The 554,160-nt window shown below is 44.9% G+C and overlaps 3 protein-coding genes across 14 annotated transcripts; 2 read left to right on the forward strand and 1 right to left on the reverse strand.

Annotated features, from left to right (window-relative positions):
• Nucleotides 1–72,603: 72,603 nt before the first annotated feature.
• FRMD4A (FERM domain containing 4A) lies at nucleotides 72,604–456,082 on the forward strand. Of its 7 annotated transcripts, none has more exons than XM_051608125.1 (24): nucleotides 244,671–244,763; nucleotides 318,708–318,773; nucleotides 351,461–351,555; nucleotides 359,674–359,766; nucleotides 373,226–373,310; nucleotides 377,549–377,605; nucleotides 380,906–380,928; nucleotides 387,811–387,894; nucleotides 395,118–395,183; nucleotides 395,391–395,448; nucleotides 397,229–397,315; nucleotides 412,725–412,801; nucleotides 416,808–416,946; nucleotides 423,767–423,908; nucleotides 433,582–433,715; nucleotides 437,050–437,172; nucleotides 440,209–440,437; nucleotides 441,598–441,654; nucleotides 442,133–442,370; nucleotides 442,796–442,960; nucleotides 444,777–445,636; nucleotides 448,656–448,752; nucleotides 450,418–450,489; nucleotides 452,422–452,485. In XM_051608125.1, the coding sequence occupies exons 1-23, from the start codon at nucleotides 244,671–244,673 to the stop codon at nucleotides 450,485–450,487; spliced, it is 3,138 nt and encodes a 1,045-aa protein (XP_051464085.1). In that variant the 3' UTR covers nucleotides 450,488–450,489; nucleotides 452,422–452,485. The 7 variants fall into 7 exon arrangements, with proteins under 7 accessions (XP_051464093.1, XP_051464103.1, XP_051464077.1 ...); XM_051608108.1 differs by lacking the exon at nucleotides 244,671–244,763 and adding an exon at nucleotides 265,958–266,199; XM_051608133.1 differs by lacking the exons at nucleotides 244,671–244,763; nucleotides 450,418–450,489 and adding an exon at nucleotides 72,604–72,702 and having other exon boundaries at nucleotides 452,422–456,082.
• Nucleotides 456,083–459,869: 3,787 nt separating this feature from the next.
• Nucleotides 459,870–479,419, reverse strand: PRPF18 (pre-mRNA processing factor 18). Of its 3 annotated transcripts, XM_051608195.1 has the most exons (12): nucleotides 479,323–479,393; nucleotides 478,282–478,321; nucleotides 478,131–478,208; nucleotides 477,979–478,005; nucleotides 475,086–475,190; nucleotides 473,145–473,258; nucleotides 470,599–470,745; nucleotides 468,974–469,042; nucleotides 466,891–467,031; nucleotides 466,340–466,411; nucleotides 462,818–462,973; nucleotides 459,870–460,553 (listed from the first exon to the last, which is right to left on the reverse strand). In XM_051608195.1, the coding sequence occupies exons 5-12, from the start codon at nucleotides 475,158–475,160 to the stop codon at nucleotides 460,473–460,475; spliced, it is 855 nt and encodes a 284-aa protein (XP_051464155.1). In that variant the 5' UTR covers nucleotides 475,161–475,190; nucleotides 477,979–478,005; nucleotides 478,131–478,208; nucleotides 478,282–478,321; nucleotides 479,323–479,393; the 3' UTR covers nucleotides 459,870–460,472. The 3 variants fall into 3 exon arrangements, with proteins under 3 accessions (XP_051464155.1, XP_051464135.1, XP_051464145.1); XM_051608175.1 differs by lacking the exon at nucleotides 478,282–478,321 and having other exon boundaries at nucleotides 479,323–479,419; XM_051608185.1 differs by lacking the exons at nucleotides 477,979–478,005; nucleotides 478,282–478,321 and having other exon boundaries at nucleotides 479,323–479,419.
• A 12,628-nt stretch (nucleotides 479,420–492,047) lies between these two features.
• Nucleotides 492,048–540,461, forward strand: BEND7 (BEN domain containing 7). Of its 4 annotated transcripts, XM_051628962.1 has the most exons (10): nucleotides 492,051–492,132; nucleotides 492,602–492,729; nucleotides 496,649–496,732; nucleotides 505,946–506,245; nucleotides 512,662–512,784; nucleotides 515,824–516,089; nucleotides 520,203–520,428; nucleotides 525,803–525,922; nucleotides 533,689–533,739; nucleotides 538,497–540,461. In XM_051628962.1, exons 2-10 carry the CDS (start codon nucleotides 492,669–492,671, stop codon nucleotides 538,556–538,558), a joined length of 1,293 nt encoding a protein of 430 aa, XP_051484922.1. In that variant the 5' UTR covers nucleotides 492,051–492,132; nucleotides 492,602–492,668; the 3' UTR covers nucleotides 538,559–540,461. The 4 variants fall into 4 exon arrangements, with proteins under 4 accessions (XP_051484940.1, XP_051484928.1, XP_051484922.1 ...); XM_051628980.1 differs by lacking the exon at nucleotides 505,946–506,245 and having other exon boundaries at nucleotides 492,048–492,132; XM_051628968.1 differs by lacking the exon at nucleotides 533,689–533,739 and having other exon boundaries at nucleotides 492,050–492,132.
• Nucleotides 540,462–554,160: the final 13,699 nt, after the last annotated feature.

Here is a 554,160-nt window from a genome sequence, read left to right on the forward strand (position 1 = left end):
TTGCTCTTGTATAATTGTTTTTAACTAAAGGTATTACAAGAATGAGGGTGGAATACTTAGAACTGAAGTTATGCTTAATAAAATCTACTACATGCTTGGTGTATGTGGTGGTGTCTGTTGTGTCCTGGTGAAAACCAAACCTCAGGGATTGCACTGAGATATCCAGCCTATTTTACAATTCTACAATGAAAGGGGGAGTATCAAGATCATGATGATTTTTGCTTCCTTAAAACTGCATTTGTGTTTGTACATGCAAAATTACTGGGAAATTAGCTGGTAGGAAAAGCTGGTTGTGTCTTTGCAGAACGTTTTTCAAAGGTCTAGTGCAAGGTGAGGCAGAGCATGAGGGAAAACTTATGATGGGAATCAAATAACTGTGGAAATCATTCCCTATCCTGCTAACTTAGTCATAAGTGCACCAGGCAAAATTCAACCTTAGAATTGCTAATGTTGCAGCAGCTCCATCCTAAAAGGGAAGGAGAAAAGAGTAATGAGCCCAGTCCTGGGTTCAGCCCTACAAAGGTCCTTTTAATTTAGCCAGTGCTCAAGCCTGTGTTTCCAATAGGAAAAACTTGGAGATATGAAAGAACGTGCATGCACAAATGATTGGCTCAGTGCTATTGCTAAGGGCAAAATCCTCTTTCAACAGCAGACAGAGAAAATGAGCAGGGGAAAGGAATGGGGCTGGAGCAGGTGTGGGGCATCAATTCTGCACAAAGGACCTCAGCTCTTGCTGTTGTGCTCTGGTCAGCCAGGGACAGGTGGTGATGGAGGGGGAGCTGAAGAGGAACACAGGGTGAAACAAAGTGGGGGAGGAGAAGAGCAGCAGTCAATTCAGAACAGATGTCAGGAAATGCTTTTTCCTTCAGAAACTGCTCAGCATGTGGAATGGGTCCTGGCAGTGCTGCTGATGCAATGACGCTGGACCCGCTCCAGGAGCTGTCAAATGTGGGGGATGTAAGAAAGAATAGAGTTAATAAGTGGTGGGTTTTTATGGCCTGTTGGAGATATTGCCCTGTGCTCTCCTACCTCAAGCATATCCAAATGTGTTTTGAATTATCCTTTGATAGTTCACTCCAGCTCCAGAAAGAACAGGGAGGGCATGTGATCTGCTTTTGTAGCATGTCCAGCAGAAACGATGGATCTCCCCTTTGTATGCTTTTTTGGATTGCATTGAGCTAATATGTTTTGTCATGTGGCTTTGCAAGCACTGGACTGCTGGGAGCTTTGCCTGTCTTCCTGTGGCCATATGCAGATGGGTTGTGTCATGCCATAGCTGTGTGAAAAGAAGTACCTTGAGGCCCTTTGGCTGCTCTTACAGAGTCCATGGATGGCGTTCATAACTGAAAGTGGCTGATGGCCCTTGTGGTGTGACCAGTCGCACTCGAGATAATAAGTGAGCAAGACAGCTGGAGAGAAAACAACTTCAGCAGTGTGGTTTCCATAGGATCAGAACTGATGTCTTTAGGGTGAAGAATGGGAGGGCAAGGTGGGTTCTCAAGACATCTCAATAGGGAGGGCCACAAGCACTCAGTGAGACCTGGAGAAGTGGAAATGCAAGGTCTCTTTCCCTCCACCTCTGTCAGAGTGAAGGTTTGTGGCACCCTTGTTGATATTAAGGATGGCTCTGCTTAATGGAGGTGGTAGAAACCATGATTAGGGGAAGTATTTAGTGGTGGTAACAGGGCAGAAACATCTGTATTTTGGCATTGCTTTAGATCTAGTTGAAGGCTGCATTGAGTCCATCATGCTGCCTGCGTTGCCCCTCCAAGGTTAGACAGGGACTATTACTAATCTGTGGGTGCCCAGGGGTCCATTTTGCTAAACCTCGGGTGGGTGCATTTGAGATCATCATCTGCTTCTAATTTATATGAGTGCAGAGAATCAGCTCTCTGGAGTGTGGTTCCCTTCCTTTCCTTTGGCTGTAACGGAGCCTGCGACACCTGACTCGGAGGGACCATCTTCTTCCTTGCAAGGATTCTGAAGCCGGGCAATTCAAATGCCACCTCTGAACCATCCATGCCTTTTCACAGTGTTTTTGCTCCCCAGGAAAGATGAGGCACCTGGATACCTTGAGTAAATTTGGCCCTTTATCTCTCTGTGGTTCATAAACTGATGAAGAACCCGTCCCTGCACTGTGCTCCCCAGCTCTGGTGCTTGCTGGTGCCACAGTCTTCAGCTGAGCCCCCAAAGTGCTGGAGGGACATGTCGCCTCTGCAGAGGGGGAGGAGGAACCTGCCCCAGGCCAAAGGCTGGCCAGCAGGAAGTGCAGGTGGCATCTCCACAGTGGTGGCAAGCGAAGAGAGGGGGACATGAAGCACTTGAGAGGGGGCTCCAAGAGCCAGAATCACCCACTACAGCACTACAGCAGTAGTACTTAATTATCTGAGTAATCATTTTCAAAATTAACTTCTATTATGTACCCAAGTCTAATCTCTCCAGCGGATGGCATGAACAATTTAACACAGATTGAGGCTGGCACTGGGAAACTTCAGCCTGATTAGGTGGGCAGAAGAAACGTACTTCTTTCCCCCTCTTCAGCTGTTCAGAAGCAAATCTTTCATAATGCAATTGAAATGCCAAGTCTGCTTCATTGTGCTCGAAAATTAAAGAGCACCCAGCAAGCCTGAGCCCCTTGGCAGGGTTCATTTGAAGTGTGTTTCAGTGTTGGAAGGCAAAGGGACCTGCAAAGCACTGAATCCCACCTGCTCTGGAGTCAGGGCACATCAGCCCAGCCCACCTGAAATGGTCTCCCTGAAAAAGGGGTCATTAAAAAGGACAGGATATCTGTCTTTGAAGTCTCCTTTGGTAAATGAAGCCTAAAAGATTCTCCAGTGAGAAACTGATCAGGAATTTGCTTTCTTCTTAATATTGTTGAACCTGGAAGACCCTTCATCACTTTTTGCTACCACAAAAAGGGGCTTCTGGAAATTCTCCAAGTGCAGCGTTCCTGAACTTCACAACTGCTGGTTTATTAGGGAAATATTCCCCTCATTTCTTATACAAGTTAAATTAACTCATTAAATACCAAGGAGTAAGTTCTCTTCCAAACACAGATCTTGCATTTTTTTGGGGAGTAATTTTCTTATTGCAAGGGATTTGCTTCTGTTTTGCACCAAGAAGTCTATTCTCTGCCTATTAGGAAACTGTGCTGATGACCAGACAGGAGGTGAACCGAACTTGCCTCCAGCTTTAAAAGGCCCCTCTGTGGGCAGATCTGATCAATCCTGATGCTGAAGAGCAGGGATTGGTGTCTGGGGAGGAAAAAGGAGGTGCTAAAAAGGAAGAAGGAACAGTGGAAAGGTGAGTCCCAGGCTGATGAAGATTTCCACCTTGTACCCAAGGTTCAGCAGCAAGTCTGAGGATGATGCACAGCCTGCACACAGCATGGCATGTTCCTGTGTTCACATCTACTGTGCTGCATGTCTTCCCCTCCTCACCCCCCCAAAGCCTTATTGTGCTTTGATTCCTTTCCTATTGTTTCCTTTCACCCCAAGCTCTTGTTGCCTATTCAGGCTTCCTTGCCCTTGGATTATTTCCCAGGGATGGTTTGTAATGAAAAGCACTTAATTAGTGAGGAATCCTTGGGATGGATCCTAAAATGAGTGTTGGAGGCTGACGACTGCACTGCTGTGCAGAATGAAGGGAAACCCAGTCCAAACCCTGGGCATGTGGGGACAGGAAATGAGACTTACCCTGCATCCAGGGGGAAAAGCAGGTGGGAATAAAAATTCAGAGTGGATGTCTGATAGAGTTATATAGATATAGCTGTATTGAAGGTTGGGGTTGTTCAGCCTGGAGAACAGAAGGTTCTGGGGAGACCTTAGGGTGGCCTTTCGGTACCTGAAGTGGCTACAGGAAAGCTGGGGAGGGACTTTTGACAAGGGAGTGGAGTGATAGGATGAGGGGGAATTGTTTCAAACTAAAAGAGGGGTGATTTAGGTAAGACGTGGGGAGGAAAATCTTTCCGGTGTGGGTGGTGAGACACTGGAACAGGTTGCCCAGGGAAGCTGTGAATGCCCCATCCCTGGAAGTGTTTAAGGGCAGGTTGGCTGGGGCTTGGAGCAACCTGGTCTAATGGGAGATGTCCCTGCCTATGGCAGGGGGTTGGAACTAGGTGATCTTTAAAGTCATTTCCAATGCAAACTATTCTGTGATTCTATGAAGTTTTTGTCTCAGAGCCCCACTTAAAGAGAAAGGCCAGGATGCTGAAAGCCTGATGGGGGAGAGGAGGATGGAAGAGCTCTGCAGGCTGAACTCGCACACGCTGCTGCCATCTCCTGGGCAAAGCGGTGCCGAGCGGGGTTTTGTAGCGGGCCGGAGGATTTTACCCTGCGGAGTGGCCTTGAGAAGGCTTTTCCTCCTTCCCCCTCCAAAGCTTTCCTCCTAAAACACAGAGGTGCTGAGCTCTTGGGACTTGTTGTGTCGTAAACTGGTGCTTCCTTGGGGAAATGCAAAATTATTTAGTGATTTTTATTATGCAAATGTCATTAACATTTCCATTGGGCTGCAACATCATGCTAAAAAGCCTTGGGTGTGTTTCAAGTTCTCAGTAATTCAAGAGCTGGATTCAAAGAGGGATTTTTGGTGTCTCAGTTTCTGGTTTGCCTTGGAGAGGTCTGTGATGGCTCTTGTGGAGTCTTCGGGGCTGTTTTGCACTGGCAGGTCAATGTAAAGATCCAAGGCATTATCAGGAGGGTTTGGAGGTGTGGTAAGCCCAGATGTGGCTGGGACAGCCTTCTCCAGTGGCTGGTGCTTTACTCAAGTGGCAACAGCAAGTGCTCTGTTGTACTCTGGGCCATGGCAGAGGATTTCTGTACCGCTGGGTTTCCAGCAGCAAGCACGACATCTCTGTGCTCCTTCCTCTCTGCCCACTTCCCACTGGCTTCTCCACCAGCACTGTTGTGTGTCCTGCTGCCACCATGGAGAGCATTGCTGTGCCCTTTGCAGCCTGGCAGCCCTTCCTTTTTCTGGCAGGAGAGGGACCCTGTGATTCTGTGACCCCTGGGGCTTGATGGGACACCACCAGGATGCAGGTGTGGAGAATCCTCCATTCCCACAAATACCACCCATCCCTCTGCACTTTCCAGCCTGGTCATCAGACCTTCCACTTCTCCCTCTCTTCACCCATTCAAACTCCCTCCTTTGCTTTCTAAAAATGTCCCCCCTTCCCCATCTCCTGCTCCATCCTCTCTGCTGACAGCAAACTCCTCCTGTTGCTATAACAACGAGCAGCAGCCTGGCCAAATCGGCCAGACCCTGCCACACTTCCCTGCCTGCATCCAAATCACCTCCCTATGTGTGAACACACTCGCTTCCTCCTCAAGTCTTTGCCATCTGCCTACAAGGGGGAGATTGCTCCATTTCGGGGGCTGCCAACCCTCTGCATCCCCCATGTGCCTCCTTCCTGCTCTGTGCATGCTTTACAGTCCTCATGCCAGGTCTACACACATGACGTGGAGCACATTTACTGTCCCGCACACCCTCTGAGCCAAAGCACCACCATTTTGGCTCATAAAACCCATGCAGATTAAATTATGAATACATGAAAATCAGAGGATTGCATGAAAGATGGTGAAAAAGATGTGTCTGAGCCTGTATTGTGGTCTGGTCTGTGAGCTGGAAGGCATGTGTAACACAAAAGTGCAGGGAGAAAAAAAAATAAAATTACAGAGCAAAGTCACTGGGTGTCCCTTACCCTGTGGTCTGAGCTTCAAGTACATGAAGTATCTGCTGGTGGTGGTAAAGCCTCCCTGTTACTGCAGGCTGGATGTAGGGTGCTGCAGGCAGAGCTTGCTGTTCCTGCAGAGAGCACAAAAACCAGCCCTGCCACGTTTGAGCTCCTGGGGACCTTGCTGAACCTGGCAACAAGCACATATCTGTGGTTGCTTTTCCACCCTGGATTGTGAACTCCACTTCAAAGTCCTTTTGGAAGATATAGGTGGGAAACAGCGAGTTCCCCTCTGGCAGGAAAAATGTAGCACCAATCTCCCCTTCCCTGCTGACCTCCAGCTCTGCTGCACTTTCCTTGGGCAGCCTGCTGCCTATGGGGTTTGTCACAAGGACTTCTCACCACTAGGCTGAAGAAGTCCTAGGACAGCCTTGTGGGCTAACGTCAGCCTGGCGGGACATTAGGAACCACACCATGTCCTCTGACTTCTACCATCTCATCACCTCAGGGTATCAAAGCCCTGTAGAAGTCGCTTCACCTGTAGCATTTTCCACATCAGTCTGGAGGTCAGGGAAAATCTCAGGGCTTCACAAAACAAATATTAAATAGTGATTTTTTCCTCTGGCGAGCCTCAGGAGCTGCTCTTCTCCAGTGCTGTCAGTATTTGTACAACGAGCAAGGTGCCTGGATGCAGCCAAAGAGACCTGCTGACAGTTTGTTCCCATAAAGTACTCGTGTGCATTTCTGAATTCTGCAGCCCTTGGACATCTGTGTCTCATCCTCACTGACTGAAGTGAAATCACTTCTAAACCAGAAAATTCAAAAGCAAGTTAGAATACTCATGGCAGTTTCTGCTCCTTTTAGCAACGAGCTGTTCTCGCAATCCTGCCTGCAGCTGGATCTCTGTATCAGCTACTGATACATGTGGTGGTTTTGTGGCCTCAACCACAATATAAATTTACTTTTTTATGTACGTAGTTTCGGATTAAAGAACTGTTATTTCTATTCATCTTGGATTTCTGATTTCAAGAACTCCCTTATCCCAGAGCTGCTGATCTTTTCTTTTTTAAAACAACTTTTAAGTGCAAGATGCTTTTGGCTTAATGTACAGATGGGCTTTCCACACAGCTTGGTTTTGATAATTGGTAAAAGGCTCGAGACAAATTTGAGATGCTACTGCCACTCTTCCATCAGGAGGAAGCATGTGTCCTTCCTGTGACCATGGGGGATGGTGCCCCTTTGTCCTGAATTTTCTTTCCTCCAAGGTTGAAGAGAGGATCTCTTTAATGCAGCTGGTAAGTGCTCTGGGTTCCTTGCCAGACAGAGGTTTGATCCTATAGAGAACCTCAGCTGCTCTTTTTTTGCTGCAGGGTCAGAGGATTTGCTCTGTGCCTCCAAGCAGGCTCAGCTGAAATCCATGGCAGGTCCAGGCTGTGCCATCCCGACAGCAGCAAGCTGGCCCAGATGTTTTTGTCCTTACTTTGGCTGATCATCCAGCCTGCTGCTTCCCAGTCAAATCTCCAGCTCCAGTTGTGCTGACCTGCCTTCCCCAGTGTCAGGGTGCCCCAGTGGTGGGGGCAAAAGTAGCTGGCCAAGGAGTGACATGGTCTGCTACACAGAAGATATTCCTTGACCCAAGATGACTCACCCAGCAAAATGGAAGAAAACCCAGCATCAGATCACCTTGACACCAGCAATCCTGCATCAACTGTTTTCTCTGGAGAAAGCATCATTCTTTCTCTGAGTCCATGCAAGTAGGTACATACAATGGATCCTGGCTTTTCATCTACTACTTCAAGGGGTTTTGGAGGAAGACACAAACATTTCATAAAAACATCCTTGTTTTCCAATAGCCTGAGTCTTTATTCCTCACTAGTTCAGGGCATGACCACCTGATGATTCTAATTCCTAAAGATTTTAGCAAAATCTCCTGCATTTCATTCTGGATTCTGGACTGAGTTTGTGGTTGGATTTTGTTATCACTGAGTTCATGTGCAGCAACGATGGCATCTCTGTACTTGGTTTAATTTCAAATTGAAAATATTTGGAATGTCTAAGCTTCCAAATGAGAGGAAAGCATCTAAGGAAATGCCTGCACAGTTAAGCAATGCTATTCAATGAAGGCATTTTGTGCATGCAGCTTCTTCAAAGCAGCTGTCTTCATAAAGACCCATAAGCCCTTTCAAAAGTCACTCATTGTCTTGAAAATGTCATGATTATCCCAAATGTAGACAGAAGGGACTAGAAGACATGCCTGATCATTCTTTCAGCCATGACTGACTGATTAATGTGCTTCACATCTTGCAAGGCAGTGGTTAGCTCATGGAAAGAACACCACATTCAGTTCAGAAATATCTCACCTGGTATTTAATTTCAGAAATATTTGCATTGCAGGCAGTGTGAACGTTGGTGTGTTCCAGAAGTTGTTAGGAGCAGTGCTGGAGATGTTTGCAGATGCAGCTGTCTACATGTAGCTCCAACACTCTCCATTGTGTCTAAATGTGGCTGGAGTCCACAGCAGTACAAGCACAGCTCGTGCAGAGGGAGGTTTGTGTGTGTGCCAGGAGAAAACTGCCCCGGGATCATTCATTAAGAAAAACAAAGTAGAGACTGCTGTTTGCATCGTCTCATCTGTGGAGTTTGTTCTTTTCCTTTGTGCTAAAAAATCCTTTAATGAGTGGCTTTATGTTGTGAATGGCCACTTTAACAGTTTGTTCTGCTAAAGTTCAGTGCTCCTTTATATATATTTTAACATTTCTGTTTTGTAAGGAGGGTTGAGGAAACACAGTGTTAACCCTCATACGAAGTTGTTGATATTCCTGCAAGTCTCCAAACATCCCATTCCCAGCAGTCCATTGTTTTAAACACATATTGCTGCACCAAATAATATGGTGACATGTGTGGTTTATTATTTTTAGATCTCACCTTTCAACTTAGTTCTTTGTGCAGCTCTGTTGTATTTTCTCTCAATTAGCTGTGTTTGGATGTGTTACATTCCTCTCCTCAAATATTTTCCCTGTTAGTTTCCTGGAGCATCAGTCACTGTGAATGCAAAGATGTACAGGTTGTCCCCAAGTCATGCTTCTAATCCCCCAGTGTCATCCCTTATTGCTCTTACATGAAATCAGTGGAGACAGGAAGCCTGATCCCATGTGCTGAATGGAGAACAAAGAGCCAAGAAGCTTCTGGGTTTTATTCTTGGCACTCTTTGTAGCTCTCTGTGTGGTCCTGGCCTGCTCCTTAAGGCTCTGGTTCAGCCAACCATTGCAGCTCTGTTGAGACTCTGAAAAGCCCATTGAGTTCAGTGGGAAGCAAACAGACTAAATGCTTTTGTGTTTGGGTCTTAATCTTCTGGTATCAAGCGTTTTTGTGTCAATATCTTGCATACATGACATGAAAAATGAAAAAAAAAATGACTGCATGAAATATGGAGGTGAAGATACTTACCTCTGGGTTTCTCATTGTCTAGTGTAGAAGGCAAAAAATTAATGAGGTGTAATTAAAACAAAAATGCAGTGTGAGAACACAAGTCCAGAAAGCCAGTTAAGCTGACATCTTGTCTGCAACAACGGGAAGGTGGATGCTGCTTTGGTTGAGGTATTGTTTATATAGGCATGGACCTGCAGAGTTCACATCCGTTCTTTCCCCCTATGTTAAAAAAACAGAGACACTCTGTTTTTGTGTGGAGTGGGTAGCAAAGACTGGGTACCCTGGCAGGATACAGGTCCCAGCTGCTCCTGGAATCCCTCCTAGACATGTACAAAGAAAGTGGGTTCCTCAAGCAAGGAGGCTTCAGACCTGTTCCTGCACCCAGAGCTGTTCCCTCTGCCTCATTCTTTGCCTGGACAGAAAAATGAGCTGCCTTCAGGTATGATTTAAAGCTGGGCACTGTGATTTAAGGATGGAAAACTTCTTACTTTTTAATGTGATGTGTCTGCCTCTAAATAAAAATGTATTCCTTGGTAATTAAAATTGATGAGGTGGTCTAGAGGAAGGAAAACATTGTTCTGTAGTCTCCACTTTCTGAGGTTTGCAAGGTTGCTTGGGAGTATTTCTAAATTTCAGAAGTTTTCTGAGAAAAATACGTCAAACTGAAAAGCAAGAGGAGAGTTCAAATGACATGGACTATTTCTGTGCCTAGCTAATGAAAATAAAATAAATACATTTTTCTTTACTGAGGTTTCTCTCTGGAAAACCAAATCGTAACTTGACACTAGGTGAGATGCACATTATTCCCTCCCCATCTTTTGGAGGGGCTACAGCAAGTCCTGTCATTGGCAGCCTCCATCTCAAGGTCGTTCCTGTGGGCCTTATCTTGACTTACCCCATTTGTGGTCATGGGTTTGTCATAGAATCATAAAATGGTTTGGGTTGGAAGGCATCTTAAAAATCATCTAGTTCCACCCCCATCTCATGGGCAGGGACAGCTTCCACGAGACCAGGTTGCTCCAAGCACCATCCAACCGAGTCTTGAACACTTCCAGGGAAGCAGGAAAACTCAACTGGAAATCTCCAAGGGTGGAGATTTCACAGCCTCTTGGGGCAGCCTGCTCCAGAGTCCCATCACGTCCCTCACCCTTCAGTTTGCTACCTCTCTTGCTTTTCTGGATTCCCCCTTTGGGCTTGTTTAGGAGAGGGCATTGGCAGATTTTAGTTGCCTACACATTGGTATCGAGCCCCATCTGCAGTGCCAGTGGGGACTGTCACCTCAGATAATACCCACTCGCAGGGTTGCCTGGTGGATAGAGGTGGGGATAGCTGGGGGTTCTATGGCAGCCCAGGCCCAGAAAGTATTCCTGGTGGAGACATGATGGAATTACAGTGATTTTTACTTTTCAACCAGTTAACGAAGCTGTAGTCCATTATGACAGGAATATCATGTAATTATTGGAGCTACAACCTGAGCAGGACATGAAAGTCAAAATCTCTTTGCAAGGAGTTCTGTAGATTTATTGTATCTAAAATATTGTATGTCACTATTATACAAATACAGATACTTCATATATCATGTTAAATTTATAGCATGGCCAAGGGTTTCTCCTCTGACAGGTGACATCCTCAGCTGTATGGAGGGCTGATGGTGTGGAGCATGATGAATAGTCAAATGAGCTGCAGGAGACAACCACAGTCAGGCAAGCCATAAATTTAACACTTTATTCTCTGCTGAGACCAACCTACAGTGATTATATACAAATGTGATATAGGTGCATACCCCTGAAAGGAGGGGTTGACAACACTGAGATTTCCCTGCACAGAGCCTCTGGTTTTCCTCCCAGAGGTGCACTGCAACAGACACAAACATTAGCATTTTCTTCTTCACCAGGCAACTGCTGGGGGGACAGGGGGGAGAATTTTTCACCCAGTCGTGTGGAAATAGAAAATGTCTTTCAGAGGCAGAGTCTGAATGGCATGTACCAATAATCAAAGGCACCAGCCTGCAGCTGGGCTTTGCAAAATACTGTAGCGCACTGAAGTTTTTCTAAACAACCTCCTTGAAGTTTGAATTCTTGAGCTTCCAGATTTCTTAAGGCCCAAAGGCACTGAAGAAAAAGAAAAAAAAAAGTACAAACAGAATTTTAAACGGAGCTCTCTCCAGAGGGGAAACTAAAAAAAGAATAAGGATTTGCTCCTGTAAGGGAGAAAAAGAGCTGAACACACAGGTCCTTTCTTGCATTAGACCCTTCAACTTGTCTACGAAGTGCTATAATTTCCAATGGCTTTGACTGGAGGTGGCTAACAGTGGGAGAAAACAATGTACAGCTTCATCAGTCAGCTTTATTTTGAGGGAGGCTTCCAGGAATTAGAAATCTTGCCTGAACTGTAACAGTTTTATTTTTGTGAAGCAACAGGAACAAAGTCTGGAGGAAGGACTCTCTGTGGAGTTAGTCAATGGAGCAGCTCCTTCCATGACTGCACATTTGGCACTGGGCAGAAGACCTGACCCAAAGAGCTGGCAGACTGTCTGAAGTCAGAAACAACAAGAGAATTTGACATGCTCTGTACATTGAACACCAAAGCTCTTGGTCAGTTATGTAAAACCCCAGTCCTGATGTGAATTGCCAAATTACACTTTGTTAGTGACCTGAGTCTGGGCTCTCAATTCCTGTTAAAATCATGGGAATGTTAATATGCATCTGACATCACCCTCTAGAAGGACCTTGGGAGAGACCACCTGTGTCTGTCTTCAAAGAGATGCAATCAAGTAAGGGTCCTCACTTGGGTTTGATCTCTGGAATTCTTCCAAGACACCTTTCCCTTGACTACACCAGGGGTTTGGTTATTTTAAGAGGATTTTTTATTAGAAGCAAACAGTACCCAGTTTCATACATCTGGGCACTTGCTGCTCATTTCTGGATGGAGACTTAAAAGACATGCTTATGGTCAAGAGATTTCAACAGAAATGTAGCAGACATCTGAGGACAATCCTGCACCATTGAACCTAGGTGGGATGGAGCTCCCTGCAAGAGGTACTTGACTACGTGCAAATCTGAGTTGGGAAAATAAAAGTCCAAGGAGTCTATAAAGGAAAAAAAAAACATCAACAAGAAGTTACAGGTAATCAGCTGGTGCCTAAGTGAATTTTGCAGAGAAACTGGCTTGTTTCAGCACACTAAGACAGTGAACAATTATTTAAAGAATTTTTTTTCTGAGTTTCTGCCTCAGTGGGGGTCTTATGAGTGGGTAAAAAGAATGAAGAAAAATGAAGAGGAGACAAAGCTGCTGCCACCTCAAAGTACTCAAGGTTTAAGTATCTCCTTATGCGTGGCCACATAAGCATTTTGATCCCTGACAAATAAAAGAGCACATACCCCTGGGAAAAAATGTAAGGAATTTTTTTCCAGGAAAACCCTTTTAGGGATGATTTGCATGCTAGAGGGACAAAGTAATTTCAGCTATGCAATTCCTATGGTATTTCAAAAATGACTTGACATGTACCTGTGCTCTAATGACTCCCAGGACTATAAAGCAGAGTGAAAGGAATAAGGGATGAGCCTGAGAATGTTCCTCTGGGAAATTCATTGTCCTATGATGAGCAAAAAGTCTCTAATCCTCAGAAAATGCCTCCTACAGACTGTTGATGTGAAAAATGTTCCCTGCCCTGTAGTTCTCATGTGAATGCTAGCAATAAATGGGGTTTATATTGCATCCCAATACTGCACTCCACATTGTTACAGAAAACTGGTCTAATTGTTGCTGAATATAATTTCCATCTGGCCTGGGAGTAAAAAGTACTTAAATTTAAGGAGAGGATCCCACTGGGGATGTCCCATTGTTGGTAGGGAGATGCCAGTGATTTTTTTTTTTTATACCTGTCTTCCTGCATCTCATGTCCAAAGGAGAAGGAAAGTTCAGACCTTCAGCTGCCCTGACCTGTGCTTTGGTCCTGCCAGGCTGGTGCAGGCTGTACAGAAGGCACCAGCAATCAGTTCTTTTCAGTTTTCCTGCCAGAAAAAGCAAAATCAAGGACTTAGTTATTGGTCACAAACATTCAAAAAATTATTAAACACATAGGCCTAGATCTTTCTATCTATGCTAAATCTTTCTAAATAGCAAAGTATTTACTGGTTATTTCCCCTCAGCTGTGTAGCCCTGTTGGTGGAAACAAGGGAGAAGCACCTGTGGAAAGCCTTCATCCCCAGTACTACATTTCTAGGAAGCTCCTGATCTTTCATTCCTTTCTGCTTCACCATGGTGGTGTCTGAACAACTTCTCGTTGAGCCTAAGGCACATGAGTAAGATCTGTCAGAACTGATTACAGCTTTACTGCTGCTGAGACACTCTGATGTCAATTCTTCTTACATTTAGCTTCTCAATAGCCCCATTCTGAATTCAGATTTTTGCTGTAATTTAATAAAATACTCTAACAAATATATTTGTGTCAAGCAGAAGTGTCCTCAGTGGTAAGTAATAAAACACTTAATCCAGCTGCAGAAGCATGAAGTGTAATATTTCCTGTAATAATTTCCTTTTCTGTGTAGCAAGATGACCTTAAAATCTTACAGAACACATCGAGCTCCAGTGCTGGAACAGTTCTGATTTACTCTTTATCACCTGATGAACAATTTGTTTTTCTTCTCTGGTCTCAAGTCTGAAAGGAGAAGATATAAAAGAGTAAGTGCCGTGTCTGTTGCAGCACAGAATGATCTCAGCTACACATTGCTTAGTTTAAGTAATTTGACACTTTATTGTGCCTTGTTTTTTAAGTAATTTAACACTTTCTGTTTCCTTGTTTTGATTTTTTAAATGCCAAAAAATCTGTAAAGACAATTTTAAAAATATACTTTGCTTTGATTTTTTATTCAGTTAGGAAACAAATAGAATCTTACTGAATAGGGCAAGAATCTCTTTCCTTCTACTGCTTTTTTTTCCTGCTTCTTTTTCTTTTATCCCAAATTATTGCAGAATATATGCAGAACTAGTGGGACCCCAAATCCTGGAGGGGCACTTTATGTTTCACCCTACAGCTTGCTGGAAAGGCTGGAAGAGGTTTGGGTGGCTTCCCCTGGAATGTTGGATAGGTAGCATGTAGGAAAGGTTTCCTTTCCTCACTTGGCTGTTTGTCCCTGGGGCTTTTAAGCAGTTGAAAAGTGTCAGTTAGGAGCTGCAGAGAGCAAATATACCAGGGTGCAACAAAGTGCACCATGGAAAGGTGTGAGATCCCAGCACCACTGCTCCAACGTGGCATTATTAATGACTGCTGCCAAGAGAGGGGGCTGTGCAACGTACTCCCATAGTTTATTTCTTTGTCTGGTGCATAGAAATGTCTTTTCTTTCTTTGCTGTGGCAGATCCTCTCCCAGGTCCTCATTTACTTACACAACCATTTAAAATACATATATTTAAAAAGTGAAAAATGAGCGTGAGGAGAAGAAAAACAACCCAGAGGGACACCCTGACTAGCTAAACTTCAAAGCCATTCCTTTCCTGCTGCCTCCTGCATCTACACAGTTCTCAGTCATGAAACACCAGTGCTTCACTGAGCTGGCTGGCTACCAGCAGGGCCTCACCTTCCTGTGTTTATTCTGGGTGGAAAGAAGAAACCGTGTTCCAGGGGAGCACAACAGACCCCGTGGCTGCAAGGAGAGGAGAATGAGGAGTCACAGAGTCACAATCACAGTTACTGAGTGGTTGGGGTTGGAAGAGACCTCTGGAGATCATCTAGTCCAACCCCTCTGCTGGAGCAGGATCGCCTAGAGTAGATCACACAGGAACGTGTCCAGGTGGGTTTGGAATGTCTCCAGAGGAGACTCCACAACCTTCCTGAGCATCTGATTCCAGTGCTCTGTCACTCTCACAGTAAATATTTTTTTCCTTACGTTTAACTTGATCCTCCTATGCTCCAGCTTGTGCCCATTGTCCCTTTTCCTGCCATTGGACACTGTGGAAAAAGAGACTGGCCCCATCCTTCTGACACCTGCCCTTTAGATATTTTTAGGTGTTGATGAGATCCCCCCTCAGCCTCCTTTTCTCTAAGCTGAACAGCCCCAGCTCTCTCAGCCTTTACTCATAGGGCAGATGTTCCTTTCCTCTAATCATTTTGTAACCCTGCACTGGACTCTTTCCAGCAGTTCCTTATCCTTTATGAACTGGGGAACCCAGAACTGCACACATTGCTCCAGATGGGGGCTCACCTGGGCAGAGTAGAAGGGCTGGATAATCTTTGAAGTCAAAGCTTGGCCATGTGCACAAACCTGCCCCAGGCAATGCTGAGCACTTGGCTTTTCTCAGACACCATTCTTCCCCTTTCCAAGCATGTAGGTTCACCATCCACCACCCACCACAGATGGGACTCACCAGGAGGCAGCATAAACCTGGGAGGTCCACATCAAGTGACAGGGTATGGAACGAGGAAGGTAGCAGTCATTCCTCAGTGGGCTCCTTCTCTTGCCACTGAGAAGTTGGAGCTGTCAGGATGTAGTGAAGCTGATCAGAAGATTTCAGGCAAGCTGGAAAGAAGATAAAATAGAAATATCATAGAATGTCTTGGGGTGGAATGGACCTATAAAGGTTGTCTAGTCCAACCCAACAATCATCAGGGGCATCTCACACTAGGACAGATTGCTCGGAGCCCCATCAAGCCTGACCTTGATTGTCTCCAGGTAAGGAGCCTCCACTGCTTCTCTAGAAACCTGTTCCAGTGATCCACCACCTTCATATTAAATAAGTTTTTCCTAATGTCCAACCTAAGTCTACCTTTCCTAGCTTGAAACCTTTACCCCTTGTCCTATTGTTACATGCCATTGTGAACAGGTCTCCCCAGCCTTCTTATAGGCCCCTTTCAGGTATTGGAAAGTCATGATAAGATCCCTCCTGAGTCTTTTCTTCAGGCTGAACAACCCCAACTCCCTCAGCCTGTTTTCTTAAGAGAGGTGCTCCAGTCCTCTGACCATTTTTGTTACCCTTCTCTGGACATGCTCCAACATCCTTCTTGATTTGGGGGCTCCAAAGCTGGACGCAGCACTCCAGGTGAGGTCTCACCAAGGCAGAGCAGAGGGGCAGAATCCTCTCTCTCAATCTGCTGGCCACACCTCTTGATTCAGGTTCTTTAGATGGTCACAAACCTTGTCTTCACTTACAGTGGGGGAGACTTTGTCTGCCTGGTCTCCATCCTATGGGCCATCAACTTGAAAGCCATGAGAGGGTTGCCAGTGAAGACTGAGGCAAAAAAATTGTTGAGAATCTCAGCCTTCTTGTCTGTTGTTACTAGTTCACCCCTGTTGCTCATCAGGGGGGCTACTTTTTCTTTAACCTTCCTTTCCTGGCTTACATACCTGTGAAAGCCCTTCTTGTTTTTCTTTACATCCCTTGCCAAGTTCAGCTCCAGCTGACTGTAGTATATTCATATCTATTTTAGAAAATCAATATTTCTACTATTTTTATGGCTTTTGCACATTGAATCCTATTCAGCAAGAGTCTGTAAAGGTGAAGAAGATGGCAGAGCCCTTGGGGGTAATGATTATCAACTGAAAGAGGGGAGATTTAGGTTAGACATCAGGAAAAAATTATTTACCATGAGGGCAGTAAGGTGCTAGAATAGGTTGCCCAGGGAGGTTGTTGATGCCCGTTCCCTGGCGGTGTTCAAGGCCAGGTTGGATGAGGCTTGTGCAGCCTGGTCTAGTGGGAGGTATCTCTGCTCATAGCAGGGAGGTTGGAACCTGATAATCATTAAGGTCCCTTCCAACCTTAATCATTCTATGATTCTATGATTCTATGATTCTGTGTTTCTGATATCCCCCACCTTGCTGATGTTGGTTCCTAGAGGTCAGAATTTGGTTAGGGTCAGCACTTGGACAAGTGTGATCAAGGGAGTTCCTTGAGACTGGCAAGAAAGGAAGAGGATGTGACCTGAGCATATGGGAGCACTTCCTAGAAAGGCACTGTGACCTTGGAAAGCAGGAATCTAACTCTGAAATTGACATTTGCAGTTTCTGGAGTAGTAGTGATGTATCTTCTGAATAACAGATCTGCTTTCCAAAGCAGAATTTAATGTGCTAGAAAACTGGGCCAGAAAATCCTGAGGCTGTTGAGGCCAAACAAATGTAAGCTGGGTCATTGTGCTTCAGGCAGGAGAGTGCTATACAAGATAAAAGACAGGGTCAGATTTCCAACCCTGTCTTACTGCTTATTGCCAGATCTAAAGCACTGATTAAGCATGTAATTCCAATTCTCAATTATTAGATCCTGGGTTTAGATCTGGTAAGAGGAAAAGGCACTGGCCACAGCCAGACTTTGAGTCACATAGAGGATTAATAGCCAGAAATCACAGAATCACCGAATCACCAAGGCTGGAAAAGACCTCTGAGATCATCAAGTCCAGCCCATGACCTAACCCCACCACATCAGCTAGATCATTTACCCTTGACACTTAACCATAGACCATTTAACAGTAGATCCTTAACCCTAGACCCTTAACCCTAGGCCATTTAGCCTAGACACTTACACCTAGACCCTTAAACCTTGACTCTTAATGCTAGAGTCCTACCCCTGGACGGAATCGTCCCAGAAGATCATCTAGTCCAACCATTACCTAAATCCCCCTACCACAACCTAATCTACCCAATCAGTGCTTAAATCATGCTGCTAAGCTCTGTATCTATATTTCTCTTAAATATTCGGGGGATGGTGACTCCATCACCTCCCTTGGGCAGCCTGTTCTACTGTCCAACCACTCTTTCAGTAAATAAATTATTTCTAATATCCAATCTAAACCTCCCCTGGTGCAGCTTCAGGCCATTTCCTCTGGTCCTGTCATTATTCACCTGATGGAAGAGACCAGCTCCTGCCTCCCTGCAACCTCCTTTCAGGTAGTTATAGAGAGCAATAAGGTCTCCCCTCAGTCTCCTCTTCTTTAAACTAAACAATCCCAGTTCCCTCAGCCTCTCCTCATAGGGCTTATTCTCCAGACCTTTCACCAGCTTGGTAGCTCTTCTCTGGACTCACTCCAGCAACTCTACATGCTTCCTGAAGTGAGAAGTCCAGAACTGCACACAGTACTCAAGGTATGGCCTCACCAGTGCCGAGTACAGGGGCATGATCACCTTCCTTCTGCTAGCCACACTATTCCTGATGCAGGCCAGGATGCTGTTGGCTTTCCTTGCCACCTGGGCACACTGCTGGCTCATGTTAAGTCAGCTGTCAACCAGCACCCCTAGGTCCTTCTCCATCATGGAGCTTTCCAGCCACTCATCCCCAAGCCTGTAGCTTTGCATGGGGTTGTTGTGACCAAAGTGCAAGACCTGGCACTTGGTCTTGTTGAACCTCATACAGCTGACCTCGGCCCATTGGTCCAGTCTGTCCAGGTCTCTCTGCAGAGCCTTCCCACTCTCAAGCAAGTTGACACTTCTTCCCAGCTTAGTGTCATCTGCAAACGTACTTAGGAAGGACTCAGTCTCCACATCCAGGTCATTAATAAAGATGTTGAGCAGGACTGGACCCAAAACTGAGCTCTGGGGGACGCCACTGGTGACCCTCCACCAGCTGGATCCAACCCCATTCACTACAACTCTCTGGGGTCAAGCCAGCCAGCCAGTTTTTAAGTCAGCAGAGTGTACCTGTCCGTGCCATGTGCCATCAGGTTCTCCAGGAGAATGCTGTGGGAGACTGTGTCGAAGGCCTTCCCAAAGTCCAGAGAGACAATGTCCACAGCTCTTCCCTCATCCACCAGCTGGGTCACCTGATCATAGAAGGAGATCATGTTGGTCAAGCAGGACCTGCCTTTCCTGAACCCGTGCTGGCTGGGCCAGATCCCATGTGGGTCCTGCACTTGCCATGTGAGTTCACTCAAGATGAGCCTCTCCATGATTTTCCCTGGTACTGAGGTCGGACTGACTGGCCTGTAGTTCCCAGGATCTTCCTTCAGGCCCTTCATGTAGGTGGGTGTCACATTGGCAAGCCTCCAGATCATCATTAGATCGTTCTCTCAAGTGTGAAAGAGCCAGGTGCTGCTCCCTCCTCTGCTTTGCTTGAAATTTGCATCAAACTTGAGGCTCCTGCCTCCCCAGGGACTCACCTGCCTCTTGGGCATTTAGAGGTGTCATAAGCTGTGTCTTTTTTTCCTATTTTCCTCTACTTCTGAGCATATATGTAGAAATACAATACATGAGAAAGCTTGGGAGGGGCAGCAAATGGAAGGCATTATAAAATTCTAATATATATATAAAATCTTGTATAAAATTATTACCTATGTATAGGTATACCTATGTATACCTTATGTATATGTATAAAATTATTACCTGTATTTTTAAAGGTATAAATTACCAAAAGACCAAATGCTTACAATTCCAGCTAATAATATACCCTCACTTATTCTTAAAGAAAATCCAGGGATAGGTTTCTAACTGATGTAGTTTGTTTTGTTGCCCAATTTAAAAAAATAAATTCTGTGGATCATCACTTTGTGAAGAATGGGATGGCAGCATCAACACCAGCTCAGCTTTAGAGCTGAGCTTATTTATTCAAGCCACTGTCTTCAGGCAGAGGTAGAGGTCCAAGTTAAAATCTGATTTTGTAGCTCTTTCTTTGGGTTCCTGGTGGTTGGTTCAAGAGGCTGGCATGAGCAACAGCTGGTTTACTTTGACATAGCTTTAAAGATTTCAGCTTAACAATACTGTTGGGTATCAGCAGATGAGCTCAGCTGTGGTTTTCAGTTCTCTTATTTTCACCTGCTCCCATCAGATTAGGAGAGGTGTCAGTTCCCTGCAGGTAGGGCGTTTTTCTTAAAATATTAGAATAAATCCTCAAAATTCAACAGAGTCTGACATAATTTCAATCATGTAATTTCCATCACAGCATCCAAGTGGAATTTGACCTATACAGGCTCTGTGGAGCTGCTCATTTCTCTGCCCTGCTTAAACAGACACGTCAGCACATCTCTATTCTCAATCACAGACTCCTTGGAGTTAATTTTCCAGAATCTTTCATCCTAGGAAGCCCCTTTTCTACGTCCTCCAAATCGTGCTTCCTCTTCATGGTGCCCATGAAGAGCTGGAGAACCAGCACACCTCTGCAAGCCTGCCCAGAGCAAAGAGCTGGGGAGGGACCCATGTGGTTCTGCTGGTGCATTGGCCTTGCTACTGCTGGTGAGGAACAGGTCAGGGGGGAAATCACCTATGCAGACAAGGAGAGAGCCAGAAATATGACCTTCACTCTGTTTACAGATACCTGCAAGATATTAGAAATACACATTTAATTGATGTCGAGGCTTGTGAAATGATTTGTCTTCCCTGAATGCAACCAAATTTCTCAGCCAGACTGATGTACAACTACCCCCAGATATCTGATGCTGACAGCTACTTAGACAAACCTATTTAGTTGTGCAAAGATGAGCATTACATGAAATACAAAAGTACTCAGTTGTTTCAGCATATTTTCAGGTGAAAAATGAGTGAAGTCTAAGGAGTATGTGTGCTGTCTCCTTTCCTGCACACACAGAGGTGCACAACCCCTTCTGGGCACAGCCTGGCAGTAAAATTCATGCAGTATTTTTTACATAACATACAAAATAATCCTTTAAGTCTAATTCATGACTCCACTCAATTTGGTTAAGAGAGGAGAGCTTAAGGAGAGCTTTAGCTACAATATCTGTAATAAAGCCCAATTCTCCAGAAAATCAGTATTCATTTGGACAGCTGAGGAGGGTTTGGACTTGCTGGATCTGTACCTGCAAACACCCAGGAATGAGATGCAGAGTCCAGAAGGATCCCTGAGCAGTTGCTCTCTGGCTGCTCACACCCATCCCAAGTGACAAAATGTCAGATACTTTCAGCAGAATTCTGAACACCAGATCAAAAAGTACAAGCAGAGAGCAAGAGGAAGGAAGGGGTTTTCAGCTTCCTGCAGCTGTATTTATAATGGGAATTTTTGGATACGCTGATGTTGAAGTAGCCCTTTTTGAAACTTGTTTTGCAGTTGTCAAGGAAAGTCAAAAAGAAGTGTGGGTTTTTTTTTTCCACTTAACTTTTTCAATAAAAAATGGGTGGGAAAAGGATTATGTTAAGCAACATGAAATTTGAAGTGTTTTTCAAAGTTAATTACTTTTACTTCTTTTTCTTCTATTGCACAAAAACGTCTTCAAATCCCCTTCATGGAAAAAAAAAATAATTCTCAATTATGTCCAGTTATAACAGCATGTGTGGAGCAGTGACTGAGCTGGTGACCACAGTGGTGACTGCTGAGCCAACACAGAGTCACCATCTCCAGCCTGAGTGCCCCAGCCCTGAATTCCCCTTGGAAATGAGCTGCTGTTTGTGATGGGAGGTGGAAGCAATGAGCTTTTGTCCTGCTCACCAACTGGATGAGTAATTCAAATTATTAGGCAGAATGTAAAACATAGCCCTCACCTTTCTTACCAGCTCTTGAGCTGGTGAGTTTGACATTTTCCCACTAACACACACGTTCAGAGAAGGAAGTCAGTGATTTTTAAAAGACTTGAGAAATTTAAATTAATAGCAAGAAATATGTTTTATATTTGTCTTGTCCTTATGAGCCACCGGGTGGATGGCTCCAGGGAGACCTTATAGCAGTCTTGTAGTAACTGAAAGGGCTGCAGGAAAGCTGGAGGGGCACTTTATAAAAAGTCATGTAGAGATAGGGGGGGACAGTTTTAAGCTGAAAGAGAGTAGATTTAGGTTAGATATTGAGAAGAAATTCTTCACTATGAGGGTGGTGAGACACTGGCACAAGTTGCCCAGAGGAGCTGTGGCTGCCCCATCCCTGGAAGTCTTCAAGGCCAGGTTGGATGGGGCTTGGAGCAACCTGGTCTAATGGGAGGTGTCCCTGATTGTGGCAGGGTGGTTGGAACTAGATGATCTTTAAGTTCCCTTCCAGACCAAAGCATTCTATGATTCCATGATTCCTACATCCAGGATAAATTATGGTAGGCTCTCCAGGCTCTGGCAGGCAGCTTGACTGCTGCCTGCATCCTCATGGCCCTGGGTGTTCAAAGGATGGAGTCTGGGATGGAGAAAAGGTGCAAGGGCAAATCTAGGGGAGGTAAGAAGTTCTCCTCTGCAGACACTGCTCACCCAAAAGAGACACTACTCATTTGAAGCCCCTCTTTCACCACCAATGTGGGAGCAGGAGGCTTTGCTGTAGCAAAGGGTTGCATCTTTTGTTGCACTGCTGGGAATAAAATTCATAGCTGAAAGTGAAAGTAGGGAAAAACTTTCCCTTGTCTTTAAATATGTCATCATGTAGTACACCAGGTGTTCTGGAGGCAAGAAGAGAAAATATTACTTCCAATTCCATGTTCCCGGAGGCGCCATCTCTCTCTGGCAGAAACACTCCTCCCTCTCATGTCAGAGTAATTCTAGGATTTTCCAGCAGGGTCCCCATACAATCCTACCTCTGCCCGTTGCCCCGGTGCTGTGTACCCCAGGGCCACCCTTGTGATCAGCCATTCAGACACTCACACTGTGCTCTGCAAAAGGAGACATGCCAAGGCAGAAGGAAGAGAAAAAAAGCCCTAATTGACAGGAGTGGAAAAACCCAATTACAGAGATGAAAGAGGCAGGGCAGGCATATGTTTCTTGGCTTTGGATCATCAGACCTGCCAGTTCTCATTATTTTCTAGGAAGCCTCACTCTTTCCCAAGAAGGGGCTCTGTCAGAATATGGCTTTTTGGAGAAACATCATGCCTGCCTGACTCACCTGAGCCCGTGTTAGCAAAGCACTGGGTGGCAGAAACAGCAATGTAGGTGCATCATTACTATGAGGAGAAAATAAATAAATAAATAAAAAAAATAAAAGGATTAAAGGCAGACCAAAGAAAGGGGGAAGAAAAAAGGAGACTGGGGGGGGGTGAAGAAAAGCATGTCCCAGAAGCATAAACTAATCAAAACCATGGCATTAAATAAAACAAAGCACCTCCCATTAATAATTGAGGGAGCACGCTGCGTGAGCCGTGGGTATCTCATTTGTGTGAAGAATGGAAGGAGCAAAAAGGGGCAAAGCAGGTATGAAAAGCATCATTTCCCTGTGTCTCTAATGAGCACTGCTGCTTTCTTTTTTTTTGTCTCCACCTCCTCCCACATTACGCTTCCTTTTTCACTCTCCTATTTGTTATGTACAAACATCTTGCTCTTGAGAGGGCACTGGCATAATGTCAGGTCTGAAGGAGGCAGCAGAGCTGCTTTGTCCTTGGGTACTATCCAGGACTTGTTCCTTGATTAGGAGATTTCTCTAAAAAGAGAGGAGGGCTCAGTGTGCTGCAGCTTTGTGATCCTCGACAATGGTCCAAGTGTCTTATACACGTGGAGATGATGTTTCCTTAGGCAGAGAAACACAGGGATGCGTGTGTAAATACCCATCTCCTGCACACTCATGTGAAACACTGAAACATTAATTGGGAGAAATCAGGCACTTTATATTAGGAGTTGGCAGGGTGAGTGTTATAACCCAATCTGATCCCTGTCATGTGTGCTGATATAAAGCTTTCTGGTGTGATTGACTGTCATTTTCATGTGGAGCAATGAGTGAGGCTGGGCTGGTAACTCATGGCACCCCGCCTTGCTTGCTGCAGCTGTGGGTGTTTGCAAAGACAGCAAATGGGGTTTCATCCTGTGGCTAAAGAGGCCAAGTACAACCCTTCAGAGCTTTATCCCATGCCTCCCTGGAACAGTTCCCCACATGAAGGGTTTAATGATGGATGGTGGCACACATGTCTCTCATTCCCAGGATGCCCTCTTAGGAAAATGCTCCCCGCAGCTCTGTTTAGTCTGTCTTTTCTTTATTAGTCATAGGAATATCCAAAGCTTACATGAAAGAAAGGTTAATCTTGTTAGAGCCTGGCCTTTCAGTGCTGCCATTTGCTTTGGCATATCCCTAAATGTCAGCACCAGGCAGGCACGTGCAGAGGCAGTAATGGGACCCCGAGTGTGGGAACACCATCCGTCTGGACAAGACCACCTCTGCCAGAAGGGCATCCATGGGATCTTATCCCTGGAAGGAAAGCAGAAGATTAAATAGGATTCACCCTGGTCACCTCACAGCAACAGGCTAATCTTTAAGTTATATGTTCGTGGTTTTGGAAAAAAACAGCCTTTTCTTTCCTGGGAATAAGTGCCACACAGAGCAATCCTTTATTTGGACAAAGCAAGTTGCTTCCAAGAGACATAAAACTGTCCTCTCCATCAGTATAGCAACAAACAACCTGGACTTCTGAACCAAACCTGAGTTGGAATGGCCTGAGGATCTCTTACTGCTTTCTGATCATCTCCAGGATGCTGTATGATCATTTTGACAACCTCTTGTCCCTGCTGAACTATCATCTGGATTTTATTGGTGTCACTTGCAGGCAGATGTACTGCTCTCTGCTACCCTTATGGCCATGATTTCCTGACACACTATGTGTGTGCAGCAGTGTCATCCCAGCTCAGCAAGTCCCTGGGATACAAATCATGGCAAGCTGGGAGGAGAGAATCAGGGCAGCACTTCTGTGTGTGAGCCCCATCCTTACACTTACTCCTTTTGAAGGGGAAGACTGTTTGTAGTCTTACCTGAAAAATACCTGTGGAGGATCTTGGGCTGTGAAGCAAAAGTGGTTTATCCTCATACAGTAACAAGAAATAAGCTGTGAATGTATTTTAATGGAGCTCAGAGTGTTTTAGAGAGAGTTAGAGTCGATCTGACCCTTAACTCATTGAAGCCAGTGCAGTGACTACTTATCCTCCTCCTTCTGCAGTGTTTTGGCCAGATTCAGTACTCCCAAACTGCCCTTCCTTTGATGGGGATCTGGAGTACCTCAAAGGAAACCACACTGAACATGGATGGGTTTGGAGGAGCAGCTGGAGAATCAGCTTCACTTACAAGCTCCATCACTTACCTGATCTGTCCCATGACAGGGCTCTGGGGGAATTTATCCCTGCAACATCACTCTGTGTGCTCTCTGCTTGGGTTGATCTGGAGAGCCTCACCAAGAAAAGGAGCTCAACACTGTCTATAAACATCCACGTCTGAAGGGGTGAAAAAGATTCAAAAAAAGCCCATCTCCATTCAGGTTCCTGTTTGGGTTTCCAGAGTCTGAAAGCTGGTCTGTTGCCCCAGGCCTCCTGCCTGGTCAACAGAAAAGAATAGGAAACTCTGGACATTTACCACCTGTGAGTACTTAGCCTGTCCCATGGTGTGAGCCCACCTCTCCCTCCACAGCACAGGAAGCCCAGGGCCACCCAAGATGCCTACAGCTGGCTGCAGAAGCACAGACAGTGGTGAGACAGACAGCTGAGAAGGGAGCTGGAGCTTTTTTTTGACTCCTCCTAATGTGGTTGCCCAGGCTGTGCTGCTGCTCAGGGAGGAAGGACTGTGCCCTGTTTTCTCTCCAGCTTCCTTTCCAGAGCCGTTTAGCAAGGATACAACCATTGCCTTTCCCAAACAACAAAGGAGCAGCCACACACCAAGACTGAATTTCAGTCAGGGAGGATATGGGTAGATAAAGGAACCATGTGGACCCACATTGCTCTGGGCAAGAAAAAGAAGCTGTTGTACAATGGCATGTTGAATAAGGACAGAAATTTGGGAAAGTTTCTACAAGCGGCTTAGAAATCTCCTTAACTTCCAGCCACACAGATGATCTGATAGCCCTTTTTGGGTCCTGGAAATGGAGCTGTTCCTATTTCTGTTTACATAAATAGAAGCAAAATTAGAGCTGTACACTGCTCCCAAAGGACAGTGTGACATTTTCAAGATGGTAACATGTACCAAAGTAGCATGCAGACCACAGGAAGGATCAAAGCCTTCCTTTGGTAAGATGCAGACTCTTCAAAAACCTTGTACTCTAAAGCTGCATCCATGTTAGCCATTTGCTTCAGAGCCATGATTTTGAAGTGAATCTCCAGCAGCAGTCCTCAGGCCTCAGGATTTGGTTTGGTTTTCAGATTGGGTTTGCTGTGCATGGACTAGATTCCTCCTGGAGGACACACAAGCTCTACTACCACCACTAATGGTCTCCATCTTCTCTGGATATATAAGTCTGATGAGACCAAAGATTGCCCTCCAGATATCCTGAGAACACCTGCATGGTGGGGACATTCAGTGCAAGGCACTGACAAAACTGAATCCTCCTGAACTGCCCGTGGTAGAGCTGCAGGGGTTTCATCACCAGCAACTTCCATCTCCTTATATCCCACCACACCAAATTACTTGACAGTGAAGATGAAGCCTTAAGAGAAAAAGGATAGTAATTAGGACCTAAATGCCTGATTCACTTATGAAAAGGGAATATAGGTGGCTTCTGTTTGCACCCTTCTATACTGATCAGCAGCTGCCTAGGATCAGAGAGGACCCTGTGCTCAGCACAGGGGAGAAGAGCCCATACTCTTCAGTGAGTCCCAAATTCCTGGTGTACAGTCCTTCTGAAGGGTGTGTGGATGGAAGTGAGCCAAAAGAGGTTTTCACTTTAAAGGAATTCCAATAGGAAATTGCAAAACTACCTGCAGTGGTGTGTAACCTATCACTGAAATCAATTGCACTAGCAGAGAAATTCTGTTAAAAAACAGTTCTGCATTAACAAGGACTTTGGGGAGTCCAGGGAGCTATTACTTGGACTGAAATAGTTATTTACTAAACCTGTACAAGTGTGTCTGTTTACTACTGTATCTGGTGAGTGTATTTGACTTCCACATCAGGAAAATCAGCTGAAATTATAATATAAAATAATCAGTGGACACAGGAATAAGAATATTATGTGAACAGGCATGACTTTAGTAGGCAGAAATCATGCATTGCTGATGTGGCAGAGCTCTTCAGGGTTCTCAGAGAGTGTGTGTTCGGGGTACAGAGTAACTGAGCAGTTTTAGCTGTAAAAGAGGTGACAGGGAGGCTGAGCAAAGCTGCAACATCTTACAGAATCATAGAATTATTTTGGTTTGAAAAGACCTTTAAGATCATCAAGTCCAACTATTAGCCCAGCACTGCCAAGTCCACCACTAAACCATGTCCCTGGGCACCACATCTACATGGCTTTTAAATAACTTCAGGTATGAGGACTCAACCACTTCTCTGGGCAGCCTTTTCCAGTGCTTGACAACCCTTTTAGGGAAGAAATTTCTCCTAATATCCGATATAAATCTCTCATGGCACAACATGAGACAATTTCCTCTTGTTCTATCACTTGTTAATTTGGAGAAGAGACCAACCCCCCTTTGCTACTAACCCCTTTCAGGTATTTGTAGAGAGTGACAAGGTCTCCCCTCAGCCTTCTTTCCTCCAGACTAAACAACCCCAGTTCCCTCAGCTCCTCATCATAAAACTTGTTCTCCTCACCACAGGTGGTACTGAAAATTTACAAGGGTTCAAAGAGAAATTAGAAAAGTTGATGGAAGAAAAATCCGTTAAGGACTGTTACATACAAAGACATGGAGTCTGAATCAGGACACCCTTCAGCCACAGATTTCAGGGTCTTGGGAAAATATTCATGGGTGGCTCACTTGTGTCCCACCTTTGTCCTCTTCCATGGAAAATTCTTGGTCATCATCAGGGACAGAACCAGGCTGGACTCTTTTTTGGTCTTCACCCAAGTATCTATCCTGATGCTTTTATTGCACAGTGCTCAGGGGACTGAGCAGGACTTTTTAAAGGAGCAATGGAAATATGTATTCTTAAAACACCACCAAAACTGTGGCAGTTGTTCTAACAACTTATCAGGGAACACAAAGTTAAAATGAGCTTGAAAAGAAGTTGGAAAACCTATAGCAATTATATCCATCCTGTACTATAAAACATGATGGCCCAGAAACAGCATGAAACTTGGAAGTGCCTGTCCCACTCGTGAGGTGCTCTGTGGAAGTGCCAAGGGTAAGGTTCACAAATTTGCTTAACTTCTCTCTTAATATCCAGTAGCTGTTGTAAAAAACTATTTCAGCTGAACTTTGTTCCATATTCTTAGGGCTATTCACGTCTCCTGCCCATTTCAGCAGATCACATTAGGGAGCATTATCTTAGCCCTCATTGCTGCAGGAGCCCGTGAAGATACTTGCTGTGATGGCCAACCCATTAAAATCTACTTGTATCAACTCCAAGCTTTTATCATGCAAAGGAATTACTCCAGCCCAGATGCGCAGGCAGGGGAATGATGCTTTGACATAGGTCCAGCCCTAGTAGTGGTTATTGCCTCCCTGAACATGGTAAATCTGGTGTCAGCAAAAGCCTGAGCCTTCAGTTTAAGCTGAACTTCTGAGCTATCAGCTCTCCAGAGGAAGCAGAGCCAGCCTCCTCCAGCCAGCTCACCTCCAAAGCACACAGTGCTCAGCCTTCTCTAGGAAGGAAGAACCACACCACAAAGGAAATTTTGCCCAAACTCAGCCTGAAACACAGAGAACAATTTTTTTCCTTAGCAAACCATGGGCATTTCTGCAAGCTGCACAAAAAATTGTCATTGCTAGACAACGAGATCAAAACCAGACCTTGCTGCAAAGGGAGCCTATTTGAAAAATGCCTCAGCATTATGAAGATCCTACTGCATTATAAAGCCAGAATATTCAGTATTTCTTTAAAGATATTTTCCCCCAGGCAATCACCTTTAGCTTCCATCCCTGCTTCCCTAATCTGTGAGGTGGTATTGATAAGGTAGAGATGTTTGTCAGCAGGAAATCTTTGATCCACTGAGTTGTGAGAAAAAGTCCTTTTATTTCCATAAAAAGCAGTTGGCAAATTTATTAAAAAATTTCCTCTCCCTAGGAAAATAGATAGGAGCAAAGTCCAAGGTCTGCCTGTTGGTCAGCTCTGTAGAAAGCTGTGGTATGGAAATGGAACTAAATGGAAACATGATTGTATTGTTTTCATATTTGCAGCACTGAAAACCTTATGGTTGTAATTAGACAATACATTTTTCTAATCAAAAGGAGAATTATATGAGCTACTGGCATTGAGAGGAAGTTAAATACGTGTTTAAGTGCTATTTTTAATGTTTAAAGGCTTTCTAGGAAATGTATGGAGTTCTCTTGTCTTATGACTGACATTTCTAAAAAGGATGCTGGGATTCCTATGAGAGTAAAATACCTTCAGTCTATATAGCAAGTGTCAGAAGTGGATGTCTCAGTCCTGATATATTTTTGATTCCATAACCATGTATTCATAATATGCCAGACAAGGTAAGAAGTTGCTGAAAAAATGTGTTGATGGAAGAAATATGAGTTGAGCTTCTGTAGAGCACCTCCAGAATGCCAATGAGTAGACTGATCCATCAGAAATATCCACAAATACCTGATGTATTAAAAAAAAACACCCTCTGTTGCTGCAAGTTGTGTGATTAACACAGCTGTCAGATTCTTGTTTTTATCTCTCTGTCTGAAATCATATTTTAAAATATAGATTTTTGCAGTCATCTGCCCCCAAGAGGCAATCCAATATATTATGCACCTCAGAAGTAGTTTCAGTCAGAGGAGCTCAAAGCACCTTACAAATAATCCCCAGGCACTGGATGAAATCAATAGACCTACTCTGAAGAGGATGAGAATGACTTGGGATTGAAGTCCAAAAACACCCAGCAATCTCACCACAAAGCTGTTGACTGCTGTGCTCTTGTCTCCTACCTTCCCTGGTAACAGGGGAGCAGTAAGAAAACATAGACAAAGCAGACAAGACCTGGTGCTGTTGGTGTATGGCTCAGTGGTGGCATTCTGCAGTACTTAAAGGGAATTCACAAAGGAAGAAAGTAACTGAGATTTTTTCCTCATGGTTTACTTCTCTTCATGCATAAAAAGAAATCTGGAAGTTTTTTTGTCTTGCTTGACCTCAAAAAGATGACTTCTAATTTTTTTTTTTTTGGTGGCATCTTAATACATCAAGAAAGTAGTTCTGTCCTTTGATTTTAGAGAGTGACTCAGCAATCTCTGATGCATATTATAAACTTTTTCCAACCTTTGTTAAAAAGGTAGGGGAATAATGACATTCTATCAAAGACACCTTTTTTGAGCAATTTTTTTTCCCCAGGTGTATGAGGGACAATTTATGGAATCACCCAGAAAAATAAGGCAGAAATCCTGAGGGCAATATTTTTGTTCAGTACATAGGATTTCAGTAGTGTTTTCAAAAGCTAGAAATCTCTCCTCTTAGGCATGTCATTTGTTTGTTCTTTGATGTCAATTTTCCAGTCTTTTAAAGGCTTTTCAATAAAATGCAAGTTTTAATAGCCTCCAGTTTTTAGCTAAAAAAAGACAAGACTTTGTTCTAAACTCTTCAATTGTGGTTGGAAAAATGCTCCTTAGCCTCTTTTTAATTAATTCTCCTGGGAACTTCTATGGACTTCCCTGGTTTCAGCACTGATCAAGAACATCCCATGCACCATTGTTTCTGTACAGTCTCCAACTCAACACATGACAAATCTCAGTTTCTAAAAGTCCTTTTTGATTCCCAGACCAAGAAGCTGAACTTCCATGCTGTCAGATCTATGGCCTTACAAAAACATCAGAGAGACCCAGGAATTAAGAGAATTTAAAAAAAAATAGCTCATAAATAAGAAGACATGGTGTTTTTACTGTATTTCCTGGACTTTAACTCCATGCATTGACTCACTTCTCTGAGCTTTCCTCTTTCATCTGGAGAACTATGGAAACTCTTCCTTCTTTCTTTATGTCAGCTGAAGTTCTCGCTCAGGGCAAACTGTTTCAAACCTCACTGAAAAAATAATGCAAATTCCCAGGACTCCAACTTTTCATTCAAAGTAAACTGTTGAAACAAGAAGCAATGTTTTTTATCAGCACTTCTGGTCAATATTATCTCACATCTTATTTGTGGAGCAAGCAAATTTTTCTCCAGGTAAAGCTGCGATGCCAAGACTGATACCATCCATCATGAACTGTTTCTGGGTTGATGCTCAGTAAAATCCCAGCAATGATGCTTCTCTCAGCATGAATTCTTCCTTTGGTGAATCGGCAGTGAGGAGCTTCCCAAAGAACTGTACTTTAAGCTAAGGTGGAAATTCAGATGATATGCACCATGTACATCTACAATGGGATTGCATCCTCTCCAGAGGAGTTATGACAGGACAAATAAAAGAGAGAAATTATGGATTAAGGCAGACTACAACATACAATAGACTTCTCATGTTGTATATGTTTGACTGCTTCTATTTTACCTGTAATTAGGTCATAAACTCTCTGGTGTGGAGACTGGATGTGTTTGCTACAGAACAAATAGGTCCCATTTTTTTTACAGTGAAGCCTTAAACTGCTGCAGCTTCTGGAGATGTTGCAATAAACCCAATAATATTAAAAGAAAGATTAAAGTGAGGGAATCTGAACAGTAATGGAAGGAAGAAAAAACTGTCTAGAGTTTCAAAGGTGAAGTCTGAAAGCTGAGAAAGAAATTAATCATTATTACTGTTGTTATTATTCATTTATATTGAACCATAAGTGCATATGTCAAATCTGTGAAGCAGAAGTCAGAAGAATCAATATTTTCTTATTGAGTTTATGTATTTTTGTCAAAGCTTCATAAATTGCTGCCGTTTTTGGAATCAGTTTTTGAACTTCATGCCAAATCCAGCTGCTGTGCACTTCTAATAGAATACATCACTGCCATTTATTGGTAGGCATAAAACTGAGAAACTAACCATAAGAAGATGCTCAGCGTTGTAACTCTGACAAATCCATCTCACTGAAGGCTGTTATCTAGGGATGTGTAAATATTGAATGGGGAGATACGTGCTTCCTTTCAGCACATTCTCCTGGCTAATCTATTTGGCATCACAATATCTAAACCTTATATATATATATACACACACACACATATATATATATTATATAATAGATTTGTTTATTTGGTCCTTACTTATTCTGCCTGTGGTTTACCTTGTTGTTAAACTTGTGTTTCAGCTGCAGGTGCTATGGGTAGGAGAGAGAGTTATTAAAATACACCAGACTCTGAGCAGATCTTTCATAACCTGTATCTTCCTTGTGCTGCCAGTGGAAACAACTTTTCTAGTGACTGCTGGGGTGCTCATATGAGGGACAGGACAGGTTGCCACTGAGGTACCCAGAGGATGTCTAGTGATTGCAATGGGTAGGACCTCTGTGAGGAGAATCAACATTAAGAGGTGTAGGAAAATAATTAACTCACATACCTAAACCACCAGGAAATTATATACATATACATCTCAGCAGCTATTTGCTTTTGAAGGCCTTCTCTCTATGGAAGAATATGTATTTTGATGAAATGTGTCAGACTTTCTCAGGAGACAAAGAGATTATGTGAAAATGGGATGGGGGAGCTACTGTGCTATAAATAGCAGACTCCTTGGATATGTCAAGGGATAACCAACTGATTTCTCATGTAGATGAGAACAGGAGAAAGCTGCAGAGAGTCCAGTTGTTCATACCCAGTGATCCTTAATCTAGAGCAGGGTAGATTTAGATAGGAAGACGTTCTTTACACTGAGGGTGGTGAAGCACTGGAACAGGTTGCCCAGAGAGGTGGTGGAGGCCCCATCCCTAGAGACATTCAAGGTCAGGCTTGACAAGGTTCTGAGCAACCTGATCTAGTTTAAGAAGTCCCTGTGCACTGCAGGGGGGACTAGACTGATCACCTTTAAAGGTCCCTTCCAACCCCACACATTCTATGATTTCATGTTTCTATGATTCTATGATCAGACTCTGATGATCTGAGGCTCTGGCTTCAACAGTGTTCTTTCCTCCACCTAAGCTGGTTGCCAAATATAGACCTGATAAAGGAAGAGAGGAAAAAAATTCAAAATTTTGTATGGGATTATATGACACCGTTTGCCCTCAGAACAGCATCTGACTTCTGTTGGCGAGTCAAGGGTCCCTGCTGTCCTGTGTTCCTACAAGTGGTGCCAAACATCTACCTGCTGGCTTTTGGTGCTAATACTTTCCTGCTGAATTCTCAAATCCCTTTCAGCCTCACAGACTGCCATGCCCAGAAGCAAGTTTCATTTTGAAGATCAGCAATATTGCCTTTATTTATGTGTATAAATTTAATCCAAGAAAGTGCTTTCCCTGCCCACTTCCAAATACATGACTTTATAGTAGCATTATGGTGTTCAACATTGGCTTTTGCATTAACACAGTACAAGGAAGGAATCCACAGCAGAAACACACATGATGGAGAGATGGAAAAAAAGGGTTTAATGGTTTAAGCCAGAAATTTGTAATTCCTGCAAAAGCTGAAGACTTCAGAGGACATCTGTAAATGTAATTCAACAGCTGTCCCAATAAAACCTACAAGGTGGGCAAAAGGAAAAGGCATACTGAAGAGTGATCTTCAAGCCTTGACTCTTACTTCTGGTTCTTCAGTCGACAATTTCTGGGAACAAGATATTCCATTTCCCTCTTCTGTGTCCCTCCTTCCCCTCCTGCAATTTGTGTAGTCTAATTTCCAGACTCCTTGGGCTGAGCTTTCAGACGACCTGGTTTCCTGCTGCAGGAAAGTGCAGCACCCAGAAAACATCACCCCCTGACCGTGTGGTGCCTTTGAAAACTATTGTGAATTTCAGCAATAGGCTGCATGTGCTACAAGTTTTAAGGAGACACTATTTTGCAAATGTTTAAACAGATGTACCAGGAATATTTTTATATTTTTACTGTCTGACCATCTGTAAAGCCAGGTGTCCAAACTACATGGCTTGAAGACATTAAAATAGAGGCATCTATTGCTAATACATATGGAAGTTGATGAACTCGCTTAAACTATTTCTCAAACACAGAGTTGTATGACAATTCTGAAGTGTGATGTCTTGGATGGGTCTAGAAACCTTGTCTTTCTATAGCAAAGGAAGCATTTATTAGAAAGCTGGAGACCCCAGGTTTCCTTCTTCGACAGCGAGACCCCCATACCTTGCTGTCCCACCTGTCCAACCAACACGCACAGCTACATGGTGATCTGTGGTTTGTGCTCTATGTATGGCCCATCACTGTGAGGGCAGTACTTGGCAACCTCATGGGAGAATCCACTTCAGCCTCATACGTTTATTGTGTTTAGTTTTCTTTCCGTCTCATTCTTTCAACCAGAAGTGATAGAAACACAACTAGATTAAGATGGAATTTTAGAAGAGATCTCTTCAAAAAAATAAAGAAGGAAGAAAAGGACTGATGGAAAAACAACATCTTAATATATGCTAGTGCCACTAAAATCCTAGACAGCCCAATTTCCATTTCTCTTTGCATGGACCCAGTAAGCCAGTATGTGCATGTCTGTGGTAATTATGTCTGTGGACTGACATGGAAATGATAGAGTCAAGCACCTTCCAAGCAAGATAGCTGAGCTCTTTTAACTTGTATGAAGGTTTTGCAAAGGGCAAGCCACCCATTTGGCTAAAATATGAAGCTGCTGTGTGGTCCTACACCTGTGCTCAGGGGAAGGTAGTTTGTGTGCTCTCACCAAGCTTGGGTGTCAGGGTAGCCAACAGCAAGGCCTGGTTGCCCAGTGGAGTGTTGGTGTTTGAATTCAGCTGATGCTACTTGGACAATTGTCTCTTTCTGGTGCAAACTTGAACATTTTAGCTTCTGTTGTCCAGCAAATCAGATGGCTTCACTAAGGGCAAATCATGCCTGACCAATTTGGTGGCCTTCTACAACAAGGCTACAGAGATGGTGGATGGTGGCAGAGCAACTGATGTCATCTACCTGGATTTGTGCAAGGTGTTTGACACTGTCCCACATGACATCCTGGTCTCCAAACTGACAAGGCATGGATTTCACAGATGGACCACTCAGTGGATAAGAGATTGGCTGGATGGCCACACCCAGAGGGTTGTGGTCAATGGCTCAATGTCCAAATGGAGGCAGGTGAGGAGTGGTGTCCCTCAGGGGTCAGTATTGGGACCAGTGCTGTTTGACATCTTTGCTGGAGACATGGAGAGTGGGATTGAGTGTATTCTCAGCAAGTCTGCTGATGATACGAAGCTGTGTGGTGTGGTTGACATCCGAGAGGGAAGGGATGCTCTCCAGAGGGACCTTGACAGGCTGGAGAGGTGGGCCCATGCCAACCTCATGAAGTTCAACAAGACCAAGTGCAGGGTCCTGCACCTGGGTCGGTGCAACCCCAGGCACAAATACAGGCTGGGGGAAGAATGGCTGGAGAGCAGTCCTGAGAAGCAGTCCTGAGGAGAAGGACTTGGGAGTGGTAGTTGATGAGAAGCTCGACATGAATCACCGATGTGAGCTGGAGCCCAGAGAGCAACTGCATCCTGGGCTGCATCAAAAGAAGTGTGGCCAGCAGGGCCAAGGAGGTGATTCTGCCCCTCTACTCTGCTCTGGTGAGACCCCACCTGGAGTACTCTGTACAGTTCTGGTGCCCTCAGCACAAGAAAGATATAGATCTGTTGGAGAGGGTCCAGAGAAGGGCCACCAAGATGATCAAAGGCCTGGACCACCTCTGCTCTGAAGACAGGCTGAGAGAGTTGGGGCTGTTCAGCCTAGAGAAGAGAAGGCTCCAGGGAGACCTTACAGCACCTTCCAGTACTTGAAGGGGCTACAGGAAAGCTGGAGAGGGACTTTTCATCAGATAAGATAGTGATAGGACAAGGGGTGATGGTTTTAAACTGAGAGAGAGGAGATTTAGGTTAGATATTAGGAAGAAATTCTTCACTATAAGGGTGGTGAGGAACTGGAATGGCTTGCCCAGGGAGGTTGTTGATGCCCCATTCCTGGAGGTTTTTAAGGCCAGGTTGGATGAGGTTTTGTGCAACCTGATCTAGTGGTAGGGTTCCCTGCTCATGGCAGGGGGGTTGGAACTTGATGATACTTAAGGTCCCTTCTAACCTTAATGATTCTATGATTCTATGAAATTGGAGTAAATCCATCACCTGGGGCTATTTTCCTTTTCTGCTGTGCCCTTGCTGGTCTCCTCTAGTCTACATGTTGGGTTGAGAGGGAAATTCAACCAGCTGTAGAGGAAGCAAGGACACTCAAATGGGCAGAAACACATCAGCCCTTCTGATCAGGTGTCAGGTGAAACCTACCTGGGAAGCTTTGTGAGAGAAGGCAGTTTGTCTTTTGCCAGAGTAACTTAATGGGAGAGTCCAGCTGCCTGTGCACTGTGCTATCTAGGGAGAGAAGTCCATGCCAGGGGCATTTAGGCAGTGCCTCAGGGTGTGGGAAAAGGGTCACTTTGGCCTCCAACAGCATTTTACACAAGTTCCCTGTGGTTTTAAGAGCTTGGAGGGGTGAGATTTTTCATTATTCTCAGGCAAAATTCAGCTTTAAATTAACAGTCGTGCTACAGAATTGGAGGAGATATATAGGATAAGTGCCTGGGGTAGGAATTTGGCCAAGTGACTTAATGACCTCGTTTAAACCAGCCTATTCTTTTTCCTGAGCAGTGGAACTGTTTGACAACGAATCCTTTCAGTCCCAGAGCAAGCCTTGCTGTCAGCAGAGAGCCCTTAAGCTGGACTAGTGATTTGTACATCACAACTAATTGTGTACACCATGTGGTGATGTTTGGACAGTACCCTCAGAAATAGCCCCCCTGCATCTGCTGCCAGCTGAAGGACACTTTACTGTCACACACAGAAGCAAAAGGACAAGCACAGAGTTAGTCCATGCTCAGGTTCACCCAAACCTCCCAAGTGTACCTAATCTAAAAAAAATAAATCAAATTCCAACCACATTTTGAAGGACTCAGCTGCAAAAGCAGACTCCTAGAGATGCCTGCAGCTTTGGAGCAAAGCAGCTCCCAATCTGCTGATCCTTCCAGAATTGTGGCGTGCAACAGAGTTGGAATTGACATCTGCTTGCTGATCTATAGCTGCTCTTAGGAAAGGCAGTGCAGTTCTACTCTGGAGATATAGGGCATGACTCATTCGCTAATTAGAAAGGACACAGAGAGTGTGTGAGGTTTTATTGCACTTCATACTTCCATTTGTGGGTCAGGCATGAGCAGCAGACCATGAGACTTAACAGCTCAAGAGCATGTTGCAATTAATAATGAAATACAGCTGCATTCATTTGGAATTTGTAATCTGCTATTATCTAGTAGAGGCAGAGGTTTTGTAAATACATGATAAGAATTTCATGCAAAAGGCATTTTCAGCAATATATGAACTTTAAACTGCTTGCAGTATTTTGTTTATGAATGGTTTTCAGGGATGAAGTCTTCTTGGCAAGGAAGCATCATCCTGGAAATGGGGATCCTCTTCTTAACCCTAAGAGCTTTGCTTCTGTTTCTCCATCTTCTTTACTAGATGATTTCTATGAAATTAGCATAAAACATCCTCTTCTTCTTCTCATTCCTCATTTCCTTCCTGTATTGATCTAAAGTAGGAATTGCACATAAATAAAGGGAGAATAAACTGTGTTTCTTATTAATATTCCTAGGGAAATTGTTCCCTTTACCAGGGCAGATAAACTCAACACTGAGCTCAGGAGTTACTAAATGACAAAATGAGGATATCTTTGTTAATTCTAACTCTGCCCCTTTTCACATACTCACTCTCACTATCTTTTAAAGATATGCTCTCAGTGTGCAGTGGAGAAGTTTTGCATCTCCTCTTTTTCATTCAGTGTATTTATGCCCAAACAAAAATAAAATAAACAATTACCCTCCACTGAAAATAGGGATCTTTGTGGAGATTCTCAGTAAGATACTTAAACATCTCACAAATGTTACTTCTTCTATGCTAAAACAATCCTCTGAGTTTGAGAAGTATTATTCCTACTGTACTGGCAGGTAGCTGAGACACAGACGATAAATGTGCTGGACAGATAAGAATTAAACATGCTTTGCCTTCCCCGTGACTCTGGCTTCAGTTGTTAGACATTGTACAAGAGAGTTCAGACCACCCATCATACAGCTTGATCCTGTTGGTGTAAGAAAAAATGTCCATGGACTAGAAATCCTACAAAAGAGGGGAGGAAGACATCACAGAGCCAAACAGGATTTTCTCTTGCATGTCTCTAGAGGTCTTGGTTTCCCTTCATCAACTGTATATGGACACTTCATTTAGAAGAACATTTTCACTGGGGCCTAAAATCCGGATGCAATGTAGATGCTTGCATTAGATAACATGGATTTCACCATTTGCTCTCAAGACAAGGACAGAAAACTCCTATTCTGAGTCATTATTCCTGCCCCATGCTTCATGTTTGACTTTGAGGAAAGTGGGTCAGAACAGTCTTGCTTGATTATTGACATTTACTTAACACCCTTCAGGTCTGCTGTCTCTTGAGACAGTTCCAGGAGGAAATAAATCTTCCCTTAGACCTGGATTGCCCTCTGGATACATCACTCTGTCCAGCTGCTGATTTTGGATCGTGGTGGAGCTCTCAGCTCAGAAGAGAAGCTCTAAAAACTACCAGGATAGAAGTAACGTGCACATTGCCTACACAACACGGGTTCAAACACCTTTCCATCTTTCTGCGCTGCAATCCCACTCTGGCCAGAATGGTTGTGCTTCACAAAATCAATGATGAGCTCCTTCTAATAAGGGGCTGGTCACTATTGCACACAGTTTGTGTGTGAGTCCCTTTTCATTAGCCAGTGCATGTTTGGGTCCAGTCTCTTTTCAGTGGTGTCCAGTGACAGGAAAAGGGACAATGGGCACAAGTTGGAGAGTAGGAGGTTCAAGTTAAACATAAGGAAAAACTTCTTTACTGTGAGAGTGACAGAGCACTGGAACAGGCTGCCCAGAGAAGTTGTGGAGCCTCCTTCACTGAAGACATTCAAACCCCACCTGGACACATTCCTGTGTTATCTACTGTAGCTCATCCTGCTCTAGCAGGAGGGTTAGACTAGGTGATCTCCAGAGGTCTCTTCCAACCCTGACCACTCCGTGACTGTGACTCTGTTGCTCAATGCACAGCACAGCCTGCTGCAGAAATTGATTTGATCACCCCTTTATGCAAGGCCAAGGAAATTGAGCCTCTTCTTGCCCATCACACCCAAGCCTGTCCTGGGGACTTGGTGAGAGTGGCTGAGCACTTCTTGACTCCTATTTCAACTGGTGTGACTTTGGTGTGTGTGTAAAACTGGGACAAGGTGATGGAAAACAAAGGGTTGCCATTTCAAAGGGTGTCCTTAAGCCAATTAATTAGTCTTCTTAGAAAAGCTGTGCTAAGAAAAGAGGTCAATTGCTTCTCTCATTTGTACCATTGAAGGCTCTTGACTCCAATGGACCAGAATTAATTTTTCAGCAGCAAAGTCTCAGGACTGCTGTCTGTCTGAAGTCCTCCTCCCACTATCGATGTGAAATCTGCCTTCACAATGCTTCACATCCCTTGGAATGATTCCAGAAAGGCTGGGTGAAGTCAATAAAGAACAGACCATTTTTGCTCTGCACATTTCCTCTTTTAGTGCCAAAAGAAAAAAAATGAATTACTTTGCAGACAATAGGAACATCTATGGCCATTGAAAAGATAAAGTCTTGCCTCAAAGCAGGTATTATTGTTTCTTTCACAACAACAGAGACCTCTCTGTGAGCACTAATAAAAGCTGCAATATGTGAATCTGACTCTTTTTTGTACCTGTAACAAAACCCATGTATATCTTAAAAGGTTATGTGGACATAAAAAAAAAAATCTAGTATTGAAGCCACATGAAAGTCTAGGTAACCTCATGAGAAATGTAACATAAAGTAGCAAACAGAGGGCAGCATTTTGTGATAGAATATATAGATCATATGGAGCACATAATGAAACACATAGATTTTATGGTGAAATTGCATTCTTTACTGATACGTGTGTTATGTGTATGGGGCATTAAAGAAAATGGATGCTCTTTCCCAGCAATCTACAGCACATAGAGCTGAAAAGCATGACATCAGTGAACTAAAATTACAGGGTCATGGCAATGGGAGTAAAACCAATTTTAGCTCATAGGATGGATGCAGGGTAACTACAGCTTCCCCAGGCCAGTTCCCCTGCCTGTTCCACAGGGTAGAAACCTCTCACATTTTTGCTGCAAAGAGGTAGTTAGGAAACTTGAGATAAAATTACAGGTGGAAGCCTGGGGAGTGATTTGAGCTGGGATAATCAAAGGCAGAAGCAGGGCTTGGCAATTCTGCCTCATGCTCCAGATTCACTGTTCAGCAGCTGATCCCCACTCTTGGGTTAACATGTGTGCATTAGCATTGTTTAACATTAATATGTTTTGTGCTCGTGTAAGAGCCCCCAGTGAATTCAGGCCAGGATGTGGGTTTGATGTAGGACTTTTCTTCCAGCAGAAGGTGTGAGGTCAGGGCACTTTTTCTAGGGTAATTTAGTCTGTCACATGATGCTGAAAAATAGGTCAATTAGTCCATGCTGAGCAGTGAGCATTTCAGCAGTGACTAACAGCCTCAGCCTTTGCATTTACTAATGTTTGTAGTATCCTCACCTTTTCTCTCTCCTATTGACTAGAAATGCAATGTAGTTCCAGCTTTTGCTTGAGGGATAAGTCACATCCTCTAAATTAAGGAGTAGTTAAAAGCTAGTTTTGGGCATTAAACTGGGTTTCGTTGTGCCTAACCCAGTAGGACGTCCAACTATTTTATTATCACTATGACTTGTTTTAAATGACAGTCCTCATCAGGATTTTGTGAAGTCTGTAGGATCTCATCTGTCCAAAGGAGCAGAGGTGTTTCCTGAGGGAGGACAACCACAAGCTTGGAGTGGGGAGTGCTGAACCTGCCTGCTGAGGATGTTAAGGACCAAGAACGAAAAGTCAGAACTGAAACCCTAGGAGACTCCAAGAAAATGACTGAGAATTAAAATCTGCCACCAAATTTTTCCTAACCTGTAATTGCACCTAATATAGTGTATACATGAATGCTGGGGTACCATACTCTAGATGAGTTAGATCTTCATCTTCCCAGATGTACATGGAGAAAGAGTGAATGAATTTAATATTTGAATTAGTAGATCATTTAGTTTTCTTTGTTTTTGGGTTTGTTTGGGTTTGGGGTATTTTTGAGTTTTAGAATTATGATTAAGCTTCACCTATTTGAACTTCAGGCTGATCTTAAGAAATTAGGCTAACATCAAGATGTTATATTCCATAATTCTGAGAAGTTTAATACTGTTAGCCCAGTTTCTGAACCACTCACAGAGTCATAGGCTCATTGAATAATATCGTTTGAAGGGACTTCAGGAAGTCCATAGTCCAACCTCTTGCACAAAGCAGATCCAGCTTCCGAATTAAGTCAGGTTGCTTGGGGCTTTTTGTGTAACTGAATTCTGAAAATCTCCAGGGATGGAGATTACACAGCCTCTTTGGGCATCCTCCTTATGTGCTTAACCCCTCTTACGGTGATTTCTTGTTTCTTGTGACTAGCTGGACCTTTTGTTGTTCCAGCTTTTGCTCCATAACTTTTGTCCACCTTTCACTGTGCAACCCTGAGAACAGACTGTCTTTGTCTCAACTTATCCTCACCATTAGAAACAAGAATGCTGATCCCCAACCTCCCAACACCTTCCTCAGTGCATCTCTGGAGGAATGGGATACAACACCTTGTGCAGGAAGTCTGAGAGCTATCAACAATGAAGGCTGAGACAAAGAAGTGTCTTCACTGGCCCAGTGTCAGCCATACAGCCCTGAGGGATCCTGCAGCAGATATGCTCTCCTGAAGCCTTAATGCAGGTTTTGGCAGCTGAAGCATGAAAATATTTGTTTCCTGCAGCCAGAAAATGTTGTTGTCTCTTCCAATGGAAGGCTCTTAAAGAATACAGAAAACAGCCACAGGCATAACAGTAGCTAGATATGATGGTGAAAGATTGCCAGATATTTGTGACCTGCAGGGAATAAGGAACAAATCTTCATGGGAGACCTACTCAAGAGCCCAGTCCACTCTTTCTCTAGAGCCTCTTGCATAAAGCAGCCACTCAGAGTGCTTTAAAAATAGAGCTTTTTCTACTGTGCCTCCTAGCATTGCATGTCTGCTCCTGGTGGGATGCTGGATATCACATTGTCTATGACTTTCACATGCATCTGGAGCAGTACTGAAGCAAGTATTAGAAATACTGCATGGATCCAGTAATGGAAAGACTTTACTTCTCCTCCCACCCACCTCTACTAAAAGCTTTGCTGGTCAAAGCCCTCTGCTTAGTTGAACTGTGGAAGGGAGTTGAGTACTTAATCTGAATTCCTTCCTAATGTCAGGATAATCATACCTATTGGCTGAGGGACACAAGAGGGAAAGGTGAAGCAGGACCACTCTTATTACAGGGCAACACTGGAAGTGGAAATAGGTCTGTCAGTAAGTCACTCATTAAGCCCCCATTAGCAAAATGATGACAACCTATTAGGGCCATTCAGATGTGTCTCTTTGGAGCCATAGAAAGCTGTTTAGAAAAGATTAAATCTTGCTAAAAAGGCTGTAAATGACAATTATCTGCACATGATGACTCGACTCCCCTGTCTGCAACACTTTGTAATGCAACACAGGCTGCATTGGGAAGCAGGTTCCTTGCTCCAAAAAAGGCAAATCCTGAAGGCTCATATTTTCTATCTCCAACATATGTGTGATCACCCAAGGGCAGGACAGGCTATGGGACAAATGCACGTTTGTGAAGAACCTCTGCAGTCCTGTGACTTGTTAGGTGTCTGAAAGGCAAAAGCAGGTTGTAGCAAGGTGGGGATCAGTCTCTTCTCCCAAGTAACAAATGATAGGATAAGAAGAAATGTTTTCAGGTTGTGCCAGGGAAGGTTTAGATTGGATATTAGGAGACATTTCTTCCCGGGAAGGGTTGTCAGGCACTGGAAAAGGCTGCCCAGAGAAGTGGTTGAGTCCTCATACCTGAAGGTATTTAAAAGCCATGTAGATACGGTGCCCAGGGACATGGTTTAGTGGTGGACGTGGCAGTGCTGGGTTAATAGTTGGACTTGATGATCTTAAAGGTCTTTTCAAACCAAAATAATTCTATGATTCTATGGTTCCTGCCCTGTGGCAGTGGGGGGACTGCAAGGAGCACTAACTGTAACTTCATTACCACTGGCTTTGCTAATGCCTTCTCCACTGCTGTAATCACCAAGCTTACAAGCTTACATATCAAGCACTGGTACAATCACTTGGTTTTGTTGGCTTGGTTTGGAGTGTATATATGCTGATTCTCTACAGATTGTGTGATATTGGCCAGGACTTGCAAGCTGCTAGACTGGAAGATTGGAAGAAGAAATTTTTTTGCATCTAAATTGCCCATCAAAGAAGTCCAGAAATCTATGCAGAGCTAGGACTTTCCTGCTCAGTGGTTTTCAAAAGTGTCTTCCTTCATTTAATGCAGGGAAACTGACAGTAATTCCTGCAGAGATGGAGCAAAGCAGAGTAGCAACACCCCATGCTCAGCAAGGCACTTGATTGTTTTTACTGCTTTCATCCAACCATGCAACTCTATTTCTCACTGTGACTCAAATATCATTATGTCAATCTACCAGGGCTGGAAAATTCATAATGCACTGGGCTTCAGAAGAAATTTCCTCCTTCAAAAACCAAACCACTGCCACCTGATTAAGTTCAGTGGGTTTTTCCCTGACATAGTTATTGATGGATTACTGGAGGAATATACCAAAGTGTAAAAACAGCAAGGAACTTTATTATAATATCTGTAACATTTATAATAAAAGCACACTGGGCAAGTTCTTTGGAAACTTTATGCCCTCAGCTGACTTTGGTATCTACAGATTTGCTTGTGAATAAAAATGCTAATCTATATGAGACTTAGTTGGGGTGGGATACTGCCTGAGTTATGAGCAGTGCAAATACGAATTAATGAATTTAATGAATTTAAGGCATTCTGCATCTGCTTAGGCCCTCAGCACAGCATAGCTTCAGAGAACCTTAAACTACCTGGAGATGCCCAACTTGTGTGCTGCAAACAGCCCAGTCACAACAGCACTCTCTTCCAAACAGCTTGAGAGCCACCCTGCAAAGCCCCACATAATAAACCCATAGATACTAAAACACGTGGACTGGTCTTTCAAACTCATGAAAGCCACATGTCTCTTACAGTAAGACTGATATAAGTGGTAATAGAGGGAGAGGAGGACCTGCTGATTCATGAGCTGGTCAGAGGAATTGGTCTGGGACTTGGGAAGGAAAAGCCCTCGGTGAACAAGCTGGTTTTGCTCCATCTGCTTTTCCATATACCACTTCTTTGCAGTGCTAGGCATGAAGCTGGTGCTCTCCTGGGTGACAGTCCTGGGGATGGCTTATTTAAGAGTGCCATGGAGAGGAACATAACAGGGAGCAATTGCCTCCAACTGACTGCCAAAGAAAAGGTGAGGACCTGAAAGGAAGAGGCTGAGACTTGTAAATTATGTGGACCTCTGTGGATGTTTTGAAGCAGAACTCATAAGGGCAGATGGGCAGGTTGCTGGCAGGACCACTTCTACTGTACTTGTTCTAACAGTAACTAATATGCTGTGTTGACCAGAAAAGATCCTTTAAGTCATTTTCCAGATGCTTCTCTCAACATTCTGATTATGACTGAAGTTTCTCAAAGGTCACCACTGATTTTTATTATTTATCCAGATTTCGCATAACTGCATCCCATCCAACTCAAACAAGAATGAGCAGCTCCAGGCTGTCAGGTGATGATGTGCAGACATACCTATCATACTGCAACAACAAGCCATGTCTGCATTCATTTCCTTTTCCAGCAGGATCAATAACTATGAGGTTTATTGACTTCACACAGCACCCAGCTCAACAATAAAGTGTGTATCACTGCGTACAGACCAGTCATCACATCTGTCCTTATCTTTGTAGTCAGGCAGCCCCTGTCTGAATCACCCTGGCAAGAAGGTTAGACATTAAAGGGCAGAGGTTTAAGGTAACAAACAATAACTTCATTTTTAAAATGTATTTCAGTTGCAGACAGGCTTTTATTTAACCCTTCTTTTCTCTCAGTACAAAGTGTTGTGTAAGGGTATTCATTTCCCTTTGCCTGCACTTGAACTCCTGAAATTCTATCCTTGGGCTGGGTACAGGATTTCATACTCAGCATCACCTCAACCACAGCCTTGCTGAAGTTCATCAGCTGTGATCTGAATTAAAGTGATTCCGTGTCTCTACTTCCTTAAGCTCTGAAAAAGCAATATAGCCAAGTGCCTTCATAAAAAGTGAGCTTGGCTGTTAGTATATCTGTCTGAAAAAGGCAAGTTCTGGGGTGACTGGCACTGCTCAGCACTTTCTATATATTTTACATGAAACAAACTCCAAGAAGAACCCTGGCTTATCAGTCCCCGATCACTGCCCTGCTACTGGGTCTTGCTTGCTGTTTTTTGGCCTTTAGTGCTTCTGTTTGTCCCTGAGACTGGCGTCCTTTGCTTGCTTTTCGTCTGCAGGGGGATTGAGGATGGAGCACACATTGCTCTGCCCCGTCTTCAAGGTCATTCCATGAAAGACAGCAGTTTGCCCTGGCATGTACATAGACTGAAAGTCTCCTACAGTCCAGGCTGGCTGGGCAGTGAAAGACAGGAGGATGGACTATGTCACAAGATGTTTTTTAAAAAGAGAAAACTAGAACACGGTCAGTTCTAGTGAGAGAGACCTCCTAGGCTCAAGAAGTGGTGCTAATTTTGATCCAAAGGTGGAGATTTCTGTTTGCAGGCCTGGAAACACTCCTGGGCTCACCATTTGCGTTGTCCTTCCTCCAAATGCCATCTCCTTTTGAAATAAATCTTCTGAGGATCCTGACACAGCAAACACACTGGAGAGGGAACTGCCATGTCCAACAACTGTATCTGCTGTGCAGCCTCTACAGCATCTAATTCCAGGATCAGAAGCCAAAATAGTCCCAAATTAATACATTTTCTTAATAAATACATGATTTGTATCTGTTTATTTTAGGAACTTCTAGAGAACCTATGATGACAACAGCAGAGGCTGAGTCATTTCTGAACCAACATAAATGAGAAATAAGTCTGCATTCAGTCCCTGGAGAGCTGTGGAGTGACAAGACCAAGTAGGACCATGCTGAAGGACAACCAGACCCCAGAGAAACTTCGTTTAGAGCTCAGTTTTACAAAGTGTTGAGCCATCTGGCCTCTGTCCAGCAAAGCACTTTAGCTCATGTTTAACACTAAGCATGCAAGTAATGCTATTGACCACAATGGGCATTTGGCAAAAGTAGCCCTCTTTGATAGAGGTCCCTTTATTGCCTCCCTTCAGGTGTTTCCTGACGATATTTCCAGGGGTGTGACAAATGCTCAGCTGTCTTTTTTAAGGACGTGGACAAAGGTGACCCCTGAATACACCTAAAATGCAGCCAATACCTTTGCCAAGCTCAAGCAACCAAGATGCTTCCACATGAGAGGCTGCCCTTCCCTCTACTCAGCGTCCTCATCATACTCTTCTATTCCTACTGTTTCTGAGGCCAAGGTCTAAGTTCTATGAATGTGCATGAAACTGTTTGAAATCCACATAGGGGCCCCTTTTCCACAAAATTTTCCATTCCACTCCATCAAATGCCTTCTCTCTGTATAGGAGGAACTAAATAAGGAAACTTTATTTTAACATGAATAATTTTAGAAAGGCTTCCTTTTTTTCTCATTAGCAAAACACAGGAGAGGGATGCATCTTCTGGTGCAGATTGTGATGGAGTTTAATTAACTTCAGCTGAGGTTCATCAATATATATCCCAGCACAGTTGCTCCTGCCTTCATTTAGAAGCTGTATGTGTAAGTGTATGCTTATAGAGCTAATGTTTCTTGAGGGACTCATGAGCCCATTTGTTCATTCTTTTTTTTATATCACAGGAGTAGAGATGTGTGATCACAGTTATACTGATAGAATGAGAATAGTAGAAGATTACCACTGACTTCTAAATGTTTTATTGGCGTTTTATAAATGAATATTTCATTGATCCTCCTCATTCAGACATTTCTCCTGGCACCGATAAGAAGCCTAATAAAATTATTTTAGGTATCTCTGTGTGAAGGTTAAATTTGGCAGTGCAGCTAAGTGATGACACTTCATTGTAGCATGTGTGATTTATCTGGGTAAGATTGTCCTTCTGCCTTGTTGTATTCCAATGGCAACACCATGTTAAAATGAAAACCATTAGAAAGGTTTTGTTTGCTTAGGTCTGCAAAAAAACTGGTGTCCTTGGAAGCAATGACTCTCTATGTATGTGCACACACTCTGAGCAAACCACCTTGACTCCTGAACTGCTTGGATGCCCAGATCAAAATATCTCTCCTCAATTTTAGTTAAAAATAACCAAACAGAAGGCTCTGGGTTGTGTATGTGTAGTTCCTTTCAGTGATCTCTGAAAATCATTACTGATTCAAATTACCATCAAGAATTTCAGTATTTTCAGTTCCTCACCTCCTGCTTGGAAAAAAGGAAACCTAAAGGTATTCAATTATTGTCTAGCACTGCTACATGTTACAAAGACTTGACTCTGTTTCAGAGGCAGGAATAATTACATTAGCAATATTGTTACCATGGTGTCACCACTGGTTTGGAAATTTATTACATTGTAGTAAATAAAATTCAGGCTCCACAACAGCTTCCACAGACAAGTTCAATAAAAATTCCACCTCATTATGAATATATGTATAAAACATCTGTAACTTTGTGGATTAGAGGGAAGTGTCATGTGCTGTTATTAAAGCAGCAGCGAAGGTAGATTTGAGTCAAAAAAAGGGTAAGGAAAAAGCAGTGATTTTCCACGGTCCAAATCTTCCACTCTTCTTTTTGGAAGAGATTTTTTGTTCTTTCCTGAGCATCTGCCTGCATCTGCTGTGGAAGTCTGGTCCTGCAGCATTAGGAAGCTTTTTCTATATCACTTTGTCACCTTTAATTGTAAATCTTGACTCTTCCCTCAAATCCTCAGTCCTTCCAGGAGCCAAGGCTGCATGAAGTGGGGGATTTTAATGACAGAGATGTGACTTGGTGGATGAGGAAGGCTTGGGCTTCTTTCTGCAGAAGATATTTCTGCAGTGTTTTCTTTGTGATGCCAAGTTGCAAAACTGTTAATATTTCTGCAGTTAAGTCCCCATTAGAGCAGTTGTTTCATATCAGTAAAATAGCACCTGTTACAAACGACTTCGTGCTTTAGAAATAATTCAGCTCTTTTTTCTGCCCTTCAGTAAACAAGGAAACTGTTACAATAGGAAGGTTTTCTACCTTATAAAAATACAAGCATAAATCAATGCCAAGATGCAGTCCCTGTAGGTTTATTGCTGAAATGGGACCCTGCAGACCACCTAGGTAATGATATTGTGTTATGCAGCTAAAAATGATGCTATTAAAAAAAATAAAAACAGGCAAAGAGCTTAGTGAAAATGATGGGTTTGGACAGAGGGATTTGCTGGATTACAGACCTTTCACAACAGGTCTGTAAGGAGATTCCCACCCTTGGCTGCAGTGTTGTGTGTGTTATGACATGTGTGTTAATGTTGTGAATAGATTTATGAATAAATAGAAATAGTTTTATTTGTATAAATTACTCTAGTAATGGAAATAATTCATTTGTGCAAAGCCTTCTTGAGAAAGAGTCAGGGAGGAAAGAACTTCCCCCAGGTTTTTTTAGCATTTGATGCCTTAAAATAAGCTTTAAATAATGGAGGTTGGAATGTTCAGTTCCAGTGTTCCAGTATCTGTGTGGATGCATTTTCAAATATCTTGCTTATAAGCCTGTATTCCTGTAACTGAGAAAGATGTCAGAGAAAGTTAGGTCAGAATAAGTTAATACTCCAAAGAATTAAGGAAACTTAAACAAAACAAGACCAAACTCCTCAATTCCCAAATGCCAAGGATATTTAATTAATGTGGGCCTTGCTTGCGTGTTGATAACCACTAATGAATATGAATGACTCTGAGTTATCCAGGAAAGGATTTTTGAGAATTTTGTTTGCACCTCAGGCATCATTCGAGGGAGCCCAGCACAGCAGCAGTGAGCTGAGATGTGACACACAGGACTGCTGAGGAGAGACCAATTTTCATTTCTTCCTTTCAGCCACATAAAGCAAGGATGCCTCTCAGGAGCTCTTGCTCAGCCACATCCCACCAGACCCTTGATGCTGCCAGTAGATCCCTGTGGATCATGTCACAGCTCATCCCATGGGATGAGAGCCATGACAGTCTGGAACAACTGGTCACCAGGGATGCTCTACAGAGGAGTGTGAACCAGCTTATCAAATGTAAAGTAACTCTACAGCTGGGAATAGGGGGGATCAGGCACCCTCCCTCGGCTTCCGGAGGGAGAGGAATTCATTTTCAGTGTGCTTTGGCAAAATGGTTCAGACCACTCACTGCTTTCTCTTAAACATCCACTCCTGGAGCAGTAGGACTTGGGGAATGGGAGAGATTAAAACAATCACAGAATCACAGAATAACCATAGTTGGAAAGGATCTCTGAGATCACTGAGTCCAACCATAAAAAAAACCCAAACCAAATCAAAACAAAACAAAAAAAACCACCCCCACACATAAAAAACAACCAAACAACAACAAAAAAAAAAAACCCAAAACAAACAAAACCAAAACCCAAACCAAAACAACAAAGAAAACCCTGCAACCACAAACAACAGACTCCACAAAACCACACCCCAAAAACCACCACAACACACAACCTACAATCTCAGCCACTAGAATCCTCAAGCTTGAGTATTAACAAGTACTTTCCTTTTGTTGTTTTTCCTTTATCATATTTTGGCTTTATAGTTTGAAGAGGAAGACTTTCAAACCCAGATGGTGGACCCTGATTAAACCTCGAAATGTATTGAATTTCATCTTTCAGTAGCTGTGGGAAGAAACATCTTTATTTCTTCTAAAGATGGGTATCTTCACCAATAATGTGCAGGATCTGACCCCAGAAACACTCATCACAGAATCAGAGAATACCAGGTTGGAAGGGACCTCAAGGATCATCTGGTCCAATCTTTCTTGGCAAAAGCAAGGTTGGACCTCATTTCAGAAAGCAAGGTTCTTGCAAAAACAAGACTCATGTATGTCTTTTTCCTACTTTTACTGTGATGTTTGTCAAAGGAAATGTCCCGGAATCTCCTTGCAACCTCAGTGTAATGGGTGGTTTAATAAGGGTTGCTTTCATTAAGATAATTCCTTCTATATTCCCCGTGGAACTGAAAGGGTGGCCAATCAATAAGAATTTTGTTCTACAAATCTCTGCCACATACTAGAGAACCCATTTTCAGTGGAATATTTTCAATATCCTCTACCCGAGGATAGATTTTTAATAGAATTTTAAAGGTCAGTTTGCAATGTTATAGTGATTGTGACTGTTTCTCAAAGGACATGCAAGACACGAAGCTATTACAGGAGGACATGCAAGATATGAAGCTAGAAGCAACTACAAGAATAACTTGTTGGTGTTCATTCTCTCCTCCTCCTGGAATAGACGAGCAGAACACAGAGCCAACAGTTACCTTGGGCTGTTTGGATGCACTCTCAAATACTTATCTGCAGGAGTTTTCTTTCTGCCCACAGTGCCTGAGCAATTCAGTACATCTATATCCTGCCATGGATCTTGTATAAATACCTGTGTCAGTTGTCACAGCTGCCAGCCTGACTACGAAAAATGGTTCTCAGCTTTTGGCAAACTTCAGTCTTCATCACATCTCCTTTTACCTCCTGCTTTTCAGCTCATACTAGTGGCCTTGAGTATTTCTCATGTTCTTCACCCATTTCTTTTTGCAGGTTTCTTCTCACTTAGAAGCATAACTTAAGTGGGGGGATTCCTGTTCCTGACTTCAGCTGTCTACAGAATAGATGACTAAACCAGAGCCAGCTGGCTGGGCTGCTGGTTGTCTTTTCTATCACTGTCCCCCCTTCCCACTGCTGTTTGGCAAACTGGAAAAATGTCAAATGATTCAGCTCATAAGACCTACTTCTTGGCTGGGTAATTACTTTTGTTTAGAAAGATTGGATGAATTGTTCCTTTCAAATTCCTGTAACTCTCCACTGACTGTAAAGGAGACCAACTCACAGGCAGATTACCACATTTTTGGATTAAGAGGCACAAACTTCACCCCAAATGCCTGTCAATGGACTGGAGACCTGTTCTAGCACTAGGAGTGAATGGAGTGATGTGTGAAACTGCAGCTGCAAGGGGGACACTGCTGCAAAAGAAAGAGAAACCCCAGAAACAGTGGCAGAAGGTGGCATAACTCAAGACTATGCAACCCAAAGCTTGCCAAGAAATTTCCTTCCCTCTGAAGGGAATACACTCAGCTTACAGGTAAAATTTGTCATCATTAATGTTATTGCTTCTCCTATCACCTTAAGTATGTGCATCTTATCAGCTCGGCCACTCAGTGCTTTTTCTCCGATGTCAGATGACAGCAGAGGGGAAGGAGATCTTAGCAAGCAGACCATGGGCCCAAAGCAAAAATGATGGGGCTGAGGGTGAGCAGGGCCTGCCTCCTCCAGAGCTTGCTCACCATAAGGAGCCCTCGGCAGGTTTTTTAACTCAAATATTGTTACAAAGGAAAATAAACAGTCCTGTTTGCCCACACTGATAGCAGGCATTTGCCTGCAGCAAATGCATCTATATGCAAAGGGCTTTCTTGGTGGATGTTCAGTGTAAGTCCAGATAATGAAATGGATATTGCTTCATTGGCAATTCTCCACCAGGCAGCAAGTTTAAATCTTTGCCCCCCATTTGCGTGCTGTATTTGGTCCATAATGTACTTATTTTCAAGTGTCATTTTTAATTTAATGCATGAGAGAATTTATTACCCCTGGCAGAGTTAAATAGTTAAAGTAGGATCTGTCAATGCCTCCCGAACTGTTGACAAGTGGAATAATATTGCTCTGTGATTAGTTTATATGAAGACTTGTGGACAAGTTGAAGCCCTAGGAGTCAGGCAGTGATTTCTGCTCTGCATGTGTCAGGCAAAACAGGCACCGGGGTGTTGTTGTAACCTCACATGGCAGAAAGAGATAGCTTGAACTCAGACAGGTTTGAGCCCCTGAGCATTCCAAAGTTTGAGGTTGCTTAATTACTGAGTTTTGAGATGTTTGGAAAATGTTCCTGTGTGCAAAGCTTAGCATCAACATTAACCACAGCATTTAAGCACCCCGGAAGATGTCACGTATGGATCTAGGTGTGAGCTTCCCAATAATGCCACTAAAAAAGGCTTCCACAGAGAGTGTTACAGCTGAAAGCATTTTCTCATTTACATCTTTCACGATATGAATGAGACCCAGTGAAGTAATTTTTGGGAACCTCTCCCCCTTTGCTTGCCTTGCATGAGGGGTATTGTGCTCTGCCTCATCTGCTGGGAGGCAGCTGGAGAGCTGGAGGCAGCTGCCAGTTTTTGTTCAGCTGCTGAGAGCTGTGACACACACTGTCCTGCCTGGCAGAGGCTCCTCACTGGCTTTTAGTTTGTTCTTCCAATTAGGAAATGAAAGGTCATTCTGGCTGAATTAGTTGGTGGGTCATTATTGTATATGGGAAAACATAACACTTACTGCTGCCATGAAGAATCCTTAAGCAGGAAATTAATGAGAAGGAAAATCACCTTCCTCAGAGAGACCCCAGTGCTTTGGATCACTCTGAAGAAAAGCTGTCATGAAATGCTTTCATACAGACCTACACTCAGTGAACATGATCGTATGCTTTTTATTGTTAAGGATATTTGAAAAAGCATCACAGCTTGTGTTTGGGTGGGGGAAAAAAATAATAGTTCCAGCTCTTTTATAAGATTCTTCACCAGCAGATCTTACATCAAATTGCTACCCAGTGGCCTCATGTGACAGGACGAGAAATTGAGGCACAGTGCTGGAAAACTGCCTGTTCCAGGTCACTCGGAGACCAGAGACTCTGACAGAAATCAAGACCAGGTCTTCTGAAGCCTCATTCATCTAACAGCTGAGACTTCAGATCTCAGTATATACTCCAACTTAGTGTTTTCATTGATTTTTCTTTGTTGTTGCTGTAGTTGTTTGAAGTGAGCAAATGTTTATTTGCCAAGAGTGAAGCTCTTTTGCTTCCCACAATGCTCTTTTGCTTTTCAGCCTGGAGAAGAAAAGGCTTCAGGTAGACCTTGAAGCAGCCTTCCAGTAACTGAAGAGGCTACAGGAAAGCTGGGGAGGGACTTCTCACAAAGTAGTGAGATGACAAGAGGTAATGGATCAAAATTGGAAGAGGGGAGATTTAGGTTAGAAATTAGGAGGAAATTCTTCCCTATGAGGGTGGTGAGACACTGGCACAGGTTGTCCAGGGAAGTTGTGGATGCCCAATCCCTGGCAGTGTTCAAGGGCAGGTTGGATGAGGCTTGGAGCAACCTGGTTTAGTGGGAGGTGTCCCTGCCCATGCAGGGGAGTTGGAACTAGATGATTTTTAAGGTACCTTCCAACCCAAACCATTCTATGATTCTATGATAGCAATTGTGACGGCAGATAATCCCGCCATGCTGCTGTCTGAGGGCATTACACCTCTCAGGGTGATTTTCCAGTCTTCCTGTTTGCCCCATCCTTGGCACGTTTGTTGGCTTTGCCATCACTGTTAACTGGTCGTTCCTGGGATGGAGACATGGAGAAGTGGGAAATGGCTAAGTCATTCAGGCATGTCCTGGAAGAAACCAGACCTTCAGCTCTCTTGCCACTCAACACAATGCTCATGGCAAAGGTCTCATGCTCCCTCCTGGGAAGGTGGTCTTGAGCAGAGGGTTTCTATGTAGTGGGTGTCTCTGCACGGCAGGGAGGTGAGACCCTGCAAGCCCTTCCCACTAGCCATGCAGGATGGAGATGTAGCACTGTGTGCTTATCAGTGTCATGCCTGGCAGGCAGGCTGTGTTCAGTTATCTCACAAAACCTCTGCCTTTGCAATAAGCATCATCAGAACCTTCCACAGAGGGACACTGAGAGCAGGGGAACAGTGATTCCGGATGAACACCACCAGATTTGGGTATTTCTGCAGGCAAGGATCTTGCTTCAGTGAGTTCATTCTGCTCAGCAGTGAACCCATAGCTATAAAGAACAAAACAACGCAGTTAATAGCTTTGCATTTCTGAGAATAACTTTCCAACAGGCAGCCTGCCAACTCTGGGAGGAAAAATGCCCCCATCAGGTGAGACATTTGTTGGATTCTTCTTATTAAAGTGCATTTTTTTTAGTAGGAGACTGTTTTGAAAAGAGGCAGTTCTTTCAGCTTTCCTGGTTTAGTTTTACCCATTTTAAATAAAGCAGATTTTGAAGGTGTGACATGGACAGTCACTGCATAGTGAAAGCAGTAATTGATGATGGTTGAAACTGTCAGATTTACTGGGAGCACTGATCATCCAGTCAAGGGAAGCAAAATAAATTTGACTGAGACCATCATTTTTTCATTGAATGTGACTGGAGTGAACAAGCTTGCAGCTACACAGCCACCAGGGGCTGGCACAGGAGGCCCTGAGTTGCACTGCTCTGTGGTGCAGTCACAGATTAACATTTTTGCACCCACATCTGGAAAATCTCAGGCTGAGAGCATGGGGGTGCAGTTGTTTGGGGCAATATCTCAGCCTTGCTCTTCAGATGGTTTTCCTGCCTACAGTTTGTGCTCCTCCTACAATGCCAAGTGATCACCTTCCTCTGGGGATGAGAGCAGAGCCTGGGTCTGTCTGGAGGAAGTGTCTCATGTTGCAAACATGGTGTCTGTTGAAGCCCTTGGCGTTTGCTTGCCTTGCCAGACTGAGTCAAATCCCCCTCCTTATTTCTGTATTTTAATGCAGGGATTGTTGACTGATCCCACAGTCCTAGAAGGCTGTTTATAGCCAGTCACCATTGTTACCACATTTAAATGGTGATACTCTGTTTGCAGATAAATAAAAAAATAAGGTTGAGACTGTGGATATACTACACAGTGAGAAAAGGGAGGGGAAATTTTCCCCCTCAGTGAGTCAAGGACTGTTAAGGATGTGACATCTGTGCTAGCAAGGTTCTGCTTCCATGTCCAAGGAAGTAGAACAATCTTGTTATTAAAGCCACATCGTTTGTTGTGTTTTGTTGATTTTTTTTCTGAAGATGTTAGAAACAACTTACAACAGGAAATATTAAATCTGGATGGACATGCCTGAGGGATCCAAAAATTATCTATAAAATCTGGTGCCATGTATCATGAACAGTTTCTCTGAAGGATGCAGCCCAGACTGGACCCCTGATAAAGGGTGTGTCAGGATGGTGTGTGCAGCAAGTTGTTGGGATGCTGGGAGAGATAGAGAGATAGAAGTAGAAGGTCTGCAGGACTTTCAGGGTGCTGCTACTTAAAGACATTACTTCTGAGGACGCTGTTGAGAGTGTGTTGAGCTAAAGGTATGACCCCAGCTCCCTTCTTAGTTCAGAGTGAAAAGGACCAGGACCAGGTATCTGCCTCTTTCACACACACATCAAAATGTCACATCCCCAAGCCCTGTGCTGCAAGTCACCCAAATCTGTTTTGTCTCATCTTTGATGAATTGTCTAGACACAGAGAAGTTGGGAAATGAAAGACAATCCCAGGTTTGTTCCTGTTTTTGCCACAGACCTCTGGGACAGGTGCAGAGTTTTGGGGTGCCCGGTTGCAGCCAGGCTTTGTGCCTTTTTTGCCCACCTGCAGGTGTTTTAAGCTCAGCAGGAGGTAAAGGAGTGCATCTCTGTGCTCTTCAAGAACTGCTGTGTTCTCCTTTTGTACTGCATCTGGCTCATAATCCACGCTGTTGAGTGTCCCTGTGGAGCAAATCAGAGATTCAGCCCATAGATGCCACATATTTGATGTACAAGCCTGATTTATCAGATTGGAAGTTAATTAGATTGCAACGATAGGGTGTAAGTTCTGTGTCACTCTTAATAATTGAGAGATTAATGACAGTTAAAAGTAAAGCTACCATAGTAAAATACACTGAGCTGAGGATGGCTGCTTCTTGTAAGCTATCAAGGACAGAGAACTTGATTTTGCAGAAGAATATGCTTAGTCACATAATATAAAACACAGCCAGGAGATGACCCAGGGGAGGAGATGAGTCCTGAACGTCCTGTGCCCATCCCAGCTGAACTTGCAGGGCCATTGCACCCTTCATACAGCACACAGGAGATGGATGTAAATGGCAAAAGCTATGCTCACCCCCTCCTCTTGTTCAGAAGGTTGGCAGTAGACATATTTGCTCACAGAGGCCATTTCATCAACCTGAACAGTGAGTGTCCCATGATTAAGGTGTTGCAAGGTTGATTAATACAACCACACATTAGTAAACAGATTTGGAGTGTTACTGACTGCCCATACCTGCTGGATCTAGCTGCTTTTCACCCTTCATTTCATAGAATCATAGAATCATAGAACGGTTTGGGTTGGAAAGGACCTTAAAGATCATCTAGTTTCACATCCCAGTAGATCAGGTTGCTCAAAGCCCCATCCAACCTGGTCTTGAACACTTCCAGGGATGGGGCACCCACAACTTCCCTGGGCAACCTGTGCCAGTGTCTCATCACCCTCATAGTGAAGAATTTCCCCCTAAAGGAATGAAGTACATCTATTAGGAATATCTGTACTAATGGTGTCTGGCTTGTTTCTGGTTGTGGGATGCAGCCATGAGATACTGCCCTGGACTTTTTTGACCCTTCTCCATAGCTCATTGTTTTGGTTTGGTGGGTTTTTTAGTAGCTGCGGAAGGGCCCCAGGAGTGGCTCCGGTTAGAAGCTGAGAAGCTCCCCCTGCTTCTCAGCTGCTCCAAACCCAGCCAAGGAGCCATTAGAGGGACCATAGATGCACCTCAATGATTAACATATGGAAGAACTGAGATAACACCTAATCAGAGAAGGAAGAAGGAGAAGAGCTGTGCTGGGTAAGGAGGTCAGTGCTGGTGGTTGGTGAAGAAGAAGGGGAGGAAGGTGCCCAAGCAGAAGTTTCCCTGCAGCCCATGGTGAGATGGCAGCTGTCCCCCTGCACTCATGGAGGAACGTGGTGGGACATTCCCTGAAGGTGCCAAGAAGGGTGAACTTGGCCACTGGACTTGGATTTTGTGGCCAGTGGATTTGCTGCCTGTGGACTCTGATTATGCAGCTTTGGAAGACCTCGGGCCAGGGGAGTTTGTTCCCAAAGCAGCCGTGACTCCGTGGGAAGCCCAGGCTGGAGCAGCTCTGGACCTCACGGGAAAGACTCATGGAGAGGTTAATGGAGGACTCTTTCCCATGGGAGGGACCCTGTGGGGAAGCAGGAAAGGACTGTAAGGAATCCTTCCTGAGGAGGAAGGAGCAGCAGAAACCACCAGCCTGTGTACTGACTCTAAACCCCATCCCCATCCCCCTGTGCCGCTGGGGGGAAGGAGGGAGAGAAACTGGGAACAAAGTGATTTGGGACCGGGAAGAAGGGAGGGGTGGGGTAACATATGCAAGCCCTGCTCTTTGTGTTGTCTGTGTCCTGTATATTTTTTATTAGTGTGAAATTAATTCTCATTTTTTCCCCAAGTTGAATCTGTTTTGCCTGGGACCTTAATTGGTGAAGAACCCTCCTTGTCCTTTGTCTCAACCCATGAGCTTTGTCCTCCTCATCCCGGAGTGTGTGTGTGTGGGGAGTTGAGTGAGCAGCCATGGGGCTGTTCCTTTCATTGTCGTGTTGGGCTCAAACCAGGACACTCATCCACAAGCACGTGTGATATATCCATAAGCTCAGATCTATACTTCATGTATTTCCAATTCTGCTTGCTGGGTGAAGAGCCCTGCCCCAAATGTAAAGACACGTTTGGCCCTGTGATGTTTTGTAAATGTCAGCCTGTTCGAGAGGAGCCAGGGCGGCATCAGGGACATGTAAGAAACAAGTGAAGCTGGAGAAATGTGAACCTGTTTTTTTTTGAAGCCTGGTGAGTAGGAGTCTGATCCTCTGACTCTGATGTTGGTTAATGGGATCTGAATGCTCAACTCCCACACACAGCTTTGAAATTTACTCCATCTGCTCCATTTGTTGTTATCTTGCCTTATTTTTCCCCCTAGCAGAGAAGACGGAGCCCTCTCTTTTAAGTTTTAAGAACTGTAACAGTTTGAGTACAAATGTTAATTTTACCAAAGCCAGTTTTAATACCAATTGGGAACTTGGTTTCTTCTCTGGAGGCACTAAATCTACATTTAAAAATAGGTCTGTGTGGGAAATTAATGCACAAGTTCACAGATTCAAGGTAGCAGTAATGGTGCGACTAAAACCTTATACTGCCCTGATTTTATCACCTAACTCTGAAAAATGGATTGGGATGGTCTACAGGGTCAAAGGGTTACATTTCATTGATCTCCTAGATTTAATTTTATTTTTCTTCTTGTCCCTCTTATTACATTTCTGGCACACACAAACACATAAGTTGTTATAATTCTTTCAAGATTTGCTGACTAGTGCCAGCTGAGTCCATAGTGACTTACTAGTGCTGCTGATGTAAAAGGAAGTTGTGGATGAAACAACAGCCAGAATCTATTTTATTTTGCTAAATTCTTTTTTCACCCTTTGTTCCTTCAACACCTTTTTTTCACTCTTTTGAAAAAAGATTGTCAAACTTTTCCTTTTTTTTTTTTTTTCCTTTCTTTTTACCCTTCTGCTTCTTTTGGTTTTGTTTTGTTCTCGTGGTGTTTTTTTGTTGTTGTTTGTTGTTTTTTGTGTGTTTTTTTGTGTGTGTGTGGTTTTTGTTTGGTTGGTTGGTTTTGTTTTTGTTTTTTGTTTTTTTTGTTGGCCTTATTAAATGGTTCTAGTAACCATAACAGTGACATGACTCCCCATTTCACTTTTAGCATTTCACGGGCTGTGATAAAACAGAGCAGAATTTTTTAGCTCAGCTATAGATTTCTAGAGAGTATCTTAGAAATTATGCTGTAGAAATTATATTCTGCTCCTTACAACTCAGTGAGGGAAACCCAGGCACTCTTGTGCTAAGGAAATAGATGACATCTCATGCTAAGTTACAGCCCTGAACTAAACTTTGTATTAATTAGCAAAGCAATAAAGACATTCTGGCTCATTATTTCTTAAAAGACACACAGCACTTATGCAGCAATCACTCAGCTACTGTAATATGGAGGCTACAAATTGCTTTCTAGATGTATTCCCAGAACATAAAACAAATACATCACATTTTTGTTTAACAAACATCATTACCTAATGTGAGCTATACAGGCTTCTATTTATGTTTTTTTTGCAGTAAACATAGCATTAAATGTTGTCTGGATAAGAACTTGCCTAAGAACACTTGAGTTATAATGCAAGCTGGGAGCACTAAATTGATTTTAAGTTAATCTGACATTTTAAAGGAAATTGTCATTATCTAATTCAGAAGGAGCTATTCCAAATGACTGTAAAGAAAACTGTGTTCATTTTCCTTAGATCCAGCCCTGTAAAAGGTCACACACTTCTAAGCAGACCTCCTCAATTTACGAAATACACTTGGAATGATTTGCATTAGTAGAATTAATATTTAACTCTAGTTTAATGAAAGCAGTCGCTTTTCTTTGTCTCTGAATAAAGGGAGGATGGAAAGATAAATCAGAGAGGCTGAAGTTCAATTACCTGTTTCTGTGTGTGTGTGTCACTCACAAGGCTTAGCATATAATTGACTTTTTTGATTTTCTGTTTGTTTGATTAAATTCAGAAGCAGAAGGAACATTTTAGGTCAACCTAAAGCTAAAAAAATCTCTTTCATTTTCTCTAATTTTTTCCAAATAAAAGGGAACATTTTTTTTTCCCCAACAAAACACACACATCTTTATTAGAGGGGTATGATATTAGCTGTATTTCTAAATATAACTGCATTATAAAATATAGAATTTACTAAATAAGGTACTTTGTTTCAATTTTATTTTCTTCTCATTGATTAGCCCTGGACACTGTGTGCCAAAGGTGACTGCATTTTGTGCATAGCTTCAGTCATCCTGGATCTGTGGGTTTTTTGGTGTCTTTGTTGATGTGGCTGCATTCCTCACTGCTTTCATTGGAAATCATCTAGATACTTTCAGACTTCTCCATTGCTTAAAGCTCAGTAGCTACAGAACAGGGACGTGGGAATGTTCTTGCCTCAAAAAAAAAATTGTGGCTAAATGCATTTGGGAGTAGCTGTTGAGATGCCTTCACCTTGGGAGGAAGGAGGCTTGTGTGATCCCCACAGGTTATGTGCCATCCTTACTGAGGTGGGGCTAGAACAGGCTTTGCAGGACACTGATTTCAGTGGCTTCCACGTGGCTTCCACCTGTGAGGATCCAGGTGATAGACACCTGAACTTCAGCTGCTTGATTCCTGATTTCCAGACGCTGGGCTTGGCTCTTCCTTCCCAGGGACACCCATTTTGTCACCAGCAGGTAAAACACATTGGCCAAGGAGAGTGTAGTTGAGCCAACTGAGCTTGGTGTGTGGGATTTTGGTTGTTTCTTTGTTTGTTTTTTAAACAGGTTATGCAAAGCTGTCTGTTATACTGAAGTGGGTCCTCAGTGTTGTCTTCTCTCTGTGGTGGCTCCTGCATGGAGCCATAAGGAGTTAAAATAAAGGAAGACCAAATGTGCCCATATATGACTTGTGCACAGTCTGCTCAGGTTAATAAGCTGTACTGACCAAGAGGGTGGTTCTCTCATTAAACCAAAACAGGATAGTCATAGTGCATCTGCCTTGGGGCTCTGGAGACATGCTCTGCTCAGGAGACTGTTGAGTGAGTTGGACTGTTGCCCTTGACCCTCAATTTGCCCTACACGGACCAGGAGAGGAGTGGGGCCCTTGGGTCCATGTTGAGCATGAGAGCAGCAGTGTGGACCTCCACTGAGAAGGGAGAGCACTTGCATTGTGGAGCACTGAGTCCAGCTGAGATCTCCTAAGCAATTTGCTTAGGTCCTTGGAGAAACCATGTTGAAGCACTGCTTCTTGGGATCTCAAGAAAGTGCAATGACAAACACTCTGGCTCTCTTCTAAAAACCCCATGTATTAGTCATGCAAATGGAGTGCTGTTCCCTGATGACACAAACCCAAGCTAACACCAGAGACTTTTTAAGCTTTGACTACACATATTGCTAGCAGCCACTCTGAAGCCCCCACTCTTCCTCACTCCTACCTGTGCCACTTCACATTCTGCTGAGGACTTTGGGGAAATGAGAGCTGTCAAGTTGTGATAATGGTGCAAAACTCACAGTCTGAATTTTGCATCTCAGCATGGCCTCTGCATACCTGAGCACTCAGGCATTGCAGCACTGGGGCTGTGCAATGTCATGGAGATAACACTGCCCTCAGCTCAGGCATGTACATCCCTGAGTGGCAGCATCTTGCAGAAATTAACAGGGATTTGCTTATCCAAGGGAAGACACTCCAAGTAAAATGCACATCTCTGTGGGTGTAGAAGAGCTGAAATGTATTTTCTCAGTGAGTTGATCTAAATCCTCCTTAATTTCAGCAGAAAAATCTGTTGAGCTCAGGAGACTCTGATTTAGACACCCAGCATAGCTGAAAATGGAAAATAAAATATTATTTTACATTTATTTGCTTTGGAAGGAATGAATCATGGTTTTTCAGCTGTCTGTGTTAGTGAAGTGGTAAGTTTAAACTGCTGGTGCAAGGTTTACAACACTTTGCAAATCAAACAGCTGTGTGTGAGAGGGGGGGGAACTTGGTGTGTTAACACCATGTTTGAATCTGGAAAATTAAGGAAACAAAAATGCAACAGAGTGACACTATGAAGCAAGGTTGTATGTGCCTGAGAAGCCAAGTTTTGTGCCATCAGCTTTCCTCAAACTGGGTGTTTGCCATATTTGCATTAGGAAGGTTAAGAGCAGCTCTCGTGTTTCCATCCTGTTGCTGCTGTTAAATGGTTTCTAGAAACTCAGTGGGAGATAGCACCTAGAACATCCTATAATAATGTACAAGAAGATGTATTCTGAAGGACACAGTCAGGTCACCCCTGAATTCTAGGTGCAGAACATCCCAGCCAGAGCTATTACTTGCCTGCGTCACTTGCCAGAGACACCGGATGTCCAGAAATCCCTGGCTGATGTAACTTCTCAATATCGCCCCAGTTTATGTTCCTGGCAAGTTAAAAAAAATCACATCTGGAAAAAACTGGACTTAAGTCCCTACATGGGCCTGGAGACTCAGCTTCTGGCTGCCCAGAGATGTTGTAGGCAGGACTTGATTAGATAAAATGGAGACCAGAAGGATCTTTCAAAACTGAGTTATATGGGCAACCATAAACATGCAATGACTGGACTTAGGATTCATAAAAACAATATTCATTATGAAGCTGCTTTACTGTGAAATCACTGTTGGCTCTCTAATACTGTTGACCATAAAATACCATAACTGTTTTGCAAACTAATTGCCAAGAAAACAGAGGCAATCCATCTTAGCATTTGTTTATATGCAATGAGGTTTTATAATCTAATTTGCAGATTACCAGCCATGATACTTAGGGCAATTAATGAACTCAGCTGAATTGCTTATTCCCTTATGTGAGGTTTTCACAGAACATATTTCTGGACTAAGGAAGGGTACTTAAAATTCTGCACTCACTTCTGTTTATTAATGGCCATATTCTTCCAGAACTGTAGATGTTACCTAGAGAACAGTTCCACTTTTATTACTGTTCCTATAAATTATTTACTCGTAGAAGTAATTCATAAGTGAATAAAACTAATTTTCCTTTTTATTTTAAAATTGACTTCTGCTAAATATGACACCATTAATCTGACTACATGATGAAATAACAACTGAAGGATAAACTTAACTCTTTGTTAACTTGCTCTGTTCTGCATCAATATACAGATTGCTGTAAATATTTTGAATGCAGAAGGCCTGTGCATCTTACTGCTGGGAGTGCAACTGGGTTTTTTTCCCCGTCTTAAGACACTGTTAGTCCCTCCATCTCTCTGTGGATTTCCTGCTCTTCAGTGTGAGTAATGCATCTTACTTAGGTCATGCCACAGCAATCACTGCTGGAGTCACCGGGAGGGTTTGGGAGGTTTCAGTGCTGTGTTGGAAGCCAGGTGAATAGACCATGGGAGTATTATTCTTGACTTTCCTCTCATTAAGCCCAGAATTTGCTGTGAAGCAGAGGAACCCTCATAATTTGATCTGATGTGGGTGTGATAACAAATATCCCTGGTCTAGTAAAGAGTATGTACAGTGCCTAACACCACAGGGTCATCTAAATCTCAGGTGGGTGTCTGAAATGCAAGAGTGGTACAAGCAAATTTTGACAAAGAGATTAAGAGTGGATGTTTGTGCTGGCTTCCACATGTGAGCTTCTGTTATATTTATTCCCCAGATCAAGGCAGATGACCGGCCTCTTTGTGTATCCCATCCTTGCCACAGCTCTCAATATGGTTTTCTTGTTCATCTAAGGGAATCTTCTTGAGAATCACTTTGTCTCTTTATGGGCTTAGCTCAAGTTGTGCCAGAAGGAAAGGGTCAACCTAAGGAAGGGCAGGTGACCTCTGGAAGATGAGGCTGATACTGGGAGCATTCTGAGTGGTCAGCAGCCTCCAGGTCCTGGAACTGACTCTGAGCCTGTGGTTTGCATGCATCCCCAAATGCACACCCAGCACTGAGGTGGTGCTTCCTGGCTCAGGCTGGAAGGCTTGAGCTGAGGTGCTCCCAGCATGCAGAACCAGCAGCTCTGGTAGCTGAGAGTAGCTCCCAAGGCTACCAATCCTCAAGCTGAGGTTTGCACATCGTATTAAAATAGGCATTTAGGATGCTGCAGCAGTCAATGGAGAGAGTCCAGGCTCTCCAGGGAGCACTCATCCCATGTGAAGATTAATGGGATGTGTAACCTACCATCTGAAGATGCATGTATTAGTCTCCTGACTGGTGAAAGAGCCTTAATTAGCTATTTTTGGCTAGACATCTTATTCATAAATTGTTTTTACTAAGTTAGATGACTCCTGGTCTAAGGACAGAAGCTGAGAATAGACTGCTCTCAGGAACTGTCACATTCAGGTAGTTATTATTTGCTTTAACTTGTCTGACTTTCTGCCCTAAGGCATTATGGAGCAGAAGTCACTTTCTACTTAATATCCAGCCAGACAAAACCTGTATGAAGTCCACACTGTGCAGAGGCTGCTTTGAGGCTGAAAGGCAGAAGCTCTGTGAGGAGAGGAAAGGGGCTCCACGGGAGGCACAGGTGGGACTGAAGAAATGGATGACTAGTCCCTGGCTGCATCACAGACTCTCATTGAGAATATAGGCAAATCTCATTGTCCTTCCCAAAAAAGACCCATGGGGCTTGAGTTCAAAGTGTAGAACCTTCAAACCTTCACTTTCCAGCCATTGAAAATCTACTTGATGTGCTAAGGTTTTTGTTAGAGAAGCTTGAAAAGTCAAATGCATGTTTCAGACCTGAGGACAGTGTATGGGGCAAAGATGGGTAGTTCCAGACCCTCCATGTCCCAAACCACATACATGTAGTCTTGTACATATGCACTCATCCCTGTTTGTGTTGTGAACTTTTTATGGGACTTGGATGGGTCTAAAGATGGGTGCAATGCAATAACCTGCACCTATTTAAGAGGTGTATGAATGCCTAATGAGATGCACTCAGAAGAAAAGGATTTGGACACTCAAGCACCACCCAGAGGAAAAGGCAATTGCATGATATGCACAAATATATAGCACAGTGTAGTGAAGATGCCAGGTCTCATTTGACCTAATGTGTTTGTCAGTGCTGTTCAGGGAAGATAAATCCTAGTTGGTGTGGGTAGCAAATGGTTTCTAATGTAAGGAAATAATCTTCTCCTTGGAAGACCGCTAGAAAAACTATAGAAGGCAAAGCAAGAACTCAGAAGAAATGCAGTTATCTCAAATACATCTAGAGATAGATCATAAGGAGCTTGATCTACTTCAGTTGAAATATAGTGCCAGCACAAAGAAAAATAACTGGTTATGAATAAATGTAGATTGAAAGTTAAAAATGCACAGCAATGAAAAACCTAATAAGTTTTTTCAGCAAAACTATGCAGAGACTGCCTGTAGAAGAGGAAATAACCTTGTTGGTGAGAGATCCCTTTTCCCTGAGTTCCTTTAAATGAACACTAGAGGAAAAAAAAGTAAATTGAAAATGGAATCATTTGAAAAGTGCTGCTCTATTTCACCAAGACTGCCCTTGCACAGATGCAAATTCGGTCACGTAGCACAAGTATAGCCCAACAGATCATGCAATGGCACTTTAAGAAAACAAATGTAAGTGCAGCAGTGATGCACAACTTGCAGACTCCTGCACCCTGTACTAGGCCTCTAAGTTCAGCTGGATTCATGGTGTCTGAGTTTGCTGAGACCATCATCTTATAAATGCCATATTAATATTGAACAATTATAATACGGACCCAGGGCTTTCAAACTGAGTAATGTGGTTACTGAATGTTAATTAAGATGCCACTATTAAGTCATACTTTGAGTTATGAGATGTTTATTTTCTAGTTGTTAACCTTCAAGTTGTTTTAAATTAGCGTTGTCCCAGTGCATCATTAGTGTTAAGTTGTTGCACACTGAATTAACTAGAATATGAGCTCAAAGAACATTGGAGGTCAGCTTTTGGAATACTTTTATGTTAGGGTTTTCTTTTAATCTGCATCTTTTCTTGCAACACATTGAAATGCCACTGGTTGATGGGAGATGTAGAAGGTGCTGCTGGGTGTCAGCTCCCACTGACCAGAGCTCAGTAGGAAGTGCTTTGCAGAAAAAAAGTAGCCCAATCTCATCTCAACTCTGAGAGAGGCAGTAGCAGCTGGCCTGGTGCAAGAGCAGTAGGTCTGCTCATATGTCAGTGTCCATTCACTGGCTTTGATGGGAAGCCACCCCACTTCCAACACGTATTTCTTGTATGTGACCATGGTATACTTCTGTAGACCTGTTAATCTGGACTCTTACCACTGGCATAATTCTCTCTGGGCAGTCCAGTTCTCACACTTACATTCAAGAGCTTTTTCTAGCCTGTTGAGGACTCCTGCAAGTGGTCTAAGGCTGGGCATTGCCTTGTGGTTGGCACAGAGGCCACAAGAAGTCTCAGTTCTCTTTCTGGCCCAGGTAGATGCCTGCTAGGGAACTCTGGACTAGTCTTCTTGCTCTGCCAGGTCTCACCCTCACACTTGTGGCAGAGGTGTGCAATGATGTTTTCTTGCAAAGATCTTTGTTATCCAGTGACAGTCACTGTCATGAAGTGTCTTCAAAGGATCGAAGAAAGGTCTCTGCCTCTATCTATGGTGGTATATCGGGGAAGTTCTGTGCTATCTTGCCCTTGTCCTTACAATAAGAAGATATTTCTAGGACTCTTATTATTCCAGTGCCTCTCAAAGCTAATTAATGTTGAGAGTTGTCTTCTTGGGAGGGAGACTGTTTAGCACTGAGCAGCCTGTGGGTTGCTTGCACAGCTGTAAAGACAAATGATCCTGAGAGGTTGAATCAGGGAAGCCCTCAGCACCCAGATGGAGGCAGAGCCTCTGGTTTATCCTGATCACAAACAGCATCATTTTCAAAGCAAACAGTTGCCAACAAAAGCAAGGCAAGGGAAAGATTCCAATCAACAGCTAAACTGGGAATTAGAGAAGAATTTAAGATTAATCCTTCTCTTAGCCTGGATCATAATCCAGGTGTTCACCTAACCTGGACAGATTTCTAGCAATATTTTCCGTAGTATCTGAGGAAGGTCAGGAAGTATTTTCCCAGACCTCAAAGACAGTGAAACCTTCACTACCCAAAGGTAGGGAAACCATCCAGAGAGAGTGGCAGTGGACGAAGGGCCTGGCCAGAGACCCCTTCCCCTCATATATCTGCACATAGTGGTTTCATTTGACAGTCTGCTGGCTCCAGGAATGACATTTGTCTTCCTATACAGTATTTCTTTGGCAACTTGGAGAATCATCCTTATCACTGCAATTATAATTAACAAAAGCTTCTCAGAGAGTTTTCAAAAGAAACAGTCCCAGCTGGGAATTGTTTGTGGGGCATGACAAGTGATTTTTAGAACAGTTGGGTTGATGGAAGGGAGCAGAGGAAGGTAAGGAGAAGAGCTAATGCAGTAAGTTCCTTCCAGATCTTTTTTAAAGCTGAGTGAATAATTCACAATGAATAATTTACTTGTTGGCATCAGACTTTTACCTTCTTTGGGGATATGCTACAAGCAAAATGTAGGTCCTCAGATTTGTCTATTTGAATTACGTGAAAATTTCTTTTTGTGTAATTCTCTATAGCTTGGTTAGTCATCTTAGACATCCCAGCTGTGTTGCTTTGTTGCAGTTGCTTGTACAAAGTGATTCCTCCTTTGTGGATTAAAGCAGAAGCCCTTCTTCTGTGGCCATTCATAATGCATATTTGATTTCTGTGACTAACATGTACTTGAAACTAATCAACTAAGTTCCAGCAAATAGTTGAGATGCATAAGGAACACATGGAAGTCTGAATGAAATTCAATAAACTCAGACAGCTTTTCATGCTCTCACATCATCTATTCTTTCCACACCACTGAAAGCTCACAGTTCTTTAAATAAGGTTAAACATTTACAAGTATGACATAATGTCAAAATCCAGAGTTTCTTGTTGGGTTCTCCATTGGTTTCTCAGATGGGTGAGGGTCTTGTAAACGGGTGTTTCTGCTCACATAATTGTTTATGGTAGCACCTTCAACTTTAAAATTTGCCTGCCAAACCAATAGCAGGACCTGCTTTATTAAGTCCTTTTAGATCACATAATCACAGAATCCCAGAATCCTAGGGGTTGGAAGTGACCTCGAAAGATCATCCAGTCCAACTCCCCTGCCAGAGCAGGATCACCTAGAGCACATCACACAGGAACGTGTCCAGGTGGGTTTTGAATGTCTCCAGTGAAGGAGACTCCACAGCCTCTCTGGGCAGCCTGTTCCAGGGCTCTGTCACTCTCACAGGAAACAAGTTCTTCCTGATGTTTACGTGGAACCTCCTATGTTCCAGTTTGCACCCATTACCCCTTGTCCTATCACTAGACATCACTGAAAAAAGCCTGGCTCCGTCCTCCAGACACTCACCCTTTACATATTTGTAAACACTAATGAGGTCACCCCTCAGTCTCCTCTTCTCCAAGCTAAAGAGACCCAGCTCCCTAAGCCTTTCCTCATCAGGAAGATGTTCCACTCCCTTCAGCATCTTTGTGGCTCTGCACTGGACTCTTTCAAGCAGTTCCCTGTCCTTCTTGAACTCAGGGGCCCAGAACTGGGCATAGTATTCCAGATGTGGCCTCACCAAGGCAGAATAGAGGGGGAGGAGAACCTCTCTTGACCTACTAACCAAACCCTTTCTTATACACCCCAGGATGCCATTGGCCTTCTTGGCTACAAGGGCACACTGCTGGCTCATGGTCATGCTCCTGTCCACCAGGACCCCCAGGTCCCTTTCTCCTACCCTGCTCTCCAGCAGGTCAGCCCCCAACTTGTACTGGTACATGGGGTTGTTCTTCCCCAGATGCAAGACTCTACACTTGCCCTTGTTGAATTTCATCAAGTTTCTCCCTGTCCAACTCTCCAGCCTCTCCAGGTCTCACCGAATGGCAGCACAGCCTTCCGGTGTGTCAGCCACTCCTCCATCAGCAAACTTGCTGAGGGCACACTCTGTTCCCTCATCCAGGTCATTGATGAAAATATTGAATAGTAGCAGTCCCAGTACTGACCCCTGAGGGACTCCACTAGTCACAGACCTCCAACTAGATTCCGTCCCACTGACCACAACTCTCTGACTTCTTCCTTTCAGCCAGTTCATGATCCACCTCACTACCTGATCATCAAGACGATACTTCCTTAGCTTAAATAAGAGGATGCTGTGGGAGACAGTGTCAAATGCATTACTGAAATCAAGATAAAAAGATAATCAAGATCATAAATCAAGATAAATGAGGGTAACAACCTTAGATCCTCTTGATCAAACAATTTTCTTTGTGTGCACCTTTGCCTAAGTAAGTGACCTCCTCACAGTCCACTCACACGTGTTATACAAGAAGGCAAATTAAAATGCATTCAGGATTTTTAACTCTCACAAATGTCACAGGTGAATGGAGGAAGAATTATTTTTAGTGATCCAAATATACATGGTAACAATACTGGTATATATGATGCCATTAACAATGCCCTCTTCTTCTCTGCCTCCAAAGCCATGTCTCCTGTTGAGGACAACATGTGCTTATCAGGTTCTGTGTATCCATGGGTAGTCAGCATAATGTGCTTTTAGCAGGGGGTTTTCCTACCACATTACATTACCAGAACCTCAAATCACAGCCCCAGCAACCACCAGCTCTAACGACAGTGACCCACTGTGGCACAGCACATCCATGCTTCTATTATCCGTGTCAAAGGAATGCCAGTGATAACGTTGGCACTGGAGGACCCTCTCCTTATACATTTCTGCAAGTGCTTTATGTCTTCTTGCTGGTTTCAACTCTTATTAATCCAGAGTTTGCCATAATATATTTTCTCTGAGCAATTGTACACAGCTACTTTATTAACCACTTGTAACACCTGTTTCACAGCAAATGAACTCTTTTTCTGATGTCATAAGTTCAGACCTTGAAACAAACCCACGAATCTGTAGTATTTAAACCCTCTACCAAGTAAGTACCTTTTAAAAGGTGTTGTATTTTATCTCTTGACAACCTACAGTGAATAATAATTTTTTTTTTCCTCTTGTGCTATGAAATTTATTCATCTAAATAACAGGAAGTAGCAAACCTGTAGGTGAGCTTGCAGATTGACCTTGAAGCCATAGATCATATATTTGTTTACAGATGACTCCCTAGTTATGACAACTACCCTGAGACTTTCAGGACCCTGCTGAACTACAGAGTGAATTCAGGAGCTAGAGGTGGAAAAGAGAGCTGCACTTCCAGATTCTTCATTTCAGATGGGTCCGAAAATATAGGGATAGGGTGATGCCTCAAAATCACCTGGGAAAGGAGAAACCTTGCTTGTCAGACTTGAGGTACTGAATGTGTTGTTTCTTCAGCCACCTCCTTACAGTGCTTCAGATTAGTTAATGTAGGGATGAATGTAATAGCTTTGGGATATTTGTCATGATACTGTTAAAAAAAAGGCTTAGTTACCTATTTTATCATTTGATGCCTTGAGATGTTTTTTAGACCTTCATCTTTTATTCTGCATATTTTGCCCTTTCAAGGGACATTTAAGTAGCCTGCTAGTCTACTCCTTATCACAATTAGTAACTTGTTCTTCAGGGATGAAGACAAATGTCTTTTGAGGGAAGGGAGCAGATCACACCGTATGGTAGCTCATAAACATCAGATGACAGTGAGGCCAAGAATAACCCACTGAAGATGGCCAAGATAGGCCTTATGGTTGGAAAGCACCACGAAACTCTGCCTCAGCTCTCTGGTCTGATTAAAGCAAGTCACTGAAGCCCAGAGCTCTTTGATGCTTGAGTACCTGATGCATTTGGGAAGCTGGGCCCCTGTTCTCTATCAGAGGAGATGACTTACATCCAAAGGTGGAGATAAGTGCAGCTGCTGGCATTAGTGTTCATTCACGGGAGCTATCTTCACTGCAGTCAAGGAGGTCAGGTCTCAGAAAAGATGCAGTAAATGCCATCCCCAAGTGTGATAACAGGGACTCTCCTTGAATGTTGATGTATGTAAACAAAGGCCAGGGAAGGGTGGGACCCCTGAAAATGTTTTCCTGTGCCCATGAGTGTGTCTACACTTTCTCTTGAGAGGTGTCCCCTCTGTGTGCAAGTGGCTTCCTCCTCTCTTAGTGGAGAAGCTACTAGGGGAAGGAAACCCCTGCCACCACCATGAGACACTCAGGCTTGGTGCTGCAGCTTGGGAGGGATTTCACTGGTCTATGTGTTTATATGAAAAAACCAAATTTCTCCATATTCCACATTCTATACATGCCTTACAAGCAGGGTGGACCCCTGGCTCAAGAACAGCATGCTGGGAGCTGTGTGTCTGCCACAGGTGTCCTGGGCATCCTAGGGCAATGTCTGCAATCTCCCATGTCTCTGTGTCCCCTTTCCTAAAACATGGTGATAGCTGAGCAATGAGAGGTTGGGCAAATAAATACTCCAGTGTGGTACATGTCACAGCTGACCTGCCAGATGCAGCTTGCAAGCACAAGGGCTGGGTGACTTCTGTCTGCCTTCAAGGGGACAGCAATTTGATTCTCTTTTCTGTCCTGGTGCCAATTTCTAGACAAGTTGCAGGAGTGACATGTGTCAGAGAATTCAACTCTGGTTGAATTTGTCTTAAACTTTTAATTGGGTTCCAAAATCATGGGGGTGGGGGACGAATGTGCAGGTGGGAGCTGCAGGATGAACAGGCATTGTCGTTACACAAAGCTTATAATTCTAGGAAATTAAGCCAAAATTCTGCTTGTTCAGAAGGGAGATGGAAGAGTTGAACCACTGAAGCCCAGGAGGCTTTTTGAGCCCTGCAAAATAGAGGTCCTACAGGTGTGGCAGGGCACAGCTAGTGAGAACACTGGCCTTCCTACCAGGATTGTCTGTTTAATTGTAAAACCTTCCAGAAAGCCACCGTCCATTTACAGCTAAGGTTTAAACAAGGGGCTTATTTTCAAGGCTAATTTGTCTTTGTGTCTTAACCAGCCAGATTTTCACAATTAGCTGGTCCTGGTCCCTGGAGTGGTGGGAGCTCGGCAGAGGGTTGCAGGACAGGGGGTTGGTTGCAGCATGGGGGGTTGCAGCACGGGGGGCTGCAGCATGGGGGGTTGCAACACAGGGGGCTGCAGCACAGGGGGTTGTAACACAGGGGGTTGCAGCACACTGCCTGACAAAGGGAGGGTGGGGGGGGGCTGCCTGGCTGCTGCTTCCATGCGATACCGGCAGCCTGATCAGAGCGCGAACACAACAGACCCTGTAATTACATGTTTCTGGGAAGTGTGTTAGCTCCACGGGGAGCTGAGTCCATTTGGAGAGGAGGAGAAGGGGGAGGAGGAGGGGGAAGAGACGTATTTTGGGGGGGGGTTAAGGTGCAAAGGGTCAGTACATAACCCACCTCTCGCTTCAATATGATAAAGGTAATTGTTGCTCTCAAATGAACGCCGGATGCTTCCCGGTGCTGGCTCCTCTCCCTCGTTGCTCATGTCTGTGTGATGCAGGCATCTGCTCCCAAACCCAGGAGGGGCAGGGCTCTGCAAGAAGAGAGAAGAGATTTGACCCTGTCAGCAGCGGTACGTTGGGATATTTGACATTGTTTCTGCACTAGGGAAGAAGGTGCAGAGTCAGGGGCATGGCAGCTTTATGCAACCTCGGCATTTCTTGAGGTGGAGGAAGGAGACTAGTGATTAAAAGCAATTAATTGTAGTCTGCGTGCTGGGGCAGGGGGAGGATGGCTTGGACCGAACCTGTCATGTAGGTGTTTGCTATGTGTCCTGTGTTGCTGCTGCTCGCTGTGGTGGCGTGTGCCTGAGCTTTAAATATCCTGCAGTTCCCGATATCTTGTTTCTCCAGCAGGCTCTCAGTTTCATTTTCCTCCTCTCTCTAGTGTAAAATTTGGCCTAGCTTAAGCTTCTTTCCCTGGCTGAGAAGGTTATTTCCTTCCCTCCTCTCCTCCCCACCCCCTCATCCATCCTCTCCTCCTCTTGCAAATGCTCTCCGACCCTGATTTGGGGTTTGTCTCCCTGCAGTTAGCTGTGGGCACTGTGGATGCTTTGCTGTGCCGAAGGGCCGAGGGCTGACCGAGTCGTGGGGAGGATTTGTACCTGGGAAAAGAAGCCATGGCTGTGCAGCGTGCTCCTGAATCTGCCCTGAGCTTGCTGATGGTAAGTGCTTGCAGAAATCCATTTAGGAAGGGGGTGGGGGGGGGGAATGTGGGTGAAGGGAGCTGCATCGCAGGGATTCGGGGCACCAAATCCACGGGAAGATTTTGTGTGAGCCATGGCTTGGCTTTTACAGGTCCCAGGGAACTTTGCAAAGGACTCATCTGGTGCTGCCACAGAGGTGGTCCTCCTGTGATGGGTTTTAATGCATCTGGACCAACGTTCAAAGCAGGATTTGGAAGTCACCTTTCCGGCAGAGCTGACGCTTGCATTCAGGGTTTATCCTCAGCTGTAGTTTTTCGTTTTGTTCATTATATCAGTGTCTTGAATTCTCACGTTCTTCTGCTTTCTCCTGCTTTTGCCCTTGGTGATTGTGAGACAACTTAAATGACAAGAGGGAGAGCTTGATTTCTCTGTTGCTTTAGGAGTACGTTGTTAACTGTGACCGGGTAGTCAGGTGTGGTAACATTTGGGGAATGGTCCTCTAATGCAACTAGCTGCAGAGTGTGTCAGACCTGCTACTGACTGCAACCCACGGAGTAATGACTAGTGTTTTCCTGAGCTATTAGCTAGAACATGTTGAGCCACTGACCTACTTCTCAAAGTTGTGCATATTTATAATATTTCAAAGAAGATTATTTAGCAAAACATGTAACTGAGTCCAGAAACATGCCACTGTTCTGTTGCAATTAGAATAAACCCTTTTGGTGGGGTATTAGAGAGTTGCTTAGCTTTCCTGATTTTATTTCCTCCCCCCTCCCCATCATGTTGCCATTTTCTCTACAGCAGCTTCAGAGATGGTTTTAGTGTTAGATCTCTGCTGGATGTTTTTCCTGCGGAAATGTCACTGTAATGTTTCCACTGGTGAGTTGTTACAAGCAAAGGGCATGTGTGCACGCACGTGAGTGCACAGATATATGGGTATTATATCTATTTCTACAATTATTATTACTGATCTAATTGCTGATGGTGTTAGGAAATGGTCCCTAGCACTGAGACAGAATGATTTTAGTAAAGGGAATGCTGCAGGATAATTGCACTGTAGTGCCTAAGGTTGCTAACAAAGGTCAAGTTGAGAACAGAAATTTGATGTCCATTACTCAAATTGCTAAACGTGCTATTAAATCTCTGCATGGCTTGTTTTATATTTGCCAGTGACTGGCTTGCTGTGTAAGCTCATTTTATTTCCTCTTGCTTACTTTTGGCCTTCCTGGCTTTTTAAATGGCCTCTCTCTATTTCTCTTTCAAAGATAAATGGATGGGTGCCTGTCACCCTGTGTCATTGTTTGGGCTGCATATGCTTTTCGTTTCACTACTTTCTTAGTTCTCACAGTAAACTTCTCCTTCCCCTGTCTCTGAACTCCTCGAACAGACCTTGTAAAACTCTGGTATGGTGCCAAGCTGGCCACAAATTTTCCCTCTTAATACATGGCTTTCTGCAGTTATATTGCCTTGTCCCAGTTGTCATTTTGAGGTGGGTCAAGAATTTCTTTAGCTCTGACCTGTAAACTGGACCCCTTGGGTCTCCTCACCTTGGGCACAGCCCTGGGCAGGGCTGTTGTGGTCTCCCAGCTCCAGGTGGATAGGCTGGGTTGGGTTGGGGGTGCAGAGCTAAAGGGGTTCCTGACTTTGAATCTATGGATGGTTGGGGTGGTGATGATGTTGGGTTGTGAGAGGACTCGCATGACTCTCCAGGCTCTGCTCCAGGATTGTCTGGTACTAGAGGCTGATTATGGGTGTGGAAAAGGTGATTTGGTATGTAAAACATACCACTTTGCAAACAGCATTGTTTTCCTTGGCATTTTCTTGGGTTGTGAATCAGTTTAGTTACCTATAGAAACCTTGTTCTTTTCCCTCTGCTCTGCTTTGGCTTTGATTGCATGCTTGAGCAGGCTCCCCTGGAATCAATAATAAATTCTTGCATAATTCATCCCACAATGAGCAACTGTAATGGCATCTCTTCTAAAGCTGCCATCCTCCAGAGATTAAGGGATTAGATGTCTTTGGGAAGTCTGCAGAAGTAGCTTCTAATACTTTGATGGGCTTTCTCCATTGAGTGAATTTTCTTTTAGCAATGAGGAGTATTTCAGTACTGCATTTCCTCTGCAATAGGATGCAGAATGTGCATCCAACCATTCACTTTTTAAGAGACCTAATCAGCAGCAGCATTTGGCAGTGCTGCATCAAAACCAGTCTGAAAATATCTCCTTCTCCATGGGGTACCTCAAAGCACTTTGTGTTGCAAGTAAAGAAACCAAGGTACAGGAGCACTAGTGGCCTTGATACAGAAAGTTAAATCACCCAAATTAGGAGTTTGGTCAACTAAGAAACGTGCATTTTCAGCAGATGGGATTTTGTTCCTGTAGAAGAGCCATCTGTAGGACATGGGTACCTAGCATTAGCATGACCCAGCAGAGAGGGCTGCACAAGGAGCCACGTGGCATTTCTGGGTACCAGCCATGATGACAGTTCATGATGACTTACCTGTGCCTGGTAAATGCCACCCAGGACATGGAGCTGTGACATGGCCTAGAGCACCTCCCAGACAGAAGGTCAGTGGGGAGTTGCACTTTGCTTGTGCAACCATTAACAGACCGGAGAATATTATTAAAACTGCAGCCTTAGGTGGACAGGTCCTACTCCAGTTTAGTGGAATAAATATTGACCATACAAATGATTACACTAAATTGAATCTGCTTTTATTGAATCTTGTTTCCTACCCAGTTAAATGCTCAGATGATTTTTTTTTTCTTGTTTTAATGATATCTTTTACTATTTTTTTTCTCCCAGGCCAGGAAAAATGGTCAATGAAGGATAATTTCAGTCTTAAACATGAACTTTCCTGACATAAATATATTGTTTTCCTAAGGAGACTGCAATCTGAAATTATAACTGCAACTCATCCATCCTGGTAAATTACATGTATGACAGAGGATTCTGGATTGTGCCTGGCTTTGTAGGACTCCTGCCCCTAACTTGCTCCAGACACCACAGCAGATGAGGGATGTTGCCTGGTTCAGCATGGAGGAAATTAGGCTGAACTGTGCCCAAAGTGGCTCTGCCTGTAGCATTATCAAATAATTAAAACTGAGCTTCCTCCATTTCTGTGAACCAAGAGGAGGGAGTATCTAAGCATGAAATAGCAAATACCATGTCTTGTTAAGAATGGTGACACCTGCTATGTCAAGATCATTAATGCTGATGGAAGCAAGTGCAATACTGGTAGGATTTTATGTCTACCTTATCAGTATATTGTAAAATTTTAAAGCTGCAGATATTGATTGTACACATTTTAACAGCATAATAAGTTATGACACCTGGTGTCTCTTGAGACAGCATTACTGTGTCTCATGAAAATAGATCTTAGAGACTTGACCTTCAAATTACTGTAGGTCATAACACTAGCACTAATGAATCTGTGTTAAACGGCAACAGAAGTTCAGATGAGCAAGATATACAGCTCAGTGTATACCAGTTAATCCAAAATGATCTTAAAATGCTAAGGAAGAGAAGCATGGTTTTCTGTTTCCAGAAAAGCTAGCTCCTTTCACCCCCTCCATAAAATTGAAACTTTACTGGACTCATAATCCAGCTTTGCTCTCTCTGGTACACACACACACACACATATATGTACACATAAATATATATATTTCCTTGAAGAAATAACAACGTACAATTTAGAAAGCAAGGACACTTGTAAATTAATTAATTAATGACAACTGCTTGTGTTTAGAGGAACATTTTTCATTTCAGGGAACCATATACATTTTTAATTGTCTGAAATTCATTACTTTTTATCTGAGTTGCATTCAAAGCTGAGGCTGAAATAGAGGTGAATGCAAGATATCTTAGGTGACACTAACCACAGGTGTCTCGGTTACCTCTACACCTCAGGGGGGAAAAGGCTGCCAACAAGCAATGTGGAGCATTACCTGGGGCAGTGGTGTTCATGATGCCCATGATGAGGAGGGAGAAGTTGGCAGGCCAGCCCATCATCAGGGCTGCAGACCTCAGTGTTTCCTTGTTCTACTGAACCGAAGGGATTGCAATGGATGCCTAAGGCAGACACCAGCAACAGGAGGACATGTGAAAACTGCTTGGTTTCTAAGCCTTAGCATAAATAATTGGCACCTGAGTGTCTTTCTTCACTGAAAATCCCAGTGTGCTGCTGTGCTTCCAGTCCTCCTTTTAATGATGGTTCTCCTGAATCATCCTTCCATCCCTCAAGCAAAGCTACACTGTAGTCTGCTAAACAGCATGGATCTCTTCAACCTGATAATTTTGAAATGTAGCACTGAACTCTGTAGGATCTCCTTTAAAACATTCTCATAGACACTATCTGTATCTTTACCAGATGCTGTGAGGGTCACAGCCTGCTTTGTTGGCTGCTGAGGTGCTGGATGTGGCAACTTTCTGGATATTTCACGTTATTTCACATGTTTGACTGATAAGGTTTTATGCCTGAAGCCTGCCCTTGTGAAGGCAAGTTGGGTAACTAACTAAAAAGATATAGAGTTTCTAAGCCCCATTTAGATGTAGGACTGACCCTCCCCACCATAAAACTATGTTCTGTCTCACTCAAACCTCTAGATAGATTGCCGCAGTGCAGCTTGACTTGACAGATCATATTAAAGCCTTTGGGAACAGCAAGGTTACAGTGAAGGGATGAGGTAATTTTCTGCCTCTCTCATCTCAGGCTTAAATCATCTCTATGTTGACAGTATGCAAAAGCCTTGACATTCAAACCTCCTTGCTGCGACCTCATCTACAGACCATGTTGACCTGGAAGGCAAGCTGTGCTTGGCACACTCCTTCCACAGAAACAAAACCCAGTTGTTCCTTGCCATTGGATTGTGTTGGAGTTATTGCAGCTCTCATCTGATGTTGAAGCAGTGTGACTTGTCTGCAGGGGTCTGGGTGTAAGCAGAATGGGTGTTGCTTGGGAATGAATAACGCCTTCCTCCAGGAATCACAGAATCATAGAATGGTTGAGGTTGGAAGGGACCATAAAGATCATCAGGTTTCAACGTCTGTGCTATGAGCAGGGACACCTCCCACTAGACCAGGCTGCACAAGGCTCATCCAAACTGGCCTGCACTGCTGACATCTGGCCCTCTTCAGATTCATGCCCAAAATGATGTCTGTGGAGATGCTTGAACAGAGAGTGGATGTGATTATGCAGCCCTCTTGGTGCTCTTTTTGCAGCTATTTCCACCGTGCAGGTGTGTGGGCTTCATCTGCATCCTTCCCAGAAGGTCTGGGCAGGAGATGATAATGCTCCGTGGCACTGGGAGGTGCCTGGGGAGGAGCTGTGCCAGCAGGGATCTCCCTTCCTCCCCAGCTCCTTCCTTCGTTCAGTCAGGCAGTAATTTGCTAACAGGCTTCGTGAGCAGCAATAAGTTGAGCTGTGCTGGTTGTTCTTCTGGAGGAGGGGATGAGAGAACAAAATCCTTGTGGCTGCATGTTACTGTGGACCAGGAATGCAGCCATTTCTTCTTGATAAGTTCTCCTGTAACACTGAATTGTATCTGAACTTTACTATTTGCCTCTCTAAACTTGCAGTTGGACTTCAAACAGTGATTTAATTCATCTGAACGAGATTAAACACTTCCTGGGATTGCTCTTGGCTTCCCTGTGGTGGATGTCACCTTTTCCCCATCTCAGCTGCAGGACTACAAAATCATTACCCCTTCCACTCTGCTCTAGTGCATGCCATCAATTTTCTTTCCCTTATCCCTCTGCAGGAACACACTGTAGAAGAAGCAGTCCATAATGTTTGCACATTCTCTTATTTATTACTATGCTTTAAATCAGGAGTAAGAAGGATTACTGGTTTATTATTATTTTTTTAATTATTATTATGAATATGGCTTGTGTTTTTAATTCCAGCTGCTCATTTTGGGTGACTGATAAAATTATCTCATCAAAGATGTGGCTGTTGATTGATTTTATATATTTTTTTTATGATGCTATAGAGCATCACTATTTGTAGAAGAGAATTAGTGGGCACTTGAGTAAATGATCATTGTGATTAACTGGAGCCTTTCTACAATTAGGAAGAAAATAACATTAACAGATTGAAAAGATCACTAAATATGACAACTGCTTTTGATAATATATAAAAGAATATTGCCACTGTGATTTTTTAGAAATGAAATGCATTGGAAACCTTGACTGATGTCCCTAAACCAAAATAAAATGTTAAAAATGCTGTAATTGCCACAATTAAAATGCAGGTCTATCAATAGCTACTAATGCATAAGAAGGACTTGTAACATTGGGGAACTGCAATTTTTCAATTCTTTGCCTTCTGGTCATGAATGTCATAGTTCCATAATTACTGCACTTGTACTTCTCAGTGTGGCACCAGTCCAGCCTTCTGGCAGGCTAATGAGCTTAGCACATCAGGGCTCAGAGATGGACAGAAGTCCCACATGGATCCTTCCTCAGTACATCCCATGGAAACGCAGATTTTTGTGATTTGTCACCTATAAATGCTGTGCTCAGTTGGCTGGTCCTGGGGACACTTTTGGATCCTGCCAGGACCAGCAATTGCCACTTGGTTTCATGTGTCTCACTGAAGAGAGAAGGCACCAGCTGGGTGTGGGGTCAGTCAGAGGGCTGGACTGAGTTCTAGGCTCTCCCAGCCAGCATGCTGTCCCTGGTTCTCCATGGCACCATAAATGCTGCTGGGGAATAAGTGTTTCACAGAGTCATAAAGTTGTCAGGGTTGGAAGAGACCTCTGAAGATCATCTAGTCCAATCTCTCTGCTAGAGCAGGATCACCTAGAGTAGATCACACAGGAACATCTCCAGGCAAGTGTTTCCACCCTAGCCATCACTGGCAAACCTTGGGTAAACATCTCTCCTGCTTCCCTCTAGAAAGATGCATCCATTTTGCTTCCACATCCCTTAATTCTGTCTGCTTTTAAACACTGACAAGCACAGAAACTTGCAGAACTGTGTTGAAATCAGTAATTTCACAAACACATTTTAATGGCACTGAGTATCAAGTTAATCTGAACCCATCCTCACCTTCAAGTCATACAGTTTCTTGTTTAAATGAATTCTTGAGTTGGCCTGAAGCTGAAACTCTGAAAGCACATGAAGGGAGGTTCCTGCTTTCCTGTTTGAAGGGCCATTCCCACTGACAACCCCACTAGCACACACTTGCCCAACAGCAATGGCTGTAGCCAAGTGGCATTTCCAAAATTTTGCTGGAATGCAGCAAAGCACCAGATCTTCCTCAAGAAGCTTCCGAGACAGAAAGAGACCTACAGAAAAGTCTGTCTGTATTTCATGGAAAAAGAGCCATGGTAAATGCCAGAAACTTATGCAGAGAAATAGATCTACACAAAAACACTCATCAGTTTCTTACATCCTTCATGGGATTAAAGATGGCAATCCCCAAATTAAAGCCAGCAGCTCCTAGTGCTAGTTCTAAAGCCTGGCCTTAGCCATTCAGGTTGCCAAAAAACTAGTGATTGCTCTGAAATACCAACAACTGAGAGGAACAATGATACCTGAGTCCATTGGGCTTTTTCAGGGCACATTGCAAAAGCCTGGCTGAAATAATGCAACATAATGAATGGAAATAAGACAGGAGGTCATAAAGCTGGGGGCAAAAATAATCTACTCTGATATTCTTTGTAAATCCATTGGAGGGTTATTGGAGCAGCACACAATATAATAAAGACAGAGTATCCCTACCCCTTTCCATCCTTACCCCAATACACACTGCCCACTTCTTGCCAATGAAGAGCTGCTCCCTGAAGCTCATCCTCTGCTGTCCTCCCTCCTCTTGATCTATTTGCAGCCACCAGAGAGATGAAAATTATTTTTAGGGCAGTTTGGTGAGTGCAGAGGCACAATTCACATGGAGCTTTGCTTCACAATATTTTTCTATCTGTAGGCAGGCTGTGATGATCCTCATACTGCAAGACACTCAGCTTTGACTCCCCATAATTTGTCTGGAGTTAATAGAGGAGTGTTGTAAAACATATGCTTGACTTAATACAGGTTCAAGGTTTTTTTAGTCTAATATATTAAAGTAAAATAGGGAACAGCTTCACAGTAAATAAGATTAAAATGTTTTTTTGTATTTGAATAATATGAGGCTGATTGAGCCATAGTGGTCGAGGCACATTGTATATCTTGGTAATTAATTGCTGGCTGTGATAGTTGAGTGCATGAAACTGTGCCTTGGGCCATTAACCCCAGGTCATTAGTACTCAAGGAAATGTCTAGAGAAGGTCATTATTACTGCTGTAATGTGAGCTATTGTAACAGAAAAAAGTTGGCATGAGATTTTAAAGAGCCCATTTTCCCTGGTCTGGTTGCATTTCAGAGATCTGGGAGCAAAGACTGTTCTCAATTATTCTGCATTTACATTGATTTTCAGGAGAAAACTATTGCCCACTTTCTTTTAAAAAGAGACAAAGTAATTAAAGTGTTTTCAAGGATGACCATGTTGGATCTGGCTTTGAGCAACCTGGTCTAGTGGAAGGTGTCCCTCCGTGTCCATGGCAGGGGGGTTGGAATAAGATGATCTTTGTGGTCCCTTCCAACCCAAAGCATTCTATAGTTCTGTGATCTGCTAGCTTTATATGACCAAAACTGTTGGCCTTTCCAAAGGATTAGCACAGATTGTCTTCTTACTAGTAATCCCAGGGGGCTGGACAACTACTGTACAAAAACAGCCAGCGACTGTACAAACAAGCCAACTGATCCCTTGTGTTGGCTTCTTTAACAGCAAGACATTGACACTGGGAAGGTGGCTGTGCAGCAGGTGGGACTATTGTTGCTACATGTTGGACCAGTGGTGTTTGTGTCCTGATATCTCAGGCTTGGATTGAGTTTCCAAGATTTTGGTGATGAACCAAAATCAGCCTTCTCATAAAAACCAACCTCTTGTCTAGTTATCCTGCTGCCTCCAGAGAGGCTTCTAACTTTCAGCTCAAGCTGGAGCTACAGGGAAATTTGCTTTTTTGCTGTCCCTCAAACTTCTCTGTAGGTTGGATTCCCTGTAGGAGGAGGGAGATATTTCTACTGAATATTAAATTTAAAAATGACACTTAGAATCATAGAATGGTTAAGGTTGGAAGGGATCTTAAAGATCACCAGGTTCCAGCCCCCTGGCTATGAGCTGGGACACCTCACACTAGATCAGGCTGCACAAAACCTTATCCATCCTGGCCTTAAAAACCTCCAGGGATGGAGCATCAACAACCTCCCTGGGCAACCCATTCCAGTTCCTCACCACCCTCATAGTGAAGAATTACTTCCTGATGTCTAACCTAAGTCTTCTCTCTTTCCATTTAAAACCATTATCCCTTGTCCTATCACTGCCCTCTCTGATGAAAAGCCCCTCCCCAGCTTTCCTGCAGCCCCTTCAAGTACTGGAAGGTGCTATAAGATCTCCTTGGAGCCTTTTCTTCTCCAGATTGAACAGCCCCAGCTCTCTCAGCCTGTCTCCATAGCAGAGATGCTCCAGCCCTCTGATCATCTTTGTGGGCCCATCTCTGGACCCTTTCCAATAGCTCCACACCTTTCCTGTGATGAGGGCTCAGAGCTTCTTCTGAGAAGAAGAAGCTTCTTCTGAGAAGGAGAAGCTTCTTCTGAGAAGCTTATTCCAGAGCTTCTACTTCTGAGAGGGATGAATATTATTTCTTCCCCTGACAGACCAGTGCAGTTCAGAATTTTTCATTTTCTATTTAAAGACAAAGAAAGTGCTAACAAAACAAAAAGAATAATAAAAACCTTTTTTTTTGTTTTAATTACCTTCTTTCAACAATATATTAATAATAATAGCACTTATTTACTATACTAAATACAGGTTTATGTTGAATTCTGTTTTCTCTACTTGTGTATTTAAAAGAGAGTGACTATTTCCTGAGGGCAAAAGTCCTTGAATCCGTATTCTGAGACTGCTGGCTTCAAAGAGATTGTGAGGAAGTGCTTTAGCTCTAAATAGACAAAATTACAGAGAGCAGAAGGTGCAGTGGTGACACAAGAAAAATGTCGGGGAAGCTTTGTAACTTGCTAAAGCTCCTACCAGTGTTTTTTCCCTCCATTCTGAAATTTTGGTTTGGAGTCAAGAGTTAAATTATTCCGCATGAAGAGACTTGAATTGCCTTCTCGATCGATGTAGAAGCTTGTTTTGTCACCTGCACTTACTGCAGGATGTAAGCAAAGGCTTATTTGGAGTCTACTGATGAATTGCTCCTCTTGAATTCTCTTCCTTCTCTGTAGCTAATACCAGATGCAGTCTCTGCTGTCTATGGCTTTGGAAGAAAAAACCCAAAACTAAACATGTTGCTCCCGTTGGTTCCCACACAACTGTTGTTGTATTGTGGGAATATTTTGACCCAGACTTTCATCAACATTTTACTACTGGACTTCCTTGGTCATTTTAGGGAGTTACGAATTTTTGGGTGCATCATTTAAATTTGAAGAGCTAAATAAAGAATCATCCATGTGAAATTTTCCTGAGAGCTTTGATTCTTAGCTGTGAAGTCCAGAGGTGCCTGGTGTCTTGGACATGGAACCTGTTTTGAATGTTCCTGTTTTATTTGTTTCTGTTTAGTGGCTTACCTGAGATACAGAATCACAGAATGGTTTGGATTGGGAGGGAGCTTAAAGATCATTCAATCCCAACCCCCCTGCCATGAGCAGGAACATATCATTTTCCAATGTGGGTTTCAGTCATTCACTTTCTACATTTCTCCCAAAAATGCATCTGTGCTCAGATTGCAAATAAAATGTGTCTGTTGTAGCTAACCCCAAATACATTTGAGGAGGAGAGGAGGAAATGAGTGCTACCCACTTGCATGATGAAATGTAAACTGATATCAGAGAGTTACAGGACATTTTAAGACTCTATGATCACACAGACAAATGAAAACCCAGAAGTTTTGTACATAATGGGAGTAAGGAGCAAATCCTATTTGAAAAATGCATTATTATCCATGTATAATGAAGCAGGGGTGGCTTAATTGCCAAAGCTTTTGCAAACAGAGTAATATATAGTCATCTCTGAATAAGAAAGCAATTTTAATTTTTAATGATCTTCAATTAAGTAAGAGTTCATAACACTGCTGGTATTTGTGTTCAAATGCAAGTGCCTCTGGGTAGCCAGTGCAGCTCTTTCATACATAGGCTGGTGACTATTGATTTCTCCATGATCAGTAGCTGTAGTGGAGTCTAAGTTCCATAAAACTTTCCCTACTGCAGAAAACCATTCCTGTCTCAGGGAGAAGGACTTCATCTCTCTTCTCTAAGGATCAAGCTGGGAGAAGAGTGTAAAACCATATTATTCTACTTATCTCTGTGACATTTCCAATTTCTACAGATGCAATCAGAAGAATTTGGCTCATAGGTCTTCAAACTCTCTGACAATTTCACACTCAGACCTGAGTGGTGTGACCTATACAGTCACTCTATTGCTTTTCATCAATAAAAGTTTTCACCTACATCAAGATAACGTGGTTGTTGCATAGGAGCTGTGAATCTGAGAGATTATGATTGGTTTTCAGATGGAATATTTATTTCCAAACCAAAATGAATTCTTAGCTGAGTCTTTGTACACATACTTTGCCTTGATATTTTTAGGTGCAAAAGACACCATTTCAGTGAGGCTGGAGTGGGGAAAAAATGTCCATAATGTTTCAGATGTACAATTAAAGTGCCATCTGCCTCTGTGATGCAGCAGATGTATAATTGATATTCACTGCTGATTTGCATGGAATGCTGTAATTGTTTATACAGTGTGATCCCAAATACTCAAGTGAGAACTTTCATCCTCATGTGTTCCCTACCAGAAGTATCACTACCATCCTTAATACTCAGAAGGTGTATTCATTAAAAGATAATTTACAGTTGGACAAGCCAAAATCTTACAGAAATCCAGTGAGTAAGAAAGGAGTAAATTTTTGAAGGGAATGGCTTATTTCTGTAGAATCATGGTTTAATATAGGAAAGCTTGTTGGGAAAACTTAAAATGCTGATCCTAAATCTGATTACCTTTGTGCACTGATTTAAATGTAGGAAGTAGCTAGGATTAAAGGAGAAGAGTTTGATTTATCCTTTCTTTTTTGCAGAGATGGGAATTTATTTCAGAGGAAATACAAATGTAGAGTAAACCCAAAAGGTCAACTGTAACATCAAAGGAACCATTTTCTCTACAGCAAAGAATATTTAAATAAAATAACAGAGGTAGAAACCACAGCAGTGAATTCTGAACAGATGGGAAAACAGAGATGTGCTACTTTTTTTTTTTTTTTATCACTGTCATTACTTTTAGGAAATGCAATGACTAAAATCTTGATCAATCAGCAGGTGTTAATTTTACCCTATGACTGGCTTCCAAGATTCTCCTCTGAGAATACTCGAGGCCTGAATCTGCTCATGCTGAAGTAAAAATGAATGTGACCAGTAATGTCAATGGCAGCAGGTTAGTGGCTCTATTTTCTATTGCTGCCCTTCTTTTTGACAGCAGTGGCTTTTTAGCACATTAGTTAAACTCGTTCTGAAGCGGCAATGATTGCCCAGGGCTTTACACTCAGCTTCAAAGGAAAGAAAACTTGGTGATATAGAATCTGAGTCTGACTTCGTTGTAAGTGACATTTTGAGTAATCATTCCTTAAGCCAGTGCCTGGCTCACAGGAAGAGTCATTTCTCTGGGAGTTCACAGAAACCCAGGTCCATTTTGCTGCAACATTTTGCAAGCCAGTGCCTGTATGTGGCACCCAGCATAATCTAAAAGGATCGCCTGTGATCCCTAGACTGACCACTTGCTCTCATGTTTTAGAGTATCTAAGGGTGATAGTCCAGTCATATGTAAAGGACATGGTGGCTGATGATTACAGTGTGTGGCTCAGGTGGCAGCATGAGCAAAGGACCCAGCAAGGGGCTGAGGATGCTGTGGAAAGAAAGAACAGGAGAGGCAGAGGAGTGTTCAGGGAGGGGAGGTGGGCTCAAATCCAAGGAAATGGGGTGCAGTGCACTGCAGATGTCACTGTCTGGCTCAGGCTTGACAACAACGCTCTCCATTCCCTCCCCCTCTCACCCAGGTAGGGAAGGAGAGAGAGAAAAAGAGAGAGATTTGGCAGGATTGAAAACTAAACTACACAGCTTTAATTAAACACTAATGATATAAGAAAATATATACAATTATATACAAATGTGTTCAGATATGTGCAAAAGCCTCTAACCTCCCCCCAGCAACTCCCACAGCACCTTCTGAGCTGTGAACAGTCCCAAAAAATCCCAGAGCTGCTGCTGGAGAGAGCACAGAGTGATGAGGGTCAGGAGAGCTTGAGCCTGAGGGTCGAGGGTGCTGGATGGACAGAGTCCATGCGCTGGGCATGGATGGAAGAGAAGGGAAGAAACAGGAAGGAAGTTGTCTTCTGTGATCTCTGACCTTCCTCTGAGCTTACGTAGATATATGGAATGGAATATCTCTGGCCAGTTTTGCTGTCTGTCTAACTCAGCCTCCTACAGGGGGGTCATAGATCTCCCCATAGTGTCTGAGCTGGCAGAGTAAAGGCGTGACCTTGGAGACCCAGCAGTTAGAAAAACATTCCAGCTGTTATCAGTCTTAATTGGGACACTCTGGTGCTAGTTAAAAGAAAGCTTGCTGAAGGAAAAATAAATCAGTAAATGGAAAATTGGCTTCACTCTGACTCAAACCAGGACAGCAGATCAGTCTAGTGATGTTCTGAGACAACGTGGGAGAAACCATAATCTGACTGTTTTAATGCTGTTAAACATTTGAAGTAGGGAGAGGAGCTGTTTTTCTTCATGAGACATTTAGTCACAGCCATGCTGGATGCTCTGTGATAAATATGAACAGAAATCCAGCCACAGCACAATGTATGGTTAATTTACCCGTGTAACTTCTTGCTGAGGTCTAGTTTGGCTCTTTAACATAGAGAAATTACAATACCTGAAGGAAAAAAAATCACTGTGTTGCTTGTGTATTCTTATGGCTTTTATTATATTTTATTTTATTTTTCTTATTTTCAGTATCTCTCTCTGATTCATGTAACAAGCAGAGAGGAAGATTGCAGTCTAACAGCACAGGTAATACAGTGCTCAGGCTGAACACCAAACTAAAAGAAATTATTGGACAGAGAAAGATAAAGAGGACTAGACTGTCATTAAAGAGTGCTGGAAACTTGCACAGATATGGAGGCAGCATGAAGCTGGGATCCCAGATCTTACCAGGAGCAGGTTGAGCACCTCTGTGATGTGCATTTGCTAACTCAGCACCATCATTGTCTTGCTGCAACCCCCTTGGCTGAAACATGGCTTATTCTCTTAATTGCACTGTGCAACAGATGAATGCATCAGCCAGTGAGAAATTGATCTTGAACATTTGTCACTGACTGGCTGAAGGGTTCAGTTCCTGTTAACACAAAGTATCAGCAAAATGAGTTTTGTATCATTGTTTAGTTCACGTGCTTAAAAATGAAGTTCCAGTGGCAAATTTAAACTTTTAAACTTATGTAAATGTAATCTTAATTGGATATTTATCAGCTTTGAAATTCCTAAAATTACTTTTTAATCTGGAACTGCTTTTCTTCTGCTTTCCTTCCAGTAGCATTTCTTTCCAGGTGGACTAAGAGACTCTAGCAGCAGAGGTGAGAGGCTGAGGTACCCGTTTGGGAGTGGGGATGCAGGGCCAGTGGGGTGGCAGAATGTTTATGTTTATATAGAACCAATGCTAAGAAATGTGGAGAACTCATCTAGGGAGCAGGGACATGGACCACAGGGCTCTTGTCACCCAGTGGAGTGCTTCTCAAACCAGGAGACTCAGGGACAAGTTCAGCAGAAAGGTTTTCCTTCAGGATCCTTCGTTTCATTGTGGTCCTGGCAGGAGAGGGGGATGTGTTCTGGTACACATATATGGACACTTCCTGAGATCTGGACGGATGTCCTTGTGGGAAGAAACAGGTTTTCTCTCACACATCTCTTCCACTGCAGCTGTATTAGAATCAACTCTGGCTCTGCCAGTCTAAATATGAAGGCAGCTTCCCCTCAGAGAAGTGTTCAGGACATCACATGGAGTGTCTTAATTTTATCATGTAGTACATGGCAGCTACAAGCTGCAGCATTTACAAAGGCACCACAGTGAGAGAAACAACAGTGAGGGCTTCCAGAGCATGGCCTCTGGTGAGGGAGTCTGCTGTGAATAGAAGAAATGGCATGATATTGCCAGAATCAAATCATCTGAAGGTGTCCTGCTGGCAAGCAGCATGTATGGGCTGTACCGAGTCCTAAATTGGTGAGTACAAGAGAGGTAGTATTAGATCTTCACATCCCTCCTTGGGTTAAGTTGTCAATATTCTCACCCAAAACCTAATACAATATGTCTCAAGACCACTGGCCACTGCTGAAACAAATCTTATTTTTTCTTCTACACAGTAATATTGTGTTCACCAGTTCTGGAGAAGGTTTGCCATCAGAAGCTTCTCTTGGAACTGTGAAGGACTTTGTGGGAAGCAGAAATTGATGGATCTCTTGTCCTAGGAGGTCTCTGTCTTTCTTAAAAATGACCTCTTCTAGATATGAGGAAAGAAGCCTGGACAGGACAGAAGTTGAGACAACAGCAGCTGAAAATTAAGCTTGCAGGGAATGTGGAATGGCATCCTGTGGGATGATCTTTTCCACCAAAGGGATTAGGCCAGTGTAGGCAGTACCTGCATCCCAGCTGAGAAGAAGTGGGTGGCCATGTGGGTGCTCCCCTTCTGTTCTTTGTACTCTTCTTTGACAGTCTGAGTGAATTGATTTTCCTTTCCTTTACAGCAGAAAAAACTCCTAGGAATCAGGTGAGGAACAGTTACCTCAGCTGCTACAACTCTAATGGTTAAAGTGGTCTTCTCATACCCTATTGCATTACTCGTGCAACCACCTAAAAAGTCTGAAATGTCCTGTTTGAAGGTGTACCTAAGTTTTTAACACAGGATGAGGCATCACTGGCAGTGGTAGATGGAGTGCCTTTCTTTGCCCTTTATAAACAGGAGTCAGCATCCTGCTAGGAATTCACTGCTATCTTCCTTTCCACATCCCAGTAATCAGCTGGGGTCATCTAAAATGTCTTCCCTTGCCCACAGTCCATATGCTACCATGCTGATATTGTGTTTGCACCTAGATTCTTGAGCTTTATTGTAACAGAAACTTTGCAAATGTGGGGGAAAAAAATAATAATTCCTTTTCATTCTTTAGTCCAAATCTTTTGGATCATTGTAAATTGGACATTTGTCTCCCTTGCCTGATAAGGATGACTGCATCCTTTCCAGGATTTCCTCTGGGGAAATTTATAGTAAGATTTAAATATGAAGTGAATGGTCCCCTTTAAAGTTACATATGCTAAAGGAATGTGATTTAGGAATCCTGTGAGCAGCAATGGATGCATGAGAATATCAAACACTTGGTTGAATCAAGACTTTGCTGTGATGCATCTCACACTAAAAGAGCTGCTATAAATTTTGTAGTGTGCTGAACATTTTTATGTACAAGTCTTTGGGCTGTGTTTGATGCTTATAGAAGTCAAGTCTGTTTTGCTTTTGTTGCCGAGTACTGGAGGAACATGTGTATATGTTTGTGTAGCTGAAGAGAATTAAAACTCATCTGGATTGCAGTGTTAACATCAGGAAATGCTGCTGCCTGCAGTAAAAACAGGAGATGATATTAAACTGCAAATAAACAATCCATCTTGTGTGAGGAAGACCAGTGGTTTTTTTTCATAATTTCTAGCAGCCAGGGCAGGTGGCACCTTCAGGATAGAGCAGATTCAGTGGAGAGTAGCAATTTACTTAAAAATTGCCAGTATGAAATATTCATATAAAAATTTGCTTCATGCAGTGAACATTTGAGCAATTAAAAGCCTGTTCACTGTCGCTTTCAGGCCTTGGGCTAAGCTACAGGGATGGCTTGAGGATGGTGATTGTAACCTGCCAGCTGACTGGTACCTATGGGATCAAACTGGGACAGGAAAAGCAGCAAGCCTAGAGGACAAAGTAGCAACTGAGAAATTCCCTGCATCCAGACACTGAGGAGTTTCTACAGTCTTGGTTACACACTGGACTGCACAAGTCCTGTTCCATGATAGCCAGAGACAGTTTCGGGGACCAAAGAGCCACCAATGCCTGAGCAATGACCAGGGAAGGTGACTCTGTGTGTCTGAACTGATCTGAATAGCTCAAATGTGGGCATGGGTTTACAAATACAGCAGCAAATATATTCAGAGCCTATTGCATGAGTGTGACTTGTCACAGCTTCTCAAGTACCTCTTGTGCAGGGCATGTGGCACTCCCATGGAGGGGGACAGGCATGTCTTCAGAACACATTCGATCTCCTTGTCTTGTTTTTAAGCAACATGGGCAATTTAAACTGAAAACCCACAAACCAAAAACAACAACAACAAACAAATCCACAAACAAAAAAAGCCAAAACCCCAAGAAAATATATAAGTTTTGGGATTCAGTGTGGACAGCCCCCAAAAAGCCCAACCACTTTTTGTCCTGCAATGAAATTAAAGGAAAAACAATAGAATTTCAACTTTGCCTGCTTCACCAGCAGTATTCTGCCTGTGCAAATCTCTGCAGCTCTCAGTTATTTTCCAGATTTATTCTCTTTGCCTTAATGTCCCATTAATTGCTTGACCACAGCAGAGTTCCTAGGGCCTCTGCAAGGTGCGGGAGGACCGGAGTGACCTCAGGGGCTCAGCCTGTCTCTTGGCACCTCTCTGACTCGGGGCACAAGCACAAGCTGAAGTTGTACCCTGGGCTGTTGTTTTTTGGATGCTGCCTCATCCCTAACTATGAGACCATTTCTAGGTGAATCAGTGAGGCAGCCGCTCTTGTGGCTAGATCTGGAAAAAGTTTTAAAACCAACTCTCCGATATGACATTAAAAAGTCATGAGGGGAAGCAAGGGGGCTGTGATTTCACCTTTTTATTCATTTCTCTAAGCAGGGTTAAAGAGCTTTGTTTCCTTTGGGTTGCCTGCTTAAATTCTGCTGAATCAGGGCAGAAAATTACTGAAGGCATGTGAAGCATGCAGTAATCATTTGGGGTCAGTGAGCTATAGATTGCAATATTGGGCAGAGTTATTGCCTCTGAGCAGCAGCCATGTCCCCACTCCTGCTGCCAGCAGCCAACGGAGAAGAGAAGCTGCTCTGCCTTTTGCTCACTTGGCCTTTTCCATGTTTCACCCTGAATCACCAGTCCTTCCAACCTGCTGAAGCCTCTCACACGCTGCATTATTGATTACTTTTAATCAAAGGGATCAGAGTTATTTTCCCCAGTTGTTGGGTTTGTTGTGTCACTCCATTGATGATTGCAACTCACTGAGATGATGAAAATGACCATCCTGATCATGAAGTTTAGAGGCATAAAGTAGAGAAAACCTGACTAGTCAAGGCAACTAGTTTTGTTTGACTTGCTGTTTGATGTTTTTGCCTCTTTGGCCCTATCTGTACAAGGTTTTTTACTTTTGCTTCCCCAAGGCAATCTACCAATAGTTCAGTGACAGCTGCCTGTTCTTACTCCTTGGTTTCTAAGCCTCTGGATACTAGACTTGAATTTTGAGGACCTGTTTTCAAGCACTGGCATACATTTCCTCTATGCCCTTGGGTCAAATGCTTCACCTCTTGGTATCTTCTGGTTTTATAAATCAGGTCAATCTGTTTTTTGCAGGACCACTTTGCTCATCTCCAGGTATTTTGGCAGTCCACTAATCCAGTAATGAGAGAGGAGAAGTGAAATGGGTAGCTGGTCTGTGCACAAAGATGAACATTTGGTGAAGAAGGGAGATCCTGCTAGAGTGGATTCAAACTCTGCCTCCACATGAGGGATGACCTGTGTGAGGGAAGAAGGTTCATGCTGCAATAGGCAAGCCCTGGGCTGCTGTTCACAGTGCAAAATGCAATTCCAAAGTCTGAAGAAACATTCATTAGATGGAATTAGGCATCTGCTCCATGACTCAAGCTGTAGCAGGAATGAGAACTTTCAAAGAAAACTTTATGACCAAACTCTGCCAGCCTGCTTATTGGTGACGTACAAATTATAAAAGTTCAAACATTTGCACTCAACACTCGTAGCTGTTTCTTTGATTGCTAATTATGTGGATTCACAAAGAAAAAGCTTCCTACAATAAAGAGGCTATTCTGTGTACCACACCAAAAGCAAATGAAATAATGTAGCATATACCATTTTTTTTGGTCATGTTCAGCCCTGTCCAAATACCTCAGGACTCATAAATTAGGTGAAAATAAAATGCAATTTACCAGCTAATAAGCTAGACTTTAATTTTTAAACAGAATTATACCTTAGAGTAAGAAATAAACACTCACATTTAGTTGTGAACTTCTGTCCTGAATTTTACAATGCAGTCATCATTAATGTTTATCATTTATTCATGTTACAAGATTAGCACAATCATTGTACACCTCCTAAAATGCTTATACTCAGAGCAAGTTGTCTATTTATAAACTTACTATGTGAACTACCTCTGCTACCCATCCTTGCAACTGGACACTGAGGGTGAAAGACAAGATGTCAGGCTCCTAACATAGAAGAGAAACCTCATAACCTGTTATAAGCAAAACCAAAGGGAAATTCTTTCTGCTGAATTGCATTTTCATACAGGCTTTTATCAAACTTCCAGCAGCCATTTTCTGTTTGTTTTTCTGCTGAGTGTGAAGGTGCTGAGTACAGTTTGCAATAAATGCAAAACTAAGGATTTATTCTTGTCATTTGCTTAAATAGGAGCCTAATTCTTTGTGAAAATCTGGTCTTCAGTGCCCCAGCTGGTCTACAACAGTGAATAAAAGTGCCTGCCTGGATCAGAGTCTGGGCTGTGAGCACCGCTTGACACTGCACAGGGAAATTGTACACAGGGCTGAATTCATCTGGTCTGTTCATCTGCTTCCCAAGAGAGCCAAAGAAGGACAACTGATATCACTGGAACACCAGCCTGTTTTGCAGAAAGAAGTCTGAAACTGGTCAGATTGTGACTTTGAAATACTCCTTTTCCTTTACCACAAGGGGAAAGTAAAAGACAGGATTAAAGCTGAAGGAGAGGAACCCATCTTTAGTGATTTGTGGGTGTAGTCCCTTGCTCCTTCCAGACATACATTTTCAAAGGTATGATACTGCGGAAGCAGCAAAATGCATCACTTGAAGCACTATCCCAGTTGTAACATTCTTTTCCTGGAGTGCAAGGCTCAACATCAGTACACAATGCAGTTTGGCCTCATGAATAATTCAGGCAACAGAATTTTTAACCAGTAATTCCAGTATTTACTGGTCATAAAGACATTATATGTCTAAAATATGTCCTCAGCCTTAGCTGATCTCCAGTTGGCAAAGAACCTGGCTAGTCTGGTGTATGGGCACTTGCATCCAAAGCTGTTGGAATGAGTCCAGAGGAGGCCACAAAGATGATCAGAGGGCTGGAGCACCTCTCCTGTGAAGACAGGCTGAGAGAGCTGAAATTGTTCAGCTTGAAGAAGAGAAGGTTCCAGGGAGACCTTTTAGTGGCCTTTCAGTACCTAATAGGGCTACAGAAAAGCTGGGGAGGGACTTTTTGCAAAGACATGGAGTAACTGGACAAGGGGCAAGGTTTTTAAACTGGAAAAGGGGAGATTTAGGTTAGATATAAGGAAGAAATGCTTTAGTGTGAGGGTGGTGAAACACTGGAACACATTTCCCAGGGAGACTGTGGATGTCCCCTCCCTGGAAGTGTTCAAAGCCAGGTTGGATGGGGCTTGGAGCAACCTGGTCTCGTGGGAAGTGTCCCTGCCCATGGCTGGGATGTTGGAACTAGATGATCTTTAAGGTCCCTTCCAAACAAAATCATCATTTAGTTTTATGATTCTATGCTGGAACAAGGAATAATTAGGAAGATAATAAATGTAATTGATATTCAAAATGCTAATTTTAAGAAGTAGAGAAAAATATATAATCTTGAAGCTTTGTAAGAAGACTCATCAGTCAATCTTGATGATTCGATTCAGCTTGGTCTTATTTGCCAACCCATTTGAAGCTTATATTATAAGACAAACAGCAGAAAGGTTTATCCCCAGAGATTCTTTAGAGTCTCTACAAACAATATTCTACAGCTGAAAAAAATGATGACACTTGGGACTACAAGTACTGATGCTATTACTTGAGAAATGCAACTGCATCAGTTTTTTGCTATGTACCTTATAGAATTTTGCCTGGAAGTTTAGAGCCATTTTGCTCTTCATAATGTTGCCTTTGTCTCTTCTGACACTTTCAATCTCTTTTTAACACCTATATTTTGCCGTGAAGAGGCTAAAAAACTGCAACAATAAATATTAGTAAATGGAAACTGGACCAGGAAAGCGTCATGGCAGACAGCCAAGTTATAAAAGATTGTCTGCTTTGGCTCACAGAAAATACTACCAAGAAATGTACTGTATAAACTATTTTCTGGCTGAAATTAAATAATAATCTGGGTGTCTGCTGTTAGGAAATACCATCAGGATTTACTTGACTCTTGGGGGCTTTTTCTTTTTTCAAAAAAAAGTCTACCTTGACAAATATGAAACAGAGAAATAATAACATAAATGTAATCAAGGAATGCAGAATAACATTTTGGCAGTGATTTTAAGCAAGTTTGTCACATATAAACTGCCAAAGATTCACAGGCACCTTTAGTAAGATACGTATTGTGATCACAGTCAGCAAGATGCTCCATCATGTCATGGGAAAGTTGCTGCTGTCATGGCAGATTGCAGCTTTTCTGTAGCAGGGTAAAATGTTTGCCTCATTTTGGACCAATTGGCTTGATATGCTGAGATACTTCATTGTTCTGTTCCTCCTGAGATGTCCTTGGTAGAAGGGCTTGGTTCAGATCCATATGTCTATGAGCCTGTGGCTGGGATGTGCACAGTGAGATTTGCTGCCAGCCTATGAAGGATGCAACCATCATTTACAGATTGATTTGAACACTTTGGTTCTGTATGCAAAAACTTCTTGGGCCACCTGGACACTCCTCTGGTTTGCATTAGATTTCACGTGTAAACAACTGGGCGAAAATTAATGACTATGTGTTCAGAAAATCTGCATCTGTGAGATACTGAAATCTAAAGAAAATTGAAAAACTGGTTGTCAGAGAAGATTTGAAGTCACTGAGGCTGGGATCTATGGACCTTGTAGATTCAGACACTCCATTGGGATACCTATATGTGCAGTACAGATTTATCTTATTACCATTAGCAGAGATACAGACAACGGAGCTGAGAGATGGTCCAAACAGGAGGCATCTGCTTTAGGTAAAACTGAATCCCCTCTGATGGTGTTGGGTAACATGCAGTGGGTTACATTCAGTGGCCTAGTTATAGGAGTCCAGCTCCCCTTGAGAAGTCTTAAGATGTCCAAGGTATTCATCCATATGTGCCTGGTAGATGTGACCCAGGACCAGAGGGACATCTCCAGACCTCTGGAGTAGCAGCTGGTGGCAGGACAAAATCGCAGAGGCAGCTCAAACAGGCCTACACACCTGTGTGTAGTAACCTGCACTAGGTTCAGAGGGTTACTATGGGAGCCTGGGCATCATGTGATAAAAGGGGAGCTGAGAAACCTCAGGCTCCAAAGACTTGCTTCTGACTATAAAAGCACAGGCTTTGAGGACATCTTCTGAGGTGTGAGTTTGCTGGCTCTAATTTACATTTGCCCACACATTGGTGGAGCTGCAGGTACATTTCTGTGACAGCCTTACTTTTCCATCTGGGCTGAGGCTCAGGTCTGCATCCTGGGGTGCAGGATAAGATACTTAGAGCCATTCTGTCAGATCAGTGTTGATGGGCACCTCTGAAGCCCTACAGCAATTCAGAGCAAGACTGCATCCTGGTTCTGTGTGACCACATAGAGCAGGTCTGCCACAGGTTAGACCAGGGAATAAAGACTGCTTTGCTCCTATCTTCTCTTTCTACTGTATAGATGAATGAGTGGGACGAGCAAATAGTGGACTGTGGGGATGAAGGATGTGGTTTACACTTAAGGAAATAAACAGTGAATAAAGTGCTGTTTCTAAGGCTCAGTCTCCCACTGGAGCAGAGCAGCTGAATGCTAAACCTCCCCTGGGGAGAATGCAAGGAAATGGTACCCAATGACACAACCCAGCCTTTGTGAACATGTACAAGTGACCCTCACCACCCTCTTTCCTCCATTATTAACACTTTTAAACCTGTGTGTTTAGTAGCTTTGAAAACAAAGTCTATTAGCAACAAGAAAACCAGTGGCAGGAAAATGGCAGCAACAGAGAGGTACTTTATAAAATTGTGCTGAGATGTTCTAACTTCATTGCGTTTTAAAAACATTTATTCCTGCCACTTCTACTGATGCTACAAGTAGGACATACTGCAACATTGTACCTCCAAGACATTTGTGTTTCATTGGTGTTAGGCACTAATAGGATTCCAGTACAAAGTACTTTAATCCATCCCTAAGCAAGTGGCAGTGTATCAATATGGTTTGAGGAAAGGACACGGCTAACATGATACTTCTGCTCTTCAAAGACTTAGTTTTATAATCCTCTGCAAAAGTCTTTGTTCAGGTTTCTGGAAGTATTTTGTAACTGCCCACACATGGCATTAAATATTGTCTCGAGCCATACCAATGTATTTGCTACAAAATTAAGTATGTAATTAGTTATGCTTTCAGTCTCTGAATCACCATATAATGGTATGCTGTGTAGGAGCTGTTAACTATTATCTTTAATATTTCAGTAGGCTGGTTGCTAATGCCACTCCAAGGACCAGTAAAGTTGTCACCAGTCATTTTATCATCACTGCTAGATAAAGCTTCTGAGCTGGAATATGACATCTGGTCAAGTATAGTGTGTCAACCTCCTGTCCGAGTTAGGAGCAATGGGTACTTCCAGTCTCATTTTTCCCTCACAAGTTTCAGGGCTTTGTGGGGATATCTTGGCATGGTGTCTGCTGATCATGCTGGTGCTTGTGAGCTGGTGGATTTTTCTGCATTTAAAGCCAAATGTGCTTGAGCAGTTGAGGTCTGTCATGATTGAGAACTTAACGCTTTCCTCACCTTGAGCTTATACTGGGTCATTCAACCTGGATAAGTTTAATCCTTTTCTGTACACAATAAATCAGAATTTAGTTGTTCAGAATGGTTGGGATTAAACTGAAATATCTCAGTGCCTATAGGATATAAATTCAAGTGAGTCTAGGATTCCTTTATAATAGAAAGAGAGCTATAGAATCTTGTCAGTACAGCCTAGGTTTGGCAAGATGAGTTGCACCCTAAAGTCTGACTCTGCTGACTAGATTTCAAATGCTGTGATGGGAGTCTCAGACATTTTGCTCAGATGCTCAGAGCTACACTGTGGACATGTCATCTTAGGTGAAATAGGTCCTATCATTGATAAGATTACCAGTCTGGAAGCTCTTTCTCCACCATTAACTCATTAAAACTGTACATTATTTCAGCCCTACTTACTAGAGTAGTCCTTGTGCTCTTTTGAAAGAGGTCCTGCACCTTTCTGTCTTTCCATAACAGTATCCATATGACCTGCCTGGATGCCAAAGTCAGCCTAAGATGACTTTGATCAATTCTGGCCCAAAGCACATTAAAAACTGAGGTCTTACACAGTGCTGCTGATTGTGATGGTGCTCAGCATCCTTACTGCAGCCCAGTGAGACTTACCCAAGGGTCTCAAGCATGTTGAATTGAAGCTGGGGAATGGAGATCTGGGGAAGCCATTTGGCAGAAGTGTTATCTTTGTTTTCTTCTCTGTATGAACTGCTGAGCTGAAGGGAAGGTGTGTATGGAAGATGGGCAAAGAATTTGATGTTGTCCTATGAAAAACGCATGTGCTTGGGCAGGTTGGAATTACACCTGGTTTATTACTCTGCCTCCAACACAGTGTGAAGTGATAATATACTGCATTGAGTAAATCATAGGTTTGTCTAGTCTCTTGTTCAGAGCCTCTGAATGTGTGTTGATGAACATCTTCTGCCCTCAGCTGCATTTTTGCGTGACCAGGTCACAGACTGCCAACTTTTCTGCAGTATAAATGATAAACTATAAAGGCTGATGCTTTCACAAACATTTGAGAAATCTTATTCTCTTGAAGCTCAAAGAAAATCTGACTCTTAAATTGCTCTACAGCTTGTGAAAATGTTGTCCCTTTTATCTTTGTGGTTTATATTAAGTAAATATTCTAGAGGTTTAAGCCTTACAGTTGACAGGACTTTGGCTTCTAAATACCTTCATGGGTCCATTGAGTCAGGTTTTCTAGGGAGAGTTAATATTTTCTACTAAAGCAGGTGATATCTGAAGAGCAGAGGCTTTTGGGCATGTTAGCCATTCTTCAGGTCATCTGTATTGTGAGTCTGAACATCAGTTTCTAAGTGATGTACGAGCCCTTCAAAATGTCACTCAGTGAAGAGAGTTATGATGTTGGGCTCTTTCTCCTCCTCCCCTTTTTAGTGCTGGTGTGAATCAGAAGTGGTTCAGTGGAGCTAGATTGTGTCAAACTGTCCAAGAGACATGGGCTGCACAGTGTATTACTGCTACTTGCCTGGAGAGACACAGTAATTTTCACCTTTTCAGCACACCTTGAAAGCTATTGGACAACTCTTCCCACCTTGACATTTTTTCTCCAGTGGTCTCAAAATGAAGTTGGTAACACTGGCAGAAAAAACCCCTGCAAAATAAACTCCAAACAAACACCCGCCCCCCTCCCCCCCCAAGCAATAAAAAACAACCCAAACAAACAAAAAACCCTGAGAACAAAACAAAACAAAAAAAACAAAACCCAAAACCAACCAACCAAAAACAACCAACCAACCAAAAGCAACAAACATGCAACAAAAAAAACAACAAAAAACCAAACCAAACAAAAAAAGGAAGTTGGAACAACTGAAACAACTGAAACAAACTGGAAGTTGGAAGCTAAAATATTTATTTAAAAATACTGTATGCTGCTAAATAAGGCCATGGCTATTTTTACCAAATGCTGGTTTAATTGCTTTCATTCTTCTCACACAAATTGAAATTACACTTGTTGGCAGGATGGATGTAAAATAAAATCTAGTTTCTGCACTGAGAGCTGTGAAAGATTTAGAAGAAACAACTTTTTTATTTTTTCTATTTTTCCTTTTTTTTTTTTTTCCTCCTTTAAAGGAATTATAGATATGTTTTGTGACCTGCCCTTACCTCTCTCTGTCCTGTCTGCACACTGCAAGTCTTGTCACAGGCTGCATGAGTATCTGCTAGCTGAGTGTGCACAGGCTGCAAGGCTAAATGGAAGCTCTGAAGCTCTGTCCTGTCTTGTTGCCAGGGAACAAGAGACAAAGAAGTGCTTGAGCTAAACTTGAATTTTAGGAACCATCTTTGCAACGAGCTGCTTATGTGACCTTGGGCAAGCAATTTGTGTGGAGGGAGATTCCTCTCTTCCAGTGTCAGGCTCTCAGTAATTAAAACTCTGACTTCAGTTTGATGGAGGACTCTGCCTATGGGAGAGGAGGACGAGCGAGGGAGACTGGTTTCTTATTTTAGATGTTTGTCTAAAAATGGAACAAACCTCCACTGGGGACAACTGCTTCTGATGGTGTTAGGTTTTTGGTTGGACTTGATGATCTTAAAGTTTTTTTTCAACTTTAATGATTCTGTGAATCTATAGGGTGAGCCCTTATGACTACCTTAAGGTGACACCCAACCTCTGGACTTCTGCAGGACTGCACAAGTGAACTGGGTGTGAATCCCTGTCTGACCCAGCCACAATCTCTGAAGTCTCCACAGTTGTCACAAAGGTTTCAGTCTGTGTTTGGGTTGAAGTGACACATAGATGCAAAGTCAGCAAGAAGTTTTTTGCACATCCTTAGATTTCTGAGGGTTGTGGGAGGTCAGCTTTGAAGGGATGAAGAATTGCTCCCTCTTTCTCATTAGATTTCTGAAGCTTGGATTATGATGTTCAAAATACTTAATGGTCACAGTTGGTCTTTATCTCCAAGACTGACTGACCTGACCCACTCTCTGAGGGTCATTTTTTTTTTTTTTATGTGGCAAGAAGGGACCTTTATCCAACAGCAGTGATGGGATGTTAGCAGATAGCTCATGGCAAACATCACCCAACAGTGTCAGGAGCTGAATAAATCAAGATGAGTAACAACGGGCACACAACTAGCATGTTGCAGAAAGTTTAATTTTTAAATGAACTGTGAAAATTTGTCTTGAGGAACCTAGAAGGTGGGACCTGCAGCTAGAATAACTTCTTTCCAAAATAATTTTATCCTGGTGGGATAATTCTGCAGTTGTAAGTGCATGTTCTGCACACACCCGTGTGCATCTTGGTCTAAAGGAGTTCACGTGTCTTTTTTCCTCAGCAGTGAAGGCAATTGGATACACTTTGGGTGAGAAAGAGAATGATCAGTTCAGAACTTCTGATTTCAGATCAAGCAAGTTTTCCCCAGCAAAAGGAGAATTAAGAGACTTCTTTCCTTATAGACACTTCCTTTCAAATTCTCTTCTATTTGATTTAAACCCTTCTCATTCCACCAAAGAAGAAATACTTTTCTGGTCTCTTTTTATGAACTAAAGCTGAAAGATTTTTTTCTGTCAATGTTTTGGCAGTTTGCTGAAGCATCTACCTTAGCTTTGATCTCCTTCTGCCCTCTTCCCATTAAAATTTAACACTTGTTAAAAGATTTGTTCTGTTTGTGAGTTGAGAGAAGGTGTCTTAATTTATAGACAGCTCAAGTACATCTTGCTTGTGTAATTTTTTTCCCATCAAGAATTAAATTCATGTTCTCAGCTATCATGCAGCAGCACAACTACTTTGAATCTTACAAAACTCTCTTGATATGCACCTGACAAGGCTTCTGACCTTGTTAGTTATAAAATTCAGAGCTGATTTCTCAGCAAGAACTTCACACCTGAAAGAGTCCTCTGTCAACTACAGAAAAAACCCCTTGGTTTTCATCAGAGGAGAAAGAAATTACTTTTGTTTATCAGGAACTGGGATTGAAGGAAATACCAAAGTTATCAATATTCAAATAGACAAATGAGTAATTTTTATCCAGAATATATATGAAAATACAATTTTCCTTTTGGTAAACAACAAAGTTTTCTGCCAATCTCTTGGGTACAAGGCTTTTGAAATATTTTTTAAGTGCTTCTCCTCTATTTAGCTCTTTTTCTATATTGGGAGTGTAGAAACTTGCCTGGGATACTAGTAGTAAACATGAAAATTAAATGACTCCACAATCCAGGCTTGACTGTGACCTGTGGGAGAGATTAAGACTGTAAGTAGCAACGTTCCTTGGGAGAGTCCTGATTGTGTTTTTAATGACCAGATATTTGTCTCCTGTCCCTACTCGTCAGTAAAGATGAGAATTTTGGGGTTTTTCCATGTTTTAAGCTGCAAAACTGAAGATCACAGGATAACATTCAGGCACTTTTGAACATCTTAACTGCAATAAAGCCCAGGTAGGGATAAAGGGGTAAATGAGATGCAGTTTCAGGCTCTTGTGTGAAGGGAAGCATGCTGCAGGTTTAGTGCTAAATCAGCCTGTTTTCACTGAAGAAAATAATTTTTGCTCTGTGTGATGGACAAAATACCTTTAAGGTTCATCAGCTCAATGAAGGGCTGTGCTGCCTCTGCAATACCTTCTTGTAAAGCAGCAAGGATTAAATTCATGGGCCATAATCCAAGAGACTGTACATGAGATCCCATGAGAGGAAGATGAGGACCCCTCTGAGAGGGTCTGGGCTGGCTCCATGCTGCTGATATTCTCCTGCAACCCACTGGCCTCTCTCAAAAGGGAATTTGGCATTTATGGGTGACCTTTGACATAGGGTGCATTCCCTGGGCAGTGGGAGGAGGTTAAAACAGCAGGAGCAGACCTTATCATCCTGCCCTGTGCTAACTAGTAAGTGGCAGATCAGAGAAGTCCTCTAAAGGTGGTTTTCAGCTGTAAAAGTCACATAAAGACTTTACCTGTTCCCCTGCTTTCCTCTGCCCTCCCTCACATTTACTTTTCTCTCCTTCTCTTTCCACTAGTCTGTGGTATTTGATCTCAAAGAGCTTTGGTTGAAATGAAGCTTTCATTCACCCCTTCAGCCTCTGCTTTTTTCCTCCCCAAACTCAGGATATTGAATGCCCAAGCCCTCCTCCAGGGACAAGGCACTAGCTGGTGTTTTGTTCCTATGCATTTGTCACTTCACTTATGCAGGGCTCTGCTTTCTTTGGTCCGTTTCCAGAGCCAGACCTGCCTGGCAGCCCATTAACCATCTCCATCTACTCCAAGTTTCTGCTGGTTGCTGCATGGGGGAATAGAAAGAGCTTTAAATACCTCAGCACAGTGCCTCAACTCTTTTCTTTGTTCAGCAAGCTGGAATCTTCTCTTTTTAGGCAGAAATTCTCTATCAGCATCTGTGGCATGAAGATCTAGTGGTGTTGCCCTCTGTACTCATCTGGGATGCAAATGAGCACCTCCAGAGCTTGCCACAAGTGCTCATGGAAATACCAATGCAACACACTTGCCTTTGCTGCCACAGGACTCTGCTACCACAGGACTCTGCTATCACTTCTCTTCCACTCAACAGACAGAGACACAAGAGATTCTAGATAGAGAGAAAGAAGCCATCAGTGTGTTTCATTGGCTTCCCCTCTTCCTTCTATGGACATATTTTGGCAGCTTATGTTGGATCCTCTTTGGCGGCACAAGTTATTTTTGTGTGCACCTCTTAGTTCGAAACCCCACGTACAGTTCCCTCCAATCTACCACCTGGCTACAAAAGCAGGTTGTTTCTTTCCTCTTCTGCTCAAAGCTTTGTGTATCCCTGCTTTTGACTTCTTTTTTTTTTTTATAGTCCTTTGTAAATACCCTGTCATCTCTGCTTTTTACTCTGCATGGTGAACTTCTATTGCTTCATAAGTGGGGGGAGAAAATAGATACACATCCAGATCCCTCAAAAAGTGTTTGTTGTTGGTCTGCTCTCCACACAGCCTTGGAAGTTAAGTGCTAGTTTGAGTTTGGAATTACATAAGATCATGACAATAACACTCTATAAAGACCAAAGCAAACACATTTCATAAAACTGCAGTATTCCCAGAAAGAAAATGTTCAAGTATCCTGGAATGTATCCATTTTTAGTGGATCTGTTTCCCAAATCTTCACATTTAAGAGCATAAAACTTTTTTTTCCTTCTCTCATCAAGCACATTAAAACTCCAAGGGAATCACAATGATTATACATTGTTGCAGTGAGTACATGTATACTTATTGACATTCACTAATTAAATTTGTTCAAACGAGGGAGGTATACCCTGAACAAGGTGCAGAATAAATGTGGGCTTGAAAGGGAGGAATTGTGTGGGGAAGAAATAATAGTCAGAAATATGATAATTATTGGTTTCTTGAGAAATGTTTAAAAGGCAACCAAAAAATAATTAATAAATTGCAAAGTCCTTAAAATGCAAAATGTCCCTGAATCAATATCCTAAGCTCTGCCCTAAACAAGCAGGAGAATCCCAGCTTTGTGTTTCCTGGAAAGTGAAAACCACGGGATGTCTGAATTACAGCCTGGGTGCAGGCATAAGATATATATATACAGACAAAAGCAAGCTGAATCAGTTTTTATCATCTTTCACAATGAGCACCAGGAGGAAAGATCCTGTTTTCTGAGATGTTATTATTGATCAGGGATTTCATATCAAAGCACTCTTATAGTAAAGCTGTAAAAATCAACAGTTTTTCTTCCTTGTTCAAGAAAGAAGCAGTTTTGATTGCATTTGCTGCCTTTAAATACATCTTTTTTAAAACTTTAAAAGCAGTGAAATATCCCTTTTCAGTGTTTCTATAAGAATTGAAAAATCCTTTATTAGGTTTGTGACTCAGCTGGGGGATATGCAATAGCACTTGCAGATGTACAGTCCTTCTCCATCTTACCTGCAAGTACTGCATCTCTGCCTCCTCCTTTCTTTCACTCTTCTCACTGAGCTATGAGCCTCCAAGTCACCATCAAGCTCAGCTGGAAATCTGTGTTCCTTCTCCCTGGTTGAAGGTCTGTGGGCTGTGGTCCTGTGGCACCACCTCAGCAAGGCTGAGCTCAGTTTGTTACCTTCACCTCTGGTTTCTGAGGGGCAGCAGGTGGTCTGCCAGCTCTCCCAAAGCAAAGTGCCATTCATGAACAAAGAAATGTCATAGAAAGTGTATTTTTAAATAATAAACCTGTTACTTAAATTGTATATTAACAAGGTGCCACTCATGCTGCATCAGAGCCTTTGTGTGTTTAGCAGTTCTGGGAGAAGTCTCAGCTTTTTTATTCTGCTCAGTCTTAGTTGTCTCCAGTATAAATTTCCACTGGAACTAGCTGCTCTGGCCTCCCTTCACAGACAGAACAGAGAAACAGGGATCTTTGGAGAGTGGCTCAGCCATTTTATGTGCCTTTTTAGGATGAAATTAATTTGAGGTTGCATTTCTAACTGAAAAGGAAGGTCAGTAACAGCCATTTACATGTGGGAGTGCAGGAAAGGGTCTGATGGATATCATGCAGTACATCTTTATCTCTCTATCATCTAGGACATGTCCAATATAGTTCAACATGCAATTTCTCTTGAACTAGGCACTGCTGGTCGGTGCTTTCTCAAGTCCCTTGTTACATCCTGCCAATATAGAGAGTCAATATTCTTTATGTCTCAGGGCAATATTTCCTGTGTGGAAAAAATCTGTATCTGACTTTGTCCATGAAGACTGCTCTCTCTAAACTAAGACAAAAGACACGTCACAGTTTTAACACTCATCTATTGTTAGAACCTTCCCTACATCTTTAGTGCTTTCCACATTTTACCAGCCCAACTGAGTGCTACAGGTTCACGAAATTGCTGCCAGACACTGTGTAATATGGCCACTGCCCACTCGAAAGATGGAAAATACACCAGATTATAGGATCAAGAGTAAGAAGTATTTTTCTTGACAGGTAATGATGCTTCCTAATTTGGAGCTAGTGAGGTTTCAAAGTAGTGTTCAAAATAAGATGATACAAAACTGAGAGGAGTGGTCAATACCAACTGCCAGTCAAAGGGAGCTCAACAGCTTGGAGAGATGGACTGACAGGAACTGCATGTTGCCAAGTGAAATGCAAAATCCTACACATGTGTGATTAATAACTCCATGTGCAAGTACAGGCTCAGGGCAGCCAACTGGAAATCAGCTTTGCAGAAAAGGACCTACCCAGAGGATCCTGGTAGACATGAAGATGACCGTGCACGAGTAGTGCGTCCTTGTGGCCAGGGAGGCCAGCAGTTTGGTCTGCATTAGGCAGAGAGTTGCCAACAGGTCAAGGGAGATGATCCTTCCCCTCTGCTTCACACTGGGGAGACATATCTAGAGTGCTGTGTCCAGTTCTGGGCTCCCCAGTACAAAAAAGACCTGGACATACTGGTGAGGGTAGAGCAAAGAACCATGAAGATGATGAAGGGACTGGAGCCGTTGTCCTACAAGGAGAGGCTGAGAGAGACGGGACAGTTCAGCCTGGAGAAGAGCAGGCTCAGAGGGGTCTTGCCAGTGTGTATAAATAACTGATGGAAGGGACTAAATCTGTGGTAGCCAGGCTCCTCTCCATGGTTTTCAGTGAGAGTACAAGGCAATAGGCACAACCTGAAAAACAGGAAACTCTGTTTAGATACAAGAGAAAACTTTGTTCCTGTGGGCGTGACTGAGCACAGGTACAGGTTGCCCAGAGAAGCTGTGGGTTCTCCATTCTTGGTGATATTCAAAGCCCAACAGGACATGGCCCTGAAAAACCTGTTGTAGGTGACCCTGCTTTGAGGAGGAGGTTGGACAAGATCATTTTCAGAGGTGCCTTCCCACCTCAAGTGTGATGTGATGAGCAAAGCTCAAGTTGACACCCCGAGGCCAACCAACCTTGTGCATCAGTGGGAGCCCTGCCTTGGGCATCCTGCTGAGAGCATGTGCTGACACTGTGGATCCTTCTGGGGCTCACATTGGCAGTTCTGCCACTCTGAGATGTAGGACATGAAGTCAGATGATCTGATTCCTTCTGGGTTTCCAGCTATGGGTGAAAATCTCAGTACATGTAAAACATGACATATCTGTGTTCGGGATCCAGTTTTGCAGTCTCCAGATGTCTTTGCTGCATCAGAAGACTGAACAGAATGCCCTTTTCACTGGCCTGAAAATAGCAGTCTGTGAGAATCCTTTGGAAATACGTTTAATGCAACTATTGCCTAGAAGAAGCTGGATTTCACCACGTGGCATAGGCTGATTTATACATTCCAGGAAGCACTGTGCTACCTGTAACTGACTTGATTGTTCTAACTCCTCTGTGACAGATGGTCCTGCAGAGCATGTGGTGCATAGCAAATCAGTCTGTACAAAGCTTTACATTTCCACAGGGACAGGGACTGTAGGCATTCCAATGCATTTTAAAAAAACAACAACCAGACTTAAACCTTTCTCTCCCCTTATTAGATACTCTCCATTCATTCACTAGAGCCCAGAGAGCAGTAGGTAGTGGAGGGAGAACTCCAGCAATTCTCATTGCCAAATAATTTCATGAAGATTAATGAACAGAGAAGTGAACAGGAGAGCTCAGCAATCTGGTAAATCAGGACGTTCAGGCCTGTTTGTAACAAGCAAACAGGTCCGGGGACAAAGTGATACAGATGAGATGTGTTATGATACATTCACTGATTTCAGAGGTCTGCAAATGAAAATCCTGCTGTGTGATCTGCCATTCATTTTGATTATGGATGCCAACCAGCAATGGAAGACATCTTTGGAGGGTACTGCAAGGAGCTGTTCTCTTTTAATGACAGGTTGAAATGCAGGCTCTGTGGACTGAAATAAGCTGGTTTCTTTTTTAAACATGGAGTGAGCAGAGGAGAGAAACATTTTGGAATCTTTAAGGTTTTGGGGTGGGGTTTTTTTTGTTGTTTTTTTTTTGTTTGGTTTGGTTTGGGTTTTTAGTTGGGGTTTTTTTGCAAGCATTTTTAATTTTAAGAGATTGCAAGTATGCAAAATGTGAACCCTTTTTTTTTTTAAAAAAAAGGCTGTTTACATAAAATATCTAAATTGTTTCTTCATGCTTCAAACCAAACTGCTTGCTGTAATAATCGCAAGACCAATAACTGACATTTTTTGAGGTAGCAATTAAAATAATGCATTTACTGTCTCTGACACTAAATATTTCTTTCATAGCTGTTTATAGGATCTATGCTTAATAGTTAACAGAACCAACTTATAGCTACATATGCTGGAATAATGCCATGCCTGCTTAAATATGAAGTCCATGGGGTTTTGCAGCTCAGTGATTAGCATTGGTGGAGGCAGTGCTGGAGCTGGGCAGACAGGCCTTCTCTCTCCCCTCCTTCTCACTAGCTTCCAGCCCTGATGGAGACCCATGGTGACAATGTCCATACATAAACCCCTCTTCAGCTCTCTCAGGTGCCAGGGCAGGGTATTCTCTCTAGCTCAGTATTCTCCACATCTGATGAACTCCCCAGTAGGCACAGTGGAGTCACACAGTGGAGAGATGTGGAGAGCAAGAAGTTCAAGTCAACATCCAAGCAGCAAAGGCCATTCCCTGCTTGCACCATGTAAATGGAAAGGGACTGTTTCTTCATCCCAGGTGTAGCCTAGGAAGGGTAGGACAGTCTTTTATTTAAACACTATTCTATAGAAGGAATGACACCCTCATCATGTGCACAACCAAGGCAATTTGTTCCTTTCATTAGATCATGATCTTACTTTGGGTAGAGTCACATTCTGAATTCCAAATGATTTAATTCATTGGTTCATTGAGGAAAGGTATATTAACTGATGCTTCAGAGTGTGAAGGTTTCTTGTCTGCCCACATCATCTAGAAGCAATTTCAAAGGACAAATAGCAGTGTCTGTATCTTCTCTCACTGGTGAATATATGCCCCTTTTCTAGTGAGTTTATCAGACTGGTTTTGTTCTCCATCTTTCAGATGAGATGGTATCAGGGCTACTGTGGGCCAATGTTAGCTCATGTGCCTCTTTTCAGTGATGCTGTACAGATATAATTGACTATTTTCTGCTTCCCTTTTTCTGCACAGTGAGGAAAGTTATTTTGACAGCTGAGTTTTTTTTATAATTCAGTGTTCAAAATGTTCATAGTAGAAATTGCAGAAAAATTCAGACATAAATGGCTTATGGCTGTTATAAATACTTTCTTTCAAGAACCACCTCTTGAAATAAAATCATTTATATGGTCAAAGAAACATTAATTTCATGAGGTGAATGATAGAAATCTTCCTTTTTGGCACTTTAGTACAATGGTGCAAATATATAGACCAATACAATAGTGTATGTGTAGATATTTATTTCAAAATGAAGAATTTTTACTGACAACTGTACCAAAGTGATAAGATAGGGTTGTAAAGTATGGAATTATTCCCATGTAATTAATTTTTGGTTGTTTGTGTGTGCATATATGTGCTTTATTGCCTCTTCTGTAGGCAGAACAGAAAATATACAGTTTTACCTATGGGGAATTCAACATAATAATGAGAATTTTTAGGTATGAAAATGCATCTCTTCTTTCTCACTCTTTGCTACACAAATGGGAACTGACTCCTGCTGAGCTGTCAACCCAAAGCTGATTCTTCATGAGGGGAGAATGAAAATGGGGGTTTTCACCTGTGTCAAACCATGGCAATCTGCAATTTGTTGTGTATTGTTAAGTGTGTTTAATGATTTAGCTTTGGCAGACGAAAATCAAAGCACCCCTTTATACCTTCTTGAGCCCTGAACTCCTCTAGATTTGAACATCTCTGTATATTTAATTTATATGCTATATAAATATAACAGCATATAAATATTTTGCTCCTTTTAAATTCACATCTTTTGATACATTTCTGTTTTGTTTTGTTGTGTTGTTTTTTTTTTTACCTGTAACAAGTAATGAAAGGAGGGAACCGTGAATAACTGAGTGACTTGCTGAAGAGAAGTGTTTCTTCAACCCATTTTAAAGGATCAAAATAAGGTCACATCAGGCTTGAGTGACTGTGAGAGTCTCCAAAGATTGGCCTGCCTTGGCCGACTGCTTTGAACTCTTTATTGATTTGAATGCCATCTTTAGATTTCACAGAGACTTCAGGAGATGATTTAACTTCAATAATATTTTTGTGCTGAGAGCAATGTTTAGTTTCACAGAGGAATCATCTTGCAGAGAGAGATGGCAAATGTTAACCTTTAAAAGCATAATGATTTATTCCCTTAATTCATTGCAGACTTCTACTGATTAGCATCAAGGAGCAACAGAGCTGCTCTATTCATAAGTTATTGATGTTGCTGGGTACACTGATGTTTTGAGGCAAATACCTTTGGGAACTGGGCAAGAAGGTAAAGTTTGGCCCATGGATGGTCGTTCCTTCCTTTCTCTGAGGTGTCTGGCACGATGCAAGCTGAACACAGCAGGGGTATGATCTTGTGGTATAATCCATGATTGATCCTTAAAAGCAGAGCATTTCCAGCTTCTTTTGTTAATCACTTCTTTTGCTGAATTAAAAAAAAATAAATAAAATAATGCAGTATCTACTGTAAAATAGACCAACATGGTTTTCAGGTGTAGCTTCCCAGAGATATTATATAAATTTCCTGGTGTCTCTAGCTGTTGCTCATAGGAAATCTTTGAAACAGTTTTAATGTTGCTGTAGCATCTGTCTCCCCCTGAAATTCTCCATGCCTTGCTGGAGACGTCAGATGCAGTGTTGAGTGCTCCCCAGATGAATGGGGTTGATTCCAAACCCTGATCATGTTTCCATTTGCACTTGTAAGGGGTGGCAGTTCACCTATCAATCACCCTCTGCCACCTTGTCTCTCTTCAGAAGTCAAGCCTTTGATACCTCTTTCCAGGTAAGCCCAAGGGAACTCTGAAAAGACTTATTTGAACATGTCCAAAAGATACTTCAGGTTTATTTTTTTATTGCACTCCACAGTCCAAGTGAAAAAACTCTAACAGATTATTATACACCTCAGACAGGTTACTGACTCTGATCTGCCATTCCCATTTTCATATGACCTTTTCAAGAAAAATCAGGATGTCAGGAACTCTAATGATAATAGTGAGGGGTCTTTCAGCAATTGGGCACCATGTAGTAACTTATTAGGTAAAGTACTTATTGCAATAACTTTTCTTTGGTCAGTGACAATTATCTAAATGGTTTCTTTCCTCCTCATATTCCTCCCATTTGGACATCCTAAATCAAGAGGACAAGTTCATTAGAGAAAAAAGAGGCAGAAATCCAGGTTCCATCAACTATGAATAAAAGTCTGCATGGCAAATTGGAGCTGCAGGAGGAAGAGAATTCCAATTTGATTTGCAAATTGACTCTCTTCCACTCCCATTTGCAGAAATAAGGCCCAGCTGCCCAGTAAGCAATTGGTACTCAAGGTAAAGCTCTGCACCACAGAGGGTTTCTTGGCAGCAAATGAAAGGAGCATTGCCACTCTGTTATGTATGCCAGCTCTAATAAATCTGTGGATTAGTTTCCTGGCTGCCACAATTGAGCCAGCTCAAAAACATATGGTTCTCCTTTCTTAAACATTGCCATTCAGAAGGAGCACAACTGCCTCCCTTCCAGACCCATTTTTGTTCAGAGGAGAGCTCTGCAACAATAAGGAATCGTAAATATAGGAGAAGTCTGTGACTTTATTTATCCCTGTTGCCTAGTCCAGCTGATGGAACGAGATCAGAATTGCATTTTCTTGGCCTTCTTGCAATTTCCTTCTGTTTACAGTCTGCCCTCTGGTTCTCTTTATGAATTGGAGTGTAGCACAGCGTGTTCATCTGGCTTATTTATTTGCAATGAAGAGTCCCTGGGATGTATTCTGAATCCTACTTATTATAATCTTAGAGAGTCTTATGAAACAATTCAGTGGTTCTTGGGCTGAAAATGAGGTTTTGTTTCAAGAATATATTATTTACTCTATTTTTCCCAAGTCTCAAAGATACACTCCTACCCATTAAGCACTAATCTCCTTCTGTAAATGTGCTGGGGCATGGCCCAGCTGCTGTTCTTTTATGGAGTAGCTCTCACTTCTGCAAATAGTCTTCATCAGCAGGTGGGACAACCCCCTTGTGTGAGTTAGAGTGATACGACAAAGCCAGAGGAAAAGTCTGATTTGCAATGTGGGATGCTTAATCTCTTAATCTGCAAGACAAGATAGGTCCTCCTTCTTGAAATCAATCTTCTAAGTTTCTGCTGCATATTTACACTAGAATGAAGGGCCCTGTTCTCACGTGTAAGTGGATGCAACTTGGATAGTTGGTGTGGCTGCTGCATTGGCAGAGCCTTTTATGGGGAGTTGTGAGCCTCCCACAGGGAGACCTGAACAGAAGATATATTCACTCCTGAATTACCATAATTTAAAACCCGTTGTGTTAATGCTAGTGGAATTGACATTTCCAGAAATAGAAAAAAAATCTGTGTTTAGTTCTCCTTCTGTAGTGTTTTAACTTTCTTGGGTAGTTCTTTAACTACTTTTGTTCATTCTGTTCAGGCTTTCTCTCTCTCTCTCTCTCTCTCTATCTCTCTCCTTTTTTTTTTTTTTTTAGATAAGATAAGCTTAACCTAAATCTTGATACCAAGATAATCTCCAGACTGAATATAGCTGCCCAGGAAAGTTACTTACTCTCCTTTACAGATTCCTGCATTTGAAATAAAGCCTCTTTATAGCAACATAAGTGTCTCCACATTAGAGGGCTTGTACACTTTGACCTGAATCAATACTATTAAAGCAGTTCAATGCTTTTATGGAGACAAAGGCATTCTTTACAGAGGCAGCGACAGATTTCATTAAACTTGCTGTGTTTTCATCAGGTAAACCCTGTAAGAACCATTTTCTGTTTTGGCTGGGTTGCATCCCTCTTCTCACCTCTCATTTTGTTATTGATGATTCCTTTTTTCAGGCCAATAGAGATGCACCACTCTAAAGATAAAGTTTTTTCTCTTTAACACAATAGTGACATGCAGTAGAGCTCTAATTTTTTTCCCCCCTCACCCACAGGTTTGTATATGAGATAAATAATGAGTTACCCTCTTTCCAAGCACTATAATACAGTCTGAGGAGTCCTAGAAAGTGAAGTGAGAAAAGATATCCCAGCTTTGATTCTCCTGGCAGGGAATTTTACTCCTCCAGAGCCTAAGTTCAGTATCCAAATCCTCCTTCTGATTGATGCACAGTAGGTTTGTATTCATCCAAAGCACTCAGTCTAAAATAAAGGAGATTTTCCAGCAAGAAATAGCTTTTTTCTTCTGTTGTCTGATACCGTCTAATGAACTTAGGACTTAGACTCACCAGAAGATTGTCTTCAGCTGTACAGTTGTTCACATTTCTGTGGTTTATCACTGGACTCAGTTTTGGGCAGTGCTACAAAATCAGTGGTGCAGTATCTGAGCATCCTGCTGGCTAAGGAATGCTCTTGTGCTGAGGCTGCTAGGACAGGGCTTGCAGGAATTCCCATTTCTGCCACCGGATGCCTGTATGGTCTTTGTAAAATTTACGTCACCTATTTCCTTTTTCTCCATGTCTCTTAATATTAATTGACCTTTTTTCTGCTTACATTGTAAGCCTGTTGAAGAAACAGTTGCTTACTCCTCTGTGAGTACCTTTTACACACAAGACTCAGCTGCAGCTTCTGTATCCTACAAAATACACATAATAGATTCAGATTTGCCTGTACTATTTCCTCTAAAATACTTGGTCACTTACAAGTAAAGCTCCCAGGAAAAGACTGAAAGTCTGGCCTTATTGGGTGGCCTTGCCAGCCCCACGGTTTCACTGGGGTTTCATCCTCCTACCAGGAGCAGACCTGGAACAGAAGTAAGAATCATTTGAGCCCCAAACTCAATTTTGTAGACTGGTGAATGTTAGTTGTCCTCATTTCATCTCTAGGTGCAGAGAGAAAAGTGAGACAAGCCATGTATGTAGCTCATTGCACGCAAATTGCTTCTACAAGATGGAGCCTCCCTCTGCAAACCTGCCTCCTCTGGTGTCCTTCCCAGCACCACTAATGCATCATGTTACTTGGTTAACACACAGCAAAGCACTAACCCTCCCCCATTATGCACATCAGAGCTGTTATGGTTTCCTCAGGGACAACCTATTGCTTTGGGGCAGAAAAACTCTTTAAGGCAAATATATGGGACCAAATCCATCCCTGGTGCAATTCCATTGCAGTCATTGGGGTTTTACACCTGAGAGAGATGTGAAACTTACTGAAGAAAGGCAGGGGTTTTTTCCATCTTCCTTCCATTTACCTCTCTATGAATTTGAAATGAGCTCCCCTGCTCATGACTTATTTATGTGGAGCCATACATTTAAATTCTGGGGTTTCTTCTTTTAAACATGATGTCCTTTTTACACTACTCTTCCTAGTGGAAACGCTGAAATGATTAGCCAGCAAAAGGAAAACTATGTGGGACAGCACCAGCTGACACCCTCCTTCTGCCACTGAAACACAGTAAAGGGGCTGCACAGTTTCTATTTCTTTTCATTTCTTAGCTCTTCAAGGGGGAAATTTCAGCATGAATGCAGAGGCTGTTGTACTTCAAAGGGGAACAGCAACCTGCAAAGCTGTCCTCAAAACCCTAAACACAGATTAGTCCCAGAATCACTGAGATGCTTTCAGCTGACCTCAGAGTCTATTTTTCTTACTACAAGATGGTTGTGGAGACACAGATACAGGTTCAAAAGCATCCTTTAGGCCTCCTCTTATCTATGAGCTTGCAAAGTGGGAGCCTTTCATCCTCCTTTCTTTCCATCCAAGCTCATATATATATTAACGTAAAGAGGAATATTTCTCTTCAACAGAAGGAGACAAATAAATATTGAAGAGGAGTGAAGGCTGGGGGATATGAACATAAAGAAAAAATCCTGGGTACAAGTGTGTGGTTTTGCATGGTTGTGATTGCCTTGATCTCATGTAAAGCCCAATTTCAGTGCACTTCTCCAGCCAAGCAGAATCCCATAATCCCTTCCACCAATTCTCCTCTCTAAGGAGCCAGCTCATTCTCAAGGAATTTTTTATGTCCCATTTTTACAATTTGGGCAGAGCTGTTTCAGGAGATGAGAAGAAATCCCAGCATTTAACTATGCTCTGGAGCCACAGGAAATGTAGTGTCTTTGTCTGGGAATGCCCCAAGGTACCATTTGACTTTATGCCTTCTTCTGAAGAAGTGTCTCCAAACAAGTATCAGAGCAAAACTGCTCAAGCCAAGTGTCTGTGCTACCTTCTACAAACTGGCTCAGACTCATCAGTGTTACAGTGAGCCTTGGTCTGGTTGTTAACATGTTTCTTGTGTGTTGTAGGAATGTTGAAAGTCTTCCAGATGTCTCTTGAAATTTTTGTGCCATAGGAATTTCATACCATAGCATCACAACTTGTCTGCTGCCTGGCAGCTGTCAGGAAATAAAAACAACAACAAAAAAGTGTTGTTTTTTTTTCTAAACAAATACACAAGTGTTGGTATGGACAACATGTTGGGAACCAGTTCTCAAGAGATATATACCAGGCTGAAGGCTTGCCAAATAGATTCAGGGGGTTAGCATGGAGGTGATGCTTTTTAGCAGAAAGGTGGGATAGACAAGAGCAGAAACTTGGATGACGAGGTGGAATGAGACTTGGGAAATAAGTCAAGTAGGAAGACAGATTTCTATAGTAGTTCAACATTTTGAGTGAAGCTGGAAGCTTTGGCACTTCTTTGTTAGGTTTTCATTACCACTGCTGAGACAGGCTCATTTGGATGCTAAGCAGAGAAATCATCTGACCCAATGTAGACTCTACATATATATATATATATGCGCTTACATGTATGCTATTGCCTCAACACCTTGTATTACCAGAGGACAGAAACAGATGTTTCAAGGACCTGACTCATTCCACTCCAATTTAGCTAAAATGGGATGAAGCAGTTCGTGACCTAAACACTCGTGTTTCCATTAAGAGAACAGGGAGCCCAGGCAGCCAGCTCAGATCAGGTGTCTCAGCTGGGAATATCCCTTTCCAGGCTTGTGGTAAAAATTTCTTTTCTTTATTCAATGAAATTTGAGGAGAAAATCAGGTTATGAGTATCCTGGCTTGTGCCAAAGGCCACAGAGGCTAATTTAAATGTGTGCAATGACTTCTTTAAATAATGATGTTTGCATTTACACGAGTCTGGGAAATAACTTTATCTCATCCTTTAAATGTCTCTCTCTATAAGTAGGTGTATCTTTGCTGACAAAGTGAAGATTTAGTAGGTGTTTAGTGTAACTGATTATCTGCTATTCAATCAATCATGTGAACCTGGAGCCAAAGAGAACATTATGTGGCTTTATGCTGGTATTGCAGCTGCTCTGTTGCTTGACCTTGTGACATTCTTGCTATCTGGTGTAAATATTTGCATCTGTCAGAGAAACCTGGCCTGTCCCCTACTGCCAAATTGCTCTGCTAGAGAGACTGAAATATTCCTTATTAGTGTGCATAAGGGTGAGAACAACCTGTTCAGAATTCAGGTGGAATAAATTGGCTGGACAGAAAAAAAAATATCTTTGAAGTAATAAATGCCAGGTCAGCCTGTGACCCAGCTGAATATCTTTCTGAGGTGGAGCCTATTCAAAGCCTGCCCTTGCCTTTAGTGGCCTTTCTGCTCTGTCTTTACATAGCTACCTTTTGTATTGAAGTTATTTTCCAAGTTGCCTGGATGTAAAAGCAGAGAAAATGAGGCTGACGGCGATCCTGTCTGGAGTAAATTGCAAAGGCAGATATCAGTGAGAAAAAGGATGAGTAATTGTGCATCAGCAAGGCCTTGGAAAGTGAAACTCCTCCATGGCAGATACTTGTCTCCACGCAAAACAAACTGCACAACAACAGAGGGGATCTATACAACTGCTTCAGTTACAGTGACCTTTTGTAAGCAATGACTGACAAGGAGACTTCAGCCCAGCGATTCTTAGTGCATTTCACTTCAGCTGCCTGCAGAGCAGTGAAGAAATACTCCTATATTAGCTACTGTACGAGCTTGCTTCAGGCTCACTAACACCCACCAGACAAGAGCACAACCAAATGCAGTTCCTTCTGGAGACTTGTTGATATCTGAAAGGTGGGTTTAGAAGGACCATAACTCAGCTGTCCCTTCCAGCTTAACCTTGGCGGTTGAGGTTGAGGATGAGCCTGACCTCATCCTCCCTGCCTGACTTCATCCTCCCTGCTGCCTGAAGAGCAAAGGAGATCACAGGTCTCCCTGTTCTGTCCCAAATGTCCTTTACAGCACCATTGGGTCTCTCTGATACTCCAGTCATTGCTCCTGGTGGCAGAGAAGATGTGGCTCTGGCGAGGTCCACAGCAGGAGGTAAGTAGCAGCCCTCATGGCACTCAGCTACAGGAGGACCTCCTCAGCCCTACAGCCACATTGGAGACAAAGCCCTTAGGAAGCGATGTTCCTGTTTTTCCTTTTTAGAAACAATTGTCTCCAGGGTTGACAATTTCTGATTTCATTGGCAAAAACCACGGCAGTTCATCAGACTTGTTTGGAAGCAGTGGCAGTGCCCGGCAGAGGTGTGCTGCAGGGGGTTGAGGTACCTTTGGGTCTGACCAAGCAGCACTGGGTGAAGCAGGACACTAGCTGTGGGCTGACACAGGACACCTGGCAATTTGGCAGCTCCCTGCTGGAAAATAGCTTATCTGTTTGTCCCCCGGATCCTCCAGGCTGTCTGTCTGCCGTCTGAGCATCTCAGGCTGTAAATCCTTCAAGTGAGGAAGCATTTAAAAAAAAATAACCTTTCTAGTGTCAGCAGCATGGCAGCTGCTCCTAAATGCTGCGATAACACAGATAAATAATTGAAGTATGGAGTCACTCTGGTGTAAATGGGGACCAAAATCAGCATGTGCCTTAGCCCTGTGCCTTAACTGGCTTTGCTTCTCAATCACCCTGAGGAGACTGCGAGAAAGGAAGAGACAAAACCATGATAGCACTGTTATAATAATGCTGGCTTACTCTGAGAACATAATGTATTAGTTGTTCTAGACTGGGAAGAAGGGGTTACTTGGTGTTGCAGTTGAAACTCTAGTGCTCATGAGTTGACAAGCATAGGTGAATGCTGAAGATACATGGCAGCACAGCCTGGAAACAGACTCTTTTTGGGGGATGTGAGAACGCACCTAAAAAGCCTTTAGCACATTGGTTTTGAATGTCTAAATACTAGGGGGTATAAAATAGTAAAGCATACACAAAAGTGATGTGTAGGGCTACCATACTTTGAAAGCTCCCTTGAAATAATAATTTGGTTTCCTTTTATTTTTTTATTTTATTTTATTTTAAAAAGGCCGTTTCTATGAAGCCAAATTATTGGTCAATTTATTGTTCAGTTTTCTGGTGGGGTTTTTTTAATTTTATTTTGTTGTTGTTGTGATGAGTTGTTTCAAGAGAGTTGGAGTTCTTTGAAGAGAGGTAACATTCTCAAAGGCTTCAGGCTGAGAGCATGGAGTGTCTGCCTGGAGTCCCATGTCAACAGGAGGACACTATAGAGACTAGTAGTGAAAATTATTAGTTCTGTCAGTTAAAAGGGGCCCAAGGTCCACACAAGGAGACTCAGAGGTCTTAAAAATGTGATTTTTTTTCTGGTTTTTGAGCAGCTGCTGCTGGACTGCAGAGACTCTTCCAACCATACAAATAACAGCAGGGTGATATTTGCCATGGGCTAAAAAGAGAGCAGTGTATCTTGAAATAGGGTTGAGATACAGATGTGCTTTCTGCACTTTGAAGAAAGGTTTTATCACTCTTTCTGAGAAGCTCTTGATCAAGAAAGGGTGATGCCTTCTCTCCTTCCTGTCATGAGATCTGGCTGGATGATCAAGCTCACTCCTCTCTGGCCTTAAAAATCTCAAATGTACATGGACCCACCGGTGAGACAGATGTTTCTCCATTCTTCCACAGATATGAGAAGGCTCTGAGTGCAGCCTCTCATTTGCATTCCTAAGCCATTGCTTGTGAGACTAGCAGGCTATTAATTTACAAGTATTCATTGAATTTTTCTGTCATAGCCAGACTTGGAATCCAGATGGTCGTGATGTAACCTGATGAAACATAAAAGGGAAGGGTTTTATATATGACACCCTTTTAACCAATGAACCCACATTGATATGTTGATTATTTGAAACGTTCTTAAATATCTGAGTGCATAACTAGATAAACTTGTACATGTGTATCAAGGCAAGTCTATCTGTAGCTTTTTTCAACAAAGCTGCCAGTTCTCACATGTGTAGTTGTTGACCCTCTCTGAGATGTTTTTTGCCTCCAGGTTGGTCTAACAGGCCTGTAATCTATCTGAAAGAGAGATTTAACTATCTATTCCACTCTGGTGAGTCTCCACCTTGTGTATTGTGTCCAGTTCTGGGGTCAGCAACACAAGAAGGACATGAAGCTGTTGGAGTGAGTCCAGAGGAGGCCAAAGAGATGATCAGAGGGCTGGAGAACCTCTCCTATGAAGACAGGCTGAGAGGCTGGGTTGGGTTGTTCAGCCTGGAGAAGAGAAGGTTCTAGGAGATCTTTTAGTGGCCTTTCAGTACCTGAAGGGGCTACAGAAAAGCTGGGGAGGGGCTTTTTACAAGGGCATGAAGTGATAGGGTGAGGGGGAAATGGTTTTAAGCTGAAAGAGGGTAGATTTGGATTAGATATTAGGAAGAAACTCTTCAGTATGAGGGTGGTGAGACACTGGCACAGGTTGCCCAGGGAGGTTGTGGCTGCCCCCTTCCTGGAAGTGTTCAAGGCCAGGTTGGATGGGGTTTGGAGCAACCTGGTCTAGTGGGAGGTGCCCATGGCTGGAATGTTGGAACTAGGTGATCTTCAAGGTCCTTTCCAACCCAAACTATTCTATGACTCTATGAAAGGAGTTTTGCTGGGATGTGCAAAGGGGTCACTGACCGAGTTGCCCTCCCCGCTCCTCTCCAAGCAGCTGTGGTGTCTGGAGCAGGTTTGGTTGGATGGGAGAAGGAAAGCTGAAACTGCCACCACTGAGGAGCAAACACTCACCCTGGGAAGCTGTTCTGGCTAAACCAGTGGAAACCAAGGGAAAGTGCCCCTGTGAGCAGTTACAGTCCATCTGCAGATTTTTGGCACACAATTTTAAGTGCAGAAGTAATGACAGAGGATCATTTAAGGTAACATAATAGCTGTATATGATAAGATCTCTCTTGTTGTCCAGTCTTTCAAGGAAAATATTGCCTTGACAGTGTATCCACTTCCAGGGATGGTGACTCCACCACCACCCTGGGCAGCCTGTTCCACTGTCCAACCACTCTTTCAGTAAAGAAATTCTTTCTAATATCTAGTCTAATATCTAGTTTTAATGGAGGAGGGTCTGGAAGCACCTGACATAGGGAGTGAAACATTTCACCAGGACATCAGCTGAGGCACAGGTCCCTGTAAAACACTTCAGGACTGCCAAGGGAAGGACGAGAGAACAAAAGGGGTGGGAGTGGGATGGAACGAGACTGTGGGATCCCTCTCACAGGAGGTGGGTGCTCTATGCAGGAGCAGGTACTGACCGTGGCTACAGGCTGGGGATGCACAATGCTGGTTTCAATTCCCCTGGCTCAAAAAAACCCAAGGGTCCAATCTCATGTTCTCCAGATAACCAACATGATGCAGATGGTGAATGTTGTGCTGCCATGCCTGACTGTTCCCTGTTGCTTTTAACCTGGCAGTCTGAAGGCATGCTAAGTACACACATTCACCTGGCTTCCACCTCAGATTTTGTTTGTTTCCTGTGTGTCTTAAACTCTGATTGCAACCCAAGGGTCCCCACGGAATAAATTCTGATACTTAAGTATTTTTACAACTTCATATCAGGGCAGTGCAGCCTTTGCAGAATAACCTATTTCAGAGTGATGAAATAAACAATGAGTTACAAGCTGTCCAGAGAGGAGGGAGTATGTGGCATTTATTTGGCTGTGATACACTATCTGCCTAATTACCTCCTATCCTAGGACATCCTTAATGTTTTACAAGAGAAGCACAAATCAATGAAGGTACAAAGCGTGCTCCTACAGCTTATGTTTTCTTGCTAATAAACACCTAATCTTCTCTTTGAGTTGGTTTCTGCAGCTGTGAATATTTTGTATGAAGTGTCTGTTCAAGTCTCCCTTTAATTTAAGACGTGATAAATGCAGCTTTGTTTGCAAAGCTAAGAGAATGACATACAGAGTTTGGTAAAAGGGCTATAAAAACTACAAAAGCATGAGGAAAATTCTGGCTTTAGTGAAAAGACTCATAGGCATAGGAAATTACTCCAGCATAGCCCATACACATTAGCTTTTAGTTGCTGTCTTCACACAAAACATTGGACACTGAAGGATCTAGTCCTTCAGAAATACCTAGTATTATTTCAGGGCTGTAGTTGATAGAGAAGCCACTGCATCCTTGAGTAAATTGTTCCAATAACTAATTATTCTTGTTAAAAATATGCATCTCAATTTATATTGCAGGGCTCAGTTTTCAGCCTCTGGATATTGTTAAAGGTTTTTCTGCTAAATCAGAAAAGCTCTTGAATAAAATGACTTATGTTAAGTGAATTCTTCAAGATGATCAAAGAGATAAATCTTGTTCTGTTGATGATTAAAAGTCTACAAAGAAAAGAAAATAGTGAATAACATGTTTGAAGTTCAGTTGGTTGAAGTTCTGTGAAAACTGAACTACTCTATGCAGGTCTGTAATGTCCATGCAGTTCCTGTTGGACGTATGTTCATGACAACATATACTCTGAGCCTCAGCAACAGACTCTAAAGAGCCTGTGTTTTAGATGAAGTAAATTCAGGATTAATTTCAGCCCTGCCCTTTGCAACTCTGTCTGTTCAACAGAGGTTACTTGTCACCTAAGGACTGTTTTTCATTGTTTTGGCAAAGGACCCTTGTTGCTTTGGTATATAACAAAATGATTAAGCCACCAATATTTGCCAGGGTTACAACAGTCTTGGAGAGATTCTGTAGTTCCCTCCTCCTTGTAATGGAAATTACCTGGGGCACTTTTGTGCCTCAGAGCAGGAATATCAAATGCTGACCATGCAAAAGCAGCCATGTCCCATCACAAACTATTGGATTCACAGTCCAAAGGTAGAAGATAAACCAATGTGGATGCAAAAATGTCATACTGCAGCCCATTCTTTGGTTTGTTTAATCATATTTTTTTTTCTTTTATGAGGTTAGCAGTCAGAATGAAATTGCTTTTTATAGCTGCAGTTAATAACATTTATTACTGTAATAGCTGGAGACCGACATGACCCCACAACCCAACAGGGTTTTCTGTGATTGACACTATGTATATGGAGAAGGCCCATTCATTAAAGGTCATCTGCATTTCATGACAGAATTTACAACCTAAGCCAAGAAGCCAGACGTGGCTGTGGGTCAGGGGCTTCTCTGAGGGCAGGAGCTGCCTGTGTCCCCCTCCAGGCTCTGAGGAGCAATAATGCAACCTGCTGTGGTGACCAACAGCACGAGGCACATCAGCACAACCCCAGTGCCTGCTCTATGCTGTTGTCACAGAGGCTACAGTTGTATGTGGCAGAGTTTCCTTCCTGGGATATGAAGACTTCTAGTTTGGTGACTTGAACCCAAATCAGTAGCTGCCAGCATCTTCACCCTTCAGTTTTAGCTTTTCAAATGCATTTACTTAAAATATTGTTGCCATGGTCACTAAAGGACACCTCTGCCTGCTTGTTCCTGGATCTATTTGCATGCTAAGCTTAGTTTTTGGTCTGCCTCGGTGCACCTGTTTGTCTTCCTTGTGGTTAACAAATAAAATCAGTTCTTATTTCATTCATATAAAACCAGGTGCTGCTGGTTACAGCCACTCTGTGGCTCTGAGGAAGATGTAAAGATAGATCAAGTTCACGGCTTGGCTGGCTTGATGCTAACCAGTTTTGTAGTGATAATAATGAAATTGTGGGATCTCATGGGAGCCATAAATCCCTTTCAGTAGAGACCTGGTAGATATTTATGCAACCAGCCTTGTTGGTATCATCTTTCATCTGTAGCTACATCAAAGTTTCTCATGTCATTCTATGAGAGTAAATTTATCCTTTTTGGGATTCAAATCAGACTCTGGCACTTCTGCACTCCCAGGAAAACCTAAAGTTGATGTTCTCAGAATTGAAATCCACATCCAGCAATTAAAAGTATTTGCTTAGGTTTCTAATCCTTTTTGGAATGTTAATGTGCCCCCAACATATCACTATTGGTCCTGCTGGTGTCCAAACCCAGAAAGACTCCAGAATATTTGCATGCACACCCCACCCTTGTACTTGTATTGAGCCAAAGCACGTGCAGAGCTGATGCTAAACCTGCTATATAGGGTTGATAAACCCTATATCCTGGAGCAGGCTGCCCTGGTAAGGTCTGATGGACCTCAGTTCTTATCTTTACCTTACAAACTGCTTATTCAACTGCTCTTCCAACTGGAGAAAAAAATTGTCTTTTTTTTCTTTTGTCTTTTTTTTTTTCTAGGGTGCTGCCACAGTGCTCAATATCAGCTTCATCTTCACTGTACCTCTTGTAAGTGCTGTGGGGAATTAATCAGCCTGTCACCTTCTGGGATAAGGGCTCCTCGCTCAGCACCCTGTAGCAGACACCACAGATGAGAAGGGGGGGTCGGTTTCTGAGTTAGATTTTTCTTGTGCTTTCTACAAATCTTAGCAGATGTTTCCCCACTTGCACTGCTGAAGGGACCTCCCTTGCCTTGTGTTCCCAAGAAATCCAACCAGGCGCATCACTCTGTGCTATAGGGACTTGGCTGTTGAGGACCTGACGTGGGACCCTTTTTGAGCAGCCATGTGGCTTTGTCTCACCAGCCAATGAACTTTGGGTTTAGTGGCTGCTGAGATATACCCACATCTCCAAAAGTCTGCTTATGAGTCTGCTGTTGTTTGCTGCCCTAGGGGCCAAACATGCTGCCCTGCCATCCAGCAGCGAGGCCACATGTGTGCCCACCCTTGCCCTGCTGTTGACCCATCATCACACATCAGTAACCACAGTATTAAATACAGCTTCCTGCAACAAATCCTGGGAGATTTCTGCCACAGATTTTGCTGTTGCCTCAAGAAACTCTCTTGTTCTTTGGCTTTTAATACAGTAATTAGAAAAAAAAAAATCAAATAAGTAATATTCAGCAGCTCAGTCATACTCTGGAAAGTCAGGAAATGCCTCGAGGTTCCTTAGGCAACAGCAGCAATGAACCTACACAGTTGTGTCCTGCTGTCACCCTGCCCTGTTGGTTTATGCTCCTGCTCCCACTCCTCCATCCATCTCTCCTGCTTTGATTTTCAGCCATGCCCCACTGATGGCTATTCCCCATTCCCCTTAACTCTCCCTCAACAATTGTCTTCTCAGATTTCTTCTCTTGTTTGAGTTCTTTTTTCATATTCTTTGTCCAGCTAGACCCATTTCTGTCTTCCACACATTTTCCTTGGTGGCTCCAGGCTTTCCCCAAATCCTCAGCTAAGCCCAGCTGCCCCTGCTTTCTCCCAGCTCCCATGCATCTCTTCCTCCCACCACCTCCAAGTTGTTCTCTCCTTCAAGGCTTTCCTTCCTTCTCTGTCTTTTGCCCTTGCTTTTGCTATCATTAAATCCCAGTTACTAGGAGCACATGGGAGCAACCACTGCCAAGAGGAACCTTTCCACGGAAGAGGAAGACAATACACGTGCAGTCTGTTGAATTTTAAGAGGTGTTACAAGTTCAAGCATGTTATTTGGGACCAAAGATTAGATAACCATGCCTTGTCTTTACCGAACAAATGTAAACTTCTATTTTTATTTTTTTTTCCAAAGATTCACAGTTTAACTGAGTGGGCAGATTTCCATGGAATAGCAAAACTCAACAGAGTGATTGTGGTGCACAGACCACACTCAGCTACTTTCAAGTGTTTGCTGCATGTCCTGAGCTTGCTACAACTTTGCAGACTACTGGGAATATTAAAAAATGCCTTTACTCCACCCCCTCACTGCCCTCCCATCTTACCTTCATTACCAACTCTAACTTTTTTTCCTGAATTTATGGCAAGGAGGGAATAATCAGCTGGAAGCAGACATCCAGAGTGAATATTTCACCCTGAATTATTAAACCAGAGAAAATCATTAGCAAGTTGGAAAGGGTTTATCAGCTCAGGAGTGGCAGACACCCTTAATAATGTGTATCTCATGGTGGTCCAAGGCAAAAATTATTCTTGACCTCCAAGTATCCATTGCTACCAAATGTTTGCTGTTCACCAAATGTAGCAACAGATTTTTACACGTTGTTTTACAGATTAGCACAGATATAAGCCTTTTGATGTAAATAGTGAAATATTTTCTGCTTCTGGGCTTTTCACACTCACAGTCATGTGGTCCCATATGAGAAGGGAATCAATTTGTGTCAGCTGTACTTTTTTTTTTTTTTCAAAATCCAATAAAACTTCCTCTCTGTGCATTGCAATTTTTTTATTTTTTTCACTTTTCCAGCACTATGTTTAGCTTTGCATGAATAACACTGTTTTCATGTTCTTTTTATCCTTTTCTGGGACATGGACATGTTTTCCAGCATTTCCCTGATTAATTAGGACCAGCTACTTTTTCCTTCTTCCATACAGATCTGGCATCATAAAGGATAATATTTTAGAGCCTTTTTTAAACTTAAAAAAACCACAGTCCAATATTGCATTTGAAATTAGCACTAAAAGAAGCTTCAGGACTCACACACAAAAACGATGCCTGAAAGAAGTTCTGATTTGCAGATAGGAAGAGATGCTTTAATGTGTCTTTCAAAAGAGGTGTGGAGTAATTATAGCCAGCAATTTTGTAAGAGAGGAAAAAGAAAACCACAGCTTAAAATAATTAGTCTGTAGTCCTGTCAGTATGTCTTTCACATTGATAATCCAAGTGAACATGGAGAATGCTCACTTCTGGATCCAGCGTTGAATAATCAGATCAGTCTCCATGATGCAAACACCAGAGCAGACAGTAAAAATGAGTGTGAGTGATGTGTTTGGAAGCTGGGTGATGCACTCCTGATAGTCTGGAAGGCTTGGCTGTGATAAGAAGGAAGCAGGATCAAAAGCATGGCTACTGAGCATTTTTCAGTGTTAGCAGCCCATGTCTCTGTTAGACTACAATGTACTCCCAGAGCTGCCTGGTTGTTTCCCTGTGAACCTGCATTGATTTTCTTGCAGATTGCATTAGTTCCAGTCACAAAATAAATGTTCTGCAGCTCATGCACACCTACAGCTAGCCAGGTCCTAAAGACAGCTGTTTCAGGTCAAATGCCAGAAGTCAAATACATTTGGGAGCATGCACGGCCTTAAAGAGAGAACTTCCACACTGAAGAAACCAGTGGTGTCAGTTAGCACAAAGAGTCTAATGTGTTCTATAGTAACTGTTGTCCTCTCAAATTTGTTCATATCTAGAAACTTCATAAAAACCATCCTAAAAGTCTAATTCACTCTGTAGATGAGATTATTTACCAAGTCTAATTAAAAAATACATAAACTAAAAAAACCCCACAAACTCCTGTGGATTCTGTTGGCATCTAGAGATGAGATTCTGTGACTGGCACGCTGGGATGAAGCTGCCTCATCCAGCTAACATGTAATCTCTTTGCAAAAGTGGCTAAACAGCCCTGGGTTACCCTGTCATCATCATATCTGGCTTCCATGTCATTCTGTCGATAAGAGATTTTTTTTCATGAATTATAGCCTTTCTTATGCCTGTATTTTAATTTTTATTTTTGGTCCTTCCTCTCTCCATTCTTGTCATTTTTTCTTCCCTCTTTCTGTTCCATTCTTTCCCCAGGACTTAAATTGCTTTGCAATTAAGGCTGAAAAATCCGTAATCACTCTGTAAATAACCAGGTGACTCTGATCTCTCAGAAGTGACCATGCCTTGCCCTGCTCCCTTCAGCTGCTCATCATGTTCAGGCAAGAAGGGGTTAATACGCAGCTTCTGCTGTTCCCATCACCTACCAGCTGCCACCACTGGCATGACTTATCCTCAGCTTCTCTATTAATTGAGAGGTATATCAAACTTCAAGGTTTTTAGTGTCCTGCTGAAGCAAGATGATGTTTTTTCTCAGGTAGTTCCTTACCCTCCTCAGCACAGGGGTCTGTGTTACTGTGAGGAGCTGAGCTCAGCCCCAAAGTCTGTTGGAGCAGCATGTGGAAAGCCTTTCTGGGCCAGTTTGCACAGGGCTGGGGGCTCTACAGACGTACCCAAGGCATGGGCCCTTCCCAGAAGAGCTGGGATTCTTAAAGGCAAGACAAACACTGGGAGAAAAGAAGGTCTTTACCATTTTCCAGATGGGAAGCACTGTGGCTAACACTAAATTGCTTTGATACGGTCATAATACAGCTGAGATTTACTTTTTTATCTTCTCCTTCATAATCCTGCTCTTCCTCTCAGGGACAAAGGTGGGGAGTTCTGTCTAAATGTTAATACCTGAGTGTCAAAAGGCCCCATCATCTCCCTTCATACCCAACTCAACCCAAGGGGGTGTTTCCGAGTCTTATTTCTTCCATCAACTCCATTGAGCAGCTGGCTCAGGGTGAGGTTGCAATATCTACATTATAGGGCTCTAAAATTGGTTGAGAAAGTTCCTTGCCTAAAAGTCTGTGAAAGCTGTGAAGAGGGGATTTTAGGCTCATTGCTGTATTCTGATATGGACTGAAGGCTGAGAGATACAGAAAGATATTTAATCGGTTGAGACTGAGCAAGTGATTCTAATTCCAAGCAGAGCAGCATAATTCCTTGTCTTGCAAAGCCTGAAATACCTGACTAGCTCTGGTGGAAGGGAGAAACAAGACAATCATGATTCAATTCTGGGATAATCAAGGAAATTCAAATCTAGGTCTGACATAAGATCCATAAATCAACTGGCGGTGCCAAAGTATTATGGCAAATAATATTTTATCTCCTGTACTGATTTGACAGCTGTGCAACTGCTTACAGTGAGTGTCACCCACAACTTTGACACATCTTGCTCTTTTCAGTTTGAATCTAAATATTGCTTCAACATGGGGCTTGGCTTAAACTTGCAAAATTTGCAAGCGGGAAGGAAAAAATCTTTCCTAGAAGACAAATACAAGGAAAATACCAGGAAAACGGCATGCCACTTAATAAAGTAACTTAAAAGCAGATGAGAAAGAAGGTATTTGAAAATTTCAGGGATGTTTTTTTTAAGGCAGAAAATTTTGCCATGCATCAAAACATTGGGATGTGATTTCAGGGTAAGCCCTTTTGATGCCAAATTTCAGACCAGGGAGGTTTTTTTGTGAGTGGTTTTGGGGATTTTTTTTTTAAAGGTTGAAATGTCAACTGCCTCAGAACAGGGGTTTTAGAGTGAGTTGGCTGACAGCCTTAAGGACAGCCATGGGAATAGTAACTCAGTAATTGATTTGAGATGAAATATTCATATAATCCCCAGGGATGAAGCAGCCCAATACCTTTCTCAGCCCGTATCACAGATGTCATCATTAAAGCTGGCATTGCTCAATACACACCGTGGTTTGATTGGCATAGGTTCCCCATCACTTTTTGGGTTGGATTTAGCCAGATTATTTTTCTTTTCCAGAAGACCTTTCAGTATTGTGGCCTGACCTGGAGAGGTCTCATTCACGAGGACTTACTGTGTTCTCACTGAAAAAAATAAAAAGCATCCTTTAAAAAAAGAAGAATTGTAGCAACTCCTGTGGTGGGTGATGCTCAGCAATTAGGAGGTGCCATTAGGCTACAGCTGGAATAAAAAATTAAAGGAGCATTAAGATCATGGCTGTGCTTTACAGGCACAGACACTGTGCCACGGCTCTGGAAGAGCATCGGTGACACATCTCAACAGGGGACTAGTAAAAGGATTTCTTTGTACCACATTACAGAGGTTCCCTCACCCAGTTTAAAGACAATGTTGTGAATTTTAAGCAGGCTGGGGAGAGGACAAGGCTGTTGTGATCATGCAAAACAAGCTAATAGCCCTCTAGTGCGGTAGGAGGCGGGATACACGTCACGTCCAGAGTGACCGCTTGGATCGTGCTACATTGGTAATTTTTAATCATTGCAGAGCCTGACACACTGTGCAGTGAGTCTCTCTCAGCAGCGTGGATTTGTGGAAGGGGGAAGGGAAGCTCTCTTTTCTCTGAGGTATAGCTGAAGCCTCCATCGTAAACTGGTGGAAGCTCAGTTGCCTCTAAATTCGAGGAACGATGCTGGATGCTGGTGTTGCCCCTAACAACCGTTGCTAAGAGACTTCTGCTGGCATACAGAAGGATTGAAATTGCTGCAGATTATGGCCCTATTTATCAGTGTTGTATGAATAGTCTTGTTAAGAGAATGCATGACATATAAATTTATCGCGCACATGACAGAAATGTAACGCACACGTCGCGAGAGGAGACCGTGTTACAGCAGGATATTTGCAGCTTATAAATAGTCATCTCAGCCTGTACCTCCCTCTTACTGCTTTCGTGGCTTCTCATTGAAACTTTTGTGAGAGTCTATGAATTATAAAGCAGTGACTAACTGCTTAACAAATTGGCTTTTTATAGAATAGTCTGGCAGGAGGAGGGGGATGAAAAATAGGGGTAGCGCCGGTGTAACGTTGTTATTATTAGATAGCAGTGAGTGACGTAGCATGTTGGCCCAATTCTGCTGCCAACTGCTGCAGGATGGGAGAGGAGCAAGTCCCTCAGCATCAGCATCTGATCTGGACTATCCAGCCTCGGCCAGCCTGAATCTTAACTGGCCACAAAATGAATGGCTTCTTTTCGTCATTAGATCACTTTATTAGTAAATTACTGTAGCTCTCCTGATATAATTCACTTCCTGGGGTGAAAAGGGTTTATGCCAATACTTGTTTTGTATTTAATGGATTCATTATGCTTTTCATCATAAAATTCATCAATGTTAATTGAACAGATTAGCTAAATGTAATTAGAAGAGGGAGTGTGCCTGTACTTTCTCCTACAGGTCTTTGCTTTAACTACTGCCTGAATGTTAATTCCCCTCTTCCTATTACCCTTTCCAATTTGGCTAATCAATATAATCTCTGTATTGATGTCAGGACTCACATGATGAGTCAAATTGCAGGTTAATTCAGGATGAAAAGAAACATTATCAGCCTTTTAGGGACAGTCATGTTTTTTTGTGGTGGTGCTGAGGTGCCTTTTTCCCAAATGTTTTATATTGTAGCAGAGTTTCTTGGTTAGAAAATTATGCCAACTTGTCAGAAATGACCATGCAACCCAATTATTCCCTTCTTAGTTGTGCAGTGATTGTAAGCACACCTGATAATTACTTCCAGCCTGTGGTGGGAGGTGTTCAGGGACAGAGTGCTGAGCACAGTTGCTGAGTGGTCCAGTTTTGGCCGGCCATAAGTAAATTAAGCAGTGACTAGGTTTCTGTAGCCACTTTTTCTGCAGGTAAGACAATTGAAGCTGCAGTAGCTGCCTCAGGGAGAAATGTCATACCTGCCTCACCATTTTTTTCATGTCAAGGATGCATTTATGTCACATCTTTATAGGTCAATAAACAGCTACAAGGGAATTTCAGTTGTAGGATGTTAAAGTAATGGAGCTTCCACCCTCACAGAACATTAATGCTTCTAAATAAGATAAACCTGGTTGTTTCAAAACTCAATTACATTTACTTGAAGATAGAAAGGCAGATCTCAGATCAATTCTTTCCAGGCAGAGAGCACAGAAGGTAAGACCCTTGGGCTAGGTTCAGTACTGAAATTAAGTGCTTTAAATGTAAGTGTTGTGACTGCCAAAGGAGTGAGACCTTTGCATTAGGAGTGTTAAGATGCCTCCAAACTTAAATTCTTTAAAGCTTAAGTGTGCAGGGGTTTCACTATTCTATGTGAACTAAGATATGAAGGAAGCCAGCATCTGTCACAGCAGGAGATGCCAGCCAGCAGAGAGGCTGAGCCAGCATCCATGTCCTCGGGAGACTGAGCATGTGTGTCCTCAGGAGACCCAGCATCCTTGCATCGGGTGAGGGTGCCTGGGGCACCAGGCTGTTTTAGGGGAATGCCAAATCCATTATGTCTGCTGAGTTGGCTGTGGAGCTGACATGTGTCACAGGAGTGGGGTTACAGGCAGCAGCAGACCATGAGAGTCTGCAGAGTGTGTCTACACAGCAAGTCTGTCTGCACTGGTGGGTGGTAATGGGAACTAAGAGGAGAATGGGGCCAGCCTGGATTCCTCTGATGCACACAAAGTACACGTTGAATAAGGAAGCTGTAGCAGTAAAGAGATGACATTTTGGCCCTGGTGGCTTTGGCTTGGCAATGTATCCGGCCCTTTTTCACCTTTTCAAGTGAATGTGAAGGAATGACTGGGGAAAATGAAGTGGAGTTTGTCTGTAAAGGAAGTATTAACATTCACCTACTTGATTTCAAATACACATTTGTAACTGCTTCCATTTTCCACCCTTACAAGAAATATTCGTGTTCTTTTCTATAGAAAGCATGAGAGTGATGTTTTGTGTAAGAACAACTCCACTGTGGGCAATCACGAGCTGTTTTATTGTCAGAGCCAAGCAATAATCTCATGTAAAAAAAGAACCAGAGCCATAATCTTCCTTCTAACATTGAGCCAGTTCTGGTGAGAAACTCTCTCTGCAGTCATCCATGCTGCTTGGCTTCTGAGAACACCCTGGGGTGTGTCTGGAGAAATTATCCCCAGCTGGGACCTGGAGCAGACATCTGTCCTCTGCAAAACAGGGGCTCTACTGAAACTTACCCCTGCAAGTGAGAGCAGGAGGTGGCTGTGGCACAGAAAAGGTGCCCAATAAGATAATACAATCACTTGGGTTTGCTGGGGAGCCCGGAGCTGTGCTGTGCAGTACTGATTCCCCTATTAGCAGCACTGCTTCTGTTTGGAAGAAGTGATGGGTTTGTCCCAGGCCTTCCAGTGCTGGGATGTGGCAGCTCCCTCCCCAGTTGATCAGGAGGGATGAAACTGCTCCAATGAGGAGAAACACAACCTTGATTTGGTGGATAAGCCCAGTGGCAGGGTTAAGCACTTTTTTTTCTATTTCCCCTTTCACTGTTCCCTATAAATGGGCTCCATCCCAAAAGAGGGTTGCCTCTTCCTAACCTGGTGATAAATCCTATAGCAAATACTACTGTCCTACAAGCTCACATGTTATCCCAGGGGTGTCATGGGGGTCTGCTTGCATTCATCTGCCTGTGGACCCCCACGTCCCCTCCCCGCCTGTGCCCAGCAGGGTGGGCAGCGTCCCCTCCTGCTCCGCCTTTGGAGCGTCCCCTGCCCCCCTGCTCAGCCTCTGCCTTCGGAGGACACAGGGTGGGAAGGGAGGAGGCTTCAACCACCCGGAGGAAGAGCCCGCAGAGGGAGCTCCGGCACACGCTTTCCCGGAGGGTTGCCCGTCTTCCCGAGCCAGGAGCACACCCAGGTCCTCCCTTTCCTTTTCCTGCAAAAATCGATGCGTGTCCCGCACCTGCAGCGGTGCCTTCCAGGGCAGCCAAGCTCCGGTTTCCGAAGTCCTCTGCAGAGCCTGGCCTTGCTGCTGCGCAGACATGGGGACAGCCTGAGGGACTCAGGTGGGACACCCAGGGAGACAACAGGGACTCTCCCTTCTCAAAGGCAAAGCACAATTTCATAGAGTCACATAATGTTTTGAGTTGGAAGGGACCTTATGTATTATCTAGTTCCAGCTCCCCTGCATGCTGAGGGACACTTTCCACTAGACCAGGTTGCTCCAAGCCCCATTCAACTTGCCTTGAACACTTTCAGGGAGAGGACATCCATATCTTCTCTGGGCAATCTATGCCAATGTCTCCAGGACTGCCTGCCTGGGGTGGGACCTGAGGGACTAAGGTGGGACACCCAGGAACACAACAGGGGCTGTCCCTTCTCAAAGGCAGGAGCAGGGCTTATTCTTAGTTTGGAGGTGCTGTCTTAGCTGTGCTGCTTTTGGGGGTACTCTGTTGCTCAGCTATGAAATGGGTGACTAATAAAATGTTAAGAGGGAATTTGGCATTAAAACCCACAGACTTCTGCCCAGTGCCTTGCTGCATCCATCCATAGATGGTCTGAGGGAGCAGCTCTTGGCAGTGCCTCCTGCTGCTGATGGGAGCTTGCATTGCAGAGGGTAAATGTGGGGAGCACTCTGGGTCACCCCAGGAGGTGAGTTATTATCAGCACGTGCAGCAGATGTATGGCAGCTTTCACCAAGCTGGCGCAGGTGGCTTCACCCCCAAGTGTTTGTTTCATCAAGCATAAAATCAGGAGGTTATTTACCTTCTTTGAAAAGTGTGGTGAGGTTCTCTATTGAGCGGTGCAAGAGGTGGTTATTTATCTTCTGAATCTGTTTACAGGAACTTTTAATTTAACATTTTGTTGCTGATGTTCAGTAATAGACTTTTTTCAGCCTGTCTTGCAAGATCTATTATCAGTGTTCACTGGACCAGGTCTAAGAGAGAAATTGATGTCTTTTATTGCTTGGTCTAAACACAGTTTGCTACTTGGGCAGATAAAATATTCCATGCTTATTGAGAATCTGCATTATTGAGAATTGTATCAATGCTTGTTTTATGCTTATTGACATTACATTTAGACTGGCTGTTTGACCACTGTGTTGCATTTGACCAAGCTAAACTTGGTTTCTAGGTCACAGCAATCTCTTGCCCTGGTGAAAGGGGGAATTCCTATTTTAAACACAAAATAATTATAATTTAATTTTTTTGAGACACGCACATTGATGCATACAATCCTTGATATCTGCCTAGTCCACTGGGGAGTCATTTTGACTTTGAAGTGCAGAATTGTGTTCATATTTAATAACGAGTTCTTTTTAAAGTGAGGCTTAATGGAGGCTTGTTGATAATTATTCTGTCTCATTGATAAAGATCCCAAACACACAAGAGTTTCAAGTGATTTCACAGCTGATTTATATGCACAAGACATAATTAGGATCATGTAATTTCCTTGCCAATTTGGTTCTCATTTGAATATAGAAAAATGTCACTTAGAAAAACTCATACTTTGTTGTTTAACTGACATTGAAAAATCAACTATGAATTGCAACCAAAAAAAGGACATGTATAAAGTGCTGCACACTATTATTGAGTGCTATTAAAATGCTGCTTTGAAGGCAAAATCATAAATTTCCTCATGGGTGCTTTTAATGTACTCCCTACTATATATTATAGGAGACCTTCACAAATGTCAGTTTTATAAACAGCTCTATGAGACAGTAAGATGCTGTTACCACCATTTTACAGATGGGGAGACACAGTGCAGGAGAGTATAAGGTCAAAAGTGTCCACTCAATTTAGCTGCATTATTGGAAGCACCTACAGGTTGGTTTTTCAAAGCACCACACAATGGGATATACACTTGTAGTGCTGCTGAGGTGGACTTCAGTGCTCAGTAATTGTGCCAGATCAAACTCTAGGATTTCCTCTTGATTTCGGCCTGGAGAAAGAGGAAAGCACAAGCTGTGTGGAAGCTGGAGGTTAAAGGAGGTGCCCAGTGCCATGTAGAAAATCAGTGGCAGAGGAAGGTGGAACATCCAGGCGTCCCCCAGATTGTTCAACATAACCTAATGGGGAGCATTTAACAGTGGTGAGAAGGTGTGCCATGGTCAGGAAAACAGGGGTTAGCTACAATGGTGGTTTATCCTCATTTGTGGGGAAAAAAAAAAAAAAAAAAAGTAAATTACTGAAATAGCCATTTGTGAAATTTTCAGATGAACTGTTTCCTTCCCATATTGTAAACTGTTGTGGGTTTGTTTGCTTGGAAATTTTTCTTCATTTCTAGTGAAGTTAAAATCCAAGCTGATGCTGAAATGCTGATGGCTGAGGCCAGGGGAAAGAAGGAATGTTTGAATGATCAAACAGCAGCACTTTTCATGAACTTGTCTCACCATCCTGGCATGAGATGAAAATTAAAATGTAAATTTTGAACTCATGTAAGACAGGAGCCCTGATTCAGATCCATACACAACTGCTTGCACTGTTAAGCCTAGACCACTTTTTTTATTTTCTGTGCCTCTCTGCCACACTCTTTGTCCACTTCCCAGACTCAGCAGGTCTATGGACACCTAAGTCACTCAGCCTTGATTCATCCTCAGCCATAGACCATCCTGAGTCCTAAATGAAGCAACAGTCCTCCAGGAAGAAAAAAAAAAAAAAGCACAACAAAATCAACCATGTGATCATGTAATGAAAGGCTGTTTCATAATATATAAGTACCAGGTGTGGGACTGAGCCTGCCTAATTTAAGCTCCCGATTTGTATCTGTAATTTAAGTGCCTAGCAACCCAGTCCTGGCAGGGAGGGCTGAAAATCCCTGCACGATCGGCCGGGAGAGGCAGGTGCCTTTGGATGTCTCCAGAGAGAGACCCAGGCTGCCTCAGTTGGGTGCCCATGAGCCAGCTCAGGCTCTTTCCTGTGCATTTTATGGTTGATTTTCCTGTGGGTAGCTTGCTGGGACTCTGGTTTGGACAAAGGTACACACCTCCCAGAGATGCAGGTGTCCAGAGCTGGGCTGAGGCTGCCCATGCTGTACTGCTCAAAACACTCCAAAATCCCACATGGATTATGCTCTTCCCACACAACCACATCTCTAATTTCCCAGTTCTATGGCACAGAGAGTCAGCAAACCTGCTGCAGCCACTCAGCCTGGGAGTGGGTATCCAAGCAGTTTACATAAGGCATCATTAAAAGCCACAAGAAGGCAGGGTTTTATGATAAGAAAACAGGCAGGATATAAATTAAGCAGTATATGCAAGGAGCTGTGCATTTGTTTATAAAATATGTTCTTACTCAGAGGAGAGAAAAGGTCTTGATGCATCTCTATCTGTGATCCTTGTCCTAATGTGTACAGGTTAGACCATGTACAGAGAGACCTCAGTAATGACCCCTTCTCTGCTATTCCTAACCCAGTGACATTTGCCTCTTTCTTAGAGGTGGATGGAATTAATTTTTCAAACTCTCTGCTGTGGGCCCCTTCTGGCTATAGAGGGTTTGTTGAATTGTTGTGGATTTTGTTATGCAGCCTGTTTGACACCTCAGGTCAGATCTGAACCACTGGCAGAGCGAAATTGAATTTTTCCTGCTGAACTTCCCCCTTCTTATTTTTCTGCAGATCTTGACTGTGTTCAAGTTGTGTTCCTACCAAAAGTCATACAGAGTGTAACACTGCATGTACATTAACTGAACTTCCACTCAGATACAGATGAACCATCATATGAGAAAGGGCTCATTTAAATTCTGCACTATAATGGAGTGCCAGATCCATACACTCAAAATCCGGAGTCATTTTCCTTCCTTAATCTTCCTTCCCTAAAAATTATATTAGCAGAAAAGTTGTGGGGTTTGTGATTTGTGATTGGTTTTTTATTTTATTTTTTCATCTACGTTTTGGAATTTCACTTTTGAAAGCTTATTCCTCAAGAACAAAGCTTGGGAACTTTAGCTTCATGTCTCCCAGAGCTCAGGTTTTAAAAAAAGGCAAGGCACAAAGCTGAAGGGCCCAGATGATGTGCTGAAAATACAGGCAATTCCATACTGCTGTACATTTCATCAAAGAAAATGCCTGATACATGTGGTATGTAGACATGCTCTGTTTGTGTTACTGTGTTCCATAACAGACTGCGTGGAGCTATCACAGCTGAGTTGGGGACAGAAGGGCTCTCAGCTCTGTAAAATGAACTTTCATCTATCACATATTTTAGCCTAAGCCCTTATTCATCAGCTCATCCTTCCCACAGTTGTTCTACTGAAACCAGCGTTTTCTGTCATGTTTATCAGTCAAGAGCACTTCAGTATGTTGATATCCACACCTGGTTGTTTAATATGACCTCTGAAACCTTTGGAAAGTCCTTAACAACTTCAAATGTTGTATAAAACAAAAGGAGGAGGCAATAGTGCACCACTTCTGTGAAAGAGAGCAGAGAAGAAGCAGTAACAAATGCTTCAGCATTTGCCACATTTGAATTGGGGTCTGTGCCATGCTAAGCTCATCAGCATCTCTTGTGCCATTTAGGCTGAGCTTGTACAGATCTATTATCTTATGGTTTTATATCTGTGTTTTACCTGGGAGAGCTGGGATCCTCTTCTCTGTACAAGGGGAAAATTGTCTTGTAATCAGACTATTTCATAATGTCACTCCATCATACAAATAGTGAGTTTTATGGTAGACTTGCAGGTGTTTGAAGCCTTTGGCCATGTTTCCTTAGCAAGTAGTGTGACCCAACAGCAACTTCATGTACTCCAGACTAGATCTAGCCATGCCTTGTGAACCATCTGGTCCATCAACGTTTAAGGCACGTTAAGTGTGTTCCTGCAGTGCTTCTGCAGCATCTTTCAGTTGAGGTTCACCTGTGAGGAGTCCAGGTCATGTGCTCCAAGACCAGCCTGCAAGGTGAACCACACAACAGTAAGTGGAGACAGCCAGAAGATTCACTCCACAAGAGCATTGCCCATGTAAAATAAAACATGCATTTACACACACTCCTTGATGGCAAGGTACAGTGGTTGGTCTGGACAGAGAGGGTCGGGTCCATGCTTGTGGGAGAGCTGTAAGCCTTGTGCTCCTTTCATTTGGCAATACCTGTGTTGCTGGTCCTCAGGCTGGTTAGAGAAGCTGCTGTTTCCTCCTCAGGATCTATCACGAGTTGGGTGGTTCACAGATGAGTGTTGCTAGAGCAGGAAGTCACTAATCAGTCAATTAATCCTGCAAATCCCACAGAGAATGAAGTTACTTAGGTATTTAGAAACCACTCAGAATGGGTTATAAAAGGGAAGAGAGTCAAATAAAAAGTAGGAGAAACCATCTTGGTCAGTTGTCCTAATTGAGATAAACCCATGAGCTCTATCCTCTGCTCTGGCAGTGACACTGGCCACATAGTCAGTCAAGGGGCATAAAACAGGATAAAGTTAATCTGGACTGATAAAGTCTAAGGCCACCCAGAATCATTGACTTGTTGGCAAAACTTTCAGGCTGCTGTGAAAATTCTTCTGACCAGGGTTTGGAGGAGCATCCTTTCTACAGCCACTTCAGACAATGGGATAGGTCTCAGCATCACCATACCATTTTCAATACCCATTATAGACCTTTGAGAGATGAGATTTCAAGATATTACTTAGTTTTTTTGCTTTCCTGAGTCAAATTTACTGGCTGGAAGAAACAGATTTGTTGTAATCTAGATTGCAAATATGCCACTGCCACTGATCATGCTGTAAACGTGAATATACCTTCGTCAGAGTTTTATAGGAGGATGGATCTTAAATTTATGGCCATTAAAGATTGTTAAAGACATACAAACTGCAGCACTGGGTCAAACTAAAATGCCAGAGTTTGGCAGTGGTTTTCCAGAAGAAAGGAAGACTGATTACTGCATGGCTGCTTTGTTGAGTCAGAGGTGGATGCATTCTCATGGATGTAATCCCAGCCCTCCACCCAACCTCAGCTGCCTGAACAGATCATGTGAATGCCCTTAGACCACCTCAGCATGAACTCAGTCAGGTTTAATAACCTTTTGCCCCATAACAATCCCAAGTTAGGCAAGAGTTATTTTTAATTACACGTGGTGCCTCTCACTACAAGTGATCCATGCAGCCCCACAGATCAGCAGGCATCAGTCATCCACAAACCATCACATACTGTGTGAAAAATGTAGCTCATGACCTTCTGCTCCCTGAAGAACAGTCGATATTAAAAGCAATCCCACCACATTCAGCAGTCCAGGCAGAGGTCAGATCATGCTGGCCCTTGCTAATGCACTGTGTCAGTATTTCTTTAGTGACCTCATCACTCCTCTCAGTATTGTCTTCCTTTAAAACATGTCATGTCTGTCCCCTTATGAAGAAAACCTGTATGAGATTTGGTCTTGCATGTTGCTGCATCCAGAGAGAAGCAATACCATGGGAGAGGTAATCTGACCCCTTTAACTCTAGGGGATTTTAACTCAAGCTTAATGACACTTGAATTGCTACCTGTCCTTCAAGAGAGAGAAATACAGCCATTCTGGGACTGTGGGTTTCCGGGTGGTGTGTAAGGGAATTAGCAGGAGGTGTACAAGTTAAAAAATGCTAAAAACATGTCTTCAAGCATCCGAGCTGAGATTCCAGGGCAGATGGTCTTCTGTGAGAATGAGGGACTGGCAACTGCATCACCAAGTTTAGTCTTTGTTGTAGTGAGAGTGATTTTCACTCAGCTTATATTATTCATCAGAGAGTGTGTATGTGTGTGTTTTTAAATAAAACATTATTAGGTTTCCTTGGTTTTAGTTTTGCATACTTTAAAGCTGAATATCTTCCATCAGACTTTGGCATTTTAGCCAAGCTAAATAAACATTCTCAAACTTTCTTAAATGCAGGTGCAAAAATACTCAAAAAGTTTAATTTGCCATAAATCTCATCATTTCAAAGAGTTCCAAGCTACCATTTTAATTTTTCTATCATGTGTTTCAAGCTGCTAAACTCTTTGTAGAAGTCCTGAGGGAAGAGGGCAGGGAATAGAAGGGGAAATAATTTTGGCAAGGGTTAGGTCTGTTTGTTTTCATTGTCTTCCTTGCAACAATGAGACATTTATGTCTATGAAAGTGAGCCTTGGATTCTCTGGGGATTTCAGGAAAAAAAAGTAAATGAAATGCTGTAAGATTTACATTAGAATGATGGAAGCTGGCAGTTCTCAAATAGTATGAAATCAATTCACTTTAGTCTCGTTCTTGTGTATCTCCTACTCATCTACCACCCTACCTCAGTGTCAAGCCTTATCTGTGGCTTTTTCTAGTGATCCTCTGACACTTCTGCTCCCCACTTGACAAATGCAATCAAGCTATAGAGCAGAGCTGGTACATTAGGGTACTCAAGAGTTGATTTCAGAAAACAGCCAGAATTTTGTGTGGTTTTCAGAAAAAAAAAAAAAAGAAAAGAATGCTGAAGTTCATACATGACTTTGCAGCCAGCATTGCCAGATCATCAGAGAAAAGCTGTGGCTGTGGGAGAGGAAGCAAATTGTTGCACTCATGTTTCTGTCATTGTATGATTTGGATTCCCCCCCCCCCCCCCCCCCCCAAGAAATAGTCTGGAATGATTTAATTACTGTCAATTTCCTATTCGTAAGAGAGACTCTTCATGGAAACACACTCCTTCACCCCCTCTCCTACAATACACACATTGTGAAGAAATAATTGCACAAAACAGCTGCTTCCTGTTTCCTCCAGGATGGCTGCTCTCGGGGATGACAGCTCTTAAGAAGCCCTCCCCTCAGTGTGTCACCCTACCTGGATCTGAGTACAGCTCTGCCCCTCACCACCCTGAAAACAAGGACATTTTGCAACCCCCCATGTTCACATCAGGTTCAGCTCCACCAGTGGTCAAGAATTTAGTCTTGCAAATCTTCTCAGGATGGCCTCTGAGGTCCATGGACCCTGGATGATCTCAACACGGACCCAAGGGGTCCCTGGCTTCTCCTTCAGGCTCTGAAGGGGTGACATTGCTCCTCAGGGTTGACTTGGAGGCAAACCTTACAGTGAGGGGTCCTGAGGAAGATCCCAGAATTTGTTTCATGCCGTTGGAAGTGACTGAACATTTTGTTCATATTACCCAAGGACACCACAGTCATGGTCCCTACTATAAGAAAGTGGGACAACAAATTTTTAAGACCTCTGAGATGAAAAATCCCCACAAGGACAGCCTTAAGAACCGGGCAGCTGGGGGCACCTGTAATGAGGTGCTCTGCCTGTGTTCGGGGTGGAAACTGCTGGGTAAACAGAGCTGTTGGTATCAGGCAGTGCTAGCCAGGAGAGGTGCAATGCAGACCCACCATGTCATCCCTTTAAGAAGGTTTGTTCATGGAACGTGGCTGATGAGTTGGGGAGATGTTTTGTATACTGTGAATGTTAAATGACCCCTGATAAACAACAAAAGCCTATTAACAGGCTGCTCTGAAAGCAATCAGGCTTAATTACCTCAAAGTACTGGGCTTTGCCAGGCTATAAAAACCTGATATTTATTTAAAAAATTTGAAAACATCTGTAAGCTAAATAAATTTCAGTGTGTATTTGTATATCTATATGCCTGTGTATATGGTGATTATTTGATGAGAATGGACTTCTGCTCCTCACTTCTGCTATTTCTTCCTTCTTTTTTTTGGCTCCAGTTGTATTTTCTGACTGCAGCAGTTAAATATTTAGTGTCAGCAAAATGCATATTCATTCCCTGCATTTTTTTGGCTTTTGAAGGAAGATGTGTTCTCACCCTCCCAAAACAAAATTCTCACCCACAGCCTACTTGAGAAGCCCTTTGATGTCCGCTTACTCAACTCAGAGTTCTAGATCTCAACCCTCCCTGTTTGCCAGCCCAGGCACTAATTTTCCCATCTAATAAAGCTTTGTAAGAGGACAGAGATGAACGTCACATCTAATCATTGATCAGACCATAATGAACAGCATATATTACATTAACAAACTCGTGCTTTCATTTCACTATGAGCATCGTTTTTTCATTTTCCTTTTCTCAGGAAGGGGGATAAAGTGTTGGTGTTACCAAGGGTAAGGAGTGGAATTATTTCATTTTAAAAAAACCCAACAACAACAATGCAAATGTTGCCCCTTCCAGCTGCAGGATTTGCATATATGAAATCAAAGTGCTTATCTCATGGTTCACACTGAGTGCAGCACTGGATTCAGCTATTAATGATCAAAATCTTTCTAATTCAGGTGTTAAATTTTAATTAAGGCACTGTGCTGATTAATACCAAATAACACAAGGCAGGAACGACAGCATTTTGTTCAGGAGGGACTGGCTGCTGTGCAGATCTGGTGGTGTCAGAGCACCCTCATTAAATGTAGCTCAGCTGCTCCACATGACCCTCCCAAACCCAGTGGTGTATTACCATTTCCAGCCTTATATATCAATTTGTCCTGCATTCAAAGCCCTGTTCTCTGTCTTGCACAGGAGTAGCTAAATAGGTTGTCAAGCCTCATCTTTCTTTGTTGTTTTTGTGAACAAGAAACATCTTACTTGTTTGTTCAGATACCCAAGGTAAGGAAGAAACAGCTACTGCTGCTTTCTCCATCTTCTGGCCTTCTGATGGCAAAGACTTTGCCTGAAATTACACATCTCTTGTGTCACTTGCACATATTTCATTAGCAACATCAATCCCAAGAAGCAGGTCAAGACCAGCACTGGAAGTTGCCACCTTAACTGGTTGCTGCTCTGGGTCAGTAGAGGCCATCAGCCTCCTGGCTCCCCTTATTTATTCATCCCCTGGAGCTGCTATCCAACTGATTAAGTGATCCAATCCATCATGTTTGCCATAATCTCACTGAAGCAGCTGATTGGAAAAGAATAGACAAATGTAGTCCCATGAGCCCCAGTTTGCTTTGGCTCATGATGCACACTTGCTCCACAGGTCTGGCCAAGCCCTTTTGAGACAGTGGATGTTGAAGTTTGTTTCCTACCCTCTTGCCACTCACTGGAGAGTTTCCCAGGCTGACAGTGCTTGCTGGAAGACACTGCTCTTCATATGCCTGCCACTGCTGGTCACCAAAGTGATGCTTATGAGGTTAAAATATATCTGTTTTATATATAAAACACAATATACTAAGAGGAGGCCAGTCATGCCTCAATTCAGACCTTTAATATCAATATGCTACCCCAGCTTAATGAAATTCTTTACGTTTACCCATTTTTTCTAAAATGCATTTTAACATACTATTTGTTAAACTGCAAATACGTAAAAACATTGATTTCCACAACCCAAAGTAGACAACACAGGTGCAAAGCTGGTAAGAACAGGTGAAAAGAAAGATTGTGACCCTGCACTTAGATTATCCCTCATGGCTTCTCTTCTGCATCATTATCTACTCTCAGTTGTCTTTCATGTTGAGATTGCATTCATGGGATAGATCCCCAAAGTAGAGCACCCTATTTGATTATGTATCATGTATAATATAGTTTATTATACAGTCTGGATCCATCATCAGAGTTCGTTCAAGTTTGACTCTCCATCTCATTCAGGGCAAAGGACATTCTTATTCTTCCCTTCATCCAGCTGCCTGTTGCCATCACTAACTTCAGCTGTGCTCATGTCCCTTGAGCATTGGTCCAAGGAACTCAGCCCTGCCCATAAGAGTAGAAGGTGATTTTTCTGACCTAGTTTAAGACATCTAAAAATTAGACACCTAATTCTGGGCTATTCACCCTACTGTCTCCCTATAGTCTATGAAAAGTAGTAGGTGAACAGGAACAGGTAGTTCATCTCATCCTAAAATTGACATCTAAGTTCAGATGAGTGGCCTCTGGACACCTGTGGCTAGGAGGAAGCATAGTGTGGGTTGACTAACTTAAAATTAGGCATCTGATTTTGACATGTCTTAATTCATATGAGAGAAATCCTTCCCTTAATGACTATTTTTACTCAGAGTAAACATAACTTACACCTTCAGGCTGGACTTGGGAAAGCTCTGTCTTGGATGTCTGAAGTCTTTCCAAAGCACATTAGAGTTTTTTTTCAGAGTTAGATGATGACTGTCCCTTTTTTTGGATGGAGTAAAAGGATGAGAAAGTTTGCAGACCTGCCCCTTTGTCCCACTGCAGTGGTGGGTTGTAGAGGTGAGGGTCTGGGAGGTGAGCCAGGGCCCACGAGAAAGGCAGGTCACTTCCCCAGGTAAGATGGGAAGTCCCCGTTGCTGCTATGAGGGGCTCCATTCTGCCCCACCACATCTGTAGAGCCAGATGGTTTAACAATGCTCTATGTTGGCACTGTAGATCAACTTCACCATCACTGAAAAGACAGTTTGCTGGGAGCCCCTGGGCCATCATCAGAGGCCATGATCTTCCTACCTGATAAGCAGCCATGACAACCTAGGTGAGACAGCAGCTGCACCTGACTGCTGAGTCTAAGCACACATGGCTGCAAGAGAATTAATCCCATACAGTGAATGCACATCACATGGAGCTAATTATTCACTGTGTGCAGCAGAACAGGTGGTCTGCTGTCAAGCAGAAGGACAAGTGCTTTACCCCCTCAGAGGCTGGAATCCAAAAAATGACATTTCTTTTTCTCTGGCTGCTCCAACAGAGTGAAGTGATTTTTGTGCTCCCTGGAGTGGCTCAAAATTGGGGAATATGGAAATCCTTTGAACCCCTGATGCTACATCCAGTGCAGGATACAACCACTGCTCAGTGTTGTCACAGGGCAGACAGGGCAGTGGGGCTGGAAGAGGGAAGTGGGGCCTGTCCTGCCTTCTCCCCTCTCTGTAAACCAAGCACTGCACAGCATCCAAGTAAATACACTGTTATCAAATGCAAGAGGTGAAAATGTGATGATTGTGGACCAGCAAGCTTGCACACACACACAAACACACACACAAACACACACACAAAGACTGCCAGGGTTTAAAATGGCACTGCTTTTTATGTGTATTTCTTGTCCCAGTATTTAACTTCCATGTGTTGAAAGCAGCCAGGAGATACTGTTAAAGGTGCAGTTAGTGGCAATTGTCAAACTGTAAATCATAGGAAAAGCAGAGTGGGTCAATAAAAATAAATAAGACGCATGGTCCCCTGGGTGTGATGGAAAAGCCAGTGCTTTTGTTAGTTTGGAAATTACCTATTTCTCACCCAATAATGAAGGGTATTTTGTGATATAGAAAAACATAGATGAAGTAGTAGTGAAGTGACTTAGCATGAAATTGCTTATTGCTCAGTGCACCACAGTACCTGCATAAAACCAAACTGCTATAAAACAGTGAAGGAGGCTCCGCTGATTGCAGTTCTGCTGCTTGCCACTAGATTGAAACATGCCACACACGGGAGCATCTTCTCCCCACAAACCTTATCAGTCCCATATGACTTCTCCCAGAGATTCAAATTTCTTCATAGTGCTTACCTTCTTCCCAGCCAAGCAGTCTCGTGGCACCACTGGAGTTACTCCTCTCTCCCAAGAGCTCCTCCAACCCCAGTACAAAACTTCACATGCACCCAAGGCTTTACCTCTACAAATTCTGCACCTCTCCCAAGAACAGATGCTGGTTCATAGCTCCCTACATACCAGGATGAATTCCCCAAGTTGTTTTTATTCCTCAATGCAGAAAGATTTGACCTCTAGCCTTTAAAGATCAAAGGCTATGGTATGACACCATTGTACTGTCTAACTTCCACTTCATTTGATCTGTTTATATGACCACTATTTTCCACATCATTGACAAGGCATTGGGTGGGTGATTTATCACAAGGTCAACACTTATAGACCGTAATGTGTATAAATAGCCCCTGTTTTTTAAGGTAATCAATGGAAAAATGAGGCTCAAAGTCTGAATGGTTATGAATGAATGTATTTATTTCTGCCTCTTGCAGACAAAAGGGGTGGGGGTCTTCACTGGAAACTTCCACACAAAACATTTATTTCATGGGCCACCCGTGAGCCATGACCTCAGCTGATGTAGGGGAGCAGCAGCTCTGCTGCTGACACAAGGGCTGTCTTTCTAAGCCAGACTTTATTTTGCCATCACAGAGAACTGCCCTTCTCTTTGTGCTTCCTCTGCAGGAGGGTCTGTAAGGTGCAAGTGTATGAGGCACCCTGCCACCGTGGGGCAAACAGCCGTCAAGCCCAGCGTAATGTCCACCCATGCTCACAGAGAGGAATTAGCAATTAATACATTTTCTTCCTAAGCTAAAAGTTGCAGCCAGACCTTCACATTTAACAGCTGTGAAACGACTTAACCACTCTAAAATTCACACCTGGAGTATTGTGTCCAGTTTTGGGCACCTCAATTCAAGAGAAATATCGAGGTGCTGGAGTGAGGACAGAAGAGCAACAAAGCTGGTGAAGGGCCTAGAGAAAAAATCTTATGAAGAATGCTTGAATGAGCTTGGAATGTTTAGTTTGAGAAAGAGGAGGCTGAGGGGAGACCTCATCAGTCTCTACAACTACCTGAAAGGTCATTGTAGAGAGGTTGGTGCTGGTCTCTTCTCACAGGTCACTAGCGACAGAACAAGAGGGAATGGCTTCAAGCTGCAACAGGGCTGGTTTAGACTGGACATTAGGAAATTTTTTTTTTTCACAGAAAGAGTGGTTAGACACTGGAATAGGCTGCCCAGGGAGGTGGTTGAGTCACCATCCCTGGATGTGTTGAAGGGTGGTTTGGATGTGGTGTTGGTGGATATGGTTTAGGGGAGAACTTTGTAGAGTAGGGATGATGGTTGGACTCGGTGATCCCAAGGGTCTTCTCCAACCTGAATAGTTCTATGATTCTATGAAAGTTACCTATTTGCTTTATCTATTTCCTTTTGCATCACTTTTACTTTGGGCTCCACAATATCTTTTGTGCTCTCTTAGGTTCATTTTAAAGTAATGCTTGACAATATTACTGCATGCCTACTAGTTCCTATATTATTCCAGGTTTGAAACCTCCTGGTTTAGCAGGAGGTGTCCCTGCCCATGCAGGGAGGTTGGAACTAGGTGATCATTAAGGTCCCTTCCAACCCAAATCATTCTATGATTCTTTGAATCTATGATTGTGAGAAACAAACCAGTACTACTTTTCTGTTCTTCTTTGCTGCACGGTTTGTTATTTTACAGACCCTTAGCTGCTCTTTATCACTTTTTCAAGTCCAAAAGTTGTCCATTCAGATTTCTCTGTATTACAAAAGCTCTTCTACACCTTCGATTGCCCCTCATCTCTCTTTACTCTCATTTTTCAATATGAAGTTATCAGAACAAGGCAGAATCTTCAAATTGCGGGTGCACAGAGATTTCTACAGTGGTATAATGAAGTCTGCATTTTATTCTCAATCTCTTCCCTTAGATTTCCTAATGTTCACTTTGTCTTTCTCATTACCACTCAGTATGATTCAATGTTTTCAGAAAACCATCCACAATTTCTCAAGCTTCTCTTTCATGACTGGTACCAGCACTTTAAAAGCCTCATTCCATACATGTAGATAGGTTTATTTTTTTTTCCACACAATTCTCTTCACATGAATAGACACTGAATTCCATCTGCCATTTTAATGCTATGTAATTCAGTGCCTCGAGACCCTCCTGCAGCCTCTCATGATTGCCTCTCCTGAATGCTTTGTCTCACCTGCAAGTTGGGGCACTTGAGGGACTTGGGTTGGGCTGGGAGCAGGGGGATCGCAGAGGTGCCAGCACAGGCACTGCCATCAATCCAGTGACATACTAAAAAAAATAAAATATACAAACCCCTCTATGAAGCAAATGCATTAAGTGGAAGAAGAATTGTTAGAAGCCTTTATTAGACCCTGGAACAGGTTGTCCAGAGAAACTCTGTAGACCCCATCACTGCAAGTGTTCAAGGGCAAGTAGGATGGGATTTTGAGCAACCTGGTCTAGTGGGAGGTGTCCCTGCCCATGCAAGGGGGTTGGAACTAGATGATCTTTAAGGTCCCTTCCAACCCAAACCATTGTATGATTCTATGATCACTGTGAATTTGGCCTCCCCTCTTCCGCAGCTCAGTATGGAGGAGGCTGGGTGTGGGCAGGGGGTCAGTGGAGGCTTGCTGAGTCCTTGGAGACAACAAAAAGGAAAGTGGTACTCACAGTGTGTGGGCTACAAGAGGAGCTCCTGCACATCTCCTGGGCACAATGGGCTTTTTATGGCCTCATTAAATGTGATAAGAGTTTGCCATCTGCTTCAGCAGGGGCAGCATCAAGGTACAAAAATATAATGCACTGTTTAGATGGTGCTTCTTCTTGAGCACTGGCTGATCCTTGCCGTGACTCCCGAACTAGGAATGAGTTATCACTTCTGTTTTTCAGAAGGGAAAGCAGACTGAGAGTAAAGCAGAGATTTCAAAGCCCATGACTGTCTCTCATGTGGCCGTTTGTGTCTGAGCAGAGGGAGTGAGAAGCAGACGAGGGAATTCTTGGCAGCTTGTCTTATGTGACACCCCCCATCAGCAGATCTCTATTTCTGTCTGATTTCATGTTCGCTTTTTCTCAATCTTGCAGCTCCCAACACTTCACAGCAAGCTGGGAGTCTGCTGGAAAGGTTGTGAGCTAACCAGGTGACATGATAGTGAGGCACAATTGCAGAAGCTGTAATAAGCAGTATTGATTTTGAATAAACACGTGAGTAGTATTGACTTGGAGAAGCTGAATTTTAGCAAGTGGAAGAACTGACTGTCTCCAAAGGATGGAGAAGTAGAAGTCCCTTTCTGGAACTGGGTAAGGCAGGTCTCAATCACAGTTATGAAACCACAATCTGTTTTCACCATCCTTTTTCTCAGTCCTGTTGGCAGGCAAAGGCATAAGAACCACATGGCTTTGTATCTGAATGAAAAATGAAGTGGTTTAGAGGGATGGGTAGAAAGGGGACAATGAACAGAGCGGTATAAGCAAGGGTCGAGTGAACCATGGTCCAGTGCATAAGAAGAGGTTGACATCTGAATGATACAGAAAAAGAAAGAAGGTTTCTGTAAAGCATAGCTGTGAGAAGCTGGGGAAACAAGCAATGAAAACATAGGACTGTGATTTTCCATCCATGGTTGACAAAAAGTCCCCTGTGGATCTATGGCTTATGGATGGATCTCCAGGAGTGAGTCATGTGAGTCATATTTGGATAGAGTAGCCTGGATGCCCTCTCCCAGAATTTCTGTAGCAAATTCCATTCCTTCCCATTTACGATCACAGAATCACAGAATCCTAGGGATTGGAAGTGACCTCAAAATATCATCCAGTCCAACCCCCTGCCAGAGCAGGATCACCCAGAGCACATCACACAGGAACGTGTCCAGGCAGGTTTTGAATGTCTCCAGTGAAGGAGACTCCATAGCCTCTCTGGGCAGCCTGTTCCAGGGCTCTGTCACTCTCACAGGAAAGAAGTTTTTTCTGATGTTTACATGGAACCTCCTATGTTCCAGTTTGCACCCATTACCCCTTGTCCTATCACTGGACATCACTGAAAAAAAGCCTGGCTCCATCCTCCTGACACTTGCCCTTAATGTATTTGTAAACACTGATGAGGTCGCCCCTCAGTCTCCTCTTCTCCAAGCTAAAGAGACCCAGCTCCCTCAGCCTTTCCTCATCAGGGAGATGTTCCACTCCCTTGATCACCTTTGTGGCTCTGCACAGGACTCTTTCAAGCAGTTCCCTGTCCTTCTTGAACTGAGGAGCCCAGAACTGGACACAATATTCCAGGTGCGGCCTCACCAAGGCAGAATAGAGGGGGAGGAGAACCTCCCTTGACCTACTAACCACCCCCTTTCTAATACACCCCAGGATGCCATTGGCCTTCTTGGCTACAAGGGCACATTACTGGCTCATGGTCATCCTCCTGTCTACCAGGACCCCCAGGTCCCTTTCTCCTACCCTGCTCTCCAGCAGGTCAGCCCCCAGCCTGTACTGGTACACGGGGTTGTTCTCCCCGTAATTACATTAGGATGCTGTAATCTCTTTTTTGTTCACAAGGGCACATGTCGTCAATTCCCACAATCAGTTGCACAAGATTTTCCTGGTGATACGATTCCTGGAAAAGGGACGTGGAGGCTAAGTTTGTAGATGTCTTTAAATGATATTAATGGGCAGAAAATTCGGTGGTAAACCTGCCACCTGTGATCAGGCAGCTCTCAGCAACCCACCCAAGAACTAGAGAAAAAAACACTTGGCTAATACATGGAGACCAGCAAGATCTTTCCCACATGTGTAGCTCTGCCTTTGGATGCAGCAAAAAAAGCTCATAGTGAGGTCAGTAGTGTTTGTAAGTAGTAAAAAACAAAACAAAAACCCCAACAACAACAAACCACAAAAAACCCCAACAACAACAACAACAACAAAACAACCATAAAAAACCCCACACCCTCTTCCCCACTATTTCAGACCAACACCAGCACTGCTCTGAGGTCCTCTCAGGTTCAATGGAGATGTGCCATGAACTCAGCAGACTTTGAATCAGGCTTACAAGTCATGAGTGATTAGCCCTGAACCTGGCCAGGTGGCACGAAAATCAGTCAAATGACACACAATGGAAAATTGTCCCATTGACAGCTCATGCCTTGAGCAAAAGCAGGAGTGCCTTAACACTCTTGATGAGCAGTTTCCAGATCTTTGAGTCAAGGATCCAACTCTCACCTCTGAGTCTCTTGGGGTACCTCTCTGCCCTGGTAGACAGCACAGAAATGTTTCTGTGATGCTGTAAAAGAACTTCAGACCATTCACTCAAGCCCCAGAGATCACCAGTGGCCAAAGAATCTCAGTGTGGGACCCAGTCACCCTGATATCCCATGGATTCCTGGGTTATAATATGTGTATATTATATATATGGAAGCCTTGCACAGAAATAGAGATTGAGCTCCTTCATCTAAAAATCACAAAGAGAGGAAATACTTGGCATCTGGGAGGAAAAACCCCCATTTCTTACAACTCCCTAGTTGCTTTTCCTGCGTGGCAGCAAGAAGGCTGCTGTATGCAATGGGGGTCTGCTGAAATGAGGGCATTCCTTCTGCACATGCATATTCAAAGATTAAAGAGAAAGCTTTGAAATATTTTCAGAAAAGGGGTCAATTATGTAGATTTTGCATGGCTTGTTATTAAGGCCAAAACTCGCATCATTTTCACAAGGACGGGAGGATACCAGAGCAGAGATGTAAAGGCCTGAGTCTAGATTTGCCAGGGAGAAGAGAGGGAGAAGCAGAACATTGTTAATTATATCCTTTCAAGAAAGGACTCATGGTGTTAGGAATTCATCCCGAGAGGATAATTTCAGGGCTACAAGTTGTAATATATATTATTGCTAGTCTAAGCAGGAGCAAGAAGGAACTCCAACTGTAGCACCTCCAGTAGCTTTCTTTTTGCAGGGGACTTGTAACTTAAACAGCCTTTTCTGGGCAACATGATACTCTTCCCCCAGCCTCTCTGAAGTCTTCAGTACCAATACAATGAGTTGAAAGGAAACAGGTCAACAGTCATTTCCATGGACTTTGCAAACTCTTTGGCCAACTTTCTTACAAAAGTTGTCAAGGAAACTGAAGGCATTAGTGAAAGGTAAAGTATTGTGTCATTGATTAAAGAACTGGGCAGGGCAATAAAACAGAGCAGGAATGACTAGTTAGTTATTACAATGCTAAATGCCTAACAAAAGGCTATCAGAGGGAAAATATTAGCCATCTTTGATGCCAAAATAAAAGGCTTCATTTAGAGGAATTAAGACTATTCTGTTTCTTTTGATATCCAATTAAAACTCCAGAAGTATTACTTTTCTCAATATCACACACATCCATAGGTTAATAGAAGGTTACTGAAAACAGAGTCTCTTGAAGTAAAGAAAAAGGCAGGTTTTGTAATTCCCTGTTCACAGCCTTATGTATTTCCTGAGTCTGGGAAGGAAGGCTGAGTTTTGCTGTTGGAGAAGTTATTTTGTTTTCATAGTTTCCACAGTGCAATAAAAAAGATAATAGAGTGGGAATGATCAACACTTTATACTTGGACTGAAAAACTTCACTGTAGGTAAAGTGTTATATTTGGATTACAATGGTGATTTAAAACAGAAACAGAACAGTTTGCTGTTTCATAGCTGATAAAAAAAAAATATAAAATATTTTTTTAACGGAAAAGCAGATTTCAATGAAAAATTTAGAGGCAAGTATCACTTCCCATGAGAAAATATCCCCTTTTTTCAAAAAAAAAACATTTGCACCCAAATAGAGAAGATTATGGCACCTCACAATGTACATGACATATCAGAGTGCAAAGCATTTTCTGATCAGCTTTGTAGATCCTGTTATTCCTGACTCCTTAGCATGAATTAGGTAGGAGTACAGAAATGAGGGGATAGTGATATACCACTTTTCTTCCAGAGCTGTCAAAACACTTCACAAAGGCCCTGCTGTCTCTTCAGCACAGAAGACTGGTAGGAAGGAGGTACCTAAAGCCAACGTGAGACCCTGGAAGGGAACCTGCGCATCCTAACTCCCCATCCAAGTGCCCTTTCCAGTAAATTGTGGGATATGTCATTACCAAATTAAAATCTCTGAGCTGAACTCCAGAGTTGGCAAGAAGAGGCAATGAATAGTTACAATTAAAAAGCTAACCCTGACTTTTTTTAAAGAGGAAAAATATCAGACTGGCCGTTTATCTCCAAATTGAATCGACGACTCTACAACTCTGCGTGAGCATTGTTATTTTCCTTTAGCAGCAAGGCGTTGTTTTGTTGCATGAAATCTGTATGTTCAATAGATTTGATTTTCCAAGCAGCTGGGTTATCTTGTGCTGTGAAGGCTCTCTCTTAATCTCAATTGCTGTGCTTTTCTCAGCGCCGTTCCCAGCTGCTCAGCAATGAGCGCGGCGCTTTCATCTGTCTTTTCGTGCTCTTATTAGGTGTGACAGTTTCAACAATACCCATATGTAGAGAAATATGCAGGTTTTAATTTGATTTTTTAAAAAATGTGATTGTCAAAAAAATACAGGCAGAAAGATGTTGCTTTTAAATAATAAGGGTCCTGCCATGATCACACACTAATGATGTATTTCCTTGGGAAGATGGGCTTCTTTTATTTTTTTTTTTCAGTTTGCTGTAACACATAATTGCAGCCAAACCTTATTTATCCACAGGAGACAAGGGAACAGAAAAGAGCTGAAATATGCAGAGAAGGCCATAGGTGCTTTTCAAGCGATGGTGACACACAATTAGGATTAATGTGTGTATCTGATAATTTGGTTTCTGGCAAGCATCTTTTAAGACACTAGACTGTTTATTATTCACCTTCATTTCCTGTGATGATAAGCCTTTTTTGTGTAAAGAAACCCTCCCCTAGCTTGGTGGAGTCATGATTTTAGAACCACTGAAGTACTAACACAACAGGAGAGAAAGGGGAGCAAAAAGTCTTGGGAGGATGGGATGCTTCAGTGGAAGGCTGCTCTGAAAGTAAACCATGTTCAGTGTTACAAACAAGTGCTTAGAAAACCAAGCTGGAAATACCTGAAAATTAGTGTCAGCCTCCCAGCTATCCTGGAGGCTGAGCATCTGCAAAGGGAGAGACAGGTTTCCCAGGCTGCTTTCAGCACTTGGTGTGTTGTCGAGCATTTCTGCTCGAGTTTGCTCTCTTTCAGTGCAAGGAAGCATTTTATCAACCCGCCCCCTGCAAAGGTGAGACCTACACTTTCATTGAGCGCAGAGGGCCAAGCATGCCAGATCCTCAGGTGTGATGAAGTGGTGGCTGTACACAGCCTTGCTCCAGACATGTATCTGCTTGCAGCCCTGAGGAATAGAGCAAAGGGAGAAGGGATATGCCCAAAAGCAGGAAGCAATGTGTTCAGAAGGGATGATTAGATTTGCAAAGGTCCCCATAATTGCATTTCCTACCAAGAGTTCCAGCATGCAAAACAAGTTCCCTTTTGCTAGGTTGCCCGGGCTGCAGTGTCACCAATGGTTTAATTAACAGGCTGCACTTAAACCAGGGTGAGTGAGAAGTCATCACACAACCAGCTCAGCCAGCCCTGCTACTGGGTTGCTGACCTGGGGGCCAGCAAGTCCTTGGCCCACTGCTCTAGGTCCAGCAGATCCTAGGCAGAGCTACAATAAACCTAGCATTGCTCCTTCAGGATGGTCCTCTCCGGATGACAATCGCTCTCCCATCTTTGTAACAAAATGGCTTTGACAAAGAAACCGTGATGTTTATGCAGAAGGAATGCACCTTTGCTCTGGAAATGTCTTAATCAGGTCCAAGCTAATGTTGTTTGGATGAGAGGAGGTTTGCACATCAGCTGGAAATACTGCCAGCAAACTGAGACAGAAGTAGGTGTGAAGCCAGCCTGCAGACTGTTCACTTGGGAGTATTTTCCTGTTGCAACTGTGTTTATGAGGCATGCAGGAAGTGCAGAGTCACTGTGGACTCTTCCAGCATCAGTATTTGACCTCTGTAATGTAGATGATGTGGCAATACTGAAATGTTAGATACCTGAGGCTGCCATAAGGACTGTAAAATGTTTTTTCTTTCTATGTGAAACTCAGCAAAGCAGCCGATCTGCACAATAGCCTGCTCTGCATTTTTAACAGCTTATTGGTAAAGATTGGATCTACAGCCCAACCCTCCTGGGTTGGGCAGCCCAGGGCAAAAGAGGCCTTTGTCTGGTATCATTTACCAAAGTTTTCTAACAAAACGGATTACCAGCAAAAGCATTATCTTGCTCATGCAAGTGTGCCTAAGGACTTCTGCCTATATAAGAAAAAACTTGCTTAAGTTTTTATTTATAAGCAACAAAAAATACAGGAAGCTGTTTCTCAGCAGCGATCTCAAAAAACGACAACATTTCAAGAAGAAACAGGAGTCGTGTATTAGACTTTCTCAAGCAGCAGGTGAAAGCCTTCCCCTTCTCGTGGCTCTTTGCTCCTGCTGTAACTTGCTTCTCTTCACAGGGCAGATAATATAAACCTCATTTACTCACTTTGGGGTTTCTTTTCTTACATGTTTCTTCTTTTAGCCGAGATTGTTTTTGTAATCCAATCTCTTCCAGATAAATAGGCACACCAGCTCCGGGGACTGGGGAATGGGTTTGGGAAGGCTGAGGAAGGACAAGAGCCCCTTCACTTACTGCTGTGAGATAAATCACCACACAAACCCATAGTCTGTGTCTGACAATGCTGCTTACAGGCTGCATGGCTACAGGATGAGTTTTCCTTGGGTGAGATAATTTTACCTCCCAGGTGGTTAACACTAGTGGGTAATAAATTCAATAATGTTTCTAAGTGACCTTTTAAAATGAGGACCACTTAATTATCTATGGGACACTAACTTAGAGTAAATCTGTATAGAGTCTGTACAGTTCTTTCAAAGTCCCAGATGTTAAAGATGTTCTTAAACTACATTAAAATAAAATATGAAATAAAATTAATTAAATTGAATAAATGAAATTAAATTATAAAATAAAATATAAAATAAAATCCTTTAACAGATTTCTAGATCACCTACTTGAGGCCCTGCTGGAATAAAAAGCACCTTGAGGAGAAACCATAGCAATTCAGCAGTGGTCAGCTCTGGCAGGCAAACACACCCTAACAATGATGATGAAGACCATGGTGTAGAACCCTTGATGTAGTGTCCCCAAGCCCAGCCACAACACAGTCCTGGACACTCTCTGAGAAGGACATCAGCAGGGTTGCTTCAAAATATTGTGGATGGAGGGTGCAAGGAGGATAGAGCCAGACTCTTTTCAGTAGTTTCCAGTGACAGGACAAGAGGCAACAGGCACAAGCTGGAACACAGAAAGTTCCATTTACATATGAGGAAAAACTTATTTATGGTGAGGGTGGCAGAGCCCTGGGACAGGCTGTCCAGGGAGGTTGTGGAGTCCCCTTCTCTGGAGATATTCAAGACCCACCTGGATGCAGTCCCGAGTAATGGGCTCTGGGGAATCCTGCTGTAACAGGGGAGCTGGACTAGATGATCTCTAGAGGTCCCTTCCAGCTCTGACAAATCTGTGATTCTGTGAGGAAGAGCAGTTCCAAAGGAACAAGTAGAGAGGTTCATTAAAGGGAAGAAAGGGTCAAGGCCAGGACCACACCCCCTGTTCTGGCTCTCCAAAGGCTGAGATATATTTAAGAGCAGTGATTAGTAATAGCATTAGGACAGCACCAGGGAGCCAGTGCTGCAGTGTCAGTGCTGGCCTTGCTGGACACTGCTGCCATGCAACAGAGAATGGAGTCAGCAAACACCTGAAGAAAAATCTTTTGGTGATTACAAGCAAGAAGTAGTTCAGTGGCTTCTCCTGAAATTAGACCCTTTGCTGTTGCCATTTCATTACCATTAAGAGCTTATTGCTGACAATATTTCCTATAATTTATGTGCTCAGGTGACTCGAAGCAGCATCTGCCTTTTTTGCAAGACCCTGCCCATACCTGATCTTACCCTGGGGCCCCAGGAGAGCCAGACACTTGCATAAAGTCCAAAATATGGCGTGCCCTTCAGCTCATCCCACCTTTGAACACAGCAGTGAGCTTGCTGCATCCTGCTCTGCTTTTCAGCCTGGTTTAGGTCACCATCTGTGACACAGACAAGGAGATGCTGTTGTTCTCATGGACATGCAGCATTTTCCAGGCAAAGGCAAAGGAGCAGTGGGCTCTGCAGGCCACTGGTGACCTGGTGCCAGGACAGGCTGGGCTGCCCTGGTGTCCTCACTCCTACCTTTCCTTAGCTACAGATGTAGCTGGTATTGGTATGGGTGCCCCATTAACAGGTTAAGCAGGACTGGAAGGAGCAGCTTGCTGGTGGTTTTTAGTTGGGGGGGAAAAAAGGATCTAAAAATGTACTTGTGCCTGGCAGGGTTGCTCTGCAGAACTAATCCTTTGCATTTCTTTTGCGTCTTCCATCTGTGATTTCATGGCTAATTGACTTATCCGTGCAATGTTCCTCCTCTGAGGTACAGATTATCTCCACTTTCAGCAAGGAAACTGAGTGCGTGGGGGTTTGAGATGTAACTTGCCCTAAATCCTCAGGGGATTACAAAACAGGGGAAAGAGTAGACCTGGGTCCCTGCTCTGCACCCCCAAGGTGGGCTCCCTCTTTCTATGGTGGCACACAAGAAATCATGCTCCATGTGGGTAAGAGCTACAAAGTGCTGCACCCAGAGGACCACAGCACTGCCCAGAATGCTCAGCAAGAAATCGCTGGCTCTGGCTAGAGCATGAATTGTGGAGCTGCTTTGGTCTCTCACATGAGCTGTGAGGCACAAGTCCGGCCATTGCTCATGAAGAAATGCCATAGTCCCCATCACCTGGCTGGCTTTTGTTTTCAGGCATCCCAGTGTCAATAACTGCACCACAGCACCAGCTGTATCGATCGTGCTGATGCTTTGAAGATCAATGTTTGTGACAGTCCTGGCTACAGCTCTTCAGGGGGACCAAAGCTCAGTCCTCCAGTCATAAGGCTGGACTTCATCCCCCTGGAAGCTGTGGGAGATTTTTACCTTTATGGGTTAGAGGGAGACACGTAACATCCCTTGGGTGATGTCTGCATAACTCCTGTAGGGGCTCATAGAGGACAAACATCAATCAGTAGGAGACAATCCCCATGTGACAGATTTCTTTCTTTTACTAAACTGAATCCTTCCTTACACCTTCCATTGTTTGTTTGCAGACTGATGGTGCCTTTTACGTTGTTTTTAATAAGCAAAAGAAGGTAAAGAAGGAGGGATAGTTAGGAAGTGGTGATGATGGCACAAATGTAACAGTAGATAAAAAAGAAGGCGAGGAAACACTTTAAAAATTGGCTTTCCAATAGTCATTACATCCAGGTGATCCTAAGTCTTTAGTGTAAAGAGAGTTAGCTGATTAACTTATTGAATGGCTGTCCATTACCTTTGCACATATCATGCACAACAGGCAGTTTTCAGGCAACTGGTACAATTTGAAACCATCTCTTTAAACCACAATTATGAGATTTTGCCCCATATTGTGTAACAACTGCCATTTTTTAAAGTTCAGCTCCACCTGTTTGGTGGCAGCCCTTCCTGCTGCACACAAGATAAGTCAGACAGACAATCACAGTGTTAGAATACTGAGCAGAAACCTTAACAAGATGTTTTCATCCTTGTTTCTGCCAGATTGTGGCACGGGAAACACAAAAATATGCGTTTCTGGTTGGCAGCTGGGAGACACATCACCCTATCCTAACACAGGTCAAGGGAATTGAGCCTTAGAAGTGCCAGTTCACTCCATTTACTATAAAGAAAAGATAATGAACCAGCTGAGCTGGAGCCAGCCACACCGTAGACATTTGAAGATAGCTGAGACAAATCCCACCTCTGAAGATTGACCCATCTCAGGGAGTTTTGTTGATGTTTCCAGCTGAAGAAAGATTGGAGTCTCTGAATTTTAGCAGCTTCTAATAGTGATTATTAATTCAGATGAGGTTTTGGTGTAAGTGGGGATTGTTGATTAGGCTGAAAACAGGCTGATGATACTCAATATATGTATCATGGAATCAGAGAATCATAAAATGGTTTGCTTTGGGTGGGACCTTAAATATCATCTAGTTCCACGCTCCCTGCATGGGCAGGGACACCTCCCACCATATCAGTTGCTTCATCCAACCTGGCCTTGAGGTCTTCCAGGAATGGGGCTTCCACAGCTTCCCTGGGCAACCTTTGCCAGTGTCTCACCACCCTCACAGGAAAGAATGTCTTCCTAATTTCTAACCTAAATCTCACCTCTTCCAGTTTTGATCCATTATCTCTTGTCCTCTCACTACAAGCCCTTGTAAAAAGTCTCTCCCCAGCTTTCATGTAGGCTTCTTCAGGCACTGGAAGGTTGCCATGAGGTCTCCACAGAACCTTCTCCAGACTGAACAGCCCCAGCTCCCTCAGCCTGTGTTTGTAGGAGAGGTGCTCCAGCCCTTGATCACCTTCATGGCCCTCCTCTGGACTTTCTCCAGGAGCTCCATGTCCTTCTTTTGTTGGGGTCTCCAGAATTTGACACAGCACTCCAGGTGGGGTCTAAAGAGAGCCGAGTAAAGCAGGGAGAATCACCTCCCTGGCCCTGCTGGCCACACTTCTTTTGATGCAGCCCAGGACACAGTTGGCTTTCTGGGCTGCAAGTGCACCTTGCCGGCTCATGTTGAGCTTCTCATCCATGATCACCCCCAAGTCCTTCCCCTCTGGACTGTTTTTGATCCATTCTCCATCTAGATGTGTGCTTGGGATTGCCCTCATCCAGGTGCAGGACCTTGCTTTCGGCCTTGTTGAACTTCATGCAGTTTGCCACTCTTCTGTGCCTTGCTGGAGGTGCTTTGCTGGCATCATTGTTTCACATCTTTATTGACATTCTTGGAGATGGATAGATGTCCCACTAGCCCAGTAAAGATGGAGAAATTAGACAGCAGGGAGACAGGATCAGAAATATTCTTAGATTAGTATCTGTATGACTGTGGCTCGTGTAGTGAGAGGAGCACCCAAAAGGGGCTAGCACCTCTGCAGACACTTGCTGCCCCCTCCCTAAAGAGCTGAATCTAGAGGATGAAAGGGTTTGAGAGGACCAAGGGTCTGAATGAGCTGGACAAGCTCAGAAAAGTAGATGAGACCAGAAAAGTAAAGATAATCCCTGACCTATGAGACTCTTTAGCTCTTGTCTTCTCTCCAACACCAACGAAACCTCGCTCAGACACCATCCCAGCTGGGACATGCAGTGACTGATAGTTGGTCAGCCAAGGGGCATCCCCAGGGAGGCTTGGATCTCACAGAGGACAGTAACCCATGGAGGGGCTCACAGGCAGCTACTGAAGCAGGGACACATGTGGAGCTGGAACTATCCATTACAGGATAAGGCAGCAACATGCTACATGCATCAGCCCAACACAGCTTTTATTTGGGTGGTAAAGAGGGCCCCAGTTGAGCTGTAAGGGGAGGGGGGATCTGTCACTTCTGCCAGAAAGTAAATCTGACAGACACAGTGATGAGTCCAGGTTTTATCAACAGTTCATGAGTGCGAGAGGGTGGGATTAATTAGGGCTTGAACAAACCAAGATAAAAAAATGTGGTGTTTTGTTTTGTTTTTTTTAAAGTAGGAACATCGTGGGGAAAAATTTTCCATGGGTCCTGTTTTCAGGTATCTGATCATGTCCGGTGAGGCAGCTTGTCTCCATCGAATAAGGGATGCGTAGGAACAACTTCACACTCTGACATCCAGGTGATCCTCCTGCCTACAGGATTTTTTCATGTAGATGTATCTTCTGAAAGCTGAGAAGCTGAAAGTTTCTCCCCCAGCCTTCCACCTCAGAGGGGCCAGAACTGCACAGTCGTTTTGGAGAAGAGGTGGTCTCTGGTTGCTCTTTTCATTTGGGGTTCTGATTTGCTTCAGAACTAACCCAGCCTTAAAAGAAGGTTAAAGAACCTCAGCATGTATTATACAGGACTGCTTCTGGGCAACCCCAAATCATTATTATTCTTTTGTACTTTATCAACTCCTTTCTTCCCCTCACCTCTGTCTTCTATTTCTGCTTTATCCTAAGCATTCCTATTTATTCCCTCTCTGTCTCCTCTTCCCCAGACCAAAAGGACCACAGTCCAGGATTAGCACAGTTGTAATGACATTACAGTTGAAAGAAACGGCTGTGTCTCACTTAATGTCTTGCTTGCCCTGCCAGAGCTGGGCCTCCTCTCCCAGTACACACAGAAACGTGTCTATAGAGCATCAAGTGCATTTATGAGCATTTGCAGAGTATCTGGGAGTCATCTTGTATCAGAGGTTGTGTTTTTACAGACATAAAATGGCTATAATCAGGATTCCAACTGAGAGCCCAATAGCTGTGCTTTAGTAGAGTTGTAGCTTTGGGAAACTTTAATTTGACAGAGATACTAACAGGGATGGCAGTGGAGTCCTTTACATTGGAAAAAACAGCTTCTGCTATCCTGTTCTGTTGATTCTTGCAGACCAAACACACACTCGGTGTTCATTGCTTTCTGCACAGTAGTGAATATCTGCTCCGTTTGAATGGTTACTGAAGTGGATGAATAAATCATCTATCTGACTGTTGAAATGCAGACATAGACCCTGTGCTCTAGTAAAAGGCTTTGTATGTGTTTTGGCTGCTAACATCCAGAACAGCAAATAGACCTAGCAGCAAAAGCTCCAGTTGCTTAGGGAAGGAAATTCCATCCTATTTCCAGCATACTTTTTAGAAGAAGACTAAGCAAAATGCTCAGCCTTGTGGTTGTACCTCAGGGAGCCAGGACAGCCATTTTCTCTGCTGGGGTAGAGAGTCTGGACAGCAGTTACTATTTTGAGTCTGTAAGCCTATCCTCTCCAGATCCCATTTTTTTATATACAGATCCTGAAAGAATCTATAGATCCTTCTGGTGAGCCAGGATAGAGGTGAGGAGAAACAAGGCAGTCAGAGCCTTGCCCAGGTCACCAAGCCAGAGGCTGGTCCTGGGAAACCTTCCGAGCCAGATGGCTTCTTCTTCAGTGGGCCTCATGTCTGCTGGGGTGATCTACTTGTGTGGTCAAGAGACAGCTTTTCCTTCCTAAACAGCCATACTGACTTCACAAGAATCATGATAATAATGGCTGAGTTCATTGATGTGTCATAGAACTAAATGCCTTCCAATTGCTGGAGGAGGATGGACAGACCCTGACACTGAGCAGGGCAGGACACTAAACTGGCTTTGCTATCAGTGTCTCTCAGCCTTGTACAGAGATGTACAGTCTTCAGAGATGACATTTGTTATGTCTGCCTTCCAAATCTGGAAGGCAGCTAAATCAATCTTATTAATACCTTGAGACTTTTAATATTTATCACATTGCTTTGCTTTCGTGGAAAAAGTGTAACTGTTCTGGAAAAAAGCAGGTCATTAGAGTCTTTAAAAATGAGCTCCAGAAAGTAACTGGTGTTTCCAGCCCTCGCTAGAATTGCTGCCATGTAAGAGTAAGTTGGCAAATGATTTTGACAACACTTACTCATGCAAATGCTGGATCAGAGGAACAGCTTGCAAAGAGCACAGGTCTGCCCTGTTTTTACTTCCCCAGAGGCAGGTCCCTCTCCCTGTGAAGCCATGGGACAGATCTCAAAGGACTTCAGCAGCAACCATGGAGAGAAAAATTTCCTTTCCTGGTTTTGAACATACAGCCTACAACTGGCAGCAAATAAACACAGCTCCAGCTTCTCAGTGCTGCCAAAGCAACACACCCAGTATAGCACAGTTCCTCCCCTTCCATCACTGACAAAGCTGCCAGCTGAATTGCGCCTGTATCCTTGGTGCCTTGGAGAGGTACCAAGCAGGAAGCACGCAGATAAGCTTTCAGGAACCCAGCAGCTTTTGTAGCACTGCTATGCTCAAAAAAACCCAACAACCCAATGCCTTGCCACTGGCGAGTAAAACCAGCAGATTTCACTGTAAAAATCAATACTGAGAATCTGCCCTTCTCCAAGAATAAAGCTTTATATATGCCAGAAGATTATTTCAGAATAAGATCTGAAATATCATGAGGTTTACCCCTGTTTATAGCTTACTCTGTAGCTGAAAAGAAGGCTGGAGAGGTGGTGCCAACCCGGAGAGAATGTGCCCAGCCACCAGCACAACCTGAAATCTGGGCTGTGCCTTGTCCTCCCCACACCCCTTGGTAGCTGTGAGCTGCACCCAAATCAGTGGGCACCTACACCCCATGCCACCCCAGCCAGCACTGGTCTTGCTGCCTCTTACCACCCTTTGAAAACCACAGCTTGCTCATCACCAGGAGGTGCTCAATCTGCTGCACAGCCCTGGCAGGCACAGGTGAGACTCACCTCCATGCACCATTGCCTCTTTTTAAACTGTGTCCTATAAAAAGGCACCTAAAAATGTTTGCAATTTGGACTTCTGGGTGGTTTGACCCTTTTGTTTTTCACGTTCACACTTTAGGTAAAAAATACAGAAGAAGAAAGGAGTTACAGGACATTTTCAGTCAAGTGCTTTTCCTGGATGAAACAAAGATAGACTTTATTTATTTATTTATTTTCCACAGCACAGAGAATTGATTGTTGAAAGCAGCTATGTTTAATGAAGGGGGGAAAAAAGCCCTAAGAGTGGCTAGTTCTTGTGGCAATAACCAAATCTTACCCTTTTTGAGATAATCTGTGAGGAGTTTGCCTCTGTTATCATATCAGTAGATATAATAAAAGTCACAATCTAGACACAGCAAGGACAGGCTGGGACACTGGATCACACAAAAATCCCAGTTCCCCTCCTCAACCTCCCAGCCATCTCCAGGCATCAGTCCTGACTTGCAAAGGCTGCTTTTGTGAGGGCTGTGTGCTGGTTTCAACTTTGATTCACAGAAGAGAAATGGAAACCAGGGGAGAACTGGGGAAGCAGTGACATGAGAGGCACAGCAGCAACAATATTCAGACCATTTGGAGGTAAACCTTGTGCTTAGGGAGCTATGCAACAAAAAATGAAAAACTGAGCACAGAAGGAGCTTCGAGTGCTAAATATTCATTAGTGTTCCCCGTGCTGCCTTGTCTAAATAGAAGATACGTTTCAGCGCAGCCCCACGATGTGACGGGGATGTTTCCCCCTGCTTTATATGATGCCATTGCCATTCAGATGGCAGAATGTTGCCATGGCAACACTGTGATGCTACCTTTTGTTCACCAGATGAAGTGACCAGTTGCGAGGTCAGCCAGCAGCGTGAAGGGCTGTGGCAACATCTATTGTCCCAGCCACGGGCAGGTCTGGGGGGTAACAGGCAGGAGGTGATGGCAGCTCTTTGCATCAGAAGCAATGGAGACCAGGTCCAAATCCCAACTCTCTCTGCTCTTCAGGTCTGTTACAGGGAGCACAACTTGGCTCTGCTTTGGGATCCCTCCCCCAAAGGTTAGGAAGGGTTTCAATTTACAGAGGTTCACCCACAGCAGGTGAAAAAGGGGAAAGCTGAGAGTTCAGATATACTCTGTAGAGTCTGGCTGTTTCTACGACTCTCAGCCAATAGCCTAACAGTGAATATAAGGCTTTTTTGGCCATTTTCCCCACTACTGGGCTCCTGGGGCAAGACTCATCTCCAGAGTCAGACACCAAAATTCTGCCCTTTATGACCACTTGCCTAAATGTCAGCAGGTATCTCTGCTCTCATTCTGGTCCATGGAGGTCTGTCAGTGCTGTCTGCAGAGCCTAGAAATAGATCCAGCTCCAAGACAGATACCTACAGTGTTCTGCTCTCTAGATTCTCACAGACATTTAGATTATTATACTATGAAAGTATAGTATGTATGTATCTCACTCCTATGTTTAACTAAGGAGCCAAGATAAACTATATTCCCAGCTTAAACACTTCCAGGATGAGGTGGGTTGAACACAGGACAGAACGAACCTCTGCAACATCTGTGCAAACCAGACAAGTGGGTCCCATCCCCTTCTTCTGTAGGTGGAGAACCTGAGATAGGCTGGGTGTAGCTGACCAGGCTCTGAGTCAAACACTGCTCCCCTCCCCAGAAAGGGGATGAGAAAGCAAGTGTTCACATGCTCCTTTTGCCTCTGTAGTGCCTTTGATCTGAAAATCGCAGGAGCAGAGGCTGTCGAGCGAGTCTGTGGTAATTTGAGCATTGTCATGAGTCGCACCCCAGGGGAGGAACAAGGTGTCACACTTTCATAGCACTGTGCTCCTGGCCACAGCAGCTAAAACTTTCATTTCAAAGGGAGCATAAACTCCTCTGGGTCTCACAGCTGTCAAGGTATAGCTCTGGATGTGAATAGGGTTTGCAAACAGGCTGGGTGCATGTGGACAGTGGTTGTTCTGTAGCACACAAAGGACACGTTGGTGGCTGCTTCAGCTAAAGGAAAGTATCTGCCCAGGTACTACTAGAGCTCAGGACCTAACTGGTGCTGGGAGATTGAGAGGAGGCTGAAATACGATGCACAATCCCCATCCATCCACTGCCTCTCCAGCTCTTACATTTACTGGAAATTGCCAACCTTACCACTTCCCAAGAGGGCCCAGAGCATCCTCCAGGATGCAGCTGGGTGTGGCAGCCTGTGCCCCCCTGCCCGGGCAGCCTTGCTGCCTGCTCACAGCCACAGCCACGCGTGCTGCTCAAACAGCACCCTCCCCTTTCCCATTCCTGCTCATCCTGCTGAGCTGGGCTCTGCTCTGACTCATGCCATATCAGCACAAATCCCCAATCCATTCAGATCAGAGAGCCTTTGAGTGCTGCTGAACCGGAAAGGCTTCAGCTTGCTTTTCTGGTCCCAGACTGAATTACTCTCTTGGCCTTTAAGAAAACTACCTAATTTTTTTTCGGCTTGTAAACAGAGATAACACAGGAAACCTCATGAGGCACCATGGCTTAACCTAGTTCAAGATAGAATCCAGCTTCAAAACAGAATCAGGTTTTCATATGCTACCATGGGTACACCATCCGCACTGTCATATTGCATTAGAGCTTGACCCTGTGGCCTGAGATTTCCAAAATTCCCAAATGCTCCTAACTCTTTAGGTTCCTCCTGACACTTCGGAGAGTTGAATTCCCCCAATGATCTGGAGGAGATGATGTTTCACAGATGCAGAGTCTTGTAAATTTTGACACGACGTTGTACAGCAGAAAAATCACAACAGTCGTGTTTTACTGGAGCCTGGAATCCCTGTTGCCATTTATTTGGAGCCTTAATAAAGTCTTGTAAATACCAATAGCAAAACATATTTATATACATCCAGCAAGAAACAGATGAGCCTGCCAGCATTGTACAGTGTCTCCTTAGCTCTGGAAAACTTATCTCTGTCTTCAATATGATATGATCAGACTCATTCACATTTAATAAGAAGCTGAGTTTGCCTGAGAACAGTTAAGTATCTTTGAAATTAGTATTAGTCACTGTAGGGGGTACCTCCCCTCTCTGTTTTTACCCCATAAGGAATAATAAGAAAAATGCCCTAAGAGTGCAAGATCTGCAGGGTTGAAAGGACTGGGAGAGATAGAGAGGAAAAGAGATGTGTGGGGTTGAACACCTTCATTTGTGTCAATGCCTGGGTGAGCTTCTGCTGCGGCTTGCCAGGGCAGGGGTTGTGTCTGTCTCTGGGTTCAAACCAGGCTTTGCACCCTGTGTGCTCAACCACCACCATGAACATAGTTCCCATCTCAGTGTAACCTCAAGGAGCCTGTGATGATCATGAAGGACGCATGTGGGCAGAGGTGGTCCTTGGCCTGAGCAGCCAAAGCATGAAATCACAGGAGAGGAGAGGTCTATGGAGTGAGAAGCCACAAAGGACCTGAGGACAGGATTCTCCTTGGCTTTGGACGTTTGTTCCAGATCACTTTGGGTAGGAACCTGTTTCTATTGTTGGCCTTGCAGGAGCCTCAGTGGCCAGCACGGACTTCAGGGCAGAGTTTTAGACTGTGAAAGCTAAATGAGGTGAATGCCCATGGTCATCCAAGGAACATGTGGCAGTGTCAGGAGTTTGACCGGATCCCAGCTCAGTGCCTTAATCACACGGTGACTCCCTGCGTGTGTTGCTTTGGGGCCTCAAAGAAGAGCTGCTGTTAAAGGGCGTTAGAAATTTCCACCTGTGGTATGCTCCAACCAGCCTGACAGTGGTTTTCTAACATTGAAAATCAGGTTCTGGTGGTGTAACAGGGTTTTTAATTTCATTTTTGGACAGCAACTGGGTACTTGTATGTGGATGGCTATGCCCTGGACTGGGGAAGGGGAGTCTTATTTGTGTCATATTAAGCAGTGGGACCTTTGGAGCAGTGACAGGCAGCTGGGGCATATTTGATGCTGTTTCAGAGGGGTTTTATTTGAACTGCCCTGTGGACAGGATGCTGGTGTGTTTGCAGGTCTGAAGCCCATTTTCCATTTGGACTTTTTCTCCTAAAGATATTCAGTACCAGCATGTACTGAAAAAAAACCAAAATGTGGGAAAGTGGGAGCAATTAGAGAATTTTCCACAAAGGCATGCTCTGATCAGAATTAAAATGCTAATAGAAATGCATTCAGCAAGTACCTTTTGCTGATCAACTTTGCAGGACTGTATTTCTTTTCTTTCTTTCTTTCTTTCTTTCTTTCTTTCTTTCTTTCTTTCTTTCTTTCTTTCTTTCTTTCTTTCTTTCTTTCTTTCTTTCTTTCTTTCTTTCTTTCTTTCTTTCTTTCTTTCTTTCTTTCTTTCTTTCTTTCTTTCTTTCTTTCTTTCTTTCTTTCCTTCTTCCTTCCTTCCTTCCTTCCTTCCTTCCTTCCTTCCTTCCTTCCTTCCTTCCTTCCTTCCTTCCTTCCTTCCTTCCTTCCTTCCTTCCTTCCTTCCTTCCTTCCTTCCTTCCTTCCTTCCTTCCTTCCTTCCTTCCTTCCTTCCTTCCTTCCTTCCTTCCTTCTCCTTCCTTCCTTCCTTCCTTCCTTCCTTCCTTCCTTCCTTCCTTCCTTCCTTCCTTCCTTCCTTCCTTCCTTCCTTCCTTCCTTCCTTCCTTCCTTCCTTCCTTCCTTCCTTCCTTCCTTCCTTCCTTCCTTCCTTCCTTCCTTCCTTCCTTCCTTCCTTCTTCCCAGCTGACAATTGACAGGAACTCCCTTCCCTCATGGGTTTGGACAGCAAAAGCACCCAGCAGAAAAAGCTCCAAGTGTTGGCATTTCTGAGCTGACGTAGGGGAAAACCACTCGGGCTAAAGCTTGGCATCAGGATTACACCGCTTTAAAAGCCAGTCCCAGGGAATCCACAGTCTTTCCATAGCAGTGAAGTTTTCTGGGTGATTTCCTAGCGAGCAGAGAGAATCGACAAGCACCAGCCCTGCAACGGGGGACGTTCCCAGACTAAACCCGGCGGCACAATAGGCAGGACAAAGTCCCACACCTTCCCATCCCTGCTGCTGCTGCCGGGATCCCTGCAGCTGGGCTGGGATCACTTGTCCTGTGCTGAATGCATTACGTAAGGCAGGGATCGTTTGTCAGCCGCGATGGTACAAACGTAGCTGCAGGCAGATTAGGCACAGCAAGAGAGAGAGAGAGGAGGGAGAGGGAGGAAGGTGTCTCCAGGAACGGTGCTCCACGCAACTGAGGATTGCAAGTTGGGAGGTTGGCGGCTGGCCGAGCTGCTGGGAGGCTGTCACTGGCTGTCCCTGACATGCTCCTGTTCATGTGGGATGCTTGAGACAGGCACGAGAGACTAAGTTGGGGGACGAGGATTGGCATGAGGATCGGACCAAAATGGAAGGGCTTCTGTCTCCGATGAGAACGAAGGTAGGGAGGATGTTAATGTCTTTTGAAGCTGCTTTTTCCCGAGGAGGGGAAGGGGAGGTGCGGGGCTAGCTCTGTGAATAGGGGGCTTGCCGAGCTTTTGTCTCTTTTATTTTCTCTCCTCTCTTTTTTTTTATTTTTTCTTTTTCAAAACTACGCTTGTGAATGTAACTCGGCAGAGGAGTGACAGCAGTTGCCTCCAAGAGGGGAGTAACCCATCACTCTTCCTTGACAGAAACGACCTTTCTAAATGAGTTTGCCTTTTGGAGTAGACAGCCATATTTTTGTTTGAATTTCCAGTCGGAGGCTCTCATTGTGTCTGTGTGTCTGTGCCTGCTCCCTAGGGAGCTGCTGGGGGAAAGCGTACCTGCGGCACAGGGAGGGATGGATGGTGCTGCTGGGATACCCCAGGATGGCATTTTCAGCAGCAAGGGATGCACAGACCAGCAGCGAAGGTGCCCTGCTGGGGTGGGAGACCTCTTAGTGTAGACCCAGACCAGAAAGCTGTAAAAGAGAAAGTGAGCGGGCAGACCTAAGGACTTGCTGGACTTGCCGCTTCCAACTCTCTTTAAAGGTTTGCCATAATCCTAGTTATTAAAGAAACTTCAATCCCAGCAGGGGTAAGCTAGAGACAAATACAGTGATGGTTTAGTTTGTAAAATCTCCTTCTGTGCTATTATGTCTGTGTGATCCTGGGGAACTCACTGAATCTTTACTGTGTTTTATTTAGTCACTGTCTCCATCCCATGTGGTAACTGCTTTGGAGAAATCTTTCTGATTTCGGTCCTTCACCAGATATATCCAGCCCTGTTGTATTGTATCTCAGGACTGGGAGAACTGGAATTTAATGACAATTCTTGTTAGTAATAGGGCATCTTCATATGTCTTAAATGCAAGCAGTTAAATGCAAGGTGTAGTCAGACCAGAGTTGTTTCATATAAATGCCAGACTAGAAAAAAATTCTGAGAAATCATCTGGTCCAGCCCTTGTGCTGAGGCAGATCAGCTAGTCTGGTCTCCTCGATTGCATCCCCACCACCTACTATCTTAAATTAAAGGCTCTTCAATGATTGAAAGCATTTTCAATATTAAAAGCTAGAAAAGCGATTTAAATAATAATAATTCACCAGCAAGTGACTGTAATGTAGTGCTCAAGGGCAGTCATTTTTTTCCAATTTAATTTAGGGTTTTTTTTTGTCTTGTCCAGTAACTTGGAGATTTAAAAAAGAACTTACCAACTTTATATAGCTCTCTATTACCAAGAATAATGCTAATGAGCAGTTTATAGAAGGAAAGATTTATAAAGGATTATAGACCCAGCCATTCATACCTCTCATTACTGAGGAATACGTGTTAGTGTTAGTCTTTGTAAGGCGCTTCTCAGTACCATGGCTTTTAAAAATATATATGAGAACAGAAAACAAAAAAACCTGCCCAACAGATCTCATTTCCAGAATTAGAAAGCATAACTTTCAGTGTGTTGGTTGATGTTTCCAATTCTGCTCCTTTAACCAGGCTTGAAATGATTGCTGGAGGCAGTCTCTCCCCGAGCTGGTGTGCTGTCAGGCTAGCGCGTGGCTGACAGTCAGACGTGTGTACTATCAGCACCTGCAGCACGAGAGCAGCTATAAAAATGACAGAGTAAGGGAAGTGAACTGGGACTGGGGATTATGTTTGTTCATCTGACTCATTTCGTAGCTGCAGCTGGAATGTAAATCCTAATAATGCCATTCATGAAGTGTAATCTCAATTACCACTATCAGATTATTTATTCATCTTATAGAAAAATCTGTTTAGGAGTATAGACATGATCTTTTTGATCCCAATCTGCTCTAATATCAGATAAAGGGACAGGTTCTGATTTCCCTTGTACATGGGAAAAGCTTCTCAAGCTAAAGGAATGTGATTTTAAACCATTGATTGCAACGATGTAAACCTGACATGATTCTCTTGAAGATCCAGATCCTGACTGATGCTGGTGTCACGTTGCTGTTGGTCTGGAGTAAATTCAGGGCAGTCAATGGAGATAGGCAAGCAGACTCTGTATAATAAAGATCAGGATTTGGCTCTTACATCTTACCTTTCAGAGAAATAACAGTGACAAGATCACTTTAATAGATTTAAAAACTAATCTCATTTCCAAGATGCTTTGTACCTGGCAGTGACTCCATGCTCACTCGCCAGAAAATCAAGTGTAAAATCTTTAACTCTCCAAATACAACCTTAAGTTGTGATGCCTACAAAAAAACCCCAACAGAACAACAACTTGACAACAGCAAGGCTGCCAATGTGCCAAGACCCCTTCCTGCCATACTCCCTAATATTGCCTCATTTTCCCTCTCTACTCTCCTGTCTACTCTCCATCTGTTATCACTTGTTTTACGCTTGGGCTGCTATTGTTGGAGGCTAGTTGGAAGTTTTATTGTCCTTTGGTTTGTAGGGTGACATGAAGCATGGTGGGCTCCTGGTCATCTCCAGTAGCACTGCCTGGAACGAGCCTGGAAGGTCTGTGAGCCCTGAGGCTTTAATCTGCATGAGAACTTCTATTTTTATATATTCCATCTGCTCAAATCTAGACAGAAAATTACAAACAAAAGCAAAACCAAAACCAACAAAACCCCAACAGTTTGCTTTGTTTCCATGGGTAGCAGTAAGGGCTGACTCTTGCAGAGACCCCTCATGGTCTGTCACCAACAGCTGAGGACATTGTACATCTGCCCCTCGTAGCCAAACAAGCACAGGTCTCTGTAATTAAAATGAAGCCCAAATCCTTACAGGTGGACTTGGGCAAATTTCGTGGTGATGGCTGAAAATATGATTGCTGTCAGCTCTTTGGACCTTTTTGCTCATAGAGGTTCCCACCCCACCACAGGGCACAGGGACAGGTGGGCACATCTTGACTTCAAAAGTCCAGTTTATGGCGCAGGAGGACCCAGCATGCAGGACAGCTCTTCATCCAGCTCCGTGGCAGGGCTCACCAGCAGAGGGCTTGGAATAAGCAGCCAGGAGTGTCTTTCATAGGGGACTTTTTCCCCTTTCCACAAAGTGATAACCCATTTGGTTACTGGGCCATGCTGGGTGATCATAGAGCAGGGTGCTTAATAACTTAGAAACCCTTTAAAATATTTGTTGAGGTAAATTGAATAGCAAATGTTAAGTGCATTATACCATGAAATGGACTCCACTGCAGTAAGTCATGGGTGATTAATACATTTCTGCTTTTACATAACTGGGATGCACAAATGCAGGAATTCTAAGGGAAAGGGGAGGAACACATGCTAAAATGGGCTGGTATGTCAAAATCGAAGCAGATAAGTGGAAGGCACTGAACAGAAAACTTACTGCGTTTTTGGTGTCGATGGTTGCATTTCACAAGACTCGAAGTAATAGGGGGATGTAAATATTTGGTTGTTTAATGATCACACTGCTAAATCTTACCAGAATCAGTTGAGCTCTGTAGCCCAGCATGTCAGAGCCCCTTTTTTAAACAGCAAATGAATGTACACAATAGCAATGTCCCCATTCCACCTTAAGGCACCGTGAAGTTGATTGAGTACCGTGGAGTGAAAAGAATGAAGAAATGCATAAATATTGCACTCCTTTTGTTAGCCTCCATTTTAATTTATTTGATAATCCTCAACACATGCACAATTTGCCTTCACCCTCAGTGCATTGCCTTCAGCAAATTACACTGGCATAAGAATTTCAGTAATTTCAGTTTCTCTGCTGCTGACACTTGCCAGTGCACGCTACTGAATTTGCAATGAGCACCTGGCTTGAACCCTGCAGACCTGGCTAGCCGTGTGTTTTCCTTGGAGAGGCCTGTGCTTGGCCCTTTTTTATTTATCCAAGAGCTGCTTTTCTTTCAGCCCGACTGAAAGAACTTTTTCAGTGAACTTTTCGCCTGTTCAGCAACACACATGGAGGGTAAATGGAGATTAATTGCTGTTGAATTTGCCAGGCTTTGCATCCAAAGATAATGGATTTTGAGTGTTCCTGTGTACAGAGGATTCAGCTTGGGAAATCAGTAAATAATGTGTGTAATGTTTAGATAGTGCTCCTAAAACGTTAATGGGGCTGTTTCTCTCTTATTGAATTTTATTAACTTTATCTGTCTATTATAGATTTTGGTAGCAAACTCCCATGGTGTTACTGTTTATTTGTTAAACCCTATTGGCTCTACTTTCAAAGCAGTTTAGTTCTTGACCGCTACATCTCTCAAAAAGTGTGCTTAAATGGTCCTCTGTGCCTTACTTAGGGAAGTTCACAGCAGCTCAATGCAGAGAAACTTTGGGAAATACCACACACCTCCAGAGTCTGGAGCAGCACAGAGCTGCAGCATCTGGCCTCGGAGGTCACCGGAGGAAACTGGAAGGGAAAACTGCTCCAGGGAAAGGGAAGTCTGGAGCCTGAGTTATACCTACGAATGGGATTGCTGTAGGCTTTAACCACCTTGGATGGCAACTGAAAAGGTGTTTAAATAAGCAGGCTTTTTTTAATTATAATATGAGGCTTGATCCAGAAAATCATCTGAGCAGATTCTTAATTTTCTAACAAGCTGTCCTGTGGAAGATAAATTTAGGATTCTGCATTGTATGGAGAGCTCCACATCTTAAAATCACCTTACGGCACTCTTGTACAAAGCAAAACAGAGAGTAAGTCCTTTCTGTGTGCTGTGAAACCATTCCTGGCATTTTTAACAGTGGCAAAAGACCAAAGGGCAAAAGGGGACACCTGTGCCCCCAAAAGCATGTACATTCCTCCTCCTCTGGAGTCTCAGATCTCTGTTTTGATATCTTTGTGTAATTAACTCCAATTTTGAATGCCCCATAGATATAGACACATACAGGTATTAATGACACTCAAGAGATCAGGTTTTCCAAAGTAATTTTGGGGGATTGAGACCTCCCAGCTGAAGTAACTTCACACAGGCAGTGAGCACCCAAACCTCTGGGTTCCTGTGCAATCACTCATGAGCTGACATGGCCACGTGAAGCCCCTAGTGTGGACTGGGGAGCACCAGTGCCCCCTCGGCAGCGTCCACGGGGCACTCACACTGTCTGCCAAGCAGCTCAGGGGGTACCTCCCTCCCTGCCTGATTAGCAGCTTGACTCTAAGGTTAATGAAGCAAGATGAAATTCTCTGAGCTTGTAGGTTGTTAAAAAGAAAGGCAATTCAAGGAATAATGGAGTCCTGTGTCTGCTATTGTTAATAATAATTTTATTATTACCTGGGGGAGAGAGGATATAGGGGCATAACTCAGAGCAGAGTTTGGCTTTGGAATAACTATCCCATAATGTTATGCCTCTGGAAAAGTGGAGCCCTTTCTGTCTTGTAACATTTCCTAAACCCATTCAGATTTAAAAACAATATATCACTGAACATAAAGCTGAAAGGTTATTTTTGCTCCCCGGCTGTGCTTTGTATCAGTGCAGTGAGATGCCATGCCTGACTGGGCCCTGCCCTCACACACAGCTGCAGCAGTTGTGGGTTATTTACTGTAGAGGGAAAATGCAGCCTTGCATATCCTGGGCAGGAGCTGGACACTGCCCCATTAATGGGGATTGCACTGCAGCAACACTAGGAGGTCAGAGTCCAGCATGGGGACTCATAGGCTTACTGCTGGCCAAACATATGATGAAAAAACAATCCTTGTCCCCAATGAAGGTTGGAAGAAAATGGGGGTATTTTGCCTCTGCTTTTTAAAGTAGATTTAGGATAGACATTAAGAAGAAATTCTTCACTATGAGGCTGGTGAGACACTGGAACAGGTTACCAAGAGAAGTTATGGCTGCCCCTTCCCTGGAAGTGTTCAAACATAGCTTGGATGGGGCTTGGGGCAACCTGGTGTACTGGGAGGTGTCCCTGTCTATGGCAGCAGCATTAAAACTCAATAATTTTTAAGGTCTCTTCCAACCCAAAACATTCTGTGATTCTATGGTTCTGATACCTCACCTGTGATTCAATGGCTGGGTGATGCTGTCCTTTCTCAGCATCCTCAGCAGCACAGTTGAGTCAAGGCTACATCATCCTAGCATGAAGCACCCTTGGGTGCACACCAGGTAGAGCTGGTTTAGCTCTCACTGAGTGCTCCCTTGATGAGCATCAAATTGCCCTTGAGACAGACCAGGATGACCACAATGCCAGGATTATGTTTCCTTTCACAGACAGCTCAGTCACCTGCTGGGGGTCCACCCTCTGCCATCACCAAAGCATCAGGACATGCATTGCTGGGAGATGGGAATAGGCTTAGCACCCCATGGTGTGGGAGCCTGGAGTGATCAGCAGGCCCTGATGACCAAAGCTTTCATATTGTGTATCCAATGCCACCGAGTCCTTTGAGAGGATAGAAACAGGAACTCCTCCCAAGCACCCTGCTCACCTTCCACTGCCCAGACACCATGTCCCAGCTCAAGCCATCCTGCACCCTGGCCTCAATTCTCCATGTCTCAGGAGTGTCTAGGAACATCTCGGGTCTCTAAAACCTTCCTGCAGCTGAAGTTACCTGGAAATGCCCAAGAACCTTTTCTTGGCTCCCATGGAACCTCACAGAATAGCTCACTGGGGGGCTACATAAAGACCACAATGATATCAAATTTAATTTAATAGTAGCAACAACAGCAATAACAACATGACAACAAATAAAAATAATAAGCTTTAAAATGCAGTAGGACAAGGCATGGACTGTGGGAATCAAAGAAGAGTGACAATGAGAGCATTAAGAACAAAAAGCTGACTAGCTGACTGTGTGGGTCACAACCTTTGAGGTCTTTTTTAATAAGTGCAGAGAAAATCCACTGGTGAGCACCCATCTTCCTAGTGATTTCATTAAGCAGCTTGCTTAATGGGCAGCTGCTGGCGAGGCAATTGGCCATCCTTTTCAAAAGCAAAATGCAGACAGAGCAGCCCACTGTTAAGCTGTGAATCACTGGGGAAGGTTGTAAAGTCTGAACTGCTATAAAAATAGGGAAGCAGGAGAAAAAAAAAAGGAAAGTTCCGAGGGTGATTATGAAACAAAAAGGATGGTCCTCCCAAAATGCCAGCATAGTGTTTTTCTATGGAGGAAAGTAGCTCTCCTGCATGGCTGTCTGATATATTAGGTCATTCTGAAGTCAGATCTTGGTAGGGACTGTGTGCATTTCATGTCCAGGACTGTATGGAATGCAATAAAGCACTTGCACGACATCTGATCTGTGACCAGTGAATATCAGCACAGCTCTAAGCACCTCAGCACACACCTCAGTAGAGTTCAGCTAATCCTTACAATATTTTTTGCTGGTTTTAGCTGAACTCAAAAATATGCATACAGCTGCACATGTTGGCTTTCTTCCTGAGACTGTACATCTCATGTACTTTAGCTTTCCCTGCATTCCTCCTTTATCTGCCATATAATTCCCACCAAATCTATCAGACCAAATTCTGACCCCATTTGGAATTCAACCAGCAAGAAAAAAAATCCCAGGCCCTGCAGGTTGTTCCAGTTCAGAGGAGACCTAAGGACAGACACAGGTGTCTTTTTGATGTAATTTATAAACATATAGTAATACCAATAAACACAGAAAGTCCTACTTCCCTGAGCATAGCAGGTATCAAGCAAATGGAAGGCAGTTTTCCTGCTCAGGTGCCTTCTTTTATGCAACACCCACCTACACCTGTGGTTTTCCTCAGTGCCTTGGTCCTTAGCCCGGTTATACTATGCAGGAGTTTGTGTTCTTTCCCTAATAGAGTCACAGGTACCACAACACATGGCAGAACAGCTAAGGGAGTCAATCCCTTCTTCTGTTTGAGCTCCAGGTCCACATTTGGGGTTTTTCAGTAAAGCTTTTGTCACTTTTGTGTAGGAGTTAGGGCTTTTGTGGATGCGCTGAACTCAGCATCTCCCCACCTTCAGAACAGGAAAACCTCCCAAAATACAGTCATCCCCAGGCACAGCTTTTGACTCGGGTCTTACATCCCAGGCTGAACACTGCTATTAAAGGCTGATTTAATAGTAAATGCAATATAAATAACAGTAATAAAAATGCACCACTCTTTCTATTATGAAGTCTTGTTCATGTGTCCCCTGTGCAGCAAAACCCAGAGGAAGATGGGAGCTCTCGTGGCAAATCATGAGGTCCCCTGGGCACAGCCCAAAGCAGCAGCCAAACCCATTCCAGTCTCTCTGAAAACATGCAGGTATCATCACTCTTCTGCTCATCCAGGGTTTGGTAGCACAACTGCTTGCCAAGTTTGACTCTGCTGAAGCAACATGAAAGGTAGAAGCAATCTCCTGGGTAGACAACACTTAAAACACTTGGGGCTTTGAAGGCAGGAGGTCAAAACCAAGATACCAAGTCAGTTATCAGCCAGTCCTGTCTTCCCTTCCTCCCCTCCCTCTGGCTTAGAGCTGCAAGAGCTCAGGTCCTTTGATGTAAACCTGTCAGACACTTTGGTCTCTTCCCTGCCCTGCCCTATTCTTCCACATACACATTTGTGTGAGATTTTAATTATAGGCATGATCATATTAGTAAGAAAACCCTTCCTTAATTACATGCTCAATTAATTCTAGTAGTTTATGAGCTGAAAGATGAAGTTAGGTGAAATTATTCCTGCTTCATCTAAAGCTGAATCTCTCTATGGCCAGGTTTGGAATAATATGCGGAAGTAATTTTTCTTTAGAAAAATGGATTTCATTTAGAAGAGATTAAATTATTTTGTATAGAGGGAATTGGAGTATTATCTGGTGCCACTGAAACTCTTTTCCATCAAGACTAATTACTTACAGGACTAATCTTTTCCGTAAATATTCAGTAATCAGGACCAAGAAATATATTGTATAAATAAGGTAATATTCAACCTCATTACAGCTGGAACAACCCTTCCCTTGATGTATTGTGGTCTTTAGAGAGAGATCAGGTGAGATGAGAGACTAAAAGTGTCTTCATAACATCACATATCCTCGCTGGTAGCTGGGCAGCACAGGTATGGGTATGGATGGGACAGTGGTAGAGATGCCTGAGAAACATCCAGGCTGAAGCCAGCTCAGCTGAGCTTTACACCAGGGTTTGCCTCTGTCTCTATTAGACCAGTGAATCCCATTGTCTGGGTCAGGAGTCCTGTACTGCATCCCTGGGATCCCTGCTGCCACCCACAGCAGCATGGAAAATAAGGCACAAGGGTAGGGGAAACAAAATCCAAGCTGGAATAAATGGTCTAGAAGGTGAGGGAGGATGCTGACAGAGGATTAGGAGTGCAATATGGAGCTTGACAAGTGGTGACCAGATGATGTCTGGAGTGAATGAGTGAGTGAAGGATGGAGGGCCAAAGACACAGAAGAAAAGTCAAGCTTCCTCATTCTTCCCAGACTCCATGTCCTGGCTGGAGCCAGGTGCTAAAAGGCACATGGGTAAAGTTGCTTTGTAAAGAGGAAAAACCCTCAAGATGCAAAGCTGAGAAATACTGGGGCAAGGGACATCCCTGCACCCCTGTCCCATCTAATTATTGCAGTCCCACACCGTTTTCCCACAGGTTTCTTCTCATCTTGTGCATTAGATGGACAGGAGTCAGATAATGAGCAGCTATTCCTTATTTTGTATTCTCCTCATTTCTCAGTGACTAACCCTAGGTCTTATTTACTGAATACTGCCCTGGAAACAGAATTATTAATTTTCTCATGTATTTTATTCTGTAGTACTAATTGCAACAGTTCATAAAAACCTGTAATCAGTCTCTGTCTCCATTTAACTGTTACAGAACTGAGTCATAAAGGAATTATTAAAGATCTCCTCCACTTTTGGGCCATTTCTGCCTTCTCCATGTCCTTAGCATTATACAGGGCTCTCTGTGTTCGGTGTGCCCCTCACCCGTTGCCTCTGGCAGAGCCCAGGCTTTCTTCAAGTCATGTGCCAGGAGTGTCACTCACAAACCCAGAAATAAAGCTTAGATGTCAGAGATCATTAGTAAAAGTTTGGGATAAATTAATCACCCATCACCAATTGTCTTCACCTTAAGACTATTACATCTTCTGCCTTGCTCCTCAGCCTCGGTCCCTGTGCACCTTCCTATCTGCCACAAATGCCAGAGAGCCCTTTAGAAAGCAGATGCTTTCACTGACTCATCCTAAAGACAGCTCCACCCTAGACAAGGAAGAGGGATGGGGGCAGAGGTTAGGGTGAAGAGAGCATATGATCATGCAATTAAATATTGCACCATAAAACATCCACTTATGCTTGGCATTTTCTAACTCTTCACCCTGATATTCACCCAATGCAGTTTCCACGTGTCAACACGCATATGACTGCTGTCATATGGCTATTTTTTACTTAACCTCATGTTATTCGTTCCCTCTAAGACTTCAAGATAAATTGACAGCAGTTAATCATTCCTCCTTGCACCTTTTTGGCATAACCCAGACTGACAAAACAGATAGTTGTGGGAGTAGATGTGAGCAGAGCTCAATTGACGATATGAAAAGGCCAGGCAACATCTGAATGCACAAATAAAAACACAGCACTATGGCAAAACCATATGCTGGGGGTGGGGAGTGAATTTGTGTCCTTCCACTTGCACCTCTCTATATGCCATCTTCCCCAGAATAAATGTCTTTGCATATTCCACAGGAAAACTTCATCAGATTATTTTCCCTCATTTGATAGGGTGGCAAAGAAAGCTTTATAAAATGGGTGTGACCTTCACAGTGTGTTGCAACTCATTTTTAGAAGTATGTGTCTGCATGTGCCAGTAGTTACCCTATTTTACATCACTCATGCATGTTTACTGATGGTATTTGCATTCCTGTTGAGTGTAGATTTTCTAATTTGTAAACACAATATTTCTATTAAGTTAGATTGTCAGGTAGATTAAGAAGAAAATACTAAGCAAAAATATTTATGTTGGCATTTCCTTAACCTCCAACCAGCTCTTTTCAGGTTCTAAATTCTTTGGTTTTGTTTTTCGTTTTTTTGTTAGGCCCCAGTTTTGTCACATTTTTCTGGGTTTCACTTTTTTTTTTAAGATCCTCTTCAATGGGTGCTAAGAGTGTTCATTCTCAGCAAGTACCAGGGAAAACACCAGCCAAAGGTTTCAAACTTGTCCCACAGACAACATAAACCTCTTTCACCAAGAAGCCAGCATTTCTCCTGGATACAGCAAAAAGAAAAGGGAAATGCAGCAGCAGAAGTGAGTAGCTGAGATAACTTTATGTAGGGTCAGACTTTCTGCTGGCATAACTCCTGAAACTCAGTGGAAGTGAATTGTAGTTTCTCCTGCATGCAGCTGAGTCCCGGGCTCATTTGTCAGAATGAGTCACATTAATAAGGAAACATTACAGATGCACAGAAAGATGGCAAAGTTGTTTGGAAGGCCATCAAAGGCTGGAAAACTACAAATATAAAATTAAAAACAACTGAGAAAAGATGGCATTTTTTCAATCTGATAAGAAAAAAAAATAATGTTTTTTTCTTCTTTATTTTTTTTCTCCTGTGAAAGTATCTACAGCATTAAATCACCTTCAGCCATTCATCTTCACTCACTCTACAAACAAGAAGGTTAAATAAAGCTGTGTTGCCTATTACATGTTTCAAAAGAATTAGTGTCAGTGGAGAAAATCCCAAACCTAAAGGGAGTAAAATGCAGGGCAGAGACTCAGCAATGCAAACTTGTGTTCTGCTGTGTCAGTTCGTATGCAATCAGGAATGTGGCCACTCCCTTTTCTATGTGATGCTACAGACAGTGAAGAATGAGGACCAAAAATTAGGAATTCTTTAAAACTTTCCCTTCTAGAGGATAACATGAATTCCTGTGAGAGGTGATGTCTTTTTAGATGAGTCATGGAAATTTTTAGGAAAGAATCAGGAATATTTACAGTGATAAAGTAAAAAAAAAAATCAAACCAAACTTAACCTCAAAACCAGGGAGAGATTCATGGTGATTTATGAAAATGAGAAATCATAGAATATTTCTAAAAACCTAAGGAAATGGCTAAAGACTCCCAGAAGCAAAAATTAATGCTGAGCATTTACATTCATTGGACAGAATTTATCTGCTCTTCTGCTCCATAAAACCTAAGTGCAGTACTTAACCTGCAGCCCCCAGCAATGCCTGGTGTGTGTTAGTTCCCAGACCCAAGACACGCTCAGGAATTCAGAATGAAGTGTGTGGTGGAGTCTGTGGGCTGAAGGGAAATCACTACTACACAGTAATCAATACTGTGCATCTTCCATGGCTTCTCGGCCTCTCCAACATCCTATCACAGCTGTCAGAGTTTGGGATTGGGGGTTGTTGGGTTGGGTTGGTGTTTTTTTTTTCTGATTTGAATAAGGTTGTACTTTGTTTGTGGGCTTTTGATTTGAATTGATTATCTACCTTTTATGATCATGACAACAATCCTAAACTAGCCAGCAGGACTGGAGCCCCAGTATACATCATTTTAGCACCTGGGGATAAATGCACTGATGGTGGGGGTGAATATTACCCTCTTAAAACCCGTGTAGCTTAGTATTTGAGTGAATTTATTCTATGTTCTGTGTGAGTTTTTTAAGTGTAGGAGTGAAACAGGGAGAAAGGAGCAGGGTCAAGTGCTTTCCTCCCTATGATATGTTGATAGAGAGGAGTCCTGCCAATGCCAGACTTGGAAAGGCAAAGATGTTTACCATTCCGAGGATGGACCGTCTGGACACAGCTTGGGATGGACCATGATGCCAAGATCCTTCTGCCAGAGAGTAATGGGTCTCTCTGAGTCTCTAAGAGCTACACAGGGTGGTAGCTTGGCTTAAAATTTGCCTGTCAGAGCTTTTCCAGTTTGCTTCCTTCCAGGATGTCTTGGTCAAAATGTGTCAGCCTCAGAGCTTCTCCCAGACTACACCAAGGTTTCAGTAGCATCCCAGAGAACTTGGTTGGTGGACTTCCCCATGGCCAAGGTCTCTGTGTTTACCCAAGGAAACTCACCCACAGGCTCCCTGTATCCTGGCAGTTCTCCAGTGGAAAGGTCTTGGTTTTGGTCCTTTGGAACCTTTTGGTTTGGTACTGAGGGCCTGAAGCACATTGGTGACCTTGCTGTTAAGTGTTTTGGCTCTTCCCCAGGAGGGCTGAAGACCCTGATAATCTTTCTGTAGTCAGAGATTTACAAGGAACTAGCTGATGGGTTTTTTGCTGGGACTGGGGACTGCGAGCACCCCAAAGAGGGTAGGGAATATCTTGGCATCCAGGTCCCAGAGGGAACAGGTCAGAATGCAAGTAGATGTTTTCCAGTCAGCACCATCAGTGCCCCGTGGTTCCTCGTCTTCCTCTTCCAACACACAGCGACTGAAGAGATTTCCATCGTGGCCTCAGAAACTTCCTTGTGTTGGCTCCCTGCCCAGCTCTGAATCATCCTCACAGATTCATGGAAATACTGTTGAAATAACACACTCCCATGGATAACACCCTATAAACTCCTGCTGCCTTCTCCCACTGCACTCACTGTGAGACGAGAAATGTTAATGCCTCAAGGGCGTCCTCTTAATTGCATGGCTTCTGTCCAATGGAAGCATATGTACAAATTAGCTGCAAGTGCTGGTGTGCACAGTGGTAGTGCAGCTCAGGAAGATCTCTCCTGGTATTAAAGCAAATACAAGACATAATGCCACAGAGAAGCCAGCCATGGTTTGGTATTAATCCTCAGGCACAAGACAGAAGGATTTTCTGGCTCGACTCTAATGCAAAAGAAACCATGGTAATAATAGGGTCCTCCATCAAGATGATTATGAGAAATTAATTAATACTTCACACAATGTGAGTATATCCCATACCTTATGTAGAAAGGCAGAAGAAAGTGGAAGGATGTTTTGATGAATGAGCAAGGCAGGTGAAAAATATTGAATTACATCTGTATTACTCTTAATGTGATTGTTCCTGGTCCCTCAAGGATGTGGATGCCTTAGAAATTAATTGGAAATTAATTGGAATAAAGAGAAAAAAGCAGTGGCTGTAAATGCAACCTGGTCTAGTGGGAGGTGTCCCTGCCCATAGCAGGAGGGTTGCAACTAGATGATCTTTAAGGTCCCTTCCAACTGAAACCATTCTATGATCCTATGAAATCCAAAGTGATGACACTGATGTGCCCTCTGCTTTGGTGGGCAGGGCTCTCATATTTAAATGCATTTGTGGCATGCTCAGAACAAGCAACCTCGTTCATCAGCAAACTCACAAAACACCAGCCCTCACCTTACCCCAACCTTGTATGAAAGCTGATTAAGTCCTAAAGATTGTTTATTCCCCTTGAAACCGGTATTCTGAGCTAGCCAGGAGGGTTTTTTCCTGGGGATTTGTTTGAAGGAACAGGTCAGGCAAGCAGTGAGCACTGATACATGTGCTCTTGCCATTCGCTGGCCAAACCATCTTCCAGGTGAGAAAACAAGGTCTTCTCCAGTCCTATGCAGGCCATGATCTGAGGATCTTGGTGCCAAGGGTTTGGTGGTGTCACTGGTGACAGCCTTTTGTCCACTGGGACAAAAGCATGGGTCATTCCTATGCTGTACGAAGCTCAGCAGCACTTTGATAATAGGGTTTGAAGGCTGGTTAGCAGCTGTATTCATCTGTAACAAGGCAGCTACAAAGTCAAGGTAGGCAACTATTAATGTGGTCACTAGTAAAGTGCTCAGGAGGAAAAAAAACAGGAAACTGCCAGGGAATTGCATGAAAATAGTCAGATGAAAAATGAACCTTCAAAGTTAGATGCTCTGAGAAGGAAAGGGTGGGTTTGAGTTCCCGAGAATTTCTGGATTCAGAAACACTCGTAGCTGAACCTCACTTGACACTTGTCTCTTCCCTGGCCTTAGGGAAGTTACTTAAATCTCTGCTTTTATCTCCCCCAGTTTTCTAAACTGAAGCTGTAATACCTGCCCACCTACTTACCTTCCAAAAGTGTATTCTGAAGCTCTGTTTGTAAACTGCTCAGGAAGTAGCATACGCCAAACTATCACAGGATATGGCAACATTTATTTTGAAAAAATAGGGCTGGAAGACACTTGGGCTGAGAGACAAAATAGGCACATTTGCACTGTTCACAGTATTCAAACTGAATTGAACCATCCTGGTTGGAAGGAACCTTGAAGATCTTCAAGTCCAACCATAACCTAAATCTCCCTACCATAACCAGATATACCCGTTCAGTGCTTAAATCATGTCACTAAGCACTATATCTACATTTCTTTTAAATATTTCCGGGGATGGTGACTCCACCACCTCCCTGGGCAGCCTGTGAGGTGGTGAGTAGGAGTTTGTCCAAACTGTTCTCAGTATTTTCAGCACGGGAGATTTGACCCTCAGGTAACCAGCTCCTGTCCCAGTGCTTAGCTACTGTAATGGCTAAAGAGGGTTTCCTACTGCCCACTTCATTTCTCTCTGCAGATTAAGCCAGATTGTCCTTCTCTTGCAATTAATCCCAGCCCTATGTACCACTTTTTTATTACAAACTGCTTCATAACCCCTCAGGCTTCTCTTTTCTGGACCACAGAAACCTACATTTTTTTAACCTATCTTCACTGGTCACATTTTCCAAACTGTAATTGCTCCTATTGCCCTCTTCCAGAAATTGTCCAATAATTTCTTAGAAGGTGGTGTGCAGATGTGTGCACAATCTCCTGGTCCTAGAGATTTCTGCTACATCTTGAACATATCTCTCAGATGAGATCTGCCTCTTTTTTTCTCTATTATTTTTTTGCAATATATCATCATTCCTGTTGATTCACGTGCAGTTTGGAATTCAAATCAACAGAGTCTAAATTACATTCTACATGGCATGAAGAGTTACCCTACTGCTAAGCTGCTGCCTTTTACTGATGTGAAACCTTTCATGTTATTTCTAAGTTGCCAACTTCCAACATTTTTCTCCATATGTCAATTTTTACTGTCAATGTGGTGTAAAATTTAACAGAAAATGCTACTATTGCTACAGGTTTACTTCAACCATCCTATAAAAATTAGTATAAAATAAAAGCCCTGCCATAAAATGCTTTAAAACCACAGGAGCAAATTATTGATCTCTATTACATTTCATAGGCCTTTAGAGTGACTCCACCAAACCCCTGTCAATTTAGGGCTAAATCTTTAGCTTGTGTAACTTGCTGTATCTGTTTTGACTTCATTATGGACATTCCAGTTCACAGCAAGACAGGAGCTTGCCGTAGGAACTGTGCTCCTCAGGGCTGACTGAGACCTTGTACACTTTGGACCAGACCTTTTCACAACTCATAAGCCTGATGAGTGCAAGGAGAGAGCAGCAGAAGTGATGGGAGGAGATGGCCTCTTCTCTGACGTGTGACCTGGATTTAAGCACTGGAACAGGCTGCCCAGGGAAGTGGTTGAGTCACCATCCCTAAATGTGCTTAAAAACCATACAGACATAGTGCTTAGGGACATGGTTTAGCAGTGGGCTAGTAGAACTAGGTTAGTAGGGTTGGGTTAAAGGTTGGACTGGAGGATCTTACAGCTTTTTTCCAGCCTGAACAATTCTACAATTCTATGATTTCTATTTTCCAGGACGAGTAATGAAAACCTGGCATGGAAGTGCAGCTAAATTCCCCTCTTTTTCAAACATGGAATAACAATGGTATCTTCCAAGTCCTCAGTGCTGTAAATAGTTACTTGAGGTGTTGATATTTCAGTTCTGACCACCAGATGCAGGTCTAGCTTGTGGCCAAAGAGCAACCTCAAATCCCACACCAAGGGTGGTTGCAGACCTTCCTACTATGCTTCCAGTGGCTCCACCACACCCGACAACAGCAGGAACTAGCACTCAGTCTTGGAGCCAAGACCAAACTTTTGCTTGGCTCGTGGCAAGGCATTGCATGCTGGGATGTATAGTGCTTGCTGGATAATTAAGAGAAAAGATGGACACAATTTGGTAAATCACCCATAAATTAAGCCCAACACAGTGGCTCTTGGCAGCTTGCTAGCACAACACTTAATTGAGGCAAATTTGGCCTTCACCATTGTTCCATGAAAACCTACCAAGTACTTGCATATTGATTATTTACTAATCAAGAAATGTACTTCAGCAAGTTTATTCCTGTATAGACTTCTCAGGAATGCAGATGCCCTAAAGCAGGCTACATTGCTACCAATTGTATTTTTAATTGTTGTGTTTAGAAAGTCTCATTGATCTCATCAGAGCTAAATAAGCCCCATGGTACTTCCTATAGTAAAGTTTACTGAGGATGTGTTTCTTTAATTTGCTATAATGGAACCTTCTGCCGTGTTATCCCTGGTCAAATGCAATGCCAGTCAGCAGAGGGGGATGCTCCATGCCTTAATAAATATGTTGCTATTTCTGCAGTCCAGAAATCCCAGCACCCAGGCAGTAGGGAAAGCAGCTGGGTGACATTATCAGTAATTGCTTAACATTGTCACTGCATTTGGTTACAACGAAAAAAGCCACAGACTATCAATCAGCCAGTGGAATATTCATAGTCTGTGCTAATACTGAGTGCTTTTTGAATGTCATGGCAACAGTCACACAAGCAACATGATCTTGTACTTGATTACTTTGTGCTGCATTCCTGATAGTGTCCATATCGCTCCATTAATTTTGCTGTCTTTTTATTTTCTAAAATCTCATTTGTGTTTGGCAAGTGCACAAAATACATGGCACCTTTTACCAGAGGCTTCCACTGGGCTGGAGCGGTTGGGGTATCTGCAGATCTTCTGTAGCCTAGATATGTCCTATACTGGACCCAACATTCCTGAGTGCATTTTAGGAATTGCATCTGGATTATTACAGCAGGTAATCTCTGAAATTAGATTTGAGACTGACTTTTGTGAGAAAGATTTAGAATAATCTCATTAAATAATTTGTTGGAGGGGCTTTTCAGACAAGGGGAAATAAATTGATTTGTCTAAGACACATCTGGACCTGACTCATTCTCTCTTTGTCCTGGTGTCCTGTGTTTTTCAGGTTTTTTCACTACAAATTTTTGGGTTTAGGGCTTTTAAAGGCCAGAAAACATTATTAGCATCTAGCCTTCTGCACTAGAAATTAATCCAGTAATTTCTCTATCAAGTCAATAACTTGGGCAGTAGCATGCATTTTTAGAAAGAGCTGCTTGGAGGGCTGCAGCTGGTCAATAAGTTCCTATATTCTCTAATATGTTATTGTAGATATTAGTAAACATTTTTCTTAACAAAAACCCCAAAAAAATCAAACAAGAGGAAAAGGCTGAGCTCCTCGCTTCAAATCTGAATTTCCCCATCCTCAGCTGCCATCCCTTGGAGCTCATTATGGCTTTTACTTCAGCTTGAAGAGCTGAGCCCTAAGTGAAATCACCCCATGAAGTGCTAATAGGTTGTAATCGAGTTATCTTTTCACCTTCCCAAGGATAAACTACTTTAGATAAATTGGTTTAACAAAAGCAAAAGGTTCTGCTAGGGCACAGGGATCTGAACTCTTGTTAGACACCTTCTAGTATAACATTAAGCTCCCACTGTGCTTCACCTAAGGACCATTTCCTAGTCCAACAGTGACCTGACTTCAGGGTCCTGAATGAGTGTGCTCTGACAAGAAGAGGCAGAGGGGTGACAGGAGTACCAGGAGCAGACTTGGAAGCATTTCTTTAGGGTATTTTAACCAACAGCCCAGTTCAGCCATCATCCAGAACAATAGATCCCTGCAAAGTTTCTAGCTCAATCTGCTTTCTAATTGTATCAAAAGGATTTTAACTACTTTGATAATTTTCTTGTAAAACCTTTTGGGGAAACACAAGGTTTGACCAAGAAAGTCAGGGAAATAAGTAGCTTGGTCTACCCTGAAGGAAGACAATTTCAACATTCAGATTTACATTTTCTTTTAATTCCCAGCTCCATTAGATCCTCCTTCTGTTGTTTAGTCCTGACATGCTCAAGTTTCTTGATGATCATAGTGGAAATAACAGCAATGGCTTTTTGTCCGTATCTATAGTCATGGCCACTTCTGAGACAAGTGACCACTTGCATGACGATGCCCAAGGACTCTACTGTGCCTCTGACAATGGATTATTTGGCTTTATTATTTATAAAGTGCTTTGATAGGCTCGTTTACCAGGAGCTAAGTAATAGCAAAGCCTTTGAGGGCTGGATGCTTGTCAGACGTTACTACATTAAGTCTACAAGGAAAAAATCAAACCACCTGGCTTCAAAGAGCTGTGGCTGGTGTAAATTAACCTGTATTTTAGAAGTTCTGGAGCAGATGTCATACTTTGCCCTGGAGATCTCATTACTGCTTGAATGTAAGCATAGATTTTGCCACACTAATGAAGCAGTGGGGTCCCCCTCCCCCACAAAGCAGGATTAGCTGCTGGTGTCTGTAGTTATTTTTGTCAAAAACCTTTTGAAATCCTGTGTGAGAAGAGGAGGAGGGAAAGTTCGGAAAAAGCCAGTATCTGTCTTTATTAATTACAAGATGATTAATTATTTAATCTGCCCAGATATCTGTATGCACAACTTGGCTGATTCTCATTTATCAGGCTTTCAGCACCATTAATCAAAGGAAGTTTTAAGTGTGAAGGAAGACAGGTTGATTTAAGGTGCTTTGTGGCAATGACCCCTCCAGCATATGTGCTGCCTGGCCCTGGCATCAGGGCCATCAATCACAGCAAGGGCTGCCATTCCTCCAGCCAATGTGTGCCCAGTTGGGCCACTCCATGATTTGCTTCAGGCTCCTCCAGGGCTGGTTTTCCAACTTACATCATGAACTTTGAAACCCACCACAGGCTCCAGTGAAAGGATGAACTAGATAGCAAGGGCGGGTCTGGAAGGGCCATTGCCCCACTTCATCCAAGACTTTGATGGTCCCTCTTCTGGACCATCTTCTGGGACAGTGCACAGTTCTTGGGAGTGCTGGATGATGCTTTAGCTTCACCCCCCTCCTTGGTAGTTTGTCACCCCAGGAAGTGTATGCAGGTTTCCAGCATGCACTCAGTCACTCATGAGATGCTCTGTAATTTGTCATCCTGCCACAAGGCTGATTGTATCTACTCAGCTCCTGGATTACACATCCAAGCAGGAGTCATTTGCCTACCTTCTTTAACTGCCTAGGCAACACCCAGGTTTGGGGTTCAGGAGCAAGAGGAATAAGCACGCATGGAAAATAAAGTGTCCTACTTTGCTGGGGGGCTCTTCTCCAGGAGAACGAGGGTGCAAGGAAGAGGTAGGTGGATGATAGCTCCAACCTGGGATCATTTTGCCTTTTATTTCTCCCCATCTTCTGCTTAGGACTTGGAAAGTGTCAGTTTGTTAGACTGCAGTTGCCAAGACTCATATTTTTAGAATAGTTTTAGAATTAACCTTATGCTGTTGAAATTGATTTTAGATCCTTAGCTCATGGAGTCAGGTTATACTGGAAGTTGCTGCCAGTTTTCATTTTAAAGCATGCCTTAGTTTTCATGATTGCTAAGAGTTTAGCAGAGATTGCTAAGAGTTTAGTTTCATGATTGCTAACAGTAAAACCCAAAGGATTGTTACTTAAAAGTTAGATGGCATATACAAATGTTATTTTTTATTTTTCATATGCTACTTTTTCCAAATTTATGATGAACGTCCATGACTTATTTTTTGCAGAATTATTCACTAACCATTGAGCCAAAGTATCTGGAGCACTTGAACACTCCTTTTTCACAGCAGGAACTTCCCATCACCAGGGCTGTATATCCTCATGCTGCATAGTTGGCTTGCTGGCCACTGTGTAGCCATACCTGGCACTGGCTTTGCCAGCCTCTGGAAATCATCCTCGTTCAGGCACTTCAAGATCTGGTTAGAGAAAAAAAATAAATCAGTATCCAAATTTGCCTGTGCTGCACGGCACTAAACATACCTGGCATTTATAGTGAGATCTCTGTTCTAAAAATGTAGTTGAATAGCCAGGAAGCCTTACAGATGTATTCAGTTTTTATTTTAGAATAAGGAAACTAGTGGTGATTGGACTTGAAATCCTTGCTCCAACTCTGAGTGTCAGAATGTAGACGTACCCACAGTCCCAAACACTCTGCCATCTCAAACAGAGATTTCTGTTACTGGAGAAAAGACAAGATCCTCAGACTCATTAACCATAGCAGTATCTTGTACATTAAACATACCCATAAAGCTAATCTCCAGGCATGATGCTAGCAGCAGAAGGATGTATGCCTTGTCTGCCAGGAGGAGAAAGGATGATTTTCCCTTCTAAGGAAGGTTAAAGATCACCTTTCATCAGTGAACAAACAAGTGAGATGTCCTCCTATCATAATTATCAGGGAAGAGTGGCTCAGGTCAGCCAAGGACACTGTAGACCACAAGATCCCATCACAAATGATTTCTGCATCTTTATTACACTCATTTTGTGTTTGACTTTTAATTTCAAAGGAGAACCTCCCTCTTTCTGCTGCACACATCTCATTTTCAGGAGCAACTGGGCACTAGTCATTATTGGAGTGTTGTTTCACTGGAGTTACCCAGTATCTCTTCTGTACCCAAAATACACAGAGCTCTTTAGATGCCATGCAGGCAATGGTATGGCTACTGTTGGTATGGAACAGGCTGCCCAGGGAGGTGGTTGAGTCACCATCCCTGAAGGTATTAAAAAAACGTGTAAAAGTGACACTTCAGAACATGCTCTAGTGGGCATAGTGTTTTTTTCTGGGTTGACAGTTGGACTTGGTGATCTTAGAGGTCTTTTCCAACCGTGACAATCCTGTGTGATTCTGTATAGACAGACCAGAGCTGGTCCAGTAGGTCCCTGAATACAGGTTGTTCCCCCTCCTCATTCCCCCCAGTAGAACCCAGTAAGTGGCCACAGACTATTTCTGAAGATTAATTGCTATCCTGTGAATCCAAACCCTCACTTGGCTCCCTGTGATTTATGTAGGATCAGAGGAGAAAGTACAGTCAGGATTTATCCTATAATGAGACACCAAGCTAGGAGCCAAGTGATAGAGTTCTCATCCCATTTCTGCTGCAATTTTTAGCAACCCAAGTTTCCCATTCCTGCCAAGGGATGATAACACTTTCTCTCGTAATCTCTATTTTATGTAGGTAAGTTTTCATCTTCACTCTGCAAACCCCACCTCTGATGTGCATGCTTAGTGGCTCCTTAATAGGAGCTAATTTGAGCTGGGAACTGCCAACTAATAAACAAGCATCAGAACATGTCTGTGGAGTATATTTTTACCTCCCTTTTCTTTTTGAGTCTCAGTGATGGACTTGTGAGTCACAGGACTCACGAGCAGAACCTCTTCCCATCATAAAGCTCTAATTGCAAATTGACCTGTGTTTGATTCCTGGTACAAACCTTATTCTTCCTGTAACTGGCAAAGGGAGAGCAGTGACAAAGAACCTGTTTATTGCTCAGCTTTCTCTGAAATGTTAAATGTTATCAACTCCTGCCTAACTTGTAAGCCAATTAAAAAATAGTTCTTTGAATAACATAAATGTTCTCAGAGACTCCATGAGTAATAAATGGAGTGTCAGAATACTCAGATATCTTGGAAATGCTGCTTTTACATGGAGCTTGTACAACATGTTTTAGCATGAATACACTTTCATAACAATAAGAAATAATATTTAACACTGCTTGTAGTTAAACTGTCTTCTGCTATTTATAATTTCTTTACACTGTCATTGATTAACTTGTCCTAAAAGCATTTAAATACTGAGGAGTGATTTTGCAACTTCTTTGCATGCAAAACTCTCAGCAAAATCATTTGAGATTTTTATGTACCATCAGTTTGCAGGACATTAATAATCTGATTCAAAGCCCTGTGTAATAGTGGGAAGCATCCTATTGATATAAACTGATTTTTCATCCAGCATAACTGAAGAGCAGAGAAATTTCTTCTGTTGAAGTTCTTTCACATGAAAGTCCCATCAGGTGCCAATAAACTGAGCATGTCACTTGTTATGGAAAGATCTGAAAAAGCCTTTTAGTCACTGGGGAGTGACACCCAAGTATTTTCCTGCCCCTTTTTATAGACCTAAGTCAACGTGTTTGATGATTAAAAACATCTGTGGGAGCAAGTTTTGAGTCTAGTAAGGAAGAAAGAAATATCTCAACTCCAAGTTCTCACTGTAATAAACAACCCCTTTCCTGAGTCTATAATGGACTAGATCAATAAAACAATTGACGGTAACCATGGGAGAAGAGTAACAGCCTCGTTTAGTGTTTATAGACTGCTGCTCCTGAAAGACTTTCTAAATGCTTTAATTAAGCATCACAACAAGCCTATGATGTACAGTACAGAAAAGGTTATTATCTGTATTTTACAGGTGGAGATCAGCACAAAAAGGCGCCCTGTTCAAGGTCACACAGAGAGTCTTTGGCAAAGCCACTAGTGGCAATCATGTTACTTCACTCCCAGGTGTATTCCCCAACCTTCAGAGGATGCACCCTTCCCTGTATGTAATGCCATTTAGAGGCCAACCTTGAGAGATCTCTGTATGCAGAAATCCAGGTGAACCCACTAGGAATTCAGTGCACAAAGCCTTCATAGCACAGTAGTAGACTGTAGCCAGCATTTCTGTAGAGGAGTGGACAGGTTCTGGAAACCGCTGCTCAATTTTAGGCTACATTTTAATTCTGAGTTTGACAGGCATCTTTCTTCTCTCATCTCAATTAAAAATTGCTTGGACCCACCATGTCTTTATTCTCTTCCATGATACTCTGCCTCTCATAACAGCATTTGCATCTTCAGGCTACATCCAAACTCCTCCATCATGACAAATCATCACAATCTAGGTACCAGCCTTACAGTTCCCCATCCCTAGCCAGACAATGGAGCACCTCACATGGCAACTGTGTCCAAGCAGTTGAAGCCCCATCCTTGCTGTTGAGAATTTCTTTTGACCTGGTCCCTTTTTTGTGCTTGGAGGAGCCACGATCTGTATTTAGAGAGAAAGAGAAGCTGACAGGGGGTTTCTCTTCCCAATGTATTTTAAATCCAAGCAGTGTTTGGAGTAGATTGTGTTTACAAGTATCATAATTGTTTGTAAAGCTTTTACCAAAGTGTGCCTAGTAAAAATAGCCTTTTGCATTCCCCTCCACAGCATTTTCAAATATTTCAGTGCAGAGTGCATATTTTATCTCCAGGAAAGCCAACCAAGGGATACAATTTTAAGCAGGGAATTTATTTATTAATACTTTTATGTTGTTGTTTTGTTTGTTTTATTTTGTGTTGGTTGTTTTTTGTTGTTTTTTTTATTATTTATAAGCTAGTCTTTAGTGTTGGAGAAATGTTTTGACAGAAAGGAAAGAGAGTATAATAGATAATGGAGTAATGCATTTGTTGTGGCTGCTTTACCACTGAAATTTGTATACATTGGAGACCACTAATAAAAATGGAGCCGTTTACACATAATTTAGTTGATTGAGTTAGTTCTAACTCTTTCACAGCTGCTTCTGAAGTGCATAGTTACTTAAGGTTATCATTTTAAGAAGGTTTTTAATTTAGATAGATGCCAGAGATGCAGGCTGCTCTTATTAGGAGACATTCTGTGCTGTCCTTGTATTATGCTTTATATAATTAGTGCATACTTAAGTGGTACAGCTATTTAATAAGCCCTCTGTGTGTTCCACATAATGATTATAATTACACCAGTGACTGAATGCAGAACTGCAGGATCCGACAGGATGCCCAAGTGATGCAGAACAGCATGAATTTTAACTAGTTCCTCACCCAGATTTGGCCAGGAAATTCCAGGTGCAGCCTACTGAGCTGCCTCTGCAAACCACACAGTCCTCAGACACACGTGGGAACAAAAGTCTTCACGAGGTCCTTCCAAGGACTGATTTGTCTCCCAACCCACAAGCCGCTCTAGTACTGGGAATATTCACTCTGACTGCAGAAATCCAAGTATATGGACAGTAGGAACTGTGAGTAGCATTACCTTCTGGCTGAGTCAGCGGTGGCTAAAATCTAATACTTGCTTCCTCAAATGAATGTTTAGTTTAATTTTTTTCCCTTCTTATTGACTGTTCACATATCCCCAACACACTGTGCATACTTCTTGGCAGAGAGAGCTCTGCAAAGCATTACAGATAAGAGTAAAAGCTGAGAGTGAGTGGGTCTCCACGTGCCTAAAGGTATTAAAAATTAATGCACAGTCTCTCCAATTCACTCCACATTTCTCTGCAAGCTGCATTTCAGCAGCTGCCTCAGTGGCACTTGAGCCAAAGAAGGACAAAACTGAAGTGTATTTAATACAAGTGTTTCTTGCAGAGATTATTTTTCTATTAGAACACAAAAATCAAGCTTGCAGCCTTTAAAAGTCATGCTCTGCAAGCTTGTGTGAAAATTACACTTCTTCCAAGTCCACAGTATGTTCATAAGCTGCACATTCCTAATCTAAGGTCTTGAAGGAATCATATCTTAAGAGCAAATGGTCCAGCAGCTCCCATCCCCTCTGTCTCTGTGGTGCCAGTGACAATATGGACAGCTGAAAAGTCACGTCAGGAGGAAGAGGTGTCCAAAGTGCTCAGTGGTGCTCAGTGCCTTTGCTTTGACCCCATATGACTGAGGATAGGCCTTCACATTGAAAAAAAACAAAGTAGAAGTACCCTTCTTCACAGTTTTGCCCACTTTCAGAGGCAGCAGCATTTCGTGGCTGAGGTTCTCTACTCGAGGTCAGTGTACAGGGCTAAGGCCAGGAGGCCACTGGCCAAACCCAAGTGCTACCCATCACGTCCTACACTGTTCCTGATGCCAGACCTCACAGAGAGACCTGTCTTCAGCCTCTGCCAGGTGGATGCTGGCCATGGTCAGGGCACCACAGTCTGCTCTCCCCTGCAGTAATGCATTTCTTATGCCCAATTATCCACCAAACAGTTTATAAACTTCAGTTGGTTGGTTATTTGTAAGTTGCCTCACATCACAGATCCCACTGCCACCAGAGGAGACACAGCTATTTTACAGCAGTGGAGGATCTACCCTAAATGCTGACATCCCTGATTTGCTTGCAATGATTTTATTTTCTCCTTTTGAAAAGAAGAGTAGCAAAAGGCAAGTAACATGCAGAATTATTCACGCTAAAGACCTTCAAAGCTCATAGATATTCAGCACACTCACAAATACTTGTTAGCTCTTGGAGTATTTTTGCAGAGTAATCTGATGACAAATCCTTCATTATACCCTCCTGCAATCCAGTCTGCTTCAGGAGTTACTCCCTTTGGCATCAAAATCCTCTCAGCCAAAATGTCTTTTATATTCTTCATGGGCAACCCTTTACTCATTGCAGCTGGGGTTGTCTAATTTCATTAACTTGCTGATAAGAAAGAGAACATTGGTGCAGTAATTTAAATTTCTTTGAACTTAAAAAATAGAGGTCTAGATTCATTTCTAGTTCAGGTGGTTGAGCTGGAAGCAAATCATACCTCCAGATGTACTGAGCTAAATGTGTTTTGGTGTGGTACACTTTGACAAAAATCAGTCCTTTTCCTGCCTCATATGAAGCAGAACCATTTGAGATCAGGGTCTTCTACAGCTCATGGGGAGACAGAGCAGTGCTCGGTGGCTCCTGTGCTTCTCTGACTACAGCCATCCCCTTGGGTGGAGAGGGTGGGATAAATTTCAGTGCTCAGCACACAAAGAGCATCAGAAAACTGTATTCTGGATAGATGACAGCTGTTACTATCAGAAATATCTAACTGAGAAGTGCAGCCTGCCCTAGGCTCCTTGTCTACTCTGTGGAGAGAGACAGGCACACCAGGGAGGGGAGCAGAACTTAGACTGAATGACACAAGTGCTGCTTTTATTTTATTTCTCCTCAGCTTGAGGTTGAGATCTGGTGTGAAACTCTGATGTAGGTCCTTGGCACTTTTCAAACCTACAACACTATCCCTACCTATCACCTGCAGGTACCTTGAGAGTCAGACTTCAATGCCCCACTCAACAAAGATGGCTCTTACACTAGAAATGGCAATAATGTTGAGGGAATAGTAGAAGGAGGATTTGCTGAAATGCACTATCCCAGTGAACAGAGAAAATGTGTTCCACAGGTTAGCATGTTGCCAGTAAGCAGATCTGACAGCTTAATTTTCTACCATGGTACATGGGACACTTGAAATTAGCTTTTTGGTTTAAGTGCAGAACACAGAGTGTGTCTCCACATCGTGTTTAATGAAGGCTTTTAGCCCCATCTCTCCTCTCACTGCTCTTCAGTTTCCTTACCCTCTCTCTTTCCTTTCACAAGGTGCTTTTCCAGAAATAACTGCCTAAGAGAGTGCTTCTGTCTGTGTCTAATGGTTCAACAATGGCATAGTGTGGACAGAGATACCCTTAGATGCTTCTTTTACAACAAAAAACTTCAGGACCTGAATTGTAGGTTTCAGGGTTGCACTTATGACTGAGACAAGTGATGCAAAAATGCTTCAGCACACATGTAAGTAAGATGCTATAACAGGGTTATCTTAGCATTAAAAAAACCCAGCTAATTTTCATGCTCAGGATGTATGAGACTAGTCAGCATTGACATCCTTGTTCCTGTAATGTGAGGGATAAATGGGACACCTCTTCGTGGCCCTGGGAGAGGGAGAGGTCTGAGGATCACATCATTTATTGTAGGAAACATATGGCTCAAGGTACAACCTAGATACCTGACTGCTGTACCTTGTTTCAGGACAGCAAAGTCTTTCACAGTTCTCAAAGGAACCAAACCCAGAGAGCTGGACATGTTTAACAACACTCTTAGCTTACATTGATTTACAGCAGCTGACACAGTTACCTATTCTGATAATGACATGAACTGTTCATCCCAAATGAGGCACCCAGTGAGTAACCTGTACAAGCAGATAGAGTTGTAGCAAAATGTAGCTGCTGTGATGTTCAAGGGGGAAAAAAGGGGCAAAAAAAGAAAATCCCAGCAGAAGTCTCCAGACTCGGCAGACCAAGGGCAGGCATTGGCACAAAGGTTTTCAAAGTGCTTGAGAGATGGAAGATAGACTTTTGCATAAGCCAGATGCTCAGAAAGTGGGTGTCATATTTTTCCACCTAAACCATATGTGTGCAAACATTTGCCAGTCAAATAGTTGCTGATGCACTTAAATTTCTAGCCTAAGGCATCCATGGGCTGCAATATGGATGTTATTTTCTTTTTGGGTGCGAGGAAGAGTCTGGCAAAATGAAAAAGACTTCAGCTCACTCCCTTTTTGCTTTGGCATTCTTTTGATGACCCACATGTGACAATGCCTAGGACACCATGCCCAAGTGTCACAGATGCTCACGATGTCACTTGAAGCTGTCGCAGGTATGACAGCAGATGTTTCATCCAACCCTTCTCTTTGCTGCTGTCTCTCCAACCATGGAGGCACAAATTTTTAGGGCTGAAAGGTTTGTTTTGAAATCAAGCCGAGTGGCCCTTTGGTTTGCTGGCAGAAGGCAGTAGCTATTGCTGTGGCCTGGGTTGATGAGGATAGAGTGTATTTCTCCAAAGTGTTAACTGCTCATTAAACTCAGATTTGGGCCAGTGAAGACTCTCTTCTGAATCCTTGTGTAGCTGAGAAACAAGCATTTCCATCCTGAGATCATGCTTTTCAGTCTAGGAGAAGCTGTGGTTATCTCTGAACAAAAATAAATATTAATAATTAAGATTCAAGTTCTAGCAAATTCACGATATGACCATTGGAGATCCATCCCCACATCCAGAATCTCTCCCAGTCAGAAATGAGTGCCACATTCCCAGTCGGATGCTGTCTGCCTGCAATACCCCACAGTTGAGACTGTTCCCTGAGCCCTCCCCTATCTTGAACTTTTCCTTCCTGCAGACAGTGGTGGGTCCTGCTGGTGCCTGCTCCTGACATGGACACCATATTCCTCAACCCTTTGTACCTACTGCATTGCTTAGAAAGTTGCCACTGCAAAGTGTTACAGGAGCAAAGAGTGTTATCACTCTGTGTTGAAGGCCTGAGAAAATTATAGCTAAGCTTCTGGGGTTTTTTAGAGCTGGTAGCTCTACCTCACTGCCCAGAATAATTTAACTTTGCAGACTATGAAGGGAGAATGCTAAAGTGGTTTTGACTGGGAGTTAATCCATTAATTCCTCCTAAGTACCCAAATGTGTCAATCTTTGGCTGCTGCTTTCAGCTTCTAATAAATTGTCCAGGGACCCAATTTGGGTGTTACTTCAAATGTGAGATGACGAGGGAAAACAACCAAGTTTCTTGTTGCAGAAAATGCAGGGTTTAATCCTCTTTATCAGCTATCCCATCTGCAAATTTTGGGGTGCCCCCAGCAGCTGATCAGGAACGAAGCTGGTGGGGGAAGGCTGAGCTCTGCTTTCCCAGCATTGGTGACTGGTGCCATTAATCTTTGCAGCATGGAGACCAGAGCCAAACTTCCTGGTGCATATAGCTGGATACCTTAATTCTCATTTGGCTGAACTCCTCGTTATCTCAATGACTTTATCAGCCAGTGCTGGAGAAGCCAAAAAACCAAACTACTTCAAACAGCTCCGAATTGTGTTAAGGTCCTTTAGAAGGAAAGGGAAATCCTCCAGGTATATCTTCCTTGGCTCTGCCCTGCTCAGGGCTTAAAGGGTATTAAAATTTAGCAGGAAAAAAAAAAAAAAGGGGAAAGAATAGAGTAGAAGTGAGAAGGTGACCTGTCCCCACCCTTCTGCTTTTCAGTAGTTCCCACCCTCTCCAGGATCATGGCTTGCAGATCAGCAAGCAACACTAGAAATACTTAGAAACATCTGAAATCAACCAAGTAAGAATCAGGCCTTTATTCTGTACAACATACCAGCCAAGTGAGCTCTCTGCTTTCATTTGTGAAGGTTTTTGACCCCTCTGGTCCAATAGGCACTGAGATGAAACTGGGCTGAGATGCAAAGCTTCAGGTATAATAAGATTGCCCATGTGTATGTGGGAGAAATGGATGTAATGCAGCTTGTGCAGAGACGTGTGTGTGTTTATAGCTCAGAATTATTTTTTGAATAGATGCCTGTTGCTCTTCAAGCAGCCTGTGATTCTAAGCATCATCATGGCTTTCACGTGGCATGAGTGCTGCAAGGTGAAGAACATTGATCTTGCAGATGCAATGATTACCATAAAAATGAATTGTACAGCTAAAGTAACACAAAACTCAACTTTGCTCACACAAACGTGCTGTGGGTGCAAACCATTGGTGTTTAGTTAAAATTGCACGTTACAGAGATCTCATGATCTCACTGTTTTTGCCCACAGCAGCACGAAGATGTACAGCTTTTTATTGTCTTGCTAATATCTACCCCAAAGGGATGTCATTTCCTGCAGGAATCCTTCCCAGTAGAATTTAGTTCCCACAAACCTGTTCTCCCCTTTACATTGGACTGACAATAAGCATCTTAGTTCTGTTTTGTGCCATTACCACTGCTTTGGAGTCTGATGCTGCTGAATGCTGAGCACTTTCGCCTTCCATGAGCACCAGGGCACAGTGGGAGCTCAGTACCCAGCAGGATCAGGCTGCGATGGGTCGGTATTAAGGTCAGACTTACAATGCATTAATATCTCCCAACAGAAATATTAGCTGTCAAGAAGTTTAGAATTGTTCTTTTTATGGCTTAGGGAACAGTATTATAGCAAGAATGACAGGAATATAAATTCAGAGGGTGTTTACAAGCAGGGAAAACAAGAGTCAACATAAATGGGCTATTATCTGTATTCAGTATTGGCTGATTCTCAGTGAAATAGAACATGGGGAATTTGTGCTGAGTAGGCTTTTTCAAGGTTAGCAGAGACAGGGAGCTGTTCCCAGGGGAGGACGAAGAGCAGATGGTGATGGAGATGAGCCGCAATACAAGGCGTCGGGTTTTGCCCCCCACAGCAGGGTTTCCAGAAGCCAATGATGGGAGGTGACTGTAGCACTGATGAAGCCGTTTGCCTCCTCGTGATCCATGAAATAGTGCCTTTCTCCCCTAACCCAAGCCCCCAAGCAGATCTGCAGGGGTTAGTGAGGTCAGCTCCTTCTGTCAGAAGGGCTGTGGTTTGCCAAAAAGGTGTTGAGAGAATTCAGAGAATAGAGATGAAATTTCTCCTGACTGTTTAAAAACAAATAAATAAATTAAAATCTTCCACAACAACTCCATATAATATTAAACCTGCTAATTCTTTATGGATGTTGCTTTTAGGGATATAACACTAGAACAAAAACACCCATCCAGAAATCTAGAGGTGAAACTGCAAGAGGCAAAGATGTGAAGACGGCCACTATTTCTTGAAAATGTATTTATGAAAATATATGTTGCTCTTAGGCACCATTAAATTCACTGATGACCTCAGCCCTTAAACTGTGTCACATAAAGGTCTGGTCAGGTCAAAACAACATGCTGGGCTGACCCTAAAAGGGAATGTTTTGGAAAACTTTTGGCAGATTGGAAAATACAATGGCCTTCAATTTAAATGAAGATGGTGATTCCAACTATTATAATATCTTTCATGTAATGGAACACTGTGAGTGTATTAAAATGTCTGTTTGGCAGAGCTGACTAAATAAATAATGTGTATAAAGAAAACCTGAAGAAATACTTGGCTCCAGGGGCCATGTTGGGCATGTATACGTGTTGTGCTAAATTGCACTCAGATATCAGACTGGAAACCTTTTCTGATTATTTACCACAATTCAAAATGAAACAGCAAAACATTTTACCATATTTACCAGTTTTTCTCCCTTTTTGGAGATAAACCTACTCATTCAACTCTTTACAAAATTGCAAATACTTTTGGTTATTTGTCAGAGATGCTTAAACCAGATGTGCTGTTATCTTACCTCCAGGATAAGGTTTGATGAAAAGGTCATAAGGTGCTTCCAGACTACAAAATGTCTTGGAAAGCTTTTAGAAAATATTTCCTACAGAAGATTTCAAAATGGTTCAGTGGGTATAGGAAAATTTTGTTATCTGTGAATTAATGTAAAAATGGAAATGGTCTTTGAAAGCAAGAATAATGAAGCAAAATTCTATGACCTGGTGTGTACAGGTCAGACTAAATAATGAAAATTGTCGAATTGTAGTCTTAATAATCTATGAAAAATATCTTTAAGGCATCCCAGGTGTGCAGCCTCTCTCAAAAGCAATTTTACCACAGTGGGTTTTTTCCCCTCTCTTCCTTGTGAAGAAATGCTCCACATTCCCAATACATCACGATACTGCTATTGTCTCCAGTTTAATCCACTGGTAATCGTATTATCCTTCCCCTCTATTGATCTGGATGAAGCACTGGCTGCAGCAGCTCCCTTTGGTGCTTTTAGGCCTCACCGAAGAGCAATATCTTCAACCACTGGAATAAAGTCTGGTGTAATTAAGGACCTGATATACAAGTCAGCATGCTGGAGGCTGTATTACATGTACTTAATTGGATACTGAGCTCGGGATGGTTAAGTCTTTATACAGAATGGGACTGTAAATGCTTGGGCAGCTGCTAAAACAAAGCTCCACAGCCGAAGAATTAATTTGCTTTTCCCAGACTCTCTGGTGGTGCTCAGCCCTGCAGTCAGTGCTCAACCCTGAGTGATTCTGCAAGGAGCAAAAAGTGCCCCCCGTGAGAGCATCGAGCTACGGGGCTCAGCAGTGTTGTAGGCATTGACCCATTTCTGAGCATCCTTAGCTTTGCTTCAAACGACAGAAACAAGCAAAATCAACAACAAAAACTCAAGAGACGTCCAGGCCAACGTGCTGTAATTGGTAGGATAGCTACCGTCTTTCAATCACTCCACCCCAACTCTCACCCCTTCTTTTGACTAGACTGTATGAAATGAAAAAGCTTGTCTGCAAAGCCTTCAATATGAAGACCTCCAGACTAGCATGTCTTCTACCCTGAGATCTTGTTGAGGACCACATCTCATCCCTGCTCCCTCCTATGCAGATCCCCGACTTCGGGCCACACTGCAATCTGTAATTGTGCTCTAGAGATTAAAAACAGAGGAGAAGAGAGCCCAACTCCATCTTCCTAGCCTGTTTTAAGTAAACAAACTACTTTGGCAGCTCCCTTTCATCATCTCAGTCCCACACCAGGCTCTCCCCTTTGCTAAGTGAAGTGATCCATAGCTTTACCCATCCCAGTGGGATCCACAGGGACAATCCCATGAGCAAAGGCATACAGGGAGGCTGGTTACACCACTCTTTCATCTAAAATCTTCTCTGCAGAGTCTGTAAACCTTTCAGAAATGGGGTCATCAAGTACAAAGCATCTTCCTTTCCCTGACTCTCATCTGCTGCACACTAACTTGCCTGGAGCAACTGTTGCCTAAAAGTACGTTCTCCTTTCAATGTGTTTTGGGGGCAAAGGGAAGGAGCGCCGAGAGGGCTTCATCGTCCTCCCAGTAAGCTTCACTAGATGGCAGTAAGCAGAGACAAATGAATTAAAACCCCCATTTTAGGGCGGGTTGAACTCAGTGACCAACTGCTTCAGCATTACATCCCAAAACAAGATGCTGTTCCCTGTGAAGAAGCATCTCCCTTAAAGACATCAGGATTTACTCACAGTTAATGTCTCTTCAGCCTCCATGAAGGCTGCAATTGTCAGGACACTTGAGTCTGAGCCAGAAAACTGCCTTCGCCAGCCCTTCTGCAGGGATACAGAAGTTTGTCACCCAGCTTCTCCCTCTGCAGGGTCAGTTTGTCACTGTCAGTTTGTCATTGCTCTACTGCTTTTTTTGGTTTGCTGTTTTGGGAGGGGATTTTTGGGGGGGTCCAGCTTTGCTGTAAACCCAAAATAACCTCAAATGGTCTCCAAAGTGCAGGGACATTTGGTGTCCTGTACCCTGGGAGCCCTCTCTACCATCCCCAGGGCATGGGTGCTTGAGGCCCATGGCAGCATTTCAGTGCCAGCAGAGTAGTTTGGCTGTTCCTGCTGCACATCCAAGTGCTCAGCATCAGTTTGGCTCGGGTGGGAGGTCTTCAGCTCAGTGGTGGCTGTAACCCTTTGACTGGAAGCTGGGCACCTGGCTTGCCCCTCTCCTCTCCCTCCTTGGTGGCAGGAGGGCTGGTGGCAGAGCTGGTGGCTGCTCAGTGCCACATGTGCCACACGGGGGCTGCTGCCCTGTGTCAGACGGTGCTCGGGGACACCCGAGATTAATCCAACCACTCGCTGGGTTGGACGAGAAGGTGCTAATTGCTGCCAGGAGACATTTCCCTGCGGGTTCCCCATGGACGTTGTCAGAAGAAGCTGAGGAGAGCCAGGCAGGAGTCACCGTGGGATGTGCTGTCAGAAATGACAGATTGTCAAAACCAGGATTTGTCAAAATACGGGGTTTATAGCAAAACTCTCCACAGGAGACTTCCCAGGCCAGCAGTGGGAAGGAGTGTGGCAGGATGACTAGTCTCTGAGTAAGACACCATCCTAAAGCCCCCATCCCAGGCAGGACGTGCAGTGCTGGCCCAGGGACATCTCCTCTCTAGGTTCCTATGGGAAGGACCAGAAGTCCCTTAAGTTTTGTTTCCTGCAGAAATGAAACAAAACCCAATTTTAGAATCTCATCTTTCTATTTGGAAAGGATTTTTTTTTTTCTGGCCCCACAAAGAAGCAAACCAACCCCTCTGTGCCACGAAGACACAAATCCCCCAGCTCCACAGCAGACTACTTTGGCAGCTCCCTTTCATCATCTCAGTCCAACACCAGGATCTCCCCTTTGCTAAGTTAAGTGATCCATAGCTTTACCCATGCCAGTGGGATCCACAGGGACAATCACATGAGCAAAAGGCATACAGCAGGGTGTCCCCAGTGCAGACACAAAGCTTGCACATCACCTGACATTTTAGCATTGAGGTGAAAAATACAGATAAATGTTTGCAAGGAGCTAAGAATATTGCACCACAGAGCTTGCTGAAGCAGTGGACAAGGAGGACTTTGGAGTTACAGAGAACCATCTGCTGTCATGTATATCCAATTTAAATATTATCTAATATGGATTCAAAGGACCAAGGTTTGGAATACCAAAGTGGTTTGGTTTGTCCACAGTGCTTCCAAATTAAAGGCAGGAGTCCCCGTTACTGTCCCTCTTGCTGGATTTGTAACTTTTTCTTCATGATCAAGCAAAGATCCATCTTCCATAGGACTGGAAAGGATGTCTGCACCTGGAAAGCCTGGAAGCCTGCTGGTTAGAGCATTCCTCATGGCCACCAGCTACAACAATCCCTTGGAGAAGCCCTGGAAGCCAAATCTCCCAGCCTCACAGCTCATGTCTCTAATAGATGGCAGGTGGTTAAAATTCAGAGATGGGTTGGTTTAGGTGGAGGGTGCTACATGTGAAGGTCTCTGGAAGGGCCTCCCTCACTCTTTTGGCTTTTGGGCAAACACATACACTTATTTTAGGATGTCTGAATGACCTGCTTAGGGTTAACAAGTTCATGTTTCAGTGATAAAATGCCTGAGTGAGACAGACCAAGGCTATATGTCTTGTATCAATCTCTCTTACAAACAGAAATAGCCTTGCAAGGCCCAGTTTTCACTGCTTTCAATATAGCCCTCAGAAGTTATTCTGAGTTGAAGCCCTTTCTAAAACATGGTTACAAATAAAACATTTGCCAGTTGGATAGATTTACAAGTTAGGTTACTCAGTGCAGAAGTTTTCTCACCTTTCAATATCCTTCCTCTCCTGCAGGACATCAAAGTGTCACACAGAGGAACAATGTCATTTTTGGTCACGTAAAAACAACTTTAGTTAAATGGGCAGTAACAGCTCCCAAAAGCATCTTGCCTGTCCTTGGAGATTGGCTGTGCAAGATCCATATAACCTCGCTGGTATCGAGGATGAAACTCCCATGACTCACCAGAGCAAGTGCTGATCATGGGAAATTTACTCCCCTTGGTTCCTTATGCCCTCTTAGAAAGAAGTTGCTACAATGAAATAAATATATTAAACCCAGCTATTCCTTATACATACTTGTGAAACCATGAGATGTTGTCCTAGGATGTCTCAGAAATCTTTCAGTCTCATTGCTACTAAGCCTCTTAAGATTACTGCTACCAAACACCACCAGCTCATGGATTTATTTACAGTTAGGGGCAAAAATGAACTTTCAGCAATAACACTGACATTGATAATATCAGACTCTCCAGTCCTGGGCACAAACTACCATCTTCTGCTTCTAACCCAGCAGGACTCCATATCTGTATCAGTTACTTTGGATGTGAAGCTTTTGAAAGCACCAGCTGTGCTGTGTTAATTTGCTACTATGGAGCTTAGCAAGACCAGAGCACTGAATTGCCTGAAAACACTTGTGTTACTGATGTTGCTGATCAGGACCTTTCAAGGTTGGTTTGAGGTGATGTAACTACACCTCAGTGGGAAGATGAAATATGTTAAAGTGAGGTTACTGCGAGCGGTGGAATTCTGCAAGACTCTGCTGCTAATTATGGCAAAGTGACTGGTCTCTGCTGCAAGGATTGTTTCAGCCTTTGATTGCACTAGTTCACGTGGTACATTTTAATATCCCAGTTAGAAAGGAGTCCATGGAAAACTAGCAGAGAACCGAGGATACAAATGAGGAATGGACACTATTATCACTTTCCTTCCATTCCTAGGTGCCCTCTTTATAAACAGCTGTTTCCTAAATGGTTTTAGGTTGCCACGCAGGAAGATGGAAACATGGCCTCCTTGCTAATGAGATTATGGATCTTAATGCCTTCCAGAGAGACCAAAAAGCCCTGTTCAGTAGAAGACTTAGAAACAGAGGGAAGATAATTAAAAGTGAGCTCTTACAGCATTGTCACAGCAGTGCCTAACCCCAGCAGGGACAACCTCCTGCACATGCCAAGGGGTATCTGCAAACTCCCCCATGCCACTGTGGTCAACAGCATTTATTAAATCAGAAATGCTCTTGAGAATATATTAATTGCCACTGGTTTTGTGAGATGACATCATTCAGTGGAGAAGGGGAGCATATGGGCTGTAGCACTAAGCTGGATTTTAGGCAGGGCGAGTCTAAATTTCAAGTAAAACAAAACCAGAAATCCCTGCTCTCAGATCCTTCTCAAAAAAAAACACCCCAAACCAAAACCAAACAAACAAACCCCCCCAAAAAGCCCCCACCAAAACCAAGAACAAAAACCAAGCAAAACTCTGTTTAAACAGGAGAGAGTCCCCAACCCCTAGACTCCCTTCTGCATCCCATGTGCCACATGCTTCAAGTCATAGCTGCTTTAGGGCAACTACTGGCAGGCCAGATCCAAGCCTTTTGATTACACAGAACTAATAATGATAGATTTCCCACCCAATTCATGCCAGCATTGGCTCTGCTTAGGGAAATAAGCATTCCGACTTTGATTTGGCAGTGCAATGTGATGGTTGAGGCTTTTATTTATCCCTGCTGGGATACTACAGGAATGTGTAGGAGGAGCTTCTCTCTAGCTCTCGGTAACTGGCACTGGAAAGCTACTTCTTCTGTGCCTGATCTGCAGAACTGTTCAGTTTGTTTCCCCTCAGCATCACTGAAGAGACAGGTCTGTCCTGGTGTTGGATCTTCCGTTGTTGGCATCTTCAGTGTCCCTCCTGGTTTAGCTGTATTTATTTCACACATACAGGCAGCCAAGCCAGTGTAAGATCAAGATTTCTACAGTACTATGAACACAAGGAGTTTCAGCAGCTTGCTCAAAGTACTGAGACATCAACACATTTCTGTATATGGGAGGAGGAAGATACTGTTGGCATCTTTTATACTGACAGTCTCTAATAGTATAAGCAAAAAGACAGGGCACAGTGTTTCTAAAAGAAGAGCCTCTGGTGAACTGAATGGCTTATGGCAGCTGTAGTGATGGAGAGGGTTCATCTCTCACATCAGACTTCCTGGGATGAGACCTGAAGACTTAATTATTTCAGCTTTAAGGGACTGGCAGCTGCAAATGTGGAGTTGGGTCTTCACCTGGACTGGACTTAAATCAGTGTCAGTGGTCTGGCTTAGCAGTTAGTCCTGCTTTTTATTGCTGCAAACAAGAGATCAGCCAGGTTCTTTGTATCTGTAGTGGGTACACTGGTCTAAATTCACCACTGTTTGGACTCAGATGGTCAGGTGACTGTCCCATGGAGAAAGAAGAGCTAGGATTTGATGGATGCAACTCCTGTTACTGTCTCTGACCTGTTCAATTATTCCAGGCAAAGCTTGCCCCATCTCTCAGCTTCTGTTACCCAATGATAAAAAGGGGGAACCATCCTGCTCCTCCAAAGGAGAATGACTGTATTACTTGGACTATACATCCCTGACCTGTTGGACCTGTTGATGCCACAATGTGGAAGAATTTCACTTAACAAGGAGAAGCAGGTTGGCTGGTGATATTTAATATTCCAGTAGCATCAGAAGAGACATTAAATCCAGCACTGAAGCCTTGAGGTCTGGCTTTTGAGACTACCTCTCCAGTTCCCATCACCTCTGTCAGGAGAGGACATTTGCAGCTGAATTGATGCAGACCAGAACTTGGCTGAGCTCTGTTACCAAAGTGCTTGGTAAAACTTTCCCTGAGTGCAATTGTGCTCTGAATCTTCTCTCCATAACATTTTCCTCATCCTCTTAGTATAATTTTCTTTTGCCGAAGTCAATATTTCAGGTGTTGGTTGCTTTTAATTTGACATTTATTCCCAGTGTTTAGATTTTATTAATTCAAGCCCTTATTATTATTGTTTGTCAGTATTAATCCAGGAGTGTATATCATTTGTAAGAGGAGTAGTATGACTATTAAAAAACTTCCTGACATAATGTGCTGCCCTGTTAACAGTAGCAATAATTTGAGCAATTAGTAAGGCCTTGACACAGGCTTTAGCTTCTCTGTCACCTAGGAATACCTCCTCAGTGCAGCTGCCATGCTACTTATACTCCCCTGTCAAGTCCCAGACTGAAGCAGTGCCCCAGGAGAGCAGCCAGTAATCAGTCCCTCTGCAATGACTGGATAAGCACTAAATAAGTCCTGGCCTTGATTATATTAATGAAACTGCATGGGGAATGTGCATCCGGAAACCCCCAGACGCTGTGCTGGTAGAGCAGTCTGCCTGCTCCCAGCATCCCTTCCCCCTTCCCCTGCCCCAAGGAAATCCCCTGCATTCCCTTTGCCAATGACCATGGCCTTCATCACAGAAGGGTCACTTCAGCTCTTGGGGACTGAACCTGCTGGGAGCTTCCACCAAGAGAAGCTGAAGCAACCTCCCAACTGCTCATCTTAGTCTCCTCTGGTGGGTCTTGGCAGCAGTGGCTTTGTCCTTCAACTTAAACATACCTCTGTGGCCCCTTGCAGAAAGTGACAGTTTAATGGGAACCTCCTACACCACCAAGTACTGGGCAAACTCCTGCAGACTGGCAGGGCATTGCTGGTACAGTTAAGTGGCACATCATGGCCTCAGAGGACATCTCCAAGGGACACAGTCGTGTGTTTTACCATTTCATCCTTTGGATGGGGAATTGAGGCAGGGCCATCTCATGTAGGACAATGAAAACTCATGATGGAGCTGGAATCACCTCAGACCCTGAAGGTACCACTGCACCCTGAGACCATCCCTTTCCCTAGCAATGCAGGATTAGGGCCTGAATCAGAGGAGACATGAGGAGCAACCCAAGTCCTTGACTGGCCAGTCAGGCAAGATTCAGCCCTCAAGACACTTTGGCACACTGTGACACAAAAAGAGATGCTTTATCTCTAGGAAAGAACAGCTTCATTAAACACTCTGGAAAAACTCACATGGAAAAAAACCCTGTGCCATGTCAGAGCTTAAAGCCACCACGTTAAAGCTCTATTTTGGGATCTCATTAAAATAGATACAATCTGTGCATAAAATAAATTACTTGCCTTATCATTTTCAGCTCAGCTAGAGATTTACCAGTATGAGCAATAATTAACAAACTTTATCTGCTTCTTACTATCAAGACCCTGATTCAACACAGGGTTTTGGTGAGGTTTGTGCTGGGCTGACATTCCATCCCCATGGCAGAGGACAGGTCACAACCATCCTCCCAACCCATCAAGGTGCTCCCACATGTCTCTGCTCTACAGGCTTGGAAGGCTTCACACCAGGCAGTGCCCCACCAGCTCAGTCACCCACACATCAGCCCTTACTCCACACATCAAGGTCCACACAGGAGGTTTTGAAGCCACCTTCTTGCCTCAGCAGTGGCTGGGATGCAGTGGACAGAGAGTGACAAGATTTCCAGGTCCCCATTCCTGAAGGATGTGGTTGTGTGGCAGATGGCTGAGGTCCATGTTCATTAGCAATCTGGGCTAGAGGCAAGTCTGAGCTTGCTTATAGGTATCTAATATGTTGATGAATTATAGATTATGTGTCCAGGAGGGATCGTTATGTTCAGCTAATCTATCCTGCAACACGACATGGACCTGCAGCCTCTCTCCTGCATCACCAGCCTATGGAAAATCCCACTCCAGAGAATCCCTCCTGCAGGAGGAGTGCTTGGAGCCAGGCTGGGGCTGCCTCTTAGACTTACCCTTTCCTTTCACTGAAGATCATCAACAGGATTTTGGTATGAGCTTAAAGCTAAGCCAGGTCAGATCTGGTGAACTCACAGATGAAATAGCTTAAAGTCTATATTTCACAGAAATCAACCTCAAGACTGACAGGTTGAAAGACTGCATAAAACAAGGGCTGAGGAGACAAAAGAGTGGAATCTGCTGTTGGTTTAGCAAGCACCTGGCACCTGCAACTAGGAGCAATTTCAGTTTTTTCCTGTGAGTTGCTGCGTGACATGATCAAACAGGAATAAGTATCTGAAGTTAAAGGCCAAAAAAATAGTGCAATTGAATTGCTGATTTCTCTGCAAGGCTCCCTGAGATAAAAGAGTTGTCCCCAGGGAAAAGACAGACCGGGGGAAATTATGAAAGGCATGGCTGATCTCTTTTCTGCTTTGCATATAATCCCCTGAAAATTGGAATGTCCAAATGCTTGTGTTGACACAAGCGGGACTAATACCTGGGATCACACGAGCAATTATCTGATTCACAGGTGAAGGTGGTAATGAAGTGGCTGAAAAGCCAACTGCCAGCAAGAGGGCAAGAAACAGCAAGATCATTTGGTTATGGGTCATGCCACAAACACCTCTTAAGATCAAGCAGTAAAAATATTTAGGGCTGGGAAGGCAAGGAGTGAGGTTCCCAGATGGTGTGGGCAATAGATAAGGAGTCATTCTTTTTATCTTCTGCCAGGCCATCCGTTCATCCAGTTTTGTGGCTGACTCAGATCTCTGTTGACAAGCAGGGCTCTGTGCTGGTGGAGCTGTCAGGGCAGTGTTGCTTCCAGTCTGGATTAAAGGTTAGACAAGTTGTGTCTTGCTTTGAGGGCTGGTTGTTTGCTTTTGTGTTTATACAACAGCAAAGAGAGGAACTCTTGCCAGGTGAAGATGGGTTGACACCCCTTTCTAGAGGATTAGCAGCTGGGAGCTCAGGGGTGGATACCTTGGCTGCATCATACGACTCCCATACCACGCTGTGTAATGCCAGGTGTAGCAGGGATGATCTCTGCCAAACCTGTAGCCCTACATGGTGCTTGTGGAAGCTCTGCCCAAAGACTAGCTCCATCTTTGTTCACTGGTTTGTCAAATAACAAACATGACAGTCAACCCACCATAGCCATAATGATCTGCAAATCAATCTGCCTTTCCTTTCCAGGTCTGCTAATGTCCCCACACTAGCTGAAATTTGCCCAGAAAGTAAAAAATAGCCTTTACAGGTCCCCATGTATCTGATTTTGTGTAGGTGAGAGATCTGGCTTCAGTTTGATGATGCATTTGATCAAATGATGCATTTGTTGAGGAGCATGTGGAATGAGCATCCTCTGTTGCTGTGTTTACCTGACTAGCAGTAACAGTTGCAGTTAAACTGGCTGCAACAAAAATCTCTGGTGTCTTCAGCCTCCAGGGAATAAGGTGATCAACCCTGAGGTCAGGAAGAAACACCATTCCTTCCAGCAGCTTTGCACAGCAAGGGCTGCTTTGCAGGTCCAGGACTTTTCTTTTAAAGCACACAGTCCTAAGCCTCCTGCAGACAGGGTGGAAGGCTTTTCCAGTGTGGAGATGTGTCTTAAGAAAGGCAGATATTTGAGAGTGGGTGAGGAACAGGGATGGTCAACAGTAGATGCCTGTCATAAGGTCTATCTGGATACAGAAGTCAGAAGCTGCCAGGGAGGGGCTTTTCATCAGAGAAAATAGTGATAGGATAAAGGTTTTAAACTGAGAGGGGAGATTTAGGCTAGATGTTAAGAAGAAATTCTTCACTATAAGGATGGTGAGGAACTGGAATGGGTTGCCCAGGGAAGTTGTTGATGCCCCATCCCTGGAAGTTTTCAAGGCCAGGTTGGATGAGGTTTTGTGCAACCTGATCTAGTGGTAAGGTTCCCAGCTCATGGCAGGGGGGTTGGAACTTGATGATCTTTAAGGTCCCTTCTAACCTTAATGATTCTATGATTAAGCTACCCAGATGTTTTCTGGCTTGATCAGTGATGGCTGACCAGAGCAGATACAGACTGTCTTTTCATGTTCATGTCAGGGTGCTTGTGGTGGAGCCTTTCTTTGTGGGTCATGCTGGTAGCAGGAAAGCTTGTGGGCAACCCTGCCATTACAGGCACACATGACCTCACCAACAGTGTACAAGAAGCTGACCATGGGCTTTAGTTGAAAGGGTGCCAAGCTGAACTGGCTTGCTTGAGAAGGCATGTTATGGATCCATTGCATATGCTGTGCAGTAGCACGCCTGGTGCTGTGTTTCAGCTCAGAACCAGTAATATCAGGGTGTATGGCCTGTACAAATAAAGGTACAGGGAGGACAAGCAATGCCAGCACCTTCCCATTCCCTGCACCTCCTGCAGCCAGTGATGTTCTCAGACACCACCTGCTAAGTGCTCATAAAGGGAAAGGAAAATCTATCAAAATCCCTCACAGTGTGACTGCAAAGCAGACTCCTTCCCAAGTCCGTGCTGCTTTTCAAATCATTTTGGTTGGAAAGGACTTTTTTATATCATCAAGTCCAACCACTAACCCAGCACTGCCAAGTCCACCACTAAATCATGTCTCCTAAGCACCGCATCTACATGTCTTCTAAATCCCTCCAGGGATGGTGAGTTCACCAGTGCCCTGAGCAGCCTGTTCCAGTGCCTTACAACCCTTTCAGGGAAGATATTTCTCCTAATATCCAACCTAAACCTCCCCTGGCAGAACTGGAAGCCATTTCCTCTTGTCCTATCACTTGATACTTGGGAAAAGAGAACGACACTCACCTCACTGCAACCTCCTTTCAGGTAGTTGTAGAGAGCATGGAGGTCTCCCCTCAGCCTCCTTTTCTCCAGACTGAACAACCCCAGTTCACTCATAAGACTTGTTTTGAACCCATTCAGGCTGCACAGGATGGTGCAAGATCCTCCTTCTTTGGACAAAGAGGCAAGACGTTCCCCAGGCAGAGACATAAACCTCAGAGAGAGCCAGTGAGGAGAAGAAAATAAAATGGGGTTACAGAAGGAAATCTTGTTTACATGGGAGCTTGGTAGGAGTAGTGTTTGAAATGACATGCCCACGATCCCTCCTTCTGCGAGATGCAGTGGGAAGCAGCAGGAACACTAGGTCGTGCTGTTTCCCCAGATTCTTGTGCAGCCGTGCTGGGGCTGGGTTGCATATTTCTGGCAGGGGCTGAGGGGTTTTTTTCTGCTGTGGGTTAGCAGAGAACTTTGATCACACTGTCTGGGTGTTCTCGCAAGGAAATTAATTGCATTTGCTGCTTGAGATGCTTTGAGCATGGAGGCAAAGGCAGAGGGCAGGTCTTTATAGGGAAGCAGAGTCCTGCGCTCGAACGCGAGGCGATGCTGCTCGTGTTGTAGGGAAGGAAATGGTGAATAACAGCAACGGTTTGGAGGGTTTAATTAGCTTTCCTGCTATTCCCATCAAGAGGGGGAAAATAAAGTGGGAATTCTCTTAGGATACAAACTCAGCAGAGTGCTGACCGAGGCACAGATGAATGCCATCTGGGCGCAGGAAGGAGGCAGCTCTGTCTGTCTATTGTACTACTTTTAAGTGTGTTGAACACTTGAATTCACTCTACCTTAAGGCTGAGCATTTAGCAAGCTGCTGTAAAGCAATCCGGTGTCTCAGTAGGGAAAGAGCTCAAATGAGGGGTGTGTTGGCTTTGTTTCCCTCTGCTCCCAAAGAAGAGTTTCTTTGTGTTCCTGATGTTAAACTGTGGTTCGTGCCCCCTAAGGCTTTTAAATGAATTCATTAAATCAGTGTGGGGATTTTGAGCTCTGTAATATTCATTGCTGTGTGTGCACTTCAGCAGCACACAGGAGCTTTAAGTATTCTTCTTTAATTTAGAAGGGAGCTGTTGCAGCTGCTGTGGCACTTCAAAGACCATTCTGTGTGTTGCTCCTGCACCTGACGAACACACGGCCACGGTGTTGTTAAACTGCCAGTTTGGAGGGAAATGACTTTGCAAGCAGCAGCATCCAGTGCCACCTCCTGCTCTGGCTGTAGAGGCACCATGTCTATGTGTGCTGCCCCATCACTCTGACATGGACCAGTTAATCCAGCTTCATACCCCCTGGCACAATCCTGAGCCTCTTGTCCAGTCTCTTGCCTAAACATAGACCACCTGTCATAGAATCACGGAATGGTTTGGGCTGGAAGGAATGTTAAAGATCATCTAGTTCCAGCTCCCTGCCACTTCACACCAGACCAGGTTGCAGGTGACAAATGATGGTGGCTCCTCAAGATCCACTGCAGGCTGGGCTGGGCCAGCTCACCTGTTACTCATACAGCCAAGGAATCAGATTGACCCACAGCCCTTTCCTCATCACAACCAACAAAATCCTTTATGTGTAAACATAAAATTTACAAATCTGTGCTATTGTGCCTGCCTTTCTAACCCTGCTTCTGAGATGATGACTGGAAAATAGCAGGGAGATGTAGCAGACTGGTAAAAAGATTCAAGTTTTCTGCTGTTTCGGTCACCAGGCTATGTCCTTTCTGAGTTAGCAGCAGCAAACAGATGCAGGTAAGAAGGCTGATTTTGGTCACCCAGGGGCACGAGGCAGGTGTGAACCTGATCTATCTGCCTAGCTGGGCAGAGGAAAAGCAGTGACTCAGTAGAACTGGCCATGGCATTTTTGTCTGCTTGGTAAAATAAATATAAAATGACTGGATGGATTCAGCCTATTGTTTGTGAAAAGAAAGCAGCCAACCCTGTGAGTGTAAGTGCAGGTCTATGAGTAGACATGTGTTAAGGGACCTTCACACACTGCCCAGTAACTGTCCTGGAGATACTGTGGTCACAGAGCACATTGCCAGAAAGAGCCATGCTCAGGACACGTGCTCATATCACAATCACAAGAGGTTGGAAGAGACCTCTGGAGATCACCTCATCCAACCACCTGCTCAGCGCAGGGTCACCTACATACTGCAGGTTGCTTGAGGCCATGTCCAGCTGGATTTTTAATATCTCCAAGGATGGAGACTCCACAGTTTCTCTGGGGAACCCGTGCCAATGCTCAGTCACCGTCACAGTAAAAAGTGCATCTCCAGCCCTGCTTCCACCAGCCTCCTCTCAAAGGGCACATTGCACAGATTTCTTGCCTGCTGCAACAGAAGGATGAGACACCTTGTCAAGAGAGGTTTGATCCAATTTACCTGTGCTGTACCTATTTCACAAAGACTGGGAACACTTCAAATGTCAAAGCAAGCAATCAGGCTCTTAGAAGCTCCTCAAAATCATGAAAAGCATCACTGTTACAAGCAGAAGCTTTAACTCTTCTTTCCTCCCTTCATTTCTCTTTTTTCCTCGTTTTTTGTGGTTTTTTTGGTCTATATAATGAAAAGCTTGAAAGGGACATCACTTCCCATGCTTCAACCCAGAAGTCATCTCTTACTAACAGAGTCTAGGAACAATGCTTTTATTTTACTGCCTCGCAGGGATTTTTTGGGAGCTTTTGGTACAGGGGTTTGACAGAGACCTGGATGCAGGATGCTCCACTGCTCTCAGCAGTTCCTGCCTTCCTTAGCTGTCTTGTGACCAAAGCTACCAAATATATATATATATATATATATATTCTTACAAGAAATGCACTCATATCTGTCAAAGACTGTAAGACTGTAATCCCTTATATGACATAGTAACTGCACAAACAGGCACCGAGGCTCCAAAATAGAATAGTTTAATTGGTTTGCTTTCCCAAGGAGATGCTGTGCCAGACAATGAAACACAGCTTAAATCTATGCTTAACAATAGCCTAGCCTATAAATAAGATATTTTGAAGACATGGGAAGAACATCGGGGTAGAACTAGATAACATTTTTCAGATGAATAGTTTATTTGCTAATAAATGCAGTTTCAGGCTGACTGAAATGATCTGCAGACCCAGCTGAATTTAACTAATGTTTTCTGCTACAAAAAGAGGGAACCTTTTTTTCTTGACAAATCATAAAACCTCCATTTTAACATTTCAACATGAAACATTTGAATCACTTACTTAAGAAAATTCTTCATCTTAGAATTCATCTTTATTTTATTTTTTTTAATATTGAAAAGCATCACCCAAAATAAATTAATTATTTGATGTTGAGTCTATCCCAGATATTTTTTTTTTCATCTTTATAGCAGGGAAAGCAAGAGATGTAGAAAGAACTTTCTTAGCCTGTTCCCATAGGTTTGCTCCAAGGCTTAGCTTGCTTTTTTCAGTGGCTTTGGAGTGTGAACATAATGTACAGCTGGTGAGCATGTCTTTACAGCTGATAAAGCAAGTTACACCAGGGTCATGTTGAAATGAACCCTGGATACAGGTCAAGTGCATAAAATAGAGTTCTCCTCCAGTGGCCTCACATTACAGACCTGATTTATGTTTCTCATGCTTGTGGTTCGGTTTGGAGCCTGGCATGGTTACATGCACTCTGCCCAGCCAAGCTTGAAAGCTCCTCTTTCCTCAACTTGCTCATAGAACTTGGAGAAGAGGTGTTAGATTCACCCTTAAAAGCCAGAGATTGATGTAGGTGACACCAGGGGGTCTCGCTGCACCAAATGCATTTGCTGTCTGTGATCTGTGGGGAAAAAACGTGCTGAAATAATTCTTGCAAACAGAAAAAATATGCCTTTTCCAGGCAAACATTTTAAAAGCCTAATTAATAATGGTTGCAGAGTGTGGAGAAACTATAGCTCTTGTCTATGAGTTACAAGGCATTTTGCAAATATTATCTGAGAGTCAGAAGATAAAAGACATTATTCTAGGCCTGATTTTTGCAGAGGTTCATGGAGGTGCCAGGAGAAAGTATTAGCACGTAAGTCCCCTTAAAAGCAGTGGGGATTAGACATCCAACTTTCTATTGCTTTTTGCAAATTATCTTCAGAAAGGGGACATTTAAATTAAACAACTTCAGACTGTGATGTCCCTGCCTGGCTCTGCAGCCCTCGCAGGGTATGGGAGGGAAGGCAAAGCTGCATCACACACCTGCTCTGAATCACACTCAGCAGGACACTCTCCCTGAGACAACGTGGTGTAACTTTGCAGCTCTGATCGGTCAAACCCAGGTTCACCTACCCCACTACCCAGACACAAACACTTGGGAGAAGGGAAAAACAAGGCAAGGCTGGAGGCAGACTCCCACAGTACATCTTCCCACTGCCTGAGAGTCACCAGTTCAACCACTTCATGTTTAACAATCATTTATGGACATTTCCTAGGTTAATTAGCCCAATTATATTTCCAACCTACTTACACTATTGGCCTTCCCTGCCTTGGATGGTGGTAGTTTCCCTGCTTTCACCATGCACTATGCATATATGAACTTTTCTTGTTCTAGATCTGCTGACTCATCATATCTTGGCATAGTCCTCAGTCCTGGTGTCATAACATAAAATAATTCTTCTTCTTGATTCACCATCTCTGTGTCCTTCATATTTTTACACACTTTGATCATTTCTTCCCTCTGCCATCTTTCCCAGCCTGAACACTCCATAGCTCTTCAGTCCCTGTGCATAAGAAATTGTTTCCCACCTATACAGGGAGCATGTGGTTACAGCTTAATGTGGGTTGCTACAGCAGGAGGGTACATTCTCCTTGCCCAATACTAAGGTTGAGATGGCACACAAGAGGTGTTGGACTGTGCCCAGTGTCAGGATGAGCAGGGAAAGGTATGGAAAGAGTTGTATGGAGTTTTCTCTCTGGAGGAATTTAAACGACATGTGGACCTGATACTTAGGGACATGGTTTAGTGGTGAGCTTGTGTTGTTAGGTCTAAGGCTGGACTGGGTGATCTTGGAGGTCCCTTCCAGCCAAAGACATTCTGTGATTCTGTGATTTTGTGATTCTGTATTTAGCTGGCTCTGTGGAGGAAGTGTATGAGGCAAGAAAAGAATAAGCCATTTCAAATACAGTGGAGTTGACTTTCCACCTTTATCACAAAAGACTGAGAGGTTTTTTCTGCCCCAAAATTGGTTATATTGTGATTTTAATGCCTCAGCTGCAAAGGCAGCACCTGTGGCAACCCACTGGAACCTGCTGGCTGAATGGTCTGCTCATGACTCAGAAAAATCAATGTCATCTCTGAACATCCAGGGCTACTTGATACACTTGGCTTATCAGGCAGGAGCATCCAAACTGAGGTACAGGTGCTGCTGAGACCAAACAAACCACTTCAAAGGGATGTGCAAGCATTGCCAGAATAGCCAAATGCCTCCTTGTGTGTGTGGACATGGCCCTGGACATGGCCAACGTGACTGTTGTTGCTGTTTCCTCTAATGACAGCACTCAAAAATAAATTTTTGAGTCCAGGATGAGTTTTTCCTCTAGCTAAAAATAGTGTACAGCTGCAGTTGTACATCCTTGATTTGGTGCCTCAAGTATGTGTAGAGCAATTTAGCTGACCAAATATAGGAGCTTGACTCAGTTGCTCTAGCCCAAGCATATTGTATTGTGGACATGTATTTCTGGACACAGAAATGCTGCTTGTCTGGGATCACAAAAAGTCTGCAAATCTCTTAGGAGAAGCCACAGATCTTGGTTTTTTTTCTTAGAGGCCATGTGGACCATAAGCTACTCTAATGCATACAGACCTCAGTTCATCATGTACTTAGTGGTCATAGCTCCCTAAGAGGCCCTTAGTGAATAAAACATTTTATGCTTAGTCCAAATGTCCATAACCAAGTAATAATAACTCTGGGTTGGAAACCACATCCACGGTGCAGGTGTGTTCCTTATCCCTTTCCCTGTGCTCAGGTGTTCTCAGAACATAGATTTCTAAAACTGGTTGAGAAGAGCTTTCTTCAGCAGTCCTGCATGCTGCCTTTCCCCACCCTATTTCATTTTACAAAGTTGCTTTTGGCACTAGAAGGAAAAGATAAAAGACTGTTCCAGCTTGGGGGGGATCAACAGCTGAAAAAGGGAGACAAAAAAAAAACCCAACAAACAACAACCCAAACACAACAACAATGGTTTGCAATAGGTAAGGAGTGAGTGGCAAAGCATGTCCTAGAGAAGTGGGAGAACCATACTTAAGATTTCCTCTGTTGTCCTCCTCCACTTGCTCAGATCTCTGCCCACTTGGCTGCTCAGGCACACATTTCTCTCTCATTTTGGCAAAAAAAATCCTGTGCTGGTCACAGAAACCATCCCACCACAAGTCTGTCAAAATTGGCCTGTTCATCCTAAAACTGTGAACCTTCCTCATGTTCAACATATGTATTTGAGAACATCATGATAAATATAATGAAGATATTTATCTAGGTGATCTAGATAAATATGTGCATATGAAAGTCTTCACATATTTCCTCAAGCCAGTGAGAGTGGTCACATAAACCCAGGGGTATGCAGAGATGTTTGCAAGTAACTGAATTATCACAGATTAGCAAGTTATTACTGTTCATTTAAATTAATATGTGGTATGAGCTATGATAATGTGCTGGAAGCATGCAAACATCCTCACTTCAAGCTGATGACTAGTAATCTGTTCAGCTACAATAACTGCAGCTCTTACAGTGCATCTCCCTTCTTGAGGGAAAAGCTGTGATGTTTAATGCTGGTTTGGCCAGTGCCAGGTGACTGCTGCAGTGACATCAATAAAATTTGCATGGCCTCAACCTGTGCTTGAGTCAGAGCACACCAAAACAGCTTTTTTGAAATTAAGCAGACCATATATTTTAATGTCTACAGACATTAGAGAGATGTTTGGAAGAATGAAATGAGGGATTCTCTTTCCAGTCATGTCCATGGCCAGTCCAGCCCAGATCCTGTCCTTGGAAGGTCTCAAGTGCATCCCAGAAAGAGTGAGATATTTTACCATAGCCACAACCAACTGCCACAAAGGTTGAGTGGGATTTTCACACACCTCAGCTAACTGTTTGTGTGGCATTGAAGACTTTTGTCATACAATCCCAGAGCAGCAAGGATCTCCAGGGAAGTGGTCCCAGCCATTAGGCTACTTCATTGATCATTTTCCTCTCGGTTTTTAGTGCATATAACATCTCTATGCTGTATACTTTTGAATCTTTAGAGGTGTCTCACAGCCCCATACCACCAACCTTCCCCTCTACACCTCTGAACCCTTTGTAGCCACCAGTATCATTGGAGACATGGCCAGATATAACCACTGGGGACCAGCTCCTTTGGCAGTGATGAGCAGCTTGATCTCCAGGCTGCTTTTCCCTCCCATATCTGTGCCCCTTTCCCCTCACTCTGCTGCCTGTTGCTTTCACCCAGGGAATGAAGCTTGTCCCAGAGCAAAGCTGCTCTCAAGGGCTCAAAGCTGAGCAATGCTAGACAGGGCTCCTCAGGCCCTCCTTCCTCCTGACCTCCAGGTAGGTGAGAAAATTATGTAGGGGAATAGAAACACCAAAGTACAGGGCCAGGATGGTGAAAAGAATGGTGACTTTTTCACTTCACACTTGTCACTATCCTTAAGGTGGTGAATAAACCCAAATATTCCATCTCATACTTCTACACCCACCTGTTTTCCTCAGCAAAACAAGAGTAGTCTGGAAGTGTTGGCTGCCCATATGTTAGATCTGGTCTCTGTAGGAGGAAGGATGTTCAGGTGAATATATGAGCTTATTTCAGCTCTGAATCTGGCATTCTCCATTGCTTTGGATTTGCCAGCAGGACCTTTGGGGCTTGGCACTTATTCTATGGTATAGGAAGTGTGCAAAGGCACAGAGAGAGCAAGAGAACCCTGCTGTAAGGTGTTTGAGTGACACCTTCCTCCTGGGGGCTGGTCTGCTGAGCTTGGTGGGGTGCATGATGAAAGAGACTTCTTAGATATGTAAAGTGGGAAGAGAACGATGATTCTCTGAGTAAACATTGCCAAAAGAGGAACCTCAGGAGAGTCTGTGCCTCAGCATAGAGCATAAGCACCTTCACTGTATTAATAATCTCTTTTTTTGGAGGCAAAGCTTGTCTTGATGCTGTCTGGAGTTTGGGCTTTGCTACAGAGCAGCTCTCTAACAAAGAGCACACCACTGTTAGAAATGTTTCTGAGCTGAAGGAATTAAGGATCCTGCCTTGTACCTAGATTGGAAACAAAAATTGCTGTGGGGCTTAAACCTGTTTTTAACAAGAGTATGTAGCCTGCCAGGTCCAGTGAGAGATTAGCAATATAATTATACAGGCTTTGGCTCCCTGCTTCCCACTAAGTGCCTAAAACCCCTACAAAGAGGCCCATTACCTTGTCTTTTCCCCCCCCCCCCCCCCATCATTTTCTTTTACATTAACTAGGCAGTTCAGAGCAACATAAACACAGATGCAGGACGGGGTTCCCTTGTAGAGGTCTCAGGGTTTTATAGCTAAGTGCCTCCTGATGGATCTGTCAGAGCAAAACCTGCCACTCCCTAGAGCAACCATTAGCTTTGTTTCCAGAGGCCCTGCATGAGCTTCCTATTTGTCCCCTCTTGAACTGCCCAAGGAGAGTAGGGCTCTTCTCAGATGATTGCCTGACTTTGAAAGAAAGAGTGAGGCAAAGGGAGTAGCCAGGCTGTGGGCACAGGGATTCAAGGCAAAAAACTTTGGCTGGAGCCTTTGGGGATGTTGTAGGGGGTGGCTGAGTGTTGCTTCACATTGGAAACACGGGAAGGGCAGGGAGAAAGCTGCTGAGAAATGTGTGATATTCAACCTGCTGAACTCCAAAAAGCTGCTTGGAATAGGGAGCCAGGAGTAAGAAGTGGCAGCTTGAGGGTTTTTTGTGTTTTCCACTTGCAGGTAACAAATTTATTAAGGATTGTCAGGTCCTGTAGCATAAGCAATGAACTCTGTGATACTGTTTGCTTTTTTTCTAGCACTGGCTGTGGAGCATTTTCAGACAGACCTGCTTCACAGGCCCTCTTCAGAGGTGGGAACTGGCATGTGTTACTTGTGCAAGTCCACCCATGCACACAGCCATTGCAGTCCCCGTGACTTGCTGAGACTGTGTTCGCGTCTCTGGATTCAGCCCTGCTCTGCTCTCCCGACATCACTGACACCCCCAGCAGGCATGCACTGATCCACAGGGTTTGGGTCCCACCATTGTATGTACTAAAGCCTGTTTTTTCCAGTAAGGCTCCTGTTGAGTGTAGGGAGCAGGTACCCTGTGCTTTTAACAGATATTTTCCTTAGAAATGTCCTTAGGACTCAGAAAAGTAACAATTTGTGCATCCCCTGTGCCTCTGCACATCCACAGGGGAGAGCTGGGAAAGGATCAAACCCCGGAGCACCAGGCTGCTGCTGCCAGAGATGTTGGCAGTCTGTTTTACCTAAAATCCTTTAAAAACCAAAGCAAGAACATCTGCTCTGCAGGCAGCACAGGAAATCTTGCGAGGATGTAATGGAGCATGATGAGTGGCAGATTTGTCATCTTTTTTCCATGGCTGTGACATGGGGAGGAATTGCTGCCAGTGGTTTCATCAAAGCACTGGGACAGAGGAGCCCACTGCCTGTTCAAGCAGCTTTTATGTCCTGTTAAGCCAGGCTTCAGTTTCTGGGACAGGGAGAAAGAAACACATTTCTCTTTGGTCCATCGTTTGGCCCTGAGGTCAGCCTGCTTTGGGGGTCATGCTGGGGAGGGGAAAAGGTGTAAGATGGTGCAGTGGTGCTGCTTGAGGTGCCAGGGTCTCCCCAGTGCCTGGTTTGTTTGATCTCATCACAACTTCAGAAGGAAACCATGCTCCAGACTTTCCCCAGATCTTATTCTCAGGGGTGCTGTTTATGTCTTTACCTGGTGTGGCTTCCAGTCTGCTCTGGAATCATCTGGGAAATTTGGCTAATGAATCTTATAGTTGTGTAGCAGCCTTGCCAGTGCTTTGATCCTTTCCAGCCTCATTCATGATAGAGTGTTGGTGGACTTTGTGATAATGGGGACACAGAAATAAAATGTCTTCTGGCTCTTCCCAAACAAAATGTCATTCCTACGACCATCTGCAGCAGCAGGAGTGTGAAGTGGCTGAGTCAACCACAGCAGTGCTTCCCATCTCCTTCTTGCTCCTGGCCCTTGCCAAGGCTTTTAAGGGGGCTGTTCATCCTACTGAGCTGCCAAGGTTCCCTCCAGGAGACAGCTGAACGGCCTTTCTTTGGAAGTGCTTGTTGATCTCCATTGACCAACTGGTTATTTGGCAATGCCAGACTTGGTCGGAAAGAAGATTATTTTTTACCCTTCACTCTCCTGGGGCAAAGCATTAAAGTACAGCAAGGTATAAGAAAACTAGAAGGCAACAAGAAAAATCCCAAACAGTATTTTCTTTTTCTGAGTTCCATACCTTTGTTGTTGTTGTTGTTTTTTTCCCTAACAAATAAAATAGTGCTGAGCTCTGATTCATGTTGTTTTAATGCCTCAGAAGTCTGCAGTGTCGTTCTCCTGGATTGGCACCCTAATTCAAAGTGAAATGCATAAAGCCAAAAGGAGTGTGACAAGGAGTTTCTCTAGCTTTCATCATCTGTTTTTTTTCCATGAGCAGGTGCTGTCCCTTTTTAACTGACGAGCAATGTGGAATAGAGGAAAGGGCTTGGTAATAAAATGTTAAAGAGATTTTTATTATTCTTTTCAGTGGTATCAGGGTAGAGCTTTTCTGCATATAAGATCAGCTAAATATTCAACAACTGAAACTTGTTCTTGCCAGGCATCTAACAGCTCACTGCAGCATATTTGCAGTCTCCAGCTATTAGGACAGATTAAAAGCTTTTAATAGATGCTGCCAGCAACTGGATACATACCATAAGAGGAGCTTTATCTTTATGCAAAATAAGGATATGAAAAAATACGTGAGGATGAGGCACAAGCTGCCAGGGCTCTGTGGACCCCCGCGGGTGCTGGTGGAGCTCCGAGTCTGCGCGGCCCTGCCCAAGGTGAGCGGCTCCTGCCTGGGGGGAGGTGGGTGCCAGGGGATGCAGGGAGCTGGGAAGGGGAGGAAACTTGATTATGGACTTTTGTAGGAGTTTCCCAAAGTGGAAATCTTTTGAAGATGGAGGAGGGAGGGGGATAGAGTGGAATGGGGAGGTGGGGACCTCTTTTCTGGGAGATGGAGACCTTTAGGACATCCTGTGGTCAGGTTAAATGAGAACTTGCTTCACTACCTTAAGTCTCTTCAAATTCATGGTAAAGGAGCAAGTGGGAACTCACAGGGGCTTCTGAGAGTGGTCAGTTTGGAGCAGGTTGGAAAAAACATCCTCCCTAACCCCCATCCATGGTCAGGAGAGGCACAGGTTTCTGCTTAATCTGCCTCTGGAGAAACCTCCTCAACTGCCTGTGTACAGAGCAGCTGCCTAAATAGGGGGGTTAAAATCCCTGAAAATCCCCCTGTTCCCCTTCATCCCCCATCACCTCTACAACATTTTATCAGGTGCACATTTAAAAGTTTCAGGACATTGCTTCTTGAGTCATCTAGCTCTGCTGTCCAAAAGCCCATGCATCCCATGGCAGGAAACATTGCAAATGTTCCTCAGTGCCCAACCTTACAAGAAGTGCCAGGGAAATACCCTGGCATTGCCTGAGGATAATTCCTGTGAGCTGTGTTAGATGTGAGCTAGAAGATGAAGGAGGCAAGGGCATGTGTGGTCTGGTGGGTCGAGCATGGGATATTATTTCAGCACTGCTAGGTGCACTGAATTCCTCTGAGCCTCCCTGTATCTCCCTGTAAGGGAGTGATAACTCCAGCTGAGAGCATCATACTCACCACTTCAGGTGGGTTAATTCACTCCTGCTTGCAAAATACCTGAGAATCTCAGAGCGAGGTGGAGGGAGTGTCCTGTGTTCACACAGGCCACCAGGGCAATAAAACCCCTCAGGAAACACACCGTGAGGGAGAGGGGATCACTGTTTGCATCACTGGGGCTCCAGCCCTCTTGCAGTGCCAGACTGTGTAGAAGTACTAAGAGCAGAATTACAGGCATGCATCACCAGGGGGCCGTAAATATAATTTTTAATTAACTGGCTATTCTACAGAGGAGACTTTGTGCAGTGCTGCGAGACATGGGAACAAAGTTCAGCCTGTCCCTGTGACAGAGCTCCAAATTTCCCCAGCTCTTTCCCAGCCCAACAGCAGCAAACAGATGTGCTCTGTGCCTCCTATTTATGTGCGCCCAAGAAATTAGCACCCCATTAAGCTACACAATGCCATGCATTTATTTTTATTTCACTGCTCTGCAGCCTTTCAATGTTAACTCTGCACTGTTTCTTATTGGAATGAAATCCAGGCTAGCACCAAGAGCTGCTTAAATCAATGGCCTATGAGGGTATGAATTTTGTGCAGCAGAACTAGTGCCTATACCTTAAGACAAAGCAGCCCCCGAACTGCAAAGTCCGGTGTATGATCCAGGTCCAAAAATAAAGGCCAGAGGAGCAGGCAGATTTAACTTCCAAATACCTGAAGCCGAGACTCTGTTTTGTCAGCAGACTCGTTTTAAGGCAATAAACAGCTATGTTTATATCTCCTGAATGTGCCTATTATTTCAAGATTTCACCCAAATGAGTGAAAGTGACATGACAAAGCAGCACTGTGGGGAGCCAAAAGTGTATAAAAAGCAATTGATCCATTATAGATGCAGTCTAGGGCAAGCTCAGTCTATTTTTAATCATTTAAATAATGCAGCTGGTTTGCTATGTCAGGAAAGCTGAAGAGGGATCCCTCCCAGCAAGCAAAATAACAGGCTCGTGTGGCTCAGTGGCATCTGGACATCTCCAAGCACGTGCATGGCACAGCAAGGTTCCAGGGAAGGGGCATCACTGCAGAAGCCCTGCTCAACCAGTCACCTTGAGACATGGGAGAGCCCAAGGACAAATAGGTGGTGCTTTAGGAAAGAGAGAGAAGAAGCCAGTGAGATGTTGAATTGTGGCAAACAGGATTAGGAAAGGTGCCAGTTTCCTGATAATTTTCAAAAAAGCACATTTGCAGATTGGAGTATGCATGGACTAAGCAGGTGGGGGTACTCTTTATTCCTCCATGTTGACCATGTTCTCCATGTTGTCTTTGATCACAGTCCTCTTTCCTGGCTGAAGCAGCCACAATCCACCACCCAAGTGGGTGAGCTGAGCATCGCCCACTCAGCTCATCTGTACCAAAGACAAAATGGCTCTTCCATCCTTGGGTGGCTTGTTTGGCCCTGGGGAAGGTTTGGAAGAAAAAGAACTTGAGGTTTCCCCTCCCTTTTCCAGAGCAGCCTTTATATGAGGGTCCATGTGAGAAGGACAGGAGGCAGATGCCTTCTAGCCAAAGGATGGCTCAGTTAAATCATGGGAAGAAAACAATGTCTTAGTTAGGAGGAGCACTTTGAGGCCATGAGGGAAAGAGGGACCACCCAGTGCAGAAAGCAATGCAGTGAGGGCAGTGGAAAAAGTCAGGCAGCAGCAATTATGCCCAGGAAGGAGATGAGATGCTGGATGAATAGAGCAACAATAAAACAGAAATTACAGCAGTGATTTTCAAACTTGAAAGCTGAGTGCTCTGTGACACCTGGGACTCCGCAGAGCCAGGGTGATCCAGGAGCCCATTTTGCTGACGCCAAACTTAGCTTCATAAAACAAGCAGAAATACCCACGTTAAAGGCTGTGAAATGGCTGGACTGAGCCCTGATGCTAAACCTGCCAGGGCAATGTGACTCTGGCCGTGGCTTTTCCTTCTTCTTAATACCTCAGGGCTGCCGGCGCTTCCCATCTGGGGACTTTCTTATCAAAACGTTTATCTTGTTGTCGTGTGGAAGGGGCATTTTCTCTTCTCTGTGGAGCTGTGTCCATCCCACTGCGGGCAAGAGGTCAGGAATGGGACTCCTACGCTCATTCTTCATCTGGCAGCACAGGCCAGCACAGCCTGGTAAAGCCTGTCAGCTGCCACCAATGACTTCTCTATCCCATTGCCAGCGAGGAGATGGACAGACACGTGGGGTCTCACTGGGCCATTGAGCAGCCCTCAGAAATGTTGTGGCCTTGCCTGGCAGGGCAGTATGTACCTGCAGGCTGGGCCCACACAGTTTAGGACGGGGAGCTGCTCTCCAAGGAAAGGCATGTTTGAGGTTGCCATCAGCCACACTCAGCCCGTTTCTCCACAGAGAGTCTCCCATGTCAGCTTTGCCAGCAGTAATACAGTTACTGGTTAAAGAAGCTGCCACTCCAGGGGCTGAGGGACATGACTCTGGGACAAGGGCAAAACTTATAAATAAGGGGAACAGACATAGATATATCCTTCTTATTAAAAAGATAAAATAAAACCATTAAAAAAAATTAAAATAAAAAAATATAAAATAAAATAAAAAAAACCCATACCTGCTGTGAGAGAGACAGGTAGCTCCTGTTCAGTAGATGAAAGCTGCAGGTTGCTTAGTCCATTGATCAGGAGACAGTGTCAGACCATTTGCATGGATTCAGCATGCAGGTACCTTCCATGCAAGACTAACAGTAGTATCCAAAGGTCTGGTGACTTCATAGAGTCTCAGACATTTCTGTCTTTCAGAAGTCAAAGCACTTCAGGGAAAACTTTATTTTGCAGAGTCTGGAGTTGGCTTAGGAATCTAGGAAAATTCACTATAAATTTGGGGCAGTTTCTCATCTGGAACTGAAACTTAAGGGCAGTTGTACTGGGTCAGAGCACAGGTCTGTGCAGTGTCACATCTCCAGCAGTGGCTGTGAGTGATGCAGAGAGGAGAGTGGAAAACTTTCCTGGGATGTTCTCCCACCTTCCACATGTTTTCAACTCAGGGACCTACTGTGTTAGATTTGGTCTCCAGGTGACCAGCATCCCTCTATGGATTTATCACCCTTTTAATTTTTCCAGTATTTTTCTGAACCTTTGCATTCTCACTATCCCTTCCACAAGGAGTACCACAGATCAAGCTCTGCTTGGATCACTGCCTTTAATTGTTCCTGAGCATAGCTCCTGCCAGCTTCATTTGATGCCCCCTTACTCTTATATGGGGTGAAAGAAAGAACAGGAATCCCTTTTTACCCTCTCCATGTCACTCATCATCATTCTGTAGATCTCCTTAATTTCTCCTTCAGGTATCCTTTTTTTTCTTTTTCTTAGGCCAAAGTGTCCACTTTGCTTACTTAGTAATTTCTTTAAAGGAGCCCTTTTTTACATGTAATCATCTTTACTGCTTTTCCTTGAATTCTGTCCATGATGTCTGTACCTTTTCTGGAGACAAAGAGATCAGAAGTTATCAGGGGCAAACTAATACTCTCTTTTGCTTGCCCCTTGGTAATTGTTGATGTTTTATTATTCCACCACTACTTAGCAATGAACTGACATTTCATAAAACTATTATAATACATATATCTTACTCCTGAGTGAGCCCAGAGCCCATAATTTTATATGTTGAAGTTCAGAACATTTTTCCTGCCATGAACATAACATCACGTTTGGCCACATTAAATTTAATTTTCTGTTTTATTGCTCATTCATTTAGTCTCCTCATAACTTCTTGCAGGCCCTTGTTCTCATTACCCTGAATATCATGGTGTCACCTGCAAACTGTGCTTCCTCACTGCTCACTCTTGTTCTCAGGTTGTCTATGAATAGGTAGAGTAACACATGGCCTTGTCCAGATCCCTGGAGAAAAAGAAAAGGCCATCTGCTCATTGTCTTGATTCCACAGGCCCGAGGTTTGCAGGACTTCTCTGGAGACAACGTGTCATAGCTAGATCCCTTCCTCAGATGAAGTTGTTGCATTTCATCCTGGAGCACAGCTTTGGGGTTGGGCCATAGGCTGATCTTCAGACTTTGATGCAGCTGAGGTTAATTCATTCATTAGAAAATTATCCCCAAGGCCTTCAGCTGACATTGAAAGCTACTGCAGGATGGGGTTGACTTACAGCATCCTGAACCAAGGTGAAGGCAGATAGCTTCTCCCTGGGCCAGTACAGGATTCACACTTAGCTCCACATTCAGTGAACTACTGCCACCCAACCTGAAGGTGTCATGTTGATGAGTTTCTATGTCCAGGATTTTGTGTGGGAAGAAAAGCTGGAGTTAGAAGGGGGGTTTTGTAAAGATTTTGGACCTCACTCTTCACCTGCCCTAAAGGGAGTAGCTCCATGCTTTCTTGCAGCAGACCTATTATGTGCTCTGAAGAGGAGAGAGCATAGAAAAACCTAAGTAGGGGATCAAAAAGACCCATCTCCAAATCTTTACTTGGATTATTTGAACCAGAGTTCATAAAAGTCTCCAATAGTTGGGTAGAAACATATCCCAGCTGACCACAGTTGAGCTGACATCCCATCCCACACTGGGCTGGCAAACGCACTGCCCCAGATGGACCTTTTTTCACCCGTATTTGTCATGCATGTTTATAATTCACAATTACTGAGGACTTGACCAGTAAACCAGTGGAAGTGACCCAGGCTCCCTTTTCCGGGAGGCTCCAGAACCCAGTCCCGCTTTTTGACTCATACAAGAACAGTCTGCCTCTTCTTCTTCCCAGACTCCTCAACTCCCATCTTTGCAAGCTGGGCTGGCCCAAACCTAACATCCTGGGACTAATTTGCCTCAGAGCTGCTCTCTGACCCTCTCTTGTCAGCTTTTGGCTTTGCTTACTCAACTTTGCACTCTGCTCTTACACCCTGTCTTTGTAATTTTTTGTAATTTTTGTCTTTGTAATATTTTTACTGTGAGAGTGACAGAGCCCTGGAACAGGCTGCCCAGAGAGGTTGTGGAGTCTCCTTCGCTGGAGACATTCAAAACCCGCCTGGACACGTTCCTGTGTGATGTGCTCTGGGTGACCCTGCTCTGGCGGGGGGGTTGGACTAGATGATCTTTCGAGGTCCCTTCCAACCCCTAGGATTCTATGATTCTATGATTCTATAAGCCAGCCCTTGCAGAGTGACTTTTTCCTGCCATCACCAACCACCTTCACCTCTGAAACTCCTCTAAGAACACACTTCTGGGACCAAGTGTGTTCCCAAATAACATTTCAGCTTTTGAAAAGCAGTATGTTTTATAAACTCTAATTTCCAACTGCCTCCACTTTTTAGCTCTCTTCTGATATCTTATTCCCAAATGGTAGAAGAAAACTAGGAAGGAAGTGAGGGGAAAATGTGGGTGTAGAAGAACATCCTGTCCTGTACAAATACCCTGGTGTGTTGTCAGATGGATGCTCTGCTTTAAATAGAAGAGGTCTCATGCTTGCAAAGGCCAAAATAATAAGTTCTCAGGAACCAGAAAAGATGGAAATAATGATTAAATAAAGTGTTTGGACTTAATTGCATTAAAGAATCAACCAAGCTAAAGCTTCTCATTATCATATGGGATTTGAATTTTTGTGTGGCCCCCTAATGCACATGAGGGTTTAGGAATAGTCCCTGGGGAACTCAGTGAAATTTTATTTCTTGTTTATTGTATTTGAGAGGCTATTTCCATAGAAGAGGTCGTCTGGGGTAAGCAAATTTAAAGTGATAGTTAGAAGAGAGCAAATGGGATAGATTCAGAGGTCCCTAAGCTTTGATGCATTTGAAGGAGTTCTTCTACTTACATCTGATTTTGTGGCTCTGATTTCTGCTTTTTGCAAGAGATTGAGTGAAACAACATTCTGCACTCTAATGGCCTTTTTTTTTTACCATCAGTACCTTTTTACCACGGCCACACCAACTGCTTCAGTTATCACTAGAACAAGATGACATTTTTTTTTCTCATCTTCCCCTCATTTTCTATACTTCAAAACTTTTCCTATTGTGCTTTGCTCTGAATTTGAAATTTTAGTGCAATTTGAAGAAAAATTGAAACAGAGATGCCCTTTAGTAGAAAATAACCTTCTGTCTAGGAGTTAAGAAACTTCCACAGGACTTATTCAGCAAAGGAACTTGTTACATCAAGAGCATTGTCCCCAAGCTCCTAATCTCCTCCGAACACAGTTAATGTTGATTAGTAAGAGAATTGCTAAGATGAATATTGCAAATGCAACATCTAAGAACTGGTATATCTCATATCTCAGCTATTTATTGTTGTGATAACAGAATTCCAGGCCATGTAAAGCTGAGCTTGGATGAGAACCCGTGAACCCATTCATCCTCCTGGCCATTTCTAGTGGTGGTTTTAGTGCCAGGTCCTTCTTGAGCAGCAATCAGGGAAGCCATTATGTGTTCCCTTGTGCCTGACACTGTTTTCTCCATCGATTTTGAAATAATCTTGAAATTCATCTTTGAGAACTAAAAAATGAGCCTGTGTTGGAGTCAAAGAGTCTGCCACATGGACACTGCATTCCAACCCTGGAAGATGTCTCCTGTTGTTTTCGCTGTGGCCAATACAATGCAGCTACAGGGACAGTGACAGTCAGGGGGCACAACTGACGTGGTGGCCCTGTGCTATTGCACAGAGGGATCCTACAGAAAAGGATCTTTAATTTCATATTTCAGCAAGTAACACACAGCCTTTGTGCAATAAATGGGGTGGGGAGCAGAGAAGCAATCACATGCTCCGTTCCAGTGAAGTTCTTGTTGTGGTCAGATGGGTTGGACAGTAGTGTCAGTTAGAGGCAGACAAATGCATGATTCAGACCCGGTGGATGTGTTTTGGCTGGTACTGGCACAGCCTGAGCACTGCTTGCTGTGGATCAGGGAGGAGGACCTGCAAGAGGACAGTCATGTGTCCCTGTACCCACCCTGATCCTGAAGAAACCGTGGCCCCGTGCAGCAGTGAGCAGTACATGCTGGCTCACTCACCATAGAATCATAGCCTCGTTTTGGTTGGAACAGAACTTAAGATCATCACATCCAACTGTTAACCTAGAGCACAAGTCCATCACTAGACCAACTCCCTCAGCACCACTTCTACATGGCTTTTAAATATCTCCACAGATGGTAACTCCACCGCTTCCCTGAGCAGCCTGTTCCAGCCCCTGAAAACCTTTCAGCGAAGAAATTCTTTCTGATTTCCAATTTAAACCTTCCCTGGCACAGCTTGAGGCCATTTCCTCTGTTCGGTCACTTGTTAATTGGGAGAAGAGACCAACCCCCACCTGGCTGCCATATCCTTCCAGGTAGTTGTAGAGCAAGATGGTCTCCTCTCAGCCTCCTTTTTTCCAGATTGAACAACCACAGCTGTCTCAGCTGCTCCTGGTTAAACTTGTTCTCCAGACCCTTCACCAGCTTCGTTGTCCTTCTCTGGACACTCTCAAGCCCTTCAATGTCCTTCTTGTAGTGAGAGGCCCAACACTGAGCACAGATTCAAGGTGTGGCTGATACAAGCCAGGATGCTGTTGGCCTTCTGCATTATGGTTCCCAGAGTTTCTGTCTCCTCCAGTGTAATACCCTCCAAACATATTTCTCTGCTGTTTGATCCATGCTCATTAAAACACACCTCCACTCAGACTGGTGAAGACAGAAACTTTGTCAAAGCTTTAATGAAAGGGCAGCATGTGGATGATGAACAGACTTTGTCTGCAGTAGACAGCCTTCCTGTGTTGGGTTTATTTCTGGAGCAGCTAACCTATTGTCTGGTGCAGAGCCTGGTGTGAATGAGAGTTGGTCCATCCAGGAAATAAATTACATGCCCCTTTTTGCTATTGAAACTATCCATCATATCATGTCCCAAATGGTCTACCATGTTGTTGTCTAGTAAAACTCAGCCATCAGAGGCAGCTCCTGTTCAGATGCTGATGCTAGATGTCTGAAAATGTGATTTCAGCTATAACTCTGAGGACATTTAGTTGGAATTTATGAGTAAAAGTTCCTCTAAGCTCCAGCAGCTCTATCCATCTCACACCTTTATAAATAATACCAATCCTCAGTTTCTGAATCCTTTAGGACAGCCTTGTGGGGGTTTTTCCAATGTCTGGAATACATCACATGCAAGATTTCACTCTCAGATTTCCAACTGCGTGGGTACATATTAAGCAAATTAAAAAGAGTTTGGCAAAGTAGTGTGGACATCACAGAAGGCAGTTTAGTGAACTTGAAACAGTCCAGGATGCAGGAGAATTCAGCGCCACTCGTGGACATATCAAGACTTCCAGTATTTTCCCCTTTTGTGCCTCAGTTCCCTTTCTATATTGTTCCCAGCCATCAGTAACCAAAATCCTTGAAGGATCCCCATTGGGTTTAGCTTCAGTTGAATCAGATCCACCAGTACCTTTCCACTACATGCAGGGCTGGGAGAGCTACAGCCAAAAAGTGCTAAGCAAGCAGAAATGTCACCTTTTCTCCATTGACTTAAGTAGGAGCAGATGTGTGGAAGAGCAGCAAGCACTGAAGATCATGCTTTAAACTTTCCATAAATACAGTACAAGGCAGGGTCTAGCCCTGAGAAGTGCTTGGCATCCTGGATGGGGATGCTGCAGAGCTGAAGGGGTTGCGTGGTGGCAGGACATTTCAGAGGGGGTATCAGGGTGGTCACAAAGTCAGATCCTGCAGGATTATTAGAGGTTATTCCCCTTTGTACAAAACCTAAGCAGTCACCACTGTAGTCCAACGCCTTGGGGAGTGTGTAAGGGAATCTATTAATACACTTAGGAAAAAATTAGGATCCAAACAACTTTTGTTTCCTTGTTTTTTTACACGTCTGTGCTCTCCTCTGTCACCAGCTACAGCGCAGAGCCTGATATGCTCTGACAAAGAGCTATTGATGGTGTGCTTGTGTGAATTGGCCCAGCACTGGTCACAGCCAACTTCTGTGGGACCTGCTGCCCCCATTTTACAATACGCTCCAGTGTGCTGAGCCATTTGTGAAAGGTCAGAAATGAACAGAGAAATGGACTGGAGTCAAAAACAAGTAGTCCTATAAATATCAGTCATAGTCAAAGGCAGCTTATTCCATTCCTCTCCTCTCTCTCCCTCTGTGTGTGTCTCTCCCTCCCTCTGTGTGTGTCTCTCCCTCCCTCTGTTGTGGTTTCCCAGATATAACTCCATGTTTCTGACTGGGGAGCTCTAAAAGGGAAGCAGCACACACACTGCAGCTTCTGCTCCCATCCTGCACACATGGAATAATCCTTAGTCCCGCGAGCAGGACTGACAGCAGGCACAGGGTCCAGCCATCGTCTGGACTCAGATGTTAGGTTTTGATTCCTCAGATTTTCTTTATCTGTGAGAAACTCATTTGCTACAGTGTGAGAACTCTCTTTGGCAACAGCCTGGATTGGGACTCCTGAGGTTTCTCCTGTATCTGGAGCTAACATTTGAATTCACAATGACTTTGGCAGCTAAATTAGAGGATATCGAAGTGACACTGGAGCACCTACTAATGGATGTGTTTGTAAGTAAGCTACAATTTTCTATTTAAAGTGAAATGCTAATAACCCAGAAAGCAGGGTACAAATTTAATGGCGTATCCAAGTGTGGCATTGAGTTAATTCCTTTACGTTTTCTGATAAACTATGTGTCCAAGACTACCAATGTGTGGTGATTTAGCTAAAGACTCTACTGTGAGTGGTAACATGCAAAAGTGGAACAGTGTGACCCCAGGGCAGAATGTATTCTGCATTGGTTTCGTGTATCATCTACAATTTTGATAAAGTATGTGAAAAGGAGAAGCGATTTGATTTGGTTTAATTTGAGGTAAATATCTGTAAAAGAAGTGCATTGACAGAGTATTTAATCTGTATATTGCTTAGCATCAAGTGTTCTTGACTTTCGGATTTTGACAGCTCTTAGATTACAGTTTTTTACCACTTAGACTTTTGGGTTAGTTTTGTCAGAGATTGAAGAACAAGCAAATGTAGTCAAGACTGTTCAAGAAATGCAAGTTTATTCCTGCTGGATATGTCAAACACTTTAAACCAGTGTTAATATGGAATGGTTTCCTTGAAGCCATCAAAACACCAGGGAGGAATGTGTGATTTGCTTCTGCATATCTAAGATAAGAATCTGTCTCTATAATCTTTTAAAGTTTCTTAAAAATATCAAAACATTTCCAGATTCCGGCTTTTTCCAACACATAGGGCCATGTTTGGGAAGTTTTTTGGAGGTTGGGGAGAAAACAATGATGAGGGATTTTCAGATCATTTATCTTCTTTTAAAAAGTCATTCCAAGGTGATCTGTACTCACTGAATTCAGGCTATAACAAAAAAGACAGCACATGACATTTTGAAATTTTAGAAGAATTTTTTGTCATCTCTTAAATGAAATGCTTCCTATTTCGGGGTCTGTTAATGAGGAATCTTAGGCATCAACCACAAAAGTGGAAAACAAGAGAGCTTGCCAGCTTTCTAGCCTGTGGTCCAGTTGCTAAGGTGTCCATCTGTGCTGTGAAATGGATTCATGTCTCTTTGGGCAAGTGTTTCCCTGAAGTGCTGTGGGGAGTGCTCCATCCCCTTCCCCACAGGTTGCTGAGACAGGGATAGAGGAAAATAGTTGGAGGCTGCCCTCACAAAGCTTCTATGTAGGGTATGAAATACTTGAAAACTCTTTGGGCTGTAAGATTTCAATCAAGTTAATGATTATTTCCCACTCTGGGTTCAACTCCCTTCCCCAGCTCTGAGTCCCGTGCATTCCAGAGAGAATCCCTAAGGGTTTACATCCCCATGACAGGCAAAGATGCAACATCCGCCTCTCATGACCACAGCACACTGTGAAAGTTAGTCTGTTAGTGGGATGAGGACAGTGTTTTCTTTGGACTGTTTGCAGTTGCTGTGGAATAAACATGGTACCACAAACCCTCTTGGTCTATCTGCAGCTCAGCATCACTTCATCGAACCAGGTGCTTGACACCTGGGAGGCTGAGAGCCTCCCTGGGGCAGGTGTCATTGAACAGTGGGGTGTTCCAAGGATTTTGTTGTGGGGTAGCTCCAAGATCTAGAAAGTCAGGGCTGCCTGAGTTGACTGAGGCTGAGAGAGCCAAAGCTACTATCATACAAGTGTCTGGTCATGTTTGAAGGGCAGGAAAAGCCTCCTGCCCTGCTGGGAACCACCCACCCCTATGAGAGAGGTCATAAGGCATAATTTTTTTATGGCTCTTCAAGCCATCATGAGCACTGTTTTGGAGCTGTGTCTAGGCTTTGTCTAGCCTTACGCTCATCTCCTACCTCCATCCAAGTGTCTTTCCTAGTCAGTTTTGGGATTTGGGGTTTTCTTGTAACAAGAGTGAGAGTACATCAAATAAAATAAGGGCCAAATTCTCCAGAGGTGCAAGTACCCTCAGTCCATGAAACCAAAGGATCTCTTCTCAGATTTTGTTTCAAACTGGTCCCTCAAATGTGTAATTCCAATGAAATATCACAGCTGGAACTGTGATGCAGGGACATGTCCATGTGGTGCCAGGCTGGGGCCCCAGCTGGCTCTGGCAGAGCTGATGTGTCTGTGGAGCACCACGCAGGGACACACTGCAGCACTGTCCCTGCTCCACCCCCCTGTCCCTCCACAGAGCTTGGGGCTGTAAGACTCGGGAGAAGCATGTCCAAGCTTCATGTCTCACTTTAACTATCAGAACTGTGACTCTAACTTAACCTCTGTGCAAATCAAGGAGGTAACTTTTCCTTGATGAGCAGCTGTGTTTTCAGCTAGCTGGGCTCTCCTAAAAATTAGCTAGGAATTATGGCAGGAAGAATTTTGGATAATCTAACCTAAATATTGCAAGTGCAGAATCATTTTGTCTGACACGATGGGGAACAATTTTCAGGTTTTACTCATACATCACCTTTCCTTGTGGCTATGTTTGGTCTTAAACCACCTGCCCATTGAGCTAAAACATAATCTGTACGAATGGGTACAGAAAAGTAACACTTCCAGGGACACTGGAACAGGCTGCCCAGGGAAGTTGTGGAAGCTCCATCCCTGGAAGCATTCAAGGCCAGGTTGGATGGGGCTCTGAGCTGCCTGATCTAGTGGGAGGTGTCCCTGCCCGTGTGAGGGGAGTTGGAACTCAATGATCTTTAATATCCCTTCCAACTCTAACTATTCTACGATTCTATGAGATATGAAACTCAATAAGAAGGAAGGGAAAACATAAGGCTCTGGCTGTTATTGACCTTTTTAGCAGCTGGGATTGCCAGAGATCATTAATCCATTACCAAGTGTTTTGCCATTACCAGCAAGACTAGTGCTTGGGTGAGGACTGTGGGGCCAGACCAGGCTGCGGGTGGATGGACAGCCAGGTACCAGGAACCTCCTGGGAATGATCTCAAAGGCTGCTCCATGCCATATATCTTCATCCATGTCAGCTTTATTGCTGAAAGAGTGAAGCCATCTGTCACCATAATGCTCCTCTTCCAAGTCTCCAGTGCCCTCCACTGCTCCAAACTAGTTGATTACTTACAAATTGGGAAGCTGTGATCCGTGGACCCTGGACTTGTAGGGTTTTGTTTTTTTTTTTTCCTTCAGAGAAACCTAGTTTTAATGCATATTGGACCACAGGGGCAGTAACCCATTCCCAGATCAGGGGCCCCAACAAAGCCCACTTTAACAGCTTATACCAAACTGTAGCAATCTCATTTTATCACAGCATAGACAGAAAGGCTGTAGTAGACAGCAAATGAGAAGTAACCACTGGTTTCTAAAGAAAACTGAGCTCAGGTCAGACTAACCCACCTTGATGTCATTTGTCTTCTTCAGGTATATCCACCTGGCACGAGCTGCTACTTCCTTCCCAGACAAGGTGTCCTGGCTGCATTGTCAGCCAGCTACCAGAGAAGCAGCTGTTGCTGCTCTGACATTTCCTTTCCCCTGTTACCAAGGGGCATTGGAGCTTTGCTGACCTCTACAAAACAAGATAAAAGGGAAGCTCCAACCCAGCATTTCATAATTAGCTGTCAGTACCAGTGGGCTGCCACTGCTTGATGAGATGGGACTTGGCTGCCTTGAAAAAGGCAGCAGGGAGGCAGGGGCCAAAGTAGGGAGGCAGTGCAGGGACAAGCTCAGCAGGTCCTTGGATGTGCTAAGGGGAAAAGGGGGTCTGGGTGAGAAATACAGGCTCTGGATCCTTGCTTCACTGCTGGCAAAAGGCATCCCTGAGCCAAACACTCCTCAGCTCTGGATACTAAGTAATCTTGTGCAGTTTGTGCATGGAAACCTTTGAGTTACATCTCAAGACCAACCTTGCTGACTTCCAAGGCTTGCCTTAGGCACAGCTAGAGCAAGCTTCCATACCTTGGTCAGCATACCCATGCTTTGCATGGGTGGTCTGGGAGGGTTCAGGAGTTAGGCAGGTTGTGAAGCCTAACCTGCTGCAGAATGCTTTTCCTTGCATTGTGGATGTGGCTGTAGACCTGGAAGACACGGAACTTCCAGAAGACAGGCAAAGGGATTATAATCTTGGTGGAAAAGTGAGCCTGAAGAAGTCAAACATCAGTTGGCTTGAAAAAGGAGACTGATTTCTAAAAGCAGGCATGATGGAGCTGTAGTGGATGTCCCAGGAGAGAAAGAGTGTCTTAGATGAAGTCTATAAACCATGCACACTGTATCCCTGGCCCACTCCAAATACAACCTGGGAAATTATATGCAATTTATCTCCAGTGGCTCATGAGGTGTTAGACACCATCCAAACTCAAGGAAACCTGCCAAATCCATAGAGCTCTCCATAGAGTAATCTACCTTTCTGCAGACATCTATTTCCACAGCTGGCTCCTCAGCCTTCCTCTCACCACTCTCCACAGATAAATATATATATGTGTGTGTGTGTGCATATTATAGATATATACATATATATATTTCAAAATGTGTGTGTGTGTATATATATCAGACTATCTGATGAAAGTGGCATTCATGAGGGCTTCCTGGCATGGAGAGAGGCTGTGGTTGCTTTGCCCTGGGTGGATGTGGCAATCAGGGCTGAAATTAAAAAATATCTGATTTGCTCTGCTCCAGCCTCCTCCAGCACCCTGAGAAACAGCTGCTCTTCTCCCTCTCCACGTTGTCAAGTTCTGGCACATTTAACACCAAAATAGCAAGGACATGAAACTAAATCTCTGTTTCTAATGCCATAACTTAGTCAGAGGAAGTCAGGAAATTACCTGGGATGCTGCAAGTATTTTGGCTTTCATCTGCCAGTTAGTGAGGAACAGAAACTTAAGTCTGAGTCAAATTCCTGTATCCAGCCAGACCTAAAGCTGGATGTTTGAAGGAGGATGAATCAAACTCTAACACTGAAGAGTCCAAAATAGCAGTCAGCTCCCTTGGCCAGAGGTGCCAAAGGAGGCAGGGCTCCCTGGTGGACCTTGGCAATGGGGATGGCACCATGAGGTGGAAAGGGCCACCACATCCTGTAAGGCTCTGGAATGGTGGCTACCAGTGCCTATGTATTCCAGCTCTTAAAATCAAGCTGCCAAAAGAGGGGCATTTAAGTGAGTTGGCTCTTTATTGATAATAAAGAAATAGCAAAAAAGCAGCTGTGATAAGTGACAGCATCTCTCATCATTTTACAGCCAGGGGGACTGAGACAGAGGCACATGAAGCCATTTGAGCAGCACCCTCTTCTGTCCTCCCACTTATAAAGGAGTAGAAATCTGACTTCCAGAATTCCAGCTTGATTATTTGTTCTGTCCAGAGGATAATACTCCCCCACAACTGCACAATAATCCAAATCATCAGTGTCTGGGACACGGATCTACAGCAGCCAGGATGAAATGTGCCTTTGCATATAGTCCTAACCTACTCTGGCATAGGTTCTTTACACCATTACAGGCATCATTACACCATTAACCTTTCTATTTTCACATGCCACTAACAGTGGTAAACAGTAGTCATTCTCACAGGTGGTGCTGAAGACTCTCTGGAGAAAGAAGCAGAGCAGAAAGATGGTTGTGATGAAATGGCTTTGATCACCATTTGCACAGGGAACCCTGCACACAGCAGTCCCCATCTCTGTTGCAATCAAACTTTCTTGCAGTTAGTATCGACTCCTGGTGTCTGTGTTACATTTTTCTTAATAACCATTGCAATAATTAGACATTATCAACATGTAAAGTGACCCATTAACCTCTATAACAGCAATAAATTGTGTGGCTTTGCCAGGCTGCCAGGACCTGCTAATCGAAGAGCAAGCAACAAGTTTATTTGGAGCAGTCACAAATCATGCATAATGCAGAAGTGTGGGTGCTAACCTCACCCTCTACAGTAGAATGGGAATTTCTATGTGTTTATTTATCAGATAAATCAGTTCTTTGAAGCAGTTCCTAATGAGTTTCTGTCTGGCAACAGCAGCATCCTTCAGTTTATCCTTTGTATCCAGTTTGCAGGAGATTTAAAGCCTCATCTTCCACCACTGGAGTAAGAATGATTTTTATTTTTTTTTGCAATTGTAGTGGGTAGGAGCAGAATTAGGCCCCTTGACCTGCACTAAAAGCTGAGGTTACTCAGTGTGATTGTGACATTAAAGAGAACCAATTAGGTAACTGTCTGTCAAATTTTGCTTAGACACTTCAGAAAATGAGAACACAAAAATTATTGTACCAGGTCTTTCCAATTATTGATCTAGTCCAACATCATGTCTTGGGCAGCAACTGAAATCAGAAGTCTACAAACAGATGGAAGAACAGGGCAAATACATAGCTGCAGTCCCCACAGTCATCTTCCAATCATCAGTTGTTTGCACTCAGTGGTTTCCTGACCCAGAAGTGATGTCTTTGAATTTAGCAACACAGAGCAGAGGTTATTTTGTGGATTTGTGGAGTCATTCCTTGAACCCAGCCTAGGGTTACTAGACTCTGCTGCCACAAAGAGTCCTGAAGCAGAAGAAAAGCCATAGTGCTGTGCTGCAGCCCTGTGCGTGGTGCCATCAACCACAGATAACTCCAGATCTTGCTCTCTTGAGAGTCAGGTCACACTGCTGACCCTAAGAAGGCCTTTGTGGAACAGAAGATCTTTGTGGAGCAACCTAGGCTTGCTCAGCCATGCCAAACAACACACAAAGTGAGAATGAAGAGCTGGGAGTTCCAATGCCAACAGGGACATTAACAAAGGCAAGGAAATTAAATATAAATGCTAAGGGATACAGCAGAACTTCTGGCATCTGGAGAGGCGGACCAAGAGTGCCCATTTATCAAGCTTATTTTATACTCAGTGGGGAGATAGTGACACTTTTAGGTATTATTCACCTCGCAGTAAAGTTGGCAGCTGGAGCAGGTCCAGTGCCTCAAGCCTTGCAAGTGTCCATTTCCCTTCACTGAAGACAAAAGGAGTCCAGATGAAACCATCAAAGTTAGGAGAGGTAGATGCCACTTCAGATGTCTCCTACATCTGAGGTAGAATATTGCAGTTTGGCAGACACAGGAGAGTTGAAGCAATAAAATATAAACTGATAGGAATTACAGGGAGAAACTCCAAGGCTGAAGATCCAGAGTCAGACCAACTTTTTACATTTCTTAATCTGTCCATACAAACCTACAAAGAACATAACCAAATTGGTTCTGTATTTTGCCAGTGTTAGCAGTTCCCTTTGCAGCTTTGTGCACACTCAGAGAAAAGCCATCATTATTCCATGCCCAAGAGACCTCAACTAGAAAACAAAATTTGCCTAAGAGGCTGTTTGCCAGGTCTGGCAAGGCTTAAAATAACCCTTCTAATGTATCTTGGGGGTCTTCTATTTCTCTCTTTAGGGGCATGTTGGCCTCTCTTCTATCCATGTGGCTTTCTCTTGGGGAAACATAACTCTCTCTCCCTCCCTTACATAAACACATGTGCTTTCCTGCATTAAGATTAATCAAAGCATTGTCACAAGGATGAAGTTTTAAAAGAAGGAATATTACAGAGAACAAAGAAGCATTTATCTTCATATTGTTTGACATAGTCCATATGTCACATATCCTGTTTAAGCTTTACATCTAGATCAAGGCTCAGCACCTTCCATGCCCTGCTGAGTAAACCCCTGTTTCTTCAGGAATTGAAGGAAATCAGCAGTGCTAAAGACTGGAATTGCCCACTCCCATTTTAAGACTGGATGCTGAGATGCACCAAGTACTTGCACATTCCTTGCACTTGCTGGGATTTGCAGAGACCAGATCCCTGATAGAAAAATTGCAGAGTCATACCCCAGCTGAGTGCATGCATGACTGTTACTGTATGCATCACATCCACGATGTGGGAATGTGGTGTTGTTGCCAAATATCTCCTCTTTTGTTTATATAAGCCTTGGAAGTCAGAGGTGGCCTCTGCAATCCCTTCGTGATGTTTACAGGGGGGTGTCTCCAGGGCAATGGGGTCAGGCAAGTTCCCTTCCTAATTAATTACTGTCTCTCTGAATTATGTGGGAAAAGAGCCGACCTACCAGCACTCTAAAGCACAGGGGAAATGTCCTTCCATCTAGCAGAGGCCCCATTTACTATCTGCTGCTGTTCTCCTGGCCAGGGTTTTTCAGGAGCCTGTCTGCTTGGATGCAAAGAGGCTGGGACCACTTTCCCTAGCAAGGACTTTATACAGAAGGGGTCATGGGGAGGAGAACTGGAGGTAGGATGAAGGCTGCTCCAGGAAAATCTGCCTGGAGTAGCAGGGGAAGAGGAAGGCTGCAGGTTGCTCTCTCCCTGTTCCTGGAGGCATTTTCTGGGGTGTCTACATCTGTGCCATGACTTTCCCTAAAGGCTGTGCCTGCTTCTTTTGAAATCAGAATGAGGGTTGAACATAGTCTTCTCTTTGGAGATGATGCATTTTGCTTCCTGACACTTCAGCATGTTGGAAGGGCCTCTGAACTGCCAGCCAAATCCATTTTCTCAAGGACATACTATCAATGAGTTACTGGAGATTACTACCTCCGTGGTCCCATGGACATACCATGTGCATGGCTCTTGCAGTGCAGTTGTATAGCCTCCCAAAGCCTCCCTTCTCAGCCATGAAGGAGCAGGACCACTGCTCTTTCCAGCACTAGACTAGTCCTCTGCTCAGAGCTTTAGGGCACTGTGACCTTATACTCCGTCTACTGGAAATTTTGCCAAGATCTTCCTGGCTTGGTGGGCATGCCAGCTGATAGGTCCAAGTGCTTGGCTAGGTGCAGGCTCAGCAGGTGACATCCTGGGTTTCATACCCTGCTCTGCCAGCCATCCCCCATGATGCCCAGGGCTGAGGTACAAAAAGCAACAGATGAGCAGCCATGTGGATATTTCAGCTGGAATACCAATGAGTGAGGAAATTTTAGAACATCTAACATTACTGGGTTAACCTACAGCAATGTATATCAGATATGAGCTTCTCTGAGTCCAGAAGTGCTTGGTTCTGGGTTTCTGGTTAGACTTATGCTAGTCAGACCTACTAACATGTCTAAGAACTGGAGATGGTTAAACAACCTCGCTGTAGTACAGTGTAAAGCTGTGACAGGAGCCAGATTCCCAGTCATCTCTGTTGGTACAGGTGATGGACACACTGCACATGCAGTCCAGCCCCATGCTGGGCACTGTATAACCCCGAGCACCAAAACAGACTGAAACAAAGCAAGAATTTCTGGTCGATTGTGAGGTTGACCTTCATATTCAGCCTGGGTTGCTGCACTCAGCAAAGACAGCCACTTGTGGTGCTTGCCCAGAGGAAACAGGGATGTGTGATGGGCTGTGTGGCCCCCAGACATGGCACAGCCTTGCTGTACAGTGGGGAAGACCCTGGGATTTTATGACTGGGGACCAGGAACAGCCTTTCTCATCCTAGCAAGCTGCTGGGTTATTGCCAGCTCTGATGGAAAAGGCTCACAGGGGAATGGAGCTCTACCTGGTGTGTTTTCCCACATCCCTCCTCAGGCTAAAGTGATCATAACGTTTCTCTGTAAAACACCACGGAAGACTGGAAAATTGCCCTTTTTTATTAACTTTGAGGCAAGCTGGATTTGCAATGACAACCTGTGCTTATCTTTCATTCCCAACGAGGCCATTTCCTTTAAAATCTGATTCTGGGTCCAATAAAACATAAGCTAAGTCACTGCAGGGACTGCAGCCCGAAAACATTGTCCTGTTCTCCCTTTCTTCCCGTAGCTTTGCTGTGGTCCAACAAATCAGGTAGGGAGGTTTTCTTACAGTGGGAAGAAAAAATTCCACCAAGATTAACAGGAGCTGCTATAGAGGTCAGATACAAGTGTTTTCCATATCAAGACTCCAGGGAAAAATTTGGCTTTGCTATTGATAGAGACTATAGATATAATCCAGGCTGGAAAATACTGTCGGGAGTTGTAAGTTATCCTTCTTCTCCTCTTATTCTGTTGCCAAACTCATGTCTTCATGGGATACAGAACTTAAGTGTTTTTTCCTGTGCTGAGTGACTTTCCAGTTTTACAAAACTGTGTCTTATTGAGAGATCTGAGAGATACCACATATTGCATTGCAGCCTGTGCCACTGCTGTCCCTGGCTGCCATTCACTGATCTCTACTGAGATCACTACACTGACTTGAAACTTGAATCCTCCCTTGCAAATATAAGACACACTTTGCAGCAGCAAATGATTCCACTCTCCTTTTCATTAAGGACAAAAAAAAAGATATTAAAAAAATCTAGTCTAAATAGCAATCTATTGGAATGTACTTTCCTCTGATGCATTGTTACCACAAACCACTGCTCCTGGCAGCCTGCAATTAGTACTGGAAGGCATCCACTGCTTTAAAGAGTTTTGTCTTTCAGCAGATAGTAAATATGGAGTGTCTCTTCTGAAGGCCTGTGGTGGCAAGGCCAGGATGTTCCCTTACAATAGTTTGGCTTTTCTTTCCTACTGTGCTGTTCAGTCAGAGATTGTCTCTGCAGCCAATCCAGCTGAATGAAGCCTCAGTCATGAGTCTGGTCATCCCCTCTACAGTCAACTACATGAGAGAGGGGGGGTCTCCAGAGGGAAATGCAGAATTTTATGGGCTGAAGTGCCCTTGGCCATGCTTGCATCTGCCAAAAAAACCTAAACTCCCTCTCTGGGAACAGCTAGAAAAACCATCATGAGTGTATGTTTTACATTACTTGTTCTATAGGCAATGTATCAGACTAATCAAAGAACCATAGAATGGCTTCAATTGGAAGGTACCATCAAGATCATCTACTTCCAACTGCCCCGCATGGGCAGGGACACCTCCCACTAGACCAGGTCGCTCCAAGCCCCATCCAACCTGGCCTTGAACACTTCCAGGGATGGGGCTTCCACAGCTTCCCTTTGGCAGCTTGTGCCAGTGTCTTACCACCTTCACAATGAAGAACTTCTTCAAAATATCTAACCTAAATCTACCCTCTTTCATCTTAAAACAGTTCACTCTCTCCCTATCACTGGATGTTCTTGTAAAAAGTCCCTCCCCAGCTTTCCTGTAGCCCCTTCAGATACTGAAAGGCCACTGAAAGGTCTCCCTGGAGCCTTGTCTTGTCCAGGCTGAATAACCCAAACTCTCTCAGCCTATCCAGTCATCTTTGTGGCCTCCTCTGGACTCCTTCCAAGAGTTCCATTTCCTTCTTATGTTGAGGGCCCCAGAACTGGACACACTACTGCAGGTGGGGTCTCCAATCCTAAGAGCCTGTCCTATACACTTGCCTGCCAATGTACCTTGAACAGCTCTAAAAATAAATAAACAAAATCTCCTCTTTCTGGATGGTTTCCACAGTCACAATTATTCTGGTTCAGCTTCCTGTGTCCAGGTTCACACCAGCTGGGAAACTGGGAATGAGACAGGAGGATGAGTCTCAGTGGGTCCGTATCTCCAGTTTGGTGTTATTTCTGTGGAGGATACTCAAGGAGTTGTGCCTGGGGTGCAGCACAGGGAGGGGTGGAGGAGCGAGTCCTGTTGGAATATGCATGTTGGACCTGGTGCTGATACTACACTAATAGTAGTATTTCACACTTTTCACATGCAAAAGAGGTTTCCTGCAAAGAGTATTTGTATTATAACTCAGCTGCTTTAAGCAATATGCAGGTTTTTGTTTCATTTGCAAGACCTAAAACCCCTACCAAAATCCCCTACCAAAAATCTGTGGTTCATGGAAATGACTGAACACGCTCTTCCCTTTCTCCTATGGAGAAATTGAGTCTGTGTGGTGCTTCATGCTGGCTCTGGAGCTTGATTGCTCGTAGACACTAGTGGAGATGTGTGTTATGGCTCTTTGTTCCCTCTAGTGGATAAAGTTCTACCTACATGACTCGTGTCTAAGATTTGGACCAGAGATGGATCGTGCTTGCAGGAAAATGAGGGCTTCTGGGGAAAGGGGCTGGTGTGAGCAGGAGCCCCCCCAGCCCGGGGCTTCAGATGGTGTGAGCAGGGAGACCTTCGCTGCTCTGCTCTCGTAGGAAGCACTCGCTGCCGAGGTCCTGACTCAGACCTGACTCCGTTTTGTTCAGGCAAAACTTCCAGCACAGCTGATTGCAGCCACCTTTGCCCTCTTTCTCCATGGTAGATGTCCAGCAGCTCTGCTGATGCAGGGCTCCCTGCGAGCAGCTGGGAAGCACCAGCCACCTCGTCTTGAATAAACAGGTAGGCATCCTGTGAGGCAGCAGGGGGGCATTACCAATCATTAAAAAAAACCCTGTCAGAAGTGAAGACCTTGACTCTGCACCTATTCCACATAAAGAACCTATATAAGCCAGTCATGCTTAAGATATTTCCATCTTTTCCTGTCTCGCTCACTCTTTGGCAAGAGACATATGGAACTAGTTATGAACAAAGGCTGATTGTTTTAATATTTAGAGTTTCCCACATCAAGCTGCTGGGGTTTTTCTTTGACTTGTTTTAATGCATGTGCATATGCTGAGCAAATACAGAGTTTCTCTTCTTTATTTTAAACTGTTGCTTTAATGTCATGTCCCTAGCACCTTCATCCTGGCTTTTGGACTTCAATCAAAACAAAGCATTAAAATTAGAACACTACATGGAGGAAGGGGTTGGCTCCATAGCTCAGCAGATTTTGCTCTCCCAGCTAGATTGCTCCGGGGAAGAGAGTGTGGGCCAAGATCTTTTCCGTTTTACTAAACAAACTCAGAATACCACTTTTGGAGTTGGTGGGTTGAGAAGTTCCCACTTGGCACACATTAACTCTGAACTGTGTCTGGACTGGTACCTGTAGCTGAGCATGGGAATGAGCACAACATCCAAAGCACGTTTCTACAAAACCGCAGATTCATACCTGGCTGCTTCAGGACAACTCCTGGTGTTGCAGAAAAATCTGTGGGAAGGGAAAGAATCTTTCCCATTTCCAAAACACTTGTGTACAATTTAAAGTGCAAAAATAGTTTCAAACTTTCCTTGCTGAGAAAGGAAATATCATTGTCTACTACTCTCTAATGTGGCTTTCTAAGAGAAAAAGAAGCAGATGTTGAGAATGACTTTGTGAAGACAATGCTTCGCAATTACAGACTCTAATATAATAATTTTTCTAAGTATACATGGAAGTTGTAGGGATCACCAAGCAGGCTTTCACTGATATGTGTGTGTAAAGCCATGACTGTGAGTGGTAATGTCTGTTCTTTGCAGTTCAGCCCAAATTAGTGAGTGCTGGTATTGAACTGAGCAGCCCAGAGGGTCTGCTCGAGCTCTGTGCTCTGAGGGCTGTGCTTGCCAACATCTAGGAGAAGGGAATATCTCAACTCAGGATTTAGCATTAATCTCTACACCAGATGGTGATACACCAGATATTCTTTTTAAGGTGAACATGTGATCTACCATACAGCAAACCAGAGGGGTCTGCAGTCACATGGCAAAATGTATAATAACTCCGATAGAGCTTTGATGAGACAACTGACCTGGTTACCATCTGTAGCAACAAGAAGCGAGCTTGACGTTTTTGGAACATTCTCCCCAGAAGCTTAATTCTTCCACCTCTGTGGCACAGCAATCCTGCTGAGCAAACTACGCCAAGAAACAAAAGGAAGCTAAAGATACACTGCTTGAAATATGTTGTTACGGTTACAAGGCTTGGGGTTTCCTTTCTTTTTTTCCTTTTTTTCCTTTTTTTTTTTTTCTTTCCCCTCTTTCCTCCTCCCTCTTTCAAATAAGCCACATCTTGACTCATCTGGTCTGATGTGAAAAACCACTCAGCTATTTGATAGTTGGGAAATCTCAATGAGGCTGTAAGTTATTTCAAAGGACGCCTGTGTGTGCTGTGAACTCTCTCTCTCTCTCTCTCTCTCTCTCTCTCTCACACACACACACATACACAAACACACACACTAACACACACACACACACAAGTTAGCTCTGCACGATGGTAGTACAGGCAGCTGTGACTCCGGGTAGGACCCGAAGACTTTTATTCAAAATACCATATGGATCACTGAGGAGACGCAGTGTGGAAAGGGTAAGCTGTGATTTCTTTGTCCTGAATGCATGCCCAGAGGATGAGGAGGGTACCATTTGGTGGCAGTTGTCTGCTCTGTTAGTAGGCAGAGCTAATAGGGGTTATGTCATGGTGTGTAGAAATTACTATTGGTGTTTGCCATGGTGTGTAGGAATTACCATTGGTGGGACCTGTGTGGGGATGAATGGGAGTGAATACTAGTGAGGCTGTGTGGTAACTTAAGGTAGGAATTGGTGCCAGCAGGAAAAATAAGATAATGTGAAGCAATTAAAACTAGTTAAAGACTCTGCAATAATACTTGGCAGTAATAATATCTGAAAAGGATCATTTCTAATAGTACTCATTAAAACAGTGTGATGGCATAGAGCAGCACCGACCTGTAGCAGTGGGGAGTAAATAATAATAATAATGTTAAATACTGAGTAACAGTGGGAAGCTCAGTGTGATGGGGAAGGGCTCTGTACGAGTGAACACAGACGTGGATGCCCACTAGTTCTTGTCCCAGCTGAGATGTCCAGCGAGCGGTGGCTGCTCGGTGCCATGTGGACTTTACAATGTACAACGTGGTGCCCTGGCTGATGCCAGCCAATGTGACCCTGCAGGGCTGGCAGTCCCTGGCTGGCCAAGGCAACACCACTGCAGGTGTAGCCAGGGGTCCCCAGGGAGCTGTAATTATGTCATTAATCTCCTGAAAGTGTGTCGTCTTAGCTGCAGTGCCCAGGGGACCAAGGGGGGTCCTGTTGCTTTGAAGGATTGACAGGTGGGCAAAGAGGAGGTGGCAGGGACATGGGTCTGGGCTGAGATGCACACCTGTGGAGTACACACCGAGCACACACCAAGAGCACACTGAGCACACACCAAGAGCACATCGAGCACACATCGGGTGCTTCAGGCTGCCTTTGCCCAGTAAGCTGCCTCTGCAAGGCTGGCTCCATAGCCCACCCCCCCAGGGGGCATCCTTGCACACCCCCTCTGCTTGTCACTGCTGACATTGCCTGAAATGCTGCTGAGCTCCAGGGAATGGGCATGGTCTGCATGCTCCCTGCAAGGGGTTTTCAGCAGGGTGCCCCAGGGGTGGGCAAGGGGTCCTGCACCCCCTGGTCCATCGCTGGTGACACGTATAAGAGCTCTATAAGACCAGAGGGGCTCAGAGCTGTTCCACATAGGACTGAAGGAAACCTTTGTTTGAGGGATCTGTTTTGCTGTAAAGCAGTTTTAAGGCAGCTGAAGCTACCTGTGAGTATGTGTCACTCAAAAAAAAAAAAATTATAATCTAGTTTTGGACATTTCAAACTGATTTTTTTCCCAATTTTTCTTTCAGAGTGCAATTTCATTTGGGTGAGTTCCTTTGATTTTTTTAAGGGATATGAAACAAATGTCAAAAATTAAATTAAGGTTGAAAACTGTTTCGGTCAAACACAAAGCCTTTTTTTGTTTGTTTTTCTTCCTTCTCCATTTGGCAGAAGGGAAAGCAGAATAACTTTGTGTCAACCTGAAACATATTTTCTTTGCCTTTCCAGTCTGTCAAGCAAACCAAAGATAATCAATTATTCACACAGCTTTGGTCTGCTATTGTATGGTTGTTGTTTGTTGCTTTGGAGCACATTCAGAACTGTCCCTTCTAGTAAATGTGGGCTTTTCAGAACAGGATGCTGGTTTTGAGAGGGGCCCAGGGCAGGCAGCCTTAACTTGCCCTGGAGACAGGTTTTGTGTGTGCCCAAACACCACGGTAACATCGACCAGGGTTCTCCCTTCTGGAGAGGCACTGCTGCTGCTCACCGAGATCACAGGAGGTAGGTTGAGGTCCCGTGGCTTTGCAGCTGCCCTGGCAAGTGTTGGGAGGCAGATAGTCTGGTGTGTCCTTGAAAGGTGGCTTCCTGCATGGTGGCAGATGATTTTTAAGCCAGGGCAAGTTCTGAGCTGCTGTGGGATCACCATCCTCCACTGCTGCTGGCCACAGAGGGTCCCTCCCCATCTGGAGGGGCTCCTGCTTTCATGCAGGCTGTGCTGGAGACTGATGAGCCCAGAGGCAAGTCATAGAACAGTGTGGAAAATGGGAGAACCACTCTTCTTCATGAATGCACTCATCCCCTTTGGAAACAAGCTGTCCATAGGGACCAAGCTGAGCAACAGCTGCCTGAGCCTTTGCTTCACTGTGAGCGTTAGTCCAGGTGATGGAGATGTGTAAAAACCAGCAGCACCCTCACAGGTGGTTCCAGGGGGTAACCTCATGGTGGAGAGCAAGGGAGAGCATGGAAATACCTGCAGAAAAGGTGTCAGGAAAGATCAGTATTTAATAGAAGGCAAGAATGGATGTGTAAGGATGCCCAGCGCCGCAGGGGCCTTGGCAGGGTGTGCACACACAACAGCTCAGCAGCCCAAGCGACTGGCCACTGTCAGGGGGAGTTGGTGTTGTTTTATTTTCACTCACATCCACAGTTTATTTCTCTCCTTCCCACTTCTTGACCTAAGGTTGGAGTGGTTTATGCTTCTTGTCAGGCAAATGGTGGAGCCTTGCTGTAAGGCTTGCCAGAGGATTTGGTAGGATGGTTTTTGCAGCCAGTCCTCTTTCATCCTAAATCTCTCTCCTTGATGTTATTCTCTCCACCTCATTGCTGCCCCATCAGGCAGCTGGCCCATGAGGTTGTGGTCAGCATGACTGAAGTATGCATCATGCTCCCTCTCCCTGGATCCTACCACCAGGCAGAGGTGGCAGGGCAGATCCCCTGACCTTGGGGTCCTAAAGCCACATAGAAGATGTACTTCTAAGCTCAGTGTCCATAAAATCCCAATGGAGCAGTGAAAGAGGCTGGACTATGGTCCCAAGTGAGCCAGTTTCACATGTAGACCCTGAGATGTGAGAGATCTGTGCAATGCATGGCAGGGACCCAGCAGAAAATATGGTTTTGGCAAAGCTTTTACAAGTCCAAGTAAAAAAGGGCAATGCTAAATATTAGTAGGTAGGGCCCAAAGACCACCAAACACCAATGTCAGCTGAGGCAGAATGAAGTTTTGTGTCACACCCAGTGTCAGGACTAAGAAATGAGTAGAGTTCATTTAAGTCAATGCTGATGTCCATGAGACATCTCCATCCTGGCCAGCACCTTGGGCTGCCTTTGGGATCACTGCAGAGGCAGTTAGAGCACTCTGCAGGGATTGCAGGGATGGTGCCCTAAGCACCCATGTTTGACTGGATTAATAACTCCATAAACCCCAGTCAGCTCTCCTTTAGCCAGCACGTACGGGGACACCTTGATCAGAAAAAGACCCCCCAAACCAGAAGAAATTAATCCCATCCCTAACACAGTATTTCTCAACACAGAGCCCTCCCCACCAGATCTTCCTTCTCTGGGTCTCCTTCCCCCACCAGTAAAGATGCACGTTAAACATGTAGGCCTTTCTCCCTCTGCATTATTAATGTGAGACAGTTTATGCCTGCAAGCTATCTTTATTATATCCATGTGCTGCAGATGTGTGTGAGAGGAAGATGAATAGAGTCCTGCTAATGTCTAACAAATGCCTCCCACCATCCCGAGATCTCTTTCTGCTGTTGCAAGGCACTTGGTAAAGAAGAGCACATATTTACTCCTTCTCTCAAGACCTCACTGGCTATTTTCCAGCCATGGGAATGTTTCTCACCATGAACTCAAAGCATTGTTTTCCTGAGTTAGAAAGCATAGAAAAAACATGCAGCTTGCTTGTAGTAAAAAAGTCTGCCCTCTCCTCTGCCTTCAAGGCTCAGAGGATGGTACTGCAGATGCTGTGTAAAAAGGAAGGCCATCTCCAGACTAAATGAAGTGCTTCAAGAAACAAATCAAGCTGAGAGAGAGATGGCTGGAAAAGCCATTTTAAATTAGGTCTTGCAGTTTGCACTCCAGCTTTAGGACCCAGCCCTCAGCTATGTTAAATTAAAGGCCTTGTGCCCAGTTGTGTCAGTGGATGTTTGCAGCTCAGCAGGATTTTAGACCAGATTGCTTTTTTATTTCTTGTGCCTCCTAAGAAGATAAGCTAAGATTAAAAATGTGGCCAGAGCCCCAAGCCAGAACTCCACTGTTACACATGTAAAGCTACACCTACGCAGAGCTGGGACTGGCATTTACCTGTGACACTTCCTCTCTGAATGGTTATCCATGAACACTCGTTCATATCATGACTTTAAAACACACCAGGCAGAGATAAATCTGTAAATGGATATTTATTGCCATAGAAAACAGATGGCAAAAGACAAAGCTCCCATGTTCTTATCCCAAGCTGCAAGCACGTTAAGAATGCAGCAGGAAACGTCATTCCCCCCTATAAATAAATTTCTCTTGAGAAGAGAGAATCCAGGGCTGAAAAAATAAAAATCAGTCATTCTGCTCTGCAGGCCAAGTCTGAGGCAGGTTTTCCCACGCTATTCTGCAGCTTATGGTGACCTTTGCTTTTGGCAAGAGAGGAGGCTGCCCTCAAGGAAACCCAGTAAAAGAATTGGGGTATGTTTTGCTGCTGTACAAATCTACCAGCGCTTTCAGTACTCTGAGTTATTGACTTTCTTTTTCTATTCAACAAAGCATAATTCAGTATTTGTCTCGTGATTAATCATTTCTCCAGCGTGGATTTGAGAGTGAAGTGGTCGGAAACCTCTCACACCAAGGGCTGTAGTGCAGGGTCTAACGAGGTGGAACAAGGCAGATCTTGCCTGGTTCACGGTGGAGCGCTCCTCATCTGTTAAACCCTCTCATGCAATTCCCTGTGAGTGATGCTGTGAGTGCTTGTTCTGACACCGCCACTAAGCGAGTGCTTTGAGGGAAGTTGATCTTTCCAGCTCATGCTATTTGCCTTCAAACTCTCACACTGGCAAGTAGATCCTGCAGACCGTTGCTTAGCATCTTCAGGGACATTTTGTGGATGGTCTTCTTACCTTGACAGCATCACTTCCAATCTAATAGACTGCCAAGGTGACAGCAGAGTTACTCAGATACTGTGGATAACAAACTAACAGCAGGTATTTGAGTGCAGAAGTTGCCCAAGAGAGAAGAGAGACCTCGAAGCAAGGAATTCATGTTGCCTTAGCTTTTTTCTGGAAGTCACTCAAGTCTGAAGGTGATGAAACCAATATACAAACCTAGAGCGGGGGTGGGGGGGGGGGGCGGGGGGGAAAGCAGCAGCCTTTTGCAACACACTTTATTTGCAATGAATTATTCACCAGCCCTACAGACAAATAATTGTATCCAATAAGAGGGAATAAGCTTAAGTAGCAAAACTGTCACCTGTTTAATGCTCTGATATAATCACTTTTGACTGCTGAAACTTCAATTTTATCTGCTTCATCTGAGCTTTATCTTTTCTGACCTGTTCAAAAGTATTTTGGAGGAATTGGTTTAATTTGAACTCTACCTAGACAGATAAATGCTTGACACACCTTCTCAGGTGTCTGAAGGTTGTAATAATTTGTGACACTTCTAAAAGGTGTAACAAATCAAAACAGACTTTCCTGTGAAATGGATCAGGGGCTGTGCCAGACTTTTTCCCCCCATGCAGGTTAACAGAGCAAGAGGTGAGAGCACAGCAGAGGCTAATGGATAGTGACGGGTGAACTCCGCAGAGTTTGGAGCCAGGTTACTGCTCAAATTGGCTTTCAAATGGTTGGAGCTTAACTGAATTATCAGAAGATCTCAAGGCCTGGAGACCTCATGAGCAGAGGCTCTGCTGTGAAATTTCCAGTACTTCAGATTCTTATTTGGATGTGAAAATGAAAAGCTTTTTTCATTGCAGTTTGGCATTTGTTGCTTTTGCATTGGCCAGACCCTGGGACAGCAAGGGTAGGTCAGGGCACAGAGCAAGGGCAAGCCAGGGGACAGAGGTTGGGAGCCAGAAATGAGCCAAATGCCTTGGATTTGAGTGAAGGGAAGGGGATGATCATGTGCTTACAGTTACAAAATTTTGGAGGGGGTAGAATGTCTCCTATAGTTCATGGACTCTTTTAGTCTTCCAGCTAATAACCCTGCTTGAAGGACTTTTCCAGGGAGCTGGTGCCATGTCTCGATCCTACCTGGATCCTGATCCAACGCTCAGGAGTTATGATGGTTTAGCACCAGAGCAGTTTGCCTCAAAGTAGTGCTCTACAGCCCAAATGGCAAGAACTTACCACCCCTGCAAGGAGCTCCCTGGACAGGCTTTTCCACACAGAGACTGTGCTTCATGCAAGGTCAGCAAGTGACAATAATGCAAAGTGGTAGCTTTGTATTTGACATATCGTCCAACCTGCTCCACCCTGAAGAGCTAGTCCTGACTCAGCTTCTAGGCAGGACTTATAGAATCACAGAATCATTCTCATTGGAAAGGACCTTGAAAATCATCAAGTCCAACCATAAACTAAATCCCCCTACCATAACCTAATTTACCTGTTGAGTGCTTAAATCATGTCCCTAAGCACCACATCTATATTTCTTGTAAATGCTTCCAGGGATGGTGACTCCACCACCTCCCTGGACAGCCTGTTCCATGTCCAACCACTGTTTTGGTAAAGAAATTCTTTCTAATATCCAGTCTAAACCTCCCCTGGTGCAGCTTCAGGCCATTTCCTCTCATCCTGTCATTATTCACTTGGGAAAAGAGGCCAACTCCTGCCTCCCTATCACCTCCTTTCAGGTACCTGTAGAGAGCAATGAGGTCTCCCCTCAGTCTCCTCCTCTTTAAACTACCCTTCCTAGAAGGATTTAGACATGCCCTTGACTGGGTTTTAAAGTCCAGGCATAGAAAGCCTCTAGACCTTGTCAATTCATGATCCATACAAGGGGTTGCTTAAAAGTTTCTTCAACAATTTCCTGAACTTACAGCATTTTGAGACATCAAGTGTGAAGTATGATACATGCCTTTTTCCACTTCTTAATTTCTTCATCAATCTTTCCATCCACTTAGATCAGGATAATGTAAGTGTAAGGAAAAGAAAATAAAACAGTGGACGAGCAACAAATTTAGCTTTCATAGAGCTTTTCCAGTTTCACTCTTTGCACGTTTTGTTTCAGACCAGGCAACAAAACAAGTCTGGTTGAACACCAGCAGTGACTTTAGCAAAGTTCACAAGCACCAGGGCCCCCCTAACCAGCCTGATAGAAATCACAGAAGGTTCATGTTCTGTCTGAAAGGACAACTGTTCTGTAGGCAGTCACCCAGTTTCTAGGTTGCTGACTCAAGAAGTTTGGAAAGTTGAATTTAGATATCAAACATGCTTCCAAACATGCTTCCAAACTTCTGGTCAAACTTTCTGTCTGGGCTTAGTTTCTTTCCTGGTGAAGTATATATTATCCTTCTTGTCTTTATAATTTCTCATGGCTTCAGAGAAATGGTGACTTTTCATTCTACCAGCAGATGGGTATGAATGATTCTTATGATTTAATTTTTCTTGTTGGGACCAAAGTATCAAATTCTTCAAATTGCACAGGCAATTAGTCCCCACTTCCCAAAGATACCACAAGAAAAGCTTTTGAAAAGATAATGGGCTGCAAACGATTCCGTTTAGTCACCCGCACACACTCTACGATCCAGCTGTACTTCTGGAATATATTTAGAAGGTGCAATTAGGGTTGTGCACACTTTGAAACAAGTGAGCAAGTTTCTCAACGGAGGTTGGAATTCATTGTAGTTTCCAGCACTCCATCTATAAAGCCACCAAAGTCTTGATGGGGTGGGATCATGGATATCTATTTTCTCTGCGGGTTTTGCATCATCATAGATTAGGTAAACTCTACGTGAAACAATAGCTAAGGACACATAACCTGCAATTAGTGCTGATGCACAAAGCATCTGCCCTTTGGAGATCTACATGCAGAACAAGCCTCATTTTACTGCTTTACCATTTTAGTTCAGACCAGAAATCACTGCAAGAGTGAATCAAATCAACCTTAACTGAAAGTTTCTGCCACAGGGAGTTTCCAACCCACCAGCTTGCAACAGATGAGTGATGGGATGAGAAGTGTGAAACTCATCTCAGACAGATCAAAGGTAGGGGTTGTGTTCTTGCTAGTTTGTATCACCCATGTCAGCTGCCTTCCACTTGTTCCCTCAGCTAGCCCACGTTTACAAGTTTGTCATGCAACTGCAATAATTTTTACTACCTTTTTAGATCTCTTCAGCAGTCAAAGAAGGGAGACTAATGTGTCTTCTGGTGACAATTCATCCTAATATCTTCAAAGACAATTTAGGATGGGATGAATTGCCCTCTGTGTTGACATCAATCTTCCATTAACTGCAGAGGCAATAAAACCCTTTCCAGTTAGAGAAGATAAACACAGACTGCCACGTCTGCTCTGCATGCTTACTACTGGAAACCAGATCCAGACAGGGAATCCAGGCCAGTCCAGCTCAGATGTGAACTTCCCCACAACAGAGATACAATCATACAACATTATGTTCATTAGTTCTGCATGTGGCCTTCTGAATCTTTGGTTTATCAGCTCAGGGCTTGTTCTGGGAAGCCCTGCAGTACCACCTCTGGTAGCTGTGGGACTAGTGGAAGAAAATGCCTGGCCTCGAAGGGGAGTTTCAAGGGTGCATGTGCACTGCAAAACAGATGGTCTACACCCCACTTTAGAGAAGATCTATTTCACAACCAGGAAAGCAGCCCAGCTCATGACTATTGGAACTGCAGTATGCTTCTCACAGCTTTTCCTGATTGTAAGATCAGATGAGCAAGGGTTGGCTCTGTAGTTGTTCCTTTAGTCAAGAATTGTAAGTACAGTGCAAGCCTACCTGCTATCAAAAAGTGTGCCTCCTGCAATACAGATTGTTGATTTTGCAGCAAACTAGGTGACTACCATCAGCTTTACTGAAAGATGTCAACGGTGGCATCCTTCTGGTGGCCCTGCCCTCACAGCCCTGATGGTGGTCTGCTGCTCCTCTCAATCAGGCCGGAAAACTGCAGTATAACATGTTGACTGTGCAGTCTTTAGAGTCAGAGTCAGGCAGAAGGCTCTGCTTCCTTATTGCTGTGGTTTGCTGGATCATCACCCAAGTCTCAACAAAGCTAAAATTTGTGTCACAAGGGCAGCAATGCATGCTCTGGTCCACCATGTGGAGGACCCCCCAGACATAAGGCAGGTGCCAAGCAGCAAGGCTCTTGGGCTCCAGCCCCCTCTCTGTGTCCTTGATACTGTGTTTGCAGTAGCAATCATTCAATTTTAGAAACCTGTGTTTGAGCCTGTGTTGGGGAGCTCATGGTGCTTGCTGTTTCTTTTGGAGACATGCGTGTTCAGAGAGCCTGAGGAAATGTCTGGACCTGCTCTGAAGGACAGCCCCATGGCCATCTTCTGGGTTAGTCTTCCATGTTTATGTACTTGCAGGCTGGAGGTAAGGCCATTAGAAGCAGATCATTGAAATTCCCAGTGTAACTTTATGACTGATGGCTTGATAAAATGTCAGCATCTGAATCCAGGGCAGCTGGGGAGATGGAAAAGGGATGAGAGCCTGTATTTGCCCCCTCTCCAAGTGCCTCTCTTTCATTGTAGGGTAGATATAGCCTGACATTCAAAGCAATATGCATCTCATATCAGTTTCTCTGCATAAATGCCTGTATTTACTGCATCTGGAAGAGGTGCTGAGAGCTGGCTGGGTAACACTGTATGATGCTCAGGAGGAGAGCACAGGATCAATGTGCTCTCCTGATCAGGGTGATCCAGGAGGAATTACCACTCTTCAGAGAGAAAAATGTCAATGTCCTTCTCCACAGCAACTCCAAAAAAAGCTCTCTAACACCTTGCTTTTAACAGTCCTTTTGCTGTATGTTCAGTAGCCATGGTATGTCTCTAGCCACAAGGCTTGTCTTGCATTGGTTGGTGTATTATCTGTGATGCTTTGGAGCATCTTAGGAAGCTGAATGAAGATGGCAACAAGTGACTTCCTGTCTTTCAGTCTTCCCTCCATCAATCCTAATGTATCAGCAGACAGTGAGAAGGAGGAGGAGCAAGGTTAAAACCCCACAGGTAGTTTGTCCTCATTAAAGGTCCAGATTTTCACAGAAAACCAAGAAAAGCAAATTGCAAATATTTCACAGGCTCCCCTTCCCACAGAGCCAAGCTCAAAGCTGTTACTGCTGCCTAAGGGCAGAACCTGGAGTTGCCAATTTTTGAAAATACCATCCAAGAAAATCTGTCAAGGCTAATGTGATGGATGGGCTATTGCAAGAGGGAAGCTTGGCAATCCTAGGTCACAATTTCAAATAATTCATTATAATACATCAGATATTACAAAGGCTCTGCAGACATTTATCTTCTCCAGACCTCTGCAGGACCCAGCCAGTGCTGTTGTTCCCACTTGGCAGCCAGGATACTTCCAGGGTAAAAGCCAAGGTGAACTGTCGACACCATGCAGATCTGGGAATGTCCAAAGCAAGATCAAACTTCAGGGCTCCTGTTAGCTGGAAATGCACATCCACATCCCCTTCGTCCCTTTCCAGCATCTCTCCACCCAAGTCATGCTTACAAACCACATCAGAGACTGCGAGGAGGCTTTTAATTTTCACAATTTCCATTCTGAAATGTTGGAAAACTTCCTGTTTCTGCCCTGATCTTTGCTGTAATGCAGCCAGCGTGTATCCTCCTGTATACTTTCAAATGCACCAATAGTAGCAGTTTCCTGCAGATGAAAAAGGATTTGCTTCAGTTACAGCAAGTGGGAACCTGGCCAAAAAGAATCATAAAACCAGAGGACGTTGATTTTTAAAAGCACAGTTATGTTAGTGCATTCCAACACATCCAATTAGTCACCGGAGAGCAGTTAAAGTGGCCTTGGGGCCAACCTCCAGCTTCTGGAGGATGGTGTCAGGGCAAAGACAAGCAGCCTGATGCCAGTGGATGATCGAGCACCTTTTCCTTATGATCAGTCACAGCAGACTGGGTGGTGCTGGCCAGACCCTGGGCTGCAGCAGCATTTTGAAAACTTTTTGTTCCTGAGCTTTGTTTTATACTAATCCACATATGCTGTTATCTGCCCAAGAAGGGAAATTGCTGAAAGATTCAGGACAAGGGTGTAGGCAGCATTAATGTTTTCCTGCAAAGGCCAAGAGATGCAGTGAGGTCTCTGAACATCCCTCATAGAGCCCACCACTGGTGTTGTCTCAGAAGTCAACACCTTCCCTTCCCCAGGAGTCCTCTGAGGGGTTCAAGGTGAAAGAACCCCATTTTGGAGGGCAAGGAAAAAAACATTTCTGAAAGTCAGCACCTTTTAGAGAAATTCCAGGTGGAAACCCACAAATCCAAATACCCTGAATCACTTCAAGATGGATCAGGCACCTTGTGCAGCTCAGGACACGTATCACTATGCTCTTGCACACAGCCCCTCTCCTGTGAGGTCAGTGCTTTGCAAGGAGAAACTGCAAGACTGGCCTCAGATTCCCTGGGCTCTGGCCTCCAAGAAACCCTCTGTTGTTTGTGTTTACTAATGATTGCCCGTCAGGGAGGCACTAGCCATCTCTCTCTCACAGTTAGTTTTTGAAGCCAAGAAATACCAGCATGCAAAGGTCCACATTCCCTTATCCTGGAATGAACTGACCACGTCCGGTCAGACAGGGACAGAGCCCAGAATCCCATCTACGTGGGCTTTTCTTTCTCATGACAGTTTCCCAGTCAGGGCTTGAATAAACATGAGGTCATCACCAATTTATAATTGCTGAGATGTATGTCTCTCATGAGCTTTTATAGAAGCAGCAACGAGCTTTCGTTCTTGCCGTTCTGCCCGTATCTTAACTGCTCTCCTGACAAAACCAAACACCCCATATGGAAATCAAACAGAATCACAGAGGATGTCCCCTGCCAAGGCAATTATTCTTGTCTGACTGGACCACTGCCCTGTACAGTGTTGATTTTGGTGGGCTTCAGACATAAATCTTCCCAAGGACCGTTTCTCTCACTGCATGGAATAAGAGCCCTATTGTTACAGCTGCAATGCATTTGGGACACATCTCCTTTGCTTTTTAGACCAAGGCAAACACTTAATGGGGCTGTTCTCCTAGCTGAGTACCCTGTTTCACCTCATCTTTGTGATGGAGCAGAGTAGTCCCAGACACCATACCTGGGGAAGGTGAGGGTGTGAGGATTGTTGCTCTCTGTCCTCTCTTTTTGGCTGAGCAGTGGGTTGGAGGAACGTTTGTACCAAAGCCTGGGCAAAAGCACCACAATGGAAGTGTGCAGTCACTTATGTTCCTCCTAAATCCTGCAATAACCCAAAGGAGGTCAGTCAGGGACAATTTTGTCTTGAAGTGACTGGATCACACAAGCCAGACACCTCTGCTCTAAGGAAGCAAATTCTTCCTGGTTTTGCAAGATTGTGGCATGGCTTTGTTTGGGATGCCTGTGATGAGGTTGAACCCCAGTTCCTACCCCTACTGTCAGGGCCCTTCAGAGATCGTTCTTCAAAACACGTGTGCATGGTTTGTTTCATTAAGGGCAATGGACCATGCACTGCCACCACTTCTCTCTGAGGGGCAGTCGTGCAGGGACCACAAACAACTGGCCATCCTAAAGAGAGGTGGAGTGGGAACAAAATCAGGGCAACATACCACCAAGAGCCACGAGTGCAGATCAAAAGACCTTCAGCCCTGTGGGAGCTCCATGTCTGGGTAGAGATCGTGCTGTAACTGGGTTGCATCTGGAATAGCAAAGGCTACTGGAGAGGGCCTAGCATGGCATTTCAGGCTGACACAGAGGGCTGGGTGGGAAATGAGGGCAGTTTTGCATGTGGTTCAGAGGGAATTGCATGGATAGAATATATGGCCCTGAGCAATGAAAAAGACCGTTTCTTCCAACCACATAAAGCTATTCAACTTGTGAACAACGTTAGCTGAGGGTTGATCACTCTTTTTTTCCAAGCTACTGTAGTGCTTGGGCAGAAGTTCCAAGTTCATCATTCTCTTCAAAGTTCCTATATTTGTTTTCCTTAGACTTGAGACTTCTTAAAAAAAAAATTAAAAAAAAAAAAAATCTGCCATATCCTTCAGCTGCAAATGATTTAATCATTCTTGGCTTTGTGTGATCTGAATATTTTCTTGTTCTCTTGCTTTGCAGCTGTGACCTACTTAATTACAAGCAGGAAACAAACCCCAGAATCATTAGACATTCTGCCTGGCCTGAAGAAGGGGAAAAAAAAAAAAAAAATCTCATGTTGTTAAATACTAGGATGTCCTTCTTAATAACAGGAAGACAAGGTCCAGATAGCAACAGTGAACATTTTGGATTCTTTGTGCATCAAGATAAGGACAGCAAAGAGCTTATTTGCTTTCTTTTTTATGGCATGGATGCTTTGGGGGCAGGGGAAATGACAGCCACTTCTGACAGCCAAAATGGGGATGAGTCATAAATTTCTAAATCCTCTTTGTTTTAACTTTTGAACAGCTTCAGTCTGCTCCCCACAGGGACAATGAAGTGACTGACTTGCCGCTTCAATCCAGCAGCTTTCGATCCATTCTCTCCTCTTTTTCAGGAGGTATGAGCAAACATGCTAGACAGTGAATTTGGATTCCACATTGCAAATCATCAGGTTGTAAGGCAGTGGGTGAGGGAGTTTGATTAACTGCTCTCCACCTCCGCAGATGGAGTCTGGGCTACTATTTATACCTCCTGAAACTCAGCACCCCGTCTGGATGTGCTGGTGGGAACGTGGGTGTAATAGTAGTTGCAGGAAACAGCCAGAGAAAGGGAAAGCCAGACCTGCCAGCCACTTCAGTCCTCTTGTCCCTGTTTATCCACAGCTCTGGTAGCAGCTCAATAATACAAATCTCTCAGTGCACTGTGAGGCAACAGAAACTCATGTTTGCACAGGGTTTTAAGCCAAGCAGCAACAGAAGTGCAAGTTATCATCTTCTGTCAACTGTGCATGCATTATCACTGCAGATGGCACAGATCCAGCTCTGTCCTACCACGCAAATGGAGATTTTCCATTAGCACGAGCCACAGGGGTCTGTGTTTCGGGAGCAAATGGGGTAGAGGTCAACTCTTTTGCTCTACTGAGAAGGTCTAACTGGTCCCAGCTGGGGAGATGTGCTCAGCGTGAAGATCTCCTGCAGTACAGTAATCCCCCTATGTTGACTCCTGAGTTTCCCATCTGGAGATTAATTGTGCTGCAGCAATAGAAACAACTAAACTGCCCCATGTGAGTCAGCCCAAGTGCAGGTGCCATGATGGAGTGTGCAAGTGTGACACGTGCTGTGTTTTGGGGTGTTAACAGCTCAGCATGGCTCCATCTGGGACCTCACTACCCCAGAGCCAACAGAGCCATCACCTTTCTCCACAGCACCCTCCCTCCATGCATTTCGCATTGCCTGGACGTATACAGCCCTACTCCCACAGTGAGCATAGTTATAAATAACTAGTCTTCACCTCAGGGAACATTTATGTACCCAAAGTTATGCTCATTTTGATAATCAGTGTAGGGGCTTTCAGCACAGAGGGTACGTTATCGATCCATGATATCTTAAGTATTTCTGCTTTTTGCTGCATAATTCCTGTGGAACATGACCAGTTGGCTTTCTAGCAGGCTGAACACATATTTACTTTTTAATGTAAAACAGTTCCCCTGAGATTTCATAGCATCTGACAAATGTCAGTGAATTAATCTACTGAGGAAATGAAGACCCATAAAATTATGTGACTCCTCTGATGTTGCTCAGGAAACTGATTACTTTTCTGGAATCAGACCAGATCCCTTCTCATTTTTACTCTGAGTGTTATATTTGACCTGCTTATACTACATCTTTCCTGTCTGTCCAGTGACAGCTGCATCCTAACCAGCAAGACCAGTATTTATTTGCAATGACCACTTACAAGGAGCTTTAGAATAAATTAAATATATGTGCTCTAGCTTAGACAGGAGCAGGTTTTCCAATCCATAAGCAACATCAAACATGAGAAATCTGGACCATTGATTTTCTAAAATATGTTCCCTTTGCCCTCCTCCTTTTTAATGAAATGCTCAGCTCTTGTCTGTGAACAGAAAGGACTTTGTATTAGTCATTGAATGCAGTGAGTGTTACCACTGGGTCTGAATCAGACAGACTACTTAAATATATCTGCAGGATAAGCTGGAAGAAAATGTTCTGCTGAAATAGGCCATTTGTGCTGCATGGAGGCTTGCTTTACATGGACAGCAAGGTTGCCCTTCATTAAATTATCCATCTTGCCACAGGGCAAAACTGCAGACTGTTTTTTTGTGAGCCACCAGATTTGTCCTCTCTCTCAAGCAAACAGTGTCAGCTAAGAGACACCTGCAGCATGAGCAATGGGTCCTCCAAGCCACAGCCAAGGCCATTTGGACAGCTTGGCCATAGTCTTCCAATTAGGGGTATAACTCCAAATGATATGAGCATGGGGGTGCAGGGGAACCTCTCATAAAGGCAAATACTTGATCCAGCCACCAAAGGAACAATTAAAACCTGGAAAGGAGAAGTGTAACTGAACAAGTGTGTGACTCCTTCAGTGAACAGTCAGGTGTGTTCAATCTGCAGTGTGAAATTCAGTGCCCATCTGATGGGCACAAACATAATTTTGTCTCAGGTTCGTGTTGCTTCACCCCTGAACCTTGCTAGAGGCTATTTTGGACACAGGCAAATACCCTGGAAGGAAAACAACTCAGCTGCTGGATGAGCTTCAGGTTGCCCCCTGTTCATACCTGCCTCCTATGCAGGCTGGGATTTTTTTTCTCTTTTCTACTAGCCAAAAATAATTCTCCCAAGAATCTCTGCACATAATACCAGGGAGCAGCGTAGTGATAAACCCTGGGGCAATGGGCATGTGTAAGCATGGGCTGCTTTGATTGGACACCCTGGTCACAGGATGGGACAGTCCCCAGCAGGATCAGAGTTAATCATAAGCTTGGGTTTCCAAAGTGAGTAATCGTATTTAAGATCTCACCATTCACTTTCTGCACTATTTGCTTAATACGTTGTCCTGACCTACATCCCCTCCTGCAGCCTCATTCACTGCAGTGGTCACAGAGAAAGAGGATTGAATAGCAAATCTCTGCTCAATCTCTTTCACATTTCAGTGTAGTAGACGTGAAAATCACTTTAGTCAGTGGAATATTAGGGATAAGTACAAGCCCAGCTTTATAGGATTCACCTAGTTTTAAACCTTGTTAAATCGCTAACACAGCTTACTTTAGGAAATGAAATGCATTTGATTTGAGGATATGACATACTCTCCTGTGCCAGTTAATAAAAACCTCTCTAAAGTGAGGACATATACATCCTTACGTGGAAAGAGCTGCTGTTTGTCTAAGGATAGCACTTAGCACTACCAGAGCACTTTACATTTCCAAAGAGCTTTAGAAATGTCATGATCAAGGTGGATGACTGGAATAGTAAATTTTCATTCAGTTATTACTGTGAAGCAGCAGTTCATTTCATTATGGAACATTTTAAGCCATATGGACTCGTGAGAACATCTAGAGGAAACTGGCCAGGATTTCTGACTCGTGATGGCTGTTCTAAAATGTATCTGGCAGAGAAGTCTTCAGTTTCTTGGATTTTTTAGGCAGGGGGGTGTTTAGGGCTGTCAGTGGTGGCAGACCAGGGGGTGAGGGGTGGAGGCTGTTTCTATCTCTGGCTTTGGTACCATGTGATGGGTCAGAAGGTAACTGAAGTGGTGCAGGCAAAGCCATCACACTTGCACAGAGCAGCAGCTCTTTAGAGAGCTAGTTCCAAGTACAGCTTCTTGACCTACAGCTCCAGAAAGGTGTTACACCTCCTCCACAAGTCTGCCAATGTTCGGGCACAATCGTTGTCCTGGTCTCGTGGCCCAGCCAGGGTGAGGTAATGAGTTTTTAGAAATCTAAAATGATTACAGGGTCAGTAAACCCTTAGCTGATCAAAGCCCTCAGCAGACACAGTAGGGACATCCATACTTTATTTTCACTCTTTTAAAATTCAGGTGAGTTTCCTTTGTCTAGAGCATATATGTTGTAGAAAGTAGTCCTCAAAGTCAGAGGATGTGTTTCTTCAATTCAAATGGCACTCCCAGTTCCTTTAAAAACCCTTCCCTTCAGCCTTTCCTTATACAAAGTACAAAACCTGGAAGATGTACAAGAAATAAAGCCAACAGTATCCAGTCCTTGCACTCTGGGAAGCTCCCAGTGGACATATGCCCACGGTCCTTCCTTGGGTGACAGTCAGACCACTTGGCAGGGGAGACATAAAGCTCAAATGGCTGAGCATGAGGGATGAGACCCTCCCCTTGGTTGGAGTGGGAATTGGGCACTCCAAGGCTCTGGCTCTCAAGTTGATCTGGTGTCTAACATCCATTAGAAATCTTGACAGTTTGTGTTTCAGTACAGTTACAGGAGGGAGGTCACTTCTGTAAGTCCCTACCAAGGGCTCTGGCTCTGTGTGGGCACACGTGAAGGAAGGAAAGGGGTTGGCTCCTTCTCCATGTGTTTGGTCACTTGGCAGTGGGTCATATTGAATTGTTGCCATCATACCAGCCAAGAAAATGATGTACCATTAAGGCACAACGAGGAAAATGTAACTCTTTAAACATTTAAAAAAAACACCTCCAACACCAGAAAGCATGAAGCTGCAACATGAAAGGGAACTTTAGACACGAAGTTCTAACAACACTAATCCTCTTAACATTGTAGAGAGCTAAAGATCAAAAAGGGCAATGGATTTGAAATAAGACCTAAAAGACCACATTGGGCTGGAGCTGCAGGGACCTTTGGGGCCATATGTTGAGCAGAATCACGATGTTTCTGATGTGTCTACAGCAAGCTTAAAGGAAACAACCCTCCAGCCAGCACGTCTGTCTTTCAATGTGCCCAAAGACATCCACACCCAGCTGAGAGTTGTGGGTAGAGAGTTACTCGAGAGCACGCTGGAAAGAGATGCTGAACTCCTCCTTCTGAGGCTGGAATATCCAATCTGCCTAAAGGCAAAACATGGATGGGTCTGTCAAGCTGTGGGGGCAGACGTTGTCTCCCCGAATCAGTGAAGGCAGTGATCTGCAGGGCCTGCGGTGAGGAGCCTTTCAATGACAGCCCCATGAGACAACACAGCAGCCCAAAGGGTCTGAGGCTACTTGTTTTGATTTATTTCTTTTTCTTTTTTCACATGGGCAGCAAGGAGCTATTTTTATACCCTAGTAACAGGCTTTGGACTGTCAGTGAAACGTGGGAGGTTTCATAGTAAATGTTTTGCCTGACATTTTCTTAGACACAGTGGGAAATAATCAGTGCATAGTTAGGGAAGCTGTCTTGAAAAGACCTGCAAATGTCTGTACATCTACGTAGAGTGCAAAGGGCTTTTTTTTCTTCCTAATTGACCTTAGTGAAGGTGAAATGCAGCATGTTTTACAGAAATGTGAGATGATTTTTCAGAAATTACTCAAAGTTTATACCAGCAGAAGAGCCAAGTTGCTGTTTCTCAGTAATTTTTCCTCCTCTCTTCTGCCATTCCCTGTAGCAATGACTTCTGGCTTTTTTGGATTAGTGCAAGCACCTTCTGTGGTGTCTGCCTGGAGAAGAGAACCTTTGGTGGTGTACCCCTTGACTCAAGGGGATGGGTTGTCTTTGCTGGAGAAACCTCTCATGTTGCAGTTCCCTTGGAAGTCAGGTGGGATGGGTAATCAGTATTCAGACTGCTTTTACCCCCTCAAAAATAGTATGTGTCTAATCAGCAGGAAAACCTCCGCAGGAAACCAAACAATCTGCTCTAATCATGAGGGTAAATCTACACACTGACATGCTCACTGGGCTTGCTATAGACTCAAGTGACTCAAAGGAGACTCCTCCAGTCTGTCAGTGAAATAAATACGTAGGGGAACTGTTTTCAGGAAGTCTGATTATGACATCAGCAGAGTGAAAAGGCTCCTTCAGAGCTGCCCTCGTCGGCTGAGTAATTACCAAGTTGGGACTGGGGGCTGAAAGTCTCCTTTCAAGCATATGGAAAGACTAGATGCACATGTGGAGTAGCTAATTTTAAAACTGTGGTATATCCTCCATTTCCCCTCCTCTCCCCCTTTGCAGAATACCAAAGGGGTTAGGTCACATCCCAGAGCAATCACTTGCTACGGTTTCTTTCTCCCCTCTGTTTTCCTTTATCAAACATATTTCTTTCTTTTCCTCTCTTGTGCTCCTAGGCAGAGATCTTACACACCAGGATGTAGCCTGGAGCAAATATTGTCTAGTCAAGTTAATAAAAAAAAAAAAAAGAAGCAAAAATAAAAGCCAAACCTTTCTTCCAAATGAGGCTTTATAATGGAGATGTTCCTGGTCCCTTGTCTCCATTGTTGCTAATGGAGACAGTGTGTTGCCTGGTTTACAGGCAAGCAAAGAAATAACCAAGAGGTGATGAGCATAGGGAGGTCAGCAGCAAAGGCTGGAGACCAAGAAAACAGATAGGCAGGGACAGAGAGAGGAAGAAAGAGAACTACACTTTATAGAATGAATAGCTTCTAACAATCTTGAAGGAAAATTGATTATGATTTTATTACTATATTTTATGATGCCACTATAAAAACAATGTCCTGAAGAAGCAATTAGGCTGAGAATGTGAATATTGCAGCTGTATTTTCCTGGCCCTCCCCTGCCCTGTCAATAAGTTGATGAGCATCCTTGTCTCGTCATCATGACACACTGCTCACTTTGTGCCTTCCAGTCCTCAAAGACCAAATCATGGATGGGGTCAGAGTGGGACAGACCTGCAGAAAATCAACCAGAGATTAATATTGCTGCTCCTTCCCCACCCAGGGAGTTGAATCAGAAAAGACTTCAAAGCTTGTAGGAAATTATGGCTTCTCAGCTCTGCTAAATCAGCAGCTTCAGGGACTAAAGGCATGCAAGTCCCTTATGATTTCAACTCAAAGTGGAATTGTCCTGTTTGCCCCTCTAAAAAGTACCTCTTCAGAAGTGCCTCCATGTAGGCACTCCCCAGCTGACTCCCATCTGCTCCCTCCAAGTCCCGCTGCCTTTTTGTGCACATTCCTCTGAAGGGAGGGTGAAACGAGTGAAAAATATCATGTCAGGCAGCTGTTTCCACGAGTGCTGGCTTGCACTGTGCCTTTGCTAACAATATTTCTGCCTCAGTTTCCCCATCTTCAGCCCACAGGTAGAAGCAGCACTCATGGGATTTAGCTGTTGCAATTTACCCACATGGATTTTGTGGTGATTTAGCTGAACTGCAAAGCCCTTGTGTTGATGGTGTATTTTTACTCTCACCAGACCAGTTCCCTCAGTCCACCTGACTGTAAATGTTGACAGCATTGAAGTCTCCACCCAGACAACCTGCTCTGCTCCTGGGGGGAAATGGGCAGGAACCTTACCTCTTCTCAATACCTACTCTAGAAGGGAATGCCAGGGATAAATCTTTGCATCCATAGACTAAAAAAGGGTGTTCTGGCATCCAGCTCAAATGGAGAGAACTGTATTGCATTCTTCTGGGCATTTTCAGAGGAGTCCCACCCTCATGGATGCAAGACTAGCAAGGGTTAAAAATACATCCTCACCAGCTGAATCAGACTAATTTTAAGTGACCTGTTTAACCTGTGCAACTTTGCAAGTTATCACCCCTTGAGCAAATAAGGTGCTTTGCAGACTGTTGACTAAGTCTGCTATAGAGACTAGATACCCTCTTGAGCCCAAAATATATAAAGGCTCCAGAACAGACTGTTGGATGGAAAAAAGTCTGGAGTGTAACTGTGCAGTGGCTGGTCAGCACACAGAACAGAAGGATGAAATGTTGCACGTGGCAAAGCTGTCTTCTCAGCTGTTCTTTGGGAGTGTTTGAAAGAGTTAAGCCCAATACTGGAATGTCTTGGGAATGTTGGCAGAGGGAGAGCAAGCAGCTTTTTTCCTCCCTCTGGATGGAGTCCCAGGACTGAGCTCGCAAAGTGATGACTTTGGATCTCAGTTTGCTCCTTGGTTCTGCAGCAGAGAGCTGGGATGTGATGCAGTGTAACCGAGAAGCCCTTTCTGAGGGATGTGCAATTGCCTTCCCAAGTCAGGAGAGGTTTTTTTACCTCTTCTCTGCTCACCCCTGGGTGCAGCAGAGCTCACTTTGAGAAGATACATGGAGGGAGAAACCACATCCTGAAGGGTGTGTGCTAAGGGAGAAAGACACATCCCCAAACAGTTTATTTTGGCTGCTGGATTTTGTTGTTGGGTTTGGTTTGGTGGTTTGGGCTTTTTTTTTTTTTTTTCCCCTTTCTTTTCCTTCTCCTCCTTTGATGGAAATTGCAGTGACTTTTTAACCTTGCAGTTCCTAAGGCGCCTTGGGATTAGCTGCTTGTGGAGCCCGGGGTGTTTCACACAAGGAGCTGGCATGGCTGCTGTGCTCTTTGGCTTTGAGGATCTGCTCTACAGCTGGGACAGCCTGGTGTGGAGCCTGACGTCCCGGGCTCTGAGGACTTGCCGCTTTGGAAACCTGAGGGTCCTGCAGCTCATGCTGAAGCCATGGTGCATTTCCAGAGCCGTTTATCAGGTAGGGTTACAAAACTCCAGGCCAGACTCTCAAACCCCGGTGCTGCAGAGGGGAAACTCCTCAGGGAGTAGCACAGGGTCCTGTCCTGTTCTACCAGCTGCTACGGGTCCTACCACAGGTGGTGGGGGAGAGGAGACTCCCTGGGTATGGGAGGTTTGGGAGGATAAACACAGGTTTTGGGGGTGGTGGGGTCTCCCATGACTAAACACACAGGTCCAAACTCTCCTTCCCACAGAGCAGAAGGGAACAAACAAATGCAAATGGAGGGTCACTCTGCTATATTCCCTTTCTTTGAGCTCTCTATCAGAAGTACAGCCAGCCTTGGCTGTGCTGTGTCCTCACCCTGTGGAGGCACAAGAGTCATTTATATTTTACCCGGAGAGAAGGAGACTGAAAGACACGTAACCTGCAGAAAACAGGCAAAGGCAGTAGATTTTAAATTGCAGTGGCACTAGTTATCCCTACCTGACCTGTGCAATATACTCCTGGCTGCTCTGTCTTGCAATGTCTGAGTCTCATTGCCTAAAACTTTTGTTTTAGTTGTGTATTCTGTGTGGTATAGAGAGGTTTGAGGCGCGGTCGACTGACTTCTCTGTGGAGTTAACTGACTGCTTATAGCTTGAGGTATAACAAAACAGCTCTAAAAAACTCCCTGTGTTTCTGATGCTGGCTAAACTGGTTTAAATAATCTGAACATCACAGCACAGGTACTAAGACTGGATACTACTTTGAACAGCAACTCATTCCAGTCCATAGGTGAGCCCAGGTTGAAATGCCACTGTAAACCAACCAGTATCCAGCTCATCTGCTTGTTTAATCAGCCTCAGAGAACTCAGGCTAGACACTCTGCTGGGGAGACAAACCCATTACAATATTTATCAGCTTTACAGGTTTGGCTAATGCCGGGTGCTGGGTTGACTGATTGGTGTTCGCATTTGGAAAAGGCATTTTCTGCTACTCCCATTTGCTTGGTATTTTCCTTTTCCTGTGATTTGGAAGTCTCCGTGTGTGAAGCCAAATTATACAGAAGGAGCCAGATGAAAAGCCTGTAGAAACTGTGTGCATTACTTAGAAGGTCACCAAGGGAAAACTCTTAGTAATTTCAGCAAACTTTGAACCAGCTTCGAATCATACTCTGGTTTCAGCAGACTTCAGGAATAGATTTTACGGCCTCTTTTAGAGTTCAGCAGGCATGGGAGGCATGTTTATTTTAAGTATGTGTTTGTCCTATAAGATGTCTGGAGTGGTAACACAAACCCACAAGGACCCCTTGTCCCACTGCTTGCCCTGGTGGCCCCAGGACATGGCTTTAGAACCTTCATGAGAGTTACCACAGTGATGGCTCCAAGTGAACCAAGCTGCTCTCCCTGGGTTGTCCTTGGTTGTGGCTGGTACAAAGAACCTGATGATCAGCTTGTTCAGAGGCTGCCTGTGCTGCAAGGTTGCCCTATCTGCACTCTGCAGCCTGTTTTAGGACTCTGAATTTCAGGCCTGTTAGCTCATGTGGGCCTGGGAAAGGGGTAGCAAGAGAGGTAAATGCTGAATCCTCTTTTGACCCTCCATCCATGTAAAACCACCCTCAAAAACTAAGGAGTTAATTTTCAGATGTGCCCGGATTCTGATTACAAATAACCTACCCCAGCCTAGGCACCATGCACCTGGGATGATACAGCCTGTGGTAACTCTTGGGATCAGTGGTCATTTAACAGATTTACTCACTTGCGAGCAACGAGCACAAGTACAAGTGCACTTTTTCCATTACCAGTCTTCAGCCATCCCCCATGGCATTATATCACACTCCTGGCATATTATCCTACTATCCCTCTTTGCTAGAATCATCAGGGAAATGGGACAGGCAAGGGTGCCTCCCAAAGGAGCACCAGTGGAGCCTGACACTCACAGGGCAGGGTGGACTTGAATAGTTGCCCATTTCTCAGAGTCAATGAACATCTGCAAAAGCTCAGTAAAACCATGTCACTTTGGTTGTCAGTGCCCATGAGCTTCCAATTTTTGGAGAGGGCCTGAAATGATGGGTCAGGTACCTGAAGAGTCGCTGCTGGGTGGAGGTTTGCTTGGGAAAGGCATCTTATAGCTCATCACCACAGAGGGCCAGCAGCAGTGGTGGTGTTAGTGGCCAGCATGAGCTGACCCTAACTCTGCACTTACATATATTTATCCTAACTGCAGAAGCCAGCTTCCTCCAATTTAAAAGCTGACAGGGTATTTTAGTAGCATATCACTTGGACAGAAATCCTGCTGATTTAATGACTTCCCAGAGACAGAGACTTCTTCCACTGTTTATTGTTTAGATGAGCAAATAACCTCTTGGCCATGCTAGTTTCGTTGCTGCAATATATTAATATATAACTATATTAATATATCGATCCCTGTTGTTAACAACTTGAGGGGAAAGCAGATCAGCTGTAAGACCTCTGCATGGTACCAGAACCAAAACAGCCCTAAAAAGAAACATTAGTCAGCTTTGTAAAATTAAGTAAAACTGTTTTATACTCCAAGAAAATATATATATCCCCCTTTCCTTTATGCTTGCCTTTTTTTTTTTTCTTTTAGTTAATCACATCCCAGTGCATCTGTGCTTTTGGAGCCATTTGATGGCTCACTCTTGCTGAGACTGACTTGGGGGTACCACAGCAGCATACCCCCCAGGCAGGTTCCTGGCTGAGTAGGACCCATGATGCTGTGCACCCATCACTGGGCAGGACTCAGGTCCTCCTTTGCACCACCAACCAAGACTAGGGCTCCTTGGGTAGGATACCAGCTTGGAAATTTTTTTTGTGTCCTTTCCCTAGACTTTTGTCTTTACCACACAAACCCTGAAAAACTTCCCTGGATTTGGTAATTCCCTTTTACTATCTCATTTACAAAACTTCTGAAAACAAAGCTAATACTGTACAGAGGGCACAGTCCAGAATTACTGCCAATGCAACAGAAAAGAAAAAGAGCTCCAGGCATCAACATAATCAGTGTAATTCCCCTTGTTTCTGACAAGGGAAACTTAGATTTCTTGGCTCTTGGGAAATCAGTGGCAATGCATTAGCAGAGGAAGATGGAATAGCAATTTTGGGGTGATGCTGGTTGTGGTGGTCAGGATTCCATCCTACTTGATATTTCAGTCTTCAAATCCAAACTGGCACAGCAGTCAGAAGTCTGGACTTGCTCAGGTTGCACTCTAAGAAGCAGTTATTATAGAATAGGTTAAAACGATCAAAATTTTTGCCTTAATTCTTGGTGTCCAAACTGGATTTACTTTCAGAGATGCTGAGTAACTCCATTTCTCAGTGTCTTTAAGGGGTGCTGTTTTACTCACGACATCCAAGAACTAGAGGCTGTTGATACCCTGAAGCAAGATACCATCATCTGTCTCAGACTGCATTTCTCTTCCCAGCAAATAAACCCTCTTGCAAGTCCACTGCAATTCCCAGGGCTACATTTGTCCGCACATCCTGAGCAAACCTCTTGCCTTGCTCTGTTTTCAGTGGGGCTAACATTCACCAGTTGCTGTATTTTAATTGAGATGAACACTTGCTATGTTTTAATTGTGTTTTGTGATCCCTCATGTGGCTTTCTGACTGCATGATCGAAACACATTTGAAAAAGGAAATGAGCAAATAATAAACTTCCCCAGTTGAGTCTTTCAGACAGCCAGTTGTGTGAGATGCCACAGAGCTGTTGGGTGTATTTTTACCACTGCCCAGAAGATGTCTGACTGCTCTGACCTCCTGAAAAACTGGCCCTGTGAACTCACCCAGTGCCCGCTTTTGTGGAAATACATTTCAATTAGTGCTGGGGGAGGGCTGCTTTATTATGGGATAGGCAGTCAGTTCTGCATTTTAACATCCTGAAGCTATTGCACTATTTATTTAATCTCCAAATCCATCAACAAATGGTTTAGTTTCCTGGCTATGTCTGTGCAGTGTCAAAGAACATTAGGCAGGCCAGGACCTACATCTTTGGTAAAAATGTGTTTATGTCTGTTTAAAGTCCCACCAACTGCTCCTACCAAGTCAGAGGCAGAGCACTGGACACAGAGCAGTCTCTCAAGGAGCTGTTATACCAACCCCAGATGTTTAATTCCTCTCACACTGTACACAGTAGTGCTGTGTGCTTTTTACACACTGCTTCTTAGCCACTCAGAAGAGTGGTTAAATAACATCATGCCTATTTTACTGCTGTAGAAACTGAGGCAGAGATGGACAAAATTACCCACTCCAAGCTATAGAGACAAGTGCAGAATTGTCTTCAATATCTGATAGACTCACAGAATCATAGAATGGTTTCGGGTGGAAGGGACCTTAAAGATCATCTACTTTCAAACTTTCTGCATGGGCACAGACACTTCCCAGACCAGGTTGCTCCAAACCCCATCCAGCCTGGCCATGAACACTTCCAGGGATGCAGTAGCCACCACTTCCCTGGGCAACTTGTGCCAGTGTCTCACCACCCTCACAGTAAAGATTTTTTCCTAATATCTAATAAAAATCTACCCTATCAGTTTTCCACTGATAAATGGACAGACTCTTACCCACCTCACAATGGGCTCTGAGACATCCCCACAGCCCCATGTAGCCCATCAGGAACCTGGTCTTCCTCCTCATAAAGGAGCAATTTGGGAAATCCATTCTTGTTTCAGCATCACTCCTCAGCCTGCTTGCATTGAAGGCTTTATGTCTAAGAGCAATTAGGGATTCAGGAGCAAAAGCAGTATTTTGCAACCCTGCCCTGCTTCTGTAAAAGCCTGTGCAAATCAATGTCAGGCAAGAGGGAGGAAGGAAAGGGCTGAAATGTTAAACACATAATTTCAGATTGGTAAAACTTCCAGGTTTTGATTTATAGCTTCATCACCAAGTAGATTAATGTGGAATTCAAACACAACAAGCTCTTTGCTTTCCTTTCAGGCCTGATGTATTAGCATGTCACATTAATCTAGTCAGCCACAGCACAATGAAAGCTGAGGAAATGGGGGATTAGGCATGTGGGAGTGTTGGGTGGGCAGGAGAAAAGAACCAACAAAATTCTCTTTAGCTAACTACAGTAGAAAGCATGGGAACTTATTCAGGTCTCAGGCTGTAGCTGAAGATGTTTCTGACTCCCTCAAAGTCAGGACACCCAGACCCTTTCTCTTCTGGTTTTGGGCAGAGGGTTTTTAAGTGCGGCTGTTGATCTTCTGCTCATAAGGACAACGGTGGACGTGGGCACCAGTGCCACCCGCAGCATTTTGCAGGGTTCTTTGCTGGTGACTGCTCTGTCCGTGGGCCCCCATGAGGTCCTGGGACAGTCAGTGTTCAGGAGGTTTTGCACCCCCTAAAGACATACTGCAGGGTATCATGAAGGCCCCTCTGAGCTTGTAGCCTGCCTAATTCCCACTTTAAGTGGGAGGCAACTGTGACTCTTTTCCCCAGCACTCTTTGCTGAGCTAGTCCACAGTCTCCAGAGCTACCCTGGAGACTTCTCAAACTTTATTGCTACATATTTGAGCATTTATGAGACTTGAACTGCTTCCCTTAAAAAAAAACAAAAACAAAAACACAACAGCAACTGACATGAATCACCAAAAAAAAAAAAAAAGGGGGGGGGATGAGGGGGAGGAAAAAAACCTCCACCCAAAAGCCCCAGAGTTGCAGAAAGGGCTAATGAGCCTCACATGTTTCCAAAAGCCACTCGGGGAGCTCCGGGAGCTTTTGGCTTGCAGAGTTTCTCACCTGACCTTCATTACAGGCAGAAGCAAAAGGAGTTAGGCAGGCAGGGAAGGGGAAAGGAAATGTGAACATTAAAATTCATCTTTGCCAGAAAACGTATCCAGACAAGGGGAAAAATAAAAAAAAAAAAATCAGCTTATGGAGGAACCCCAATCTGTTTCTACTTGAGGTGCCTACAGACAAAACATAAGAGGTCTTCAGCAAGTTCCCATCCCCAGGTAATTTTATGATACATTGTAATTGCTGTCAGGATTTGAGACAGATGTCCCCTGCCTTTCCAGAGCTGGCAAGTGCTGGGGTATTCTGGCCAGACCTGTGTGGCTGCCACCAGCCCCACTGTAGCTTCATGCAGCATTGGAGTCAGTGGAGAGAGAGGATAAAGCGTTAGTGCTGCAAAATACCCAGCTAGAAGGAGGGGGAATGGTTTAAAACTGGAAAAGGGTAGATTTGGCTTTGATATTAGGAAGAAATTCTTTATTGTGAGAGTGGTGAGATATTGGAACAGATTGCCCAGGGAAGTTGTGGCTGCCCCATCCCTGGAAGTGTTCAAGGCCAGGTTGGACAGGGCTTTGAGCAACATGGTCTAGTGGAAGGTGTCCCAGGGAGGTTGGAACTAGATGATTTTTAAGGTCCCTTCCAACACAAACCATTCTATGAGTCCATGATTTTATGACAGGAGTGCTTACCCCCACTTGGGGGGCTGCCAAATCAACCTGCCCAGGGTTGGTTTCCATCCCCCACTGCGTTGGACGAGAGGTAAAGCCAGAAGGTTACTTCAAATGTCTTGCCCAGGCTGAGGATTCAGAGTAAGCCATCATGCTGGAGGAGCTCAAAAGAGGTTGTACATCTGGATAGTGTGGGGCAATAACCCTTTTGCCTCTTGGACAGTCACCAACACCTACTCCCCTCAGCGGCTTGTGGGGCCTCATCTTTCCTTCCTCTGCCCCAAGGCAGCTGTGGACCAGGGAAAGGGGCAAAGGGGTTTTCTGGAGGGCAGGGACAGACACCAGAGGTTTGCTGGGCAATGGTTGAACCTGAACCATTGAATCACCCCGGGGGTTGCAGTGGTACTTTTTAAAGCCAACATAGAGCTGCACCAGGCTGGGGCTCATGCTCACTAATTATTTGCAAACAAAGCACTGCAGTGCTTTCCATGTCTGCACAAATTGTTCAGTTCTGCTAGAACTGAACTGGTAGACTTTAAACCCACATTGATCTTCCTATCTATCTTTACTTGAACTTCTAGGGATGGTAGGAGGAGACTGAGTGATCAATTCTCATGACTGAGATTTTTTTTTTTTTTTAGTTCAAGAAATACAGCAGCCTCTTAAAAGAGGAAGAGTACTTGGTGTTGCTTTGCTCACATGTGGATTTTTCCAGACATGCTCCCCTGTGAGAAACACTTAGTCTCCAGTACTAGTTTGTTCATGAGAAAGGAGTCTGAATGCCCCGGTTATGAACATGGACAAAGTCTTTCATGGTGTTAATTCTAGCCCACTAATAAATGGGTTAGGATTGCCAATAAAGCTTATATTGGCCACTGTCCAAGGAGCAAACAAGCAATGCTGATTTTTTTCTAGCCCAGGATGGTTTTGAATCTGTCCCAAAGCTGAGCTCTCTTGAAGTCCATCACCAATAACTTGGGCATTCCTGACCCTGTCTTTGCTTTTGGCTTCAAGGTGTGGAAATTGTCATCTCCACAAGGAATACAAACACTCTCAACTGAGAGGATCTCCAGCAGCTCACCATACTTATAGGAGATACATGTCTACCAGCAAGGCAAGGGAAATACTGTTTGATCCCCTGGGTTTGCAGAAGCCAGGACTGAACTGCTCCTTCCTAGGCTCAGCTCTTTACATTGCCTTGAAACACAAGATGGGATGCATCTCATGTTCCTTTAAATATCAAAAATTAAGCATTTCATCTATGCTGGTTCCTTTTCAGATGGGTGTTTTGGGTGTATGGTACAAGTCACTCTCTGGAGATGCCTACTCCTTTGTGCTGACACCAGAAAGAGCTGAGACCATTAAACCCAACTAGATGCCAAAGTATTAGACATCCAAAGTCCTGTGATGTAGAGATCAGTCATGCTGTTCTGATTAAATATATGTCATCCAAAGCCTGGGTGGAAAATGCTGGAATCCCTCAGGAAGGTAGCAGGGATCAGGACAGAGTGCTCAGCAGCCTTGCAGCTCGAGTTCTCCAGCTTCAGCTGTTGCAGTTGATACATCATGCTCTGTAATGGGAAAGGCCCCCAGGAACCTGCTTTTGGTAAAGAGCTTTGCCTTCCCCAGAGAGACATTTGTGAGCAATTCAACCCTCTAATGTAATTGAAACCAGTGGGGAGTTTAGCCTGAAGACTTTTTGTTTGATTCAACCCCTTCTTCCTCAAAGAAAAATCCATCCTCAGAGTAGCCCCAAAACAGGTCCACTCCCATCAAGCTTCCATGTGTTTCTTCTCTTACTTAAAATAAGATGACCATGGGAAAAAAATATTCATTTTTTCCTTCTCTGTTTCAAACATGCCTTTGTTGCTCCAGCAAAGGCTTTGTGTGATGGATGACATTTGTTTTGGATGTTCTCCTGGAGCAAAGGTGGAGCTGACTAGCACCACTGATGTGATCCTCCCTTAACTGTGTTTGTGGCTACATCCACAATGTTGCTGTGAATCATCACCACTCTTGTACAGACCCTGTTCACACCCAACCAACAGCATCCAATTGTTTAGAGAAAAATAGTTGCTCTTGGGCATGGGAGCTCTGGGGAAAAACAAGCCCAAATTATGCACTTGAAAGATGACTTGCATGTGATAGAAAAAAAAAAAAAAAAAAAAACAACAGAAAAAAGACTTTGAATGACTTCCAGATCTTAGTACCAGAGGCTGATTAAGTTGGAGTATGTCTTGCCTCTCCTTCCTTCCCTCTGTCCCTCCCAGGTTAGATTGAGATGGATATTTACCCCATGCCCCTTTGACACCCACAAGTGGCTACAGCCAGTCTTTTATCAAGATTTGCACATGAAGAGCTTCTGAAGTTTAACTATAAATAGTCATTTCTAATGTCTGCTCTCTTTGATTCATCTATACCACTCTTAATTTAAACCTTCTATGCACTGCAAGTGTTCATGTGGGCTCACAGCAGAGGAGGGTTGTTTTTCTAACCTGGAAGACTATGGGGCCAAGCTGGAGGGAAATTGTCAAGGGATTTCAAACCCTTCCTTTTTTTTCTTCCTCTCCTTTCGGTTTGGGAGGTATTTTTTTGAACCACGTGAGTCCATTGAGGACTCCCAAAACAGCTGACAAAGCACAGTTTGGGGCTGGTCCCTCCCTGCTTCTGGAGAAGAGCTCCACATGTCAGCCAGTGCTAAGTCTCACATGCAAAAAGTTATCCAAGGTCAAATTCCTTCGTGCTGTGAACTTCCATCTGGCACCCCACTGGGGGATTAGTGTCTGTCCAGCACCTGGCAGGAGCCACCCCACGTCTGCAACATTGCAAAACTTGCAAACCCCATCGCGTGCAATTACTCACTAACTCCACTGGTCACTGCTGGGACTCTAGGGACTCTTGTAAAGCTCCAGGAGGGCAGGAATGTGTGTTTTACAGCCATCACAAGCCCACTTTACTCCACTTCACGGGGCCTGATCTCAGCCTCTGTGTCCTTGGGGACTTAACATGTTTGTACGGTCACTTCTGTGCTGATGAGGAGGCAGCTCATGATGAGGAAAGACCTGTTTGAGGGCTGCCAATTGTTAGGTTACTGTAAGTTGCTGTACTTAGGTTGACCTCTGCTCTTTTTTTGCAGTGTGTTTTTAGTACCCTTCAGAGCCCCACAGCCGCAGGAGCCTAGGGTCAGGTGGGTCCTCCTGTATGTTGGCACAGCTGAGACAACTTTGAGCATCTGCAGGGCCTGTGCCTGAGCTGGGCTTTGCAAAACCTCGGGCAATAGGTTGGGGTTTTCACAAAACCAGACTGCAAATGAGGAGCCATTTGTGACAGACCTTCTATCAGAGCAGCCACCAGGATGAGGAGGTAGGAAAGCAGGAAGGGGAATAAGCAGCACAGGGGTTGGATAATTTCTAATTAAAGTGAGAACAGAGTCACTGTTCATCTTAGAAAAGAGGTTCTGGGAAGTTCACTGTGTTGCATATTCTCAGGCAGTCATCATCTGAAATGTCTCCTAATTGCCACTATTATATCATATCACAAACATTCCTGTAATTTATCAGTCATAACCTCCTACAAAGGGATTCTTTCATTCAAGCCATTTTCGCAGAAATCTTCTCCCCTTGGAAAACACAGTGTAACACAGACAGGGAATCTGAAAGTGGAACTTTTTTTTCTTCTCTTTTCTAAATGCCAGATAATATGTTTCAATAAAGGACTGTGTCTCATTTTCAACCTCTTTCCTCTTTTTCCCAAGATAATCAGCTCTTAACAGCTCTTCTTCCTCTTATGGTAAAAGCTGAAATGTAAATATTCAGGACATCCTAAGTGTCAGGAGCCAGAGAGTCCTGCTAACCCAGACAGGGGGTCCCTGACATGGGGCTGCCTGAAACATCTGGCTCAGCCAACAGACTGTATTTGTAATGTAAACTCCCCTTGTCGGTTCCTAACTCCTGGCTCCAGTTTTAGAAAAATTAACATTTCTGGACATTGTATTTTCCCACCACTCAGTCGAGAGCTGAAATTTTTCCTCTCAGAAAATACACTTGCATGTCAAAGGCCAATGACCTAAAAAATATCAGTAGTTTCACAGCCTAAATATAGCACAGGACTGAAATCCTGAATTCCTGTGAAGGAGCCAGTGTAAACAGCCATGGTCTGTGTGACCGGGGGTAGGGCTGCAGCCAGGGGCTTTTTCTTTACCTTATCACACGCCGCAGCGCCTGGATGTCCCGGCACAGATGAGGAGCCCTTTGTGCAGGGACCTCCTGGCCAAAGTCATTCCCATCTATGGAATGCTTCAGGAAAGGGTTGGAGTCACCCCAGCCTGAAGATGCTGCCCTTCTGCTGGTGTACGCGCAGTTGTCACAAGGGGTTAATTAGATCTTGGTCTAGACAGCCCCAGGTTCAAGCACTGCCCTTGACTGTGCCAAGGAGTCACGTTGCAGTGATAAGCCATGAGGACAATCCCCCTCCTGAGCACCAGACCAGCCAGAAGTGATTAAGCCTTGAGCCATTGTTGGATGGTGGTGATAAACACTGGTTCCAATTAGTAACCCACTGTTGTGCCCTGAGTGGGAGGCCATGATTACCATCCATGCCACTTCATAACAGTGAAACTAATTGCATCTTTGTCTGTGGATGCTTTAACGAGCACAAACTGATTCCTGTGATTCATCTCATCTTCAGTTCATACGTAAAGCAGATCAGAAATCTCCTGCCAGTGCTGACAATAGCTGGGGGTGACCAGGAGAGATGAACCCACCTGCTCTGCAGAGGTCTAGGATTGCTCAGGACCCTCTCCTACCCGCTCCACCTTCAGCCTGGGCCAACATCTATCATTTATTAATACTCATGGGTAATGTCTTAACCATTAACTGTGGATGGGGAAGGCATGCTAGACATTAGAAGCTTCCTCTTGCATCAGACTTGGGAGGATTGGAAGTGGATGAAACTCAGCCAGGAGAATGCAGCAGGGAATATGGCATGCACGGTGTAGACATCGTTTGTGAATGCTCAAGGGTGGACACTGCTAATTTTTGTCAGAGCTGATAACTGTTGGTTTACCTCACCCCTTGTCACTTCACTAACCCAACTCTCAGAGGACCTCATTATCCTGGAAATCGTTCAGAAGTCTCCCCCTCCTCTAACAGGGAGTCATACACTTTGCAGGTCTCCAGAGATGAATTGCTATTAATATAGGCCAACCATAAGGTTTCTCAGTGGGACATTAGCTCCCATGTCTCACAAGTTTGATGTGTTTTAGGGATGAGTGTACCTGGATGGTCTCTTGGGATTTTTCTCCAAGGTTTGTTTTTTTTTTCAAATGAAAGGTCTTCACCAAAGCTTTCTGTTCACATGCATCTTTTCCAAGAGTGTGATGTTCCTCTTTCATTCTCAGCCACTATTTGCTTTGCTGCAACCATGCTGCTCTCTGATTAGTTGGTATGAGACCTGGGCAGGGTGATAGACCCAAAGCAATGACAAGCTTATGGCCTTGAAGAGCTGCAATGCCCGTGAAACACCATGTAGCTGACCCCTCAAAGAGTCAGGCAGACCTGCTTCCCTTCCATCTGCTGTTTCTCCTCTTGATTTTCAGTATTCTTTGCTCTGGTTCTTGCCAGGAGTTGCACCTCCTTTTCTACCATATCTCCTGTTCATAAGCAAATTAAATTGCTTTCAAATTACACTATTTCTAGCCTCCTCTGAGGCACAAATGCCACTTAGGATGCCAAGTACTCCTTCACATGTCCGTGGTGCACCCCAGGAGTAAGTGCAGCTGAGTGGTTGGGTGTTGTACTGCAGCAGCTGGGGATGCCAGGACCACTTATTTGAAGACTCCTATCTTAGTCATCTTTGATTTAATTTTGATTACCCATCAGTGTGCTCTTCCTTTTTTATGTCAAACTACCCAGAAGGTCTTCATGCAATGAAACACACTCAGAAAAACACTCTGAAAGGGTTTTGCTGGGGCATTTGTCAGTTGGGGAAATCTGCAGAATCACTAATCATTTGACAGTTTTGTAGCTATGAAAATAAAGGGAGTTTTAAATTAGTACCATTACAGCCGTGTGAAGTCTGGAGACAGACTGGGAAAAAGCTGGATCTCAAATCAGTAGTTCTTCTGGTGCTGTTTTGGACTGGAGGCGGCTTTTGGGGAGTAGACAAATGCTGGGAAGTGCTGGATATGCTGCTTCATTTTGGAGGGAATAGACAGAAATTAGCAGTGCTAATTTACCAGATGAAATATGCCTTTGTTCCCTTGTGCTGGCCTGAGACAAGGACACTGGGCTCTGCACCCAGTTTTGCCAGGGGGACTGTAGGATCTTGAGATCTTGCATGACCTTTGCTTCCTGGGTGTTGGTGTTTCCTCCTCCCATTGTTAGGATTTGCTTTGGGATGATCTGAGTTTATACAGGAGGTTTCAGCCAAGTTTTTTATACAGGTTGCAAAAAGCACAATAAACTGGTCTCTTAATGAGAGAGAGCACAGTTGTTCAGCACAGAGTTTATATGAGCAAAACAGTTTGCATCATAGAATCACAGACTCACAAAATGGTTTGGACTGGAACGGACCTTTAAAGTTCATCTAGTCCAACTACCCTGCAGTGAGCAGGGACAACTTTAACTAGATCAGGTTGCTCAGAGCCCCCCATCCAACATGACTTTGAATGTTTCCAGGGAGAGGGCATCTACCACCTCTCTGGGCAACCTGGTGCAGTGATTCACCACCCTCATTGTAAAAAATTTCTTCCTTATATCTAGTCTGAATTTAATCTCCTTTAGTTTAAAACCACCACCCTTCCAACTCTGGCAATTCTGTGATTCTGTTAATACCATCTGTGTCATGGGCTCTTGTCTTACTTCCACACCGTGGGCTGGCAGAAGTGAAAGTCACTGTATAGGGTTGAGACCATACTTTGAGAGGAGGAGCTGGATTAATAACCTTTTTCTCTGCACAAAACATGTGCAGCAGGAGCTGGTGTGGAAGCAGGGATGTGTGATGTGGCACCACTGCTGGGCAACCCATCACTATCAGCTGATGGCCTGGGCCGTTCAGGCTTTCTGGCACAACCAAGCAAAATCCTCCTTTCCAGGTTCTTTTGAATCCCTTGAACTTGGATTCTGGCCAGAATTCCAAAGAAGAGCAGTGAAAATCCCGCAAGCCTCTTTGTTGCCCTTTCCCAGGCAGTGGTAGGACTGATAAAGGTCTTTCAAAGAGTGAACGGTTTCATTACAAAAAAGAATTAAAGTAATTTTTTGTTTCCCTGTTTTTACAAAACCACTCCTAGGTTGTTTGGGTTTTCCATCCCTTTCATGAGCCTGAGCATCTGGAGATGAAAGGTGTTATGATCCATCACCAAATGGCTCAGCAGGGCAGCATTAAACACGTGCTGTTTAACAGCAGAAGCTCAAATCAGTCACCAGTGCTGAACGTTAGCTGAGTCAGAAGTCTTCTGTTGCCTTGAGTGTTCCCATGTGTGAGGTCAGGAGTACAGGAGAGGACTTGGACAGCAGGTTCCCTCTCCCAAAGCATACTATATACCAGCAAAACATCTAACTCAGGGGAAGGCCAATTACAGGAGTGAGGAATTGGGAGAAGGCACAAAGCTGTGATGCACAGTACCACCTAGTGACAGAGCCCAGCTACAAAAGGCCAACCTAGTGTTTGCAAAGCTCAGGGTCCGTTTCCCCATCCGATCTTTAATCCTGTTTCCCAGCTGCACCACGTGTGCTCCTGTCTCCCACTGGTGAAGTTTCAGCAGGATCCGAGCAACCCTGAATTTTCCCCCCTTTTCCATGGTTTCCTTATTGCCAGGCAGACTCAGATGGAGATGGACAGGTGGACAGGACTTCCCACATCCAGCACAGAGCAGCCGACTGAGGCCATTCTGTTTGCTATGTGGGGTGTGCAGGTTGGGCTTGGAACACATCACCCCCTGAATCACCCACCAGGAATTCCTCAGTGCATTGTGCAAGAGGGGAAAGGAAAAAAGCAAGGTCCAGTGAGTAATGCAACCTTTCAGGGCATCTGAAATGAAAAGAAATGCCATGGACTTGTTCCATTTGTAGCCACGATGTGAAAGAGCAGTGTGACAGGCTCTGCTCAAGAGAAGGCTTGTAACCTTTTCCACTAATTTATTTTCAAATAATTGCTTATTGAAGGCTAAGCTGTTTTTTATAAGCCTTAGAGACTGATTGTGTCTTTGTCCTTTTTTTTTATTATGATTTCTGCTCCTCTCCCTTGCTCTCTCCTTCAAGAGAAAGCAGTTACTTATACATGGGTGGTGTTTTTCTCTCTGTGCTATCTGAGGCAAACCATGCACTGAGATGGGAATTTTGTCACCTTTTGGCAATGCTGGGATTGCACAAAGCAAAGTGAGAAGAAATCCAGATCTGTAGAATTTCCCCATACTCCAGCTCACAGATTTACCCATGAACCAAGCAGCCTGGGTTAAAAGGATTTGATTTCTTCTCCTCATTAAGGTCCCTTTACACATATTTTTGGGCAGGAGCTAAAAGGCTCCGCTAAGTTTCAGTGTGTGGGTGAGCAAGCAGAGGAGACTCTGTGTGTGGGTACTGTCCTGCAGCTTGTGGGAGGCAGCAAAAGTGCTGCAGCTCCCCATAAGGCCCCACGAGCACTGAGGGCTGCAGCACTCAGCTGTAGATGTTTGCATAAATTACATTTGGGCTGGAAGGGGTTGGGGCCACCACTGCACCCTGTGCTTTGTGTGAACAGGCAAGAGAGGGGATACATAAAGTTAAGGATAGGGTTAGAGTTAGGGTTAAAGTGAAGGTGAAGATGAAGATTAGAGTTAGGGTAGCCTTTTCCTGGATAACAGGAAAAGGCTCCCCAGGGAAAAGAGCTCAGCTAGAATCTGTACTAGCTGATAGGCAGTCCATTGACTGTACACCAGGCCAGCTGAGATGGCTCTCTGAGGATTTAAATCAATAGCCCTTCCCTGACTTCAGTGGAAGTTTTCCTCTAAAGGCTGGCTGGGAACCCAAACCCCAATGCTGTGCTTCCTTCAGTCACTAAAATTTACTAAATCATAGATTCATAAAAACATCAAATGGTTTGGGTTGGATGGGACCTTAAAGATCATCTAGTTCCAACCCCCCTGCATGAGCAGGGACACCTCCCACTAGACCAGGTTGCTCAGAGCCCCATCCAACCTGGCGTTGAGCACTGCTAGGGATGGGGCTTCCACAGCTTCCCTGGGCAACCTGTGCCAGTGTCTCACCACCCTCACAGGAAAGAATGTCTTCCTAATTTCTAACCTAAATCTCTCCTCTTCCAATTTTGATCCATTATCTCTTGTCTTCTCACTACGAGCCCTTGTGAAAAGTCCCTCCCCAGCTTTCCTAGAGCCCCTTCAGGCACTGGAAGGTTGCCATGAGGTCTTCCTGGAGTCTTCTGTTCTCCAGGCTGAACAGCCCCAACTCTCTCAGCCTTTCTTCATAGCAGAGGTGCTCCAGGCCTCTGATCATCGCCATGGCCCTCCTCTGGACTTGCTCCAATAGGTCTATGTCCTCCCTCGACCTGCTGGCCATGCTTCCTGTGATGCAGCCCAGGATACCGTTGGCTTTCTGGCCTGCAAGCACACATTGCCAGCTCATGTTGAGCTCTTCATCAACCAACACCCCTAAATCACCCAAATACAAAAAAAAAAATAGCATATTTTTTGGGGCCACCAGCAGGATTCTGTCCTGGAAAGGTCATGCACAGCCCCTGACCACACTGCTCCCAAGAGGAGCAGCTGCTCACTGCCAGCCAAGGGATGAGGCCATCTCATGCACTTGGCCATCCCATGGTAAATACAACATTTCCAGCAGGATCTCTTCCTAGGCATATCCTTCTTGAGCTTATTGCTTTTTTCTTTCCCACAATCCATGGTGCTAAGTCCAGCTCCCAAGTGCAGCAGCCTCGGAGAAGCTCCCACAGCTGGGTAAACATGCCTGAGTGAATAGGGCCCTTCACAATGGAGTCACCAGGAAATCCAAACACTGTAAAGGCCAACAATTCAGCAGGGACAAAATCAAGTCATTAGAAGACACCCTCCTCCCAAACACCAGGAAAGGCAGCCTGAAAGCTGCCTAGCAGAACACTGCCTGAGACAGCAGGTTTTCCACCCCACAAGTCTCCAGGAGTGGCTCTTTCTCTCTTGTCTTCTTTCAGCCATTCATGAGGAGGAAAATGAGTTTCTGCAGAGAGATATGAGGATCTTCCCTCCCACCTCGGGATGTTTCAGCTGCAACAGGCTACACCAGCCCCATTCCCTTGGCAGGCCTCAATCATTCTGAGGAAAGGATGGAGGGAAATATTAACAGGCTAAATTCTGTCTGTGGTTATGCAGGGGTAAATGTGAATTATGACAGTGAGTTCACTGCTGATTTACACTGCACTGAGGCAGAGCTGGGTCGGGTCAGCTTCTTCCACAGCCATAGGGTTATATGGGCTCTTAGACACCAGGATGAGGAGCACAGAGGTGAAGGAGTCTCCATCCCCTTACACTTTCCCTGGCATGTTGCAATGGGTGTTGGAAACACAATGTCATTTACTTCAGTCTGCACCTTTGTCTAGTGGCTTTGCCCACTGTGGTCTCTTCTGGCTCTTTGATTTGTTGCTTGGACACGTGCAAGCTCCCTTTTCCCTGGACCTGCTAATCTAATATGTTTTCCTGAAATGCATGCAAAGCTACTCATATTAATCTCCATCCATTGCTGCAAGGCAAACTTCTCCTTGCTGTAAATTGCAAATTTTACCAGGGTCTGACCTTGAACACAGAAACCAATATAATATATGCTGATATGGGTAAACTGGCTATGAGTCTCAAATGAGCATATACCAAGCCAAATCCTGAAGTCAAGTATTAGGCAGCTTTATATGGAGGAGCTCGCTCACTGTGTTATTGGCATATGTGGAAATTAATCATATCCTGCAACAACGTTCACAGGATGCATTTGATTTATTACTAATCCTGTACACTCTTGCAGCTGCTGATCTGCTGCCAGAGGGTATCGTAAGGATGCAGCTGGCACCTCTGTTGTGATGGCCTTCAGCAGAGCCAGCAGCACGTGTTGGGGTCAGCTCTCCTCAGCAACACTTCTGCATTTGCTGCCCGAGCTGAAAAATCAAGCTCTGTAGCTGTCATTTTAAGTTCATCTCCTATTATCAAGAATAGGAACACATTTTTCTTATCTATTCTTACAAGGGATAAGAATGTATAATGTGCATAGGCTGGGAGAGCATGTATAAAACAAAAAAGATTTCAGAACATTCGAATCTGAAGAGTGAAACTGGTTTTGCACTAGATTAGGGGAGTTTTCTGTCACCCAGCTGCCCCGTGCTAGGCAGCCAGTGGCAAAGGTGTGTGTGGAGGCCAAGGCAGTTTGTGACCAGGAATGGAAAGACACAGCTCCTGCAGTGCTTCCCAGAACACAGCTGACCCTCCTGAGATAAGCCACAGAAAGAGGAGACAGAACAAATTAAAACTGTTGTTCTCAGGGGGTTTCTTCCCTTGTTTTTATCCTGGGCCCTGTCTGGTATAAGGCATTTCAGATTTTAAAATTCACCATCAAATGTTTAGAGCCATTGGAACACATTGTCTTTGCTGTGACAGTGTTCACACTCCGTGCTCCTCTTAAGCTTAAAAAAACCTGCTAATTTATGATTCCTTTGTTGTTGTTTTTTTAGGGAAAGTCGAAGTATATTGTTAGAAATGGTACGACGTTTTCACCACCAAGTATGACTTTTAGCAAAACATTGGTTTGCAGAGCACTTTGGCATGAGTGCTTTCTCTGCCCACAACCCCCCTACTTTCATCAACATTTTTCCAGTTTATCAAACAGCACCTTTGGCCAGGGGCTGACCATGCAGACAGCATTGAATGTGGAAGGACTATGTCCGCCCTCACACCAACAGGCTCATGAGATGTACCTGTAGCCAAAGAAGATTAGATTTCTCCAGTTCAGCTCATTGCCCATGGAAGAGCCTGCTTTGTGCAGACCACAGGAGTCTCATTTTCAGAGCAAGAGAGATGTATTTCCAAAGGTGAAGGTGCAATGCAAAGTAAAAATAGCTGCTTAAGGGTGTCCCACTGAGCTCAACACTGAATCAGAAGACTTAAATCCATGAGGTTGTATAGTCATGTCATGAGTTAGGCCTTGCTTTAATTCCCCCCAAATCAGGGACTTAGTGGTAGGACTGATTTAAATGCACATAACCCATAGCCTTGGACATTAAAATATAAGCCTTTACCTTTTTTTTAGCCTTTACCTGTGTTTTTAACTCTGAGATAACATTTTCACTTGACCTCCTCATCTCCTTCCATCCTGACCAACAAGGCATGAGTAAGGTGGTGCACAGCAGAAGACCCCTGCATCATCTGGGAATACTCCCCCAGGGTAGGGTCTTCCATGGGCAGAGACAGGACATCTGTCACCCAATGTGGTGACCCTGGGGCAGAGACTTCGGTCAGATGTCACCCAGCCTGGCTGCTCATTATCCTGCAAGGAAAGGCTGTGCAAGCTGTGAAGCATGAGGGCTTTCAGCATCTGAGGGGACTCATGCTGGGGACCACAGGCACGACCCCATTTCCTGCTTTGTTTGTTTGTTTGGTGACATGCTGTCATTCAGTGAATAATCTGGAGTTCTCCTCTTGGGAGTTTCTCCCTTGTTCTTTCATTACTGAGGATAACCAAGGTGGCATGGGGAGAGAAGTCCTGCTCCCTGACTCTGGAAGGACTTCAATGATATCCCCATTATACCAGAGAGAACATAATGAAAAAGGTGCAGCACATGGTCCCAAAAATCCTGTGAGGAGACTAGGGATTGCCCATCCACCTCAAGGGAGAGCAATGAAGGTAATGGGACTAGAGGAATCCCATCCCAGTCTTCTGCTCTGTTCTCTTTTGAACTAACTTCCAACAGCACAGCCACTGTATCCCATTCATCCCAGTGCAGCTGGCAGTGCAAGCTGCAGTGGTCCTCACCAGGAAGGGCTTCTCCCACTTCACCATCTGCTTTTCATTACTCACTTCTATTTAATGATGTAGAGGGCAGGGAAGGAGCAGTCCCACAACTTCAAACACCCCAAAAAATCTGTTGCAGCTGGGCAATTCTAGTCATCTTAGATGCATGAAGTCTGATTAAATTGTGTTGGTACATAATGTGCAGCACCTTCAGGGTTGCCTTCAAAACTGCTTCAGCACAGCCATCCACTAACCCTGGTTCTCATTGAAATGCATCCATCATTAGAGCAACAAATATACACTAGACTTGCACACAAGCATATGTATAAGAGTCCATAAAAATGCAAACTGCCAGTCTTCTTGCAGCAGACTTTGGGTTTATTCTGTCTGCAGGTTCAAGGGGGAGAAAGTGGGTTCTGAGTGAGGACATTTCTTGTCTCAAGAATGGAGATACCAGTCAAGGGGAAAAAAAAGCCATCTCTCTCTGAGCAGCTGGGCTTCATAATTCATTGGCACATCACCCTCAGCTACCTCAAGGTCACTGCAAACCTGAGCTTAGATTTGGGCTGAAGAGAGACCTGTCCTCTGTGCTCCTGATGGTGTGTGACATTCGGCCACAAGCTCTCAGCACCAGAGTTTGGCACGAAGCATTTTGCATGAGATGTGGCATCATGTTTGGATATGGGGACATTCTCGACTGATTTCCCAGCTACCAAGTTCAGCAAGGGTCTTGCTTCCAGCCCTTCTTGCTCCTCAGGCTGTCTGTTGATAATTACAAATGGCAATTATAGAATTATAATGATAAGCCAATTACTAGAGCAAGGCATCTTTTCAGAATCACTTAACAGAAAGAGAAGTGTGTGTGCGTCCTCTGAAATCATGCTTTTGCAAACTGGTTTTGACAGCCTCTCTGCTGCTGACAGCAGCCCAGCTCCACCATACCAAGCACAACAGCAGCCTGGATGCAGGTCACTGCCTACATGATGCTTGTGGTTTTATTTTACTACATTCCATACCTTACAGTGGGGTCCAGCAAAGTGCAAAAGCACCAGAAATTAATCCTGTCCTGTGTGACCACATTGCTGGGTCTGCTCTGGGCATTTTGCAGGTACAGGATGATGGATGGCACAAGTCCTGTGTGTCTGTCTGTGTTCAAGACAGGTGAGCCTCAGCTCTTTGCTCTTGCCCAGAGCAGCCACTTCTATAAAAGCTCCTGACAGGCAGGCAGTGAACTGGACAATGTTCTCATTCCCATCAAACTCTTGTTTTCTTCCCTACGCATGCCTCAAGCATTCTGCTTTTTTCCTTACTTGCACGCAAAGTCAGGCAATCCTTCAAGTGAAGTTGGCATCCTGAAGCTGACTTTGTTCCTAAAACGTGCATTTGAATAAGCAATTGCTCCTCTTTGCTCTCATCAAACATGTCCTGGCAGGGCTGGGGAGGCAGCTTGCATATGGCCAGGAGCACTGGTGCCCAGACAGGGTGTGTGGGGACAGCCATGGCCACCAAAATCCTCCATGGAAGAGGCAGAACAGCCTGGCCACCATGGGGAGCCAAGGTGGCCCCACACTTCCTATGCTCCACTGTGCTTGGCAGGGAGGGCACCATTGAGGGTATCTCCTCACCTTGCCTGGATCCCTCCCTGGCCACATCTTCCTTGTGATGGGAATTTTTCGCAGCCAGGGTGGATGAGCAGAGAGGAGTAGGAGAAACCCCAGGTGTCAGGGCCCCTGACTGTGCCCATGCCTTTGCCTGTGGCTCCTGCAGCTTCATCAACCACTGCAGCACAAGAGCATGCATGCCCTTTCACAAGCATCTTCCATGCCCACATAGAATTCAAAATGCAGGGTCAGCTTCTCCAGCCTGGCTAATGCTGGATACAAAGTGGTGTAATGCACTTTTTGGAGTGATTTGAGGTGTAGCCATCCTAGGAGGTATCATCCCTCCATGAAGCCTCAGGTGGCTTCAGGTTTCAGTGCTTCCCATGGCCATGAGCTCAGGGAAGACCAGGAGGGTTGTAGTTGCTCAAAAGGGGTCAAAGCCCAGGGGAAGCCACGTTACATTTATACCTCTGGAGTGGGCTGGCATGCTTAAACACAACTTAGTGTGTAGCTGTAGCCATAACTCTGGTAATTAAACTGCTGGCAGTAAAGCCAGGGCATTTGGTTGAAGAGAGAAGCAGGACACAAGCCACCTGCTCCCGTCCCATCACCTGAGCTGCTGGTGAGGCACAAGGAGCAGCACTGGAGAAATAGCCCTGTCTGCATGAGCACCCATCTGCAGAGGGCTGCACAGCCAGGGCTGGGCTTCTCATCTTTATGTCTCTTTAGGCTCTACTGGCTTCAGATGAAGAAAAGCTTTGGGGTAGTCCAGTTCACCAATGCTGCTCTGTAATTAAGTCTAAATGCCACTTTTCACTCAGAGGCAGCCACAGGCCACTGCAGATTGCACTGAGGATCAGCCACGACCTTCAGAAAACTATGGAAAAATACACTGTGTTCACTGTCCTTTGTCAAAACACTAAATAACAGCCCTGACAAAGTTGGTAAATATTCCATCAAAGGCACAGGAGGCCACAAAGAGTGTGTTTTAACAGTCACCAGTACAAAATTTGCATCTGGCAAAGGTCCTGCCCTACACCAAGAGCCACATGAGTTTTGGGAGTTAGTGCTGTGCCTTGAATGCATTTTTCACCCAACCACCTCATTCCTTAGGGATACCATTATCAACAGAGGACCCCAGTTTATTATTAAGTAGCAAACCAATCTGGCTATGCTGAGTGCAATCCAATTATAGCTTGTAGTTACTGTAGGCTGAAGAAGTCATAAATAAATGAACGTGCTGGAGGCATTTAACATTTCAGTCCTACCACAAGCACCCAGCCCCTCTTTCCCACTGCGTGCCCTGGCTAGGTATTGATCCTGCTGGGAATCCCTCAGGCTGGGGGGGATTTTTTGGCCCATATGGCAGGGCACAGTCAGAGGGCAAGTTGTGGTGCTACCTGCTGGCTCAGACAATTGCATCATAAACAGGAGTAAATGCAGTTTCCCTTTTTCTTTTGTTTCCCAGGGTAGAGGCAGGGCAGGGGCCTCTTCCTCCTCCTCCCCTGCTGGCCCAGCAGGATGGGAGCACAGGCAGCTCATGTGTCAGTACATGGGCACAGAAAAGCCAAGAAAAGGAGCTTTGCAGAACCCCAGCTGGCTCTCAAGGAGACAGGGATGAACCCAGCGCTCGCTTCCCGTCTCTTACTGCTATTCCCAAAGCACCCCAGCTGTTTGGTTTTGGGTTTCAAACCTTATTTGTAGAGTGTTTGGGTTGTTCAGTGGAAACGAAGCATCTTGTTGTATATGGTCACCTAGTTACTCATTGCCTCATTAGCATGATGATGTATGAACAGCCACACAACAGAAGTGCTGCTCAAACGTGATATAAACACAGTCACTGCTGAACGAACTCATTTAAAACAATATTCCTTACCTCTGGCTTTCTTTCAGTGGGATTTTTTCCCCCCCCTCTTCTTTCTCTTCCTTTTCTCCAGGCCATTTTTTCTGCTTCTGCTCATTAGGATCATTTTGAAGTGTCTGTCCTCGGTTCTCACAGGATGGGGAACAAGGAGGAAAGGTGTCCCCACGCAGGCAGCTGCCGTGCAGAGCTGCTGCCTATGGCAGTGTCCATCCCTAGCCCAAGTGACAAGCACAGTGAGCTCTGCCCATGAGGCACTAATGGCCAGGAGGATGCTGGTGTTTAACTGGTGCACTTCTTAGTGTCCAACTGTAGAGTCAAATGAATAGTTTTTTCTAAGTTGTTGTTCACTGTTTCTGCCAGGGAGTGCGCAAAAATTACATTTACAATCCTGCACCACAGTGCATCTGATTTTTGTCCCTGGTCACTTGTTAATGAAGAAAACAGTTGTCTTCACTAGTTTAGAAATAAAAAATAAACTAAAAAAAAAAATCACCCAAAAAAACAGCTGATTTTGCATCAAAGCAGGTGACAGCATCTCAATGCTCTTTGTCACAAGCTGAGAGCCACCTTCAGCCATCCAGCAGTTTAAGGATTTTGTTTTGAGAGAATAAAAGGTTGAGAAGGAACTGGGGTATTTCCTATGGATTGCCTTGTTTATTTGCTTGGGCTTGTTTGTTTTTCTGCGGGAGGAAATCAGCAGGAAAAAGAACTTCTAGTGAAAGCCATGAAAGGGGATGACTTCCAGATTTCCCTCCTGGTATTTCACACAGCCTTAAGCTATAAGGTATTTGGAAAACTGGTTTTGAAATCAGCTCCTCTCAAGGGTTGTGCTTTCCTTCCCTGACAGCAGCAGCCTGCTACTGGGTCTCCACTCCCCAGTCCTGGGTGCTGTCTGAATTTAGCTGAAATAATTATCTGAAACCTTGGGATCTGCCACCTTTCTTCTTAGGGGGTGCCTTGTAGCCTCCTCCTTATTTCCATGGATGTAGGGCCAGGAAAAGCCACCAGGCCAGAGACCAGCCACATCCTGATCTCCAGAGCTTTTCATTTCTTCACGGGACCAAAGAGCAAAGCAGTGGCTGTTGTATGCTCCCCCACTTGCTCTAAAATCTTAGTGTCACAGGAACATTTTTGTTGGAAAAGACCTTTAAGGTCATCAAGTCCAATCATGAACCCGTAATCTACCGAGTCCGGTCCGAAACCATGTCCCTAGAAGCTATCAAACATCAAAGCCTGGAGCATGCTTCACAAATACCCCCTGCATTGCCCTTGAAAATTAGAAATGTCCTTGAAAATTAGAAATCTAGTGACATGACTTGAAAAACCTTCATATTTCTAGGTAGGTTCTAACCAAGAATTCTGAATTCAGAGGTCGTAGGATTTATCACTTGACTTGTGGAAAGGGGCAGGTTTCTATGGGAATATTGGTACATTCCTTGGACTTCAGTGAAGATTTGCACCAGCTCAAAATCTGAGCCTCTGAGGTGTGCTCATCCTAGAGGGTTTGTTTATTTTTGGCCACATGCAGGTGGAAGTACTGAGCCCAGCGCTGGTGGCTGCAGGAACAGTGATACTATAAGGACTGTTGGAGTAAGTGTGCAGAGAGACAAACTGCATCATCACCACTGGAAAAACTCACCATTCACCAGCACTCATCACACTCGAGGTCTCAAGAGACGCTACAATTATTCCTTGCTCCAGGTCTAGAGCAAATCAGCATTTCCCCAGTAATTGCAGTGTAGTAACTATTGTAGATGTTGACTTTTTAATAGCAAACACAGCTCAAGTCTTAGATTTACAGCCATGTTAGTGAGCTTTAGTGACTTGGGAATCAATTACCTTGCTGTACAACATGACCAAAGATTATAAGGTAGCCCATGTAATAATTTATGCTGTTATCTAGGAGTGAAACAGTAACTTCATCATTTCACAGGGAAAGACACTCTGCACAGCAATAATTCCAGTAATAATAATAACCATAAAAAGGAGGGAAACAGTGATTACAAAACAGAGGAAGACATGTGTATGAAAAGGGCACCAAGAGGTGTTGGGAGCTTTGCCATTATCAGTTATTACTGAGAATGACAATAACAGGAGCATTTTGTTAATGAATGTTTTTTTCTCAAGTTAATTTGCTTGGGAGGGCAAGTGAGGCTGGGTGGCTCTGCCCTGGCAAAGGGGTTGTCCTGGCCCAGTGACTGGAACAAATAGCCAGTGTGTTACATCATTAGTGACAAAACAAAACAAAACAACCCCCATTACTATTTTTCCCTCTTGATTGATGTCAGCACTGCCGATTTCTAGGATAAGCTGTATAGGCAGCTTCTTTCCCTGCTTTCTGCCCTCCCCCCCCCCCACCCCCCCCCCGCCTCCCAGTGCTTGTTCCCACACTTGACTCCTTTCTCCCACTTGGGACAGCAAAAACTTGTGCCTGTTTCTCCAGGCCACTCTGCACAAAGCAAACATCTTTCCTTTAATTCCTTTGAAACGAGACCACCCAGATCAGCTCTTCAGTCTGTGTTTCCAAGTAAATTATGGAGAAAGAACATTAATTAAATTTTTTCCTCCCACTGAGGAGTTGCCACTGTGACCCTTTAACTACTGGCTTTGTCCATTTTCCTGTCATTTATTTCCCATTTATTTCAGCTCTCACTTCACATGAAGCTGGCAGCTGAGTTTTTTGAACCCTCCAAGCACAGTCATCCCTCATGAAACAAAGAACAGTGAAACTATATGAAAAATGGTTACTGGCACTATAAAATGGTTCTAGGACAGGGTCTTCCATGTGCAGGTAGTCACCATCAGACAGTAAAAAGTTTATACCAGTGTATGTCCTGACTCTAGCCAGAAAAGCACACTGTTTTTACAAGTGTTAATGGCTCAAAAATATTGAAACTGCCTTAAAATAAGGGAATTAATATGATGTGTAGACCTGAGATGTCTTCACCTTCTGGAATGAGCCCAGAAGAGCAGGTTTTCAGAAAAACGTCATCCATCATGAGATTGGGCAACCTTGTGCTCTCAGATCATAAGGTCAATGTTACTGCAGAAAAGCAGCTGACTCTGGAATGGGGAGGAGGGGGAGAAACGTCTGCCTGTGAGCCAGGGGACAGGAAAATTAACATTGCTCTAAAGGAGGAACCTGAGCTGCAGTGGGGAAACAGCTTCCCTGCCCTCTGAGGTGGTGTGAACTCCCTAGGGACATGCAGCCCCACTGAGTGGGTGCATCCAAGTCATGGTCCACGGAGAGCAGCACAATCCAGCCACCTGGTGGGACACCCATGAGGAATTGTTTCCCATCCACCGTGGTGGCTCCCAGGCAACTTGTAGACAAGGCACAGGGAATCCTTTCCTCATCAGTTTCCCTCCTTACAGCTTGAATGTGCAAAGGATGATGAAAGCAGTCAGCCCCTCATAGGTGTTGGTCCTGATTTTGGAGGTGCAGTTCTGCTGCATCCTGCAGCTCAGCAGTGATATTGCAAACATCAGGGAGCGTGGGGCATTTGGGTTTTATTTTCTGTCTTTCTCCCATGCTGCCTGCCATGAGAACTGGTGTGGAAATTCTTGTTTTCCCTGAAAATAAACATGTGACCAACAATGATTATATTTAGGCCTGTTCAATCACTTTAATATCCCTTCCAACAAACTTAAGCTGAAAATGTTTTCAATGTACTTGGAATCCTATAAACAACGTTTGCAGTCACCATCACAGTGTTCCTGCCAAGCCAAAACCCAGATATTGGTTGGTTTGTTGAGTAGCTTAATTACCTCACCCTATCTGACCAGTGGGATGTGCTGCTGTAGCTAATCTGAATATAATTTCTCCCCCTTTTTAAAATAAAAAGACCAAAGATTCATTGTAAAAAGTATCACCTTAGCAAGAGTTGAATTTTGTGTTACATCTGAAGTCTATATTCACCTTTAATGAGTTACACTTCACAGTCCTCCTAGGAGAGAGAGAAGAGTGTTAAGATCAAACTCAGGTTATAGGAGAGGATAGAGGGATAGCATCAGGCATAATGTCACTGAGAGATGGGTGGAAGAGAACAGACTCAACCATAAACATGTACTTCCTTATCCTAAAAGCAGGCACCTAGTTTTCCATAGCCCAAAGACTGCAATGACACTACAGAGCTGCAGACATCACTATTACAACAGCCAACAAGCACTGGTTTTGCTGGTAGCTGAGCAGTTGTTGGGGTTGATCAGTCTTCAGAGACAAAATATCAGTTCAAGGAGTCAAGGTGTTCAGGGGGAAAAGGTGCTATGGTGCAAGTCCCGCATCTTGTCTGCAGATCCTAGCTCTAAGGTAGTGCCAGCCAGGTTAGAGCTATTCTCAAAGTGGGGATTGAACATTTAATGTTGACTTTTTAGGAAAAAGTGCCTGGAGGCTGGCACTTCCATCCTTTCCAGGGAAAATGAAGCAAGTGATAAAAAGTTGTGCAAGGGGAGCATTGTTGAAGCCACAGCTAGTATGCAAAACCTTCATCCTTTCCATGCAAGGGCTCTGTGGTTTGGGACCTCCTTCAGGATGTATGACTTTGAGCTTCTCACCTCTGTTTTTTTGTGGGGAAAATATCCTACAGCCTTGCATGTGTCTTCAAGGCCTGCTACAGCCACTAGGTGATGGACATAAAGAGTCCTCAAAGCAGCCATTGATATCCAAGACTCTCCCATCCCAACTAGCAGCCATCAAGGACTGCTAAGTCCTATTGATGGGCCGCTTCCAGGTTCCCCTTTCCAGGGCTGGTCTCCAGCAGCTCTGGGCCTGTGTGACCCCACACAAACACAGCTAGACTTGGCAGAGACATTGCTTGGAGCAAACTGTGCTCAGAAACCAGGCCACCACACCGTTCAGAGGGGAAATGAGCAACCTTCATGGAGTGAATTAATCAAGCACTTAAATCTCCTTAGCTGAGGGTTAATAATCTTGTGGTGACCGCCCCGGACAGGGTATCAGGAGAGCTGGGTTTTATTCCTGGTGTGCTTCAGTAATGAAAAGGAAATTGTGTTCAGACAAGTGATAGAAGCTCCTGTTCCCAGAGACAGCAGATACACAGCAATTAGACTCAAGTTAAACAATAAATCAAGTAACACTGAGCCTCTGGCTTTAGCGGAGCACCATTATGACTACTGCTATGTTTATTTAGAAGATGCTGAGCCCGTTTTAAATGTTTTCACATTAAATGCAATTTGGGTGTTTGTTATTCAAGACTGGGTCTAAACGCAAACATTATTGGCCAGATAAATGGCATATAAGATCTGTTCCTTGCACTTCCATGACATGAGGATTTGCTCCAAGATTTATTTTGTGTTTGCCTTCTCTCTTTGCAAGGATTGCCTCATAAAGATTAAAAAAGCCAAGCCAAAGCGAATCAAAGTGTAAATAGAAATCCCTGATTAAACTGTCAGAAATGGAGCAGCCTTTATTAATTACTGATTCATTAACTGGGGGAAGAAGGGTTTTGAGTTAGCACTAGGGCTTTGGTGTCACAAGGTTTGTAATTTATTCCCAGGTCTCTCTCTCTCTCTCTCTCTCTCTCCAACTTGGTATGAGATCTTACTCAGGTAAATCAATCTCTTTATGACTCCTTTTTCCCATTTGTTCAACTTAGGTAACCATCTTGCCTCACATAGTTAGTGAAAACTTTCAGTAAGAAGCAAAGGTTACCTTAAAAACCACACCTGCGTCTGAAATTAGGCTACTCATTACTAACACCTGCAGGAGCTTTGGCTAGAACAGCTCTTTCCCACAGCCAGGAGGTTTCCTTGATTTTGTTTTGTGGGCAAAACAATGCAGTAAAGACAAACATTTTAAGAAATAAAAAAAGTATGACCAAAAAGTAACAGAAATTGGAAAGTAAGCTTACAGCACTTTTTCTTTCAATTGCTAAAATTGTCCTTTGGCTGGGTCACTTCAGTATCTCAGGAGCCCTTTTTTATAATGTTGCAGTGAGGTATCAAAAGCATTGTCTAACTGGCTTTTGGTTTTATAAAAATGTATTTAGCAAAAGCTGTTAATAATTATTTCAGTGCCATTTGGGGGTGTCCTCAGGATTTTCTGCAAAAAATGTGGCACCCTTTGAAATAGAAAGCTTTCCCAACCAGTGTAGATTTTGCAATCCTCAGTAGAAGGCAGTGTAAAACTACAAAAATATTCTTCAAATCTGGCATCATGCAAAATACTAAGGCTACTTGAGCACAAAAAGCCAAACAATGGGAATTAGTTGGTTTTATTCTTCTCCGCAAAAGAAAATATTGCATTATGCAGCTCCATACAAGAGGTACACATAGATCTTGCTTAACTGGAGGCACATTTCTGAGCTCAGATCTCTCAAGTGACTCATTTGATGTCTTTCACAATTACCTGTGCTGCCTTTTGTCATCCAAGAAGGCTTTTGGGTGGCTTTCACCAGCACTGGTCAACTACAACATCTGAGGCCTGGGTGGGGAGAATAATTTCAACTTTCTTCTGCTTTGTTCTCAGATTTTTGCCATTTACTCATTTGCCATTTACTCAGCAGTTCCCAGGCATAGGTGAGGTTGGTTCACTTGCCTTTGGAGGAATGAGATTTCCTCTCATCAGTTGTATTTTATTTCTGGCTGTCCTGTGGTCACGTTGGTGATCTGCAAGCATCTTGCCAGAACTCCCCCAGCCAAACAGTGCCCTTCACCAGCAACATGAGTGTTTCCTGGTTTTCCTCCATGCCTGCACCACCCATCTCCTCCACCAGCCCCTGCTCCTGCCCTCCCTTGGGGAAAGGCTTCTCCATCTCCCACCACCACCCAGCACATTTTATGGATGGAAGGGGCCCCTGCCACGTCCACTCCTTTCTGCGTTGTTCTGCTTTCAGGACCTTTTGGGTGAAAAAGGCAATATTTTGGGAATAGGAAGCAGTTTCTGAGGCTGAGCTCAGCTTTGAAGATAAGGGCAGTGGGGTCCCTTGTGTGCCCTCTGCCCCATAGGAGGGTGGAAGGGATTGGTGAGGACCTGACCTCCAGCAGAGAGGAGAACCCCTCACCCCTCCAGTTCCTCCTGCAAGGACAGGGATGGCTCCCAGCACTTTCCATCAGAAAGATTTCCTTCTCTCTTCTCCTCCCTCCCAGCCCCAGGTGGGTGCAAAGTGGGGGGAAATGCAAGAAGGGCCCCTTTCCCCAGCCTCACCCCACCAAGGCAAGGGTGACCCAGGGAGGGCTGGTGGCACAGCCAGCTCATCTTTATTCCCTCATGCACACTTCAGCTGTTTGCTTTGTTTGGCCTCTTGGATGCCGGGATTACCCGGAGCTAACTGGGACACGGGCGACTTACATGTGACTCCTGTCCCTCTCCCCACCAGCCCCAGGCTGGAGCTGGAGGCAGCAGGCTGGATTTGCCAGCCCACAGGACATAGCACCAACCAGCTGGAGTTGCTTTGACCCCACCATCCGTTTCAGCTGCCTCGCAAAGGCCGAGTTTCGTTTTCCTGCCTAATAATCCTGCCAGCAGGCACTTTCTTCGCCTAATGAAAGGAGGATTTATTGCCCCAGCTCTTTAGGAACATCAAGGTCTGCTTACTTCCCTCTTCAGCTCTCTGAGATCCTTTAAGTAGAGTCTGTGTGAAAATTAATCAGATGCCCTGGAGGCTTATTTTGTCCAAAGCTAAAGTCCTGCTTCTCCCTTCCCCCTCTCCTGTTGTGCCCCAATTACTTAAGGGATTGTCCTGGAAATTAATGAAAACATGGCATGGGGAATAACACCCACAGTGCATCTCAGAAGTGAAGAGTTTCTGTGGAAGGCTCAACTAGAAACATCTCGTGGTTCACTCAATAAACTTGGAGATCTTCCCAGTTTGAAGTGCTCTGCACTATAAGATTTGGTATTGTGTGTGTCTTATCTCCTAAATTGTTTGCAGGTCCCAGGTCAGTTATTTGAGTCAGGTTCTGCTCCTGAGTAATTGCGTTTTACTTTTCCAAATGAGATCCCTGTGGTTTCCACCTGGTTTCCAAAGTTCTCAGCATGAATTATCCCAAGGTCAAAATTCATCCGAACCTGTTATACAGAAAAAATGAAGTGATGGGGACAGGTTCAGCAGTGGTACACACAGCCCTCCATCTCTCTCTTTCTGGCCCTGGTGTGTGGAAGTGAGTGAGGGGCAGTCTGGTGGCTTGGGTGACCAGCTGGGTCACATCAGTCTCTTTTCTCCTTCCCAGCACTGAGACATGTTCAGTGCGTGGAGGATACACATTGTTTCAGCTGAAAAGAGGGGAGGCCGTTGCTCCTTCTCCAGCCAAACCACAGCTCATGAGCAGACCAGACCGTGCTATACTATGAATTTCAGAGGAACCACTTGAATTAACCTGACACTTCATTTTCTAGGCTGACCCTTGCCATGGTTAGAATAAGTCAGCTGCATTGATTCAGAGAGAATGGTGTGCCTAACAGGTTATATCACCTCTGGGAACAGATTTCAGTTCCCAAGGTATTTAAATCCATGTTGCTTTTTAAGTTTTGGGACTTTTAAATTTTTTATTGCCACTCAAATATTATGAGCCAGGAGTTGTGCAATCAATGGGAGTTAGGCCCTTAAACACCTCCCACAGGGAGGTGGGTGGTTGGATACTTTCAGCAAATCCTAAATATTCTTTGAAATCATTTCCCTCACCTTCCATGGGTTTCAGATATGGGTGAAATAACATTGATTTCTGTAAAGCACTGCAACCACTTATGGATGCAAATCACTGAGCAAGTGTGAATATTACTTCATGACATGACATCTCCTCCAACCCGTTAGTGCTAATTAATGCAATCCTAGGATAGACAATATTCATTAAGCTTTTCTGAAAATACCAGAAATGTTCATGTAACAGCTCACACATTTTGATGGCGCTCACAGTCCTTCCACCACGTTCCCTGTAAAGTATTTTGATACTGTAATCTTTGCTAACGAGTGGAAATGAATCGTCAACAGTAGCTGGCCAGCACAAGGCCATGGTGGTTCTTCCTTTGCTTTGTTATCAGGAGCCAATAAAAAAGAATCAGTGTGTTGTCATTTTGGCACAGAGGCATCTGGTTGCTGGAGGCTTCCCTCTGTGTATGTCAAAGTTAAATATTTGGGTTACTGGGTCTCTTTTTGGGACTTGCCGTGATACGAACCAGCTTGGAAGAAATGCAGCTATTGCCTGCTTCTAATCACTGCAATGACAGCAGCTTTGCTACCTCCAGCCTAAATTCTTGTTACCAGGCCATATTGTTTGGGTATTGACAACTCCAGAGACCTTGTGAAATTACAGAAGCTCCCAGGCCTCTTGCTACTGCTGCTGAATAATAACTAGAAAATTTAGAGAGGAATGTTTATCAGATGAGTGCCTTTTTTTATTTTATTTTTATTTCCCTGAAAGGCTGCTGTTGAGGAAATCGGAATTACAGAGTATATGTCTGGGAGAGGAAGAAGGGGAGCAAACTCCAGGTGGCACAAGGCATTGCCTTTGCACTGCAGGGCGGCCATCCTTCCACGGGCTTTAACTGAGCTGGTGGAGGCTTTGGCAGCCATTCCACTGAGCCAGCAGCAAGCCCTGCCTGCATTGCAATGCTCTCCCAGACTCTAGTGTCCTCCTGGGGCTAGAGGTCCCAGACTTGGTGGTCTCCTAGCGAACTAACATCTAAGCAGCCATCTGAAGCTGTCCCAGGTGTGGAACCACCAGGCTGCATGCCCAGCATTGTGCACCTACCCCATGGGGTGGTGCCCCCCAGTTCATCAGCTTTATTTCAAACACATCAAACGGCCTTGAGAGCTGTTCTGCACTCATGTGTGTTTGCCCAGCTGTGAAACCAGGCTGGCAGCCCTCCCCAGCATCCCAGCAGTGCTGCAGAGCTTGGTTAACTGCAGCTGCAGAGCTTTGCTCTTCATCCAGGAGGCCCTTTCACATCCTCTGCAGCCCCATCTCACCGAAATGGGCAAGACTGGAAAGGAAATAAATAGATTATAATTTTTTTGGATGCCCAAAAGCATGATCTTCCCCTTGGAAGCTTTTCCCACTCTTCCACCCCAGATGGGTTTTCTTATTTTTGAGGTCTACAGCCACTCCAAGAGCCTCTGTTCCTCCCTACTTGCAAACCCCAGTCTGCAAACATTGTCCTATACCCTCTACAGACCCTTTCTTCTACCCCGCTGTGCTTGTAGCTCAGGGTACCACCCTGCTACCAGGGAATCAACTCAGGTCTGGACAGGGCTTTTTTAAGAATGAGGTGTGCAAAGAACCAGTGAGAAAATCTGGAGCAAATTCCGTGTCCAGCTCATGGGGAAAACAACTCTTTCTGGTTGAGCTTTCATAATAAGCTCTTGGCAGGGGCAATTCTCCACTGTCTTTCCACATTATAAGAATCATTGCCCATTTCAAAGATCTTTGTTAGCTGCATCAGGTACCTAGATGGTGTTATCTTCACTCAGACCAATAATTTATTTTTATTACAGATGTTGTATCATGAATTAGACGATTAAGGAAATGTAGCAGGAATACCTCACACCATTGCAGGAAATTTCAAGCCTTTGTAACAAAACCACACTGAACTTCCTTTTGGGGGAGTGCTGTGTATGTATTTCTGGATGGACAGGAAATGTCATGTCCTTACAGGGAATCTGAGGAGGATGCTCCTTGCTATTTCACAAGCATGATGATCCAGGCTCCCTCTCTGCATGGTGGGTCTCAAAGGCTACAGAGGTGCTGAGCCATTGCACCTGGGAAACCAAGGAGCTCATCATCCATTTCTACCCCAGACAGTTTCCATGACATGACACCCGTCAGTCAACTGGCCTGTGACTCAGGCCTTTCCCTGTGACATTATCCTACTGATGCCCCAAAGATGTTGGAGAACACCATTAGGATCACACAGTGATGGTCTTTGGGAATCTCTGGTATACAACCCCAAAGACTCATGGGGCATGAGAAAGGATGCTTGCTTGTTGTGTCCAGACTTGTCCAAAACCCATGTCTGCTTACCCAGGCTTTGTGCCAAAGGAAGAGCCTGGACTGTTGCAGGAAGCCTGTGATTCCAAGCTAAGTCCATGAAACTGCTCACACCTGCACTGAAAGCTGAAAATTGCAACTCTGTGCAGAGCAAGCCTTGCTTTCCAGCTTTTGCTGCTATGCATGAAACAAATTACCTCCCAATTAGAGGCTTCCAATCTCTGTTGCTGTTTCTTTAACCCACCGGGTGAGCTCTTCTATCACCAGCTGAATAATGCTGCACCACACCCTGGCCCTGCTCTGAGTTTGGAGGCAGATCCTGCTAGGAGAGGATGAGTTACCTGGAAAGGCAGCATGTGCCATACAGCGATGGGTGGGGAAATTGCCTTGAGGGTTTGCTACTTGAAGGATCTTCCTACCTCAAGGGCAAAGCCCATTGCCTTGGCATACTCCTGCAGAGCAACATGCACAAGCAAGCTTGTGCTTGGTGAGTGCAACTTTGAAGCAGCTTCACCTGCTGTTTTAGTGAAAGACAGCCTGGGAAGGTGATTTTTCGTTGCTGGTCCTGGGTGAGGTTCAGAAGCAGGGTTAACTGTGGCTGGGGTTGCATGCACTTCTTCACCAGTGCCACTGAAGATGGCAGAACCTGCTTGAGATATGTTGTGACCTCTGCTGAAGGAAATGAGAAGAACAGCTCTGAGGAGGAAACTTGAAATTTTACCCTTCTCTGAAATTATGGGTTTAAAATTCCAGGAGATTCTGAAGTTTGTGTTTTGGGGGTTTATCCTCAGGGGGTACTTCAGTGGTTGGATCTAGACGTGGATTAGATGTGCCCAGAAAACCCCAAGCTTTACCCTTGCAATATAGCCGTGATCCCACTGCTTCTCCTGGGGCAGAGATGGTGACCTTTGCTGCCTCTTGTCACTGTATCCTGACCTTGGGATCACCTCCAGGGCAGAGCTGGGCCACCGCAGCCTTTTGCTCTTAACCCTCAGCAGCCAGAGGCCAGAACTGCCTCTATATTTATCCTCTTAATCAAAGCCAGCCCCACGGGTGGAGCAAGCTGGACGGGCGAGCCTGCCTGTGGCTGCATGTGCAGCTCCATTTTTATGTCTGTGCCCTCTAAGTACTAGTGCTCATGCTCTAGTATGTGTAGTATTTGGCTGTTGTACCCCAAAACACTTTGTAGCCCACTGCCCATGCACCCCCAGCCCGTAGTCGAGGAGAGGACATCAAGGCTCATGGTATCTCCATGCTGGCATGGTCTTGGCTTTCAGTCTGATAGCAGATGGAACCAAGAAACACTCCCAGCTAAAATCAGACATCCAGCTTGTTGACCACCACTGTGTTGGAAGAGCGAGTTTGTCACCTTCCTACAGGGCAAAGAGGAAATTTCCTGTATCCCATGTGAGCTCCAGCTCCATCCTCATCATGAACAGACTCGCCGCAGCAAAAATGCCAACTGCAAAAAAAATGAAGGCAGGGGCTCCTCTCCACACCTCCCCTGCCAAAGCAGACCTCTTTCTGGCCAGCTTGTGCCACAGCATGGCACTGTGGCAACTTCAGGGTTTTACCTGGTGGGAGTAACCCCAGTCCCAGTTGACTGTTGGGTTAAATCAGTTGACTGATTTAATTATTTAATAGTAATACTCTTAACATGAGAGGTAGTGCTAATGAAGTCTGTAAATATGCTTTATTGCTGGGCAGCATCCTCTGCTGGTGGGTACACTTTTACACCGTTACAAGCTGCACCCTTCTCCCAGCTGGGAGCAGGGAGGGGATCCCCAGGAAAAGGCAGGTTGCCCCCCAGGTCCCGGGGCTGCAGCCTGGCAGGAGCTGCTCTGCCCAGCTCCGTGGGTGCCCGGGGCCCTCGCTGCTTTCCTCTTCCTCCGTGTGAGCACTCGGAGCATCCCCGCTCCTCTCACCCCTCTCCGTTATCACCTCAAGGTGTGCACGCGTGGGACAGAGTGGGGGGGATGAATGCCCTCATCCTCCCACCCTTCCTCCCCCCATCTTTCTATCCCTTCATCCTCCTCCCAGAGGCGAAGGGCAGCCCAGATGTTGGCAGGCCCGAGCCGGGTTCATCTGTTTTCGCATGACCCAGCGCCAACTGCTGCTCGCTGCCCTCCTCTCTCCTCCCTCCTCCTTCCTCCCCCTCCTCCTCCTCCTCCCTCCCCGGCTCCAGCCTCGCAGCGCGGCGGCGGCCGCTCAGGAGCCGAGCGCCGGGGGCCGGCAGGCGGGGAAAAGGAAAACGAGGGAAAAGGAGGGTAACGGCGTCCCGGCACTGAGCATGGGACCGCCCTAGGACCGCCCGGGGAGCCCGCCGGGAGCGGAGGGAAGGGCCGCGCCGATCCCGCGCATCCCACGGCGGAGCCGCGGACGATGGATGCGGTGCGGTAGAGCCGCGGCCTGGCCAGGCTGGTGCAAGCCGAGGGAGATGCTCTCGTCCCAGGCTCGGAGCTGAGGGGCCGCCGGAGCAGCCGAGGGAGCGGGAAAAGGTAACGGGGTCTTTGTCTGCGGAGGGGAGGGGAGGAGAGGAGGGCCGGGGCTCCCCTTCCAGCCCCGGCCCCGCGGGGAAAGCCCAGCCGCAATGTGCGGGTTGCTCCACGCCCCCCTCCCTCCATTTATCTCAGACACAAATGTGGGCAGCATCTGCTTTCCTTATCCTTTCCCCCCCCCCCCCGCTCCTCCTTAAAATAAATAAATAAATGAATGAATAAATGAACCACCACCCAAACCGCTGAATGTAGTGGGCGAGTAAGGGAGACGAGCTCGGCGGCTGGGTTTGTGTTTTGCTTTGCACTAAAGGGAAGGAGAGGGTGTGGGGGAGAGAAGCTGATGCTGTGATTTCTTCCCACCCCCCCACCCCCCACCCCAGCAATCTGGATGCCTGTCCCCACTGACTGCTCCTTCCCTTTCCAAATGGCTGCAGCAAGTTTAATGCAGAGCTGGGGGCTTTGCAAAGGGTAAAGCCCTTGGCCTGTTTTTTCCTTTCCCCTGTGCACCTTTTCCTAGAGCAGGGGCAGAAAAGTTGCTTCAGATCCAGGGCTAGGAAAGACAAATAAATAGCTCCGTTTCCAAACTGCGCCTGTCTGGGTGTATCTGCACGCCTTGCAGACATGCTCCGCATAAGGAGGGTTTCTCGGCCGCATTGTTAGCCCTCTCGCTGCTGGGGAGGGCATGAGAAAAGTTGTTTCAAGCCTCAGATTTCCAGGAGAGACAATTGTTTCTAATAATAGCCCTGGCAGCGGTTTAGCAATACAGCATGCACAGATGCGGGAGCGAGCTAGCAAATCTCCTCTCCCAGACAAGCCGAGTCGCAGGGAAAGCTGAACTCCCAGTTTGTTGGTTCGGGATTTGGAAGCGTTGTCCTGGACAAAAAACCCGGCACCGCTCGCCCTTTCCGCCGGCAAGGGGGTGTGGTGCCTGTGCCTGCGCTCCGCGCTCCGCGGGCACGGCTGAGCTGGGCTTTCCCGGTGCCTCGGGTATCGGGAGAGGCTAAATCCCAGCTCTGCCCAGTGCCAGCGGGATGTCGGGGTGTCTCGAATGACACTGGCCCCTGGGGTTTGATGAGCAGCCCCTACCCGCGCGCGGAGGGGGCTGTTACCGGCATGGGTGTCTGTGCCATTTTCCCTGCCTGGAATTGCCTGCCAGGCAGCAGGGAGATCTCGGTAGAGCTGAAACTGTCAGGTTGAGCCCCCCTCTCCTGGCAGTGATGGCAGAGGGCCCAGCAGGAGGGCTGCTGCCCACGCACCAGCTTGAATTCATGGTGCTCACCCTGGGCGGGTGAGGGTGCACCAGCCTGCCTCGGGGGCTCCGAGCTGCTTGTCTTGGCCTTCCTGGCACAAGTTAGCAGCAGTTTGTCCTCTTCTAAGTATTAATATTTTTAAGGTGGTTTTCAGTATCATTGTCCAGTGGTTTTCAGTATCATTGTCACGTGCTGCAGGAGGGAGAGATGCTCACGGGGCAGTTTCCACAGCCCCACGGTGCTTCTGAGCAAGCTGAGGAGTTGTTGTGACTTTTAATGAGAGGGGGATCATTTGAGGGGTCTGCAGTCTCAACACCACCTCGTGCCACTGCTAAGGTCAGCTGTGTTTCTCTGAGGACCAAACAGACTCAAGGGGCCAACAGGAGCTGATGTTGGTCATCCCTGTTGCTGCGAGTGGCCCCATCCAAATCAGTTCCCACCGTGGGGACAACTGTGCTAGTGGGGCATAGCATGTGAATTTAGGCACATGTGAAAGAAACATTTTGTTCTTGGGTGAATTTTTGGTTTTGAATACCCAGGCTAGAAATGTGGTATCACTGCCATTATTTGAGCATAAATACACTACTTAGCCACTCACAACCCATTTGGGGAAACTACCTATTGTTCCTGTTTTCTGGTGGTCCCGTTGTTGTGCTTCTGAACTGATTATTGCATTAAAATGCAAGTCAATATTGATTGATACCTGTGGCCACAGCATTGGGTCACTCAGGGCCACACAGCAATGCAGCATCACTCAGTGCAGGGACCATTTCTGTAGAGATGGTGTCAAATTGTTCAGCCAAGAGCTTTGGTTAGTGCATTGAGTGTTGTTAGTAGGGACATAAGATTGGGAAAAGCTTCCCAAGTCATGGACTCTAGTCCCACATATCACAGGTAATTAGTCATGCATATTCCCTTTGTTGCTACTGTTGCTTGCTTGTATGAATAACAGCAGAAGGTTCGAATGCAGCTTGACAGACAGTAAAGGCAAAATAAACATGCATGGTATAGAATGAGGGAGAAAAAGCTGTGTTAGGGAGAATTTGAAAGGGGCTGGGGAGTGACTGAAGTCCCAATCTGGTAGGATTTGAAGGAGAAGAAAGGGGTTGCTAGAGGGATGAGACACACAGGGGAGGTATAAAAGGAGTGTGTTGATCCAACATCAACCACATTTGGGGTCAGGGCTTAGTCCCCTGATGAGGCAGTCAGGCACTGAGTCACCCACATTGTGCAAGCTAAGCAGGAGCTGGCTGCATAGCTGGGATGAGCAAGGGCTGCTCTCAGGCACGGGGCCAGGCTCTCAGGGACGTTGGGTGTTTTCCCCTCAAAACACTCCAGGCCTGACATGGTCAGTACTCATGGTCCTCTGAGCTGCATGCAAAATCTAGCTGGGAGCTATCCTGCAAATGCCCCATCCTTTGGGGAGCTGGGGAGAGGCAATGCTGTGGGGTGAGCTGTGAGACCAGGAAACAGTAAAACCTCGGGGTCCTCATGCTTCATTCAGGATGGGGTGTGCTTGGGTGTACAGTGGAAGTACAAGGTCACTCAGCTATGTCAATCTCCAGCCATCCTTTGCTGCCTCCCCTTCCAGTGGCTGGATGTTCAGATTGCCCTGCAGACCCAGTGCAAGCAGAGCCCAGCAGGCAGCAAGGTCTGAGAACGTTAAACTGCATCTGAGTTGCTTGCATGCCACCTCCAGCTCCAAATCCCAGTTTGCCCAGTCTCTCTCAGGCTATACAGTTCCCTAAGCCAGCAGTGGATTGCCCAATGGCCTTGGGGACCATTGTAGCTGACAGCATCCCTTGATATTTCTCCTTCTCTCGGGCTTATAACAATTCCCAGCCCTCCTTTAAATCTTGGAATGTCCCCTTTCCTAGAAAGCCACAAATTATTTTCCGAGGCCACAAAACAAGTTGAAGACCCTGTATTCTGCTCTGGAGATGAATTCTGTTAAAAACTAAAACTGACCTTGACTGCTTTTCTCTCTGATCTTGACACTGAGAAGGTGCCCCAGCCAGACATTTGATCAGCTCTGAGCTTCTGGGAGCACTTTCATCTTGGTGAACAAACACGTAGGGTTTGATCCTGCCTCCTGCTCCCAATCACTTTTGCACTCTACTTGCTTGTGTGTCGATGGCAAACTGAAGGATTATTCCTTGCCTATGTCAGGCTCTAGTAGGCTGCCTGCCAAAATAAGCAGAAGAGCCTGATACACCCCTGCTTCATGGCTATGTTATACTGCTGTGTGGCCCCCTGCATGGTGCCAGATACCCTGGATGCATCTCCATGGGGTAGGGTGGGACTTCAGTGCTTGCTCAACCTTAAAGCACAAAGGAGACCAAAGGAGCAGGGACCATCTGATTTCCAGAGCAGTTAACAATATTCCTGCTTACAACCCCCTCTGGCTTCTTTCCTAGTAAAAACACGATCCTTCTGTTCTTGTCCTGAGCTGCTGTGTGACATTTTCATGTGGTGTTAAAATGTTGTTGTGTCCCACCTCAAGAAAAGATCGGTAGTGGGTAGGAAAATGTTCTTTTCACCCTCTGTCTGCACTGGTGGGATGTGGAGTGACTCAGTGTAGTAATCTTAGGGAAAAGTCCTTGAGGGCACAAAAAGGGAGGCAAACTGAGCTTTTTTTATTTGAAGTCACTGTAGGAGGGGGTCCACTGAAATTCTCCTCGAAAGCTGCAAACCAAAAAGAGGTTGACATTCCCATTTTGGCTACAGAAACCCTTTGTCTGCACACTCCCACGTGTGAGGGGTAACATTTTGACAATGACTGTTGGGCTTGCCAACTCGCCGGGCTCAGGCTCTTGTGTTTAGATTATTTATTTTTTTTTCTTCTTAGAAGCTCCCAGATCTCCCAACCAAAATAAATCCACCCTTGTTTGGGTTTCCTGACCACGTGGGATGGAACGTGGCTGCAGCTGTACCACACACGCTGCAGGCCCTGTTGCCATCCCGTCCGTCCCAGCTGAAATATTTCACGCTGCAATGTGCTTTGCAGATAGTGGAACAGCCACAGGCTGACCCCTCTGCTTTCCCACTGGATTTATGCTGGACAAGCCGGGGGTGGAAACCTGCCCTCAGCAAGTGAGCAGCTTGGAAAGACATCACAAGACCTGCAGCTGAAATGTGGCCCCTGTCCTAGAGAAGGGAGCGAGGATGGAATTGTTTGCACCATTAAAAAGAGCTTTGTCCTTGCTCGCATGGAGGGTATCTCTTCTGGCTATCCACAGCTAGGGTTTTGTGAAGATGCCCATCATCTCATAGAATCACAGAATCACAAAATGGTTTGGGTTGGAAGGGACCCTAAAGATCATCTCGTTCCAGCCCCACTGCATGGGCAGGGGAATCTCCCACTAGGCCACATTGCTCAAAGCTCCAACACTTGGCTGCCACGTGTGTGCTTTTGTACCACCAGACACTCTCATTTCCCAGTGAAATGGGGCACTCCAAGGGACACGGGTGATTTAGGGGACATGTAATCAGATATAGTGCTTTCTTTGTGCACACACACGCGGACCTCAGCATGGAAGCATGCTGGAAAACAAATTTGGAAAGTAGCTGCCATTGCCTTCTGCAATTCTGAGCTGGAAAGACAAAAAAAAAACTGGAAAAAAAAAAACACAAAAAAAACCCAACACGGTCTGAAGTGGTCTGGGATCCTTGGCGTGCTTTGCAGCCATCAAAAGTGTCACTTGGGCTTGTGCTGCAGGAGGTGGTAGGAACTGGGGGGAGACTTGTGCCTTGCCAAGACCAGGGAGAGCTGGAGAGAAGCACTGGGTCCACTTTGCCTTTGAGTTGCACCTTGGAAGATGGTTTCTGAAATGCACTGGGGGTGCTTGCTGATGGTGATTCTGGGGGGAACCTGCAAATCTAAAGGTTCTGGGCTGTTTCCTTGCTTTCTCAATCCCCTCCTGGCTATGTGGCAGAAGGCTGCTCCGAGATGGGTACCGAGTCCTGAGAGCTTAGGGCTCAGGGGTATTGGATGGATCCAGCCACTGAGTTTGCAGACATTGCATCAGGCCTTAACTCTTCTGCATCTTTTCTGCGTGGTATGGAAGAGCTGCTGTGTTTTCTTCCAAATAGGAACATCCTTTCCTGGCTCTTAAAAGGCAGAGGCATCTGGTGCAAAGACAGGCTCAAGCAGAGGCATTTGTTCCAGGTTCCTCCTGTGCAGAGGCCACAGGATGTCTATATTTATTGTGTTGTGAAGTGTCCTGATGCAGAGAGGACCTGGTCTTGCTGCACCAATAGCCACAGTGTTCTCAATACAGGCAGTACAAAATCCTGACATTAGTCAGGAGATGAATGTGAGTATAAAAGCACCGGCTGTGTCCTGAAGGCAGTTTTCTTAGCTCTAGTCCTCACCTGACATGCAGGTGCTCAGCTTCAGGAGCTATCAGGACAAGGGAAGGCAGGAAGGATGCCTTGGTGATCCTCACCCATCTAGGTGTGCAGGCAGAGCCCATGGGAGATGTCCCAGTCTTGTGGCCCCAGTTCTGCCCTGCTCAGCACAGGGTGTGCTCCTAAACAAAGCAGGAACATAAATGGTCAGATCAAACTTTTGCAGGCCTGGTCTCTAAAAAAACCCCAGGCGTATCTCTGAGGATGAGTCAGCTGCTTGTCATTTGAATGTGCTCTGCATCTCTCTCTGTCCTTCCTGCGAAACCCTGCTGGGGAATGATGTCCACCCAATGCCCCATCAGCTGCTGCAGCTCAGGCAGGACTGCTGCTGGCTGCCCAGCCTGGCACCAGCCACAGCCCTGGCTCTCCACATCGAATGCATGTCTAACCCCCTGATTAGCAGTGGCTGGAAACAACCCAGTGACATATTTTTCCTGTGGAAGCATATCAGTTCTAAGAGTTTATTCAAAACAAGAAAAAAAAAAAACCAAACCAACAAACAACAACCACAACACACTTCTGTGTACAGATTAACATTTTACCTTTCTGACATCTGGAATGACTTTTGCAAGCCTGTATTCTATTATGTGTGAAGTATAACCCTGCTCAGTGCTATTTATTGACCCACTCAGTTACAGAATATCTGAGTGATGCACTGCCCAGTGCCTTGGCTCCATTGATCAGGGCAATCACCACTCACACCTCCAAATGCTTAGTGATACAGCACTCACCAAGCACCAAAAGGACACTTTGAGCCTTAAATCTTAATTTGTCCTTTAAAAATATTTCATGCATACTACTGCTTGGGTCACTTTTGTCATCTTCTATAAACCTACATTGATTTTTCTTTTCTCCAGCAGATCACTCTAGTTTTAGTAGCAAATAAATTGTTCTGTTCTCCTCTATAACTTAACTAAACCTCCTGCAAATGTTTTCCCAGAAGACTTAGATGCTCTCATGTAATTGCCACCCTGTCTGCATCCACAAATGAGTGATATCTGGAACATTTTGCTGAAAATATGCCGTGTTTGAAGTGTGAAAGTTTGAAAAATTACACTTTTATGTATGTTTACAAAGAATTAAAAGTCAGACGTAGGAGAGATTAACAGACATTCTAACATATTTGGGGGAAAAAAAAAAAAAAATTATTGCTAGGTACTTCAGTGCCACGTGGTCATTATCGTTATGATGACTCACAGTGCTTGCTGCAGTACATAGTAGGGAATGAACCAGAAGGTGACCAAGTGTCCCCACAGAGAGGTTGTTGTGACTTATAAAAGGCTGAGGAGTCTATTACTGGTAAAACATTGCCCTGGCAGTTAATTTAGATCCTTTTCCCTACAACCATTCTCTGTCCTTTGTGTATAGCAAGCAGAGTAAATGCAGAGCTCTTCCAGGGCAAGCGGGACCTCCCCAGGACATATCACAGTTGTCTTGAAGCACAGCTATCATCTAAAGCCAATGAAGCACCTGTCTCAGGACCAGATCGCTTGTCCTTTTGCAAAGATGTCAAAAATCCTTCATGCTCTTTCCCTCTGAGCACTCCTCTTTAGTTGTGCCATTGATATTTATTTCTTTGGGCTGCATTAGGGATTGGCAACCCAAATGATGGATCACGTGCAAATGTGTGATGGAACTACAGAACCCGCCGTAAAATTATTATTATCTAGAAAATCAGTTGAACTTGAGGGGGAAAAAAATGTTCTTCAGACGGTGTGGCTGAGTTAGCTCAGGAGAAGTTTGCATGCAGGGTGTCACAGTTTGACTCGGGATTAACAACAGTGCTCTCAATGAAGCAAGATGGGGTTTTAACTGGGAAGCCAGCAACAGGAGGATTGTCTACCTGTTATCTTATTAACATGAACAGGATGGGGATTTTTATTTGCTCTGGTTTTTGGTGATAGGGGCACTTTTGTAACCTTTGGGCATTATTTTGGCATACAGATGAACAACATAGCATGGATGAATAGTCTCAAGGACTGTGGGGCAGAAGGAGACAGCATCAGGAGCTGATCTACCAGGTCTATCAGGCTGTGCAGGGAAGTCTGACTGGAGAGGATGGAAATTCCATCCCCTGAGTCAATTAAAACTCACGAAAGTGCTGACCACGGGGAAGACCCCAGGGTGGCGGGAGGAGGATCAGCTGGGCAGCCTCAATTGCATGATTCTTTATTTATGATTTATTGCCCACACAGCCCTTACCCAGCACTGGGCACAGCCAGCATGCAGCACGTGCAGCAAGGCTATAGGAGCAACACAGGCTGCCCAGATCAGAGAGGAGAAGATAGCTACAGGATCCTAGTTTGAAGCAAGGTTTTAAGAACTCAGGCATGATCTTGAACTAAAAATGTTGGTCCAAAGCAGGTGTCCACAGTGAATCACCTCCACAACTGACTGGCTTAGTCAAGGTTTATCAAGGCACACTTCTGAGCACAGAAGGAGTTGCAAATCTGTGCGGTTTAAGACATCTGTGGCCAGTGAATCCTCTAGACTAAAACAGTAAATAGTATTGAAAACTCTGTCACCTCCCTGTGGTCAGCCTCAGCCCCAGAGCTCAGAGGATGCTCTGAACAACTGTCTTGAAGCTTCCACACTCTCCACTCCTGCCTTGTAAACAGTTGGGAATAATGCTTGGAAGCGGATTTGGGTTTAAGCTGGCAAATGTATTTTTTCTAGCCAAGAAGGGGAACAAAAAGAGTTACAAGGGTGAAAAGATCTAACATGGTACAAAGTATGCGTTGGGATTATCCTCTCCTCCTGCATCAACATCAGAAAGCAGGGAGGGTATGAGATGTTCTGCTTCCCTTTGTGTTTGAAAAGATTTACATCTGTATTATTTTTAAGAAAGAAAACAATACGTGACAGAAACCAGCACAACCTCCCTTCTCGTGAGGAAGCCAGCCTGTCCAGGAAAGGACTTTCTTATCTCAGGATATAACTGAAATCAGGCCTCCAAGGCTGCCGCTCTCAGAGCGGTGATTTAGGTGTCTGCCCAGTAATACCCTGTTTGGCTTAAATTGTGGTGTTGGAATTAGATTTAATTCTAGCTACACAGCTCAAGCACCAAGTGTTCTGAGGTTAAGACGTGGCCTTCTCAGCTTTAAAGTTTGCCAGAGAGTTATTGCTTGATGTTGTAAATGGACTTAAGGACCGTAGGAGGTGTTTTTTCATTTCAGCCCTGATACAGTAAGCCACTTAAACACTTGCTTATGTCACACTGAAATAAAAGGGATTTATGGACACAGCTCTGGGCTTTGCTGAATCAGAGCATTTTTGCTGAGCGCTGTTTAGAGGAAACATGAGAAATAACCTGTGCAGATGTCCTCGGGTGATGTGGGAGCTTGAGCAAGGCTGGAAAACACTGTTCAGAGGAAGCAAGGAGCCCCTGGGCAGGCCAGGAATTCTTTTGTCAGCTCTCAAGACAAAACAGGGAAGTCACCAGGTCACTCAGCCTTTAGCTTGCCTTAATTTTTCTCCCATTGCTCCCTGATGGCATCAACACAATGGCTGGGTCCCACCTTTTGCAGTGTTCTTCTGCTACAGTGACACTGTGGCCAACACCGTCCCACCTCCTTTCCCGAGGAGGACTCTTGCTTTCTGATAACTGAAGCTGGGTTTTTTCTCTTCTTCTGGCAAATGAGCATTTGCAGAAATGACAGCAACACTTGTTGCAACACCTCTGAAACATTCCCTTATTCCCTGTGCAGCTCCCCTGTAGGATGGGTAACATCGAGCTCCTCCAAGGAATGGCAGCACTCCCTTCCTGCAGGATGGGAGAGGTTTTTAAGAGCTGTACCTATAACCCTGGTTTCAGCAATTTCATTTCCATTCCCTAGTGCATGAGTAAGGACATTGATTTTTTGCAGTGTGAGATAAAGAGGCTTGTAGGGAAAGACAAAGGCTGTCCTCATATGTTCCTGCAGACGTACCAAACCTATAGGAGATGCTGCATCATCAGCAGCATATATTTTCTGGTCATTCAATATAGCTATGGACTGGGCGTGTATTTCACAGATCCTCAGAGCACTTCCCTAATAGAGAAACCTATGATGCATTAGAAGCTGGATTCTGGCTCTGTAACAGCCATCAGCAAGTTCTCTTTGCATGGCCATCATCTGTATGTGCAGCACCTTTCCTGGGCCCAACTTTTCAGCTCCAAAAGTCCATTTGCCACCAAGTTCCCCTGAAAGGGAATGCTAAAAAGGATGCTCCTGTTTCTTTGAATACGCAACATGCAGGGGAGTTGGAACTAGATGATCTTTAAGCTTTGCCCGCTCCCCAGCAGCCCAGACAGTGCTGCTCCTCTTCCCATCGTGCACAGAACCAGCTGTGACCATGTCTGCTCTCCCCAGGTGCCTAGGCAAGAATGGACCGTGTGGCTCAGCTCTCTGCACACTACCTCACAGCCACCCTCATCCCAGTCACCCTTGGTATTATTTATTAGGTGCTAATACAGGCTAGCAACTGGGAGGATGATCTGCGTTCACGTGGTATGAAAAAGAAACAGTCCATTCCTCCAGGACTTTGAAGTGTGAGTGTAGGACAGAAGATGACAGATGGATTCAGGCAAGTGAAAATACAGTGCTGGCCACTGCATCAGGCAGTGGTTTGCAAGACCGGCCCCGATTCAGCAAAGTGAAGGGCTGCCACACGCACAAAATGAGCTGTGCGGACACCAAAAGCACAGCATTTTCCCCCCTCTCCACCTCCCTACAAGCTTAGGAGTTGTCAGGATGAGAAGGCAGTGAGAAGTGGTCAAGTGGGAGCAGGATGTTTAATCTAACAGTTCATTGTAATCAGCGGGCTGTCATCTGCCCCTATCTCCTTTCAGCGGGTCTGTCCAAACGGCGGGCAAAGTGACACCAGTTTTTGTGTGTTCAGCGCAGTAATTGCCTCCCGTCCAGTCAGCGAGCATTTAGGAAATATTCTGCCTCCAATTAGAATTTCTGATTGGACTCATGGAAGACTACACCGTATTCCTCTTTATCTCTGCAGTCACCAGCTAATGAAACGTGCTGCAGATATTTATAGAACTGCCATTGTAAACAGCATTTGCATTTGGTGCCTTTGAGTTATTTAGTGTGACGGCGCTTCCACCAGGAGGGTTTTTTCATTTTGAAAGGGAAAGGTTCCCTTTGGAGCTGTTTCCTCCCGTCTCCTTCGCTGTTTGTGTTGGATGCAGCAGTTCTGTGGGCAGTTGCTGATGATTTAGTGACAAAGTGATGAGCACACAGGGATTAGCTGAGCACGGTGTGGGTTTTTGGGCTGTGTCACAGACAGTTTATAGGATTCTCTGAGACAATGTTTGGAGTTACAGCAAAGATGAATGGAGAGGAAGGCAGTCACCAGAGCAGCTCATGCCACAGAGCAAAACAACTGCCAGCCTGCCTTCCCTAGGAAACCCATTGTGTAAATATTTGTGTAGGAGCCTCCAAAGGAGATTTGAAGTCTTGTGATAAAGGTAACTAAAATGTCCTTTCCTTGAGAAAAAGAGCTACGATTCAGAGGATCCCATGAGTAACCATGAGAGATATTTCCTGTCTGTAACATCCCTATATCCGAGTGAACAAGCGTGTACGTCAGGTCTTGTTGTCACTGATGGATCTCAAAGTGTTTTGCAAAGGAGGTCAGCGTCAGTTTTCCCATCCACGAGATGCAGAAGCCAAGGAGCAGGGAAAGCACACATGCCTTGGTCACAGTCAGCTCTCCTGCACACTAATCCAGCATCTCATCCACACAAACACATTTCTTCACATCTCCACGTGCCTCACAAGCACCGTCTGTGCTTATGTATTGGAGATATATCATCCCTAGTCTTTACACACTCATTTATATAAATGGCAGAGGTTTTTAAAAGCTCTTGTGTTCAGCTCTTCAAGTGCTTGGGGGTCACACCACATGTGCCAGCATTAAAAGAATTGGCAGATTTTCAGAAAAATGTGACGTACTGAGCTGCTTTGGAAATTAAAAAAAAAATCTGTTCTGTACTTTGGTGCATGATTTCTATCTCAGTTCATGGTAAGTCTGGCCCATTACATGCATGTGGCCCCTATTCACATCCGTCGTGTGCAGCTCCCTGCCATATGGATGAACTGTTAGCACTCAGGAGTGTGGAACATAGTCCCAACTCTTCACACATCTTGAGAAGCACTGGAAATTTGGGGGGGTTGATGTGAATACAGCAGCCTGGCTGAGCTACAGCTGAGCAAGCAGCAGGCATAGCAGTGGAGTTCACCTAGGAGTTGTCTCACCTACCTTGAAATGTCTTAAAGTTCCCTCTGCTTTGACCATCAAGGGCATCTCAACTGTTAAGGTGAACTAGACACTTGACTTTTTGCTTTCTGGAGTTAGGGTGAAGGGCTCTTACTTCCAAAAGGAAACTGGGGGCTTGGTAAAGGAGAACTCACTCTGAGTTTGCTATGAAACCCAGGACTTGATCAGGAGCAAACTCCTTTACTTCCTTGTTGCATCAAGAGTCCTTCTCTTCTGTCAACAGCTCTGCTCAACTGTTGCTTCTTGTCTCTTTGCTGAGGTTTTGCTTTTCCATGATGAAGGGGAAGCTGCTCTTCCTTTGTGCCTCAGCTCTTAGTTCCACTCTCCTTCTTTGGGTAAAAGCCTTGGGAGTGGAAAACCCTGTAGTCATCCTCCATCCAAACTCTGGTGCTGCTCAGCTCATGCTTAGTGACCTTCTGCTCCCACTTTACCATCTACAGGGCTTTGGTGTTGATTTCCTTGCTCTGGTTGCACAGACAAGCAGAAGAGTGCCTTGACTTGTCCTCCTGTAGCTGGCCACAGTCCACTTCATCACCAGGCAGCAGATACCACTGATTAGCTAACTTGCAAAGCATGAGAAGCAGCATCATTCCTGCAGACAGACTGTGCTAAACCAGTTCCTTCTCACTGTGCTTTCAAATGTTCCTGTTTCTTGCTCTGACAAGCTAGCAGAGTTTGTATTGATCTGATAATGCAAAAAAGCACACAGTGCGGGCTTCAGAACACCTGGTGGAATAATGAAACAGAAAGGAGGGAGGGCAGGACCATCATATTTTAGCTTGTATCAAGTAGGAAGTCTGTCTTCTACCTTCTTTGCTTTTCTTCATGGAACATTTATTTCAAAGGGAAGTGAAAAGCCCCATGGCTGGGCATCCTGTCTATGGAATGAAATCAACTGCAGATCTCCAGCCACATACACTGTGGTCCTTCTGAGCTTCAAGGTATTAGCCAAGACAAAACCAGAAGCTCCTTCACTTCCTGTGTTTGTACCTGGACTAGTGCTGGGTCTCTTTCTCCTGATGACCCAGTGCAGTGGTTGATGCATCCTCATCAGCTCCTGCAGCAACTCTTCACCCTCTCTTGTGCAGAAGAGCCTAGGTGAAAACATCCTGCATGCCACCAACCGGGGTCATTAGCATGTGGCGTGAACCTTCAAACCACCGAGAGGCAGAGGAGCACAGTGTCATCAAAGAAATAACTCACGTACCTTGAGGTGTGCTCACAGGCTGCATGACCAAACTATAAAAAAACATCATGGTCTTTGACAGCCACTTTGCCAATGGACAGAAGTTGCTGGGGACAAGTTGATGTGAAAGCAGTGTGCTTTCCCTTCCCCTTTTCTGCAAGTGGTGTCCGTGAAATGCCTTGCAATTGGTCAGCTATCATGTGCTGTATTTCAGAACTTAACTTTATTCAGACACTTCATCTTACCAGCTGTTTGCCTTTGGGGTTTCTTTAAGTAGAGAAGCACTAAGGGGATACGAAATTCTGGGTGGGAAAAGCAGGGAAAGCTAAAGAATCATAGAATCATGTAATAGAATGGTTTGGGTTGGAAGGGACCTTAAGGATCATCTAGTTCCAACCCCCCTTGCAGGGACACCTCCCACTAGACCAGGTTGCTCCAAGCCCCATCCAGTCTGGCCTTGAACTCTTCCAGGGATGGGGCATCCACAGCCTCCCTGGGCAACCTGTTCCAGTGTCTTATCACCCTCACACTGAAGAATTTTACTTCCTAATATCAAACCTAAATTTCTCCTCTTTCAGTTTTAATCCATTACCGCTGTTCCTCTTGCTACCAGCCCTTGTAAGGAGTCCCTCCCCAGCTTTCCTGTAGCCTCTTCAGGCACTGGAAGGCTACTGTGAGGTCTCCCTGGAGCCTTCTCTTCTCAAGGCTGAACAACCCCAGGTCTCTCAGCCTGTCTTCACATGGAAAACAAGTGCTTTGCTGTAACAATAAAGCACAAAGTCAAGCATCTCAGAAAATTTTCCCTCTTCCCCCTTTCACCTTCTTTCCTTCTCAACTTGGGTATAACAGCTGGAGTGTAACACGCAAGAGCTGGACTGTGTGTCCATCCCTGCCATGGCACGTCACTGCCACAATAAGCTCGCTGCTTTATCTCTTGCCTTGAGTAAATTCATCTTAAAACTGGGATATCAGTGTGTACTCACCACCTTGGGGATGCAGCAAATATGTGACAGTAGGAGGACAAGCGAGATGCTGAAGCAGAGCTCAGCCACTCAGAGTTTTGTCTTAGAGCAGGGCAAACTATTGCAAAGCCCTCCTGCGAGCCTCTGGTGTAGCTTTAGAACTGAGCTGAAAGCTGCTTAATACAGAGTTCATAGCAAAAAATCTCACTCACCAAGTAGCATACCTTATGAGAAACCATATTTTGTGTAATTTTACTTACTGGAGAAAGCTCTTGTAAGAAGACAATTTATTGCCATGGCAGTAACTGGCTGACGTTTATGAGAAGTCTGGTTTTACAAGGCTTTCCTTGGGCTGCAATGCCAGGGCTCCAGTTGTGCTCAGGAAAATGAGAAGGAAAGGGGTGTTATTTAGGGCACATGATACTCCAGAGGGATGCTGGTGTGAGTAACAACAGGGGTGAAGTCTGCTTGGATCATGTGGAATCGTGCATGCCAGGATTGTAAATTTGGGATGAGTTGAAGGGAAAATCTCATTTTCCCTGAAGTTGTCTCATAATAAACTCCGTATCTTGCACAGGCAGCTTGAGGCTTAGTAGAGTTGTTGGTACATCTGATTTTTTTGCTGTGGGGAAGAGGTTAGGGCCAGGATAAGGCTCAGTCTGTCCTGGCCTAGGAAAGATGGAGATGTATGTGGGACAGAGTTGGCAAGAGGGAGGACAGGAGCACCTGGGAGACGCCAGTGGTCTCCTGTGCTGAGAGCCAGCAACAGGCAGGGTGAGAGCAATGCAGCTAGAGACGGCCAAGGCTGCAGAACCCGTGGCACATGAGTGGGTGATTTTTAACCCGCAGAGCTAAACCAGAAAGCTGAGCTGTCCTCAGTTAACCCCCCAAGCCTACATCTCTCTGCCCTCTGCAAGGCGGGTTTGCATTGGTTGCTCAGTTCAGCTGTCACCTGCAGGGAGAGGTGATGGATGAAGGCAGAAATGCTCAGGGTGCTGCAGCAGCTGCATCCTTGACCCACGCTGTCAGGATCCCATGGACTCTGCTCAGTTCTAGTGTTGCTTTAGGACTTGTCATGGCAAGAAATATCATTAAATTGAGCTGAGGATCCATATAGTGCTCAGGAAAGCACCTTGCTTGGAGGGTGGTGGATCCCTGGGGGCCTGATCCACACTGTGAGGCTGAGCTGGGTCCATGCTGCTGTGGGTCCAGGCATGCACAAGTGCCATGGGGTCAGCCGACACCAAGGGGGCTGCCTGCATGCTGCTTAAGTCATGCTGAGGAAGAGATTTCCAAGAGCCAAAGAGGCTTAGGCAATCCATATCCCATTAGCAGATAGTGGGATTGTGCCTGTATGTGCTGAAGGGCTTTGTGGGGCTGACTGGGGACCTGCAGCTCTGCAAGGCAAAGTTGCTTATGGTGCTCTGTGTAAGAGGAGAGATAGGAAAGGGCTTGACCGACTGTAAAGGAGTTTCCTCAGGCCACAGCTCATCTATTTCTCAGCACTCTAATCTACAGGACCTTGGAAATCTTCTACAAGTCCTCTATGCATAAAGGTTTTATTGATATTAGTTGTTAACAGTTGTAACAAGCCATACTGGTATGGAAGCACTTTTGGAACAGTATAACAGTATCATGAGTGATTCCAGTGGTGCATCCTAAATAGGACACCCCAAGCAGGACAAGCCCATTTTGGGATTCAGGCCCAGACGAGCAGCTGGTGCAACCCCAGGGAGCACCATCCCGGCCCAGGGAGGAGCCCTGCTTGCTCGGTGGTACCTCCAGGATGGTTGAATCATGGCCATTGAGGAGCTTGGGGCAAACTTGTCTGGGTGTCTCCTCCACTGACCAAGTCAGCTGTGCAGCCACTATGAAATGTTGGGGTCCCTGTGCTGCAAACTGTCCCCCTGGTCCCACTTTTCACACTGGAACAATCTCCTCCTCTTGGCAGCTGCACCTCTTGCTGCTCCGTGACAGCTACCGGGGTGGCTTTTCTGTTTCTCCTTCCAGCCTTTTCTTTCCCCGGATGCCAAAAGAAAGGGGATTAATTTAAAAACAACAACAACAAACCCATGAACTGAAAGCTCCACAGCCAAGAAAAGCCAGCAGCCACGTGCTGAGCTGGAAAGCCCAGCACTCTGACCCGTGTGCCTCTTCTCTCTTGCAGATGACGGAGGGCCGCAGATGCCAAGTGCACCTCCTTGACGACAGGAAGCTGGAGCTCCTTGTCCAGGTAGGAACTGCATGCTTCTCCATACCATAGTTTTACTGCAGCCATGGATTCTCACTGGGGCGGGGACATAGAATGGTTTTCAGCTGATTTTCTCAGCAACCTCATGCTGTGATTGCATGCAGAGCTCAGGGAAGCTGCGTTAGTGCTGGGTGGGCAGGATATGCAAAGATGTGTGTGTGGGAAGGACTAATCCAACACACATTTTGCTTTTTTCTGTGCCAAAACAGTCCCAGTCACTGCCATTTCGAGAGAAAGGCAGCTCTGGTCATTTTTTGACACTGTTACTATGTAACTTAGCTTTGACAAATTGTTTGCATCTGCTTAAAATACCCCCAGCCTTTGTTTTTATCTGCTTTACTTGCCATTCTGACTCGCTGGGGTAGGATGCTGGGCTCCACACTGGAGGTGGCTGTCAAACACAAACACAAACGTGCATTAAAGTAAGTTTGTGCTCCATCTGTCTTATTTTTCGTTTTGTTTTTTTTTAAATGGAAACTTAGGAAGAATGAGAGTGTGATGCTGGCTGTGTAATGATGGGCTGATGGCAGCTGGAGCATCCTGAACTTCTCTGACAATTTTGGCTTGTGTCAATCACCAACGGGTTAATAAAAAGAATGAGAAGAATGTCTTTCCTTTTACAAAGGCTTGGGCACTGGCCACAGGCAGCCCAAGAAGCAGGAAATTAAACTTCCCATAGAGCCCAACCCCTCCCCCCCAAATTCCCACTGCAGCTGATAAGCTGAGGGGGGAGCAGGATCCTGCCCAGCAAACTTGAATGAGGATTTTTGAGGGTGACTTGAATGGCCGGAAGCACATTCAGCCTCGCATTCTGGAAAGTTGCTTAAAAAATATCATTAACATTCTCTGAATGGGTAACATTTTTTCAAGTACATAGTCAACAAGGAGGTGAAATCCCTCAGCTCCCTGTGCCACTCATTGCAGTCAACAAGTGCCAGGCCAGGGCTGGAATGAGAGCAGCTAAATCATAAGATCATAGAATTGCAGAAGGGTTTGGGGTGGAAGGGATCTTTAGAGGTCACCTAGTCCAACTGTCCTGCAGAGACACTTTCCACGAGATCAGGTTGTTCAGAGCCCTGTCCAACCTGACCTTGAAGGGGATGGAGCTTCTACCACATCTCTGGGCAACCTGTTTCAGTGTTTCATCACCCTCATTGTAAAAAATTTACTCATGTTATGTAGTCTAAATCTACCCTCTTACAGTTTACAACCATTAGCCCCTCTCCTATCACTCAGGATGAGTAATCAAAACAGAACACCATACCAATGGTCTCTGCAGGGTGAACATCCCTGCAACGGGCTGGACTGGGCTCTCTGGGCTCAGCAACTGGCTGGGGGAAGTTCAGCCACCTCCATCAAAAAGGACACAGCACTTGGCTCCCTATTTCATAGAAATGCCTTTTAAAACTTTTCTTAGTTCAACGAAAAATGAATGGGCTAATGGGGAACAGCACTGCTCACAACATTAATAATCACAATTTAAAACATAATGGAGGAAAACTGTATCAGCTGTCCTGGCCAACCTGCTTGTTTGGGGTTTTTATCAATGACAGCCAAAAAACACACAAAAAAGCCACACAAAGGTGACAGCTGAGGAGGCTGGTTTGGGAAGCTCTGTGTCCATTTCTGAGTGAGCAGAAACAATATAATGATTTATTTTTTTTTGTAACTGTTTGATCACATCTTCAATGGGAATTTACAGTGATCAATACAGGAAGCAAATTGCTCTGTAAATCACACTAACTAGTTTGCAAGTGACCCATGGCTGAATTTTATTCATGCAATAAATCATTTTGCTGTTTTCAAGTAACGTATGAATGGGAAAAGCCAGGAGGTGTGATTATGAAAAATTTGTGCTCAGAAAAAGCAGCAACCTGTGTTCTGTGTGAGTTGGTCCAAGTCTCCAAGCAGCACCCTGCCCATACATGTACAGTATAGTCCACTGAAGCATCTCAGATGCTTTGCTGGTTAAGTGAGGCTTTGCACTACTGTTAGGTGGCTTCTGCTCAGGGTGATAGTAAATAAATTGCTTTTGGATGGAGCAGATGACAGAGGAAAAGGATGTTTGGATTCGAGTGTGTCTCTAATACTGATGCTCCTTGAGAATGTGGACACAACTCTCTGGTTTGCCTGCCTGGAAACCACAAAGCCATCAGCTTTGGGATGGTCCTGGGGTGGCTCCGCCTGGGACAGGAGCAGGTTGATGCTACCCAGATGTGCAGTGCTTTTCCCTTGCAGGTCCCAAATCAACTAGGCTCCCTCCAGGAGCAACATGCACTTTGCATACTGTGCCCATACTGTTATTTTTCTTTTTACCCTATCTCCTAGTTGAACTGAGTAAGTGTCACCATTTGACTCAGATCAACAACACTCTCGATCCCCTCCCCCTCCCATCCAGGTAGGGAAGGACAGAGAGAAAAAGAGAGAGACTTGGCTGGATTGAAATCTAAACTACACAGCTTTAATTAAACACTAATGATATAAGAAAATATATACAATTATATACAAATGTGTTCAGATATGTGCAAAAGCCTCTCACCTCCTCCCACCCCCAGCAACTCCCACAGCACCTTCTGAGCTGTGAACAGTCCCAAAAAACCCCGGAGCTGCTGCTGGAGAAAATGGAGAGTGATGAGGGTCAGGAGAGCTCGAGCCTGGGGGTCGAGGGTGCTGGATGGACAGAGTCCTCCCCGGGTGCCGGCCATGGATGGGAGAGAAGGGAAGAAGCAGGAAGGAAGTTGTCTTCTGTGATCTCTGACCTTCCTCTGAGCTTACGTAGATATATGGAATGGAATATCTCTGGCCAGTTTTGCTGTCTGTCTAACTCAGCCTCCTACAGGGGGGTCATAGATCTCCCCGTAGTGTCTGAGCTGGCAGAGTAAAGGCGTGACCTTGGAGACCCAGCAGTTAGAAAAACATTCCAGCTGTTATCAGTCTCAGTTGGGACACTCCGGTACTAGTTAAAAGAAAGCTTGCTGAAGGAAAAAGAAATCAGTAAAAGGAAAAATAGCTTCATCCTGGCTCAAACCAGGACAATAAGAGACTGTAAATAAAATCTTCATCCAACCTTGTGCTTCTGGCTGTCACTTCAAAGACATGTTTTTCTGTGGCTGCCTTGCCACGAGCTGAACCAGAGGGCTGATTTGTTGGTTTATGCCATGAAAGAGGTTCTCCCATAGCTGTGTTGGGCCTTAGCATCTGGACCTACATTGGCTTGAATCACTCAGGACCCAGGCTCTCAAGTTCTCATGTGAAATTTCCTCCTTTCCACCAACCTCAAACTTTCTTGGAAGCTTTTCCATAGCTAATTTCATGCTTTTATGGCAAGTTTAGGAGACATGGTTGGGAATCAGTAGAACTGATTTCTCTGCCACAGGTGAGATCAGAACACATCCTCACCTGGATCTGGCTTTGCACAGCCTTGTATGTGTGATACCAAGTGTGATACCAACCCTTAGAGAAGGGTTCAGGGATCCTGCTGCTGTGTTTGGGTGTGGGAAAAAATGGCAGAAGAAGCTGGGTCTGATTGAAGCAGGAAGGTGGGTACAGCTCCCTCGAATGGATGGAGGAGGGCTCCTGGAGCATCTTGAAACTGCTTAGGCCAGTGACTCGGGGGAGCTGAAGTTATTTCCTCTCCTGCTGCCTCGAGTGCTGCTGGGCAGAAACAGATGCATCTGGGAACGATCAGGGTGTTTGCAAAATGCAGTGTATTAAGCAAATGTACTGCCTTTTTGTCTGCAAATTAGCTGTGATCAGACTCAGGGCTTTATGAATATGGCATTTCAAACGTATCAGTTGGTGGGTAACAAGGACCATACCTTGGGCTGCAGGAGGACAGCAAGTGGTAACTGTGCTCCTGTGGTTGCTCACAGGAATCAGCCTTGGCTCTGTGCAACAGCTCCACCAGACCAGATTGAAACATTTCACCACCGTAGATTCTCTCCTGAAATGACAAAACCCCCTCAGATTGGCCACACAGCTATTCCCAGCAGGACCCCCCACGCATGTATGTTTCATTTGCAACACTGAGACCCAAAAATAAGATTTTGGCTCAGAGGCAGCATTTATAACCCCTTTCTGTGAGTGCTGGCTTGCTTTGGTGTTGGTGCGTAGCATAAGGGCTGGGGGTTGCCACCACCAGGAACATGATCCAGGGTTTAGTCAATCAAAGGGTCTTGACTAAAGTATTTTCCTCCCAAGTTGAGCAGCTGCAGAGTGGTTCAGCAGCAGCTAGGGAAAAGCAGAAACACAGGCTTTGGGGATAAAAGAAAGCCCTCCCCAATGTGTTTTGTCAGATAAATGCTGAAATTTAGAAGGGCTAATCATAAATGGAGACAGAGGTGGATCATATGGAAATCTCTTCCTGAGGGTCTGAAACTCAAAGTCTGTTTAACTTGGGATTAGGAAGAAGAGTTGCATTTGGTATGTGTTTCATTTGATAAATGCCTGTTGATGATCTGGTGTGTGTGGCAAGTTTACATAGGATATTTTTTGACAGCATTTTCTTTCTGAGCAGGAGCAGAGCGTGGCTCTTTGGATCTTCTTACAATCTGTTTCTGTTTGATGCATGTTTAGTTTCTAACACCGATTTATTTATTTATTTGTTTGTTTTTGTTTGGCTTTATCTAGCTAATCCTTTTCAGCAAGTCCGTTTTCTTGCTTCTGGAAAATGGATTTGCTCACATTCCATGCTCTCAGCCTCCCTATCTGTTATATTATTTCCCTGTGACCGTGTATCATTTGTCTGCTGCACATGAAAGGTTTGCACTGCTTCATTTAAAGACTTTTGTGTAATTGGCAATTCGTTCCTTTTCATGTGTGTTTTTATAAACACAGCTTTTTTCTGGGCTGGCTGAATGGCGGGGCCAGGCTCTCTCCCAGCTCCTGCACCAGCTGCTGGTGCCTCTTATCTGACAGCAGCTCCAGCAACTGTCATCCCAAAGTGTTAAGCTTCCTAATTCTTTCTCTCTGGAAGAGTTATTGCAGAAATGGAGCTCATCCAGGGCTCATAGCAGAGCTGTCTGTGGGGTCTGGAGGGCTCCAAAATTTGATCATAGGAAATAACTGGGCATTTTATTCTAACCATCTCCCTGAGGAGCACTGAGCCTGATCTGGGAGAACCAAGGAGAGACTTGGGGATCAGCATCATGCTCATCTGTAGATACTTAGGTGGTTAACCCACCTGGATGTCCGTGCTATCACATCTTAAGTAACCCTTGCTACCCAAAGAGCTCAGGGTAAGCTAGGTTAGCTTGTAGCATTTCCATCTCCTAGCTGCAGCAATACGTACAGCCAAAATTAGTGGGATGCACAGAACATCCTTTTCCAACCTTTTTGCCCTGTGTACAAACTCTGTTTTGAGCAGGAGCCCTTCAGGAGCTCAGGACTTGTCTCCAGTGTGTTTGCAATGCTTCAGCGTCTTATGCTCAGGAACAACCTCCAAGACAGACTGGGAGACACTGGTAGCTGTGAGTCAGTGCCGGGCTGGCAAAATGCCTCATGGGCTGGTGACACTGCTGCACCAATGACTGTCCCCAGCTTGGATGTCCTGATGGAGATGATCAGTTCAACGCACATCGGTGTCCTTTGCTCCTCCAGCCTCAGCCTCACTGGGGCCAGGCCAATACATGCTGTCCTGGGGAAGATACAGCATCTTTTGAGAGCAATAACTGCACTAATAATAGTTAAAGGGAGAAATAAAATGTTCCGCTCATCTCCCAAGATGCTGTTAAGAGTTTTTGCAATACTTCCAGTATTGCTCATGGTCAGGAAGTTGCAGGCAATGGGGTTTTACCTGCATTTTCTTGCTGCCTCATTTTTGTGTGCCAATAAGCAGGTTTGTTGCCTGGACTGGCACAGTGAGCAAAGGTTCCCCTTCAGGAGGTACTGAGGATGGCATCTGCCTGCCCTGAGGGACAAGCTGTCTAATTTTGGATAGAGGTATTGCAAAAGGACCACAGCAACATATCCTATCCTCAGAGCAGGATAAAAAAAAAAAAAAAAAAAAGCCCAGGATGAGCTGAATATCCCCTGGAAAGCCACAAGAATTGCAGAAAAATGGGGTCCATCATTGCATCACTGCTGAAACTGAGGATGCCCTTAAAAGCACCAGCTCCGGGGCCATGACCGTAAATGGAGACGTTTGGGTGCCAGTAGCCATCCTGGCCGTGAGGGAGAGGCAGCTGGGTTCCTGCAGTGCTTGCAGGCTCTGCTCCAAAAGTGCTTTTAACCATCACTGTGGAAGGCAGCAGCAGCCAGCACAGGGCTGGGAGCGAGGAGGCAGGAGCAGGCAAGAGGGTGAGTACTGCCCTTCTGGCCCCACTGCCCTCCCTGACCACCCCTGCAGGAGCAGCACAGTGAATATATTGCTGGGGCTGCTTACAGGGCAAGTTCTGTAGGGTATGGAGAGCTGGCAAAGGATGCCTTTGGTGAGTGTCTGAGGAAAGCTCTCTGCTTCCCCACGTCCCACACAGCCTCTCCATCCCTGCAACAGGGCAGCTGGAAAGTGTCTGTTTGTCCTAATGGAAGGGTGCAGCATCAGCTTGGCAACTGTCCTCTGAGTGGCTTTGTAGGTTGTGGGGTGGTGTGTCACTCCTCTCCAAAAATAATATGCATGTTTTCTATAGGACAGACAAATAACTGCAAGACCAGGCTGAAGTCAAGTGGGGTTTTCTACTAGGAATCTGGCAGGATCCAGTTTGGTGGACTGAGAAAAATGTGCCAAAAATGGATTTTGAACATATTAAAAATGGGTTGGAGATGAAGGGATGCTCAGATCTGCCTTCTGCAAAGAAGGCTTTATTTTTCCTAACTAACTGCAAGACTAGGACACTGGTATTAGTCTGACTTCAAAAGGAAATCCTGATTTACTACAGCAAAATTAAGACTGTAGTCCAGCTCAGTGTTTGGAAAATTGTATAGTAGATTTTTGAACATGTTTAGCATTAATAGTTATTGACATCCACAGCTTTTGATCAACTTGGGAGCTGTAGAAGTGCCCAAGGTGGGATTTATATCACTGGGACAAATCATGTAAGTCCCCCTCTACAGCCTGTGGCTCCTAGCAGGTGAGTGCATGGCTCAGAGGGGAACTGGTGGTGCTGGGAGTGTTGTTGGCTTTCCCAGACAGCTCACCTCCTGCAGGCAAGGCTGTTGCACAACACCTAGATGTTGCTTTAGACTGTGGATAATGGGTAAATGAAGAATGGACCAGAAGAGCCATGTCTGCTTCCAAACCCATCCTTTCAGCTTACGAGGCATGACTGTGTTGAGCTGCTCTACGGAGTCTCACTGATTCCCTCAGAAAGCATCCACCACCACCACCCACAGCCTGCAGAGCATCTGGTGTCAGGCTGGAGGGCTGTAGCTCTGGGGTCCATTTCTCAGCTCAGGCCTCAGTGAACCCAGAAGCCCACAGATGTCAAGGCTGGAGGGGAGAGAGTTTGCTGGGAAATGGCAATGGAAGGGCATAGGGGCAGAAGAGGAAGAAATACCATGTGCAGAGATAGGGAGTGAAAAATCCTGCTTCAGAGCCAAGGGGGATCTCAGGAAAGGTGAAGGTGGAAAGGCTCAATTACGAAGGCAGAACTGAAGGGATTTGGGACAGAAGGTGGAATGAGGGAAAATCTCAGCAGGGATCAGAAACCAGGGGTGGAAGAGCCTCTTGCTGTGCAACCTGGCTTGGCTCCAGACAGGCCAATGCATTGGTGCTGGCCCTAAGAGGTTGGGCCAAGCCCAGGAGCTCCCAGGTATGTTGGGTGTTCCAGGCTTCCCTGAACTCATGGTGGGTGGCCACAAAGCTCAGTGAGAATGGACATGGCCCCTGTGCTACAAACAGCACTAACAGGATGGCTCTGCCCAAGGAGATTGTGCTCTGTGCTCAGATGCCAGCAAGGCAGGCTGTGAGGAGCAAGCTGGCAGGTTCACCAGGAGCAGGATTTGAAGAGGTCAAGTAGGGTGCATAGGTTCAGGGCAGGGATCAGAAGCAAGCCCAAATGCACAGGGAGAATGGAGAGCCTCCAAAGGGATATGCACCTGCAGTGAAGGTCAGTCTGGTCAAGCAGCTCTAGAGAAAGCAAAGATGCTCCTAGGAAAGGCAAAACTGGAAATTAATGAAGCCCAGCAGGGATAGCTCAGTCCCTCCAGATTGGTTCCTCAGCTGCCTGCAGATCGGCGCAGGCATAGGAGGAACTTTAGCAGAAGATGGGACAGGTGGAGGCAGGGGACAATAGCTGCTAGGAGCAAAGTGACAGGAGAACAAGTCAGGCCATGGCTGCCTTTGCCCATGTCAGAGGTACTTCTGTGTCTTGAGCAGGTTAACTGGAGGGGACAACGCTTCCCTGGCACAGTCACCCTGTACATTCCCCTCTTTCCAAGCTGCGTGCTGGTTTCTGAGCAGGGCTGAGAGCCTGTTCTGTCCTTCCATGCCCAAAGACCCCAGTAACCCAGCTCTGCATGTCTATCAGGTGCCACAACAGGAGTCTCAAGGAACAGATTCCCACAGCAAAGTGCTTGCAGCCTCCTAGGAAGGCACCCAGGGAATGGCAATCACGCTCCTCCATGAAGTGAAATGAAAGTGTGAATTCCGAGGGCCTGCATAATCAATATCCCCATTATCAGTCTTCCAGAATAAATTGCATTAAAACTAACACAGGCTGGGGAGCTATCTGTGAACTGCCAGGAGAGAGATAAGCTGAAGACATATGTTTATTCATACTGCATATGCTGAGAGCTGGATATTCTTTACAGCTGGCCAAATGTGGGTGAAAATATTCAGTAATATTTTTTTCAGTTGTTCTGCTAAAATTTGTCAAATAATCTCAATTTTGAGCACACATGGAGCTTTTCAAACTCACAGGGTGGAGGGATGGGGCTGGTGACTATCCCAGTAAAACATCTGGTGAGGGGAGAAAGCTCTTGCCTTTCCTATGAGTTAATTCCTAAAGTTTTGTAGAGCATCAGCAATTTAAATTGTCCTGGTGACCTCCCACTACATACACCAAGATAGGAGTGCCACATCCAGCCATCTAATGGCTCTGTTACAGAGAAAACGTCTCACACACAAGTACTTGGAATTAATTCAAAAATTCACTATTGTTTCTGCCTGGCACAGATGCTCCGTGGCTTCAGTGGAGCTTTTGTTCATGCCTGGGCCAACCTGTGAGTGTCTGGCAGTGGCTGTGAAATGCAGCATTGCAGCCCATGAGATGCTGCTCCAGCCATGGACAACCCAACATCCCTCAGCCTGGCTTCCCCTTCCCTGGGGTGACTGCAGGGCTCAGCCACAGGCCATCATGAAGCACAAAGGTGGAAATAAGTTGGGTTTAACAGCAGGATGATGGGGCTGAACTGCACAGAGCTCCTTCCGCTCCTTCTGCTCTCTGCTGATGCTCCTGCATGGTAGACCAGCTCATGTGCTGGTGCCACATGCCATCCCTCATCTCCAGCCCTGCCTGGCCCAAGTGCCTGCCCGATTCAGTCCATGGCAGCCAGTGGTGAGATTCATCTCATTTAACTTGGGGCGCGTACAGCAAGTGAGACACACTTCTACAGGCAGTGGAGGGCACTTGTAGGGCACAGCTGAGCTCATTCTAAAATGGATGATGTGAAATGAGTTGTGCCCCTTTCTCTCCTTGGCTGCAAAAGGAGTCTCTGCAATTAGCTCTTGAGTAGCTGCTCATGCTGTGGATGGTTATGTGTGGTCAGATCAATCCTGCTTTGACTCCGACCCCTTCTTTTGTGCCCTCCTGGCCGGACAAGAAACCAAAACAGTAGATTTGGGTAAGAAAGCACAAAATATAGCACAGAACAAGTGCTGCCTCCTGGAAGGCAATGGAAATGGAAATAGAAACTTACTTTTTTATGGCATGGTCTGAGTGAGCAGTTTTGAAAAATAACATCTACCAAATTATTTCAGGAGATATTGAACAGTCTAGAAGAGAGTAGCTCAGAAGAAGTGATGAACAAGGCAGCATAGCAGATTGGCTTTCAAGCCAAGGTGAAAACTCTGCTTTTCCAATCCAAGGTAGCATTCCTGGATGGAGCATTTCCCCTTATTGCTGCCATCGGACTGGCAGTACAAATACTAGGTTGATAGTGAATGAGAGATGCCTGGCTTGATTTTCTAAGCTGCATTGCTCAGCTTATAGAAAACTGCTTTCTACTCCTTTTCTGTTTCCCCTTTCAGCTACAAGCAAATGCAGCTTAGACAAAAGATCTCAACTTTCAGCCAAAACAATCTTCCTGCAGCACAGCACAGTGAGGGCCTCGGGTGTTGCATGTAATGACAAAAATGGGTCTTGAGCTCTACCATCTCCCTGGAAAATGGCTTCCTTTCCCTTTGCCTTGCTGGAGATAACCGAAACCAGAAGCTGGCCATTGCTGCTTGGTGTCAGGTTTGCCCACAGCAATGCATTCAGGCTGGGTAGGTTAGGGCAGCCTGTGTGCTCTCGCAGACACAGATTTCAGCATCATACCTGCAATAGCACTGAGCGAAGCAAAAAGGAGCCAGATCCAGCACCACGGTCCTACCAGCAAAGATGGCTGGGTCAGGTTCACCCTGCTGTCTGTGGCGTGTGGGGGAAAGGAGACCTCTGCCACCATGCAGGGGGGGCAGGAGGCTGGGAATGGGCAGCTCAGGTATGCAAGGAGCCCATGCTGCCCTTCCCAAGGGACACCTGGGTGCTTCCCAGCCCTGCCCATCCCACCTCTCCCTCTGCAGTCCCCATTCATTCCCCATACCTTGGCCCAGGAGTGTGTTACTAAGGCCCAGTCTCTTCAGAGATGATGCAAAATGCCTTCCCCAAGTGACAGTGCAAACCTCCATCCCTCAGCCTTTGCTGGATTCCCAGTGTGTGGCTCGTCAGTCCTTTCTGTCTTTATTTCGGGGAGCTGCCTACTCATGAGGAAGCTTTGGGCAATCTGATGTCAGAATGGATTTGTCTGTTCCCTCGGTGGTTTATCTTCCTGAATTCCCCTCTTACCCCAGGGATGCACTGGCTTGCTGAGGGCAGCAGTGCCCTGGGAAGGAGGGAGGCAGGCACAGTGTCGGCTGCCTGTAGCATTCCTGTCGGCCACGATGTGGGATGTCATCAGAAAAACCATCAGCTTGTCTTATTTTCAGGACAGAGGAGATGGCTCTCAGCTTATAATTGGGTCATGCTTTAGAAAAGACTGCATGACCTCATCGTGAGCAACAAGACATGTGCTCTTTCTCCCCTTACATTCCTCTCCCGACCTCTCCCAGAGAAGCAATCCTGTTGGATGAGAGGCTGTTAATACAGATAGGATGTCTTTTACTTTCCATCCATCTCTGCTCAGAGCTGGCCCATTATGTTTGACCAATATTTCTTCTGTTATTACCTTTGCTGAGAAAGTGCCCATATTTGGGGAGGAAGAAGCACAAATCTAAACTTGCCTTGGGAGGAAGTTTCAGTCTCTGTCCCCACTTTGAAGATGATGATATCTTGGTAGCAGCTCAAACCAGGCACTTGGATAGAGCCAGCCAACACACCAGCTCTAGAAGGTGTTTATCTTTGGGAAAATTGATTAATAGTATAGATTTTGGTTTAGTGATTCATCCCTATTTTTGGAGAGGACTCTGCCCTCTGCTGTGCTGCCTGTCTCTGGCATTCCTGTTAGCTGAACAAGAATAATCCCTCCTGTGCAAGCAGAGAGCAGCCTGGCAGTGCCTTCAGGAGCCACACTACCCTTCAGTCCCTGGAATAACATGGAGTGAGAGGTACAGGCATCCCCTCATCCTCACACAGGCACATTTTGGGCCACTGGAACCAAAAAGGCTGCCAAGCTGCAGAGATACCTCTGGCTCACTTCTGGGTGTATAACCCTGTGGTTATGGTGGAGGATGGAAAAAGAAGGGAATGGTTGGGGCAGGAGGTGCAGCGGTGACTAGATGTGACCCGATGAGCTCGTTAACAGGCCTGCAGCTCTCAGCTCATCCCTGTCTTCCTGGCTTGGCAGCTCAGGCATGAGTAGACCCTTTGGCTTGTCAGAGTAGATCTTATAAGTCTCTAAGTTACGCTTGTCTCCTAGAAAAGAACTGAATTAAATAGATTTGCCTTTGCTCTTTTTAAGAATAGAATAAAATAAACCAGCCAAGCCATTTACACTTCATTTCCCCTCCTCACTTTGAAGCTGGGCCAAGCATTGCATGCATAATCATGGTGACCCACATGGCAACTTGGGCAATGCTGTTGTTCATGCTTCCCTGGTCTCTCTGGAGTTTACTGAAGGAGCCCATCCCAGCGTCCATGTACCAGCCCCATGTAGCAGCCAGGCCACTGCACGGGACAAGCCTCCAGCTGCTGAGCAGCTCAAAGGCACAAACATTGAGGGTTAGGGCTGTGGCACTGGGCTTCTTTTGGCTACTAGGAAGATTGTTTTGGGGGGGGGGTTATTGATTTAGTTCTCTCTTTTGAGGTGGTTTCAGCACTAAATGCCTGGTGAGAAGAATTTTCCACAAAGACTCTGCCTTTACTCCTTCACCATCCCCATCACTAGTGGGCAGGGGATGAACAAGCCCATTTCTTGAGGTTCGTTTCAGGTTTGTCTTCTCTAGTTATTTGATTTGAGCAACCAGAGAGTTATATAGATAGGTTATATGTACTAATGTGTTTTTAAAAGGAGGAAGCAGTATCCATGCCCCTGACCCGGTCCATCCCAGGTAACTGGGCACCCATTTCTAACAGCTCCTTGTTCTGCTGTTTCACTCCACTCCTCTAACAAGCAGAGTGAAGCCAAGACCATGGGTAGCAGCTGGGGTAACCCTCAATCCCAAGTGATTCCAGTGTCTTTTCTCTCTGCACCCATGTCCTATCCAGTGGCCTCCTGCCACCCTTTCAGCAACCACAGCTCCATCAATACAAACATTTGCATGATCCAGCAGAGCTTCAGGTCCAGGCTCTGGGAACAAGGGGTGAGATCTGACTCCCACAGGAGGACACAATTTATCCCTGAAGATAGACACCCCAGAACCAAATGTTTCCAGAAACTGGGATGGTCACTTTTATATGTATTTAGGATTTTCTCAATTTATTCAGCAAATGACTCAGAGATAAGAGACACTAATGGTCAGACACATTCAGTATGATTCAGAGCTTGTCACAAGTATTTTACACAGCTCTAGCTCTTGGGCTTTAGCAAAGGGTTTTTAAGCAGTTGTTTCCCTGAAAACACTGTGGAAGCAGATAGCATGAATTATTGTTTATTTTCACTGTGTGGACAGTTGATCAGTGACAGATGTTTCTAATTGCATTAAGCAAGTGGAAATAATGAGAATTAGATAGCAGCTTCTCCAGGAATTTACATTTAGATTGAGTTACACTTTGCTATTACAAAAGCAAATCCAATGTAGACGCATTGGTTCTTCAGCAGCAATGGAAGTCAATTATTTTGAATTATTATTTGATTATTTAAAAATGAGTCGTGTTCCTGTACTTAAAAACATTTGACTCAAGGGGGATGATTTGTGCTTTTTGTCCCCTGAAAAAGGCAAGGGATGAGGAAACAGTTCAGCAGCAAACATTTCCTCCACCTCCCCATTAGGGTCATCCTGAAAGGCAACTGAAAACCCAGGGGCTGCCACAACCCCTGTCTCACAGCACTCGGGCAAAATTCGGCCGATGTGGGGACAGCGGTGACCAAATCGGGCTCACCCAGACTGTCTGCATCGCTGACAAATTGAATTAAGTTGCAGTGCTGGGAGACGAGCTGCCTGTGTCCTCCCCCCCCTCCCGTCTGAGGCACCATGCCTGGCTGAGCCTGGCAGCAATTTCAGGTTGATTATCTCCAGGCTGTGCCTTGCGCGGAGCGCGGCAGAGCCGAGCTGGGTGCGCAGGGCAAGGGGGCCAAGAGGGGCTTTGGCACCCAGGGAGGAGCAGCATCTGCTGCCTCCAAACGACACGTCCATGACTGTCATCTCCCAACTCATGCCAAGAGGAAATGAGCTGCTGTTCTAACCGCTGGAGGTTTTCTTTTTGGGGACTCTCTCACAGCTCTTTTTTATTTTATCTCCTAGATTTCAAGTTCAGCTTCAGCCACAGAAATGTGTGAGTTCCCTGTCAGCAGAGAGGGGATTTATGTGCAGTGTAGATATTGTGTGTCTCTGTTAAGCACAGAATCCAAGCTATAATATTTTTTTAACTAACTATCTGGCTCAGCTTTTAATATTTTTTTTCCCTTTTGCCTAATGGGAGCCTTATCCAGAACTCCTTGAAGTCACAGAGTCTGTCCATCAGCTTCAGTAGGCTTTGGATCAGATTTCAAATCACTGATTCATTATTAATTACACATCTGGGACTCCCTTTTCAAAGACTTCATTGTTAAATAAATTCACTTTTAGACATTACAGACTTGGCATTCTTGTGCATTTAATAAAAGTCTGGCAAACCAGCAAAGACCCATAGGCCAACTTCTCTTCTGGTATTGATGGATGAATCTCTACAGAACAGCAGTGGTTTACGCTAGAAGGATATAACATAACTCCTTGCTCTCATATAACATCTTTCTGTTTGCAGCTAAGTCTGTGTTTGAAACTTTTGCCTTTTTTTGGTGATTTCTCCTTGCTTTTTCTTAACTTCTCCCTACCAGCAAAAGTTCATTTGTGGATGCAGGCGTTGCCAGGTGAAATATCTTTGCTATCTAGTTTCTCCTTGAAGCAATACTGGCATCTCCTTCCTAGGGCAAACTGCAGCCACATCTTCAGAGCCTCCTGGAGGAGCAGGCAGGCAGGCAGATGTTTTCCTGATCCCTCTGGCCAATGGAATGGAAAATGTCTTTCTAAAGATGTATGGTCTTCCTTGTACTCCTCAATAATCTAGTTTGAGTCCAGCCATTAAGACATTAAAGCGACAAGGAGCTGGTCTGGAAGCTTTGCTTACACACAGGGATACTGCTTTATGGGGGAATATGTAGAAACACAAATTTTCCTACTGAAGTCCCCTCAACAAGAGGGTGGGCCCCACATGAAAAAGCAGGACATATTACTGTGTGATGTAATGGCACAGGGTATTGCCACTTTGCAGATGAAGGCATAGGGACCAGCAACCCATAGAGGTCTTCCCTGTGCTGCAGGCAAGAATCTCCAAGCTGTGCTCTTCCCATCCTTTGCTTCTACAGACCTACCTAGAGAATTTGGGAAGGGGGAAAGGGACAAGTCCTTTTTTTCTTCTCCTGATGCCAAACCAGAGTTTAAAATGGCTGAACAGTCCCAGTTAATACCAATGTCTGAAGAGATTGTGGGGATAGATTCAGATGACAGTTATGTGGTTTCCAAAGCTTGCATTTCATTTGCAGCCATGTAAGTTATTTGGAAAGGAAAATCAAGAGAAATGCAGACTCCACCATTTGAATAATTAAGGTCTGAATGTTTGTCAGAGGTTGACATCCACTGAATCCATGGCATTCATTCAATCCAAGGGATAAAACTCACCACATAGTTGTAGAAGGGACTATGAAGGAAAAGGACTGTGACACCGGGGCACTCAAACCCCTGCATAGTCCAAGTAATTCCCCACTGCAAGTCAGACATCTCTCCTGTTTTACCACAGAGAAGGACAAAACCCTTCCTCTGCTCAAATTCACCTTCCTCAGTTTTTCAGAGGTCACATACAATTAATCTTTTCACCCTCAGGTAGAAGTACAACTCTCTAAAACTGCAGCCTTCAGCACAATAAATTATAAAGTCCTTTACTCCTTGTAGCTGGAACAAGTTTTGGGGTGGGTCAGCAGCCATCTGTGGGATGTCAGGAGGGAGACCTGTCATGCAGGCAGTATGACTGCTGGCTAAGCAGCAGAGATGCTTTCAGTTTTCAGATGGCCATTAAGATCTTCAGCATCATCTTCTGGACGGCTTTGTCCTTCCAGCAGCAGACTGATTTCCAGGCTGGCCTATCTTATAAGACCAGCTCTGTCACTTGAAGAAATGGACTGGAAACAGTCTCTGATTTCCCTGCCTGCACTCCTGTTTTAGGATCTGCTCCTGCCCATCTTTCCCACTGGGTTTAATGAAGGCAGGAACAGATATCGTTACTTAGTCACTTTGATCTCACTTTGCTGTGAGGAGATGTCTGTGTGAGACACAGAAAGAAACTTTATGGATGCTGGCAAGGAGATTCAGTTCTTCCTCAGGGAAAAGAAAGGGCTCCAGCATCCGTTGAGGGCAGGCAGCTACTATCCTGTCCATCAGGGAAGCGTGGATTCAGTGGCAGCCATGGTGGAGGACATGGGTTCCTAGGTCTGCTCACAGAGAGATGTGCCTGGGCTTGGGGCACCATGGGCATGTCCTTAAACAAGGAGAGAGCATCAGTTGCAGTGGAAGGTTTGGGTCAATGTCACACGAAGACAATTTTCCATTCCTTGCAGTGCTGAGCAAGCTTTTCAGTGTGTTGAGGGACAAAGAGCTGTGCTGTCCTTGGTTTAAAGCTGACTGTGCATTTTGGCAGCATGTCTCAGACCCCATAACTCCAGTTGGCTCAGCCCATGGCTAGCAGCTCCCTGTGCCATGCCACTGTATAGCTTGCTTGGTCTGCTGTTGGCTCCTCTGCAGTGTTCCTGAGGAGAAAATGCACCAAATCCCACCCCTGAGACACCAAGCCTGTAGGCTGACACATGACATTTCAGTTCAGAAATTGGATCACCTTTGGAAGTCAGCCCCAGTCACAAACTAGTGGGTAAAGACCACTAGAGCCAGTTACAAACCTTGTCCTCAGCCTTCATTCTAGAAAAAGAAAATGAGGCAGCCAGGAATTCCTTGTGTCTGAAACAAGAGCTGACTGGGAGAGAAGTGGACATGACCATTTTTGGCCACTGCCCCTTCCTCCAAGCTTGGAGGCACTCCTCCCTTCAGGTATGGGAAATGGTGGAGCTGGCATCAGGATCCCTTCCTAGATCCTTCAGATGATCTTGTGCACTGATCTTCCCATTCCCTCTTCTTGCATTCCCTTCTTCTTCTTGCATGACATTACACCAGCTGCAGGCCAAGGATCACTCCTTTTCAGAAACCAGACTGCCTTTGTTTCCTTTCTCCCCCTCCTGCTTAGAAAAATGTTCCCCAATTCTCCATGAAGTCTCCAGGCTGCTTCTTCCACGGTTCATTACATTTATTGCCTAATTCCACTATCGCCCCAGTACACGGGTCATCACCCACATTTGTCTGTGTTTACATTTTCCAATTATTTCCTTAGTAGCTGTTTATCACTAACAGTCTTTACCCTGCCTGAGTTCTCTCCTAATCTCTGCTTCTTATTTCTTCTTTATTCTTTCTATAGGGAAAAAAGATTTTTTGTTTCTTAATAAAATACACTCACTATCTCATCCAGTCATTCATTTCACCCTCCTCCTTTTTAATGGGCCTTGTTTATCATCAGCACTTCTTTTTACAAATGTCAGGGGAAATAAGCCTTTCTTATTTCCCCACACCCCCACCCCCCAGCTCCATTAATGCCTATGGTGAACAAGTAGTATTTTGCTTTCTTCTCTTTCAAGCTGAGGCCAATTATCAACTCTCCGTCTCCTCCTCCTCCTTTATTTATGGGGGTCACCGTGTGAGGATGGGGAGCCTGCAGTCAGGAAGTGAAGCCCAGCATCCTTGTCCTCTTCTCATCCACCAAAAGATTGCATCTTCAAGGGCATTAGGAACAGTGCTGTTCGGAGAAGGCAGTGGTTGGACCTGTTTGGGCTGCAGGCAATCCTGAGACATGCTCTGAGGGCTTCAGCCACACCAGGTTTTAGCATTCCTTGTGTTAGCTCAGCAGGTACCACAGGAGAAATAACTGAAGTTCTAAATATGGAGGCAGGACTAACCTGTGCCCAGGGCTTCTCCATTTCAACTCAATCTGCTCCTTGACATGCCCACTCCCTGTTGACATGGGTGACTGCTGGATGTGGTGACTGCTGTGAACTGATGGAGGGGACCACCCCAGAGGATCCAGGCAGCTTCCTTGCTATGTCCCAAGGAGTTCTGAACACATAAACCTCTGCTGCCTAGGGACACAGCTGGTTGGCTCCATAGATAGGCTCTGAATATATGGACTCATTAGGGAAGACTATAGACAGTGCTGAAGATGAGTAGCTGAAGGCAGGGGGAGTTTATATCATTTTGTAGATTACAAGTTGTTGAGTTTCTCCATCCCCTGTGAAGTAATCATGGTTTTATCACAAGCCTGATCCTTGATTATATTCAGCACTTTCTGCTGGCTCAAGAAGCAAAGACTCTGTTAGGGGCTCACCAAGGCAGGGAGTATCCTCTCTGTTGCAGGACAAGATGTATTAGACCCTGCCCCATGGTCCAGGAGAGTCACAGGCAGGTCCTGGCTACCACTCTGGTGAACCTGGAGGCTACACTCACGCAAAGGAGATTAGAGACCAGATTATCAGTGGGGATGTCAGTGAAGGAGCACTGATTTACTGTGCCTTGGGAGCTGAACATGCACAATGCATCCTTCTTTTATCCAGCTTCAAGGCTGGAGCTGCTTGCCTGGGTCTCCTATTTCTTTTATGCTCTGAGTACTCACCTCCCCAGAGCATCCGAGCTTCGCCACCAGGCGTTGAGCAGTGCAACCAACATCTGGCAAGTGAGGTTTAGCCTCTCTCTCCTGACCTTCCCAGGGGAAGAACAGGCTGTCTGATGTGTAGTATTCTCAGAGCACGCTTTACATCTCAGTGTGTTAAGCCAGAAGCTTCAAAACGTTGTGGTATGTTCTTAATATAGCAACTGTGCATGTACAGATAATTAAACTGATGAAAGGACCCAGAAGGACCAATATCCTTAAACTCCAGGTTTTTTAGGGGAGGGAGTATCTAATATTCCTGTCTTTATGGAGAATCTAATGGTGGAGTCAGCTCTCCTCACTACAGCCCTAGATAGAAGTACAGATAAAGAAGATGAACACAAGAAGCCTGTGCATCCTCCTTCCTCAGACTCAGCACGTGAGGATGTAGTTCTCGATAAGTGTAACTAGTTTCTCTGGACTCACAAACAGTGTGTAGGGTAAAGAAGGAAGATTTAATTCTGTGCATCAGACTTAGCACTATTACTGATTTTATTTACTTTTATTGCCATCAGATTTGCTAAAATCTGAACTAGTTTATCACAATTCATAAAATGGTTATGGAGGTTCTGCATGGGGTTTTTTTAACTAATTATTTTAATGTGTTTAGAAAATGTGCTACAAAAATAAGCATTCACTTAGTTTATTAAATACATTCAGCAATGAAGAAGTGACTTTGAGTCGGGATGGAAATTAACATCATTATTAAGGAGAGATTTTTTAAAAATCAAATAGAATATAAGAATGCAGCTAAGCTAGTATGGCTTGGAAAATTATTTTTCCTTTTCTGCATTAGCAATAAGAGATCACGAGCACTTCCCAAGCACCAATTTGTGTAGTCTGGATGAAGGGAGGTGGACATTTCTACAGTTGATTTGAAACTAGATGAACTAGAGCACTTCAGAGGTTTACAGCTGAAAAGATAAATGGATTGTCTGAGCTGTCCAATTTCATTATGTGCTCTAGCCAAACTCTTTCTTTAATGTTTGATAGAAATATGATCATATATTTCAAAATAAAAATGCTGACCTCTGTAGAAATTGTTGTTGACCTTGTCAAGGTAGCTTTAATGCTTGAAAAGTATACCAACAATCTCTCAGTGATATAAAGCTTCAACAGATGCTACCAAATCAAAATATATATAGAAGGCAGCTGGTTATTCACACTGGCTGAGCTCTTATCAAACCCTGTGTCGGCTGAGTGTGAAATGGATTCCTGCCACAGAAAGTTGGCTCTGAACCTCACTTCATGTTCAAAGTTTGATTTGCCCCATGTGATACAGCTGGATGATTTAAACTACAATTGACTTTCTTGCAACAGTTGACTACCCTTTTTCAAAATTATACAGAACTCCAGAAACTGAAAGGCAAGGACACGTGAAGACCCAAAATACTTTAAGCCAAACATTTATGATACAGATTATCTGCATTAATTCATCATTTTAAGAAGCACTTTCTTAAACCAGGTCTTATAACTTCCAACCTAGCATGCTTCAAAGAATTTCACATCCATATCATTTTTTTTCCTTTGCATTGAGACCAGGGTTTGAACCAAAGCTTTGTACACAAACCCTCTTAATTCACAGCATGTGCAATTTGCATCTTGAGCTGCTTCAGTTTGTATTAATTTAGCAGCAATCTCCAACTGGAGAGCTCCATCTAATCTGGTCTCTGTATCCATCACAGCTCTATGTTATGTGCAAAGAAAGGTGAAAAATCCTCTGCAGACTCCAGTTTTGTGATAAAAGCATGAGATACACTTAGTCCCACTCATATCTTTGCTTGCTTAAATTAATTACAGATAAAGGCAGTGAAATCCAAAATTCAGCCAGCATCTCTTAGTTGCAGGGGCAAGCTGCACAAGTTAAATGCCTCGGTGTTGCAAAAAGAGACTTTTTTGACTCTTTGCAAGGATGAGGGAAAGAAGAAGAGTTTCCTGGTTACCCAGGGTTCTCCCAGGCCACACAAAGATATCAGAAGGTGGGAGCATGCTGAAAGTACAGTTAAACCAAGCAAAAAAATGTAACATAAGTAACAAAAAGTCAAATGTGTTAAAGCCAGTGTAACTCAGGTCAGTGCATCCCTTCCCCACAGCAGGAATCAGTTTTGGAGTAGCATTCCCCTCCTTCACCTACTGCAAGTTATAGAGGAAAGAGGCAACAGCTTGAGTTTCTGTTGTATTTGGGGAGTCCACGTCCACGGACTGAACCCAACACCTGAGCTTACAGCCAGCACACAGCTCTGGGGTTTGGCCAAGTTGCAGTGTCCTTCACCATGGCACCAAACCTAGGGGAGGAGACAAAGCCATTGGATTAAGAAGGCACAGCATGGGGCTGGCTGGCTGTGGCTGTGCTTAGATGACAGGTAGAAAAGATGGGACAATGTAGAATGTACCCTCAGCAAGTTTGCTGATGACACTAAGCTGGGAGGAGTGGCTGACACACCAGAAGGCTGTACTGCCATTCAGAGGGACTTAGACAGGCTGGAGAGTTGGGCGGGGAGAAACATGATGAAGTTCAACAAGGGCAAGTGTAGAGTTCTGCATTTGGGGAAGAAAAACACCATGCACCAGTACAGGTTGGGGGCTGACCTGCTGGAGAGCAGTGTAGGAGAAAGGGACCTGGGAATCCTGGTAGACAGGAGGATGACCATGAGCCAGCAATGTGCCCTTGTGGCCAAGAAGGCCCATGGCATCCTGGGGTGCATTAGAAAGGGTGTGGTTAGTAGGTCAAGAGAGGTTCTCCTACCTCTTTATTCTGCATTGGTGAGGCCGCATCTGGAGTATTGTGTCCAGTTCTGGGCCCCTCAGTTCAAGAAGGACAGGGATCTGCTTGAGAGAGTCCAGCGCAGAGCTACAAAGATGATTAAGGGAGTAGAACATCTCCCTTATGAGGAAAGGCTGAGGGAGCTGGGTCTCTTTAGCTTGGAGAAAAGGAGACTGAGGGGTGACCTCATTAATGTTTACAAATACGTAAGGGGTGAGTGTCAGGGAGATGGAGTTAGGCTTTTCTCAGTGATGACCAGTGATAGGACAAGGGGTAGTGGGTGGAAATTGGAGCATAGGAGGTTCAAGGTGAATATGCGAAAAAATTTTTTTACTGTGAGAGTGACAGAGCACTGGAACAGGCTGCCCAGGGAGGTTGTGGAGTCTCCTTCACTGGAGTCATTCAAAACCCACCTGGATGCGTTCTTGTGTGATGTGCTCTAGGTGACCCTGCTCTAGCAGGGGGGGTTGGACTAGATGATCTTTGAGGTCCCTTCCAACCCCTAAGATTCTATGATTCTATGATTCTATGACAAGTCATCTACCTCTGAGCCACCTTTTGTAATTTGTGCAAAACCTCATAGAACCTGGTGCTACAGGAGTTAATCCTTCTGATTTAGGAATATGTGAAATCTGAGTTTGTTTACCTGATTGTGACAACTGATGGCCAATTTAGGACCATCCTTTCTCTCACTTGGATCATAGAGGAGAAAAATCAATGTGGTTTTTTTTTCTGCTCTGGAGACAGGCTGAGAGAGTTGGGGCTGTTCAGCCTAGAGAAGAGAAGTCTCCAGGGAGACCTTAGAGCACCTTCCAGTACTTGAAAGGGGCTACAGGAAAGCTGGGGAGGGGCTTTTCATCAGAGAAGACAGTGATAGGACAAGAGGTAATGGTTTTAAACTGAGAGAGGGCAGATTTAAGTTAGATATTAGGAAGAAATTCTTCACTATAAGGGTGGTGAGGTATTGGAATAGGTAACCACAGTAATCCACAGAATGCAGCTCCTGACAAAACTGTAAAACCTCCTATAGAATTCAGAGTATTGTCCTAAAAACGTAAGATTTGGGAAAGTAAACATGCAGCAAAGCAAGCAGCCAGCCAGGCTTGTCTTCAGGAGTGTTTTGTAAAGGACAAAATGGATGTAATGTTGTGTTAGGCTTTGGGAGAAACCCAAAGAGAGATAATAGAGGAAGGATCTGTTTCCTCCAACCATCCAAAACAAACCTAGAAAGTTTAAATAAAGAACAATAAAAGTTGCCTGGGCAGATTGACTTGGGGCAACTTTTTAACTTGCTTCAATGATGTTTTCATGGCTGATTATCTGAGCTGGCAGTGACCTTGGCAGTGTTACAAAAGCAATTTTTACATCAGTCAGCATAAGGAATTCCACATTTTATATCAACTCCCTCCTAAGAAGCCTGCCTGCCCTTGCAGTCTGGGTTTGCTTCTGTGGTGGGTCAGATCATCTCACCTGGTTCATGCTCCTGGGCACTATTCAGTTGGAAAGGACTCGAGGGTGATTGCATACGAGATTACCCTGCACCATCTCTTTTACTTGCCAGAAAGATTATCCAGGGGGAATGTCAGGATTTTGACCACTTGCCTTTGATTCTCAGGCCTCTGGAAATCCCGTGCAAAGGGCTGCTTGTGCATGCACAGATCAGCTCTCTGACATACAGGAGGTGCATCAGGACATGCTTGCCCTGGCACAGATGCTCCATGAAGGTGATGTGCATCTAGTCAGCACGTCCAGATGCAGACTCTTGAGGGCAAGGCAGAAACAAGGCAGAAATACTTTGCTGTGCTTGTTTCTGCTTGCATCCCAAGAAGTGGGGGCAAGCCATGACATCAGTCTGAATGTCAGGCACAGCATCCTCTCCTTCTCCTCAGCCATGCAGGAGACAGTGATGCAGATTCCCATGTGGGATTTAGTGCTCTCAGCAGCCACTGAATCTCCTTGTGCTTCAAGTTTATGGATAAAAAAACACGTGCACTAAGTGGGGGCCAGCCACAAAACTCAGCTCTTCTTTTCATCCTGAGCCCCTCAGCTGGCTCTCTCAGCTCTATGTGGGGACAGCTGCAGCTTCCAGCAGAGACAGAGAGGGGATGGAGCAGGCAGAGAGCTAAGGGAGGACATTGGGAAGCACTGAGGCTTTTGTCATGCATGAGAGAAAGGTCTGAGCATGGAGCAATGAAGACAAGCAGATTTCCCATCCCAGCACCAGTAGCAGCTGGCTGGTCTCTTTGGATGCAGTCACCTGAAAAGGCTGTTGGAGTCACGGGATGATACAGAAGACAACAGAGAGGAATGGGGTCAATGGGCATTGATGCAGACCCCATCTGAATGGGGGAAATGTGCAGCTGCCTCTGTGTCGGGCAAGAAGGAAGGGGAGGGATGCTACAGACCCCAGAGTGTCTTTTTCTTCCCACCAACTGCTTCTCATTTTTGGCTTTGACATGTATTTGCCATACAGACTTGGCCAGCTCATGCTGTCTGCTTTCTCTGACTACGAAAATATTTAAGCAGATCCACATTGCTAATATGTAGGGGAATTAGGGAGCGTCAGCAGTGGCTCCTGACTTAAGATATTGAGTGTCAGGTATTAGCTGAACCCAGAAATGCAGCTCTCTCTGAATATTTCTAAGGCAACTTGTCAGTAGGGTGTTTCTAATCCCTTTACCAAACAGACTTTTAGAAAAACTTTGAGATTTTCTTCTCTTTGTCTCACTGACCCTAATAAATCTTAATTCCCACGACTTGCGGGTGTTGACTTTCCAAGAAAAACGTCAGTGCCACTCTGTCACCACCCTCCACATTCCCAAGGAGGCTGCTGGAGGCAAGTTGTTTCATTTTCCTATGTAAATGAAGAAAAGAGGTTTTAGAGCCAACCACTGACTCTGGGAAAGAGGTGCTGCGTGTGCCAGCGCGAGCGACGCTCCCACCGCCGGTCCCTGACACTGATGGAGTTCAGCTGTTTGGTGATAAAAAACCAGGCATTCCCTCGCCAGGGATCTTGCATTTTAATGAATAATTTTCCCCCCAACTACAGCCCAGCCTGTGTTGATTATATGTACTCCATATATTGACACAGTAATGCGGAGTTGAGGAATGGTGGATCTATCCCGTAAGGGGAATTGCAAAGCTGAGGCCCTCAAGGCCTTCATCCTGAGCCGTTTTGTACAATGTTATTATGATTTATTCATAGATTCATAGAATCATAGAGTGGTTTTGGCTGGAAGGGACCTTAAAAATCACCTAGTTCCAGCCCCCTGCATGGGCAGGGACACCTCCCACTAGACCAGGTTGCTCAAAGCCCCATCCAACCTGCCCTTGGACACCTCCAGGGAGGGGGCTTCCACAGCTTCCCTGGGCAGCCTGGGCCAGTGTCTCAGCACCCTCACGCTGAAGAATTTCTTCCTAAAGTCTAATCTAAATCTACCCCCTTTCAGTTACCCCTTGTCCTATCACTCCATGCTCTTGTATAAAGTCCCTCTTCAGCTTTCCTGCAGGCCCCCCTCAGAGGAGATGATAGCTGAAAGGGCCGTTATTTGGTACCTACATAACATCACTATGGAGCAACTTTGGATTTTTTTCTTCAAAGTGCATAAAAATGGGTTAAACAAGGGGGTGACAGAGCTGTTGGCAGAGCCAATTTGACAAGAAGAGTATTGTGAGTGAGTGACAGTTCACTGGCCTCTGGATGAGAGATTTTTGGTGTTCCATGCACAGGGAAGCAGGGGTGGAAGGGAGTTATGGTCTGTAACTATCACAGGGTAATAATGTACTGCCTAAAGGGTAGGGGTGTGCACCTGCTGCTGGCCCTCCACAGGTAAGGCTGCTGGCCACAGAATAACCAACAGGTCCAGAAACTGGGAGCACAAAGGGTCTCTACAGGCATATTTACTGTGCTTATCACCACGGTATTGTGGTTGATTTTAGCAGATGATCTAATTCAACAGAGGCACCTGGACTTCGCTTGATTAGCAAATGATAATAGTTGCTGGAGGAGAAGAATCGTGTGTGAATCACTGTTTTGTGCTATTATCTCCTTCTGGTTGCACTGCCCAAGGCTCGAGATGGGCTGATGAAGAAGTGTTGTACCCTGCCTGGTGGTACCAGGCTGGGCACAGCCAAGGCAGGAATTACTCTGTATTCATGCAAACCACTTTTTCCACCTCACCTCTCGCATTGCTGGACTGGCCACACTGTACACACATTCCCCAGCCTACATTTCAACTCAAGCCACCAAAGAGAAGTTTTCAAATGTCCAACCTTTGGACATTTAGAAAAGTTGGACTGAATCTGCAGGTATCTGACTGAATCTGCCATTCAGAGGCTGATTTGAACTAGACACACCTCGCAGTCCATCCTGCAGAAACTAAACCTGCTCAGGAACTCACCAGACAGCATCTGCTAGGTCTGTGCTCATAAATAAAATAGGTCCTGGTTCTCTGGCTGGGCTGGAAGCCACATGGCACAGTCTGGCTTGTGTTCTTAGGAGTAAAATCCCTCTCTCCCCCAAACAAGGTGACCATCCTTGCGACTGTATCTGGTCTGGGCTACACCCAGGTGTCTTAGGCTTGGAAGGGCCAATGGAAAAGTCTGTACCAGCATGTACTCAGTTAAATAGCAATTATTTGAGACAGCCCTGGAGTCTGTGCGTGACCACAGCTGGGTTATCAGCACAAAAGTAGTGCAGGTAAAGCACTGGTACTGCAAAAAGTCTTTAGTATTGCAGCACCTGGCTTAGCAGTGTCTCATCTCTGTGTTCTCATGATGTGTCTCACTGCAAGTCCCTCCAGCAAGGAGACAGTGGATGGTAGTGGTCTTTTTTATCTAATGAAACGAAGCATTACTAAGTGTGATCTAACTACCTGGTTCCCACAGTTCAGTGTGTCTCTGTGCTGGATGGATTCAGGCAGTGCACATCTGTCCATATGTTGAAAAGATGCATTTCCCAGAAACCTTCTGCCACGGAGAATTAGGGAAAAGCTGTGAAATGGGGGAGGGGAAATAGATAGGCTTGTTTGACAGTTAATAAAACAATAAAATATACTCTGTGTGTGCCTGTGTTTCTAGGGACGTACCAGCAGCTGCTAATACCATGTCATCTGTTTTTCATTCGTGGCACTGCTGGTCTGTGGATAGATAATCTCTCTCTATAACTCACTCATTTCTAAGCGTAATGGGAAGCTGTCACTGGGAAACATGCTTCTCTGCCAAAAGTGGGCAGCCTGTCTTTCCACAGGGGAAACACATGACTCTGGAGTTCCTTGGGCTGCTCAAATCCCAGTAACATTGTCTTTTAATTATATTGAATATTTAATACTGGAATGCTTGTGTTTCTGCTGTATTTTCCATGATGACAGAATTACCTGCTCAAGCTACAGAGTAATTCTTGCACTTCTTTGATTTTGCTGGCTGAGATAGGCAGATGTTTATTCCCCTGGTGCTGAGCCAGCTGAGGTGCCCATGACTTGGTGAGATGAGGTCCCAGTTGCACTTACAGTGTCACAGTATCATAGAATCATTCTGGCTGGAAAAGACCTTCAAGATCATCGAGTCCAACCAGTACCCCAACTCTGCCACGTCCACTAAAACCTGTCCCCTGGCACCACATCTATGTTTTTAGATGTCTCCAGGGATGGTGGCTCAACCACCTCCTCAGACAGCCTTGATCACCAAGTCCAGCTCCCACTGCAGAACAGGACCACCCCAAAGTTCACACCATGTCCCTGAGGGTGTTGTCCAAAGGTCTCTTGAATATTGTCAGGCTCAGTGCCATTACTGCTTCCCTGGGGAGCCTATTCCAGTGCTCCACCATTCTCTGGGTGAAGAATCTCTTCCTACTGTCCAACCTAAACCTCCCCCTCCACATCTTTCTACCATTCCCTTGTCACTTGGGCTACCTGGTTTGCAGCCCCCAAGGAGAGCCTCCTCAGACAGTGGCACTGCCCTCTCAGTGCAGGATTTGGCCTGAGTCAGGTTAGATATTTGCAGTGTTGATCTTCAACTGAGTCTGTCACTAAGGCTTCCAGGAGAGAAATAGGTATTTGTAGGAATTTTGGCCTGTTTTAGGATGAGATGAGTTACACTAAGAAGCTTCCCTCAGCCTGCAAGAGGACACTTCTGCCCAGAAGCCCTCTTCCTGTGGCCAGCACATGCCCATAAGGCAGGAGTATCAACAATAAACCTGTGTGACAATGACCTTATCTACTGTTAGGAGGCACAGAAATGAGTTTTGCAAGTCACTTTGTGAAGCAAAGTCTTGCTCTGCATCACCTGCGTCTCACCTCCTCCTCTCCCTCTCTCCAGCACTGAGGAAGTCTCCCATGAGCAGATCCCAGCCTGCTCCCCTAGGGGGTCCAGCAACTCATATAAGTGGGCTCACACTAATGAGATCTTATCCAATAAAAGGTTGGAAGAGCTGTGATACTCAAGGTTTTTTTCTGAGATTGAATCAATGGGACCCATCCCTCATGTAGCCTCCATCTCCCCTTCCCAAGATGGTTTCAGAGCTACCCTTCCCCTCTTGCCTTTTGGTGCTTGCTGGGCTCTGCTGTTACTCAGGGAAGTTGTCTTGGCATCTCATTGGGAAGAGACACCTCTACAGAATGCACCTGTGGACAGTGCCTCTGTACAAGTGCAGTGCATGGAACAGAGACTCATCCCCTGTGGTTAATTTGTCAGGGTTGAATGTTCCTTAAAATGAAGCCAAGGAGATGAAGGCAGAGCTTGGACACTGCATGCACTGAAATTATCTTGGTGTGGTTCTCTCTAGCACAGGCTGTGCCTGCAGCCTGGGGCTTGGGGGGTCTTTAAGCAAGGGGAAAATGTAAGGAGGCAGCCCTGGGAATGTCAGCCAGCTGTGATCCCATACTTACCTTCTTGCACTATCTTTGGTGCCTTTTCAGAAGCTTTCTTGGTGCAAGTTCAAGTCACAGAGCTTCTATTGAAGCTTAGTTCCTTCCCTGTCACCTCCTGACATCACTAATAAAGCTCTCCCTTTCCTCTAAGTAATTATTTGAAGAAGCTTACACTGGTTTGGAGGGAAGGGAGTGAACTCACTGCTTCAAGTCTGCAGGAGCTGGGGTTGCAGAAGAGTCCTGGCCAAGTGCTCGCTGTGCTCCTCGCTGCTGGGACAAACCTCTCAAGCATGGTCCACGGTACAGCAAAGGGTGACTGGATCATTCTGCTAATAAGGAGGCAGCCCCTAATGAGTCAATCTCTGGTCTCTGACCTTTCCAAGAGAGAAGGGAGAAACCTCAGAGTGCTCTGACTCAGATCCAACTTCACAGAAAATCTGCCCGCCTTACAGATGACCAGGAATCCCCTGGATGACACATTGATGCTGCCATGCTTGGCAGGTGGATTCATTCACCCTGTATTGAGGTACTAAGTTTTGTGGGAAGTGTCCTCATGTTTGTAAGACCAGAGAGTCCAGACTGCAAAATGTTGCTTGTCCCAGACTGGAGCAGGAATTGGGGAGTACAGGTAGGACTCCAGAGCTGTGAAAGCACCAGGCTCACTGCTGAGCTAAAAAGCTTCAGGGACAGTATCTTTGGCCACAAAATGACTGGTGCATGTGCCAGAGACTCCACTCTATGGGAGCATGGGTCCCTCAGCTCTTGTCCTGGGAGGGGTAGAGCCCTTTCCCCCAGGGACACAGCTCCAGTGTGCTGGGACCATGACCAGGGTTCTGTTGATTTCTCTAGTGAAAGTAGCAGTTGACTTATAGTTCATTGTTCTTCATGTGCAATTTTGCAAAGAGCGTCCTGTAGCTGGAGGGAGCAGCAGGGGAAACCCTGGCTGATTAAGGTTTCTCTGACAACCCAGCCCCACCAGCAAAGCATGCTTAGCCCTAACTGCTCCAGCTGTTGGGTTTCTGCTGGTGTACCCAGTCCCAGGTTCAGGTCTGCCAGCTGCAACTCTGACATGCTCCCCTAGGCTGCGTTTCCTGATACAGGTTACATGGAGGATGCCAAGAAGGTGTGGGTAGGAAGGAGATGAAGAGCAGCAGATGCAGGGGGGCTTTCAGCAGCAGTCTGGGCAGCTCACAGTGCGCCATGGTCCAGCTCTTGCAGCTCTATAGCACTGAGGACAGGGTTCTGATTCTGGTATGAATGCCACCTGTTATTCCTGATTTATGCTGTCCCACTATGTTGGATGCAGAAGGTCCTGGGCCCACTTTCTATTGATTTCCCTGCTCTCACAGACCAGTCCTCATTTTCTTCAATGTGTCTGTGACGGAAGTTTTATTAATGCAAAATGAATATCATTCTGGAAAATGAAGTCCAGCAATTAATAATGAATTAAAACAACTTGCCACAGGCATCGCTAATGAGCTCTTTGTCTGCGTGACTCACATGAAAGGAGGTCATTGCTCAGCTGTTCCCATCATGAACAGCAAGCAGATTAACCATTAACTTCAAGCACGTGGATCTCCCCTGAGACGGCAAGAAGAGCTGCAGCTTGGCTTGTGCTTGAAGGGTTTTACAGCCCCTTTCTGTGCTGTGCAGGTTTGTCTTGAGGGTCTTTGGTACCACCTTCCTCCTTCCCCTCTGAAGACTCAGGTTGCCCATCTGTGTTGGGAGAACACAGTACTTGTCCCACAGAAGGGACAATAACCTTGCAGAGCTTAAGAGGAGGGTGGAAAGTAATCTTGGAGGGGACTAGCAAGGCTTAACTTCACCACCATAAGCCTCTTTGGGGACACTGGCACAGAAACTAACTTGGCACCACTCCAGTGCTGGGTCTGCATCTATTGTTCTTTTCCCTTATCTTGCAAGGCAAAGGGTTATTCTGCCTTATCTGCTACCACAGGCTTTGGAGGAGGCCCCATGGCAAGGGCAGTGGAGATCATACCCCTGCCAAGCTCCAGGGCAGGAGAGGGGGGGGTTGTGCTGGGAGAGGAGCAGCTGCATGGGACAGTAGAGAAGGGAGGTTGTCACACCATGCCAAGACCTCTCTATGGCCTTTTCTGCAGGCCGGTCTTGCTCAGCAGAGATAAGGAGGCAACATGTTGCATTTACCATTTTGCTTGGGGAGAGTGGCAAAGGGCAGGTGCTTTCAGGTGCTGCTTCTCACTCTATGCCTGGGGCTGGATCCAGCAGTGCGTGGGACAAGAGACACTTGGCATCACTTCTCCATGGTGTGGCTGGACATCAGAAGGGATTTTACACCTTGTCCAGTGACCCTTGTGACAGTGTTGTCTGGCTGGGGCTGAGGAACTCATTCCTTCCCCATGTCCATAAGCAACCTGTTTCACATCAGCCATTTATTGCTCTGCTTTCTTGTGTCTGTTGTTAAACTGAAAATTCATCCAGTGCCCCCAGTAAGGGCCTGCACTGAGCCTGTGTACCTCTGAATTCACATGGCAGTCTTACCATCCTCTTCATCACCATATCTGGGTACCTCATAAGCCAGACTGTAGCTTGTCCTTCAAAAGCTGTGGGAAAGGGAGGTTCATCTTACAAGGGACAGGGATGCTGAGAATGGCCATCCCACGCAGCACCATGCCAGGAGAGAAGTATCTGAGGAGTCTCCAAAGAGACCAATGTAGCTTAGGGGCTCTTTGCTTGGGTCCCTGGGGGGACTCAAGGGGACAAAGGACAGGACCACAGCCCCACACCTGGTTGGCTCAGTAAAGAGTGCCATTCAGGTGTCTGGGAAAGGCAACACAGCAGCAGAATAGACATAGCACAGACTCCAGTGGTCGTGCCTGAGAGGTCTGACTTGCGAATTCAAGTGAAGCTTCTTGCATCTCATTTATTCATTATCCACCAGGCTGTTCTTCCTACACAGCAACTTATCTCATATTTGGAGGCTGCCTGAAGCTAGTGCTGCATTTAGGCATGGCTGTTGCTTCCTTCTTTGCTGGCATGATCTGGAAACCACCCTTGCGTTGGGTGCGCGGACAAGGAGCAGTCCAGATGTTGCTGGTAACTGCTGGAGGACAGAGCAGGCAGACGGGTGGGTGGAAGACAGCACAACACTCACATGAAAGCCAGGGAAGTATTTCAGCCTTGGCTCAGCTGTGTCAGGTACTAAGATGGTGCTGGGTTGAGGACCATTCTTAGACAGTGGTTGAGAGTTTTCTGAATCTATTTGGAAATTAAGTACAAATCGAGGTTTTTTTAAACACAAGCTGTGCTTGTATTTAGGAGGCAGGACAGTCAGTTAGGACAGCAGGGTTCTCAGGTCTCTGCCACCTATTTTTTGCACAGCATCAAAATTTCATCTCCATATAACAACTGGTGCATGTCTGGAGTAACTCTGACCCAGCTGGCTGGCAGACTTGTTGGGGCAGTCAAGCCTGCAAACAGCTTAATTTTCCCTGAGACTTGCAGCACAGAGGTTTGTAGACCAAATCCTGATGAGAAATCAATCACCAGGGGATGCTGTTGGGATCTCTGCCCCCGTCTGTGCCAGTTCTGCTGTGACCATTACAGCTCTGGGATCTGGGGCTATTACAGGCTGTGGAATCACAGGTCACATGTACTTGGATCCTTTGTACCCCTGTTTCTGTTTCCTACCAGTGATAGTCGGGACAAGATTTCTCTTATGGCCAAGACTTCATTAGTCCAGTAAGAAAGACAGGAGCTTAGCAGAGCTGGTGAAAATTCTTACATGGAAAAGGACATGTCAGACTTAAAAGTAAAATAAGGTCTTGCAGAAAAGGCAGAATTGCCCCATGGGAATAAGGCACCATCCTCTGTATGGAGTAAACAGCTTCCTGGAGCTTGGCTTTTACGCTCTTACAAAGGTTATTTTGAAAGTGTGTGTTACTTTCCCCTCTTTCCTACCAAGTGCTTAAATTTGAGGACACATCCTTATCCCTAAACAACAAGCAATACTGAACAGGAAACTATTTTGTTCTGTCATTCACTTCTCATTCGGTTCTGTCACCTCCTATCTTCTGGCACTATGTATTTTCTTAGTGTTATGAGCATATATCTGTGCTGTGTGTGTGAGAGTGGGTGTCTGAAACGTGTTTGCAAAGGTCCTTGATAAAAAGCTTTAACAACTAAAATTATCAGAGAGGCATGAATGAGCTGGTCATGGTAGATCTGAACACTGGCAGGGAGCAGGGCATCTATCTGCAGAGACACTAAGCACTGAAGGGTCAGTATCACCAGTTTTTTAGTATTTGCCTATGAGGGCAACTACTTCTTATTTTAAGGAGCTAATGTTGCTTAAAGATTTAGCTTGAACACCAGAGGGAAGATAAAACCAATGTCAGACAAGTACCTTCAAGGACAGCATTTCCCTCCAGAAGCATAGTGCAGCTTAATCCAAGTTCTCCATATTAATCACTTACTTTTATTCTTGTTTTCCAGCCAAAGCTTTTGGCCAAGGAGTTGCTTGACTTGGTGGCATCTCATTTCAACCTGAAGGAGAAGGAGTACTTTGGCATTGCATTCACAGATGAAACGTAAGTGCAAGAAATCAAAGACTTAAGAAGCAAATCTGAGATCACAGGAAATCTTGGTGGACTTTTGTCCTAAGCAAAATGATCAGCACAGCAGATCTGTGTACCTCAAGGTCCTAGATCAAGGTCTAGGGAGGAATGGACCTCACATGGAATCTGTCCTGCACTGCCTCTTCTTCAGAGGGCTGGAGGCCTCTCTTGGTAAATTAAGCATGGCTGGAAGTGCACAGAGGCAGTAACAATCCCTTCCTAATTCTGTCTTCAAAGAGTTGGTGTCATTTGGCATTGGTAAAAGGTTACCTTAAGCTCCCATGGACTTAGGAACCACAGTTCAAAACTGTTACCAGATTGGAGGAACTGTTCAATTAAAGTGTTAATCAGTTTATTCAAAAAGCAGGCTTAAAAGTAGTGATAAATTATTTAAAAGATAAAAAAAAAAAACCCTCACAAAATTATACTATTATTTCTCATGTTTTAGATCTCAGATTAGAGGTTCTTTGAAAAGGGAAATAAGAAAATGTGGGAAAGGAGGGGATCACCAAATTTAACATATACAAAAAGCATTCTTAAATATAAAGTTTCCATTATGGAAAGGATTTGGCCTTGCTAGGAAACACAAAACAACCTTATGGCTGAGCTAAATCAAAGGATGACACAGCAGTCACCTCAAGCAATGTTGGTTGTTTGCCTTGAACCCCAGCTCCCAGAGTCTAGTATTACCACAAAATTGGAGGTTTTGTCTAAAGACAGGCCATTTCTACCCCTGTTTTGAAAGGCAAGTATAAAATTAGCACTGGAAAAACATTAAAGGTCTGTCAAAAGCTATGATTGGTCCTAGACTTTGACCTCTCTGCTACTGCACAGTCCCTGCTACTGTTTTCAAGTTGCCTATTTTCTCTCTGCAGTTAGACTGTCCTTGGCATATAGGCTGTATCTTGGATGTGCCCCCACCATACCCCAACTTAGTTTGCAATAGTGTTTTTTTGTATATTAATCAGGAAGAGGCTTCAGACACCTATACTGTTTTAAATAACCAAGATTTTCAAGCCAATTCTGTGTTCCCAGGAGAGCTGAGTCAGCAGTATTGCTGTCATAAGCTATCTCTGCTCTCCCGCTGAAGCAGCAGCAAAATGTGAAGTTCCTGATGGAATAATTATTTGGGATCAGGTAATCAGTGGCTGCTGGATAATTGCACAAGCATATCCACATTCAACTCAGCAGCAATCGTCCCTCCAGAGCCAGTTCCTTTGGCAAGCACCTGCCTTGAGCAGTCTGAGGACATCTCAGGACTCAGCTCCAGAGGTGGAGGAATGCTCAACATCACACACATAGAAAAGCAGGACCCAAATCAGAGAAGAACTCAGAATCCATCCCATCTCACTGACGTGAGCAGCTGAGCCCTGTAGGAGATCTCCAACCCAGCACACACTAATGAAACCAGTCCTCAAAGGAGGCGCAGCAGGAGGCACTGGCAACTTATAAAGCAGAAGAAGGAAATTACTCTTCACTAGGGTGTTATTTCTCATTGGAGAGGGCAAGTTACTCAGTGGGTGCTACCTGAGGGGTGCAGGAAAGCCGTGCAGGGAAGCCAAAGGAGACAGAGATGAAAATGTTCCTGTTACAGCACAGGTTAAAAGCAAGGAACACATCAGACAGCAACCAGATAGCAGCTGGGCAAGCCCCAGCTCTCAGCTCAGCTGAATGCGCACAGGGCTCCCCAGGGAGTGCAAGGGAAGCTAATGAGGAGGTGTCAGCAATTAGAGATAGCCCAGCCTCTCCTGGGGCTTCTCAGTTTAACACAGAGCAGCGTGAGCAAAGATCTGGGTTAGCGATGGGAGGAAGCGCGAGAGGCTGATGGAGGCTGTCGAGGCAGAGCTCAGGGATGTGCAGCAGATGCAGATGTATGCTCACTGTCTAGATGGGATTGCAAAGGGTGAGGTTGGGACATCCACTTGGTCACCTTCTTGACCTGCAGTCAGTGCAGGGTGCATTTGAGGAGATGCTAAGGCAATCCAGATGATTTGGGGACACCCTCATTAAATCTAGTAAATGCAACCCAGCGACATGCCAGTAATTCTTAGGTGAAATGAAGCTTGGTCTGCAGCTCTTCTGCTGTCCCACAGGGAGTCTGACCCTTGCACTGAAGCTTCTTCAGTGCTGTGAAAACAGCCTTGACAAAAATAATACATGTATAATATTTCCTCTTCAGTTGTGAAATGCTTTGCATAGAGTTGGCACAAGCAACAACTGTTTTATTTGACTGAACACAGTCAAAAAATATACCTGAGGGGGTTGAGCTGAGTCTTGGAAACATGTCACCTTCAGAAAATAAACTGGGTTGTCTGTTTGTACCATGAATTTTAACCTACAATGGGGAATGGAAGTTTAAAAAAAAATACTTTCTTCAAAAAGTAGGAAAAACAGTCTGTCTCTCAATGTGTGTTTGCAGAGCACCTAACACAGCCCTGTAGCCCATCCAGACCAGGCACACAAAAAGAAAACCTTTAATTCTGTGACACGGGGCCTCGGGATTTCCTTCTTATCACTCTTCACTGAGTTTCCACTTGCCTTACTTGAAGAGAGCTCAAAACCAGCTAAAACAGAAAAATCCTGGTCATAAATATAGTCTGGGGTTGGCTAAATTGCAAGTTTAGAAAGAAGAAAAGCCACTAAAGTATTAAATCGATTTTCCTATTTAAGAGTAAAAGCTCTATGAGAGTAATTTATTTAGAAATGATTTGGACTGAGGATTTCCATTCATTAGTTGTACTCTATCATGACAACCTGAGAAGAAAATCAATAGAAACCACCTTTCAGTTGGCGACTTAATAGTTTCTTGTGATAATATAGGGTCATCACTGCATTCAGTGTGACTAAAATTAGGTTGCCAGACTATTATGGAGGAGAGAATAAACACCTCCTATTTTAATGATCATAGGAACACTTCATGGTGTGAGCCATTAACTGTGGGAGAGCACAGGTCAAAAGGGTGTCCCTGTACAGCACGTGGGGCCAAGCTTCACATGAAGCCAGAAGAGCTATATGCTGGTTGATTAACAGTGAAAAGGAAGGGAGAAAAGGCCTTTTTTTTTTTTTTTAGTTCCACTGAATATGAATCTCCGCTAACTGCCTTTCTCTTGGCATCAGCTCTTCCAGCATTCACTGAGAGCAAGTGGTCAGGTTTACCCTTCTGTTTGCTGCAGGTGCCCTGTCTGGGAATGGGCAGGTTTTCCACATCATTTACTTGTCCTTAGACTTGAGTCACCTGCTCCATGGAGAGCTACCAACTTGTGCATCCCAGGTTTTCCACATCCTCTACTTGTCCTTAGACTTGAGTCACCTACTCCACGGAGAACTACCAATTTGTGAATCCCACAGCTCCCCTCCTCCTTGGGCCCAACCAAAAGCTGACCCAATCCCTTTTGCTGATGCTTGTCCTCCCTCTCCAGAGCAGAACCTGCAGAGCTGCTTCTTCAGCTAACTAATATATAGGATAAAAACTGTAAGGGATTGAGGCCACCATAATTTGTGTTACACTTGTGCTAGAGACTGTATTAACATGCTAAGGTAATGACAGAGAGTGCCCTTGCTCAGGCCAGGACCCTGTGACCAGGGGGATGACAAAAGAAGAGCAGGAGAATAGGGAGAGGAGGGTACCACTCATCACTGGGGTACTCTCTCATCTCCAGGAGTTGGGGGGAACCTTTTAGCACCCTGCAGCCATGTGGCAGAGCCAAAATGAAGGACCAGGTGTCCCATGTTCTGGTTGAACAGCGAGTCCAATGGAGGGTGCAGCTCTCAGAATAATTTCCTGCTCTGGTGTTAGATAAAGTCCTTTGTCACCCCATCCACACCGTTGTGCAAAATTTGTAGAGCTTAACTCACATAGCTCCTTGAGCTTTGCAGCCCCTTCAGAAATACTTCTGTTGAAGGATTAAGACCTTAAATAAGAAAATCTGTGAGCTTAAAGGGTTTGTTTGTTTCTTTCATGATTGATGGAAATGTAAAATAGTTTATATGTTTTTTATTACGTGAACTGGTCTTTCTCCATTAAATTCAACATGAATTTAACACTGAAGGGGCGTGAGTTCATTTATTGGTCCAAATACCTTTATAACACAAATCAATGTGGATCCACTTTTCAGAAAACTGGACACTAACCAGTAAAACTATATAATTAGAACCACTTGCAGGCAAAGTACTCATTGATGTACCACTCTTTACTGCTAAAAGAAAACAGAATTACTGCATGCAATTGACAACATAAACCCTGGGCACCAAAATCCATACTCGGTCTGTAACCTAAATGGACCCAGTTTCTTTTTCTAAAAGTGATTATGTATTTGTTATTGACACACCAGTTTAACTGCCAACATGAGTACAGCTAACAGAGAAAAATTATCTGGCTTCCAATATTCAGCCTCCCTGTAGGTCACCCAAAAGTGTTTGCACCATTATTTGTGTACACAGTGATATAAATACCTAAATGAACAAATCAATGGCGATAATTAAACAAAAGCCACTTTGTGTCTCTAAATTGAACTGTGAAGGAGAAATCCAGCTAGAGATAGGCATGTATGAATGGGATACCAGTGCAAGCTGCCTAAATTGGTGCAGGAAAGCTGTCAGGATTCCTACATGCCTAGGGTTACATACCCATACTTTTCTGTCTTACATGGGATTGTGCTCCATGAATAGTTCTGAAGACAGCAAGACAGCTTCCAGAGCAAAGCATTTTGTGATGTACAGGCAGTGGAGTTTGGCTCCCTGAGAGACCACATTCACAGGCAGATGCCAGTGACTGTTCACTGCTGCTGTTCTCTACATGCCACACATGCATACTTGAAAACAAGGAGTGAGGTGACAATCTGCAGTGCAGAAGCCCTTGGCGATGAAAGATTGTAAGTGGTAATTGAGTACAGTGAGCAGTTAGCTCCTGCCAGTGATTTAAGTGACCTTCATCTGCTGAAGGAGCTTTGGATTTAAGCTCCATGCAGATGAGAGTAATAAAACTTTTCAACCCAAAAAATCAGTGGCAATTAAATGTGTTACTTAGTACAACCATGTACATGTGCAACATAAATGTGTACCCTGGTACACACACATATATGAATATATTCTTTTTGTACTGATTCTTTCAACCAGTTTCTCAAGTTAAAACATAGTGAGAATGAAAAGAGCAAGTCTTTTCAAAAGAAGAAATACCTTGAAGTGAATTACCGTTCTGTGCACCATGGCTTCTCAACCCTTTGTTGTACATGTAAGGCAAATGCAGACATTTCTGTTGCATAAACACAGAGGTAGACAGCAAGTCCATTGCCAGCAAATCAGTCTCGGTGGGAACTGGTGTGTAACACTGTTAGCTGCTGGTGGCTGCTGGTTTGGTAATACAAATGCAGCTGCACAGGTTCAGGATAGGATGTCAGGCTTAGTGTGGCTTTTACTTGCTCTGACAGAATTTTGTACCTTGGCCCACATGGATAAATGCTTGTTTTGTACTTTGGCTAGGAATGGGTGAGCATGTCAAGTTTCAATCCCCATGCATACTGTGGCCTTCACAGTTAATTTCAGCCTTCCTGAGTCCTGTTAAAAGAAACATAACAGTACTTCAGGACACCAATAGAGAGATAGATGACAGACAGACAGACAGACAGACAGACAGATCGATAGATAGATAGATAGATAGATAGATAGATAGATAGATAGATAGATAGATAGATTACATAGATAGAGAACAGATCTCAGGAAGGGGAATGCAGGAGGAAATGCAGACACTTGTAATTTTGAGGTGCCCAGCCTGAGAATCTTCCAATGGGACTCATTATTTGACAGCCTGGAGAATCTGTTTTCTAAAAATAAGCCTCGTTAAAGGACACATCTGTGCTGAACAGGGCACGATGCAGGGATCCCACGCTACCTCTGGAGGACTGCATCCCAGAGCAGAGATGACTGTGGTGCTGCATGCCAGCAGCTATGGAACCTGCTGAGAACAGGCCAGTGAGCTCATGTACCCAGCCCTGTTATCACAGCCATCCTCAGCCCCGACCTGGATAGTATCACTGCACAGCACTGTCTCAGCTGGGCAGGCTCAGGCTCAGCACAGGTACTGCAATAGAGACACAAAATTACTAGATGGGCTTGAAAATCTATTTTATGTCACCCTTTTCCAGTAGCCACACTGCTAGTGAGCCTGTGCCACTGCTACACAGTCCAGCTGCCCTTTACCTAGAGAAAAAAAAATAGAGAAAAAAAACTTATTTTAAAACTCTATCTAGAGAAAAAAAACTGACTAAAAGTTAAAATGTCTCGGAGAGAAACATTCAGGTGTCTAGAGCAGGGGATGAAAAAAGTTTTTATCCTTTTTGTACACCAAAAAGATGTTTAGGATGAGTTTGAAAAGTGTCCAACTACACACGTCTCGCTTGAACCTATCTGAGACTTGGTACTCTTGCAAGATAGATGCAAAGGCTGCTTATGAGAACACCTGACTCCTATATGGCAATATTTGAGGCGAGATACCTTCCTTACAAACATCTGATCCTGAACCCACTGGAGTGATGAGCGGAGCTCACAAGTAATTTTGAATCCCTTTAACAGTGCATGCTTGCCAAGGTGAGCACACACAACGTCCCAGCTGATGTCCAGGGCAGCCCAGAGCTGCCTGGTCTTGAAGGTCCCTGAGCTGCCCATCCTCTTCTTCATCTGCTTAAGCCAGGGCAGTTGTACAGAAATTCAGATTGAACCAAGGTGATTCAAAACCTCCTGGAACTTCTACTCTCCCCTTTATTTCTTTTCTAGAAAAGTTGAAGTTAATCCAGTTAAATTGCTAAATAGATATTGTTGCTTACTTTCCAAAGGGGCTTCTCAGTTGCCCAAAGCACGAGTTGCTGAGAAGTAACAGCTTGGGAAAGCTGAGTTTGCTGACAGGGTACATTGCTAAGGTTTGTGGCAACCCTAGAAGCTAATTTAATGCTTTCTTTTAAACCAAGCCTTTTTTTCTTTTTTTTTTTTTTTTCTAATTTTTCATGGAATAAAGAATTATTCTTGAGGATTAGGCTGAGCTGGTGAATAGGCATTGGAATAGAGATCAGAACATCTGACTTCCATTTCCTGCTTATTTGCTGCAAGATTCTCCCCAAAAATGACTTTAATTCTCTTCCCCCTTACTTGTCTAGACAGCAGAGTGTAGAAGGCAAGGGCTGCCTCTACCTCTGGGTGAAATCTGGTCTGACTGAAATCAATTGGAAAATGCTCAAAGGATGCAGCCCTAACATCACTGGAGGCAACAGCAAAAATCCTGCTGACTTCAGTGGGGCCTGAATTTTACCCAGTGTATTTCCACAGTGCCTAATTTAATGGGGCCTTTATCTCAGCTGGGGAGTGAGATGCCCCTGTAATACAAATAATGGTATTTATAAAACACCTCTCACGCACACACAGCACTCTACAATGTGGGGAACGTGACAAAGAACAGAGCTTCTGCCCAGGAAAGCTTCCAGCAGCAAGGCAAGAATGGATAAATTATAGGAGAAAATTATAGTGACAGGTACCATCTAGGAAAAAAAAAAAACAGCATGTGGTAATTGGAGCTGGAACGCTTCATGGAGCAGCTGTTTTTCAGGAGCTCTCTGAAGGAGGAAAAGCAAAGGCTGGGCAAACCTAAGAGAGAGGCTATTGCAGGCACGTGGGTGGTAAATAAACTGTCTGAGGCTGCAGAGTCAGGTTTAGCCTGGAGTGAAATATTGCAGGTGATGTGGAAACTCTTAAAAGTAAGGATTTCTAATGAAAATCTTGACAGACTTTTAATGATACAACTGCTCCTGGGGGTTCTAATAAAAAGGTGAAGCTCATAGTATTTTGGGCTGTCCTGCCTGCTCAGTGCTGCCAGCTTTCACCCTGACAGATTGAACTTTAGCAGCTCAATTCTCAGACTGAAATGTTGCCAGGATGATATCGACTCTGCTCCTCAAACATTTATTGTGTGTTTTTCAAACATCATGCAATAACCGAGGGTAAATAGCATGCACTTCAGTTCATTTTTCTAACACCTCAGACCTCATTGCCACAAAGAGTGAGAAACCTCTTTGGCATGGAGCTCAAAACTGTCTCTTCTCTTGCCAGGGGACATTTGAACTGGCTTCAGCTGGACCGGCGGGTGCTAGAACATGACTTCCCCAAGAAGTCAGGACCAGTTGTTTTGTACTTTTGTGTCAGGTAAGTGCATGATCCTATCCCATGGGATACAGATACAGACAACCTGTTCCCTAGAGGCCAGGAAATGAGGCTGTTGGTTTCCCACACTGTAGAAACACATGAGGACAAACCCACACTTTTAGAGATGTTTCTTTTGAGCTCTTCAGCTTTCAGAACTCTTTCCATACAAGTGTAAATAAGTAGCAGCCACACTAACGGCCATAGCTGCCCACAGAGAAACCTTGTGAGAGGGTAAGATCAGACATTATGTCTTCACGTTTTTATTTGTGCATTTATTTGTGCACTCCTGGAAAGTCCAAGCTGGCTAGGACTGCAGAACAAAGACCTCTTTCTGCCAGGCAACCAACCTGAGCCAGCCACCTGGAGGGAAAACACTTCCTTCCTCACTGGCAAGCCATCCTTTTCCTCTGGATTGTGCCCAGGGTGTATGAATGTCAGGGACCAAATAAATCCCGGTGTAACTCTGTCGTTTTTGCCTCTTGGATTCAACCAGGTAATGGTATAATGAGGTACCCACAAATAGCTAATGACGGCATTTTATGGCAAGCAGTTGGCTTCTGCATGGGCATAGAAGGTATATATAAACTGGGCTGGACAAGACTAGAAATGTTTTAATGAAGATTATGGCAATTTGGGAGAAATTCTCTTCATCTGGGAATTTTGCAAGTAACCCTTAGTGTTTGGAAGCTGGTACAAGCTGCCAGTGCTGTGGTGTACACAGTGTCTTTGCCTCCAAGGGAGATATTTTTCTGAGAAGACAAATTTGCTCTTGCAGCTTTAAAACACCCAGAGAGAGGCTGGGGGTTGGGTTGGCATATGTACAACATAAAGTTGAGGGTTTTGACTTACTTTTAATGGATAGCTCATGTCTAGAACTAGCCAGTGCAGTGTTACCATGTCTTTCTGTTAGCCTTCCCACTCCAGTGTTACATTACATCTGACATCACTCTCATTCATTCCATAGTACCCACAAAAAATGAAGACCTACTTTTGAGTTTCTTCCCCCCCCGATGAAGCATTTTTTCCCCCACATAGTGATTGTCATTCATTTAACTTCAATTAACAAGGGAGGCTTCTCAAGATAAGAGACTGTTGGTTTATGTCCCCAGATTTAGTGGTGGATATACCTTAGGACAAATAATGGCTGTGCAAAGCACCATGACTCCAAAACTGACCTGCTGTCTCCCAAGAGTAGAGTTTAGTACTTTTGGGTGCTTTAAACCACAAGAATAGATCCAGAGCTAAACATTTCAAGTGTATGTGATCCAGATGCACCTGTGCTTAGAGCTACACAAAACTGTTGGTGCTCTTCTGCAAAAGTATTAGATTTTTAGGCAAATTAAAAAAAAAAAAAGAAGAAAACAACCCAAAACAAACAAACAAAAAAACACAACCAAACACACCCAAAACGAATTTATTAAGAACACAGCAGCTCTGTTATCAAGCATCTTGCCTAGGGCCCAAATCCAGGAGACTGTGCTAGGACAGGGATCCCACGGAAAGCAGGGAAAGCTCTGACTGAGCAAGAGCCAAGTGCACATTTTAGGAGTGGGACTGGTAAATGTGTGAAAGCTGGTGCTACTGGGCCTCTCGTATTCATTTCAAAGACCACTCCATGAGCACAAATATTGCCATCTGTATTGGTTTAGGAAAGCTGGCAGCACCATGGAGACAAGTCATTCTAGCAGGATCTTAGCCAAGAGACATCTTAGGACTATGGATCTATACAAGAGTTAGTAAATGAGTGACCTCTCCTGTTCTGGAATCACAATCCATAGGGGAAATCCATATGGGAAAAATCTGCATTCAGTGTCTGAAAAGTGACTGTGTAAAAACCAGAGTGACTATGTATGGGCTTATACTCTTACTGGTGGTAGTAATGAGGGGATTGTCACACTGACTTACAATTTGAATTGGACTGGAAGGCCAGATGCCTCAAGAGTTAGGAATGGGCATTAACTTACCATGGATTTACTACTGTTTATTCCCCCTGCGGATGTTAGTTGCTGGCAAGACACTGAAGAAGTTTCCCAGCACATTAAATGTTCCCATGTTCATCCCCAAATCTGATATGAGCTGAAAGCAATTGGAGAAATCTACTCCAGCCAGCTGGCTGAAGTTGGAAAGGCCCCACATATCTGTTACCCAGCATTAATCAGTTCTCACTTGGAAACTAAGGCAAGGGCTGAGGTAAACCCACCCATAGACAGGGGTTTATTTTGGTAATCTGGGAGTGTACAGCAGCTTGCAGAGCCACCCATATCCATACCATAAACAGAATGCCCCCTCTCCCCAGCTGCCACGAGGTGGAAAGCAGAGATAATTAATGCTGTACCAGACCTAATTAAAAATGTCTTAATTTTTACAGGGCTGGGTGCCCATGACATCTACTATATCATTGGTAAAGGCTTGCCTGTGTTTGCAGATACCTTTCTTGCATTACCTCTCCCAAGCATTGCAGCTGAGAAAGCCTAGGTTGGTGCTGGGGGTCCTAACTGGTGAGACAGTAATACCAGTAACTGAATGTTCCAGATGTTCATTACAGAGCAATCTATTTGCTGTATCAGGATTTAGTAATCCTGTGGGGTTTTCCCTCTCATCCAAGTAAATGTACAATTCGATCACACTGGTAACTCCTGAAGATATGAAGCTTCATGGTAATGGTAAATGGTAGTTTGTGAAGAGGAGAAGCTACAGAGGAACCGTTTTCACCTTTTAGTGACCATCAGATTGTTTGTAACTCTTAACAGGCCTGCAGCAATGTTGAGAGGCAGCAGGCCCCTGCCTGCCAAAGATGCCGTCGTTTTTAGATTGCTCTTTAAGTACATAGAGAGGGAAGCATGTCTTTTTAAGGCTACTTGAAAGAACCATGCTGGAAATAGGAAGTTTCACAAGCTTTGCAGTGTGAAATTCTCCTGCCTTATTTAAATCTCTCAGCACTGTTGGAGCTTTGCTTTTTGACACACATTTCCTTGGGATTTGACATTGTTGAACATTGATTTCCAGTGTCTTTACTCTCTTCTGTAATCAAAAAGCAAAGATTTCACAGCACTGTGTCAAAGAAGGAAGATTTTATAAGGATGTTCTTAGCATTAGCTTGAAATAAATTGCTTCTGCCCTTGTACACTTGAATTGAAGCCTCTCTATCTTCAGGTTGTCATCTAGTTCTTCTCTGGAAGCTTTCCACTGAGAACACAGGAATCTAGGAAGCAACCAGAACTGCTCGGGCAGCTGAGAACTGCCCCATGGCAATGCTTGTGCAATGTTATTTTAGAAGACTCTGCTAATATTTGTTGTGTAGCTTTAAAGCCATACATGGAAAGGAGGGACTGTAATGAGTCTTGCAGGGGAGGTGGGACGTCTGGCAACAGGATGGGAGTGATATTAGTTCTCATCTTAGAAATTGCTTCCCTGGGTGGCTTTCTAAAGCCCTGGTTGCTTGGTTGGTTGTTGGTGAAACTCATTCCTTGCCTCAGAGGGTTTACAGTGCAGATAAACCAAGTCAGATGAGAGGCACAGCTGAAGTCCAGGACAAGCAAAGGATGGGGATGAAGAAAGGAGGGATTTTACAGAGGTGTTTTGAGACCAGAAGAGGACAATGAAATTGCACCTCACAACATGAGCTCCATGGCAAAGGGGAGGAATCTGAGTAAGGTGTGGAGACCCAGGCAGCAAGGAGGTCAGAGGAAAACAGCTAGCAGGTGTTCAGGTAAAGGTTGTTATACTTTTGGCAGGGAAGGAAGCATTTTGCTCTGGCTCACAGAGGCAGAAGGAAGGCAAAGTTTCTCCCTTTGTGTAAATCTCTGAGGTGAGGGAGGACCAGAGCATAGACATGCTGTTTGTTCATGGGAAGCAAAGCCAGCCAGGCTTTGCAGTGAATTCTCATCCTCAAACAATGGCCTTGTGGGATTAGCAATCCTTTGCTAGGGAACCACCAGCATGGGTCTGATCTCTTTATCTCCTGGATGTTTGTCATGCTGATAATTTATATGAACAAGCTTAGCAAATAAAATTATCTTCACTGGTGGATCTTTTCCCAGAAATTAATATATGTGTTCTCAGCATAGCTCCACCAGCTGAACAGTGACAACTCACTGCAGAAGTCGTCACACTAAATCGGAACATCTCTCATGTGGAAAGGCTTTTCTTTCAGAAAGGCATGGAAAAAAAAAGTGAAATAAATCCTTAGTACTCAAGTACACTGTAGGGCAGAGTTTGTATCTATGGCCTGGCAGTATTCCCATAAAGGAATGTCTGTGTCAAGCAATGTCTGGCATGTGTTCATAGGTACTGGCTAGGCTGAAGTCAGCATGGGAGCCATGGGGGCTCAGGACTCTCAATACTGAGGCCGGATGTTTTGCCAGGTTACCATAGATACTACAGAACAAAGTGGCCTTAAGTAAGAGACCAGCACTGAAACTCAGAGTGGAAAGCTCATGCATGTCATTGCTTCCTTTAACCTGAAGAAATGCAGCTCTGTGTGCACCGTCGGTGGACCAGGTCCAAGGAAGGTGGGACAGATGTCTGAGATGGGACTCACCACACCAAACCTGAGATTTTTACCTGGTAGACAGCTGTATATCAGGGCCAATTAGTGCAGCCTCCCTGGATAATCCCTGGAAAGAAACACAGTTTTCAGGAGCAATTCACCTGACTTATTTTAGATGACTGCTTTGGAATTCATTAAGTTGCAGTCTTAAATACCTATGTCTCTTCTCTAACCTCAGACACCTGCTCAGCTGTAGGCATCTACATTGTAGCTGCCTCTTTTCACCTGATGAATCCCCTCTGCGTGCATCAAGGGCAGCCTATAAATTCAGAACATTTTTCAATCAGGGTTGGCACAGCCAGGGGTGAGGAGGCATTCCCCATCTACAAGGTTTTGCCTGACTATTTGAATAGAACTGGACCAGATTTCAGCTGCTAATGAGGCCTTATGCTATTTTAGTTTTTCAGCCTTCCTTTATATCCAGTCTTTAAACCCATATTCTATTAGAAAAGGACTAATGTTAAAAATAAAAGAAGCGGGAGACTATTTGAAAACAGTTGGCCTTGGAAGAGAGTTGTTGCAAACATGGATTGTTTGTAGGGCTAGATGGACTTTACAACCTGTTGCTGAAACACATTGCTACCTCCCACACTGGCCAGAAGACAAGTGTGGGGTAGAGATTCATGGCATGCTGCTCCCAGCTTCCCTGACTCCCTCACGTGGCAATCCCAGCACACCATGGCTGTGTGTGCCACTTACTTCCACTTCTAAGAAATGAGATTAAGGGGTGGTGATGACAGCAGCCTCTTGCATCAGGAAGAGCAGAATAGAACCACACTAATAGCCAGAGCAATTTATTTGTCTCGCACAAAATGGGCTGTGTTTTTCCATCTGCAGTTTTGCCACCAGAGAGGGGTATATGGTGCTCCACCACTTTGCTGCAGGCAGGGAATTAGGGGGATGGACAAGCTGCAGTGGCTTCTGAGTCCAATAGTAAGCAAGGCAGGTGGTTTGAGGGAAAGCCAGCAGGAAACTGATGCCAAAGTGAGAGAAGAGTAGCAGAAGTATCTTTCCCCTACATTGCCAGTTATTGTCTCTCCCCACCGAGAATGGAGAAGGAGCAGCCCTCTCTCTGCCCCATGGTGTGAGACAGAAGTTTTCAGGAGGTGGGTAGAGAGGTCCAAGGAGAATATGAAATACATCCATTTTGCAGCCAGGTAAAGGCAGAGAAGTGGCAGAGTTTGGATATGCTTCATGTCACCTGCTAGCACCCAGGAGAAGATGCTGGGGAAAAATCACATATACACAAATTGCTCTACTCCCCCCTGGTCAACTGCAGACCCCTCTGCAAGGGGAGCTGAAGGGAGAGCGGTCCTGTAGCCCACTTTTCAATGGAGCATGATCATCCTAGGATAGTTCAGGGAAATGCTCTGAGATGTTTCAGCACCTTGGGGTGCTCTGTTGTCATCCTTGTGGCCATCTCTGAGCTGGCCAGCTCCTTCCAGCTGTAGTCTCCCTCACCTGCCCTCCCTACCAGCACTGATCTGGTAACTCCTCACACAAAGCTCACAGGCAGTTTATGCTATATAAAAGGGAGACTAAGAGACACCTCCCGCTCACATTATATCACAACAGCTCCATGCACTGCTGGGCTGCTGTAGAAACAATAGCAAAAAGCAGAATATCAAACCCACATAACCAACCCAGCCCAACCAAGCTGCTTTCAGGGATTCCCATGCGCTCTTCTGCCTATAAAGTCCATCAAAGTTGTGCCATAACCCAGACCTCCTTGTACAGCCTGTGTTTTGCTGGTTGGTGGGCATCAGCTGTGTGTACACTAAGGGGGAAGATCTCAAAAGCCGGCAGCCCTGCAAAGCCCCTCCCACCCAGCCGCGGTGTCTAAATACAGCCGCTCAGACCTTGTTTGTGCTGGAAGACAAGGCTCCCTGCAGACAATTTATTGCAGCCTTCTCAGGGTGGCCCCCTGCTCTGTTCACCCGGGGGAAGGTGTAATAAATTGCCTGCGGGGAGGCTTTGCTCCTCAGAGTCTCTTTAGAGATATGAGAAACTTCTGTCCAGTCGGAAGATTTACTTGTGTGAAAACTGACCTTTGCTTGAGGAAGGGAACTAATGGGGCTCTGCTACTTAGCAAACAGCTCTGAGCTAAGCCATCCATTACACACGTGTCTTAATAGCAGTCTGGCTCTTGAGTCCCATAACATCATTTCAGTTTTCTGCTTAACTGGGAATGTATTTGTATAAGTGAGCTGTGTTTAGAGAAGGGGATATGTTGTTCTTACTTTCCATTATGCCACCCCGGGGGGCGGGGGGTGGGAAAAGCAAAAGCATTCAAAAATTTGTTGGTTTGAGCCATATTTTGCATGTGTTGATGCTGGCAGCATTGTCTTGTCTAATTTTGGAAAGCACTTAGACAGCATGATAGGTACTCTGCAGAAATGATGGATGCTGTCAGTGTTGGATGTGTACCTAATTTGGATCAAGCAACAATAGCTATGTCAGTGCCCACACGCAGACTCCCTGACTGGGTCCGAGTCAGGCAGACATTGTTTCCATTTTTATTGCAATTTGTGCCTTTAGACCAGTGGGTGTGATTTGCTGTCACCAGTGAAGCAAGCAAGGAGGGTCTGCTACAAGGGGTCCCATCACCATGGCATTGAACAAAAGGGTAGAGCGAGTGAGTAAGTAAATCCCATGCCAGCTTTCACAGCCAAATCATACCTTCATGTGTGGCTGACAGTACAGCACAATGGCTGGAGAGGTTTCTGTTCCTAAAATGATTTAAGATCCTGAGGCAAAAGATGCTCCATCAATACCGAAGGTTGATGTCATGCAAGAGAGTGCACCCAGCGAGTTACCTCTAGTAGCCAAGATGTCAGATTTGGTAAGGATCAAAGAGGAGGAAAGAGCTGGGTTGGAGCTCAGGAGAGTGTGAGGAAATCCCCCTGGCAAACTGAGGGAGAGGAGGGGAGGAAGGCAGTGTGCTGCTGTGACTCGATCACTGCTATCACCTCACACTTGGGACAGGCAACCACATCACTCCAAACTAAGAGGAGCTTCAACAGCCTTTTTGTACAAAGCTGCAGTTCTCTTGCAACCTAAGCTCCATCGGACACTTCAGGGCTGGAGAGATTTGCAGAACATATTGAGCTGGCTGCTGCTTGTATGCCTTGGTCAGGCCAGGCTCCCTTCCTGGTGATACAGAGGCCTTAGAGGTCAGTGCCTCTCCAGGTGATGCTTGATTCTGTAACCAAACATCAGGCAGGAATGTCTGTGTTGTCACCTTGATTCTGTTCCTTCTCCATATTGATACTGGGGCACTCTGCAGTTTGCAAAGACTCCCAGTATGTATAGCCTGCAAGAGAGCAGGTCTCTATATATTCCAAAGCACATATTCTGTATTTTTCACATGGAAAAGATGAGGCATAGGAATAAGCAAATGTCCCCAAACCACATTATTTTCCAGGAGTTCAGTGGGCCAACCTCTTGCAAGCACTGAGAAAAATGGATGGGTGGTGAGCAAAGGTGCAGGCAGCTTCATAGTGCAGTTCAGCCAGTGGGAAAGACAGAGGGAACGGGTTCAGGTTAAACAATATCCACAGCCTTGTTAGCTGTAACTCCCTCTATTCCTGGAATCACATTTACCTCCAGTTTTGTGGTTTCTCTGCATTGAGTTAGAAGTCAATATAGGTCTCTCTTGCTGTGTCCTGTCCCCTGCATACCAATCCCTGGTGCCGGGCAAGAGGGGCCCAAGCATGGCACAAGCACAGGGGACAGGACATGGGATTACAATCAAAATTAATTCATAAGAGGAGGTAAATGGAGCTTTGTAGTGCCTCTGATTTTCATTCCTGGCTGATTCCTTAACAGGCCAACTATTTAGCATGACCATTGTCTGCTTTAAGTGTCAGCAAATAAAAGTGTGCACCCGTGACTATTAGCAAACAGGACTGGAACACAAAAGGAGCTCTGCAGCCTGAGCTGCTCAGAATACTCATTTAGCACAAGACACTGGACATAATGACATCTGCATTTAAGTCCATTATACCGATGCATGTGATTTTTCTTGCCCTGGTTAGCAAATGGCCTCATATTTTTCAAATTATCCTCTGAGGTTTTAAATGATATCATGAGGGATAATGAGCCAGGCCCCAGGATGGATGATGAGGCAGAAAAGGGGTCTCCTCCTTTATCCATTGCTGTGTAATAATGAAATAAGGGGCAGTCCACCAAGGTCTACTGATAGCTATGTCCTGCATCCTAACCAGAATGGAGTCAGCCAGTTGGGAAAGACATGGGAGACATCTCAGCCCATTTCAGTTTTTTATCTCAGGTCTGAGTGTATTTCCCATCTAGGGAAATACAGGAGGAAACACTGGGGAAGATGACTGCACATCAAAACCAAAATCCTTTTGCTTCATTCTGACTTCTTCCGTGAAATCTGGTTTTACCTTTTACGTTCCTTTTTCATGGGAAAAACAGTGTTTTCACCAGGGGAGAAAAGGGCCACTTGAATTGTTATGCTGTGAAATCCTCTCAAAGCAGCAAGTCATCTGAGGAGTGAGACTTGATAGGACAGAAACAAGAGAGTGCTTTGCTCTGCCCTTACCTGGTCTGGGCTCCCCAGATGGCAGAGGAACCCTTTGTCAGGCCTCCAGTTTCAATTACAGGTTTTTTTGCTGGTAGGGGCACTGCTTATGTAGATGTTGTTCCTCAATGAAACCAAGTGTTGAAACCCTTCTGAGGTCTTCCAGTGTCCTTTCAATGTTTTATTTGAATTTTCTTGGAGGAAAACATCATGGCACCAGAATCAGAGGCTTTGAGTGTTTCCTTTTGTTGAAGACACGTTTTTGTTGTTGGATAAAAAGCCTTTTGGACCACTTGGTTCTCACTAGACTCCAACATCACAAGAACTAGGATGATATCACTGTTCCAGGATAGATCTACACCTGAAGTAGATAAGACGTGCCATTTGCTGTGATCATGCTTCAAAATATTGTGTTAAAGACCACAGTGAAATAAGCTTACCATTCTGGGATATGTCCAGGGCTGTGTGTTAGTGACAATGCTAGAAATGTTCTTATTTTATAGTTTCTTTTGGTGTGTGGAAACTGGGATTGCTGCTCACTTCAGCTCTTGCTGTCCACAAAAGCACAGCACCAGCACAGGAACTTTTGGAGGCCCTTTTCCTGGTAGCCCTGAGGCCTCCTATCCCCACTGCAAGGAGGAAGCACAAGTGACCAGGCACCTTCCCTACACTGCTAAATTTGCCCACATTCAGCTGAGTTTGCATATGAAGTCTGCAGCAGCAGCCAGGGTTTCTCCATACCCTAAAGGACTAGTAATCTCACTGGTGATTCCAGGGCCCAGTCAGCCATTCCTCCCTGCTGCAAGTTGGAGGTGGGCTTGGGTGTGGTGCAAGGGAGACATTACAGTAGTGCCAGTTTCCTATCACCCAAGGATCAGGAGTTTCCACCGCTGCTTCTCACAGGCACCACTGTACAAATATCCATGGTTATGGCTCGTTATGACGGGTATTGCTATTCACCACGGCTTGAGGGGGACTCCAGCTGTCTCAGACCAAGTAGTCAGTTAACCAGTGCTTAATAAAGAGCAATCTGATCAGTATGAGGCATGTCCTCACAGCTAAAAAGATGTAAATGTTTCAGATGCAGCAGCTTCTTAAGTCTTCCAAGATACCTTTTGCAGTACTCATCTTCCTACTACTAAGAGGGAGAAGTCAAGATAAGCATTTTGTGTTCATTACCCCGTGTAATATGCCTTGGTCTATTTAATTAATACTTAGAAAATGTACTTGATGAATCATAAGTTACTGGGGGTGGAATGAGGAATGCAGAAATAGATTAACATTGGCTGGTCTTTTAAACTTTTTCAAAAATTATTTATCTGGTTTTTACACTCCAAGTCTTGTGGGGTGTTCCCCCTTCCTGCAGGCACTTAATTTCTCATAGAAACAGTTGCTGGCTGTCAAAGAACCTCTTGGAGGAGCTGCTTGAGGCAAAGGTATTTGTTGGCTGTAATGCAAGAGACATAGGTAGCAGAGCAGAGGTGTGAGACACATTGCACTGTCTGTTTTACTGTCCAGCCTATCCAGTATTTCTTGGATATATCAGCTTCACAGCACACAGAGGAATGCTGCTCCCAGGAGAGTCCTCAACAGAACTCTGAGACTTGCCCCTTAAAACTGATGATGATCTTGAAGCACACCATAAGAAAGGGCTTCTAAACTTAACAGGTAAAACAGTCAGAGAGGGGCAGAGGAGGGAGGAGTATTTTCTAAACCCAGCGCAACAGCCCCAAGATGCTAAATGATTTTCTGAAGGTCATGAAGGAAACCTGTATTTGAGTCAGGAATTTAACCCAGATTTGTTGCTTGATTCATTGCCTTAGCAGCTGGATGCTTCTTCCTGCTGCCTTAGTCACTCACACTGGCCATTGTGAAGTGTGGTTTCCTCCACCGCGTTTAGAAAAGGTGGCAACAGGAGGAGGGCTGAGAGAGATTCATGGTCAGTGCAAAAAACATGTCATTCCCTCCCCTTTCCATTGTTGCAGCACGAGCTGTGGATTCAGGGGAGTCTGCTCCAGTTCAGGTTTTCTGAGCTTGCCACACAGAAAATCCCGTAAGAGTTCTCTCTGCAAATCTGTTTTCTTTTAAAGTAGCACTAATTTCCTGGTGCACATGCTTTGCATTTGACTGGGTGCATGTGTGAGTGCCAGTAGCTCCCAGAATGCTGTCCACTCTGGAGATGACTTGAGAAGTGGGTTTTCTTTGTGAAGATGAAGTATCATGGGCAGGCTCTGTGCTTCGAGAGACTTCGTTTTGTACAGAAAATTATCTGTAGTATCTGTGTCTCTATGTGGAAAACCTTGGGAAAGATCCTTGCAGCCTTAAGAAATGCAATATTGCCCTCTAGTGATAGTGGGAGTGGTCTTGTTTGATCTGATGGAACAAAAAGCAGTTTGGCTAACCTTCACTGGCATTCAAAAATAGAATAAATGTTCCTGTTTTGTTCTGACCCTGGAATTGAAAGATCCTACCATCACAACTTTGAGAGCACTGGTAGTGGTGATAAGCAAAGGAGGTTCTTCAAGCATCACAGAATGTGTAAAATTACCATTTTTATCCATGAATTCAGCAGATGGAAAGCCAGCTGCACTCAGAGAGCCAATCTAGTAAGAGGTTCTTTTTTTAATGCTGCATCTTTTTTGCATTTCTAAAGCCAAAGAGAGGCAGTTTCAAGGACAGGAGGTGAAACCCAGTGGAAATCAGTAAAAAAAAAAAAAAAAGAGTTCAAATTTTGTGCCTCCTGTTCCCTACATTTGATTTTTTTTATGGGGGTGTGGGGGGTGTGTGTGTGTGTATTATTTTTATTTCTCATTTGAACTCTTTCAGAGGGGGAGAAAGAGTGACAATAGCAGAAGCACTTCAGCAGATGAACAAGAAGAGCTCAAAATGTTTCTCTCACTCTTAGGGAGCAAGCAGTTGGTTGTATCTGTCAGGAAATAAAACTATTTTGAAGGGTCTTCAGAAGACACTTAGGAGCACTAAAAAGCTTTTACCTTTGCCCCTAAGAAGGTTACATTTAAGGCACTCTGTTCTGCAAATAGCTCAACACAGATGATCTCTCCAGGGCTTGTGTGAAGCCCCAGCAGTGTCAGCAGGTCTCTCAGCTGCACTCCCAGACCACAGGGTCAGGGAGTAAGGTTTCTCTGTAACTGAACCCTGCATCTCAACCCAGATTTCTAAGGTATCTCATGTTTTTTATGTTCCTGATGCAGACAGCATTTACGTGGCACCTTCTCTATTCCAATTGCCTCTGACAAGGCACGATAGTACTGGAATTCATGTAAGGAACATTGCTGCCACAGTACTGCAATTTAAAGTTCACTATAGAACAGGGTGGGCAGACAGATGGGAGGAGGTTTCCTTACTTAAAACACAGAGTAAATGAAAAATTCACCTTAATCATTCACTGAACCTATCTGGGCTTTATCTCTTATTACAGGAACATAAAATGTACTTACATGTAGCTATCATTAACTTTTACCTCGTCCTGAGCTTTTTTCCCCAAAAGGTCACAAGGCAAAATTAAGGGCTGGAGTCAGTTCAAGCCAGAGGTAAAACTCTCACGGAGTTCACTGCCAAAGGATCAAACTGTCAAAGCAGGCAGGACATAGAGCCCTGAATTGACTTAGACATATCATGAGCTTTCAGCTTAGTTGCAAATATTTGGGGTAATCAGCCAATGCAAGACAGTGGGTTTTTCTGATATTGAGGGTTTGGGCTGGTCAGCTTTCTACTGAGTTCTGAGAAGTCATCTCAGCTCAAAACCCTAAATATAAACAAACAAACAAATAAACAAATTACTGGTATTCCCAGTCATAGGAGCATTGCTACTCATGGTACTGGTAAATTGTGCAAGGTTCTTAACTATTGCTGGTCACTTACTCTCTGACCATAGCCGAGGTGGACAGGGAAGGGATCCAGAAGCGGATTTCTGTTCGTGAACACTTCAGGAGATGCAGGTCAACAGCAGGTTAGGTAACGGAGTGAAGAAGAAATGCCAAAATGTGGTAGGGAATCAAGGGGAGTTTACAAGCACACAGAATAAAGCATTACTTGAAGTTTAAAAAAAAAAAAAAAAAAAAAAAAAAAAACAAAAACAACCCGAAAGATTCTTTAGAAACAAAATCTGCCATTTGGTGATCCAGTTAATTTGGTGTGGCTGGGGGGTGGTGACTGATCGTGTCCCGGAACATACACAAGCCTCTTTCATCACCCCTATCCGTCATAATCAAAGAAACTTGACTTTTAGTATACTCATCACGTCTCTGCTGACCACATTTTTCATTTAATGTGTTTGTTTTCATTTTTTTCCCCCCCCCCGCCCGAGTTCCTCCTCACGTCTTACCTCCCGCTTTCCCTTTCAGGTTCTACATCGAAAGCATCTCCTATCTAAAGGACAACGCCACCATTGAGCTGTTTTTCTTGAACGCCAAGTCCTGCATCTACAAGGTGAGGGCCCAGGGAGCTCTGGGTGGCACTGGGGTGGGCTGAGACAGCTGGGTCCGCGTCCCCTGACCCAAAACGCGCAGTGGTCACAGCTGGAGATGCCACCTCCTCCCGCCCTCCCTCCCTCACGCCTGACCACGCGTGGCCAGCTTCCCTGAGGTAAAACACCCGTGGAATTAACTCTTGCCGCTCGCAGGAGGGAATCTGCAGCTGCTACAATGACTTGCATTTAGGAGGAAGTGCCTGAGGTGGGGTTTTTTTGGCTAAAACGTGAGGGTGCAGAAGCCGTTCCTGAGGGGAATGTCGTTAGCGGTTCCCGCCCGCAGAGGGCGGCAGTGGCCGCGCGGGCGCCATCTTCTGGGCTCGGCGGCGGGGGAGCTGGTGTGTGTGTGTGCGTGTGTGTGTGTGCGGGGGCTGAGCCTGTGGGAGGGGAAACGCGTGGGTGTCTGTGAGCTTGTCCGTGAGTGAAAGTGCCCGGGGAAAGCGTGAGAGGGGTGCGTGATGTGCGAGGGCGACCGCGGCCCCGGGGGCTTGCGCGTGTGAGGGGGTGGCGGCTGCAGGCGTGTGTGACTGTGAGGGTTTGCGCGTCCCCTGTCAGGGTTAAGGGTGTCAGGAACGCGTGGAGCTGCGTGTTCGTGAGAGCTGCGTGACGGAGCGCTTGTGGGCCACGGGGGGACAGTGAGCGTGGAGCTGCGTGCAGGGCGGGGAAGGGCGCCTGCGGGTGTGACCGCCTTGTCCTGGAACCGGCCACGCACAGAGAAACGTTCTTTTGTACCAGAAACAGCCCGGGCTGGGAGGCTATTGGAAACACCCGCTTGCTGACTCCAGCACCGCACCTCAGAGCTGCCCCTCGCGAGGCACCCTGTGTGCCAGAGATAAGGGCGGCCTGCCGCGGCCCCCGCTCTCCGGCGGCCGAGCTGCGAGGACGAGTCCTGCAGTGCCACCAGCCAACCCTGCAAGTGAAAGGGCAGGGTCCAGAAAATTAAGCTGGCCCAGAAACGGCAGAGGTGGAGGCTGGCTGGCTGGGGTGGATGGGCAGCTCGCTGTGTGGGGCTGGGTGAGGTTTTTCAACAGCTGGGATTCCCTGGGAGGATCCCTCCTGCCTCCCTCCGTGCTGGCAGAGGCTGTTCCTAGTGACTCACCTCCATCTGCCAGGGAGGAAGAGGCAGGGAAAGACAGCTGTAGCCAGAGTGATTGTACTGCCAGCCCACAACTCTCAGCAGGTTTGTGATCTGCTGAAACCACAAGCTTACACTGAGTTTGGACCCTTGCTTCCTCACGTCTGCATGCCCTGAAATGCAGGGACTAACTTTGCATCTCCCAAAATGCAGGGTAGAAGCCAGAAAACACCTTTTTTTTTTTTTCTTTTTTTTTCTTTTTTTCCCAGTGCCAAGGAAAAAGGCAGGGCTGCTGAGCTGAGCTGTGCAGAACTTTGCTCTCCGGCAAGGCTGTAATTAGATGTGCTTAGTCAGCCCTCTCCAGCAACAAGCTCAGTGAGCATCACATTTTGGTTCCTGGGGAAAAGTTCCTTTTTGGAGTATTGCCAGGAAAAGCTTAGACTGTTGTTCTTTTTTTTGGAGAAAACGTAATAAGAAAAGGGGGGGGCAAAAGGGAGAAAAGTGCCTACAGATCTAGGTTGATTTATTTTAGTCTGACCTCTCCTGAAACCATTACTTCGCACATTCAAGCTGACTGTCATCTCCATCCAAAAATAGCCCTGCTGGATTCCCAGTCTCCCATGCGGGTCCTTTCCCACTTGACTTCCAGCCACAATAAGGCCCTGCTGTGCTATTAAAAAAGGCGCTGAATTTGAAAGGTGAGGGCAAAGTCTGTGATCCTCACAGGGCGAGCACCCAGCCAGCACGCCTGGAGGATTCCTCTCTGTGTAGAGAGGTGTCTGCACACAGCCAGTGCTTGTCGTCCCTGCAGCTAGCAGGGGGTGTTGCAGGCTCCCAAATCTTGAAAGCTTCCTTGCTGCACAAAAAGTTTCCTTGTTGGACTTCCCATGGATGGCTTCACCCCAAGCTCCCCTGCAGCCCAGAAAGACTGTACTCTGTATGATACAAGTGTAGTTCATAATGCTATGCTAGCACCTTAGACCTTTCCTTTCAGACACACACCCTCAAATCTCACCATGCACAGGGCTACTGAAGTTGGGAAAGGAGAAAACTGATGACAGTTTAGTCTGGGGCTGCTGGTTCCCTGGGTTGTTGGCTGCTGGTTCTGCATTGGGTGCTGCACTTCTTTGGCTGTGCCCACCATTCCTCCTTGCCCACCCTGTTGTATAACGAGACATTCATGGACCCACGCACCCAAATCATTGCACAGGACCAGCAAGCCAGTGCTGCCCAGAAGGGCCAAGCCACTAAACAAGACAGGGCTTGGCATTAGGCACTGTCCCTCAATCAGTTAGGGTGTTTAATTACTAGCATGTTCTGACACAGGTTTTGGCCTGTGCCAGCTAGCCCTGTCCCAGGCTTTACTTGGGCAGTGTCCAGGGATGAGCACCTGTTCCAAGAGGCAATACAGCTGAGGTAACCCTGTCTGGGACTGGGAGAGGAAGGAAGAGCATTCAATCATGAGCCATCCTGTGCCACGTACCCTTAGGGACAGGGAACGGGCTCTGGCCCACTTCACCTACTAGTATAGACTTGCCATAGCAACATGTGGTTGCTGGGGCTGGTTTGTCCACGCACTGCTGGTGCTTCAAGGAGAGAGGAAGACCATGCACTCTGGTTCTACTCTGTATCACCCCTTGCTATGGGATTTGCCTGGCTGCCCCAGCCCAGCCTGCAGCTGAATCGACATCTCGCACCAGCCGCGTCCCTTGGCACACGCACATCGTTAGTGCAGGTGCCTGCCTGAACCAGGCAGTTCAGCTCAATGAGGAAAGGTGTGTTTATTGCCCATAGCAGAGCTGGTCTTCACTCCCCAAAGAGCTGTTATGAAGGAGGTGAAGGAAGTGCTTATTTTAAAAAGCTGGCACTGGTGAAAGCCAAGGACACCTGGATCTTATCCTCTGTTTTGTTCCCTTTGTTTTTGATTTTGCCAGAGACAAGCCAACACAGCGATTGTGGCTTGTAAATGAGGTGTGGCCGTGACTTGGCTGGAGCACGGATCACAGCACTGATCTATATTTAGATCACTCATTTCTTGCCAGATGAAATAAAATATTAAAAACAGCAGCTTAAATAAATAAAACAGAAAAACCACCACAGGAGTGAGTTGAACACTGACCCAGTTTACATGGCCACATACTTAGGAGAAAACATAGGAGCTCTAGTTGCAGAAGAGAGGCCTAAACAGCATTGCAGTAAAAACCCCCTATCTTGCCACAAGCAGGAGAGCATACCTGGCCACAAGATTAATGCTTAAGCCTCCCATCCCAAGCATCTTTGATGCCAGGTCTTCATCCCACACATTCAGATAGAGCAATGCCTGGACCCCTTGGATCTGTGACTACTATCTCAAGCACAAAAGGACTCTCAGAGGATCTCATGGGACCATCAGTGTCCTTCATGTGACAACAGTGTCAAAGCAAAATACTCACAATTTCACCTGACCCTCCAACTTTGCTTTCACCACTGACTGGATCCTGTAGAATGGAGCAGTGAAGATCTACCAAAAGATTTGTTTTCACAGCTCATTCTCAAAGCAACCCCAGCTCCAGTGCTCATGGGGAAGAAGGGACTGAGCTGCCATCCTGCAAGAGGGAATATGGCTCTTCCTGTGAGTTTACCGTGGCAATAGCCAGAGAAGATCTGTGGGTGCTTTGACACAACCTCAGTGAAGACAGATTTTCTCATTTCTTTAATTACTACTATGAGCCAAAGACAAGGCTGTGTTCCCCTGAAACATAAGTGACATTTGGGGGATAAAAAAATATATTTCCCAGACTACCTTTCACTAAATCACACAAGAAAATAAAAATTACCCTGATCCTCCCCCTTCCACCTGTCTTCTCCCTGCTTCTCCCCAGGAATCCCTTCATGCCACATCCAGTTATGCTTCATTTACCAAGCCATTACACTGAATATTTGGCTTTCTCCACATCTGAGTGGGCAGGTTCTCCCTCATGTTGGTCTCCAGGAGCACAAAGAATGCTTTGAAGCCCAGCCAGAGAAGAAAACTGGCACCACACGCTTCACCATGCAGTAGCCAGGAGGAGATGCATGTCCTTCTTGCAGGAGCTCAGACTGACTCCACTCTCTTTTAACTTCTCGTTTCCTTTACCTTTCAAGGAACTCATTGAGGTTGACAGTGAAGTGGTGTTTGAACTGGCTGCCTACATCTTGCAGGTAAGCACCCACCTTCTCTCCCTTTGTGCTTCCTTGTGTTGCATTAAATTTCCTGACCAGCCAAATCCAAAACAGCTGCCCAGAAGTGCAGGAGCAAGATGCCTTTACACCATTTGCATCATTTATACCAATGCAAGACCAAGCAGACCTCAAGCCAGACCTCTCCAGGCATGGAGCAGATTCCACTGCCCAACATTTTGCATGCATAACTGCATATTATGCTTGCACTGCCACAGGTATCCAGTATCACAGGGTATGATGTATAGCCAGAGAATATCTGAATGATTAATGCAATTTCCTACGTGAAAAATTTTCACCATGAGAACAGTTAGACATTGGAATAATCTCCCAAGGGAAGTGGTGGGTTCCCCTACACAGTTTTAAGACTTAGCTTGACATGGGCCACCTCATTAAACTGTATTATTACCTAGGAAGATTCGACCAGATGATCCTTGAGGTCCCTTCCAACCTGACATTCTATGATTCTATGAAATCCATTTACAATGGGTTCTTCTCCAGTGCCTTTATTTGCAAATGTTTCCCTGATGGAGCTTGCCCCTCCGATGAGCTTCATACGCTTCTATAAATGCAACTGCCTGTATTCTCCAAGGTGGGTGGAAGGGCTTAAAGACATTCCAAAAAACTTGTCTAGAAAAAAAAAATAAAAGTTGTCTTTTCAAGTCCTGCTCTTCAGGAAGAGGGAAAGGGTCAGAGAGCAAATTACCAGCAGCATTTGGTAAATCTCTAGTTCCCAAAGAGGAATCTTTTCAGGGTAGTGGAGGTATTTTCATGAAAGATCTTAATTCAGGAGTATGACTGTGGGAGCAGATCAGAGAGAGTTGTCAGATGATTCCTGTTCCCCTTTCGTACAGGGTAGTTTTCATTATTTTTCCCGTCAGCCAGGAAGCTGTGAGGAGCCATGTGAGCAGAGAAGCTATCCACTCAGCCTGCACCAGTAACTAACAGTGCATTGCCCTTCTACAGCACTTTCCATGTTAAAGAAGCAATTAATGCATAGGGATTTGTATCTTCATTAAAATCGTCCTATGTAACAAAAATGGAGTGAGACAGTCAGGATGGGGGACTCAATTAAAAGCACATTATAGAAATTGCATGTTGGCTGTTGGGGGAATGCACATCAAACAACAGGCTCATTGTGAGAAGAAGCAATAGGGTTATGAATCTATTGTCTGCTCATCCTAATGAATAACTTGAGCTCTTAGTAATTGTACAGCCAGATCCAGATCTGCCACTGTAACCCTCTTTGCTGTGATTGTTTCTCATGACAAACACAGGATGTTACGTGTATTCCTGTAGTAGTTTGACATGTAACTTAATGAAAACAGTCAAAACAAGCCACACCTCTGTTGTCTGTAACCAGAAATTACTACAACCCATGTTTGTGACAGTATCTAAGCAAAACAAGAGGAATCATACTGCATTTTGTCCTACTTCTCACTTCAGCATTGAGGTCAAAGAACTGAAGTGTAGACAATCTACCCTACAAAATTGTTTTTTAAATTCAGTATGCTCAACCCTTTGCAGGCCAGGGCATATCCTTTGGGTGTTGCTCTATGTTGAACTATAGTCATTATATCATAGAATCACAGAATGGTTTGGGTAGGAAGGGGCTTTAAATATCATCTAGTTCCATCCTCCCTGCATGGGCAGGGACACCTCCCATTAGACCATGTTGCTCAAAGTCCCACCCAGCCTGGTCTTGAACACTTCTAGGGAGGAGGCATCCACAACTTCTCTGAGCAACCTGTTCCAGTGTTTAAGGACTCCTTCCTATGAACCAGGGGTGAGCTTGTCTGCCGTTCAGTTCAATCAGGAGGAAACAGGAAGATAGTAAAGGACTGCTTTAGTCTGCAGCCTTATTTCAAATTGCTGTGTTAACAGAACAAATTAAAGTACCACCAAAGCTCTGAACTTTACCCCAGCCTTGGGACTGAAGCAGCACTGGACGAGGGCTGACATGTTTTGCGGGTAGATGGATGGATGTGAAGACAAAAGACCTGAATGCAAAACCTGGTCCTCTTGGCATTGGAAAGTCCCTCGCTGCACAAATTATATTCTTGTACTGTGCTCTCTGAGTAACTGACCGCAAATGAGGTGCTTTAGCACACGTCATACGAAATGCATATTGCCCATGGAAAATGCAAAATCATAGGATCATCGTGGTTGGAAAAGAGTTTTAAGACCATCAAGTCCAACCATTAACTCAGCACTACCAAGGCCACCACTAAACCATGTCCCTCAGCACCACATCTTTTAAATACCTTCAGGGATGGTGATTCCACCACTTCCCTGGGCAGCCTGTTCCAGTACCTGACAACCCTCTCAGTGAAAAAATTTCTCCTAATCCAATCTAAACCTCCCCTGGCACAACTTGAGGTCATTTCATCTTGTCCTATCACTTGTTACTTGGGAGAAGAGACCAACCCCCACCTCACTACAGCCTCCTTTTGGGTAGTTGTGGAGAGCAAGAAGGTCTTACCTCAGCCTCCTTTTCTCCAGACTAAACAACCTCAGTTCCCTCAGCTGCTCCTCACAGGACTTATTGTCTAGACTCTTTACCAGTTTCATTGCCCTTCTCTGGACGTGCTCCAGCCCCTCAAAATGTGTATTGCATCTATTGAGGAGGGGAGTCACCAAATTTTGAAGATTCACCAGATACCCAGTAAGACTCAGGTACGACTCTAATCACTGTAGAGAAACATTAGCTTTAACATCAGGCTGTGTTGGTAGTAAATAGAAATATCTAGATATATAAGTAAGGGAGCTAAATACTCCTCCAAACACCGAGCAAGGAGTTAGAGAAACCTGTGTCTTGCAACCCCTTGAAAGCTGATAATGAGCTTACTTTTTGAAAGTCTAATTTCTAGAAAATAACCAGAATACTTGTAAAAAGAGTCAGGGGAGTTGCAGTCTCAGAGGCTGCAAAGCCACTGAGACTTCAGACGTCTTCTAGTAATGTGGTATCCACACTGAGCAAAAAATTACTTATTTACTAGCATTATTTCCTGCAGCTTCTTGGGTGTTTACTAGCAGAAAGAGGAATTATCTGGCTCTGTATTAAGCAAACCTTTTGTTTGTTAATCTGCCCGGTTCACTGCATGTATCATGGCACTTGACATTAGATACTAGTTCCAAAAAATACATGAGGAACCAATTACAACAGGAAATTGCTGCTAAATGAGTTTTGCAAATGGAAAATCTTGAACAATTGTTTACCTTTTTTTTTTTTTAATCCTATCTTTAATGGTACATTTTTAATTTTTCTTTCTCATTTTACAGGAGGCGAAGGGAGATTTTTCAAGGTAGGTGATCTTAAAAGCTTTTGCCATTATGTGCTGTGAGAATAAATCTGGGGAAATCACTGCGTGAGGGATGCAACTGGGTTGTAGCTGTGTAGCAACAGGAATATACACATTGTTAATATAGACATTGTGTTTCCTGAAGCCATTTCTTCACAAAACACAGCCTTTGACTAGAGAAGGCAATGCAAACAGCATTGTTTGTGACTTTGTTGTTGCAAATCTCTTTATATGTCCATGAAGTTCAGGAAGTAGACTAGTCTTCGGAAGGAAATTGCTAAGGAAATGACTCTACAATCACTGTTATATCAAAGACCCAGCCAGAGGCAACATTAAAGTTCCATCACTAATTGATATTTCAGCTTGAATTTGGACAGAGTTCTCAAAATCACAACTTAGATGATTGGTTTTTTTGAGCTTCTGCTATCCCTTGAGCCAAATATTCAGACTTGCTGGAAGAAATTCAAAGAGATGAACTGTGTTTGGTGTTTCAGGAGGCTGTTAATGAAATGCCCAAGAATTTTCATTTAAGCTGACAGTATCTGTCAGTTCTGCATTAGCAGTGACCAAAGGTCAGATGGCTGTTTCATGCCTCATGTGAGAAACATTGAAGTTCTTCACCTGAAGCCCAGGCAAACTACCTATGCTAAAAAATCCACAAACTCCATGTATTGCTTTTGTTGACCTGAATGTGAGTTCAGCTGGAGGACCACAATATCCATTCAGGTTCATTTCAGAGGAGAAAACAAGGTAGGAATGGGCAGTGAGGTTGAACTGCCAGATAAGCTGAAAGTATCTTTTTTGTCAGCATTGAGTTACACTGAGAAGACTGTAATGGTACTGTGTGCACCCATTGGAGATTGTGAATAACAGGCAGAGCAGATGAACAGCTTCCACCATTTGGTGGACTGAGACTTCTAGCCAGCTAAAATTGAGACAAATCACTGAGAAGGAACAATGAGTTGAAAATATTGCTTATGTATCACGAAATCTGAGATGACATAAGGTAACCCTTGGTAAAAGGAAGTTCAAGTTCAGCCTTATCATTTCTCAAAACCTTCATCAACTTGCAAAATCCTGGCATGCATCTGACCACAAAAACACAAGTCTAGTCTTGTTTCATTTTTCAGTTCCACCAAATTTGGAATAACTGAGCTACCAGCAGTGTTTATTTAGGGGGCACTGGAGCACATGCAGTGCTTTTCCTTTCCAGTCTTGGTTTTCCATGCACTGCCAAATGCTCAGCCCAGTGGAGCTGAGCCAAGCAGAGTTTTGCCATTCAAATCTGTGATGAACCACATCTTCCACTGGTTTTGCTATGAAGAACGATATTTAATGTTTCTCAGAATGTCTTTGACATGACAAAAACACACCCAAAAAGTGTACATTTAGACCATGAAACACAGAATAGAAAGGAATCTGATGGCTCAGGCTAATAGGACTGAAAGCATTTTATCTTCCAAGTATCTGTTCCAGACCAGAAGTGGAACCAGCCAGTGGAAAGCATTCATCTGCTAAAAGCTGTTTCATGTCCTTGTAAAAGGGATGATTGAGTTTATCACAGTGCATTTATCTAGGCCACAGAGAAATGAGGAATCTTCCCTTAGTGCACAAAAGATACCTCAATACATGGTGGTAACTGCTTCCTTCACATCAGCATGCCAGTCATCATCAGCCCTGTTAAAACAGTTAGCTCTTAGAGCTTTCCACCTGTGGATCACAACGGTCTGAAGTGGACAGGGGAATCCCTACATCCAAGTCAATCAGAGAAATGGTGTCTTCACAACAACTTGCTGTCACTGCCAGGGATCTTAATTTATAAATTATGGCAAAGCAATCTGCCTTATTAGTGGAGTTTGAAGCCTACTCTTGAAAGAAGGTAGAAGAATACTATCCCGACCCTCTATGGTTAGAAGACTTAGCATTTCCATGGATGTCTGTCTAGCAAGTCCCCTCTAACATGCACTGACATGGGTTTATATGCTGGGTGAGATCCAGGTGCTACTGAAGTCAACATGAGGTCATTGTGGTCAAGATTTTGCCTGCTGAGATTTGTGGTTATTCATATCAGAAGTGTAAAATCTGGGAGGCAAATCAAGCCTGGGGCCAGCCAGAGAAACTGCAGATGGAAACAAATGTTCTGACTTCTCTTAGGGCTGAAGTTAGCTTCAGTGTTTCAAGTTAGTTGAAGTTGAAATGCTGTTTGAAATAGAAGTGGCTACTCTTTGAAACAGAGAACCTCTGCAGTTGTAAAGGTCTTGCTGCTGAGATTTAAAGATAATATGTTGTGCATGGCAGCATACATTGCGTGAAGGATGAACTCTTGAACTCTTGCTTTCTTTTTGAAGAAATAAGTTACTTCTAAAGGATTGCATGCTTGGAACACAGACTGCAGATTTCCCACACCTGTCCTGTCTACTGCCACCATCAGATTTATAGCCTGTAAGACTACAAGTTTCTCCTTGGCCCTGATCCAGAAAAGTGCACAAGCAGGGGCTCGTTGGTCGCAATGGGAGAACTGCTGTTCGCCGTGAGAGCCTCCCTAGGGGCCGCTGCTGATCACCTCAGGTGCTGGGATAGTCAATGCAAAGTTGTCACAATTCAGCTCGGGTTGACACCTGCCCATGTTGGCCTGAGCATGATTACCTCCAAACCCCACTGTTCCCAGGTGGTGGATCACAGGGGCTGGTTCAGGACTCCTGAATGCAGTTGCAAGTTTGCTTTTTGGGCCTCATGGGAGCTCAAAATCAGAACTGATCCTGTGAACTCTAGTGGTCAGTCTTCTACCTCTGTGAACTGATGCAGCTCCCACTGCTGCTTTGAAGGAAATCATTCCGTGCCTCAGAATAACAACTACACTTATAATACTCCTCTTTCCTTATCCCAGAGGGGGCTTATGTGTCATTTCAAGTATATATCCCGCATCCTTTGGAAAGGCATCGTCATGTATGAGTCTGTGCTAATTTTTGCCACCTTGGAGTATTGCCTAACTCAGGCATTGCAATGACTACCCAGTGCTTGGTAAGCCTGGACAGCACTTAGTTCTGAGTCACCCCTATCAATCTCGAACTAAGATGCCACAATAGCCCTGACAGATCACTTTGGCATCACAGCGAGCAATTTGGCTAAGGCCTTTTCCATTTCTAATGTGTGTTTCATTTCAGAAACAAACCCATCAGAAACCCAGAGCTCCTGAATCCATTTAGATCAATTAGGAAAAATACTTCTCAGTGTTTGCTGTAAGTTTGCTGTAGCTAATTCCTCAGACAGACTCTCATTGCTAGGTTTCTTCCAGTTAAGCATCATGAGACATTTCAAGTGAACTCCAGGTATCTCCCAGCAACATACAAAAGAACAAGGGAGGAAAGCAAACAGCCAGTTTCCTGATAAGCAGAATTTCACAATCATTTCAATGGAAGATGGTGATCTAACATAGTTTCAGAATTACTTTTCCTTCTGTGTAACCAAGTGACATTTAACCAATTAGAATTTATGAAGGGCTTACAACACCCAGGCTGCATTCTTGCAACCTTATGGAGAAGATCCTAAATACTGTATTTCAAACAGTACTATTTAATCCAAGAATTTCAGACTCTACATTTCCTCTTGCATTCAACAGAATTACTTAGCATACTGAGAAGAGTTAATAACTTTAACCTGTAGTCTTGTTTTGTTACTAATCATTGTTATTACACATGCTGGAAGATGTATGGATTTCCTTAGACATAACTGCATCTGTAATGTTGCTCAAAATTACTGCAACCAATTTGCAAAAAATGTTATTCACAAAATGCTGATGAAGTGGCAAGATAGACCTCTTACCCCCATGTGTAGACAGAACTACATAGATGTGGAGACTCATTTATTTGGCCAAGAGTCATTAAACATGCAGTGCTAGAACTAAGACCAGAACTCAGGGATTCCTGTCTTCTAGGTCTACTGTCCAGTCAGTTGACCTTGTTTCTGGATATCTAACCAGCTTTCAGGAACCCATGTGAATGGCTTTTCCAGTTCAGTTTTCATATTGCTATTCAGTCTTTTCAGTATTTTAAGTTCAGTGCAGGAATAAAGTGGTCTGGAGGACACAAAGAAAGTGTATTTGGACCCTTTTCCCTGTGTGTTAATAAATCTGTATCAAAAGCACCCTTCCATCTACAGCAACCTTGGAGGTTGGACACTTTTGACTAGAAAATAAACGCAGCACAAGTGACCACATTAAAAAAACACTTTCTAAATACAGTAATAATATTAACACAGTGAGATATTTCACTAGGAAGAGTGGGAAAAGCAGTAAGTACAAAACCACTTGTGATCCTGCTGGAAACATTTTAAAAATTAAGGGGTTTGGTGTTTTAAAAGGAGCCAAGAGGAAAGTGACCTCATGGCCACCAGTTCAAATACAACCTGAGTAATTTTTTTTTTCCCCCTTTTCTTGATTTGACATCCTTTTGGGAGTCAGAATTCATTTATCTTGAGACACGTCTTGCCAGAAGACTTAGTGAATACATGGACTGTGGAATGAAATACCTTTTTGCTCCTGGAAGTGATTACCTGCAATACATTTGGTGCTTTGAAGTTGTGAAGCACTACCTTTTTGGTATTTTCTAGGTACTGAGTAGAAATACTAATCCTATGGAACAAATTCATTAAGAATGTTTTTTTCTCTGATTCTTAAGAGGGCTTTTTTATTCCAGTGCAAGCAAGCTTTGCTCCTCACTGACAGAAAAGATGGAGCTGAGTGTTAGCTCTTTCTTTTCTGGGAGCTGTTACTGATTCAGGCTTTTTCCCAGACTCTCAAAGATACTTCCTCACCACTAATCTTGCCCTACTTAACCATTTTCTATGCTCAGAAAGTCCCTGTTTGGAAATTACTCCCTGTTTTCCCAGAAAAGTTTTGGAAATTTCTCAACTTCCTTCTATGAGCAGCCAGCCTCAAAAATTCTTCACTTGAGAACAGTGACTGCTGCTTGGTCTCTGATTGTGCTGGGTTCTGGTTTGTTGGGGTTTTTTTTCCCCAGTTTCTTTCAAAATGTCAAAAAACTCAGTAAGAGCTGAGTATGCTCATGTTGTGGAGGAGATCTCTGGGCAAACCCAGCAACCTCTGTTAACAACAACAGCTTGTTTTTTGGGCTGCCAGTCACAGAGCAGGGTGCCCAGATCAGTAGATAACATGGAAAAGAGCAGCTTCTTGTTCAGACTTGTGCAAATATTTACCTGCCATGGAAGAAAAAATCTGAATGGTTTTTGAGTATTTGCAGTTATAAAGGAGGATCTGATGGTCAAATGACCATGAGATTTAGGCAGCAGTGGGTGTTCAAACACTGTGAAGAGTGATTTGATTTGAGGTGCCACGGAGTGTTTTTCTATGTGTTTAGCATGGAAGTGGTTGCCTTAGTCATTTCTTTTAAGTGCTGTTCTGCACATCTTCACTCTGCAAAATTTGAACCTAATTAGAATTTGGGCATGTCTGTCATAGATTTGTCTTGACTAGAAGTTGCAGTCCTGTTTTGAAACTACTGAATTGATTTTCAGGGCACTACCATGATCATAAAAACCCAAAATGTCTGCACAAGGATTTATGGTAGTGGTTTACCTTATGGCTCAACCTACCAATTAACCTGCAAACTCCAATTAAGACAAACCTGCCCAGGTCTCAGGCAGAGACCACTGTTTGGGTGTGCAAATGGAGAAATGATGTGGGAAGATTTTTACAACAACTCAAGATCATGTCTCTACAAGCATCCATACAGACTGTCCTAGAGACAAGAATGAAACTCGGGATGACCCAGCATTTCCAAGGCCTCCTTGGGCCTTTAGCAGATGTTAAGGATGGCTGGTCTACAGCTGGGAATGCTAAGACTACGTGTCTGTCTGGTTAATGGCCCTTCTGCCCTACAGGAGAAGAGAGTGGGCTGGGAAATCTGGAGCTCTGGAAGAGATATTTTTCTCCACAGCTCCAGGACAGCCACACTTTTTGGTGAGATAAAGGGCAGTGTACAAGAAGGCAAAAAAATCCTCCTGCTATTAAGTAGTAAACAAAAACCTTAATTCTTTGGCATTTCTCAGTGTCATGTCTGGCCCTCTTGGCTTGCATTTCTATGATTTTAAAAGTAACAGCAACACTTCCTTCCCAAGCCTTTGAGGGAGTTTTGTTTTGTTTTGGTTTTTTCCACATGCACATAATTCCTTGTGTGTTTAAAAATGGGAAGGGAGGCATTTTGGGTTTGTAGGAGTAAATCCCATGGTATAATTTCATCTGTGCAAATCTGTCTCCTGTTTCATGAGCTCTCTAGTGTGCAGTGATGCTGCTCCAGTGGCCACTGTGACCACTAGAGGTTGCAGAAAGGAGAATGTTAATGAAGTTGTTGAGACTGGTCCCACAGAGGGTTTTGGGGGGCAGGACATAAATTCAAGCTGGAGTCTTACCAGAGAAGATGTTGTGCAAATGTCAGGTCATTGAGGCAAAAGGCTAAGAACAACCTGTGATACTAAGAAAGCAAATAATTGCTTTTTGCAGCAAGTTGCAAGGCTTTACAGGAAGGTGCTTTAGTGCACCTGAAAGCATTACTTTTTCTTCTCATTTTTTTCTCTGTATGAACATGTCCATGGTACCTTGCTCAATGAAATGTGACATGGTGGCTTTTGTGTCCAGTCACTGATAGGAAGTACTTCAACATAACCATCTGGAAGAGCTTCTCTCCAATTTTGATAATAGAGGGAAAAGTTAACTGGGCTGCCATAAAACAAATAAAGAGAGAAGAAAAAGTGCCTTTTGTTAAGGAGGAACAGATGTAGAGCTGTAGCCGCCTGCCAGCTAGGTCAGGTTATATCAAATATTGTGGTTGTTTTCTTGTAGCCTGATCCTCCTTTTGAACTCTATTTCAGCAATGAAGTTGTAAGGAATGAATTAAAGAAGCTGCCAGCCCTTCCAACGCCAGCACTGAAGGAGCATCCTTCCCTTGCTTACTGGTAATGTATCATTCTGCTGAGAATTCTGCTGCTCTGGCAATAAGTGCTCTGAGAGTGGAACAGAAATGCAGGGATTCTTGCTTTCTAGCCCTGGGTTTACCACTGACTCATTGCATGATTCTGCACCAGTAGAGCTACCACCCTGGGCCTCCATTTCCCTGCCTGCTAAATGGCTGCACTAATATCTGGCCAGAAAATTCACTGTAAGTGTGCAAGTGTCTGATGAATTCAAGAGGTCTGATGTGCCATTTCCCTTCCCAGCAATTTGCATCTGTGCAAAAAGCTTTCCCAGTTTGAAATGTTAATCTTTTTAACTGCTCTGTGTTATTTTTTGAGTGACTGAACTTCTTCATGCAAGTCCTTTCTGTATGGTATAGCTGAACTAAAGGGGACGTATTCCTCCTTTTATATTAACTAGGTGATGTTCAGAGGTGGAGGCTTGTGATCTCAGTTTTTATTGCAGTGTAGGAGCAGGGTCACAATTAAATTCTGTATGCCCCACACACAGAGACTGTGTGCCACCCTGCCTATCCCTTTTATCTGTGCAAATAGGAAAGAATCTGGGCAAAGACTGTTCACTAATGGGGAGATGCTTTCACTTTAATTTCTGTTTGCTCCTCTTTCATGTTTGTCTTTAATGCATTACCCTATAAGCCTGGGGGTAGAAGTGAACTTCTTTATCTGCTACTCTTTTTAATTTCAGCATCTTGGTAATCTGAAGATTGTAGGGAAAACAAAGCAGGTTGTAGTTTATGATCTCAGCTCTTCACTCTGCCAGGAAGGCCATCCACTTTTCCTAGCATGGCTACAATACCAGAGTTAGCTATACCTAATAGGCAAGCTATTCTGTGAGGTCTCCTAACCATTTTCTGAGCACATCAGGAGGTGTCCCCAGCTGAGGTTAGGAACACTGACACACAAGCTGTGGATCATCACAAGCTCCTGGTGTTTATGTCTAGGAAACAAACCAAACCAAATCTTTATGAAAAAGTGATAAATAGAGGCTGCTGTTTCACTAGAAGCAGCATGGTCTCCCTGTTCAGAGCATTTGTTTCCTTCTTCCAGGAATTAATCCACACATTACAAAGCAGTGCATTTCCAGCCAGGTCAGTGGCCTGGTCTGACTGCTGACTGGTAGCTCTAGCTAAAAGTCACCATGAGAGGAGTGGTGGGAACAAGTAGCCATGGACAGGGAAGGCAAATCTGACCCTCCATCAGCAACACAGACTGAGGTCGTATTAAAGTGCCCACCCAGCCTTTGTGCCAGTTGTCTGTGATGGTATCTGTACACAGAAAAGCAGTCACAACCCACAAGGCCTGTCAGGCCCTGCCTGCCCATCAGGATCTGTCTGCCCCCACTGTCAGCAAGTGTTTGTCAACATATAACATAGTATGTCAACATGATGTTAAGGATTTCTGCTTGCAAATCTCAGTGAGGTCTGGGCCTGTCTCTGTCCATTAGACACTCTCCTTGGGTTTGGGCTGTATTGAGTCACCTGAAGCAGGAAGAGCCACATAAAGACCTCATGCTCAGAATGGAAGTGCTTACAGTTACACACAACGTACAGCACTTCTTGCAGCTGTACTTAATTGTGTGGGAGTTCTCATGTGACTGAGAACAGGTTGCAGGTTGGGAAGCTGGCTGTTTCCAGTGGGGTAATAAAACCAATGGCTACAGTCCTGTGACTCCCTTGTGATTTCACTTCAGTAACCAGGTCTCAGAGACCTTATACATCAGAAGTTCATTATTCTTTAATGGTGCCTTTTTCATCAACACCCTCAGAAACACTGAGTGCTCTCAACAAGAGGTTGCTGGTGAATTGGGCAAAAAGCCTCTGAAGTACAGATCAAACCTCAGTGATCTAAAAGGGCAGCTTTTTAAAACTGTGTTTTCTGACCCTTCTGCTTTGCAAATTGCACACTGGACACAAATTCCATCCTGTTCTTTTCTGTGTGCAGTCAGTTTTATGCTTCAGCTCTTCGGCATTAGCACAAAGAAGTAACAACTGAATTTCCAACTCTGGAAAGGAACATTTAAAACATAAGGGGTGGGATGAGTTATTCCTTTAGTTAGTTTAAAACAAACAAAATATTCCTATGCTATATTTGTATAAGCAGAAATGTACTAATAGGTGATAAAATGGATAATCAAGTAAACAGTATGGTATCCTCAGCAAGATACTCTGATAGATCTGCATGAAATACAACATTTCCATCACACACCATGAAAAAGCATCACCTGTTGCTCCTATCAAATGTAGTAAGACCAGTGGGATGAGTCCTGGATTCTTAGATGCAGCAAGGGCTGAATCAGCACAGTTTGGTGCCTCCAGCTCCACCTTCATGGAGACTCCTGGTTGCACACCCTTGCCTCAGGCCTTTCCCTTCACTGTAACCTCTTCTTGGAGGCCTGTAGACATCACCACAAAACTGAAGGTTGTAATTTTTATAGCATCAAGTTGTTGTTTCCAGCTCTCTACAGATTAAGAATCAGTTCCACACCTTGTTTTCAAGTATCTCTTCGCATCACTGATTACTGGTGAAGCAAGCAGGGGCTTTTTTGCTGTGGTTTGTTTTTTTTTCTTTTAAATGAAAGCTGAGCTTTTGGTCCTCCCACACAGTCCAGGAGCTGGGCCCCTGAGTTTTGATTTTTCTTGCCCATGCATGGAAACAACTGACATTATTATTTTAGACATAAAACTAATCACAGAGACTGGAAAGAACCTTTAGAAAATGTGTTAATTCATAGTCCTCCTTTCTAGCCACTGTCAGATTCTTCCCAAGAAGCCAGCCTAGTACTAAGTTGTCAGTAACAAAGCAAGGAGGAGATGCAACAGCACAAAAGTGGGTGCTAAAGTGGAATTTTCAGCTTACTAGGGGGAAAACAGACTTCTCCCAGATTCCAACAGACTTTGAATGGAAGCTTGTTTTTTAGCAACCTAAAGCATCAGTGTTGCCAGAAAATCCACCTCTGAAAACATCAGGTGAAAATGACTATTTAGTCCCTTTAATAGGACACAGACATGAGGCTCTGATCCTGCTCTTGATCCCTCTGGCCCAAGAGATGCTCTGTTGCCTTCAGTGGAACAGTGTATGACTTCAAATAAAGATGTTACTAAGTTCAAGAATATAATCAAAATGGACAAATCAGGTTAGAAACAGAACAACATCAGGGAACACCAATGAGTGGGCAGCTATGTAAAACAGCTCAGTGTGCTGGGAAGAGAGGGGGGAAACAATTACCTTTGAAAATCTGGATCTGATGATGAGAAACTCTGGCTGTGCATTTGTTTGCAAGCTGTCTGCCATCCATCCTGTAAGCTGCTGGGACTGAAGGGATTTCTTGGTAGTTCTAAAGATCTTTATCAGAGTTGTCTGCTGCAGGATATTATCCATTTATTAATTATTGCAGCTTTGGGAGGAATGTTTTATGAGCTGGCAGACAGAAGTGCTTCAGCAGCCTCTGTGTCTCCACATTAGTTAGGCATCCTCTGTCAGCCCTGCATTATGAATGAGTTTCTGTGTCACTTACACAGCAACAAGCCAGAGCAGGGGCAGAGGAGATGTCAGCTGGTGGTCCAGGCAGTGTCCCAGCACCCTCACAGCTGTCAAGAGCAGCATGGCAGCTACTAGGAGATGAACAGCTGAAATGATAGGGGAGAATGTTTATAAGCTCTGCTAATGCTCCTTCTGAGCCATGAATGATTTTGCTTGTTTGCCCTGGCACATGCTGGGCTTACCAGAGCTGGAGGCAGAAAGTCATCTCTGTATTGGATGATTGTCTTTGCACAGGGCAGTGGGAAAGAAAAAGGAATTCAGAGAGGTGTTAGAGGAGTGGCTGTCATGCAGCTGAGGTGGGATTCATCTGACCAAGAACATTTCTTCAACATAGATCTCTCCATCTGAGTGAGGTACCCTCAGCTCCCTTTCTTGTCAATAGAAGCAACAGGAACCTCCTCCCAAGGAAGCCATCTGCTCTGGAGTAAATGTTTCTTTCCCCGAAGTGTGACTACCCCAGTGCTGTAGAAAGGTGAAAGGCAGCAAATCCCATTCGTAAATATTCATGGCTCAAATGATCATTCAGGCCTTGTTTTTTTTGTCCAAAAGGAAGAAGAAATAAGGATCATACTTATCTGGCACTTACATCTGTAGACCTCAAAACATTATGCATTGGAAAGGAAGACCATCAGTATCCTAACAGAGCAATGGAGACATAGTGTTGCCTGTGTTTATTTAGGAGAACTGGGTAGAGCCTGGACTATCCCACATCTTTTACTATGGGTTGAGAACATAACTTTATTCATCCCACTGTTCAGGAATGCTCCCTGACATCTGATCTGCCCTTTGAAGGAAACAGGCCATCAACTGACTTCCATCCCCAAGGGATATGGTCTGGGAACATACTATTATTTTATAATAATCATTTGTAAGAAAGCAGAGCCCATCCAGAATCACATTAGGCAACCAGCATGTAGGTACATCTATCCTTTCCGTGAATGGCATCAATATGAGAGCTGATCTATACAATAAACTGCACAGAGTAGAAACCAAAGTTAAGAGCATTTTGCACTGGAGAAACTCCATTGTTTTCTGAGAAGTCACTCCTGGTTTGTTCCTGTCTGAGACAGAGAGGAATTGCATCCACATGTAATCGTGGTTTTAAGAGGTAATTTCAAAGGGCTGTAAGCCCTCTCTGTCTATCTTTTTTTATTAAGAATGATGTTTTTGGAGATCTTCCAGTACTGAACACTCATGTAATTCAGTTATTTCTCCAAAAGTAATCCTGTTTATGATAATCATGGCAGGAGAACTGGGCTCTGCCTTCATGTGCACGCCCATAACATCTGGGGTACTGGCTTGGATCAGTGGGCTGAATAGGGTTTCATAGCTGTTAAATTTACAGCTTACAGATCATTTTCTAAGCATTAAAATTATTCTGAGGGATTTGGTGGGAGAGCTGGACCATTCCTTTACCCATGTAATTTGTCACTGATTCTCAATCAACACCCCATACCCACTGTGTTGTGCTGGTGGAACAACTCTTCACCTTGCCCCCAAAAAAGCCCTTATATTATAGAATGAGTGGGGGAAGTCACTTGGCAAGTTACTCTTAGACAAATAACAGGCTTGTGGGGGAACAGCTGGCCCTGCTGACAGTCCAACAGACCATCTACTTTGAATTGCTCTGTGCTGCCTACACTGGGTGTTTTTGATCCTCTCCCTTCTTCCCTGCACTACCAGGTATGGATGCACAGTCCCCAGCTCCCCCACGCCAGGCCCCACGTCCCAGCTGTGCACAGCAAGTTTTGTTTGTTGTATTACAGCACCATGTGTCCTCCTTGTGATGACACAGAACAGAACATCCCATGTGTGATTTCACAGCAGACTGTGGCCTCTACCTGTGACATCACTGAGGGCATTGTGAAGGCTGGGCCCAGCAGGGACAGGGGATCTCCCAGCAGAGCTTTGGGCTCCACACAGATCTCCCTGGCACAAGGATGCGTATGGAGAGGGCACAACAAGAAGATGCAGTTGTGTTAGCAGGGCTAGTGCTCACTGAAACACTTTGTAGCTTTCCACAAAGTCCTCATAGGCATCTCTAAGTAGTTCTGGTGAGGTCATCTACCAGACCATCCCACACTGCTGTGCTCTTTCACATTGTCTTGCAATAAAAGTAGCTTCAGTTCTGCCTGGGGAAGGATTACCACATGATGGACAACCATTTGGCTGCCTTTAAAGACCTCCGTGGGGGCCCCAGATGGACCTAGGAAATGCCAGGAGGGAGGAAGGCCAGTTCACACTGGCCTAAACCACATGCAGCGTGATGGCATTAGATGGATACTTGGTACTAGTAGAAGCTTATGCAGTGCCAGGTGGGAAGGGCACTAAGGTGGCATAAAGGTAGTTTAGGTTTCCTTCCTCTTGGACTGGCAAGGCCTGTACAGGATCTCGAGGGGACTCAATAGTTCCACATCCTTGGTGTTGTTGAGGTTAAACCTCAAGACTTGAGGTTTGACTGTCATGCCAATGTAACAGAGCTGGTCCTGTGAGCATTATGTTGCTGGAAGTTAGAGAAGAACCACAGTCAGACCAGGCTGAAAGTACCAGGCTTGGAGGCTGTGATGACTTGCATGGCTGTAGATTGAGAGGAATGTTCTTGAAATCAAAAGACAATACTGTGAACCTTCAAAAGGAGATAATTGGTTTATACTTCCGCACGGTGTGACCTTGCTAGCACAGCTGATTGGATGCATCAAATAGCTCTGGTTATGTGCTCTCCTGCTACCCATTCATTGGAGAAGAAGGAAGGAGATTCTTTAAAACTGAACTTCCAGATGCCCCTTAGTCTGTCATTTTGGTTATACTGATCTGTTCTTAGATGCTACATCTCTACCATGTATAGGTCAATGTCTCAACATGCATTTGTCAAACACTCTCAGAACTGTTCTCTGACACAGAGGCCCAGTGGAGTGGAACAGTCCATCTATACCATGAAACTGCCTTAGCCTCCAAAGCAGTGTTGGGAATGGGTCCTGGCCCATGCCAACTCCAAGTGCAGTAGCCAGGAGTTGCCTGGGAAAATGCAAGTTTGTGTATGCAAAGGGACATCAAACTTTAACAGTAAAGGGACCCAGATCTGAGTGCCTTGAAAACATTCCCTGCCACTGTTTAACCTGCTGTTATTGACTCGGTGTACACTAAGAATTTAACTTCTTGCAGAGAGAGATTTCTCCAGGGTACTTACACTAGTGCTCCGGTATCTGGTTTTGTGCAGTTGCAATGAGGAGTAATCTGTGAAGCTTAGGACTACTACTGGCCACCAGTTTCTGAAAGTTTTCCCTGCTTTCAGAGAACGTGGGGGGCCTGGAAAGAAGTTGCACCAGTTAGGGCAAAGCAGAGCTTGAGAAGCTCCATCACACATCTGTTTGTCACACTGTAATATCATGGCTGTTGTTCGTGGATAGCAAAGTAATGAAGAGGGAAGAGTCTGTACAAATAGATACTGTGTGAGTGAATAAGGTTCTTCCAGGAAACCAGCTCTTAGAACTATTTTTATTCCTCCTTGTTTACCCTGGGCTGCATCAAATCCCCTCATCTAACACTTTTGCTTGGCATCTTCTAATTCCCTCAGTTGGTAGCTGTGTTAACAGAAGTATCTCTTTGGCAAGATTCTTAGTCATGATACTTCCTTTAAAGAAAACATCTCATTTCTTCTTTTCCAGCGAGGATCGAGTCATTGAACATTACAAGAAACTAAATGGTCAGACAAGAGGTCAAGCAATTGTGAAGTAAGTGAAATAAGAATGACTTCTTGTGACCTTTGTTTTATCAGGAAATATTTATACTGGGCTCTGAATACAATATGTAATTATGTCTCCCATCTCAATGCTTTATTTTTAAGTATTTATGTACCTAATTATTTCTTTAGTAAAGCCTTTTTTTCCAGATCATCCTCTCAGCTTCTCAGACATGTTCTCTTATGTGTTGTTTTGCAGTTACATGAGCATTGTAGAATCCCTCCCAACATATGGAGTGCATTATTATGCAGTAAAGGTACGTGCTACAACAAAGGATCATTTATTGAATTAAACTGTTGTTGGAGAGGGAGGGAGAGAGGTACAAATAACCATCCTGCTTTCAGAATACAATGCACTGCTACTAAAGTCTCATTTCACTTCCTGTGGTAGGATAAACTTATTTCAATTGCATAGTGAATGTTTGGTAAATACAGCTCCAAAGAGGAAAATCCTGTTCTTGAAGATAAAACTCTTGCAGTCTTATTGTACTTGAGATGTTCAGCCCACAAGCAGTGGCAAGCTCTGGTGATGCCAGTGAACCAGCACCAAAGGGACAAGCCAGACATATCACTGGCAGACTCAATGCTTCACTCCTTTTTGTAATTCCAGGAGGTCAGACTTTTCCCAGCTGGCAAATCTGTAAGCAACTAACTAGGGCCAGCCATGACCTGCAGACTGCAGTTCCCTTCACTTGACATATAGGTAGACAGATAGAGGTACAGTACATCATTTTAATGTTAAATCGTGGTCCCATACTCTAGACATAACATTTCCCTCCCCAAATAGCTCTCCACTTCAAACTGTGTGTATTTCATGCAGGTATTCATTAAATTCCCCATTTCTTTTGTCAAATGATTCATCACCAGATCTTCCAGTCTCATATTATTATTATTCTTACTTCCCTGCCTGACCAGCTGTGTAGGGTTGTTTTTTTTTTAAGGAAAAAAATCAATATACATACAAAGAAAGCTACATCCACAGTCCCCAGAGCATATTCCCTCATTTATCACCCCTGAAGTTCTGATGTGTTTTGTCATTACCTCTCTGCACAGATTATATGGTGTTTCATACATCTGAAATGTCTTGCACACACAAAGTACCATAAAAACACAAATACCTGACAGTAGCTGTCAGGGTACTGGGTTTCTCTAGGGTACTTACTTTTGCATTTTGCAAAGAGCATTAGCTTCATCTTTTGTCAAAGGGCACGTTCCCTCCAGCACCCTTTGCATTCACATCTCTTGACCAAGAAAGATATGGTGGATGAGGCTGGGTGTTCAAGCCCTCAAACACTTAAGAGCTATTCCAGTCAACTCCCTCCCCATGATCAATAAGTGCCAGTGAACAGCAGTGAGGCAGCAAATACTGCACGTAATACGTTTTGCTTCTGCCTCATGTGGGAGTTCTGGTTTTGCTGCGTTTTCCTCTGCCATCCTCTATCACATTAACAGAACAGATGTAATTTCATTGAAGACTCCAGCCCAGTAAATTGCAAAGCAGCTGGTATCAGGTATCAGCCATTACTCCATAAGGCCATTTTACTGCACACTCAGATACAAAGCAGTTGGGTCCGAGCCTGTCAGACCTTATCACTTGGTAACTCTCAGATCCCATTACTGCTACGTTTTCAAGATTAATGCTAAAATCCCTCCACATAATTCAAGTCAGCTGGGTGAATCACTTTCCTTTCTCTCCAGTCTTTGTTCAGACTGAATAATTTTCAGGGAAGAGAAAGAGGATGTACCACTGCACAAGGGACACATGTCAAACTTCCCCACCTCCCCTGGCAGCATTTTGAGTAAGTTGGTCACAGGTGATGCATTTTAAATAATTTTTAGGTCACAGCCAAAAGTAAAACAGATCTCTCCTAAACACCATGGAGCTTTGTGACTTGAGGAAATTCAGCAGGGGTAAATTTAACAGTACCCATGACATGTAAAGATACTGCTTAGAAACAAATCTTCACCTTGAATAACAGCCTAGAAAATGTCCAGCATTTGCACATCCCGTTCAATATAACTCCCTCTGTTTTCCAGGACAAGCAGGGCATTCCATGGTGGTTAGGACTTAGCTACAAGGGAATTTTTCAGTATGACTACCATGACAAAGTGAAACCAAGAAAGGTAAGTGTTTACTTTTCTGTCAAGGTCTGAGCTTGCCACACATGTTATAGCTTGATTTGCAGGTGTGATACATGCCAAATATCGGCATTGATTCATGTGATTTTGAAGGATGTTTTCTCCCGAACTTGTCTGAATGTCTGCACAGAATAAATGAACAAAAGTAGCTCTTAATTTATTAAATGTTGTGGTATGGGGAGGAAATAAGTGTCACTTAATCTTGCTATTTGCACTTCTTTTTGCGTGGCTCATAAGAGATAAATGGAACTGAAGGAATGATCCTCTCTGGTACTAGAGGCTTTCCATCCACCAGCTATGGTGAGATCAAGGGTGCTCAGCCAACCCTTGATAGTGTGTTGTCAAACCATAAATTATCTGAGAGAAGGAAGAAAGGACAGGAAAGCTTCTTCCATTTATTGCAAAAAGAAAAAATTGCATGGCTTTCCCAAGAGCAGGATTACATTAGACAACAGTTTTGCTAGCTGAAGAGTTAATGTCAAGCTAACAGAAGACAACTTTCATCACATCACCAACAAAATGGCATTAAAGTTTGTGCCCAGTGTCTGATTTGTTTAGGAACTTTACTTTGAAACAGTTCACAAATCAAGACATGGCACCCTTAGATCTAATCACAAAACTAGAGCTTGGTCAGTGATGACCAGCCATTCTGGTCTTTCTGTTACTATTTTTAGTGAGGCTTTCAGTGCATCTGAAAATGGGGTTTTGTCTCAGTCCTTCCAAATAGCCTTTGAGAAATCCAGCTAAGGAATGTCCTGTTCATTTGGGAGGAGGGAGGTTCTGATCCCTAGTTCATCCTACTAGGCAGACCTACATGTTCTGATTTTCCTACCTGGTGTGCAATCTAACACAAAAAACCTCATCTCTGAGCACATGCCCTGCAGGTGGGCATGCACAGTCTGTTAGCAACAGTATTTGTTGTACTGCAAACCCATGGAGACATCAGGAGGCAAATTTTCAGTCTTGCTTGCAGGCTGCAGAACTGAATGGTTTGGAGCAACTAGGCAGCTCTTCTATGGATCCAAACGCTTCCACACTGATTTAACTCTGAATTAATGTGCTGCATTTCTCCTTGCGTTTTCTCTTTCTCATTTTGTCTCTGTTCCAAGGTCCCCAGTCCCTTTATTTCATCTCTTCTGGTCATATTCAAGTTGGACACTGTCTGGTGCTCACAGATAGCATCTTCTATTAAAATAAACTAGAATTAAGGTTTTGGTAGAACACAGAACTACCCAGGAAGCAGCAGGAGATAACAGGTACATCGATCAGCCTTTGATGGCTGAAAGCTATTAATGGGGCTTTTTATTAATTAAAGGGCTAGAGGAGTAAGGAGGTCTTCACAGAGCATCTGTGCTCTAAAAGACCTATCTATTTGGGATCAATCATTACCTGCAGGGCAAGCCATACTCACACGTGATAGTTTAAAACATGCCTAGGCTAGGTGTCTGCACCCACATACCTCTGTTAGTGCCAACCCCCCAGGGAAGACATGTCCTTAAAACATGCCTTCAGAAGTCAGTCTTAGTGATACAAACATTTCTTTGGAGGAAAACAGTGTCCTGCCTGACAAGGACTCAGCCATTCGCAAGTTGTAGCATTTTTTTATCAACCCTTGATGGGATGAGAGTGTTGGTGGAGAGCATCAGAAGAAAGAAAAAACAAGGTCAGGTGCTCTGACTGCATGAAAGGAAACAGATGTTTCATCTTGAAGCAGCCTCCTTTCTTAGCTCCTTTGCTTTCTCCTCAGCTGCTCAGAGTGACCTGGTCTGCAGCATTCATTTCAGAGCACGAATACATCTTGGTGAGCCTCTCTGTGTTCCCAGAACTAACCTCTAGTTCTCACATGGCCCCTTGAACCAGGAGCTGTAGGCATACCCTTCATTTTTTTCTGCCAGTGTAACTCCACAAGATAGGGTGCCAGTTTTCTCTTTATTAAGAATTACTTTTTTTTTTTCTCTCAGCGAATTATATACAAAATCCAGGAGACCCAAAACAATGGTGCTGCCTTATGTATAAACCACTGAGGACTTCTGTGGCTTAGCAGAAGTGGTCATAAATCTGGGTGGGAAAGGAAAGCAGGACTTCCCAAGCTAGAATTTGTCCATTGCCATCCTCCAGAGACTACAGCAGTGAAAAGACAGCCTAGATGAGCATTGCTGTTACATGATGCTTGCAAACTCCATCTCTTGGCACAGCTATTCCAAAATGCAAAACCCAAATCAGGACCAGGACTTGATATAGAGGCTGAGGCTTTTATCATTTCTCCATTGTGTGTTTTTACCCTCTGTCGAGCAGGTAAAAAGACTTCTTACCCTACACAGGTGGTAAAACCCCTCTGGCAAGAGCTGCTCAACTGCCTCAGCGAGGTGCAATGTTTAATCGTCTGCTAATTAGATTGTAAAATTGTGCTTGATAACCCTGGTATCTGGAGCTTACCATAGTATCTGATTCATTTCACTATACCAGCATGGGCTGGTTCAAGACTTTGCTGTCCAAAGTGGAAAGGTAAACCTTACTGAACTTTCTGCAAGGTAAAACTGGGGGAAAGGGAGGAAAGACATTATGTCCTTTCTGATCTTAATTATTTTGTTCCTGCACATTGCCAATGCCAGAAACAAACTGAAAAATTACAGCGGAAAAATAAATCTCCCTGGAAGAAACACAAGCAGAAAATTGTAGCAAGAAACCAGCTGAAACCAAGACATTTTTATTAAATGTATATAACAACCTTGCTCGTCTTATAAGCGAGATTGTAATGTTTTCCTATTATGTCATCCTAGATAGATTTCCATGCTTATTGTGTTTGCAAGAAAGGCTGTAACCCACACTAAGCAGCTGCGTCCATCTCAGGCGATCCCATTAGCAGTCAGTCAAAACCACGTTTTTATTAAATTGCTGGAGTAAATCAGCCATGTGTCTCTAGAAAACTAACTAGGTTTGTCAGCAAGTTGGATGAGTCCAGAGAGGAGAATTCAGGCTGACACAGGGCCAGAACTTGATCTTGCTTGCAGTATTCTCACTCAGGCATAAGTCCTCCTGCATTACTGGGGATGCAGCTGAGATGGGTATCTGGCTCCCAGTCCGAGGTGGTTCAGATGGGAATGCAGGACTATTAAACTGGAATGCAGCTCGGGACGGGCTGCAGAACCTAATGTGACTCTGTGCTTCTATATTTATATTCCCTCCTGCTTATGTCTGAATTCTCTGGAAGCTCTGAGGCTACCTAAAGCCATCACTTGGAGGCTTACATTCTCACTTCTGTTTTTCTCCTGTTCTGGGGCTCACAGACTCAGCAAGCCCTGCCAAAGACTTCCTCTTGAATGTTGCTTGTTCAAACCCAGGTTTGGTCCGTATCAGTTATGACCTGATAGCTGTTCATTCTGAGGTATTAAATAAATGCAAAACTTTTTATATACTTCACAAAACCCACCATTGCAGCTGAACAAAAAGAAGGGGGTACAAAGTATATGGAAAGATGGCTGCTGTCCTGCTACCCATATGCTGAGGTATTCTGGAAGTTTAATCGTGGCTTGCAGAAACAGTGTCATTTTTGTAGCAGCAGCACACAAAATCCAGGACAGGCTGGATTCATTGCCCTCTGTATTACCCTGAGCTTCTATAAACTCTTCCTTGTGAATAGAAAAGGCCCTTTAAGGCTCCATGTGCCTTGAAAAAACACAACCCAAAGGAGTCATTGCCCTGCTAGGCTCTACCCATCTTGGGTCAGCACCATCCAATATTTATGATAAACCAAAGTAAATTCTTTGGAGCCAGGTCTCCAGACCAGCACCACCTTCCCACAAGCCACTGAGACTGTAGAGACCAAATCCATCATTTTCAGGGAAGGGTGTTTAGAGGGTTTTTTCACTTGCATTGCAGAGCAACTGTAATAAAAGAGCAAGGCACTGCAGCCCCCTGTGAGACAACATTGTCTGTGTGAGGTGTTTGTTCAACTAGCAGTAAGGATGTAACTCTCTACTCCATCCCAAGAGACTTGTATATGAAGTAGAAGTTGCATAGCCTGGAGCTGTTAGACCAGGATGCTCAAGCAGTTGCAGTAGCACGAGGCATGTCTCTGTTTTTCTAGTGAGATATCCCCACTGATTTAAGAGCCCAAAGGCATCTCTTAGTGCACACAGCTTAACACTTAGTAAACAATTAACACCAAGCTGAAGAGTGAATGATTAACAGAGTCAGCCAAAGGACTTCCATATGGCCAATAAACAGACAGAGAAATTGTTTAACTTACCACTAAAAATAAAATTACCTTAAAGGACAGCCTGGCAGTGTTTGGTTGCTTTGCAAGAAATACCTCTATATAGTGTTATCCCACGTTCTTCCACAGAAGCCTACTGGCAGTGAAACTTAAGGTGAGCCTTTTTTTCCACAAAGGTCTCCACAAAGATCTATGGATTCTCAATACAGAAGAATTTAATTTGTAATGTTGTTGTGAATCCAAAGCAATGGAAACAGATTGACTTCCCATTTAAAGCATGTGAAAACAAGAGCTCAGTTGGACCTATCCTAGCAAGCAATAAAAAACACAAGTAAAATAAATAGCCTAAAGTGACTGATCAGAGAGAAATCACCTGCTTGTCAAAAGCATGAGCAAAGAAATCAGCACGTTAATTGTGTCCAGAAAGTGAAAGATTGCTGTATGATGTCACTTGGCCTTTTCCAAACAACAGGAGATAGAGTGAATTAACCCAATTCCAGAGGCAAAATGAGATATTTACACTGGAGGAGCAATAGCCTAATTAAGACCTGTTTTATTGCAGAACAAATAGAGATCCTCTCTGCTTTAGGGCATAAGGAAGCATTGTCAAGTCAGTAATTGCATTGATGGAGTGGTTAAACTTGCACTTCCTGTGGGGAAGGAATGAAGGACCAGTAACTTAAAAAACCATAAAGTAGGGATTTATGTGATATATGTAGATACTAGTGAACTATGGGGAGGAGGAAGCTGACAAATTGGTCTCTATCCTGGCTGATCGCAGACCATTATGACAGTCAAAAAGGCGAAAAGAAACATGAAATTAAAATCACTTACAGGGAAACCAGTTCACTTGCATAACTCCTTGCCACATGATACAAGAGAAGTCAAGAGCTTAGAAAGATTGAAGATAGGACTACAAGTGTGACCCTCCATCCAGAGATTTAACAATGAGTTGGTTGGTTTTGAACAGGTTTTTGGGAGAGGTTATAAACACACATGTTCAAGGAGGGTGTCTGATTTGGCAGGAAGTTGGTTTCTGTTGTCAGAGGCATGGAGCCTGTGTAACACTTCTCTCACCAGCGTGTCACTGAGCCACAGAAGTGTTCAGAAAGGGTTGGCCTTTCTCTAGAGCATTCAGATTCAAGTGGGGTTAGAAACAGTGACAGGACTCATATCTAATTGGGCTCTTCTTGGAATCATTTCCTAAGACCTTTGCAGACATCTTTGTATTGCAGACAGGAATAAAAGATTTCAAATACACAAATGATACAAGAGGAGCAGAAAACATTTCCAGGAAATTCTGGTTTAAAAGCTAGTGGAGTCTCAGTGGCATTGCTGTAATAAATTATTCACTGTGATTAGCTGACTGCTAAGGACTACCTGCTGACTCCTTCTGCTCAGCACTTTTATTTCTCTTCCCATTGCTGATCCTTCATGCTTTTTGGATTATGGACTTGGCTGTAAACTGAACCAGTCTTCAGGTCACAGCAGGTTCAACTTATTTTATAGTGCAGTAATTCAGTCATGGTTTAGTATTTGGAAATGTAGAGCACTGGAGGAGGGAGATATATACAAAGCAAGCATGCTGTTTCTTCTCATGGAGAGAGGTTGCTCACCCAATCTCTTTCCATATCAAAATGTAAGACCCAGACCTGCAACAGTTGAAGAACAGCCATAGTTTAAGACCTTCCCTTGCTGAAATGTCTTATTCCATCCCTGTTACAGAGGAGATCATGTTCTCATTAGCACCTTTCTTGCTGCTGCTTGCCCTCGACTTGAGGTGTCTATCATGCAGCACCAGTCTCTTCTCCTTTCCGCATCCACTACTCTATGCCTTACCACTGCACTTCACTGTGCCAAAAAGCTGACAAGCACACTGGGAGATGAATAAATCCCATCAGAACACACTGGGCTGGAAAGCAGGATTTTGTCCCTGACACTGAGGATTTCCACAGGACTTGGCTGGACATGCCACAGGGCTGTCATTCAGTGAGCATTTCTTTTGGCAGCAGTATCAGCTGAAGTGACCTTCACCACCCTCCTCCCCATTGCAATCCTGCCACCACCTCTCCTTTCCACCCCTGGGCCCCTTCCTTAGTCATGCTGGTACAACTGTGTGTCAGGGAAGGCAACTGCTCCAGAAGAGGGATCAGAGCTCAGCATAACTCAGCCAAAAAAAGTGGTCACTTCTAACCTCGATCAGTTCCCAATCCCATTCACCATCTGGCCCACAATCAGTATCCCACAGCACAGTGTAGGAGCTGGGTATGGGTGCAGGCTGCAGAAACCATGGCAGCCAAGGAAAGAAACTACAGTTAACCTACACAATAAGCAAGCAAGGGCTCCATAGCTCGGAACAAGATGGAAGAAGTTTGGCTGAGTGGAATTTGCTAGGGATAAACCAGGATGGTATAGGTCATCACCACCAGGTTTTCTCTTTCTCATATCAGCTCATAAAAGCTTGCTTCGGTTTCTCTTGCAAACAGGGCTGATCTCAGATGGATAAGTGTATTGTCTAGGTAAAGCAACTTTTTAAAGTCATAGAATAGTCATGCTCAGTTTCCATTATCTAGGTAAACAAGCAGCTTGGTCAAGTATAATGCTTGTAAACACTAATACATATTTTAAGGCATTGTTGTTTTATAAGGAAACCAGCACTACTTTGGTAGTTTATTGTATGTGTGCTGTGGTGATACCATCAGGTACAGAGTCCCCAGGCTTTTCTGTGAGAATTTATATTCACAAAGGACACATGATGCCTCATCTCTTGATCCAGCCAAATCAAGCCCATGGCTACCATTAAATATAGGAGCAGTTCCATCAACATATAGCACTCTTGGTCTTAAGTGCTTTGTCGTATTCAGGTCTTAAAGGGTAATTCTCTATAAAAGCAGCAGCCAAGTCTTAAATGATTCTGCAGTTCACAGCAGGAACTTCTACAAGATGCAAAGACAAATCACTCCAACAGCACAAAGTGAAACAAATTGGAGCACAACTCCCTGGAGTTAGGGTGGAGATTTGAAGCAAGATTGAAACCTCCTCGAGCACGTGTGCTTGGCTCTGAAGTGGTAGCAGGCCCCCCCCACACCCCACCCTTCTCAAGTGCTGTCTCGTAGCTCACCAGGACTCACTACTCCGAAGGCCTGGGCATTTTTATCACTAGAGGAAGCCAGGCAGGGGCTCAGTTATTCAGAGGCTGTGAATATGAGGCATTTTGGAGTCAGTGGCCTGGGCAGGAGGCTCAGGCATTGCAGCCTGTTACCACGAACGCGGTGGGATCACCTCTGCCATGGCACCCCATATGCAGACACCCTGCATCACATGAGTATTTTCAGTCACACAGCCTAGTATGTATGTGCACTGTCATAGCACTGGGGGATGGGGATGGCAGTCCCTGTATTTTAGTTCCAAAACAGATGTACTTTAGTCATACCACTAGAGAGGACAAAAGGATCCTTAGCAAAGAGAGTAGCAGGAGTGGTTTGTAGGCAGCATAAACCTTTCTATGGCACCACAGCTGATTCATAGGCTATAGTCTGGACATCCTTTATCTTATACATAGTATATTATGTCCGGAAGGAGACATCTTCAATGCAGAAAGATCTAGTCACTTCAATTTTCTTGCAGAGAATAAAAGGGAGATAATTTAATTTTTAGGTATCAGGAAAAGAAGTTCTCTATAGATCTGTTGATTTAGACACACCCAGCATGGTGACTGCAATGCAAAATCTAACAGCATCTACCAGATATATATGTGAGGCAAAGGTGGATTTGGTTGTACATAAAGTTAAAATCTGATCTCCTGGTCTGTATACAGTTATAGACACAAATATCAAGTTGCATTACGTAGACAAATGATGCTTTGTCCAACTAGCAGCTCTTCCCTCTGTGATCTGATGCTTTGCTGTCTCTCCGAGCCAATAAACCACTTTGAAATTTAATAGGAAATTGTCTCTCCAGAATGGAATTGAATGAAGAGTGGTGATTATATAGATCTAGATGTGATTCCTGTTGGTCAAGCCAGAAATGTTTGTTCGGGTGGTGTGGTCCCATGAGAACAGCACACAGCAAAAGGGATCTCAAATTGAAACAGAATTTGTTTGTCTGTTTGGCAAAAAAAAAAAGTCCTAAAGCCTGAGGAGAAGAAGTAATTAGATAGTGAGCTGAGATTGCTGACAGACCACTGAAAGTCCCACTTAGGCAAGCCACTCTCATTCCATGGGGGAAGGGAGGACAGCAGGCCTCTGGGAAGATCATTGGTGGGGTTGTTTCCCACATTAACTCACACAGAAAACTTTCCCTTCCCTTTTTTTCTTCTGTCTTCTCCTCTCTTCTCTTTTCTTCGCAAAAGAAAAACAAAATACCCCAAACTAGCAAACACAGAAATGAATGGAAGCATGCAGGATGGAGGGCTATGTTACAGTGCAGCAGCATCCCCATCTCATGACCTGAGGGCACTCTCAGCAATGGGTCACACTAATTCACAGGTGACAGCCCATGGAAATCTCTTGGCAAATCTGCCCCTGAAACAAGAGTCCATTTATTTGAGCTGAGATGGTGCTGTTCTGCCTGGACCAAATCCTTCCTCATTCACTCTAACTAGTTTGACAGATGTATGATTAATGGGAGCAGGGTTGGCTGGAGGCAGAACACAAATCCATGCCTGGAAACCATGACCCCACTGAAATCACTGGGACAAAACTGCCATTGACTTCACTGGAGCTGTGATTTTCATAAGAGTTTAAGGCCAAAAAGGAACCGGTCATAACCTCCACCCCGACCTCCTGCATAACTCAGCCTCTAGAATTTTGCCTGCTGGTTTGTTCAATGGAGGGAATGACATTTCCAAGGAGGAATTTTTTTATTATGTTTGTTTTGTCTTTATAAACTGGAAAACAAAAGACCTGGGAGTTTGTAGCAAGCTGTCTGAAAATACTGTCATTGTTCAGTTTCATTGTTTAGTACCAGTTTTAGTATTGGGGATGTCACCCGGGGTTGGCTCTTGCCCATAGTGTAGGCAAGGGAAGGGGTTGCATTTGGAATGTTAGAAATGTGCCATGTTACTTCCCTGCCTTTCCTAAAAGACCTTCAGAGCATCCAGTCAGGGTGGTAGTGCCTGCAAGTGGAGGGATGATTGTTCGTTCTGCATAGGATGATTTAACAAGGCATTAATCATCTTAAGAAGCTGCAAGACTTGAAGGACTGGAAGATGTCACATAGGTCATGAAGTCCAACAGCAATTACAGTTGGTCATTTATTAGATGCTTAGAATCAAAGAAAAATATAGGTCAAAAAGGCCTCTGGAGGTCCCTAGCCTAACTTCCTGCTCAAATTTGGGCCAACATCAGAGTTCAATCAGATGACTCATGGCTCTAGTGTTTGACCACCTTCACTGCTTGTTTTGTTTTGGGGTGTTGTTTTAATATGTCTAGTCAGAATTGTCATAGCTGCAACCCTGCAATCTGTGTCCCTTGCCTCTTACTCATTCACTGGGCTCCCCTGAGAAAAGTCTGTCTCCATCTCCTTTGTAAATCCACTTCAGGTCACCAAAGAGAGCAGACAAACAGCAGGTAGTTCTTCTGCAGACTTCCTCAAATAGTTTGATTCTGAACAGCCACTAGGAGTGATATGTGAAACCCCTGAGAGTATGTGCATCACTGAGTAACTCCATTCTGCTTGTGCTCCAGCTCAGGTGCTTCAAGGGAAAACACACACACAGAAAAGGGAAAGACAATGAGATACCAAATACCTGGGCATGTTTATCTTGTTCTTAATAGACACAGTGCAAAACTGTTTACACTGTGTCCCCTCAGGGTAGTCCAGCCACAGTCCACACTGCCCAGTTCAGTGCCATGTCCAGCTCTTCTGGGCACAGGAGGCAGAAGACAGTATCAGGGACCCAGTCCCCCAAGCCCAACATGGAGAAGCCTTAGAATTATTCCAAAAGGTACTATTTGGGCGTGTTTCTCTAGATACTGTAATCCAGAAAGCACAATGCAGCAACCACCAGTGCTGCCCTTCAGCAACCATTTCTGTCCTGTCCCTGAGCTGCAGGGCAACACAGAGGCCAGCAACAACCTCATTATTGCCATGGGTTCCCAAATGTATGCCATGATCCCTCCACCGGATATTTAGGCAAGGCCTTGCAAGCACAAAAAGACAGAGCACAGCCCAGCGCCTGAACAGATTACATCATCAAAGTTCAGGACACACAGGAAGGACGTGAGTGACCAAGCCAGAAACCTCCCCTATGTTTTTCATTCACAAAACACCCTCCCTTCTTTATCAGGAGCCTCTGGCATTTTTCAAATGCTCTCGGGCTGACCCTGCCTCCAGCTGTCTGCAAACTCCACAGCACCGGCCTCACTGTCAATAAAAATGGTAAAAACCTTCTTCAGACTCACATGGATACAGATCCCTGGGCCTCCTCTCCTCCAGGCTCAGCTTAATTAGGGAGCAGCTAGCAAACCACAAGTGTGCGCACAAAAGAAGCTTGCATCTGAAGGGCTTTGACTGCAGCTTTTTGTAACTAGTCACAAGCATCTGGTGCCTGGCAAGCTTGCCTGCCTCTTGGAAGGGGCTTCCAATGAGAAAATTCCTGTTGCTTGCACCTGAATTCTCTGCAGTGCACTGTGCAGCACTCAGATCTCTCCCCTAGCTCCTCTTCAAAGCTGCCAACTTTGTAGAAAAGCCATTTCTGGCACTGGCTTCCCCACCATAGTCTCCCCACCCACCCCAACATATTTTAAACAGTACACATGGTCTGACAGGCAACAATTATTCCCCTGAATGTTTGTGGGTTGATAAGTAGTCTTGCAAATTCAAGTGCTAGTGTTTGGTTTAGTTTTATTGGCACACTGAAACAGAGCCCATGGAGGGGATAACTCCCTGCAGAGGGGTAGGGAATAAGGGTAAATCTTTCCTTCTCTTTCAGTAACTTTTTTCCCTTTTACATGCATGTATGAGTGTGCAGCTGTGCTCAAAACCAGTGTCAGGAAGACTTCCCTAAGTATCTATTGAAGATGAAATTATTTCGTGTGCAGCCACTACCAAAAATTGTTCCCATCTGAAAGCTGCCCAGTGCTGCATGATCTGAAATGGGCTGCTGACCTCAGAAAAGATCTCAGTGGACAAACCACCACATCACAGAAGCTCAGCCAACCACAAGCACCACTAATTGTCCCCTTGTCTGCGGGCTTGAAGTGAAGGCAAGCACTAAAGGACAGGGGAACTGTGCTCTCAGCTTGTATTACAAAGGGACTTTCTAAGTCTCATTTCCAGCATGTTTGGGGAGATGCTGTCCCAGTCCCTGCTGTGAGGTGCCTTTTGTCTGGCAAAAGCCACTTTGCCCCTAATACAACTCCAGAAAAAGCCAGTATGAATTTTCCCACCCACAAGGGCAGGTGTTTGGATTCAGCCCTGCAAATCAACCAAAGACAATCATAAGCCAAATAACCCAAAACCAGACCAGACTCGGATTAGGAAGAGGAAAACCTGCCATGAACGTGGATGCTTTGACTCAAACTAGGCCCAAAACCAGCACACATCTGTTGTCACTGCATTTCTGCAAGACTGTTGAAATCACGACCAGCTCCCTGCTGTGGCTCATATTCCCCAGTGAAGGCTGCAAGCATCAGCATGGTAAAAGGATCTTGATGGGTAAAAATTACATTTCCATTTAAGAAGACCCACTAATGGCACCTTGTACATCTGTCACTGAATTAACATCATTTTGAACTGTACATAAGCATGGCAACTGGTGAAGGGAACAGCTTGCTTACATTAGAAGGTCTGGCTGATGGAAGACCTTAGGCTTTGGTTCTCTTGAGGGGTTGTGATCAGCTAACAGGAAAGCTGATACTTTCTTTTGGGTATTCACATTTTTGCAGATTGGATTCCCTATGTATAGGAAGGGGGAGACCTCTCATTAATGTGGGCAAAAGGAGTGGGAGGCTACAGAGTAATGCTTGGGGAGCAAAGGGAGAGCAGTTATGGCAATGATAAAACTCACATGTATGTTCAGGAGAGCAGGGCTATGAAAAAAAGACATAAACTCAGGTTGTGGGGTCACTTTCACCCCCTCCCTCTCAAGAATCTGGATTTGCCTCCTTCCACACTCTGCCAAGAAAAACAATGAAACAAAATATAAAAATGCAGTGATCTGGGGAGCTGCTCTGGTGCCCAAAACATAGGTATCTAATGCTGTTTTAGCACTGCTGGAGATCCAAGATATCTGCGTGGGGCTGGCAGGGCACCGAACCTGCCCTCCTGGGCAGCAGCCGGGGCCAGGCAGGGTGCCCTAGGGCATGGAAAATGGCACTCGACACCTACAGTTTTGCATCTGAATAGCTCCCTCAGAGCCCCGTGTGTTTGGACAGTTGGAGTTAATAATCAAAGGGAAATGGAGCTGCAGTTAACGAACTGAGCTAAAGAACTGAGCACTGTGAAGTTTGGTAACAGGATAAAATAGGAAAGGATTGGAGTGCAGGGGACAGTCCGGCAGAGTCCAAGGTAGGAGAATGGGGAGTCCAAGGAGAGCAGAGGCCAGCAGGGCAGAAAAGGGTTTCAAATTCCTTCTGCACCGCACCGAAGTTTAGTCATAAATGACAACAGGGGACCCAGGGACAAAGGGATATTTTCTGAAGGGTGTGATCTGCTGGAGTTTCAGATTTTTATGTGTTCCACATGTCTGAGCACCTCCCAAACATGTTCTCTGCACATGCCGTGAGGCATGGCCACATTCTGCTCTCCGCTTTGTGGACGGGCATCTGGAAGCACAGAGGGATGGTTTTGTCAACCCACATGGCAGTCTTAGGCTTGACCACAGTTGTTGTCAGTAGGAGTCCAGGCCCCAAACTTCCTTTTCATGACTTTGAAGCTCAGTGGGCACTTGCAGGGAAGATACTCAGCTCCCTGCTTAACCCTTTCACCTTATGTCTCTCCTCCTTTGGTATGTAAAATAGTGGCTATTCTGTGTTTCACTTTTATACAGTGACTATTTTTTTCCAGTGAAGTTATAAAATAATCTTCTAAAGTCAGTATAATACAGCCCTTCAAGTTTTCCAGGCTTCCTGGCACCCTTTCTCCTTTGCCCTCCTGCAATGTGGACAGCCGCAAGGTACAGGACTGCTCAGTGCCTTCTCTACCCCATCCTTCCTTCTGAACACCCCATTATAGAAAGGAGAGGAGAGGAGAGGAGAGAGGAGAGAGAAGAGAGAAGAGAGGAGAGAGGAGAGAGGAGAGAGGAGAGAGGAGAGAGGAGAGAGGAGAGAGGAGAGGAAGGAAGGAAGGAAGGAAGGAAGGAAGGAAGGAAGGAAGGAAGGAAGGAAGGAAGGAAGGAAGGAAGGAAGGAAGGAAGGAAGGAAGGAAGGAAGGAAGGAAGGAAGGAAGGAAGGAAGGAAGGAAGGAAGGAAGGAAGGAAGGAAGGAAGGAAGGAAGGAAGGAAAGGAAGGAAGGAAGGAAGGAAGGAAGGAAGGAAGGAAGGAAGGAAGGAAGGAAGGAAGGAAGGAAGGAAGGAAGGAAGGAAGGAAGGAAGGAAGGAAGGAAGGAAGGAAGGAAGGAAGGAAGGAAGGAAGGAAGGAAGGAAGGAAGGAAGGAAAACAACAACAAAACACACATCCTGGTTGGAAACTTTTACAAACACAAACATTTTCAATTTTGCTGACCTTGTGAGTGAGGAGATGTTTGAGTCCTGTTTGTGGAGTGTTTCATTTGCTAGATGTCACCTCCAGTAGCGGTTTAATCAGTGCAAATCAAATTACCCCTCCTGTTTACTTATCTCCAGAGCACTGACACTGGCAAGCAGCTTATCTCGGCGTGGCAGGAGCCAGCGTCTTCCTTGGGGGTAGGACAGGAACTCCACAGAAGCTGCTTGTAGGGGGAGAGGGAGTATAAATCAGGGAGAGCTCTGGTGGCTCCACTCCCCAGCAGTGAGGTTACCCGCTAAGGGCAGCACGGGGAAGCTGAAGAACGAGATGCCCAGGGGGTGGTGGCTGCCTCCTCCCTGTGCATTAGCAGCTTGGAAACCAGGGTTCAGACTCAGGTTTACTCATTTGCAAACGGAGGCATCCGCGGGCCTGTGTGTGTGACAGTGCGGTGGTTGCAGCGCTGACACGGCGCTTCAGTCACCGCGTCCTTCCAGCTGCTTCTGTGGTCAGCCCTCCCTCCTGCCGGGGAAACGAGGGTTGCGCCAGGGCAGAGGTGTGGGTACAGGGCCCGTGTGAGCGTGTCCCTCTGCCCAGGAGCACACACACTCAGGCAAGCAGAGCCCCTGGGGCTGCCCCACACCGACTCCGGGGTGAGGACACACAGCCAGCGCCCAACAGACCTGCATCTTACTCCTGTGACCTTGGGCAAGGCAGTCACCTGGTTTGTGCCTCAGTTTCCCCCACCGGTGACAGCGCTGGCTGTGTGTGCGTGCTGCTTTGAGATGCCCCAACGGGGCAGCCTCCCAAATGGACTTCTGGCTGCGCTGCCGGGAGCTCGCTGGAGCCCGGGGCACGGCCAGCGCGAGTGCTGCCAGCACCTGGCACAGAGAAACTGACTCCGCTCAGCTGATGTTCCTGTGAGTTTTATGTTGGTTGCGGGGGTAAGAGCAGAGCTGGGGATCGCAGCTCAGCGGGGTGCTGCAGGTCGCCTCCGTGGGGGTCTCACCTCCTCGGCCAGGCCACCTTCGCCCCTCCCCTGTCAGCGCTGCACGCCTTGCCCGAGGGAAAGGCTGTTGTGGCAGGGAACAAATACACCCCAGCTTCCCGCTCTGGAAAGGAAAAGGCAGCCGAATCCCGGCTTTCCCGTGGCTTGTATGTCTTTAAACCGTAATTTCGTCCGGCGGAATGAAACCGGCTCTCTTCCCCGCCTCCCCCCGGCACCGAGCCCACCGCAGGCAGCGGGGGCCGAGCTGTAGGGAGCCGCCCCCCGCCCCCGGGGCTGCCCCGCCGGCCTGGGCGGGAGGCGCGGGCGGGACGCGGGGCCGAGGCGGGGCGGGGCGGAGCGGGGCAGCCCGGGCGGAGCGGAGCGGGGCAGCCGGGGCGGAGCGGGGCAGCCGGGGCGGAGCGGGGCAGCCGGGGCGGAGCGGGGCAGCCCGGGCGGAGCGGAGCGGGGCAGCCCCGCCGCAGCAGCGGCAGGAAGCGGCGCGGCGGGCACGGCAGGGGCGCTTCAATCCCCTTCTTCTCCCCGCAGATCTTCCAATGGAGGCAGCTGGAGAACCTCTATTTCCGCGAGAAGAAGTTCTCGGTGGAGGTGCACGACCCGCGCAGGTGAGAACTGAGCCGAGCCGGGCTGAGCCATCCCCAGCGGGGCTGAGCCGTGTCGAGCCGGGCTTTTGCACTGCCGAGCCGGGCTGAGCCATCCCCAGCGAGGCTGAGCCGTGCCGAGCCGAGCCGTGCCGGGCTTTACAGCTTCGACCTGCGCTTGGTAGCTCCAAGGAGCAGCGGGTACCAAGCCCGGGGACTGCCGCTTCCTTCCAGCGGGACGTTTTGGGTTTGGGTGGCAGGTTTTGAGGATGTGTTTCCCCCTCGGCTCCTAGCGGTATCTTTTTTTCCTTCCCTCTGTTTTGGCACCTTCTGTCCCGCGGGGCTGAGCAGCTCCGCTGCCCCGGCTGTGGTGCCATCAAGCGCGGAAGGGTGGCAGGGGTTGCCTTGTCCCCGTGTTGCACTCGGAGCCTGGAGATGGGCGCCAGATTTTGTACTCACATGCTTCCTTGTAAATAAATACTCAGTAGCACGACTGAAAGGAATGGCACGGTAGCAGAGGTTTACCGGCAGTCTGGATGAAAAAGCCCATCAGTCTTTTTGGCACAGGAATCTTTTTTTCTTACTTTAGAGGCGCGGGAGCGAGCTCAGGTGACTGCGCTGCATCTAAGCCGTGCATTCTGCACCCCTTGCTCGTTTGCGTTAGTGAATGGTTCCTGCAGACAGTGACCCAGCGTGTGTATTGCTCTGTGAACTGCTCTCGATAAAAGCTCTGTCCCGTTTGCAAAGGATGAACAGGGCTGATGGAAACCAGCTCCCTTTGCGGACTGATCCGATGTGCTCCTGGTAGCAGCGTGTGTTGCTGATCGCTCAGCTGTGATCCTGTTTCACCTGTTTCACGTGCCAATCTGTGCATCAATGTACTTTTATTAGGGGAATTTTGCACACCGTTTCTGTGCTTGTTGTGAGCGCGGCTGCACCAACGCAACGGGGTCTGTCTCCGTAAGTGAATTCTGTTAAAGCTTAAACTGAGTTGCTCCTACCATTGTGCAGCTCCAGGTCAGCAGAGCCTTGAGGCATCTGCTTAGTATTAAGCACGTAAATAGTCGCATGAAATCTAGCAGAGCAAATTCCCAAAGCAGAGAATACACTGGAAGATATTCCAGAAGGGAGCTGGGGGCGGTGCTGTCCTTCCCCCTCCGAGCCCCCGGCAGCGGGCGGGGCGTCAGGAACGCGTGCTGCGAGGAACCAGCAGCGAGGAGCCCCTCGACACCCAGCCCGGCCGCTTCCTCCAAGCACGATTGCCAGGAGAAGAAAGCAGACAGCTCTGGGATGTTAAAATCACGGTGATATTTGCACCTCAGTGTCATGCATGAAATGTAACTACGCAGAGGAACCTCTTCTGTCTCGTTCTTATTTAGGTGAGAGGGATTACTGAGATAGAAGAGCTTCCGTTTTTTATTCCATTGTGCTGTTTCTCTGAGTCAACAGCAGGAGGACAAAGCCCTGTCCCAGGTTGTCAGCCTGGTGCTTTCTCACGACAAAGGAATTAATTTGGTTGATTTTCAAGTACCAACATCCAGGTGAAAATACCCTGGCTGTAAAGCAACAGGGCACGTTGTGGTGGTGTGGTGGGAACACAGCTCGGGTTGTAGTCTCCTGGCTAAGTGGGATGGACTCCTGCGAGGTCTCAGTCTGTGGAGGAGTAGCCGACAGTGCTCCCTCCACATTCCTCTCTCTGTGTAGCCAAACCAGAGCCTGAGTCAGCGAAGCCACACTCGCAGGAGAGCAAGCACTGCTCCATGGTTGTGGCCAGGGCTGGGCAGCACAATGTGTTTTTAAGCCCTGCCTCTGCCCGTGGCTTCCTGTCCTGAACAAGGCATTTAAACCTCTCTTCATCGTGGTTTCTTAGCCCATAAAAGAGGGAAATGATACATTTTAGGGCATATCTGCAGGGTTAATTCCGTAGTGCGTGTAGCATGCATGGAGGGAAGTCACAGAAAACACTCATGGACCATCCATGAAAACCAAGTCCACAGCTCTGACCAGCAAAGTCTGCAGACTTTTTAATGGGGTCTGCAGTTTGGATGGGAAACATGTATGGATCCCAAGAAGAAAAAAGATGGAAATCACTTCTTTTAAGATGAGGTGATAAATGGCTTACAGAGTGCATTTCTGAGAGTTCAAAATGAGTAACTACTTTCAAACTGAGTGGGATGACACCAGAATTGAGGCTTCAGCCCATGTTTGAGTGCCTTAATGCCTTAGAGCCTCAATGCCAGTGTGCTGCAGTGGTTTGTGCCCCTTAAACCAAGAGTTGGATCCCTCCTCCAGCCTCAACTCCAGAAGCACTTCCTAGCATTGCCTTCATTCCCTGTCCAGTGACAGGGATGAGGCAGCCCGTCATCCATCCTGGTTAGGACCATCATCCACTGTTTTGTTGCGTCCATGTGGATTTTTGTCACAATAACAAGACTCAGGATGGGACGAGGTCTTTTGCTCCAGTCACATAGGAAGAGCTCAGCACAGGGTAACACTGAAATACGAGATCCCAGTTTTCTCAGTCCTTGTTTGCATTGGCTGTGGCTGTTTTCTCAGAGAAATTTCACTCTGATTTGTAGCTTCACAATTTGACTTTAACACACTTTATAGCACTGAAGAGGCCCTGACACAAGAGCTGTAAGCCCTCTCCCAGGCTGAACCTGGCCAGCAGATCCCATTTTGCTGCTGAGTTTTGCTTTTCTTTCATTCTTGGCTCTAGCACAACTTTCTTTGTGTGCCTCCCCACATTCACCTCCAGTTTAGGACAGGGCAGTAGCCCACAGGCACCAGAGGAGACGTGGCCAGGTCTGGTGCAGGAGGCAAGCCAGAGTCTTAGCAGGCCTGAGGACTTCTGAGTGCTGGTAAAAGGATCTCCCATCCTTTGCAATGCACAGTAAAGCTCCTGGGCTGACTTGCAGTGTCACCTTTACACCTGCATCACACAGAGCTTGTGCTCCTCAGCCTGACCTGCACAGGCCCCTCCTCACCGTCCACATCTCTACATGAAAGGCTGTAATGGAAGTGCTAGTTCCTGAGCTAGCCTGTGTACCAGTGCTCACATTAACTTCGTAATTGTCCTCCACCACAAGATTATTCTTAAACAACTGGAGAGGAGGACCTTATTTACCTGGGGCTCTGCAGATCGGCAGCTTGGTTTATCCAGCCAGTGCTAGATGCCTGCAGTGGGAGGGATTCTGCAGACCAGGACGCTGCGAGCCTGTGTGTGCTGCTGTGCCCATGTCAGGGGCTCTGCTGGTGGGGTTAGAGTTGAGGGCTGGAAAGGAATAATCAAGCAGTTTTGTACAGCTGTGAAAGCATGAGGAAACCTAACCTGTGTTTTTTGTTAATATTTGAGGACAATTGGGAGTCCCAGAGAGGAAACATTTAGCTCTTATTTTTCCTGTTTTTATATTCACTCAGCTAATCGCTGAGTAACATTCTTCTCTCCAGGGCACTAGGCAGCCTTTTCTAAGCCTCACAGCTCCCCTTTCCCATATCATGTGGCCAGTCCTGCTACATCTGATTACAAGTGGGGAAATAAATGCACCTGGAGTGTCTCCCACGTTATCTAGAGAAGCCACTGATCCTGTTGATCTGTAGTTGTCACCGAGTCCTAATATTTGAGAGCCACCATCCAAAGCCAGCGGTGGTGCAGGGTGTGAAGACTTGGTGTTGGGTGTCTCAGTTTGTGATGAGACACAGAGGATTCACACATGCTTTGGTATTGGTGACTCCCATGAGACACGCATCTGAGCTCAGCCAAACCCAGGAATAGTCTGAACTGGACAAACTGGATGATCTTTACTGTTAGTCCTCTGGAGCTTGCTACCTTGAGGAGTTATTTAAAGCAAATGTTCTCCTGGCCTGATAAACTATTTATTACTGTTCTCTGTGCATTTTTTTCCCATTAGCACAAGGGTGTGCACAGTAAAGACAGCAGTTTTTACTGTGAGTTCTGTGATAGGTTCTGCCACAAAAGAATTCAAGAAAATCTTGGTGTAACCCCAGTTCATTCTTTTCTCCTTTCTAGGGCATCTGTGACCAGAAGAACTTTTGGGCATAGTGGCATTGCTGTGCATACGTGGTACGCCTGTCCAGCACTAATAAAGTCTATCTGGGCTATGGCCATTAGTCAACATCAGTTCTACCTGGACAGAAAGCAAAGCAAGGTAAGCATGTTGGAGGTGGGAAGTCCATGTTGTGGGGGTTAAGACCTTCTCACTTCCTACAGTTTCAACAAGGTCCAGTCCAGGTGGTGGCTTGTTTCCTGCCCTCCCTTTCCACTTGAGATCAAAAAAAAGGAAAATAGACTCAAAATATCTCCTAGCTTTGTCCAGATTGACAGAATTTATATCAAATTCATGTCCCTGGGAGTGAGGATTGAGGGATAGATTGTGGCCGAATTGGAGGAGCCAGAGTTTGCAAGCAGATAGGGTCATGTCCCTGTCTGGGTGGTTTCCACATATCTTCAGGTTCTTGAACTCTGTGGTAAAATTAAGGCAGCTTCCAATATCTGAGTTCAAAGTGGGTTCACATTTCTACACCTGTTTGAAACCTTGCTGCCCCTTGCTTTTTACTGTCATATTTTCCTAGAAATGAGGGGTAGGGATATTATTTCTCTCTCCACACAATCTCACAACAGAAAGGCAGGATGCTGACAGCCTGGTCTTAAAAGGAACTGTTCTGTTTTGGTCTGGTGCTGCACAAAGGGCCAGTCAATTCACAAAAGAAACCACCTTGAGTCCAGGGGAGTTTGTGTTCTCCCTCTGATTCCTTTCATCAACAGTAATTTTAGGCATACCCAGAGCAGCAGAATATTGCTTTGATCACTGTGAGATCACTTGAAGACAGAAGGGAGACTTCTCATGCACATGTCCCTCTCCATATGAGCTTGCCAGTGTAAAACTTTACAGAGCAGATGGAATCTGTATTGAGTGGGGACCTTCTTATGCAACTGCCTGCATTGCTCCCCACCTCTGGTGAGATGGCAGGAATGTGCAGCGTGATGTTTCTCCAAATGGCTGAAACAGTTTTAACATCTTGCTGTAGCTGAAAGCACTGCCTGCATTTCCAGGCAGGGGCAGCTCCCTCCCTTGCACAGCTGCTGAGCCTGTCAGGTCCTTTCATGAGCCAGTTCAGTCCACTAAACTGATAGAAAAATACTTATTTTCTGTTTGTTTTTTTGGTGGTTTTTTTATTTGTTTTTGTTTTGTTGGCTTTTTTGTTTGTTTGGGGTTTTTTTTGTCTGTGGTTTTGTTTTGTTTTCTTTGCTGTGTTATTTTTGTGCTAGTTAAATGAATTTAATTGGCTTGCTGAAATTATGTGAAGGGCCGTAAGTGAGCTGTTAGTCCAGCTCACTAAACCCTTCTGACATTGCTTTCCATGTCATGATCTCTGTGACTTTATGGTAAAGTGGGTAGGATTTTTAGATGCCTTGAGCAGACCACATTGTTTCGCCCATGTGGCCATGTCCCATCTAACAAAAAAAACCCACCAGGATTCACCACAGTTGCTGTGAGCTGCATTGAATTTAGACGTATATCTGATTTCCCACCCCTGCCTAAATGCCAGCTGTAAATACGGACAAAATTGCATGCTCACCCTAAACCAGGTAATGCTTTCCTGATCCCCTCTGCTTAGCAGCACACTGGGGCCACTGGTAGCCCTCTCTGTTTTGCTGTCAACAAAAACAACTCAGCAAACAATCCGAAGTTTGGTTGTGTTTTACTTTTAGCCAGATGGATTTGCTGATCTAGCTGCAAAGTATTTAGGTCACAAGCAACCAACTAACAAAAGGAGATGCTCTCCTCCTCCTGTTTCTTTGGGAAGAAACCGGGTCTCTTAAATGCCCAGGACTTCCCTTCAGTGACTTCTTTTGTTGTTGGCAGATTGTGTTTCAATCTGATCTCCCCTCTCTCACACTCCTACAGACAGCACCACCCACTCACCCTCGTTTGTCAACCTGTCACGTCTGTGGCCATGTCAGTGTGCTTTGTCACAATAATCCCAGTGGTCATGCTGGGGCTTTGAAGTCAAGGCGTACAAATATTTTTGTCCCATTCTCTTAAGGGAGCTGGTGTTTTAGTCCATCATCTTCATCTTTGATGTGATTCTGTCAGGATTGATAAATCCATCAATTTTAATTGATCTGTTCAATTCATCCTGCTGGTCACTTCAGGACGTTGTACCCATGTGTGCTTCACTTTTGAAAAGTAGTAAAACATATGCCAGAGTGGGGTGATATGAAATGTCTTTGTTTCAGCTCTCAAGGGCTTAGACAAACATTTATTTGAGTTTCAGGTCGCATGGGTTTGCATACCCTTAAATTTCAGTCCCCACTGCAGCTGAATCCCCAACTTCAAAGCAAAACTTAAGATATTCCCTCTTTTCATGTCCAAACGTGGCATTTCATATCATATTGATGAAAGAAAAATAAAAACAAGCTTAGAAGAAAAAGCCTGCTGGAGCTCTCTGCAACTGAGCCTTCACTCTAGTGATGTAGATAAGATGGCAGGAGATATGACACAGTGATAAAGCAAGCTTGAAATCTCTGCTTCTCGTAACCGGGCGCCAGTTGGATATGGGCCTTCTGCACAGCTCCACTGGAAAACCCCTTCTCTTGGGTTTTTAGAAGAAATAAAATCAGCTTGCCTGGATTTTGACCCTTATGCAAGGAAGTGAGGTCCCAGCCTTCTTTGCAGCCTCGCTCTGCGTTGAACTCCTGCCAGCTCACCAAGTTCCCAGCATCTTGTTCCCTGCTGATCTGTCTCCTTGCAAACGAAGCGTAACATGGAGACAGAAGAGATCCTCAGCTTTCTGAGTGAACATGTCAGCGTGCAGAACTCCAGTCAGCTTCCCTTTTTTTTCAGGAGACAGATGCAGCAGGACTTCAAGGCATGTCTTTGCTCTGTTGACTGCACCGAGTCAATCAAGTGCTTGGCCTAAAAGCCTTGAGAAGTCCCTGTTTGTGGGAATTTCCAGCAGCATGTTCCTCCAAGCACAAAGCTTTTTGGCTGAGTGAACCGGTAGAAAATAGGCCAAGGGTTTCAAAAAATCACCTTCAGCAAAGCTCCATCACTGCAAGCAAGAGGGGTAAATTCAACCGTAGTGTCCACCTACTCTTGCATTTCACTGATGGATTTTTGTTCACCCTCTGACCCTGTCAGAACAGCGCTGGGAATCAGTTTGGCCTGGTGCTTTGAAATGACTCATGAATGAGCCAGTCTCCCTCCATGTAAATGAGACTTGGCAGGTCTGCACTAAGTGCTTTAAAATTTTTGAGCCTGGAGGGAGTGCAGGGCCCACGGGAGCGCTAATGGGATGTAATCTAGCTTTCCACTGTTGTGCTGTCAGAACAGTCTAGCCCAGGCCTCATGCTGGCTGCTGCTCAGTGGCCTGTATGAAATGAGCTGTTGGTCTGATTCCTGCTGTTGATGAGTGGCTGTCCAAAGCACAAGACCACCCGATGCTGATTGGCATTGCTGTAGGCAGCAGGGATTGAGCGGCATGGAAAATTAACCCCATTCCTTTCAGGAGATGCTCCATCCCCACTGTTCAGTGCAGGCCATGGGATCTAAAACTTTCTCCTATGGCTTCAGCAGGCTTGGATTGCACCCTCTGTGGGCTGCACTCTGCCCTGCTGATCCCTTCTGCTCTCCTCTTGTTTGTTTATCCTCTCCCCTGGCTCCAGGGATGCCAGGTTTTGGTGTTACATCATTTTTTCATTTACCGTGTGTAGGGCACACTTCCAGCCACTGCAAGCCTTGCTTGACTGACAGGACCACAAGAGCATCCAGCTGCATTTCTATCACTCAGCATTGCAGTTGGTCAAACATGTAGGGCCAGAGTGTGCCCTCATTTATTAAGAGTGGAAAAAAAACTGCTGGGCTTCTGGCTGTAACTATCCTATAAATGCAGGGAAACCGCTGCCTTGTAGAGCAGGAGGGCAGGATCTGTCTGTGCAGAGTTGGGGTTTGTACTTTACTACACATCCACTGCAAGGACTCAGTATGTTGGGTTAGACAGATACTGGTTTGACCAATATAGCTGTTGCTGGAGTTATGCAAAGTATACATAACCCTACATACATGTAGGTTCATACAGCATATTTACATCTGCAGGGGATAAATCACCAGGACAGCAGCAGTCTGAAGGCTTGTTACCTCCAAAGATCTGCCATTGCAGCAAGACAGCAGTTCATGGTCAGGCTGCTTATCAGGACTTCAGTAGCAGGAAATCTCATTAGATAAAAGCAGTGACTTTTCCTCTTCAGCTAGAACTAACCTTCCAGAGCTATTTGGAGAACATGTTTCACAGACCTTGTTCCTGTCCAGAAACATCAGATCCAAGAAGCTAAAAGAGTGCTGTCCTTCTCCTAGGGCTGATTTTGGGGAGGAGCTGCTGGAAATGAAGGGTGTCTTACTGGTTGTAGCATTAGTTTAAGACAGTCAGTACTGGTTGCTGATCTGCTCTGACATCTTGGTAGGTAGTTCAGCTTCTGCACTCAAATGAGGAAGTGCACATACCCTGTTCTTGGGCTTGTGGAAATAAGCTTGTGAGGCATTTGGGTACCTCTGAATGGTAATGATGGAGCCTATAAATACCCAAGAATATTAAACTATATTAATACATCTGAGGGTATTTCAGTATAAGGTGTTCCCACTGCTGTCTTCATTTGCAGTCTTAAATTAATCTTAAAAATGCAATGTGCATCAGGGAGACGTTTTACTTCCCTCATTATTTCACTGATGTGCAAACAGGGCAGGGGATTGCTAAGAACTGAAAGTTAAGAGTCTTACCCAAAGCCCCACAGCAGATCAGTAACAGAGCTAAGGCTGAAGCTCTGTATGGTAAGCATTCAGCCATCAGTTCAGCCTTAGTTCTTGTTAAAAGAATTTCTGCTTCCCAAGGATGTGGAATAACAATGAAAATCCCATAGTGGTGAGTGTTCCTTGTACTTCCATCTCGTGTTAGTTCCAGTGGTGGTAGATCACACGCAGGTGCAGGGACATCAATCAGCTTCTGATTTGGTAGCTCTGTAATGATGTGCCCACCACTTGAACTGTATGACTAGGGTTCAGTCTTCTGGTCTCAAGGAGGTGCAGCAGGGGATGCTCAAGTGATCCTGAGCTAGGGCTTCACCATCCTGTTGAACAGAAGCCTTTGTGTGGCTGGTGAGCCTTGGCACAATGTCCCAACAACTTCCTGGGTTCTGGGAACCAGAATTTGCAGGTCAGTGGCCCTGTGAGGCCAGGCTAATTGGAAGCACAGAATTTGTGAGGTTTGGGTGGTGGGCTGAGCTCCAAGCTCCCTCCATCCATGACAGAGGAGATCACATGAGGGTCAGCAAACAAGAAAGCAGTTTCTAGGTTGGAGATGAAGTAGCAGTCCCTTTGTGTGCTATATTACAAACACCCAGCTTCTTCCTAGTTTTCAGGAGTTTTCTCCTTGTTATCATGGCTTGGTACCTGAAGCAAATTCAACAACCAATATATGTATAGAGCTCACAGCATAAGCTTGTCCTTAGTTCAGAGGAGGCAAGAGGAAATTTTCCATGTGAACTGATTTTTTCCACAATGGTTTAATGAAAAGCTTCCTTCTGTGTTTTTCTGAGTGCTTGGAGATGATCCCAGTTGGAAATGAGACAGAAGAATAGAGGGCTGGTGGGGTTGTTCTGATGTGGCTGTTGCAATTTTACAGTGATCCTAAGGTTGTACTGGTCAGAAAAAAGTCTGAAAAATTCTTGGGGCCACCTAAGACACCCTCATATGTAGAGTTGATCTTCCTAGTATTGCTAGGGCTATATCTGAAGTGCTAGGGCTGAAGGGACATCCCCAGCAACTTTGATCAGTGTCCTTGATCCTCTTGTTCACATTAAGTGCCTGCTAGATGCTTCCAGTATGGACTGGAGATAGATGGCAAGCTGCTGACAGTGGGGTTGTTACTGAGTGAGCCCAACCCTTCAAACAGGCACTGTGCTCATTTCATTGCTTGGTGCTGCTGGCCCCCTTGCCCTGGACATTTTCTGCCTCTGCTGGTTCTTTGGGCATAACCACATCTGAGCTCACCGTTCAACAAACAGAAAGTTCTGGAAAGTTCTCACCTGAACTTTCTGGACATCTTTTCTCAATTCCTTCCGTAACCGATGGAGAAGGGATGGCATCTTAGGAAGTTAACTCCTTTCTTCCTAAGATAGGAGGGGGACTAGATGATCATTGAAGGTCCCTTCTGACTGAAATACTACTATTCTATTCTATTCTATTCTATTCTATTCTATTCTATTCTATTCTATTCTATTCTATTCTATTCTATTCTATTCTATTCTATTCTTTTCTTCTATAGGTTTACAAAGTATGCATTTTTACTTTTCCCTCCAGGTGCCTAGGTTGTTGACATTTTGTGGTGTACAATGGGTGACTCCTTGCTCTAGTGAGGCCAGTTACTGAGCTGGAGCTGGGTGTTGTTTCTTACTGGAGTAATGTTAATGCTTTGAAGAGGTTTCTCACAGTAGGAGCATGGCATGCAGCTTGTTAGGCTGGACCATAACCTGAACATGGTTTCCTGCCAGTGTTTTCTTCCAGCTTCTCATGACAGCCCGTTTAAGCCATGTCCTCACTGTTTCTTGGGCAAAATCTCATTGCAAATTTGAAAAGGCCCTTCCTGGCTTCCTTTAGATGCTAGAGATGGCATTTCTGAAGGTTTCTTATTGTATGTGGTAACATAGAGACTCCCTACATAGTTTGTTTAAGAGGAAAAAATGTCCATGGCAAAGCAGAGAAAATAACAAACAACAGGAAGCAATGCCAGAATTGTACCCACTTAAGAATGTAAAAAGGGCAGCAGTGAATGCTGTGCCAGATTGCTTCTATTCTTGTAAAATAATCCAGGTTTGCTGTGGAGCTCTGCTTCCTGCCACAGCAAAAGGGCTCTTTCCTTCTGTGAGCTTTCAAGAAGCACCAGATTATGACTAACTCCTGTGTCCATGTCCAGTCCAAGATTCATGCTGCAAGAAGCCTGAGTGAGATTGCGATTGACCTGACCGAAACTGGAACGCTCAAGACCTCAAAGCTGGCCAACATGGGGAGTAAAGGCAAAATTATCAGCGGCAGCAGCGGGAGTCTTCTGTCATCAGGTAGGTCCTTTATCTTGTAAGTGGAGAGAATATGGTGGGAAGGGCCATGGTCATGGTATAGTGGGGAGCAGCCACAAGCTGCACTGCAGCAATGAAAGTCACTTCCCTTTAGCCTTTCTGTCTGTCCAGGTGTCAGTCTGTCTCTCAGCACATTGTCCCACAAACAGCACAGGCAGCAGCTTCCCCCTCTCTCATTACTGATGTTCGTTTCCTCTTTGGCCCCAGGATGTCATCTCCAGCCTCTCACATTCCAGCTGGGACCTGGTCTCACTTCATAGTTTCTACCATAATCACCCTTTAGCACCCAGCTCATCCCTAGGCAGATGTGTTGATGAAGGAGTCCCCCAGCCAGCAGTGAAGAGGTGGTCAGCCAGTGCAGCTCACCAGGGAGACAGGCTGGGAACTGGTGATGTCCCTCAGCAGTGTTGTGGCAGGGTGCCTTCTTCAGCCAGTGCATATATGCTTTGCCTCTCTGTTCCTTGAATGTGGCTGATGTCTCAGATTCAAAAGAGCTATTCCCTAGCACTCTTTACCAAACTAGTGCCAGGGACCTAGAGGTTTCTTCTGGTGGCTTGAAGCGCCTTCCTGCATGAGTAAGATAGAATTTGTGAAAGAAACTTAAGTTGATACAGAGGAGAGCAAGAGCATGAAAAGAAAAGGACCAGAGAAGGGGAGTCAGGAGGTTGTCTGCATTTCTTTGATACTCTTTTGTAAGTCTGAACTAGGCAAACTGTCTAGAATAGTGCTAAATGTCACTCCAGAAGCAAAGCAAGGATTGATAGTTTGCGAACAGCTTGAAGCTGCTCAGGTGAGAAGCTTTTCAGGAGGGCAAGGTTGCTGGTATCACTGTAATTAACAGTTCCAGTCAATTAAATGCCCACTGCTAAGCGTCACGTCAAGTTACCAAAACTGATTGTGTTAAGATGGGTAACACTAGAGAATAACATTCTCACGCTTGGCAAGGGAAGAATCCATATAAGAACAGAAATGCTTTTAAAACTGAACTCTCACTGCTGTAGTAGATCAGCCTGGCATTACTGTATCCTTCATGTCTTAAAAGCCACCCTCTCCTGCCTGGAAAACGTCCAGCAAGGGGTTAAGATGAAGAAAGCTTACAGAGTTCCAGAGCAACCTCCTGTGCAATTCTTTACCTCAACTGCAAACAGAGGTGCTTTTCTGCTCCTTAGGTCTTCCTGACTGTGCAGCTCACAATCCCAACAATCCACCATCTGTGCCTCCCATCGCTCAGGGAGTTGCAGTAGCTGAGCAGCTCCTGGACTGGTGTCGGGTTGTTGAAGTAATTTGTTTGTTTGGCATTTTTTCCAGCTCTCCTGCTAGAAAGTAAATAATGTTAAGTACCCCAAGGAAGTTCCTAAGGCCTTCCCAAGATGCCTCCTGGGCACCATTCCCAAGTTTGTGAGAGCTGCTTGGTAGTAATCCTGTTTTCATGTTAATTCACATGATTTTTCACCTTCCTGGAAAAAAACACATGGGGGTCTGCTTCTGCTGCCTTGCTGGTAGAGCAGTAGCCAGGTGAAAGCCAGCAGAAAATCTGGCCCAGAAAAGCTTCTGTAGGGCCAGCACCTTCCAGGGTTACAGGGATAGAAGTTCTGATCTGGGAGCTGCCCATGCTTTTATTTCTGTATTATCATTTTTTCTCCTTGCTCAAGTCCTGTCTGGCTGAGCATGGAGTTTGCAGACTTGGCAGAATTACACTACTGACTAGACCTGTGCAGAGTTCATTGACCAAGTGAGTAATTTCTTCAGGCCTGGGTAGGTGGGTCAGTCTACCTGGATGCCTACATAGGACTGTGTGAGCTGCTGTTTTGGTCCAGGTGTTAGGCCAGGCAAGCGTGGCTCCCTCCAGGTTCCTATGTTCAGAACTGCCTTTGGGTCCTACCAGCTTTGAGGACAGGGCTCTCCCCAGAATGTTAAGGTGAGCTGTGGGGTCTGCTGCTGCTGTGTTCCTTGCAGCAGCTACAAGGAAATACAGAGAGAAGACATCTGGCAGAGGAAGACAGATACCAGGGAACTGGACACTCTGGATTCCTTCCACACAGTCACTCAGACCTCTCTGCTCCAAGAGCCCCTTCCCTTGAGCCTGGCTGACAGAGGTGACCCAGCCCTGTCCCACTGGGACAGGAGGGGGCATTCACTGCCCGTCCCACTGGGCACTATCACCGGCTCCATCCCAGCCTTTGCATTTCCTCCCATTGTGCCGAAGATTATCAGCACACAATCACAACAATGATGGGTTATCGTGGTGCAGCCTGTGAGCTGGAGAGAATAAGTGCAAATGATTAAGTGGCCACGGTAGATTTCCAGGCTATAAATACCCCGAGTGACTTGAAATCACAAGGGCAGGACTGAATCTCTGTTTGCTCCGACTTCCCCAGTGTTCTCAGTCTTTTTTTTTTTCCTGGAAATAACTTGTAGCCATTTCCTCTCTGGATCTCACTCCTCCTCACTGAAGGGGCTGTCCGTGCCACAAGGAGCATGCTGAAGCTAATATGTCTCCCTTGGGTTTGCAGCAAGGCTGCAAGGAAGTATTTGTTGTTGCTTCCAACTTTCACACTGTCTGGCCAAGATCCTGCCATGCAGTGCGAAGCAGTCGCTGCCCCACGTCACTTATGGTCTCGAGACACAGCAGAAGGGAGATAGAGTCTTATACTGGGACAGTGACTTCCCCGTGATCACAGCATTTCAGGGGCAAAACCTAAGCTCCTTTGTGTTTCCCAGGCCCTTGATCTCCCTTCCCACAGTCTGTGTGCACTCCAGAGTTGTAAATTTGATGCCTGATGCTCCCAAGTCGATCCTGACAAGCATGATCCTTCACTTCTGTCTAATTTTGACTTTGAAGGCCCCTCTCAAAGCAGTGAGCTGCTGTGATTTACATCAAGGATCTTCTCTTCAGAGTCTCTGAGCCATCCCTGGACATCTGGGGCAAGGTTTGTCCACGAATGAAAGCTCTGCTTTCAAACTGGCGTGAACTGTAATCAAAGCCAGCAGAGATAATTATCGGAACAAAACCAAGTTAGGTCCAAGGTGGATTTTTCCTTTGGAGCAGTCTGTGCCATAAGAGCTCTGCAGGGCTCCTAGCTGCTGAGGAGCCCCGCTATTGCTGGGTTATTGTTGGACTGAACCCCAGACTGCCTTCTTCATCTCAGAGGACAGACCACAGAGGAGCACATTTGCTTTAGCTCTGCAGACATATGTTTGAGGAGCCTCCAGCCCCCTGAGCCCCGTTCCTTCAGCAGTGCTGGAGGTTTCCTGTGCAGGGCCCTGTTTACGTTTGAAAATGCCATGACAGAGCCCAGCCAGCTGGTTCCCTGGCCCCCGCTGCTCCATCCTGCAGGGCCTTCTCCTAGCTGGACTGCCCCAGGGGGTGTTGGAGTGGATAAACAGCACCCAAGTGGCCTCTGGCAGGGAGCAGGGAGTGCAGGGAGCACGAAGAAGAGTCGCCCACAGGATATCTGAGCGCATCCTGTGCGGAGCAGCCCCAGCTGGGCTCCCGCACGCCACGGAGGAAATCCTATTTGTCTGGCAGAGACAAGAGATAGTGGCTGGCTGAGCTTGCTGGCTGTTGTGCACTGACATCCTGGTGAGTCAGCCCAGGCTCTCGCATGGAGCAAAGCGTGGGGGGACCTCCCCTCCCTGCTCCAGGGACAACCTTCAATGGGGATCTCAACCAAATGCCAGTGAGCTACAGCCAGCAGCCGGATGTAGCATGAAGGATTTGCCATATTTAGATGTGTTTTTCCTGGAGCAGGAGACTCACAAAATGAGAGAAGAGATGCCTGGAAGCTCTTGCCTCACTGTTCAGCCACCTTGTTGTGTCCAGAAGGACAAGGAGCTACTGGAGAGAGTCCAGCACAGGGTCATTAAGATGATGAAGAGGCTGGAGCATCTGCCCTGTGAGGAAAGGTTGAGAGAGCTGGGTCAGTTTAGCTTAAAGAAAAGGAGGCTGAGGAGGGATCTCATTAATGTTTATAAATTTCTAAAGGGCAGGTGTTAGGAGGATGTGGTCAGACTCTTCTCAGTGGTGTCCAGTGAAAGAACAAGGGGTAAGGGTCACAAACTGGTACACAGGAGGTTTAACCTAAATACAAGAGAGTACTTCTTTAGTCTGAGGGTAACAGAGCACTGGAACAAAACGACCAGGGAGATTGTGGAGCCTCCATCCCTGGAGTCATTCAAAACCCACCTGGACATGTTCCTGTGTGATCTGCTGTAGGGGATCCTGCTCTAGCAGGGGGGTTGGACTAGATGATCTCCAGAAGGCCCTTCCAACCCCTACCATTCTGTGATTCAGTGATTTCCTCTCCCCTCACAGGTGCTAGCACCAATCTTTGGTTCACTCTACTACTCATCAGCATCCTATCTATCTCTATCCTCCCTGCTTGTTTTCATGCTTCTCATTTATCCCTTTTCCAAGCTGACTCCATTCTGCTACAATAGGTGGTGGAAATGGGAATGAACAGTGAGTCACTGGTAGGGATCTTCTTTTCAAACCAGTGACTCACATTGCTGGTCTCATCTCTTTCACAAACTTTAAAACAAAGCTGGTCTTGGAGCAGACACCTGGTAGCCAGGAGCCTCTGCTGATCTGCACAGTCACAGCACATCGCCTGGGTCAGATCTTTTGGGGTGTGACTCACTTCATGTCCCCATCAATATCACCAAGATGGTCTTGACATCACCAGCACTGGCAGGATCAGAAACCAGCCCATTAGCATGAGTAAAGAAGCTCAGCCATGAATCCTGCTGGACAAGTGAGTTCCTGGAACCACAGAGTCATAGAAGAGTCATTAGAATTTACTTTAAAGGCCATCTACTCCAACCCACTTGGAATGAACAGGGACATCTTCAACTAGATCGGGTTGCTCAGAACCTCGTACAACCTGACCTGGAATGTTTCCAGGTATGAGGTAGGGAGAACCATGTTGTCCCCCCATTTCACAGCAGACATTCTCCTGAATGTAAGTGAATGAAGAAAACACCCGGAAAGGCCAAGTGTGAAGAAGCTGATTAGCTTATCCACACACTAATAGGTTATTAAGTAGATGTTCACCACAACCTGTGTCCCATCCTCAGTGCTAAGGAGGAAAGGGCATGTACAATTGTCTTGGCTTTGAAATGAAACCAGCAGTATCAGTTATAAAAAGAGACCCTCAGTTCAGTAGGTTCCTTGTGGTCACAAAGAGAATGCTCTGTGCTGGCTACCCAGTGTGTTTTCACAACCCTTTCTCTTTTTGGGACATCAGATGGTTCTACACATGTGTCTGTTGAATTCAGAGTTTGGTAGATCTTTGCACAGCAAATGAGAAAGAGGCTGGCTGATAATTTCCATAGAAAGGTTCAAAAGCCATGCAGGGAAATGATGTATTTCAGCAACATTTCTCCTGTTTACTGCTTTATGAATTAGCCCTATTTGTAGGAGCTAAAATAACCTGATAGAGCCTCCCAGTCAGCCTGTTCTGTTGAGGCAGGAGTCTCAAGTCAGGACCGATCTTTCAGGACTGATTTTTCTCTGTTCATGATCCCCTTTGCAAGGCACTGGGCAGCTGTGACTCAGTGAGCATCATATTTAATAGGGCTGACTTAAGGTAGTATCTGCTTGATTGGTTTGGTTTGCACTGATCTTTGATTATTTTTTGGTGGGTTTTATGGTCTTTTGATTTGTTCTGACATTTTTGGGTCAATTGCCACTAGGTTTAGAAGCAGGTCCGTGGTCACAGCCTTGCCTAAGGCTGGATTAATACCTATTTATAAATAAAGAGCCTCTAATGGAAGCTGTAGGCACCCCAGCACTGCAAAGCAGTGTTCTCTGCTCCTTTAAAAGCATCTCACACCGCTGTGCTTCTCTTGACTGATCAAGTTTCCATTTGCTTTTCACCTGTAAGAACAAGCAGAGAATCCAACCCATAAAAATCTAATAATACATCCCAAAATAGTTCATCTTTTAATTAAATAAAAAGAACCAGCTAGAACAGAACAGTTTCTGAAGGAGAAACTTCAGGAAGGTCTGAAGAAGTAAGTCAGTGCTGCGTTATGCCTAAGGGATCATCAGGTATGGTCAAGCTAAAAAAAGCATCACAAGCCATGAACAGAATGTCCTGTCCCCTGGCCTTTGAACCCTCACTATACTAGAAGTGTTTGTGATAGAAAGACACACGTGGACAGGGTGAATTTGAACTGGTTTGTTAGTGCCAAGGACTGGCTTTGGCTTCAGCAGTAACCCCATTGCTTAACTCAGAACGTGTCCACCCGCTTCCAGATCTCCTCCAGTTCCTTTGCTTTCTGGGAGGGGTGAAAAAGATGTCAAAACGTGCCCTTGGTGGATGCTGCCACTGACTGCATCAGGAATGAGACCAGCCTGATTCTGGCTCAGGGGAAGCACAGCTGGAGCAAATGCTGTGGTCTGGGCTTGATTTGGGTCTGTACCAGCTCAGCCAGAAGCCGTTTGTTTCCTTCTTGTCGACACACCCCGAATCAGCACAGGCATCTGGCCAGGATTTAGGCTGTTCATGTGCTTTTAAATGTTTCAGCATCTATGTAGCTGCTGTGGCAACCCACAGTGCAAAAATGAATAGCTTTTAAAAATAAATCTGGGGCTAGTGGGGAGGGTGAGAGCAGAGAGCGGAAGGACAGGGGAAGAGCAGTTGAAAGGAATATGTAGGTTGTTAAATTGTTCTAAAAAAAAAAAGGTTGAAACATCTGCTGGAATCGTGAGCAACTTTTCTGTCTACCAGGACTAAACTATTTGTTGGCAATTCATTGAAGAAATTCAGCAGTTCAGCTTTGCTGTTAACTGCTCACCAGGATTACTGAAGCTGGTGAAGAGTCTACAGCACAAGTCTTATGAGGAGCAGCTGAGGGAACTGGAGTTGTTTAGTCTGGAGAAAAGGAGGCTGAGGGGAGACCACCTTGCTCTCTACAGCTACCTGAAAGGAGGTTGTAGAGAGGGGGGATCGAGGTTGTAATGAGGGGTGAGGTTGGTCTCTTCTTCCCAAGTAACAAGTAATAGAACAGGAAATGGCCTCAAGTTGTACCAAGGAAGGTTTGGATTGGATATTAGAAAAAATTCCTTCACTAACAGGGTTGTCAGGCACTGGAACAGGCTGCCCAGGGAAGTGGTAGAGTCACTATCCCTGAAGGTATTTAAAAGCCATGTAGATGTGGTGCTTAGGGACATGGTTGAGTGGTGGTCTTGGCAGTGCTGGGTTAGCGTTTGGACTTGGTGATCTGAAAGGTCTTTTCCAGCCAAAACAATTCTGTGATTCTAGTAAGAATTACTAAATGCTAGGGAAGGGTCTCCATGCCAGTGCAAGTGGGAGGCCCCTCTAGAAGATCCTATCAGGTTCTTGGAGCACAGATGTGTTTGCAGAATTGAATTTTGTTGCTCTGTGAGAGCAAATGCAAATGAAATGAGGATGACTACAGCAACTAAACAAACATCTTACCGTGAGGTTGTCCTCCTTTGTCTGATGATGCTTAACATGTCTGACCTTTAGACAGCCCTTTTTCCACCTCCCCTGCTCTGGAACAGCTCAATAAAAGGTGTAACAAAGCAGAGTGGCATTTCACAAAATAAGTGCCAGCTGTCTTCCTGTATGAAAACTGCAGAAAATATTGCTGGAAAAGATCTGTGAGATTCTCTGCTCTCCCTGGGCCAATGCAAAACTGTATCATAGCATGGTTTGCCTCAATCCTCTTTAACTTTAAACAGTCTGCTGGAATAGTAGCAATAAAAGATGAAGCTGAAAGCACAAATTTCACTCTGCTGCCAAAATAGTTGTTCCCAGGTTCCTTCCAGAGCTCTGTGAAATGGCAGCAACATTTTCATCCTCCTTGGATGTAGGCTTGGAGGCCAAGCTGCAAATGTATCTAAAAGCCCCTCCTAGCCCCCACCCTACAGGTGCACAGGAGACCCTCTATAGTGTCCTGTTCTGTCTGACTCCTGCACATAATAAAGGTCTGCTTTCTCTGTACTATTGCTCTAGAGAGGTGGGGAAGTCCCTCAGAGTCACCCTGGAACAGTGGGTGTTGAGAGCACTGAGGAACTGCTGTGGAGTAGGAGGAGCCCCCTTAAAGCATTGCTGAGTCAAAGGCTTCTCTGCAGGGATAAATCTACAGTGGACTAAATGGCCCACAAGAAGTCCTTACAAATCACTGGGCACAATCCAGCTGGTGGATTGTGTCTGGTGACATCTTAGATGGGTTAGAGTATCCCACAGCCAGTCTAGAAGAGTGGGAGTCTCACAGGGTCTCACAGTATTATATTTCTGCCACCTCATGGAAGACATCTCAGATACCTTAGATCACCTAGAAACTTCTGCCACAGCAGCCCCATCCATTTAGCCCAGCTCAGGACCCACTGTAGAGTTTACTAAAAAGGGACCAGATGCAGAGTTAGGCTGAGCTCCAGAGCTGTGTGTGGGGCAGAGCTTTAGAATGTGTGCAGCTGTAGCTGTCAGTATGGACAGATGTGGGATGCTCCTACTGAATCCACCACAGATACCAGAACTCAGCCTTCCATAAACCTAAGGTGGATCCTTTGAACTACAGCTGTAGCTGAACAACAGCCAGTAATATGAGTGAAAAGCATGTGGAGATGACATTTACCCCCTCCTGAGCTTGCTTTTCAGCTCCTAGTACAGCCAACATCTTCCTGTCCTTACTTTGTGATGAAAGGACACACTCAGCTTTTGCAGACAAGGGGATCAGAAGAAAGTAGAGACTTCACTAGGAACTCATCCCTCAGCCTAGTGGTGCATTAAGAAGAGTGAATACTAAGCACATCCTAAAAAATTAGCCGCTGAAGTTAGGGACCCAAAAATGGAAGCAACCAACATTGACCCTTCTTTGAGGTGCTAGATCTTGAGCAGCAATTGATGCACCATCCCAAACCAAAATAAAATCAGGAACTCCACCAGGAAATTCCCCTAAAGAGCTGAAGTTACAAATGCTGTCGTGACATCTGAGCAACAGAGTCTGACTTAATGCATGGACTTACTTCAGTGAAAGTTTTTGGTTAATTGCCACTTGAAAATTCAAGCCATTTAGACATCAGTTTAAATATCTTGACCTGCATCATCACAAGGAGCAGCTACTGTCCCACAAAAACCTATGAGTTATTGTTGTTTTGGTGTGTTTTACAGGAATCTTGCTAGGTAATTTTGTTCCATTACATTTTTTTTCATAAAACAGGCACTCAAAGTGGATTGAATTAAATGTTTGTTACTAGATAATTGCAGTTTTTAAGAAGCAGGCTGTATTGTCACATGGTTTCTCCTAGGCTTAATTTCCCAAAAATGCATCTCCAGGGCTTTGTAAACTGAACTGTTATTTGCCATTGGGAACTTTCACGGGAACTGCATGGGGTTTTTTTGTTTTGTTTTGTTTTTTTCCCAGGATCTTTACATGAATTATTTGATTGCTTTTATTTTTCTGGATAATGATTACAAATGTCTTTGTGTGCCCTACTGTCCAATCTCTGTTAGCTTAAACATTAAGAATTTGCTGTAAACAAACATGACTGGGTAACACCTGCTTCATGTCATAGTTGGATTTCTTTTCGGAAGAACTGCATCCAGGGTTGGGTAAAATTACAAGTACTCCAGATGTGTTTTCTGCTGTCAGCTGGCCTAGTGAAATCATTGTTTATTGACAGGTTCCCAAGAGTCAGATAGTTCTCAGTCTGCCAAGAAAGACATGCTGGCTGCACTGAAATCCAGGCAAGAAGCTTTGGAAGAGACACTGCGCCAGCGCTTGGAAGAGCTGAAGAAGCTGTGTCTCCGAGAAGCGGTAGGGAATGGACGTTTTGTAACTGGTAACACTTTGTTGCTTGCATCCTTATAGCACGCTCCTTGTTTGGAGATGGTGTGGAATCAGGAGAAGAGATTCCTTCCACAGTCGTCTCTTGCAGAGTCCATTGTAAAAATGCCTCAGGAAGGTCCAGCTGTTCCACCTGCAGATTGCAATGTCACAGGACCTTTCCCTCCCTACAGAAGGGGACCCCATGTCTGCTGCATACGCAGTTGGCTTGGAGCTAGGAGGGAGGTCATCATCCATGTCTGTTCAAAATGGTGTTTAAGATGCATTCAGCCAAGCTTCTTACTGACTTTGGTGGGAGCATGCAGCTACCTACATGGTATAGGAAGGCTGTCCTGTGTACTGGTAGTCACTTCTTAAGTGCTTTTAGCATTAGCAAAAAAAATCCCAAACCCCAGGCTGATACATGTTCGTCTTGAAGCAGGCCCAACCTTACCTTCTTTTCTTTTCCCATCACATTCTTACATACAGTATACAAAACCTCATCATGTAGGCTTCCTTCATCTGCTAAGCCTTGGCATTGCTGTAGAGGAAGTGCAGTGGCAGACCTTGAGAAGAGGAAGCACAGTGGTCATCCCAGCACATGCAGGACAGCTCAGAAACTCATAACCTTCCCACTCACCTGCCTGTTCATTCTTGGAGTACATAGGAGGCCAGTTTAGAGATCAGTATAATGTCTGTAGAAATCACAGCCGTGCTGCATATGTGCATGGAGATTAGCAGCAGCATGCACTGGGGTCATTCAGCAATCCTCCTTTGTTTACCAGGCCTGAAAATCTGAATTTAACACCACTGGAAGCTGCAGACAATGGCAGTGAGGTCTTCCTGTTGTTGCTTAATACTTGATGTGTATCTTGCCTTTTACAAAAATAGGGGAAACAGGTCACTTGTTCAGGTCTCATTTCACTTTGTTTCAGTTAGCCTATAGTTTTAATGCTAATAAGAATAAATTGTGGAAAATACCTTTCAACAAAGAAAGTCAGAAGAAATCTCTGCTGCCCTGCTTACCATCCTTTACTCCACATGAGCAGTCTCCTTTCCCACCTGAAGAGTCCTGGCTGACTTCAGCAATCAACTTGTGCTGATAAAGGCCTCAGGATCAGATTCAGTCTCTGTAAGTCCATGGAGTACTGAGTACTAAGATCAACTGCTGGAAGCTGTCACATGCTCTTTGGGGCCTGATGGACAAGGTCTGGAGGGCTCTGTGTGGAATTTACCACCCTAAGCTAATGCTGCCTGACTGCTGATGGCTAATGCCTTGCAGCAGCATGAATGCAGGGGAAGATGTGCCTGTGCCACAGCTCCAGGAGCTCATAGCCCAGCTTTAACCCCAGCCCCATCTGCAGTGTAGCCTCAGATTGGCTCAGCTCGCTTTGCAAGCAACTGGGATGCAGACAAAAGCTCCCACTGGGGCTTGGAGCTGGTGATAAGGAGCAATATCCCTTAGTATGCTTCAGCAAGGCTGGCCATAGCCCATCTGTCAGCACCTTAAGAGCTGGTAGAAAGTGTTCATGCTTTCTGTAGATGATCCCAGAGAGGCAGCTGATGGACACTTGGTCAGACTTGGGAGTCTGACCCTGTCTTACAACCCTAGACAACTCATCCTGCAGTTGGGAGTATTTCCTCTCAGGCTGCCCTTAGTCCTTTCTGCTTTGACGTGGGAATGGCCAAAACAGAGGGACAAGGCAGCAAACCAGGAGATAAAAAAGGGTTAAAAGTGGGGACATAATCAAGCATGGCCAGAGCCATTCATAAGAGTGGCATCAGGTTACTTCAGGCCATCACTACTCCAGTTACTTATTAATTTAGATTACATTTCAGGACTGTGCCTGTGAATACTTTTCAGCTTATGGAAGCAGCATGGTAGCCCACATTAATTTTGTTCTGCTCCAATCTTGGGCATTTTACAGAAGATACGAACTCTTTCCCCACTATGCTGCTTCATATTAAGTTAGGGGTTATAAAGGAAATATCCTTGTTTTCCCCAGGAAGGGATACAGGAATCTGTGTCTTGATGCAGTGCTTAGAGCCACATCTCACAGGAAGGAGCACAGTTTGGAAGAAAAGCTGAAATAACCCCACAGGGCTGGAGGGGCAAAGCAGAACAGGACTCTAAGATGCTTCAGCAGTGCCTCTCAAAAGGGGGTTGTGCACATTGGCACAGAGCTGTGCTGCAATCCCATGTCTCTGGGAAATACTTAGAGGAAAGATTTGAAAAGACCAGGTCCTTGTTTCCTAGTGACCTGAAAAAGAGTAGAAAGAAAAACCCCATTAGGGAGTGGGGGAGAGGCCAGGGCAGGCAGGAGCCCGAGCTGCACACTCGCATTAAGGTCAGCTGCTGTTCTTTGGGATTCAGATGATTTAGGTTACTCTGCCAGCTGGATCCTCTCAAGGCTGATGCTGAAGAACACAAAAGCCTTTTGTCCTTCATGGGGAGACTTTTGAGTACAAGGAGTCGGGCTGTGCTCTAGTGAGGCTCCTGCCTTATTCTGTAGGCATTTGAATGCCTGCAATTCAGATATGTGTGGCTGTATTGTGTAGTCCAGGGGGAAAAAAGCCACAGCATTAACAGCAATGTTGGTGCTTCCTGTGTTACAGATATTCCTCAGTTCTGTGGGGTTTACTTCAGATTTTGAACAAATCGTTGCAAATGACCCCATCACTCTGGCCCCTATCTTCTAATATTGCTCCAAAGCTGCCCATGACTTCATTGGGGTTTGGAAGGGGCTCTGATACATTAAGTGTTATCAGACAGGTAATGAGGTACCAGGCACTGCTTTTAGTGACCGTTTTCACCACATTCCTCTCAGACACATCATGAATCAGGTGGGAATGTTTTTCTGTGCAGGTCATAACCTGCACGGCTGTTGCCAGCAGAGCTTTCTGACTCAGCAGACCTGCATCCTGTGTGTGAAGGCTCTCGGATCTGCTCACCCCCTTCTCAGAAGCAGCTCAGCTGATAGAAGCTCTTCTGTCCTGCTCACCCTGCAGCAGAGATGAAAGCAAGTGTGTCTGTTTAGCCTCAGGCCCCAGTACCCTGTGGACGGACACCACCTACAGACCTACCATGGGCAGGCCACAAAAATCTTGTGTTCATGCAGAGGTTACAGAAAAGTTCTCCACCCTCAGTGTCAGGTCCTGGGATGAGTTTGCAGGGCTGGGTGTTCTCCTGTATGTTTACCAGCTGGCTGAACTGGATATGGTGGTAATGAACGCCTGTCATTTTAGGGTCACAGCTGAAGAGTGGTGTTGTGCTCTGCTCTGCTGCAGAACTTCCCAGATGACTAACAGCATGTTCTGCTTACAGGAGCTCACAGGAAAACTGCCACGGGAATACCCCCTGGATCCTGGGGAGGAGCCGCCTATTGTAAGGAGAAGAATAGGAACTGCCTTTAAACTGGATGAGCAGAAAATCCTACCTAAGGGGGAGGTGAGATTTTGTCCCCACCTCGGGTCTCTTAAGATGTCTGGTGTGCATCGCAGAGGAACCACCAGTCTTGCAGGCATTTTTTGCTTTAAATGACTGCAGTTGATCACAGTGCCTTTTTGGTTTTTTTTTAAATATCCACCAGAACAGGGAAGAAGCAAGAGAGCTGGTGGTTTTAGTTCAGACTGGGAGTAAAGGCTAAACCCTAAAAGTTCAGCTCTGGCTTTGCTGGAGGTAACCATAAATAGCCTGGGTGACCAACTGGAGCATGACAGGCCAGGCGCTCTGGTGACCCAGGTCAGTGACTTGTGTGGGTAGGGAGCACAACAGGAGCCCTGTGAGCCACCCGAGCTCTGCTGCTGCCCTGGGGGGGTGGTGCAAACAGCCACTTGCTTCCCTCTTGCCCCGCAGCCCGAATTCAGATCTCCCGTAACGGGGAGAAAAGCATCACAATTATCCAATCTCAGCCCTTCAACAGCAAGATGAAAGCATTTTACTCCCCAGTCCTTAAATAAAAGAGCCTTCGTCCCTACCTGTGGGGAGCTGGAATTACGTTTTTCTAAGTTTGCCAGGGAGTGTTTGTTCTCTTCCCTTGCTCCCACAGTGTGCTGGGTCAGTGCCCTGAACCGTGGCTGTGAAAACAGGCCTGCAGCAGCTGTAAGGCGGGACCGGATTCACAGAAAAGCTATTGTCTGCAGAGACACATTTGTCTCAAGACACTTGTGTATATTCCAGTCTTGAGTTTTCTTTTTATTTTTGTAAGAGAGGAGACTGAAGCTGGTGTGACTGTGTGGTTTAAGGCTCCATTCAGCCAGGGAATTAACTGTTTGTCATTTTGTTGGCATTTTCCTTCGGCTGAAAAAATAAACAGCTGGAGCTCTTTAGTTTTGTTCTCAATGGAGCCTGGGAGAGGAATTCCACTGAAGTCAAATATTCATGAACTAGCACATTTAATTAAGCTTTTCAAAGGGAAGCACGGCTTAGCTGAGTTATTCCTAAAACCCCTGCAGTCTGTTGGCTGCTCAGTTATAACCTGATCTCCAGCTTCCCCAGATCTGCTACGAGGCAGCTTTTGGGGCCAGCGGGTGAGGAATCTCCTTACTCCAGTGGCAGGGTTAGGTGGGGAGAGCATGAAGGTAAAGCAGCTCCTCCCCATTGCAGGCACTCTGCCTTTTGGCATCAGCAATCCAAACATGCTGACTAAGCTTTTCTCTGCCTCCCTTTTCATTTGTCAAACTTTAAGACCATGTTGAAAACCATATATTTCTGTTCTTGAAGACTGATGTTGAGCTGTGTTTATTTGGCTCCCAGTTTGAGAGCATTTAGAGAGGCCAACAATGATTTTCATGTGCTTTTCAGCAAGTGCAAACACTAGAAACATAATTTAAAGCAAAAGGTGAAATACTCCCTTGGTCACATAAATCCAAGACTGATATTACCAACTGTGACAAGGACCTGAAGCAAAACACTTCCATCTGAAGGCAGATGGTAGCCTTCATTTTCTGAGGCTTTATTTATAGTGGTCTCACTGGAAGAAAATAGGCAATTATGGCCAGAAGGAAAATTAATTTTTTTTTTTTTTGAGATATACTGAATGATTTAGAACTGAATCTCTGAAGGTCTGAATGACAGCTTATGTCAAACACTCTGTACATTTATTAGGAGCTTTGTCAGAGCAAGACTTGCAGGGAAGGGTCCTATTGTAATTTTTTGTAATCACCTGTACATGGTCCATAATTCCTGACTCTGGGAAGGATTTTGCCAGAAGGCAATCAACCACGTTCCAGGCCTTAAAACTCCATGATGTCAAATTCACTTTTCATAAGTTGGGCACTAATAGAACTTAAAAACTCTTCAAAGCAAGACAAGATCTGTTAAAAAAATGGGGGGGGGGTGGGTTCAATCTTCAGTAAAGAGAGGGAAATTATAGATTTAAGGCAATGCTGACTCACCACTGACAGCAAAGGGATTTTTTTTTTTAAGCCAGAAGCCCAGAATAAAAACTTCAGAGGATGATTTCAGTCTGATTAATTCCAACAGCATTAGGTCTTGCAAAGTTCACTGCTGCTAAAAAACGAAAGGATGCATAACGGGGATCTCCGTGAAGCTGTGGCTGTCAGTGCTTGCAGTCTGAACTCCCAACATTCACTAGAAGTAACAAAGCTTGGAATTTTTTCCCTAATTTGCAGTGTAATGTATTCCCCTTTCTAGCAGACTAACAGCAAAAAGGCAGCCAGATCCATTGCAGATTAGTGAGTACTTCACAGCTCTTTATCAGCTTCTGCCCTGGTATAAATTGGCCTAAATCCCTTAACTGTGGAGGATAACTAAAAATCAGTAGGTAGCTTCCAGGGTACACCTGGTTGCATTTAAAAACTCAGCTGTGACCCTGCAAGGACTACTGTTGGAAACACTGTTCCTTTTTGGCATACAAAAAGCTTGCTGTTACCTACTGCTTGCTCTGAAATCACCCTCCTGGCTTGTAACTCGAGGAGACCATTTTCTGGTGTAATCAATTACAGCAGCCCCTGATGACTTCAGCTCATACTCTCCCCTGGATTTTGACAGCCATACCCCAGGGAGGAGTTAGCCTATCTTCAGCTTGGTGGGTACCAGGCAAACCTGTCATGAAGGTTAAAGCTGTAGCATAGCACTGATATCAAGTGGGACTCAAATATGGAGATGGGAAGCAGGGAGAAGGAGTGGGTGGGAGACAGGTGTTACCCATAAGATGGATGTAAAAGGATAGATGTGCAGAGCACCATTGAATGAGGCCATATTGAACTGCATGAAAAGCCAAACTGCACAGCAGGGTCAGGGCTGGAGCACTCATGTCCTCCTTGTATGGGTCATCCCTTCCGAGCAGATGAAGGTGAGATGGGTTATGCTCAGGGAGGCCTTGAGATGGAGGGAGCAGCATGATTGTGAATGCTTTGCTGATGGAGAGCCTTGGTTGGAGGCCCCTGGACAGGTTCAGGAGGAACTTCCCCACCAGTGGGTCGGTATGATGGTAGCCAGAATCCTCTTGCCCTTCCCCAGGAGGCAGAGCTGGAGCGCCTGGAGAGGGAGTTTGCCATCCAGTCCCAGATCACAGAGGCCGCCCGGCGCCTGGCGAGCGACCCGAACGTCAGCAAAAAGCTGAAGAAGCAGAGGAAGACATCCTACCTGAACGCGCTGAAGAAGCTGCAGGAGATCGAGAACGCCATCAATGAGTATCGCATCAAGTCTGGAAAGAAGCCAACCCAGAGAGCCTCCCTGATCATCGATGGTGAGTGAGTGAGCGGGGCTCAGTGCCCACGGTGTTGCTGAAGGGTCTGTGGAGGACAAGGAGCAAAATTCTTGCCTTCAATTCACAGCTTAGGGCACAGATTCCTCCTCCCTCCTCTTCCCTCTCCTGTCTGAGGGCTCCACGGATGCTGGCAGTCGAGCTGTCCTCTGCTGTGCCGTGCATTAGGGACGTGCTGGTTCATGGCACAAGAACCAGTGTCACGCTGTAGATGACAAGGGTGTCAGGGAAGCAGACTGTGACTCCTTTGTTCACCTATAAAAATCGCTGTTAACGTCTCCTCTGGAGCGGTGCTGGACAAATGTAATTAATGTTAGCAGATTGGGGTGAGCTCTCGAGCTGAAAAGCATCTGTAAAATCAGAGTGGTAGCTGTGTCATTGCTGTGTTCAAATGCTTTTTTTTTTCTTTCTATTTTTTTAAATGTAATTCTCAGGGCACTTTATGGTTTACTGGGTTGTTGATTGGTTTTTCATGAAGTCCATTAACTTTATACTGTGGTTGTTTCTTCCTTGCTGATTTTGCCCTTTCCCTTTTGACTTGCAGAGCTTTTCTCTGTGCCTTTGTAGCGGGAACTGAGATTAGAGCTGCTGTATTAGTGACCTGGGTACCAAGTTGCACAGCAGACAGGGGTAACAGACAGCCATGAGGAACCAGGATGGGGGAGGCAGCTCAAACATGTGCACACCAAGAACGTGAGAGCTTCTGTTGCTACAGAGGATGTTCAGAACACTGAACAAAGTGGTACCTAATGTGGGTCTTGAGTTAGCAACAGCATGATCGTTTTAGGAAGGCAGAGATCAAACCCAGGGTCCTGAAGGCCTGAGATAGAGATCTCACTAATGGCACTGAGCCATTTTGCATCCTCTGGGAATCTCAGCTCTCTGTTGTGACTCAGTCTTAATCCCCATTAATGGAAAAGACTTAGCAGCTCCTTGAAAGGCAGCCTGCTAGTGAGAGACCTGGCCTGCAGCTCTGCCCTCCCAGACTGAGTGGGCTGAGTCAGTTGTTTATAGGAATCTTCTTGCCTCATGGCTACGCGAGGAGGAAGACGTGGGTGATGGAAGAAGAACACTGTGCAATTCAGCATTTAGTCACTGCCACTCTCAGGACCATCTGACCATCTTTATTTTCTTCCCCTCAGAAGGAAACATTGCCAGTGAAGACAGCTCCCTCTCAGATGCCCTTGTTCTCGAGGATGGTATGTTGGTTTCTCTATGTTCTAGGGAGCAGGAAGGAAACTGGGAGGGATGTGTGAACTCCAGATGGACACTTTAAATGGAGGAACTGTTCTGTGTAATAATTGACCCAAACTTTCCAGTACCAAAACCACTTGGTTTCCCCTGACTCCGCCTTGTAGTCAGTCATCAGGCCTGGAGCAGTGAGTATTGCCATGGCTGCTGCTCTGAAAAGACAGTCCCAGAATGCCCCTTTATTTTCTTTCAAGGTTTCCATTGTTTTAACACATCATACACTCTCACTGGGCATTCCCTCTCCTTCCCCCGTGGGAATGTCAGCCAGTACACTTCTGAAAGTCAGGTCTTCAAGTTGCTTCTGAACACAACCAGGACAAGCGGGGTAAGGGAGGAGCCTCTGGAGGTGTGATGGTGTCCTCTGGGGTTGTGCTGCCATGGGAGGTGTCAGACAGCCAACCAACCTCTCTTCCCTTCTCTTCACAGAGGATTCTCAGGTCACCAGCACAATATCCCCTCTGCAGTCCCCACACAAAGGACTCCCTCCCCGGCCACCCTTGCACAACAGGCCTCCTCCCCCGCAGTCCCTGGAAGGCCTCCGCCAGCTGCATTACCACCGCAACGACTACGACAAGTCCCCCATCAAGCCCAAGATGTGGAGCGAGTCATCCTTGGATGAACCCTATGAGAAGGTCAAGAAACGCTCCTCACATAGTCATTCCAGGTGAGCCAGCAATCTTGAAGCACCATCACAGAGGTATCCTTTGCTTTCAGGAGGGACATGTGTGCGCCCTTTCAAAATGTACAAAGCTGTCCCTCGCCAGAAGGAGGCTTCTAGATGTTTTGGCCAGTAGGCACGTCATAAAAGTAGGCTGCAGCCACGTGTCTGCTGCTTGGTATCTCGATGCTATTTAAAAACATGTAGGAAGGAAGGATAGTAGTTCATCTGAGGGCTTTTGACAGGGCTTGGCCTTGACCTCCAGCTACTGCAGAAGCACAGGCTCTGGGACGCAGCTCAAATCAGCAGCTGACCCAGCTCCCGCTCACCCCCACGCGATCACAGGCATATGCCTGAGATCTGGAAAGAGGCGTGGGAGCCCCCTCCCCAAATTCCTGTCCAGAAATTGAAGCAGGTTGTTTGCTCCGCAGCAGTCACAAGAGGTTCCCCAGCACCGGGAGCTGTGCCGAGGCGGGAGGGAGCAGCTCACTGCAGAACAGCCCCATCCGGAGCCTTCCCCACTGGAATTCCCAGTCCAGCATGCCATCGACGCCGGATCTACGGGTACGCAGTCCGCACTACGTCCACTCCACGCGGTAAGTCCTCCTGGCTCCACAACAGTCTCGCCTTGCTTACCCTGACATAAATATCCGTCTCCTTCCCCCAGGATATGAATTAATCCCCAGTTCAGGAAGGACACAAACCAGTCCTTTTCAGATCAGAGGCTTAAGTACTGTTGCCAGTAGGAAATCTCTCCCAAGCTGAGATCCTGAAGTTACTTCAGATAAATGTTATTCTGCCCCTCATTCCCCCTCAAAGTAATCAAGCTTTTCTTCTGCTGGGACCTTTCATCTCAGGGACTGTCTGTAGGTGCTACAAACCCCACACCACTTGTAGAAGGGATGTGGTGCTATTGCTAAATTTCTGCAGTAAATTCCTCCACAGATCCAGCTGGAGATAACATGTTGTTTCCTGTCTGATACAAAGTGTTGGGTAGTGTTCATTCTTTCTCATAGGTAAAATGTTTGCACGTGTGGGATCTTCTGCAGAGAGAGCCTGTATAAAACAATCCACCTGAGGATCCAGGTGGCAGTGGAATAAGCCCAGGGTTGACAAAGGAAAGAGCTGAAGCGTGTAAGGGAGGTGATTTGATGTGCATGGCCCAATTTTACTCCAGTTTTCAGCAGCACTTCTACAAACTGTTCAGCTTCATTGCTTTTTTGCTCTTGTGGGAAACTCATGGACACTGCAGGAAGCAGAGCTGAGCCAAAGCTGTGTGCTGTTAGGTATCCTGCCCTAAGGGGTAATGCTAACATCATTTAGCTCGACATAAATCAAGAGTCATGCCAACACATTAGGCTCAGGCAGAGACAATACAAGGCATTAAGGCCCTGGGTTAAGTTTGTTACAAGTTTTTGGCTGAGAGTATCTCTCTAGAGCATGATTTTTGTTAACACTGGGGCAGAGCTGCGTGAGAAATGAGCCTGGCACAGAAAGAGAAGTGGCCTTGACCGGGTAGGGGCCATTTGGGTGTTTGAAACAGCTATTGCTCCATCTGTGCCTCATTCATGAGCTGCATGCCCTGGCCTTGGCCACCTGTCAGGCGGGTGTGTGACTCATTGTGGGGTGTTCCTGCCTCTTGTATGGATGGCTGGAACTCTCCAAACAGCTGAGGTGAATAGAGACCACCCAGAGCTGCCTGGGAATCAAGCCTGGTAAACTTCCAATTCAGGGTGGTTGCCTGAAGGGCTATCTGTCACCTGCTGACAGTTCTACACATGCTACCCACTGCTGGGCCCTGGTAAAACCTAGCTGCTTCACAAAGGTGACTTTTTCAACAGCCAGTGGAGAAATCACTGTATTCTGGACTAAGTATGGACAGTCTGTCTGTCTCACACCAAATGGATTGTACCTGTGCAGGGCATTCTTAGGCCACTTCCAAGGGAATCCCACCACCTTTGAGGCTAAGGTCTCGGGATTTGCAGACCTGGAGCAAGGTGAACCTGATAGCACAGGGATGGTGCTGATTCAAGCAGCTCTGCTACGGGACCACACCAGCAAAGCTGGGCCTTGATCTCCCCAGGTTTTGCCCTTCAGAATGGGTCTTTCCCTGGGTGACAAGCCACAGAGGAATCAGGCTGGACAGGGTTTACATCCTACGTGGTGCTGCAGACTGAATGCCACCACCAAGGAGACTGGAGAGGAGCAGGGTTAGGACCTCCTACTCCCAAACCCTGCAATGGGGAAGCAGGTTGCTGTGCAGCCAGCAGCTCCAGGCAGTGCTGGAGGGGTCCAGGTTTTCAGTGCCCTCGGATTCCCTAGCCTGTGAAGCCGGCCTTGTGTGCAGAAGGGGATGGGGAGAACTTCATCCCATTGACTTACCCACTTGGATTTTTCTCCTGGTATCTGCAGGTCAGTAGACATCAGCCCGACCAGACTGCATAGCTTAGCTCAGCACTTTAGACACCGGAGCTCCAGTTTGGAGTCGCAAGGCAAGCTCCTCGGCTCAGAAAACGAGACAGGGAGCCCTGATTTCTACACTCCAAGGACTCGTAGCAGTAATGGCTCTGACCCCATGGACGACTGCTCTTCCTGCACCAGCCATTCCAGCTCTGAGCACTACTACCCCGCTCAGATGAACCCCAACTACTCCACCTTGGCAGAGGATTCCCCATCAAAAGCCAGGGAGCGGCAAAGGCAGAGGCACAAATCGGCGGGCAACCTGGTCTCTTCCAATTCAGGGAGCATGCCCAACCTGGCTGCAAGGAACGGGACAGGGCACCACCGTGTCTACCTGCACAGCCAGAGCCAACCCTCCTCCCAGTACAGGATCAAAGAGTATCCCCTGTACATCGAGGGCAGCTCCACACCCGTGGTGGTGAGGAGCCTGGAGAACGACCAAGAGGGACACTACAGCGTGAAAGCACAATTCAAAACCTCCAACTCCTACACAGCAGGGGGGATGTTTAAGGAGAACTGGCACGGGGATGAAGTGGACTCAGTCAGGCTTACCCCCTCCCGCTCCCAAATCATAAGGACTCCCTCTCTGGGCAGGGAAGGGCACGAGAAAGGCTCGGGTAGGACTGCGGTGTCGGACGAGCTGCGGCTCTGGTACCAGCGGTCCACGGCCTCCCACAAGGAGCACAGCCGCCTCTCGCACACCAGCTCCACCTCCTCGGACAGCAGCTCCCAGTACAGCACATCTTCTCAAAGCACCTTTGTGGCACACAGCCGGGTCACGAGAATGCCTCAGATGTGTAAAGCAACATCAGGTGAGAGCTGGGCTGGGGAAAAGGGGTGGGAGGGACTGGGGCTTCACGCAACCTAGATGCGTGCCAGGCAGTGCACCCTGGCTGGAGAGCAACACCAGGTGTGTTACCTGCCCTTCACATGCTGCTCATCAAGCCTGTAGACATAAGCTGGGGGTAAGCCTTGTCCAAGACACTCATCAGGTGGGAATTGCTTTCCATGGAAATCACAGAATCAAAGAATTACTGAGGTTGGAAAAGACCTCTGAGATCATCAGGTCCAGTGGTGGGCTCAAATGACAGGGAGGGACCAAAGCCCTGTTGTTGCCAGCTCTTTCCTCAGGGTGCAGTGGGTTTTTTGGGTGATGGCACTAGAAACTGGACATAGAAGGACATTGAGGTGCTGGACAGGGTGCAGAGAAGGGCAACTAGGCTAAGTAGGGGTCTTGAGAATCAGCCTTATGAGGAGAGGCTGAGAGAACTGGGGCTGTTCAGCCTGGAGAAAAGGAGGCTGAGGGGAGACCTCATTGCTCTCTACAACTGCCTGAGAGGTGGTAGTGAGGTGGGTGTTAGCCTCTTCTCTCTGGTGACCAGTGATAGGACAAGACAAAATGGGGTCAAGTTGCACCAGGGGAGGTTCAGATTGGGTATCAGGAAAAATTTATTCACAGAAAGAGCGGTGAGAACCTTCGAACACCTCCCCAGGGAGGTGGTGGGGACATCTTTCATGGAGGCGTTCAAAAAAGGGGTAGACGTGATGTTTTGTATGGTTCAGATGGTTTAGTGGTTAGGGGTAGTAGGGTGGGTGGTTGGACTTGATGATCTTGAAGGTCTTTTCCAACCTTGATGCTTTTATGATTCTATGGAGAAACTGCAAAGGGAGGAGGTCACTCTTAGGAATTGCAGTGAGGGGAGTGATGAAGCAAGCAGAGGCTCAGCACAGACGAGGAGAATGTGTGTCAAACACCACAAGTATGAGAGGAGTGAGGAGCATCCCAGCCCCTCTGCACCCTGCAAAAATGTTTGAGCAATGACATCTTTGTGCACTGTTAGGACTTGGCTTTCCCATGCAGCTCCAGCATATATATGTGCTAATAATGCCCTCAACTTCAGAGTGTTTAACTTTGCAATATCCTTCTTCTGTCGGGTAGAGGGCTTTGCACTCCTCTGTGCTGTTAATATTCAATGGTAAGAAAACAGTGAAATTCATTAAACTGAGGAGGCCACTATGTGTTACAAAACAGTCCGAGGTTAAATATTTACTGGCCATCAGTCACCCCTGGACAAGCCAGTTAGGATAGATCAAGGACTTGGTAAAAACCTGAATCCAGCCCCACACAGATGGGATTGTGGTTAATCAGAATTTGGACTGCATCCATCCCCACCCTTCCACATGCCTCAGACTTGGCATGGCAGTCAACACTGCTCCAGCCTCACTTGCCAGAGGTTCTCATAGCCTTCCTGAGCAGACCACTGCATTGTCAACCCTTGCTGCATGTTGGTCTTCTGACATCTCAGCACCGTGCCTGGTCCATGGTGACCACCATAGACTCAAGTAATGGTTTGAGTTGGAAGGGCCCTCATAGATCATCTAGTTCCAACACCCCTGTATGGGCAGGAACACCTCCCACTAGACCAGGTTGCTTAGAGCCCCATGCAACCCACACTTGAACATTTCCAGGGATGGGGCTTCCACAGCTTCCCTGGGCAGCCTGTTCCAGTGTCTCACCACCCTCACACTAAAGGAAAATCTGTCTTCCCTTCTATTATCAACTGGCATTTCTCTTCCACCCAAGGCAACACAAAATGCTCGAACACTGGGAAGCTTTGCCTTGCTCACCTTTGGAAACCACACTAGTTCAGTTAGATCATCTGGAAAGGGAAACAGTGGGATTGAGGGGAGAGTATGTAAGAACTGCTGTCAGTCTGTTCCACATTCATCTGAGTCTTTTCAATCTGATACCTGGACAGCAGAGTGGTAAGTGTTCTCAGTAATCACAGCTTGTCATGACCAGTTGGCAGCACAGACTGTTCTTGCATTCAGAGTCAGCTCCTAGTTACAGCTGTGGGAGGATCCTGACTTCTGGGGGTTTTTGGTTCCAAGGAGCAGGTTAAAATTTGTTTTTCTCTTCAAAGTGTCATTTGCATCAGCTAAAGAATTTAACAGCACAGAAGGAGATGCCAGGTAGAAATATCCATCATTTTAGCTGATGAGCCCTAGCCTGTAGGTCTGTTGGACGCTGTCTGTCAGAGAGGATTATACTTCTAGGAACGTATTAAATTTGGAGGGTCAACTCTGTGTGCACCTGAGGAGGAGGAAGGATCAGTCAGGTGGATTTCTTGGTTAGACCCTCACTGGGGAAACTCCCCCAGGAACCACTGCTGATGGCACATTATTAGTTCAGTTTGCTGCTCTCTTCACTGAAGCAAGACAAGCCTTCCTCTGGTCCCATAATAGTAGGGTCAGCAAAACCCAGCTTCAGTTTAGTAGAGATGCACAGTGAAAGGTAGTTCAAAGGTGGTTTGAAAAACCTCAGAGCTGACTTCCTCCCTTGCACATGAAGCAGCATACTTGTCCAGGCTCTCTCCAGCACCAGCTCTGGCTCCTAGGCACACAGAGCATCTCCATGGGACCTGGAAGCAGGGGGCTGAGCCTGGCAGGCTGGGCTCCTCCAGTTCAGGTCCCATGGAGATGCACAGCCAGGTCCTGCCAGTCCAGGCAGCAGCAAAACCAATTATCTTTGACAGAGGAATGAGGTGCAGTGCTTCCCAGGCAGGGCTCAGGAGAGCCCAGGCTGTTGCATTCAGCTGAAGGCTGGAGTGAGACAAAGCATTCCTGCAGAGCTGGGGACAGCTCCTGCCCGCGGCACACAGCAACACCACGCACAACCATCCAGGAACAGGATGAGGTCTGACTCCCAAGCTCTGCTTACTCACAGCAGGATGTGTTTCTGCTGGTCTGACCAGCTGATGCTTCTGAACCACCCTGACCCTTGCACCCTCACCTCACCGGTTGTTTTCTTCCACCCCTTGGTTGTTTCAGCTGCCTTACCTCACAGCCAGAGGAGCTCAACGCCGTCGAGCGAACTAGCAGCCACACCGCCGGGCAGTCCCCACCACATCCTCACGTGGCAGACTGGGTGAGTGTCTGTGGGATGGGGTTAGAGAACTCACCTTGTTCCTGCTGGCAAGGTGAACCTCCCTGCACTCCAGCAAAGGGAGAACACGGGTACAGGGAACACTTTTCCAGGTGCTCCATAGCCTACATCCACACAGAGCATCTCCAGCCTCCCACCAGTGCTCCTGTAGCAGTGGGGCTCTAGTTTAGGCTGACCAAGATGCAGCAGTGCCATCTGTGCCCAACAGCTCTGCTCCAAGCAGTGCTGGATCTACAGGGAAAGAAGCCCTGCAGGTTCTTCCTGCTTGGACAGTCTCCTTCCTCCAATTTTTTGTATGTTGAAATAGCTCATCTTTTTTTATAAACCATCACACCAGCTGTCCAGACTAAGGAGATCTTTGTTCTAGAGGCAAGATTAGGTGTCTACCATATTTCTGTGTGCAGCAACCATATTCTTCTGCTGGGTTTTACCTAGCAGTTTGTCTTAATGGCTATTAAGTGTGCATCTTTTTTCAGCTACCACTAACTTAAGGTGCTTCACCAAAGCATGAGAGAGTCATTACCTGCAGGCAGCCATTGCTGACGTGAATGCAGTAATTGCATTGTTTGACACCTCTTTGTGAGGCAGGAAGTTCAAGGAGTAAACAGCCTTTTGCAAGCTCCCATGGGTATCCTCCAGCAATCTCATGTAATTTGGCCTTGCTGCATGAAATAAAGATCATTTCCAGATCCCATCTTAACTCAGCACGTCCCAGATTTTTGTGTCTAAATGAAGTTTGGCGAGATTAGCTAGACAGTTTCAGACTACAGTCCTCCCAGTACCATAGGCCCTAGAGTGGGAAAACAAATACAATCCCGAGTTGTGAATTGAAACCAGTAACTTTAGAAACATTTTGCTGTGCAGCCACTGGAAAATCTCATGCTCTTTAATTTCTCCTGGTCACCTGTGACCAAGTTTGACCTCTGGAATTACTCCAGCAGTGTTAGTGTCTGAGCTTTATAATGCAGATGAGGAGAACCATAACCACAACCCCCTTAGGCCTGCCTTGGATTTTAAATTCCCACATTTGACATCCAGCCTCACATGGTCTTTGCATGTGCTCCCAGCTTTGGAACAGGATAATTTTCCTGGTCCCATTTCACAAAAAGTCAAGGGATCACAAGAGAGGCAAAGTGGCAGCTATCTCTACTGTACACTGAAATTTCCACTATTAAGGGACTGAGTCTAGACTCAAATCTTAGTCTCAGTCTCCATCCCAATCCTAATTCCTCTAAATACCTCCATGATGATGATAAGTAAAACTGATGAGCAGCCAGCTGAGAAACCTGTTTGGAAAATCCCAACTTCTCTTATTTTTCCATTCAAGAAGACTCTGGCTCCCTTTCTCTCAAAGCAAAAATGCATCAAGCCAAATTTTCAGCTGGTGAAAGTGAAGGAGCAGATGAAGTTTGCCATTAGATGCACAACACACACACCCCCAGCAGGACCAGGCTGTGCCCTCCCAGCACAACTCAAAAGATTGACAGTTCTCCCCAACATGTTTTTGTGTCACTAACTTTTTCTCAAGATGATTCATTAACTTGTTTCCCCACTGGATTAATAAGCTCATAACAATGTCTGTGTCACTTCTTTTCTTTAACATTTCCTCTCTCCTCTTTCCTCCTTTTTTTGCTCTCCTTTGTTCAGAGAAGCAACAGACAACTCACCCACTATGGATGAGTCTCAGTCTCCAACCCACCAAAGTACAGATGAATAGAGGTATAGTAAGGGAACGTTTTGTTCTTTCTTCCTTCTGCCTTACAGTCTGCGAACGCAGCGCAAATAACCGGCATCCCGCTGTCCCAGAGGAGCAGCCCTTTTAATTGTGTGCCTGCTTGACAACAAGGCTTCCTTCAGCTCTTAGAAGAACATCTTGAAAGCATCTCAGAGTTCTCTCTGTGCCTTTTCAGCCAGTTTTCAGCTGTGGGGCTTTCCCCTGTGAAAGAGGCCTTGGGGCAGCCTGCTCTGTACCTGTGCAGGGGTTGAACAGGCACAGAGAGCAGGCGGTAGCACCAGGCTTGGGGCTGGGGACATTCCCGAGCAGCGTGGGCAGAGTGCTGCAGGGAGCCTGGGAATGGTGTGGCAGGGAGATGGCCCCGGGTAATTGGGGACCTCGGGAGACCTGGGCTGAGCTCCCAGCAGTGCTCCAGCCACTGAGCACCCCTTTCTCCTCCCTCCCTACTGCAGGGCAGAGCTGTGAAGCAGAGGCTGTTAGCACAGCAGTGAGGTTTCATGGAGCGAGGAGCAGTCCTGGCCTCATGCCTATGGGAAGACAGAGGGGGAAGGGTGGTGGGAACAAAAAAAACCCAACCCTCAGAGTATTTCTATTTTAATTAAACTGCTGTCATGTCTGACACTCTCATTTGAATCCACAACCATTCACAGCTGGCATCTGTCAAGTATTTCAAGCCCAGCTTTCTAGAGATAACCCATAAACCTCCATACTCCAGCACAGAGCTGGGAAACAAAAGGCACTTTAACATGTAGACAGTGATAACCTTGCTCAGGTTCCTCCCAGACACCGGTCTCAAGGAAGCCAGGTGGAAAACAGGATGGAGGAAGCAGGAACTGCTGGACTGCATCAGCTGTGAGATCAGTCCCACAAGGCAAGGAGGGAGCTGAGGAAGGAGCAAGAACCCCACAGTGAACAGAAAGAAAATGCCTCTCCCACTTTTAGCCTCAAAACAGTCGCTAGTTTGGAAACTGGTTAAACAAAGTGTAAGGGAGAGAGATCAGTTCTGAATACTGCTATGCAGATACAGCAGTCACTTTTCAAAATACCAACAAGATTTTGACCTCAGTGTTTTCCTCTGGCAAGGAGCTCTGCAGACTAAGCCTGGATCCAACCCTGATCAGAGCTCTAAGATAAATAGCAAAGAAAATTCCCGTAGTGTGTGTTGTCTGCTGTGTGCAAGCAAACAGAAGAACGTGCAGCAGCAGAAGAAGCAGTAGCTTGTCAAGAGAGGGGTCCCAAGATGAGGACTAGGCTACCTGTGACAAAACATGGTGCTATCCACATTGGCCCTGACACGGTGTCACTGCTCCCTTCTCAGCTCTCTCCTGGAAAGCCACGTAACTCTGGGACTGCCGGGTAGCACACGAGCCTCTGCCAAGAGCAGAAGTGCTACAGGAAAGCACCACTACTCTTCTCCTCCTGTGTTCCCACTGGATAACACAGTCCATGGCCAAGAGGTCTGCTCTGCTGACCTGCTCCTTAGAGAGTATCCTACTGAAATATCTCTACTACTGGGCAGGAAAGTGAGACAGAGCCCCTGAGGCAAGGCAGAGAGCTGCTGCTGTTCCCCAGGAGGGAAGGGGCCACATACAAAGAAAGCAGAGGCAGGTCTTATACCAATAGACCTGGGGTGGGGTGGACACCAAGAGTAAGGTCAGCCACAATCTCTCCCCCTCCAGCAGCTGCTCTGCTCCCTTGCAGTGCATCCTGCCAGGGAACTGCCAGGCAAGAGCAAATTGGGTCAAAGCTTTGCATGCTGAGCCCACCCCAATCATCAGCTTTGGGGGTCCCTGCAGAATGCAGCAGGGTCTGTGAATACCCTGCATTCCTTCCCACCTGTAATACAACGTTATATGACCATGACAGAGCTTTCCAGGAGCCCTTGTTGTCCTAATGAAGTTTCCTTTCTCCTGCAGGACCTACAGTGATAGCTGTTTCCTGGATGCTCCCCTCTATCCAGAATTAGCAGATGTCCAGTGGTATGGACAGGAAAAAGCCAAGCCTGGGACTCTAGTGTGAACCCCTGACCTCAAGTTAATCACATCAATGCCATTCTGAGATCACCTCACTGCCTCTCATTTGCCTTACCCAGATGCACTGTCACCCAGCACCAGCTTCAGCTCTAAGCACTTTCCTCACGATGCAATTCCCGACGACGCTCTCAGGGCGCCAGCCCTGGGACATCCCCTGGGACATTCCCCAACCCCAGCGCCTCCCCTGCCAGGCAGCGGGTGCAGAAGAGCATCCTCATTGTCAGGTGGCAGGTTCAAAATTGGTTTTCCTTTGAAACAATGGAAGCCTTTCCAGGCTTACCTGAAATCCCATTGTTCCATGGCACGTAACAGCAGGAAGATTTCCATGACCTGTGATCTGAAGCCAACAGAGCATTGGTTTTAAGAGGGGGAGTCAAATGGGACAGGGGCTGAGAGATGCATATCATAGCCCTGAAAGTGTTTCTGTTCTGAAACAATGAAATCCCATCACTGCAAAGACGTGTAAGAGTCTGGCCATCAGATCTGCACTGCCAAAGATGGCCACACCAGTGCCAGCAGGACACGTTTGCTCAGCAAGTTCTACCTGCAAGAACATCTCCCAGAACCCGGTGGCAGACACGACCACCTCCCGCAAAACAGCATTTCCTTCTTTGCTTTGAGCCCACCTACATGCAAGTAAAACACCCTGATGTGCTGAGGGCACAAGGGAACTCTGGGCTGGTATCACAGCATCACTGTCTACAAGCTACTTTCAACTGGACACACCAGGTTTACAAAGGCATTACCTAGAGCAGAGGCAAGTACTGGCACAGGCTGCACACCAATACACAGAGGTTGGGGTTGTGCTAGGTTGGTGTTTTTTAACACTCTGACGAAGATAAAAATTGCCAAAAAAAAACCCAAACCAACAAAACAAACCTTTCTCCGACCAGATACAGCCAATACATACTAACCTATTTCTGCACAAAGCGTGAAGTCCAAGGGAAAGCACATCACAACCTGATTGACACCTAAAGCTGCATCACCACACCTGCTCCACTCACCTCCCCTTCCCTCAGCACCAAGTGTAGCAAAGGGCTCGTCCCCCGGCGCAGGGCTGTGCGGGGGAACCGCTCCGTCGGGAAGGGGAACGGCCGCGCAGCCGTCGTCAGGCTGGACAACCCGCAGACCAGGACACATCTTCCCCTCGCGAGAAGCGACCACGAGAAAAGAGAAGCAACTCCACGAGGTGTTGGGCACAAGCAAAGAGCTGCCTGCTGGTACCACGAGGGATCGTCACGGAAGGAGCTGCAAGTTTACACGTCCTTCAGAGCAATGCTTTGTACACATCAAGCCATGGAACTCTCAAAGGCCTCAAAGACACTTTTGTACCCAACAAGTGCACAATCTGGGTGGATGTTGAAGCTGGCACGTCTAGTCTTCGCCGCGGTGCTACGCTGTTTTTATTGCCACTAGATGGGGGGAGGCACCCAACCTTCCCCCGTGTGTGCGTGCAAACGATGAATTTCCTATGGGAAAGGCACTAAAAGAAAACGGCTGGAGGGGGTTACGTTGTGAAAAGCAGAAAACTGAAGTTAGGTTTAGTTGAAGAGAAAAAGCAAGGGCGCGGGTGCGCGCGCCTGTCCCGGGAGTCACAGCAGCGTCTACCAGACAGAGCAGGGCGAAACCTTGGAAATTAAAACACCACGACTTGGGGGACTGCCACACCTTTTGGTATTCAGATTGCTGGAAAACTGCATTCCAGGCTTTAAAAAGAGAATGGGTTCTTCATAATTAGGCTTGGAAAGATGATAGGGTTGCTAAAAATGAAGGCAAGCAGCTCCTGGGAGTACCTTCCTGCCACACGCGCGGGAGGGGTTTGCTCCGGGTCCCTGCCTGTGTCTCTGGCTCACATCACTGGCCAGGCAGGGGGTGGCCTGGCGCAGGTGAGGACAGTGACAGGCAGCAAAGGCTGTTACTTGTCCAGGGAAATCCACAGCAGAGCCAGGAAGGGAATTTTCATGTTCACACATGAAGCATAAATGAAATTATCCCACTGGAAAAAAAAAAAAAAAGCTTAATTTTTTTAGTCCTGGCAAAGGGCTTATGAAGCCAGCCAGGACAGCCTGGTGCTGCTGGACCTCCACCATGGCTCAGCACCAGAGAACAAGCCCCTCTGACAGTAATTGAAGCCTCACAACCAACTGCTGGAAGGACAGCAGTGAGATTGCACACTTTATCTGGATGTGCAAAATGCTGTTTTCACCCTCTGTCTCTGCTTTGGGGTCTTTAACATGGGAATTACTTCAGGCTCCTAATTGGATTTTTAGCTGGATAAGAGATAGCACCGATTAGTGACATTTACTGATAAGATTTGGTAGCTAAAGTGAAAGGATTAAATACAGACCAAATTAAGCAGGAGCAAGTAATTTAGCCCACGGATTTTTAGGGGCTCTAAGCAACTGTCTGTTTTCTTTTTAATTTCCCTGGTAAGTGGTTTGGGGTTGGTTGTTTTTTTTTTTTTTTCTGTGTACCTTCTTTTAATTAAAAAGAATTCAACAACAGCAGCACTATGAGGCCTCTGGGCACTACAGGAAGAAACATGAATTCCTCCAAGACCAGATCTGCAGTTTTGCAGCAAAGGTTAAAAGGTGGCAGCCCTGAAATGAGAGGGGTGGGGGGGGAAATAATAAATAAATGGTTGGCCTGAATTGCAAACAGGCTTGAGTAGAGGGAAAAAAAGCTTTCTAGAAACGGATTGAGTTTTGCTTTGCATTCTGCTTTTCTGTTTTGCAATCAAGGGCACACGTGAGCAGCCAGTCTGGTAGTAAAGACAGATTAAGTAAAACAGGTTTTACTGTTTAGCTCAATTCAATTAAAACACAAATGTACATAAAATGTTAATCATGTGAGATTAACATATTTAAGTATAAGGCGGAGGGGTATATACATAGCTATTATATACAAGCACTTGACTACCAACTTAACCCCCTCCTTCCCTTTTTTATTTTCCAAGGCTCCATCTGACATAAAAGCCACAATTGCATTTTAGTCTCCATGTCTGAGGCTCCCTCTGCTGAGCCAGGAGCACAGGGCCGTGCTGGAAGGCAGGGTTTATTTTTAAATGATATTATATGCAGTCGAGTGTTGAAAATGTTGAAACAGTCCAATTTGTTTTCACTCTGTATTAGTTTTAGTTTCAGGCATAGCCAATCCCCATTCAGGTGCTATCAGATGACCAGTTACTGCTTAGTTAACTAGATGTAAAGTTTTACATATATATTAATGTCAATAGTTTTATTACAAGTTGTGTAAAATGGACTCTTCTAGTTTAAAAAAAAGAAAAGGGAAAAAAAATGAAAAAAAAAAATTAGGTCTCTCTCCTGAAATTGACTTTAGAGCATGGAAAATGATTTGACTGGATTCTGTTCAACTGTAATCAAGGAAAAAAATATGTATGTTGTAGAAAAAGTTGCAGAATTAAAAAAAAAAAAAGATCTGCTTTTAATTTATTCTTTTTGTATTAAGAATTTGTATAGTTACCTTTACATTTTGCAGAACGGTGTTGTCAACACTTCCTTATTAAAGCATTTTCAAAATGAAACCTTGCAGTCCTTTCTGGGGGCAGAGCACAGAGTCCTTCCCATGGCCACCCCTCCACCACCTCTGCCAGACACTGGGTCCAGATGTGCACACAGCTGGCCAGGGCTTCCAGGAGGGAGCCCAACTGCAGGAAACACTGGGTGTGTGTCCCCCCCCAAACAGCCTGTCCTTTTAGAGATCCCTTGGGATTCAGGGCTCACACTGGGCAGATCCCTGCTGGCCCCACGGTGTGTTCTCTCAAGCATCACTCTCGGGGCTCAGGTCTCCTGGGCAACAAAACCACACAACTGACTTCCCACTACAGCAGGAAACCAAGGCACAAAAAGAACACTGACTGAGCTCCATGGGCAGTGGTGACCCTGCAGCTGCACAGCACCTCCAAAATGGTGGGCAGCTTCCAACAGCCACACGCTCCAGTGGCCCCATCCACACTCCCCAGAGCCCAGCTGAGTTGCTTCCTCTTCTTTCCATTTATTCCCACTGTCCAGGGAGTTCCTTTCCACCCAACCACCTCTTGTATCATCCACCCAATGGCACAGGAAGCCATCAGTGACACCAACCTGGTCCCAGAAGGCCACGCCAACCATCACTCAGCAGAACCATCTGGAGAACAATCTTGTGAGTAAATCCCCAGTAAGGTTTGGGATAGGACAAAATGGCAGTGATGAAATTTTTCAGACATCCCCCAACTTTGGGAGTTTGGCTCAGATTTCTTGCCAGTGGCCCTGAGAGTGCTGCAGGCACCTCTCCAAACTCTACCATGCATCAGGAGCAGCTCCCCTCACAGCCTGCTCCAGATCCGATACTGGTGCTGACACCCTTGTGCCATCCCTCCTGGAGGGCACCGTGTCCAGTACTCATCCCCAGGAGCTGGAGTGTTCTCCTGCCCCTGGGAAGTGAAGCCATTTACATCTCAACCAGGCTCATTCTTTGGCCAACACTGGATGTATTAACGGAAATGATAAGGCAGATAGCAGGAGAGGAACCCAGTTCTTCAATCAAACTAAATTGATCCCACATACTTAAGATCCCACCCTAAAAGCCTTTCCAGCCATACAGACAAATCAGGAATTAAAGGTCTCTTAACTACCACTGGGCATGAGAACACCAATGTAAGGCAGATACCACCTACTTGGAGAGAACCACCTGGCACAGCCCCTTCCCCCATCAGACCAAGGAAGGGTCAGGGGCTGCACGAAACAACCAAGGACACTTCAGTCCCCAAAACACTCCAGACATGGCTCCAGCAAATGAATGACTTCATCCTAAGGCTACAAGGCTTTGGATTCAGTGCAGTTATTTCCGCCCAACACAGAATTATCAGAAATAAACATCTGGAGAAGCCCAGAGGGAAAAGTCTAAATGGCTAAATTGAAACATCCCCTCCCCACAAAAGCTGTCAAACCGTGTGACAGCTGCACCACACCCACTCATCCCTGAACTAGACTCAGGTGGGTTCTGAACTCTTTTTTATTATTATTTTTTGCTAAAAGGCATTATTAACTACTCGATCACGGTCTGGTAGCTGTAATTTGGGGCCATCCAGCTGCAACGAGCCTCCAACCAATGATGAAAAGCAGCTGCCGTAACAGTGTCCCCCAGCTTGCAATCCCCTGAGGACCAAAGCTGGCTCTCACGTGCTGGACAGCTGGAAACTCTTACCAGAGATGCCGTGAGAAAGTACTTCCCAGCTCCTCGGTTCCCTGTGCAGCACCATTCCACAAATTGCAGGGGGATAAAGTTCTTCCGTCATGGGATCCATTCAAGCACGGCGGCTGCATTTCAGGGGCTGTCAGCAAGGAGGCACAGTCCTGCAGTTACACTCCTTAAAACCTGATCAGACTGAAACATTCCAACCCCAAACTCACATCCCTACAGGAGACGCGTCCCCACTCAAAGGGGTGCTCAGGGTACCATTAAAACTCAATAATTAGCTCTAAAGCAGGAAGGGAAAATCTATCTAATACCATTACAGATGCCCTAAGGAATCTAGTTCCCTCTAAAGCAGATGTTCCAGTGCTCCTTAAACCATCCCCTGGCTACTCACATGCTGCTCTTCCCAGGGAAATTACAGCTTTTCTTAATGAGGGACAAGATTGTCCTTCAATTATTGAAAGAGTCCAAAACTAGGGTCAGGATGAAGATTTAGGAAATCATCTGGGTGGGGAAAGGGATAAAGTTGCAGTGCTCTGAATGTTTCCTGTTGCAATAATGCCTCCTCCAAAGAGTCACTGCAAAAAAATCACCAGACACCACTGCTAATGAAACTCTTCCGTGCTCTTGACATCTGCCCAACCTCTTCCCACAAATCCCCATCTATTCCCCAAAGGCCCCTCCCCAAGTGCCAATAGGTCTTGTCAGTCTCATTTTTATGACTTCTAAACTGTTTAAGCTCTTGACATTTTCTCTGGGGTCAGACACTCCAGACTGAAAAACTCCTGATTCCGAAGAGCCACTTATAACAAAGCATCTCCAGAAGAACCTGAAGCTCCTCAAGATACTCCTACAAACGCTGCCAGCACAAACACCCCACCATCACATCTCACTGTGCCACAGGTGAGATACCCATATGGTGAATACCCACAGGAGATGGGCAGCTCCTTCAGACAGGGGCACCAGTTCCTGCTCCAGACTTCCACTCAAGGTGAGGATTTGCCAAACCAGCACACTGAATATTTACACATTTCTTCAGGAAGTAGTTCTGCTCACATTCTACCAGGCCTGCCTTCCATCATCATCACTTCCAAGTCCAGAGCCCACAAGTGCCAGAGGTACCAGAAGACCTGCTGCCCCACAGGAGCAGTAGCAGGATACCAAACAACTACCTGTCTGAATCTAAGTCTGGGCAGCCAGGACCAGATCTTTCCCTCTCCACTGACTGCATGGAAAAACCTTCTCCAGAGGCAGAGGAGCAGGCTCTGCATTGGCTCTACTGGATCTGTGGGGGCAGACAGCTGGGAGGTCTGGGCTCTCTCAAACATGGGTAGTTATTAGCAGCCACCAAAATGATCAAGTCTGTTTGGAGCTTCACTGTAAGGCCTCAGAAAGCCTCCCTAAGGAGATACTAATACTGCTGCAGAGGTACTGCTGTGAGAGTTGGAGCACCTCTCCTATGAAGACAGGCTGAGAGTTGGGGCTGTTCAGCCTGGAGAAAAGAAGGCTCCAGGGAGACCTCAAAGCAGCCTTCCAGTACCTGAAGGGGCTACAGAAAAGCTGGGGAGGGGCTTTTTACAAGGGCTTGTAGTGAGAGGACAAGGGGGAAGGGATTAAAACTGGAAGAGGGGAGATTCAGATTAGACATCAGGAAGAAATTCTTCATCATGAGGGTGGTGAGACACTGGAACAAGTTGCCCAGCAAAGCTGTGGATGCCCCATCCCTGGAAGCAACTTGGTCTAGAGTGGGAAGTGTCCCTGCCCATGCAAGGGGGTTGGAACTAGATGATCTCTGAAGTCCCTTCCAACCCAAACCACTCTGTGATTCTGTGCTTTCAGCTTAAGGCTTTTTCACTGTTGATGCAGCCTCAGATGTAGTTTTTGTGCATTTCTTCACCATTTCCAGTCAAGATGCACCATGGCAAAGATCTGCGGCTGCTAGAAATACTGGATGTGGTCATGGGAGGTCCTAATTATTTTCTCTGCAATGCCCAACAGACTTGAGATTTTCTCCAGATGTATAAAAATGGGATTTGAAAGCCTCAAGAGCCATAAGATTATTTTCCCCAAGCCCAGAAGGTTTATATTAAAAATGTCATTACCCAAAAAAATAAAAAGAAGCCAAATCAGATGTATTCAAGATCAAAAACTCTTTGCACCAAGACTGGCTGTATTTTTCAGCTGAGAAATATATAAACCTTTTCTTTTTCTTTTTTTTTTTTTCCCCTCCTGATAAATACCACATGAAAGATTAGCCATTAAAGTCTTCATATTTACAGAAATAACCAAGATTCAGATTCAACTGCTTCCCTCTAATCATCTCCCCACATCAGTCTCCAATGGGAAAGGAGCCAAAAAAACTCCACACACGTTCCTTGCAGGGCTGAATCTCCTCTAAAGCTCTAAGATCTGGGAAACAGTTCAGGCTGTATGGTTCCCTGAATAACAAACTGAAATAAAAGCATGGGACATGTTCATTGTCTCTTGGTCATTGTCCTGGTCACACTTCCCCTCTAGACCCCACCCCCCTCTGCTGTGTTCAGCATGAAGCACAGATTTTAAAATAAATCTGAAGAAATGGGGCTTGTAAAGGGAAGCTGTAGAAAATCTGCTGCTTTATGCTTTTTTCCCAAAGCCCACCCTAGGTTCCTGTGAGTATTAAAGCACAAACTCTTGTCTTCAGTCCTCCCAGGGTCCTGGAGATCAAAAGATGAGGCAGCTCTGGCTGCTGCAGAGCCTCACAACGCGTTGTACTCCACACATTTCGATGGGTCTGTGGGGAAGTGCTTCTGGCAAATGGTCATGAGCCTCTTCAGCCCCTAGGAATGAACAAAACAAGGACAATTCTGTCACAAAACTGCAGCTGTCTAACAAAATTAGCAGACTAGAGTATTTTTAAGCTTATCAAGAAGAATTCAAGACAAACGGCTGCTATTTTGCGGTTAAGGGGTTTTTTATTTGGCTGTTTTTTTCAAGGTTTATCAATCCTTCTGGCTGCAATATTAGCTCAAATATTAGAGGAGTATAACCAAAGAGACCAAAGATTCCTGCCCTCATGACAGATCCACAGTGAAGGACCACAGCAATGCTTTAATCCCTCTTCAACACCATGGGAGCAAACAAAACTATCACAGTAGAAGTTATTTAAAAGAAACCTGAATATTAAAAGTCACTTTATAGAGCAAAAAGCAATTTCTGACACCAAAATAAGCTGCATGGCTACAAGAATCAAACACTCTCTTGAGGAGAGAAGTCATTCCTCCCCATGGTGGTACCACACCTGACCTACACCCTGGAGGCAAACTGAAGTAGCCGAGAAGAAAAGCAAAATGTCAACTTTTCAGTTCTTTCAAGACATGGATTGCCAAGAAACACCAGGAGAGAAGCCCTGTGATTGTTTTCTTGCAAGTCACGAAGAAAAGTCTAACAAAGAAGCAAGAAAACTGCTGGTGGTGGTAAAGGTAATTGAGCAGGAACATTGTACTCCAAGGTAGCAGAGACATAAGCGTGTCATGAGACACTCACAGTGGAAGGTGGCTCCTCAATGAAGGGAAAAATGATTCAATAGAGGATATTTAGGCCTTTTCAATGCAGGCAAGTCTGGAAAACATGTCCTAGCACCACAACGACTCTTTGTCGATCCCAGGTTTGTTATCAATCAGAAACATGTCAGTTTGATGTAACTGCTGGGAGCACAGATAATATTCCATGGTCTAACTTGAACCAGACTAGCTAAACAAGACCTGAAATTTAAAACCAATACAGAGAACATAGACCTTTAAAGTCACCTCTGTCCTGGCACTTCAGCAAACCAGGTAATTCAGAAGCACGGATTGGAAATTCACCATGGGAAGATAAACACAAAGATTTCCTTGATGTAACCCCAAAAACAGCTAAGGGAGAAACTCAGTAATTAATATACATTTTATCTTCCACAGGGCACACTAAGAGAGATGAAGCAACACTACGGAGTAGAGATCATTCTGCTAGAAGAGTGGTAATTCTTTTTTTCTCAAAATTAGAGAGCTAATTCTTCACCAAAGTTGGAGAAGCAGAATTCTGGCTCTGTTGAGGCCCACAAAAATCTTCCTTCAGAGTCCAAATTCCTTTTTCAACACAGACTAACAACAAAAATGTTTGGCTCAATACAAGCTATTCCATTCATTAAATACTTCCAAGCAAGTATTACACTAACTGGAGCCCATCTCTGAAGATGCATAATCCACATGCTAATTTTCACCTTACAAAAGAATTAATTAGTTTAATCTGTTGGCTCATTAAGAGTGTCTGGAGCTTCCTCTGACTTCATTATGATATTTCACAGGTTATGATACTAATACTAGAGTTGAAGAGAAACCAAAGGTTACACTTATAGCCCCACTACAAACAGACATGAATGTAAACCTCCCCTGCCAGAAGCTCTGAGCTCCACGATGCTGCTCTGGAGGCTTCAGAATTAAGGCAGAAGGTCTTCACATCAATGAAGCTGCAACTGGCAGGAGGTAAATACATTTAACAATACAAGAAGACTTTTTTCCTCAGACCTGTCCACCCACTACACTGAAATATCAAAGGAAAACACCATTGCTATTAATTCCACAAGCAAAAGAAGTTCATGAAATTAGTATGAATATGCACAGGAGGAACTAAACCTGGGCTTCTGAGTCCACAACATTAGAGAATCATGTTTGAACAACGAGTGCATCCATCTAGTTGCAGAAACAGTCAGGACTGTATCCCATGGTATTAAAATCCGTAACAGGATGTTAAAACCAGGAGTTAAGCAGTGAAGGAACTTGGGAGAATAAAGCATGTCTTCACAGCTACTTTGGTGTTCATGTAGGATCGTTATAGTTAAGACACAGAAAAACCCATTAGACCCTGGTTCCTAGCACAGAACCAAAGAGCCTCCAGGTCCAGGATCTGCCACCTATTAAACGATTGTTACGCTTGACCCAAATGAAGGCAACTGACCAATTCTAGGACCTTTTTACCACATCACCTGTAACAATGAAACCAGCATTTCTCAAAGCCCCCTTAACTTCGAAGGCAAATCTGTTGGATTTCCAGAGCCAACATTTACCTGAATGTACTTCCTCTGAGTCTCATCATTGAGGACGTGGGCCACGTGCTTGGAGAAGATCTTTTCACGCCCCGTCCGAGCGTGGATGCCAACCATAGTGACCCCAATAGGCCAGGGAGCATTCCCAATTGCCATCTGAAGGTAGGCATCATTTGCCTGCAGAAACACAGTGCATGGAGTCTCAGCAAAGCAGAGCATCAGGGAGCAGCATTTCTGCACTGCCAGGCACAGTAACACTTGTTCCAGTCTCTGTGAACCAAGTTCCACTGCACAATATGAACTAATCTCATCTTCTTAATGTAATTCATGTTTATGCTGAACTCTGAAGGAAGCAAGGACTTCACCCATGGGGTGAGGAAAGAAAGCACTGGAAAAGGCCATCTAAAGTTGATTAAAACTCAAGTTTACTGGGATTGTTTTCAACTTAACCTTCTTAGGTTCCCGTAACTGGTTCTCTTCTGGAGAAGAGAAGGTTCTGGGGAGACCTCATAGCAGCCTTCCAATACCTGAAGAGGGCCTAAAAGAAAGCTGGGGAGGGACTTTTTACAAGGGTTTGTAGTGATAGGACAAGGGAGAATGGCTTTAAACTGTATGAGATGTAGGTTAGCCATCAGGAAGGAATTTTCCACTGTGAGGGTGGTGAGACATTGGAAGAGGTTGTCCAGAGAAGCTGTAGATGCCCCATCCCTGGAAGTGTTCAGGCCAGGTTGGATGGGGCTTGGAGCAACCTGGTCTAGTGGGAGGTGTCCCTGCTCATGCAGGGGGGTTGGAACTAGATGATCTTCAAGGTCCAACCCAAACCATTCCATGATTTTATGGTAAGCTTTTCTGTTGTAATCACGTTTACAACCCCTGCTGTTTTGGTTGCAGACTAGACCAGGGAACCTGGCTGTAAGAACAACCCAGTGCAGGCTGACAGAATGTGTGCAGAACTGAGGTCACCCAGTACACAGGAGTACACTGGGGCCTGCCAGCTCTCAGGAGGAGAAGCAAGCCCCCAGTGAGGCTGAGAACCAGCCCTCTAGAAAACTGGGTTAAATAAGCACATTTGTAATAATGTTTATGAACAAAACAGCAGTAAATAAATCTGATATTTCCAGATCAAGATAGCAAATCCCGTTTCCTAACATCAAAAGTGGTAGTAGACAACATCCCTGGGGAAGAACAGAGATAAAACTGGAAGGGAAAACAAACAGAAAGGGAGAAGGGATGAGAAGTACAGAGCTTAAAAAAACTGCATGAAAACTGAGAATCAGGAGGTGAGGGGAACAGACACATGCAATTACAGACACAGCTTCAAGGGGGACTTGGAGCAGGACATTCAACCACTGTCAGCAAGCAGCTACAAGACTCACTGATAAAGTGTTCATTTATCAACTCCCACTTTGAGACTAAACAATTAAGAAATAGCACTTGTGACCAGTGGGTGCAGTTTCTTCCCAACTGGCAACTAGCAGACTGGGAGGTGAAAAACGAACAAGGCAGGGACTTGCAGACAGAGCTGAGAGCAAAACCAAAGAAGGGACTTATTCTTCAGGAACACGAAGCAGAATCTGAACAGTCTTAGTCAAATACCTATTTGCTGACTCAAATATACTTTTGTGATGAAACACAGTAGGTGAACATGCAACTAAAGACTCCTTCCAGGACTGGCACAACAAGGTTATTTAAGGTTGAGTGGACAACTTTTATTCTGGCATTTGCTTGTTGTCACATGTTGATTTCAAAGTTTAAGTCTTTGGAGCATTGTATCTAATAAAGCAGTAAGAATTTGTGCCTGATAGTGCTCAGCAGGCTGCACAAAGCAAAAAAGCACAGAAGACAACAGCAGGCAGAAAGAGACAAACCTCATAGGAAGCAAACTGGAAAAGGATATGAGTATCTTTTAAAGCACAAGACTCATTAGCCTAATCAAAAATCACAGATAATCCAAGATAATCATAGAATCATAAGGGACAGAAGGGACCTCTGAAGATCTTCGAGTCCAACCCCCCTGCTGCAGCAGGAACACCCTGGGCAGGTCACACAGGAACGTGTCCAGATGCATCTTGAAAGTCTCCAGAGAAGGAGACTCCACAGCCTCTCTGGGCAGCCTGTCCCAGGGCTCTGTCACCCTCACAGTAAAGAAGTTTTACCTCATGTTGAGGTGGAACTTCCTGTGCTGTCACTTGGTGCCGTTTCCCCTCGTCCTATCACAGGCCAGGACTGAAAAGAGACTGGCCCATTCTTAACACCCACCCTTCAGATACTTACAGACATTCATAAGGTCCCCTCTTAGTCTTCTCAAGACTAAACAGCTCCAGGTCTCTCTGCCTCTCCTCATGAGGCAGATGTTCCAGTCCCTTAATCATCCTTGTAGCCTCTGTTGGACTCTTTCCAGCATATCCCTGTCCCTCTTGAACTGGGGAGCCCAGAACTGGACACAATACCCCAGATGTGGTCTTACTAGGGCAGAGCAGAGGGGGAGGAGAACCTCCCTTGACCTGCTGGCCACACTGCTCTTAATATATCCCAAGATACTATTGGCCCTCTCTCTACAAAAATTTTAAAACCCCCAAAACTTCCAAATGTGTGCTCAGCTCCTTCAAAATCAGTTTAGATAAGCCAAGCACCTACAGGAGCAGCTGATTCACCCACAAGATACACCTCATTCCCACACATTCATTTGAAAAGGCACTGGAAAGGGAATTTCAACACAATGATGACAACCAAGAGAAAAAAATGCCCCAAACCAAAACCCCACTATCATACCTCCCACACTTCAGTTCTACTGTCAAATGATTGGGATTAAACTTGCCTTAAGCCACCTAAAGTGTTTTGAATAACAAAGCAATTTTGCTTGCTTACTCAACAAATTATCCCAAGTACTCACAAGAGTAATTGGAAATACAAGAAATTTAAAGGCAAAACACAGCTCAATTTCCTCTGCAGACACAAGCTGCTTAAGCAAATGATCTTGGCATTTGAGTTACCTTTCTGAAGGCAGCTACAAACAAAACTCAACACTGCCTTTGATCTTGTGTGCTGAAATACTTCTGCCTCCTCCAGTAAGCAGACTTTGTCCCCAAAACTTTTCATTAACTTACCTGAACCTCACCAGGCCAGGTAATGTGAGCACAGCCAAAGAAAGGGGCAGTGTCTCATACTGAGTAACTCAGTTCATCTCAATTAATTCCTAATTAATTAATCAACACTCTATTCCTATTAATTCAATGCCTTCATTTACTTGACAGTATCAGCTTACCCATACAGGATTCCTCTGCAACTCAATATAACCATCTCTGAGAAAAATTCTCTTTGTGCTTGCAAGGCTCTGCAGTTTCACCGACCTCAACAGATCTTCTGACAGGCCATGGATCAAACACGACCTGGTGCATAACCTTAAACAGCCATTTTTCATTTGGTTTGAATGCCTGTTGCATGTATTTCCAGCTATGCACCTTCCAAATGGGAAATGTAGAAGTAATAAACTCAATCTATTGGAACCAGACAGCCTAAAAACGCCAATGCAAACAAACATACCTTGACATATTCTCTTTGCAACATGAATTTAATAATATCTGTTATTGATTCTTTGATGTCTGCAGGAAGCGTCTACAGGAGAAGATGAGAAAACAAAAAAAGACATCTTTACTTCAGAATGGCAGCTCAGGAAAATCCTCCTACTCAGCATTTAGACAAAGTTCAGCACCCACCCTGCTTGAGGACTTCAACAAAGCAAAATATCTTTGCTCAGAGGAATGATCTGAAGCAAAAGAGGTTAAGTGGTTACACCTAGTAGCTAGTGGCAAAGTGCAAGATACCATCACAACTCCCTGTCATGTTTGCAACTCAGCTAACAGGTGATGCATAAAGCAACACCTGGAACAGCAGTGGGCAGGCAGAAGATTTCACTGGTCACAACAAAAAGGTCCAAACTGGGAGTCATGGGCTCTAGACACAGAAACTCTGACCAGCTCCCTTATCCTCTCTTCTTCAGTGAAGACAGCATTACCTTAGGAAAGGGCACTAACCACTTAAAAGCAGAAGTTAAAATAAGTCTTAGAGGATAATGACATCTTAAAGTGATTCACCCTTTTCCGAAGTTTCCTGAAGAGTGGCCTCAGGTACGATTCTGTCTGCTTCTGAGTGGCACTGTTCAGCTTCCCCTGGACTCCCCGTTTCACATAGTCTTCTCTGGCATTCAGCTCCTTAGCCCAGACTCCAAGAAGAAACTGTGCGAGGAACAAGGACATTTATGTCACAGTGCCACCTACTGACACCCGCGCCAGAACCGTCGGGAACGGTGGTTTAAGCAGCCCAGGAAAACTGAGTTTTCTGGAGAAAACTGAATTAACAAAGGCAAGAAGCCTCGTTTCAGAGGGACAGGCAAGGAGGGATATGAACAAACCTCCTCCCATAAAAACATGTGGGCGAGGGAGGAGCTTGTATAAAAAAAGGCATCTGCAAGGAAAGTGCAGTGCAGGTACGAGGGCTGGGAGGGAGGAGGGGAGCACAGAAAGAGCAGAGATCCAAGCAGAATGCTGATGTTTCCAGGTAACTTTTTGTAACGGTGCTGTATAACAGTAAAGATCACAGGGAAAATTCCAGACAACAGAAATCAAGCCTGTCAAATGACACCAAGTTGCAGACAACACTAGGTTGGGTGGGAGTGTAGATCTGCTTGAGGGTAGGGAGGCTCTGCAGAGGGATCTGGACAGGCTGGATCTATGGATCAAGGGCACTGGCCTGAGTTTCAATCAGGCCAAATGTCAGGTCCTGCACTTTGGCCACAACAACCCCCAGCAGCACTACAGGTTTGGGGAGGAGTGGCTGGAGAGTTGCCCAGCTGAGAGGGACCTGGGGGTGCTGACTGACAGCATGACATGAGCCAGCAGTGTGCCAAGAAGGCCAACACCATCCTGGCCTGCATCACAAATAGTGTGGCCAGCAGGACCAGGGAGGTGATCCTGCCCCTATACTCAGCCTTAGTGAAGCTGCACCTCAAGCACTGTGTGCAGTTTTGGGCACCACTGGATAGGGAGGACACTGAGGTGCTGGAGAGGGTGGAGATAAGGGCAATCCCTGATTAGGGGTCTGGAGAACTGGCCATATGAGGAGAGGCTGAAGGAGCTGGGGCTGTTCAGCCTGGAGAAAAGGAGGCTGAGGGGAGACCTCACTGCTCTCTACAACTACCTGAGAGGTTGTAGTGATGCAGGTGTTGGCCTCTTCTTCCTGGTGCCCAGTGACAAGACAAGAGGAAATGGGGTCAAGTTGCACTAGGGGAGGTTCAGATTGGGTATCAGGAAAAATTTCTTCACAGAAAGAGTGGTGAGACCTTGGAACAGGCTGCCCAGGGAGGTGGCGAAGGCACCGTCCCTGGAGGTGTTCAAAATACAGGTGCTTTGGGAAATGGTTTAGTGGTTGGGGGTTGTTGGGCAGATGGCTGGACTTGATGATCTTGAAGGTCTCTTCCAGCCTTGATGATTCTATGATTCTGAACCTACCTTCTCTCCACTTGGAAAACAATTTCTGAGCTTTCTTTGTCTGAAAGCCTAAGCTAAAATGCCAACGTACCTGACCCACACAAACAAAAGCTTCTACTGTTGCTGTGACTCTGATGATCACAGCAGCTGCAGGTGGACCAGCTGACTCCAAAGAGGCAATGCAGGCTGCTTGCCAGGAAACAAGGAAACCATTTTCTACCACCCATTGAACCCATTTCCTCAGCCAAGCCAGTGGGTTTCCTTTAAAGTTCTCATCTTTCACATAGCAGTACCAGGTGACATTTCATTCCAGCTTCCACTGTTCCTGGGCAAGGGAGGCAGGGACCCCTTGGAAGTGTTTAATGCCACAGTGGTACACGGAAGCAACCACATACAACTGCCTCAGTCATCATCTGGAAATCAAACCCATCTTTTATTTTGTCTGGAAAAGCAGAACCAGATTCTGAAGAAAGGTGCTCTCCCAACAGCTTTGTCAGGTCTAGCAGAGTCACTGATGTGACTAACCCAGGCTGCAGAATGCCAAGGATTTAAAACAAAACCCACATTTTAAGCATAATGTGTGAGTTTTTCTCTTCAAGCAGCTCAAATTATCCCTTCTATTCACAAAATGTATCAGCATGATAGTAAAAAGACACAGCTACAGAATAATAAATCTACTAGAGTTTGTTACCTTCAAGAACTTTGTTATGATGTCCATATCATAGTGATCATCACCCCTTCCTAAGGATTCTCCCAAAGCCTAGAACAGGAGAGAAAAGGCAGTTATTTCCACATTTCCAGAAGATTCCTGCCACTACCACAGCACAGTAGGATTCACTGCAAACTGAACTGACTCCACCAGTCATCCAAAACACTAGTTAGGAAACTAAATTAAAAACCTGTATGTGCTACTGAGATTGATTTAAAACATTTATTATTAAAATAATATTTTTTAATAATAATTTACTATTAAAAACATTTAGTGTCAAAAAGCCAATATGATTCTTTCTGAAAAGTCAATGCAACACTAACTTTTCATTCATTATCTACTAAATTATTGGCATTATTAGCAGTTGTTTGACAGCACTGGATTAAGGGGAACTGTGGGTGCACTGTGTTTTTGAGACTCTCAGAGCTATCAAATAGTCTAATTATTAAGTTATTTAAATTTTCTGAGGTACTGGGGCTTTTTACCATTTCATTTAATTGGAACTGTGAATTGAGGAAGCAAATTTTTAAGAAGAAACACACCAAAAAGACACACTATTATGCTCCAGTAGTCTGCCTTCCTGACAAAACCTTGAAATTGTTAATATTAACAGCATTTTCAGGAACATTTTCCAGCAGGTATAGTTGGATCTATAATCTTTTTCCATTATCTTCACATTTCCAAACTGAGTTTTATTTTTTAAATCTCTTAGATTTGGAACAAAATTCAGTGTGAGCCTTTATGCTCAAGGGAATGCAGTTAAAGCAGCATAAAATTAAGACTGCAGTGTTTTCAAACTGTTGAGAAAAAGATTAGTTTCACAGCTCAAATCAAGCCTGCCCTACTACCTCAAAAAGGGGCTATTTTGGGAACCAAGAGATTAAGAAGTCCTATTACAACTGGTATCCATTCTGGTACTACAGTTATTTTAGCATCCTAACAGAAAAGCCAAAGGCTATTTCCTCACAATAACGCATTCATTTCAGCTCTCAGCTATAAATCAGATTGTTCTTAAGCACACTTTTGGAAGGAGGATATGAAGATTAACTGCTGCAAAGAGTTTTGAAGATTAAGGATGAAATTTTTCAGCTTAAGTTAATGTGCTTTTCAAAACATGACACTGAAATACCAGGCAGTGAGTGCATTTCATGGCACTCATTCTGCCCTCACCAACATTTTATACCAAACATTATTGTGGGTGCCTATTTTTCAGAGTCTGTTTTTCTTGTATAGGGAAAACGAATCAGTTCTAAGCTCGTTACCCTCTCATATGCCCACTGGGAAGGTTTTGGAATGTGAAGACCAGGTAATGTATTTGTATGAATACTTCCAAAATCCCTGCAGATGAATCCTAACTGCTTCACTTTACTTCCTGCCCACTTTTTGATGAGGTGTTGTAAACAAAGACTATTTGAATTTCCGCCTCTCTACTGTAGGCACCTATAGTGCAACTTAAGGCTTAGAAACCTAGGCTTTGAAACAGAGCATATTGAACTATACTTCAGAATATCCAAGTTAGATGTTGAAAACAAGATAACTTTGTCTAAACAATCCTAAACAATATACTCCATCTAAAATCCCTTAATTAAAATCTACCCATCACATACTTCTAGTTCTTCAATAGTAGTATTCTCCTCATGGACTTTCAGGTCATTCTGTGAGTCATCATCTCCTGCTTCTTGGCCTCCTACAATTTCATTCAGATACTGCTGGTCAATCTTATCTAAAGCTGCCTTCAGGTCATTTCTCAGGCCCTGGAAAAGATAAGAAACGACTAATTCACAACAATTCAAAGCAAAAACCCAACTAAATAAAAGCAGTTCAGTAGTGTCATAGTGAGCATCCAACTTCTGTACAAGAAAAGCCAAATTCTGTAAACACACGCATAAATGTTTAGCTTTGGTTGCCTGAACTGAAACTGAATTCAAAGAACAGCTTCTGGATTGCTTCAGCACTCAACAAAAAGGAGATGCATGGACTTCTGCAGTGTTCACACCTTCAAACAGCAGCCCTGTGGAAAAGGACCTGGGGGTACTAGTGGCTCAAAAGCTGGACATGAGCCACCAGTGTGTAGATGCATCCCAGAAGGCCAACTGCTTCCTGGGCTGTATCAAAAGAAGTGTGGCCAGCAGATTGAGAGAGGGGACTCTGCCCCTCTGCTCTGTCCTGGTGAGTCCTCACCTAGAACACTGTGTCCAGCTCTGGTGCCCCCAGCACAAGAAAGATGTGGACCTGTTGGAACGTGTCCAGGGAAGGGCCACGAAAATGATCTGAGGGCTGGAGCAGCTCTCTGATGAGGACAGGCTGAGGGAGCTGGGGCTGCTCAGCTGGGAGAAGGCTCTGGGGGGACCTCATAGTGACCTTCCAGTACCTGAAGGGGCTACAGGAAAGTTGGGGAGGGGCTTTTTACAAGGGCTTGTAGTGAGAGGACAAGGGGTAATGATTTTTAAGCTGAAAGAAGAGATATTAAGGTTAGAGATCAGGCATAAGTTCTTCAGTGTAAGGGTGGTGAGACACTGGAACAGGCTGCCTAGAGATGCTGGGGGGGCTCCATCCCTAGAGGTGTTCAAGGGCAGGGCAGGTTGGATGGGGCTCTGAGCAGCCTGTTCTAGTGGAAGGTGTCCCTGCCCATGCAGGGGGGTTGGATCTAGATGATCTTTAAGGTCTCTTCCAAATCAAAAAATTCTGTGATTCTAAACAAGATTTTGGACTATATTTTCACCAGAAAAGCATGATTGAATCAACTTCTAGAGCTTTAAGACATTTTCCCTGAGAAATGCACTGAACCACCCCAAAATAAAACACTCAATAACCATTATCAGCTCTACAAGTCTTCACATCTGCCCTGAAAGAAGTAATGCTCCTTCACTACTATCACATAAAACAGTAATGTCTTCCCCTTATTACCAATTATTTAAACACAGCAGAATGTTTTCTAGAGATTATGTGTTTAAAATCCCCTACTCTATAATAGGTGATAAAAAAGAAACTTGGCTTAGTCAGAGGACTTGCATTCTTAACTTGAGGCATAAAGTACAAAGCTCTACAAAGGAGTATGACACTTCTTACCCTAAGATAAATGCAGCAGCTCCACTGAGAATACACATGCACAGTTAATTTCCCCTCTTCTATCGTCATACTCGACTGTTTGGAACGTTTGTATTAAGCACTTAGTAGTCTAAAAATGTCTGAACCACAGACTGGTCATAGTGACAATCTACATGTTGAGCAACATGTAAAAACAGAGATGACTCAAACACATAATATAAAAACCCATGCAATCCTATTTATGACCTGACTACCTAATACACCTACTACTGTCACCAATGTCACTGCCAGGGAGACTTTCACTACCAGAATGTTTTTTAAAACCTTCAGATCTGTTTATCATTTTTTAAAAGAGTTGAACAGGAAAAACCTTTCCTTTTCTGGGCAGCCCCAGCAAAGACATTTCAAATAATTCAGTTTACCACAAATTATGGAAGAAAATCCAAATCATCTCTCTTTTAGCTGAGCTGCAAATTTGGTTAACAGTGAATGCAAAACAAACCCCAGCTGCATCTCCTCATTTTACTGACCAATTCTTAACACAAAATTAATAAATCAATTAACTATGATATAAGCTGTAGTAATTTTTTTAATTGATGGCTACTTTAAAGAGAAGGGGGGAGGGAGGATAAATGAAAGTTTCTCCAAGTTATAGCTCTGGAATTAAGGGATTTGAAAAATCACTTACATACCAGTAAGACAGGATGCAGTCCTCCTCTGACTTAACCTGTACCTTCCAGAGATGCACATAATCACAAACACAGGCTAGTTTTAACAGTAAATTACTCCTATCTGCTGGTTAAAAAGCAGGTAACAGCACAGGCTGGGCTATTACTGACACCCAGAGGCCCCTTTTTCAACTGAAAAGGGCCTAGAAAAGGTTTCTAGGGTAGAACTGTCTCATGTAAGGAAGTATAACTGTGCACAGAACTATGACATTTAATGTCTTTTCTCAGGCAATAAATGAGCTGGAGCAGACACTTCTCTTTGCTCTGTACTACCCCTGAAAATTAACAGCTCCTGAAATTGATTTTCAGTAGGTTTTATAGCATTCCTCATTGGTTATCCCAGTACAAACAAGGAACTAATAGCTAGCCAGTCTTACCTTGTTCACTTCAGGTGCCAGAATTTCTATCTTCCTCAGACGTTGAAATGCATCATAATCTGTTTCTCCAAACAGCCTGATGGGCTCACCCCTCTCTCGTAACCTCCTGATAACCTGAAAAGAATCCAAGCATTCCCTGACTGAAGCTCGTACAGGAAGCAAAATAAAATCTAGAACAGCAGATTTATTTACTTTGCTTAGAATAACAAGCTGAGCTGGACTGGAGAGGAAATGGCAGTATTTTAAACAGCAGAAAAATGTTCCAGACACTTGACAACCTAAATATAGAATTCCCACGGTATTTCAGTGAAAGGTCAGTTCAAATATTGCCAACCTAAATTTTGCATGAAATCCCAAGCTGCTTGGTATAGCCTAACTTCCTCCTGGTCTGGCTTGTTTAAACAAATACACAAAAATCATTCCTCCGGCAGAGCTTAAAGATTGTTTTCAAAAATCACAAAGAAACTTGATGATACACTCACTCACCTACCTGTCCAGGGCAGTAAAAACACTTCCTAACTAGGCTGGAGGTTGTCCCAGCACATCTGCAAGATGATTTGCTGAAAACTCCTATCCTTAAGCATTTGGTAAATATTAAATCCCATAAACTAAGGTGGCAGTTACTTTAAAACAGAGGTGTGTAACATCCTGCCACGGCTGGCTTGCAAAGTCATGGGCAGAGACAAAAACTGACCTTTATTCTCTCAGTTCCTTACCTCAAGCATTGATTCTCTCTGTACTTCCTGTTACTCAGTTAGTGTGTCAAGCAATAGGCTGATTGATACAGGAATCACCACTCAATAGTTTGGTGACCAAGAAAAGGGCCTACGTTTCATTTCACCCCACCATTTCATTGTACCAATAGACTGGTTGGACAATAAGAAATAAAATTAATTCAGACATTAATTTGTTTATCCAGTTCAAGTGTCTTGCTGTACGTTGGCAAGCATTTGATTTGCAAATGGATGACAATATCAGGGGTGGGTGGAGTGCTGGAACACCTAAACCTTGACCAAAACATGCACCCAAGTAGATCAACAGCAGTGAGACTATGCATGTCACACAGCACAGACCAAACCTCACACCAAATGTAGCACCAACAGCCCACATTACAAGTCCTGAGATACATCCCTGTAAAAAAACAGAATCTTGCAAAATTATGGGGACATGTGACATCTTTAGATCTCATAGCAGCCTTCCAGGATCTGAAAGGGAAAGTGGGGCACGGGCTTTTTCACCATGGCTTGTAGTGAGAGGACAAGGGGGAAGGGATAAAAACTGGAAGATGGGAGATTCACATTAGACATTAGGAAGAAATTGTTTAGCAGTGAGGGTGGTGAGACACTGGAACAAGTTGCCCAGGGAAGTTCTGGATGCCCCATCCCTGGAAGCACCCTGGTCTAATGGGAGGTGTCCCCACCCATGCAGGGGGGTTGGAACTAGATGATTTTTGAGGTCCCTTCCAACCCAAACCATTCTATGATTTTATGATCTCAGCTGTGAACTTCAGCGTTTCCAAGATGAGCATCCATTCTGAACTTCCTGCTTCTCTTCTGCTTTGGGGTAAAGATCTGCTTGTGAACTCACATTCACAAAGGATTTTTAATCCTTAGAAAGGACAAAGAACACACCAGCTGCTCCAGCTTCAGGACTTTTTCTTCTAGAAATCAAGGTGAACTTTGGAAACAACTTCTATCCAGAAGAAGTGATCTGAAAGAGCTGCAAGATGTTATAGCACATCTGACATAAGGGGACTCTACCCATCTGTACCTCCCTACACATTCAATTGGACAGCAGATCCTTGATGAGCAAAGGTGATCACTGTTGACCATACAGGTGGAGGCTTATTATTCTATACAAACTGCCATGAAAAAGTACACTCCACTAGAAACAGCAGCCCTAGCCAGAAACTTCAGATGCATTTGCTGGTATTTATTTTACCTCCTGTCTGGAAAGAGTCATTGGTAACTTTTCTTCTGCCAGTTCAAGCTCCAGCACTGGATTTGATGAAGTCATTGGTTTCTCCTCCTCCTCTTGCTGCTGTACCTACATTCAACAGAACAGTTACTACTGTGCCAGTGGAAATAAACCCATATATTGATAGCAAATGTAAAGATGTGGGAACTCTAGAACACAGAGTGTAATATGACAATGTAAACTTGTAGTTTTTATTGTCTAGAATAATATTTTACAGAACAAGAAAAGCTTTTAAAAGGATCAGCATGTAACTAACAGTTCTGCACGTTGCAGGAGCAGTTTCTATAGCAAATGGAAAGGGCAATTGCTAAAGCTTGGCAATCCCTGTAGCAGGCAGGTGTCAGCACTGGTGCCAAAAACAGCAAATCCACCCTCTGCCTGTTGATTCCCCCCTGACACTCTATCCTCCCTACCCAGACAAAAGACTTTAGATCACTGGGTGATGAACCAGATGGAGGGAATCCTTCCAACAGAAAACAGCCTGGCACACACCAAGGAACGTACCCTTCCCAGCCCACTTAACCTCCTCATCCAGCTCACCAGGCACAGCACATGCCTGGAGACCAGGGCAGAAATGAAAACCCAAGGCGGCAGTGTCAGCTTAAAATGTGTATTACCTACAGCTTCAGTGAGCTGAGATCAATCAGCAGTGACCCGTGGCTTTTATCAGGTTTTGGGAGGTGCTTGTTTAAGGCAACATCTTTCTAACCTGCTTGACATAGTTTCTTGCAGGTTAAAATAAAATAAAGAATACACCTGCTACTTCTCATAGGAACAGGATCTCATTAACAACTCCTCTGAATCTAAAAGGTCCCTGGATCAAAAGGAGCTTTCCTTCTTCATTAGTCAGTATTTTAATAATGCAAAACACCTCTTTGATCAAAGTACCTTCAGGGCATCAGATGTGTAACTACTGTTCCCTTTCTAAGCTCAAATCTGACACTTCTGACAGCACAAGCACGTTGCTGTTGGTAATATTCCTGTCACAAGGAAACACTTCCAGTTCTCACTCAACTCTTGTTTTTTCCTAAATTCCTCATTAGAATGTGTTTCTTTTCCATCCTTGCTAAAAAGGAACACACCCTACTGCACCCTACCACACCCTGTAACATTCTGTGTGCACAGGTAGTACAGTGTCATCTCCAGCCTGAGTTCAGGTTGATCAGTTTGGTGAATGTACCAGACAGGCTCTTTTCAAATAAAAAAATAAAAATTAAAAAATTATATTTCTTTGCTATTATTTCAGGCCAATGTGCCAGTCTTGCACTCCAGTCTCTGCATGACTCCCTGTGGATGTCAGGATGGACACCCCTGTGGCTCCAGCTACAGCATTCAACCAAAATCCACAATTGGTGCTATCCTAGCAAGCACAGAAATCAATCCTACAACCACAGGTGTCTGGAATGAGCAAAGAAGGACAATCAAATCAATGCTTAACACATAAAGGGAGGGAAAAAATAGAACTTCCACCAATGAGGGAAAGGGGAGATCAACAGGGGACAGAAAACATGAAAGAACTGTGTAAATACATATATATATAAATAAATACACTCCCATGGCAGAAGGATACATACAAATATTGACTTACAAACATTCTTGAAATCATAAAGAGACAGCAGCACTGGGGGAAAAAAGATCTGAACCACTCTGTCAACTGGACTCCAAGTTACAAGTGACATCTTTACCACAGTTATTTTGGCTTCAGTGCTTTCTTTTTTTCAAGCAAGTCAAATTATTAGGAGTTAGGAAGTCTAAGCAAAGCAAAAATGCACCTGAATTTAAAAAGAAATCAGTCTGCATTCTACATCTCATTAGTGTAGTAAAGATCAAATGAAGAAATCTGGGAGGATCTAAAAAGGCACTGAACTGAGGGAAGCAACTTATTTTAAAACCGTTTTCAGGGTAACATTCCAAAGAAAAACTGGTGCTGCAGCAGCACAGCTAACTCCATTTTAACTGCTATGTTAGGTTCTGCAGAATTCCAGAGAATGCTCAACAGGCATCACATGGTCATTTCCAGTTGGAAGAGCAACTGGATTCACAGAACTCTTTCTCATGACTGCAACGCTGTGTGTTGCGAGAATCGTTTTGGCATTGATGGTTCAATGTTCTCCAAACAGATCCAGGTTTCAGAATAAGTCACCAACTGGGTAAAGCTGCCTTGAAAACAAAGCTCCTACTTGTGCCCAGTAACAGCAAACAGGACAACGAGCCTCTGTCTTCCCCAAGGGAATGCACACCCCTCACATACACGGACAATCAGGCAGGCAGGCAGGCACACACACTTGTCAAAGAAAACAAGACTCTTTCCCTTTCAGGAAACCACTGCCCTGACCCCGCTCCAAGGTGGACACAGCCTTCCAGGTCACTCATTTGCTTCAAAAATCAAGCCTCAGTTCCCAATTTTTTCCTAAGATTTTTGCCAGCAAGAAAACAAATGCTGCTGTTGCTGCAGTCTGTCCATGCTGGGTGGTTGGTGGCCAGAAAACAAATATATAGAGTCTGAAAGTTTTAATACGAGCCCACACTGTACTGATTTCTTTTGGACATTGTGAGACTGTGAAGATTATCTGGATGGATAAAGTTATCCCAATGTATCCAACTGTTTTTCTAATAAGGGGGGAAGGTGGCTATATCAGATCCAGTGTTCATGCCTAACAGCACAATTTAAAAAGAAAGGAAGACAAGCTTTGATCCCAAGCCACTTCATGCTTTCCACACACAAAAAAAATAATAAATAAATTAAAAGAAGTAAATAAAAGAAAGAAAAAGAAAAGCCAAACCATAACACAAACTCAGGTAGCTGTATAACATGCACATCTTTTCCTGCATTGAAAATGGTTTTGGAAACTCATACCTCTCCAGGTGGCTTCTCATTTACAGGCTAATGTATAACATTAACAGATTGAACAAAGAACAACAATTATCATTAACAACATTTACACTCTTGAGAATAAAATGTAGACTTCAAAGTAAACGTACAAGCTCTTGGAGGAACAGTGACCATACCTTGTAGCCACATCTCTGGAAGTAGGCCTCCTCCTCTTTTTTAGCTAACTCACTGCGTTTGAAATACTTCTTATTTCCCTAAAAGAGAGGAAAGCTGTTAACACTTGACAGTTTTGGGTACTTGGGCAAAAATTGGCTCAAACTTCCTTACTTGGTTTGGAGAATTCAGCTACATCCTCTCACAGAGATGGCTACATTGTAATGCAAAGGGGACAGGTTAGAAGCACCTCTGAAAATCAGCAACACAGAGTGACTTCACAGCATGGGTGTATAAGCAGGCTTGGAAGCACCACGTGCTCGCCAGTGCTTTAAAAAAACACGTTGTTTGTCAGGTGAGGCCATGGCACTCACTAGTGTAAAGCTTTACTTCAGACATGCACAGCAAGGCTCCCGCTGGAGTATAGAATAGTTGTTTCAATAAACCACACAATTTGACACTAAATCAACAAGGTGGAAGAAATCACCTTTACAGAGTATTTTGTGAGCTTGTTTGGGGCACCTACATATAAATGTTTGATGAGTCTTTGCAGACACACAACAGCTGGCAACTGAAACATTTCCCTTGACTGATAAGAAATACTAGTTCTTTCTTCATGCTTTGCCTGCCTGAGCTTCAACAGCCTCCAGTCCTTCAACCACTAATGCTGAAACCTAAACTCAAACATCCACAGCAGCGCTCTGCTTTGCCGTGGGCATCTCTCAGCTGACACACTCACACACACACACACCCCCGTGACCCCACTACTGCTGTGAACGCCCTGCAGCAGTGGTGAGGACACGCGTGTTGCTCACTGAAGGTGACACCGATTTTTCCTCACTTCCCAGTGCCTGAAGTAAACAACTAAAAAGGGAACAGCACACAGCGAGACCCTCAAGCCGGGCTGCTCCTGTGCCCGCAGATCCCCTTCTGTGCCCCCGACACCAACCTCCTTCCGATTCCTTCCCTGGTTCCGTAACGGGCCAACCCTGCTCCTCTCCTCCAGAACCCCCCCTGGGCCACTCCTAACACTCCCAAACCCGCTCGGGATCCCCTCGCTCGGGATCCCCTCACCCCAGCCCTCCCCTTAGGCCTCTCCCTTTCCCCAGCTCCACCCCAGGCCGCTCCCGCCTCACCCCCCACCCCGACCCTCCCACTGAGGCCGTTCCCGCCACCCCCGGGCAGCTCTTAGGCCCCGTGCCCGGCATCCCTCACCCCCACGAGCTCCTTCTCCTCCAGCTGCTGCCGCTTGCGGCTGATCTCCCTCTTCAGGATCTCCATGGCGGCCGCCGCCACCCGAGCCGCCGCCGGAAGCGGCACCCCACGACAAACCGTCACTTCCGGGCCGCAGGGCCCCCTGGTGGCTGGGAGGAGCGGAGGGAGGGAGGGGGGGGAGGAGGGGACGACATATCGCGACATTGCGCGACATGTCGCGACATTGCCGGCCCGCACAGGGAGCTGAGAGGGCTGGGCTGGTCCCTGGCCCCCGGGGGCTGGCACGGCGGGCTGTTTAGCAGGGCGCGCAGCGACAGGACGAGGGGCCGTGGCCTTGAAGCAGAGCAGGGCGGGCTGGAACGAGACGTGAGGAAGAATTCCTGGCGCTGGAGGGGGGTGAAGCGCCTGGAGCAGGTTGCTCAGGGAGGTGGGGGAGGCCCCGTCCCTGGGGACATTCAGGGCCTGAGCGCGCTGATCGGGTTAGAAAGGTTCCTGGTGGGGACTGGGCTAGAGAAGCACAGCAACCCCACAGGTTCTGTCAGTCCTGGCTTAGGGGTGAACTTGGCAGTGCTGGGTTCACAGTTGGACCTGAGGATCTTAAAGGGTCGTTTCCAACCAAAACAATTGGGTGAGGCTGAGCACTGGCTTCCAGGAGCACCTGGGCCTGGCCAGACGTGGGTGCTGGTGCTGCACAGGGGGCAGGATGGTGCTGGTGCTGCACAGGGGACAGGATGGTGCTGGTGCTGCACAGGGGGCAGGATGGTGCTGGTGCTGCACAGTGGGGCAGGATGGTGCTGGTGCTGCACAGTGGGGCAGGATGGTGCTGGTGCTGGTGCTGCACAGGGGGGCAGGATGGTGCTGGTGCTGCACAGTGGGGCAGGATGGTGCTGGTGCTGGTGCTGCACAGGAGGGCAGGATGGTGCTGGTGCTGCACAGGGGGCAGGATGGTGCTGGTGCTGCACAGTGGGGCAGGATGGTGCTGGTGCTGCACAGGAGGGCAGGATGGTGCTGGTGCTGGTGCTGCACAGGGGGGCAGGATGGTGCTGGTGCTGCACAGGAGGGCAGGATGGTGCTGGTGCTGGTGCTGCACAGGGGGGCAGGATGGTGCTGGTGATGCACATGGGGCAGGATGGTGCTGGTGATGCACAGGGGGCAGGATGGTGCTGTTGCTGGTGCTGCACATGGGGCAGGATGGTGCTGGTGCTGCACAGGGGGGCAGGATGGTGCTGGTGCTGCACAGGGGGGCAGGATGGTGCTGGTGCTGCACAGGAGGGCAGGATGCTGCTGGTGCTGCACAGGGGGACAGGCTGGTGCTGGTGCTGCACAGGGGGGCAGGATGGTGCTGGTGCTGCACAGGAGGGCAGGATGGTGCTGGTGCTGCACATGGGGCAGGATGGTGCTGGTGATGCACAGGGGGCAGGATGGTGCTGGTGCTGGTGCTGCACATGGGGCAGGATGGTGCTGGTGCTGCACATGGGGCAGGATGGTGCTGGTGCTGCACAGGGGGGCAGGATGGTGCTGGTGCTGCACAGGAGGGCAGGATGCTGCTGGTGCTGCACAGGGGGACAGGCTGGTGCTGGTGCTGGTGCTGGTGCTGCACAGGGGGGCAGGATGGTGCTGGTGCTGGTGCTGCACAGGAGGGCAGGATGGTGCTGGTGCTGCACAGGGGGCAGGATGGTGCTGGTGCTGCACAGGAGGGCTGTGGCACACGACAGCTTCCACATCCCTAAGTCCTCCCAGATGTTTTCTTTCCCTTTTGTGAGCTCAGATGCTCCAGCTCCTGCCAGAAGGCTGTATCCACAGCTGGCTTTTCACCCAGGTTAGATAACATGAGCCATGCACCATGGCTCTTTCTTGCAGAAAGTGGCCTTTTGGTTGAAGGGTGTTGTCCAAACCCAGCCTGGAGGGTGTGAATTTATAAATCATGCCACGTTTTACCTCAGGCTTGAATGAAATTGCGTTGCAATGAGGAAGCAGGAACAACCCTATGCTTTTTTGTAGGTCTTCTAAGAGGAAATTATTTCACATCTGATGGTGAAAGGATCTGAGAAGGTCTCAGTAGAGAGGCCCAGGGGATGTGCCCTCACTTGGGTAAGGGCATAAATTGTGAGGCTGTAGGAATACTCTGTAGTAGACTTTGTGGCAAATGAATCCAGATGGTCAGGTCTGAGTGCCAGCTGCCCCCCTCAGTCAGCTGTGGTGCAGACATAACCCTAGATCTTGCTTCATTTCTGGCCCTGGTTTGACATTGTATCTCTATTAGAGACAGCACCAAACGGATGAAGAAAGCCAACTCCCACACGACATTCACAAGAATGATGCAGTTACTGTGAGGTGACACCTAGACCAAAGGTTTCCTGATGTGTAAAAATTGAAGCAAACCAACAAGGTGGCAGGGAGGGCTATAATGGACAAGGAAAGCAGCAGAACACTTCATGTTGGTAAAACAACTTTGCTTAGGTTTGGAATTAATGCTACACCTCTAGAAGGTGTCTAAAAGTTCGCTAACAATGACACAACCCTCCCTGATTGATTTATTGCCCTTCCAGTACTCCTGGTTCTGTGCTCTCTTGCCTCCAAATCAAAGCATCCTTTAAAGTAAAGCCCCTGCCTGATCACAACAGTTGTCTTGACCTGTGGAAGAGAAGTGACAATCTTTTGGGTTAACAGTTGGACTTGGTGATCTTAGAGGTCCTTTCCAAGTAAGATGATCCTGTGATACAAAGTACACCTCCCAAAGCAGTTGCTGTATGTGTGCAGATGGGTATATATGTAGGCTCTGCTTTTCTAAAGTCATTCACTAATATCTCCATGAAGAAGGAAAGGGGGGGGGGAAATATTTGGTGTCATCCATCTCCTCAAGATTTCTCTTTTTTTAAGAGGTAAGAAAATCTTCTGATGTACAAGAAGTGGTGGTATCTTCTTTTCCTTTCACTGGCAGCTGATGAGGAGATCCACTCCAGTTTGCTGTCTGATTTCCTGGATGGCAAATCTGTTTTACTCCTCTTTGCCTTGGGCTCAGCAACATTTTCTGAGGGACGTGAATTGTTGAGATGGCTGGGTCAAATCTGGACACTGCTCAAAGCTCCTGTGTTCCTCAGAAGATCTTCCTGAGGGTATATCTACACTGGCAATGCGTTATGGTCCCTGCCTGCTTCATGTGGATCTCCTGTCCTCTCACTGTCTCCACTCACACATGCTACTTGCTGGATATCTGGAGCACCCCTTGCTGGAAAAACTCGTGGCACATAGGAAAGCTCCCACTGTGAGCTCTGCCCCTTGGAACACACGATGGAAGCTGTTCCTCTGCACCACAGGAGGGTTCCTCTGAGTCTCCCTTGCTCCACAGAGCCCTTAGGCTGTGGAAACTGCTCAGCAGTGTGGTATGAAAGCAAACAATTCCCTCCCTGGGCCAGACCCTTGTCCATGCAATGGTCCTTTTGACATCATCAGTGCATAAGATACCCCTATCATGTGAAACAGGTGCTTTTCCAAGCTTTATTTCAAGCTATCAGTTTATTACATCTGGCATTACCCTACTCATTAGAGTCGATTATAGATTACTGCTATAAAACCTGAGCTTGACTATTTGTTTTCTACTGCTCCTGTTTTGATTTTCAGGGCAATATTGCTGGTTTAGTACCACGATGGCTGTGTATTTCTGTCCCACATGTGGTTAATAAATGTTATATTTGCTGTCAGGACTCTATCCAAGCTGTAAAGCTCTCACAAAAACCACTTGCAGAGTCTTGGAAAGCTCACTGCAACTGAGCCTGGGTCTGGAAGCAATAGTGTTACCCATGTTTTTTCCCAGATCCAGGTTTCCACAGACCTCTGGAACAACCCCACAGAGTTAACCACAAAGTAATTCACTTCACAACGTTCCATATGAAATCAAGACTGAAAAGGGAAATTCAGAAGTTACTAAAAATCTTGGAACATTCATAAGAGCCTTGCAAGTAATAGAAATACAAGCTTAAAACATACAGGATACACGAGGTGTTTCATTCCAATTTCTTGATGATTAAGTGATTGTTCAGCTTTATCTGCTGCAAGCCAACTGTCAACTTGCAGGAAGATTATTGAAGGCAGCTCAGAAATACATCATTTCACTCAAACAACCCAGATGTTATTTATTTGCTGAAGTGATCAAGCTGATCAGAATGATTTCAGTAGCACTCAGTTGCTGTATTCAGTGTATATTTACCTTTTTTCAGGTTGCATTCAATACTTTATGAGTATCTGATTCCACTTTTCTCTTTGATATAAAAACTGGGGAAAACCCCAGCTCAGCCAGTCTGTGCTTTCACTGGCACACAGAGCTGATGCCTCACAGCTGACCAAGAGTGCAGAAGAGCTCATTTCAAGTAACACAGGGCACAGGCCACTCTTAGCAGCTTTTTGTCAGATAGGTACATGGTTCCTTTTATTCATCTTCAAAATACTATAACAAAAAAATAAATAAATACATTTTATAAAATTGCCTTTATACCTTGATTAAATACGCCCACTTCTGGCAGAGGGAGCTCCACATCCAGTCTCACTCTTCATATACTAAAGCAGTTCTTATCTTTCTGGAAGGAATTAACCCACCCAGTTTCCCTTTCTCTGTCTCCAGGTTTACCTTGTTTACAGGTGTCCCCAGTTTGTCATATCCACAGGTCACCTTCGTGTGTGCTGGTAGCACTTCTGCTGAGGTCTCCAAATTGCACTTCCCTACAGTTCTTGCACTGGGGATGAGGCTGTCCACTCCATATAGTGAATTTAGGTCACTCATGTTGGGCTTGCTCTTTCTTATTTACTTTCCAGAACTGACTGAGCAGTAGCACACAATCTCCAGGAGGTCACAGACAGAAACACTCAACCAGAGGGAAGATCGAGGAAGAAGTGCTCCACTATGGGTGTCCAAAAGCCACTGGCAAAAACAAGAAAAGCTCACAGTTGAAGCAATGGCAAAAAAAAAAAAAAAGAAGTTCCTGGTATTTCTAATCAACTGAAGTCTTCCAAAACGTATGATATTTGTGCATCATTAGGTCTAAGCAAAGCAGGTGGCATTTAAATTTGGTTTGTTTTGCTTTTTAAAGCATCATAGAATCACAGGGGTTGGAAGTGACCTCTGAAGATTGAGTCCAACCCCCCTGCTGCAGCAGGAACACCCCGGGCAGGTCACACAGGAACGTGTCCAGATGCATCTTGAAAGTCTCCAGAGAAGGAGAGTCCACAACCTCTCTGGGCAGCCTGTCCCAGGGCTCTGTCATCCTCACAGTAAAGAAGTTTTTCCTCATGTTGAGGTGGAACTTCCTGTGCTGTCACTTGGTGCCATTTCCCCTCTTCCTATCACAGGCCAGGACTGAAAAGAGACTGGCCCATTCTTAACACCCACCCTTCAGATATTTATAGACATTCATAAGGTCCCCTCTTAGTCTTCTCTTTTCAAGACTAAACAGCTCCAGGTCTCTCTGCCTCTCCTCATATGACAGATTTTCCAGTCCCTTAATCATCCTTGTAGCCTCTGTTGGACTCTTTCCAGCATATACCTGTCCCTCTTGAACTGGGGAGCCCAGAACTGGACACAATACCCCAGATGTGGTCTTACTAGGGCAGAGCAGAGGGGGAGGAGAACCTCCCTTGACCTGCTGGCCACACTGCTCTTAATACATCCCAAGATACTATTGGCCCTCTTGACCACAAGAGAAAACTTGATTGGTTTTACTGGTGAGTCAACCCCCATAGATCCTGTCTGCCAGGACAGATCTCTGTAAAGCTCCATTAAAAAACAGTGACATCCACGTGCATGTCACTGGTTAGGAAGGCTACTGTGGCTTTTGGAAACATGCTTGAAATAATTATTTGAATGATAATTATCCTCGTTTTGATAAAGGAATATTTAGATGAATTGTTTCGTTTGTCTAAAGGGCTCAATTCCTATCCCAGCAGCTTTGTTACCTGTAAAACTGAGGTGGTGTAGAAGCTCATTCTTCCTTCTAAAAAGCTTTATGTTTAAGAACATTATTGTCAAGCTGGCTGGTATGGGAGATACCTGAGGAAAATGCTGGTCGTTCAGGAAACAGTGTTGGTAACTCAGCTTATGGCTCTGTGTCATCACACCCCTAATGAATCAGTCCCAAGATCCTACTAGGGAGACCATGCTCTTCTGACAGCAGTTGCCATTTATGACTGATAAAGAATTCACAACACTTTGCAGGAAAATGATTGTGCTGCTCTTTCTGTTGTTCCACTTTAAGTGGGGAACACAGTTACTCTTAGCATCAGTCTGCACTGCAGATGTCCAGGCAGCAAATTCTTTCCAAGAAAGATGTAGTATCAGGAATCCCTGCAAATGCAGACTGAATTGTCAAATACCATGCACTGAGTTTAGGTCCATATAATGATCTTTCTCCTCAACCTTCCCCAAAGCAAGGTCTATACTTCAGAATCTTTGTTTTAGAGACATTTTAGCTGTATTCAAGTTCTAGGTGAATAAACATAACAGAACCACTCCTCCCCCACACCCCCACCCCCAATGCCAAATAGAACTCACTGGATGGTAGAAAAGCTCATGAAAACATCTATTTTTCTTCTGGTTTTATGTTCACTGAAGATAAATGGTTGAGCATAAAGTATTGTACTTCTGAGTTTGAGTTCATTAGCTTCTTTTGTTCAATCCAGACAAGAAATCTCTCAGAGTTGTTACTAAATGATCATACTCCTGTGTGTTAGTCTAATCCCTGCAGGATGTGTCCATCTCAGAGAAAATACCCATTCAGGTGCATTGGCTGCCTCAGCAAAGAGGCCAAGGATTGGATGGGTGATGGAGTCTTCAATATCTATGCATCTCTGAGGGTAAATCCAGGGGGTCACATTAATGAAAATGCTGCTGCTTGTATCCTAATGCTGAATAAAAGCATCATTTTCAGATGTTGTCAGTCTCCAGCCTGACAGAGATATTAAATTCACATCATCTTTCTTTAAAAAGAGCATGTGTGAGTAGATTTTGAACTCCATTGTACCTTGCAATGAAATTCCATTTTTTAGAACTTAAAAGCAGGCAGGTGGTTATGAACATGTCTTAAGCTGTTTCTCCAGCCTGAAATTAAGAACTGTTTGAAAACATTTAGGGAAACAGAGTATCTTAGTAGGAGCCACAGCAACTTTTCATGAATTTATTTTAGCTTGCATCAGTATTCTGAGCTACAAGGATTATAATTTAGTAGAGAGACTCTCATTGGGAGAGGGGATTGAAGGCGTTGAGGCAGCAGCCCTGTGAGTTGACAGGGATGCTAATATAGCCACAGCAGAAGTTTAGAGAGCAGATCAGAGCAGCTGGGTGGGCTGATAGAGAGGATCAGGGCAGCCCAGAGAAGCAGTAAGAGGATCCAAATAAGTGGATTAGTAGCATACCAAAGCACACATTACTTTTAGTTTTCAAACTCCCATTTACTTTAGTGTAAGTGCATTTCTTAATGTGGGGCAGAAGGAATGGAAGAGGATCAAGGCAGCATGGAGACACGGAGAGCAGCTCCCTGTGCCAAGCTGGAAACAGTGAGGAGGCTGGGCTGGGGAGGCACAGTGTAGTGTTCCCACCTCAGCCTCAGTCAGGACTTACAGGAAGATGGCTGTTGTCTGGGCTTGTCCATCCTGCAGCCTCAAGCAGCTGTCTAACATTGCTAAACGCTATTGTTCCTGCAGCTGATTCTGCATTCATTGTCCATCCATAGCTCCAGTGATTGACTCCATAGCTGCACTCTTACATCTGCCTTCAGCTGCTGTGACTGAAGCCAAGTGACAGAAAAATGTAGGTATGATTAGTAGCAAAACTCTCTTTGAACTCTTCCTAGCAGGGGACTCACTAGGCCCTGAGCTGAGCTAGCTCCAATTGGTGCCTGTAGCATTCATCAGAAAGGGGAGGACTTACTCTTGCTGTGCTGGGGCTCCCAGGATTAACAGCAACTCCAGAACTACTCAAAGCTTAAACGTGCCCCTTCCTAGAGGGCCTGCCTGGCTTTACACTTCATCTTTTTAGACAGAAGTGGTAATGATGCAAAGACACATCCAGACTTAAGATTTCTAAGCACTATTACTCTTTATATACCACCAAAAAAATGAAGTTCTAGGCAAAATAATGAGCCCTACTCACATTGCCCTCAGTTCCCTTGAAGCACCTTGGGTTGGAAGTGGGAGGCTGGGCAAAAATTGTGCAGCTCGTTATTTCTCCATGTTGCAGAGAAGCACAGGCCAGCACTGTACAGGGACAGACTTCTTTTGCAGATTAGCTTTCATTAAAGCATTGTTGAGACCTTTTCTTCTCTATCCTTCAACCACATCTGTTGCTTAAACACCTTGGTCTTCCCACCCACTCCCCCAGAATTCAAATCCAAAATCTGGTTTTCCTAGGGAAGAGTTAATACCTTAATATCCAATAAGCATTTGATAAGAGAGGGTGACCATCACACTTTGACTTTCAGACTATACTGCCCTTCCTTGCAGTCTTAGTCCAAGCTACACATAAATGACAGAGGGAGGACAAGCCCAGCCTTACACTCCAAATGGGGTTTGCATTCCGATACAGAAATATACAGAGGGTTTGTAACTGCACACACAAAGAACACTTTGTACACAGATTCAGTTATATTCTTTATTGTTGAAACAGTTCTGGAATGTTTTGGCCTTTCTGAGCTGGCAAACAGATGAAAACATTGGTCCATCTTGGTAGTTTTTTTTCCTTTTGAATTGATATGAAGAAGATTAACAAGCAGCAGAATGGACAAGAAGCCATTTCAGAACAGTGTCCTGAAGGTAAGAAGAGGCTAAGGATAGAGGCACAAGATGTCAAGTACCATGACTAAAATGATAGAGAACTTAAGGTGGAATCTGAAAACAAGTTAAACTGCACTCCCATGCTTCGGACTCCTTCCAGAAACCTGCCTCTGTAATGACCCAATCCTCAGATATGCCAACATTAAAGCCCCCTGACAGGGACAGTTTGTAATAAGACAGCATGACATCAATGTGTCCTATTGTCAAGCTGGGAGCTGAGAAACAAGTACTGCCTACAGTATTGTGAATGACCACAAAAACATCACTGGAAACCTGCCAGGGAAAAAAGCTACCACAGTGTATGAAATCCTCAACGACATTCATTACACATAACGAACGAAAACAGCTAACCTATTAACCTGTCACCCATGCAGCTCCTGGTCTCTCATTTACATCTTCACCCTTCTCCTGCTTCTTAATACCACACCAAACTTCTTCTTCAGGCTCCAGCACAAGTAGTAATCATGGCACTATTAATATGACAGCCAGCAGCCTCTTCCTACGTTACCCAGCCTTAAATCATCGACTTTGTGAGACTTTTTCCAGTATAATTTTTCCAGCTGCAAAGCTGAAGGAGCTCTTAGTACACCTGTGTAATTCTCCTCAGCTCTAGGATTCTTCAGTCTTCTTTGTCCTACACCACCCTACTCCTTGAATAATCATCAAAATATTGTCATTAACTGGATACACCTGTGAGCCTGGAAGCAAAGAAAAAGTCTGGGACATCCTGATGCAAAAAGCCCTGCTGCTATTAATACTGAAGTATTACTAGATTAATTATATTTAATTGGTTAGTACACGATCTATCACCTGAAGTGAAAAAAACAAACAAACAAACAAAAAAACACAAAACAAAACCAAAACATTTTACATACCAGAAAACTGTTGAGGAAATTAATGCCAGTTAGAATGGGGAAGGAGTATTTTGAAAGTAACTTGCAGCGTAGTAAAATTGCAACTAGGAAATAGTCAGGGATAATCATACGGACTCAGGATATGTTGCAAGATACAGCCCTTATTTAGTTAGCTAATTTCATGGCATTTTGAAAAACATGTTACTCAATTAATGGTTTGATTGAGGAAATACTTTACAACTATTCATGAATATATACAAAATGCTCTGAATTTTCCACATTTTCCCCAGAAAAAAAAACACAAAAGGAATGATGTGTTCTTAATATGTACTAGTAATAATCTGAGACTTAGACATTAAGGGAATGGATGGAATTAGAAGCTAACATCCCTTTAGAGCCTGTGCACTTTATCCCAAGTCACTTGGCTGCCACAGCAGTGCAGCCAGTGACTCGAGGGTGACACAAGGCAGCCATTCTGATGGAATAAAGACCACGTTCATCTCCGGGTTTCTCCTGCTCAAACAGTGCCATGGTGGCCCAGGATAAATGAGCAGATGGTCCCAGATCAGTTGTAGAATACCCACCATGAAATGCCCCACAACAGGCTCACAACTTACAGGACATGGGGACTGTGGGAGCCTTTCAGTTCTTGAAGTAGGTTTTTTAAAAATCATGGCTGAGAAACATTAGCAGAACAGGGCAGAAAGCTTGGTTTTCAGCTACTGGATCCTCCTCCATGTTGTGTGGATAACTAGAAGACTTTTGACATTCAGTCACCTCATCCTAGTTTCTAATTTACGTTTATGCAGATGAGAGGACAGGATTGGGGACTAGGTATCCAAACTGGCTAATTTAATAAATAATGATCACAAGATTTACACGTCTGAGTAACCATCGTTGGGTTTGCTTGCAGGAGCAGGCAAAAAAAATGAATCTCTCATTCACAAGAAGCTAAATGAGAATTACTAACAAAAAAGGGGATGTGCTAACTCTCATAAAATGTTACTTGAAACTGCAGCGTTCAGGCTGAAGTGTCATTTTAAATCATGAGTGTCCCTTTAAGTAAAACAAAAATCCACCACAAAGAAATGAAACCAAAAGCAGAAAGGGGGCAGTTGATAAAACGCTGCCATCACTTTTTCATAAATTATACCCCAAAATGCTTCACAAAATTGGGTAACGGAGGAAAACAGAGAAGACCTTTTCATTTTTGTCGCCACGTTCCTTTGGCAAGCGCAGGATAAAGCCCATCGTGTGAGCTGAACAGTAAAATGAAGGCCTGATGCCTTATAAAAATTCTCCTATTGTCTCCAGAAAGGATGAGAGTCAAACACAACAGTTTCAGCAATTCTCCAAGTTTTGTAAATAAAGTTGGCAGACAGGAATCAGCAGCCTGCTTGGGGAAGTGGGGGAAAAAAAATAAAAAACGAGATAAAATACTCTTTTTGTACACAAAATTTGGGCACACTCCTGCTGCATTTCAGGACTGACTTCACTGCACTGTGCCAGAGATTAATTGGACCCATAAAATTTAGCAAGCAGCATATGACATCCATCTACCTTTGCTGCTTCAGCATCCTCCGAAAATATATATAATGCAGGATTTTAAATAGTATGTTAGCCCAGTTTCCTTTCACAAAGTCTTAACAGCGAAGTTTAGGAAAATTCCAAAAGTAGCATATTGATTGCCTCTGGGATTTTCCACTTAGCAATTTAATAGAAAATTACACCCTTACCCAATCTGTGAGGTTTCCACAACCTCCCTCGTGAATTTAATTTTCCAGAGTCTAATAAATTTTACCATTAAGCATATTTTCTGATATTGCTTCACCATGAAGCCTGCTGCCTGATTTTCCTTTTTCAGAGCCTGCATGGCGTTTTGGACAGCACCTTGCACAGGAGAAATCAGGTCTGACTCTGTCTCCACGCACAGCTAGGACACCGATCACGATTATTGATACTCAAGTTTGCTTCCCTCTTGCTAATGTTGTGGCATTATTCCAAGTGACGGGTCAGTCCGTATTGCTGGAGCCAGCGGGATTCTCCCGGGTGCTGTGACGAGACCGAGGGAAGATCTGCGTTTGCATCTGTTCGAGTAGGCGTTTTGCAAGTATCACATACTCCTCTCCTTGTCATAACACAGCCTAACTACACATAAAACACAAGATGATGATCGGGGGCTGTGTTTGCAGTCCCTGGTAGCCGTAACTGTGAAAGCCCGGGTCCTTCCTCCACGGGCCACAGGCAGGAGCGCTCTCGAGCGCACAAAAAGGTGGAGGGGCACAGTAATTTAGGCAAAAAGCACTCCTGGCTAAGTACGAAGAAAGCTACGGCGGGACCGATTCGGCGCAGCAAGCGAAGGGGCAGCAAGGCTGAAGGCATCAAGCGGGGAACACATCAAAGCACTGGTCCCAGCTGCGCCCGGGGCAGCCGCACGGCCGCGGGAGGGTGGCCAGACCTGCCCCACCTTCCTCCTCCGGAGAGCCCAGACTCTTTTTTTCCTCCCGCCGCAGCGATTCCCCCTTTTCACTCCAGGTTGGAGCGAGGCGTTGGGCAAAGCTCAGCTCCCCTGGGCCCGGCCGGCGGTTCAGCGCGTTCCCCCGGGCCTCGCTCTGCGGCGCAAGCGGACATTTCTGGTGCCACAATTCCTGTACAACCACCGTCACGAGCAGCTGTTCGCGTCAGCCAAGCCCCGTTTCGGGGTCGTGGGGTTTTTTGTGGTTTTTGCCTACTTTCCACACGCCGCGGCCCCCACCGGCGGCGGCCAAGTCCAACCCCCCCATCCCCGCCGGGCCTGGGCTTGGGAAGGTCTCTCTCCGGTCCCGCTGGAGACGAAGCGGTTCCCCCCGCCCCGCAGCCCCTCAGGGCACCCGGCGCCGCTGGCCAGGCCCGCGGGCAAGGCCGCTCCCTGCCGGGCACCCCCCCCTGCCCGCCGGGGAGCCGCGGGGCCTTCCCGGGGGCGGGCAGGGGAACGGGACCAGCGCGCAAGTGCCCGTCAAGGGCGGGAGCGGAGGGTGAGAAAGGGGAGGGATGGAGCGGGGGGGCACAAAATGGCGCTGCCCTCTCAGCCCCTCTCCCTCCAACCTCCCCCCCCGTCTCTCCCCGCCAGCCCCGCGGCGGGGCCCGGGCGCTGTCTCCGGTGTGTGTGTAGGAGGCGACGGGCCGGGGGAGGCGGGGTGGGGGGGGGTTGTGCTCGGCGGAACCGCGGCGGGCTGCGCGCCGCCTTCCCCCAGCAGGTGGCACCGGGGTCCCGGAGCCGCCGCCGCCGCCGGCGACGACGACGACGACGAGGAGGAGGAGGACGAGCCATTGCGGGCCGCCCTTCGCCGCCGGGCCGCGGCCGCGCAGCCGGCGGGCGGGGTGGGGGGGGCGGGGTGGGGTTGGGGGGGTGGCGGGGGGGGGGGGGGGTAAAGGCGGCGGCGCTGCCCGGCATCGCCCCCGCGGGGCTCCCCCCGCCGCACCCCGCTTTCCCCGCAAAGTTTGGGAGCGGGAGAGACGAGGAGAGAGGGGGGGGGGGGGTTGGAAAACCGGAGTCCGCGCTCGTCCCGGATCCTTTTTTGATTTCCCACCCCCCCCACCCCCCCGCGTTGTGTTGCTGATTGAAAAAGAGACGGACCTTGGTCCTGCCGAGCGCCGGGTGGCCGCCCGGCCGGCCCGCTCCTGCCTGCCCGCACCATGGAGTTCACCCAGAGGAAGAGAAGCAGGAAATCCCAAAGCTTTAAACTGATCAACGAAGGTAAAAGGCGGCGGCGGCGGCTGCGGGCGGGGGGCGGCCCGGGCTTTGTTCCTGGTCCGGGGGGAGCCCAGACTTTGGCCCCGGGGGGAGCGGGAGCCCGGGCGTTTCATAACCCCCCGCTCCCCCCATCTCCTCTCCCTCCCCGGCTCTGTTATTTAACTCCGCAATCCTCTGCTCCAACTCCTCGAAACGCCTTTAATTTATTTTTTTTTCCCTTTACCCCCCCCCCTTTCCCCTTTTTTTTTTTTTTAAATTTATTTTTTTTTTTTTGCGTGTGTGTTACGTGTTGTTGCAAAAGAAACAAACCCCCCCCCCGCCCCGGAAAGGTGGATGCGTGGTTTTTGTTTTGTTTTTGTTTTTTCTAGGCAGATCTTGCACAAAATAAAGTTGGATCGTGTTTCGTGGTAAATCCTGGTTTGGTTTGGTTTGGGGGGGGGGGGCGGAGAGAAAAGGTAAAATCGGGAAGCGAGCAAAAAAAAAAACACCCCATCATGACACTCGGAGCAGCAGCAGAGCTTCTTAGTATTCAACTCCTGTGCATTTATTGTGTTTTGGGTGGGTTGTTGTTTTTTTTTTTGCCTCCCCTTGCCTGTGTACAGCCGCGTTGTTTCAAAGCAAAGCCGGATAGAGGTTGCTTTATTAAAAATCCACGCAGCTAATTAATGGAACGTGGGCAGGGAAGAGCCGCTGGCGTGTAACTTGTTCGCTCGGGGTGTGTTTGCTGTTGGAGACGAAGATGTGTTGAAAGATACTGCGAAGGGAAAATACTTGGGTTCACGTTGAGGAAGGAGCACGGATCTGTGTTTCAGTCTTGTTGTTTTGTTTGGGTTTTTTTTTTTTTAATAATAAAAAGGCGCAGGTGCTGGTAGGCATTTTAACAGGTGGACTTCCCAGCCCTCGGGATTTCTTTTGGTTGGAGCTTTATTCCTTCTCTGGGTGATGAGACCTTTTCACCCTGATGGATTTTGACTGGAGATATTCCTGTCCAATACTTGGAAACACAAAAGGAAAAAATATCTCCATGAAATGCCGTGTGTGTCTTGCATGCCAAGTTCAAGGCAGGTGACTCCTGGGGTGTAATGTCACAGTTGGAAAAGGGGGGGTGTACACATGAGTGTCAAGATTTGTTGTCTGAAGAGTGATGTCTTTGCAGGGTCTCTGCAAGATCACGTTTGATGCAAAGAAATTTAAAGATGGAAATAAACTCTCTTGGTAGGAGTAGTAAGTGATGACTGTAGTATCATCGTAGAGGGGTCTGGATGGAGCACTGCACGTACTCCTTGTTAAAAACTAGAGGAGCAGTGAACTGTCAGACTTGTCTGACACACACTGGTGACCCGTGTACATTAGCAAACCTATTGAGAGGTTTCGTTTCTATAGAGAACAGGTTTGGTTTGGGGATTTTGATATTGAACATGCTCCTGATTCAGAGACAGAGTTAGTGCAGGACTGGGCTGGAATCTGGAGGGGAGATGAAACTGAAACATCAAAAAGCAAAACTGAAATTCAGGTCTCGGTTTTATATCTCTCCTAATGGAGCTGTGAGAAGAATGTGTGTGCTATCAGAAACAGATTACTGTTTTGGCAGTTCTCAGGTGCCCCTTGTTATAGGTTTAGATGTGCCTCAGTGTATAGGACAATCTATTTAACCTTATTTAAACAGGTAAATTCAGTTATGGTAGTACATTATTAGTAATTCTTATTTTATCTAGGGTCTCTTTTTGGACCTGGAAAGTCAAATAGAAAGCTACACTAAAAACACATCCTAGAGAGAAAATTATGTCTTTGTACTTTGAGAACAGAGGAGATAAAAATCACATTTTGCATGTGGGTCTGCACTCACGTGCTCTTTTTCTATCACAGTTGATTAGAAAGATAATTATGTATAAATAGTTGCCTCTTGTAATTGGCCTTTGCCTCTTGCAGGAGTCATTCTGTAATGTCACAGTTTAGTGTTTGCTGTTGTGAAATTGATATGGATTTCGCAGCGCCTGCACTGTGACATTCGAGGCAGAAGAAGGAAACCAAAGAGAAGAAAGAGGGTATGCCATGTCAATTCGTTGGTAACAAACCATCTGTTAACAATGTGTGCCCATACAGTGCTTATTCTGTCCCAAAAAAGCTTCAGAGCACCTTATCGAGATGATCAATAATGACCAGATCGAGAGGAAATCCATTCCTGCGCTGAAATGCAGCTGCCTCTGGGGTGAAATGTGGTGACTTTAAGGCAGCAGCTGTAGATCAGAAGAATGCTGTGACCAGCTGGCTGTACAGAGTGCTAGAGAAGAAACCATGTGTAATCTATGTATCTAAGGACCATGAGTCTGTAAGCCATTTAATTCCAAGTTTCCATGTACTCACTCCCATCAGATCTTGGATGCCCTTGAGAGGATGAAAACGCAGTGAGGTGGATTGACCTTGGCTGGCCACCAGCTGCCCACCAAGCCACTCCATCACTCCCCCTCCTCAGTAGGACAGCTAATGATCATGGAAGGCAGACAGCACACGTTCTGTAGTTTTGGCCCAGTAAAAAGGAGCCTTTACTTCCTTGACGTCATATCTCAGACTTCACCTTTACCCGTTTCACTCACTGGGTGTGCTCAGTAGGCAGAGGAACCCTTTGTGCAGCACCTTGTCACTGACCTCTTCAACTCCCTGTTGTGTTTTGTTCCCCCTCATTTTCTTTCCGGGCCCTTTTCTTTCTTTTCATTGCTGTGTTAGGCACAATTCTAGTTTACTTATTGGGTTGTTCCTCCTCTTGTGCCCTCGGGACAGTCGTGCTGTACAAATAAAGAGCATGTAACAAAAAAGTTTGGCTTTTCAGGAGACCTTTCTGATCCTGTAGCTGTTTTGTCAGAGGTGCAGGTGTGCTGCTGGCAGGAGGAGATGCTTGTGCTGCCCTCTGTTTCAGTTGTGCCTTTTAAGTGAATCCCCCAAAGTTCTCTTCTGGTACTTAATCTCTACATGGCTTTTAATGAGACAAGTAAACATAAAAGAAACAGTTTATGGAGGGAGTAGCTGAGAGCGTTGGGAACTGGGAGGGCACTAAAGGAGTTAGGTGGGGAGGTGGCTCTTCCAAGACACTGAATATATTGTTCAATCTTGAGTGATTTGCCAAAGGAAGGACAAAGTGTGTGCCAGTAGCTGAGTCAGAAATAGCATCCAGGAGAGCTGCCTTTAGACTTTTTTTTTTCTTTTTCTTTCCTTGGACTTACTATTTCCTCTGTACACACATGTAAACAAAGCTCTGGTTTTACTGAACACCTGCCTGGGATTATAGCAGAGACCTTCACAGCAAAATATTCTTTTTTTTGAAATAGGAATTCAATGGTGAATTATTACTTTTTTAGCCTGTGACATCTCTGAATACGATATGCTAATGTTTATTCTCAGGGTCATCACAGGTGTTAGTTTCTCTAAGTGAATATCCAAAGGTGTCCCAGATCCTCCTTTGATAAGAATTCAGAGGCCAGTGACACCAGTATGACTCAGTATAGCTGAACGATGCAGCCCTGGTGTATGTTGCTGATTTTCTGATTGAGGTGAAGTTTGAAAGTTTCCTTTAGTCTCTGGAAAGGTAGAGGTTGTGGTATAAATCTGTTTTCCATCTGTAAAGCAAGAAGCCAGATAATTGGCATCTGGTGGGATAATTTGCTGTGAAAATGAACACAGTAATTTAGGGCAGGCGTAGCTATTCCCTCAAATCTGTGAAATATTTGAGCTGAGTCTCTCCAGTGTGAGCAAAGGTTTTTTTTAGGAGGTGCTGGTACAGAGCACATTTTCTGTGGTTAATTTGATGTACATGAAATAAACTGCAGATATATTGATAAATTATGTAGTAAAACTGTAGCAATGTGTTCACTGTTCATTTTTTCCAGATCGCTTGAGTTCTAATTTTTTTTATCGTTTTTCATTCCAGATTACCATCATGAGATATATAAGATCTCTGACTACAGCAATGATGTTAATGGGGAGACCAAAGAAACACAACCAGTTTTTTTAGGTATGTGCTTGTGTTGATTAATTTCTGAGCAACATAGCGTGGCCATTTGCAATTAGGGAGGAAAAAAAACCCTCTGTGCAAGCGCAGGAAGCGCCTGCCATTGTTTAATATGACATTCTTTTCAAGACCCTTTTATTCTACGAATTGCCAATATATCCTTTATTAACACTGCTAAAAGTTGTAATTTCAGACATAAATGTTTATTAGTGTCTACACACAGTGCTAATTATCATTCACTCAGAGAGCCAGATGCTGACTCTGCAGTTTTGCAGCTCTGTGCTCACCCCATTTACATTGCATATTCCCTGGCATGCTTCACTGGCAATAGTTTGTGTAATTGGGGTATTACATCTTTGACATCTGGATAACAGAAATTCAATTTCCAGGAAGCTGCTATTTGTTTGGTTTTGCTTCTGCCTTGGGTGGGATAGAGGATTAATGTGCTGTCTTAATGTAATGTCCTTTCACCTCCGTAGCCTGCCTGCTAATCCTGCCATGGCAAAATTAAATTAAATCAACAGTTAAAAATGTGTAAAGAAAACAGAGAAGTAATATGGAGTCTGGAGCGTGATATACTGCAGCATGATAGGACTGGTTATCAGTGAACCTTTATCCTTCCTCTTTGTGTGCTTTTTGTCCCATATAACTCCTCAGCTGCAGAGTATTTCCTTTCCTGCTTCCAGCCCCCTCCTGTCACATCTCAGACCTCACCTGGGTACTATGCCTCTCATCAAAAATTTGGCAGGCAAAATTCAGAGGAGGAAGGGCCAGGTTTCTGTTCTACAGTAATGACTCTTGCTGTATGAATCAAGCCCTTGCACACCTTGCTCAGGCTTTGGAGAAAAGTGGGTGCCTTTGCAGTGAGAAGTTCAGAGGTGTCTGCTTCTACCTAACTTCACCAAGAGCCTAAACACTTTTGTGGGCTGTTTTAAGGTTTCTGTACTGTGTGCACGTTGCCTCCTCAAGCCAGCAACAAGGATTGGTCCTGGTTGTGGGACCTGAAGTCAATTTGTACACAAAATGTCTTTGTGTCCTTAATTCCTGGGGACACATCCTCTTCTAGAGATCAGCAGCAGATGAAAGAGAAAAGGAGCCTGTCTTGGGCAGTTTGCAATCTTCTGATGGTTGGAGTATTTACATGGGGGTGAGAGCTGCTTTAAGTTCCATTCTCAGCTTCTCACCATTAGGATTTTGAGCAAACATTTCTTTCATACACCCATTTCCAGGGAGAACTGAAGGTGGCTGCTGTGCTTTGTGTTTGAATTCCAAGGTCTTTAAGCACTTTGGGGGAGTCTGGTAAACCTGATGGAGAGAGCTCCACCAGAGGTTTACTTCAAATGCTTTCTCTTCCAGTCCTAAATCATGATAAACTTTTGGCAGAAGTTAGACATCTACTTGCTGAAGCCAGGATCCTTCTAAGAATGTGCTGGAGTTTGTGCTTTGACATCTGTGCAGGAGTTTGTGCTTTGACATCAGTGCCATAAGCCCAGACCAATGGATTTTGATTTCAGTTTGGTTGTGTTGTCTTTGGTTTTGGTTTTGGCATTTTTTTTAAGTATGCCTGTCTTTTCCTTGTGACAGAATGTGCTCTGGCATTTAAATGCCTAAAGTTCATCTATTTCAAGAGTTGGTCAGAATTTAGCCTTTAAGAATGTGAGTCCTATCAAGGACCTTCCTTACCAGGTACTGAACCTCAGATTTGCAGTCCTGTGAACCCACCTTCAGCTGCTATGCAAAGAAAAAAGTGTTATTTCCTGTAACGTCCTGAGGGTCCCAACTTTCAGATTTCCTCCAAGTCTGTTGGTTTTGACAAGACTGAATTATGTATGACCATACAAGATTTGTAGACCAGGGTTGTTTGGTTTTTTTAATTTTCCTTGGGAGATGGACTCAATTCAGTAAGTTACTCAGAGCTCAAATAACCTTCTCCACTTCATTTTCAATGGGTTACTTTGGTGTCCACTTCTATCCAGATTCCTAGTGACAAAGGCACTGATCTGAGATGTAGGGAAAGAAGTGTCAGGGACTGAACTCAACTGAAATCATTTCACCTTTTGGCAGGGATCTGGGATGAGTGGTGTTTGGCATGTCAGCTTTCCTGTAAAAGATTTCATATTGCATGGAGTAATTTTTCATTGTGCTTCAGGAATGGTGGGTTCCCAACACTTCCCCTGGCTCAGTGAGCTGTCCACTAATAAGGAGTCTCAGGGTATAATTGCTGCTTCACTTGGTTTCACTGTTTTATGCCAGAATTCAGGCCAGAAGGATGTTCACTCCAACTTAATGTTGTAGAGTCAAGTTTGTTCTCCAACTGGGGTGTTTTAACTGCTCCATGGGATCAGTTGTTGAAACCTCAATGTGATGCAGCCTTTAGTATGTGAATGCATGCTAAGTTACATCACTGAAACTATTACCTTTAGAAAAGGTGAAATGTTGCTGCCATTTTAGGAATTGGTGAAGGTTTAGCTGGAGTAGGATGGGATATGTCTTGGTTGCACAGTTGAGAACATAGAATCATAAAGGTTGGAAGAGACCTCTAAGATCATAAAGTCTAACCGTCAATCCAACATCACCATGCCCACTAAACCATGTCCCAAAGTGCCACATCTACACTTTTTTTAACACCTCCAGGGATGGTGACTCTACAGCTTCCCTGGGCAGCCTGTTCCAATGTTTGACCACTCTTTCAGTAAATAAGTTTTTCCTAATATCCAGTCTAGACCTCCCCTGGTGCAACTTCAGGCCATTTCCTCTCGTCCTCAAGAGATGAAGGGTGAACTCAAACTGAAGAGAGGCCCTGTTGAGGGAAGCTTCTAGGGTAAATAAACAATCTGGATTCTTCTGATTTACTCAACAGATATATGAATTAAGATCAAATGTCCAGAAAGACCTGTTGAACCTAGATGGTCTTTTTTGCACCAAGCACAGATGGGCAAAACATGGCTTTGTGTAAACATAGGCTGCAAATTGGAGGAAGGTTCGGTGCAAGTAGAGGAACATGGTACTGGACGTGACCTTGGGTGTGATGGTATAAAGCCCAACTGCTTTTTGAATGGATCTTGGTAGGCTTAGGAAAGTTGTTTACATGATGCAGTGGAGGAGTCTATAAAATTTGAGGAGCAAATACTGCTGCTGAATGATGCAGATGAGGACTCTCCTGTTTTGAAGGAAAGGGCTTAATTATCTGATAACCAGAAGAGACTGCTCAACCAGAAAAGGAGGAGGCTGTGTCCAAAGTGAAGTGCTTAAACCTTGAAGATGGACAAGACTTAAGACAGACCTGACTTCAGCTTTTATCAGTGATAAACATAAACCTTCTGTCACAGGACTTCTAGCCCAGGCTTTGACAGCCCATAAACGGACTGTGCAACCATATCTTCTGGGCAGTGCTGGTTAAACTTGACTTTTTCTATAAGTAAATATGTTTTGCATGCAGCATGTTGGGTTTTCTCACTCTTAGTATTTTATTACCATCACAAAAAGAGCGGAAATATAATATACCTCCAGACTGAGTGTTTTTACTATGCTTTCAACTTGAAATTCAGGCTCTGTGTTGGAAAGGTTAATGTAGAAAACTAATTATATTATCCTGGTAACCAAATGTGTGAGGAGACATTTGTCTGTGTAATTAACAGTGAAGAACTTTTATAGTTTCATAAAATCAAATGCTACACACAGTGTGCTTGGAGCATTTGTTTTGAAGAGATGTCCAAAACAGAGATGTTTATGACTGATATAAAGTGGAACTGAAATGTACTGTAATGCAGGTGTCTGCATTTTACAGCATCTCACATTGTTGAAATGGAAGGCAGCAGATTAATGACTTTGCTATGTCATGGTAAAAATAAATAATGTGTTCCTGGAGCAGGGGAGCCATGCATAAGTTACCCACTAATTTCAAGAATTTATTCTGTCCCAGAAATAATATCTTTTGCGATTTATTCACAGTGAGAAAGTTGACTTAACACAAGTCTGTGAAGTTACTGGTTACTTTTAATGGGATTGTATTGATTGTTGCAATAGTAACTTCTGTAATTAAGACTGCATGAAGGTTTATTTTATGTATCTGTGCTGGCCAATGATCTGACTTCATAAAGCATTTCCCTTTGGGGCTAAAGCAGCATCTTGACCTGGGATATTTCCAAGAGTTGGAGGAATTCATTGCGTATTTATTATTATATTTTTTCAAATATCTGACCCCATTAATATATAAATTTATTGAACAGTTACTCACTTATACTTTCCTGAAGGATTTAGCTGTTGCAGTGTAGCATGAAAGTGTGTAACTTAGCTTCTGTATCTGCTCCTGTTGAGTGTTTTGAAACTGTTTCACCAAGCTCTTCAAAGGAGTTATTTGCTGGTGGTGGTGGCTGCTGGGCCACCTAGGCTGATCCATCTTCCAGCTTCCAAATCCTTTATGCCAGGGTCTGATCCTGGTTTTGATTCTGCAAATTGCTTTGCTTACTTTAGTGCTTGTGATGCTTCTTAACTTTCTGTGTCTCGTCGTAGCCAGGGGTGTCAGTCCCCCCATGAACTTCCACGTTTGGTTTGGGAGTAGGGGGTCTAAGTTGAGGGCATTCCAGTTGACTTGCAGGTATAATCTTAGTGCTTTGTGTGGTGACATGAAGATAGGTAAGTGCTTTTAAATGACATTTGAAAGCACTGCTAAGATGCCTCAACTAAGACAGCTTAAGTGTAAGCTTGGGATAGTCAAACTCCCTGGCTCATAACTCATGGTGCTTGCCTGGCCCTCTGACACTATTCGTGACCACTGCTCTCCCTGCTGACTTGGGGTTTGGGTTTTTAATTTGCAAAGCGTGTTGTTGCCTGTGTTACTTGTTCATTATGAGGTTTTATATGCCAGCAAAGACTGGGGACACTTACTTGAGAAATGTGTGCTTACCCCATCAATTTAGCTGCACAGATGCCCAATTCAAATTATCCACAGAGCAGTCACAACTTCCCATGTGATTTAGGAAACCTTTGATCCAACAAGGAATCATGCACATGGCTGCTCTATTTTCCCATGCTGACTTTCACAATTTTCTGTTTCAGGGCCACTTGCAGTACAAGATGACAGTGGCAAAAATAATTTGAGTTCTGAAAGTTACCATTTGATGTGGGTATAGTTTTTGCTGAGAAGGGATGCTTGGCTCCCTCCTAGGATAACTGTCCTTTAAGGAAATTCTTGAACACCAGGTAACATTCAAAAAGGTGTTGTGGTGAGCTCAGACTGGCTGTGCACCAGAGCCATGTGCCCTGCATGCACGTGCCTCTTGATGCCTTGATCTGCTCTGAATTAGCCCTTGCAAAATCTTCAAACACAGCAGCTGAGTTTTGCTGGCCCTCTTCCAGGCTGGGCAGCATTCAAGTGATGTCTAATAAACTGGCATTTAATGTGTTTAGTTATATAACCTGTTGCAATTATTTATTATTTGTAATTGAGCTTTCAAGCTGTATGCATCCACCTTCCACTTTTTCTCACCTCTGAAGACTTGTTTCCTTACAAACTGGGTTAATGTTGTCAGCTTACAAGACAAGCTGTGCTTGTCTGCATGGCTGTCACTGCCATTCTCACCCTCCCTGTAGCTTCTGAACTCATCCACTAATTTCAGACCAGTTTGACACAAAGGTGGAAATCTGAGAGATACAAAGCACCTTCCACTATCTGAACGGGCTACAGGAAAGCTGGGGAGGGGCTTTTCACCAGAGAGAGTAATGATGGCACAAGGGGCAAGTTTATGTACTGTGCACACTTCCAGTAAGGAAAGAAATTATAATGAGTTTTGGGGAAATTACTTTTTATTAACCTTTGATGTAGTGTTTATGAAGGGGCTTTGTTTTGCCTTGTTTGTTTGTTTGTTTTATAAACTTACAGTCAGGCCATGTGGAAAAACTATGTTATATATAAGGAACCATCACAGAAACAACTATAATAGTAATTAAAAAAAAACCTGTTAATATGTTTTGTTACTATTACTGTCTTTACATATAAGATCCTAAATAGGACTGTAATTTGCCATGTTTATTTTGTGTAGTGTTTTGTAAATATTTCATAGTGTTTTGCAAGTAAATTCATTGGTTTCAGATAAAATGAAAGGGAGAATAAAAATGCCCAAACCTGTAGCCTGCTGGTCAGGGGCATCCCCATCTCCTTGGGAGAGGTGGAGTTTCCTGGTACGGGTACAGGGAGAGGCTGAACTCTGCACTGCTCCTCTCAGGCTTCAACATCTAGCTCAGCATTCACAGACAGGTCATGCAGACTTTTATGTAATAAACTTTTTTTATTGGTGCTTGATTATCCTATTCAGCATTTAAAAAGGAAGTCTGGCTCTTCCTTTGGACATTGTGGCTGGAGCTGTTTGGTTTTCTCTCTGTGCTCCATCTTTTTTTTTTTTTTTCCATTTTAAAATTACATGGTTATTATCTGTGAAAATCATCAGCAGTGGAAGAGACAATAACAAAATGCTATAATTGAGCTCTAGAGCTAATAGCCAAATGAGATAACCAGAGAGCAAGAAGTTAAATCTGTTACTGTTTCTGTGCCTGCCTGCAGATTCAGACAGTGTAACATCAGCTACTCTCTACTGGTGTTGGGAAAGATGATGCTGTCGCTGGCCAGTTACAAATTAAAAGCTGTAAAAAGCCATCACTGGGAGAGGGGAGATGTAAACTGACACTGAAGATTAAGTCAAGCTTAAGGCCTGCACTTCTAAATTCCCTTCCTTACAATACACAAGACGTATTTTAAAAAAACCAACAACCCAAACAAAACACAAAACCCAACAAAAACCTCCTAGCAAACCAACAACAACCCCAAATAAAAAAGAAATTAAAAGCCAAACCAAAAGGAAAAAAAGCAGCCAAACACAAAAAAGCCCCAATAAACAAGTTCATGAAGGGGGAATCTCACAGTTTTAAGTAGGGATTTGCATTTGCTAAATGCAAAGACGTGCTTATGTGGGATACAAGTTCAGGGTTTGTTGTAACATAAATATTGGGTTTTTTTCTCTTTGGAAGTAAGTGTCCTTATGTCACTGTATAGGAAGGCCTCCATATGAAGGAACAAGGGACCAGAATCAATGCTAAATAAGCTCAATTAACATTAATATTTTATGTAATTGGGTAAGGGAAATTTAATCTTTCCAGCAATGTCTCACCCAACAAGCATGCAGGCCCTGCGACCAACTGGAAGAGCTGGGTGGGAAGTTTATTTTCATTTTTTTTTTTAATTCAGACACATTTTGCTATCTAGTATAAATCCAAATTGCCAGCATAAAATTCTGAGAGTCCAGCGTGTTGCTGATTGGCATGATGGCAAAGGATTGTTTCATGCTCTGGTGTTGTGGGAGTCTTTGGAGCTCGGATACGGACAGACACAGCGGCATCCAGGAGAAGGCAATCTTCAGGGTACAGGTCTGAGTATCTTGATAATTGGAGCCTGGTGGTGCTCTGCAGCCTCTCAAGGTTGGGAACTGCAAACAGTCAACCCTTGGTTGGGTTGGGGCCAAAAAGAGTCATTTTCAAGGAATTGCTACTGCGATTTGTTAATTAAATCACACCCACACGCATAAATCCGCAGGCAAACCAACAAAATAAATATGAAACAGAACTTCCTTGCAAAGGGCTTTTCTCACCACTTCAGCTTGAAGTGGAAACAGTGCTGGAGCATTGCTGTACAGGGTTGACAAATATTTTTCTAAGTTTTGACTAGGAGCTTTCTTGCAAACCGCCCACTCTCCTCACTGGGTAGGAGTGGGCTGGAGCCAGCTGGCACCGACCGGCCCAGGGAACCGGTGCACCAGGTCAAGCAGGAGATGCTCTGATTCAGCAGAGGCTGGAGCAGATCATACAGGTGTTCTCCCCTCCTGCTTATTCACCTCCTGGAGCAAAAACTCCCACTTTTGGGTACTGTGTGTCCCTGAGTGCACCGGCCTTGCAGCCACGTTGAGCTTGGTCCATCTTGGGAAGAGGGTTGCTGCTTTTTTAGCTGTCTGGTCTGTCCAGCTACCTAAGCGTGTGCCTAAGTTTAGCAACTGAGTAGTGCTGTTGAGTTGATAACACTGGTCACATGCCTGGCACCAGCACATGTTCAAGTACCTGGTTCAACCATATTGCATCTGTTTTTTTTTGGAATGTTGTGTCTTTTCTGAAATTTCCTTACTTTTCCAAAAGCAGGTTTATTTTGGGAAACAAGAACGTAAACTGAATAGAGAATACCAAGTATTACTGTTTTAAGTACGCTATAAAGGAAGGCTGAGTAATCTGTTTCTTGGTCTTCATTATTATTTGCTTAGAATATTTGATTTTTTTATTACCAGCAAAACGAAAAAAAATAGAAACTTCATATTTCAGAAGGGGCAATGAACACTGCCTTGTTACTAATGAATTGTAATGTTTGCTCTAACGAGCAAAATAGCTGCCCAAAACACATAGATCCGTTGTGCAATCAGCGGTTTCATATGCAAAATTAATACTTAAATGGTGCCTGGAGTCTTAAAGTATGTAATTGTTATTATTTAAATGCCCTGAATTTATTTGTAACGGTCACATTTTTCTTGTCTGTATTTCCATTTTGTTTTCATAATCTACATTTTAAAGATACTCAGCAGTTAGTCTATATATAGTTATACACATATTAGCTTCTTTTTTATTTCTGTGTAATCCAGTACTATTTAATTCTGTGGACTAAGGAACCAATCCTGTTCATTACAATCAATAGATGCAGTGTTGCTCTGTGTGTGTGATGTGGTGCTTTTTGGGTTTTATTTTTCTCTGTAGGATCCATCCCTCAGCATAGAGTGAACTGAAATAAAAAGGGTCTGATCCTCTAGGCTTTACTTGGGGAAAATACCCACTGCTGCCAATGCCTGAATAGGATCAGTTTCTTAAAAGGATAATTTATTTCAAACTCCTCTAGATATTATTATTTCCTTCTGCAGAAAAATCATCTTACTCATCAAAGCTTTAGAAATAGCATCAAGAAAGCCAAGTTCAGCAGGTCTTTCAACCACGAGATGTCAACCAGGGCTGTGCTAAAGCGTAGCCTGGTACTTGCCAGCCGCCGCTCAACCATCTCTCATCTCTTTTCTTTCTCCTCTTTATTTACTTATTTTTGTACTCCAGCTCTTTATTGGCATCTAAAATCACTAATCTCTACCCATTACTGTTTTTGCTAATTTACAGTGATAACTGTGGCTCTGTTTTCATTAGGAGATGAAAGCCGGGAAATTAAAAAACAAATTACAGGGATGAGAAGATTACTGAATGACAGCACTGGAAGAATCTATCAACGCGTTGGCAAAGAAGGAGAAAAACTGAAGGAGGAGCCCCAAGATTTAGACTTATCCTGGGCCCAGCGCCTGAATCCCCCTGCTGAGTCCCAGGCCAGCCTTCATCCTTCACAGAGCAGTTCATGGAATGAATTATCACCCCAACCCAGCCATTTTTCAGGGCAATACGGGACTCGATCCAGAACGTTCCAAAATCAAACACGAACCGTGGCATCCAACGGTATGATCTGCATTAAAAACTGAGAATAGTACTTTTTTTTTTTCCCCTCTCTTTCTTTGTACCGTACTAACTTTCTGCCTTTGTTGTGATGATTTATTGTACCACTGCATTGAAATCAGTTATAGTACAGAGTCTACAAAATGAGCACATAGTTATCACTTTGAAAAGGTGCGAAAGTGGGCATGGAGTAATTCTGCTGCCATCTGTCTTAGCTTTTAAAGTGGATTCCCAGTGATAGGACAGAATTACTCAATGCTGCTACAGGCTTAATTTCTATACAGTACATATTAAAACAGCTTTTGCCATTGTTATTAAATTCTTAGCTAATTAAATGTCAACCACTACCACTCCTCTTTGCAACGAGTAACGTAGGGCTGTTGTGACACCACTTGCAGAGCAGGATTCTACTGAAGTTCATAAGAGGGTGGCATCAGCCTTATAACTGGCCCCTGAACTTCAGGTACAAAATCCCATGATAGCCTTAGGCTTTTATTCTGATGGGGCCATTGAAGAAAAGAGATGATGGAATCTACCTATGAACAGCATGTACTAGACCATGGTCCATCTTGTGCTGGCAGAGAATTCTGCCCTGAAGTAGATGGCAGTGTGCCCTTAAAATGCTTTTTTCTCTTGTTTTAAGTCCCAGAGAACTGAGGTTTTACTCCTGGATCTCTGAAGGTCTTCCTTAATGATCTAAATTCAATTCAGAAAGTTTTTCCTCCGATATTCAACCCTAAATTTAGGTGTACCTCTGTTCCAAATTTAGGAAAATAAAAAATTGTGAGTTTGAATCTGAAAACGTTCTCAATTTCCAGTTGATTCTGAAGGTATTCATACTTCCCAGTAGGAACATCTGCTTCATATCCTTTTCTAGAGGAATACAAATTCTCATTGCTTGTAACAGATTAAAAAACAACTTTTCATTCTTGGCACTGTCCTTTAGGAAGTGCTGTCCCTGCACTAAAAAATCATACAGCCGCAGGTTTCACCAGATTGACCATTTCTCTGTAGAGACAGTGATTCACACAGAGGTACCAGGTAACCTGGAGAAAGATGTTGCAATAAGTCATGATAGTTTTAATTATTTTATAATACAAAAAATAGTTGTGCTTTTTTTAAAGACGCAGATCCAGAGGAGAGGGGAAAAGACTTGATGGGATTTAGCATCCAAGTCTAAAACTATCTTCTCAAAATCCCACTGTAACAAACTTCTAAATGTGGAAGGACCTGTAATTCATCACACGTCAGCCTCTTTGCCCCCAGAGTCCCTGGGCACTGTCAGAGACAGTTCTCTGCATGCACAGAAGTGCCCAAGCCTGCACAGCTTAGGTGCCTAGTTCCCAGATCCAGAAAGTAGGTGGAGCAGCACCTCCATCCCCTCAGGGGCCTGATTCAGCATGTGAGCTAAAACATGTTGACAGGATTTGGCCCCATATGCAAGAAAATGTCAGCACCTGAGTTTTTCATATGAGGAGGAAGGGTTTAGCTGATTTATGATCTCTCACAGGTTAGAACAGTCTGTGAGACAGTAGAAGGGCTGGGTTGAGTGACCTCCTGGGCTGGACAAGGTGAATGAATGCCCAGGCTCCCAGGTCTTAGAGGAGTGCACCAGGAGGCACCTTCCACCCCTCCCTCTGCAGCTGTCCTGCTGCAGAAAGGAATGCATTCTTTTAGGTTATTACATAAAGATGGGTGTGGGCCCTCTCTGCTGGCCACCTTTGAACAAACAATCTGCATATTTGGCTAGAGGTGTCTGCCTCCAGGGGGGTGTTGTGATCCTGCCGGACAGTTTTGCTGCTTTGGCTCCAAAGCCTGGTCTCTAGGAAGGGAAAATTTTTGATGCATTTCTGGGCTGTGAGCAAGCTCTGACACTGCTTCTCACCTAGCACACAGCTATTTTGGGAGGCCATTTGTAACATACCTCATTCCCCCCATCCCTTTTACACTGGGAGCCTGAGCGTCTAACTCAGTATTTTAGATGTTATTCAGAGGATGGACGGAGCCCTTAAAAGCTGGATATAAAAGTGCTGAGCAATACCTCAAGGGAGATACTGTGCCTTGTGTTTAAACTCATCAGAGCCAAACTGTTCAGGGAGGACATAAGCTGGTAGGACACCTGGGGCTGACAGTCCTGGGTCATAGAATCATAGCATGTTAGGGGTTAGAAGGAACCTCTGGAGATCAAGTCCAACCTCCCTGCCAGAGTAGGGTCATCTAGGGCAGGTCACACAGAAATACATCCAGACAGGTCTTGAAAGTCTCCAGAGGAGGAGACTCCACAGCCTCTCTGGGCAGCCTGTCCCAGTGCTCCATCACCCTCACAGTAAAGAAGTCTTTCCCCATGTTGGGGTGGAACTTAACGTGTTCCAGTTTTTTGTCCATTGCCCCTCGTCCTATCAAAGGGCACCTCTGGAAAGAAACTGGCCCACTCTTCTTGACACCCACCCTTTTGATATTTGTAAACATTAATAAGAGCCCCTCTCAGTCTTCTCTTCTCCAGACTAAAGAGCCCCAGGTCTCTCAGCCTTTCCTCTTAAGAGAGATGTTCCAGTCCCTTAATCATCCTTGTAGAATCTGTCGGACTCTTTCCAGCATATCCCTGTCCCTCTTGAACTGCGAGTCTAGAACTGGACACAGTACTCCAGGGGGGATCTCACTAGGGCGCAGTTGAAGGGGAAGAGAATCTCCCTCAGCCTGCTGGACACACTCTTCATAATGCATCCCAGGATACCATTGTCTTTCTTGGCCACAAGGGCACATTGCTGCCCTATGGATAATTTGTTGTCCACCAGGACTCCAAGGTCCTTCTCCCTGAAGCTGCTTTCTAGCAGGTCACTCCCTAATCTGTATTGGTGAATCATCACTGGGGAGAGGTCCAAGCATCTATAGCAGGTGCATTGTCCAGAAACTCTTGCTGTCCATTGTGGATAGGAACCATACAGGAAGCCAAGGTACAAGTTGTAGGCTCTCTGAATTACTTGAATTTGAATGTAATAGGCATGCTAAGTCTATCTAACTAGTACAGTTATTTACTCACCTGGTAAAGGTGGTTCAAGGGTTGACTAGAATGAATCTTTAATAGGTGCTGGTGTAGAAAGCAGTCATGGAAAAGGTACTGGCAAAAATAGATGAGAGAAAAGGGAAAGCAAATCCAACAGTGATGCAGCAGCTGAATTGCTCTTCGGGTATGTCAGGATTGTTTTCCATGGATTTCACTTGCATGCTTTCCAAATGTAAACTTGTGGCAGCAATGTGACATCAGGTCAGTTCACTGGCAGCAGACCCAGCTGCAAGAACCACTGTCCTGGGCCAACTGCTCATAAGGAGGAGGCAACTAATGTATTTGTGTCATCTCTTTCTCTCAATCATACAAACTGGTATCAAATTTGCTGCTGGCTAGCTTCCAAAAGAGATGGAGATGGCTCTTTAAAGACTCCTTCATAAAAATAAAAGTCTGTTCTCCTTTTAAAATTAAAAATTGATTTATAACAGGTTGAAAAGGGATGCTTTTGTCCTCTAAAAATGATAAAGACAATGCTTGGAACAATGACTGAGAACAGTCTCCAAGATGTTTCTTACAACACAGTAACTGATCAGAAGAGGGAGGATAGAAAGAAAATAAAAAACCCTCATGAATATGTATGAAGTCAGAAGAACCCTGCTTTGATTTGAAATATTGGTGGTCTCTTTTCCCATTTCCAGTACCTGTGGTAGATTTACATGGGTAATTTTTATCAATGCTAATGGGGATTATAATGTAAATCCCCCATGTCTCAATGGGGAAACAAACCCTTTGGTTTTCCATCAGGAGTCTGTGTCCTTGCAACAGGAAAGATGTACAGGTATTTACTGATACAATGAGTTCAAGTTTTCACATGCAGTTCACCACAATGCAGTCTTTGTTTAGAAGGAAACAAAAGCCACCAGCCCTGTCACCTGCTGTAGTGGGTCAGATACTACTTCCAGAGGCCCACCAGAATCACAGAATAGTTTGGCTTGGAAGGGACCTTCAAAGGTCATCTAGTGCAACAGCCCTGCAATGAGCAAGGAGAATACTGGATTCTAATGAAAAGAGAGGCTGGGCCTTATCCTGAGGAGCTTATTAGTCTTAAACAGCTGAGAAACCACTGGAGGAAGGATGTTATTGCTATCTCTTTGTCTTTTATTAATAAACTTCCCCTCCTTTTCTGGGACTCCATTTCTGGGGTACCTGCTTCTTTTACGTAAAGTTGTGGAGCTTTGCTGTTGCTAATAAGTTATAAGTAGTCTGGAACCTCATTTACTTAAAAGTCTGCCTTTAACAGATAGGTAAAGGGTATTGGTTTAGCCAGGTTGAGTACCTGAGTCATCTCCTGCAAAGCTAAAGATAACATTATTTATTTTCTCCATGTACCTGTAACAATGGGCTGAGCACTTTATGGACCATTGAAAAGATAAAATCCCATCGGTGCCCCAAGGAACTTTCAGTGTGAATAGACACCATACAAAGGAAGGGTGAGATCAAACTAGGCAGAGTCCTGCTGAGTCAGTAACCTCTTTTTATTTTAATTTGAGACTCTCAGCCTGTTTTCCAGATCACTTTTTCCTTTTGGGAAGTTGTAGTTACAGCTGAAGCCTTGGAGAGAAGAAGCTGGTGGAACTATTGCGTTCATGTTTGCTAGATTTGCAGAGATTCTTAAACTTATTTCAATGCAGTATTAACAGGTTTTGTCCACGGATGGTATTTTAAAATGCCAAAATTTGTAACTGCAGTAGTGTGGACAATCTAAACATCTGAGGGAAAGAGCCGAGCGACACCCAGATGATGTCAGCAGTCTTTAAGTGTCACATCAATTTAGCTTCACAAGTAGCTCAGTTTTGGGAGAATGAGTACCTGCTTGCTCAAGCCTGATAGATGTTGCCTCAGAGCTGAAGGACTGAATGGAAGGAGGTAGAAAACAAGTGTCTGGGAAGAGAGATTTGAGGGTGGAGGGACACATTGGAAGACGGGTGGGAGCAATTCAGTGGTGGTCAGATTTTCAGCCATTTCAAAAGAGGGTTGAAGTCAGGAGATCTGTGTGGGTCTGACATCAGGGAGCTCTGATGAAAGAACACAACCCAAACCTAAAAAGATATTAATAAACTGGTTTGGCTTCAGAGGAAAGCAGAAGTACTAATGAAAAATAGGAGGATTTATGAGCAAAGATTAAATGAGTTGCTTATGTTCACTTTAGCTAGGTAATGATTAAAGGAGCACCTGATAACTATCAGGCTATGGAAGAAAAAGGGAAATCACTTTCTGAAGTCCACCACATATGACACCAAGAGAGATGATTTCTGTTACATCCATTTGTACATATCTTCATAAAATGATCATCCCTCCCCTTACATGCTTTGATGAGCAGTAAAACAGCCATCAGTTTAAACAACTGTAAGCACATTTTGAAATGAAGGGGGGGTGCATCCCATCTGGCCTCAGTTACAAGCAGATACTGCGAGGTGTTTTGTTGAATTTTGAAATTTTTATTTGCAGTGTTAAATCTAGGGATACAGCTATTTTAAATTGAAGAGCACGATACAAGTATTCAGGTAAAGCTTGAAATCTTTCAGCTGTTACAGCCCATCCTAATTCAGGACCTACTATGCAAAACTTCTGGAAAGCAAGGCAGTAATAAAAGCACTGCAGAGGGCTAGAACTAAATATAAATTCTGCTAAACACTAGTAGGAATTACTAGAAGAGAAGTATCTGTTGAACTACCATATTCATTTTCAGAGGAAATCTTGTAGGTCACAATGCTGGAAAATGTGTCGTAGGAAACAGTCCCACACTAGCAAACAGAAAAACAGATTTGAAGGCTTTTCTTGCTTGTGGTTCTTTTCCATCCTGGTTTGGTTGTGGTTTTTTTCATTTTTCTGAATAGGAGATTTTATTTTCCTCAATTCTTCACATGGTGAAGAATCACAGGTAATACTGAAGTAGTTAAAAAATTCTTAGGCCCTCATTTAATGTACAGTATAAACCTTTATTACACAGACTGTCTTCATTCTTTGTAAGATTGTTCCGGGAGATGGGCTTTTTTTGTGTGTGTGATAAAGTGAGTATGTTTATAATGAGGTTTGGTGCTATTGTTATTCAAGATGAACTAGCCTGACGAGAGCCCTGCTGTGAAGAGCACATTGTATTCAGGCTCGGAGCAGTCTTCTCCAGCCCATGTAACATTGCATCCCCTACTGTATATAATTGCACATTCTAGTAATTGGATAAAAACTAGTGGCACCTTCCTCTTCAAAGGGACCATGTTGAAAATTACTTGCTTTCTTGCTTTGGATCTAATTTCACAATCAGCTACATTGATAATAAATGCCTGCTGGTCATTGTTGTTTGGGTGTTTTGGGGTGGATTACATATCTCTCCCCGTTTTTGTTCCTCTTTCAGGAGAAATCCCAGTGGTGAATTCATCAATTGGACCAAACTGCTGTACATGTAATTGCCAGTCAACCCTACAGGCTATTCTTCAAGAGCTCAAGACCATGCGAAAATTGATGCAGATTCAAGCAGGTACAATGACTGGTCCCATAAATGTGTATCCATGACAAGCATCTTCTTTTTAGAAGGAATGGTCTAGTGAGACCCCACCTGGAATATTGTGTCTGGTTCTGGAGCCCCCAGCATAAGGAGGACTTGGAGCTCTGGGAGCAAGTCCAGAGGAGGCCACAAAGGTGATCAGAGGGCTGGAGCACCTCACCTATGAGGACAGGCTGAGAATTAGGGTTGTTCAGCCTGGAGAAGAGAAGGCTCCTGGGAGACTTCATAGTGGCCTTCCAGTACCTGAAGGGGCTACAGGAAAGTGGGGCAGGAGCTTTTGACAAGGACATACAGTGCTAGGACAAGGGGAGACGGATTAAAACTGGAAGAGGGGAGATTTAGGTTACACATTAGGAAGAAATTATTTGGTGTGAGAGTGGTGAGACACTGGCACAGGTTGCCCAGGGAAGTTGTGGATGCCCCATCCCTGGAAGTGTTCAGGGACAGGTTGGATGGGGCTTGGAGCAACTTGGTCTGGTGGGAGGTGTCCCTGCCCATGCAGGGGGGTTGGAACTGAATGATCTTTAAGGTCTCTTCCAACCCAAACCATTCTATGATTCTATGAAGACAGAAATCTGTGCGGAGACCCAGGAAACCTTGGACTGTTTCCTGCTCTATTGACACAGGGTTCAAAGTAAAATTTTCGCTTGGAAATGTAATTTTTACTTCTCAGATCTTTACCTCTAACATGGAATATTATCTTGTAAAAATCTTTTAAGGCTAAATTGAAAAAAAAACCTGAATCGAATGTGGTTAGGTACTCTAGGAGTGGGAGCTGAGGGGGTAGCTCAGTATGCCACAATCACCCCCAGTTTGTTTTCATGGTGTGTTCATTCAGAGGTGCAAAACACTACTTTGCCTGTTCTCTGTTTTCCAGTTCACTAATTTCAGTGGTAAAAAAAAAAAAATATTGAAAGGCCACTTGAAGTTATACAATAACACTTCATTCAAAGATCTTTCAAGTTACAGCTCTGTGGTAGCCTCAACTGAGCTAGCTGCTGCATGTTGTGGCCTCCACCCTTCTCATGCTGGTTGAACTACTGGCTGAACCAGTAATGATCTGTTCCTTGGGGAAAACTGTTGAGTCTCGTTTTCTGTTGGGTTAGGAGCTGAAACAACAGTGCAGAGCCAGAAGAGCACTGGAGCCAGCAAGATGAGACCATGGCAGGTGGGAGTTAGGTTGGTCATCGTAGGCTGCTATGAAGCTGCAGCCTCCAGGTTTTCTAAAAATTAGTGTTAATGCTAATGGGGAGTTGGAGACATTGGAGATGTTGTCAGTTGAGTGTCCTATCCATTGTGGTGGGGGGTGGAGCCATGGAGAGTTTTCACCTAGAGTAGCTGGATAAGACCTTCTCTGGAGACTTTTAAGACCCATCTGGACACGTTTCTGTGTGATCTGCCCTGGGTGTTCCTGCTGCAGCAGGGAGGGTTGGATCTGATGATCTTCAGAGGTCCCTTCCAACCCCTGTGATTCTATGATTCTAAGAAAAGGGAGTGTTGAGTAATTAACTGAAATACGGGTGGAGTGAAGGGCTGACAGAACTCCTTGTCTCTGTGGTGTATAATGCCTGAGTGAGCCACGGGAAGGATCAGACAGGTTTTGTCATATCAAAATGCTTTTCTAAAGGTTACTGGTTTGCAAAGAAGTACACAAAGGCCCAGGTTTGCAATCTTTGCTGGGACAGAGAATTCTTTACACAGTTGCACCAATTTTGTTGAAATTAAATGCATGATCAAAACTGGTTTGTGGGTGAGAGGTACAGGGCTGAGGTTTATGCCAGAACAGCTGGCTCCTCAATAGCAGGGTACTTTCTTATCTATTATGTATCTGAACTACAAGTACCTTGTTAATTAGTGCATCTCTTGATTCACTGAAAATAGCTCATATTTTCTGGTAGGCATGGAATTATGGGTTTGCAGAGAAAAATAATAATTCGGCATTTTTGTTGCTAAAGAAAAAAACCTAAAATGCAAATATGTAAGTGAAAGCATAATGACTTATTTAAGTATTCAAACACCATTCTGTCCAAATGATAAAATAAAAATTACAGTCTTGTAAATCCTTACCAGAAATGAAATACCTCAGAAATCTTCAATAAACAGTATTCTAAGGTTTGTTTTTTTCCTCAGGCTTTGTAGATGAGCACTATTTGTAGTTCACACGTAGCTCAAATGGGTTTGATTTGCTCGTGTAGCACTTCTGGCTTTTTTGTTTGTTTCTTTTGACCTTGATCTTACTGATTCATACAGACATGTAATTGTATGTGCAGTGTTCTGCTGGAGGGCTCACTTACATTGATACAAGTAAAGGATTGGTGCGTTAATGTATACAAGCATTATACAAGCATCCCAAATACAAATTATTTGGGATACTGGAAAATGCAAAATACTGATAAATATCAAATATGGTCTCTTAGATTTCAGTAGTAACACGGGAACTGTCAGTTTCTGTGTATGAACAAGAGCAAAACAAACTGATGCAACTTTGGGTTACTTTTTTTCCCAGAAATTAAACTATTGAATAGTGTTTTCACTCATTCTTGACATAATGGTACTTGAAATGTTCTTGCTGAGCTAATTAACTTGGTAACTACATTCATAAAAATAACTGCAATTGCATTAGCCCTTGTATTACCTTACTTTATCAGGAAAAGATTCTTAAAGACAGCAAGATTCTCAGTCATTCAAGAGGGTGTACAAATTAATCTTTGCTTAAGTCCTTCATGTCACCAGCTATCAGGTCACTAGGAAAGAGAGCCATGTATTCCTAATTTTCCTTAAACGCTATTCATCAGTGTGTCTTGAAAAACCTCATAGTGGAGCTTAGTGTCATTATCTCCATTGTACAGATTGGAAAATTATGCAAAGGTGATAAAATGTATCTGTTTCACATGCCCAAACCATTCTGCTTATCTAGAAGATGAGTTCAGTATGTCGGTAGTCGAACGGTGTGTCCGTGGTTATACAGGAGCTGTTGTCTCTGCATTTAGTTCATTACTTTCTTTCATTCAGTTGGGACTCAAAACAGACAGCAGCCTCCTGTTCCCCTGATTTGTGCACAGAAGTCGACAATATCAAGAAAGAGAAATAAAAAGAAAAAACTGCCCCTCAAAACTGTTGAACCAGTTACTGGAAATAAGAAACCCAACGCTGCAGAGAACGATAAGAAGCTATCGGCAAACTCGGAACGATCGAGTCTGCAAGCAGATGAACCCCCCCTAAAACCAGACACCCCTGTTTCAGGATTTGGAATTATCCTTGAATCGGCTTCATCAGATGTAAGTTAATATTTTAATGCATGGGATCACAGGATTTTAAAGCACTAACTCACTCAGGAGAATCAGTACTCAAGTCAGGTTGACGTCTGTTCCCTCTTGTTAGAATAAACAAGCAAATCTTGGGTAGGGTTGAATGGAGACAGTAGGGTTAGACATGGGGGGTGCTGATTACAAAGTCTTGGGGTTTGTTTCTTTTTCAACTTCCATGAGTGTGTAGCTCTCCCTTGAGTTCAAGGCTGCCTGTTGTTTGAGCTTGCAGCAGAAACTTGTTCTTCAGCTCTCCTGTTGCCGAGAGCCACCATGAGATCAGGAGCCGTGAAAAGCACTGCCTGTATAAACCATTCTCAACCCTGACATTTGCTGACAAGCACACATAGTCCATACATATGCCTTTATCCTGCCAGGATATGTTTATGTGCTGTGTTTCATGCCTGGCTGGTCCCACTGGCTTCAGGGGGTTCCTCACCTCTGTACAGTTCATACCTCAGTCTCTGATGAATTGGGTCATTTGGTCTTCATCACTGTGGTTGCTGGATGAGGGCCTTGATGCTGCTGCTGGTGTCAGTGGGACTGAAGGGGCCAAAAGTTGCTGCTGTCAAAATGTGTACTTGTCACATGTAAAATTGCAGTAAGCATGTTTTCTTGATTGATGCAACTGGTACCCACTGGTAGAACTGTCATGTATCTGGTGGCTGATAGGCTTTGTTTAATGACCAAGTAGGTGTCATCTGAACCTGTTCACTGATGAGTAAAGTGATCATTAATTTCTCTTAATATAGTTTTAATTTTGAGCAGGCAGTTTCCAATTTCCTAAGAAAAACATAATTAAATTCAGTATCAATAAGCATAAATGAAAACAATGCAGCAGATGATGTTCTACCTATCTGGAAGTGGGAAGTAATAATAAAAAAGAGCAGTCATGATAATTCAGTTATATAGATGCAAGCCACACCACTAATTAGATTGCAGTCTTGTGCCATAGAGTCAGTGCAGTGATAAAAAATAACTAGTTTGATGCTTTTTTAGAGGTTTTCCTTTTGTAGTATTATTCTTAATAGGGTTTGAAGGAATGGTTTGGGGAGGGACTGGTAATTTATCACCAATACAGTTTGTACTTAGAATTCTTCTTTGCTTGTGGCACTCTTTTCAGCTTGAAATGTGGGTTTGAAACCAGTTTTGTACTTGGATGGAATTTAATTTGACTTTATGAATGTTTTCCATTGCTGGACACAATTCTTGGTTGGTGCCAATTTGACCTGAGGAAAAAAAAAGATAAAACATGTGGCTTATAAATCAGGTCCTCATCTGCCCCTGCCGTGCTTTGGCCACTGTTTACCACAGTGGTTGTCTGACTAAATTTACAGAGCCAGAACCCAGAGACACACAAATTGATTTTCTTTTGTCTTTGGAAAGAAAACAGTTGAGTTCTGAAAATAGATATATTTCACAGCGAAATAAAATGTGACCTTAAACATTTTGAGAAGGCCAGAGAAAGTCACATCTCTCAGAATGAATGGCAGTACTATCTTTTGCTATTTATTCATAAGCATCTTCAGTGTGCTTACGACCAGCATGTCTGAAAAAACTGAAAGACATTTTACACAGCACCATAAATGACTCTTCCCTTGAGAATATTGCTGGGGTTGTCTGTAGTGTGGGCTGTGTCATACGTCACCACTGTCGCCACTGTTACTTTGCCAATGTGTATTGCACTTCCAAGAAAAATCTCAGCTTAATATGTATAAAACTGGGGCTACTGAAACCAAATGCCATTAGTTCTGATTTGCTGAGGTGAAATACTGCTACTTCTGGAGATGGAAAAAGGCTTTGTGAGACCAACTTTTAATCCGGCCCGTGAATTAGAGAACCTGCTTTTTAAATGCAATCGTCTGTTACTCTTAGTTAAACTTTCTCATGTTTGTTTTACTTTTATAATATTCCATTTATATTCTAATCATTTCTAATCTATGCAGTACAACCTAGTAAAATGTCTAGGATTAAATCTAATTCACTGCCTGTTAATTTTAGCACAGCAAAAGCCTTTGGCATTCAGGTCTTATTTATTTTATTGTATACGAATAGTTTACCCACCGGTTCCTTATGCCATGATCATTATCTGCTAAAAAATGCTTTTCCTTTTGCTTGTAAAGTCCAATTAGGCACTGATTGTCTTAGATTGAAGAATAGTTTGCTACTAAAGGAAGGCAAGAATAAATGAGGGGTTTGCCTTCAAATTATTTCACTGATACAAAAAATTGATTCCTATATTAAGAATAAAATAGTAAAACTTAAATAACATTGACTCCTCCATGCTGGTGCTCTGGTGAGGTTTCAGATGTATTTTACAGCTGTATTGGTGAAGATGTTTTGTCTGTGAGAGGTGTCTTTTATCATTGAGGTCATCTTAGATTGCTATCAGAAGCCTCAGGCTACAGAATAGGACAGGATACCTTCATCACCACGACAAATACATTCTGTGTTTTGACTGACATGAGGTAGAGTTTTTCCCAAGTTGTAAACTTGGCCCACATTTATTTGCACTTGAAAATCTTTTTTGTCACCAAAAAGTTTAGAAGTAACATGAAAAACCCACCTACATCAGAAGATTGTCAAATAGAATAACTCTGTTTTGCTGGATACAGCATTTTGAAAGTTCTCAAGGTAAAAAAAAAAACAACTTTCATCCAGAACAAGCTGAGAAAGTTATGTGCTTTTTGGAGATTAGTTTTTATTAATACCTGCATATTTTAAGATTCTTCACCCTTGTTTCTCAGAGCATTGTAATCTTCAGTTTTATCACACAATACACATGCATATCCAATGACAGTATAAGCTTTGAAAATATTCTGCTTGCTGCAGCTCTCTTGATATTGATTTTGAAAAATGCATGGGGAAGGTTACACAGCCAAATACTTCTGAGATTGGCAGCCCTTTCTTCTGTCTAGACTCATGATGTTTCCAGGTGACTTGATGGGAGATGGCATTTGCTCTTGCTCTGTAAACATCTCTGAAAACATACCATCACTGCTGGATGTATTTTCTTGTAGGGGGGAAAAGTGGAAGTTAGTAGGAGCAAGGCTGTAATGTTAGCTTATTTTCTTACATCATGACCACTGATTTTCTCCCCCCCTTGCCCAGCTTCCAGGTAATACATTAAAATTTTAGTTTGTGCATGATTTATCTTCATTCTAGAGCTATAATGATTCCATACAGATTTCTTGTGTAAGCACTGTGTGATAGTCACAGAATAAAATGCTGCCAATATTGTTTGTGTAATTTCTGATGTGTGTGCAGACAGGGGCAGCAAAAAGATTCTTACTAAGAGGACTTCCTTACTTCCTTAAAGGCCTTTGTCTGCTTTGGTCCACAAGGTACTTAAGAAAAAAATGTTGTGAAATACAGGATGATTTTGTTTCTTCTTCTTCCCCTCCATATCACTTCCCAGCAGTTGTGTAAATCCCTGTGATTTACCACTGAGGTGGGGTTTTTTTTGTGCTGAAATAAGCTATCTGACATAATCCTGTTCTAACTATGTATTTTGGGAATATGAAAAGGAGGGGAAAGTGATGATCAGCAAGCACTGGCTCCAAGGGCAAACCTTCAAACTCATCATCTACTCACATGGGCTCTGTCTGCACTTGGAAGCCCTCTTGGGAAACCACATGGAAGGGGCCAGTAGCCCTGCAGTTGTCCTTCTTGGAAACACCTGGCTGCCCCACAGCGAGCTCGTTCACATCATTTGGCAGTGAAACAAGTCCATAAAATGGTTAGATAAATGTCCAAAAAGCTTCAGGTAGGAGTATTGCTCTGGGATGATCCTCTTGTTTGTCATGATTATCCAATATTGAAAGGTATCTCTTTTCTTTTTGTTAGCTGTATGCCTAGAAATAATGTCAGTAATTGTTAACTATTACAGTGACTAGACATGAGTATGATTATTTGATTTGCCTGTTAAGGTGCTTATTCACTGATGGGGTTTGATTTCTGAGCTGTTGTGGTACTGAATAGCTGGGAAAAAAATCATTAAGTGATTGTGAAGTCTCATCAGAAGCATGATTGAAGTAAAATAATGACTTTGCTCTTTTAATTAAAACATTTGTGTTCTTTTGGTAGCCAGAAGTGCAACTTGCAGAAGGCTTTGATGTCTTCATGCCCAAATCTCAGCTGGACTCTATATTATCAAACTACACTCGCTCAGGAAGTCTGCTCTTTAGGAAGCTGGTCTGTGCATTTTTTGATGACAAGACTTTGGCTAACTCTTTACCAAATGGCAAAAGGAAAAGAGGCCTCAACGACAACCGGAAAGGACTAGACCAAAATATTGTGGGTGCAATAAAAGGTATGGTTTTGCTTTCTTTCCTGTGTATAACTAGAACTATGCTCGGCGAAGGAGAGTATAAGGGGATCAGAATTTCTGATGTGTGTTAGACCTATTAAAATACACAGTCTTACTCCTTTTCATTCACATGTTAAAAATATCTTCTACAGGGGCAGCTCATGTTAATTTTAAGCCAGTGATCCTGGTTTCTGAAGTCAGGCTCTAAGGTTAGAATCTCAGTGTTTGTATAAGATAATTTGGATATTTTTTTCTGGATATTGGAGGTGCAAAGGAATCTTGAAAACATAATGACAGCATAACTGATCCTCTTCCATCAAAATTCTGAGGCTTGCACTGTCTCTGGCTCTGTCTCCTCTGTAGATAGTTTAGAAGTTGGTTGCTGGACTGGGGAGGGGTGGGGAAGATAATACTGGACTGGGAGAGCAGCCCTGTGGAGAGGGACCTGAGGGTCTCGGTGGATAGCAGGCTCAACTTAAGTGCACAGTGTGCTGCAGGGCAAAGAAAGCCAACAGAATGCTGGGCTGCATCAACAAGGGCATCACCAGCAGAGATCAAGAAGTCATCATCCCGCTCTACTCAGTGCTTGTCAGACCACTCCTGGAATGTTGTGTTCATCTTTGGTCGTTGCTCTACAAAAAGGATGGGACAGGCTGGAGAGGGTCCAGAGAAGAGCCACAAGGATGATCAGAGGACTGGAGGACCTGCTGTAGGAGTAGAGGCTGAGAAAACTGGGTTTGTTCAGCCTTGAGAAGAGAAGGGTTAGGGGAGACTTCATTATTATGTTCCAGTACTTGAAGGGTGGCTACTAAGAAGATGGACACTCCCTGTTTACAAGGAGTCACATGGAAAATAGAAGGGATCAAGGGCACAAGTTGCTCGTGAGGAGATTGCAGTTGAACACAAGAGGTACATTTTTCACCATGAGGACAGTCACACATTGGAATAGTCTCCCAAGGGAAGTGGTTGATTCCCCCACACTGGACAGTTTTAAGTCTCAGCTTGACAGGGTGCTGAGCCATCTCATGTAAACTGTAGTACCTAGAAAGATTGGAGCAGATGATCCTTGACGTCCCTTCCAACCTGACATTCTGATTCTATGAACTGTGGTGGTCCTCTTGTGGGAGCAAATTTCTTAGCTTTTCTTAGAGATCACTGCTCCCTAGCTTCCAGAAAAACACATGTACCTTCAAAGTCTGTGATCCCAACTTACAAAGAACTAGTATTAAGTCGAAGATTCTGAACTGGAATCTATTATTTTGAAATTTGATATAGTAGGGAGGATACCCAAGTTACCAAAGACAGACTGTGTTGCAAAGTAGAGCTTATTTTAGAGGCTGTGACTCATCCTGAGGTGCAGATTGCTAACCTTGGAGAGATAAGGCAATGAGAAGAGCTTCTAGAAGTCCATTGACAGCAAAAGGAGGCAGGGGAACCTTTTGCAACCACCTCTGTGTCCACTTTTGGCCCCATCTCCCCATGCAAGCAAGACATTGACTGGCTGGAGCCCAGTGGAGGGCCACCCATATTTATGGCACTGAAGCAGGTGAGTGGTGAAGCATGTATGTGAAGTGTCATGTGAGGAGAGGCTGAGAGAACTGGAGAGAAGAAGATTCAGGAGAAACCTGATTGATGTCCACAACTACCTAATGGGATGGTGGAGAGAAGGTGGAGTCAGACTTTTCTCAGAGGCACGAGAGTCGTCAGACTCCTGGAAAATTTCAACATGATGTAAGGAAAAGCTTTTCAACATAAGGGGAGTTGAACAGTGGAATAGTGGCTCAGAGGAGCTGTTGGATCTTCATCCCTGGAAGTATGCAAAACTTGACTGGTCACAGTCTGGAGCATCATGATCTAGTTGGCAGTGCTTTGAGCAGCAGGCTGGACATGGAGACCTCCAGAAGACCCCTTCAACCTGTGAAATTCTGCAATAATGTGTATGTGATGGCCATGTCATAGTCCTGATACATCTTACAGAGTTTCTGGCAGACTTCCTTACAGTTACACTTAGTGTTATGTTTCCATCACAAACACTTTTTTATACCTTGAGCTCAAAAACCCAAAGTTGAATTCACTCCATCTGTATCTTGTTCTTCCTTGAAAGCTTTAATAAATAAGTTACATGGAAGAAAAAAAGGAGTTCAAAATTAATTATTTTTTTTAAAAAAACTTCAAATTTGAGCAGGACTGAGGTGAAAGAAATGTTTTTCAGTAGATGCAGCAGCACTATTAAAACAGCAGTTTTCAACCACTGCAGAGAGCAGTGTTTCTCAGTAGTTAAGCTCAACCTGACATTCTGATTCTATGAACTGTGGTGGTCCTCTATGATTCTATGATTCATGTTACCAGAGCAAGTTCTGAAGCTTGGTTTAACCTCTCCCCTTGAGCCTGGGGGAAGAAAGGAGGGAGGTGTAGTTCTAACAGATAAATTGCATCTGTGATGGTACTACTAGGTACTGCTGTAGTAACAACAGCCTTTATTGGCATTTACAGCATTGCCAAAATGTTGGTGCCTGATCCCTGATCAGGGAGCCCGTCCCTAAAAGCTGGGATGGAATAAGATGCCAAGGACTGACATCCTGTGGATCTTTCTCAGCCTGGCTCCAGTAGCACCCTTCTTCCCTCCAAAGAGCTGGGCTGTCAGGCACTGTGGTTTCATTTATCCCAAGAAATAACTGAGCCAGTATGAAATCTCCACGAGAACAACATTGTGTTGTTTGCATTATTATTATCATTAGGACATTTCTCTGCCACGTGCCCAGATATCCGCTCGTGGCACTTTTAGTCCTTTGCCATGATAGAGGTACAAAAGTGGAGAAAAGGCTACATTCATGGCAAAAACGTGCTGAGAACTTAGAAGAGGGGCTGTTTGCTTGAAAATTGCTCTTCCTGTCTGAAAACATTTTAACTGCCATCCTTACGAGTCATTTCATGTTTCTGCAACAGGATGATTTGCCATGGAGAAATTCTGTCTTTTGACTTTGAGTGCTCAGTAGCACTTGTTGAATCAGTTGCAGTGTTTCTCCTGGGCAATCAGTTTCCTTTGGGAGTCACATCAATCACATAAATCACTCAGAACCGGGGGGCAAAAAGATATTTTAAAAGATTTTTTTAAAAAGATTCAAAGCGGTTTCTTTTCCGTTATGTCATTGACTAGAAATCCAGCCAGCAAAGTCCTTCCCTGCAGAAGTCAATGAGCTGTGTTCAGATATAGGTGTGATGTGTCCCTCAGGGACCCATCCTGGGACCAGCAGCGTTTAATATCTTTATCAGTGACATAGCAGGATCATGTGCACCCTCGGCAGGTTTGCAGGTGACACCAAGCTGAGTGATGCCGTTGATTTGCTGGAGGGAAGGGATGCCATCCAGAGGGACCTGGACAGGCTTGAGGAATGTGGCCATGTGAACCTCATGAGGTTCAACAACGCCAAGTGCAGGGTCCTGCACATGGGCCAGGGCAATCCCCAGCGTCAATACAGGCTGGAGGATGAAGGGAGTGAGAGCAGAGAGACTCAGAGAAGAGTCTTTCTCCCTGAGGAGAGGGACTTGGGGGTACTGGTGGATGCATAATGAGTGATGAGCTGGCAATGTGCACTCACAGCCCAGAAAGCCAACCATGTCCTGGACTGCTTCACAAGAAGCGTGGCCAGCAGGTCAAGGGAGGTGATTCTGCCCCTCTGCTCTGCTGTGGTGAGACTCCACCTGGAGTACTGTGTTCAGTTCTAGAGTCATTAGCACAAGAAAGACATGGAGCTGTTGGAGGAAGTCCAAAGGAGGGCTGTGAAAATGGTCAGAGGGCTGGAGCACCTCTCCTGTGAAGACAGGCTGAGAGAATTGGGGCTGTTCAGCCTGGAGAACAGGAGACTCTGGGGAGACCTTACTGCAGACTTTCAATATATAAAAGCTTGTGGGGCTTTGAGCAGCATGATCTAGTGCAAGATGTACCTGCCCTGGCAGGCAGGTGGTCTAGATGAACTTGAAAAGTCTCTATAAACTCAAACCAGTCTATGACTTTATGATAGAGGGGTTGTTGGCACTGTACAGCTCAAGTAGACTAGAAAGGGGAAGACTCACTTCTCCTGCCTCATGCCTATTACATTCCCATTCCTTTTTGCTTATGTTGTTGTTTTGATAACCACACGTTAAGCAATCAGAGATATTTTGACTTTCATTCAAGAGTCACACACAAGTCAGAGAAGAGAAGCAAGTTAATGTATTTGCTCTCCAAAGCTGCACGACTCTGGAGATGTGTGGGGACTGTGTTGACTTCTCTGGGAAGCCCTCAAGACTTGGTCTGACATCCTTGCTGATCAGACTGCAGAGGAAACTCTTGCTGATACCTTTCATCAGTGGTTTTGTGGAGCTGGTAACATGGAAGGGTTTGGAGGGTGTGATTACTTTCTGTCCCTTTATACTTACCAGCCAGCACTGTTCAAAACGTGTGTATAGAAATACTGAAGTTGTCATTTTTGTTGCATGCTTCCCTATCCCATTGATGTGACCTTTTATTCTCAAAGCTTACAAATTCCTTGAACTGGGACCAGTTTTCTCTCTTTGTTTGCCAGTCATAATTGGACACTGGGCTCTGAGACCTCAGAGCAAGGCTACAACAGCAATACTAACAGTAATAACACTTTTTCTATTTCTGCTCTTGTTTATTTTTTGCACACCTCTCAGTTGTGTGGTGAAAATCAATTGCATCAGTTTTACTCCATTTATAATTTTGTATTTTTGGGATAACATTGCTGGGCTTGCTGTAAATATGGAATTAAAGGTAACAACCCTCTATGTACCAGTTTCACAAAATGTAAAATTAGACCTAGAGGATACTTCTTTTTTTCTCAAGAATGGCTTTTTTTCTTTTTTAGTAGCTTTATAAAAATTCTATTCCACCTGGTTTGGCAGTAGGGAGATTTTCACAGGGGTAGGACGTTTCTCTTTCGTCAGTTTGCCTGCAGCCTTAGGACCCTGACCAGCCTTAGGCCACCAGGAGACTCTCTACTTGTTCCATATGGAAGGCAGCATTTTTAAGTGCCTGCCACATCTGGAGACTCGGTTCAAAGTACACTATCACTCTGCTGTGATGTCTTTGTGTGAAATTCATGAATGGAAGACATCAGGTGTAGACTGTTCTTCTGGGATTGGCTTTTATAAGTAGTAACTATGGTGTTACTGTGATAGTTATACACACAAATGACTTCTGAATTATAAACTCCTGAAACACTGAGTTGGACCCAGTTCTCCCAATCCTAGATTTGGCCATTTAAATGCTTTTTAATAAGTGGATCATTTACTATATTTTGTTTATAATCCTCTCCAGTTTCCTTTTCTCCATTCTGGTGACATATTTCCAAAAGATGGTATCTTTTTATTTCAGTCTTCACAGAAAAATACTGCACTGCTAACCATGTGGATAAACTTCCTGGTCCCAGGGACTGGGTCCAGATTCTTCAGGATCAAATTAAACTGGCAAGAAGGCGATTAAAAAGAGGCTCAGGTATGTATAAAAATATAAGGAAAAACATATGAGCCTTTGCATCCACAGAAGTGTTTTTCTTGTTGACTGTAAAGTTGTACATGTTCACCCCATGAAAATTACACCTCTAAGATTTTAGCAGGTTCCCTTGTAAACTACAGTGTTTCCTTATGCTTGGTATGGTAGCAAATTTAGGAGCTGTCTTTGCAGCCAGGTTAACTTTGAGTCTTTCTCAAATGTTTTCTCTAACCCCTTTCCATTAGCACCCAAACTCTTTTTCCCCGTGTTTGGTGAAATCTGAATCCTAAACTATCTGATCCATCCGGGGTTGCAGGCAGAAGTTTTTTAATTCTGGGTTGTTTGGTCTGACAAGCCACCCACTGTACTGTTAAGACATAACCCAAACGACCTTTCCCCCTAAACTATATGTGTTTGGAAGGATAGATGAGTTTTCTTAAATTCCTGGTGAAAGAATCACCATCACTGTACCGAAAAAAAACCAAGCCCAACCACCCACCCTGGTTATGCCAACAAGGTCCTGCAATACATGGGAGGGAGCTCACCAGCAGTGAGTAAAGGGTTATGTAGGTAGGGTTTTGCAGCAAAGCTGCTCAGCTTGGGCTGGGGTGACCTGCATGCTTGATGTTGGGACCATCCTGTAGGTTCAAAGTTAAGCTTCCACCCTGGCAACATGCAGCTGGTGAGCTCTCAGCTCCAGCCATGAACAGCAACATGCAGTCTCAAAATCCCCAGCAGAATTAATGGGAAAACAGTATCACTGATTGAGAGACATGTAATTACTTTGTAAACCTTAACCAGTCTCCTTCCCATCTTCATGCCTCCTATCCTACAGGGGGCTTTCTGAATTCATAAAAGGCTTCACTTACTCTTCTTCATCCAAGTGTTGTCTTAAGGTTGTCTCATAGTTGTATTTCTTGCCCATTGCTCCCGTAGAGCATCTGACATGGTTGTCTGTGGCACATCACTTGTGCCAACATCCTCAGACATGATCCTTCGCTGTGACTGTATTTAGCTGCCTGCCTTTTCCCCTCTTCCCTTCTGCCCTTCACCACCAATAAGTGCCAGTTTGCATCAGGGGGTGGACAGGACGGGAAACCTGGTGGCTCTGCAGGGGATGCTGGTGGCCCCCAAGGTGAAGGGAAAGGGGGCAGGACTGCAGGAAATGTCCTCTCCAGTTCCCTGTCTCAGAGAGACAACATCTGCTGTCCAAAGTGTTGTCTCTGAAGCACATACTTAGACTGCATCTGAAATCCTTCTCCACAATGTTATTAATGCCAGGAGGGAAAAGTGTAAGACTGAGGAAAAAGAGAAACACTCAGAGACAGAAATAACACAGGAGGAGAAGAATAGTGGCGATTATTCAGGAGCATAATTTTTCCTGAGTAGAGAAGCAAACCAGCACTAGTCTTTGAAAGGGTTTCTCGTGCATGTTGGAGGAGGGAGTAGAGAGGGATACAAGATAATCTTGTTAAAGACAAGTGGTGGTGGACACTTACACCACCTGTGTGCAACAGGACTGCTTTCTGCCCCTTTCAAGGCTGCCCATTGCCCCCCAGGACAGGAGGGTGGAAGTGGGATGCCAGGCTTCAATAAAGTGAAGAATTTCAGTCAGGGATGTGGGGAGCAGAGGTTCCTTGGGCTGTCTGCAGAACCTCCCTCGGGAAAGAGGATTGACCTAATTTTGTTTTGATTTTTATTTTCTATCATCCTTTTTTATTTGCTTTTCTTCGTGCCTCTGCAGGATATTAATTAAAGTGACAATGACATTCAGCTTTTGCCTTTCAAATGAGACCACCTCCATCTCTGGTCCTTTCTCAGGGTGGGAGAATCTAAGCAGAGGATATTGTCTCTGAGCTAGCAAGACTATGAAAAAAAGTAAGTGAAGCTGAGTATAGTGTGACTGAATAAGCTAGGCTTCAATATCTGTCTCTGTGTGCAGAGAGGAAGGTAACCCTTTAACCACTGTGTGGATTAGTAGTGAGCAGCAATGTACCTGGCAGCCCCTCAGGTTTATTTGCTGGGAAAAAAGTACATGGTAACTGGATTGCTAGAAAAGCTTAGTTTGCTGGCCATGCTCTGGAGTGCACTGGTTCCTCTGACAGGAGGCCACAGGCAGATGTGCCTTTTTTGATCTAGCAGGAATGATTGAACACACCACCCTGGCCATCTGCACCTTACCCTCCACTGCCATCTCCACTGGTGGCTTAAGTTAACCCAGCCTGACCTTGCACTGGAGCAAATGGGAAGTTTCCACAGCCTTTGTGACACTAAAGCAGTAGGTAGCTGCAGAGAGGCAGGAGCAGACAGCTGTTGGCAGTGACTTCTCCATCCCATTGAAACAAGGTGTGTTAGTACTTGTGTGTTACAACCGTGACCTTCTGATATGAGGGATGCAGAGCTGATCAGGCAGCAGATCCATCTAGTCCCCTATTTTGTGTCCAACAATGGCTCTTGGCAGATGCCTGGGGAGGTCTGTAGGACAAAGGGAAAGATGTTGCAATGTTTGCTAGCATAGTCTCACAGCCCTCAGCAGCTTTATCCTGATGTAAAACTGGTCGTATGGGAACTATGCACATTTTAACTGTTTTGTTGTGAATCCATACCAAAATTGTTACAGTTGTGTGAAACCTGCAGAGATCAAAACAGGAGGGAAGGCATGGAGGGAGGTTGGATCTGTTTACAGGACTAGGTGTCCCAGAACTACATGCTGCAAGATTTAGCTTTTATTAATCTGAAAACCATGAGAATTGCAGCCGCTGAGATGTGGGACTCACCACTCTTGCAGCTGAGCTCTTGAGCTCTTCCAGTCTGTGTGTGGCTGGTGGAGCAGAGGTTGAGCCTTCCCAGCCGAGTTGTCCTCGTGCCCATAGTCCCGTAGGTCATTCTATCTTAGTTTTGTCCCCACCTGCTCACTGAAACATGCTGGCCAAGTTTGTGGGTACAGACTAAAGTGCCCAAAGAACAACTCTGAGCCAGTGTTAAGCTAAATTCACCCAGGACTTTGTGAGCCAGTGTTTCTCCCTGCTGCCCAGTTGCACTGATTTATCTACATCCATTTCTGGTTTGTTGGAATGTGCAGGCTTCATATGGAGAAAGCTTAAGATGATCCATTTATTTTACAGAAGCCACAAGGCAACTTTTTAGTTACCACTGAGTTGGCTAAATTTTAACAGCAGAAGTATTTAAGAGAGGAGGGGCTGACTTTCTATCCTACTTGCCTTCCCCTGAGCCATTTAGTAGATCCTTTGACTAATTTTTGGTTTCAAACCAGGCAGTAAGACACAGCATTCGTGAGCAGCATGCTCTGCTTTATCCTATGAAACATTATTTCAGTCTGATAATGTAAACCCTGCTCTAGCTTTCAGAGATATTAATAACTTAAGAGAATTCTAGCAAACAAGGGGGGTGGATCTGCCTTTTGTACCTCTTCCTATAGGACATACCCTCCTGAGTGTTTCCAAATTAAATAAAATTGTGATCACTGGATCATAGACGCTGCCCAGCTTCAACCTGATTTATCATGTCTGGCTCATCTCCTAGAATTAGGGAAAGAAAAGCTCCCTGCTTGGAAAGCTAATCAAAAAAACACTTAAAAAATTCTGCTTTCTAGAAAATAATTCCCCTGTGTAGATTTTGAAAGGTTGTTATCCTAAGCCAAATAAAAATTCATTTAAGTTCTGAATCAGTGACAATATTTTTCATAGCTGGAAATATATATTTTTTAATTTATTTCTTTTGCTTTGGCTTTTTCTTAGTTCTTTGAGATTATTGCCTGAGATCTGAGACTTGGGTAGGTTTTTTTTTATTTGTTAGATCTGAGAATAAAGCTGTCAGTGCCATTAAATTTTTATTGGCCTTGTTCAGTCTTTTCAAAATTTCACAAGTTGGCTGTCACAAAGGGGAGATGAGAGTGCGAGGTTAATGTTACAAACAGATGTTGTAATTAAAATTAAAGTGTATGATAAAATTCTTCAGCCTTGTCTACTGGTTCCATTCCATGCCAAACACCACAGCACACTGGGACACAGCTTCATAGATCTGTCTTCTCCTAGCAGAGAAGCAGAACCTTTCAGCTGCTGGGATGAAGGTGGCCCTGGAAGGGAAGAAGTCAAAAGAAAAGGCATCTGCACAGGTTTCCTCTCTTAAAACAGCATGAATTACAATGCAAATTGTCTTGTAATTTGCAGCAGTGGGTTTCCCACGGCGTGGTCTTTTCACTCTGCAAAGGAGAATATGGGTAGGTTTTGCCAGGGGCAGCACAGAGGGAGACAGTCAACCATTAGCAGAGAGATCTAAATTCGGGTGAAATCAGAAGGAACTGACTCGCTGTTTCTGTCACCTCTGTGCCAGACATAGCATCCAAGCCTTTTGATTTCTCAACTCTCCATCCGTTAATAAGCAGAAGGTCAGGAGCTACAGATCTCCAGCTGTAAGCTCTTCCTCCCTTTTTATGTTTTGAAGAGCCTGTGAGCCATTATTCTGTATTGTGCTGTGCATTACAGAGACAGGCAAGCTGATAATGGGTGAGTAACACACCCCAAGTACCCATGGGAAGAGATGTTCCTGCAAAGTGATTACCTTGTGCCTAACCTGGAAGCTTTTGATGGCCCTACTCCATAAAGGCAATGTTAGAAAACATGCTGAAATTTTTCAGGCTGGATTAATTTAAATAAATTACATGCCATGATGCTTTATCCTTCAGTTGTGGTTTAAAATTACCATTACCTCGTTGCAGTGTAAAATAGTGGAAATGAAGGAAGAAAAAATGCTTCCCTTTTTTTTCTGGAAATAGGCCTTGTCTCCCACATCTTGTTAAAGCTGCTGCTTCTGTTGTTTTGTATGGGGGGGAGGGGCTGCTTTCTAGTTCTCTTCATCCTTCTGATTTCCCTAGTTTGTGCTTTTGGTGCAATATCTATGTGCTGCAAGAGATTGGGTTGATTTTTTGCTTAGCAAGACACACAGGACCAGGAAGGATGTAGGATGTGAGTCCAACATGTGGTACAGTGCTCCTGTGACCAGTAGCTTAGATAAGGACAGCAATATTAAAATCAGTAACTGCTGCATTTATCTTCCTAGCCCTAAGCATACATATTCTTCTGCCCAAGGAGCAAAAGAGCAGGTGTAAACTGAACAAACATGTACATCAGCAGCTCGACAATATTGGAGTTGGGAGAGGGAAGACTTAAAAGGAAAAAGCTACCAGGATTATTTTGCAGGAGCTACTGAGCCTCTATCTAGACAAATGACAGAAGAGAGGCTCTGAATCCCTTGCCTTGTCTTGTAAGCTGGCTCAAGACAAGAAGAGTTTGGCTGGCAGTCTCTGGGTGTGGTTGTCGAAGGCAAAGCTTCTTTCCTGCTTGGAAACCTTCTTTCCTGCACGTGAGAAGCTGGTGGTTTACATCCACGTTAGGAGGTCAAGGTGTTTGTCATCCCTTTGTCTCAAACTTCACCTGGAGCTGTGGTTACACATCCAATTTCACAGAACAAATTCAGGCAGCTATTGAAAAGCGTGAATAGGCTCTCTGGGCATCTGCCATGCTCCCTCTCCCTGTCTGGTGCTGGCACAAGCATTCGTGTAGCAATGTTGTCAGTTTTTAACTTGATTGGATCTTGGTGACCATACAAACGTTTGTGCTGCCATGAGGAACAGGACTGGAAAATCTGGTGGAGAGCTGACCCTCATCTGTCAGTCTTGTGCCTGATTCAAACGGCCAGGTAGCTGGTTCTGCAAATTCAGAGACTCAAGTCCTTCCCTTGTGAAAGCAAGGTACTTCTGAGCTTCCATTTGTTTCTTTCTGTATTACTGCCTTCATCTGCGTTCAGCTTTAGCCAGGTGTAAGAAGAGCAGGTAGACAGAAAGGTCACTACACCTCTAGAGCTTCTTCAAGAGTTGCTGCTGAGATTTCCAGAAAACCTATCACTTGAGCAGACACCAACCCTGGTGTGATAGAGGGAAGACTTTCCATCCCATTGCCAGCACTCACAGCTGGCTTCCCCCATTTTCATAGCCTGTGTCCCTTCAGCCCAAGGGGCCAGGCAGCTTCATCAGCCATGCCACAGAATCACTTGGTGCAGGTAGTTCTTAATAACATAACTAGAAGTTGTCCTTAGACTGTCACTTCTGCTGTTTTAAGCCATGTATGTCCTGTTGGCTGTTTCACCATGCTGTCTCCTCCCTTGCACACCCAGTTCTTCCATTGCTGGGAGTCCAGTCCAGATTCAGGCCAGCCTAGAGAACCTCTTCCCATTTATTGAGCCACCTGTTCCTTCCAAAATTCAATAATTTTGCAGTAAGCTGTACCAAGCATTGAAGTTGTTTCTGCTCAGTGTGCCACCTTCTCACAGGAAGCAGAAAAAGGTGTTGAAGTGCAGAGTCACTTGCAGGTCCATGCTGTGTACTTGTCAGGGCTCTCCCTTTAAACCTTCTGTGGGAGGAAAGCTGCTCAGTAGTAGGGGGTTTAATTGGTTTCTGTTTTCTTTGGTTCAGTTAATTTTGCATAATTGAGTAGAGAGCATATAACTAAAACTAATCTGACATCCATGCACATCGGAGAGAGAGAGAGCCACCTCTTGGTCCAGGGGTGGATAGCCAGGGGTTGACGGATCTACATCAGGAAACTAGATCAGGAGCTGGATTAGTTCTTCTTACGATGTCATCATAAAGGCAACAACTCAACATACTGGTGTGTAGAGCCATGATAAAGATGACCAGGACAGTTAGCTTAGTTTCAAGTGGGAGGTGACTCAGTTCCTCAGTGCATCTGTAGCCTTGGTCAGATTTGATCCCTATGGATATCAGGCAATGAATGGATGTGAGCAGATGTATATCCACCACACTGACCATGAACAATGTAATGGGCTGGTCCTTTATGACCACACCTAGTTTGCTGAAGTGGTCTCAAAGATCTCATTGTGTTTTAAAGGCCTTAAATCTCACACTGAAGTGCCAAAAGACAAAGGTAATAGAATTTTGGACAGGGCTTGTGTAGGGTAGGCACTGATTTCCTGTTACACACCTATAGCTTATTTGGGGTTCACATCCACACTCCAGGGTACTGCAGTCTTAACAAGTCACTGCACATCTGCTGAGCCAAATTAGCCATCTTTATGCATACCCTTGGCCTGTGGCAAATACCAGGTGAACAAATGAGGCTTTTAGCCTTCCTTCACCTTGGGCTAAATTAAGTCAAATGATCTTGCATAATCTGTGAGTTGAAAGCACATGTGTGTACATACACTGCAATCACCTTTGTACCTGAGTGGTAACGGGCTTATTTAATCATGCCAAGTGCCCACCTGCATCTTGGAAGACATTTTGCCCTGGTAAATCTGTCCCCTGCAAAATGAGCTTGCCTGTCGGCACAGGAAGTTTGGGTGCAGAAAAGGGGATATTCACCCTTTCTCTAGGTATCAGATCATGGCAGCTGTCAGAGGGTGGAGCACCAGCCTGACAGGCTCCTCCTCCAAGGACCACTCATTGCAACTGCTTTTATCATCTGGATATCCCAAAACCTTAAAAAGAGAAAGTGTTAACTCCATCCCATTGCTGGCACAACTGCTGCTTAATACCCAACTCCCTCTTCTAAGTTTGCATTTTTATTATATAACCTTTCCCTCCAAGCAGTGAGTTTTTAACTCAGCAACAGCAAATTGCAGCTAAGGAAAGTAGATAGAAAATGCAAAATCAGTCTACAGTATGTAGCTTTTTAATCTTATTCCCACATTCAGCAAAAGTAATGAGATTTCTTGTTTATATTTGTAATCAGCAGAGGCAACTGACTGTGATGAGAAGCCGGACATTTCTCTACTACAAACAGGTAAAATGCATTAAAATTTTTATCAGCTTCCAGTGTGTGTGTTTATTTATTTATGGCACAGAAAGCAGTTTTCAATAATCCTGGCGTGCCATATACAGTCAGGTAATTGCACACAGGACCCAGCTATCTTCAGTTTTGAATGGCCTGTATTAAAAAACAAATGCATCAGAATCTTACAATTTCCCCTTCTATTTCATCTTCATAAAACCTCAAGGTTCATGGTAGCAGCTAAGCTAATAAGGCCACCAAGTTACTGTTCTTATGCCAGATAGAGACTTGTGCTCATCCTGGGTATTTCTGGGAGTTTGTTGAGTTCTTCATGGATTTATTGGTAGAGACAGACACAATAACTTATACTTCTGCATCTGTTCAGTTGTCCAAGGCCTTAGCAAGAATATATTGGGTTCAGAGAAGGACTGCAAAGGTATTTATATGCTAGTTAAGTTCTGGTTTTCTTTTTCTTGAGGTGCAGCCACCCTGCCTTAAAAGCCTCACAGTTGCTTAACAGCAGCATCACTATGCAGTGGCGTGGACTAGGAAGTCAGGTTTTTGCAGACTGTTGCACGTGGTATTGAAATCAAGAGAGGGTGAGACTGAAATCTGAAGCACCCTCTCAGTAAGAGTCAGTCCATCAGTAGGTGCCCTGATGACAGAAACTGAGCTGCCAGCCTCTGGAAATCCAGTGGGGCCGGAGTCTGAGGAGATGGGAGTTTCCCTGCATTACAGGGTAATTTCCCTGTCACTTCACCAAGGTGCTGCCTGTTATCCCTAAAGCCATAGAAAAAGCAGGGAAGATCTTGAGCAGACAGATAGGGTCATGGATTATGGTGCATTGTTGCTGTGTTCCTCAGGTGTAACAGCAAAAGGTGGCTGCGGATCAGCGATGTTATTGCTGCAAAGGAGAGTGCTCACACTGGGTTCCTGAGCACACAGCACAGTACCTGGAGGCTGTGGGGTGGATGACAGAGCACTAGCCCCGTGGCAGCATCTGTCCCCTGTGCAATCTAATCTCTCTGGTGTGAAGGCTGGAGAAGGAGCTGTCACACACTGCTGCGGTGTGCCCGAGCAGCAGCTGCCAGCCGTGCAGCGCTGCCGCTCGAATCCCCGCTGCCGGAGCACGTGCAGTTACTAAGGAATGGGACCAGTGAAGCAGTTGGGAGGACAAGCAGCTATAGTCTTGTTCTGGCATGGGCCCAGTGGGGGCTGGGAGCACGCGCTGGCTGCGAGCTGCCCTGCTGCTTTCTTGGCCAGCTGCTGAATAACATTTCAGGGGACGGCTGGGATAATAGATGCAGGAAGCTCTGGTTTGAAAGGTCTCTTCCAAGTGACATCCTGTTCGTTTCCTTTATCAGGGAGGGAAGCAATTCCGTTGCAAGAGGACCCTAATAAAGGTTGCTAATGCAACGTAGTGTTATCTTTTCACTGCTCTGGCAATCGTTTTAAGAAGCAGAATGATTGCATTGCTCTGCTTTCTTTTGAGCACAGTTTCTGTAGTTACTACTTGCCTTGTACGTCCCTGATGGAAATGAGTGTGCTGAGGGGGTTGTGGGAGAGAAGACCACTCCCTTTCCACTCCACAGCAGATCACCACTGCAGTCTTCTTGCTCGTACACCTTTGAGCATCAACACTTCTCGTACTATGTGGAAGGATGCCTAAATAAACCACCCTGCAATTGGCAGTGGTGGGGAGGTGATGCTCACAGGCTGCAAGCCAAGTGTTTGACTCACACCCATCACTATATGTGTGCGAGGGCCTCTTTATACTATATATCTGTGTGATATCATACTGTTCTTGGAAGCAAATTATTTAAAATTATATACAGTCAGTATAATGGCAGTAATTATGATAGAGAGCCAAAATACAGATGCTTTCTGTCAAGGAGTGTAGCAAAAGAGGTGGAATATAACTTTTATAGAGGGATTTCCCTGTCTTACAAGCGCTTTTATAAAGGGGTGTTACTGACAGGCTCTTTAAAGAGAGCTTTCATGAGATTTATCCAGCTGTCTTCTCTGTTCAGCTTGAAAAATCTTTGGGGAAGAGTCTCTCTGACTGTGTGTTTGTACAGTGCCTGGCACAATGGGCCTTGGTTGCAGATGACAGCTAATATTGGATAAAGCACAGCCTCGAGTTGTGCCAAGGAATGTTTAGATTGGATATTAGGAACAATTTCTTCACTGAAAGGGTTGTCAGGCACTGGAACAGGCTGCTCAGGGACATGGTTGAGTCACTGTCCCTGGAGGTATACAAAAGCCATGTAGATGTGGTGCTGAGGGACATGGTTTAATGGTGGACTTGGCAGTGCTGGGTTAACAGTTGGACTTGATGTTAAAGGTCTTTTCCAACAGAAATTATTCTGTGATCTGTGGTTAACCTGGTATGTTGGTAAAATAAAACCAGACTGAATTGGATTGCTTGAGAGGGAATCTTGCAGGAGACTGGATGGGGAGGAGAGGTGGGGTATGGAAGCTATCTATGACAGACATCAGATAGGTGCTTTCTTGGTCTTCAAGAATTGAGCAAACTTGGGAAGCCGAAGCACCCAGAGTGAATTACTTTAATCAATTATACATGTTGGTGCTCAAAAAAAGGGAAAACTCAGATGCCTATAATCTGCCTTTGCTGCTCCATCAGTCCTGCCTGTGACAGTGGTAACATTACCAACAAGATATGTGGATATGTGGACTAGTGATGTTGAAATGCCTGAACATCTGGATTTTTGGATCCCAGTCTGTGGCTGACACTTCATTTGAGACACCTCAGGCAGAAATGTGGTTGCTCTCAGCTCTTCATCGTTGGTTGGAAGAGAGCTGCTTCCAGAGAGAAGGTCAGATCAGCTGTGGCCAGGTTTGGAGGTGTCTCTCCTTTGGTGCCAGCTGAGCTGGGCTCTGAGTGCAGTTAATTGGTGTAGGTGCCTACAGCCAGGTTTGAACCTGCTCCCTCTGTGGCCACCAGTAGCAAAGTCTTGGAATTGAGGAGAGCAGGTGGTGTTTTGTTTTAAAAATCCTCTTTTGGCACTCAAAAGCTTAGTGAAAAAAAGGTGCTGGTACATCCTCATGAAACTAAGGAAGACGTTTTTGCCCAATTTTAGCACTTCTGAGCAGAAATCATGCTCCCGTTGTAAAATCACCCTCAGTGCTAAGAGGGCCTTTGCTTTAAAAGCTGTTGATTGTAGGGTGTTTGAAGTAAATTGGAAGAACTGTGGCAGTTCAGCTTGTTGGGAACTTCAGTGCATTGACAGATAAATCTCAAGAAAATACTGATTTGTCTCTTACAAAGGTTATCAAAGCTAAGGTCTTCCACAGCTCCAGCTTTTGCACCTACCAAAAGCTGAAGGCTGTGTCCAGACCTGAGCTGAGACAGATCAGACAGGTCTGGGGGTAATTACCATGGACTAAGAAGAAAGACTGATTAGTTTCTTGGTGGTACAAGAACCTGAAAAGTGTGAGATAGATCTTTTATCAGGATGCAGATGTGGCAGCTTGTAGATTGTTTCTACGTAAGCTGGTGTTGCAAAAAGGCTCATCTTATTTTGGTTTTCAATTTACACAAAGCATCTGAATTTTGTGCTTTAAAGCAAAAACAAAAGGAAGGCATAACCCATAAGTTCTGCATGTGAAAACAAATGTAAGCCAGCTGCAACACCCTTTTCTTGAATCTTCATCTTGAAAATTAGATTTGAAAGATACATGCAGCCTGGGACCATCAGAGAGCCTTCCTTATGCCCGTGCTTTGGACCACAGCTGTGCTGAGAATTTCTATAGTTTCTCCACACTGGGGTTAATTTCAAGATGAGAAAGAATTTTTATATCCCTAAAAGAAGCGGAAACACTTAACGTCCCAATCCCTGGGTCCAGGGGTGATACAGCTTTGTGAAAAGATGAGAGCAATCTCTTGGTAAAGAAACAGATGATAAGAAAACAGTGATAATCCAATTCTATACAGGTTGTCTCCTTTTCTCTTGAAACACAATATCAAGAAAACGAAACTTCAGGGGAAAAAAAAACCTTTTTTGAAATCTTAAATATAAATCCTTTATTGTAATATAAATCTTTATCCTTTCAGTGCATGATTGTATGAGCCTTCCCTTTTCTCTGGGTTGTATTTGCCTCTCAGGCTGATTGATGTCTGTCTTCTGTTTGCCCTGTGTTCTTAGCACTCTTGTTGTAATTCTTCTGTCCATCTTTCATTGTTCTGTTTAGAAACAGCAGATTCTTAAAGTGCTTTTAAAAAGATGGGATATAATCATACGATGCACCTTGATATGTGTCTGTGTGTGTTCTCCCATATGTATTTAGACTGCTGTGGAGTGATGGTTTTTTTTTTCCAAAGAAGATCCCAAAGTACATACTATACTCTAGGTTTAAAATTCATGTGGTGCTTTTTCTGACTTCTTCAGAACCATAACTTCAAAGGGGTGAGCAGCGCAGTGCAGTTTGTGCTGAAGCACTTTACAGCAGCACTTTACATCTGAAGTGGGGTGCACTGTACCTTGTGTGAAAAACTTTGCTGTCAAATTCTGTATTTGAAAAAAATCTATTTAATTTTGCTTTTCTTTAGCCTGTTGATCTCGACTCTAAATGAAATTCAGCAGCCACTGCCTGTGTAGACACCAGCAGTTCAGCCCCATCAGAAGTTAAAGTTAGAACCCATAGGTGTAATTTCTATCACTAGAACTTCTTACTTTTTTTCTACAAATTACTGATTTCTGAAATTTTTATCTTTTTAATGGATTTCTTCAAACTTTTTCTTCCTTCAGGTAACCTTTTTGACACCACAACAGATCATCTGATAGACGCAAACCCAGATTTTTCAGCTTGAATTTCCCAGCCTGCATCAGTGTTCTTAGTGGATAGAAACATCCTCTCCTTCTAATAATGTTCCCTCAAGGATCAGCATGAGAACCTCAGTGTTCCACAAGACATGGATACCCATACCATTTTCTCTTCAAGTTTGTGTTGTTTCATGTATTTTCCCTGTAACCTCAAATAACAAAACCGCCAGATTGCTTCACTGTTCTTCACTATAATTAAAAATTATTTCCCTCCATATCCAATGCATTATTTAATTGGCAGGGTATCCACTTTGAAGACATTCTCTTGCCTTTGTTTTTCCTCCATGGTTGTGTTTGTCCATGTGATTGTATCCTTGCCAGCAGTGTTTTGTCTGGAGCCAGGCAGAGGTGAATCCACACAGCCAGGTGACTCTTCCTGTCCTGGGGATCAGGGTGACATCTCTCTCCATCATGAACCCTGGGGACTCTATGAGCATTTGACTTGGCAAAACTCTTTGCTTCTGAAGACCCACTTTTCCTTTCTGCTGTGGTACCAATGCCCAGTCCTATGCAGCTGTGATTAAAAAGTCTGTGCTGGATTGAGCAGGAAATAAAGCAGGATTCCTCCCAGCAGTGTGCCCAGTTTCCTAATTATAGCAAGAAGAAGTTTTTCCTCAATTTCCCCTCTGTGTTCCTAGTGGGATGGTTCTCAAGCATCTCTGTCGTGCAGATCACTGGAGGTGGTTGTTCTCCTCTTGCTTTCCCCACCCCAGCTTGCCCCACCACCTCAATCTCAAAATGTATTAGTTTGCCCATTTCCAGGAAGAGGCTCTGCACGCTGTGAATTTTCAACCACTGCCCTTGGCAACAGCATTCACCTGTGTTTTTTTTTTTAAAAAAAGTCACCTTTGGACTGGCACTCTCTTGATATCTCAGCAGCTAAAATGAGTGAATCAATCAAGAAATTGCACTACCCTCTTAGACATTGAAAGGCTTGGTCCTTTCGGGTCAGGGCTAAGGTAAAATCGTACGCAGCCCCCATGCAAACCTTCACTTCTGCACCTTTCATCAGCACTAAATTCACTTTAAAAATGTCAGGAAAAAGTCCAAAAGGTCTTACCTGCAACATCTGTCGATCACCAGGCAGTCTGAGCGTGTTTCCTGAAACTGGAGGGAGAGCTTGCTAGAGCCTTGACCATTGTGTTTCCCCGTGTATATTTCAGGTGCATCTTTTTCTCTTTTTTTCAAAACTATTTGGCCTTTGAGTGTCTCAACAGAAGTGCTATTACAGAGTGGGATGGCTCTCAAGAGGTGGCTCTCTTTGTAACAATCCTAAAGCCTGTTTTCTCAGGCATTGCCAAATGCCCACTGGTAACACTGAAGCCAACAGGAGCAGTTTGACCTCTTGGCACCTGAGAAACCAGGCTCCCAGCCCTTCCCCACCCACCTACCATGGACTTGTAGGAATGACTATGTTCTCTCTCTGAAACTGTGGAATAGATCGAATGTGCACTGCAAGCCTGAAAATTTTGAGTCTTTCCTTCCTTTGTGGCTTAGAGTTGGCACTGGGCAGGGGACACTGGTCTGTCTTGTCCATCTTGTAACCCTTCAGCAACGGAATCAGCGTTTTGTAAATTTGGAAGATTGCATTTGTGTTTACTTACTGTGACTACTGTTCAGACTTTCTTCAGAAATCTTTTTATAGGTTTTATTAGAGAGAAGAAAAAAAAAAAATCATTCCATATTTAGGTAAAAATGTCTCAATCTTCTGTATATATGTTTTATTAATATGTAAATATTTAGATATTTTTAAATTACTATGTTCTTAATAAAGCGACAAGGGACTAGTTGTGAAATGGTGTATAACATTGTGTCGTGTTATCAATCTCTGGGAAACCCTCTTTGTCAGTTCAGAAAAGAAAACCTACAATAAATAACTAATTCCATGTGCGTTCCTGTCTTCTGTGCTGGATTCCCAAGAAGCTCAACATGAGCCATCAGTGTGCACCTGCAGCCCAGAAATCCAGTCATATCCTGGGCTGCATCAAGAGAAGCATGGCCAGCAGGTCAGGGGAGGTGATTCTGCCCCTCTACTCCACCCTCATGAGAACCCCTCTGGAGCACTGCATCCAGTTCTGGAGCCCCTATTACAAGAAAGATAGGGACATGCTGGAACATGTCCAAAGAAGGGCCATGAGGACGATCAGAGGGTTGGAGCACCTCTCCTGTGAAGGCAGACTGAGAGAGTTGGGGTTATTCAGTCTGGAGAAGAGAAGGCTCTGAGGAGACCTTATTGTGGCTTTCCAGGATCTTAAGGGGGCCTGCAAGAAAGCTGGTGAGGGACTTTTTAGGATGTCAGGTAGTGGTAGGACTAGGGGGAATAGACCAAAACTAGAGGTGGGTAGATTCAGATTAGATGTTAGGAAGAAGTTCTGCACCATGAGGGTGATGAGACACTGGAGCAGGTTGCCCAGAGGGATGGTGGAAGTCCCATCCCTGGAAGTTCTCAAGACCAGGCTGGATGGGGCTCTGAGAAATCTGATCTAGCAGGAGGTGTCTCTGCTCATGACAGGGGGCTTGGAACTAGGTGATCTTTAAAGTCCCTTCCAACCCTAACAATTCTGTGATTCTATGATTTCAGAGGAATTACCTACCAATTAGTGGATTATGTAGGGAAATGTATAGGAAAACCCTCCAAGTTGCCACCACAATACTGGTTTTCCATCTAGTTCAGATGGAAACCATGCTGCCTGCCAATCACAACACTGTCCATATCCAATCACATAACTCTTGAACATTAAGCACTGATATGCTTGAAGTCTAATTTTAATTGAATTAGGTGCCTTAATAATCTGCACTTAAAAGGTTAAGCTCTGCTTCTATGGAAACAACACATAGGAAGGACAAACCAGTGCTCATTATTTGGAGTAGCTGCAAAGAGATATGCTTGGTAATTTATTATCACACCCTCATCAAACGTTGTTTAGCCTTAGAAAATATTTCCTGCAAAAACATGTTCCTGGTAATCTTCCATCAATTACAAGGAGCCAGTGAAGTGAAAGAACATCTCGCCACACCTCTCCTGCCCCATACAAGGAGCACTAGGGGTAAATTGCTGGTGAAGAGTCTAGAGGGAGTTTCCTTTACACTTTGGTGGCTGCACAGATCGGCCAATGCCTGGTGCACATCCTGCTTCTGGGTGCAGTCCTTCCCCACTGGGGACTATTGAAAGAGCAACTACATCATAGAGCACAGAAGGGTTTAGGCTGGAAGGCACTTTTTAAAGCTCAACTATTCCAACCTCCCTGCCAGGGCAAGGACAGCTTGTACTAGACCAGGCTGCTCAAAACCTTGTCCAACCCGACCTTGAACAACAGTACCAACGATGGGACATCCACAGCTTCTCTAGGCAACCTGTGCCACTGTCCCAACACTCTCATTTTAATTTTTTTTTCCGAATGTCCGATCTGAATCTACCCCCTTTCAGCTTGAAACTGTTGTCCCTTGTCCTGTTGCAACAGGCTGTTGTAAAAAGTCTGTCCCCATCTTTCTTATAAGCCCCTTCAAGTACTGTAAGGCCTCTCTGAGGTCTCCCCAGAACCTTCTCTTCTCCAGGCTGAACAGCCCCAACTCTCTCAGCCTGTCTTCACAGGAGAGGTGCTCCAGACCTCTGATCGTCTTCATGGCCCTCCTCTGGTCTCACTCCAACAGCTCCATGTCCTTAGGTTGGGGGCCACAGAACTAGACTCAATACTGCAGGTGGGGTCACTCCAGAGTGGAGTAGAGGGGCAGAATTCCCTCCCTCACCCTGCTGGCCACACTTTTGTGATGCAACCCAGGACACAGTTGGCTTTCTGGGCTGTGCACGCACATTGCCAGCTCATGTCCAGCTCTTCATTCACCAGTATCCCTCAGTCCTTCTCCTCAGGGCTGATACTGGAGGTTGCCCTGACCCATGTGCAGGACTTTGGCCTCGTTGAACCTCATGAGGTTCACATGGTCCCAATCCATCTGCCTGACAAGGCCAACAGTGATTCCTAGCCCTGTCCACCTACCCACAAACTGGCTTTGGATCTCAATGCAATTCATCAGTCACATAATGAGGGATCTCCCATCTTCAGGGACCAAACCCATTCTTTTTTAAACAACTATTTTCACTCACCTCCTCTGCAAGTCATCCCCAAAAGGGTGGCTCTGTTTGGCTTGTTTTTTTTTTAAACAGGGGGCAGGTTAATATGTAATTATCTGCAAGGTTAAGTGGAACGCCTGTCTCTGAGATGCAATTAGGAGTGAGAAATGTTGCTGTGTGCTGGGGTCTACCAGGCACTAAATCTCACCTGTGCTGCGAAGTCAGCAGCAGGAACTCCTGCAAGGTTGCAGTTTCACCTGTTGAAACAGCTTCACGATGGAGCAGGTGCAGTTGCCAGCACCCACACGTGAGCCCCAGCAGAGCTCCAGCATCCTCACCAGGTCGTTTGGCCAGTGTGTGTCCCTGTCCTGGGTATAGGACACTAGAGATAAATACTTTGGGGGAAAAAAATCCTTCTGAAGTCTAAGAGGAAAGAGGATATCCTCCTGGTAACATGAAAGGAAACTGGAGCCTGGGCTTTATAAAAAATGCATTAGGCAAGAAGAAAGTCATCTCAAGTGCCTGTGACGTGCTGCTTTGGAAATGGCTGGGTGAGCCTTCCAGGGGAAGCACACACTGTCATGCCAGAGTGGGTTGGGGATAGGTGGTCCTGAGGGAGCCACCCCTCCTGGAGAGGAACCTTCTCCCCCCCAGAACCTACCTGTGTCTCGTGGTGCCTCGCTGGGAAGCGCATCTCTCCTTTGCTGGGGGAGTGAGAGGGCAGAGTCCCAGGAGAAACTCACAGAGCCACATCCTCCAAGAGACAGGTCTAGCCAGGATTTTGCAAGACTTTTCAAAAATAACCCACTCATGCATGTTTGCTCTCAAATCTAAAGTGGCAAAATGCCTTGTCAGAGGTGCTGAGAGGTCCCTTCTCCCTCCACTGGCTCTCCCAGTGCTCAAGCATCCCCACAGCTGGGCTGGGGTGAGAACCTTCACCCCTTCCCACCAAGCTGTCACTGCAGAGAGGCACAAGAAGGGTTTGTACAAGTAGGTCAGGTATGATTTCTTATCTGCTAAATGCTAATAAAAGCCACCGAGGTGAAACCTATAACATTATGTGTATAAATAATTTAGCTCCAGGGTGTAAACATTGATTCTGGGCTCTAAAAAAAATAAAAGAAAAAAAGAAAGAATTCCATCAGCTTTTCCCCCTCCATCCATATGTCATTACACTCGACTGCTAATGAGGGTGTAAAACAGCTAATACTTGGGGAATCTGGAAATCAGGGAGACACACCCCTTGTGTTTCTGTGCTGGCTCCTTCCTCCACCCAGATCCTCATAGGAATCAGGATGAATGAGGCAGCTAATTAGGAAGGAAGATCTAATTCTGGCTTGTAATGGCAAGTCATTATTGACCAGAGGGATGGTGGTAAAAGGAGAAGAGGCTGCACTTCATGACCCATGGTCCCCCCCTTCATTCCTCTCACTCCCTTGGGCATAGCAGCCACCTCACCTTACCAGCAGCTACCTTCAGATGAGCTGTTTTGCCTCAAAATTGCCCTCAGGAGGTGTCACTGCAGGGTGTTACAAGCCCACTTTGAGCTGACCTTGTGGCTTTCCAGCCCTGGAAGACCTCGCTGCAGCAGAGCAAGGAAGGTAACTGCCAAATAGCAATAGCATCCCTCAGAAAGCAAATTCAGCCACTGAGCGTGGCTGCAAGGGGCAAGAGTGGCCCTGTGGATGGAAACATTGGGCCAAGGCCAAGAAGGAGTCACTTTGGCTCACTCTTGCCCTGTGAGACCCTCTGGTGAGACCTTTGTCAAGGATTCCAAACTGGTGTGGCAGATAGGACACCCTAACTGGACTGTGGGCCCAGAAGTTGCCAAAGTGGTCCATAATCTTTCCTGAAGGTCTGGGGAGTTGAATGGTCCACTGATGGTTTCTCTCCCTTGCAGCTCAGCCCCTATAACTTTGCTTTAAAGTGTTCACAACACTGTGTCTGCCCCTGAAGCTACCATCCTGCACAGTGTGAAGATCTTCATCTACCTCTGCCCAGCAAGAGCTGTCCTGGGTGGAAGGACCACTGTGACCCATGGCTCCTGCTGGAGCCTGGCTTGGGGGCCAGCTTGGGGTGGCAACTGCCACTATGACCAGGAATCTCCCCTGGTCATGTCTAACACCAGCACACCCAGGAGAAATGTCATCTTCAGGTGATGTCTGGTGGATGCCAAAGGCCAACCCCCTTAGCTCTGACATCCACTGACACTCAGGTGGCCTTGAGGACCTTCCCTGCTCCAAGATGGTTCAGCAAACTATTATGTGGACTGCATGTGCACACACTGGGAGGTGGTCCTGCAAAGGAAATCCTCCCAGGAAGCCTCCAAAACCCCTCACTGGCAGCATCACTCCCCCCTCAGCGTCCCTGCTCCGCTTCCACCCCACGCCCAGCACTGCCCTGGGGGCACCAGCTGAAGGCCAGCGTGGGCTGGAGGGGACGAGGGGGACAGTGGTGTGCCAGGACAGTTTGGGCCCGTGCCAGGTCCCAGAGGAGTCGTGTGAAGTGAGCAGGGAGAGCTCTGGACCGGACCCAGCGTGTGGCTCTTGCCATTCCCGTGGCTTAGAGAAAGCAAAGATTAATGTAATCATTTAATCCCCAGAGATTGCAGGACTCACCGGCCGGATCTCATGTCTCTGTTCCCGCAGCACAGGGGACCTGTGTGAACTGCTCTGCTGCCAGCTGGGCCTCTGCTCCCTTTGGGTTTCCCTTTCCCTGAGCTCCTGCACATGCGCTCAAACCCCAGCTCTCCCCACTGGCAGCTCTGATTCCTTAGAGACCCTTCACCTCTGCTCTTACTTGGTCAGTTCCTCCTGTTGGTACAGAGGTAGGATGCTCTTTCTCCTGCATTAGCTCCCCAGCCTCCAGTGAGGTCCCACATCTCTACCTCCTGCCCCCGTGGCTTGGCCATGGTGGGTCCTGCCCGGAGCATCTGACCTGCTTTTTGGCTGGTGAGACCAGTGGTACCATTCACACTTGCTTTTCTTGACTTATTTTTTTCTCCTGGTGATGGCTCAGTCTCTGAAGCCTGCAGTCCTCTACCTCCCTGGAGAGGGCCTTGGCAGCACCAGTGGGGTGTCTGCTTCCTACTTCTCCACCCACCCTGCCTACATGAGGCTGATGCCACGGGGAGACACAAGAGCCGGACTAAGCTTGATGCCCTAGGGGGAACAGGGTTAGAAACACCCTTTGCTTGCATAAGATTTACCTGGACACCCAGGTGCTGCTGGTCCTCAGGGAAGAGAGCCAGGACACAGCATTGGATGTGCTCCATCCCATGGAGATGGAGTTATGGGTGCTGCTACAAGATCTCCTTCATTTCCTGGCTCCTCTGCCCATAAGGGCATCACCTTCCTGGCCTCATCATCTGGAGAGCACAACGTGTGCCAAACCCCACTGCATTAGCATAGATTTTGCATTTAACATTTATTACAGCAACGAGCTCCCACGAGGTTCCTTCACTGCCCTTCACCAAGCATGATGGATCATCCCTCATCTCTTATTTAAGGTCCCCTTGGGGAAGCCTTAGACCAGAGCAGGCTCTTACGTTAGCTACAGGTCACCCTCATGCAGATTCCCAGCATCCATCCTAGTGGGGTGGCATCCCCTGGGGTCTCCATCCAGCCACATGGCCAGGGCCAGGCAGTGAGGACCTCCTCTTTCTCCAGGCCATCTCATCTCTCCCTTGGTTTTTATTTTGATGTCCTGCTCTGCAGCAATGTTCTGTCTTGCCTAGTCCCTCCCCGTAGCAGAGGGAATGCCCCTTTGGGATGGCAGGGAAAGCCCTGGGCTGAAGATGCACCTGCATGTGTGATGGACCTGCTGAGAGGTCGATGGATATCTTCTGCTTGCCCTATCTGTGGCACCTCTGTTCTCTGGAGGAGGTCCAAGCAGAAACAAGAGGTGCTGCAAACCCAGGGATGTGCCACAGACCTCGCTCCAGGCTGCCAGGCCCTCCCTGCAAGCCAGAATTCACTTTAATAAACAGAGGTAGATGCTTTCTCCAGAAGAAAAACTCCCATAGCTGGGAATTGCTTTTGAAGAGCTTCTGGTAACTCCACTTGGTGGTGGTCAGGTGGGAAGCCCAGGTTCATGGTCAGGGTTTACACCCTTCCTGCTCTGACTCAAACCATTGCACTTCTTTTTGTACCAGGCAGAAAATCAAACAGGCTCAACCAAGAGAATGTGAAGGCTGAAGCTGAGGAGGGATTTCATTTCCAAGAGGACACTGCAACGGTTTCAGCCTGCAGCTTTGCTGCTCAGCAGTGCAGGGTCAGCTCCAGCCCTGGGAGAGGCTGGAGACCTGCAGATCTGCTGCCTCGTCCACTGCAGGGGCACCTGCCTCTCTCCTGCACACCCAGCACTGGGCTCTGCATTACCACACACAGCATTTCACATGGTGGGCACACCTTTTTTGCAATCAAAAAGGCCTTCAGCCTGAACAACTCCAACTCTCCCAGCCTGTCTCCACAGGAGGGGTGCTCCAGCCCTCTGATAATTGTTGTGGCCCTCCTCTGGACACTCTCCAACAGATCCATGTCTTTCCTGTGCTGAGGACTCCAGAGCTGGACACAGAGACTCCTCTGCAGTCTATGGTGAAGACCATGGAGAGGCAGGCTGTGCCCCTGCAGCCTGTGGAGTTTAACAATATCCTACTGCAGCCCATGGAGGTTGACAGTGGAGCAGGTATCTACCTGCAGTCCGTGGAGGACCCCAACCAGAGCAGATGGATGCCCAAGGGATGCTGTGACCCTGTGGAGAACCTTCACTGCAGCAAGCTCCTGGGGGGACCTGTGGCCTCACAAAGAGAGGGGCCCATGTTGGAGCAGTCTGCTCCTGAAGGACTGCACCCTCTGGAAGGGACCCACACAGTTCAGGAAGAACCGTAGTCTGTGGGAAGGGCTCATGTTGGAGGGGTTCATGGAGGACTGTCTGCTGTGGGAGGGAGCCCCACATTGGAACAGAAGGAAAGCGTGACCAGTCCTCCCCCTGAGGAGGAAGGAGAGGGCAGAGACATGTGACAAACTGACCACAACCCCCATTCCCCATCCCCCTGTACTGCTGGTGGGAAGGAGGTAGAGAAGTCTGGAGGGAAGTTGAGCCTGGAAGGAAAGGAGGGGTGGGGGGGAAGGTGTTTTTAAGATTTCAGTTCATTTCTCATTATCTTACTCTCATGTGATTGGTAATAAATGAAACTGACTGCCCTGAGTCAAGTCTGTTTTTCCCATGACCACAACTAATGAGTGATCTCTCCATGTCCAGCCCTTGTCATATTTTCTCTCCCCTGAGTCCAGCTGAGGAGAGGAATGATGGAGCAGCTTTGGTGGGCACCCAAGGTCCAGCCAGGGTCAACCCACCACACCTGCCCAGCAGAGTCAGAGATTCTCCCACCTGCTGCAAAACCCTTCATGTTGGGTCTGGGGGTGCCGTGGGGCCAAGACCTCATCTCCTGACCCCACAAATCAGCTGCTGACAGAGAGGTGCAGGAGGTCAGCCCAGCTGCCAGCCCCCAGTGGGGTTCAGACCCAGGACAACTCAACCACTGCACCCACAGCCCAGGACTCAGGGGCTGTGGGTGCCCCACTCCATCTCCAGCCCTGCTGGCCACCCGTCTCACGCTGCAAGTTTTGCTCCAAGAGCCTGTCCTGGGAAGCAGGACACTGCTGAGGGACCTTGGGCAACTTTCACGTCTTCTCCATCCTCCTCCACCCCTGTCTCCGGGTGGAAGGATGAACTCACCCACCCCACCCCCCAAAACCTGCTTTGCTTCCATCCAACGCGAACCCCTCTGCGAGTGCGAAGGTTAATGCACAGCAGCTCCGTGCCCTTCCAGAGGTGCTTTGCTGGCGCACCCCAGATCTCTTCTTCCTCCAGCAAGAAAATTGCTCTTCAACTATTGCCACCTTGTGGCGCCTGTGACCCGTTACTTGCTCCTTTTATCCGCTAATGGTGCTGCTGAGAGCCGGCAGCGTACACAGGCAATTTTAAAATGAAATGCAAATGAATCAGAAATGCCTACGGAGGAGCCATTAGCATAAATCCAATCAAAGGGCTTTGTTTAACTTGTTAAAAATGACTAAATATTTGGTGAGTGCGGGTGGGCGAGGTGATTCTTGCTCACACTTGGGAAGTTTTAGAAGCAAAACGAGCGCTGGTATCTTAAATGGCTGAACTTCAAAGCAATTTTCTACCCCGAACTCTGCCTCCTCAGCCTGTAACTCGCTGGGACATCACTGCCTGCTCAAGGAGATCACCTCTAAAATGTTATCATGGCTTCTCATTGCAGTCATCTCACTCGACTAGGGTATTTGGACTCCACGTGGTGAGTGTTGCAGGGGTTTCCTGGCAGCAAGGAGGCAAACTGTGCCTGTCCCAGCCACGCCAATGGTCACCCCTGGTGGGATGCTGGGGGGCACCACCAGCTGTGCAGAACCTCCCCCACCTGCCTGTGTTACGGACCACAAAGATCACCTTGGGCATGATAAACTAGATATAAGGAAGATATTTTTTTATTATGAGGGTGGTGAAACACTGGAATAGGTTGCCCAGAGAGGTAGCAGAAGCCCCATCGCTGGAAAAATTCAAGGTCAGGCTGGATAGGGCTCTGAGCAACCTGATCTTGTTGACGATGTTCCTGCTCATTGCAGAGGGGTTGGAATACACCACCTCTAAAAGGCCCTTCCAATCCAAACCGTTCCATGATTCTATGAGCAAGAGCCATTCCAGTGCCTGTGGTCTTTGCCCAGACTGGGAAGACTGGGTTTGGTTTCACTCCTCCACCACTTGTGCTATCTGCTGGGTGTCAGGAGGTGCATGAGGCAGATGTTTGGAGGCAGTTCAAGTGGCACAAGAAAACCTGCCAGCAGCCCTTGCACCTCTCCACTCCAGTTCACCCATCCTGTGCCCCACACCTCATCCTCAACATTCCCACCAGGTTTTGCAGTCACCCAGATTAAACCACTGAAAAAAAGGAGGTGAAACCCATTTTTGAAGCCCAAATCTATGATCTGATCCATTAGTTCCACCGCAGACATATGGATAGTGATAAGAATATTAGTCATAGCAAGGTTTGGCTCTACAGCTTGGATTAAATCAAATAACTGAGTTAAAAACAAGGCTCAGACTTGGCCCTGCAGTTACTCCTTGGACTCCACAGGCATCACTCGAGCAAGCAGCAAATGGGGCTTGGGGCAAAGCTTTGCACTTGGGAAGAGCAGCTCTCTCCTGCTGCTTTGCTCTCCAGCACGGAGCTGCATCGGGGTGGTGTTAATTGCATTTCGGGAAATCAAAGCAGCCGGCGCCGGGGCTCTTTGCTGGTTTTTGCTTTCCTGCTTTCCCCCAGGCACTGCCCATCACCCGGCTTTGCTTTCCCATCTGTACTGGAAAACACTTCACACAGAGGGATGTCTCTCCCCAGGGACCCCCCAAGCTGCCCTGACCATTCACCCCTTTCCACAGGCTTATCCTGCTGCCCAAGTGTAAAGTCCCACAAAGGCAGGTGCTGCCATGGAGAGTTTGCTTAATTTGTGCCAATCCTGGGCACAAATCCTGGGAAAATAAATCAGAATTGGCTGCAGCAAGGGGAGAGAGGGTGGGTTGCAGTGGGATGCAGGGGATAGGAAAGAAATCGAGAAATTGGAAGATTTAATGGCATGATCATTGCTCTCCCTGGGAGTTTTAGTGTGGGGTTTTTTTGTGGTTTTGTTGTTGTTGTTGTTTTCCTTTTCCTCTCCTCTCCTCTCTTCTCCTCTCCTCTCCTCTCCTCTCCTCTCCTCTCCTCTCCTCTCCTCTCCTCTCCTCTCCTCTCCTCTCCTCTCCTCTCCTCTCCCTTTAGGAGGATGTGGATGACCACGTTACAGCACTTCCCACCCCCGCCGGGCGTGCAGAGGCTGTGGGGAGCCCCAGTGTCCTCCATCCACCCCCATGTCCCAGCACAGAGGGAGGTTCCAGCCCCACCGGAGGGGTTTCATCTCCTGGCAGATCGTCCTCATGGAACAGCCTTTGCATCTCTTACCGTATGTAAATCAGGGGATTTCCAGGAGTTTCCTGAGGGAGCCGCTACCTGCAGACTCAGCTGAGCAAACCTCGCTTCCCCACTGCGACCTGGACTGGGTGCAAGGGAGATGTTTAGGTTCCTCCTCTGCCACTGTTGTGGTTACACACTCACATTCAGCCCCTCAGGGACAGCAAACCACCGAATCCCTCCCTGCTTAAGGATCTGATTTCTTTTTGTTTTTCCAGAGGGAAAAACACACCACTGCACAGTGGGGATCCCTGCAGAGACAAGCAGAGGCATCGAGCACAGGTGGCCTCTTCCAGGACACCCCACCTGCAGCCCTCAGAGTGCTGTGCTGATCTGACACCTTTTTCCACACAGAGGAATTGGGTGTATAAACTGTTTTTTCCCCGTTTGCTCAAGTTTTGGGTGCCTGGTTGGCATGATCCCAGGGTGGGATTCAGCTCCACTTCAGCAGCCAACAATTCAGGTGGGTTTAATAGATCCTACTTAGATGCTCATCTAATGGATATGGCTGGGGCAGAAGAAGGAGCAGAGGCAGACCTAGAGGACTGTGTATCACCCTACAGAGGGGAAAAGGAAGCTAAGGGCAGCAACAGCCACCACCACAACCCTGGTTTCCAGCTGGCAAAGCAGGCAGGGCTGCTGAGGTTGTTTTGCTCCTTGTTACAGGTGCTGTTTGTCCTGGGAGCTGCTTGCTCCTGTGCTTGCACATCCAGCTTGCTTCAGTTCAGCTTCACATGCCTGACCCCTCAAAAACTGAAGCACCCGAAAGAAGACAGAGTCCAAGCTGAGGCCATTCAGCCCACTGGTGGTGGTGGAGAACACATTCCACTTCCACCTTCATAGGACTTGAGCAGACTCCTCTGGATGAAGCCCCAACGCCTCTGCATCAGTACTTCTAGGAGGTATGAGAGATCTTTTAAGCTAAAAAATGTTAGATATAGATTGGACCTGTGGAAGAATTGTTCTATTATGAGGGTGGTGGGACACAGGAGCAGGTTGCCCAGAGAAGCTGTGGATGCCCCATCACTGGAAGTTTTCAAGGTCAGGTTAGAAAGGCCTTTGAGCAGCCTGCTCTTGTGCAAGACATCCCTGTCCATGGCAGGGAGGTTGGACTAGATGAATTTTAAATATCCCTTCCAACCCAAACCAGTCTGTGTTTCTATGATTGTATGCTTTAAACAGCACATTTGTCTTCTGCTGTGCTCCAGAAGAAGGATGCCATTTCCCCCATGGGTCCACCTAAATTCCCACCTATCAGTACCAACCCCCCACAGCTACTGGGTAGGGTTGGCAGCAGTGGGAGCCAGAAAAATCCTGGGCTGAGACTAAGAAGCCTCCTTGCCAAAGAAATGATCTGAAGCAGGTGGTTCCACCTCAGAGGGATTCAATTTATATTCCCAAACGACGTGCTGAGAGCTGCTCACAGCTCCATCAACAGGCGCGATGCAGGCGAGGCAGATGTTTCAGCAAGTGCCAGCAGCTGGAATTGCATCACTGGCTCAGCTCAGCTGCACCCATCACTCCAGAAGGTAATTTGGGAAGTCAGTGTTTGAGACTCATCCCAAGGGAGCACGTATCGAGTGGCTTCAGGTCTGGCTGGCAGGACCACACAGCCCTTTCTGAAACAAAGCAGGTAGCAGCACACAAAGTCCAGGCAGGAGATGAGGCTCCTGGATTATTTATAGGCTGAAGTTTTGGAAAGGATCTCGGTGCAGAAGCGTGTGGGGTGTGTGGGCTGTGGGGTAGGGCAGGAGCAGCCCTGTGATGGTGATAACAGGGTTGTGTTGGTGCCATCCACGTTGCAGGAAAGACATTCCCCAGGCATGTCCCTGCCAAAGCTTTTCTGGCATGGGGGAATGGAAAATTTTGAGGAATGCCCAGGCTCAGCATGCCTCAGGGAAACAAAGCCCTAGGGAGAGTGGAGGACACCAGGAGCATGCTACAGGGCTTGCACACCAAAGCAGACATCATTGGCATGGGTGAACTTTTGGAGGGGGAAGGAGGGGTCTGGCCCAGGGGCAGGCTGGGCAGTGGAGCTGCCAGGAGTGTGGCAGAGCCTGCGGCATCACCCAGCCCCCTGTGCTTGTTTTGGTCTCCATGTGGTGACCAAACGGCCAGGAGTGAAGAGCAGCTCTGCAGTGTCTGCTGCCCCAGCCTGGCAGAAGCAGCTGGGGGGTCGACGAAATGGTCCCAAGGTGTGACACGGCAAGGATGTCAAATGGGTTGACACCCCAAAGGCAGGGGTGGGAGTACCAAATCTGATGCCATTTTGGAGAGATGGGGGATTCAGCAGAAGCCACTCCCAATGCTGCAGGCGGCTCTTGCAAGTGGTCGTGAGCACACAGGCAAGTCTCTGCCGAAAAGTCCCACCTTCCCAAATTTCCACAAGGCTTCCCGGAGCCAGGCATGCTTCTACATGAGTTGCAACTCAGCCTGCACACACCAGGGAGAGCCCTCAGCACCCCAGCCCAGGGCTGACGACTGTTCCTAAGAGTCATTTAAATGTAAATAGATAGAAAACGGAAGGTGGAGTTTCCTCTGGGGTTTTTTGGGGTAGATAAGTGCAGGAGCGAGGTGTGAAACGCTGCAAAAGGGATGAGGAAGAGATGGATGTTGCGAGGGTGCCTCTTCATAGGAAGGGTTAGAGCAGCTTTAAAGTGCAATGGCATTTAAATGCCGGTGCAAAGGCAGACAGCAGCCCCTGCATTTCCTCAAACTGATGTAAAAACATGATGGAAACATTTAATAAAAGCTGCTAGGCAGACATCATTGATTTGGCTTTTGCCAAGGCTTTTGATAAAATCTCACGTCAGCAACTATTAAACCACCTTATCAAAGGTTAAAGGGACAAAGTCCCTGTTCAGTGACAGAAAACAAAGACAGGGAACATCTGCTCCTCGAAGCAAAAGGGAGCAAACACTGAGGCACAGCAGAGGCCACTACTGGCATCATTATTATTTAATACCACTTGTGTATTAAATAGACGCAGGAAGAAGATAGCACAAACCTACTTTGCTTTGTCAAAGCAGAGAGAGGTAGTGGAAAAGTTGTGCAGGGAGACGTGGTTTACAACACGAGAAATTAAATTGCCACACCAAAGTTAAAGTCTTGGTCTCAATAGCACATCACCCACCCCACATGGCAGTGGAAGGAGTTTCAGTGCACTAAACACAGTATTCAGACCCAATGGGTCTGGTCCCATTTTACCAGCCACTTCATTGTGAATTCTGCAATGAGAAAAAAAAAACCAAACAAACAAGCAACACTTTTGCTGTCACTTCTTACTCTGGTTTGAATCAGCAGTATTTTCTCATACTCTTGTGACACCGCAGTTTCCTCATGGCAAACACTGCAGGGGAGGCTGCATTGTTTTATTAAAAAAAAAAACCCAACACCACAACTTTCTGCTGACATTTAAGAAACAGAACAGGGAGAGTGCAAATGCTGATGACTTTGTAGATGCCAAAGATGCAGAACCAAGGCAGGAGCCCACACGG

This window comes from Apus apus, chromosome 1 (genome assembly GCF_020740795.1).
Source record: "Apus apus isolate bApuApu2 chromosome 1, bApuApu2.pri.cur, whole genome shotgun sequence".
Taxonomy (NCBI): domain Eukaryota; kingdom Metazoa; phylum Chordata; class Aves; order Apodiformes; family Apodidae; genus Apus; species Apus apus.

Coding starts and splice junctions, on each gene's coding strand:
- FRMD4A (XM_051608163.1), top strand. CDS start 266,041: ATGGCTGCTGTGCTCTTTGGCTTTGAGGATCTGCTCTACAGCTGGGAC. Junction 412,802..416,807: donor GAGGTGCACGACCCGCGCAG/GTGAGAACTGAG, acceptor TCTCCTTTCTAG/GGCATCTGTGACCAGAAGAA. Junction 445,637..448,655: donor GATGTGTAAAGCAACATCAG/GTGAGAGCTGGG, acceptor TGGTTGTTTCAG/CTGCCTTACCTCACAGCCAG.
- PRPF18 (XM_051608175.1), bottom strand. CDS start 479,388: ATGGAGATCCTGAAGAGGGAGATCAGCCGCAAGCGGCAGCAGCTGGAG. Junction 478,006..478,130: donor TCCAGAGATGTGGCTACAAG/GTATGGTCACTG, acceptor GTTATACATTAG/CCTGTAAATGAGAAGCCACC. Junction 467,032..468,973: donor TCATAACAAAGTTCTTGAAG/GTAACAAACTCT, acceptor TTCCTCGCACAG/TTTCTTCTTGGAGTCTGGGC.
- BEND7 (XM_051628962.1), top strand. CDS start 492,669: ATGGAGTTCACCCAGAGGAAGAGAAGCAGGAAATCCCAAAGCTTTAAA. Junction 492,730..496,648: donor CTTTAAACTGATCAACGAAG/GTAAAAGGCGGC, acceptor TTTTCATTCCAG/ATTACCATCATGAGATATAT. Junction 516,090..520,202: donor TTGAATCGGCTTCATCAGAT/GTAAGTTAATAT, acceptor TTCTTTTGGTAG/CCAGAAGTGCAACTTGCAGA.